We start from the raw sequence: 576716 nt of genomic DNA, 5'->3' as shown, positions 1-576716 counted from the left end.
ATCTGAAAGCCAATACCAAAGTTAGCGAGCAAGCTATCGCACTCCAGCCCAGTATCTCCACTATCTTCAGCCCAATCCCTAAGGAAAGAAGAGATATTGTCTCCAAAGATCCGACTTCAGCTCAAACTCTTAGGTATGAGGATAATGGGATTAGAAATCTGGATCCTGAAGGTGAAACATCCGAGAAAGTCGGTCTTGAGGCAACGACATTACAAATCACCGTCGCCGCGTCTGGCGCCCTCAATGGCAACATGGGAGAAACTAGTACTAACACCCCAAGGATCAATGCAGCTCACACCGACACCTTGAAAACAGGCAATATGAATCTTAGCCTCGATGGAACTCCAATTATTTTACAAAATGCCTCCAAAGGGGGGGGGGGGGGAAGCTGTTACAGTCAGAAACAGAAAATCCAACTGAAGAATCAGATGCGGATATTTACGAGACTGGTATCTCAACATCAAGTGGGTTAAGTGATGTGAATATCGATGCTGACCCACTTTCATCCCATGAAGGTTCTGCTTGCGTTGAACCTAGGAATGCTAGTGAATTTGAATCAGACATCACTCCGAGGAAAAAAAATGTGAAAAGAAGATCCAGGAATTGACGGCCTAATAAATCAACTGTTGAGGAAAGCTCAGACCCAGGAAGTAGTTGTGGACAAGGTAGTAAAACTAATGGGAAAGAAAAAAAGTCCAATAACTCTAATTCTGATGAAGAAGATGCAGATCAGCACACGGGGGAAGACCCAAATGGGAGCGACAGTAAACTACTACAGGAATATGCTTAAAAAAAAGGAAAAATGGCTGAGCCATCCCTGAGAGACATCCTAACCACCTTATCAGATTTTCATAAAGACATATAAAAGGATAGTCAAAGAAATCATTTAGCTATTCAGAAGTTAGAGGGAGCTGTCAAAAAAGTAGGCAATACCTGCACTGAGATATCGGAAAGGATGGCTTCACTAGAAACCCGTACTGAATATCTAGAGAAAGATGTTGCCTGCTTACAAAAACAGGAAAAAACTCAAGATAGAATCATTAGAGACTAAGGGCCCCATTAGGATGTCGGGCGGATTGCCTCCGCCTGAGTGGCGGTGGCCACCGCCACCCTGGCGGAGGCAATCCGCCCGACATCCTTCCCTGCATTCCCCCCCGCCATATTACGATGGCGGAGGGGACCGCAGCGGTGGGAAACACCGCCCGCCTGTTTACCGCCCCGGTCGCCTGGCGGCCGGGGCGGATAAGTGATAATATGGTGGCGGTGTCTATCAGACACCGCCAGCCATATTAGAATAGGCATCTGACAATGCCTTTCCGTGGCGGAAAGGCAGGCGGACTTCACTCCGGGGGCCCCCTGCGGGCCCCCAGAGTTCAGCACAGTAGGGGGGTGCACACAGGGGGGTACCTATGGTACCCCCCTGCATTTGCATAATGAAAGCAGCAGGCACCGCGCGGTGCCTGCCGCTTTCGTCATGCAAATGCTGCAAAGCATTTTCAGCATTGTGGCAGGCGGTGCAGAGTGCACCGCCCGCCACAATGATGGGAATACAGGATGCGCCCGCCACTGTGGCGGGCGCATCCTAATGCTGCCAACGGGACCCCCGCCCTCATGGCGGCCGGTCCCTAGTACCGTGAGGATGGCGGGCGGGCAAAGTCCGCCCGCCATCCTAATGGGGCCCTTAATGTTTAAAGTCGAGGGTCAGGAGAATCGATCGAGAAGAAATAACCTCCGCTTTCTGGGTATTCCAGAATCTGTAGAGAATAATGACCCCAGGGGATGTATAAGTAATCTTCTAAAAAAATCTTTCCCGGAATTACAAGCTTGGGATATGGACAAGGAAATTCAGCGTGCACACCGCTTTCCCCTTACTCAACGGAAACATACGGAGAATTTTTCTAAATACCCAAGGGCTATCCTGGTGTATTTCGGGAACTTTTTGCTACATGAAGACATCTATGTCCTGGCGCGGCCTACTAGTAAGCGGGAACATAACGGATTTTTCTTCTTTGTCAGACCAGATTTCGCACATCCCACGGTGGAACGAAGGTGGAGAATGCGGCAACTCTTCACTCCCTTTGAAAAAATAGGTGCGACAGTCTACCTCCAGAACCCTTCTCGACTAAAAGTAATCTTTAGAGGCACAACCTGCATCTTTAACAGTGAAATTCAAGCGGAAAGCTATTTGCAAGAAATATCAGACACTGCAAGGAAGGCAAACGGATAAAGACTACATACTAGTAACTCCATAAAAGTCTACGGTCGCTATTTGGCTATCAGGGTTGTAGAAAACCTATTTATGACCCCTTATTAAGTATGATAGTTTGTTTGGTTATATGTAATTCTGTTGGGGTCAATTTAGTTTTTGTTGATTTTTAATGTTTGCTCCTATATTCGGAGCTGTGGCTCTCGATCTTTCATTTTTTTTGTCAAAAAGGCAGGGCCAGAGGAGCTGAGAGTGGTCTTTAGTGCCCTGACCACTGAGACGCCCATACCTGGATCCCGCCGGACCCAGGACGCCTCTGTGGGTGGTAAGGGGGGGGTGGTACTTTCGAGATCGGGTGGGATTGGGGGGGGCTGGGAATGGAGGGGTAGGGCAGGAGGGGTCGTCTGGCAAGTATTTATTGTTCTAGTTTGGTTAAAGGAAGGACACCACATGTTGAAATGCTATATAGAGAGGATACGCAGTCTGCTCGGTAAAACAATTGGACATACTGGGAAAATTATGCCCAAAACTAAATTATGGCGTCACTAAAAATCCTATCAGTAAATATATGTGGCTTGAATGATGTAAACAAATGACAGAATGTAGCCATCTGGCTTCAATCTACAGGGGCAAGTATAATATGCTTACAAGAAACCCATATTGAGGCCTCTCAAACGCACCTTTTAAAATCACTTGGGTTTAAGCTTGTGTGTGCTAACACTCAAGGTGTTAGGACTAAGGGGGTGGCTATTTTGTTCAAGGGCCAGGGACATATGTTCCCGAAAAGTAAAGTTGATAAAAATGGGCATTGGGCAATAGCAGTAAGACAAGATACAGAAGGGAGGAAAATGACGATCTGCACCCTTTATGGTAGCAATGAAGATGATCCCTCCAGTATCAATGAAATTTCTAATGAACTTGCACATTGGCCATTACCGGTTGTGCTTTGTGGTGATTTCAATATAAATTTGCATTATGATTGGTCATCTAAAGATCTCTGGGTTTATAATGTTCGCAAACCAAAGGTATTCAAGGCAGTTAAAGATCTATGTGGTATGCATGGACTGGTTGATGGATGGCAATCCACCTCACAACATCCTCATGACACTGGCTATACATTCTATTCATATCCACATCACACATATGCCAGAATAGATTTTTTCTTTCAATCCCAGTCCCTAAAAACCATAAGTAAAATGAATAAACTCCCCAAAATTCTCTCCGAACACAACCCATTAATGTGTATAGTGAACATAGGCCCAATCGAAAAGGGGGCAAGAACATGGACTTTTGAAAAAACTCTGTTACATGATCCATCTTATTGCTCACACATGAGAGATTGGATCCCTAACTTTATACAGGATAATATGGGTAGCACAGGAATAGATGTGGTCTGGGATGCTCTAAAGGCAGGGATACGGGCGGGAAACTTTACAACACTCCGTAAGATCAAGCTGTATAACTCAAATTAAATCTCAGACTCAACAAGAGGAACTCAGACAGGCGGAAGAGGGATTAATTCAGGCTATCAAAGCGCATGCCAGGATAGAAATAATTGAAAGAAACCAAAATCAAGTAGCAATAGCCAGGGCAGCTATTATTGATGGTATTACAGCTAAAGCTGTAAAGAGAGCTACAGCTAATCGGGAGATGGTGTACGAGGTAAACGAACTAGTTGGGCATCAACTTGCAGTTCGTATGCGTCAACTAGAGACTACCAATTTAATTCAGGAGATATTAGATCAAATAAAAGGTGTAGTCACTAACCCCGAAGACATAAAGGAAGCCTTCTTCCAATTTTATAGCTCATTGTATACGGAGGGCTGTAAAGATAATATAGAAAAAACGTCAAAGGAGTATCTAGATTTTCTAAATCCTACTATTTTTTATGAATCAGATCAAATGGAATTAAAGGAAGTTCCTAATTTGGAAGAAATTCAACAAATAATTACGAATTTACCTAAGGGTAAGGCGACAGGCTTAGACAGTCTACCGTCGGAATTTTTTTTAACTTTCTTGACCGAACTTCAACACATAATGGTGACTGTATTTGGTTATATTTTCAGTGGGGGAACTCCACCTAAATCCTGGTCTAGTGCAAAAATCATAATATTCCCTAAGAAAAACAAACCCCCGGAACAATTAGGCTCATATAGACCAATTACCTTGATCAATGCGGACTCCAAAATGTACTCCAAATTATTAGCAAATCGTTTGGCCCCAATTATTCATAAAATTATAGCTAATTACCAACATGGTTTTATCCCAGGAAGATCTACTACTGATCACGCACATAGAGTAATTACACTGTTTGATCAGTCAAGAATTTAAGGAGACCCTATGGCCCTCGTACTTTTAGATGCTGAGAAGGCATTTGATAGGGTCTCCTGGAAGTTCCTTTGGGCAGCTTTGAAGAGGGTTGGGATTCCCCCAAGTTTCAATAAGGCCGTACAACAATTATATGTCAATCCGGCCGCCATGGTTTCGGTTAATGGCAGTCTTACTAAGCCGTTTAAAATATCTAGGGGAACAAGTCAAGGTTGTCCTTGTTCTCCTCTGTTATTTGCCTTGTATCTAGATCCCTTTAAACAAAGACTGGAAAAGAATAGGGAGATAGAACCAATTCTATCACGTGATATCTCTACTAAAATTTTAGCCTAGGCAGATGACATCGCAATTGTCACCAGGAATCCAGCATCAACTATGCTTGCTATCGTTGATGAGGCTACCAAATTAGGACCTATTGCCGGATACGCCCTTAATCAAGGTAAAACCCAAATTGTGATTAATGAAAATGTGGTTTTTGCTGACTCTAGAGTTACACCGAATGCTACTTACTTGAGGATATCTATTACTGCAAAACTGGAAGATCTGGTCGATATCAATGTAAAACCTGTTCTAAGGACTATGCAAAAAGATCTCCACAGACTTGATAACCTAAATCTTTCCTTGATTGGTAGAGTGAATGCCATAAAGATGGTCTTCTTCCCTAAATTGCTGCATTTATTTAGAGCAATTTGCCTTGATTTCCCGGATTCCTGTTTAAAATCTATGGATCGTACTTTTTCAAGCTTTATATGGTCATATTCCCAACCAAGACGCGCATTAAAATTCCTCACTTTACCTAAGGAACGGGGGGTCTAACCTTACCAAATTTGCGACTTTATTATTGGGCTATAACCCTTATCAATAGTCAAGAGCTCCTTCAAACTGAAACAACGAGTGAATTATCTTGGGGTGAACAAGCAACTATTTATAAATTAATGATAGGTGAAAAAAGTTTAGGATATTTATGGCGTCATCTACATGACAGCTATCACAAAAAAGTAAAATTTAAGCTGCTTCTACACTCATTTAAAATTGTGCAAAAAATAAGGGAAAGGATGGATATTGGGCGCGGTTCATACTATACACTTTTTAAAGATAATTTAGATCTACCTGAAATATTTAGGGATAACTGTATGAAGAAATGGGAAGCAGCTGGAATTACACATTTCGGGAATCTTTGCTCTTCTACGGGGCTTCTCACATTCGAGGAACTTAGATTGAAATATCAAATTAATAACCGAGAGCTCTTCAAATATTTACAAATCTGGGATTTTATCACTAGAAGAAATCTTAGTGGAATTATTTGCAATAAATGTGAGCTATTTGAGGCACTGTCGTCCATAAAAGCAAACACTGTTAGTGAAATATATACTTTATTAATTAATTCGACACCTGATGATATAGGAAAGATAGCCTCTAAATGGGAAAACAAAATTGGTATATCCCCCGAAGAATTTAATAGAACAATGGTTATGTCACAAACTTATCTTTTATCCACCAAATTACAGACGCAATTTTATAAAACTTGCTTCATGCTGTATTATACTCCAGATAAAATTGCAAAATGGGGTCCCGGTAAAGGAACATATTGTCCCCTTTGCCATACTCCAAATGCAGACTGTGTACATATATTCGCCACTTGCGTCGGCCTATCCTAACTGAAACTTGATATTGAGAGGTTTATCTCTGCGGTGGTGAAAAATCCCATCAACCTAACTATTGAAATGATGCTTCTAGGTGCAACTGACCCTAACTGGAAAGGACAAGGGGTGGAATTTATATTTATCCCAATGGCTGTTTTTAGGATGTGTATCTCATCGGCCTCGTTAGACGAATTTGCTCCTTCATTCCAGCAATGGTTTGCTAGATTACTTGCCGCATTCAAACTGGAAATTGCAATTTATAAAGGGAAAGGTAGAAGGAAACGCACTTTTGGCTTGAAAATTTGGGCTCCGTTACAGGAATGGTGTGATATACAAAGAAATAATAATTTGTAACTCCTGTAAACCCAATTTCGTTTCATTTGTGTTATTGAAGAATATTTGGGGTATAACTCTTAAACAAGGCAGAAATTTGACTGGCGATTTCACGAGTGCCTTTGCATTTGCATTCGATTTTTTTTTTTGTTTTGTGTTTACTATTATTAATGTGTTTCTTTAGATTTTGCGTGGAATAATATGACATAGGGCTGTTATGTGATTGATTAACCCGACATGGTACTAAGTTTGTGTTTTTTTATTAGAAATGTGCCAGACTATGGGGTGGGGGGGGGGGGTAGGGGGTTAAAGTGCATAGTATCAATGTAATTTTATGTATCCTATGATTATACAAAAAAAAACAATAACAAATATTTTAAAAAAATAATTATGTTCCTTTACTTTAAAAAAGGTACCCTTTAATAGATCACCTTTCACGCTTCATTCATAAGGCCTCAACATGTCGAGATTATATGTTCTACGTAAAGGCATGTTGCTACCATTGACTAACTTTACACGCTTTCCTTGCATTTCGGAAATACAGTAGGGTCCATTAAAGTTGTGCTCCAAAATCCCTCCTTTCCTCGTTGTTCGACTGCAATTTTTTAGAAGTAGTAAATCTCCTTCTCTGAAGGTGCACAGCTTATATTTCTTGGAAATTCTCTTTTTATATTTTTCTTTTTGATTTTCTTGGGCAAGCTCAATTTTCTGCTTTGTCTGCTTCTGAAGTCTGCTTTTCTAATGTTCTTTTCTGCGATAATGCCTGTATATTCGCTTTCTGTTGGTAGAACAAACTCAAACTAATAAAGGAAACATAAAACTCAATCACGGATATTTACCATTTAAAAAAATATACTCTATTGAAATTTTAAAAAGTAAAATTTTTATAAATACATTTTATGACAAAAACAGAAAAATTAGCACAGCAAAAAATAGATGTCATGTTTTTATCAAGTAAAGTATTCAACAAGTAAATGTATGTATAAATACATACCACATACATTTGCAGATTAAAATACACATTGTCGTACTATAAATTTCACATTGCAATGATAAATCAATACTCAGAGAATTATACTACCGCCAATGTTGAATTTATTAGACAGTCTACGCAATCCATGCTTCTGGACTTTACTAAAACCATCAGGATACACATAATCCAGAAGCTCTTGGTACTTAGTGGCATCCATTTCTATTTCAAATAAAGATAAACGAGAAAAAAACAAAGAGAATTGCATGTTAGATGTAAAAAACAAATTGTACATGCTCACATTCAATTACAAAGACATAAATAACTATAAAGGTGTGTGAATATACAGGGGCATATTACCAAGCAATAGCGATAATTATCGCTATTGCTTGGTTAGAGACAAAAATTTACCGCTGAGCTGCCGCAATTTTGTATCGCAGATAAACCTTGGTATTACCAAGGTTTATGGCAAATGCGATAAAAAACGGTCGCAATTCATGAATATCGCTGACTTTTCTGCGATATTCATGCATTACCGAGCTAATGCTCTTAGCCATGTTATCCACCTTCCATTAGATAACATGGCTAAGAACTGCTCAGGGCAGGTGTTAGCTTTTGGAGATATTCGCGCTTAGCGCGAATATCTCCAAAAGTTGGTAATAGGAGATAGCTATGTTAGCGACTGTTTCCAGTCGCTAACATCTTGGCACGCCCACTTTGCATGTCATTAGTGATAAATATCACTGACATGCAAAGTGGGGACCAAGATGGTCGCTATCTCCTACTGGCTGTCGTTAACTGGTGTTAGCGACAGCTAGGTAATAGGGAGATAATTTTATCTCCGCTTTCTTGGCTTTTAAAGCCAAAAAAGTGGAGATAAACCCCCTTGATACTATGCCCTAGAATTACTAAAACAAGTGTCACCTACCATACATGGAGGAAGCAATTTCCTGATTGGGAGAAAACTTATATTAACTTTGGGGTTATGGCACGAACGATTTATAAGAATAGAGGTCTTGAGGGCCACGTGAGGCAGCAACAAGTATTATAATCAAGGGAGGATTAAGAGGGAGCACATTACATTAAGTTCAGAGTCAGACATGCATGATATTTGAAAAAAACAGGCCAGTTCCTGTATAAATAAGTATGTGTTTCTATAAGTGATTGGTTAAGAGAGTAAGTATGTGTACGTTTCTGTAGAAGTAAGTATAGTGGTGTGTGTATAGCTGTATATGCAAGTAAATGATGTTTGATAGCTTATTTGCATGTGTGAGTATGTGTTTGAGTAACTCTATGTATGAGTGTAGGTGTGTAACAGAATGTATAGGTGTATGAGTACATATGATGAGTGAGTACATGTATGAGTGACTATATAGAACTGTTGGTCAATGAGTGGATGTGTATGTAGATTTTGGAATTACTGAATAGGTTGTTCTAACTGGTATTGGTATCTTTATTGTTTTGAAATTTTTTAGTTTCTATTTTTCAATGTGTGTATCAAAGGTTATATTAGGGTGAGAGGAGGTCTGCCACTCTTTCACAAGGATGATGTCATCAGTGATGCCATTTGAGATGTCATCAGTGATGTCACTGACCATGAAATGAGTGATGTCATATGTGACGTCATCAGCAGTGGATTGCGGACGCGCGAGTTATAGTTAGCTGAATTAACTATAACGGGGGAATTTCAATGGTATTGTATGAGTGAAATGTCCAGCTAACTATAACACGTGTTAAACCTATGGTTTTTTCAGTGAATTTCTAAGGTTTTTTAAATGCTAATTCCTAACTATAACGTTGCTAAAACATATGTTTTTTTCTGTGAATTTGCGAGGTTTTTTAAATGCTAATTCCTAATGTGGGTAAAACCTATGGTTTTTTCAGTATATATATATAGATATATATATTCCCCAAGACCTCTCCTCGCGAAGAGAAATGAGCCGCACACAACGGCTATAAGTTTTAGTGGTGTTATAGTTAGCTGGACATTTTTCTCATACAAAACCATTGAAATTGCTCCTATATAGTTAGTTGTACTAACTATATTTCGCGCACCTGCAATCCACTGCTGATGATGTCACATATTAGATCATTCATGACATGGTCAGTGACATCACTGCTGACATCTCAAATGACATCACTGATGACATCACTGATGACATCATCCAGTGAATGTGGTTTGCTTCGTTATTTAAATATGCATTATATATATAGCAATTTGCATTGAAGAATAATTGGATATATATAAATAAATATTTGGATGGAGGATTTAGTAGCAGTGTAATTGACTGTTTACTTGACCAATTTATAATGTCTCACTAAATATAGTGGATAGTGACTAAACTGTATGAATATCTGTATCACTTTGTCAGTTGTTGTGTAAACTGATTCTACAGTTGGTTACTAGCTATGTGAAAGTCTATATATTAGTTATTGATTAGTTAACTGAGTATTTGTATGGGAGTGTGAAAGTGTGTGTGGTTCGGTGGGGGGTGTGTGACTGTCCAAAGATGTGTGAATAGTTGATTCAGTAGATATATGAAGTTAAAACTACATGTTCTAACAGTTGTTTGGGTGAGTGAATATCTTTATGGGTGTGGTGATGAGCAAATATATTTCTCAATGGTACAGGTCCAACAAACTAGAAAAATAAAAGGCAGTGTATGTGTCAGTTGTTGTATATAAATAAGTATACATAAGACACAATGATTGTGTGAGTGACTGTATGGATAACTGTATACTTGTAATAATGATTTTATAATTCACTAAGTATGACTTACTATCTAAATGAATAGAAGAAGTGGTGTTTGTATAAGTGTTTTGCTAAGTAAATATGTAAGTATGATCCATTGTTTGCATAAGTGAGTAGGATGACTTCATATGTGAATAGGATGCGTGCTGTTGTTTAATGTCGATATAGATGTATAAGTATTTTTGATAGTGTTCTATTGTTCATTGACAGCATGTATAAGTGAATCCATAGGTAAGTGATTAGATGTGTGTATACATCTATGAATCACTGAGTGGATTTTTAGATACTTGTATTGCTGTGACAATGGATTTAAATATGATACTCTGTATTTTACAAAAAGTGATGAAAAATTGTAATAGTGTATGAAAAGGTGTATGTGATTGTCACGTGGATGATGTCATCAGTGATGTCATTTGAGATGATGAAGGGCCGAACTACGGGCCCGAAATGCATTGGATCTGTTTAAAGGATTGTGATATGTTGAAAATGGACAAAAAACGATTATCAAATATATGATTTTGAGACCTTTTGCAAAATATTTCTAGAATAAAAATATCGAAGATTTGAACATTCAAAATTGTGTATGAATCCTCTATCTCATGGGAGGATTATCAGTGTGCACATAAGGATGGGACCAGTGACCCACTGGCCCCACAGTTGTTGTCATTTGAGATGTCATAAGTGATGTCACTGACCATGTCATGAATGATCTAATATGTGACATCATCAGCAGTGGATTGCGGGTGCGCGAAATATAGTTAGTACAACTAACTATATAGGAGTAATTTCAATGGTTTTGTATGAGTAAAATGCCCAGCTAATTATAACACCACTAAAACTTATAGTTTTTTTAGTGAATTTCAAAGGTTTTTTAAAAGCTAATTCCTAACTATATAACTCCTGAAACCTATGGTTTTTTCAGTGAATTTGCAAGGTTTTTAAATGCTAATTCCTAACTATATAAGGCCTGAAACCTATGTTTTTTTCAGTGAATTTGCAAGGTTTTTTAAATGCTAATTCCTAACTATATAAGGCCTGAAACCTATGGTTTTTTCAGTGAATTTCAAAGGTTTTTTAAATGCTAATTCCTAACTATATAAGGCCTGAAACCTATGGTTTTTTCCATGAATTCGCAAGGTTTTTTAAATGCTAATTCCTAACTATATAAAGCCTGAAACCTATGGTTTTTTCATTGAATTCGCAAAGTTTTTAAAATGCTAATTCTATTAGCGGATAACGTTTTTATATATTAAAACGTTTTTTAAATCTCAAATGCCTGCTTTGCTAACAGAGTTTTCAAGCACAGGCTCTTTAGTCTCTGGTGGCCATCTTGGGAGACTGCATATCAGAATTTTTTTAATGAAATATAAGAGGATTTGAGAAGTCACTCAAAATGTGCCCTAATTTTTCTTTCTTCAGCACTAATCATAATTTCTATGGCAAAATGAACCCCCTAATTGTGTTCCTTTGCAAATTACATGTTTTAAGTGTTAACACTTTATTCTAATCAAGATGATTTCAGGTGTGCCATACTTTTGTCATAAGTAAGACTGTTAGCGCTCTAGTTGTTCTTTAGAACACTCTGGGACATTCTGTCATTGGGCTATAGTTGGGCTACATCTGGCTGATATTTGGGCTACATTTGTTTTTTTTGTCTCTGGTGGCCATCTTTGGGCTACATTGGGCTACATTGGGCTACATTGGGCTACATGTGGGCTCTAACATATATAGCCCAATGTAGCCCAATATATATTTGTTCAAAGTTAATTTTCGTAAAAACCACTGGAGCACATATCTTGAGACATAGCAAAGGCACATCGGGCTACCAGTCCCTACAATTTTGCCAAGTTTGGTGGAAAACCATTCAGCCGTTCGGGCTAAAAGGGAGTCCAACCGCCCTATGGAATTTAACATGGGCAAAACACACTTTTATCTCGGCCCCCGCTTGACGAATCCCCCCCAAACTTTCAGGAAAGGACCGGAGCGCCGCGAGGCAAAGTTAAGGAAAATTTCAGGAAGATTCCTCAACCGGCGCCAAAGTTATTCCCAATAGAATGTTGCGATTTCCCTATGGAAAACAATCCTAACTATATATACCTACTGGCTATCGCCAGTAGGTAATATATATATATATATATATATATATATTTATATATATATATATATATATATATATATATATATATATATATATATATATATATATATATATATATATATATATATATATATATCCAGAACCATGCAATACTTCCTTCCAACCAAAGAAAAGCGCTGAGCCCCAATTTTCATTAAAGTGAGCTTTATTCCATGCACAAAGATTTTGGCAAACACTGCCCGACGCGTTTTGGAACAAAAATTTTCCTTGGTCACGGGTAAACCAGGTGTTCTCACCAAAGCGTCCATTTTGTAGTGGGTTTTGGTTCCGTTCTCAGAACCAATTTAACAAATCAATCTGTTGTTTTGAAGTTAATTATACACTCGAACATTTTTTAAACATGTACAAATTATCAAATGAAATTCATTTTGTCTCGTGTTTAAAGCTTGTTAAACAACAAGTAAAATATACACCGAGTGTTCATATCACTAAATCGCCCAGGTGGGCTTAAAGCTATACAAAAACAGCTTTTACATTTCTGCCCAAGTGGGCAAATCACTTGATTCAATTCTCAGCTTTTACAATTCATGGTTCTGGATATTTAAGGTTTGCGACCTTGCCGGAAGCCTGCCGCCATTAAGAGGCAGAGGACATCGCGAAAAACGGTTTGAACATATATATATAGATATATATAAAAACAAACCCTTTCAGGCATAGAGTGACGCATAAATTATGCAAAAAAGAAGGATAGAACTCTGGGTAGTTCTCAAGTTTAGGTGGAAAGCAGCTCCTGTTAGAGCACTCTCAACACCAGCGGCACTCTAGATCTGCTCACCTCAAATGTCTGTTTTTCTATCAAAGTTTTTAAGCATAGGATTAGCACAGTGCTATCCATGCCAAGATAGAAAATGACAAAGTCTTTTGCCATTTAAACAGCAGAGTTTTTAAGCATAGGACTAGTACAGTGCTGTCCTTGCTGAGCTGTAAATGACAAAAGCCATTTATCACTCCAGGCACAATATTACAGCTTTGAATTGGTAAAATACCAACTCAAGCCAACCTGAAATGAATAAAAGCAACCCCTGACACAGTGTTTTGCTCTAATTAGAGCTCTTCAGAGAGGTATAGCTTTGTCCAGACACAAGGGAGCACCCAGTATTAAGTCAAAACAAAATCCTTTCAGGCATAGAGTGATGCATAAATTATGCAAAAAAGAAGGAGAGAACTCTGGGTAGTTCTCAAGTTTAGGTGGAAAGCAGCTCCTGTTAGAGCACTCTCAACACCAGCGACACTCTAGATCTGCTCACCTCAAATGTCTGTTTTTCTAGCAAAGTTTTTAAGCATAGGATGAGCACAGTGCTATCCACGCCGAGATAGAAAATGACAAAGTCTTTTGCCATTTAAACAACAAAGGTTTTAAGCATAGGACAAGTACAGTGCTGTCCTTGCTGAGCTGTAAATGACAAAAGCCATTTATCACTCCAGGTACAATATTACAGCTTTGAATTGGTAAAATACCAACTCAAGCCAACCTGAAATGAATAAAAGCAACCCCTGACACAGTGTTTCGCTCTAATTAGAGCTCTTCAGAGAGGTATAGCTTTGTCCAGACACAAGGGAGCACCCAGTGATAAACGTTTCTTTCGGATGTCATTACCATGTGTCGCCACTTCTAAATCTACCGCTTCTACATTGTTTCGAGGCCACACTACAGGAGCCCCAATTGCTTGTTTTTACTGAAAATACCTGACATGGTTTTGGATCTTATATATATTATGTGCTGAGTACGAGCGCTTATGTCCTTCTTTTTGTGCTATATTTCACATTTACACTTTGGATCACCCTAGTGGACAAGATTGACCTTTGTTCTTCACTTTGATTCTTGAGTCTTACAACTACTACTGACATTTGTACATGGCATTGGGCAACACGCGCCGTGATATTTTCATCTCATAGCCTTGAAAAAGTCTGAGTACCTATTGTTAGTACTGACTAAACACGTGTCGGCTGTTTTTATCAACTTTGAACATTTTGGATCAACAAATAAAGAAAAATGAAAATATGAACATGAACTCCATCTGCTCCTTCATTTTGTCCTGTACTTGAAAGTATATGATATACACAGTTTAGATACTGTGGACATTACATGACTGACTAGTCTCTGTTTACACATGCCCTAGGATTGTGCTCTCCTTGACCTCTTCTCTTTGGTTGTACATTTGTCACTCTTTTTGATTGACATTGATCCCTCTTGGTAGTGGGGTATAGTGGTCCATGCAGCACTCCGTTCTCAATAATATTACAAAGATTTTCTGTATTTGTTCCTTTCCAATATTGTGTCCATTTTACTCTCATTTGTGTATGTGCGGGTCTATCTAATTTTGGATACACTACTGCCATTTCTCTCTCGCTTTGTTGTGAGTACATGTAAGTGCTGGAATTGTGGGATGTGGCAATGTGCTAAGACAGTGAGTTCTGCCGAAGTATAGCGAGGTCCTAATGCAGTGACAAGCTACACTGAATCAGTTACAGCGAGACAGAGGTGCTGTACCGAGAGCCCTGGTGGGGTGTGCGGTTACGAGGCACCATATACTGAGATCTACGGACTGGGACTGCGGTCTGGATCGTTGGGAACAGGTGGAAGTGACAGAACTGCGTATACTGTGCGAACTGCACTGGGGTTACGCTGGAGCTCAGGACCATGTGAGTCTGACGTGGCAATATGGGTTGCAATAGAGTTAAACAGCCCGACGCCGCAACCAGCGACAATGCCCACTTCGCACCTAACAGTGACCCCTCAAACAGCTCGGACAACTCGGTGGTGCCCCCCATGGGGACTGATCAACACGCTGCCAAACTAGACTTAATACTGAAGGAAATACGTGACTTGCACACCGCGATTGAATTGCAAATGGGGGCGCTATCCACTAGTCTAAATTTGCTGCATGCAGACCATAAGAAGCTAACAGACAAAGTGAAGTTGAATAAGCTAGCCCTGCATGACTTGATACCGCAGCAGACCATGCATTCCTCCCAGATTGAACAGTTTCAACACCAGTTGAAGGGCTTGCAAGACATGGTGGACGACGCAGAAGGGCGGTGGACGACGCAGAAGGGCGGTCCCGACGTAATAATGTAATAATGTAATAATTCTTGGTATTCCAGAGCGAAGTGAGGGGCTGAATCCCACTCAATTTGTGGAAAACTGGCTGCGTGACCACGTGGCGAAAGAGGGGCTGTCGACCTTTTACAGTGTGGAGAGGGCACACCGAGTACCGCCGAGACCGCCTAGATATTCACTCACCCATCCAGGTGCGCTGCCAAGACCATTAATAGCACGTATACTGAACTATAAAGATCGTGACACAATACTGAGAGCGGCAAGAGGGAATGCCCCTATACGCTTCGAAAATAAAACAATTTCTCTCTGCCCAGATTTCACTTTGGTGGTGCAAAAAGCCAGAGCCACTTACCAGGAAATAAAGAAAAAGCTGAGAGCACAGAACTTGAAATACACACTGCTCTTCCTGGCACGGAAGGTCATCTATGGGCAAAAATCCATCTTCTTTGATAGCGAGGAGGAAGGGGCGGATTGGTTGGAAATAACATTTACACCGTCGACCTCACAGACCTCACTACCATCCGATCAGCCAAGGCGGATGCTCACACCGCGGCATCCAGAGAACCATATGGCAGATGACAGAAGAGGAGCGAAAGCAACGAGCAATGGCCCAACTCCAGAGCAAATAGCGAACAGTCAAAATGACGCCCTTCAAACGGCGGCGGCAATGGCAACGCATAATGCCCAGACTAAAGCTTCTTCATCGCAATCATCAGATGCAGCGACAGTGCGCTCTGAATCGGAGTCTAGGCTAACACTGGGCCCGATTCACAGAACTAACTTAAGACAAAATCCTAAACTTACTACCATTTTGGTATTCACAGAAGGCACTTACTCATTTTGGTATTCACAGAATGCATTTACTCATTTCGGTATTCACAGAAGTTAGGAGTCCTAACTTTACTACTACTAAATTGAGAAAAATCCTAATTTTAAGACTTTCGGTATTCACAGCAGGCATTTAGGAGTTCTAAAGTAAGGAGTCCTAACTTTACTACCACTATACTGAGAAAAAACCCAATTTTAAGGCTTTCAGTATTCACAGAAGGCATTTAAGAGTCCTAAAGTTAGGACTCCTAACTTCTGTGAATACCGAAATGAGTAAGTGCATTCTGTGAATACCAAATGAGTAAGTGCCTTCTGTGAATACCAAAATGGTAGTAAGTTTAGGATTTTGTCTTAAGTTAGTTCTGTGAATCGGGCCCACTGTTTCCTTTAATTACTGCACAAATGGCCAGAGACTGCTAGAACTGTGTTGCGGTGATGGTCGGGAATGGTAATGTATATGACACTCTACATATTGTTTTGTTATTGTAAGCTAGTGAAGGGGGGTTCAGATGTTTGGGACTAAATGGAGTAGTACACAGAACTGCAGAGTTCATTCTTTTGTTACGCGGTGTATTGCTTGTTTGTAGCAGGGCAGTTGTCACTTTCTCCCCCACTGCAACTGCACTATGGCATTTCTTACTAGGAGTCCATGTTGGACTTGTGTTTCATGTTTGGTCCTCTATTGTTGTTTGGAGGAACCTAATGTTTGGGAAGTTCATTGGGAATGCTTGCTCGGCCCTTACACTCCTGATACCATACAAGCTTAGGAATTCACATGCACTAGGACCACCAAACCTGAGATTTCAAAATGACAATACATAACAAATACAAATATTGCACCTGGAATGTGAGAGGCATGGGGTCCATACATAAGAGGCATCGTATTTTGGCACAACTTAACAGGAGACGGATAGATGTGGCCTTACTTCAGGAAACACATCTGAACCACGATGAAGCGACTAAATTGCAGAAAAAGTAGAGGAGACAACTGTTCTCCACGACTTATTCAGCATTTGACCGGTGGTGGTTTGGATGCATAGCACTATCCCTTTTAAGTTACTGAAGCATTGAGTGGACCTGCACTGAAGATACGTCCTGCTCCACGGCCTATTGGATGGGGTACACATCATCATCAGGAGTCTATATGCCCTGAACACAGAACAAGATAGATACCTAGAGATGCTGTCAGAGTGATTTGACTACCAATTGGTGTTAAGGGGTGACTTCAATGCAGTGTTAGATATAGATCTGGACAGGTCACACCCCCCACTGCACATGACCGAGAGTCGGAAACAGGAGGACGCACTTAAAGGATGGGCCAGGGGTTGCAGGCTACATGACACCTGGAGGGTGAAAAACGCGGACAATTGAGAATATTCCTTCTACTCACCACCACATCGGCTACATACTAGGATAGATAGACTTTTCTGCTCGGAGATGCTGCTTACCTCTATTGACAATGTATTGCACTTGGGCAAGACACTGTCAGATCATAACCCAGTGGAGTTATCCCTGCAGTGGGGTAGGATCCCAACCCGGATACCGACCTGGAGACTACAACCCCAACTACTAGAGGACCAGTTAATTATTTTTCAGAGAAAGCAGTGTCAGCTAGCACACGCCAACTAGAATGGGACGCCTTCAAGACAGTTATACGGGGAGTGGCAATAGGTACAAAGTCAGGAGTCAGACACACACTTATAGACCGACTGACGGAAGTGGAGGGCAAACTGCACGCGCTAGAAAGAGAGGCGGCGGGGACACATGAACAACTAACACAACTGCGGGAAGCAAACATACAATAGGTGGAACTCTTGGAGAAACTGTGAGTAATAGATTTTATACTCTACATGCAGAAACAACACTCACAGGCAGACAGGACAGGCCCCCTACTGGCTAAACTGGTTAAAAATGCTCCCACACCATCCCCCATCTTAGAGATTCGCGACAATGAGGGCGGTATCACCACCACACAATTGGGAATTAACACGGCATTTAAGGTATATTATGAACATTTATACAGACAACCGACAGGTCAAAATGACACTGACTTTATGCCCTACTTTGAAGGGCTACAACTGCTACAGCTCACGCAACAACAGCGCGACGACTTAGCGATACCAGTGACTGGACCAGGAATTAGACAAGCGATCAAAGCTTTACCACATGGTAAAACCTCTGGCAACGACGGTCTGCCCACTGAATTTTATGCACAATATGCTGATTTGCTAGTACCACATTTGCAATGTTTATATCAGGAGTCACTAAACACAGGAGTGCTCCCCCTCACTATGCTACAAGCGACAGTAGTCTCTATGTTGAAACCTGGGAGAGACGGATCCGACGTGTCCGGGTACAGACCATTAGCCCTACTCACCTCATATTACAAGATACTGAGTAAAATACTGGCCAATAGACTATGTCAGTTAATTCCAAAGTTGATACATATTGATCAATGCGGATTCGTTCCGGGGAGAAGTACAGCGGTTAATATCAGACGGCTTCACCAGATTATGGCGGGTACACCTTACTCAGGAACAACAGAGGGGTGCATATCACTTGACCTAAAACAGGCATTTGACTTGTTACATTGGGACTACATGTTTTATACCCTCACCAGGTTTGACATACCAGACGAATATATTGCCTGGGTGCGGCTATTATATACACATCCCACAGCTCACGCACGTACAGGACAACACATATCTTCACAATACACAGTAGCCAGAGGTACCAGACAAGGGTGCCCATTGTCGCCCCTGCTGTTTATATTAGCGCTGGAGTCCCTTTTGCATAGGCTCCGCTCCTTATCTGGGTTTAAGGGAATAGTGAGAGGCCCAGTGACACACATTGTCTCTGCATAAGCCGACAACATTATTTTGTACATCAAGGACATGGATATGGATCTCGAGCCCCTGCCCAAAGTTTTCGACTCATTTCAGGAGTTGTCTGGTCTCACGATCAATGCTGATAAATCTTATGCTTATTTTTTTCACAGCCCTGACCGGCCGATTGCGTTTAGGTAGCCGGGAATTTAATATAGCATCAGACCCCTTTCAATACTTGGGGATACAGATTTATCGTACTACAGCGGATTTATTAGATGGCAACCTGTCCCGAGCGGTTACTGCCCTCAGGACGCAGGTGAAGTTTTGGACCTCGCTCCGCCTGATGGTGGCTGGAAGAGTTACCATGACTAAAATGGTGATTTTGCCAAAGCTGCTTTATTACTTCACCAACCTGCCTGTCTTGACAGATAGGATTTTTAAAATGCTGAACTCTCTACTGACAGAACTGATTTGGGGGGCGGGGCTCAGACGAATTAGCCTAGCAAAACTACAACAGAGCACAGGAAAGGGCGGACTGGGAGTGCCTGATTTGAAAGCGTACTGCTACGCTAGCCAGCTGCAAAGACTGGCATACTGGCTGGCGGGTCGTGACTTGCAGGAGGCAGGGGTGTAACACCGGGATTGGGAGCGAGGTGATATCCACAGAGTCCTACTACCAAAAGCCAAGATCCCATCAACAGCAAGAAGAATGGGATGCTATAGTGGGCTACCCCAGGAAGGTATCCCGCAGACCTAAGTTCAAATTTATCCAATTAATGCTATTCCACAGAGCATATCTAACCCCACGCAGGCTTAACATTATGTCTCCTAGTGTCGAGGACACTTGTGCCTGTTGTCATGCATCCAACACGGATCTGTTACATATGATATGGGACTGTCTGAGATTGAGACACTACTGGACGTCGGTGTGTCGGGTATTGACAGCCATCGCTCCAGTGTGCAACAACAACAAAATGGAATACTGCATACTGGGTTTGGGACCCCGTGGGAAGAAAGGTAACCCATCTCATAGATTAGCTAATCTCACGTTACTATTTGCAAAAAGGAACATTATAACATGGTGGAAGGCACATAGAGCTCCATCACTACAGGAGTGGCATACAGAGATGACTAGATGGGGAGGGCGGAAGGGGCCGAATTACAAAGAGAGGAATACAGGGATTACGTAATACACCAATATCTATGGCCTGGAATATGATGATGGAAGAATACACTGCACTAGATATACTATCATACTGAGTGCGTAGGGATGCCTTTTATCTGAATTACCCAGAAACTAGGGGCACCTAAAAGAGAATAAGTCAGGACTGCTCACTCAACCTTGACGGTGAGAAGGAAGGGGAATGCAATATAGTGATAATGGACACACAGAGGAAAGATCGAACATATGAATATGTTACTAGCCAGGAAGAGGGCTGAGCTGCAAGGGGGTAGGAAGGGTGGGAGGTTTGTTGTTATTATTAATCACGGGCAAAGAAGATATCATTGCAAATTTGAATGACATAAGATGACTGTGATTAACATAGAGACACTTGTATGTGAGAAATGCACAATGCTCTGACAACATGCTCTTACGTTATCTGTATCTACGCAATGTTGTACGGTTACCTATGACCTGTATGCAAATTTATACGTTTGATATATTGAGCTGTTGTGTAATTGATGCCAAATTAGGTGTCACAAAATGTGCTTCATTACTAATGATATGTAAGTCTGCAATGTATGTATGTTTATTGCACAAAATCAATAAAAATATGTTAAAAAAAATATGCAGAGTGAAGATTAGGTATCAAGGTGACCCATATATTTCTGAAATTGGCACAAGATATGGAGTTTAGGAGCAGTGGTTATTTGTACATCGCTAAATTTGTGGGTAGCCGTATGAGAATATGATTTAGAGGGTATTTTGCAAAACGTCTTCTTTCATACACACCTTCCTACATTTGCAATCCACAAAAACAGTTAACTCCAATTGGTATTAAAAGTTATCCTTCTAGTATATGCTCCCCCTTGTTTTCTGAAAAACGGGTACCTCACTTGAGTGGGTAGGCCTAGTGCCTGCGACAGGAAACGGCCTAAAATGCAACATGGATACATCATATTTTCCACTCAAAACTGATCCTTTTTTGCAAAGTGGGTAGCTATGAATTTTGGGGCCTATCTCAGCACCAAATAGGGAAACCTAGCAGACCTGTACATTTTCAAAAATTAGACACCTAGGCAAATAGAAGATGGGGGAGACTTGTGTGGATCTCATCAGGTGGTTATAACCTGAATCCCTAGCAAACCTCAAATTTGAATAAAAAACACATTTTCCTCTTATTTCTGTGATGGAAAGTTCTGGAATCTGTGGGAAGAAACAAACTTCCTTCTACCCAGAATTTCCCTAAGTCTTCTGATAAAAATGGTTCTTCACTTGTGTGGAAAGGCATAGTGCCCACAACAGGAAATAGCCCACAATCTAACAGCGATACATCACATTTTTCCACCTAAACCTGACCCATTTTGTTGAAAAGTAGGTAGCTGTGGATTTAGGGCCGTAACTTAGAAGGCAACTAGAGAAACCCAGCAAATCTACACATTTTTTTAACTAGACACTTGAGGGAATCAGGGGTGTGGTGAGTGTGCAGCTCTCCCCAGGTTGTTTTACCCAGAAGCTCTTGGAAGCATTGACTGAAAAACACATTTCCCTGATATATCTGTGATGGAAAGTTCTGGAATCTGTGGGGTGCCACAAATTTCCTTCCACCCAGCATTTCCCTAAGTTTGCCGATAAAAATGGTACATCACTTTTGTAGGTAGACTTACTACCCGCAACAGGAAATGGCCCAAAACACAACTTGGATATATCAAATTTTTTGCACTCAAAACATTTTTATTTGCAAAGTAGGTAGCTGCAGATTTTGGGCCCTAGCTGAGCTTGCACCCAGGGAAACCTCTCCATTTTTTAAAACAAGATACCTAGGAGAATCCAGGATGGGCTGACTATGTTGGTTCTTATGGGGTTGTGTTACCTGGAATCCCTTGCAAACCTACAACTTTGGCTAAAAACACATTTTTCTCACATTTCAGTGATGGAAAGTTCAGGAATCTGTGGGGAACCATAAACTTTCTTCCACCTAGCATTACCCTAAGTCTGCCGATAATCATGGTACCTCACTTGTGTGGGTAGGCCGGTTTCCTGCATTTTTTATGCTTAGCGGGATGTGATCTGGCCTGAGAGGTGGAATTGATTCTGTTTTCAGAAGACAATTTGCCTCATTTTGACTATTAGGTAGGGCAAAACCTGGACTACTACTTTAAGCCTCCAATGTTAGGGCAGGCAGGACACAGAGACCAGTACTTAGGGACTAAGGACCGCTGTCAACAGCAAGGGAGAGCTGCCAATCCGCAAGCTGTATTTTATAATCAATTACTCCCACAGCCCTCTCGATAAAGCCATCCAGGGTAGAGTTTTTAGCTTTATTTGAGTTGAGCTCAATGCCCATGTTTATTTATTTATTTATTTATTTATTTTGTATAGCGCAAACAGCTACCCAACAAAGGGTTTCCCGGCGCTTGTGATTCAGTGAGGGGTAATTGGACAGCTGACTTAGACGTTAAACAGCCAGGTTTTTATGGCTTTTCTGAATCTGATATAATTAACCTCTGAGCGCAGAGCTTGTGGCATGGAGTTCCACAGGGAGGGACCAAGGTATGCGAAGGATCTGCCTTCCATGCGTGATAGTCTTATTCTGGGCACAACAAATGTATTCGCTGTTGCAGATCTCAGCGTCCTAGATGGAAGGTAACATTGTACCAGACTTCGTAAGTATTTAGGAGCTTTATTTGCTGAGATTTTATGCATGAAGCATAATGATTTGAATTTGATTCTGTTCTCAATTTTTAACCAGTGCAATTCACGTATGAGTTTGGTAGTGGGTGCATGGATAGGAATTTTACCTAACAGTCTTGCAGCTGCATTCTGCACTGTTTGTAGTTTGCGGACTGTGGCCTTGTTGGACCCTAAGTATAGTACATTGGCATAGTCCAATCTAGATGTTATTAGGGCGTTTATGACAGTTCTTTTAGTATGATCTGGTAGCATCCAGCAGATTTTCTTTAGCCACTTCAAGATGACAAAGCAGGTGGCTGATGTTTTGATGGCCTGCTGGTGCATACTGAGTGTGTCATCAACAACAAAGCCTAGGTTACGGGCCTGGTTAGTTGGAATTGGAGGAGAGCCCATTTCCGGGGGCCAGTGTTGGGGTCCCCAAAGTTCTTTATTTCTTCCCAGGATTATAAGTTCGTTTTTTTCACCGTTTAATTTTAAGAAGTTATTTTTCATCCATCCAGCGATTTTCGTAAGCCCTACTCTCAAAGTAGAAGGGTCATTATTGCCTGTTGGTGGAAGGGAAAAGAGAAGCTGAGAATCATCAGCATAGGAGAACATTATCAGTCCAGTATCCTTAGCTATTTTAGCAAGAGGGCTCATGTATAAATTAAAAAGTAGTGGACTTAAAATTGAGCCTTGTGGGACTCCATGTTTAAAGGTATAGATATCGGAGTATGCAGAATTTGAAAAGATTTGAAAAGTTCTATTTTCGAGTAAGGATGTGATCCAATTTAAAGCAGGGCCACAGATGCCCATTGAGCGAAGAGTTTTTATTAGTACCGCATGTGAAACAGTGTCAAATGCGGCACTGAGGTCTAAAAGCACCAGTGCCACTGTTTCACCCTTGTCTATCATTGAACGAATGTTTTCTGTTACACCTAAGAGGGTGGTTTCTGTAGAAAAACCTGCTCGAAAGCCAGATTGATGGGGAGGTAACAGGTCATGTGTCGTTATATGATTTGAAAGACAGCGGTGGACATGCTTTTCTAGAATTTTAGCAAAAATAGGTAGGAGAGATATTGGTCGGAAGTTTGCGGGTACCTTCGGGTCAGCATCAGCTTTTTTTAGAAGGGGATGGATCATAGCATGCTTCCACTCCTGAGGAACACATTCTTCTTGCAAGGAGCTATTTAGAAGGTCTGTAATGGTGGATAAGGCTTTCCTACTAAGTAATTTTAAGATGGAACAAGGTAGAGGATCATTTGGTGAGCCTGATTTTATCGTACTTAGAAGTTCGGTAGCAGTGTCAACGTTGAGTGTTGGCCAAGCACTCAATGAAGGGGTAGAGGTTTTATCAGAAGGGGTAACAGAATTAGTCACTTCACTGCCTGGTCTGTTAGCATCATTACCGTCATAATGATCTTCCTCATGGGTGTTCTGATTAAGTTGGATGGCCTGATAAATTTTATCAACTTTGTCGACAAAAAATGCGGCAAGTTGATTGCATTGAGTTTTATTTAAATCAGGTGGAGTTGGTGAGGTATTTGAGCCGGCTAGCTCTTTAACTGTTTTGAAGAGTGTTTTAGCTTGGTTTAGAGCTGCAGTAATTTTTGTGCAGACAAAGTTAGCTTTTGCTCTACTGCACAGCTTTTGATATTGAGTTAATTGGTTTTTGTATTCATTTTTGGCTTCAATGGAGTAGGATTTTCTCCATTGACGCTCAGCGTTCTTGCATTTGGTTTTTTCATTCTTTAGAGAGTCATTGAACCACGGAGCGGGTGGACGTTGGTTTATACCTTTTAGCTTAGTCTTAGGAAGGCAAGAGTCAATGGCTGTTAAGAGCCATGATTGGACAGAAACTGATAGATTTTCTACTCCTGAATTGGTGCATGGTATCGTGTCTTCTAGCAGGGTATTGAGAATGTTAATATCAAGTTTTTTCCATTTTCTCACCATAGAGGGTAGCGCCGTGGAAGGGTTATTAGAGGTTGGCATTTGAAAGGAGAATTTGATGGGAAAATGGTCTGACCAGGGAATAGGTAGAGCTGGAAATGTGTTTAAGTTATGAATATTTGAGAAAATTGGGTCCAGTAGGTGACCTGCAGTATGAGTAGGGCCGGAATTTTTAAGACTTAGATTAAGGGACATAAAGTCATCAATAAGTTCAGTAGCCTTGGAGCAATGTGCATTGTCCAGATGAAGATTCAGATCACCAATGACTGTAAAATTGGTAGTATTCATAATAAAAGGGCCTAGAAGTTCCGAAATGTTATTTAGCCAATTTGATGCAGCACCAGGTGGACGGTAAATAAGTGCACCGGAAAAGGTAAAATTGGGTGAGAGTATAATTTTGAAGGTGGCGCCTTTCCACCCTGGACATGGGAGGTTTATAAACTCACAGGTATAGATTTTTTTAAAGATAACTGCTATGCCACCTCCGGTTTTATTTATGCTGTCAAGGCGTATAATCGCATATGAGTCTGGGAGAGCCGTGGCCACATCCGGTCCAGAGCTTGCGTGAAGCCATGTTTCAGTGATGAACAATGCGTCAGGGGCTTCATCTAGTAGGAAATTAAAAATTTCAATTTTATGTCTGGGCAAAGAACGACAGTTCAGACTGAAAAAGGTGAATACTTTAGAGTTAGATTTAACGCATGCAGCATTAGTTTGGATCTCAAGCTGTTTAATTCTAACAGCATTAGTTATCAGTGAACAGCCGTGACAGATGTTATGATTTCTGTTTAAGTCTACAAGACAGCAACCTGTTTGTCTGAATGTTCTTAAAGCCAAAAGCTGGTCTGCACTATATTGTATATAAGGGGAACCAATAGTGTCGCTAAATGTCTGGTTGCTGACACATACCGGAGAATTTAGCTGGAGAGTAGGAGTCATGGCCACTGGGCGCGTCCTGGCGCGGACGGGCGCAGACGGGCAGACTCAAGCGTGACTCCGGCGCTGATGCAGGCACGTCCACTATTCGCGTCCGCTATCGCGGAGAGTTTCCGTTTCCTTAAGTAGTGGTGGCTAGAGCGCTGTTAGGCTCACGCCCCTACCCAAGATGTCCGCCGTTTTTTGAGACCTTGCAGGCGAATAGATCGGTATTCAGCCCGAAAATCGGCTGTCACCGACTATGTGCAGGCTCACGTTATGTCCAAAGCAATAATTATGCTAGTGCAAACAAGTTAGGTAATTTAAAAACACGCCGTTTAAAAGTGCTCGTTTTTCAGCAAATTATCACAGATGAACGTGCAATACAGCTACCTCCCGGCTATTTTGTCTCAAGAGGGGTCCAAAGGTTAGAAACACACAAAGAATCTCGCGTTTCTTAGCTGGGGGCTCCTTAAGTAGTGGTGGCTAGAGCGCTGTTAGGCTCACGCCCCTACCCAAGATGTCCGCCGTTTTTTGAGACCTTGCAGGCGAATAGATCGGTATTCAGCCCGAAAATCGGCTGTCACCGACTATGTGCAGGCTCACGTTATGTCCAAAGCAATAATTATGCTAGTGCAAACAAGTTAGGTAATTTAAAAACACGCCCTTTAAAAGTGCTCGTTTTTCAGCAAATTATCACAGATGAACGTGCAATACAGCTATCTCCCGGCTATTTCGCCTCAAGAGGGGTCCAAAGGTTAGAAACACACAAAGAATCTCGCGTTTCTTAGCTGGGGGCTCCTTAAGTAGTGGTGGCTAGAGCGCTGTTAGGCTCACGCCCCTACCCAAGATGTCCGCCGTTTTTTGAGACCTTGCAGGCGAATAGATCGGTATTCAGCCCGAAACGGCATGTTGTGACCTCACACACCTGTAATAGTCACAAATCAGGCACATATTATCACAAGCAAACTGTTGCCCTGCTGACTGTTATGGTGCACAGAAGCAGAGATGCTTAAATAAGTAAGCGCTACAAAATTCCCAGTCTGACCTTGCCAGATGTAGGACAAACTTAAGACAAGGCCAAAATGCATTGAACCATGAATGGGGAAACCGGCCCGGTCTCCTCTGGTACATGGTGGGGGAAGACGGTCCTGCCCTAGGACTGGAATTTGCCCATGCGCGGCTCACGCGCATCATGTTCAGTGGGTTGCGCTATACAGTGCTGATGAAAATGTGCCCGCAATCCTACTGAGGCAGCACTTAGGATCCTGGGACTGGTAGTCCCTAAGGCTGGCGTCCGCTTACCCACTCCCGCACAGAGGTCCTGCTGGTTGCATTATATAGTGCTGATGAAAGTGTCTTGCACCCTCGATCCGCCTGGGGCAGGGCTGGATCCTGGGACTGGTAGTACCTAAAGCTTGCATCTAGTCTGCCATTTTTTGGGGATCACTGATGAAATGTTAGCATAACATTGCTATGTAGCATCTTTCTAACTGTCTGAGAAGAAAATATTCATCTGCACAGTAGATCCCACTGCCGCATGAGTTACTCTCTCAGCAGCACAGGAGCCTCTGCGCCTCCTTCTGCTGCCTGTGTAGGGTTGGATGGCCGGTGCCTACAGGTAACCTGCTTTGTTTCTTTTATTAGTGGCGATTGGTTTCGCATTTGAACTTTGAGGTTTTGCTCAAACTTTGGAATTGATATTGAACATGCAAATGAGGTAAATGAGAGCGACAATGTGTGATTCAAAATGTGTTGCACAGTTGATATAATACTCAATTACATGTTTCCTAGAAAGCTGTCGCCAATATTTATATCACTTTATGTAGTTAAACTAATTGAATCTGTAAATATCTCAAGTGTAATGGTATCCTATTTTGCGTTATAATTAAATGCAAGTAGCTTTACCAAAATTATTGTTAGCTTATCTGAATGAAGCAGTAACACATTGGTTTAAGTTTGTTAACTCTAGGCCAGGCCAAATGTAGATTACGATGATGTAATTGTCTTTGCCATTTATAGCAAAAGGATAGGATGGGAGCGTGCAAACAACCAGAACATGCACAGTTATTCGCTCCTTAAATGTTTCATAATAGTCCGAAAGCAAATTATGCAAAATGTGCACATCCCTGATTAAGGCATGTCTGTGAGATGATTATGCATTTTGTATAATGTTTGAGTAGCAGATGTACTGATCATAGTTGTCTCCTAACCTCGTCTTCGCTTGCACGGGATTAGAATATTAAAGCCCTTTCCCATTGTGTGGATTTTTTTAGGTCTAGTTTCACAGAACAGCTGGCTGTAAAACGTATTGTTATCATTCATATAATTTTAGAGTGGGCTTTACCTCGACCCAAAGGTGATAACTATCTCACCTCATGCTATTGTCTATTTGGTGTGTTATTCCCCCTTCCAGGAAGTGCTCATAAGGAAAGGCAGAAGGAACAATTTTAAATCTAAAAAGTAAACTCAACCATCACGTTGGTGGTCACTTTCAGTTCTTTATGTCCTGTACGCATTCTTTCCAGAAAAATGTCCCTTTTTGCTGTTTTCTTCTCAGCATTGGCAAACCCTACAATTTACTAACAGCATTTGTTCAGGTAAAGAATTAATGACGATTGCGCATGCCTGTTCTTACATGCATTGAAACATAAAATCCAGTCATTTTTTTTATAATAGTACTAGTGCATACTTTTATAAACACGTAAAATCATTAGTAGAATTTTTACATGGTTCATCTAAAACATACTACTATACATCAATTATTTAAAATTCCGTTTAAAATGGAGATTTGGGAGTTCTTGTCTTTATGACAGTCTATTGCGATCTCCACGGAGTTTAAGCCAATTTCCTTTAAATACACATTTAAAAGTTTCATCCACCTGTATACTAGAGGGATTGAGGACCCGTCAAGCCAGGTGATTACGGCTTCCCTGCACGTTCGAATGTTCATAATATTCAGTAGTGCTTTTATTAGTGACTTCCGTTCTTTTAGTAACTTCGGGCATATACAAAAAATATGTTGAATCGATTCGTATTTGTATCCCAAAGTCTGCAATCTCGGTTATCACTTTTATCCTTCCATGCTGGGATTAAATCTTTTGTTTCCCACATGCCAAGACGCAGCCTCATAAATAGATGTTTTAGGGTAGGCGAGAAATAGGCTGATAAATATTCCCGTAGCTTCCTTTTTCCATATGTGCCGATAACCGTCCAGGCATGCCGTCTTAGGAGTAAGGTGTTCTCATCCGTTGAGTGAGATAAGAGTTTTATTGTGGTGTTAATTAATTTGTTAAAAGCCTTTTTCCCTATGCTGAGATTCCAAATGTCTTGCGCAGACAGATCCTCTATCACCTGGTTTAAAAACCTACCCTAGGATCCGGGTAACCTCTTTTCTTTTGTCTTCCTATTTCTTTCCAGCATAGTTGGTCTATGGACCCTCTTTCAGAAGCACGTAACCTCCAACATAATTTAATAAAGGCGCCTTTGCTTCGAAATTCCTGATTTTGTAAGCCAAACTGTAGTCGCACCTGGGCTGGCGATGCACATTGTTGGATATGAAAAACATTTTTGTAAACTTTTGTTTGTATTTTGTTCAAGGCAGGGATGTCACAACCTTTCATTATTTCAGTGCCGTAGGTTACTGTTGGCATTAACTGTGCCTGCATGACGGTTAATAGGTTACCGTATGATGGATAACTTAATTTATTTTTTAGAACGTTAAAACCATATAGAGATTTTGACCTCATTGAGGTGAGCTGTGATTTATAGCTCAATTTTTGTTCTACCATGAACCCAAGATATTTATGGGAGGTGACCGCTTCAACTTTTTTACCCTCTATATGCCATATGAATCTCTTGTATTTGGCATCCACCAACCGCACAACCTTTGTTTTTAGTAAATTCATTTCTAGCCCTTGTGCTGACAAATATTTGGCTAAGGCGCTCATTCCTCGTTGTAAGCCGATTGGAGTTTGGCTTAATAGTACTAGGTCGTGGGTGTACTGAAGGCACCGGATTTCCTCATTGGCTATCGATGGGGGATGACTATTGTTTTCCAGGAGAGCGTCTTCAAAATTAGATATGTACAGATTGAAAAGAGTTGGAGCTAACACGCATCCCTGTTTTAGACTATTCTGAGTGTATATTTTCTTTGTTATCCACTGGCCATCCCCTAACTTTACCCAACTCCATGTACACGAATATAGTTCTCTGATGGCATTTAATAACTTTGTTGGGATGCCCCATCTATCCAGTTTTTCTAATAAACGTTTACGGGGCACACTGTCGAAAGCTTGCTTAAGGTCCACAAATCAGGCAAATAAGCGGGTGTTCTTAAATTTGGCTTTTTCGGCTAGCAATGTTAGAGCCGTTAGATTTGTTAGCGTGCTTGCTCCAGCCCAAAACCCTGTTTGAGATCTTGGGATGAGGCTGTCATTGTCTGACCATTTTTTCAATTGGGTTAACAAGCAGCTTGCATATAACTTTGCTTCAACGTCAATTAAAGCAATCAATCTGTAATTTGTCGGCTTTGTTGAGTTTCCCCCTTTGAAAATTGGCTGGATGATGCTTCCCCTCCATGATTCTGGGATTGCATTTGTAATGAACAACTCATTGAAGAATGGAGTAAAGTAATGGGCCCAATATGAGGCGTCTTCCCTAAAAAGGGCATTGGGATTCCATTGGAGTCTGGCGCGCCCTCTAATTTTAATTTCTTTATAATTTTTACTAGCAGCCCGTCCCGACGTTGTACGGGAGCAATTAGGCTTCAGGGCCCCCGCCCGCCCCGACGTTGTCCGTGGGTCCCCCGGAGCCTTCCTCCATATATTGCAGTATTATACCTCTACGTTTACTTTGTACGCTTTTGTAACCTGCACACGTCAATTTTTCCTCCTGTAATGCAGTATTATACCTCTATGTTTACTTTATACACTTTTGTAACATGGACACGTAACTTTTTCCTCCTGTAATGCACCGTTTGGCTCACTTTTGTAATGCTCCATTTGCTTCCTCTTGCTCACGATGTATGCTTTTGTAACCTGCACACGTAACTTTTTCCTCCTGTAATGCACCGTTTGGCTCACTTTTGTAATGCTCCGTTTGCTTCCTCTTGCTCGCGATTGTCATTTTTGCTTAATTTTTCTCGCCGCTCACCGCTCCTAAATAAATAAATAAATAAATAACCTACCTCATCCGCCGCTCACCGCTCCTACCCGCCTGTCCGCCGCTCCTCACCGCCTGTCCGCCGCTCCTCCCCGCGCCATGTCCGCCGGTCCTCCTCGCGCTCCTGGATGCCGTTCCTCCCCGCGCTCCTCACGTCAGCACGCACGTCGCGGCCGTCGCTTCTTCCAAAGGACTACTTTTTTTATTCGGTAAATTTTTTAAATAACTTATATTTATTACGTTTATATAGCCTATGTCCATCTGCACACCCTGACGATTACAACAATGTATCGGGTGTGTGGATTGGCGCTGTGGTTGCCTAGTTTACCCGCCTCAAAGGTTCAAAGTTCTTCCTTTATAATAGTAGTATAGATTAATTTGCTTACTTCCGTTAATTCATCCGAGTTTTTGTGTTGTAGGGCGATATGTTTGTTATTCAAGTTGCTAACCCCCGGGGAATTTCTTTTTTTCGTTCCTCGATCCTCCTGCAAACCTTTTTTGCTGTTTGACTGACTGATGTTGATTTGGGCTTTGGTTCTTTGTACATACTCATTATGTGTGCTACCCATGTATCTTCATTTATCCCTGCATTTTGATGTCTATTATTCCCAAGTGTCAGTGAATTTATCTGATACCAGAAGTGTTTTTCATTCCATTGTTAAGAAGTGTATTCCATATTGCAACTCGGTATCTGGTTTTGGCTATTTGACAGTTTTTCTTATATAGCTTTCTTGATTTTTTAAGCTCACTTCTGTCTGGTTTTTCCCCCATATTTAGCTGGTTTGTAAAAGCTCTTATTTTACGCACTATATATAAAAGCCAGTCATATGGGTTTTGCTAATACTTGTTATTCTTTTGTGAGCAAAATAATGATGGATTAAACCCATATCTGTGACTGGGGCTAAATGTTTTACCAATGTGTAACATTCCATCCATCATCTTGTGTGTTTTGCTGTTCGTCCTATGTGGGAAGGGTATGCCCAGACGTGGGTCCCATGCTTACTACGCCACTGGAGTCAAGCTATCCTGGCTGATGACGGCTGATAGCCAGAAACCGGTACTAGGATGCTTGATTCTGGTCCAGGGAAGACATGGCTTGGCAGTTCGCGTTGGACTGTTCCCATGAGTCACAGGGTGAAGACTGATTTGCATATGGCTATGTCTGAACTGGGGTGGCGTGGTGAGCAAAATAACGATGGATTAAACCCAGATCTGTGACCGGGGGTGGATGTTTTGCCAATGTGTACCATTTTGTCCATCATCTTGTGTGTTTTGCTATTCGCCCTATGTGGGAAGGCTCTGCCCAGACGTGGGTCCCGTGTTCACTACGCCACTGGAGTCAAGCTATCCTGGCTGATGACGGCTGATAGTCAGAAACCGCTCCTAGGATGCTTGATTCCGGTCCAGGGAAGATATGGCTTGGCAGTTCGGGCTGGACTGCTCCCATGAGACACAGGGCAGGGTCAAGACTGATTTGCATATGGCCATGTCGTAACTGGGGTGGCGTGATGAGCAAAATAACAATGGATTAAACCCAGATCTGTGACTGGGGGTGAATGTTTTGCCAATGTGCAACATTCCATCCATCATCTTGTGTGTTTTACTGATTTCATTGAGGTCTTTCTTCCATGAAAACAGTGGTGGTGAGGAAAGAAAGGGGGACGTATAGGCCCCCTTGTGCCTCACTCCATGTGGATGCAGACGGGGGCACAACTTGTTCCCCCCTTTTTGCATGGACCACCATTTCCAGCACAGCATGGACTTCATAGTCCATGCCGTGCTGGAAATTCCTTTCATATTCCCATTACTGTGCCTATTTTATCGGCACTGCTGTTGGAACACCAACGAATCACCCGCCAATGACTAAAAAGTAATTATACTGCAGACAGTTCGCACGAGGGTTTGGCGGTGCAGCGGCAGGGCAGTCCTGCCACTGCACAGTCAAACAGATTATCGGCTCCTTAGTGTTTTCGCACAGCTTTTCTTCAGACACTATCAAAGAGAATGTATGCTTTTGTCACTAACCATAAACAGGGCATTCTGTAATTCCCTAATAGCATGTCTGAAGAAGCCCTGGCGAATCCAATCCTGGGTCAGTTCTGAATCCCTTATAACACTTTGTCACTAAAGTCCTGATTTAGAGTTTGACAAAGGTTTACTCAGTCACAAACATGACAGATATCTTGTCCATGTTATTATAAGTACATTATGTAATTGTTCTATTTTTATATATGTTTTTACATTCAATTATATTTATACATTTATGTTTTAAACTATTTCAAATAATTTCATTTATTTAAGTTACTTTCCTATGGAATCTTATTTAAGTCCTGGTTTCCATAATTCTCTCTGGCAGTGCATAGCAGTATCAGTGGTTGGCCATGTGTGGTGCTGGACTTACTAATAGTTTTTGCTGGAGTAACTTACGCTTGTAAATCTGGCGTCACTACCTTTTTCAGGGGGTGGACATGTCTAATTATACCCTTCTGAGTACCTCTACATTAGGACTTTTGTGAATAGCCAAATATTTATGAGAGGCTTGCACCGCGTTTGCACCACACAAAGTGGTACATGCGTAGTGCATTCCTCTAAGTCAGATGTTTTAAGCTATGTAAATGCATTTTGCATAGCTCTTCGTGGCTTCAGAAATCTGAAGGAACTCAGTGAAAATTGCTTCATTGAGTTACTCTTCCCTGATAAGGCATTCCTTGGGCGATGCTTGGGTGTTCCCAAGCAACTCATATGGATTTTGAACTTGTAAATCTGAGAATGCACCAAATCTTACACCTTCCCAGGGGAGGAGTAACAAGGAGAAATATCTGTATTGCTTCTTGTGTCTTCCTCTATCTGAAGCACAGATAGAAAGAGGAATATGCCTCTCAGGATTGTTTTTGTGCAAGAAGGTGCCCTTCATGCAACACATGTATCAACACAATGTGTCCTTGCACTATGGTGCAAGGTTGCCTACATTGGCACTAGGCTGCCAAAAGAACGCCAGCGCAGGAGTAAGAACAGAAATGTGCCATATTTCCTAAATTCTCTATCCTTTACCTGTCACGCAGTGCAGGGCAGCAACTTTATGCGCAGCACTGCATGACTTCTTTGTAAATGAGCACCTAAATATTGAGTTGAACTGGCCAAAATGTCCACGCTCACAAGTTTTAGATTGAATTCACTTGTTCTGGCCCTAATTTCTGCTCTACTTGCTGTCTATTAGCAATAGTTGTGGCAATCCAGTGGTGCCACCTGACACTGTGATGATGATACATCCTAAGATAGTAATTTTAATAGCAATATCAAGTTCAGAAGCTTACCTTGTATTTCCACAATAATGGCTAGATCTACATTTTTTTTTGTTTTGTCCTCATCACCTTTCCAGGGCCAGCAACCTCTATGAAACCTTAAACATCACTAGCAGAGTTTAAGGTGAGCTATCACTGGACCCATTCAGACCGGGAATCAGCAAAGCACGAAAATAATCCCTTCTACTGGAACTAAGATCTTTTAAATCCTGTATACATGTCTTATTTACATATGCTGTTTAAGTAACAACAAGGGCGCCCATACGAGTCAGCACAGGACCTCGGGGGAACATATTTTTGAAAACAACAGTGGTCCCATGCATAAACACATGTAAAGAGAACAATACATATAAACACAATGGATACTATATTCAGTTATGACAAGTCCAGCTGGACAGAGGTTCCAATCTTTTACTTTTTGAAAAAGGCACAGAAAATACCTTCAACAATTCTTCGTAGTGGGGCACAAGCCTGTACCCATACAGATTGGCATGGTGAAGAAATCACAAACAAAACAGAAGAGGGCTTTTAGGCAAAAGCTTCGGATTTCTGTGATTAAAAGTGTAGCAGAAATTCAATTCACACCATTACAAGCATATAACACAAAGTATACGTTTTTAGCATATGGTGCTTAGAAAAGTCGACGGCATTTCGATCCCATTATAAAATCAAGGGGATCATCATCAGGACATACATAATGCCTAAACAGTATAAGCCTCTATAGCCTAGGGAAAAAAGATAGAAAGAAAGGCATAAAAAGAACAGATTAATAGATCTGACAATGATTAGGAAACAAGGTAATCAAACGAATGTGAGAGATCGTGAAATACTGTCATACCAGTGATGGTGATAAGGTAACACAATACACTAGTAGGGTGGTTTAACCAGAAAGGTCATAGGTGGAGTTAACCATACGGGTTGACCATGAAAGTTTGCGAAATACTGTCATACCAGTGATGGTGATAAGGTAACACAGTACACTAGTTAGGAGGTTTAACCAGGAAGGTCAAAGGTAGAGATAACCACACGGGTTGACCAGTCGTGCAAGGAATCGGATACCTAAGAAATCGTGGTGAGTAACAGCGAGAAAGGCTGGATGGCGCAGGGAGGCAGAATTAGTGCCGAACTTCAATTCCTAACCGAAAGTGAGAGAATCAGGACGGCACAATGAACAGTGAACCGTAGTGCTATGGACATAGACAAGGTGTTGTAGCTCAGAACGGGCGGCGTATAATAGCGTGTGAATTCCGTGAAAAAACGACCAATAGTGAACGGCAGATTATCTATCGGTGACTAAATACCCGTGTGGGCGAACAAACAAAATACAATGCTGCAATAGTGCCGCAGTGGGTCCAGCATCCAACGAGGCTTACCGATTACGCCCGAACTATTTGGTCTGGGCAAGGCGGAAGGCATTGGGCTAATAAACCGACATCCTGTGAATACAAGGATCAGGTCAAATCGGTTGTACATTTCCCGGTCTCTACATGCATTAACAGTGAAAAACATGCACAGGCAGGAGTCTTACCCGCAATTGGGAGCCTTGGAGCAACTGCCAGCAGAGTGCTCGGTCGCGTTATAAAAGGGGGGAAGTACGCCTAGAGGAGACGAGTGGGGGAAGAAAAACGGATCAGTCGTGCATCCATCAGGGAAATTACTCAACATTACAGAGTTTCCACGTAGAGCGGGCTTACCGGGTCAGTCGGCAAAAGTGTCTTCCAGGCAATTGCATTGGCGTGCCGCTAAGGAAGTCACACATTAAGAGATGAAAGAAGGCTCACGATAGGCTAAGGCTGAACCCCTGTGGTAATAAAAATAAAAGATGGACCATGTGGCGGCCATCTTAAGGTGGGTTAGATCCTTGCAGAAGAGGTGTGTGCTAGAGTAGTGATTATAGAACGCGCCAGTGACAAAGTGGAAGGGAAGTAATGAAAGATTTAAAAGTATTTAAAAGGAAAAGGGGCTGTACACAAAATTTACATTGCAGTGGAGCACAAAAAAGGCATATGACAATGACAATTAGTATAACAGAAATTACATCAAATTGGTCCAGTCCTCATGCAGATTTATCCCTGAATTCAGGCTGTCGGTCCTCAGGATCCATTTCAGTTCCTCTTTATTAAGCATTTTTGTTGAATCCCCTCCTCTTGGGGGTATGGTCACCTGGCTGATTACAGTCCATCTGATCTCGTTTTCATTGTGTCCTTTTTCACTGAAGTGTTCAACCAGTGGAGCGTTGATGGTTTTGCATCTAATCCTGCTTCGATGCTGCGAGATCCGTAGTTTGATCTTTTGTTTGGTCTGGCCGACGTAGATCATGTCCCATGGGCACAGTATAGCATAGACCAGATTACAGCTGTTACAGTTTGTAAAGGTTTCGAGTGCATTTCTCGTTTCTTTGATCACAAAATCTTCACCTTCATTGCAAAAATCACAAACCACACAAGAACCACATTTAGAATGGCCCCTTAGGGGAGGAAGTGACCAGAGGTCGTTCAGAGTGGTGTTGGCCGTTTTTAGGAGGGGGAGAGACACCCTCACTAATTGCTCTCTCAGGTTTTTGCTTTTTTTGAAAGCAAACATAGGTGTTTCTAGATCTAGACTCCCTGAGCTGAGAATGTGCCAGTTTTTTTTAATACTTTTACGGATTTTGTTGGACACGGATGAAAAAGTAGTGACACATACTAATTTGTCAGATGGTTTCTTGGGTCTAGGTTCCAGCAAAGTCTCATGAGGGCAATACCAGGCCCTTTTCATGGCATTCTTAACTAGGTGACGTGGGTAGCCCTTGAATCTCAATTTGCTTGCAAGTGTGCAAGCTTCTGTAAAATAATCTGTTTTTAAGAAACAGTTTCTCCTCAGTCTCAAAAATTGAGAGTAGGGTAAACTATCCCTCAGGCCTCTAGGATGGCAGCTGCTATAGCTAAGCAGTGTGTTTCTCTCAGTTGGTTTCCGGAATAAAGACGTGAAAAGTAAACCATCCTTATGTTGGATACATAAATCCAGAAAAGGGATACTCGTTTTGCTGTAGGTCAGAGTGAAGGTTAGCCCATTGCAATTATTATTCAACCAATGTAAGAATAATGTAAGTCCATCTACAGGACCACCCCAGATCAGAAAGACATCGTCTATATATCGCTTCCACATGTTGACCCCGTGGTGGAACGGGTTAGTGGAGGGGAGGATAGTATCACATTCCAGCCAATCCATGTACAGAATAGCCAGGGTTGGAGCAAAAATTGCGCCCATGGATGTACCTTTTACTTGTTGGAAATACTCATTATTAAACATGAAAAAGTTTCGAGTAAGACAAATTTCAATTTCAGTGTGGGTACTGTATGGGGGCGAGGCCGGCTGTTAAGAATGTTACCCATGACAAGCAGTGATTCTCTTTGTCCACAGAAACACCATCCGCATCCCGACCAACTCCGACGACACCCTCACTGCCACCGAACACCTTCACTTCCAGATACACACCCACCCCAAGACCACCCTCAGAGGCACCCTCATCTACAGACCCCCGGGACCACGCACACAATTCATCGAAGCCATCGCAGACTTCTTCAGTCCGCACGCCCTCACCTCCCCAGACTACATCCTCCTAGGGGACCTCAACTTCCACCTGGAGAACAACAAGGACTGCAACACCGCCGCCCTGCTGGACAACCTCGCCAACCTCGGACTCAAACAACTGGTGAATTCCCCCACCCACTACGCCGGCCACACGCTTGACCCCATCTTCTCCTCCAGCAAGCACATCACCTTCAGCCACTCCACCGGACTACACTGGACAGATCACAGCTGCGTCCACTTCAACTTCAGGAGAAGCACGACCCACCACCACCCGCAACAGGTTCCCCGCTGAAGCTGGAGCAAGATCACCTCCGACCAGCTCACCGCCACCCCCAGCCAGAACCCGCCCACTAACACGACTGACCCCAACGAAGCAGCTCGCAACCTCACACTGTGGCTCACCAACTGCGCCGACCAACTCGCGCCACTGAAGAATCCTCCCAGCAGACCCGGCAGCAGGAAAGCCTCGTGGTTTACCAACGACCTCAAAAACTCAAAGAAAACCTGCTGCACCCTCGAGAAAGCCTGGCGCCACGACCAGACAGCAGAACACATGAAAGCCCTCAAGAACGCCACCCGCAAACACCACCAGCTGATTCGCACCACCAAAAAGACCACATTGAAAGAACGACTGGACAACAGCACCCACAACAGCAAGGAACTCTTCAACATCGTTAAAGAGCTCTCCAACCCCAACACCTGCAACAACTACATCACACCCTCGCAAGACCTCTGCAACTCACTCGCATCGTACTTTTACCGCAAAATCGCCGACATACACAACAGCTTCGGCGCGCTGACCACACTCCCAACCACCGAACCAGCGCCCCCACCACCACCCTCTGCACCTGGACCCCTGTCAGCACCGAAGACACCACCCGCCTGATGAACACCATCCACTCCGGCTCCCCTACAGACCCCTGCCCGTACCGCATCTTCAACAAAGCCGACTCCATCATCGCACCCCAACTCCGGAACATCATCAACAGCTCCTTCGCATCTGCCACCTTCCTGGAGAGCTGGAAACATGCCGAGCTGAATGCCCTCCTGAAGAAACCCACCGCGGACCCCACGGACCTCAAGAACTTCCGCCCCATCTCGCTCCTCCCCTTTCCAGCCAAAGTCATTGAGAAGACCATCAACAGACAACTCTCCGCCTTCCTCGAGACCAACGGATCCCTCGACCCCTCACAGTCCGGTTTACGAGCAAACCACAGCACCGAGACCGCCCTCATCGCAGCCACTGACGACATCAGGTCCCTGCTCGACAACCGGGAAACTGCTGCCCTCATCCTCCTGGACCTCTCAGCAGCCTTCGACACCGTATGCCACCACACCCTGATACAGCGCCTCAGCAACACCGGAATCCAAGGACCGGCACTGGAGTGGATCATCTCGTTCCTCGCCGGTAGAACCCAGAGAGTCCGCCTCCCCCCGTTCCGATCCGCGGCCACCGAAGTCATCTGCGGCGTTCCGCAAGGATCCTCTCTCAGCCCCACCCTCTTCAACATCTACATGAGCCCTCTCGCAGCCATCGCTCGCCTACACAACCTCAACATCATCTCCTATGCAGATGACACCCAGCTGATCCTCTCCCTCACCAACGGCCCCGCCACCACCAAAGCCAACCTCCAGGAAGGAATGAAAGACGTGGCAGAATGGATGAAGATCAGCCATCTGAAACTGAACTCAGACAAGACGGAAGTCCTCATCCTCGGGTCATCTCCCTCGGCCTGGGATGACTCCTGGTGGCCCCCTGCCCTGGGCACCGCACCCAAGCCAACGGACCACGCACGCAAACTGGGCTTCATCCTGGACTCCTCCCTCATGAGGACCAAGCAAGTCAACGCCGTCTCGTCATTCTGCTTCAATACCCCGAACGATCTTCTGATGGATCCCCACCAAAACCAGGAAGACGGTCACCCAGGCCCTCGTCACCAGCCGTCTGGACTACGGGAACACCCTCTACGCTGGAACCACAGCCAAACTCCAGTAAAGACTCCAGCGCATTCAGAACGCCTCAGCTTGACTCATTCTGGACATCCCTCGCCTCAGCCACATCTCTGCCCATCTCAAAGACCTGCACTGGCTCCCCGTCAGCAAGAGGATCATGTTCAGACTCCTCACCAATGCACACAAGGCTCTCCACGACACGGGCCCGAAGCACCTCAACAGCCGCCTCACATTCTACACACCCACCCGCCAGCACCGATCCGCCAGTCTCGCCCTCGCCTCCGTCCCACGAATTCACAAATCCACCGCCGGAGGAAGATCCTTCTCCTACCTGGCAGCCAAGACATGGAACTCCCTCCCCACCCACCTACGGCTGACCCTGGACCATCTCTCCTTCAGGAAACAACTCAAGACCTGGCTGTTTGAGCAGTAGCGACCCCCCCCCCTCAGCGCCTTGAGACCCTATGGGTGAGTAGCACGCTCTACAAATTTTTTTGATTGATTGATTGATTTGTGGGATGTTTGTATAAAGCGACTCTACGTCTAAGGTAATAGAGTTTTGCTTTCAGGGTTAAAAGGATGATTCTCAGTCAAGTTTATCATGGACATACTGTCCCTGACGTAGCAGTTTGTAATAGGTACAAAATCTTTGAGGAAAAAGTTGACATAATGACCAAGTGGTTCCAACACAGACCCACAACCGGAGACAATTGGGCGGCCAGGAGGCTTGATAACCCTCAGGGACAGTATGTCCATGATAAACTTGACTGAGAATCATCCTTTGAGTCGCTTTATACAAACATCCCACAAAGAGAATCACTGCTTGTCATGGAGAACATTCTTAACAGCCGACCTCGCCCCCATGCAGTACCCACATTTTTCATTATTCAATTGCTTGAAATTTGTCTTACTCGAAATTTTTTCATGTTTAATAATGAGTATTTCCAACAAGTAAAAGGTACATCCATGTGCGCAATTTTTGCTCCAACCCTGGCTATTCTGTACATGGATTGGCTGGAATGTGATACTATCCTTCCCTCCACTAACCCGTTCCACCAAGGGGTCCACATGTGGAAGCGAGATATATAGACAATGTCTTTCTGATCTGGGGTGGTCCTGTAGATGGACTTACATTATTCTTACATTGGTTGAATAATAATTGCAATGGGCTAACCTTCACTCTGACCCACAGCAAAACTAGTATCCCTTTTCTGGATTTATGTATCCAACATAAGGATGGTTTACTTTTCACGTCTTTATTCCGGAAACCAACTGAGAGAAACACACTGCTTAGCTATAGCAGCTGCCATCCTAGAGCCCTGAGGGATAGTTTACCCTACTCTCAATTTTTGAGACCGAGGAGAAACTGTTTCTTAAAAACAGATTATTTTACAGAAGCTAGCACACTTGCAAGCAAATTGAGATTCAGGGGCTACCCACGTCGCCTAGTTAAGATTACCATGAAAAGGGCCTGGTATTGCCCTCGTGAGACTTTGCTGGAACCTAGACCCAAGAAACCATCTGACAAATTAGTATGTGTCACTACTTTTTCCCCCGTGTCCAACAAAATCCGTAAAAGTATTAAAAAAAACTGGCACATTCTCAGCTCAGGGAGTCTAGATCTAGAAACACCTATGTTTGCTTTCAAAAAAAGCAAAAACCTGAGAGACCAATTAGTGAGGGCGTCTCTCCCCCTCCTAAAAAAGGCCAACAGCACTCTGAACGACCTCTGGTCACTACCTCCCCTAAGGGGCCATTCTAAATGTGGTTCTTGTGCGGTTTGTGATTTTTGCATGGAAGGTAAAGATTTTGTGTTCAAAGAAACGAGAAATGTACTCAAAACCTTTACAAACTGTAACAGCTGTAATCTGCTCTATGCTATCCTGTGCCCATGCGACATCATCTACTTCGGCCAGACCAAACAAAAGATCAAACTACGGATCTCGCAGCATCGAAGTAGGATTAGATGCAAAACCATCAACGCTCCACTGGTTGAACACTTCAGTGAAAAAGGACACAATGAAAACGAGATCATATGGACTGCAATCAGCCAGGTGACCATAACCCCAAGAGGAGGGGATTTCACAAAAATGCTTAATAAAGAGGAACTGAAATGGATCCTGAGGACCGACAGCCTGAATTCAGGGCTAAATCTGCAAGAGGACTGGACCAATTTGATGTAATTCCTGTTATACTAATTGTCATTGTCATATGCCTTTTTTGTTCTCCACTGCAATGTAAATTATGTGTACAGCCCCTTTTCCTTTTAAATACTTTTAAATCTTTCATTACTTCCCTTCCACTTTGTCACTGGCACGTTCTATAATCACTACTCTAGCACACACCTCTTCTGCAAGGATGTAACCCACCTTAAGATGGCCGCCACATGGTCCATCTTTTATTTTTATTACCACAGGCCTTAGCCTATTTTGAGCCTTCTTTCATCTCTTAATATGCGACTTCCTTAGCGGCACGCCAATGCAATTGCCTGGAAGACAATTTTGCAGACTGACCCGGTAAGCCCACTCTACGTGGAAACTCTGTAATGTTGAGTAATTTCCCTGATGGATGCACGACTGATCCGTTTTTCTTCCCCCACTCGTCTCCTCTAGGCGTACTTCCCCACGTTTATAACGCGACCGAGCACTCTGCTGGCGCGTTGCTCCAAGGCTCCCAATTGCGGGTAAGACTCCTTCCTGTGCATGTTTTTCACTGTTAATGCATGTAGAGACTGGGAGATGTACAACCGATTTGACCTGATCCTTGTATTCACAGGATGTCGGTTTATTAACCCACTGCCTTCCTCCTTGGCCAGACCAAATAGTTTGGGCGTAATTGGTAAGCCTCGTTGGATGCTGGACCCACTGCGGCACTATTGCAGCATTGTATTTTGTTTGTTCGCCCACACGGGTATTTAGTCACCGATAGATAATCTGCCGTTCACTATTGGTCATTTTTTCATGGAATTCACACGCTATTATACGCCGCCGATTCTGAGCTACAACACCTTGTCTATGTCCATAGCACTATGGTTCACTGTTATTTGTGCCGTCCTGATTCTCTCACTTTCGGTTAGGAATTGAAGTTCGGCACTAATTCTGCCTCCCTGCGCCATCCAGCCTTTCTCGCTGTTATTCACCACGATTTCTTAGGTATCCGATTCCTTGCACGACTGGTCAACCCGTGTGGTTATCTCCACCTTTGACCTTCCTGGTTAAACCACCTAACTAGTGTACTGTGTTACCTTATCACCATCACTGGTATGACAGTATTTCGCAAACTTTCATGGTTAACCCGTATGGTTATCTCCACCTATGACCTTTCTGGTTAAACCACCCTACTAGTGTACTGTGTTACCTTATCACCATCACTGGTACAACAGTATTTCACGATCTCTCACATTCCTTTGATTACCTTGTTTCTTAATCATTGTCAGATCTATTAATCTGTTCTTTTTATGCCTTTCTTTCTACCTTTTTTCCCTAGGCTACAGAGGTTTATACTGTTTAGGCATTATTTATGTCCTGATGATGATCCCCTTGATTTTATATTGGGATCGAAACGCCGTCGACTTTTCTAAGCACCATATACTAAAAGCGTATACTTTGTGTTATATGCTTGTAATGGTGTGAATTGAATTTCTGCTACACTTTTAATCACAGAAATACGAAGCTTTTGCCTAAAAGCCCTGTTCTGTTTTGTTTGTGATTTCTTCACCATGCCAATCTGTATGGATACAGGCTTGTGCCCCACTAAGAAGAATTGTTGAAGGTATTTTCTGTGACTTTTTCAAAAAGTTAAAGATTGGGACCTCTGTCCGGCTGGACATGTCATAACTGAATATAGTATCTATTGTGTCTATATTTATTGTTGTCTTTAAATTTGTTTATGCATGGGACCACTGTTGTTTTTAAAAAAAAAAAATTATTTACATGTGCAGCACATTCAGTTTGATCGGGAGGCTCTGGCTCAATCCATTTCATACAAGTCACATATCTAGGTAATAATACAAGCTACAACTTCAGTTGCTTCTTTCTAATCATCCCCTTCTCTTCCTCTCCTTGTTGTATTCCAAAGAAGACTAGTAAAGTGCATATCAGGGTAGTTTTCCGCAAGATTTCAGGAAGAGACAAAATGACATTTTCCCAAAATGCATCAATCTTGGACACTCCACAAACATATGAAGACCATATGCCTTTGGCGGTCATACTTCTTACATCTAGCTTCTGCCCCCGATAACTTAGACAGTTTGTATGGTGTCCAGCATCCCCTGTATAATGCAAATAGTTGAAATATTTTAAAGGGAGCCAGCTTCACTATGTCATACAACATGACAAATGACATATGCCATAACTTTCTCTATGTCCATATAAAGCAGCCTTCATGCACAAGACTCATAACGTGGTGGTGATTTTTTCCTCTGTTTGACATGGTAGCCCATACCATGTGGTGTACTCCCTGGTGTGCAAGACGCTGAAAAGTAAGTTCAATATTCTCTCTATCTTTGAAGTCATCCCTGTTCTCTCACATCTAAGACAGTAATTGTAGGTACCTAAATCCAGTCATTATTCTCTACCTTTAAGTCTTTCCATGAATTAATACTATGCTGCCCAGCAAGTCACCCCATCTTTCTGTCCATGCAACATAGAGTTTGCAAAGCATCTTCATGTTAAACATTCTGGAGCACCCGGAGAGTCCCAAATTTGAGCAAATGTAGAATAATATGGAGATGCCCTTCTGTTTCTCAGTTTACGCCACAAAAGAACAACAATTCTTAACACCTTTAGTCTCACTTTTTAAAAGTACCTCGGTTCTCCAAACTTAGAATCATTTCACTACTCCCTGGGTCTCTAACATTACCCTGAACAGCTGTGCTATATAAGATTCAGCCCCCACCTCCGAGAAGTTCAACAAATACCTAGGAGACTTGAGCTGAAACGGCATGCAAAACAATTGGAGATCTTGAAGTTGAAGACGGCATTTCTTAAGTTTACTTCTTAATTTCTTCCATGATATCATGGCCCCATTAGAAGCCCATATACAGCTAAGAATGCTTCCCTGTATATTATGGGTGGAATTATCAAACGGTAATGAGATACAAGTAAACAAAAAGGACACTCTTGGTAGGATATTCATTTTTACCAAGTTGACTTTGCCATAGTCAAAGACCCATTTTGCCATCTCTTGAGAGTAATCTCACTATACACTAATGCCAAATTCTCTGCAACAACATCAGATTTGAGTATATCCTCCTTCCCAAATACCTTTTTTTTCTTCAAATGGCTACTTTGCAAACCCTGATTCTAGAGAATTATCTCAGCAAGTACAGGGTCAAAGACTAAGACAAGAACAAGTGGGATCCATTAGATACTAGTTAATGCCCAGTAAACTAATCCAAGCCTAAGCTTGTTCACAAGGGGCAGTGTCAAAGGATATTACCGGCTAGAGAGCCAATACCAAGGGCGCCTACTAAAATTGATATAACTTCCTACCAGATTTGAGTTAGGAGTGCAGGAGGAGGTGTCATTAAAAAAGAAACACAAAGCTGGAAAATCATTGGGCTCGATTTACTGAAGTAATCTGAGAGAAAATCTTTACTTTACGACTTTCAGTATTCGCAAAAGGCATTTAGGAGTAGTAAAGTTAGGATTCCTAACTTTACTACTCCTAAACTGAGACAAAATCCTAACTTTACGACTTTCGGTATTCAGAAAAGGCATTTAGGAGTAGTAAAGTTAGGAATCCTAACTTTACTACACCTAAATTCTTTTTGTGAAAACCGAAAGTAGTAAAGTTAAGATGTTATCTCAGTCTAACTTTGCTACTCCTAAATGACTTTTGTGAATACCGAGAGTCGTAAAGTTAGGATTTTGTCTCAGATCATTTTTGTGAATCAGGCTCATAGTGATTAAATAAACAATCAAAACCATTGCTGTAGAAAATTTGAAAAGAGACATGATAGCCAATGGCAAAACACAAGAACATTAAGTAACAGCAGAGGTAGAACTCAAGGTGTTGATACAAACACAAATAGCTTTGCCCCACTGCAGGAACTAAAGATGGAAGACAGTGGGAAGGTCCAACAAGTAACCCCCCTGGAACCACAAGACTCTCTCCCCACTCTGGGATTAAGTATAAGTGATGAAAACAGCCATAAAATCCCCCCTTTGGGAACCTCACTGAGGGTACCACATAACAGATGAAAAAAGCAGGACATGAAACTAAGATGATACCAATGGAGATAATAAGAGAGATGAAAAACAGGTTCAATGTTTCTGAAAATAATCAAAGAGAGATACATGATTTCTGTCAATAAATTATGATTTAACCACCGGAACAATGACACTCGATGGGTCATGTCTAAAGCCATGCCAGATATTGAAAGAAATTCTCATCAGCTGGCAGAATTAAGGGCTCAAATTAAAATCACTCAGGCTACTGTGGAAAAGCTAGAGAACCAAGGAAGGCAGAATAACATCCGGATACAGAAGCCAAGGACATCACAAAATTTGTGATCAGTTTGATTACTCTTTAAAGGAATATGCCAAGTAGACCTTGAAGCTTGAAATCAAAGAGTCCACAGGAATCCTTATTGTCTAAGTCTTAGTGCAAGAAATATCTGTGAGGGAGATTTGTTAGGCCATCAGGAAATTCAAGAGAAAGAAGGCCGCTGTACCAGATGGGAATCTGGGAGAAGTTTATTTGTGCTCTATCAAAGACATCTGCACCTTATTAAGATAACTATTTAAACAATATATTGCTGAGGGTGTAAGTAGCTCCTCACATCCTAGGGAGAGGCCACCATGATGGTAATTTCAAAGCAAAATAAAAATCCCCAAATTTGTGAATCTTACTGCCCAATCTCCCTGCTAAATCCAGATTATAAAATCGGTGCAAACACCGTGGCAAATACGCTGGGGAAGATGAAAGGCAAGATTATCCATCAGGACTAGAAAGGTTTTCTACAAGGTAGACAAATGCAAGATTTAATTCAGATTTTTAATATACTCGACTTGGCAAGTGTAAATACAGCACCATTGACAATATTGAGTTTTGATGTGGCTAAGGCCTTTGATCGGGTGCAATGGGATTATTTATGGGCTTATTTGATTATATTCTGAGTTCCCAAGCCTTTTATACCTCAGCTAGAGAGCTGGTTATTGGGGTTTTGATTGGGAGTTTAAGACTAGTAGAGGCACCAGACAGGGATGCACGTTGTCCACTCTTCTTTTTAATTTATACATTGATCTATTTGCACAGAGGATACGGGAAGAACTGGTGATTAGTTCTCTTAAGGTTCAGGGCTTTAGTAAAAAACTTGCGCTCCATGCAGATAATCTAATAGTGTTTACTGCTATGGTAAAGTAATCCCTTTATAACTTTTAAGTATTAGCTAAGGCCCAGATGTATCAAGCTATTTTTCGTCGCAAACGGTGTGAATCGCTAAAATACCCTGTTTGCGACAAGAACATAGAAATCCATGATGTATGTAATTTTTCGCATCGCAAATCAAGAATTCACACTTTTTGCGATTTCTTATTTGCGATTTTTACAAATATGCTAATTCTTTTTGGGATTCTTTAATTTGCACGTTTCCTAGTTCGCGATTATCGCAAATAAGAAATCGCAACTTAAGAATTCGCATAAAGATGTATGAAAAATCCGCAATTTGCGAATTCTTGAAAATCGCAAAATAAGAAATTGCTAACAGCACTAACATCAAGCAGGTGGTAATCAATTTGAAAGTATAAAAGAAAGTTCCAACTTCATTTTTTCATAGCACAATGGCTGGACTTTACCTGATAGCTAGGAGGCTGCGCATTCAAGCTCTTGCACACAGGAGACAGAGGCAGGAGAGGATTTTCAGACTGAGGATAACTTTGTTTCAGCAAACTGAGGAAGACATTTTTGAAAAATATAGACTGCATCCTCACATCATTTTGGACCTAATTGATGAATGAAAGACTTTTTTGAGCATAAAACGAACAGAACCCATTCAATACCTGCACATGTACAGGTACTGTGCTCCTTGCATCTTCTGGCTTTTGGATCATTTCAAATGGTCATTGCAGAGGTTGGTGGAGTGTCTCAGAGTGCTTTTTCACGTTTCTTCAGAGTATTTCTTGATGCAATGATGAGTAGGCTGAACCATCATATTTACCTCTCAAGCAATCCACAAGATATCCAAAATTCAAAATTGGATTTTTATCAAATTGCACATTTTCCACATGTGATTGGATGTATAGATGGAACACATATTGCCATCACTCCTCCTGCTGATACAGAATATGTTTATAGAAATAGGAAATGCTATCATTCTCTAAATATTCAAATGGTGTGTAATGCCAAATACATAATCACTGATATAGTGGCAAAGTACCCTGGAAGCACTCATGACTCTTACATCTTCAGGCACAGTGGATTGCATGGACGTTTGAGTGCTGGACAATTTGGTGAAGCATTTTTACTTGGTAAGTGCATATTTCATTTACAATTTTCTCATTCTCTAAGGTCACCACTAATATTCCTAAAAGTAACCCCTCTTTCATATTTTTATGCAGGTGATAGTGCATATGCTGTATGTGATTTCATTTTGACCCCTTACCTAAGTCCTACAAATGTACATGAAATGAGATATAATAAGGCACACCGTTCTATACGTGGAGTCATTGAAAGGACTTTTGGAATTTTAAAAAGCAGGTTTTGTAGGATTTACAAAAGTGGGGTTCTTTACAGTATAAACCATCATTGTGCTGCAAAATTATAACAAGCTGTGCAATGTTACACAACATGGCCATGAGAAAAGGAAGACAATGTGAAGTAAGTGACCCTGAATCTTCAGACAATGATGATTTACCTGCACCAAGAAGAGGTGCTGCAGGAGTAGGAGCTGCAGCCGGACGTGCAAGACGTGCTGAAATCACACACAATTACTTTTAGGTATGAATGAAAAGCATGACAACTGTTTTTCAATTTCCCATTTTTTACTTTATGTATTGAAACACTGAAAAAACATTGTAATTTGCATAGTAGAACCTGTTACTGCACAGGACATTACAAGTATTTAACTGTTAGAGAAAACATTGAAATTAAGTTTTCAGAAGCATTTTCTAAAGTTTAACAATTTACTTTCGGCGCTGTCTAATGCTGGAGCGCTGCCCTGCCTCACTGCTCCTACCAGCTGTATTTGGGGTGGCATGTCTCACACTCCTGCGTTCACTGATGTCAGGAGTTGGAGTAGGGTTGCTGCTGCTCCTACTAGTAGTGTCCTCCATTTCCAAAGGTTCAAAAAATGCACGTGCCCCAGAGTTAGAGGTGTGCATCAAATCAACAGCTGTTGTTACTTTATCAAGCCCTTTTCCCACATTTCGGGTGCATTCACTAACCATGCGCTGCATGGAAATACTGCGCCTACTGAACTGTGCAGTGACACTACACAGTCTATTTAATGCAGTGCAGTACCTAAGCATTCTGGTGTTTTGTCTACGTGCTGCCCTGACCCTGTTTTTCTCTGACTTCTACATTACCAAACAAAGTCTATCCACAGAGCCTGCTATTTGCCTCAACCCATCCCCCATGCCAGCAATGCTTTTGTTTTGCTGGACGAGATGTCTATTAATGGACCTCAATGCTTTATGTTGTTTCTGCTGCACTTCCAACATGTTTTGCTCTAAACCTTCAAAAACAGTAGGATTGTCTGATACAACACCCCTGTTGGGCCTGGCACAATCTAAGGTATAGGCTCTTCTTCTGGCACCAATTCTCTGCTCAACATGTTCAGCATTATTCAATGTCTCATTGGCTCTTTCTGTTGCCCCTTCAGGTTCCTCATCATCAGCAAATGGTGGCAAAGGGCCCACATGTCTTCTTTTGGACCTGATGATTGGATTTAAATCCACTTCCTCATTTGAATTATCTTCACCCGGTGTAAGGTCATGTGCATGTGAAGAGTGTCCCTGAAATTCCTCACTTTGTTCTTCAACGTGTGCTGTGAATGTAGAAATAAAAATATCAGATGGTTGTGTGCCTATCTGTACATTTACAATAAATGCTCCATGATTTTTGACCAAAACTGCACTCCTTTTTTGGTGTATATTATATTCACAATTTGAAAAATTTGAAAAAAAATCAATTGTTTGGTAATACTAGAAAGGCTAATGTTGTAGAGGATGATTTCCAAAAGAAAAGTGTCAAAAATCCTCACTACATTGAATAAAGTAAGTAAACCCTTTCCTAACATACAATACATGCATGACCCTGAAAAGAGCAAAGAAACATGCATCCTTCTTACCTTCTTCCCCATGTCTAGGCTCCGAACTGTCAATGTCTGTGACTCCACTGACACTTTCATGCAAGAGTGTTGCCTCAACCAGCTCTTCATGTGGAGTAGGCTGATCCGCAGTTGAAGTTCCCCCACCAGTCTTACTTGCTTCTTTGATTCTCTCAGCAACCTTTTCTTTGGACCTCAGGCGCATGTCATACCATCGCTTCTTCAGTTCTTCGATGGATCTTGGGGTCACTCCTACAGAATTGACTTTTTCTTGTATTTCCAGCCAAAGTTTTCTCTTTCTTGCTTCAGGAACTTTCAAGGCTTGCTTACCAAACAGCAAATCATGGTTGCAAGCTCCTTCTCTGAAAATTTTTGCTTCCTCTTCCTTTTTTCACAAGATGCACCATCTAGTGAATTCTCAGGCTCCATGGTGCAGGGAAACAGGTCTGCTAAGCTGCCTAACAAGCTTCCAACTGCCACTGGCTGTGGCTCAGGCAAGCAGGTGTTGTTAATCAAGTGCACTCCCTGACTATGACTCAATCATTTTCTTCCAGCATTGGCAGATTCACTCGTTTTTGCGATTTCTTATTTTGCGAATTTCGCAAAATAAGAAATCGCAAAACAATCGCAGAAAATTCTGCGATTTTTAAGAAATCGCAGAATTATCGCAAAAACCTAGATACATTGCATTTTGCGATTTCTAAATAGCGACTCACAAAAAATCGCTATTAAGAAATCACAAATACAAATGTTGATACATGTACCCCTAAATCTCCAATAACTGATAATTAGATATCAATTAAGCCACCATCTTTTCAAGAGTATTGAGAAGGGATTTATAATTTAGAGTTCTGAATTATTCTCAGACACTGCACTCTTGAGAACATTGGATTATTTGGACATTTGAATCTATGCTTATGCTAGGGAAACCTCCACTCAGTAAAAATTTTAAGGAAGCACGGAAGAAATATGATGAATGTGTATCAAAGCCGTTAGATATGGTGGCCCCATGGACCCTTAAAGCCCCAGCCCGCAGGACCAAGTCCGCCCCTTGGTACAATGAGGAACTGTGTGCAGCTAAAGCCAGATGTAAAAAACTGGAACGTCTGTGGCGAAAAGACTACGATGATGTCCCGAAAGAGTTATATAAGAACAGTCTGAAGGAGTACCATGGGCGGATTAATAAGGCGAAAAGACTATTCTTTAAAGAGAGGATTGAATCTGCTGAAATCCTCTAAGGAGCTCTTTTCCATCTATAAGAAGCTCACGCCACTTACTAGGATAGAGACCAAAGACCTCGTCTCCCCTGAAATATGCGAATCTATCCCTGATCACTTTGTAAACAAGGTGGAGCAGATATACGTGTCTTTTCAACAGGGGACAGCGGAAGAAGTATTGAATAGGGACATCGGCAAAGGACCGACTATGAACGCCTGTCTTAAAGAATGTATGGTCCCTCCGAGGGAGGAACTGATAAAGATAATTATGAGCATCCAGTCAGGTTCCCCTATGGATATTGCTCCCCCTAAAATTCTTAGGAACCATGTTCACCTCCTATGGAGCTATATAGGCAATCTAGCTCTTCTCTCCTTTCAAGAAAGGCAAGTGCCTGAGGAATGGAAACTCGCAAAGGTAGTCCTGATTAAAAAGAAGGCTAACCTGAACAATCTGAGGCCCATCTCTCTCTTACCGTTCTGTGCCAAGGTGGTGGAAAAACTGGTCACCAATCGGTTGGTTAAATTTGTGGAAGAGAACTATCTTTTACACCCCTCCCAATCTGGTTTTAGGGCTTCGCCAGAAAGTGGATAAAGGACAGACTGCCGCCCTGATATTGCTGGACTTAAGTGCGGCATTTGATACCATATCGCACTCTAGACTGCTTGCCAGTCTGAGCGAAATGGGAGTTGCTGGCCCGGCGCACGAATGGATGGTCTCTTTCCTGGCGGGTAGAAAATTTCAAATACACTGCCCCCCTTCAGATCCATGTCTCGCATTTTAAATCAAGGGGTCCCGCAGGGTTCCATTCTAAGTCCTGTACTGTTTAACCTGTATATGGAACCTCTGGCCAGGTTGGTGGAATCGTATGTGGTGGATATCGTATCATATGCGGATGATACGCAACTGGTGATTACTCTATCCCACAACCCAGTTGAGACGGCAGATAATTTCTCTGCGTGTCTTGTGGCACTGGCAAATTGGATGAAGTGTAACTGCCTTCGCTAAATGGTAATAAGACTGAACTTCTTGTGATTGGCTCCTCTCCTTCAATCTGGACTTCAGCCTGGTGGCCCGCTGACCTGGGTCCTACACCTATTCCCTCTGACACTGTAAAGAATGTGGGCGTTCTTTTGGACTCCAATTTAACATACTCCCAACACATAGGCAAGATGGCAGGGTTATTCTATGGCATATTGAAGGTCCTGCGTAAAATCTTGGATCTCCTACCTATTAGAGACAAGAAAAACTTTGGTCCACGCACTGGTTACGTCCCATCTTGATTATGGGAATGCCCTGCTCTGTGGCCTCAGTAAAAAGGGAATGACCCAGTTGCAATGTGTCCAAAATGCGGCGGCCAGGCTTGTTCTGAAGCTGCCGAGGAGGTCGTCAGGAAAACGTGCGCTTCAGAGCATGCGCTGGCTCCCTATGCGGGAACGCATTTGGTTCAAGACCTTGTGCATTAGCCACCGTATTGCACATGGCAGGGGCCCGGCCTACCTTCACAAGTTGCTAACTATCTACCGTCCTAGGCGTCTTTTGAGATCCATGGGCAGCATGCAGTTTTCGATACCCCGCATTTATAAAGCACGGATGGGAGGGCAATCTTTCAGATTCCTAGCCAGCAAACAATGGAATGAACTTCCTGTTGAGCTGCGGATGGAGCCGTCAGAAATCAGGTTCCGGCAGAAGTTGAAGACCTATCTATTTCCTGAAGATTAGTTTAAACCTAGGGTTTCCCTTCCCTGTCCCCTCTCCTTTCCGTGGTCTGATCTTGATTTCTTAGTTGTGTTGGAACGCATCCTAGCGCGGAGACGCACTGTTTTTAGTGTATTTAGGCGCTTAATAAATGTTTTTATTATTATTATTATTATTATTATTATATTTTGATGAGAATGGGAGGGTCGTTTATTTGGCAAGAATCAATAGTAATTAGTACAATCTTTAACGATAGAAAAGAACAATGTTTACGTTTCTTTTTTTTAATGGCATAGCTTTATTAGAAAAAAAAGTGTCTATGGATTGAGTGTTGTAAATCAATCACAAATGGGCACAACAAGAAAAATGTAACTCTGCAGTAACGCACTTTCATATGGAAAAATGAATTCAGAAAAATATGCACATTTTGCTCATTATTTGTCAATGTGATGGTTTTAGAAAAGCCAAACATATGTATTCCCTTAAGTTTTGCCTTTCCTCAGTAGGCATATTCATTCACAGCCACTATACAATTGTTTCACAAGTTTGTCTTAACTTTTTTCGAACAGCAGACTATACCTGTTTCAAATAGGGATACTCGATCAGGTTTTAATTAGGGGTTAGTGATTAACCCTGGGCGAAGTACTACGCTACGCTCGTGTGGTCTGTGAAGTTTGAGCTACTTCGCACTATGCGAATTGAATGTAGAACAGTGCAAACATGCGTAGCGGTCATTTTTTGCTTGCTTGCGGTCCTCACAGTGAAGTTGGCGACTGCAAGCAAGCAAAATGACATCCCGGCTAGACTTTTTCCTCGTTCGCGATCAGCAACATCAAGTTGCCGATCGCGAGCATGGAAAATAAACCTCCTGACGAGATTCTCAATGCAAGGAGGTCAGGTTTCTCATTGCGAGTGGTCACGTATGCTCGCTACCGCTCGCGATGAGAAACTACCAGTCCGCGTTGAGAAAGCTGCAGCTCGAGTAGAAATCTCCTCGAGCGGCTGAAAAGAACAGCTTGCACTGTGCAAGATGTGGTTTCCACTGATTACACAGTGCGGACAAGCATCCAGCACTGTGCAATCAGTGCAAACAGCATTTTGCACAGTGCACTACGCAGTACACGTTGCTACGCATAGCTCGCGTAGTGCGAAGTGCACTTTGCGTAGCTAAGCGTATCGCTATTTCCTGAACTACGCTCAAGGTTATTAGTGATTTAGTGTGCACAAATGAATTCAAAACTAATTCAATTTATTTAATGGTAGAGGAATTTATGCTCAAATCCTGCCCATTTTGTTCATACTTGTATATGAACTTATTTTTTTCATTTTACACTTCTTTGGGTGATCTTGTTACCCATGATCTCTCACATAAAACTAAAACAACAAACATCCACCTAAGGACTGTGAATGAAGTCAAGTCATTTCTACCATCAGATGGCTCGAAATCTTTAATTCTTGTCCTTATCTTATCACAATTTTACTTTGTAAATGCCTTGCTAGAAAGTCACCCTCAACCATCTCGATGTTGTTCTTAACTCCACATTCATGTCATTAGAATTACTCCAGGAAGTTTGCAAGAACTATCATAGGTTTTCATAAGAAAGAAAGCTTTTCAGATGATCAGGCAGAACAGAGCACACATACACATATTACAAATTAAAGGCACCAATGCTGAGGCCCTAGAGAAACCAGGAACTTGGCAATCATATGAAAAAGATTCCATTGCAGAGATGTACAGTAAGTAACCACCGGTGGTGGTTTAGGCTTCTGGAAGGAGCTTTTCAGCAGTTGTAGGATATCAAGGGGCTAAAGTAATTTGAAAAACAAGTAATCTGAAACCATATATATAAAACTAGGTAGCTGTGGTAAGAAACTCGCTGTACATCTAACACAACATTATGGGTATGTTTAAATCCTAAATATAAATTAGTGAGAAAATCAGTGCTGCAATGATGACAGACCCTCCCGCTACAAGCAGGTGTCCCTCGAGCTTACAATATAGTGGCCTTCACTATCATTAGGCAAAAAGGTATTGCATAGCAGCACTCAAATCAAATTGAAGGAAAATAATGAATGAATTAAACATGCACTGAGCATAGGTGACATACAGGTTTAATAGGCCTATCAGAGACTCTGTTCTGCCAACCTCTATATACTAATCCTGGGGAGGTGGTTACTTTACATGTTGGATGAGAACCACTAACCTGCCATTTTGTGAGGAACAAGCACTGTGTAACTGGACCATTGCCTCACCCACTGCCATCATTCTCTCCTCCTCACCTTGTAGACATCTGTAGCATAAGTTGCCAATATTTTTCCCTTGGACCTTATTGTTGTCATTTACCATATCTTGCTTCTGTCTCTGGGACTTTTTGCATTAGCCTTGAGGAAGACCATAGGGCAGAAACACGTGTTGACTGTGTTAATGATTAGTTTTCTTCAACTTACTTATGATAATACAACTATGTTTCAATTTAAATTCTATTTGAGTGCTTCGATGCAATACCTTTTTGTCTAACTGTAAATCATGTTTTGCGTTGTGTGCCTATCGGAGAATGGCAAGGATAGTAAGGGGGCTATGGCAGCTCCCTATAGTAGTGCCTGACTCATCTACCATCCCGAAAATTAAGGGTTGATACCAAGTATAATGCAATTAATTATACTGCCAATAGAGAAATCTAATTCTGGAAAGTTCAAGATAACTCTCCTGCATTTGTAGGAACAGTTGAGTCCAAAAGATGAGACAAAATGTAAAATATTACAAAGGGTCAATCTGTACCATTTAAAAAACAGTGCTCGCTAACTTGTATCAAACCTTGTCCCCCAAAATGATTCTCATGGCCCATCTTTAATATGTTCATTTTATACTCATATCTGTCAGTACATTCTGCAATCTTAATTATTAAGGAAAAGTGGGACCATTTAACAGGTGTTTGCCAACAGATTTCTACACATTTAATTGTGACTGGGTATTCAGTGTGTTGGAGACAGTATTGTAAACAGTTTGAAAATCTAATCAGCTTTCTTAAAGAATGCAAATTATTTCTTAAATATAGATGCATAATATTTGCTCATTTACTTTTTTTCGTAAGTAATGATTCCTTGATAAATTGAAGTTCTTGAAGCTAAAAGACAGCCACATGACCTTCAAATAAAGTCAAATGAAATAACCTGGAAATAAAGAAGTATCTAAGAAAAAGAACTTTGTTGGCTAAACATTAACCACTGAAAGTTGCCCACAGTCTAAACAGGAAAGTAAAAAACACTGAATTGTAACAGTAGGGCTGTAGTTCAATCCTGTTACCCAGAGTTCAACAATCTTCCTTCCGTATTTATTCCAGATACATCAGGATGGTGTAGGTAATTGGATTTCTTCATATTTCTTTAATTATTTACCCTGTCCCATACTATTTTCACTTCTAAAGATTTCCCTGTCCAAATAGGACAATTTCTGTTCTGATTGACACCTCTTGCCTTTGCACATTCTATTAGGGTGCATCAAAGCTGCAATAAAACAACCCCCAAGGAGTACATTCAATGGATCCCAAAAGGCCACTATAAATGCTCTGTCTATATCTTTGTGAGCCAAAAAGTTATGTGTAAAGTTGATTAAGTCATGTTGAAGAGTCTTGTTTAGCTTAACATTATCATTGAGCCTCTATCTAGATCTCTGACCATCCCAACCATCTAAACTAACATGTATACATATGACCTGTTTCACAAACAGAAATGTTCCAGAGAAGGCCACTAGCCATCAAAAAAAAGTTCACAGGAACTGATTATGAATTATATACTGTGGAATGGAATTTATAATCTATGAAATCTCAGAAATGATAAAGGACTCCTGAATGTTATTGGTGCTATTAGGTGCATGCAACGATGTAAATGTGTTTTTGGTTTGTCCCTTGCTGTTATATTAATTTATAACCCATCGCTCTGGTTGGCTAGTAATATCTTCACGATCCCCTGAAACACTCACAAAAGAAAATGGTCACTCTTGCCCTTTTCAATGGGCCAGAGCAGTGGTCAATTTGAGCCAGTGGTTTCTGGTGCTCGGCAACAGCCCTTAATTGTCAACACCGGCGCTTGTGACAGTCTGCCACAAGGTGGCGCTGTCTGGCTAACTTAGATATGACCACAACAGCAGTTAGTTGTTAATTGAATATGCATAAAAAATTACCATTACCGGCTGCCCAAGCCATTCTTATAGCTTTGGGGGCCTAGAATTGTCCAAACTGTCACACTTGTAGGAGTGTGATGGTTAGTAGTTGTGTTGTTACTATCACTGGCAGCATGGCAGGGGTAATGTGAGGTGCAAGCGGTAGTGGCTTCCTGATGAGAGCCCTAGCACTTATTTTTATACAAATTAAGCACAAGGCCGGAGGATAAATTATGTATACTGAACTATTTGGTACATAATCTTGGCCAGTTTCATTGAACAAAGTGAGTTTTCCTACTAAAAAAATAATCTCTCCTAAATTGTTTCAAACTGTTTTGAGTGAGCCAAAAAACTAAAATCTAGCATTGCCTCATACCTGCCCAGATCATTCCAGAATGTGCCAATCTTATTTCATGATCTTTGAGTGATTACATCCCCCTGCACCTCATGCAACACCTTCCTCCAAAAGCATTCCCCAACATCTCTCCTTGGCTCCCTGCTACTGATTTTGTTCACCCGCTCGAGTGTTTCCAAGTGTGATGATTCTATATCTGTGGATGCAGGATCTTTCTGTCTCAGTGAGAGGCGGGCCCTCCTTGAGCTTATCCCACTGTTCCAGGAGAAAAGACACTGAGTGCTCTTATTTTAACCTTCTTCATTAGGCCTAGGATTCTCTTGGACTTGCCTCAGCCAGTCACCTAATTGCTTTCTGTTGATCCTCCTATGTAAGGGAGAGGAGTCTGAAATGGTGACAGCACTGACGTGAGATGTGGTTTCTCAACTGAGCAATGATGGATTTTAAGTCCCTTAGAGTTTTCAGCGTAGAAGCGCCAAGTCCTGGAACAACTACAGCAAATTGTTTATTTTGTCTGTATAATTGCCATAATACTTAATAACCCATCACTCTGGTTGGCTAGTACTATCTTCACTATCGCCTGAAACACTCACAAAAGAAAATGGTCACTCTTGCCTTTTTCAATGGGCCAGAGCAGTGGTCAATTTGAGCCAGTGGTTTCTGGTGCTCGTCACCAGCACTTAATCATCAACACCGGCGCTTGTGACAGTCTGCCACAAGGTGGCGCTGTCTCGCTAACTTAGATATGAACGCAACAGCAGTTAGTTACTAATTAAAAATACATAAACAATGACTATTACCGGCACCCCAAGCCATTCTTATAGCTTTGGGGTCTGGAATTGTCACACTTGTAGGAGTGCCATGCCTAGTAGTTGTGTTGTTACTATAACTGGCAGCATGGCTGGGGTAATGTGAGGTGCAAGCGGAAGTGGCTTCCTGATGAGAGCACTAGCACACATTTTTTTTACAAATTAAGCACAAGGTTGGAGGATAAATTATGTATACTAAACTATTTGGAGCATAATCTTGGCCAGTTTCATTGAACAAAGTGAGTTTCCCTACCAAAAAATGAATCTCTCCTAAATTGTTTCAGACTGGTTTGAGTAAGCCAATAAACTAACATCTAGCATTGTCTCATACCTGCCCAGATCCTTCCAGAATGGGGCAATCTACTTTCATGTACTTTGAGTGATTACATCCCCCTGCACCTCATGCAACACCTTCCTCCAAAAGCATTCCCTAACATTTCTTCCTGCTACTGAATGTGTTCACCCGTTCGAGTGTTTCCAACTGTGATGATTCTATATCTGCGGATGCAGGATGTTTCTGTCTCAGTGAGAGGTGGGCCTTCCTTGAGTTTATCCCACTGTTCCAGGATAAAAGACACTGAGTGCTCTTATTTTAACCTTCTTCCATTAGTCTTAGGATTCTCTTGGTCTTGCCTCAGCCAGTCACCTAATTGCTTTCTGTTGATCCTCCTATGTAAGGGAGAAGTGTCTGAAATGGTGACCGCACTGACGTGAGATGTGGTTTCTCAACTGATCAATGATGGACTTTAAGTATCTTTGAGTTTTCAGGGTAGAAGTGCCAAGTCCGGGAACAACTACAGCAAATTGTTTATTTCGTCTGTATAATTGCCATTACTTCCTGTTTCTCCTCAAAATAGGGTACCGTTATCAAAATGTCAGGCTGGTCGTATCACCCAGTCTATTTCTGACAAAAGGAAGGATCTTTGAACCATCTTCCTGTGTGTTCTGGTCCTTCAGCTTTCTGCTTTCTGTGGTAGGCCCCTTATAAGTATATTATATCATGTCAATCTGTTCTATACATCTTCCTTTTTTGTAAGTATTTTTTCAAATTTCTCTTCAATTATAGAACCCTTACTCTTCAATTATAGAACCCTTACTCCAAAATGGTGCTGTTTCTATGAATGTTCAACCACACTCTTTTAAGAATCATCAATTCTATTCTCAATAGCAGTAACGTCTCAGCCTGCAGAGAATATTAGAGTGGCCTTTGCCCAAACATAGGTATGCCCAGCACATAGAGCTCTGGGTCAGCAGAACCTACCTTGCAGTGGAGAAGGGAGTTCACAAAGTCCTGGCTCAACAGGAATGATGGGCTGCACTGGGATCTCCTCAGATAGCATGCCTTCTGAATGTGACTAACAGTGGGAAAAAGCTGCTCTTAGTCATGAATATGTTCCCCACGTCCACGGCTCATCAGTTATCAGGGAGAGTACTGCAGATCCTGTGATCACCATGCCTTCTTTATGTGGATATGTCACCAACCTGGGTAGGAGGATCTGATGCATTCTCTCTCTGGAGTTGATTGCGCTCTTCTTCTATTACAGAGTCAGTTTGATGAGGGGACTCAAACCTGAAGTCAGGCATATCAGAACGAGACAGCAATCTCATTCGGCATTCTCATTCCAAAGGAAGCAGAGGCATTGCTTCAAATGTAGAAGAAGGAGAACAAGAGAGGGGTTGGTGGTATCAGGTTTGACAAGGAAGACAGAGAGAGAGGGGGGATCTGCCAAATACCAGGGCAAGGAACTAGAAGAGGCGTCATCACCAAACTGCTGAGAGTCTCCATCAGCAAGAGAGAACCACAATGGCAAATGAGGAGCTGGGAGCCAGGTCAACAAGCCAACAGCAACTTATTTTCCAACATGCTTCCAGAGAAGAGTGGTGTTGCCAGGTTTGTGGATGGCTCCTAAACAAGCCAAAAGACAATAGGAGAATTCTTAAAAGGAGAGAGAGGGTGAGGCAAAGAGAAGGAGATTTCCTGAAGTGCAGGGTGACCAAGAAATTAATTATAACCAGATTAGGCTTAATAGTCTGAGGAATTGCCAATTGTGTTGTCTGTTGGACATTATCTTTCCATTTAAGCCTTATTTTTAAATAAGTTATTTGAATATGTCTCTTCTTCTTTTAATCTTAACAATAATATGGAAGTACTCCTTTTGTTTTTTTTGGGATCTGTAAACTTATCTATTTCTGTAAACCCCACATCACAACTATTAGAAGCAAGAAGACTTACTAAACTAACTCCACAAAAGGTGTAAAAACAAAAACGTGACTTACATGGTCTTTGCTTTCTGTCAAGGATGCCAGTGGATGAAGCTCCAAAGGGCCTAAAGAGAGGAAGAAGAATACAGACTGTCAGTAAAGATATAAAGTCATTGTTGTATTAAATCAAATAAATCTTATCGTTCAAACAAGAGGTTGACTCAAGTGGTACATTTTATTTGCCAAGGGACTGGGAACTAAGCAGGGATGTACATCTACTCCAAGCCTCCAAGTGCTGCTTCATCACTTGCCAACTCAGAATACCAAAAACTGGGCAATAAACCTCAGTGAGCAAGGCCAGGTTTGTTACGGTTCAGTTCATCCTCACCACTTAAAGACAGAACCTGATTCCATCATACTTCCATCTCCTAGCCCCTTCCAGCAAATGTCTCTACCTCTGGGAAATTTTCCTCTTTCTTGTTGGATGACTCACCATTGTCAAACCTCTGCTCAGCCTTCACCAGCACCCTTCAGCTTCCTGCTTGTGGGAGACACAGGCTCCTTACCGTGCACCCTTGACCAGAGCCATCATAGCTATTGTAAGAAATTGGACTGGTGGTTGACTGGGGTGTGGGCCCTGGTCAAATGGTAACAATAATATTTGTCAGTGTGAAGTCACATGCAAACCACAAATGAACATGTGCTCGACACTCTGATAGCTTGGCAAAGAGCAGTTATGATCTAACCTGGATGCGATGTGTAAAGTATTCATTCAATACTTCAAATAGTAACACAGTGAAGACACACCACATAAGGATACCTCACCAGTTTAGAAAAATAGAGCAAAACTGAATAAATAAACAAAAGGCCAAAATAACAACAATCCAATCAGTTGAACCAGAGTTCTTCATTTTTTTAAGATTTAAGTGTAAAATAGCACCAAAAAAACCACAAAGCGCCAAGTGCAACATCTGGTTATGTGGGACCGGGAAAAAGTCACAAGTTACAGCTGACCGTGATGGAGAAAGGCTCAGATACAGGGAACTGGTTAGTCCTGTTGAAAGGATACCTTCTCAGTCCAGGAGGAGCAGAAAAGCATTTCCGACGGTCGTCGATGCAGTGGGAAGAGCATGCTGGGCATTAAAAGGAGTTTTCACTGTAGTGCAAAGATCCAGTTGGCAATGACATCGTGGACGGTCAGGCCGGTGCTTCGTCGCATTCCTCTACATGAGACGTCGATGCTGTTGAGCTAAGGGTCGCGCTAATGGAACTTCATGTTGCCGGTCTGTGCAAGTGTTCTGTGACACTAGGCCCGTACTTGGTTGTGGGGAGCCAAAACACTTCAATTTAAATTCTCTGAGGCCACACCAAGAGTCCAGGGCCTGAGGGGCACCACTTGGAGGTTAGAGACCAGCACAAGCTGGATCTGGGTACCGGTGCAGGTGGTAGAAGCGTTCTATGTTCCTGTGGCTCAGAACATGAGCCCGGCAGACTAGCACTTGAAGTCACTCTGGGGTCCTGGGTTCAAGAGGTGCAGGTCCAATTCTTCTCACCCAGGCAAGAGGGCAGCAGGTAAGTACAGCACAGCATGGCAGCAAGCCTTTCAACAAATCAGTAGTCCAGCAGGGCGGCATTCCAACAGAGTGGCAGCTCTTCATCAGCACAACCTTTATTGCTGGCAGAATATCCACAGGTTCAGAGGTGTACTGAAGATTTGTTATCTGAGGTCCAGTACTTATACCTAATTGGGCCTATGAAGTGGGGGTGAGCTTCTAGGGGTTTCCCTTTGAAGTTCCCAGGCATCCTGCCTTTTTTGCCCCGATTCCAGACTGACTACAGAAGGTATGCAACGCTTTGTGTGGGGGTAGACCCTCCCATCCTGCCAGTAATGGCTCACCCAAACACACCTAAGCTTTCTATGGTGTATGACTCTCTAGGAGGAATACACAAAACCCAACTGGCAGCTTCACCCAGTCATGTGAAAAGAGACAGGTCACAGGTACTTTATGGCTAATTTAGGAAAATGCCAACGTTCTAAAAGCGGCATTTTCAAAATGTAATTTAAAATCTGATTTCACCATAAGTTTGGATCTTTCATTGCAATTCCAAAGACACCAAACATGAAAGGATTAACTTTTCCCATTTGGAAATTACAGGTTAATAAAGGTAATAGGGCAACTCCAATGTTATCCTACGGGAGAGGTAGGCCTTGCAGCAGTGAAAAACACATTTAAAATGTTTTCACTACCAGGACTTAAAGCCACATACCCAAATTTTATATACACTGCACCTTCACCCTTGGGCTGTCCGGGGCCTTCCCTAAAGGCGACGTGTATCCCGGGTGGGTGGAGACATGTTTAAAGGATTGCTTATGTGGATGGCACATTCAGTGCTGCAGGTCAACTAGTAGCTTTTAATTTACAGGCCCTGGGCAAATGGAGTGTCCCTTTACTAGGGACTTACATGTAAATTAAATATGCCAATTGGATATAAGCCAATTCCCCATGTTTTAAGGGGAGAGCACAATCACTTTTAGCGCTTGTTAACAGTGGTAAAGTGCACAGAGTTCTAAGGCCAACAAAAACGAATTAAGCAAAACATGGAGGGTAAAGGTAAAGTGCTTTGGGGTGACCCTGCAGAGATAGCCAGGTCCAAAACCTATCTTTCTTCTACAGTCTACAGACAGAATTCTTCTAGAGCATGATAACCTCCATATACAGCAACTTTGAACCTCAACTGGACTGTACTGTCCCATATCACAACTTCTCATCTCAACCACAGAAGAAGAGCTTGATCTCCTGGCCCACAATCACCAGAGATGAAATCACTGCCACCATGAAGTCTATCAACCGGTTTCCCATCTAAACCTTATCCCTAGCACGCCTTCACCAGGCAAAGCTCTCACACCTATCTTCAACTCCTCTATCACTTTTAACTTTCGGGACACTTGGAAACACACCACAATCCTACTTCTCATGAAACCCTCCACAGATCCATCCACAGTTGCCAACAACAGAAAATCTACTTACTTCCGTACCCGGCAGCAATCCTAGAAAATGTATCAACAGATGCCAGCCACTGCTCGACATCACTCAGAGAAGCTTTAAACCGAACCACAGTGCAGAAATAACCCTCATTGTTACCACAGACGACATCTGCATGATCCTGGACAGAGAAGACATAGCTGACCTCATCGAGTTGAACCTCCCTGCAGTATTTGACATGGTCATCCACCCCACCTGCATTTAATGCCTACACAAGACTGGTTTCCAAAGACCTGCTCTCCTCTTGATTTGTTCCTTGACAGTCAGCCTGGCCCCTTACTCTTCAGATGCCCTCAACTTCATCTGCGGAGTCCCACAAGTCTCATCTCTCAGCCCCACCCTCTTCAGTGCCTATATGATCCTGCTAGCCAGCATCATACATGACCACGTCATCGACATCCTCTCTTATGCCATGACTCTCAACACATACTCTCCTTCTTGGATAAGTCCCCCAGCACATGGAACAAGTTCACCACCTGCATTGACTGGATGATGAACAACTGTTTCAAATTCAACATGACAAGACAGAAGTTGTAATCCTCCTAATGAGCACCTTGCCACAGAATGACTCTTCCTGGTGGCTGTCTGAACTGGGACCCATACCCATCACCAGCACCCACACCAAGAACCTTGGGATAGCCATAGCCAGCAAACTGGACATGATTGCATAAGTCAATGTTGTCACATAATCTTGCTTCAATACTGTAAAGGTGCTAAAGAAAATATTCAAATTGCTCCTGAGCAACACCTGCAAAACCATCACTCATGCTTTCATCACAAGCAAGCTGAACTGTGGGAACACCCTCTATGCTGGAATCAGTAAGAAACTCACCAGAAGACTGCAAAACATTAAGAACTTCACACCAGAATCACCCTCAAGCTCCCACGCAGAACTCTTGAAGGAGCTCCAATGGCTCCCAAATCCTAAGCATGCACAGTTCAAACTTCTCACTCACACCTTCAAAACACTGCAAAACATAGACCCGGACTATTTGAACAGTCTCATCTCCTTTCACAAGCCTGCCAGGCTCCTCTGCTCGGCTTGACTCCTACTTGAACACAATCCAAGCACACACAGAACCAGATCCAGAGTCCAGGCCTTCTCCTACATCAGTCCTACAGCATGGAACTACCTCCCAATGCACATTAGAGCCTCTTACTCACTTCTTGATTTCTGCAAAAAGCTTAAGACCTGGCTTTTCAGATAATTACCCTACCCGCCCTACGTGAGGTTAGACCAACATAAAATAACATAACATAACAGAATTCTTCATCATGCACTGCAACATGGGAAGGAAGAAAGGAACCAAGAGTGTTGCCTAAAACCCTCTCAAATTAGACATTTGCTGCTAACTGGGAGCCCTAATAGAAAGAACCTTCTGATTGGGGAACTCTTGGGCCTCACTGCTCTTAGGTACTTTCTGTCAGCTCCAAGATGGTGGTTCTGTGGATCATCAATCACTGTTGAGTCTGCTGCATGCTCCCTCTGTCTCACCACTTGACACAGGATCTGGCACAGAACCAATCATTCAATGCTATACCCCGGTGTAGTGATTTTCTATGGTGGTCTCATAAAGGTCAGGAGAAGTGCTCCGAAAAGTCTTGTCTGATCTATTTCTCTGTCAGGACAACACTTGCAAGTACTTTACATCGTCTAGGATTCAGAAACATGCCAGAGATGTGCGTGGTATTTTCGGCAGTGGCTGTCGCCAGTGTTGTCTGCTGCAGCATGAAACATACCATTTTCTGCACTCATCTGCTCTTACACAGATCCCATTGGTGATGGTGAGACTGTTGTGCCACTGTTGATGAAAATGGACTAGGCAAGTTTTGCTGCTGCATGGGTTGGTATCCAGAGCTAATAAATACAAGAAAAATGCTTTCTAAGGTACTTGTCCACTCCCTTTGGGAGAGCTCCATAATCCTGGGGGACTGTCTCAATCTGTCTGATACCAGTGCTCTAGTATAACAAATGTCCTCATAATATCATATCATTTGTAGTTTCTCATTGCTTGTTTGCTGCCAGAAAGATTTTTACAACTTTTTTAAATTTGCAAAAGTTGCCATGGAACTTTGATAACTTTATGAAAGTGACCCTTTATGTAAGTGAATCTTAGCTTCCCGATGACTCTATCCATGGATCTATTGGAAGAGATTCATGAAATAATGGAAAGGTAAAGGGGGAGATTCATGGCCTCAGCTGACTTTTCAGTTTATTTTCAAACCACAAGCATTGTCAGAGGATAGCTCCTGGTAATATTCATAAGGTGTACTTCGGGGAGCGTCCTTATAGTATTTCCAAGTGCTCATCTGTAGTTCTCCATAGCTGAGAAGTAAACAGATGGGGAATGAGGGCAGCTCATACTCACTTGTCTCTGTGATGAAAACAGTATTTCCTGTGAGAAAGCCTTAAGCCTAAACCCCAACAAATCTGAGGGTCATCTGTACCCATTCCCACCCTGCAGAGAAAGTTACCACAGCCCTTGGCAGGAGTACATCTCTGTCCATTTTCAAGGTGGGCTGGTGGTCGCAGGTTTGATTGAGAATGCCCACATTCACGTACATATACATTCCCAAACTTACAAGAAAACCACTCCTTGGAGCACCCTCTTCGAACTTCTTGAGTGGGGTTTACGAGCATGGAGTTGTCCATACTCGTTGTGGAGAAATCCACACATATGACTACATTTACACCCTCCAGGAATCCCTTTGTGGATTTCAGGGAGGCGTGAAAAGGGTAACATTGGCCATAACTATATGTATGGCCAATTTTACCTTTATGATTCTTGATGATGCTTAGGGGGCCGGCCTTGCTGGGGAGCGGGTGTCGGTCACAGCACTACAGCACGCGAGCCTACCTGCACGCCGGACCATCCACCAGCCTGCCTGTTAGCGTCCAGGGACCCAGGTGACTCCTCTGCCTCACAGAACGGGGACCCAGTGCCTCCTCCACCGCGCCTGCTGCCTGCTGTCTCCTCCCCCCGCTGCAGCCCTCCACCACCGGGCCTGCAGCCGAGCAGGGGGAGTAGAGACTTCAACTCCCAGCAGCCTCCGCGACGCGAGCGGAAGTCGCGTAGAGGCTTGGCGCCCGGAGGCGCTGCTTAAGGGGCCGGCCTTCCCGCGTCGCGGGACCGCGCGCGGGGCCGTGCCCGGGGCTAAGCCCGGGCAAAGGGCGGGCCCTCTGCGGCCCTCAGAGGCCTGAGGAGACTGGGCTGGGCACTACCCCCTGGCCAATTTCGCAGTGACCACCAAGGTAATACGTTGTGTGATTTAATACATATTGCAAATGGCTCCAACTGCTTCTAAACCCACCACTAAGAACATGGTTAAAAAAAACGCCTATTAATACACGTTCGGTTGCAAGGACCACCGCTCAAACTAAAACACCGTTACCAACGCTAACTGCTATTGATCGCATGCTTCAACAGACAATCGTAGTGGTAGCAAATGCCATCGAAAACACTGAGAGACGACTGTCTCTACCACCTAGCGCATGTCTAATTCACCGCACACCACAACCTGTTGACAGCACTGTATATAACATTAACATGACAGCATTATCAAACGACTCCATTCTGATGCAATCCTACACAGGCCTTCCAGGAACTGTGCCCCCACCCACAGAAGACATTCCCACACCCCCCACAATATCCCAAGATAGGGACAGTCGTCTGTCCCTAACCCCTAATCTACAGATCAATGTTACATCACCCGAGGAACTGGGCCCTAGTATTGCGCCTAGCGCATCATTGCTTAACTGCGATAACGCAGACACTATGCATACAATAGATCTAGTCAATAATAGCAGCGATAATAGTACAACCAACCGGGGCACTGCCCATCGTAGAACCAGACGCACTCATATTAGGAAACTACAGGTCCCCTTTAGGGGATGTATGAAACATAAGGGCAAAAGAAAAAAGATCATTTTACCAACACCCCCCACAGAACAATCTAATGGAAGTGTACAGCCGGTGCCAAATCCAGGACCTGCAGTTAATATGGAGCCCATACTGGTCCAAATTATGGATGCTATGAAGCTCCTCATTGCTCCCCTAAATGACAAACTCGAGCAAATAGGTAAAAAGGTGGAAAATCTGGAAAAACTGGGCCTAGCTAAATTAGATATCCTTGAACACCTAGGCCCACAAATTACACAAACTACCCAACCCATCCCAAATGTACCGACCGTGAATAAGGCCAATACGACTGGCCATATTGTATTTAAACCACAGGCTCCACCTGTGAGAAATACGAATCCCCCAGCACCTACCGGTAAAACCACAAATTTACAAAGTGGCGTTACCAACGGCCCATCTTCATCCACCTCTCACAGAGTAAATGGGGAGGTGCCCAAGGACTATACCCCAGTAAGCAGGAACCCACCGGCGCGTAGCTACTATAATAATATCATCCCCGCCGTGATCAATCTCCCACCAGAAAGCAGGCCTTTGGTAGCAATTCTTGCCAATGTACCAAAACTCAAACCCTCCCAATTCGAAAACAGCGAAACCCTCAAAAACAAAATTTTACACTGGCTTGTCCATAATTGTGGTTTCCCCTTAAGTGGTGCAGGCCAGATTATTTAAACTCAAAGGGTAGGGTGGGTGGGCCCTAGTAAAAAGGAAATAAACGGGGATTGTGTAATTATAAATTACAAAACCACTGAATGGGCACGAGACTCCATCTTGAACGCGCCCATCCCTTCTGACAATGACTACAACACAACCCTGTTTCCTTTGGATTACTTTTATAGAAATCTGGTGGGGTTTAAGACTACGGTGCAGAATTTTAAACATCCTAGAGCAACTAATACACCTTACCCACCTGCACAGCAGGCACCTGTACAATTAGCTGGGTATCCTTCGTACCCTTTGACCCCTCATGTTTTTAGCAATCAGCATGTTCCACAACCACCTATGGAATTGTACAGAATGCCTAACCCCAACTACCTCAATTACCACAATACAATCGGGTCTGGAAATAACATCTTTGGTCAATTCGCTGTTCCAACATCAAACAGATTCCAGGTGTTCAACTCCCTCGATGAAAACGACTGACTCCCGGATACACTTGTTGGAGAAAGTGAAAGTGAATCTCATATAGACACTTCTGCCCTAAGTTCAAACAATCTAACCATGACAGTCAACACCACTTGCACCTGCCCGGTTGAAATCCCTCCTGCAAATGAACCTCCCATAGAGAACCCTATAATCAGCCCTAATGAACTGTCTATGATAATTAACAGCACCTGTACTGTTGTAAACCACCTAGGCGACCAAATACCACCGCCAGCCACAACAGAAATTATTCCACCTCATGTATCCAGGGAAAGTTCATTGAGGGTTATCACGTGGAACATAGCGGGCCTAGCTTCCAAGGTAAATACACCCGCATGGGATGACTTCCTTAAACAAGGCTATGACATCATATGCCTACAAGAAACCTGGGACAGAGCTGAAGTATATGTCGAGGGATATACCTCCTTCAACGTGCTGGCTGTGGCTTCGCAGGCTGGCCGAGCCAAGGGGGGGTTAGTGACCCTGCTATCCACAACATTGACCGAGTTCTGGGTCAGTAACCATGCAGTTTTGGGAGACTATGCTTCTGTTTTGCGTGTGGCCCATAATGGACCTAAAGACTTAATAATAGTGAACTTTTACAACAACATCGCCGGCCACAGACAGGGGTTGTTTATCTCTGATATCGAGCAGGCCATCGATGCAATGTTATTAAGCTCCTCTAAACCAGCTGTAATCCTATGGGCCGGAGATTTTAACATCAAAACGTGCACTTACGCACTTAAAGGGGCTTGTGGTCATAGGGAGGAATATTCAGGAAGGGAAACTACATGTGTTTTCAATCATTTTCCGCACAACATCCTAGGTAGTGCCTTGAATAACCTACTGGCTAAATATGATCTGGAACTTCTTGAATGTAATATGAATGCAAACAATGACAGATGTCCAACATTCCATGGAAGGAATAGCCAATCCTTTATAGACCACATCATCGTATCCGGCTCTGCAACATACATAAATGTTTGGGTAATTGAACAAACGGTGTATCTGTCGAATTATTGGGCTGGGGGTCAAAAAGGAACTCCTATGGTCAACCTATTCAGAACATCTCCGTAGGAAGGCCAAATGGGATGAGGGTGAAATGGACAAAAGTTGACCCTGCCAAAATTGTCACCAATGTAATTACTAACTGCTATGGAGAAGTGGAGTACTGTCTATCCCCAACACCATGCCCAGAAACTTTGCTGTCTAAATTTCTAATCATTACACAAACCGTCGAGAAATCATTGACACGCAAATCACGGGAGCCAAGAAAAGTTAAGACAGTGTGGTTTGATGATAATTGTGCCCAGTCACTAAAAAGGCTAAAAATTTCGCTAGATGCCAAACCGAGAGACCCCTGTAAGATAAGGGAAGAGCGTTACAATTACAAAATCGCACTAGCCACTCGGAAGAGAGAACTACAGGACGAGGCATGGGCTAAATTAGATCAGGCTGCGGAAACAAAAGACCACAAACTCTTCTGGGACACTGTAAACAGCCCGTTCTTAAAGAACGACAACATTCCCGAACTTACTTCGCATGTCAGCTGTCAAGACTGGATTATACACTTCACTGGGATTTTTAACTCTGATTGTTCCTTTGATAGTACTTTGGCCTCAGATCCTAATGTTCTAACTGTAATGCCAATCAATTTTAAATGGGAGAAATTATTGTTTTCAGTATCTTTAAATGAGGTGCGGGATGCGATAGAGAAAAGCAAGGGGGGGAAAGCCCCGGGCCCAGATGGGGTCCCTGTGGACTTTTTTAAATCCAAGATTGATTTATGGGCCCCTATTTTAACACGCTATTTCAATGCTGCTATTGAGGACGAACTACCTACCTCATGGGGTCAATCTATATTGGTGCCACTTTTCAAAAAAGGTTCAAGGGCCGAAGCACGTAATTACCGCCCAATTTCCCTTTTGGACTCGTCACTAAAAATACTGAGTCGCGTGCTTCTGGGAAGATTAGAGTCCTGGGTCGAGGACAATAATGTCCTGTCACCAATTCAGTACGGGTTCCGTAGGGGCATAGGAACCATGGAGCAGTGTGTGAACCTTGAGCTTATCATCGGCAAGTACACAAAAGCAAAGGAAGGGAATTTGTTCATGTGCTTTGCCGATCTAAGCTCAGCATTCGATCTAGTGGAACACACACTGCTCTGGCCAACATTACTTGCTATGGGCGCACCCCCCGAAATCATTCATTTGCTGGCCAGAATGTATAGCAGCTTATCAAGTAAAGTTAGATTCGGACCAAACGGAGAATGCACCCCCTTTTTTAAAATAGGTAGAGGGATTAGGCAAGGGTGTGTTCTCGCACCCTTGCTGTTCTCCCTTTTTATAAACCAGGTCGATCAGTCCCTACAAGAGTCTTTTGCTGATGCCCCTATGATAAATGGTAAACAAATACCCGTCCTCTTATACGCGGACGACGCGGTCCTGATTTCCAGGACCGCGAACGGTCTCCAAAAGCTAATCGACAAATTTAATGTTTTTATTAAGGGCAGAAAACTTAAAATTAATAAGGGCAAGACTATGACTATGACCTGTGGGAAGAAATTAAAGAAAAGTAAGCCATTCTTCCTTGATGGGGATAAACTTGAGTCTGTGCAACATTTCTGTTACTTAGGCATTACTTTCTCAGGGGATGGGAGATGGGTAAACGAGCAATCCTGTATAGGCATGAAGATGATTAGAAATACAAACTGCATCTTCAGATTCGCTTCCAAACTAGGGGGGCGTAGAATAAGGGAGATGATTTCTATTTATAACTCCAGGTGCATGTCCTCTGCTCTATACGGAGCAGGGATATGGGGATATAACTCGCAGATCGCCCTCTCCATTCAGCAGGAAGAAAACAAGTACCTTAAACGCTTATTATGTCTTCCTGCTTCAGCCTCCAACGAAATCATTCATAGGGAGCTGGGCATACACCAAGCCACAGACTTGATTGCACTACGCCCCCTCTCCCTCTGGCGATCCATTTGGGCCAAAGATGAAACCAAGTTTACCCAGGAAATAATTTTAGACTGCATTAAATTGGACCAGCACTTAAAAATCCCTTGGCTAAAACACATTTTTCACTGGTATAATTCCCTTTTTGGTCAAGATATTTTTAAAGACACCCCAACAGAATCAGTTTTAACGAAGCGTGACCTTAAATCCATCTACATGGATCATGCAAAAGGGATTAGAATGAAGGGGTATGCTACACAAAGTACTTTTAAATTGTACCTGGAATATAATTTAAGCACAGGATTCCCATCATACCTTACATTTGTCAGTATTAACTCCCATCGCTTCGTTCTGGCACGCCTGAGGCTGGGTATAGTCCACCATCTGGTGGCCTCCCTACTGTAAAGAAGCCGGGGTCTTGCCCGTGCCCATGCGATGGGAAATCGAAACAGAGTATCTGCCACTTTTTACTACTTTGTAACTTTTATACTGGTTTTAGAAAGTTTTACCTAAAGCAACTATTTTTAGAATATAGTACGTGTGACATAAGAGCTGCAATGCAACTGTTGTTTGACCTGTCGTCCCCAAATGTGTGTTACCGTGTAGCCACCTATGTTCTTAAATGCATCGGGCACAGGAAATCAATCATTATATGATCTCCGTTGGGAAAGACACATATTGACCAACTGTGAGCTACTGCCAAACCTTTTGCATTTCTCTTATACATGAACTTTGGTTATTATTATGTTTTTAGATCCGGGTATCGATTGTTCCCTCGGTTCTGTACCTCTCTGGACTTATACTTTTTAAACTTTTTGTACATAATTGCTGCTAAAATACGTAAGAGATTTTATAGACATTGCACTTTAGTTACCCTTGCATATTTTTGCACATACTATTGCACTTTATGCCCAGCTTAGGCCTCTCTTCGACTTGTACTACCTCACTTGGCATGTTTTGCACTAGACTTTAAAATTGCTGCTAAATACAACGTTCAATTTTTGCATATTTTGCACATACTATTGCACTTTATGCCCAGCATAGGCCTTTTGTCTAGTACCATCTTACTTGCATGCTCTGCATCAAACGTTTAAAACGGCTGCTACATATAAGTGATTATTCTACGGTATATTAATGTGATATGCTTTGCACTAATTTGCTAAATTGCTGCTAAATACTATGTCCAATTTTTGCATTTTGCACATATTACTGCACTTTACGTCCAGCATAGGCTTCTTGTTTAGTACTACCCCACTTGGCATGCCTTGCACCTTACGTTTAAATTGACGCTACATTTAGTGATTATTTTCTATTTTAGGTTTTTAACTTGATTGGCTGAGTTAATGTAATTGTTTTAGCAAGTTTCATCATTCTTTAATCTTTTACAAAAGTGACTTCAATTGTATCCATGAATGTTGCTATATGGTTGTACTTGTACAAACCGAATAAAGCATTTTGAAACTGTCAAACCTTTATGATTCGGCCTCAGATGTATATTTGTTTCAATTCAAGTTAACTGAAACTACAGCTCCCAGATTCAATTACTTTTCTCCCTCCTCTCTGTTCTCAAATTCTGAATTCCTCATTGGAACGGTCAAGTGCAAATGCAAATTCACCAGACTAAGAGAAGGTATGCTCCACCAGATGTTAGATTGCCAATAACCATTGCTACAGGATTACAGTGCCTTTATACTGTGCTTTGAGAAACCTGCGGTAAAAAAAATTAAATTTTACAATTCAGAAAAGAAAACTGTGCTAACGATAGTTTATCCTGTACTATTTCACATGTAATGCATCGATTATATACCACTACATTCCCAGTTCTGAAAATAATACGGAATTTCTTTTGATTTAATGTGGAAAACCAAATTAACAAATAGCTATAAATGATTCAGAGCTTTCAGCTGTTTTGGAAGTTTTCACAGTACCAATTTTTATAGTGTGGCTGGCAAGCACATAAAATATGCAACGATTTTATTTTTAGCCATGCTTTTGGATACACTGAATTTAAATATCTGTCAAACTTGTTAATAGTCTCGAAAAAGCATTATGCATTTTTTTAAATAACCAACTCTCTATCTAACCATACCCTATTTTTCCCATGCAATTGAATGTATTGCGAACTTCAATTATTCACTCATTTAAGGGGCTAGGTGTTTGTTCAGGTGGTGGTTTTTTTTTTGTGGGAAGAACCTGGGGAGTAAGTAAAAAACCCAGGAGCTTATTTACAAGTCCAGCCCCTTGCCGGAGCGTCATTTTTTTTGTTGCACCGATGGGGCAATGGGCCTGCCCATATTTACAAAGCCATGTAAAGCCACCATGTCTGAATTTTCATGGCCTTGTAAATATGCCCCCTTTCACACATTACTCTGTGTGAAAGGGGTATTCCATGGGTGTTGCGGTGGGTGTTCCTTGGCAACATCCATGGAACCTGATGCATTTCCCAGATTTACAAGGTTTAGTAAACCAGATGATCTGGCTCTGTTTAGTCTCGCAAGGGTGGGGTTGCAAAGGCTTCTTGATACACTGCTACAATACACGATTAAAAATCAATTAGAAGTCAATCTGAAGAAGACCCAGGTTGTCGCATTTGGGAAAAAGCGATATGCCGGTCGCAGATGGTCTTTCAATAACAACAGCCTCACCATAGGCCGGTCGTACAAATACCTGGGGGTCCATTTGGACTCCAGGGGCAACCTTATAAAGCAGTGCAAAGAGATCGCGGTTAAAGCAACAACGCTCGCGGGGTCATTGACTAAGCTTGCAAAAAATCTTTCAGGTCCCACATTGTACCCTCTCTTCGAAGTCCTGAAAACAAAAATTGGCCCCACTCTGTCGTATGGCATAGGGATTTTTAAAGGGAAATGAAACACTGCTCTGAATCGACATACGACAAAAATTTATAAAAAGGTTTTACAGTTGCCACATTGCGCATCCCCCCCACAGATCAGACTAGAGATGGGGTTATTGAATTACGATGTTTCCTGCATCGGGGTATTTCTTAACCTCTGCCATAAATTACGACAATCAAACCCAGGTACATTAGAGTCTCTAGTCTGGCAAGAAATAACCGAGAAAAACCCAGGAGGAACTTTTGGCCGACTTTTTAAGGATTATATCCAACAAGTTTCAGCAGATGGCCTCTGGGCCCTTAATCCTAGTCAGTCTGCATTTAAGCTTGCAATTAAAAAAAGTCTAAGATCGCTATCACTCATTACAGATAAAGCACTATTCTCAAAACGAAGCCACGCATGGGCAGTTATTAATTCCTACAATCAGCTAGTCCCTTCCACTTACTTTTCTAGTCCTTTCTCACTGTACCTAAAACGCAGCTTCATAACCATTAGAATGGGTGATTGGCGATTCTTTCAAAACCTTCCCACTTGGCGCCGTGCGGAAGAGGACACAACCTGCAGAGGGTGCGGCCAAGCAGCAGAAACGCTACTTCAGGTGGTCTGCAATTTCCCCGCCTTCGACCTCCAATGCAGGCTTAAGATGAGGGGTGAATGGAATCGGCTGGGGGTTCGGACCTGTAAGCAAGCCATTATTGCTGCATTGAGCCCGGATAACACTGATTTAAATATAATACTGATAAACCTGATTCAGAATGCTTATCGTAATTTTAAACAAAAAAGTCCTGCTACTGCCTTACCCCATCTGTTTTAAACTAATCAACGCCTTTTGAAAAAAAAAGAAGAAAAAAAAACCCCAACCCATTAGGCAGCCCGTGATGAGAACAGCTTTAATAGTAGGCTGCGAGTAAGGGTTGTTTTATGTATGCACTCACAGCTTGGGAAGCGGTTTTAACAATTGTCTGTTTGTACCGTTTTGCTATGTATGAATAATATAAATCTGTAATTCTCTTTTAAAGATATTTGTTTTATATCTAAATAAAGATTTTTTTGATTTGATTTGATGTGTGAATGCGTCAGATTCCTACCGCTGCCCAGGGAAGGAGAATCGGAGGAGCAACGAGGAGAAATATCTTTTTTCTCTACATTTTTCCTTTTTCTGCAGCACACGAGAAAGAAGAAAACACCTCTCATGATTGTTTTTGTGTCGGAAGGTGTCCCTTCCAGCACACAAATAACACCCCTGCAACTCAGACATCCTTGCACCATATCTTTAGGAAACAGCGCGTTCCTGCCCTTTCCTTTTGATGCACATCAGCACAGCAGGAAGACTTGCTGCGCTGCTGTGCATCAAAATTTTGTAAATGAGACCACCAGTCAGGTTTCAGCAGTGTGAGGTCATTGATTGCACATGTTAGGGAGTATTTACTAGTTTCTGTTACTCACACATCATTTGACGATATCAACGGAAATGTGCCATGTTTGCTAAAACAAAACTGATTCCAAGAGCTATGTCTGATTATTTCATGCCTTGTGTAAAATACTGGTGCTGGAAAAATGAATGCTGAAATCTTTTTGATATAACTTCAGGACTTATTTTCCGTTCAATGTAAACTTATTGTTTAATAACATATTGTTGTAATCTCTCTCTCTCTCTCCCTTCCCGTTCCCCCCTTCCTTCCTGCCCTCTTGGTATGAACCGCGCTCCACCTTGGAGTGTGGGTTAGAATGTTGAGATTAAGCTGTTGCCGCCAAGCTGGAAGCACCTGTTGTACTTATGACAATAAACCTAACGTTGGAACTTATTAATTGGTAGTGATCTGTTACAACATTTATGGCGACGAGGACGGGATACTGAGCCAGGGTCAGTGTGGTGTTTTCCCCCTGGATATATTTGACGCTTGAGCGGAGCAAAGCAACAAGGAAGTCTCACCCAGTTTATGAAAAAAAAAATTCGGTCTACCTCGAGGCCGGTTGAGAGTGGAGACAAGGAGTTAAACCGTCGATGTGGAGGTGAAGCGGATGACTCATGGCAGCGGTTCTCCGATCCAGGCTGTGAAGAGACGTTCATCGGCACCAGGCTCAGTCCCCTCCGTGGTTTGTGAGGACTGTTATGCTGTGTGCGAGAAGCAGGGAACTCTCGTGAGGAGAAGACGGAGCAGGTCTTGTTCCGATCTCGCGCAGAGTCGTCGACGGGAAGTTCCGGCCCTGAAAAGGGGCAGTAGAAGGAGGACTTCGTTGCCTAACTCTTCCTGTGTGAAGTTAGGATGAAATAAAGCAAAAGGAAAGTACTTCACGTGGCCGGAGCGAGCCGCACATTTCAGCGAGCTGAGCCCTTGAAGTGCGTGAGGAAGGGAGCGGAGGAACGAAGTCACTCTCAGGAATACGTTAAAGAAACAGTTTAGAGGTGAGCGCAAATTTAGCGAGGCACCAGTGAGTGACAGCGTTGGGGAGCTACTAACCCCTCTACTTCCAGTGATAAGGGAGGCGTGTAACTAAAAGCATCAGAGTCTTCTGAAAGTATTTGCTCAAGAATTTGGAGGAAGTTTAGCCGTAGGGGACCAAGCTGCATTTCACATTTACTTTAAGCCATCGAAAAGCTGGGAGGAGCATGTAATGGAAAAATATTTTGTTGAAAGCTTATGAAACGGTACGGTGGTAGTGCATGGTAGCGGCTAGTGGAAAATATTCGCAGGGCAGAAAGATTAGCGATCTATAGTTCCAGAGACTGAAAACCAACCGTGGCAGTACGTTGAGTGACATATTTTCGGAGTTTATTGAGGAAGGGAGCAAAGGAAAACGGTACCAGAGACAGCAGTTGTCGCATAGCTGGGGTGAGTTCATTTATATATATGTCAAAGAAGAAAGAAATGAAGATAAATGTAGGGGGCAAATGAGGCGAAGAGAGAGAAGAAGTGTCTACTTATTAATTGGGAAAGTGGAAAACTAAACGCCTCTAGCGGAATATTGGAGCGCAGGATCCATGTTATCATTCTCGTTGTAAAGACATAAGGAAATCCGGCAGGGAAAGTAGAAACTGAATTCGGGTGTCGTGTCGGGCACCTCGCTTCCGAACTGCCTTTAAGTGTTTGAAGAGAGTCGAGATTCGACTATAAGGAGTGGTGTTTCTGACCAGATCAGGTGTCTAACCGGGCACAGGAGGCGCAGAGGTGAAGAGCGCGAAAGTGAGGACGACCGTCGGGAGGCGATCGTTCGTGTGTCTGACTGGGCACAGGTGGCGCAGAAGTGAAGAGCGCGAAGGTGAGGACGACGGTTAGGAGGCGGTCGTTCGAGTGTCTGACCGGGCACAGGTGGTGCATAGGTGAAGAGCGCGAAGGTGAGGACGACGGTGGGGAGGCTACCGTTCGAGTGTCTGACTGGCACTGGTGGCGCATTGGTGAAGAGCGCGAAGGCGAGGATGATGGGTGGAAGGCAAGCGCCTTAAGGGCAGACAGCTGAGTTGGTGCGACACCAGGGCGAAGGCTGCGCATCGCTTGTCTACCGTACTCAGCTAATGAACTGGGAGTTTGCAGCGTTTGAGAGTGAGATTAATCATACACTTTGCGAGTATTTCAGCGCGAGGCAGTGTGCAATTTCAGTAAAGTCTCTACACATTTAACTAGCCAATGTTGATACGCACTCAAGTTAATTGTTCATTGAAAGGGCACGTCATAGCACCTTTCACCCTTATGTACTTAATTGCCAACAACCAGACCATCCCACACCAAGTAATCCATACTGGGATTGTTTTTGTTCATGTCATCCTATGAAGGGATATTCCTAGCAGTTTTCCTAGAAGCCTTGTAGGAGTTTTAGTGTCCAGCATACGCAAGTGTTTATCATCCCCAATTGCTCAAGTAAGTAACGGGGGTAATCTAGCCGCAGTGTTCCGCAGCACCCATTCTGCACACTGCGCAGCTGTATCTCCGGGTGGTGACATCTTCAGGTGTAGGGTTGGTGAATTGCTGAACACTTAACATGGAGTGGGGCCGAATGTATAATCTCCCTCCACCTGTGCCGTTCATGGAGGAGGTTGATAATAATATTGCAGAGTGGAGGGAATGGAAAGTGTATCTTGAAAACTATTTGTCCTTATTGGAGAAAGAGGTAGCATCTCTTTCACCGGAAGTTAAGGCGGAAATTCTACTTCGCAGTTTAGGTACGGGAGGAAGGAAAATATATCACAACATGGAGAAGGAATTCATGAAAGGAACTGATAGAAACATCTACGAAAATATTTTGTACGTGTGGGATGAGTATTATACACAAGCTACAAATGGAAAGGTGCAAAGGGAGGTAGGGTTCAAGAAAGAAATGATTGGCAAAGAGGATGTTAAGGCCAGAAGGATACCTCAGAGATGTACCGTTATCATAGGTGAAATTGAGACAGAAATGATTATGGACTCCGGTTCAAGATATAGTCTAGTAAGTAAGAGCGATTGGGACAGAAAATTTGCAAAGAAACACGGTGATGAATTGAAAGAGGCCAACACAGTTCTGAAGACGTATACAGGGAAGGGTATACAGGTTATTGGCTACATAGTCATGGACATAGTTTACAAAGAAAACATTACGGAGAGTACTATACACATAATGGAAGGGGGTATCAACATGCTAGGCTGGAGAGATCAACAGAAGTTGAGGATTTCATTGGATGGGAAAATAAAGGAACTCAGTAATGAGCAGGCACGGAGTCTGAGCAAACAAGAGAACAGAGGTGAAACGGTTAATGTTCTCATGCAGCCATCCAAGAGTAATACGGCACTTGAAAGAGATACTAGGAAAAAGGAGTGGGAGAAAAGAACTATTAGGGACGAACTCAACAAGGAAAATAACACATATCAAAGTCAGGTGGAGGAAAGAGAAATACGTAAGAAACTGAGGTGGAAGGACAGTAGGAAACAAAAAATGGAGACAGATGGAATAGTGGAAAGGAGAGTGGAGAATATAAAAATCACTACTAAAGAACGTGGATGGCAGATGAATGAAAGTAACCAGTCCGAGTACAAGGAGATTCAGCAGATAAGCAAGTGGGACGGGTTCGGAATCAAGATGTCAGAGGAGTATGTGGACAATTTTGATTGGAAAAAAAAAGTGGTGCAAGTTATATTGAGCCTAAAGGAGAAAACAAAGATGAACACCTACAAGGGGTGGATCACAGTTTGATGACGAGGGAGAGTAAGAAAATCCCGAGAAACCTTAAAGGATCCCCGTTAAAAGTCATGGAAGGGGAGAGGTGTCCAGTCTATTATAATGGGAGGAAGCTGAAGTTTAATTGTCCTGGAAACACAGATATGATCTTGTATGGCATGTCCAAGAGTGAACAACAAGACATATCTAGGGCTGAGGAGGCGTATGCAAATGATCAACGACGGTGGAAAATAAAATGCAATAATGGTGGTAATATTGGTCATGGCCAAGGAAATGGGAGCAGAAGAAGGCTTAGTCCAGGCAGGGACAAGGACATGGAAGGAGAAGCTTATTTCATAGGAGGTAGTATTCGGGGGGTGTCCTGGCCCAAGCTACTGCCTAGAGAAAAGAATAGTACAGCCGTTCTCAATCTTCAGGAAGGGAGTAGTAATTCCAACATGAGGAGAGCGGAATCCAACAGAAATATAGACGGTGAGGCAAGATCAGACAATGGTGAGCCAAAGGTGGAAAGGGGGTGACTTACATTCCGTATTCCACCAATGCCAGGATGTCGTAATTCCACTTCGTGCATCCACTGAACTGCATTGCCAACACCATGAGGGTGCACACTCCTTGTGTACCAGACAGTCACAGTTGTTTAGGAGGGGTTGATGCAACATGACAATTTTCCTATTACACCCTGAGTTTGCAGAGCATCACCTTGCGTTTAGGGGTGACATATGTATCCAGCATACCACCAATGCCAGGATGCCGCAGCACTTCTTTGTGCATCCACTTAATTGCTTTGCTCACACCTTGAGGGTACACACCCCTGTTGCATCAGACAGTTACAGTAGTTTAATGTTGGTTGTAGTAACATGATAATTTTGTACCGGGCACACCATGAGTTTGTAAGTGCTTCACTTTGCTCCCCGCTAGACAAGTATGGGTTTAAAGATATGGTCTAGATAAATTCATTACACCCTTACAACTATTGTGGGAGGGGGAATCTAACAAGCTCTTGCCCAGTCACCCCCAGTGGGCAAAACAGTGTTCTTAGATATTGTACTACATCCTTTGTGTAGTCTTCATTGTCCTTTCATTTAGAACTTTGCATGGGGTCCCCTCTTTCGACCCTCTTGTGCGTTTCTGTACTTCTCCACCACCCCCTGGTTTCCCTTTTCCCTTTTCCCCCCATTCCAGCTTTCTCTGCGCACAGTCATTCTGCACATCCTCTCTTAATCTTTTCATAGGGAGGGAGGTGTGTTGTAATCTCTCTCTCTCTCTCCCTTCCCGTTCCCCCCTTCCTTCCTGCCCTCTTGGTATGAACCGCGCTCCACCTTGGAGTGTGGGTTAGAATGTTGAGATTAAGCTGTTGCCGCCAAGCTGGAAGCACCTGTTGTACTTATGACAATAAACCTAACGTTGGAACTTATTAATTGGTAGTGATCTGTTACAACACATATCTTTTCTTCCTACCCGTTCTTCACCCCTCCTTAGCTGACCCCCAAAAAATAGACATTGTTGAAGTGGTATAATCATGGTACATCTCTTTCCTGGAAGGATTCTCTCAATCGATGACATTACTACCGTGGCATTCTACTGTGTATGTGCTACAAAGTGTGGATCTATCTGGCAGTTCCTATTCACCAGTGATTTCCAATAGTCATATACATCTACAGACCCAACTGTTCATATCTTACGGCTGCTTAGCAGTTTCATATGCTGATGACATTCACATTATTGTGTGTCTCCTCTCAAGAGAGTCGAAGTCCACTTCCAGCCTAAATGAATGTTTGATAGAGGTTCTGGTTTGGATGTCTCACAACGTTTCGAAATTGAATGCTAATCATGCTAATAAATCAGAGATATTGGTCCAAGCTGGGATGCACATTGATGGCAAATTGTATTTAGTAATCTACTGGTTTTGTTTTCAGTTTTAGATAACGCAAACTTGTCACAAAGGCATCAGAGCGCTTTACTTGAGCAAAAGATTACTACACCAGGTCAGATCTTGTATTTTTTTAGGCTCAGAGAGATTAAGGGCCTTATTTAGATCTCGGCGGATGGAATATTCTGTCACAGACATGACTGATATCGGATGTTTGACATTACAACGCATGCTTTTACATCGCATTGCCTTTACAACGCGGTTTTTACAACGCATGCCTTTACAACGCATAGTGCTTTGGGGCCCTGGATAGTGAATTGTTTAATTTACTCTTCCAACTCCAGTCCCCGTGGATAGTAGGGAAGGTGTTGGATAGTACATTAAACCTATTCCCTATCCTAGAGCGCCCCCCAGCGCAATGCGTTGTAATGGTTTGCGTTGTAAAAGTTGCGTCGTAAAGGCACTGCGTGGTAAAACTTGCGTTGTAAAGGATGTTTGCCACTGATATCATGTTCGCCATATTACGAACTCCATAATATGTACTGGGATCGTAATCCGGCGGACGGATCATGTCACGTTTGTGATGGAGTATTTCCCTCCACCAAGATCTAAATTAGGTCCTGAGTGATTTGCCCAGAATCACAGAATATTGTGTTAGCTCATACCTGGTTCCACAATTCCAGAGTCAGTAGCTCTGGCCATTAGGCTTCATCATCTCCTTCCCAAGAAGAAGAAAAAAAAACCTTCCTTTAAATATCAGCCACTTTCCCTTCAAAACACCCTTTTTCTGCTGCATAAAAAAATAATATTTTCTAATTGGACTTATGGCCTGATGTAAGAAATACAGGTAACAAAAACTGGTTGTGATTGGCAATGAAAATATTGAAGAACAGGAAAGAAGTTTATGAGTTTGTAAATTTCGTATCCAGAGTGAGTTGTAATCCAAACTACCTCATGAATAGTAATGAAATTGGTTGGAAATTGTGAGTCACTCTGATTGGTGGCTGCTAGAGTCAGCAGATCACTATGTCTCTGATCACATTTAAATAATATAAACTTTTTTTATTTTTATGTATTCTTTTTTTTAAAGTTTGTTTAAGAGTTATTAGTAATACAGCCTAAAATTAGAAAAGAAAAGTGAATTCCTATAATATGCTGAATGTGCTGAAAAAAGCGTAAACCTGACGTTACAAACTGACAACTGACATCCACGACAGCTTCAGCACCACCACGACCACCCCGACATTGTCAGACCCCACCCCCCTACGAACAACACCGTATCAACCGCCTGACCTCCTGGACCAACGTCGACAAAGACGAAACACTCAAGACCATGAACTCCATCCACTCAGGATCACTGTCAGACCCCTGCCCACACCACACATTCAACAAAGCAGATGCAGCCATCGCACCCCAACTATGGAAAGTAATCAACATCTCTTTCGAGACAGCTGGAAGCACGCCAAAATCAATGCCCTACTCATGAAACCAAAGGCGGACCCCAAGGACCTCAAGAACTTCAGGCCCATTTCCCTACTCCTGTTCCCGGCAAAGGTCATTGAGAAAATTGTCAACACGCAACTGACCCGCTACCTCAAGGACAATGACATCCTAGACCCATCCCAGTCCGGATTCCGAAAAAACCACAGGACCAAGACAGCCCTCATCGCCGCCACAGACGACATCAGGATCCAACTAGACAATGGCGAAACATCAGCCCTCATCCTCCTTGACCTGTCAGCTGCCTTCGCTGTGGTCTGCCACCGCACACTAAACAGACTCTCCAGGATATCGCGATTTCGTGATTTCGCGGTTTGCCGCGAAATAGGCACTTTTGTTAAAGTGCCGCGATTTTTTTTAAAAGTGCCGCGAAATCGGGACCCCGTGCAGCAGAGGGGTGTGCGCGAGACGCAGGAGAGATGTTTTCTATTTACTGCATGGCCCCTTTGAGAAGCAGAATGTTAAAGTAGCTAAAGGCACTGGGCCTGTTTAGGAGGCAGCAAGGCAGCATCCTTTACCAGCACCAGAAACTACTGCAGCGACCCGCCCCCCTGCTAAAACATGGTGCCCAAAGGGAATTATCTTTTGGCATGTACAGCTTATCCCAGTAGTTGCCCCCTCACCTCCTTGACCACTAGGTGCTTTAATATGAGGCAAAGAGGAGTGTGGGGTTCTAGAGGGAAACCCTTGTATGGTAATGTAACTTCCTTTATATAGTGCCTCGCTTACAAGAGAATTTTTATGTTGTTGCAGTTTTATATAGAGCGAACTCGACCCGAAGGTATCGGAACGCTTTACATGAGCACCAACTGTATTACAGACAGACACATTAATTTCTGTAGGCATGGGGAGATCAAGTGATTTGCCAGGAATCACAGGATGTTTTACTCGAACCTGGTTCCCCAATTTCAAAGTCGGTAGTTCTAACCGTTAAGCCACATCATCTGCTGAAAGACATTTTAGAGCGGTTACCACGCTAAACTACAGAAGGGGGGCTGCACCGCTGTTTTGCGGGTCCGGGTCTGGGGTTAGAGGGGTTCTGAAGCGCTAGTACTTTGAGCGCCATCTTGGGCAGGGCAGTGACACTTTGTTGCCGCCATCTTGAGCGTCCTCGTGGGCGGTCTCTCTCCTATCTGGAGGCCCTACTTAAGGCGGTCCGCTGCCTTCAGACACTGTTTGGTATCGTTTAGCCCGTAAGGGCGCCTCAGCAGAGCTCTTTGCGCTGCTTGCTCAGCGCGTTTTCTTTTAAAATTACCCAGTTTGTATTTTTGTTGTTTTGTTTTATTTTTATCCCCTGATTTTACTAGGGAGTGCCCCCTTACCTCCATTTAAACTGTGTCTGCACCGCTGTTTTGCGGGTCCGGGTCTGAGGTTAGAGGGGTTCTGAAGCGCCAGTACTTTGAGCGCCATCTTGGGCAGGGCAGTGACACTTTGTTGCCGCCATCTTGAGCGTCCTCGTGGGGGGTCTCTCTCCTATCTGGAGGCCCTACTTAAACCTGTCCTCCCAGCGCAGCGGGATCGCGCAGCGGGGTTGCCTTTGCGTTTGCCGGAGTCTTGCCAGAGTCCTGCCCGTCTGCGCCCGTCAGCGTCCCGGAGGCTGCGGTGCGGTGTTGGACTCTGGCCGGGTTGGGAGAATGATTTGCTATTCTTCCACGACTCTACGTTCCTTACAAACTACGTCCTGCGTGTGTCGATCCGTTTTCCCGGGTCGGTACAGGGGTAAGCGTCTCTGCCCTGGCTGTGGCTGGTCTCCTACTTATGTCCCCTCCCCCGCTCTTCGGGTAGCCGAGGACCGTGTGAAGCACTTGTGTTTACTGCTCAACACGCGTTCAGTAGGTAGGCATGCCCTTGACATTTTTGATCTTTTGGTCAGGGAAAAACCTCTATGTGTCCTGCTGACTGAAACCTGGCTCGGGGAGACGTCTAATCCGGACATCTTAGCTGCCATCCCACCGGATTATAACATCTTCCGTCAGGATAGAGCCACGGGCAGGGGGGGCGGGGTGGCGGTGGTGGTTAAGAAGAGTGTCTCGTGCTCTATTCTCCCCACGGATACTATCACCGGCTCTGAGTCCCTCGCCTTTACTGTTAGGCTGTCCCCGCGTCAAGCCCTGAAAGGCCTGCTGGTGTACAGACCTCCCGGATCGGTGGGCTCCTTTTTTGAGGACCTCCAGGAGGTCCTATCCGGACTGGCTCTTTCTGCTCAGCACTGTCTGCTGGCAGGTGATTTTAATTTTCACTTGGATATTGCGGAGGACATGAATTCTAATAGACTGCTTGACATTACGACCCCTTTGGGCCTTGTCCCTTCGCTGTTGGGCCCCACACATGATAAGGGACACACCCTTGATCAGGTGTTTTCTTCGGTCCCTTTAGTGGACATAGAACTTCTCCCAGTGCTCTGGTCTGACCATAGGCTGGCCAGATTTTCCATACGAGGGAGCGAGCATTTATCTGGCAACGCTCCTGCTCAGCCTCGAGCATCCTCTAGGGCGTTACATAGAGTGACGCCAGAATTGTTAGCCCAGGCGTTCGCTGACCATCCGTGCCCTTTTGTGGGCGACCTGGAGTTGGACACAGAGGCTCTGCATACGTGGCTGATAGAGAGGCTGGATGACCTGGCCCCTGTAAGGGCTCCTAGACCCACGGCTGAGCGGCAGTCCGCGACGTGGTTTACGGGGGCGTTGCGTACTGAGCGTAGCCAGTGTAAGGTGGCCGAGAGGGTGTGGCGCTCTCAGTACGACGGGGTGGCCAGATCTACCTATAGAATGGCGGTTAAAGCGTACCATCGTAATATTCTGTGCGCGAAAAAAGAGTATCTTGCCAGGAGGATTTAGGTGGCCTCTAACTCCTGTAAGGAGATCTTTAAGGTGGTGAGGGAGTTTACGGCCCCTAGATCCAATGTACAGCAGGTAGTGCCATCTGAGTCCTGGGTTTATGACCTTGCCAGTTTTTTCACGGACAAAATTAGATTGATCCAGGCCTCCTTCTCAGTGGGGTCTGTTGAAGGGATTGTCCGCGTCGGGGAGGGACGAGCTCCATCGGCTACGCCAGTTGTTGTTCTGGCTGAGTTTCCCCCTGTTTCCTCCGAGGCTTCTCTTTCTCTTCTGGCCAGTCTCAAGTCAGGCTCGCCTTTAGATCCCTGCCCGGCCAAATTCTTGGCCAGGATGGCGTCGCTGATGAACCCTTTGGTGAATCCCCTCCTGAACTCTTCCTTGAGGGAGGGGAGGCTCCCTCGGTCCTGGAAAAGGGCGATGGTGGTCCCCCTCCTCAAGAAGCCGGGATTGGATACCGAGGTTTTGGCCAATTATAGGCCAATTTCTCTTCTTCCGGCCCTTGCGAAGCTTACGGAGAAGCACGTTCATGGCGTGCTCTCTGGCTTCCTCGAATCAAATGATCTACTGCACCCTTCGCAATCCGGCTTGCGGCCTAACCTGAGTACGGAGACGGCACTTCTCGAGGTGTCAGAGGCTATCCGGGAGACGCTGGATGCAGGAGGGAAGGCCATGCTTGTCATGCTGGACCTGTCGGCGGCCTTCGACACCGTCCCCCATGAGGCATTACTTGCCAGACTCTATGACATCGGTCTGAGGGGGACGGTGCTCAAATGGTTTACATCGTTTCTGGAGGACCGCCGACAAACGGTCTGGGCCTCTCTAGGCTCCGCTGAGATGCCGCCACTAGGAGTCAGAGTTCCACAGGGCTCTGTGTTGAGCCCGACTCTTTTTAACATCTTTATGACCCCTCTGGCGGCAATCGTGGAGGCCTTTGGGGCCCAGATCGTGTCCTATGCGGATGACACGCAGCTTCTCTTCACCTGCAGGAAAGATCAGATATTTGATGGGGAGAGCATCCGGGGGTGTCTGGAGAAGGTCTTTGACTGGTTCCAGCGGAACGGTCTTAAGGCCAACTCCAGTAAATCGGAGGTCCTGCTCTTCGGTTGTGCCTCGGAACCGGAATGGCGTGAATGGTGGCCGGCGGACATGTGTCCTCCCGCTCAGCCATCAACGGCTGCCAAAAATTTGGGAGTCAAGTTTGATAACAATCTCACGCTTAGATCCCACATTCTCGGTCTGACAGGCACCTGCTTCGGTCTCTTAAAGACGCTCCGGAAGTTCTTACCTCTGCTTACAGAGGAGCATAGAAAGATCACTGTCCAAGCTCTTATAGGATCTAGACTGGACTATGCTAATGCTCTATTTTTAGGGCCTCCGGACTATTTGGTCCAGCGGCTGCAAGTGGTGCAGAACTCTGCAGCCCGCGCCATTTTTGGCCTCCATCGGCGGGCGAGAAAATCTGGAGTCCGCAGTCACTTCACTGGCTCCCCATCCGAAAGCGGATTATGTTTAAGACCTTGACGCTGGTGCACAAGGCACTCTCTGGGTTGGGAGCGAAGTATCTGCAGCGTAGACTGGCCTTTTATCGTCCGGCTCGCTCATTGCGGTCGGAATCTCTGTTTATGGCCGTGGTTCCCCGAGTGAGGAAGGCTCGCACTGGGGGTCGTTCCTTTAGCCTCAGGCCTCCCCAGTTGTGGAACACTTTGCCTCTCGCCCTACGCAGTATTCCTAGTCTGCTCTTTTTCAGGAAAAGCCTTAAGACCTGGCTTTTTAACTGTTAGGTTGTCTCTACTTCCTGTTTCTTCCCTGTTTTATTATTGTTATGTCTTTTAATTGCTGAGTCGCCCACATAAAGCGCCGGGACACTCTGGTTGAGTAGCCGTGCGCTATACAAATAAACGTTTAACATAACATAACATAACATAACATAACATACTTGATTCGACTAATGTTGAATGGCAGTGCATCCTACCTGGGAAGCATGTTTGGGGTTGCGTTTGAGTGACAAGATTGGTACTCCTATTTTGTCTGGGTTGCTGTGCCTAGACACCTGATAGGTGATGAAAAGTGAGACAGAATAGATGTATTTTAATTTCGTGTTGATAAGGTCTTTAGCATCTGACAAAGAGTGACAGAAGCAAACAGGGGATACATTGCAAATGCTCTATTTTTTCCCCTCAGATGATGTGCGTGACATGCAAACATGCCCTGGATACAGGCAGCCATTGTAAAGAAGCTGAGGTTTTCCAGGAGTGATGAGAAGTAATCCACAGGCATGCACAGAAGAAAAGCAGTTGTCAGAGATTAGGGTTATTTATTTGGGTGTCCCTACCAACTCATTACACGCACTCTGATTAGGTCAAACGGCTGTTCTGAGAGCATCCCTGTCCAAGCACTAGTAGCTGTAGAAAGAGCAGCAGACAGTCCCTGGAGAAGTGTGTGAACCATCTGAAACCCTGTTTAGGAAGAAACTCAAAACCCACCTGTTCAGCAGGTAGCTTTCTGTGGGCGGGGGAGGGCAGCCACTCCACTTATCATAGCGCGGGGACACGCCAGTGGCGTAACCAGGCGCTCTACAAATGCCCAAAATAAATAAATAAATAAATAAGTCCATAGAGAAGTGTGTGATAAGTTCAAGCAGTACCAACAGCCATATAGTAAAGAGCATAATGCTATAAAATTCCCAACCAATGCACAATAATAGGGACAAATATAATGAGCATATAATCAAATAGACACCAAGTTCACTAAAGTAAATTAAGGGGAACCAGAGATGTGGATTTTTTTTATGTTTCAAGACGAAAACACCTTGAAAAAGTCAACCACTTTGGAAAGACAAAAGTTAGGGGTGGAAAGAGAGCTAGGTGCAATTCCAGGTCAATGATAGAGTAGAACATTCAGTGGTCCTTTAGTATTTGAGTCCTTGTTTGAGACCTCTCCTCTCAGAAAAAGCTAGGAGTTAGATGCCAGGATTTTTCTTCCAGCAGGGCTGCCTTTTTCAGATAGTCTCTTCTCAGGTCTAGGAATGTTCTGAGAAGGTGGTGGTGAAGGTATCAGATTTATGCTGTTCACTAGCTTGGGACTGAAGGAATTCTACCACACAATCCTACATTTTTTCTTACAGTCCCCCACCTCTTTTTATAGCACTTCATTTTTGCTTTAACGTAAAAGTTCTGTTTCAAAAAGGAGGAACTCATATGCCACCAGGCAGGCCTGTCATTAGCTTATTGGCCACTCCTCTATCAGACAAGGTCAAATCTCTCCCTGACGGCCTGGCCTTGGAGTCGGCAGGCCCAGCGCCCCGGGCCAGGCTGAGCCGTTGGCATATGTGGGAGATTCTGAGACGTGTGTGTGTGTGTGGGGAGGGGCATTTTACACACACTCCTTACCTGTTCAGGCCCCTCGTCCACCTCAATGCACAAAGTGCACTGGAAGGACACACATCCCACATGCCCAGATATGCCTAGCACTTGCTGCCACCGGTTGTCTTGCACACATACGCAACAGACAGGCAACAGGCATGCCTGCCGTTCTAGAAGATTCGTTAGTGATTCCCTGCCGCCCCACATATGGATACGAGCACTCACACTCGCGTGCACCCACAGCTCATTGAAGATGTGCTTCATCTGACACAGGGACACATCCACTCACACGACTAATGGTGCAGGTGCACTAGACTCCACTCGGTGATGGAAAGCTTGTAACCTCATGGGAGAGACCCCTGAACCAAAACTACACTGATGCCACACCAGCGACAGATTGTGTGCCAGACACGTGCCTACACAACAGTGCCAGGGCCCCCGCGCCACAAAAGGGGGTGGTGATGGACGGAGCATCTGAACCAATCAAACACTCACACCCAGTCAAAAGATCTGGGTTTGATCCATAACCGTTCTTTAGCCCAATCTGCCACCCCAGTTCAGACATGGCTATATGCAAATCAGTCTGACCCTGTGCCTCATGGGAACAGTCCAGCCCGAACTGCCAAGCCATGTCTTCCCTGGACCGGAAACAAGCTTCCGAGGACTGGCTCGCAGCCAGGGGGCCTCGCGCTTTCAAAAGCTACAGAGTTTGGAGGCCCAGGGGGCCCAGGAGGCCCAGGGGATTTTGATCAATGTCTGCCGGCTGGTCCGTCTCTCTGGGCCTAATCGCTGCATCTGCATGAGGATAGCAGCGATTAGACAGATAATTAGGGAGCCCTTACCTGTGAATTTCGCCCTGCCCCTCTTTGAATGAAAAGCAGGATAACACGCAGGGCGCAGAACAAAGGTGGAATGACGGCGCCTTACACTGAAAACCCCTCAGCTCACCCAGGATGAGGGAAAGGGAGCACAGAGTGAATGAAAGGGGTACGAAAAGCGTAATAAAGTGAGAGGGGAGAGCAGATCAGGGGCGTAACAAAGGCCCCCTGCAGCCCACGCGGTGCGGGGAGGGGGCCGCAGGCTTACCCGTCCTTGAGGGGGCCCCCTCAGCCCCTACTGATGTGCGGCCCCCTTCCGCACATCTTGCATTTTCCTCCAGTGTTTTTTAGAGATTGTAATATCACCCTAGTAGGAAAATGTTCACCCTCATTGCAGACGTGCCCATTGCTTTGTATGTGCAGGCAGTGAATGAGAATAAAAAGTGCCAGTCTCAAGAAGGCTTTTTATCTGAGCAGCGTTCGGGCCAGCAGCCATCTCAAAGGCTGCGCTGCCTGAAGAAATCCCAGGCTATGCTAAAGCAAATGGAGAATTGAATTTCCAAGGGATAACAGCCTTCACCTGTGGGCTGCTTCCTCTATTCCATATTCCAGGTTGCCTATTCAAAGTGGAATACTCTGCTAAAACGGTTTCCATTGATTTAAGGCTGAAAATGAATGATTATGAGTAAAATAAAGTGCCGCAAAATTTTCATATTTGTGCCGCTAAATTTGCGAATCCATGCCGCTATATCCTGGGGGGTCTGACTAAAGACACGCCTCCAAGAAGCCGGAATCCAAGAGAAGGCCCTGGACTGGGCCACATCCTTACTCTTCGGCAAAACCCAGAGCGTCCGCCTCCCCCCCTTCTGCTCCGAAGCCACCGACATCATCTGCGGCGCACCCCTGGGCTCATCCCTCAGCCTGACGCTGTTCAACGTCTACATGGCCCCCTCGCTCATGTCGCCCGCCAGCACGACCTCAACATCATCTCCTACGCCAACGACACCCAGCTCATCCTCTCCCTCACCAAGGACCGGCAACCACACTCCACGAGGGTATGAAAGCGGTCACCGAATGGATGAGAGGCAGCCGACTGAAGCTGAACTCGGACAAGATGGAGGTCCTCATCCTCGGATCCACCCCCTCAGCCTGCTACGGCTCTTGGTGGCCGACCACGCTGGGAACAGCACCGACACCCACCGACCACGCACGCAACCTAGGAATCATCCTAGACTCCTCCCTCTCTATGTCGAAACAGGGAAACGCCGTCTCCTCCTCCTGTTATGACACCCTCTGCATGCTCCGCAGGATCTACAAGTGGATCCCCATCGAGACAAGAAGAACGGTGACACAGGCCCTCGTCAGCAGCAGATTGGACTACGGCAACGCACTCTACGCAGGAATCCCGGCCAAACACCTGCGACGACTGCAACGCATCCAAAACGCCTCCGCTCGACTGATCCTCAACGTCCCCCGCCGCAGCCACATCACCCCCCACCTGAGAAACCTTTACTGGCTCCCCGTCGACAAGAGGATCACCTTCAAGATGCTCACCCACGCTCACAAAGCACTCCACAACACCAGACCTACCTCAACAGCAGACTCAGCTTCTACACCCCCACCCGCCAGCTCTGCTTTGCCAGCCTCTCCCTCACCGCCGTCCCCCGCATCCAACGAACGACCTCCGGTGGCAGATATCCTCCTACCTCGCCGCCAAAACCTGGAACACCCTCCCTACCCACCTATGACAGACCCAAGACCTGCTCACCTTCAGAAGACTCCTCAAGACCTGGCTCTTCGAGCAGTAGCGCCCCCCCCCCGAGCGCCTTGAGACCCACGACCCACATGGGTAAGTAGCGTGATTTATAAGTACTATTGATTGACATATGCAAAATTGCAGTAGGTTGTCATTGTTATTCAAATAGGCCACAGAGAAACCCTAACAACAGAAGAAACTCGATATTGATGAAATGTGCACAACGTGATTTAGAAGCTTGACATTAGAATGATGCTTAGAGATGTTGTCATAACTGTAGAATTTTTCATTTAACAGAATGTATTACTTTGCTATGCAACTTTTTATTCTTGAATGTCATGAACTTTCAACTTATGATTCCTATAATATTTGAATAGCAATCTGGCACATTTAAACAATAATGAACTGCTGTTTAATATAAAATATTGTATTACCTAATAGTGATTTTGTTCTTAAGATAGTGGTTCATTGTTTTCAAAGTGAAACAAGTAGAGATATTGAAGGTCAATGAATATGAGAAGACCATGAGAATTATGCCTGATGTTTCTAGAATCTAACTTTGCAAGACTATCTGTAGCTAACAGCATGATAAAAAGTTGAATCCACATGTATTTCCATTCGAAAGGAGGAACTGAACTTACTTACCGAAGATCCCTGTGGCTAGTGGCGGAAGAAGGCAGCAGCAATGTATTCAATATGTTTTTCTTGACTTTTATATTATTGCATGTTCCTAGGTAGCTAGAGCCTTTTCTTCTATGCTTTTGCTTTTAGTATTGACCCAGACCTTTGAAGGTAGTAACTACTGCTGCTGTTGTTTCTCTCCTTAACCTCACTTTATTTGGATTCAACAAATTGCTACTGTAACTGTATGCTGATGTGAGACTCTGCTCTGTCTTATGAAATACTCTTTATGGGTAATTCTGATATTAAACCCTTATTTATTTCAAAGCTTCATGATCCTTGATTTCACTCTATTCTATTTCTTTTTTTAGCTCTTCATTGGTTCTTAATAAACTAAAACTCCGATCCTGATTCCATAGAATAGGGAACTTAGGGGCACATGCATCAACGAAAATACAGATCGCAAACGGGCCGATTTGCAGAATCGGCCCCTATGCCACTGGTGTTTTTGCATTTGGAATGCATCAACCCAAATGCAAATTCGCAATTTAGGGAATCACAAATTTTGAGATTACCTAATTTGCAAATGCATTTAGGGAATTGCAATTTGTGATTCCCTTTTTGGAATGCAACAAGCATTTGCTAATACAACTTAACATTTAGGAAACGAAAATTACTATCAACTGCATGGTAATTTGCAAAAACATTGAGAAATGCACAAAAGTGTATTTTTCAAAGTGCCATGTGGTGCACACACATGCCCTTAGGGCATGTGTATGCGCCACATGGGCACACATGCCAATTTTGGGGCTGCATCAAGGTGGCCTTTTGGCCCCCTTGCACACTCAAAATTGCATGCTCAATTTGCGAGTACCTATTTGGTACTCGCAAATTTGCGCAGGCAATTCCCTTTCATTCCTATGGGCCTATAGGCCCATAGGAATGAATGGGAAGCTATTCCTTAATTGTGAATCGCAATGTGCTACTCGCAATTAAGGAATATGTAGAAATCCCTAATATTTTAGCGACACCTACATGCATAGGCGATTGCGATTCCATAATTGCGATTCCTTAATAATCGCAATTATGGAATAGCAATTGCCTACCTTGATGCATGTGCCCCTTATTTCTTTATGGAACACACTAAATGCATTTTTTTATGATGACTTTTTCTAACCAACATTCGTTTTGATGTCATTTCTGTAACCTTATTTGATTGATGGACTAACTGCATAAAGACAGAAAATAAATAAAGATGTGTACTAATCTCTTAATAAGAAAAATACAATTTTAAAATGGCAATACAACTCATATTATTGACTGAACTTAAACGTTTATTTAGGATGTCTAACCTGCTCTTTGACTCTTAATACACAACTCATCGCAGAAGAAGAAGGACTTAGCGTGGGAAAGGTGGGCTTGACTTTGACTAAATGACCATTTGAATCTAATTTGGGGCCCAATACCATGCTATCACTAGTGGTTCCCTAAACGACTACGTACTCCCCAATAAACCTTTCTTTACATTCACAAAGGTGAAGGGTTTGCAAAAGAACCTCTCCCTTATTTTGAATGTGCTGCCACCACAATTCAGGAGTTTGTAGCTTTTCAATGTTTTGCAAATACATTTCAATCACAAAACTTTGATACTGCTTGCAGTGGTTTGGTAATTGGAAGGGACACCTACAACATGCTCCTCCGTATAGCTAATCAATATTTGTTGTAATCACCTTCAGATGTCAGTAAAAGTTCACAATATTGATATGGGGCACCTAAATACATCATTACGTGCATCAATACCACCGACTCCAACTATCTATCACAACTCTCCTTCCCTTCACCCCAGACAGTACTGAACCTGGTGTACCTGGTAGCCCACTGGTCCACTCTACTACACCTCTCTTGCATAACATGATCTGTCCACTAACCAACACACTTACAAGTCCAGCCCCAAATACCATCTCGGCTCAAAATATAACCACCAATCCCACACCCAATTCCATCAACTTCTCCACCAACTCCCATGCTAACTAAACCCCCTCCTTCCTCACAAACCTCTTGGGAAGTCGACTACGATGCTACTGCTTCTAACTTTTACTAGCTGCCCTCTATGTGCGCTAATACACTGACAACACTCCTTAAAGGGGGCTACACTACTCAGCCATCAGACCCACCATTAACCATAAAGAACTAAGGGCTAGATGTAGGTAATCTGAATTTACCGATTCATAAATACCGAATTTTACCGATTCGGTATTTATGAATCGGTAAATATGAAGGGGGGAGATGTAGGTATTTCCAGATGTTGAAATACCGAATCGTTAAAATTCGGTATTTACCGATTCGGTAAATACCGAATCGGTATTTCCTATTGATTCGTATGGGCTGTGAAGCCCATAGGAATCAATGGGAAATACCGATTCGGTAATTACCGAATCGGTAAATACCGAATTTTGCAAGGCTGCAGGGGGTGTCACTTTGACACCCTCTGGCACCCCAAAAATAGGCATGTGCGCCATGTGGCACACAGACATGCCCTAAGGGCATGTCTGTCTGTCACATGGCTAGGTGTGCATGCACACATGTGCATGCACACCTGAATTCGGTATTTTAACACCCAATTGGATTGGGTGGTAAAATACTGAATGTGTAGGGCCTTTGGGACTCAGAAGAGTCCCACCTACATCTGGGATTTACTGAATCGGTAAAAATACCGATTCTGTATTTTACAGAATCGGTAAATTTACCGAATCGGTAAATCTACAGATTCTGTAAAATTATGCCCCTACATGCCAATTCTTAAATACCGGTCGGTAACGGCCGAAATCGGCCGTTACCGACCGGTATTTTGGCTCCTACATCTGGCCCTAAGGGCCATATGTAGGTAATCTCAAATTACCTATTCTTAAATACCGAATGTTACCGATTGGGTATTTAAGAATAGGTAATTGGGATGTAGATATTATTCTGTAAATGTTACCGAATCGGTAGGATTCGGTAATTAAGAATCGGTATTTACCGATTCGCTAATTCCCATTCATTCCTATGGGCCCGGAGGCCCATAGGAATGAATGGGAAGCCATTCAGTATTACCGATTAGGTAAATACCGAATCGGTAATAGGGGGAACATTTTCAAGGGTGGCAGGGTGTCACATTGACACCCTGTTGCACCCCTGAATAGTGCATAGGTGCACATGTGGCATGTATGTCTGCCACATCGCACTGCTGTAAAAGCAAAATAATTGCTTTTTCAAAGGTTTTCGATATTTACCACCAACTTGTAGTTGGTGGTGAATAACAAATCCTTAACTCAGGAATGCACTAACTTGAGTGCTCCCTACATTACAGATTCAGTAATTTACCGAATCGGTATGTTAATAATTCGGTAATTTATCGATTCCTTAAATTACCGATTCGGTAAAATACCGAATTCAGGAATCATGCCACCTACATCTCAAAAGCCAAATACCGGTCGGAAAACCTCTCAACAACCAAACTCACCACCCATTATAACTCAACAAGGTCCTCCATGCTGGACCAAGTAACCCCTCTGAAACTAAAAAGGGTGAGAAACACACCCTTGAGATATTGGTTCAATAAATACCTCAAAACTCAAAGAGGAAAGCTTAGGGCCTAGGTGCTTGTGGAGCGGGAGGCCTAGACAAAGAGTGAGGGTGAGCGTATAGCCATTGAAAGCTACAGCACCCCTTAGCTGTATATCAATACACCGTGCCAGGGCCTCACAAGTGACTTTCATGAAAGACTGCCCTAATGGTGTCAGGGCACGTCTGAAAAAAGGTAGTCACTCTGTCACTTCAGCAACCCCCGTTTTTGAAAGGAAAGGGATGACGTCAGAGCCGGCACAAGCAAAAAGGCCCACAATATTTGGTATGATGAGCCCTGAGGAATTGTTAGGTATGATGAGCCCTCTGGAATAGTTTGGACAGCATGAGAGCCTTGAATTGGACCAGGCGAGTGAAAGTATGGCCTGCAATGCCACTTAATGAATTATACTGATCTAGGGAAATGCAGGAGACTGGGCACCCCTGTCAAGAGCTCCAAGAGCCCCAAGCTTGTCCCCGATGCCCATGCCAGAGGAAATGGGCTGCCACCCCCCATGGAGAGGAATGCAGTGACTCCTACTGGCCATGAGTGGCTACTGCCTCAGTCAAGAACATCTAATACAGGGGAATAACGAGGAGAATCCTACCTAAACCCCAGGTACAGCAGTGGCAGCACCCAGGGAAATAGACTTTTAAGGGTGAGAGACCATTTGCCCTCACTGCGGAGAACCACAAGTAAAGTAAGGCTGCCCCAGCCCAGAACAGGAAGCACCCCAAGGGTAGAGTTCTGTGCAAACTACTGATGTGCAGAGGCAAGTGGCTAGTAACGGAATGAGGAGAGAAGTTGTTCCCAAAAGGGAATGGACCGGGAGTGCAAGACGCCAGTGGAGAGCGCTCAAGAAGAGAAAGAAATGGCATGAGGTCAGAGAGGCATCAAGGGCTGCGTCTGGAGATCGGACAGTATGGGCAGGAGCCCAGGAGTGAGAGCACTGCAAGGAAAAGGGCCAATGTCTTCATAGGGTGTGAAAGACCCTGCAAAGTCTGCCTGAGTGGTGGCAGTAGCGAGTGCTACAACGGCAAAGCCTTGAGGCACAATCAGTGCATCCTTAAATGACAATGAAGAGGAGACTTGGGAGAGGTCCACAAAGAGGAGACATGTGAGAGGTCCACAAAGAGGAGACCTGTGAAAAGTCCACGAATAGGAGATCTGTGAGAGGTCCACGAAGAGGAGACCTGTGAGAGGTCCACGATGACGAAACCTATGGGAGTTCCAGGAAAAGGAGACCTGTGATAGGTCCACGAAGGAGGATGACTTGTGAGAGGTCCACGAGAAGAATCAGTCCTACAGAGAGGACAGGATGCAACCAAGGAGGTCCATGTGAAAAGAAGATCACAGCGAGAGGCCTGGTAAGGGAGGAAAGAAGAGATTAGAGTCACTCCTAGGGGTAGGACATGACCAGGAAGGTCCAAGTGAAGTGCATATCACATGGAGAGGTCTTGTCAGAAGGAAGAAGAATTTGACAAGATGGAACAAGGATACCTCTGGAAGATAAAGAGAAAAGAGTTGAAGAGTGCAGGAACTGGGTATATTGACACGTTGCGGAGAAGATGGCAAAGAAGCAGAAAAGTGTGGCACGAGGCCACAACACCAGAGTACAAAGACGACAAAAGAAGAAGAGAAAGGTATGTAGTGGACACCTGTTACACCACAAATTACAGACAAAGAACTGTGGGGCACATGCATCAAGCCTTTGTCCATTGTCAAACGGGCCAATTCGCAGACTCAGCCCATTTGAGAATGTGAAAAGTCTTTTTCAGATGCATGAACCTTTTGTCGTTCGCAATTTAGGAAATCACAATTTTTTGTGATTACCTAAATTTCAAATGCATTTACGGAATTGCTATTTGCGAATCCCTATTTGACGATGTATGTAGCCTTTGCTAATTGCGGACTGTGCATTTAGGAAATGCTAATTAGCATCAACTTAAAGTTTATAGTAATTTGTGCATGCTTTGAAAAATGCACAAACATGCATTTTTCAAAGTGCAATGTAGCGCAGCATGTGGGTGCTTCAAATGTGCACACTTACCTTTTTTGGGGGGTGCTTCAGGGGGGCTTTAGGTCCCCAGACACCCTTGGATTTACATTTGCAATTTGCAATCAAAAATTTAGTAATCTCAATTTGTGAACGCTGTGGAGAAGGGTGTGAGGCAGGGGTGCAGCCTGGCTCCGTTTTCGTCTCCCGATATGCCAACGCTTTAGAAGAGGAATTAACCGGCAGGACTAAAGACCCTCCTTATTACAACAATAAGCCTATAGTATCACTTCTCTCTGCAGACGACGCAGTGCTTATGGCCAGAACTCAGCTAGGCCTTCAGAGTGCCCTTAAAACATATATAAATCTTCCACCTCGAGAACAACAACGACGCCAACTCCACCGCCCTGATCGACAATCTCGCCAACCTCGGACTCAAACAGCTCGTGACAACACCCACCCACACCGCTGGACACACGCTGGACCCCATCTTCTCCGCAAGCCCCCACGTCTCCTTCAACCACACCACCGTACCCCATTGGACCGACCACAGATGCGTCCACTTCACCTTCAGGAAACCCACCACACACCACCGCACCCAACAGCTGCCACGCTGCTGCTGGGGCAAGGTCACCAAGGAACAATTGACCACCACCCTTGCCCTGAGACCACCCGCCGACCCCATCGCTGCTACCAACCTTAAATAGTGAATCAACCACTGCGCCAACACCCTCGCCCCTCTCAAGATCCCCACAACCAACCACACCAACAAGAAAGCCGCCTGGTTCACCGAAGACCTCCGGACCTCCAAGCACACCAGTCGGAAGCTGAAGAAGAAATGGCTCCGTGACAGATCACCAGACAGCCTTACAGCCCACAAGAACGCCACCCGCAGACACCACCAACTCATCAGGACCGCCTTCAAGGACTGCCTAGACAACAACGCACACAACACTAAAGAGCTCTTCAGCATCGTGAAAGAACTCTTCAACCCCAGATCCAACACCAACGACATTCCACCATCACAAGACCTGTGCGACTCCCTGGCCACCTTCTTTCACCGCAAGATCAACAACATCCACGACAGCTTCAACTGCGCCACCCCCGCACCCACCAACAAGACCACCATCCCCGCGACCTCCACACACACCAGTCGCCTGACCACCTGGTCCAACGTCAGCGACGAAGACACCATCAAAACCATGAACTCTATCCACTCCGGATCCCCATCCGACCCGTGCCCTCACCACATTTTCAACATAGCCAGCACAACCATCGCATCCAACCTCCGGAAAACAATCAACATCCCCTTCGAGACAGCATCCTTCCCGGAAAGCTGCAAACACGCCGAGATCAACGCCCTTCTGAAGAAACCCAAGGTGGACCCCAAGGACCTCAAGAACTTCCGGCCCATCTCCCTGCTTCCGTTCCCGGTAAAAGTGACAGAGAAGATTGTCAACAAACAGCTAACCCACTACCTCGAAGACAACAACATCCTGGACCCTTCCCAATCCGGCTTCCGCAGCAACCACAGCACGAGACCGCCCTCATCGCCGCCACCGACGTCATCAGGATCCTGATGGACAAAGGAGAAACAGCCACCCTCATCCTCCTGGACCTGTCAGGTGCCTTCGTCACGGTCTGCCACCGCACCCTATCAGCGCTCCTCCATGACGCCGGAATTCAAGAGAAGGCCCTGGCCTGGACCACATCCTTCCTCTCCGGCAGAACCCAGAGCATCCGCCTCCCACCCTTCCGCTCAAAAACCACCGAGATCATCTGCGGCGTCCCACAGGGATCCCCCCTGAGCCCGACGCTGTTCAACATCTACATGGCACCTCTCGCCCACGTCGCACAACAGCGCAACCTCAACATCATCTCCTATGCCGACGACACCCAGCTGATCATATCCCTCACCGAAGACCCCCACACCGCCAAAGCCAACCTCCACAGAGGAATGAAAGCTGTCGCCGACTGGATGAAGGACAGCAGACTGAAGCTGAATTCAGACAAGACGGAGGTCCTCATCCTCGGACCCACCCCATCAGCCTGGGATGACTCCTGGTGGCCCACATCGCTAGGCACAGCCCCGGAACCCACCGACCACGCACGCAACCTGGGGTTCATCCTCGACTACAGGAACGCCCCCTACTCAGGAACAACAACCAAGCTCCTGAGACGACTACAACGAATCCAGAACGCCTCGGCACGACTGATCCTCTATGTCCCCCGATGCAGCCACATCACACCCCACATGAAAGGCCTTCACTGGCTCCCCGTCAACAAAAGAATCACCTTCAAACTCCTCCCCCACGCACACAAGGCGCTACACAACACCGGACCAACATACCTCAACAACCGACTCAGCTTCTGCCACCCTCACCCTCGCCACAGTTCCTCGTATCTGGAAAACCAACGGCAGCAGATGCTTCTCCTACCCCGCCGCCAAGACCTGGAACGCTCTCCCTACCAACCTACTTCAGACCCAGGACCTGCTGGCCTTCGGAAGACTCTTCAAGACCTGGCTCTTCGATCAGTAGCAGCCCCCCCCCCCATTGCCTTGAGACCCTCACGGGTATGTAGCACGCTCTACAAATGCATTGATTGATTGATTGATTGATGGACATCCGGGGTCTAAAACTCAATGTAAAGAAGACATATGTGATGACATGTGGGAAGGGGAAAAATAACTGTAAAAGTTTGCCCCTAGGGAACAATAGGATTGATGCAACCAGCACATTCTCCTATATAGGTGTCTTTCTTGATCATTCTGGGTCATGGCAGCAGTTAAGAGTAGAACTCTTCTTTTTAAAAGGTCAATTGGGGCATTGATGCATTTTTCTAATAAATTGGAAAAAGACCCCCGGAGATACTTCTTAAAATTTATCAAGCAAAATGTTTGAGTATAGCTATGTGAGGGGCAGGAGTCTGGGGATACCAGGATTTAGCAATATTAAAAAAAGAGGAAAATATGTTTTTAAGGTTTTTATTAGCAGTACCACAGAGCACATCCGTTTATAACATCCACAACAAATTGGGGATTCCTTATATCTACGATCTGATTATGACGCAGCCCCTGTAGGCCCATGGGAATGAATGGAGTCACATTAGCTAATAGCGATTCGCAATTTCAGAATTGCTATTAGTTAATGTTAAGGAATCGATCATTTTATTGCGATTACTACATGCATATGCATTTGCGATTACCAAACAGCAGTTCCTTAAAAATCGCTATTTGGCAGTCGCAAATGAGGAGTTTGATGCATGTGCCTCTGTGAGTGTCATCATAATCAAGTGCATCACTAAGAACATCGAAGGAGCACTGAACATTTAGAGTGGAGACCTGTGCCTATGAAACCTCCAGAGGCCAAAGGGGCTTATTTGGGGCCTCCCACAGGCTGGCCACACAGAAACCCAGAAGCTAGATGTGTGCACCTGAAGCGTGCTGGTAAGAGCACTCTTGACCAGCTGCTGGCCGGTGCAGGTAAGAGCGGTGGAGCATGGTGGGGGGATTTCAACATACGACTGAGAGGGAAAATTTAATAAATAATTCATTTTAGCTCTTGGTCGTATGTTGAAATCCCCCCAACCTGGCCCCCACCGCTCTTACCTGCACGGACCATGGCTGCTCTTGACCATTGGACGGTCCACCCTTGGGATTGCACATGAGGCATGGTCACGGCCCTGTTGGGAGTTCATCAGTGACCCCTTGGCAATGCATATAAGATGCCTGCCCAGCCCATGCAGTCCCGTGGCAATCCTGGGGCAAGGGCCTCAAAGGATTCTTGTGAGAGGGGTGTTCTGCCAAGAGAGATGTGTCTGCAGCCTCTCCACAGCAGGTATGAGGAAGCAATAAAAGCACGCATGGAGAGTAGGTCACCCCAAAGACTGTCCTGTAGATGCATGTGCACCAGAGTTCAGATGGCAAGAGTTCACCGACCCTGAAACAACTACCCTTGAGGCAGAGTGAGTAACTTGAAGGTGGGGCTGGTGGTGATTCCTCCATGGGCCTATGGTGTGGCATGGGAGGGATACTGTGCAGTCCACACAGTCCAATGGAAGCCTGGTGAAAAGGGCCACAGGGGATTCCGATGAGAGGGAAATCTTGGTAAGAGAGGGAAGCCTGATGTTGCTCCACCATCAGGCAGCTGGAAGCACTGTGGCATCCGAGGAGGACTCTTCAACAGTTGCTGTGACATCATCTGTTTTTGGAGGCTTGCTAGCGATGGATCCAGGGCGCCTTTGAAGACCCGGGCATTTTTACTTTTATCAGTCACCCACATTTCCTTTGTTCACTCGTTTGGTGGAGGGAACTACGATTTCACCTGTGATTTTGCTGTAATTTTTATTTGAATGAAGTATTAACGCTTGATAGTATGTTTTGCATTTGTGTGAGCTGTATATTTGAACATCATTTATTTTGGATTGTTTTTTGTAGAGTAATCCCCTGAGGAAGGGCGGTGCCCGAAATGCATCGGGATGTGTCAACATCACTTTAAACTTTTTCAATGACGAAGATATGACACTGAATATTCAATTCGTTGATTGGTGAATCAACCATCATTGAAAAATAAATGACTTGAACATTTGGATGATTTTGCTGTGTACTTCAAGATTAACTTTGTGATTGAATTGATAAGACCAGTTGGTCTTCAACAGAGTGCTCAGAGTTGCTTTCTCCTTATTGAGAGAGCTTTGTATTAGTTCCTTTGGATTTAACACTGCTAGGCCAGACAGTGTTCAACTCTAGTAGCACACTACACCCTTTAAGTGCTGTTTTACCTGCGATTTATCAAGCTGTGCGAGTTCCTTCCTATCATAGTAGCCTTTGAAGACCTATCAGCAGAAAACTCCAATATTGCTTCAAATGCACCCTCACAGCAAACATTGTAAATAGACTTCCAAGCAGTGAGACCAGGTGGGACAGGACCAACAGTGCCCAGTTAGACTGTGACAATTTGGATTGGTGAGTGAGAAATCCAGACTTCATCCAAACTGCCATTCATGCCCAGAGTAGTCTGGTTAATATATCAGAGGCGTGCCGTGATGCCTGGTGCTCCAAGCTGCACTTGTCCACTCATCCTGTCATGCAGGCAACCTGAATATACTCAGAGAAGTTTTCTTTTGTCGTTTTGTTCTCTCCCACAGGTTGGACTGGCTTTTCACTTTTTTATCAAAGTTTGGGAGGGAAGTAGTGACCGGCTGGTCACATTCTAGTGTTTCCCAATATTGTGCTTCCACCAACCAATCTTGAGTGCTGGCTTCCACACTTAACCCACACCCCTCCATCACAGACGTCGCTGTGACCCTGCCAATAAAAGGTACCGGGGGCACGTGCCCTAGGTCAGTTCCAGACAGTAACTCAGCATGTCTGTGCGATTACTGTAACTGCATTGGGGCCTAGGGTGCGACTTTTACAGGACCCAGCTAAAAAAAATACAAATTTTTCACTAGTTTTGTAAACCTGGTAAAGACTTCAAGTACACCTAGCGCAAGGAATACACATGATTAGAGAAAGTCAGAGCACAAGACCTGAGCCCTTTAGGCTGCATTATACTTCATATGGTAAGATTGTGTTGCATTTCCTCACAAAGTGCTGAGTACAGGAATACATTAAACAAGGAATAGTATTGTAGGTTTTGATCTCCCAAATGACATTTCTTCAGTGATTGAGGTGCAAAAAAGTTTTGGGAACTGTCATCCGGAATGCAATGTGGTGTTGTCAGCGAATGTGGGGTCTAAAGCGTGACAAAAAAGAAAAAATGTGTAACTATTTTGTTGGAGTTTCACTTTCATGAAACTGCATATAAAATAACATGCACATGAAAAATAAATGCAATTTAAAGGAACTGATGGGAAATAAAACTCTTACATTATGAAAATTCAGTTGGTGTATGCAGTCACAGCAGATGTCTTTGTGTGTAACTAGAGAGTCACAGAATTGAAGCCTGGTTGGTGCTGTGTGGAATAATGACTTGTGTATTTCTGGTGCTACATGGTCAGAACTGTGAATATGGAAGTAATTATTTTAAAATTGGTAACACACAGTACACAATCAGTGTTTACCTGGGAATTATTCCTCTGATTAAAAGGCTGTACCTGGTTCTGTGGCTTCTCAGCTCCGGACTGCTCCATCCCAATGAAGCAAATTTCCCAGCAGTGACAAAAAAGGTGTCCACAGTTGAAAAAGGACTCAGTAACACAGGATTATTGTCCAGAAGGTTGTCCTCTAAGGTAATAGAGCAAGTGCTCAGAAGCAAAGAGTCAATATATATATAATTATTAATTCTACATCTACATACCTTGAAGATATCCACTTGTTGATATTTTGGGTTTAAAAATTCCTTCAATATTCTATGCCATCGATATTCTGGTTCTGATTTTCAGGGTGCATTCCATGTGATTACTATGTGATACTATGTGAAGGAAAAAGTGGGTTTTTTACCGGTAGACATTGAAGCACATTCAATCAACTTCCCACAATCCAAATTTGAATCCCATCAGTTAGTGTAAATCTGTAACATCAGCTGACTCACAACTTTGTATGTTTTCTGCACTCTTCATGAAATGCAAAACTTATGAAGTTTGTTTGTAGAAATAAGCTGGCCTCTGCTCAGACTCCACTCTCCCACACCTTTGATCTGAGGTGGTCGATGTCTAGCCTACACACTCAACAAGTTTTGCAGAAGGTTGATCTGCCTAGGAGAATCTGAATCAGGAAATAATCACAGTTGAAAAGTCCGAATGTATAAACCTTTCTTCAAGTAAAGTTAGGAAACATAATTTGCTTCGTAAAGAAACAACCAATTTAAAATAACTTTAAAGAGAGCCTGGAGCATATCCTTGAAGGACATTTTAAAAACAATAGTGGCAAGGGGCAGTTGGGAAAGGCCCACAATGAATTTCACTATTATTATTATTATTATTAAAACCATTTATTAAGCGCCTGGTTACCCAAAAACAGGGTGTCCCCGCGCTAGACACTATAGAGAAAGCAAAGAGGACAGAGCAGGGGAGGGCTACAGAGCCAAAAGAGGAACAAGATTAGGCCTGAGGAAAGAGAAAAGTTTTGAGCTTTCTTCGAAACATACTCTCAGATGGCTCCATCCGGAGACCAAGCGGGAGCTCGTTCCAGTGTTTAGCCGCTAAAAATCTTGTTACAAAAGATGGGCAGTTCAATTATATTTTATCAAAAGCACTAGTGAAAACTGCATGGACTCGAAGCAGGGTTCAACAATGGCATACGCCCCTCAGAGTTACAGGCAGGTTGTGCTTAAGTTGCTGCCCAAAAGAAGATCATTGTCAGAAGTCAACCAGAAAGAAAGGTAGGCACGGTAAAAGGTAGGGGTTTGTGTGAGCAATGGATGAGTCCATTTGGGGCCTGTGGCCTGGGTGATGACACAAGTTCAATCTCTATTTAGAGGAGCTGTAGATGGTCAGAGAGGAGCTCTGCCTATGAGATTCTGAGTAGTGTTTTCCCAGTTTGCATCTTGGATCCTGCTCTGTCATAACCTCTTTTTTTGACACTGCTTGCATGGTACCTTCCACCTTCTCTGGTTCCACAGATGCTTGGGCTTTTGGCGAGGTCGGTGGAGGTTTCTCTTGGGTACGTGGAAGGAGACTCTTTCGTTGAAGTAATTGGGTCAGGTGTTATGAAGGGATTTGTAGGCGTGGGTAAGTAACTTGAAGGTTGCTCTCTTCTCGATGGGGAGCAAGTGGAGGTCTCACATGTGTTTGGGATGTATTTGTTTCATGGAATGCCAAGGACGAGTCTGGCTGCCGTGTTATGGATGGTCTGGAGTTTGTGTAGCAGGGATTTGTTGATTCTGGCGTAGAGGGTGTTTCCGTAGTCCAGTCTGCTTGTTATGAGTGCATGGGTGATGGTATTTCTGGATTCAGGGGGATCCATTTGAAGGTCTTGCGAAGTATGCGGAGGGGGTTGAAGCAGGTGGATGTGACGGCATAGACTTCTTGCATAGAATCTGCATCATGGCACCCTCTATGTGTGCAACATGGCTTGGACTGGCATGCACTTTTCTGAATGGTGAATGTACAAAGCTTGCCATATGTACTGTAAAATGAAAATATTTACTTGCAGAGGCATTTTTCAGCATTACTATAGGTGCAGATAAAAGTCAGGGTTCGTGATATGAATTAGTTATGAGACTGCTATATTTATATGTACACTAGAAAGCCAAATCACCTCCAAAATAGAACTTCATCACCAAGTAGGCTGTACTTTCGAGCGACTATACAAGTAAATAAAGACATGGCTAACGCGCATTAAAAGAGAAGGCATCAGCACTTCTCACCAAGAGCATGTAGTAACAAATGACATGGGGTTTAATGTTTAAGCAACTCGTAAAAAGCAATGTGAATCAAAGAACAATGGTTAGACCTTAATAGAATTTCAAAGACGACTATGTAAGGGGATTTCTGGATCTTGCACTAAGATCCTTTTAGAAAATGAGTGTTAATGTTTGTATTGAAATCACATTGGGCCAGCTTTATTGGCAAAAACATGATCATCTATAAATTCCACTTAAAATCGCCAACCACCTTTTCTCCATGTGTATCTAGATCTAATTTTGTGCTTTGAGGCTCTATTTTACTTTCTCTCTTCTCCTAATCTCTGTCCTCACTACCTCCCTGACTCTGTTCCCCAATACCATGTTCTGCTTGCCACTGTATCTGTCTAGCTACACCTTCCTGTCTATCCTGCTTTATTTCTTCCTTTTTCTATTTACTCTTCTGTCTTTTTCTCCTTCTCTCCAATAATAGAACCTCTTGCAGCCATCTTTTCTGTAACTCTCAGCATATTTTATTTACTCCCTTTTCTTCTCCATAGACAATGAATGGCAACTGAAACTTTTTCTTGGCTGTGCATGGCCATGAGCAGCAGCCACCTTACTTTGACCAATGTGCTTTTTGCTGTTATTCCGTCTCAAAGGTCTACCATCCTGTGGGCCTTTTGGGTCTGGTGAAGACCCTTACGACTATTGAACGAAGAAGTTAGTGCAACAGGAAACATCCTTTACCCACGTTTGCGTTACTCCGTATGCCATTATTCCACATTTTTACACCGCAAAATATTTTACAACAAATGGCTTTACACCGCAAACTATCACAACACATTCCCCAAAGTAACGTCCCGGTGGAGTAAGAATAGTCAATTGTATTGTAATAGAGAATGCATTGTAATGGATTGTGTTATAAAGTCTGTGTTGTAAAAGATTTTGTGGTGTAAAAATTGTGGGGTAATGGTACGTGGAGTAAACGTGTGTGGGGTAAAGTGTCCTATTCTAGCGCAACATGCCCATCATATCCCTGCAGCTTGTTGTGCATTCCTGTTGGGTAGAACATCAGGCTGCATGGATTTGCTGGTGTTTAACTGCTTTAGGTCAGATGACAACCCATTGACATCCACCACACAAACTTCACAGTGTGGTAGACTTCAACTGCTATCCACAGTACTGGAAAAGAAAATGTTACTGGCAAAAACACCAGAAACCTTTCCCCCAAAATTAAGGTTGGGACACAAGGGAAATTCTTCCCTCAGGCCCCATTTCTTTTGCTCTATTGCATAGATTTTGTGTGTGAGATGTCACAGCAAAACAAAAGTGAAAGCAGACCGTGCAAATGCAATCCATGGGAATCCACAAATGTCCTACAATACAGCATTTCTATTTTTCTCCCAATAACAGTAGTACCTCACTTGTGTGGCTGGGCTATCTTTTGCGAAAGGAAAGTCCTCAAAAATTACAAACTAAAATTATGCAAATTGACCTATCTTGGCTATGTGGGTAACAGCGGTATGATGTTGTGCAGAGATGTCTAGAAATGGCAATTATAATACAAATGCTTTCAGTCCGAGAGCCCTGATTATGCTTTCCACAATATCTGGCTCAAGGAGATGCATCTTCAGTGTGTTGACCGTGAAAAGGTTATCTAGATATTAAACCATTTTTGGAAGACATTCTGATATAGCATCCCTTTGTAACATGCAATGCTACATTGGATCATTTCAGATTCACACTGCTGCTAGTTAGGCTATTTGCAGCCTCTTGTAGCAGGCACTAACAAAGTATCTGGCTCCTGTACTCAAAAAAAGATCTCTAGAACGGATACATTATTTTACCAGGCTATATTTCATAACAGGTCAGTGCCCATTGAAAGCTGTAGTCTGGAGCAATGCCAGTCAAACCCAAGATGTAATTGATTAGTGATTATTTTGCCTTGCCCCAAAAACTAATAAAAGCACTATGACATATTGGAAGCTGGAAAGTTCCTGATTGGACATTTCTTCAGAATGGCTGGTAGATTTATACAGTGACAACCACTAATGTTTCAGAAATAGGAAAGGTCACGAAAGCTGCTGGTTTAAGAACAACATGGCTCAATGTCCTGCACAGTTATGCTATCTTTTCACTCAAGATTCTTGTTTGAAATACCATACATCAAAGGTGAGAAAGGAGTTCAGCTAAAGGCCATTGAATTATTGTCCTCTCAGCTGTGACTGCAACTATTGTGAGTAGCACCTTTCACATCGGCACCTCACACAAAACACTGTGGCTTCCGGCAGGGGTCCATCATATTCCTTCTATTATTCAACATCTACCTAACCCCCTTACCATACCTGATTAAATCATTCAACCGCACCTGTTACAACTATGCAGTTGACACTAAAATTATTTGGATGGCCGAGAATACCTCTAAACTTTAAAACTTAATGACTGCCTTCAAGCAATAGACATATGGATGCTGAAAAACCATCTAAAGTTTGATACCACAAAGACAGAGATTATGACTTCAAGACAGTACAAAAAATACCAGCCTACTGAGGCATGACCTAAGGAACATAAGACCCCTTCAACAATATCAAGAAAAGTAAGAAACCTAGGGGTAAGCATGGATTCAGATTTCTACTTCATACTGCACATTATCAATGACACACAGAGTGCCTTCTGCACAATGGCAACACCACTGTCCATCTCCACATATTCTGGATATCAACAGAAAGAAGTCATTCTGACGCTCATAATCTCCAAGTTTGACTATGTCAAAGGCCTATATAGCTTGGCACAATTGCATTTATCATACACATAATACAACTCATCCAAAATGCTGCCACAAGATGTGTTCTCTGCCTTCACCCAGGAGAATGCATGACTCCAGTTTTGCAATCACTCCACTGGTTAAATATAGCTAGAAGAGCCATGTTAAACAGAACCTCCTAAGGAAAAGGAAAGCTATACCAACAAGATGAATGTAAGCAATGCAAACAATACACAGCACTCCTGCCTTGCATCATTTATCACCAGACCACCTTACCATAAGAAATCGGAAGGAGGCACTGCTATCTTAGCACAAGCTTACAAAGGTCAGGAACTCCCTACCAGCCAGCATTCAAGGAACCACGAGCATATTCATTTTTGAAGATAGTTGAAAACATGGCTATGTCCAAGACAGCTACACACCTCACAACCCAACAACAGGAACAAGAAAGACAGTTGCACCCTTAAACTCAATCTTCTGCTTAAAAACCACAAATCCATCCAGCACTTACTTTCAATAAGCAGGTAAGTTAAGGAGGGCTGACTTATGGTCCACCGGGGTAATATATAGTTACGTAATTTCCCATATTCCATTTCTGGCCCACGCTCATACTAATACCATAACACTCAGTGGTCAGCAGTCAGCTATGATTTACACCTCTCACATTCGCATAAGACATATCTGCTACAAGGGTTGTCCATCACCAATACTGTACAGCCAATAAACTACCCATCACCAAATAAACAGGTATGGAATAACTGAAAAGATCTCGCCCAGACTGCTGGTCTAGTCCACTTCTGCATGTCCTAAATATCTTTACAATGACAGTCAGCTATCTAATGATAGTAACAATGCCCATCCCAGCAGATCTCTTCACTTCTCTCTACTTCAAACATATCTGCTTAGGCCCACAACCATACACAACATTTCTAATTGGACAGCCCAGTGCAGTAACCGACTAGGCAGACTATAATCAGAGGGCCTCATTTATGAAAAGTGACGCATCGCTGCGTGAAAACAGCGATGCGTCACTTTTCACTGCGCTCTCCCTGCGACATGATTGATGCGTCATATTTATAATATGACTCATCATGTCGCAAGGAGTTACAGATACGTCAGTATTTCTGACGTATCTGTAGGCGCAAAAGTGACGCATTGCTGGAGTGTGTCACAAAAGCGACGCAACTCCAGCAATGCTTCCTTTCACATGGGGAAAGCCCCATGTGAAAGGGCTTGCGTCAGTCTTACGCCTGCTGTGAGGCAGGCGCAAGATTTTGACGCAACAGCGTCCTAAAAGTGACGCAGTCACTATTACGAGGCTTTTTGCGGGTGAACGCCCCCTCTGTATACATTATACCTGACGCAGGTATAATGTAGCGCAGGGGTTTACAAAGTGACGCATCTGCTTAGATGCGTCACTTTGTAAATAGTGCGCATCAGGAGGCATGTTTTACGCCGCCGATGCGTCACAAAAAGTGAGGCATCGGAAGCGCAAAACTCACGCAAGGCCTGATAAATGAGGCCCATAATATAAAGGGATTTGCGGAGATGTTCAAAGCTGCCAGTGTACTGAAAAAATATACCGCGCATTTGTGGTTCTCAAACCTCATCATCCAACACAATGCTGCGTACTGCATCCCATAACAGGAAAATATCACCTTGATGGTCATCACGCATGACGTGGAAAAACTTCCTATATAGGATTGGGAAGCAAAAACAACAGCCTTCCAGCTACACACCCTAAATGACACAGCTTGCTCCCCATGTAGGTAAGTGCTACAGTGCCCCACTTAGGGGTATAGAGCACTTTATAAATGCTGCAATACAATACAATATTTATTATTTGTGTATCACCTTATCTTTGCTTCCCTCAGACTTCAGAATTATTGCATGAAATGTGCATCATCTTAACTTTCATATCTGGTAATACAGTTCGAAATATTAGAACAGTGCATTTACAGGTATTTATATTTTGTTGTATATTAGAAAAATGCTGCAATACAATACAATATTTATTATTTGTGTATCACCAAGATTTGTTTTAATTCTGATAACATCTTTGCTTCCCTCACACTTCAGAATTATTGCATGAAATGTGCATGATCTTAACTTTCATATCTGGTAATATAGTTCGAAATATTTGAACAGTGCATTTACAGGTATTTATATTTTGTTGTATATTAGAAAAAAATGACAACCTACTGTCTTTCTTTTTTTCCCCTGTATTCCTGCGAGACTGTCAGATAGTTCACGTTATACATTTCTCTCACTTTGCACTCAGAGAGAGAGAAAAGTAAACAATATCTCCTTATTAAAAGAATAAACAGTAATTTGCCAGGAGACATAACCTGGCATTTAACCTGAACACTTAACAAATGTAACAAGATCAAAACAAAAATTAAAGACATTTTTATTGCTTATTCACCTTCTGAACTCCAGCAATATTATACATTCTATAAATGCTGTGGCACTTACCTGAGTCATTGGGGGAGGGGTGGGGAAAGATTAATATGGGGTGGCCCAACCTTCAAATGCAACTCCACCCTTCCCGCCCCTCTCGTCACGACCCCCTTGACTACGTCCTTGAGTAGATATGACACTCTCGGCCTCTTTCCCTCTCGTGTAACACAGAGCAGCAACTTCTAGTTGTGGTTCTACGTTGTGTGACACATTTGGGCACTTGTGATTTTCACTTTTTTTGTGCTGAGCTACGAAAATTGCTTTCACTGAAAGCTAAAACGCAATTCGATTTGTCAGCTCAAACGCTGTATCGATCATCAAGGTATATTTATTTCCACACTTTTTGCATGAATGATTCCTTTCACCCCTATTGATAGAGCAGGTGTTATTTTTCTGAGAAAAGCATACTAAATAGAAACCGCAGAACGGCTGCTAAGCTTCTTTGACAGACGATGTGTTGACCTGTGAGGTTCTGTGATGTCAAGAGATGTAACAAAACAACAGATTCCTGAAGGAGACGGCCCTGCGGATGTAACCCATTTGCAGATCATTTTGAACACTGATTTCTTTAAGAAGTCAATCTTTATATCAGGGGTGAAAAAATATAACTCTTAAATTTGCCTAGCAACGAAATGCTATAATGTTTGCTACTTCGCCAACTATTCGATGTAAGAACTCATTTTGGTAAATGGAAGGTATGCATTTTTTCCGATAGGCAATAGGTTGCATGATTAAGGACGTGAAATGAAAGGTTAATTTCTTTTTCTACTGCTGAGATTATTTTTTCAATGCAACTCGTCAATCATCATAACGAGAATATACATTCCTGTGTGACATCAGCAAACCAAATATATCATGAAAACACAGGGAACCATATTTGTTAAATGATAGATCTCAAAGCTGCAAATGTGGTAAGCGCATATAGCCGCGTAGCTAGGGGGGTGCGGTGGGGGCGGCACTATTTTGAGGGCGGCTGAGCAGCACAGCCCGTTGAGGCGGCCTTTATAATATATTTAGGGACACTCACTGTCAGTGAGTGTTCCCAAATAAATTATAAAGACCGCCTCAACGGGCCGTGCTGCGCGACCGCCGTACCGCACTTGATTTCCTAGTTACTGCTTCTTGATGCTGCTGCTCGATGCGTCCCGACAACTAAGTATCCTCTCTTGAATCTTCTTGTGGAAGCATTTATAAACAAATTGGTCTCGTAAGATAGTATCCAAATAAGGACCAAAATTACATTCTGCTGCTAAATTTCTTAGCGCCGATATAAACTCCTCAACGGACTCATGTTGCTCTTGTCTCCTTTTCATGAAAGTAAAAGTTCCATCATAACACTAGGTTCTTCTAAGAAAATGTTGTTCAGTCTTAAAACTGCGCCAGTAAACTCATTCCATCCTTCTCCATTACCAGATGGAGGTTGTAAAATTGGCAAGTTATTAAACATCTCCCTTCCTGCAGATCCTAAATGACTGTACAAAATTGCAAGTTTCCTTTTAGCAGAATATTCATCCGCCCCAATTGCTACTAAATAGTTTTCAAAGTTCTTAAACCATAACTTCCATGCCTCTTCTGGTTTCCCTGGTGTAGGCAGGAAATGATCCAAATAAACAATTTGTTGATTTGTAGCAATTTTAAAATATATTTAAGTAATGTTGCTTGTAAACTGAAATATCTCACCTCCTTTTACTCATGTAGTCCAGTGTTATCTCCTTAAAATGTTATATTCCTTTTTGTTCTTTTCTTAAAAATATGAATCTTTTTTAAAACTCTTTAAATAATATAAAGCGATACCTTTTTTTAAAAAAAGATACTATCCAAAACCTTCCTTTCTTGCTTAAAACGCCGATTTTCGTTTCTGTTGCTATAGAAACGACTTTGTTTGCAAATCCAAGATGGCCGCCGAAGTGTGTGGAAGCGTGATGACGTTTCCCTGGCTCGTCACAGTGACGTTGATGACTGCGTCATGATTGTCTTCATGTAAGCCCAATCATCCGTCTCAAAACAAAGAAAATGCTTGAAAAGCCACAAGGAGGCTGCGCTTCGCTTCAGAGCGTCCGTATTTTAGAGATGGAGAAGAGATTAATCCGGAGTTAAAGGCGTCTTCTCTTTAATCCATAAAGGTCACAGATGCGCAAATCTTTATAAAAATGCCGCTTTCTCCCTCGTCGCCAAATGTGAAGTAAAGCTTATAAATAAATGATGATCCAAGAGGAAGGTATGTTGATATAATAAGCTTTACAATTTATTAAATAAGGTAAGCAGGCATAAATACTGGAGCACGTCTGCATCCGATGAAGACCAACAGCTGAATGCCGAAAGTGCAGTTAACATTCAATACTCTAATCAGAATCACGAGCGATGCACTTTTGAAGAGAAACATTCTCTTCAAAAGTGCGCGCCATAGAACCTATATACATCATGAGGAGTAAACAACATAACGGAAGTACAAGAAAACTTACTTACACTCTACAATGCGGGTGTCTGCAGTGCCTCGCTCTGTGCCTGAGATTGGTTGTGGGAAGCTTAGGGGCAATGAGCAAGCCTCACACGCAGGAAATATTTTCAAATATTTGTCCCTGCTACCAGACTCACCCACCCAACCTGAGGATCGCAGCCGGCCTCCGCAGTCCAGGGCAATCACGTGACATGGAGAGGTCACGTGATTGCAACTAACAGCAGCCGCGGTCGGTAGGGGAGTACCTGCCGGGGCAGTGACGTGGGGAGGGGGAGGGGCAGGGTGGGGGTTAGTAATGTATGGATAATGGAGGTTTGCAGGTAAGTAAACATTTCAATAAATCAAATGAATTTTGTTGCATGCACTGCATCCCCAAATGCAATGCAGTGCGCGCAACGAAATTCGTTTGATTTATTTAAATGTTTACTTACCTGCAAACCTCCATTATCCATACATTACTAACCCCCACCCTGCCCCTCCCCCTCTCCACGCCACCGCCCCGGGAGGTACTCCCCTACCGACCGCGGCTGACTAACAGTGTATCCATAACTTTCTGTGGGCGCGAAAGCAGGGCAAGCGGTAGTTTGTGGCTTTGCGGGGGGTGGCCGACCGGAGGGAGGCTCGCCCCCCTGGGGAATTTTAGGGCCCCGGGAGGAAAGGGGGGGGACAGAATAGCCAGGGGACAGGAAGCTGTTTTGGGCTGGTTGGGCTTCTTAGGAGGATTTGGGTTGGCTTGGGCTCTTTTTGGGCTGGTGGGATATATGTACGGCCATTTTGGGTCACTGGGACCATTTCGTGGACAGTGACCCAGCAGCCGAGTAGGCAGGAGGATTGTTGTAAAAAATTTGTGGCAGTGTAGGGAATAGGAGGTTTTAGCGGTGGGTAGCGAGCGCTCGTTGTCGCTAATAGGACCTGGTGGCGTGCGGTGATAAGCGGCAGGGCAGCTTATCTGGTTGTCAGCAATGCGGTCGGCTGGAGCGGCGTTACCTGGTGCGGCATGGCAGGGATGGCGTTGTCAGACCCCCGAGTGAAGGAGGCGCTGCGCCTCTTAGGGGAAGCGGGAGGATGGACCTGCTGCGTGGTGATGTCCGGGTAAGGCCCCCGCGGCGCGCTGCAGATGGCGCCGCAGCGGCGGTGGCGGCCTGCGAGCCTCCGAGGTCGCGGGCGAGGAGGGGGCGGGGAAAGGAGGTGGAGCGACGCGCGGCGGCGGCCGGCGGGTGGCTGGGTTGCTGAGCCGAGGAGGAGGGCCGGGGAAGAGGCGAGGAGGGGCGCGGAAGCAGCCGCTGCAGTTCATGGAGAGGGCGGGGGGCGAGGGGGGGCGGGCTGCGACGGGAGGCAGGTGGGGCCCTAGATGGCGGCGCAGGGGGGGAAGGGGGCAGCCAGGGGGAAGAGGGGTGGGGGGGCGCGGAAGCTGAGGAGGAGTGTCAGGCTGGAGGGGTTGGCGGTGGGGGACGGAGGGCAGGTGCCTGTGGTACAGGAAGGGAGTATGCCCGGGGGGTGGGGATTAACGGGGGGTTGCCCGGCTGCCAAAGTGTGGGGAGGGGGGGTGGGGGTAAGGGGGGTGGGGGAGGGGGAGGGGGGTCAGCCCAGAGGGTAGACGGGGGGGCAGGCTGGGGGGCCAGCTGGAGGGAGAGGGTGGCTCGCCTTTGCTGATTGAAGAATCAGAGGAAGAGGGGGGGCAGGGGGAGGGGGGAGAGCGACCTGGATTGGGGGTCATCATCGGAGGGGGAGGGGGGCGTGGTGGGGCCCAGCAGGCCGGTGTCGTCCCGGGGGTTGAGGGTGGATGGGGGGCAGGGGGGGGTGCGGCGAGGGTGGACAGGGTGCGGGGGAGTGGGGAGGCGCGGCCACGGGGGGTGGGGGAGGGGGGAGGGAGGGGGTGGGTCGGAGAGTGGAGCCAAGAGGGAGGGGGGTGGCGGGGGGTAGCGGGGTGGATCGCGGGGTTGTGGGGCATGTGGAGGCATGGGGGTGGGCGCGGGGGGGTCGGGGGGGCTTGGGGGGTCCAGGGTGGGGTTGGGGGTGGGGGGAGGGGGGTGGGGAGGACGACCGGCACGACGGGGAGGGCATTCAGTGGCCTGGGGAAGGGGCGCGTCAGGAGGGTGGGGGGCGAAGGGGGTGAGTTTTCCTCGGCATGCTGGACTTCCCCGCTTTTTTCTTGGCAGGAGCAGTTGGCAGGGGGCTCGGGTGAGCAGCATGCGGCTCCAACCCGCCGAGAGGATGGGCCGGCTCTGCCTAGTACAGGCGGTCGCGCTCCACTGAGGGACCATGCACGAAAGGACAGCAGATGGCGGGGCCATAGGTCTCCACCGCCCCCCTCCCGATGGGTCGAGACGGCCGCCGGGGGACAGGGATGGAGTGCGACTGTGTCAGGCTACACGGATTACCAAGCTGAAAGGGAGAGGAGGTAGAGCGTGGACTTGGGGGCATTGATGCAAGCGGGCAGGGACAAGGCAGGTTTAAGCAGGGTGATCACAGGAAGTGGCCAGGCCAGACAGTGGGGGGATGGAGACGGAGGCGGGGAGATGGAGTCAGAGGAGGAAGGGGAGCTGCGGGAGGGGGAGGGGGAAACGAGTAATGCTGTTGGAAGTTTTTTGCAGGTTCGCCCCCGGCAGACGGTGCCGCGAGTGACGGCCCCCCCAGCGGAACTGGTTAGGCGGCGGGATCCGGTGCGGACGCCAGGTAAGGCAGGTACACAGTTGGGGAGTGGCTCGGGCGGGCCTCAAGGAGACCGAGTGTCTGGGGGTGCGGATGGACGAGGAGGCCAGGTGTCTGTGGGTACGGATGCGGAGAGAGGGGATGAGGTGAGATTGGTGAAGGGCAGGTATGTAAGGATGCAGGGGTGTGTACGGAGGCGAAGGAGGCGGCGGGAGATGCGGCGTTGGCGAGTACTGGGATGGGAGATGCGGCGAAGTCGGGAGGGTCGGCGGCGTCTAGCGTCGGGGCGAAGGAGAGTTGTGAGGTACCGATCAGGAAGCTGCCTTATATGGGGGTAGCGAAGCCGCTGGGGGCGCATTTGTCACTGGCAACTAAGGAGAAGATTTGGAAGGGGGAGTATGTAGAGATTCTGAAGTTGCTTCACACGGAGTTGATGGCCAAGGAGGGTTCGAAGGAAGAGGAGCAGGAGTTAGCTAGGCGCCCCAAGGTTCCTGTGGCCATTGAGAATTGGTTGGCGGCATTCCTGATCTACGCCAGCATGTACTGCGAAAAGTACCCAGTCAGGTCGGTCGCTTTGTTCAAATATATGGATGTGGTGCGGCGGGTGCAAGTGACGTACGGAGGGTACGCTTGGTCGCATTGCGACGAGGAGTTTCGAGCGCGCATGGCATCGGACCCGGAGGCGCAGTGGGGAGAGTTGGATGCGGACTTGTATCAGCAGACAATGAGTGGGGCAAAGTTTGGCCGCACTATCTATACGGCCAGTGGGCTTCTGCTGGCGCCGCCTCCCTTTACAGCCCACCCCACCCGTGGGGGGGTGGGGTCGGGGGACACCGGGAGTACACACACATCGGGCCTGCTGGGACTTCAACAGGGGGTCCTGTCTCAGGCAAGTGTGCCGTTTTCGGCACGAATGCTCCAAGTGAGGGAGGAGACACCCAGTGGTACGCTGCTGGGGGCTCGGGGGAGGGCCCTCACAGGGGCAACAGTCGGCGACAGATCCCGGTGGGGGGAGAGGGAGTGGCAGGGGGGGAGGGGGTGCCATGGGAAAAGGCTCGTACACCGGTTAGGCTGGACTGGCTTGAACCTCTTTTGGCGGCTTATCCGTGGGCGGACGATGCGGCCGTGCTGCGTTGGGGCTTCAGGGAGAGTTTTCGGTTGGGGTACGAGGGTCCGCGGATCGCTCGGTGGGCGGAGAATCTTAAGTCCGTGAACGCGCACAGAGGTATCGTTCGGGAGAAGCTTTTCAAGGAGGTGAAGGAAGGGAGGATGGCGGGTCCTTTTCAGGAGCCGCCCCTGCCGGACTTGATCATTTTACCGATTGGGGTGGTTCCGAAAAAGGAGAATGATTATATCTCGGCGGATTTGGCGTCGGTGTCGTACTCGTCCGTGGATGTGGCGAGGAGGCAGGTGACGGCGGCTGGGCGGGGTGCACTCATGGCAAAATGTGATGTGAAATCTTCGTTTCGGTTGTTGCCGGTGCATCCGGCGGACCATCACTTGCAGGGTATCCAGCTTGACGGACTCATTTTCGTGGATAGAGCGCTTCCCATGGGGTGCTCCGTGTCATGTGCATTGTTTGAGAGGTTCAGCTCCTTCTTGCAGTGGGCTTTTTCCTGGCGCACAGGCTCTGAGGCGAAGACGCACTACCTGGACGACTTCTTCCTGGTGGGTCGGCCCGGTTCGACGGACTGCCAGCAGCAGCTGGACAGTTTTACGGACTTGATGGGTTACCTGGGGGTTCCTTTGGCGCCGGAGAAGACGCAGGGTCCCAGCACGGTGCTTTCTTTCCTCGAGATAGAGCTCGACTCAGCGGCCATGGAAGCACGCCTACCGGAGGATAAGCGAGTGGTGATGATGGACTTGGTGAGTGGCATGTTGGCCAGGCGGAAGGTGACGGTGCGGGAGGTGCAGGTTTTGCTGGGACATTTGAACTTTGCGTGCCGTGTTGTGCGGGCGGGGCGGACGTTTTGTCGTCGGCTGGGGCTGGCATTGTCCGGTCTGACGTTGCCACACCATCATGTTCGCCTGGCGGGTTCGAAGGAGGACTTGAGCATGTGGTTGGCTTTTCTGGGGCGTTTTAATGGAGTGCCCCCGGAAGAATGTGAGTGGGACGTTACGATGTCCTCGGACGCGGCGGGAGTCGGCGGCTTCGGTCTGTACTGGGCAGGGAGATGGGGCGCGGAGCAATGGCCGGCTCATTGGCAGGCGGGGGGACGGAGTATCGCGTTCCTGGAGCTTTTTCCGTTGGTGGTGGCTGTGACAGTGTGGGCACAGGATCTGGCGCACAAGCAGGTCTTGTTCAGGGTGGACAATATGTCGGTGGTGCAGGTGGTGAACCGGCAGTCCGCAAGGGAGACACAAGTGCTGAAGCTGATGCGCGTTTTCGTCTTGAGGTGCTTGGAGCATGACATTTTGTTTCGAGCGCAGCATGTACCGGGGGTGGACAACAATGACATTGCGGATGCTTTGTCTCGTTCACAGGTTCCATGGGCTAGCCATGGAGGCGGCCGCAGTCAAGACGCAGGTGCCGGAGGAGCTTTGGTTGGTAGGAGACGCGGGTCGTTCAGTTGGTGAAGGCGTCTCTGGCGGCGTCCACGTGGAGAGCGTAGGAGCAGGCTTGGCTGGAGTTTCTACGTTTTGGAGCAGTAAGGCAATGGGACAAGTGGCGTCGGGAGGAGCAGGTGGTGAAGTTCATGCTCGGTTTGATGGACAAAGGCCTGGCGAGGGTGACGATCGCAGGGAAGTTGGCCGGGGTGGCGTTCATGGGAAAGCTATGGTGGGGTTATGTGCCGTTTGCGGGAGAGTTGGGGGGGCGTTTGTTGGAGGGGTGGGAGAGGGAGAATGGGGCGCAGGTGCGGCAGTGGCGTCCTATTACGGAGATGATGCTGGAGGGCTTGGTGCGCCGCCTACCGGGAGTGTGCAGAGATCAGGCGGAGACGGTTTTGTTTTCCACACTGATGTCGTGGATGTTTTTTGGAGCGTTCCGGGTGTCGGAGTTGGTGGGGTTGCAAGGACAGCCAGGAGTGAGGTGGGGAGAAGTGGATTTGTGAGGGAGGTGGCGGTGCGGCTGCGAAGGTCTAAGACTGATCAGCGCGGAGAAGGTACTTGGGTGGTGCTGGGTCCTGGAGGGGCGGAGGCGGTGTGTCCGGCGGAGTGGGGGAGACGACTGGCGGGAAGGCAGGCGCAGGACGGAGCGGAGGTTTTCGGCCGGGGTGAGGCAGGTCGGGTGACGCCGGCTCAGTTACTATGGGTCCTGCGGCACGCCCTACGGTCTATGGGTAAGGACCCAAAGGAATTCGGGATGCATTCCTTTCGTATTGGTGCGGTGACGGAGGCGGCGCGAAGGGGTTGGGGTAAGGAGGAGATAAAACGGCTGGGACGCTAAAAATCCGACTGCTATAGGACGTACGTTAGAATGCGGGGGGTAGTTGTGGAGTGAAGGGGACATGTTTGGCCCATTGCTTACATATGTATCTTTGCAGGTGCGGTGGCGGGGCCTACTGCGACAGCGGTGAGCATTTACGCGGTGGGCAATTCCTTTGTTAAAAGAGCGGAGAGGGCCAAATGGGAGAAAAACAGGAACCTCAATTTGGAGTTGGATGACCAGTTGTTTAGGTGTCATTGGAGGGGAAAAGGGGGCATGCGTTGGCACGAGTTCGTGCCGGTTTTAAACAATGTTGGTCGGGGGGGGTGGTCTGTCCGGATGTGGTAGTCATCCAGATGTGGTAGTCATCCACTTGGGAGAAAATGATTTGGTGCAGTGTAAAGGACTGGCACTTGTGAAACAGATGAAGAAGGTTTTGCTAGAAATTCGGAGGCAGTGGGCGGGGTGTTATGTCATTTGGTCGGAATTCATTGCTAGGCGATGCTGGAGGGGGCAGAGAGGCCTGCAGCTATTGACAGGACACGGAGGAAAATTAACAGGGAAATGCGGGCATTTTGTCAGAAAGAAGGTTTGGGTAGGATGGAGCACCCAGAACTGAGGTATGGGGCGGTGTATTTTTTCAGGGAGGATGGTGTGCATTTGTCACGATATGGGATGGAGCTCTATATTGTGCAACTGAAGGAGGCAGTGGATCGAGCAGTTGGGGTGCGCAGGTATCCAAAGGTGCAGGGGCCCTAGGGGGGGGGGTCGAAAGCTGTATGGGGCTTTCGAGTGGCGCTTTTCCTAGTTAAAGGGGGGGTAGGATAGGAGGAATGAGGTTTCCTGGACAGAGGGGGAGGGAGTGTACATATGGCAAGTGTTTAAACAGTTCAGGCAAGCGTTTGGGTAGTTGGTACTTAAGTTTATGTTGTTGGCGGGGGAACTTTTTAGGGCTGGGGGTGGGGGTTTGGCAGGTATGTGTATATTTAGTTAGGTCTAGTTTTGTACGGCAAAGGCCAAGGATGTGGTATTGTGTTAAGATGCACCTGTTCCCAATAAAGCGGCCTTTATCACACCTTATATTGTCTCCGGTCGGTCTTTCCCCTCCCCGTCTCCCGATGGGCCCCAAATGTGTTATTACTTCATCCGTCCGCACCTCAATGATCTCCCCAGGTGAATCCTCAGCTTAACTCAGCTCACCAGAAACTTCTCACCTGCAGCAGGGCTGCCGGGACTGTGGCTCTGGTAAAGTGAGTGCACTGCCCGGCAAGCATGGAGCGCTTAGAGAAGAACGACTGTGCAGACAGCACTAGTTTTTCTGTGTAAGTGGCAGCATACTATCTTCAATATGTGTTTTTCAGTGTAAGTGGCAGCGAATTATCAGCTGCTTGTAGTGTTGGTGAAGTTCTGCCCTGGGCACGGATGCAGGCTCGAGGCTCACAGAGCCTGAGGCTGCTTTGTCCAAAATGCCCCGGGGCGCATGCTGCTGTCTGCTGCCGTACGTTTTCACTACACCCTCGGCCAGCCAACAGCTCTAACTGTCCTTTACTTTCGGCAGCAGTGTTAAAACATGCAAGGATTGCTGGAAATAATAATGTCCTGTTGTACCTCTTACATGTTCAAAGAAAAATCAATGAAACCTATTAAACTAAACACGTAACTATAAGGTGCTTTTGTTTACTTGTAATTTTGACCAGGAAGCGGTATATTGTTTTCTAAGTATGTGCATTCATGTTTTGCCTTGCCCCGAACGCTACTTAAAAGAATAACTGCTACATTTAACTCAATAAAGTGCTGATTTTATTATGGAAAGAGTTTCGTCCAACATTTGGTTTAGGTTAATTTTAACAGAACTGAAAACATTTCCGTTCCAACATGGTGTTATGTTTGTGTGCATTTCCACTTGAACTCCACTGTCTTACCTGGAATTACGTTGACAGTTGACTTATATTTTTTTTCTCTTCATGTGATATTGTTAAGTGTGTGTTTTAAAACTGCCCCTCAGTCCACACCCTGGGCTATTATTCTCCTATCGTTCCAGACGTAGGTGATAGTTACATTTTGCAAGTACTTTTTGCTTTTGGTATTTTAGGCTGTAGATTACTAATTGGACGACTAAAACGGTCTTGCATAATCTTCCTCATGCACATTCCTTAATCTTGCCCTAGCTGGCTGTAACCTATGTGTGCTTCAGCCTCACTCTCCTGATGCTTGCCCGATGCGGAATGTCAGTGACTACTATCCAAATAAGTTTCAAGGCTACTTTTTTTTATTTCTGGTGCTTTACAGCAATTTTAAGACCCCCCATAGAGTTTCTCGTCACTCAAATAGGTGTAATTTCTGATCATTATATGTTTCCCTGGTCTACGTGGCTTGACTTTGCTTGCGATAAAGTGTCACTCATAGTCGTTGAAATGTCACTCATAATTACACTTAAATTATGAAAATGCCACACATAGCAATCTGAAACCTTGGCAGCTATGACTTTGCCAATGCCCGCCACGCCGCAATCAGTCTTTTGGTGCCTTCTCGATCATGCGTGCAAACACCAGCTTTCACTGGCACAGGCTGAGGCAGATATGCATGCAGGCCTACCAGCGTTAGTGGCTGCTGACTCGTCCTGACCCGGCTGCTTGCTACTTTCGGCCTGCTAGGTGCTCTGTGCATAGTGGTATAATTGTGGTCCCATGGCCTCTAGGGGTTAACTGACTCGGGACCGGGCTGCTGCCTGTAGCTGTGACAGTGTGTAACAGGAAGGCGCCTGTTGCCGCTGGATCATCTTCGCTCATCCCCTGCCTCCAGAAGTAAGTAAGTGTAAAATTAAACATAACTTATAACCTCTGACATCGCAATCTGTGCTCTTAATAAAAGTGATGTCCCTTTGGGTGTATTAGATTTATAGCAGCCGAGTAGTATCAAGAAAGGTAGGGGCATATTACCAACAACTCGCGATAATTATCGCTATGTTGGCTTAGCGGCAATATTTTTATCGCCGAGCTGCGGAGATTTTTATCGCTTAGGAACCTTGCTATTATCAAGGTTTATCTCCTAAGCGATGAAAATCGGTTGAAATGCATGAATATCGCTGAAAAGTCAGCGATATTCATGCATTACCGAGCTAATGCTCTTAGCCATGTTATCCACCTACCATTGGATAACATGGCTAAGAACTGCTCAGGGGCAGGTGTTAGCTTTTGGAGATATTCGCGCTTAGCGCGAATATCTCTAAAAGTTGGTAATAGGAGATAGCGATGTTAGCGACTGTTTCCAGTCGCTAACATATTGGCAAGCCCACTTTGCATGTCATTAGTGATAAATTTCACTGACATGCAAAGCGGGGCCCAAGATGGTCGCTATCTCCTACTAGCTGTCGATAACTGGTGTTAGCGACAGCTAGGTAATAGGGAGATAATTTTATCTCCGCTTTCTTGGCTTTTAAAGCCAAAAAAGCGGAGATAAACCCCCTTGATAATATGCCCCGTAATGCTTTTATTTTATGTTTGTCAGAGCGGAAGAAATTAAAGCATTACACCTGCTCAAAAGTTTGGTAGTGGAGTCTACATTCAGTGTCCCAGCGAACCATGATGGGTGCTTTCAAGTGAGGACATCAAATCTTTAAAACAGTCCTCATCCGCCTCCTTCTCTCCCGCCCCCACTATAGCAGTCATAAGTTGTCTCTCATGCGACAATAAGAACTAAGTATGAAAACGTTAAAGTTGGAAGAAATTTGAATAAAAATGATGAAAATGGTTTATTTGGGCATCAGAGTCGTGCTTAATTTATGCTGTGCGTCTGATTAGGGTGATACATCGCCCCATTTCTACAGGTTCCTTTAAATTATACATCACTGAACCACAGTGTGTCAAAGTTGTGGGAAGCTGTGGTGGCAATCCACGCTGCTCGCACCACGGGAATTATTTAAAACATCAAGTGAGCCCTGGCGCTTATGACCCTCCCCATCCCGCCCCACGGACCGTGGCGGCTGTGGAGCCTAGAGCACTCGGTTGTGCAGCTTTGCTGCTTAGCTATGTTTGAATAATTCCCGGGCGGCATGGTTTGCCCCGGGCGTCATTGTGGCTACTACGAGGCAGCCGCGCCGTACCGAATTGCCGCACGTCTTGAGTCAGTGCATAGAGTGAAGTAATGGTATCTCTCACTCAGCTAGTTTCTCATAAAATTAAAGATGTGCTTGCTGCCTTTTAAACTAGCAGCGCCTATTGCGCAGTCATGATTATCTTCAGCTGCCTTCTCTGTTACAAGCTGCAGTTTTGCAGTAACTCACAGCCTGTGTCAGTTGAATCACTCGTTTTCACGAGACGCAACACTCAACATACAGCCGCACTATAATCGTGTTAGGCCGCTCGGGTTTTTTGAGACACACACACTATGTCACTAAAGTCAATAGAACCTAGTGTAGCTCTGACAGCATGTGGGGGTCATGGTGTGATCTGTGCCTTGGGCAGATAGAGGTTCCCCAACCGGGGGAGGAGTGGGCGGAGACCTCTCAGGGTTAATGATTTTTATTGCGGTTGGAGTCGAAGTTAGCTTTTGGAAAAAACACATTTCTACTCATTTATGTTGCATTTTTTTATTCAACCCCAGTGTGTTTCCCTCATCTTTATTGCTTAGTCTTACTCTCGTGAAAGTGTCACTCATTGTCATTGAAATGTCACTCATAATTTCACTGAAATTATGAAACGTCACACATAGCAATCTGAAACCTTGGCAGCTATGGTGCTTTCGCTGTTATGTGTAGAGGGAGTGGGTTGCAGGCTCTGGCCTTGGCCTTGGACACATAGACAAACCGGCACAGTAACAGGGGCAGTGTTTTAAATGGGCCTGCACTTCAAAATACTCTCTTCCAATGTGGTGGACCGGCATTGCTGAGATCATGGACAGGGCAGATAGGTGACAGGGTACAAGGGTCCTGCACAAGCTGTGATGTGATAAGTGAGATGTCACGAACAGGGTAGGTAGAACAGATGTAAGTTTTGGGTTTTCTTCTGCTTTTCCTTCAGCGGTGTAGCTAGGTGGGGGCGGTCCGCCCCAGGTGGCACTATTTTCGGGACGGGGGCTGTCTAGCCCTGGACCATGTCATGTATGTACATGTAATTTGCATGATCGAGGTAACTATTAGCGACGATACTAAGCGTCTCTCGAACCTCTTTCAGGTGCTCGCCGTCCTTTTTCCCCAGCACCACCCCCAGGGGGGCGGCAATATGAAGGATAGCCCCGGGCGCCACAAGCTCTAGCTACGCCAGCTGAGTCTGCAATACGATGCAACTCTGGGCAGTGTCAACTTCATTTAAACACCAGAGATGTGGAGGGAAACAACTCATGTTAGAGGTGAAACAAGCGTTAAACGCATCCACATCCAAACTGCTAAAGGCTGCTGTGCTGCCGACATAGTGTAAAAAATTACGAACCTCTTGTTGAAGTGTACATACGCGCAATAAATGCGCAGTTTAAATATTGACCCATAAAGAGCATGTCTATTATAAAGCATTGGTGCAAATCGATAGGTCTGTGACCTAAAAAAATTTGTTGAATGCCTAAGCTTTACTAGAGTGAGGAGTGAGACAGACTTGTAGACAAATTTGTTGTAAAGAATTACAAATGTAACATCAGGAGGGGATAAGAACAACTCGAAAGAAACAGAAATAGAACTCTGGAACGTCAGAAGTCAAGTCAAGATCTTTGAATTAATATCTCCTCCACATCTATTTCAGCACTTCAGAAAAAGATTCCAGCAAAAGGAACCATTTTTGTTCAAATAAACCGGAGATAGAAGTAACTTTATTTAAAGTCACGAGAAATCTCCATCTAAAACTATTTTCAGAAATCTCACAGCCACACAAACGGGCTCCAGTGACAGTCTCTATAAAGAGTTGAAGCCCAAAAGTACTTTTATGGCACCTACATCTCATAAAATGTTGGATAACTTTGAGCTACTAGTGAATAGTAACTTATAAAAATACAGTTGGACAAAAAACAATTGTCACACCAACCCTAGTAAAAAAGCAGAGGAACATTACCATCAGTAGCTTAGAATCAGAATTTCACTTTACAGATGGCAGACAAAGGAGGGGCCCTTATGCCAAAGGACACAGAGCATTATACACAAAAAGCAAATGAGTAATTGAATTATGCTGTTTCCCTAAATAACTAGGGGATTCCACTCTGGAATTTCAAAGAAACGTGAGTGTGATATTGAGCAGAAATGAGGAATCAGAATGGATAAACATCAACACTAAAAGATATTTTTAACCTTTGTATCCATGACTTCTCAAGTTATACATGCGTAGGAGGTGTGGCGCAGCGGCCAGGTTGCCTGACTCCAGACTACGGGGTTCATGGTTCGATCCCCGGCGGCAGGTTAGCCCAGCACCATGTGACTCTGGGCAATAGCTCACTTAATCTTCCAGAGGGCCCCCAGCGCCAGGATACAACTTTGGAGGTAGCTGTGCACTTTACAAAAACTGGTATTTTATTTCATTTCATGCTTCAAAAAGTTCATTAGAATGTAACTAATTTTCCATTTCTTCCCATTGTGTCAGGCTGCAGTTCCATCCACTATTCTCTGTGTGAAGATATTGATGACTATGTACAAGCCAAAGCTCAAAATACTAAATCATAACTCAGAGATACTACTGACTTCTTAAATAAGCTGGAGATAGTTATACTTCCAGAAACTGAGAACGCATGGTCGTGTCCTTTAGCTGTCAGTACTCTATATAATTGTATGCAGTGAAATTGGTATTTTTGAAGGAAGGTAACCTGAGAGGCAATAACATATTTTTCATGGAGTTGTTACGCTTCTGAGTTTACCACAGTTACTTCACTTGGAATAATTAATTTTATTTACAAAAGAATGGCAAATTGATGTTATAGGAAATTGGGGTCTCTAGTTGGCAGAGGTATATACTGTGTCCAAGTAGGGATCACAGTCCTAGTCAGGGTAAGTCACAATATAAATCAACCTGGGCTTAGCCTCAGTAGTTTGGCAGAGAGCAGGCAGGCTTAACTTAGGAGACAATGTGTAAAGTATTAGTGCCACACTTTAAACAGCAAAACAGTGAAAACAACACACACAGATAATTCATACCTGCTTAGAAAAATAGAGCTTAATTGAATGAGCAAAACAAGAAAAAAACAACCAAAATTCAATAATTAGACCCGTAGTTATGAATTTTTAAGAATATCCTGAAATATAGTGCTCAGAAACATAAAGCACCAACTAGGGCTATCTGGTCTTGGTAGACTGGGTCAAATCTGAAAGTTCAGGCAGACCGCATTGGAGCGTGGGTCAGATACAGGGACCAACCTTGTCCCACTGAAAACGTACCTTTGGATGGATGATGTGTCGATGTTGAGGTCCCGATCCGAGGAGCAGACGAGGCAATGCATTGTTGTAGATCTGGCAGGATGTAAGTAATACATCAGTTCCAATCCAGGTAGTCAGAGATGAGTCATCAGTGAACCCCTGGCGATGAAGTCAATGAGTCATTGTCGAGCCACACAGCCGCTATTGTGATGTCTTTGTTCTCAGCGGCAGCTGCAGTACTTCCGCATTGAGGTAAGATGTGTCAGTTCGAACTACTGCAATGACGACGATGCGTGGATTTTGCTAGGTCAGCACATAAAACCCACTTCTAATGACCCAGAGCTGGTTTAGCACCACTTGGCAGGGTATGATTCACTGATGGCAGAGTCCAAGTGCTATTGCAGTGTTGCTGGAAGTCTTTGCTATCTTTGAGACTTCAGAACAGGAGGTACGCAGACAAGCCCTTTCAGCCACTCTTGGTTCAAGTGCTACATGTCGAGTCCTTCCCAACCAGACAGAGAGGGTCACAGGCAGCAGGCAGATCAGCACAGCAGAAAGTAGTACTTCCAGAGCAGCAGTCCAGCAGAGTGCCAGTCCTTCAGCAGCACAACAGTCCTTCTTTCTGGCAGAGTATCCACTGGTCCAGGAGTGTACTGAAGAGTGGGCCTGAGAGCCCTATTTTTATATCCTAGTGCCCTGATCCCAGAAGGTGGGAGAAGTTTCTGGAGAAGTCTTTTGAAGTTCTGGGAGTTTCCAGCCTCCCCTGACTCCAATCTGGATAATTTAGAGCTGTTAGGCATATTGTGAGGATACAAGACGCAATCTATGCAGGTGCAATGCAAAAGGGGCTGTGCTCAGCTCCACCCCTCATCAAGTCAGTGAATGGCCATTATGGCCTATCAAGTCACACCTAAACTCCCATTGTGTGTGAATGTCTAGAGAAAATGCACAAGGCCCAGCTGTCATCCACCCCAGACATCTATTGGAGACAGGTAGCAGGCACATAGGGCTAAGAGCAGAAAAATGCCACATTTAAAAAACAAAGGCATTTTAAAGTTTACAATGATAAATTCGACTTTACCATTAAAGAAGATTTAACAAAAAAATTCCATAGGCACTAACATGACAGCCCTTCCTTCTTCCAATTTGGAATTACACTTATGAGATGTAACAAGGAATACTCAATGTCAACCTACGGGAGGGAGTTTTTCACTACCAGCACATGTACAGCCTAAACACATATGACCTGTCTTTTACTTACATAGCCACCAGCCCTATGGGCTACCTAGTACCTCCGTAAGGGTGACATGTATAATATGATGGGTTTCAAGGATTGGCAAGAGGTTTTAAATACCACGTCGGCATGACATGGTAAACTGCACATGGAGGCAATGCAGTGGCAGACCTGAGACATGTTTAAAGTGCTTCTTTAGTGGATGGCACTTTAGCTTTGGTTAGCAGCCATAGAGTGCCCGGAGGCATTAAGCCAATAAGAATGAAGTCAGAAAAAGATTGGGAGTGAACCTTTACAAAGGGCCATTTCCAACAAATGGCCATTTCCTAGAGCCCTAGCTACGCTAATATCTTCAACAACAACATTTGAAGAGGAACATATATTATATAATGGTATGTATTGGATTTCTGGATTGAGTATGCATTGTAGATTCATTGATTACCTACTTTTCACCTTTGAAGATCCAGCAAGGAATATTCTTCAATTAAACAAGAAAAATGAACATATCACATTCATTCATATCATCAGTCATACACAAATAGCTTTTTTGGATGTACTGAAACAAAGTAATGTCAGCATTGATGGATTAGTAAATTAATGCACGAGAACAAACTGCTTCACTTTCAGAGTTTCCCACCGGATGCATTAAAGAAACATTTTCTCTATTCACAATTCTCATTTCTATCACAGAACATGAAAGAGATTTAAAAAAAAATAATCTAAGACCAAAAGAGAACTGCAACAGGGTAGATTCCCTTTAATACTTGCACACATTGCACAACATTAATCCAGGAGCAGTTGTCTGACATCCGGATGATGGCAGTCAACCTAAGCTATGGAGTTATTATGATTGTAATACGAAAAATTGTATGTAATCTCTGAAATGCCCCTGCAGGCTGTTGTACATTGGACAAACTGAGAGAAACATCACATTGCGCATCCTCGAACATGAAAGCAACACAAAAGCACAATGCAAAGTTAACAGTAGCTGTACATTGCTATGATCAAAAACATAATGTCTCTCAGCTTAGATTTCAAGTATTGGAAGCAATAAATAGTGACGAAGGCCTAAAGAGAAAATTACTCCAAAGAGAAATCTGTGGGATTAAACTACTTTGCAGTTTACAGCTGGAAGGTTTAAATGATCACACAGAAATGTCATGTTTTTTGTCTTGCATACCTATCTATGATATGTTCTCTATTAATAATTTTTAATATTTTATTTTTTAGTTTGGATATATTGGATAGATTATACTACAGCCATCGTTGATACAATGATTGCACAATGTTCTATTTTATTAAATAACTTTGCTTCTTTATTTGGATGTTCCAGTACTACACTACACATCCTTTTCTAGCACCATGTGGCACCTCACTACACTATATTACTTCTCCTTTCATACATATGCTGTTATTCTGACATGTTCAATTAACACACTATCAGGCACATGCATCTACCATTCGTCTGTTTGCTCCCGCCAAAAGGGCATTTGCGATGCACCAAGGTTCAAGGCACTCGCAATTTGAGAATTTGCAATTAATTGTGATTTCTCAAATTGCGATTGCAATTAAGGAATCACAATTTGCGATTCCTTAAATGCAATGCAAGAACCACTTTGGAATCGCGATTTCGCTACGAGGGGGCGCAAATTACCATCAAGTTGGACTTGATGGTAATTTGCAAAAGCTTTGAAAAATGCACTAAAGTGTACTTTTCAAAGTTGTAGGTTACACACACACATGCCCTCGGGTCATGTGTGTGCGCAACTTGTGTGCACAGAGCAATTTCAGGGGTGCAACAGGGTGTCTTCTTGACACCCTTGCACCCTTGAAAGTGCATGCCCAATTTGCTTGTACCTATTGGTACTCGCAAATCTCCCATTAATTCATATGGGCCAATAGGCCCCTACATTGATGCATGTACCTGTATTTGGCCTTATCCAATATGGTCTGTACACAGGTTTTTTCAACCAGTGCATATATAAGCTCAGAGCGTTACCAGCTTTTGGGTCTATTTTTGTGATAGATCTGGTGCCAATTTTATATTTTGTATATTTTCATATTTTTATATTACAGCATACTCTAGTTGACACCTGATTATGTGTGCTCTTGGTATCAATCACGAGTATGAAAACTGATTATTTCCAACATATGTAGTTAAGAGTTTTACATCTACTTTATACCAATTTATTGCTCGTTCTCTATACCTATTCAGAGTATTATGAAGCAGGAGGCATCAATTAATGGTACAGGGCTTATTATAAATAGTTGCATCATTTTTTTTCTTCTTTTCTGAATAATTATTCTCTATGATTTTGTTTTTACCCAATTGTATTTTGGAACTCAATTGGAGGATTAACAATCCCCCGATGAAGGGCAACTATCTAAAATGCACTGGGGACCGAATGGATATATTCATGGACATTTTGTAAATGTTCATGAGATGAAGTGAAAGCTGGTCATAAGGGCCATGACCAGTAAATGAAACATATATCACGTTGAGACGAACAATAAAATAGTGAACTTGCAAAATTAATTGTTGTGTATAAAATTGTGGAAAATATAGTTTGATTTAATGCGGGATTCAGAGGCTAAAGCAGGGTTTTTGTGGTTACTTGTCTGATGACAAATAGCATGGATATTTATGAGTCTTTTGAGCCCCAGAACAGACTGTTCTCCCAGACAGAATGTCGTAAGGAGACAGAAGTTATTAATTCAAGTCCCTTAGAGAATCAGGTCGGCATATCGTGAACAATCCTTAACGTTCGAGGTTGATTACTGAAAACCCCCCTATACAAATAACATTATGTACAATTAACTCAAGTGATTATTTTTCTTTTATTTTTACATTGCTCATGTGACTTTATTTCACAGCAAAGACCTGAAAAAATAATGCTTAGATTTCTGTACAAAAGAATCTTGTCAAACTTCCTTCCAGACATCCAATAAGATGGTGTTACCTTTTTATTCCCTAAAACCATTACTTTAGTGTTAACAATATTGATTAGCAACCAACTGGTGTAACAATAATATTGTAAAGTGTCAGTTTTGCATTGTTGCCTTACATGTGAAGGAATTTGAAATATATTCTAGGGATGTTGACTAGGTATAGAATAAAATATGCTGCCAAGAAAATGCATCCTTGTTTTAACCCATTAACTAATAGAATTTGATGCATCAGCTATCCACCTCCGTCTAAGTCCAATTGTTAGAATGCAGGTATGACAAAGGAGGTCACCCAGTGCAATGTTTTGTTCCCAAGATTTTTTCATTGTAAGCACCTGGTCAATTATGGAGCAGATTTAGATATTGGCAGAGAGGGAACTCTGCCTCAGCGGTGAAAGAGTTCCCTCCTCACTAACAGAGCGGTCTGCCCGCCAAAATGCAGGGGGACCATAGGTTTGGCAACTTCGGTCACTACTCTGCCACCACTGCAGCGAAACATATCCAATGGCCTGATGGATTAAGGACTGCCAGAATATTTGCTGTATGTCCAGCTGTCTAATTAGGATGAGAGGACACAAAGCTGTTTTTTTGCTGTCTGTCACCACCAGGCAAACCATGGCGGCAATGCACAATAACAAACACAAAATACCCCCCTCACATGGGAGATGATTGCCATGGTGAAGGTACATTATCTTTTTTAATTTCCCCCCCAAAAAAACTAAATTTCGGATTTTCTTTTTGAAAAAAATAAAGAAAGCAGTTTAGTTTAGGGTTCCATCATGCTGACGGTGCCCTTCACCAAGTGGCAGGATTTGCCATGCAGACAGTTCCTGGAAATGAATTTGAAATGTCCACCAGCTTGGCAGTCATTTCTAAATTCCTGGGTTAATATCTCCACCAGGGCGAAAGAGTCAATTACTCAGGCCGCTTGCAGATAAGCAAATCAACCCTATGATACTTAACATATCTCATGCAATACACATGCACATCATTCTGACCCTTTCTCTCTAAACATTCTATGGAAGGTGCAGCTGCAAACATTCTACATTCAAGAATACCACATCAGGGTATTAAGTATTGAGATTAAACCATGCAGGATGTTACAAGACTGCAATTTACTCTGTGGAAGGCCCAAATTAGCTCATTCTAAAGGTAACTGGAATGCTACAAATAATATAATGCATCCTTATAGTACACAATAGCAGGCTTTGCCAGCTATTAAAGGCCCACCAGTATAGCCCACTTTTGCAGGCTATAAACCTATTAAGCATTTCGACCCGAGGGCTAAGTCTGCTAAGTAAAAGCAAAAGAATCCCAGAATGCACAAGGGGTTTAAAAACCCCAAAGTCTCATAAGCTTATGAACTTTAGTTTTATAACTCGATTCTATACTACTGTCACAGCCCTTCTTCTATATAAGAAGAAGGGCTGTGAAAGTAACCGTTGAAAATAGTTAGTAGTAGCTGTAAAAGGAGGCTGAAGTCAGTATCTGCTTCTCCCTTTGATCTGTCAAACTGCTTTTCTTTGACAGAGCCAATAGAGACACAGGAATTAGGGAGAGTACCTTTCCTTTTTCTTCCGTAGCTCCAGTGGCAGGTTAAATATGGGAAGAGGGAGGGAGAAGGCTCACTGATATCTCTCTTTCACAGCCTCTGCCTAACTCTTCCCTGTGCAATTCATATATTCTGCGAAGATAGTGATGGAGCAAGGATTTACATTTAGGCAACTTGCTGGATGAATCCTCTCCTATAATAATAATAAAGTATTAATAATTGTTTGTCATACTAATGTACACAAATTTCGTACACAATGTAGAAGTAGGGGAAGCTTGCCTATGTGTCTACTACGAAGTAATTGAATGAGACTAAAATGGCTGCTAAAAATTGCGGGAAATAAATTGCGCATGCGCCAATTGCATGATGTCATAACGCTTGGAGGGAAAGTTTTGCTTCTGCGCTCTAATGTGCAAAATGGCCGCTTCAGAACTCACATGCTAAGAATATGCTTTGCTTAAAACTAAACTGTGTTTTACACTAAGTGCTAATACATGAAGCATTATTTTAATTAAATGGGATTAGAGTAGACATGAGTGGTATACAGTGAAACCATTTTATTTGAGTTTAACATCTTGTCTTTCTGACTTCTCTGTTAGTTCGTTACTGAGCCTAAATTGAGAGACGAGGATTAAAGCCACGTGGGTAACTTGTGCAGACTCTGTAGAAAGCAACCCTGGAGTCGTGATCTCAAGCCTTGGAACATGGTCTCAGAGGGAGACGTGACGAAACATCCTGAAGACTCAATAAACAAATGAATAAATGTAATACAATGTTTTCATTTAATATGAGAAACGGGTGGGAATAAAGCTTGGGAGACACAAATTAAATGGGAGGGAACATAAGACAATGCTCTATAGAAAAGTATTACATTTAGTATGGTGTGATGATCATCTCTCTTGGCATGTCCAATCAGAATACACAATTTATACAAGTTTGAAACATTTAGGGGTGGAACATGCCACCAGAAGGTATAATTGGGATAGTTAGCAAACTGAAATAAGCTGATCGCTGCCAGAATGCTGAGAGATAGATATGCTGTCCGATTGCTGATCATTTACCTGAAGCAGACTTAGAATTTTCATATAGAATTTATGAACAAGAATGCGGAAGAGGGGAGGGACTGGGAGCGAGGTGCAGAAGATAGTCGAGTAGGGAACTAGTAACTGAGAGGGGTATGACGCTGGCACCGAATCCAGAAGAGGTGACCTGTCCTGTCTTAATTCTGTCCTGACCCTTTACCTGGTAATCCGTGGGGTCCAAACTCTTGGCCAGAGGGGTCTGATGTCACACCATCCTAGGTAAATATAAATGTATTGTGTCAATGGAATGTATGATGTTACAAAACATACATTTACAAGGCATGCCTTTACAACGCAGTTTTTACATCGCAACATCCTTTGCAACGCACTCCATTACATCGCATGACACTACATTGCATTTTTAGAAACTATCTTTACAACGCATTCCATTACATCACATTACACCTTTACAATGCATACCATTACATTGCATTTAAGGTAAGTATTTGATAGTATAGGGGTATAAAATTACTATTCTAACTCCAGGGGGTGCAACAGTAGGGTAAGTGTTGGCTAGTGTAGGGGTAAAAATTACTATTCTAACTCCAGGGGTTGCAACAGTAAGGTAAGTGTTGGATTGTGTATGGGTAAAAATGACTATTCTAACTCCAGGGGGTGCAACAGTAGAGTAAGTAGAGGATAGTGTAGGGGTACTATGCATTGTAATGATATGCGTTGTAATGCCTGCGTTGTAGTTACATGCGTTGCAAAGGATGGTGCGATGTAATGACTGCATTATAAGTGTAGTGCGATGTAATGGTTGCGTTGTAAAGGATCTTTCACGTGTCAAAGAGCCTTTTCTCTCTAGCCTTTCTTCCTGAGGTACTAGTCATTAAAGTTTATTAGACTAATTTAGGCAACTGAAATTTTACCTTACCAGAATTCTGGAGTTAACACTGTAATTAACACTGTAATTGTGAAGGGCTTAGTAATTAAATAGGTTCAAAGTTCTATAGGCACACTGACATATAGAAAAGCCCTAAATTGATTCCAGCGTGAGTGTGGTTAATGGGCCTGAATGTTTGTGATTTAGTGATACTTGTCCGCAGGTTGGTGTCCCGCTGGATCAGTTTGCTGGTAGCAGAGGGATGGTTTTTATTGATTAGTTTTGTGATTATTGGCTATAGATTTAATTATTAACACTTTGTTTGTTTATTGTTTTATGTTGTCTGGAAATTCCCGGGAAATGTATAGCTGGTGATGAATGAAAATCACACTACAGAGAGGTTACTCGTTGATTTTTAGAAATTGGTTGAGAACAGTGAGAATAATTGATAGTGAAGAGTTCGCTGTTTAACGTTTGGTGTTATGTCACCTAGAAAGGGTAACACTGGAAGAGTAGCAGGTTCTTTTGAGCTTGTGTGAAGAGTAAACAGAAGAGTTTTTCTCATGGTGTTTGAAGAGTAAACTGAAGGTTATACTTGGAGTGAAAGAAACTAAACATTAGATTTGTGAGTCAACAGAGTAGCGAATATATTTATGTTGTCAGCTAATGAAAATGTTTGTAAAAAGTAAAAGAAAGTAGGTTTGCGTATTAACTTGTGAAGAGAGGGTCAGTTGCTGGAGTTGCGCTGACGTCACAAAATGCAGAGCTGGGATTATACAGCGGGTGTGAGTGAGAACATCAAGGAATTATAAAGGAGGGTTTGGTTGCTGGGCTGACCTAATCAGAGTGCCGCGCTGGGATTGGTCGAGACAGCAGGCGTGTGAGTTACGAAGGATTTGAAAAGGAGGGGTCAGTAGTGAGAAGTGAATACTGACATTTTACTAAAAGCCGCGCTAGCATTGGTTAAAGATTTTTGTTAACTTAAATCTGATTGGAGTGAAAGAATAAAAGCGCTAATACGATTGGAGGACAAAGTATAAACAAAAGTACAAATTAATTAGAAGGAAAGTTAAGAATTTTATGTGGGGACTCGATCCAACCATTATAGGGAATCGTCCGGATAGGAGAGATTTAGATTTTGCTAGACAAGAATTTATAAGAAAAAGGACTTATAACATGTACGGAGAAAGGAGAAAAATGTCCTTTATGCAGAAAATAAAGAATTATTTCAAAAAAGATAAACCTTTTAAAACTAGAGAAGGAATTCTTACCCCACCACCCCAGACACCAACTTAATTTATGATGATGGAAAAAGGGTATCACACTTTTTTATGGTTGGAAAATTGGATCGAATACACTAAAGGTGATGGAATATTTGCGTTCCCAGAACATGGTACATTCAATGGCAGAATCCTTTATAATTTAAGGAACAAGATGAATGAATTAGAACCCAGACCTAGATTAACCCAGAACGAAGCACTAGAGGAATGGGAGATGGAGGCATTTGAATGAGACAGAACTAGGAGTACTAGGGTGCATAGGAGATTCCATCCCAAGACTTGGCATATGAAACGTGAAGATCAGATGAAACAGTGGAAACAGGCAATGGTTACAGAAGGATTGTATCCTGTATTAATGCCAGATGATCAATCAGGAAGCAAGTGTACTAGGAAAACTAAACATATGACAGGTTGTGGTGAATCTGAAGATGAGGTTATGGAAGACATTTTAACGAAGAATCCTCCGCCATATCAGGAAAAACCCAAAAGAAGTATACCAAGTGCTCCAGCTTTAGAGATTCCTTTGGTTGCGCAAGTATTGCTTTCATTAAATGAAAGAATTTTACAGGAAAAGGAAAGAGAAGCTATTAAAAAGAGTACAGAAGAATTGATACAGAAAATAACACAATTCAGTGTAAACCCAGAGGCGTTAACTATACCAGTGACTATATGTCCAGTTGTCCCATTATATGGGGATAAAATAACTTGTCCTAATCCACCAGTTATGACCACTTCTGTAAAAGAGCCAAGAAAAGAAAATATAATAATTGAAGATCAAGCAAGCGAATGTGAGTCAGTAATATCATTAATGGACTTACCAATCAGGGAACAAGTAAATGAAACCCCAAAGAGAGTTGTCTCAAATTGTTCACGAGAAATACAACTGGAGACTTCCACAGGGACTAGAAGTGCTACCCTAGTGTCACTAGAAGAATTAGAAAGATGGGCACAGAGATTGGATAACACAGTACCATCACTAAAAATTCTGGACATTTATAGATTAAAAATAGAATTAGAAAAAATGATAGCTGGAAATGTGTGAATAGACAGGTTAAATACATATTGTGAGGAAGAGTAATTATTTATATGCCGAGGCAGAACAAGAAATGTAACAATATTTCATGAGGAATTAACAGAACTTGCTTCCGATATGGGAATTGATATAGGAAAGTCCAAAGTATTGCAAAAACCCTACAGAGCAGAGTTTACTGACGAAGATTTAGAAAAAATGAAAATGTCAGGAAGGAAATTACAGATCAAAGAACTGATTACTATTCTACAGAAAATTGGCAAATTAGACAGGTGGAAGGCAAGGTGGACTAAAAAAAGGAAGAAGCTCAAGCAAATAAAACCACATCAGAGTATATGTTAAGCGAAACTAAAAAAGCAGAAAGATTGTGTCCTATGAGTGAAGTACCCCGGAGGGGGATATGTACATGTTCCATGGACAAACAGGATATTTTATCATTTACAATGATTTCTCAAAATTGAGGGAGAAGCCTGTAGAATAGTATAGACAAGTCGAAAGGTTTGTAAAGGTTTTGAAGGTTTTGTTGAAGGATCTGGATGGTTTGTTTGACATAGTGGTACCCGTTGATTTATGGACAGAATGGAATTTTACATAGATTGGCCTAGTGAAGAATATCCAAGAGATGCAAAAACAGGTGCACCATCAGAAGAGGTAATGAAGAAATATAATCAAGTAATCATATTTTTGAAAAGGCAAATACCTCAAAAAGAAACCGATTGGGTAAAAATAGATAGAACAATACAGGAAATAAATGAGACTGTCCATGCATACTATGAGCGTTTACTGCAAATGTTTAAACAGTATAGTGGATTTGAGAACATGGGTGATAAGAGTATGGGACATTTTGTATATTGATTTGTATCTGGACTAAGACAAGAAATTTGTCAAATGATTCAGACGCACATGTTGTGCTGGCAAATTAAGCCCATAGATGAGGTTTTGAAGTATGCAAAATATTGTGGCGATGAGATAGACAATAAATGGAAAAAGTTCGAAGAAAAATTAATGTGGGCACTAGTTAAACTGGCAGAACAACAGGAATTATGAATAAATAACGAACAAAATAAAGGATCAGGATAGAATGAAATAATGAGGGACAACCAAGAGGAAAAATAAGCAGAGAATAAACAAAGAAAAAATGTCCTTGTCATGGGTACGGATAATTGGGGCATTGGAAAAACAAGTGTAGAAATATACAAATGAATAATGGACCAAATCAAAATTTAAATCCACAGATTAAAAATGAGATGATATTTAGTAAACCGCAGCTGGTTGTAAACCCCCAGAATCAGTTACCTCCTGCCCCTATGACACATTTTGTAAACAGAGCACAGTATACAGTGTGGACGCCGGATTTCAAGGAGAAATTGATAAGCCAAATTCTGTAACTTCTCAATTTCTTTTGCAGAATATTAGTTTATCGGAAGATTAATTATGACTGTGCCTGAGGAGGGGGAAAAAGAATGCATACTTGGGGCATCCTTACTGGTAGATCAGTCAGGTCCATACATTGATGTGAAAGTAGAAGGGAAAGATATTACATTTTTACCCGACACTGGTGCTACCCAGTCTACTGTGAGAACAGCAGACATTCCAAACCCTCCCTTCTCAGGTGAGGCCATCCAAGTAGCTGGAGTTACCAATAGACAGATCAGAACCCCAGTTACAGAACCAATGGAAGTGTGTATAGGGAATTTCAAAGAAATGCACACGTTTGTGTTTGTGATTCCAGTACTGTAAACTTGCTAGGCAGAGATTTACTTTCTAAAATGAACTGCACCATATATTGCACACCGGATGGTGTGACAATTCAGACCCCTGATGAAGATAGTATCTATAAGTTGATGTTAGCAAAACAAGGAACAGAGGTAGATTAAATGTACTCTATGATGACAAAAGATGACCTACCAGAAGAGCTAAAATCAACAGTAAATACAAAAGTATGGGATTGTACAGGAAAAGAAGTAGGACTAATGGCAGGTGTGGACCCAGAGAAAGTAACTGTGAAGGAAGGTGATACTTATCCAAATACAAGACAATACAAAATGAGCCCAGAAAAAAAATCAGGTGTCATAGCAGAAATAGAACGAATGATTCAACAAAGCATTTTGAAAGAAATAATGAGCAGCCCTTCAAATTCACCCATAATTGGCATTAGGAAACCTAACAGAAAATATAGAATAGTACAAGACCTTAGAAAAATTATCAAAATAGTGGTACCTTGTTGTCCTATAGTGCTAAATCCTGTAGTGATTCTGTACCAAATACCATGGAACGCAGAATGGTTCACAGTAATTGATTTATGTCCTGCATTTTTCTCTTTCCCATTACATCCAGATAGTCAATACCTTTTTTCATTTAAATTTGAAAATCGAATTTATGTGTGGAATCGTGTTCCTGAAGGGTACATGTTTCAATTTTTGACCACATTTTAAAAAAGTGTCTCGAAACATTAATAATGCCCAGGAATTCAGTTTTGGTCCTGTATATAGACGATTTGTTAGTGGCCTCAAAAACACAAGAAGATTATGTCTTGGATTCTATTGCATTGCTAAACTATCTGGCAGATAGAGGGTACACAGTGTCACCAGAGAAATTACAGTTATGCCAAAACAACGTAAAATACTTGGGACCTCATCTAGAAAGAGGAACAAGGAGGGTGACACCTGACAGAATCAAAATAATTAAACAGATGCAGTTACCCCAGACTCAAAAGGAAGTTAGAATGTTTCTTGGTGTTGTAGGATATTGTAGGCAGTGGATTGCAGGGTTTTCCATACAGTCCAAGCCTCTTATTCAGTTAACAAAGAAACGAGCAATAGATCCTGTAGAGTGGGATGATGAAAGCATGAAAGCTTTTGTGAAACTAAGACAATGCCTTTGTGAACCTCCTGCTTCGGGAATGTCAGATTATACAAAAGAGTTTGCCTTCTTTTGTTGTGAACTAGATAATTGTGCATTGTCAGTTTTGACCCAAAGACATGGTTTGATGAGACGTCCAGTGGCATACTTTTCTGCCACCTTGGACCCAGTGGCCGCTGCATTACCTGGATGTTTGAAAGCAGTAGCTGCTACTTGCACAAGTCTTGAACAGAGTGAACAGATTGTGATGGAACATCCTGTAAAAGTGTATGTTCCACATTCAGTTGTAATTCTTTTAACAAGAACTCGTACTCAGTATCTAACCCCAAGTCGAATGACAAAGTATGAGAGAATTATTTTGGGAGCTAAAAATGTGACCGTTATCCGGTGCACAGTGTTAAAACTAGCTACTCTCTTACCTGATGTGTACGGAGAAGTGAGAGATGATGTTGATCATGATTGTTTAGATGTAACCGAATACTGTACAAAACTTTGCTCCGACATTAAAAAAGAACCATTGATCAATTGTGAAAATGAATTATTTGTAGATTGTTCATGCATGAGGCATGAAGAAGGAGGATTGAGTGCTGCTTATGCTATTTGTACATTGGCTGGAAGGAGTTTTTAGTAGCTAAATAGTTGCCAAACGAAGTAGCTGTGGTCAAGTGTACTGCACATCAGTCACGATATGACTATGTGACTGCAGGAAATCGTTATGCTGACCAAGTTGCTCAATATTGTGCTAAAACAAAAATGGCAGTAAGCAAGAAGATTGAAACTACAGGAATCAGATGCCAACTTATGCTTATTTCAGAACTAGCTTACCCATCGCGCGTTGCTGCGATCTCAGAAGAAAGGACATTTAAGGAAACTTGTTATGATAACATTCAATTTACATTGTGTCTTTTTTATTGAAACTTATTCATTTTAATATGGAAATCATTTTAAAGTGTTGTTTTAATTCTGTTTATTTATTTGAGTGCTTGTGAATAAACTGTATTTTTTGTTTTTCTGTCTGGTGCATATACAAATAAATCAGAAGGTTTTCCGACCCGTGAGCTGGCCACATACAGTTGTCCATGTAAGTAGCACGGATTCTCCAAATCTAGTCCACACACTTGCAGCGATTGTCCTTGTGCTTTGTTGATGGTCATTGCAAAAGCGAGTCGCACCGGAAACTGTAAACGTTGCGTAAGCGTGAGCTGGCCACATACAGATGTCCATGTGAGAAGCACGGTTTCTCCAAATCTAGTACACACACTTGCAGCGATTGTCCTTGTGCTTTGTTGATGGTCACTGCAAAAGCGAGTCGCACCGTAAGCTGTAAACTTTCAGTATTGGAAAGATTATGAGGGCCCTGGGTGGCGGGGGGCGATATTTAAAAAAAATAAATTTTTTCGCCAGAAACCTTCGCAGGAGTGTACTCAACAACTTTCCAAAGTTTCATGCCAATCGGAAGAATGGTGTAGTAATGCATAAAGGACAAACGGACATACTTTGGATTTTATATATATAGATTAGAAACATGGGATGAAGTAAGAAATGTACAAGATGAAGTAGATGTAAGTGAGAAAGGAGATCGGATGCCAAAAGAAGAGAGAGTGATGGTGTCTGAATTTATCCAGATGGCAGACCAGTCATGCCAGATTGTATACTTTCCAATCAGCAAGAATGTATCATGGAGACGCACACTTAGGTAGGGATGCTATGATCAGACTTTTCAGACAAGATTGGTACAATACGAAGTTTAGGACTGTTGCAGAGATGTTTAATTTGTCAACAAAATAACCTAGGTAGAAAGACAGTGGTCAACTGGAGGAGGATTAGAAAAGCAGAAGGGGCATTTGAGAAATTGCTAGTTGATTTCATTCAGTTACCACCATGTAGAAGACTAAAATACATACTAGTCATAGGGCCAGATGTAGGTCGCCAATTACCGGTCGGTAACGGCCAAAAACGGCCGTTACCGACCGTTAATTGGTTTTCGAGATGTAGGGGACAATATTTTACAGATTCGGTAAATTTACCGAAACGGTAAATTTACCGAATCTGTAAAATACCAAATCGGTAATTTTACTGATACGGTAAAACCCAGATGTAGGTAGCACTGTTTACAATGCTACAGGCCTTCAGAATTCGGTATTTTACCACCCAATCCAATTGGGTGGTAAAATACCGAATACAGGTGTGCATGCACATCTGTGCATGCACACCTGTGCCATGTGGCACACAGACATGCCCTTAGGGCATTTCTGTGTGCCACATGACACACATGCCTTTATTTTGGGTGCTAGAGGGTGTCAAAGTGACACCCCCTGCACCCTTGCTGAAATCGGTATTTACCGAATCTGTAAATACCGATTCGGTAATGCCCATTAATTCCTATGGGCTTCAATGCCCATAGGAATCAATGGGCATTACCGAATCGGTATTTACCGAATCGGTAAATACCGAATCTTAACGATTCGGTATTTACCGATTCAGAAATACCTACATCTCCCCCCCTCTATTTTACCACTTCTTAAATACCGAATCGGTATGATTCGGTATTTAGGAAGTGGTAAAATAAAATTACCTACATCTAGCCCATAGTGTGTTTATTCTCACAATGGGTGCAAGCAAACCCAACCAGAAGAAATAACCGTTTAACAGTTGCCAAATTATTTTTGAGGGATATCATACCACGTTTTGGTTTTCCAGTAATGGTGGAATCAGACAGAGGATCTCACTTTAATAATGAAATAATTCGATTGATCTGTGAAGCATTCAAGATTGAACAAAAGTTGCAGTGTGCCTATTGTCCAGAGGCTTCTGGGATACTGGAACAGCTGAATGGTACAATAATATCAAGATTGTCAAAGGTGTGCACCTCCACTTCACTGTATTGGCCTTGTTCTGATGGAACTCAGAAATATTCCTGACAGAAATACCGGGTAGAGTTCCCATGAAATACTCATGGGAAGAACAATGAGATTAGCTTTCATACCCGCACACTGATTGTTAAGCATAACTGATGATTACATTATTTTAAAAGACTGGCCGACCTAGTGCGTTCGATCTCTCGCAAGATTGAAGAAGATGCAGAGGCGAGGCAGCTGGATCAAGCAAATGACCTAAATCCAGGTGACTGGGTGGTAGTAAACAATCAAGTCCGAGAAGCGTGTCTTGCCCCCAGGTTGAGTACACCAAAACAGGTCATATTGGTTACAACAACAGCTTTGAAATGTGTATGTTTGCCTAATTGGATCCATGCCAGCCATACAAAGAGCTTTCTAGCTCCTGATGAAGAAAGTCAACAACAAGAAATTTAAGTTGAAGGTGCAGAAGGTTGTGCAGCTGAAGAGCCTGAAATAACAAACTCTGAAGTAGCTGATCAAGAACAACCAAGCACTAGTCAGGAGGATTGTATACCAGCAGTCGATTTGCCTGATGCAGAAGTAAGAACAAGGAGCAGAACAAAAGCAGAGAAGCTAGAAGTTGACAAGGATCAGATAGAGATTGGATATCAAGTTCAGGAAACAGAAAACAAAATTGAAGTCTCTGTACAAGAACAGACAAGAACAGAAAGATACACAGAGACTGATTTGAGAGATAATACTGAAGAAGAAAAACCTGAACCACACCAAACAATAATAGGGAATCAAGAACAGGGAATAGAGCAGATTAGCAAAGAATCAGTACAGGGTCAGTTAGATAATGCAGGACATGTTCAGGTGAAGAGTAGTACTTCAAAAAGTCCTTAATTCGGTCAACTATAGAGGTATTCAGAAGACGAAGAAAATCAAGTTGTGCCACAACCAAACAGAAGTAAAAGAGTATTTGAAAGTGATGAAGAGAGTGAAAACACAGTGCACGCCAAAAGAGTAAGAAAAGATGATAAATGGCCCAGATATGTCAAAAGATTGCGGTATCACTTTAAGGCTATTGATAAAGAACCTGAACAAGTGAATGAAGTCACTAGTCTATTGGGGCAGAATAGTGAAAAACAAAAGAGAAGAAGCCAGAGACTAATAATATTGAATAATACGTTTAAGGGACTTGAATGGACTTATATTATTCTTGAAGATCTTGACAATGTAGATCTAAATAAAGAAAGTGATGAAGAAATAATTGCAGATCAAATTAACAAAGGAGAGGTGAGACCTCCTTGAAAACAAAATGAAATTTGTGAATTTCTGAGAGAAAGAAGAGAAATCTTCTTAAACAATGGCTAAAAATAGAGTTATTGAAATACCAAAATGAAATTGTTTACAGAAATGTTGTTGAATATGTATAAGTAGCATATTATTAGTGACTATAGTATGGTTAGGATTAAGAATAGCAATACCGTATTTGATGAGTGTGGAAAAGAATAATGTTCAGGTATAGATGGAAAACTAGCTAACATAAAGGGAAATAGAGAATTAGAAGCATCAGATGAGTTAGAAGTACATCACAGAGTAACAGATAATAATACAGATCTAAATGTCTTTACAAATGTATTATTTGAATATTTAGATACTATGGAGATTAGTGATTGTTATGTATGCTTGAAATTACCAGCTTAAGTAGCAGAAGGAGTTACTTACCACCACATACCATTGACATATGGCAAATCTTGTAGTATACTAACAAGTCTTTTTTATAAACTAGGAAAATTGCAGTATTATTACTCAATTCTAGATGTGATGTTTTCAGAAGTTCCTGTTAGAAAGAATATGAATCCAGTACAAACTAGTTTAGCTGCACAGTTAATGGGAGATTTTTTCTTAACACAGAATGTAATAGATATAAAAGAAGCTCATAAGCATAATTTAACATGTTTACTAAAAGAATAAGTAAATATATTTTTGAATTTAGTAGAAGACAGGAGACAAGATTCCCAGAAGAAAGACAAAGAAAAGAAACCCAAAATTCCATTATGGGCATAGAAAGGGCATTTTTATACACCTGACAAGGCTCAGGCTGCAACGGCACTAGACTTTGGAAAGAAGGGGAAGATTTGTCTCCACTGACTATAACACTATCTTTAATGGTTCCATTGAATGTGAACATAATTTTGTGATTATTGTGGGATGGGGACTAAAAGGAGGAACAGATCCAGTATTTCCTGGAATTTATTATACATGTGGGAACAAAGCTTATTTTAAGCTACTGTAAAGGTGGTATGGGAGTTGCTATTTTGGAATGGTATTTCCTAAAGATTACTATGTAAAAAGAATCACTGGAAGCAATGAAAACAGTAATGAACTGATACGTAATAAAAGAGCCAGTTTTGCAGAAATTGTAGGAGATATATTCAGTGCATTGATACCTTCAGTGGGAGTAATTCTGAATACACAAAGAATTTGTAAATTATCTATAGTGGTTGACCGCGTATCGACTGCCACTGCTGGAGGGTTTCTAATGATAAATACATAATGGTTGCTATCAGATCTATGGTTTTGCAAAGTCATCTTGCCCTTGATATATTATTAGCAAAAGAGGATGGAGTCTGTAAAATGTTGAAAGCGCAACATTGTTGCACTTACATTCCTGACAAATGTATAGAAATTGGGAAGTATATTAAGAATTTTACAAATTTGGAAGAAGAATTAAACCCACTGGAAGTTGATTATGTATGGAAAAGACTAACAAATAGTTTATCTTCAATATGGTCTTGGTTTACTAGTTTGGGTAAAGGAGTAATAGCTCAAGTAATACTACCTGTACTTGGAATAACATTGATATGTCTTATAATAATGATTTGGTACAAATGCATTAAAAGAAGACGAAAATATGAACTAAATAAGCAGGGAAAGAAAAGGCAATGTGAAGAAATTAGGCTTGAAGAAATGAAAGGTGAATTATACAAGAAAATCAACAATAGGGAAGGGAAAGAAGAAATATAAATGGATAAATTAGAGAAGGGAATGGAAATATGCTAAAGTTGGCATTTGATTTGGGTATGGGTAGTTGTTGTTGGCATAAATGCCATGAGAGAGGGGATTGATGGAGCAAGGATTTGCATATAGGCAACTTGCTGGATGAATCCTCTCCTTTAATCATAATTAAGTATTAAAAGTGTTTGTCATACTAATTTACACAAATTTCGTATACAATGTGGAAGTGGGGGAAGCTTGCCTATGTGTCTAGTAACAAGTAATTGAATGAGACTGAAATGGGCACTAAAAAACACTGGAAACAAATTGCGCATGCGCCATTTGCATGACGTCATAACGCTTGGAGGGAAAGTTTTGCTTCGGCGTACTAATGTGCAAAATGCCAGCTTCAGAATTCACATGCTAAGCATCTGCTTTGCTTAAAACTAAACTGTATTTTAACCTAAGTGCTAATGCGAAAAGAAATATTTTAATTATATGGGATTAGAGTAGACATAAGTAGCATACAGTGAAACCATTTTATTTGAGTCAAACATCTTGTCTTTCTGACTTCTCTGTTAGTTCATTAGTGGGCCTAAATCGAGAGACGAGGCTTAAACCCACCTGGATAACTTGCACAAACTCTGTAGAAAGAAACCCTGGAGTCGTGATCTCAGGCCTTGGAACATGGTCAAGGACGTTATTTTCTCAGAGTGAGAAATTACGAAACATCTTGAAGATTCAATGAACAAATGTATAGATGTAATACAATGTTTTAATTTAATATGAAAAACGGGTGGGAATAAAGCTTGGGAGACACAAATGTAATGGGCGGGAACATAACACAATGCTCTATAGAATAGTAATAAATTTAGTATGGAGTGACGATCATCTCCCTTGGCTTGTCCAATCAGAATACACAATTAAAACAAGTTTGAAAAATGTAGGGGTGGAACATGCCACCAGAAGGTATAATTGGGATAGTTAACAAATTGGAATAAGCTGATCTCTGCCAGAATGCTGAGAGATAGACATGCTGTCCGATTGCTGATTGATTACCTGAAACAGACTTAGAATTTTCAAATAAAATTTAGGAACGAAAGTGTGGAAGAGGACTGAGGAGGCGTGGGACTAGGAACGAGGTGCGGAAGACCGTTGAGGAGGGAACTAGCAACTGAGAGGGGTTTGACGCTGGCGTTGAATCCAGAAGAGGTGATCTGTCCTGTCCTAATTCTGTCCTGAGCCTTTACCTGGTAATCTGTAGGGTCCAAACTCTTGGCCAGAGGGGTCTGATCTCACACCATCCTAGGTAAATATAAATGTATTGTGTCAATGTGCCTTTTCTCTCTATCCTCTCTTCCTGAGGTACTCATCATTAAAGTTTACTAGACAAATTTAGGCAACTTAAATTTTACCTTACCAGAATGATGGAGTTAACACTGTAATTTTTATTTGATTCACTAAAATAGTTTCACATAAAATTTTAAAACTAGAACTGAGGGCCCAATTCACAGAACTAACTTAAAACAAAATCCTAAACTTACTACCATTTTCGTATTCACAGAAGGCACTTACTCATTTTGGTATTCACAGAAGTTAGGAGTCCTAACTGTAGGACTCCTAAATGCCTTCTGTGAATACCGAAAGTCTTAAAGTTAGGATTTTTCTCAGTTTAGCAGTAGTAAAGCAAAGGAAATTATTGTCCAAGTAGAACGTCTTCGAGAATGAAAACCTGCATTCTTTTTGATAGCACAGCTGTGTCTAACTTCCATCTGTGTTAGATGTTTGATGTTGCATTTACTACATAATAAAGTATCTGACGGCCATTTGTTTACAAAGCTTCTTCTAACTAAACGTTTTTTTTGGCTGACATGAAATGCATTATTCAGCAAAATGTGTAAATAGGAAAAAGATCATACATGTTTGAATTGAAAGTATTTTCATATTGACAATGTTCAAAATATTTTCCAAAAATATTGGGGCATATTAGCAAGAAACTCGTTAAAATTATCGCAGTTTTAGCGGCAGGAAACTGCCACTAAAAACGGCAATAATGGGCTTGCTAATATGCGTTATAGAATTCCAATAGAAGCCCAGGTTAGATGTCCTGCACATCTAACCTGGGTTTCTATTGGCATATTAACGCATAATAGCAAGCCCATTTTCGCCGTTTTAGCAGCAGTTTCCTGCCGCTAAAATGGTGATAATTTTAACGAGGTTCTTGCTAATATGCCCCATTGTTCTTTTTGGTAAACTAAAAACTGTCCTTGAGAGGGTGCAAAAGTACATCAAATGAAGTCTTAAAGCAGAAAGGCAAATGCGCCCATGAGGGGATGGGCAAGCACATCATGAAACTTTAAAGGGGTCAGTCTATATATAAAGCGAAAAAAGTCCAAAGTCAATAAATTGTCCACAATATGAGAGCACTGTCCAAAATTTGTTATTTCTGCACCTAAGGCTGAGGGGGTGGCCCAAATAATTTCCTGGCTTTGGATTAAATGCTTCTGTTCATCCTTGTTCTCCTTCTTCACCACAGCAATGGTGAAGTCTTCCTCTTACATGGACATTAAATGACTCGCCTTGGCAGGATCAGACACTTCACAGGAAGAATGAAATGCAGATGTAGTAGGGGAAACAGGTATCACAGACAAACTGGGCGATGGAACAACAAGAGGAGGGGCAATTTGGGGTGGCATACCTGTAAGACCTTCTATCAAGGAGGTCATGAGGTCACATAAAGTTTTGAGCCTTTTAGGAACTGTGTCTCACAGTATCCTGACCTCCCTAACTAAGTCTCATATATCCTGAGAGATCGCTTCCTGAACCTCTTTGATTGGTCTCTGGACCTTTGTGAGAACAGCTAAGTAAACATATTTGGGTGGAAGGAGTGTGTTGTATAAGGGGTTTGGGGGTCTTAAATGTTGGTGTTCTTCTTGGTGGACATTGGAAGGAAGAAATTATGCCTATGCAAGGGGTGCAATGGGACACCCCAATGAAATGGGGACCTCTAGAGTTAATGATGGACTGGTCGCAGGCATAGATGGTGGTTGGACCTGCACTCCAGACACCACAGGTTGTAGTTCAAGGGCAGGAGGAGTCCCACGATCTGCCTCCTCAAGGCTAGTGGTGTCCATTCCACCACACCACAATTGTCTCTTCAGCCTCCACCAGAAGCTTTTTGGTGACAGATCTTGAGAACAGATTACCCCTGCTAGTCATGTAGAGTGGTTGTGCCCACCTCACAGCTTAAGATCGTCTTTCTTGCCCCAGGACTTCCTGGGAATAAAACTTGGCCAAACCAGTTAACTGAAAAGGAATATGAAAAAAAGAGAAATGTTAAATTTCACCTCTTTACATCAATATACATTTATTTTTAAGGGATATTTTCCCCTAAACACAAGAGCTGACACAGTAGTGTTTTTACAAATCTTTTAGGTATCAAAGCTTGGGAACAAATATTGTTGCCTTACAAAAAAAGTAGAAATCTTATTTAAAAATATATATTTTTTATAATTGAAAAAGGCATTCAAAAGAGGAGTAAGGGAAGTACTATGAGCCTCTTTATTTGGCTCATGTTGTGCTTACAGTAAAAGAGATGCTACGCAACATTTTCTACACATTTTTATCTGAGATTAAAGAATATTTGTGAAAAGCAACAAGCTATTCTAAATGATTATGTCTTATTGTTTTGTAAGAGATTTACAAAAATAATTATTATTTATGTGAATTATGAATGTTATCAATAAATAAGATATTGCGGTTAGAAAGTAAGGTCAGGAACACACAAACTAAATTTGATGAAAAGGAAATGTAACAGTTCACAAATGTGCAAGCTGTATTTTAAGTGTTATGTCGTCACAAAAGTGTGGATTTTAAAACATACTCATAATTGAAAGGTCAGATGATCAGTCAGTCATCTGATCTACATGCATGTTAGTCATTTTAAATGTTCAATCCTTATTAAATACAAATATCACAGGTTAAATTCAACATTGAAGATAACACATTGCTCAAAATAAACACATGACAGGACACTACTCACAACACGCTTGTGCACTTGAATGAAAATTGAAATGATATACTTGCTGTATTTCTCCTGCTCTTCTAGCTGATCATAGAGAGTCGGCCACACTGCTTTTAAGATGGTCATGTACAGCGTGTCACGTTGTGGTGCCGAGTATATGGCTGAGAGGATAAGCCCATAATATCCTGACCTCTCAAAGAGGCCATAGCGTCTCTAAGCATTGACGTGTTGATGTCCACAATTATGTCCTGATAGGGCCATTAATGGGGTTACTTACATAGTATATCCACCAACTACAGCCCTTTCTCTCGTAAAAATGTTTATACGATTGGAAAATGCCAGACAAGGTTGAAGAAATATGCAGGATCGACAGGAAACCTGTGGCATTGTGCTCTCACATTCACATCCAATGTAGCCCTCAATTTTGGAGTATAGTACAAACTATTAAGGAACTTAGGGCCAGATGTACAACCATTTGCTTTGGCGACATGCAAATAAAAAAAAATTGTGAGTCGCAAAAGCAAATGTATGTTAGCGATTCCCAATGGGGTCGCAAAATGCGAGGCTCGTGAATAATGAGCCACTCTCAATTTGCGACCCCATTGGAAATGGATGGCCCTCCCAGGGATGGTAGCCTGTTGGGTTAAGCACACCTCCATGTCTGGGACTGCTTTTCCATAAAGCAGTTTTTTTTTAAATGCAGTCTGTTTACCTTAACGAAAAACAGAGTGCATTTTAAAAAAAAAGAAACGTTTTCAATACATTTTTTAAAGGCAGGTAGTGGTCCCTGCGACCACTGCCAGCCCTTAAAAAATATTTTTTGACCCAGTCACAAAGGAGAAGGGGTGCCCTGGGGACCCCTTCCCATTTGCGTCTCCATTACAACCCTCTTGGAGAGGGCAGTAATGTTTTGCGACCGCAATTGCAGTCGCAAAACAATCTTACATAGGGTGGAGACTCGCTCGGTGGAGACTCGCTATTAGGAAGGGACGCCCTTGGAACGCCCCTTCCTAATAGCGACTCGCAATTCCTATTTAGCGAGTCGCAAATAAATTTCAAGTCGCTAATTAGGGATTGTACATGCCCCTGTAACATTTCGCATGCGCAAACGGGTCGCAAATCTGTTTGCGCTTGCTATTTAGGGTTGTACATCGTGCCATTAAACTTTAGAAACGTATATCTATACTTCAAAGATATCAGTGTAACTAAGGCACAGCGATATGACTGTGTTTTTTTCAGGCATTTCTTGTTCAAGGTCCAACTTCCACAACCCTTTATAGGGAAGATCAGAGATTTTCCCATGTTCCCCATGCATTTTGTAAAGTTTAGATACCCATTTTGGTAACCACTCCTGTGCTAATTATGTGTGTCAGAGGGGCGCAACTCCACAGATAGGATGCCAGAAAATGCTGGGATGCTGCCCAGGCAGTGAGTCAGAGGCATATATATGTGAATGAGTCAAGTAGATAATGGTTTTGCGGCTTCATATTGTTCTACTGTTACAAAGGGGCATATTATCAAGGGGGTTTATCTCCGCTTTTTTGGCTTTAAAAGCCAAGAAAGCGGAGATAAAATTATCTCCCTATTACCTAGCTGTCGCTAACACCAGTTAGTGACAGCTAGTAGGAGTTAGCGACCATCTTGGGCCCCACTTTGCATGTCAGTGATACCCCAGCCATCACGCTCCGCAGTGCTCGTGTGCGGATGACGGCTGGGGTTCGTCACGGCCCCGCCCTGTTCTTTTGTTTACCGCACAGCGGTAAAATCGCGGCCGCAACGAAGGGGTTAAATCATTAGGTCTTGTTACTCTTCTCAATACAATGGCCTGTGGACCCAATGCACACTCAGACTTATCTAAGGGATAAAGGGGCATATTATCAAGGGGGTTTAGCGCCGCTTTTTTGGCTTTAAAAGCCAAGAAAGCGGAGATAAAATTATCTCCCTATTACCTAGCTGTCGCTAACACCAGTTAGTGACAGCTAGTAGGAGATAGCGACCATCTTGGGCCCCACTTTGCATGTCAGTGATATTTATCACTAATGACATGCAAAGTGGGCGTGCCAAGATGATAGCGACTGGAAACAGTGGCTAACATCGCTATCTCCTATTACCAACTTTTGGAGATATTCGCGCTAAGCGCGAATATCTCCAAAAGCTAACACCTGCCCCTGAGCAGTTCTTAGCCATGTTATCCAATGGGAGGTGGATAACATGGCTAAGAGCATTAGCTCGGTAATGCATGAATATCGCTGACTTTTCAGCGATATTCATGCATTGCGGCCGTTTTTTATCGCATTTGCGATAAACCTTGGTAATACCATGGTTTATCTGCGGTAAAAATCGCCGCAGCTCAGCGGTAAAATTTTGTCTCTAACCAAGCAATAGCGATAATTATCGCTATTGCTTGGTAATATGCCCCAAAGTGCGCCCCGGGGAATAGGTGGCCCATTCTTGTAAACCCACACTTATATAAGATTTCAACTGCTGCTTGTTCCAGTGTAAAAGGTAGTGCAGAATTATTGAATAGCAGTAGTGCTTGTGAATATAATAAAGTCATGCACCTACATTTAGCATAAGTGTCCACCAAGCCCTTTGTTCAAACTCTGTGGTAAGTACGGCATTGCAGGGCTTAGGTTGTTTAATCCCCAGAGTTGTGTGTGAGGTACCTTTTTCTATTTGGTCTTTCTCAGTCACAACGTTTGAGGGAGAAACCTCCAGGGGTGTGCCAAACAGCTTCAAACTGGGCCTTGGCCACCATGTGTTACTTGTGCATATCAAGAATCCCAAATCCGCCCCTCAACTATATGCTCAATATTACATATTCTAACAACGGGCTGTTTGCCTGCCCATATTAGTCTGGTTAGCACAGACTGCAGGGTGCTAAAAAAAAAGAGGCATTCAACGGAAGTGGTATATTGTTGAACAAGTAAATACATTTCGTAAGGATCACCATTTTGATGATAACAACCATACTTCCTAGTGAAAGTGACAACTTATTCTATCCCTCCACTTGTCTCCAGAGCTTGTCCAGCACTGGGTCATATTTGTTGTGTATTGTAACCTCTTGGTCAGGCCAAACTAATATGCCCAAGTATTTAATTGGGTCAGGGCACCAACACAAATCAAGCGATGATTATTTGTAGAGTGCGGCACTGTCACCCTGGGGGGATGTGGGTGCTAGGGTGCATTGTCTCCTTTAAAAAGACGGGTCTGTGTTTCTTTCTGAAATCTGCGAGGGAGGACGCTCTTCGAAGGAGGAGGGGAAGCTCATTCCAGGTTTGGCGGCTAAATAGGAGAACGCACTGCCACCACTGTGGCTGCAGCGGATGCAAGGATGTGCACAGGGGCTAATAAGGAGGAGAGCAGGTGTCTGGTGAGTTGATGGAAGTTGAGCCAGTGGTTGATTTAAGCCAGTCCTTGATCATGTAGGGCCTTGTAGGAATGTGTGAGGGTCTTGAACCGGCATCTCTTCTGGATGGAGGGCCAGTGGAGGTTTCTGAGGTGGGGAGTGATGAGTGTCAATTTGGGGAGGTCCAGGATGAGTCTGGCTGCAGCTTTCTGGATGGTGTGGAGTCTCTTGAGGATTGGGTGGAGATGTCAGATTAGAGAGTGTTGCCGTAGGCGTGGCAGCTGGTGAATAGGGCCTGGGTGATGGTCTTCCTTGTGCTGACTGGGTTTCAATCCATCTGAAGATTCTGCAGAGCATGTGGAGGATGTGGAAGAAGGAGGAAGTGACTGCGTTGATCTGCCACTTCCTGGTGAGTTCGCTGTAGAGGATGATGCCGAGGTTGCGTATGTGGTCTGTTGGTGTGTGTCAGAGTTCGGCTGGCCACTAGCTGTTGTGTTTCTACTGAAGATCAGTGCTTCCATCTTGTTGGAGTTGAGTTTAAGGCAAATTACTCTTATTCAGTTGGCTACGTTGGTCGTGGCGTAGTGGAAGTTTGTTCTGGTGGTGGGAGATCTGCGGTGAGCGAAAATATGTGTAGTGTGTCATCTGCGTAGGATATGATGTTGAGACAGTGGGATCTAATGATGTCCATGAGGGAGGTCATGTAGGTGTTGAACAGCGTAGGGCTGATGTATGATCCATGGGGTATGCCGCAAATGATGTTCTTGGGTTGGGAGATAAAAGGAGGCAGCCAGATGCTTTGTGTACTTGTGTACGTCCTGTTAGGAAGGAGGTGATCCACTTGAGGGCGTTCTTATGTATGCCAATGCCTGGGAGTCTATTGATGATGGTGTGGTGGGATATAATGTTGATTGGGAGACACCAAGCAGGGTGTTTTGGTTGACAGCCTTCTTGAGTACTTTGGAAGGGTAGGGGAGCAGAGAGTTTGGTCGATAATTTTCGATTTAGTTGGGATAGGAAGAGGGTTTCTTTAGGAGGAGTCTGATCTCTGAGTCTTTCCAACTGTCAGGGAAGGAATCTGTGGTGATGGAAGCATTGAGCATTCTGAGCTGATGTGATTAGCTCAGAGGCTGAAGAGATGGTGGGGGCATGGGTCAGTGGGTGCCCCGGAGTCGGTGGGCGACATGATTTTCATGGTGGTCTGTTTTGGGAGCAGGGTCCATTCAGTGATTGTACGGCTGGTGTGCGTCAGTTGTCCAAGGATGTTGAGGTCGAGAGCTGTGGACCAACTTTTTTGTAGATGGTGGCAATCTAGCCTTGAAAATAGCCTGAGAGGGTGTCACCGAGTTCTTGGGAAGGGTGGATTGTGTTCTCTGTGGCTGCCTGGTTGGAGTCTTACTTGACTATTTTGAATATTTCCTTTATGTGGTTGGCTGCTGTGTGAATGCGGGCTGTGATGGCGGATCTTTGGGCGTCCTTGATGAGCTGGTGGCATTTGCTGTAGGCTGCATTGCATGCAGCTCTGTAAGAGGGATTTTTGGTGGAGCACCATTATTGCTTGAGTCATTAGCAGTAACGTCTGCCAGATATGAGCTTCGGGATGTACCAGCTGGCTTGTCTTGATGTTTTGTTGGATATCGCTGGCTTCAATGGGGCGAATAAGTTGGTGCATTCTGTGATCCAGGTAGTGAAGTTCTGGATGGCCTGTTCTAGGTCTGATGAGGCTTTGGGTTGAGTGGTGTTGAGGGACTAAGTCCATTGTGTTTCTGCTGTCTTACTCCAGCTATGATGAGAGGAGCTGTGGTGCTTGGTGATGGTATGCTGTGCATTGAGGATGGTGAAGTGGACAATGGTGCAGTTGAACCACGTGAGTTTTGATGTCATTGGGATAGTCGAGGTGGAAGTTAAGATTGCCAAGTAGGATGCAGTGATTGGAGTCAATGGCTAGAGGGGGCTGTGAGGTTGGCAATGGCATTGCAAAAGGATGGTCGAAGTCCTAGGGGTCTGTATTTAACTGTGCTTTGTAATGTTTCCCTGGCATCAGTCTTCAGTTAGAAGTTGAGGTGTTTCCTGATGGGTGTGCAGTCATCGTCAATGATCTCTTTGAAGATGATGGTGATGCCTCCATCATCATTTTTGCTGCCGTCTCGGTGTAAAATGTTGTAGCTGACGAATGTTGTTGTGATGATCTCGGGGTTTGAGGAGGATCTGAGCCAGGTTTGGCTGAGAAGGCTAGGTTTGGGGTGAGGGCGCTGATGGTGTACCAGATTTCCATGCTGTGTTTGCAGAGGGATTGGGCATTGATCAGGTTCCACTAGAGAGGTTCTGGGTTGTTGGAGATGTTCAGTAGGGGTGGACAGTGAACTCAGTTCTGCCAGCGGAGTAAACAGAGTTTTGCAACTTCGTGCTGCGCTGGGAAAAAAATCAGATTCCGCCATGTGGGGGAGTTTGCCCCTGCTGCCCACTCCTAGAAAGAATGAGTTCTTCACTAATCTGGACTGATCCAGAATGGTGGCCGGTATAGCAGGCACACACACAAACACATCCAGGAGGTCTGTTGTGGAGAGGAGCCTGTCAGTTCCTTGGTGGCCCTGCAGCATCCAGGGATTTCAATGAAGCTGGGGAGGAGGCTAGGGCCCTGCCCACAGGTCATAGCAGTGTCCAGTGAGGCTGTTAGCACTTGTGGGAGTGGGACAGGTGCCTCATCCACAATTACCTGCCCTGGGACAAGGAGGTATGAACATAAGTGCCTCGCCGGCAGTGTCTGAAGTCTGGTGCCCTTACCCTGTCTATGGACCGCCGAGGGTGCTGGAGGGGGACTTATGTGATTGTGCATAATAGGGCAAGAAGATCAGGCACAATAAAGTGTTGAAACATCAATCTCTGCCTGACATAAAGATGGCAGCAGCTAACGAGCCAGTCCAGCTCAGCCATTTTATGGTCAGGCAGAGGCAGAGCAAGAGAATCCTGATAGGCTGTGCGGAGGACCTCTGGTTATTCGGCAGGAGGTGGGAGAGTGAAAAGTGCCCTCCTTTGGCCGGACAAGGGACAACTTGGCTACTCCAGTCAAACTTTAGTTCTGGCACGTGGACAGACCCTGGGCACACCGTGATATGGGGATTGGGTGCACCACAGTGCTATCCATGCCTCCCAGAGTTGCCATACCCCAGCCCTGGGATTGGGAATGGAATCCCTTCTGGAGGCTCCAGTAAGTAAAAATCCCTTGAGCTGGCAGCAGCAGCAGTGAACCGAGCAGAGAGATGTCCAGGTGGAAGCAGAGCACACCCTGGCAGATCAAGTGTGAGTACCTGCCCCCACCTGGAGTGGGGAGTGGGATGTCAGTGTGCCCCATTTACAAGTAGAAATTAGATGCTCCTCAGGAGATGGTCCGTTGAGTGAGAGGTAGGAGGATAAATCATGGGGTGGGGGCACAGGAGGTCGGTGCATGGGGTGGGGACACAGGAGGTTGGTGCATGAGGTGGGGCACAGGAGGTTGGTGCATGGAGTGGGAGGGAACACAGCAGTATGCTGTAGAGAACTGTGAGTTTGCTCTTTAAATCGAGTGAACTATGTCACAAGTTCTTTGGTCATCGCAAATAAGTTTTATTCATTCTGGTGGCATACTAATATTCAATAATCCTGCATTTATATAGCACATACATGCCACAGAAATAGCCTCACTGTGCTGGAGCACTTGTACAAACCCCCTCTATTTGTGCCTTATTTTTGCAATGGGCAAGCTTTATAAACTAGAAGTGCTCCAGAAGCACAATGTATTATTGTAGGGCAGAGCAGAACTCCGTAGATCCACTGAGTTTTTATGCAACTCTGCTGAATTCTGCATGGTGCAACTCTGCAAACTCCGCCCACCCCTAGTGTTTGAGTCAGGGGAGGTGGGTGGTCCTGCATGGGCTGGCGGGGATGTATTGCAGGAGAATTGTCCATGTTGGCTGGTGAAGTGGCCCTTGGTTGCTCTGCGGAGATGCAGCAGTTGCTGTTACAGCGTCTGAGGTCAAGGGCCAGGTGCTGCTTGGTGGTTTAGTCGGTTGGTGGTGGGAGGGCTAGGAAGGTTTTTACTTGCATCTGGCAGTGCCAGAGGAAAGTCTCGGTAAAAGGACTTAGATCCACCAAATTCTATTGTCTTCTTCTACCTAGCCAAAACCAAGACAGATCACAATCTATATTTTAAGAAGCCATGCTAGGATGGGACATCCTGGAGCACACAGAGGCAGCCTGGCAGCTATGGACCGGTGCACCTTTCAGCTACAAAGCACTGCAAGAAGCTGCCCCTGCCAAAGATTATGGTGAGAATCAGTTTAAAAAAATTTCATTTTTGGGTAAATCCATGGATTCCACAGTGCGCATTATGCATAGATTATTGCTCTGAAATCAGGCTTCTAAATATTTGCATTTTGCGCAGGCAACTATCATTTTTTTCGCTAATGTATTTATTAATACTTAATATGTTGGTGTACTTTGATCCATCTTCTAGATCCAAGACTTGCTTCTACTTAAATGAAGATGGTAGCTTGACCCAGGCGTTCTCACAAGTAATCAAGGTTCAGAGTAAATGTATACATTTAGTGGTCAATTACTTGTTTATTCTGTTTATGCTTCAGCAGGATATCCTTCATGTCTTCCATTGTCATCTCTGGATAGTTTGGTACTGATGTAATTTCATATAAAGGTTTGTGACCTGCATGAACCTCAGTATTACTGAGCAAGGTGTCTAATATATCAAATAAGTGCAGACACTGGCTGCGTCGCAATATGATCTAGCATGACCAGTTCGGCAGAAAATCTGGATTTTATTAAAGACACAGAGACCAATATTATGCATCATTCTTTAATGCCACTACTCACAGCAGCTCCTTTAAAGAATTTAGATATTAAGAATTCTAACACAATAGAAACACAGAACTCTCAACTCTCATTGTTTTTTAGCTACAGCAACTGACACATTTAATAATCTAGGACAGTCTATCACAACATTTTCTGAAACAAAACTTCTCCATAACCCAAGCAAAATCCTTGGAAGTTCCTTTGAACATTAAACCTCCATCTCCTTTCAACACAAATCTTCTCCATCTGTTAAACTTGCCCTCCAGCTACAAGTTAAACAAAATAACAGTTAAATCAGGATTGGGATAATGGGAGGGATATTGTTAGCCTCTGTTCCTTTAATAAAATCCAGATTTTTGGCCCACTAGGCTTTGGAAAATCTACATTTTATGGCAAGACCCAAAGGCTAATAATGAGGATCAGCTCACAAAATTGATCTGGACAAGCTATGCACCACTATAATGCAACATTTTGTTACACAATCAGATGTTTTACTACATACAATAAATACAAATTCAGAGCAGAACAAGATGTATTTATTTTAATTAATCAGTTCATCAAAAATTCATAACATCAAATAACATAATAGGCCAAGTTTGTAGGAGTGTAACTTAGAATCCAGAATCAGTTTATTTCACATGTCGAATGCCCAATGCATTTCGGGACTTTTTGTCCCTTCGTCAGGGACCTAAAGAAGGAAGTTAAAAAAAAACCAATGTACAGATGTGTAAAGATACATAATTCTATTCATAAATACAATAATAAGGAACACAACCCTATGTGTCTGATAATGCATGAGATAAACAGTTTGGTCCCCCTGATATTTCAGAATATTCATCTAGCAGCACTTAACAACACTCATTATCGAGTGCTCACCACACTCACAGAAGAATTCCGACAATTCATTGGTGAACGACCCTATCATATCCCGGCAAGGTGCTCCCCAGAGGTGTAAACTTCAATGCAAATCTCAGTGTCCATGCAAAATAATGAGTTTGTGTCATCAAACTTTAATAAATACAAGCGCATAAAGCTTCCAACTTACGGAATCTACAGAATGCCTCAAATGAGGTGGATCTCCTCGTTCTTAATGAAATGCTACAAGAAAAAATGCCGGACATACTCACACACAGCTTTATTTGATCTTTTTAAAGCGGATCATAAAAGCACAAGTTATCTAAAAATTCCAACACAATATATACACATATATACACAATTAAAATAACGGACATGCTCATTGTGCAACACTGCCTGGATCCGTAAACTACTTGTGATTCACACTAAAAAATACATGCGGCTCATACCTCTAAAATATGAAAGGAATTGCCAATAATCAGAACCTCATCTATTCAGTAGATATATAATTAAAAGCCGAGGGTCGCTCTTTAGATTTCTGTAAAAATAACTGACAAATATTGCCAATCTGCATTGATGTTCGAGTGATTGACAAGAGCGATACTAGAATCTGCTTACTTACTTAACAGCAGCGGGGAAACCACTGTGACTTCAAGAAATCGACCGCAGTCAATACTCTGCTTCTTAGGAGATGAGAAGATGTTCCCGATTCTTCAGGTTTTCTAAAATGCAACAAATAAAAAATTACTCATTCCGCACATAAATTGTTGAGAAAATCATAATTGACAAGGGGTCCTTAGTACATCGGGGGCACACTTGGAGCCTACCTGCCGCTTCCCCGACTGCCGCATGCTGTCTCCTGTCTCCCCTCTCGCCGCCGCAGCACCTACATCCATCAGCGGCCGCAGTGAGGAGGGGGGCATAGGGGTACCGGGACTTCAACACCCAGACCTCTCTGCGGCGGAAGACGCCACCACACGCACTTCCCGCGCCAGGAGGCGCTCAAAAAGGATCACAGCCCCCGCGTCGCAGGACAGTGCGTGGGACTGCGCCGGGCTAAGCTCGGGCAAAGGGCGGGCCGTCTGTGGCCATCCGGGGCAGGAGGAGGCAGGGCTGGGCCAGCCATCTAACAACCAATTATGGGTAAGCGTAAGAATATAACAAACGCTGAGGAGGGGGGGAAGAAGGCCAAAATACCGAGACACTCAGAGTCTATCATCTCCTACCTTTCATCAGCTGTTGGGGCCCTCTCCAAGGAAATTGCAAATGCCGAACAGGAGCTGGGTTTGGCATCCCCCCCTCCCTCGAACATATCCCATGTCATTGACATTCCGCTAGCTCCGCACATCCCACTAGAGCCAGAGGTGGTCGTGTTGAAACCCAATCCCACCGCAGCTACCACTGCTCCTCCTTCCCCTGGTAAACCCCCTGCTCCGCCTCTGCCCCAGCGGACCCAGGCGAGTGGCCACGAGTCAAAGGTGAACTCTAAAAGGAGGAACAAGGCCGAAAGTGCTTTTAATACTGTACCTGGGTCAAAGGACATTCTTGGCGACCAGTTAGAGGCTCTGTTTACTGCCCGCATCGAACCTTTGTTAGTGGGCATAGCAAAAGACATTGTGGAAACATTGAACACTTGCCTTGTTGGACTATTAAAGAAATGTGCCCTTACTGATACCCTGGTTAACAAATAGGCCACAGCCCAGGAACTCTCCAAGGTGGCCACGACCTCCCTAGGCAACAGAGTAATTGATGTAGTTAAACCTTTTGAGCCCATGCTGACTAACAATGGGATGGCCGCTGATAACCTCGGGACTCGGGTCCTTTGCACAGTTCCTAATAGATCAGATATTAGTCATTCCATCCCAAGTCCCTTAGACAACCATGTTCACTTACTCCGTCCACCCATCAATACACAGGTTAGGGGTTGCCAATTAAAAATAAGACCTGCCCCCGGAGGCCGCTCCCTTAGTTGCAATATTCATTGGAGTGGCCCCACTTAACAAGGGAGAGACCGAACCCGTGTCTGACCTAATACATAAGGCCAGACAATGGTGTGCTGAATCCTGTTGTGGAGGGATAAATATCTCTAATAGGATAATTATGGCAAGAAGGGTGGGCTGGATCGGAAATCGCACCAAACTCATTGGGGGGGATTGCGTCATAATAAATTTCGATAGCTCTGATTTGGCAGACAGATTGTTCTGGGATGGCTCGGAGAGCTCAGATACCGGTAATATGAGACCAGTTCCCCTGGGTTTTTTCTATCATCCTCCTGATACCATCTACCCACCCACAGACGTGTATCACGGGGCACGTCGCCCAGCTATGGCAGAGAAGGGTTGGAGTTCAATATCAGGAGGTGTCAGTTCAGACAGAAATCTATGCCCGCTTTCCACAATGAGGGGCCAAGGTATCCCGATGGCACCCCACCCTCTGGGACCTCATTTAGCTGGCGCGGGGTCTGGGCCGGTTCTGAGTAACTGTTTCTCCCCCCTTTCACATATAGAGGAAATCGACTGACAGTTAGCCACAACGACGCTTGCCACATGCGAGCCTTCCAACCTCGATGTGACAGCGGCTGGTAAAATTATCAGCTGGAATGTCACTGGCATTAGAGCAAAAAGGGTGGATACAGCCTGGGTAGATTTTATTGCCAGTCACGACATTATAGCTGTCCAAGAGTCGTGGGACCCTTCCCCCAGCTTTTGATTGGACGGCTTTACATGTTTTGCCGTTCCAGCCATCTCATTTAGCGCGAGCAGAGCAAAGGGCGGCCTCATTTCCCTTTTTTCATTAAAACTCTTGGGGACCTTAAACCAGATTAAGTTGGGTTCTCCTAAACTTCTAATTGTAGAATGGGTAGTTTCCCCTACCCGCAAATTTATTTGTATCAATTTTTATAATTCCCGGGCAAGGGATGAGGGGAAAAAACACTTGGCCGCCCTGGAACAGTTTTTATCCAACCTCAGTCTAAATAATTACACTAATTTCTAGCTCATTTTAATGGGCGATTTTAATATTCATCCCTGTAGCGACCTATGCTATACAGGAGAGCATGAGGGACCAACAGGTACGATGATCCCCCATTTTGAGCACACTAAGTCAGGAGAGGTCCTTGAAGAGCTGATGGCCAATTTTAATTTTTTTAACCAATTAACACCGATGCCGAGACAAGAACTAGCACTTATAAGGGCACCGATCATGGCTCAGTACTGGATTATATCTTTCTGAGCCCAGGCATCTTACACAGGGTTGTGAAGTATAACGTAATTGTCTCGATATACAGCGATCACAACCCGGTGTTGCTCGAGTTGTCCTGGGGAGACCTCATGGGCGATAAGTCTTGCCCCTCCCAAATGGAGGTTGCCTTAGTACCCACGGATCAAGCGAGAAGGCTTAAGTGGGCAAAGGTGGTCCCCGATAGTTTTATTGAAAATTTACTCCTCAAGATCGAGGGTAACATAGCCATTTGTCAGAACCAAAAAGCTACCAACTTAGAAATCATGGGGGCCTTCGAGTCAATATGCGCTCAAATCTCAAATTATTTGACGTCCTGTCCCAGTCAGAGAGCTAATAAACCACATAAATGGTTTGACTCTAACTGTTCAAGAGCCCATAAGGCACTTAAACAGGCATTGTCACGTACCCCGAGAGATATGCTTGCTATTTTCAAATTGAGGAAGGAATATAAGTTAACTATTAGTGCCAGGAAAAACGCCATAAAAAAGGAAGCATGGGATAAACTACTCTCTACAGAGGTATTGCGTGACAGCAGTCAGTTCTGGGCCACAATTAATCAGCCCTTTTTTTCTGACTCAGATAATTCGGTTATTGACTGCGTCATCCCTGACGCTAAATGGCTTCTTCACTTTAAAGAAGTCTATGGCGACTCAGACACTAGCGCCCAAGGTTTTTCTCCGGCGGCATCTGAGTTTGCTCCTCTACTCTTCAGTTATGATGAAGTGGAGAAAGCAATCCTAGGGACTTTGAAAAATAAGGCGCCGGGGCCGGATGGGGGTACCGGCCGACCTTTACAGACACTCACCGAAACTCTGGGCAAAGGTGTTAACCAATGTCTTCCGCGCTGTTAATAGAAACATTTTCCCTTCCACCTGGGCCACCTCAATTATTGTGCCAATTTTCAAAAAGGGCCAGCGAGATGACCCTGCGTCTTACAGGCCCATTTCCCTCTTGGACTCTGGGGTTAAGATTCTAGGCAGAGTTCTATTGCTCAAGCTAAGGGTCAACATACAGAGCAGCGGGAGTCTTTCAAACATCCAATATGGGTTTAGAGAGAAAAGAGGCACCCTGGAACAATGTTCCAACCTGCACCTCCTAATTCCTAAATACACGGTAGCCAAGGAGGGTTCATTATTCTTGGCATTCATGGACCTCTCCTCGGCTTTCGATCTAGTAAACAGGGCCAAGTTGTGGTCAATCCTACTCGAAACCGGGATCGATCCGTCACTTGTTAATTTTATGGCGTCCCCACATCAGGACCTGTTTGCCTCGGTTAGGGTCACTAAGGAAGGCAGGTGCACAAGCCGTTTTAAATCAGTGAAGGGAGTGCGCCAGGGTTGCATCCTGGCCCCCCTCCTTTTCACTATTTATATTAACAGTTTGGGAAAGTTTTTAGAGGAGGCAGGGGTGGATGTTCCGCATGTAGGAGATGTTACAATACCGGCTCTCCTAATAGCACGCACTGGTATCGGACTCCAGAGACTGTTGGACCTATTTGGGGCTTTTATGGATCAGTTAGATCTAAAGATAAATGCAAAAAATCCCATTCGATGGTGGTTGGCCTCCATAGACGCAAGTCCAAATCTAAAACCTTTGTTTGCAAGGGCGAGGTGGTTTCAAGGGTTGCCTTTTTCCCTTATCTGGGGGTTGTCTTTGACGAGAGGGGCGATGTGCCCCCCAGGTTAGGGTAAAAAGCATATCTATGGCTCGATCCAGGTCCGCCCTTATGGGTTTTGCAAAAAGGTTAGGGGTTAGGCCCATGGAGGCTCTTTTAAAAGTTTACAATACTAAATGCATTCCTATTGCCAGCTATGGTTCACCTTTGTGGGGATACGTGCCCCAAGACAAGATTCAAAGAGTGGAAAATGGGTTTTTGAGGTCCCTTTTGTCTGTCCCTAAGTCCCCTCCCACCTTTTCGATTCATTCGGAGGTGGGCCTGGACTATGTAACAGATAGGTTGAATTTGGCCCCATTAACTTTCTGGGCAAAAACATGGCTTAACCATGAATTAACCCTGAACCATGCCATCCTGACTGATGTAATGGCGTTGGATTATGCCAAAAACATACCTTGGCTGGATTATTTGAGAAATGCCTTTATGCAGTTGGGTCGCCCGGAGCTCTTTCTGTCACCATCAAGTATTAGGAGGGAGGATGTTAACTGGATCAAGGTTCATTTTTTAGATAGGGCGAGAGTGGCTCGTGAGGAGCAGGAACTGGTGAAACCAACAGTTAGATTGCACTTTATGTTAACAATTTCCCCCTCACTTGAGCCATACCTCAGTATTGTAACCAAACCCTCTCATAGATATTTTATTATCCAAATTCAGATTCAACTTGATCCATTTTACCTTGGGTAGCTACCAATCATGGGCCAAACCAGAATATGGCCCACCTTGTAGATGCGATAATTTTTCTCAACAAGATACAATGCATTTTATCATGTTTTGCGGGTTTTACACGGATATAAGGAAAAAATATTTGTAACCATTTCTGAGAGAGGCCGGCTTTCATCAAGTCAGGCCCGCACTAACCTATCACCAGTTGTTGAGTAACACCCGCATCATCTATTGTGTGGCCAGTTTTTTAGAGGCGGCATGTAGAATTAAGACAAAAACTGTGTCATCAACTGCTTTATCTTAATCAATTGCATTTTTACGCTACCTTATCCCTGAAAAATTGTATGACATTCGATTACAAGGGTTTTGCACTATTTTGTAAATATATGAATTTTTTATGCCTTTTATGATTTTAACAAATCGAATAAAGTGTATTTGACTGACTGACTGATTGACATAATTGACATGCAATCTCCTATGCCATGAAATATACGTATTTACAAGCAACAAACTTAACGAGCCAAGAATTGACTACTGCGCATTCAAGAAATTACACACATGCATTATGTTCAGTAAATGTTCATGGAAAAAGTCCGTGTTAAAATCAAATTCTTTTGCATAATTGTCTTAAAGCGTGATAGGGAAACAGCACTCCTGCCCAGTCTTTAGATGGTGATGTCCTTTTGTTTCAAACTTTCGGTTTGTTGGGGCGCTATCTCACATTTGGACAGAAAAGTCTGAATGCAGTAGTCAATTCTTGGCTCGTTAAGTTTGTTGCTTGTAAATACGTATATTTCATGTTGTAGAATACCAACATAGTAGTGAAGAGTCAGTACACATTTTGGTGAACCTTATATTGATGCGTTATGGGTAATGCAGTTCAACACATTGATAGCAGCATAACGACCTACAAGCTCTTAAAGATGATTGGCGTTAGTACAGCGCGTGCCTGGGCAGCACGTGATTGTTCACCTGAAGGGAGTTTAGATAATATAGATAATATAGGGAAGGAGAAGCGAGTAACAGCTAAACCGTTATTCTTTGGTGAAACAAGTAGGAGCATTTCAGCGGTGCACACCTCGGAATGGAGGGCAGCATTGTGAAACGGAAACGGAGCTGTTAATTGTGATTTATTCAGAGACAGATTTATTCATGTCATGGTAAGCTGGCGAAATTAAGAGTTACTAGGTAAAAACGAATATTATGCTGCAACAGTTAAAAACGAGTGGCGAATTTGTTTGGACAGCATTTGACGTTCAGATTTATTTAAAATTAGCACAAGTTGGTTGAGCAAACATGGGTATTAAATAAAGGGTGATGTTTACTCATGTAAATAATAATAGATACGCGCAGGAATGTAACATACGAATGCATAAGAAGTAAACTACATGGCAGTATATGTAGCGCGTGGAATATGTTTAATACACTTTAATCATGATAAATTTAAACAGGTAATTAATTCTTTTGTATTAACACACATACCCCTGAGGAAGGGATTCAACCCGAAATGCGTTGGGTCATCAATAAAACGTGACATGCCGAAACAATTGGCATTCCTGGGCCTTTTTTGATTAAGATTAAATGGCAATGAAAATGAGTAAAATGAATTGAAGACAAACAATGAGTAAAAAAGATGACGTATGATGGAGAAAATTGTGGAAAAAGTTAAGAGGTTCATGAATTTGGTTCATTGGATTCATTGTTTGGCTGTGCAGCTTGAAGGGGATCGAAATGTGGTGCCAACGTGTTTGTACTAAGTTGTAGAAAACAACCCATGTCTAATTTGTCATTCAGACCCAAAGGGTTCAAGGTGTTTAGTCTACTAATCCAGTTCATTTCCCTTTGAGATAATATTTTTGAATTATCCCTCTCTGGATGAGTAATTTAAACTTCAAACACCTGAAATGTGTTTGGAGAAGATACTGCCTTAAAAGGTTTCTTGAATGAAATAAGCAAATGATTCACTCCGTGTGGTCTGACCACCGAAGTTCTCTTTTCATACTCTTTTACACATCAAAAAAGGATACTGAATTGAAAAGTAACTTCTTTTGTTCTTTTAGTCAGATAGAAACACACCGCCTCTGGAGAATAAATCCTACTTGCAATATAAAGCACTAGTGCCTCTGAAACTCTCCTGAATAAAGCTAAACACTAAAGATTGTCAATTTGAAGGATAAATCTCTTAAAGGCAACAACTCATTTGGTTCCCAACTGTTAAGGAAATCAAAAACCTTTGCAACGTCCAAAACTGAATTATACCTGGATAATGGGCATTTTCCTATTCTAATGTCTCATAAGTCTTTGTACCACTACATTCTGCCCCACCAATAATCCATTGACGAACTCATGACCCACAGCAATTGATGATCTATACACATTCACCTGTGCCTCCTAAACTCCCCTGAAATTCTCCATGCCATCAACCCCAATTGAACTGTGAGGATCAAATCGTGCAGCTCCCTTGCTGGGCCCTGCAGGAGTGCTGGAAATCTTGGCAACAGAATGTGAAAGTCCATTGACGATTCCAGCAGAATGAGGTACCACACCTGAGCCCTCCAAAATGGAGTTATCACCACTGTAGTATTCTTCCATTTGCGAACCATCATTGTCAAACAAGCAGTCATCAAGAAAGGCGGAACTGTATAGGGACTGAGACCTTTCCAAACCTGTGGAAAGTATTTATCCCTGCTGACTCCGGACGCCAGCTGAACAACTAGCTGACTTGAGCATTCAGACACACAAATGATGGACGGAATGCTGTACAAATCAAACTTTCACCCCCAGCCAAGAGATCTGGGTTGAATCCATTTTGCTCACCATGTCCACCCAGTTTAGACCCAGCCATATACAAATCAGTCTTGACCCAGCTCTTCATGGGAACAGTCGAGCCCAAACTGCCAAGCCAGGTCCTCCGTGGACCAGAAACAAGCTTCCTGGGACCAGGTTCACCACTCATCAGCCAGGCTAGCTTGAATCCAGGTACATATAAAGTGGTCAGAGTCTATTGCTTTACTAAACATCAAATGTCACAAATAAACATTGCATAACTCAAATTATGAACAGTCCGTAGATCCAGTGCGTATTTTATTTTCATACATGGTTAACTGGATACTTAGTATCAATCAATAGGTGCCAAAGGTTGTTGAGTTACACAGTCGTATAAACAAGCATATCAATTAATTCATTGAATCAAGTAATTTTATAAACAAAAATGAGAATCATCTTAGGTTAGGACCATCAAGGAGTCACTGTCTGGCAGCCGTCGGTGTGCGATGAGTCTATGAAAACCTAGGTGATGATTAGAACCACCGGGGAAGTGTGATTTCCGACGCACCCCTTTGGCCATCGTTGGAACACGACGAATTTGTAAATTCAAGAATTAGCCACTGGAAAACCTCCACGACCCAGTTTATCCTCTCACACAGGAACCCATGATGGTCCTAACCTAAGAGCCACTGGATGGCCTTACGTAAAGCGCTCCTTTTCGTGTCCTGATGAAGACCCCAGCATGAGGTTTCCATTAACCCTTACACCAGGGGTCGAAACGTAGACGACCAGACCACTCCACTTCTCTAAACATAGGAGAAAGCTATGGAGTAATACGGATCCTATGTTAAAGAGTTTCATGGAACTATTGCTCTAAACCAGACTGTAAAGGTTGCACTGAATCTCACTGTGATTGTTTTATGGTCACAACACCTTTACCCAGTCCCCACCCAGTCCCCACCTCATCCCATCACACCTATCCCTTCCAACTACCTCCTTTTTCTGATCACTATGAGCGCATTGTCATATTACTATGTAAATAATATGTGACGTTTCTTGACATCTTCAAGCTATCTATACGAGGAATTACAAATGATTCTCATTTATGTTTATAAAATTACTTGATTCAATGAATTAATTTATATGCTTGTTTATACGGCTGTCTAACTCAACAACCTTTGGCACCTATTGATTGATACTAAGTATCCAGTTAACCATCTTGCCAGTTTACCTATAACCATGAAGCTGAAGCTGAAGCTGCGTGCCTCCCCTTCTCAAGGCCCACATTGGCGCCTTTGCGAGTCTATGCTTTTGTCCCCATGCACGGTGGAAGCAATTTAGTTAGAGATTAGAGATTATTTGACCGTAAATTACACAGATGAATCCCCGCTGACTTCAATTTGAGAAGCCTTTCAGTTGGTTGTTCGCTGGGAATTTATAGCCCTCTCTGTGGCTCTGTGGCTGAGAACCTTAGAGGATGGGACAAGCGGAAGGACCTTGAGAGGAGGGTCTATGAACTGGAGGCTGTCCATAAAAGAACTGGTGCCCCAAGGATCTGGAAGGCTTTAGAGAAGACTCGGTCCCAGTTTAAACGACTGGACATAGACCGCACAGAGTACCTTATATTACGTCTTTTACTTAGGTAACAATCGAGGTGGGCATATACTGGCCCATCGCCTCCGCAGTAAGCAATATGCTGTCTCAGTGAAACCATTAAACCCGGCCCCAACTTTGAAACCACAGATGCTGAAGGATTTGCTGTAGCCTTCCAGGCCTCTAATGCTTCATTGTACTCCCCAGCGAAGGAACCGACCAATGGCCCTGGGGGCTACCTTCGCAAAGCGACGCTTACTCCCTTGACTCCTGCAGAGGCTGCTGCTCTGGAACACCTAATTCACGTTGAAGACGTGATCTCAGGCGTTGCTCACCTGAAACCTTTAAAATCCCCAGGCCCAGATGGCTTCAGTGCTTTATTTTACAAGACTTTTTGTAAAGACCTGGCCCCTCTGCGTTTATATCTTTTTAACTCTTTTTTTAAATCGGGATCACTGATGGATTCCCATGTTGGAAGCGTCAATAGCAGTAATTCCCAAACCGGATAAAGACCTGCCCCTTTGTGGGTCATAGAGGACCATCTCACTGCTTAGCATCATTGCCAAACTCTTTGCACCTGTTGTGGCTTACCGCCTCAATCCTCTCATGCCGCGTCTTATGACCAGTTTGGTTTTATTCCATCTCTCCGCAATGCGGAGATAACACTAAATGAGTATTGTGTCTCATAGACAAAGTGCATAGGTCTCGCTAGGAAGCTTTATTGCTTTCCATTGATGCAGAGAAGGCGTTAAACCAGGTACATTGGCCTTACCTTTTTGAAACGCTGAGGAGGTTTGGCTTCGGTGAGAGGTTTGAGAAATGGATCTGGTGTATATACAGTACAACTCAAGCAGCGGTACGGGTTAACAGAGTCCTGTGTCACCACTTCCCTGTCCATCATGCACTTGCCTGGAGTGCCCTTTGTCTCCACTTCTATTTGCTTTCTATATGGAGCCTTTGGCACAGAGGCTTTGGGACAACCCTGCCACAACAGGGATTTCCTTCGGCAACAACAACCACCTGATTAGCCTGTATGTCGACAACGTCATCTTCTCGGTTACAGAGCACTTGACCTTGCTCCTGGTCGTTGTGGTGGAACTTCAGGTGTTTGGCTCAGGCTCTGGGTTCCGAGTTAATGTGCAGAAGTCACAGATATTGAATCTCTCAGTTACCCCAGTGAATGAGCAGGCCTTGAGAACATAATTCTCCTTGAAGTGGGCTGCTAAGGGACTTCTGTACCCTCAGTATCTCCCTAGGGCACACTTTGCCCAAGAATGAGGTGGTAAACTATACGTCCCTTGTCGCCCAAACTCATAGAGATTTGGCAGCATGGAACCGCCTGCTCCTTTCCTGGATGAGGAGAGTAGTGGTGGTTAAAATGACCATCCTTCCTTGCATATTTTATATCTTTCAGACACTACCTTTAGCCCCTCTGCCTGAAGTGATCAGTTTCCTTCAGCGGGCCTTATCAACTTCATTGAGGGGGTAAGAAGCCCAGTCTGCACAAGCGCCTGGTGCATCGCTTGAAGCCGGAAACCTGAAGCTGGACCTGCATCTCCCATGTTGCTTCATTACTATCAAGCAGCCAAGCTGCGTTTCCTGGTTGAGGGGAGCAGACCACTCTCAGAGAAGCACTGGGCCTTTAATAGACTAGGTTGTAGCAGGCACTCAGATATAAAAGGAGGTGTGGCTACTGTGCTGTGATAGGGGTCTTTTTGTCAATCCTGATTTCTCACCGGGGAAGGATCGGGGTGTGTTTCACAGATGAATAGATGGGGATTGTAAGCGATTGGGCAGTCTCTTTGATGTAGATGGACTCATTGTTTTCAATCAGCTGACACTCGACTACTCCCTGCCAGATGCAGATAGATTTTCATACCTACAGTTGCGTCATTGGGTGATGGGCACTGACGTTCGACGAGGAGCGTGCCGTCCTGTGACCCAATTTGAGAATTGACTGATCCTTAAAAAGCATAAAAAGTACCTAATCTCAGAAATATATGCTTTGTTAGGGAAGAGTGAGACGCAGATCAAATCTCCAGGCCAGCGGAGATGGAAGGCTGAAATTCGTAGACCCCTTTCCAGTAAAGAATGGGATGACATACATTACAGTGTGTACCACAAAGCACACATGATGTCCAGCATTGAGATGGCTCACAAGATTGCCTCATATTGTTATTATATCCCGATGCATGTAAACTCTTGGGATGAGGGGCGCTCTGTGGATTGCTGGAGGGGCTGCGGCAATGCTAAGACCCTGCTCCACCTTTTTGCCATTGTCCCAAACTCACTAGATACTTGAATCAGGGCCTTGATTATATCAATTTAGCCTTTGAGACCCAGATTCCCGGCATACACTGTCTTGGGACTCCTCACTCCCTTGACATTCCCTCTACACTATCTCAAGGGGAGGCAGATGGCTCTTGCTCTGAGGGCAGCCCATCAAGTGATCCTCTCACTCTGGGTTACTGAAAAAACACTGGAGCATACTTCTTGGCTACACAAATTGTGGTTTCACCTGGGAATGGAAAAGCAATCCATGGCAGTTATCCTGGGGCGCTCCTCTTAGTCAGACCTATGCGCTCCATTTATTCACTTCCTTTCATTGGAATTTAGGGAATTGACATGCAATTCACAACTCCGTATTCTCTGCCTGATCCTGGAGGTTTCCCCCCTGAATCTCTAAGGTCCTGCCCGTGAAGCCAATTGGGTCAAGCGACATTGTACCTGACAATTGGATAGCTACACTACTATTGCTACATACATATGCTTGATAGGTGGGGCAGGGGGTAGAGGGGTGTTATTGTTATTTTCTTTTTCTCTTCTTCTTACTTATTTTTTGTAAAGCTTGGTCCTGATTATAGTTTCGGACTCCAAGTTCAGTGTAATGCAATTGAATTGAACACGGCCAGCCCAGCAGGATTGTAGGCAGCTTGCTGTGTTACACTATGAATTAACTGTCCTAATATAAACAGAATTGATCCTAAATCCAACAATTTATATCAGCTCTAAACACAATCCAAAATAAATCAGAAAAATTACTCCTTATCAAGCAAATCAACCCAGACAAAAACAAGACTCTCTTCCACCGCTAAGGGCACCAAAATAAATCGCCAACTGACAAAACATAAGCTGTAACTGAAAACTGGAATCAACTGTTCATCACTTGTAACTGACATCACCTCAGGAGTCGACTCGGGTCAGCTAAACTGCCACCGTAAAAACTATATCATCTACAACAAAGAATGGAAACCCTCCCAACCTTCAAAGATGGCGACCCAATGACGTCAAGCATCTAAAAGAAAAAACATTTTCCTGTTCTCTAAACCAAGTCATTCCTCTATATGAACAACTCCTCTTAGCTGACTCATCTGCAACGTTATTTTTCTAAAAATATAAATTTTCTGAAAAATGGAGCATAGCACTCAATCTGCTGTACTCAAGTGCACTCTCAGCCGCTAGCATCCCCAAATGGAAGGGCCATCCATGAATTCACTTCTGCGTGGGCTGCATCAATGACAGGCTTCCTGTGGCCTGCTCCCACCCTGCGTGAAGCTGCAGTGTGGCAAGATGCTAGCTGGAGATCCCTGCACAGCCGACTTAAATGCCTGGAATGTGCAGAAAACTTGAACAAGCTTCCAACCACTGCACCCAACGTACCCAGGGTGATTACTCTGAACTCATGGTAAAGCTAAAACTATGAAATAATATCAGCTTAATAGAATTTCCTAAGCGTTCGGAATTATTAAACCTCTTGCACTGTGCGAGATGCCGTTCACGATGATTTTACTGTGTGAGACAAACGCTGTGCACTAAAAATCTGTGCGAACGGTGAGAGGTAACCCACTCCGGATTGGCGGAGTTTTTTTCATCAATTCACAGAGTTCTGCATAGCGGAAATCCACGAACTCCGCCCAGGCTTAGGCCCAGATGTATCAACCTATTTTTTTGTCGCAAACGGTGCGAATCGCTAAAATTCCCTGTTTGCGACAAGAAAATAGAAATTCATGATGTATGTAATTTTTCGCATCGCAAATCACGAATTCACACTTTTTGCGATTTCTTATTTGCGATTTTTACAAATATGCGAATTATTTTTGCGATTCTTTAATTTGCACGTTTCCTAGTTTGCGATTATCGCAAATAAGAAATCGCAACTTAAGAATTCGCATAAAGATGTATAAAAAAATCACAATTTGCGAATTCTTGAAAATCGCAAAATAAGATATCGCTAATAACACTAACATCAAGCAGGTGGTAATCAATTTGAAAGTATAAAAGACAGTTCCAACTGCATTTTTTCAAAGCACAATGGCTGGACTTTACCTGATAGCTAGGTGGCTGCACATTCAAGCTCTTGCACACAGGAGACAGAGGCAGGAGAGGATTTTCAGACTGAGGATAACTTTGTTTCAGCAAACTGAAGAAGACATTTTTGAAAAATATAGACTGCATCCACACACCATTTTGGACCTAATTGATGAATCAAAGACTTTTTTGGAGCATAAAACGGACAGAACCCATTCAATACCTACACATGTACAGGTACTGTGCTGCCTGCATCTTCTGGCTTCTGGATCATTTCAAAGGGTCATTGCAGAGGTTGGTGGAGTGTCTCAGAGTGCTTTTTCAGTATTTCTTGATGCAATGATGAGTAGGCTGAACCATCATATTTACCTCTCTAGCAATCCACAAGATATCCAAATTTCAAAATTGGATTTTTATGAAAATTGCACATTTTCCACATGTGATTGGATGCATAGATGGAACACATATTGCCATCACTCCTCCTGCTGATACGGAATATGTTTATAGAAATAGGAAATTCTACCTTTCTCTGAATATTCAAATGGTGTGTAATGCCAAATACATAATCACTGATATAGTGGCAAAGTACCCTGGAAGCACGCATGACTCTTACATCTTTAGGCACAGTGGATTGCATGGACGTTTGAGTGCTGGGCAATTTGGTGAAGCTTTTTTACTTGGTAAGTGCATATTTCTTTTGCAATTTCCTCATTCTCTAAGGTCACCACTAATAGTCCTAAAAGTAACCCCTCTTTCACATTTTTATGCAGGTGATAGTGCATATGCTGTACGTGATTTCATTTTGACCCCTTACCTAAATCCTACAAATGTACATGAAAGGAGATATAATAAGGCACACCGTTCTGCACGTGAAGTCATAGAAAGGACTTTTGGAATTTTAAAAAGCAGGTTTTGTAGGATTCACAAAAGTTGAGGTTCTTTACAGTACAAACCATCATTGTGCTGCAAAATTATAACAAGCTGTGCAATGTTACATAACATGGCCATGAGAAAAGAAACACAATGTGAAGTAAGTGACCCTAAATCTTCAGACAATGATGATTTACCTGCACCAAGAAGAGGTGCTGCAGGAGTAGGAGCTGCAGCAGGATGAGCAAGACGTGCTGAAATCACACACAATTACTTTTAGGTATGAATGAAAAGCATGACAACTGTTTTTCATTTCCCATGTTTTACTTTATGTAATGAAACACTGAAAAGACATTGTAATTTGCATAGTAGAACCTGTTACTGTACAGGACATTACAAGTATATAACTGTTAGAGAAAACATTGAAATTAAGTTTCAGAAGCATTTTCTAAAGTTTAACAAATTACTTTCGGCGCTGTCTAATGCTGGAGCGCTGCCCTGCCTCACTGCTCCTACCAGCTGTAGTTGGGGTGGCATGTCTTCCACTCCTGCATTCACTGATGTCAGGAATTGGAGTAGGGTTGCTGCTGCTCCTACTAGTAGTGTCCTCCGTTTCCAAAGGTTCAATGCACATGCCCCAGAGTTAGAGGTCTGCATCAAATCAACAGCTGTTGTTACTTTATCAAGCCCTTTTGCCACATTCCGGGTGCATTCACTAACCAGACGCTGCATGGAAATACTGCGCCTACTGAACTGTGCAGTGACACTACACAGTCTATTTATTGCAGTGCAGTACCTAAGCATTCTGGTGTTTTGTCTACGTGCTGCCCTGACCCTGTTTTCCTCTGACTTCTCCATTACCAAACAAAGTCTATCCACAGAGCCTGCTATTTGCCTCAACCCATCCCCCATGCCAGCAATGCTTTTGTTTTGCTGGACGAGATGGCTATTTATGGACCTCAATGCTTTATGTTGTTTCTGCTGCACTTCCAAAATGTTTTGCTCTAAACCTTCAAAAACAGTAGGATTGTCTGATACAACACCCCTGTTGGGCCTGGCACAATCTAAGGTATAGGCTCTTCTTCTGGCACCATTTCTTTGATCAACATGTTCAGCATTATTCAATGTCTCATTGGCTCTTTCTGTTGCCCCTTCAGGTTCTTCATCATCATCCACAAATGGTGGCAAAGGGCCCACATGTCTTCTTTTGGACCTGATGATTGGATTTAAATCCACTTCCTCATTTGAATTATCTTCACCCGGTGTAAAGTCATGTGCATGTGAAGAGTGTCCTTGAAATTCCTCACTTTGATCTTCATCGTGTGCTGTGAATGTACAAATAAAAATATCAGATTGTTGTGTGCCTATCTGTACATTTACAATAAATGCTCCATGATTTTTTACCAAATCTGCCCTCCTTTTTTGGTGTATACTATAGTCACAATTTTAAACATTTGAAAAAAACAATCAATTGTTTGGTAAAACTAGAAAGGCTAATGTTGTAGAGGATGATTTCAAAAAGAAAAGTGTCAAAAATCCTCACTACATTGAATAAAGTAAGTAAACCCTTTCCTAACATACAATACATGCATGACCCTGAAAAGAGGAAACAAACATGCATCCTTCTTACCTTCTTCTCCATGTCTAGGCTACGAACTGTCAATGTCTGTGACTCCACTGACACTCTCATGCAAGAGTGTTGCCTCAACCAGTTCTTCATGTGGAGTAGGCTGATCCACAGTTGAAGTTCCCCCACCAGTCTTACTTGCTTCTTTGATTCTCTCAGCAAGCTTTTCTTTGGACCTCAGGCGCATGTCATACCATCGCTTCTTCAGTTCTTCGATGGATCTTGGGGTCACTCCTACAGAATTGATTTTTTCTTGTATTTCAAGCCAAATTTTTCTCTTTCTGGAACTTTCTAGGCTTGCTTACAAAACAGCAAATCATGGTTGCAAGCCATTTCTTCTATCAGTGTTTCAAACTCCTTCTCTGAAAATGTTTGCTTCCTCTTCCTTTTTTCACAAGATGCACCTTCTTGTGAATTCTCAGGCTCCATGGTGCAGAGAAACAGGTCTGCTAAGCTGCCTAACAAGCTTCTAACTGCCACTGGGTGTGGTGCAGGCAAGCAGGTGCTGTTAATCAAGTACACTCCCTGACTATGACTCAATCATTTTCTTCCAGCATTGGCAGATTCGCGCTTTTTTTCAATTTCTTATTTTGCGAACTTCGCAAAATAAGAAATCGCTAAAAAATCACAGAAAATTCTGCGATATTTAAGAAATCGCAGAATTTTCGCAAAAACCTAGATACATCGCATTTTGCGATTTCTTAATAGCGACTCGCAAAAAATCGCTATTAAGAAATCGCAAATACAAATGTTGATACATCTACCCCCAAGTGTTGAACTTGATTCTTGCTTCCACTATATATGTATTGATAACTACGATTTTCCAAAATGCTCAAGATGAATGGACTCAGTGAGTACATTTAGAATGAATATAAGCAAAGCAATTGTGTAATTCAATATTAATGGTTAATAACTGGGCATAATTTTGTTAGCAACACACCCGCAACAATTCTGAACCTCAGTCTGGTGTTCGTGGTCAATAGTCTGGAAGTAATTGAAACTGGGAACGGTACTTAATGGCTTTTCAAAATAATACTGTTAGCTTTTTCTTCATATGAATTATATATATTTTTTAAATTGAACACTACCCTTTTAAAGCATTCACCCTGCCAGATATATATTCTCTACAAATTTTCCATTTCCAGTTTCATGAACAATTTGAATAATTTTCTCAGACTATTTTCTGTGGGCCTTATTTTATATTGTGTGCACAAATGCCACTCACAGGGAGAGACGCAATGGAAGAAAACGTCCATGCTTGTTGAGAAAAAGCCTTAGCATCATAATTTACATAAGAGAGCAATTGAAATCATAACCTTGTAATTTCAAATCATGAACTATATATTCAGCGCAATAATAGCTGGTCTGAAATTATTATTTTCGAAGGGCACTGTTACAGTTTCCAAAGGAACTGTCAAGAAGAGATAATATAATGAACATAATCAAACGATCTGTGGTGTAGGATGTAATGATGATAAAAGTATTGAATTGAATCAATTGGACTGTAGTATGTGTAACGTAAAAATAGGTTTAATTGCTGGTAAAATGTATTTCCAAACATTTAATTTTTCTTGCAACTTAATTTTGAGCATCAGAAATTCCTAAGAGTGTTCAACAAAATCAGATCCTTGATCTGATAAAATCTGTAGACGCATTCCTTTCAATCTTTTTACGATAATTTGTGCTATTACATAAAATGACAAACCATTTATAAATATGTATGAGTCAGCATATTGCTCTGTCATATTTTGCAGTAGGTTCAGAGCAGTGCTCACCAAAGAAGAGGGAAATGGAGAGAAAAAAGTACAAAGCATTGAGCACCATAACTGTTGCAAGGTGGAAGTATTATGTGATATGGATGGGAGGCTTAATCATGTAATACTAACACGATACACAAAAGTGAAACTCGGAATTACTCTTAGCAGCCATAACTCTGTCATTGGTAGTGTAGCTTTACCAGTCAGGTCCACTCGGAGGAACATGTGTTAGACATTTCCCTGTACCAACATTGACAATAAGCAAGTGGCATGACTCGAAAGAAACTTTTACACCATATTTATATAAATAGAACTTATTTTTATATAAATATTGACATCAAAACAAACTTGATACTTTTCAGATAACCAGAGTTATTGAACTTCAAAACATTGGAAAATAAACACAGTTAAAGCTGTCAAACGATCACCAGTGAAGTCAAAGGCGGGAAGACCTCCATGAAATCAGTGGCGGTGAGGAAAGCCGTAATATGCTTGGCGACACTGTGGCTGTGGCAAATGTAACCTTCATCTCTTCAGTGGCTGGAGGTCGACTAGCAGCTCAAAGCTTGATTTGAGCTTAGCTACCACTCCGGGCTTTCAGGACACCACCTCTCTTTGGGCTCACTCTCGACAGGCCCAGCGGGTTGTAATTCTTGTGATGCAGCCCATAAATTATTCTGCAGGTTGCAGTTGACTGGTGCCACTCAAGTAATTCTTGCTGAGAACAATAAGTTTTCCCCACAGGCACACATTAACACTCGGGTTCGGTATATGGTCTCTTATGTGCACTTAGGTGTCCTGTCTTTGACATTCTGGTGCCAGGGGAGCCTCTTAAATACTAGCTTAGGGGGCATTGAGGGCGTGAGGGACAGTGGCCAATGGGCTACTGGTCCCTGCGGCTAACCTAACCCTGAAGTGACAACATCCTGTAGGTGTACATCACTATACTACACAGAATACTCTATTTCAGGGTATGTCAAAATGGCAGAACCCTTCCTTGGCTGTATAGACCACCCAGCCCACCTCGAAGATGTGGCTAGCTCTTGGGGAGTGTATGCTTCCTGCATATTTAGTTTTCCAGCCTGCCAGAGCTGCAGGGAGGGAAGGGATTTGTCCCCGAGTGGGTTCAAGAAATCCGCACATCTAGAGCAGTGAAAGCCTTTGAGGCTCACCGCCTTGATGGCTGTAATCACTAGCCATCTTGGGAGGGTGGAGGTGGGGCCTTCTTCCGGGCCAGGCCTTTGTCTGCTTCCTGGGGAAGTGTTAGTACATATCCCACAAGGAGGGCAGACTCTTGTCTTTGTGGCAAACAGGCTTGGCCTAGACACTGGAGCTTTGCATCCCGGGGTGCACTCACGTAGGGTAGCATCCCTATGCGTGCTAGGTCAGTCTTGACATAAGAATTATCTTGGGGTAAAAAGCATAGTGTTTGAAACCAAACATGACACAATTTGGTCATCCCATAATGGAGCTGGCTATCTTGAGTTTGCCCAGTAACCAGCATATGTTACCCTATGGTACGCGGGTCACTTACAGGAAAAACTTGCTTTACAGGGTTATTGTAGGGGTATATATGTAGAAACATAAATAACCTCACCTTTAACATAATGCACTTCACCTCCTGGGCTAAGGAGGACAACTGTAAGAGTGACTTGCTTACATTAAGGCAGTGGGACAGCTCTACAGCATGTGGGATGGGAAGAACCCTTTTCGGGCAGACAAACTGCTTGTGCAGGGTTGCAATGGTAGATCTGCAGACACTCTTTTACTCGGGTCACCCAGGGTGGCACAATAAAGTGCTGCAACTCTGGTGACCCCAATCCTCTCCCTTGCCCTAGGTACCAATGGTGCCATTTACTAAGGCCTACAAGGAGAGACAAGTGCTTGCCAATTGGGTGTACCAATTCACAGTGAAAGTTTAAGGTGAAAAGCACTGGCACTGGACCCTGGTTTGCATGTTTCAGTGCACTTCCAGAAATAAAAAGACAGCATCTAGGCAAAATGTGGGTTGGTGACCATGACAAAAGGGCACATTCTAACAGTAATGCATTGAGATGGTCTTTTTCTCAGATAACAGGATCCCAATGCAGCTACCTGCATTGCCCCTTTTCCTTGTTCCAGTTCTTACAGACCAGAGACCAGCACCTGTACGCTCCCCTTCATCTCCGGGTAGAAGTATAAGTGAGTCATGTGTCTGAGTTCTTGGGTCAAATGACAGGTCTAAGAACGTCAACAAATGCCCACTATTCAAAGGATGGAAGTGCTCAATGCTATGCTGAGACCGTTAAAAACTCAGTGTAAATAGGATTACTTGTAAGTAGTCAATGGATTACTGCATTATCCCTTTTCCTTGTTACACTCCTTATGTATCATGATATCACAAGGAGAAGGAAGGCTTTGATTCATTGCACATTCACAGAAAGTGATGCATCACAGAATTTCAATTTAATAATAATTCAATCAATCAATCAAGCAACTTGTAAAGCGCACTGCTTATCTGTGAGGATCTCAAGGCGCATGGTGCTGCTACTGTTCGAAGAACCAGGTCTTGAGGAGTCTTCTGAAGGTGAGCAGGTCTTGTGTCTGCCGGAGGTGGGTAGGGAGGGTGTTCCAGGTCTTGGCAGCGAGGAAGGAGGAGGATCTGCCGCCGGAGGTCGTTCGTTGGATGCGGGGGACAGCGGCGAGGGCGAGGCTCGGGGTTCGGAGCTAGCGGGTAGGGGTGTAGAAGTTGAGTCTGCTGTTCAGGTAGGTTGGTCCGATTGGTCCGGTGTTATGGAGTGCCTTGTGTGCGTGTGTGCATGAATTGTCTCAAGGTGAATGTTAAAACTACAGTGTTATGTGTCTCTTATATACAAGTTTGCTAAATGCGGCACTGGGCGACTTACTGCTTTATTATGCTGTTGTGGTATAGCACAATAAAGCAGACAATTCATGTCTCTTTTTCTCCCATATTCAGACCACCAAGGCATTATGAGATAACGCAACCACAACTTGGACAAAGAAAAAACCAATTCTTTTTCAGACAGAGGTAACCACTAAAGGGAACATACCTAGTAAGACTGTTTTGAAAAATATAGGTCCCCCCAATCATTTCATTTCCTTTTCCTTGACAGGTACACAGTCCAGCCCTGATGAAAACTCAGCTAAATCACAACTGAGTTTAGAAATGCGTCAGCTTTCACCATTTAATATTATTTGGCATAACACTCACAAAGGGGTATAGAATCAACAGTGCGCATCAGATTGGTGCCCACTCAAAGAAAAGTGACTATTTCCTAAACATATTCCTTGTGAGCACAGTCCCAAAACATAGTGATTGTATCTTTTGAAAGGACTGTTTTTTGTTGAAAAAGAACTGATGTACTGTTGTCACGAAATGCTAAGTATATCATTTTGTATTTTTGTTTAGAATTTTCCCTGACACTGTGGGGTGTATACAAAGTGTGTTTACTTGTTTTTAATGTGTTGACTGAACTCTTTCTATGTAGTGTGTCAAACTTGGATATGCAGAAATATTCATAATTCATTAAGAAAAATGGTATAAACGTATAAAATAATCACGTGCCTATGAATTAAGTAATTTAGGCACGAAGTCTACTAAAATAAAGAGTAGCATGACAAGGCAGCACCCAGACCAAAAACAGTGCACGGATCAAGCACCTTGGTTTACAATTTTTGAATTATCTCTTCAGCTCTTGGATTCTGGACAGGGTTTAGGATGCTGGTCGTTGTTCCAAGTGGGCATCAAGAAGAGAGCGAGGATAATAAAGGAGTACGTCCCTATCCCCTAGGGTTAATTGTAAACAATGTGGATGAACCCACTATCAAAGGGAGGCTCACAGGTATATAGGTGCCAGAGAAACCTTTGGTTTGTTAAAAGACGATGATACTTTATTCTTTGCCGCCCGGGATAAGGTTAAAAAATTAGGATGGGCAACTACAGAGAAAAATGCTACCTGTTGTCCTCAAAGGTCGTTCTACATGTTTCAGCCCCTGTAAAAAAATGCAGGGCTTTCATCAGGACCAAATGCGTGAAAGTGAGTGTGTGGCAAAAGTAGTACCAACGAACTTGTGAATAGCAATACACGCGTTAAGGTGAGTTGTAAAAATGGGTGGTGTTGATATACTTACAGACCTAGGAGTAAAAACACTGCCTACGTGTAGTGCATAGCTTATGCATGACTCGGGAGGGACTCCCGTCTGTTGTCACACATTCTTCATGACTGTGCATCTGCCGGAAGCACCTACTGCGGTCTTCTCGTGGTCCTGGATGTTCCAAGTGGCCATGCCATTGACTTCTCTCCTTCTGCCTCCTGTGGTCCATGTTACTTCCAGGCAGGATGCCCTCTAGCAGGGTGTTGACAAACAATTGCTCAAGGAGGCTGTGGTTTTTGTTCCACCTACTGGATGATAGTTGGGGGTTCACTCCATCCTGTTCTTTTCCCCAAAGGGATCACATGACTTTTGTTCCATCTATAATGTGAAGGGGGCTTGTGAAGTCCATAGTCTGTTGGATTTGGGGCTGCATGCACACAGGCTGGCACAACATGTTCCCCCTGCTAGCCCCCTATGCATGGGGCACTTTGTGTCAGGACCACCAGCCGTTTCATGGAGGAAGAACCTCCATGACACCTCTGATTGTCCTAACACTCGTAATATGCATACCAGTGCCACAAAATATTGGGAGCCCCTGAACACCACGGGACTGCCAGGGAACCCGGTTCCCTGGCGGTTGCAGTGGTGCAATGTTGGTCCGATCGCCAAAGTTGTAATACAGCAGTGGCTGGACTGCCACCGCCTTGCCCCAGAAGTCTGGCAATCCTCAGACCGCCTGATTCGTAATCAGGTCCAAAGACTGAATGTGGTTTGAAGGTCTGCTTCCGACCTATAGGCTGTGTCCCTTGATATTGCCACTGCACAGCTCTAGACAATTGCCCGTTCATGCTTTCTCTGCGATAAAGGCGTGATAAAAATATATTTCAAAGGTACCATTTAAAATATGACGTTAGCTTTCAGATAAGTTCAGATGATCAATGATTACCCAAATCGTGGAGGGCTCTGTTATTACAGCTGTAACACACAGGTGCAAATGACCAAAGTCCATGATTAGTGACATGAAACATGGATGATAGCCTTCCTCGGAAGGCATATTTTCACCAGAGGGTTGAGTATTTGTTCCACAGTCTAGGTTTGCTCAATCGCAGGTTTCAAGCATGCATTTCATGCCAAAGGAGGTTATGGTCCTAGATAAACCTGCTGTTAACCCATATAGTTTATATGAATTCAATGTTCTGTACTGTACAGTCTATTGCACTGTAAATGATTTATTGGTTGGGGCATGTTTGTGGCTAGTTGTTTATCTTTCTGGTTCTAGGTGTGGCATGAATACATTTGAAGTCCTTGCTACCTCTTACAATAGTCAGCATAGTGGCATGTTAAGAGTGTCAACGGTACGTACCAAAAATCTTGGTCAGAATGTCTGACTGCTTAAGACCTAAGGCTAAGATATATTAGAAGTTGCTTAAGCCTATTAACGTCAAATTAAAAAATGGCCACAACCTTTGCGTGTGACAAAACTCTGGGCACAACTAGAGATAGGCAACCTTCAGTAATTTGCAAAGGACATGGGAGGGCATATGTCTCCTTGCAGCCCATATTCTTCCCAAGCCAGCAGTTCAATTAGTTTTTGGAGTACATCACAGATTTGGCACTCACTCCAGTGCCACTGTATCAAGGCTGAAATCATCAGGGCCAATGCACATGATGTCTAACTGAGCATAAAAGCATTTAAATACTGCTATCAGGTTTGGCTTTGACTCCTGAACTGAGGACCTCAATGTTATAGGGGTTTTCAGAAACCTCATGGGCTCAATACCTCATCAGGTCTTGTGGATTCTCAGAAGCCAGGGTTCATAAGACTCATGCCAAAAACGACTGATTTGTAGAAAGCTCTTGTTTAATTTGTGATCCAAAGGGATACAAAACTCCAATTCCTGGAATCTAGGTAAAGTGACTAAGCAGAGTTTTCATCTTGGAGTGTCAGACATTTAGATTGTCATGAAATTGAGTACTAACACAATTAAATTGTGATGATCAAATTATATATATTAGCCACAACAAATGCAACTTTGCTATTTCGAAAAACTTTGGAAATGTGTTGATGCAGGTTTGAGCTACTTTAAATATATCAACATCTGAGAGACAGTTTTTATTTTAAATCTATACTACAAATGTTGGTATGTGAAGAAGTGCGTCAAGCATAGGAATCATTGAGATATGATTAGATGAACAAGAAAAATGTAATAAATAATAGTGAAGTCTGAAACATAGAGGCAATTCTGCAAAAGTCTTTTATTCTTAAAAGTAGAACATATTACATGTAGACTTTTGGTTGAGAATTTAGGACAGATCACAAAACATTGTCAAGTGGTGCTATTTCATGTAATTGGTGGTATTTTAGAATACTCCTTGCTCAGAAATCTTTTTAAACTGTTTTATGAAAACGGGATTCTGGAGGTGGTAATGTGTGACAAGAACATTTCGTACATTTGTGATGTGTTATTTTGTTATGGTGTTGGTGTATTCTATTGTTTTTTGTGTTGCTGTGTTATTGTATTGCTTTATTTCCTTGTGACTGTTGTGTTTTACTACAGGTATGTCACATTCTCTTTAGATGTGATGTGCTGCTATGTTATAATTGCATTGTTACAGTGCATATTTTATTCTGTAATGTTCTGTTGGTCACTTCAGACTTCATTCTGCAGCACACATACGAACAGCAGATCACCTTTAAAGAACATTTATGTGCATGAAGGTGTCCCTTCCAGCACTTAAACAGTCCCCCTTGCAGCGCATGTAAACTTGCAACATGGTGCAAGGATGCCTGCACTGGCACTAGGAAGCATTTTTAGGGCCAGTGCTAGGGGAAACGCATACGTGCGCTGAATTTTTGTATATACATTGCATCCCTATGTTTAAAAAATGTCAGAGCTTGGCATTACCAATTTTGGAGTAAAACCGCACTCTGACATTTTATTGTGAATATCCCCAACTTTGTCTTAACTGAGCACCCCCGAAATACACTTTATGTAATCCAGCCCTTTATCTGTACATTTCGGAACACTTATTTAGAAGAACAGTCTTTGCCCTGAAAACCAGACACATCTGTACAAATGTTTAATATGGAACGAGAGTGGCTGCTACTGTGAGCATCAGCCTTAGTAGGGTAGGGTACTCTTAGGGATGTGTTTGGAGGAAAAGGGAGGCGTTCAGTGTTTGAGTCAGTGATGTCTATCTGCAAGTGTAAATGGAAACCATGGTGCAGTGAAGCACCTGCTATATTAGCTTGAGAGTGTCTTTGGACACATTCAATTGTTTTTATTGCTTTGCTTAACTGAGAATAGCTATACTAATACAAATTTACCATGACAGAGTTGTGGGGTGGGGTTAATCGGTTGAATTTGCTTTGATTGCCCTAAGTTGGAAGGGTATTGCCAGACCAGGGTTCCTTGCTCAATTTTCTACTGGATTCAAGCTAGCCTGGATGATGAGGGGTGTTACCCAAAACCAGTCCCAGGATGTTTGTTTCGGGTCCAGGGAAGACCTGGCTTGGCAGCTTGGGTTGGACTGTTCCCATGGGGAACAGAACCAAGGGCCCGATGTAGGTAAAAGTCATTTACCGATTTTAAAATACCGAATCATACCGAATCGGTATTCTGAAATCGGTAATTGATATGTAGAAAAAAAAAATCTTAAAAATACCGATTCGGTAACAATCGGTATCGTGTCCCTACACTTACCGATTGGGTATTTACCGAATCGGCATTTACCGATTCGGTATGTCCCGAATCGGTATTTCCCGATTCGGTAGATACCCAATCGGTAGATACCGAATCGGTAATGGCATCCCATAGGAAAGCATTGTCAAAACCGAATCGGTATTTCCCGAATCGGTATTTCCCGAATCGGTAAATACCGAATCGGTAAACACGTGATCGGCAAACAAGGAAGTGAAACTACTGAAAGCAGCCAATGAGGTGGAAGCACCCTCCCCCACCCTAGCAGGGAGTGGCTACCCATGCAGGTGCAACTCATCAGAACTTTCTGGAAAGGAAGCCAGAGCTGAACAGGGAGACTGAGCAGCAGAGAGAGTTTTGGGAGTACTGAGTACAGAATCAAAATGGCAAGCAGCTCAGAGAGCCAGAAGGCTGACAGGAAGAGAAAGGTCAAGTTCAGCACCTTGGAGCTGAAAGTATTAGTGGAGGAGGTGGTGTTGGTACACAGGCAGCTGTATGGGAGGCTGTCCCTCAGTGTACCAGAGTCAACAAAGAGGAACCTGTGGAGTGCCATCAGCGAGAGGGTGAATGCAGTTGGTGTGACCCCCAGGACAATGGATGACCTCAAGAAGAGGTTCTATGACATCAGGAGCCTCACCAAGAGGAAACTGGCGGAGATCAGCAAGCAGGCAGGACTGACCGGTGGCGGCAGGAACCCCGCGCCCCCCCTCACGGAACTGGAGGAACTGGTATCGACAACTATCGAGAGGGAGAGTGTGGTCGGAGTCGGGGACCTGGACAGCTCAGCCAGAGCCAAAGCTAAAGGTAAGAAGCATGCACAGCATGACACACCCTACCAGACACCTCCCCATTGGCCCCCGTGTACAGCCAAACCCCAGTCCAGTACTGCTAGCAATTTAAATGTGCAAAGCATGATGTGAAATGTAGCCAGCTAATGTAGGAACTTTTCACTTTGCACATGACACAGCAATGCACCTTAAGAAATAATCTGAGTAATGAACTTCACATGTGCAATGCATTCATTGTAGTGACAGTAAGACATTTCCACTCAGTTGACAAAATCTACTTTATTCCTAGGGCCACCATCAGGTAGTGGAGCAGCAGCTGCACAGGCCTCAGCACCAGCACCAGCAGACAGTGTGGTGGCAGGGCCAAGCAGCATGCCTGAGTCGCAGGAGGTGGAGGACAGCAGCGAGACTGCAATTGAGGATGACTCTGGACATTCCCTCTTGTTTCCCCACTCCCCCCAATTGTCCCAATCCCCAACACTCCAGTTCTCCCCTGAGAAGTCACCCACACGATCCCAGCCAGCACCTGCCACAGCCACAGCCAGGAGGATATATGTGGCCCCATTGTCCTTCATGGAGGGAGATGCGGGTCAGGCACCAGATCCCACACCAGTCACACCTGTGGCACAGCAGCCCATACAGCAGACCAGCACCGAACGCCGCCGTCCACGCACTTCCAGCAGTGGCAGTGCTATACCATCACGGGAGCCCAGCGTCTTCCAGGGGCTAGAGGGGAGCATGGTCCGGATACAGCGGATGCAGGCCAAATACATCCTTGCCTGTCACCGCCAACTGCGACATCACAACCTGCAGATGGGGGAGTTAACAAAGGGGATTGTTGACTTAGTTGCAACCACCCGGGAAATAGGCACAGGTATGGGCAGAATGACAACTGCCATGACACAGCTGTGTGCAAAGTTGGACCAACATGAACACATACGGCGCAGGGATGCCCGAGTACAGAACCGGGCAATCAACAGGCTTGCGGCATCAACAGCCCTGCTATGCCGCCGTGGGGCAAATATGGAGGAGTGCCTCACTAATAACACTGCTGAGGTGACCAGGGGCATGGCCCGCATCACCAGTGCCATGGAGGCACTAATTATTTCAAACACTGTTGTCAATCCTGCCCTGGACGTGGCAGAGGCTGGGGACAGCAGCAGCCGCAGCAGTCCTGCCAGCACACTGTCAGAGCCGCGCCGGAGCACCAGGCGCTCGGCAGAGGCAGCCGGACACGCTGAAGGGGGGGAGGCGCATCCCAGTGGGTCAGCCAAGCGCAGCAAGAAATAAGACTGCCAGTGTGGGTGATGCAACCACGCACAGTTCCTGACCACCTATTGTTTTCTTCTTGTTCAATTGTTGCACATCAGTGCTGTCACGTTGTTCCTACATTAAAACATAGCATTTCTTCACTTTCACAACATGTTTGTGCATCTGTACTCACTCAGAAATAGTTGTCTTTTATCTCCTCACGTCTGTACCTCCCATCACTTGGTGTAGAGACTCCTGCAGGTTGTGTTAGTGGCACAGCTGTGTCATCGTCAGGGTCCTCGTAGTCAGACAACTCTACCTCTGTGCCCTTCTTGACCGCAAGGTTGTGCAACATTGCACAGACAGCAATCATCTTGCAGCAGGTGATGGGGGTATATTGTCTAGCACCTCCGCTCTTGTGCAGGCATCTGAACCTGCTTTTCCAGATGCCGAAGGTCCGTTCTACTACATTCCTTGTGCTTTTGTGTGCACGGTTATACCTCCTTTGGCTGGGTGTTGAGGGGTTGAGGTAGGGGGTGAGTATGAATGAGCGGAGGGCATATGCACTGTCGCCTAGAAGGAAAAGGGGTAACATTACTCACATGCATACATGTACTTCACACAGCTATTTGGGTCATGGGGGTCTGACACTGTGTCTTACCTAGGAGGTATCCTTCACCGAATTCCCCTGCCGTCAGCCGTGCATAAATTCCGCTATTTTGAAAGATGTAGGAGTCATGGGTACTCCCTGGGAATTTTGCTACCACGTCAGTGATGACACACTTGGCATTACAAATCACCTGCACATTTATGGTGTGCGTTGACTTCCGATTACGGTATATATATTCTGTGTCAGCAGGGGGACAAATCGGAATGTGTGTGCCATCTATGCAGCCAATGATGTGGGGGAATCTTGCCATCTGATAGAAGTCTGCTTTTGTCTGTACCAGTTCTGCATGGGTTGAAGGGAAGGAAATGTAGTGGTCCATCCTTTGTATCATGGCGTCTAGGAACTTATGGAAGAACCGGGACAGGCAGCTCTGGCTCACCCCTCCTACTGTAGCTACTGCACTTTGATAGCTGCCAGACGCAAGCAGGTGTAGGCTGCATAGCACCTGCACGTGCACTGGGATTGCGTGTGCCCTTGGGGTGGGGTGCTGCAACAGGGGTTTGAGGTCCCTAATGAGCTCCAATATGGTCTCTGGGTCCAGCCTGTACCTCTGTAGGATCTCTGCATCTGTCTGCATGAACAGGGTGATCCGCTGTCTATACACCTGCTCCTGTCTCAGCCATTCCCTCTCTCCTTCCTGCTGTAGCCGTAGCCGTCTTGCTATGACATAAAAAGCTGCCATGGTGCAAGCAGCAATGCATTTTGGGTCCTTTTTTATAGGTTGCACCTGGTTACCACCTGATTCCAATCCATGGTAAATACCGATTTTTAAATACCGAATTTGACGCTAAATCGGTATTTCAGAGCTTTCCTACATCTCACTCTTCAGTTTTTCACACAGAATCGGTTTTATACCGAATCGGTAAAATTGCCGATTCGATAAATTTACCGATCGGTATTTTTTTCCGGATTCTGAGTTTTTCCGATTCGGTATTTTACCCATTCGGAGAATTTTCCGATTCCATGATTTTTACCGATTCGGTTTGTTACCGAATCGGTATATTTGCCGATTCGGGGATATTTCCGATTCGGTATTCTACCGAAACGGTTACCTTACCGAATCGGAATTTTAACCGATTCGGGCGGTTTTCTGCCTGCTACATCCCGAGGGCTCCATACCGCTCGGTAACGGCCGAAAATACCGATTTTCGGCCGTTACCGACCGACCTACATCGGGCCCTAAGACTGATTGCATATGACTGGGTCTGAACTGGGGTGGCGAAGTGAGCTTAAGAACAATGATGGGTTCAACTCAGATCTGTGGCTGGGGATGAGTCCATCCATCATCTCCTTGTGTTTGCTTTGTTTTCCCTAAGTTGGCAGGGTATGCCCAGACAAGGGTCTCTTGCCCACCTAGCCACTGGATTCAAGCTAGTCTGGCTGATGAGGGGTATGACCCTGAAACCGGTCTGAGAATGCGTGATTCTGGTCCAGGAAAGACCTGGCTTGGCAGTTCAGGCTGGACTGTTCCCGTGAGGTACAGGGTCAAGACTGATTTGCATATGGCTGGGTCTGATCTGGGGTGGTGAAGTGAGCTAAAGAACGATGATGGATTCAACCTAGATCTGTCACTGGGGGTGAGTGTCTGAAATGTTTCAGCGCTCTGTCCATCATCTCCTTGTGGTTGCTTTATTTGCCCTAAGTTGGCATGGTTTGCCCAGACATGGGTCCCTTGATCACTTTGCCACTGGATTCAAGCTAGCCTGGTTGATGAGGGGTGTTACCCCGAAAGCTTGTTTCCGGTCCAGGGAAGACCTCGCTTGGCAGTTCAGGCTAGACTGTTGCTATGGGGAACAGGGTCAAGGCTGATTTGCATGTGGATGGGTCTGAACTATTGTGGTCAAGTGAGCTAAAGAACGATGATAGATTTAAACCAGATCTGTGACTGGGGATGAGTGTCTGAAAAGTTCCATCGCTCCGTACATCATTTCCTTGTGTTTGCTTTGCAAGGGAACCAAGCATGGATCTCAAAAGGGAAATTATGAAATTTTTACCCAAAATGTGAGAGGCAAATCGAATGAAAGTGTGAAAGAACGGGGGAAGTAAAATGCAAAGAAGTAAAGAACACTGTAGAGGAAAAGAAAGCATGAGGGGAATAATGTTTTGATGAATGAAAGGATAATGGAAGGAAACAAAAACGAAAAGGAGAAAAGAAAAGGAAGGGAAGAAGGAATGAAGGAAACTTTCCTCGAGGTAGCAATTCCTGCTGACCTCCCTCGAAACGATCAAGGTTCCATGCTTCACTTGCTCAGTGGCATCCATATGGTTTAAATTTGGGGTATTTTATTTGTTCTGGCTACTCATTTTTCATGGAAAGTTTAATGTGGTAGGGACCTGGTAGAGATCTTGTTGGTCGGTCTGTTCGTTTTGTCCACCACTGGGGGTTAATCTGGAGTACATGAGGGTGGGTGGGGGGATACAAATTTTTATTAGTAAGGAAGATGCTCACCCTATTTTACTCTGAGTTAATATTTGATTTTTGCATAAACACGCCTCACACATTTTCAGTCTTTTATGTGGTGTAGGTCTGCATGTTCTGTTTCGGACTGAATCCTAGTTAACTAATTTCTCGCCTTCATTTATTGAGGTAGCCATTACTTCAATAAACTTTTTTTCATATTGATAGCATTAACAGGAGAGGTGAGGGGAGACTATCATGTTTAGACAAACTTTCCAATGCTCCACTTTTCAATAAAAAGAACTGTCTAGGGCAGAAGCTGTGGGCTTCTGCCTATCGGTCTCCCCTTAGACATCTGTTGCTGAAGCATTCAATATCATGCTCCTGGCCAGTGTTACAAGGGCGTTGTTGGATAAAATGGGCTCTCTTAAACTCTCCTAAGTAGTCTCCGTTCCCACGCAACAAGCTAGCAATACCACAGCAGTGACCCATCCATGAGGGCGGATGGTCACTCCCCCACACCTTTTAGACATAAAGAGTGTCTCTCAAGCTGAGCAACGGTCAGCCTGACAGACACTCTTTATGTTTAGGTAGGGCAGAAAGGAGCTAGACATGTGCTAAAGGCATAGGCAGGGCCGGACTGGCTACCGGGCATTTTGACATTCTACAGTGCTGGGCGCTGATTTCGTTGATGGGGACCTGCGTGTGTGCATTGTTGATTTCGAGGCACACGCAGGTCTCCATCTACGAAATTAGCCCCCACCGCAGTGACATCAGCCCCCAGCTCAGAATGCCAAAATGCCCGGTAGCCAGTCCGGCCCTGGGCATAGGCTCCTGACTGCCTGAGCTGAACTTTGCTGGGCAGATGATATCACTGCTCCTGTGGGCATGACCTCCTCAGCTCTGGTAAAGGTCCTCAAGGCCCTCCCACTCATGTCGAGGGTAGGCGTCACTTATACCCTGTGACCTGGGTGCTTCAGTTTTAAGCCCTGAAGTGCCTAGGGCCGAGTGTCTATCCCTGACACCTCATCACAGAGTTGATGGGCCAACAGTCTCTCATATCCCATCCTACTCGGTGATGAGGTAGGACTGCTGTCTCTCCTCATTGGCAGACCTAAGGACAGCCAATGAGGGGATGCAGCAGTCCCAACTATCCTGGCACCTCCATGGCTTCCCTCTCTGAGGGCTGTAGCGGGTAATTTTTGTGTTTTAATTGATTGGTTTGGTGTGTGGGTGTATGTATGAATGTATGTATATTTGTGTGTGAGTGTTGTGAATGAGTTTGTGTGCGGTGTCTGCATGTGAATGCATGGGTGTATGTGTGCCACCCCACTCTCCTTTAAGCTGTACTTACTGGCCACCACTGCCATAGCATTGATCTTAATTTTTCCAACTCTTCTATTTCTGTTTTGTAGCTTTGCCCTCTGCCATGGATGGATCATTTTCTAATTCAATTTCAATGACTGGGTGCAATAAACAGAATTTACCTTGCAAAGCACTTATACTTATCTTTATTTTAATAAAATTATGACTGCTGATTTTGCAAGCCTTTTATTGATCTTGGCTACTCACCTTTGAGGTAGCCCTTAATTCGATAGCTGGCTTTGTTCAGCAGCCAATACTTCCTCAAGTTCATAAACTACCTTGTTTACACGGCTCTTGCCTCAGAAAGCAGTGCCTGTAAAAAGACAGAGGGAGAGTGATGAAGATATTATTGAAGATATTATTGGTCGGAGGACTAGGAGATATATAAATTTGGTTTGAAGAGCATTCTTTTTTTAAGAAAAATGGCTTTGGCTACTAAAGGGCTACATGAGATTTTTAAAATACTGAGGACCTGATTGCGATGCTGGACTGACCGGAGTCGGTCCCATATCACTCTGGAAATGGAACCGAATGACCTCCTATAGTCAGTTCCAGCCCAGCTATTAGGATGCGACCGAACTCTGTTCGGTCGCAATCCTATACTTTGTTATGGGAGCATGCATACCGAGTGGAATGCATGCTCTCATAGCAAAGAGCAGAGGTGAAGTTCATCCCTCCACCCCATGGCAGACACCTCAAGGTGCCTGCCACCAGGTGCAGAGATCAATAGGCCCCCCTAGGCCTTCGTTTGGTGGACTTGCACCCATGGGGGCACTACCGGGGACCCCAAAGACAGTTTCCAAATGCCTTTCTTTGTTGGAAAGGCCAGCACAGGCAGACAGCGGGAACCTGCCATCGTAATCCCTTGGCTGGAAATAATCGGCTGAGGGATTACTGCAGGCCTTTCAAATGGTGGACGGGCTCTTTGAGCCTGTCGTCAGCCATTCGGATCTTCAGTTTGTAATAATTTACAACCAACTTCATCAAAATAGGACTGACAGAAATTATTACAAACAAGAGATTATGATGCGGTAATGATAGCTCCGACCAATGGTCGGAGCCATTCCTTACCGCATTGTAATCAGGCCCTAAGAGGATTTTGGCACCTCCATCATATAGCAGTGGAATTTTACTTTCTCAGATGTTTTTGAGGAGAAAATGTTCATGTAAGAAATTAAGTTATTAGTTGAGAGGATTGGAGTCTGCACGCAAATATTGAACACAACCTTTGTAAAGGTGAACCACAAACAGTCACTAAGGTGACCTTTGCTTAGCCTGCTGGTAGCTTGGTAGAAAAGCAATCAGGATTCATTTAGAGACATTGCATAAAGTGTTCATGCAACGCACACACAGTAATAATCTGATATACGACAAAAGAATAATCACATTCAATCTAGAAAATATAGTACATTTTAACATATAAACTGACACCAAAACCAATTAAATCAAATAGTAGAACTGGAGTTATGGATTTGTGAAGTTTGTAGAAAAAAAGAGTACCTAAAACATCAAAGCTCCAAATACGGGCCTCTGTTCACGGGAGACAGGGGTAAAGCCAAAAGATAAGGCCAACCATGATAGAGTGTGGCTAGTCTCTGCTTTCCATCAGACTTAGAAGAAATTTCAGAAAAAGTTCTGGAGAAGGTAGAGTCTCATCAAAGAAACGCAGCAGGCTGTGGCTGTAGTTGAGGACACATCATCTATGACAGCGAGTCACTGGATGAGGTCTCCGTGAAGCTGTCGAAAAAGATGGGAACAAGCTCTGAGTGGAAGAAGCTAGATTTCCAGGCCAAGAAGGTCCTCACCAATGGGATGCTGGTCCTCATTGAGCCCAGTGAAGATTTCTATCTTTGAAGTTTCTTCGGAGCTCGGATTCCCCTAGTGGGATGAAGTTGCAGGCTATTGCTGAAGAGGGCTCCACGATATCACTGCTGGAAGGTCCCACTCAAAAGGATTTGCTGCTGTCAAGGAGAACGTGGCAGGAGCTACCACAAAGTCAGGCTGGCCAGTGGTGCACCTTGAGTGGATCAGCTGGCATGTAGGTCATGGTCTTCTGTTGGTTCTCCAAGCAGTTTCTAATGATAAAGTTTCTTAGTTCCAGATTTGGAACTCTGGTAGGAGGAGGCCACTCTAGCACCACACCAATGGACCAGGACCTGGAGGGGCACCACTTGGGGTTTAGGACTCACTCCAGAAGAAGGCCTTAACAGAGTTCATTGGGTCAAGAGCTTGTTATAGTCCTGTAGCTATCACAGGTGGCCACCCAGCTAGCCCTTGGGGTGACTCTGGTTTTCCTGGGTTCATGGAGCATGTCCCGTCCTTCTTCTTCAGCCAGCAGGGCAGTAAGGCTGACCTGTTAGCAGCTGTGCAGCAGGGCATTCCTGGCAGCGGGGTAGCAGGGCAAACCTTCTTCTGAATAGGTCCAGAAGTATACTGAAGAGTTGTTCTGACGTACCAATAGTTATACATGGTTCCAGCCTTTGTGTGTAGGGACAACCTTTCCTGACCCCACATTGGTTCTGAAAAGTTCTTCCCTTCCCCTGTCAAGGCTCCACGCTATCTGGAGTGACAATAGGCTGGTGTCAGGTTCCATTGTGTGAGCTGGAGGCAAGCCTTTGGAGGTGAAAGTGTGGCAGGGCACAGTTCAGTTCCCATCTACCCTGGCAGGATGGCCTATTGTGCCAACACCTAGTCCCCTTTGTGTCACTGTCTGGGTAATATACAAATCCCAACCGCAGAGCTATTCACAGTCATGATATCTGACCCTGGACACTGGCAGAAGCCACAAATGTGTAGGACAAGAAAATGGCAACTTTCTAAATTTCAGACTTGTGACTTAAAATCCTATTTTACCATTTAAGAGGATCTTATTTTAGCCTAAATAGAGTATCTCTATCTGGTCCTAATCCACAGTTAGCACCTATTAAATGTAATAAGGTAGTCCAGTGTTAGCCGATGGAAGAGATAGGCCTTTGAGTAATGAAAAATGACTTTCACTACAAGGACATGTATAACACACCCTGCTCTATGGTACTTTAGGGCCTACCTTAGGGGTGACTCATATGTAGTAAAAAGGAAGGTTCAGCCCTGGCAAACGGTTTATTGTGCAAGGTCATTATGGCTGTTTAAATGTGCACTACAGGATGCAGTGGCAGGCCTGAGATATGTGGGTGCTACTTTAGTAGGTGGCACCATGAGTGCTGTAGGTCCACTAGTAGTATTTAATTTGCAGGCCTTGGGCATAGGTAGTATGATATACTAGGGCCTTACAAGTAAATTAAAAGTGCCAATCAGGTGTAGGCCAGTTTCACCATGTTTTAGGTAGAGAGCAAACACACTTTATCACTGGTTAGCTGTGGTAAAGTGCACAGAGCCCTACAGCAAACAAAAGTGAATTCAGCATACTGAGAAATGAACCATTCACAGAAGACCCAAAAATGGGACCAATGCAGTACATTTATATCATATAATAAGAAATATAAATTGCTTGGACAGTGTGGGAGGACACCTTTCAGCCTGTTTGTGTGTTGTTTTGTCAATGTGACTTACCTTACCTTTTCACATAAAGCTTTCACACAAAATGTTTATAAATACATATGCAGTGTAAACATTGGCAATATATTCGTTTTTGCGACGTCTCCCTTCATAATATAAATGATTGAATGTGCATTAGTGAAAAACTTACATAACTTATGTGTAATAAATGTTGGTCATTAAAAGACTCAATGTATGCCACTCTGTACTGCAATATGCTTGATGGCTCCTTTCTTATCCACATAAACATCAATAAAACTGATAAACTCTCCACATGTGATTACTTCTTTTTAATTAAAATGTCATCAACGTTTTATTTCAATTAGAACTTTTCAGAAGAGCCCTAGCCTATAAGCACCATTGATCACAATATGAAGTAATTCACCATGGTGTTGCAATATGAATCTCGGGTAATATCATACATTTACTGCCTATTTCGATCACTCCTTGAACAGGAGACCCTTAATAAGTATGCTTCACTGTAGCCTGTTATGATTCTTAAAAATGTTTTCCAAGTGGAGAAAAATAAAGTTTCAAAGCGCATTTGCTTATTATTTTCTCGTCTGAAAAAAAGTGCACATTTATGCATGAGTAAAAGGAATTCACTACATTTTTTAAGGAGTTTGCCTCAAAACCTGCGACTGGTGCTGTCTTCTTCAATAAGTACTTTTACCATTTTATATGAGTGCCTAAAAGTCATACTTCTAAAATAATAGCAGGTTCTAGATCTGGAGCTGAAGACCTACAACTTTTTTTAATTGTGACACAATGAACGGGGGTAATGGTTGATAGGTTCTATTTACAAACAAAGTAGGATACGGGCCCAAGGAGTAAGCCAGTGGTTCGACCTGAATTGGCAGTCTATTCAGCCTAGCTGCAATACAAAAGTGGTTAATATGAACACATTTCAAAAGGTGTCTGTTAAAAACATTGCACAAAACTTGAATTTCTGGCACAAGACTATTTGAGTTCTTCAGTTGACAAGAGCAGGTAGGGATCTTCAAATTCCTAAACAAGTAGTGGGGTTGTTCAGCCTGAAAAAGCATATGAACTAAATCCGCAAATTGTATGTCGTTTTGGAATCAAGAAGGAGCCATTCAAAGAAATGTGGCACATGTGTGATATTGTTAGTAGGACCTCTCCTCAACCCCAGGTGACCTTATGCATATAAAGAAGCTTTGAGAAGGTGAATTGTAGTTCCATGATGAAGTCTAGACAGACCCAGTGCTAACATCTTCGATGGAATGATCCAAAAATATGGACTTTGGGGCATATTACCAACAACTAGCGATAATTATCGCTATGTTGGCTTAGCGGCAATATTTTTATCACCGTGCTGTGGCGATTTGTATCGCTTAGGAACCTTGCTATTATCAAGGTTTATCTCCTAATCGATAAAAATCGTCCGAAATGCATGCATATCGCTGAAAAGTCAGCGATATTCATGCATTACCGAGCTAATGCTCTTAGCCATGTTATCCACCTACCATTGGATAACATGGCTAAGAACTGCTCAGGGGCAGGTGTTAGCTTTTGGAGATAGTCGCGCTTAGCGCGAATATCTCCAAAAGTTGGTAATAGGAGATAGCGATGTTAGCGACTGTTTCCAGTCGCTAACATCTTGGCACACCCACTTTGCATGTCATTAGTGATAAATTTCACTGACATGCAAAGCGGGGCCCAAGATGGTCGCTATCTCCTACTAGCTGTTGCTAACTGGTGTTAGCGACAGTTAGGTAATAGGGAGATAATTTTATCTCCGCTTTCTTGGCTTTTAAAGCCAAAAAAGCGGCGCTAAACCCCCTTGATAATATGCCCCTTTATCCCTTAGATAAGTCTGAGTGTGCATTGGGTCCACAGGCCATTGTATTGAGAAGAGTAACAAGACCTAATGATTTAACCCCTTCGTTGCGGCCGCGATTTTACCGCTGTGCGGTAAACAAAAGAACAGGGCGGGGCCGTGACGAACCCCAGCCGTCATCCGCACACGAGCACTGCGGAGCGTGATGGCTGGGGTTCGTCACCAGCATGGGAGGGGTTAACAACCACATCAGTAGTCCCAGTGCAGTCTAGAATGCATGCTGGTAGAATCAAGCCATTTTTAGACTGTTTTGAAGTCTGGTTGCAAGTAAACATATAGGAACTATTCTTTTTGTAGATTACATTATAGGTGGCATGTGGCCATTCAAGCATGCAGTCAGTGGAAGCAGCCAAAGTAATATCAGCAGCAAAAAGGTCAACAGATAAAGCACAGTATCATCAGCATATTAATGATAAGAAATGGCAGACTTGGTAATGATGTCACCCAAAGGTTCACGATAAAGATTAAACAGAGCAGGGACTAGAACAGAACCATATGGACCACCATGAGATAGAGGAGCAGGTGGGAGAAGGAGTGGCTAATTTCGGTTATTTATGAGTTTTTGGATTGGTAGAATTTAAAGCAATCCAGTCTCTTACTTTTAGCCCCATGCACTAGTTGCAAATAAGAGTATCGTAGTTGATGGTATTAAAAGCAGCACAAACATCAGAAACAAAAAGTATCATATGGCAAAAGCCATTAGTGTTCGGAATGCACAGGACATCATCAGTGATTTGAAAAGTAATGGTTTTTGTATACAGCAAGCTCTTAGGTTTTTGCTAGAAAGTGTAGCTCAGTTACTTGGATTAGATTTCTTCGGGACAGCAGATGTTTTGTTGAAAGAGGTGACATTTGGACAGCTTTCAAGTACTCTGCAAGCATTCCTTTGAAGGGAAACATTGATGAGTTTGGACCAGTAAGATATCAGATTGAACCACATCTTCTTGGCTAGGTTAGATAGTAAAGGTCCATCTATTTGGTTTGAGGGTTTAAGATTGGAAATAGTGGATAGTAGTTCAGTAACAGGTATTTCATTGAAGCAAAACTAGTAGTTTAGGGATTTTCTGGTCATAGAGGAGCAGGACAAGTTATAGAGTGAAGGCAGAACCCCTTTGATCTTCTTAATTTAGCAATTAAAGGAACAACTGAATTATTCTCATTTATTTTCTGAATCAACTGCATTGAAGGAGAACGGTCGACAGATGACAGATTTAACAGTCTGAAAGAGCTTCCTAGGTCAATTAATGACAGATTAAATTTGGGACGTGATGAACGTGGATTCAACTTTAAAGTTACAGGGACACATTTACTTTTTTTCACGCAGCGTGGCACAGCAAGAGAACTTGCTGCCCTCTCCCTTTTCCAAAAGAAGGAATGAGCCTCCCCAAAAGTTCAAAGATACACAAGAACCTCACCAGCCCTCGTCCTGATGAGAACCCCCATCAACCAGCAGTTTGAAACTCATCAGCGATGATCATTGGGGATTTCTCTTCATTTACATCAGTATGGAAAATGATTGGGAAATTTCCAAACCACAAAGTTGTGCCATACTAGATGATTTTGAAACCCCTTTGCCAGCACTAAGAGGGTCAAAGTGAATACAACCCTCTGGGTAAAAAAACATTGGACTGGTCAAAACGATTATCGTTAAATGTGTGTTTTTCAATGCAGCTACACTTGTTGACACTTATCGTTTGTTTATGTTGCGCACTTTTACAGTTAATAGAAATGAACTCTAAATAATCATTGTACTGTGCCCATTGCACCAGTGTGCGCTGCCATTGTCCTCTCTGATTTCGGGTTTGGTAGAACACTTGAATAACGCTAAAGATGAGTGTTGTTCATTTTTAGACATGTTGAAATGCAATAACTTTGTGTAATGAACTGTGAAATTAACACACAGGCCTAGTTTATTGATCAACTTGTCCTTGTCTCCAAGTAAAGTGGCTTGAAACTACAAAGCCACCTCCAACTTTGTTTCCAGCAACTTTCTAAGAGTGGCATTTTCAAAATTATATTTTAAAATCTGACTACACCATAAGTTAGGATTTTTTTAATTACAATTCGAAATACATCAAAAATGAACTGGATATTTGCCCCCAATTTGAAATGAAAGCTTATTGCAAGTAATAAAGTAACTCCAAAGTTATTCTATGGGAGAGGTGGGCCTTGCAGTAGTGAAAAACGAATCTAAGAGTTTTTCACTACCAGGACATGTAAAACCTAAAAGTACATGTCCTACTTTTTAAATCGCATTGCACCTTGCTCTCTGGACTGTCCAGGAACTACACCAGGTGTGACATATGTATTAAAAAGCAATATTTGGGCCTGGCAAAATGTTTATTTTGTCGGGTCGAAATGCCAGTTTAAAACTGCACACACGTGCTAACATAAGACATGTTTAAAGTGCTACTTAAGTGGGTGGAAAAATCAGTGCTGCAGGCCCAATAGCAGCATTTTAATTACAGGCCCTAGGCAGAGGTTGTACCACCTTACTAGGGAATTATAGGTAAATTAAATATGCCAATTTGGTAGGAGCCAATTTTGCCATGTTTTAAGGAGAGAGCAAATTAACTTTAGCACTGGTTGGCAGCAATAAAGTGCCTAGAGTCCTAGGGACAGCAAAAACTAAGTCAGCAAGGGTTTCTGATGCATTGCTGCCTTGCCTCAGCGATGCATCAGTTCTCATGAATGAGCCCCCAAGTGTTTCAAATATGGCAGTGCAGGGCATTTATCCAACAGCTTGAATTGTGTAATTGCCATTTGTAGGAAGGGAGAGGTGTGGCGCAGCGGCCATGGCAGTTGGCTCCGGAGTTTGGGGCTCACAGTTCAATCCACAGCACCAGAGGCTGATCAGCTCAACATCATTGGACTCTGGGCAATAGCTCAATTAATCTTCCCTATGGCCGCCAGCACCTTGAGAACCTTACGGATGATTGGTTTGTGCTTTACAAATCCTCGGTTATAGAAAGTGTAATAGCAGAGGCCATTTTGTCTGTGTCACAGAGATTTTGGAGGTAAGATGTTAAATATTATTGAAAACAGGCAAAAAGACCTTAAACATATTGTTTTTCAAGTGAATGGTAAAGCAGATAATTTAAAATTGCCCAGTTGTGAAATTGATTTGGAAGGTCAGAAAATCTAAGTGTTTGCAGACTCAAGCTCACCTTTCACTTTTTTAGCTAGTGACATTATCCATGGTAAGTTTGATGAACAAATATATTTAATTCAGAAATTTGATGTAATTCCTGTTGGATACAAAAAGGAACCTGTTCCTCTAGAAGGGATGGTTACAATGAATATTTATTTTAAAAAGAGGGGTACACTAGGAAAAATATATTTTGCTAAAAAGGGTTCTAATCTTTTGGGATGGAAGCACCAGAGGGAATTAAGAATCAGGTTGGATCCCACTTTAGATCGACCGGTTTTGTTGTTGGAAAGATCTGTTTGTGGTGAGGAAATATGTAATGAATTTGCCGAAGTGTTCACCAGTAAAGTAGGGCATTAAAATAATATCCAACATAAAACCAAACTAAGAGAAAATGCTTAACCTGTAGTGCATAAATGCAAAGCAGTACCTTTCATGATGAAATAACCCTTGATGCAGGAACTTGAGAAATTGACTGAACAGGAGGTAATTAAACTTATAGAATGTACGTAGTAACTTATAGTTAGAGTGGCCAAATCTAAAGGCACCACTATTTACCTATGTATTTAATTTAAGAGTCCTAAATGCCAATATTTGGGTAGATCGTCACCCTTTGCCTAACGTAAATGAAATGTTAAGCATAATAGGCGAAGCAAACATTTTCACAGAAATCCAACTTTCTTCTGCATACCATCAGAAAGAACTCCATCCAAATAGTAGTTCTTTGACTTCATTTGTAACACCTTTTGGAGCATATATGTTCTGCAGGGTGCCTTTTGACCTTGCATCTGCTGCAACAGTGTTCCAGAGGGTTATACAGCAAGTTTGGAAGAGTGCTGAGAATGTATTATGCTTTCAAGACTATTTATAAATTTATGGTAAAACAGAAGAGAAGCCTAAGCAATATTCTGTTCTGCTAAATAACAAAATTAAAAAAGACAATTCCATAAGAATGTCTGGAATATAAAACTCTCTAATGACTATACAGCCAACAAATAATCCTTCCAGCCTGAAATCCTTGATAGGAGAATGCACAAAGCTCGAATTTAAACTGCTAGAGATGTGGTGAACTGAATAGAGAACCAGAGCACTTGATTTTTTCTTGCTCAAACCTGCAGATGTTCTAGCAGAAAATATGGACCAACAAAAGAAAAACCAAGCTAATGCACTTCCATGTTACCAACCTGGCCATGTCAGAGCTCTATGAGGGAAAGGGGATAAAAGTGAAGTGGGGCAATTCAAATGTGAATATTTACTAAAACATGGAAGGAAGGTTATATATTGCAAAAACAGTATTGAAACATATATAACAGGATACCGCAAGAGTCTTTATATTTCTTTACATGTTTATCTTGCAATCACCAGGTAAGGTGAAAGCTTCTGTGAATAGGACCGTTTTTAAGCTTTTTCTTAATAAGTAGTGGTTCTCTTGACAGATTCTGCTTGGTTTTTAATCCTTTATAGTTTTGGAATTTGAGACTTCTTGAGCCTTCATACTAATTCTTGCCAGAGTCTAATTTATGGATGATCACTTCGCTCATACGTGCACCAATGTGGAAGAAAGGTTTAATTTTCCTCTGTATGGATAATTGGTGCTTGGCGTTTTTGACCATTGCATTTATCTCATGGTCAAAAGACATATTTTCTTTTCCAATCCCTGTTTTCACAGGAATGGAAATTACTTGTTTTGCGGTAGTTACCACATGCCTTCTAAATTTTCCCAGGTATATTTTAGCAGGTGAAACTGGGGTTAAATGCACAGTAAATACCAGTACATGCAGGGTTGGTACACCAAACAGCAACATCTGAATGCTAATCCCCATTGTAAAGGGTGCAACTTGTAGCAGGCGATATTTTTTGCACATTTTAAATTCTGATCCTTGTGTAGGATTTTAAAAAGTGCAATAATAATTGCATCCGAGGTCGGGTCACTTTTAATGAGGGCTTTGGATTTCAGTTTTTCCCCAGTTGAGGCATAGGAACCTGTCTCTCTTTTAAGTGATGATAAGATCTTTACAGACTGGGAATTTTGGAAACATGGTCCATAATTCTGTACAGTGCATTGAGTTTTTCTGAAATTATTGTGCAATTTAAGTACCCATTATATTGCCATCATTGGTAAGTCTAACTATATAATTTATTGAATATTTGACTGCTGTGACATTCATTCTTTCAGGGCAATACTATAGATTTAAACAGTTCATACTCTCACATTCTACACACATATATATTTATTTTTCTAGATGTGAAGATTGATCCTGTACTATATCTAATGTGGTAAGGCAAGTTTGGTACAAGTTTGTACCTGCCATGACCAGAATTTGAGTCCCTTATTCCACTCATTCAAGGTTTTCCTTTCCTTTTTTCTGTAGTTTGGTTTTCATTAGTATCAACCTTGTTGTAAGTCCATCAATTGACCCTGTCTAGATGAAGATCCTGTTGAAATTAATAGATAGTTTAGGCTCAAAATGACGAAACTGTTCATCTTGCACTGTGATATATGTAGTGCTTAATTTGAGCCAGTGGTTTCTGGTGCTTGGCCCTGGCACTTAACTGTCAGCACCAGTACCTATGACAGTCTGCCACATGGTGGCACTGTTTTTTAATTCAGAGATGAGCACAACTACTGTTGTTTCCTGAAATTGTCAGAATTCTAACACTTGTAGAAGTGTGACTTATTAGTTATGCTGTTACTGTAATTAACAGTGGCATTGGGCAGTGTAAGGGTAAGTGGCCTACTGACTAGAGACCTTTCACTTATTTTTTTTACAAATTAAACACTGGATATATTTATTGGTTTTTATGAGAGGTTGTAAATATTACAGCCTCGTCCTGGAGTTAAGTTGGTAAGTGTAATCAAGATTTCTATAACAGCCTAAATATTTTTGAGTTACAGTATATTTTCCGACTATTTGGTCACTACTCACTTACGCTGTGCCTCTTCACCTACATTTGCATGGAGCACCTACTATGTTCATATTAATATCTATATGAAATATTAAAGATATTTAAGGGGACTCCTTTGTGATGGAATGAGAGTTCTTCCTTAATAATTGATTGATCCGGGGTTCTCTGGCCTCTTAAAGTATATCTAATGAATGTTTTGAATTAACCACTAGGAACCATTGTGCTTAATTCTATATTCTATAACCCATATTCTGGGACATATGCAGAATTACCCCATCAGTTGTAAGAAAGATTTGTTTTTAAGCATGGCATGGGAAAGTTGTTTAATAGTTGGGGGGGATTGGTGTCCACCACAAATAATTAAGTCACTGTCTTATTAGGCCCAGTAAAAGGTTTAATTATTTCAACCATTGTGCAACCTCCTGGTAGCTGTGGCACAGAGCAAACAGGTTTAACCTTTAGAAGATGTAAAACAACAAAAAAGTGAGAAAATATACCAAGATAAAGGAAAATGGAAAGCGACAATGATAGTCAGTAGACTAGTAGGCAGGCTCTAATGTGCAATTTCAGGCTTACCATGGTCTACCCAGGTTGGATATACCAAATGGATGGTGAAAGTCTGGATGTCAAAAAGTTCAAAAAAAGTTTCTTAGTTCCACTGGTCTAGAGGAAATCACCATCATCATAAAACTTTATTTCGGTCATTACAACCGTAAAAGTCAAATGCATACAGTACAGGAAACAAGATAAGAAGCATACCAAAGTTCATTAACTGTAAATCATCAAGTTTCAGTTGAGTTAATTTTCCTAAACATTGATATAACCAGTTCAAATGGATTTCTGAGCTGTTAGAACTGTGTCAGCAAGAGCCAATGCCATGATGGAGCTGTGCAGCATGGCCCGCCATGCAGTCACAGTGCTAGAAATGACTCTATAGTCAAAGCTAAAAAACATATCATTAATTAAAATAAGACTAAAAGATTAGTTTAAAAATATACAAACAATTACATTTTCAATACAGACCTTCCAATGATCCACATTTTACAGAGAAACTTAACAACTGCAAAGGCAACTAGGAGGTTAGATTCAGATTTTTAAATGTGCAACGCTTCACAATGGCAACGAGTGCCAAGCCACCTACAAACAGGAGATAATCATTTGGCTCTCAGGGAATGGTACATGGGACATACAAAGAAAATGTGGCTAATTGACTCAACTGCAAGAGATCAACCTGGACAAAACTGCATTGTAGTGGAGGGCTGCCGCAAGACGGCCAAATCTGAATTGCATAATAAGCTTTCTATCCTGCGGGATCGTAATAACTTCCAGATATTGTTCATAGACACCCAACAGTTTGAATTCCATAAAATCCAAAGTAAGATGACCCCAAGACGAGTAAGAAACAAAAGTCTGAGCCACCCAATTCCAATATTGTATCTTAATCAGATGTCTACTAGGCAATAATGCTGGGTCTTTTGTGTCCAGTGATCCGTCCAGCCCTATCGTAGAAAGCAGGGACTTCACCTTAGAGAGCCAACCAATTTTCTTGAAACAGTCAACAGCACTAACTTCAACAAGATCAGAAGCATATGGGAGCAACTCAGGAGTGGATTTAAGACACAACCAAAAGAGTAATGTGAGTAGCTTAGCTTTGTCCACAACTGAGGGTCTCCCCATACCCAGTCTTAATGGGTGAAGAGGGGTACTCTGGGGAAGTGTGCATAAAGCTTTCAAAAATGTATTTTCAGGGGTGTGGCCAAGATAGCGTTCTGAGCGGTTGCAGGGCTCGGAGGTTCCTTGCTCCTTGCCCCCTAATCCAGCCAAACTCTTGATCTAGAGCCCCTGTTGTGCACCACAGACGGTGGTGGATGTATGACATTACAACGCATACTTTTACAACGCCTACCTTTACATCGCAATTTTTACAACGCATACCATTACAACGCATAATGCTTTTGGGCGCTGGATAGTGAATAGTTTAATTTACTATTCCAACTCCAGTCCCCGTGGATAGTAGGGAAGGTTATTGGATAGTAAATTAACCTATTCCCTATCCTAGAGCGCCCCCAAGCGCTATGCGTTGTAATAGTTTGCGTTGTAAAAGTTGCGTTGTAATGGTAGGTCGTTGTAGAAGTTTCGTTGTAAAGGCTGTATACCACGGTGGTACGACAAGAGGGAGTGCAGTGACACCCCAAGGAGCGATCATAGACAAAATACGCTCCTGGATGACACCCTACACGGCTCGGTAGATAGCAAAATGAAATGGCGCCCAGGCCCAGAGCCGAATAGAGCTGCAGAGCATGCGAGAGAGACAAGACCCCACATCGGCGGGAGCAGCGGCAGAACTGGGTGGCGCCCTGTCCAGCATCGAGTGAGTACCTGCAGCAGCAGCTTTAGAGCAGAGGCGGGTGGGAGTGGTGCCGGGGGAAGCCGCAGTCCCCCTCTGGGCAGCAAAGAGAAATCGAGGGCGCAGATCTCGGGCCTTCCTGGGCGTGAGTCCGGTGCTCTCACGAAGAAGCGGAGCACGGTAATCTCTACTGTCGAGGCACAAGAAGAGTAGAGACCGGGTCGACAGGCATCCATCATCACCACCGAAGAGCCACCTCACGAGCCTTTGAAGAACGTGCGATGTCCGTAGGTGGTTAGCGCCAAAGCAGGAAAATAAGGGGGCACCCAGCGACGATGGCGGGACAGGCCCGTGGGCCATCCTGCTGAACACAGCCACTACCCAGGGGTGGGCAGGTGGGAGGAGGTGCAGCGGCGTTCCGGGGAGCAGACACAGCCGAAAGACGCTCCAGGGCGACATCCTTCATCACCGGCCTGGCGGCAAAAGAAATGGTGTCCAGGCCTGAAGCTGAGTAGTGCTGTGGAGCGAGCAAGAGCGACAGAGCCCTATGTCAGCAGGGGTAGCAGCAGACCTGGGTGTCGCCTCATCCAACATCGGGTGAGTGACCAGAGCGGCTACAGCAGAGTAGAGGCAGCTGGGAGTGGTGCTGCGAGAGGCCAGCACTCCCCTCTGGACAGATGAGAGTAATCGAGGGTGTGGATCACAGGCCTACCAGGGCGTGAATAATAATAATAAAATAATAATTACATTTATAAAGCCCCTGGTTACACTGAGGCCAGTGTGTCCCCGCGCTACGGAGCAAAACAGCAGAAGTCACAGTCAACAAGCAGAATCTGGCGCCCTTGCGAAGAAGTGGCACACGATAATCCCCACCTGGGAGACATAAGAGGAGTGTAGACCAGATTGTGAGGTGCCCACCACCACCGCTAAAGGGACACTTGGCAAGCCCTTGAGGACCGAGCGACGGTCACTGGAGGTTAGCGCCAAAGCGGGAATTAGAGAGGGATGCCCAGTGATGAAGGTGCGGCCCCCATGCTAGCGGTACCATGGTGCATGCAGGTGAGGGAGGGCTCTATTGTTGGTGGTTTGCATATCCCACAGAGCCCCGAGGAAAGAAGGGACACAGAGAACAGCAGCTGGATGCTTCGGGGACAGAAGAGGGCAGCTGAGCATGCAACAAGGATCGGAGGAGTGGAAGGGCCAGGAAATAACTGTTCACTGCAAATTGAGTCAAAACTCATTCTGAATCCAAACTATACCCAGAAGTGCTACCCCTGTGACGCACAAGCGGAGCAAGAGCAGAGGCCAACTTCCTGCTGGCCGGGGGCCCCAAAATGTCCACAGTGAGGAAGAAAGGGGAGAGATCACTAAAAGAGTTACTTGCAAAGGGCTCCACGTCAGGGGAGAAAGGGGCTCGAACGTCTCTGGCCCCCAAACCACAGGCAGACAAGGAGAAAGTGAGATGCCAATCACCCGCGCATTTCTCGAAATGCTCTTCAACATTCTTCGGGACAATTTTCAAACACTCAAACATGAAGTGGCGGGAGAGGTGAGAGAGATACGCTGCGATGTGGATGAGATCTGGGAGCGAGTAACCGCTATAGTAGACTGTGAACAAACAAAAAGTGAGGAGAGCAACTACAACAGGAACTTATACGCCTAGAAGACCAACAGCTGGACCTGCAGGCCCATGTGGAGCACCTCGAAAATCGGTCAAAGCGAAATAACGTCCGCGTTAGAGGGGTCCCACCAAAAGAAGAGGGGGCTGTTGTCGCCCAATACCTCAAGAGCATGTTTACTAGGATTCTGGGAGAGGCCTCTCACTTTGACATCCACATTGACTGAGCGCACCAGATGAGCTTGGCTAGACGGGTGCCCGCCCCTCCGCTGGACATATTGGCCTTCCTACCGGACTTCCCACTCAAGGAACGCATACTACAGGAAGCTAGGCTGAAGCAACCCCTCAAGTATCAAGGTCACTGCATAGCACTCTATCAGGACTTGGCCTCAATCACTTTACAGAAGAGGAAAGCTTTCAGGGAGGTGACAACATTCTTGAAGGGAAAGGGCGTCACCTACTACCCGGGTCACTCTTTCCGTTTGATCTTTAAGTGGAATGGCAAACTACATCAAATGCGATCTCTCCAAGAAACATGTGCGATCCTTGGACTAGAACATCTGAGCCTGAACGAGTCATCCAGCCGCACGCGACGATCTTCAGGAGGAGGATGGCAGAAAGTAGGCCGCAGACGCTCGCCTAATTTAGAATCGCGGCGAAATCTGTAACCATGACGCAAGAAAGAATGGCAGCCCTGGAAGCAGTGTCGAAGGATACCACATCACGAGATGTACTTTGATCTGCGCAATGGGATACAACAGCACCAAACTATAGCTTGCTGGGGGGCCACACGTACACACTGACTTTTTCATTCCCACCTGCTCGCGTTAATGGATGATGGGCACTGGACTATTGTAAAACTTTAGGATTGTTCAGTTTGGGTTAGGGAGGGTGCGGGGGGACCCGGGGGGTTGGGGTAGAGGGGGGACCCACAGGAGGGCAAGAGGGAGGTGGGAGAGAAAGAAGCGGACTTGGAACAGAACACAAGAGCAGGGGAGGCAATGCTATGAAAGGGTTGAGGGGGTGTTGTTGGGGTTAGGGAAGAGGGGGGAAGGGGAACTGGTGTGCTCTTTGGGGGGACCTTAGAAGAGGGCCAGAGTCACTAATGGACAGAGTTAAGGTCCAGGGGTACGGCTACACAACTGGAGGGGGCAGGTTCCTAATGATACCGCAGACACCACTCGTGACCACATCGTGCCGCAATCCATTCTTCAGGTTATCACCCTCATCGTGAAGAGGCTAAATAACCCCGTTAGAAGGCGAGCTATTCTGTCTTACTTGGAGAACTCTGGGGCAGCAGTGTGCCTTTTGCAGGAAACCCATCTCCTTCCCAAAGATTGGCACAGAATGAAGTCCTGCGCCTTTCCTCAACAATTTTACTCCTCTACAATGGACAAAAAGGCAGGGGTAGCTATATTGTTTGCCAGAAAATTTCAGGACAAGGTGGGAGATAAAGTGGCAGAAGTAAAGGGCCGTCTACTAGCATATAAGATATGGGTCGGTGGGGTTCCCATGGTGGTGGGGTCCCTTTATTTCCCAACTCAGGACAAGAAATCTTCCTAAAGGGAGCATGTCAGAGATTCTTAGTTCCCAAGATGGGAGGATATTAGTGGGAGGTGACCTCAATCTAGTCATGGTTTCAGAGAAAGACAGATCAGGTCAACGCTATGGCAAAACTGGAGCCATGTCGCAAAATGGGAGGGACTGGCTGGAACACAGGGCTCTGGTGGACATTTGGCGGGAGGCCCATCCCGAGGGCACACAATTCTCATTTTATTCCAATACACACCACACATATGCCAGACTTGACCATTTTGTAGGATCTACGAAACTAAACTCATTAGTAGATGCGGTGGACATTACCCCAGTTGCGCTCTCTGACCATGACGCAGTGACAGTGACACTTGACATGCCCCGACTCATAGACCGAAGGGGAGGTGGCGACTAAGGAAGGACTTGCTCCAACGCAAAGGGGTATCCCAACAGCTACACAAATGCATCACCGACTATCCTGCGATGAACGACATTCCGGACACACTGCTGGCGGCAATATGTGGGGCACTCAAGGCGGCAGTGGGTGGCGCACTGATAGCTATTTCCACCGCCGAAGCTCGAGAACAGAAAGAAAATAGAGAACTGCTCACGCAGCAAGTGTGGTGGAATTGGAAAGAGTAAACAGTCGAACAGGCGTTCCTAGAGTATGGCGCCAATTGAAAGCAGCCAGAGTGCAACTAGCAAGTCTGGACCTCAATAGAGCTGAATTAGCAGCTCTGCGACTCAAACACTCATATTATATAGGAGGAGATAAAACAGGACGTCTCTTAGCGAGTAAACTTAGAGCCTGCACCCAGCGCACCAACATTTTGGCCCTTAAAAATACCAAAGGAGAAAAGGTGGAACAAGATGATCACATAGAAGAAACCTTCCGGGATTTCTACGCTTCTCTAAATTGAAAGATTTGCAACTGAGTGCGGATGGTAGGGCATATCTCCAATTTGCCACTACGACAGCATTGAACGCAGCAGGGGCAGAAGCCTTAGATGCACCCATTAAGATTGAAGAAGTGATGGGGGCAATTTCCTGTCTCAAACCTCTGAAATCACCAGGGTCGGATGGCTTTTCGGCTGGGTTCTATAAAACGTTCTGTCCACTCCTAGCCCCGTTCTTAACTCACCTTTTTAACTCCTTCCAGGGCCCTGGATCTATTCCCCCAGATATGCTAGCTGCTGATATTGTCATCCTTCCCAAACCTGGGAAGGATGCAACCCAACATGGCTCCTATTGGCCGATTTCCCAACTCAATCTGGACTTGAAGATTTTTACAGGGGTTCTAGCGGCCAGACAAGGCCCATGTATGCCCAGTATCATCGAACCAGACCAGTCCGGCTTTATACCAAATCGACAGAGCAGCGACAACACCAAACTCATCCTGCATTTAATTGACGAAGCCCACTAAACCAAGATAAATGTCCTATTGCTGTCAATCGATGCCGAAAAGGCATTCAACAGAGTCGACTGGAGCTTCTTGGACAAAACTTTGGAGCATTTGGGCATCAGGGATCGGTTCAGGGCCTGGGTGGTGAGTTGCTACGACAAGCCCAGAGCTATGATACAGGTCAATGGGACAATCTCACAGTCCTTCGACATCCAATGAGGCAGGGATGCCCGATGTCGTCTCTCCTTTGTGCGCTCTACGTGGAGCCCCTAGCACAAAGGATAAGAGATAACCCCAATATCCTTGGCATTCCCTTCGGAGGAGAAAGGCACACAATCAGTCTGTATGCAGATGATATTCTGGCGACCCTGGAGACACCCAAGCGTTTGGTGCCAGCCTTCCTTCGGGAATTGACTCCCTTTGGTAGGGTTTCCGGTTTTAAAATAAGTATGGGGAGATCAATGATACTGCCTCTAGGCCTAAATGAGAACCTACACAGGGGAGAGCAAAGGGAGTACGGAGAACTCCAACCCCAAGCCACGATCCCATACTTAGGGATAGTTCTGGCCCTTTCTATTGAGAAAACGGTTGCAAATAACCATGCCTAACTCCTCCCACAAATCCAGAGAGATCTTCGCCAGTGGCAGAAGCACCATCTGTTGCTCCTTGGCCGCATTACTGCCATTAAAATGTCCATACTGCCTAAAGTGTTATACATTTTCCAGACCGTCCCAGTATGGCTCCTGTCGGGGACCATTCACAAGCTGCAAGGGGCGGTGCAACACTTCTTCTGGGCTGGGGCGTGGCTTCGGATGCGCAGAGATTCATCCCACAGACCCCCTGACGAAGTGGGGCTGGGCGTTCCAAACTTCCTGGAATACTTTCGGGCGATGCAACTTAGGCACTTGTTAGAATGGAGCAAACCTGAGTCCGAAAAGAGATGGCTGTTTCAAGATAGAGCACTGGCAAAGTTATCCCTATGGAAGGTACCCTTTTTAAAGCGTTCAGATAGACCACCGAACCTTGAGGGCTCCCCTCTTACATGCACAGTGATGCAAGTTTGGGACACAGTAGCGGTTGAACGCGGATTCACATCCTTCCCCTCACCGTTAACAGCCCTGTTTGACAATCCAGAATTTCCACCAGGGCTAGAAGAGTGAGTGTTCGCGCAGTGGCGGGCTTCGGACTGCAAGTCGGCAGGACATCTATTTGATCTAGAGGGGTTCCTCAAGTTCTCAGATGTCCAACAAGCCTATGATCAAAGAACCTAAACGGATCCAATACTTCCAAAGCTGTCATTGGCTCCGTCACCCTGACGTGTGCCCACTGGTCGGCAGAAAACTAACGATGTACGAGAAATGACTTATAACCAAACACTCGGACAAAAAATTATCACTGAACTTTACAATATGCTTCGTCCACCAGCTTCCTCTGTGCCCTCAGCCGGGCAGAAGCGATGAGCGCGGTAATTGGGGAGAGATCTATCGGAGAAGGAATGGCGCAATATCTACTTCAGGGAGAACCCGTACGGCCCAAAATACAGCAAGTAGAGAAGCGGTAGTCAAAGTGGCAACCTACTGGTACTTGACACCTGTCAGACTGAATAGAGGAAATCCTGACCGTAGTCTGACTTGCTGGAAGGGTTGTGACGATGAAGGTACGCTGACTCACCTACTCTCGGACTGTAAGGAATTGACGGGATACTGGACTGCTGTCTCAGACGACATCGACAAACAATTTGAGACAGAAATACCTTGATTCCCTGCCTACACATTGCTGGGGCTTCCCAACTCTCTCACATATCCACTGAAATCAGTCAAGTGGAAACAGATGGGCTTGGCGATGGAAGCAGCTGTCCAACACGTCCTCTTTCTAGGGGGCACATAGACTCGACCAACACACACGGGATGGCTAAACAAGATATGGTACATCATTGGTATTGCAAAAATCCAAGCTAACCTCACACATTAAGCAGACTCATGTAACACCATCTGGCATCCTCTATTATCCCTGTTAGCGTTGGAATTCTTTTTTTTTTTTTTTATTATTTTTATTTATTTTCACCTGGTATAAAGTTACAAGAACATTCGATATTATTTCAAAGTAAGCAGATTCATGATACACATACATAGTTTGTTCACATCTCATAAAATAACAGTACCCAACATAAATCGAAACTAAGTGCCAGTACAATTCAATTCTAATTTCCCCCAGATTTTCTCATATTTCTGCAATGATTTGACCCCTCTGAGTTCTGCTAACGCACATTCCATAGTTTTAATTTCGTTAACCAGATACCACCATTCCAAGGCGTTGGGTGGGTTTGGGCTGACCCAAGCTCTAGCTAGAGTCAATTTGGCACAGGAAAGTAAGATAGATAGCAATACAAAGTGTGGTTGATTAGTGGAATATAGGCCTAATATTACCATAGGGGCTGTTATTGGAGTGCTGGAAACCTTTTTTATAGCTAATATTTTCCCCACTTCTTCCCAGAACTTCCCAAGTTTTGGGCATGTGAACAGCATATGTATAAGATCTGCTGCATACGCATCGCATTTTGGGCATTTGGTTTTCTCTCCCAGATTGTTATTGGGGGCCCATTTAGAGATCCTTTCTGGTGTGTAGTATAACATATATACGGTTCTATATTGCTGTAGACGTAAACTAGAAGATCTTACATGATAATGAATGTTAGTATACGAGTTGCTTATTTGTTTTCCTGTTACGTTGATTCCCAGTTTTACATTCCATTTATTAGCTATTATTTCATTATCGTCCGTTCTTAAATCTGTAAAGATCTTGTATGTCAAGCTAATTAGTGATTTCTCCTTTTTTGAATTTAAGATATCCCAGATGCCCCCGCTCGATAAGACTTTAATGCCGTTCTTCCGTACTAAGAAGTCGTATATTTGCCTATATTTAAACTCGTGTGTGTCGGACAGTCCATATATTTGTTTTAAAGTACGGAAGTCCATTATACCTTGAGAAGTATATAAGTCGCCTAGTACCTTGATACCTTTCGATTGCCACCTTCGGGATTCCCCATCGCTAAATATGTTAGGTAGTCCAGGATTATCCCATAAAGTTAATTGGGTATGATATATGTTACTTTTACAGTAAATAAGTATCTCTTTCCAGATCTTTACTAAATCCCGTGCAGTCTTAAATTTAACTCTTTTATAGAAGTTGGGGTCGGTGATACGAAGTAAGAATTGTTTGGAATCTCCTTTTAAGAGTAAATGGTGGTAAAACAGCAGATTCTCTGAGTCTAATACAGATCTGATACGCCTTATGAATGAGGCCCAGAAGTAGAGTTTCAAATCAGGGAAATTGAGACCGCCTGATCCGATTTGGTTTTTTAACATCTTTAATGATCTCCTGGCCTTCTTATATCCCCAAACAAAGTTACAGAAAGCGCTATCTAGTTGTTTGAAAAAAAGCGTGTTTTGTGCCAACGGGATTGATCTAAATAAATATAAATATTTGGGTATGATTTTCATTTTTATTAAATTTATTCTGCCAATTAAGTTTAATGGAAGTCGGTGCCATTTTTTTAGATTCGCAATGGTGCTTTTCATAAGTTTATTATAGTTGATCTTGTTGAGCTCTTTAATATTTGAGGTGATTTGTACTCCTAAATAAGTCGCAGTCTTACAAATTTCAGACATTGGTTGGGGAGGGACAAAGTTGGCTATTATTTGAGTTTTGTGAGTGTTTAATTTATAACCAGATACATTGCCAAATTTGGATGCCTCTAAGATAATTACTTTCAGGGAGTCGGAAGCCTCAGTCGCATAAATGGCAATGTCATCCGCGTATGCAGTTATTTTTAGGCTCTGCCCACTGGTTTTGAAGGGAGTTATTTCTAATTGATTATCCAATGCCTTTAAAAACGGTTCTAATGATAAGGCGAATAATAAAGGGGATAAGGGGCACCCTTGACGTGTGCCTCTCCTGATTGCAAAATAGTTTGACGTAAGACCGCAATAACTAATGTATGCGGTTGGATTGTCATAGAGGGCGCGGATTCCATTTAGAAAGTTTCCGCTGAACCCCATATGTCCCATTATGTGCCATAGATAGTCCCATCCCACCCGATCGAATGCTTTTTCAGCATCAAGCATTATCATTGCTAAGGGAGTAGACTCTACCTCAGCTATGTCAAAAGCTGTTATTGCGGTGTTTACATGGGCAGATGTGTCCCTCCCCACCACAAACCCGTGTTGTTGTGTACTTACTATTTTAGGCAATAACGGTGCAAGTCTTCTGGCTAAGCATTTTGCAAATATCTTAGCGTCGGCATTGATTAGGGAGATAGGTCTATATGAGCCCATCTCCTCTTTGGGTTTACCCTTTTTGTGAAAGAATACAATTTTCGCCTTGTTCCAAGAGTGCGGAGCGGACCCTGTTTTACTTATATGATTTACTACTTCTAAAAGAAGGGGTGTTAATTCTTCCATACATGATTTATACAGTTCCAAAGGGATGGTGTCTTCCCCGGCCGCTTTACCTAGTGGTAGCGTTTTTATAGCTTCGTTCAGTTCTTCTCTAGTAATTTCTAAAGCCAAGGTTTCTGCTTCAGAGATGGTTATTTTGTTCGTAGGATTCTCTTTTAGGTAGTTATCAATTGTATTGCCATTAGGTGTGTTTTCCGGCGTATATAAAGTTTCATAGTATTTGGCAAATTGTTGTATTATATTGTCTGTCTGGTTATATCTCTTATTGTCAACTCCTATGATTGGTGAGACCATAGATTCCGCTCTATCTTCCGCTACCTTAAATGCTAAAATTTTGCCAATTTTGTCACCTCCTTCATATTGTGTGAGTTTATATTTGTGGATCTGTGCACTCCTTTTTCTTAGCAGGTTTTCTTTGGTCTCGCATTTTAGCCGACTGAGGTTTGTATTAATAGCCAGAGTTGGCTGATTTCCTCTTAGTGCCTCTATTAGTTTAACCTCTTCTGCAGCAATATCCGAGGTCAGGGTTAGATTGCGCTTGCGTTTTTCTTGATTTTGTTTTAAAATATATGTCTGTACAAATCCTCTAATACTAGCCTTACATGTGTCCCAAACTGTTAGACAAGAGGCAGTATTTCTATTAAAGATCACAAATTCTATAATGTGTTGTTTCAATTGTGTAATGAAGATCATATTCGACATTAGATTCCTTGGAAACGTAAAGGCTCTAGGGGGATTGCGTTTTTGAGAAGTAATCAGTTCCACCATAATAGGGTTATGATCAGATGTGATGCGTGGGTATATAACCATTGTTGAAATAGAGCTCATCAACGAATCTGATATTAAAGCCATATCTAAGCGTGAACATAGTTTGTGAGGAGCGGAGTAGTATGTATAACCAGGAATATTCGGATATAATGAGCTCCAAACATCTCTGACATTATGCAGCTTACATAAATTAAAAATAGACGCTCTAGTTCTAGGCATTCGGACGTGGTTACCAGGGCGAGTTGTATCCGACTGACAATTCATGATGCAGTTAAAATCACCCATAATTATAACTTCTCCTTCCCATCCTAATAAGGCTATACTTAGTTGTTCATATATTCTTGGATCTTCTCTATTTGGTCCATATACAACACATGCTACGAGCTTCACATTGTTATAACATAGTTGAGTAATTGCCCACCTCCCCCATTTGTCAGATTGCGTCCTAATTATTTCTACATTGAATCTTTTGTCTTTTAATATAGCCACCCCCCTGACATGAGAGGCAGCTGCTGAGTAGGTTATCATCTCAAAGCCCAGTTGGTTCAATAACTTCTTATCGCTATCTATGATATGAGTTTCTGACAAAAAAACTAGATGGGGATTATACAAGTTTAATTCTTCAGTGACTAAATGTCTCTTACGCTTATTGTTTAGCCCAGAGACGTTCCATGCTATACATCTAATCCTTTGCATCTTTAAAGTAATAAGTATAGTCAGTGGTGCCTGTTAACAGCATAATTTGATGTTCTCCAACATATGAGAAAAAGTGCTTTACAAACATAAATCTCTCCTCGAGTCTTTCTACCAGATTGAAAAAAAGAATTTTTCTTCCCCCCTTTTTTGCCCCACCCTCCCACCACCCTTCCACCCTACACACACCCCCCCCGAACTGCGAAGACCTACCCTCCCCCTCCCCCCCCTTACCTACTGCTGCCGTTGATGAGGCAGCTCTTGCGGCTAAGAGCCTAGGACAACCCCCCCCCTCCGCCTTTAATGACTTTGTCTCTACTAATAGTGTTAGTTCAGTCCCCACAACCCTCTTTTATTTTTTTATTTTTTTATTTATTATTTTTTTTTTTCCCTGCCCCCTTATTTTGCCCCAAAGTGCGAACATAGGTACATATAGGTATAGACCACCTCCTTTCATTTCGACTCAGTGTCTAATTGCTCTTATTGACACTGGCTAAGAATGCCTGCGCTTCCTGCGCTTCATAAAAAAAGTTTGTATGTCCGTTCATGATCACCTTGAGTCGAGCTGGTTCCTGCAGGTATGCTGAGCCACCAAGTTTATTGATTGGGTCGATTAATTTGCGCATTTCCCATCTCTTATCCATCGTAGCTTTGCTTAAGTCCGAGCGTGCAAAGATAGTGAGATTATCGATAGTTATCGGAGTGTTGGGTTTAGCTTTTTGCCACACCGCTTGTCGTAGCAGAAAGTTGCCAAAATAAATCAATAAAGGACGTGAGAATTTACTATTAAGACGTTTTTGGCCTAGTGGGAGCCGGTGTGCTCTTTGAATTTGGGAGTCCCAGTCCCAATCCGAAAGTTCAGGGAATGCACGGGGCATCAGTTTCACCAAGAAGGCCCTGGGGTCAGACCCCTCTGACCCTTCCGGGATTCCATATAGTTTGAGATTAGATCGTCTTAAGCGATTTTCCAGGTCGTCCACTTTCCCCTGTAACTGGGTGAGTACTGTGTCATGTCGCTCCACACTGGCGTTAACCCTTAGCGATCTTTCTTCGACCAGAACAGTTCGCTGTTGGAGCTCCGTTATCTCCTGTGTGATTCCTTTTAGTATGGAGGCTATATCTGTTATTGAAGTTTGCAGTCTTATGTTGTCGTTTTTTAACTGCTGGTAATGTGCCTCGGACTCTGCCCTTTGATTTACAAGAAGATTTAGAATGGCGTCTAACTGAGGGTGTTCAGTTTTGCCCAGCTTGGTCTCTTCCCTTAGATTCCCCTGCCCACCTTCAACGTGAGATTGGTTTAGGTCATGGTCCGAGCCCGGGTCTGCTGCGGCTACTGGATCCAATAAGGATGTAGCTCCAAGGAGGTCATTACCCCCTCTGATCTGTTCGCTAGCTTGTTTGTTAGTGATGAGATTGGGAGTTTGCATCATTGAACAAGGCCCATTTTCCTGGAGCTGTTGTATCCCATTATCATTGTCTGTGGGGCTGCCCCCTGAGAGCCTTAAAGTCATGTTTTTAACTAGTCCCTTAGCCTCCATCCACTTTCTTAAAGGGCTTTTGTCAGTAACAGTTTTTCTTGTACTCAGGGGGATTACTCCTGCTACCATGTTGGTCAGAGTTCTACCTTTTTTTTTATGAGTTGACTTAGCCTTGCCTCTGCGTTTCCGTGGTGGCAACTTGGTCAGGGTCTTATTCGCAGGTTTGTCTGATTCCTCCTCTGTATCATAGTCACAGTCCTCAGAAGAGAGATACTCCTCATTAAGTTCCGGAGATTGTTCTGTTCCGTGATAGTTCATAGATTCAGTGACGAGACAGTTAGGCTTATCCTCGTTTAACACCTCCTTTGCCACTTCTAGCCCAATAGTTGTCTCGTGGCTTTCTAGCTCTATTAGCTCTTGTATCTTGTTACCTTCAATCAGGATAGAAGTGTTATCGTTATTGTCATTATTGTTGGATGAGCCTCCGGATGAGCCTCCGCCCTCCCCTGTATTTGTCCCGACTTTAGCACTTTCATTAGTGTCTGTATTTTTTTTTAACATTATTTTTTTAGGGACTGTCCCACAGTTAAGTAAGGGAGGACGCAGGACCGTCTTACCTGCCATCTTCTTATCACTCCTCTTGGCAATAGTGATTTTATCAAGGTCGTCCTTCGCACCCTGGGCTGCTGATGAGACTTGCATTGCCCTTTCGGCTTCCGTTTCATTCACCTTGACGCTCATTGCGATTTTCTCAGCACCCCCCAGCGCGTTGGTTGCAGTGACCCCTGCAGGTTGCAGAGCTGAGGCTGAGGCTGAGGCTGGGGCAGGGGCAGGGACAGGGCCCGGGGTCGAGGTTGCCGTTACTGCCGTGATTACAGATACAGGTACAGGTGCATGCACAGTGGTCGTTGCAGCAGCAGCAGCCGCGGCTGTCGTAGAGTTTTTAGTGTTTCGGGTAGTTCGCGAAGGGTGCTTGGGTGACATACCTTCTGTATTTATGGTTGCAAATGTAGCTGAGAGCCTTGGTTTGGCCAGTCCAAAAACAATGAGTCCAGAGTGAGTGAGCCTTCTCTCGAGCCAGAACTTCACAGCTCGCCAAATCTTCGTGGTGTGCAACAGCATCCGTCAGCCTCCGTCAGCCTTTGGCTATGACAGGAGCAAGTTCCAACAGTTGCAGCAACGTTATGACAGATCTTCCAGCGTTTTTTTTCCCCTATCGATCAGACACACTGCGGTAGTCGGCATGCAGCCCTGAAGCCGCCGGTCAGCAACTCTCTGTCCTGCCTGCTGATGCCGTTAGCGCCGCTGAGAGAGCTCTCTCGGTTACACCGTCACCGTCACGGACTCTGCAGAGTATGTCAGGAAGCGTCAGGAGGCTGACATGGGCTCCGGATCATATCCTGTGTATTCCGCTGCCTTCGCCTCGAGCAGACAGCCGGCACAGCACTGGTGAGTCAGACTAAGGCGCAGCGTCCGCTTACTCCATCTGGCCTCAATGTTTGAGCTCCGTATGCTCTGTGCAATCGCGCTGCGCGGCACTCAGCTTCGCCGCCCGGCTCCGTTGGGTCTAAGTTTGTTAAGACCAGCTATCGGGGTTGGGGAGTTTTTTGACCGATCTACATAGCCGATTTCGCCAAGAGGAGGAGAGAGCTCCTAGCGCGCCGCAAGCAGAGTCCTCACTCCGCCATCTTGGACTCCCCTAGCGTTGGAATTCAATGAAGTAACATGTCCAAAATACCTCCGCCTTCTTCGACTCACCGACGCTCAGCCGGCAGTAGTGACCTCCTAATATGTGGCATGAAATGGACCTTTCATGCAGTAACCTGACAAGGCATAGTTACAGCACACCGGTTTGGCGTGGGGGGGGGGTCTGGGAAACGCGAAGAGGGTTGTTGGGAGTTTTTATTCTACTAGGCCTTACATACGGCTTATCAGAGTTGGGCCCCTACCCTACTCTGCCAGCTCTGGCCGCTGATAGCACTACAGATTCACAGCAGGGTCCTCAAGGACATGAGGTGGCTGGGCTGGGTTGTGGGGAGACCAAGTGGATGAAATACAGGATTACCCATTGTATGTAATGTGCCTTTTCATTAATCTAAAAATCAATAAAACAAAGTTAAACTTAAAAATGTATTTTCAGTCACAAGAAGACCATCCAATTTTTCAAAGCCCCAAAGTTTGACCCCATACAATGCTGAACCCACAGCCTTGGGGTCATAAACATGGAGAGGGCTGCTACTGGTTTGCTCTGGGAGGTCCTATGTTCTTTAATCAGGACCCCAGTGGTCTGTGTACACTGAAGAGTCTGTTTTATTACATGGTGATTCAAGGCCAAATCCTCAGAGAGAGTGACACCCAAATAATCAAAGGTGGTCACTCTCTCCAGGGGAATCCCACCCAGTGTCAACTTGTCTTTAAATGATTTGTGGGTATTCAGCATTAGGAGTTTGGTCTTCGAGGCATTAACCTCTAAGCCTATCATTGCACAAAAGGCTTTGAAGCAATCTAAAAGCATTTAGAGAGCTATAGGGGTCCTGGAGACTATCAATGTATCAACAAGCAAACAGTAGATTTGTCAGCTTGACTCCCCTCAAAGTAGGGGCCTCAGCAGGAATATCAGTAAGATACTGCCCTGCTGAACCCCCTATTAACTCTAATTGGGTCTGTCAATTGTCCTTGGCTACCCCAGCGAACCCTTGCGTAGTTGTCCTCATGAAGACGAACAACCAACGCCAGGATCTCAATTGGGAGACCCATCTCCTTTAGGATGCACCAAAGCTTATATCTGGGGATAAGGTCAAAGGCAGATTTTAAGTCAATGAATGCTACATACAAGCGTCCCTGTCTAATAGCCACAGTCTTCCAGGCCAATAAGAGGAAGCAAAAAACCTGGTCGATAGTGCTAGTTTTCTGTCTGAACCCTGCTTGAAAAGGGGACACGATGTTATTGACGCATATCCAAGTCTGAATCTTCATTAGAAGTGTGTGGGGAAAGAACTTTTGAGCACTATCAATCAGGCTGGTGGGCCTGTAGTTGGAGGGCATTGAGTGGTCACCCTTCTTAAAAATAGGAATCACCTCGGCTCCCGTCCAAGAAGGTGGTATTGGGGCACCTGCAGCAATAACGTTGGCTAGTGTCAAAGTATATATTGACCAATTCTCAATGTCACTAAGAAAGACATCGCCAGGAATGCGATCTGGCCGCAGGTCTTAGTTCCTAATGCTAGAATTAATGCTGTACCTAATTTCAGCTAAGGAGAAGAGCCCACTAGTCTTCGGACAAGTATAGAGTGGAATAGGGTGCCTCAGTGGCATGCTCACTAGGTTCAGTATATAGAGCAGAGTAATGATCATGCCAGGTATCAATGGTCTTACTGCTTCTCCCCTGGTGTCTAGAAGCCAAAATCGTGGAGAGTCATTTCTATGACGAACATCACTAATCACTAGTCATCGATTCGCTTCCCATTCCTTTTTCGTTTGAAACAAAGCTGTCTTATAGGACCACCTAGTTTCTCACAATACAACCACATTATTTGCTCTAATTGCAGTGGATAATTTTGATCTGAGGGTCCTACACTCCTGGTTAAACCAGGGGAACTGTGGCCTAGTAGTCTTGGAGGTGTCCTGAGGGCATTGCAGCATTCTCAAGTAAGAAGCCAACTAAATAAAAAGGCAAGTATGAAGGGCTGAGGCCAAAACACCCAGTTGCTCAAATAATCTGTATATCTGGTGCTATCCAGGAGTATGGATTTGATTGCTTCTAATTTACCTGTATCCATAGCTACACATGCCCATTTGGGAGGCTAGAGCGTTTGAGCTCAAGGGGGTTGTGGTCACTGTCGATGGAAGACCCCACTGCCATATCGATCACTCCAGCCATAGTCTCAAGTCTAACAAGAAGTAGTCAATACGACTCATATTAGTGGTTCTATTGTAGGTATTTGCCCCCATTTTATCAGATTTAGTGTGGTCATTGGAGGCCCTCAGGCCATGCTCAAGAGTTAAGGCATTGAGCTGCAGTATGTTTGGGTCCATTTTTTAATAGGTGGTAAATCAAGGGGGGGACGAGCCACAGCTCATCTTCATTCCCAGTTTCACATAAGTACTCCTTTTCTAAGGGTTCAAAGGTGACATTGAAGTTACCGGCTACTATTAGTGGGCCTGAGAGACCCTATCGTCAAGACAATCTTCCAACACGTGAAGAGTGGATCATCTGCAGACAGCCTTGGTTCCTCGGGCCTAGACATTAAAAAGCTCTACCCCCTAGACCATTCCCACCCCTAAGTTGGAGCACTAGAATATCAGGGCTGTTGGTCTAAAGCTCTCGATTGGTGCATTGAGCGCAATTTTTACAAATAAGCATTCCCCAGCAGGTCGACCTAGTTTGCTGGACAATGGAATGTGATGGTGCCAGGAATGAAAAGAGGGAAAGTAGACCAGGTTTCCTGGAGGATACAGATATCATATTGTTCTAAATATTGGATCCAGTGCCAAAGGAACACCTTTGTCCTTACCCCTTGGTCTAGGTCCACTATCTCCCGCAGCTCTGTTGTGCTGTCTCTTGTCTCCAGACCCTGATGTCCTCCTTGGGTTGTTCGAGGCTGCTGCCCGCTCCTGTGCCTGCTGCCAGCTCCAACTGGGACCAGACTGCCTAAAACTACTGTAACCTTTCTCAGCCATTTTTTTTCTTAATTTTTCCCTGTTGTGCCACTGTTATGGTGCCCATCTGTGTCTTGCTCTAATTCCACCACTGTTTTTATTTTCTCGTACCTGCCTGTTCCTTTTGCCTTTCAACACTGCTGCCCCTGCGGCCCCTGCCCCCCACAATTCCCCATGGAATGCTCCTGCCCCCACCTCCCAGCCTCTCGTCCCTCCCACCTCCCCAACTTAATGGTGGCCTGTTAGGGTTTGTGCACAGCAAAGAGCATGTCCCCTCTCATTGCACTAGTGGTCTCTGTAATAGCTCTCTTAAATATACTATTGAGAGCCTTCTTGTTATCTCAGCCCCTCCCTAAGACTTCTGTGTATGTTGCTCAATGTATTCACAAGTTTGGACATTGCTGTCTTGTTTGCACATTGGACCTTGCTTTTACCAAGGCTTCTTTAGAGCACTCCTTCCTAGGCCATGTGTTACTTTAACTCATTAGCATAATAACTGAAGCTCTGCACACCTGCTTGTGAGAACCACACCCAGTTCTTCGAACCACACCCAGCTCTTCGAACCACACCCAGCCCTGTCTTTAAAAGGCAGCCCCTGAGCCTCACCCAGTGCTTGTGCTCGTCTACCTCCCACTTACCTGAGAACAGATCCTTCGGCGCTGGCACTCCTGCTCTCTCCAGACCTTCATTGGCTTCAACGGGCGAGGCTGCTAGCTCTTCCTTCATCCCGTTTCCGGCTCCTTCTTGCCTCAGCCCCTCTTCTGTCAACTGCAATCGACCTGCAAAAGAGAAAGAGGACAAGTTTAGACTGATCAGTATCCCTTTTCATGCAACAAGTAAGTGCAAAACTTTTTATTACCTGAAAGAACTTTGTCGGCGATTTCTGGATTCATGTAAAGACAATTTGGAACAAGATACCTCCCACGAACTTTGTGGTTCAAACACTTTGTTACAAGAATACTTTGTGGAACTTTGTGAAATAAACATTGTTTTACCTGGAACTTTTTAAGAATCGACCAGAAGAAACCATTGACAGCAAGGCAAACAATAAATGAAGGACTTGCACAAATTACCTGCTGTATTTTGATGTAAAAGTACAGTATTTGTTTTATAAAAAGTCTGGAAATATGTGAAAAGTGAGTTTGCAATTAAGAATTTAGGCTTTAGTTATATTAAGGTGAATGTTAGATGTTGGTAATTCTGATAATGATATTCGTTTGATTTTACAGTAATAGAAAGCACATCCCAGAACAGTAACACATTCCAAACCTGGAAGCTAGAGACCAGGATCCAAGAGGTACTTTTAGAATAGAATTTCTAATAGATGAAGGGTTAGTCAGGAACACATTTAGGGATAGGTTGCACGTATCTGTTCTTTGTTTATGTTTCATTAGGCACCAGTTTCTACAGAAGTCAGAGAGGGCCGCAGATTTTAGCAGCACTTCTACAGTGGAAACACAAGAACGATGTTGTCTCTCTTTTTTTGTTTTATCCACTTCCCCCCTTCCCTTGAGCTTCTGGTTCTTAGTTCACTGTTTGAAACTAGTGTGCTGGAACAAGCAGTTTCGGGGTGGGGTCGGACTGTCTTCAACCTCCATCAGAACTGAACAGAAACTCAGGTGAGCTGGGCTTTGACAGAAGCACAAGCCTTTAAAATATTCAGTTCTGTTGGACGATGAATGCCGGGGAAGAAACAGAGGGCATTGATGCCACGGATATGGCGCAGGCCCTAAACGAGGACTTGTCCCATAATGAATCAGTGTCTGGCATCTTGCAACATTTTCAAGAGGAAATAGAGAAATTAAAGTTGGAAAACACCGTTTTAAAACAGGATTTAAGCAGGTATAAACCTAGGGAATCTCAGTGGAACACAGCTTTTACGCCTTTGTTTAAAACCTCTTCAGAGACTGGGGCGCGAGCAAAACATACAACTTTCCCTCCCCCAGTTGAGGTTACTGTTAATGTTCCTAATGCTGTGCCTTTAGCAGCACCTGCACGTTTTCACAGAGATAGTAACAAATTCCATGTTTTTATCAATCAATGTCAATTACACTTCATTTGTAAACCACAACAGTACCCTACTGATGCTACGAAAGTGGCATTCGTCTTGTCTTATTTGGGCGGTACAGCAGCCAATTGGTCAATTCCTTTCGTGGATAGAGATGATCCCATCCTCCATAATTGGAATCAATTTAAACTTACTATAGCCAGCCTTTTTGCAAAACACACTTTTATGCAGGCAAGTGATAATGAGCTTTTAAATCTTAAACAAGGTAACAAGGACTTATTGCCCTATCTCACTAGTTTTAATCGTTTACTCACCGAGACATGTTGGCCAGAAGAAAAGCGTGTCTCCCTTTTTTATAAAGGTTTGAGAGACGAGTTAAAAGATGCGCTGGCTCATATCGTTGATTTACCAGAAGGCTATTCTGACTTTGGAGATTTAGTCGTGAAATTAGAACACAGACTAGGAGAAAGAAAGGGAGATAAATCCAAACTGGAATCGCGGTTAACTTTTATTAGACATGAGAAGAAATACACAGGTAATAAACTCCCTGAACCTGAGCCTATGCAAATAGGGACACTCAGAGGTCCACTCACGTCAGAGGAAAAAGAAAGAAGGAGAAAACTTCAATTATGTTTATATTGTGGCAAGGCAGGACATTTTGCCAGAGAATGTCCAGTAAAACCTAAAACTTCACGAAAGGGTACTGTTTCCTCTATCTCCTCAACTGAGTCGGGTAACGATTAAGCTCGACAAGGGGGGAGGTTACTTGTTCGAGAAAACATCTTAATCAAACTTCTAATTCTGCAGCCTTCCTGGTACCGCACATACCTAGACATTTCATAATTCAGATCTTTTTAATTGTTACTACCCAAGTTAGACATTCTCTGCCTGTCCTACTGGACTCAGGAGCAACAGGAAATTTTGTGGATAATAAGTTAGCTAACGCATTAGGTTTTCCTATTTGCCTAAAGCCTTGTCCAGAAGCAGTATGTGCAGTGGATGGGTCAGAATTGACCTCTGGATTAATCACAAAACAAACAAGTCCCCTTGTCATGGTCTGTCAAAACGGGCACACATAGATGATTAGCTTTGATCTGATAGATAGCCCTAATTTTGGCTTGATTCTCGGGGTACCCTGGTTAACAACTCATAACCCAAAAATTGATTGGGTGAACAGAACAGTTACTTTGGATTCCTCATTCTGTAGAACCAATTGCTATCAATAAGCAGGTACAGAACAGAGCACAGTATTACGCTGTGCTAGTGTTACACAAGACGAACCAAATCTCCCTCCTGAATATTCTGACTTTAAAGACGTTTTTGATCCAGTGAAGGCCAGTGTGTTGCCCCCACATCGGTCATATGACTGCCGTATAGATCTTATCCCAGGGGCCCCTTTACCTAATAACAGAGTATATGCATTGACTAACGAAGAGACCAAATATTTAAGAACCTACCTAGATGACCTACTACAGTCTGGGTTCATCCGACATTCCACATTTCCAGTGTCATCTCCACTTTTTTTTAACCCGAAGCCGGATAAATCTCTGCGCGCGTGTATCGACTATAGTGGACTAAATAAGGCTACAATAAAAAATAAATATCCTCTTCCTCTAATACCTGTGTTGTTGGATCAATTAAGACATTCTACTGTATACACTAAACTAGATCTACGGGGAGCTTACCACCTGGTCCGAATAAAAGAGGGGGATGAGTTGAAGACAGCTTTGAAGACAAAGTTTGGTCTATTTGAGTACACAGTAATGCCCTTTGGGTTGTGTAATGCCCCTGCGGCCTTTCAATTCTTTATAAATGAGGTCCTACACAAATTCCTGCACATTTGTGTCATAGTATACATCGACAACATCCTCATTTACTCTAAGAACCCGGAAGAACATACCCAACATGTTTGTGCAGTATTATCAAAGTTAAAAGAAAATCATCTCTTTGCTAAATTAGAGAAATGTACTTTTAATGTCAGCAAAGTGGACTTTTTAGGATACTGCCTGTCACCTCAAGGAATAATTATGGATGAAAAGAAAATTAGTGCTATTACTGATTGGCCAGAACCATCATCTGTGAAGGATGTTCGGAAATTTCTGGGTTTCGCCAATTTTTATAGGTGGTTTATTTCTCATTTTGCAGACATTGCGGCCCCAATAACTACCTTGTTGCAGAAAGGGCAACGATTTCTTTGGTCTGATGAGGTGGCACACGCCTTTCAACTCCTGAAACAAATGTTCACTTCAGCCCCAATTCTGAAACATCCTGATCCTGACTTGCCATTTTTTGTTGAAGCGGATGCTTCACAAGTAGCTTTAGGAGGAGTTCTCTCTCAACGAGATGCAGTAGATGGCCAATTACATCCTATAGCCTTCTATTCCAAAAAGGTATTACCAGCTGAACAAAATTACACTGTGGCTGAAAGGGAATTATTAGCTATCAAAGTAGCCTTTTCTGAATGGAGGCACCATTTAAATGGGAGCCAAGTACCCTGTTACAATTTTTTCTGACCATAAGAACCTACAGTTTTTTGGATCACTAAAAGCATTAACTCCACGTCAGATGCGCTGGTTAATTTTCTTTAGTACATTTGACTTTGCTATAACCTATAGACCAGGTGCACAACAAATTCAATCTGATGTGTTATCTAGATACGGACATACCTCAGACATGAAACAAGACAAAATAGGAGAACCCATTGTTCCGCCCCAAAAACTTTTGGCACCAGTACAACAGAAGGATTTCATCACAGATCTATATAATGCACACATGCAAATAGCACCTCAAGATTGGTTAAAGGATTCCCATAACTCAATACAACGAGGTTTATTGTATCACAACAACATGCTGTTAGTGCCCACCACAGAATTACAAACACAAGTGATAATTTGGGATCCCGCCTCACCGTTGGCAGGTCATCCTGGCTGGGTAAAAACCCTGGAAAATGTGCGAAAACACTTTTGGTGGGATAATATGAGTAAGGACATTAGGCAATTTGTCACTACCTGTCCAGTTTGTGCAAAACATAAATCTTCTCATAAGGCCCCTGACGGTTTGTTAATACCAATGCCTTCACCCAAACAACCTTGGCACACTGTGAGTGTAGACTTTATTGTAAGTTTACCACCAGTAAAATCCTTCACAACAGTGTTAGTGATAGTGGATTTTTTGTCCAAAATGGCACATTTTGTACCATTATGGAAATTGCCAACTGCGGCAGAATTTGGCGATATTTTTATAAGAGAAATTGTGCGTTTACATGGTTTGCCAAGTAAAGTAGTGTCAGACCGAGATAGCCAGTTCAACTCTAGATTTTGGAAAAAATTATGCGAAAAATTGAAAATAGATGTGGCATTATCCACTGCTTTCCATCCAGAAACAGATGGACAAACTGAACGACTGAACCAAACCTTACTTCAAATGCTACGTTGTTTATTGGCTGATTATTCTAGTGAATGGTTGGAAGCTCTCCCTGTAGCGGAGTTTGTTTATAATAATACTGAGCATGCAGCTCTACTTTGCTCACCATTCTATTTCATGCAGGGGTATCATCCGAGAGCTATACCCATTTTATTAGAAGATTCCCTGTTGCCTACAGTAACAGATAGACTAACGAGATTAGGTGACATACAAGACAAGGCCAGGAAACATTTTTTAAAGTACAAAGAAAGCATGAAAAGACAAGCAGACAAACACAGATCTGTGACCCCAATGTATAAAATCGGTGACAAAGTATGGCTCTCCACAAATAACCTAAATATAGAGGGATCCCGAAAGCTGCAACGACGTTTCAGTGGACCCTTTAGTATAACTGCCATAGTAAACCCGGTAACAGTAAAATTGGACTTACCAAAAGAATACCCAGTACATGCTACATTCCATGTGTCCTTGCTTAAGCCGTACAACCCAAATACCCGACCCGAACCACCACCTCCACCCATACCAATTAAGGGAAATCTAGAATATGAAGTGAAAAGCATAAAAGAGGCAAAAATAATTCATGGACGTCTGTTTTATTTAGTAGAATGGAAAGGATATGACGAAACTGAGAATTCATGGGAACCAGCGTCCTATGTACATTCCCCACGGTTGATTAGACAGTTTTATCTAAAAAATCCAGGGAAACCCCATCCAGTAGGAGGGCCTTTGAGGGGGGCGACTGTTAGGGTTTGTGCACAGCAAAGAGCATGTCTCCTCTCATTGCACTAGTGGTCTCTGTAATAGCTCTCTTAAACATACTATTGAAACCTTCTTGTTATCTCAGCCCCTCCCTAAGACTTCGGTGTATGTTGCTCAATTTATTCACAAGTTTGGACATTGTTGTCTTGTTTGCACATTGGACCTTGCTTTTATCAAGGCTTATTTAGAGCACTCCTTCCTAGGCCATGTGTTACTTCATCTCATTAGCATATTAACTGAAGCTCTGCACACCTGCTTGTGAGAACCACACCCAGTTCTTCGAACCACACCCAGCTCTTCGAACCACACCCAGCCCTGTTTATAAAAGGCAGCCCCTGAGCCTCACCCAGTGCTTGTGCTCGTCTACCTCCCACTTCCCTGAGAACAGATCCTTCGGCGCTGGCACTCCTGCTCTCTCCAGACCTTCATTGGCTTCAACGGGCGCGGCTGCTAGCTCTTCCTTCATCCGGTTTCTGGCTCCTTCTTGCCTCAGCCCCTCTTCTGTCCACTGCAATCGACCTGCAAAAGAGAAAGAGGACAAGGTTAGACTGATCAGTATCCCTTTTCAGCAACAAGTAAGTGCAAAACTTTTTATTACCTGAAAGAACTTTGTCGGCGATTTCTGGATTCGTGTAAAGACAATTTGGAACAAGATACCTCCCACGAACCTTGAGGTTCAAACCCTTTGTTACAAGAATACTTTGTGGAACTTTGTGAAATAAACATTGTTTTACCTGGAACTTTTTAAGAATCGAACAGAGGAAACCATAGACAGCAAGGTAAACAGTAAATCAAGGACTTGCACAAATTACCTGCTGTATTTTGATGTAAAAATACAGTATTTGTTTTATAAAAAGTCTGGAAATGTGTGAAAAGTGAGTTTGCAATTAAGAATTTAGGCTTTAGTTATATTAAGGTGAATGTTAGATGTTGGTAATTCTGATAATGATATTCGTTTGATTTTACAGTAGTTTTACAGTAATAGAAAGCACATCCCAGAACAGTAACACATTCCAAACCTGGAAGCTAGAGACCAGGATCCAAGAGGTACTTTTAGAAGAGAATTTCTAATAGATTAAGGGTTAGTCAGGAACACATTTAGGGATAGGTTGCACTTATCTCTTCTTTGTTTATGTTTCATTAGGCACCAGTTTCTACAGAAGTCAGAGAGGGCCGCAGATTTTAGCAGCACTTCTACAGTGGAAACGCAAGAACGGTGTTGTCTCTCTTTTTTTGTTTTATCCACTTCCCCCCTTCCCTTGAGCTTCTGGTTCTTAGTGCACTGTTTAAAACTAGTGTGCTGGAACAAGCAGTTTCGGGGTGGGGTCGGACTGTCTTCAACCTCCATCAGAACTGAACAGAAACTCAGGTGAGCTTGGCTTTTACATGGCCACTGTGGGGGAGCGCAAGTAAGACCGCCAACCATCCGTCTAGGTCCACTCTTTCACCGCAGCTCTGCTGTGCCATCTCTTGCCACCAGACCCCGACTTCCTCCTCGGGAGGTTCTAGACTGCTGCCCGCTCCTGCACCTGTTTCCCGCTCAAACTGGGACCAGACTGCGCGGTCGCGCAGCAGACATGCACAGCAGGTGTGCCGTCAGCTCTTCAAAGGCATGCCTGTCTGCGCCTGTCCGGAACCCGACCACGGCCAGCACCAGGAACCCGGGACCTCCCACTACCCATCACTACGACACCACCACCCTTCTCGCGGTCAACCCTGGTAGACTTAGGGAATGCCTACTGGCCTCGCCGAACACGACCCACAGCCATTTCTCCTGCCTACACTGCTGCCAGACCCTTACGGCCACCCCAGCCTCCAACACTGCAGACGCCAGCACCGGCGACACGCTAAAATGCATCCGCCTCAACGTACGCTTCGAACACAAACACACCATGGAAATCTGGAACCTACATCACTCTCTCTCTCCCAACATCACCAACGCATCCTCTGCACCTGACATTAGCACCGCCATCCCAGATGGATACAAGATCCAGAGGATGGACCGCCCCAACCACCCGGGAGGGGGCCTCACCATCCCCCACAAGAGCACCCTCGCCTCACCAACTCCAGCAAAACCTTCCCCTCTGCTGAATACCTGCACTTCCAGATCCAGACCAACCCCAAAGCCACACTCTGAGGAATCCTTGTCTACAGACCCCTGGCCCCCGAACACCCTTCGACACCACCATCACTGACTTCATCACACCCCACGCCATCGCCTCAACAAACTACATACTCATTAAAGACCTGAACATCCACCTCAACAACCCCAACGACCCAAGCTCCACTATCCTTCATGACAACCTCTCCAGCATCGGACTTAAACAACTCATCAATACACTGACCCACAGAGCAGGACACACCCTCAACCTCATCTTCGTGGCAGGAAACAGCGTCCAATTTAGCCACACAATGCAGTTGCCATGGACCGACCACCACTGCGTACACTTCGCCATCAACAAACCCAAGGCATCCAAACCAGCCCCATGCCCCTCATGAAGGAACTGGAGCAAGGTTACCGAAGAGCAACTTAACTCCACCCTCACCCGAGACAACCACACCTGAGCACCCAACGCAAATGACACAGCCAGAGAATTCCTCACCTGGATCTCCGACAACACTCCAGGAAAGCTGCCTGTTCACCACTGCTCTCCAAGAAGGTAGACTCACCTGCAGACGCCTGGAGAACAACTGGAGAAACACCAAGCAACCGAAAACCACACCACCTACAACCAGATCAGAGCCACCAAGAGGAACTTCATCCACAACAAAATCGTGGCAACTTCACCAACTCCAAGGAACTTTTCAGTGTCATTCAAGAATCCACGCAGCAAAGCCACAGACATCACCCCATCCCAAGACCTCTACGACAAGCATGGAACCTATTTCCACCTCAAGATCGAAAACCTCTACCACAACTTCATCCACCAGCCACCAGGTGCCACAGACGTCCCCCACCCCCAGAAACACCAGCCAGCCCACCATCTCCAACTGGACACCAATCACGGCAGAAGACGCCGCCTCGACCATGAAAAGTATCCACTTGGGGGCCCCCACAGACCCCTGCCCCCTCACATCTACCACAGAGCCGCGGCCGCCAACGCACCTGAACTACAACGCGCGATCAACACCACCTTCAAAACAGGCACCTTCCCATACAACTGGAAGCCCCGCAGAAGTCAGACCTCTGCTCGAAAAGCCCACTGCTGACCCACTGACCTCAAGAATTATCGGCCCATCTCACTCCTCCCCTTCGCAGCCAAAGTTGCAGAGAAAACAGTCAACAGGAAACTGACCCGATTCATTGAAGAGAACGCCATCCTTGACCTGTCCCAATCCGGATTCTGAAGCAACCACAGCACAAAGACCACTCTACTCACCACTACAGATGACATCCACACCCTCCTGGACCAAGGCCACTCCACAGACGTCATCCTACTCGACCTATCAACGGCCTTCGACACCGTCTCTCACCGCACACTAGTCGCCAGACTACACAACCCAGGCATACAAGGAACAGCTCTGGACTGGATACAATCATTCCTCACCAGAAGAAGCCAAAGGATAAGACTCCCAATCTTCCTCTCCGACCCCACGAAAATCACCTGCGGAGTTCCATAGGGTTCATCCCTGAGCCCCACCTTCTTCAACATCTACATGGCCCCCTCGCAGACATCGTCCGACAAAATGACCTCAACATCGTATCCTATGCCGACAACACCCAGCTCATCCTCTCACTCACCAAAGACACCACCACTGATGAACTCAACTTCCAGGAAGGAATGCAAGATGTCGTAGTCTGGCTGACCAACAGCTGTCTGAAGCTCAACGCTGAGAAAACAGATGTCCTCATCCTCGGTACCACCCCTTCTGCATGGGACAGCACCTGGTGGCCGACCGCCCACGGGAGCCAACCTACCCACTCAGACCACACCAAGAACCTCGGCATTGTACTCGACTCATCACTCACCATGAACCGACAGGTCAACGCCATCACCTCCAGCTGCTTCAACACCCTCCGCAAGACCTTCAAGTGGATCCCCCTGAGTCAAGGAAGACAGTCACCCACGCACTCATCACCAGCAGACTGGACTATGGAAACGCACTCTATGCCGGCATCACAAGTCCCTACTCCGCAAACTCCAGACAATACAGAACACCGCCGCCAGACTCGTCCTTGGCATCCCCCGACACGAACACATCAGTCAGCACCTACGAAGTCTCCACTGGCTCCCTGTGGAGAAAAGAGTCTCTTTCAAAATCCTAACTCACGCCTACAAATGCCTACATAACAACAGACCCAAATACCTCAATGACAGAATCATCTTCCACGTACCCAAAAGAAACCTCTGATCTTCCAACCTCACACTGGCCAAAACCCAGCGCATACATAGAGCCAGAGCAGGCGGAAGATCCTTCTCCCACATTGCAGCCAAGACCTGGAACGAGCTACCGCAGACATCAGACGCGCCCCCTCCCTGAACACCTTCAGGAAGACCCTCAAGACCTGGCTCTTTGGCTAAACAGATCAGCGGACCCCCCACCACCACCACCTTGAGACCCTCACTGGTGAGTAGCGTGCTTACAATTCCCTGATTGGTTGATTGATTGACCCCAGCCACATTCCATGATAGTAGACTAAGCTTTGTGGGCAGTCCTTGATCAGCTAGATGGAAAAGCTGGTTTCCATCCGCCATGTACCCTACATGTGTTCTGTCATACATATCTATTAATAAGGCAGGTTGCAGCCAGGCAAAGGTTTATTTGGCAAGCTTGAAATGCCAGTTTAAAACTTGCTATGACTGATGTATGAAAAAAAATTAAATTGAATGGTGATCACTGGGATTAGGATAGTGACCATGAATATAAACAAAGTCATTTAGTAACAGAGTCAGTATTGGCAATTCGAATGCTGGTTGGTATTTTGAGTGGCCTAGCCTTGCTGACTGTTTATGGGTCCATTCCCTATTCTAGTAATTTTAATTTTTAGAAAGTTGCCATTTTTCTGCCCTGAACCCTTTGTGTTTGGAACCTGTCTTGGGTCACAAGACTGGGTGTAGCTGACAGTTAGACTTTGTAAATTTCTCCCAGACAGTCACACAATAGAGGAATTAGGTGTGCCTCAATGGGCCATCAGCTGGCAGGATGGGGGCTGGAGCTGAGCACAGCCCCTTGTGTACCTGAATAGCGCATGTTCTGCCTTCACACAAAGGTCATAACACCTACAGATTGTCACTGCAGCCATCTTGGAACCAGGACAGGGGAGACAGGAAATTCTTTCCACTTCGAAGAACCTTTCTAGAAAGTTGTTCCACCTTCTAGAAGAAGCACGTAAGGGTAAAAGAAATTGGATATTCAGACCAACTCTTCAGCTCAATCCTGTACCAGTGGGTAGATTCTCAGAGGACTGCATGCCGCTGTGACCTACTGTGCACTCAGCACAACTGGGTTTTTTTTGTACCTAGGAGGACTGCTTTGCTGCCCAGAACCTGCCTTGAACATTCAGAGGCCAACCCTGCTGTTGAACACTACTGCTTCACCTGGGCCCAGGACTACCAGAGTGACTTAAAAGGCTAGTTTTGTGGCTCCTGTTCATACCAACAAGGACACAAAGACTCCAACCATCTTGAATCTGCATCTAGACCCAGCATATGGGAGTCATGAGCCCCCAACAGGTGTCCCACAGGTTCTGCACCCTTGGTTGTGGTGCTAAAGGTGCTCAGATGCCCAAAATCCCAAAATATTTTGGTCAAAAACTGCGCTGAGAACCAAGAGGAGACTGAGACCAACCTGCTCCCCTATCCGTCCTAGGTGCATCACCAGTCAGATTGACTCTGCGGTTTCTCCTACTATATTCTTTTAAACAGCAGCAAATCATTTTCAGCAGTCCATCGCCAAATGGGTATCCGGCCTCATAGATGTGTCTTCGGCTACAGTCCACTGCCTCGCCCTAGTGGAGATGTTTTTACTTCCATTTCCAAGACTAAGTCTTAAAAAGAAGAAATCTTCCCTTCGGCTTCAACCCAAGGGTATCCAATGATGACTCTCTCTCTCCTCAGATACCTCCTGCGGCCTTGCCCTGCTGAATTTTATCTTCTCAGACACTTTTTCTCAGAATTTCTTCTAAATCTAAAAGTAAGCGCTGACTGGACCCAATCCACTTATCTGAACTGGGCTCCATCATGGTCAGCCTTTTTTTCGTCTTTGAACCGGTGTCGCGGGACTAGATGTCCTTGGTTGGGGCTTTGATCTTTTAGGAGCTAGTTTGTACTAAAACTTTTAGAAATTAATGACTCTGGTTTTACCGATTGGATTTGTTTTGCTTTGCTATCAAACAATTCAATGAAATGTACACTGTTTTTCTAAATTGGTTTGGGATTTGTTTTGTGTTGTGGTTTCATTTTTTACTGTTTGTGTGCTGTATAAATACTTTACACATTACCTCTAAGTTACACTCATTGCTATTTCTTCCAAGCTACCCAGGGTTAAGCGCAGGTTAATTTAGTGACTTTTTATGGTTCACCCTGCAAGTGATTGTGGTTATTGCTTGACCAGGGCTCACCCACCCAATCAACCAACAACCTAATTTCTCACAGACACATCGATACATTTCACACTAAAATATAGCACCAAATGTTGTTTTTGCTTTTTGTATATAATATGTAATTATTCAGAAATTTCACCTAATTACACAAAGGCAAATAATGCAAATTTTACGCCACACCTCTAACAGTGACCACAGCACTCCCAGGCTCTTGATCTCTCCACATTGAATTACGAGTCTCTCCAGTTGACATTCAAAATGGTCCAAAATTATTTGGGCTCATAAACGCATTCTGCTAACTCCATACTGCACAACTATTCTTTAGGTACTAGAGTTTCAATCATTAGCCTCAGTGCCAGTTTAAGATATCCCACTGCCATCTTCATGCCATAGGATCCCTGTACTACTACAGATTTCTGATGCATAATCTTCAAAAATCTCCCAGAGTAACGAGGATAAACATTCCATTCCTTCATTTCAGAAAGTCATTATTATTATTTATTATTATTATTATTATTATTATTTGGAATCTTGTATAGCGCGCGGTTACCCTGGGCATCCCAGCGCTAGTTCATGACTCAGGGGTGAGGAGCTAAAAGAGCAGCATTAAGCGGGGAACAAGTGGATTTTAAGTAGCTTTCGGAACCGAGTAATACAAATTTCTGTTCGTAGATTCAAAGGCAATGCATTCCATAACTTGGCTGCGTTCACCGAGAATCTTCTACCGCCTATCCGGGATCTTTTCACTCTGGCCACTTGTAGCAAAAATTTGTGGTCTGAGCGAAAGGCTCTGGTGGCCTTGTAAGGGAGCACTATATTACCCAGGATGGGAGGTCCCTTCCCTCGCAGAATTTTATGAGCCGTACAGAGAGATTTAAATTTTATCCTCTCCCGTACCGGGAGCCAAGGCAGCGCTTTTAATGCCGGTTTTGCTGACTGTCTCCTTGGGATATTCATCAGCAGCCTAGCTGCTGCGTTCTGCACTTGCTGAAGTTTGTTGAGCGTCACTTCAGGAGCGCCCAAAAAAATCGCATTGCTGTAGTCCAACCTCGAGACAATCAGCCCCTGAATCAAAAGTTTCCTAGACACCGGCGGAATAAGGGGTAAAATCTTACGGGCTGACCGGAGCAGACTAAAGCAAACTCCGGCGTTTTTTTTTGCGTGGGTCTTAAAGGACAAATCTTGTTCCAGCCACACACCGAGACTTTTGATCTCCTTTTTGGGGCATGGAGGATCGCCAAGACAACTCGGCCAGCTGCCTGGCGGCAGAGAAAGCCCCGCATGTCCCAGCAACATCATCTCTGTTTTAGAGCCATTCAGTTTTAATGCTGAATTGCCCATCCATGTGTACACCTTGGACAGGCAGGAGTGCAGCAGGTCCGGTTGATTCACCAATTGGGAGAGGGCCACCACCAACTGGGTATCATCAGCATAGCTGATGATTTTAATACCCAGTGGTGCTACCACCTCCTCCAACGGTGCCATATAGACATTGAACAATGTGGGGCTCAGGGAGGAGCCCTGAGGCACACCACATTGAAGAGGGATAGGACCTGAATGCGCACTACCTTCGCAGACTTGATAGGATCGCTGGTTTAAAAAAGACTCAAGCCACTTTAAGGCCATTCCAGTCAGGCCTACTTCTGACAGTCGCTGGAGCAACACCTGATGGTTTACGGTGTCAAAAGCCGCACTGAGGTCCAGGAGGATCACTGCCACCGATCCTCCTGAGTCCAAAATGCTCCTGGCTTCTTCAACGACTGCCAGAAGGGCGGTATCAGTGCCTTGGCCTGGTCTGAATCCCGTTTGGGACTTCCGCAGCAAGCCGTTGGATTCCAGAAACTGTGACAATCGCCTATTTACCAGTCTCTCCGCAATCTTGCCGAGTCCGGGCAGCAAGGAAATCGGTCTGAAATTAGCCAGGTCCGATGGATCTAGACCTGGCTTTTTCAGAAGGGCCTTTACTACCGCTTTTTTCCAGCTAGGTGGAACCACTCCCTGCGCCAATGATGCGTTGATAAGATCTGTTACTGGAGCGGCAATCGTAGTTGCTATCTGCTTAAGGTATCTCATCGGGACAGGATCCCTAGGCGAACCACTCTTAATGGCTCCTAGAACCTTAAGAACTTCATCAGTGCTCACTGGACCCAAGATTTCAAGCTCGATTTGAACATCACCGCGCTGTTTACCTATATCTACTTCCAGGGCTGGTCGTGGTAAGGAACTTACGATGTTTTCTACCTTCATATGAAAGTAGTTGGCCAGTTCCTTACATTTCTTATGGGGACTCTCATGGTTCAATGATGGTTCAGGAATTTTTAAGAGGTCTCTAAAGATCTTGAAGGATTCTCTGGAGGAGTTAGCCGAATTGCCAATTCTCTCCTCATAGAATTTGGCTTTGGCGTCCCGGAGAGCGGCTTTATATCCTCTGATTGCCGTACGATACTCTTTCCGGGATGCCTCTCCCCAATCTTTCCTCCAAGTCCTTTCTAGCCTCTTGCAACCTTTCCTGAGGGTTCTTAACATCTGCCTCTACCAAGAGGCTGAACCCACCCTCTTCTCTCTCTTCGGCATTCTCTTTTTAGGGAGAATGGTATCCAGGGACTTGGTTAGCCAATTTTCTAGGTTCACATCTGCAATTAGTGGATCCGACACCGGGCGTGGGCGGGTGGCATCCAGATCAGCCGTCCAGCACTCTACCGGTAACCTGGACCAAGCCCTATCCATCGAGTAGGTCCTAGTGGTAGTTACATCCCTTAAATCGTACTGCCAAATGAAGGGAACCAGAAAATGGTCTGACCATGGTAAGGCCAAGGGGGTCGCAGCTTCAATACGGACCATATTCGAAAATACTGGGTCCAGTAAGTGACCCTTACAATGCGTGGCCCCTGCGTTGATTAGCCTCATATCAAAGGCTTTCAAGTCACCCTGCAAGTCACCTGCGAGTATGTCCGCAGGGTCATCAAAATGGAGATTAAAATCTCCAAGTGCCAAAAAATTGGCAGTCGATGATGCCAGGAGCGCGACAGTTTCCATAAATGAACTGGCAAAATTGCCTACAGACCCCGGAGGACGATACACTAGGAGGCCTGATATAGAGGTCGTAGATGACATCCGTAGTGAGAATTGACAGCTCTCGCAATCGCGAACTCCCCCATCCTGGGCTCTGCAGATCAGCGTACCTCTATAGATGATAGCAATACCACCTCCTCGTCCAATAGGCCTATCTAGATGGTATATTATATAGCCAGGAGGGAGTGCTTGCACCATATCTGGCCCATAACTAGACGTAATCCATGTTTCTGATAGAAACAGAGTATCCAGCTCATGATCTTGTACGAGGGAATTGAGTTCAATTGAGTGACTAGGAAGGGACCTGCAATTCAGCAAGGCCATTCGTAGGGCCTTATTCCCCTTGGCTCTCTGGTCCTTGACGCATCGCCCGCATGTCACGAATGGTAATGCTCTTTTATGAATATTATTGCAGAGCATCTCATTCGAAAATCGTAATGATAACAAATCATTTCTCGTATATGTTATACTGACCTTAGGAGCCCGAGCAAGCGTATCTAGCCCTAAGCCCGTCTGGGCCCGGACGGGCACAGACGGGATGAAACTCTGGCATAACTCCGGCGGAATGACGGCGGTCCCGCTGCGCGTGCCCGCTGCGCGTTTGCATGGCCACCTTTTGTAGAAGGTCTAGCGTCCTTGTGACGACTAGACCGTGTGAGGAATGGCGTCCCACTTACCCCCAATATGGCCGCCGAGGTCGAGAACAGGAAGGCAAGGGAAAGGAGAAGGACCCGCAAAGAGCGGTGAGTTTTCCACAATTAAAATGCAAGTCAATGGATATTTAAAAACAGGGGCTAAGGTAACCCAAATTAAATTATATAGATCAAAAACGGGCGTTTTTTAAAACTACTTGCAAAATGCCGGTTGTAAATTGCGCTAAAGCGCAGCACGCTTAAACAAAGACAGCGCGTCCTCCCAGCTGCCAATGCCCCTTCGAAATAAACAAGGCTGAGCACCTAGTTTGTCCGCCTTTTGTAGAAGGTCTAGCGTCCTTGTGACGACTAGACCGTGTGAGGAATGGCATCCCACTTACCCCCAATATGGCCGCCGAGGTCGAGAACAGGAAGGCAAGGGAAAGGAGAAGGACCCGCAAAGAGCGGTGAGTTTCCACAATTAAAATGCAAGTCAATGGATATTTAAAAACAGGGGATAAGGTAACCCAAATTAAATTATATAGATCAAAAACGGGCGTTTTTAAAACTACTCGCAAAATGCCGGTTGTAAATTGCGCTAAAACGCAGCACGCTTAAACAAAGACAGCGCATCCTCCCAGCTGCCAATGCCCCTTCGAAATAAACATCAAGTCATCAAGTGACCTTAATTACCAGTCGGACATTATAAATGTATCTTTTGCTCAAGGAAGTGTTGCTATCTTCCTAAATGTTGGTCAATTCACACCAATACTTAAAAAACAGGGAACAGATCCCAAAGACCCATTTAACCACTATCCTGTATCTAATCTACCCTTCCTCACCAGGATGTTTGAAATCTGTATTTAGCAGTAACTCAAACTCATTCTAAAAGAACACAAACTGTTGGATGAGCTTCAGAGAGTGGCACAGCATAGAAATGGCAACCATAATAATAATAATTGTCCCGGATGCAACCATCTGGAGGAAGTAGTACCTCCTGTTTTCTTCTCATGTCCGGCTTTTGTGCACCCCCGTTCTTTCTGGCTTACACCCGTATGCAATCAGCTTGGTATGCACACTGACTACATTGCCTGGCATACTCTTAGATCTGACCGCAGTCCCTTATTTACTTGTGCTGTTGCCAAGTTTTTAGGCGCCATGTGGTTGTTAAGAAGGAAGTGTCTTCTTTCCAACTAGAGTTAGGATGCCTTGTGATTGATTTTTTAGATCTGCTTGCATCTTAATGTTTTTTTTTATTATCTTCCGGATATGGCTACTTACAGACTCTGTTTCATGATTTTAATGTTGTTTTATATGCTCTTATTAGACGTTATCTATTTGTAATGTGTATATTTATATGTGTGTCTTATGTGTACTTTCATGCCCCTAGTGGCAGAAATAAAGTTAATTTTGACATGAATAATAATAATTGATGAAGCTCCTCACTTCATAGAATGGCTAGTAGCATTATCAATAGCAATGTCTATTCTGAAAGGAAAATTTCCAAGCAAAAATCTCTTCAATTTGAGATTTACACCTATGTCCAAGTGAGGATTTTTACATGGATACTATTCACCAATTCCATACAGAGATGTCTAATTAACTTTAAACTCTCTATCCTCTCAAGTGAGGCATTGGAGCCTCCCACTACAACATTTACAACCATAAAATGACTTCAAGAACCTTTACATCTGTTTGAGCTCCACCATCAGGTTGGAGATTTCAGTTGCCAGGATGAAGAACTCCGAATGAATGGAATAAGCAGCTACACAACATCTCACCCCCCTAGGGATATCCAGGGGTGGGCACTAGAGGCTATGGGGTCTCAAGGGTGAGCTGGCCTCCAACCTACTATATGCTCACAAATTGAGCTGCCTGAGAATTGTATTCAGTTACATTACAGTGTCCCTCTCAGCACTACTTAATAGGAGTGCTGGACACCCACAAAAATGTAACAGGTTGTCCTCACACACCACCAGGTGTCATGCTTCATCAAAGGACAAGCCTTGCTCTCCAAAAATCCCGGTTTGATGGAGAGCGTGCCTACACCTAAACACAGTGAGGCACTTCTAAATTAGAATGGGTCCGTATCAACAGTGAATTAAAAAATAATGTTGCACCATCAAGCTAATTTAATTTATTCGACAAACCACTTGGTATAAAACGTTGAAAATGTTGGGTTAAGGGGAACTATTGCCCCATCACCTCTATTACCATTGTCAACATGTTTCTGCCTTGTGGCCCTAGTGAGTCCGCGGCATTCTTCAGGATGAACAAATCGGCTCCTGATGAGGCAATGTTGTACTAAAAATTGCCTCATTGGAAGGGTGACCTGGGTCTACCTTTAATCCAAAATGGTTAATATATATCTGTAGATAGATAAATGATTATTTAGGTGTCATTATTGAGAAAAGGGAGGCATAAGTAACGCTCATATGATATGTAAGCATGCATCACCGCATGCTAATGTGATATTGTGGCACTTCACATGTGAGAAAATAGTAAATAGCTTTTCTCTACTACATTGTGAGACTACCTCACAACCTTACCCCAGTGTAGGGTCTTCAATGCCGCATGGAAGAAAAGCTCAGGGAACCCTGTTGTCAGACTCTAGTGATAGTAAGCTTTAAAGAAGGTTCAAGTTAGACCAATGACACTTACTTGCAACTAGATATATCCAGGGAGAGGCTCTCTTCACACATTCATTCTCTTACTGCCTCAAGGTGGGTCCCTTACCGTACACCTACATGCATCGGCTCCTTCCTCCCGACGATATCATGGAAGGGAGAGCACGTTTTTAAGCACATCTCATTTTGCGGGAAAGCCGGATGCACCGCACCTGAGGCGCTAACTGTTTGTGCCTAACTGCTATTCCTTTAGTGATATCTTGCTCACAGGGCACTGCATGCCATCTCCTACTTAAGAGGAATAGAAACTTCACTGATGAGGCTATAGACCTTGTATTTACCTTTTTTATCAGTATAGGGACCAACACAGTCTGCCTCCATACAACCTCCGTGTATGTTGCATGGCTTTTAGATGTTGATGTGTGTAAGAAAGTCCTGTCAATAAATCCATTACCCACATGCAGTTTAGATGAGTTGAATGTATGTGGAACCTGGGAAAATATGTGTATTACAATACTTATAAATCATTTATTCTTTATTTTGAAAAAATAATATTTTGAAAAATATTTTGAAAAACATTTGCACTTTTATTTCTCCCTTCCCCTATTTGCCTATTATAAAACATTTTTATTTAATAATGAGTGTACCCACTTAAAATTAATAATATCAAAATTGTATAATGTATTATAGCAATGTTTTTACTTTTAAATGAAAAAAAAGTAATTTAAAAAACATACCTTAATATGAAAAAATGACCAAAAATGTTTTACCCTTTATATTTATTGTTAAAAATAGATTTCTTAAAATATATTTTATATTAGTGTTAGCATTATATTCGGTCTCCACTGATTTCTCTGAGAGTGTGTTGAACATCCATGATTGGCTAAAGCTGGTGCTTGACTTACTCCAAGGCTTGGCTGTAGTAATTTTGAGTCTTTGCTGTCAGTAGTAGTACTGTAGTAAACGATTTAGAACTCTTTGTAAATTGCAGTTTGGGCTGGACTGTTCCCTTGGGGAGCAGGGTCATGGCTGATTTGCATATTGCTGGGTCCAAACTTGAATGGCATAGTGTGCAAAACAACAATGGGTTTAGCACATGATCTCTGTACTGGGGTGAATGTTTGACTTTAAACAGCATTCCATCCATCAATTGTTCTTTTTGCATTTTTCACACTGAGTGGGACAAGTATGCCCAGATGCAGTTCCCATGCTCACCATGCCACTGGAGTCAAGCTAGCCTGGCTGATGAGGGGTAATACACCAAAACCGGTCCCATATGCTGGTTACTGGTCCAGGGAGGACGTGGCCTGGCAGTTGGAGCTGGACTGTTCCATTGGGATCAGGGTCTGACTGAGTTCAAACTAGAATTGTATGGTGAGCAACAAAATGATGGGTTTAGGCCAAGATCTCAATACTGGGTGTGAATGTTTGACATTGTTCAGCATTCCGCCCATCAATTGTACTTTTTGCTTTTGTAAATAGCAAATGTTTTACGCATTTGTGAGTGTGTTTTTCTATTTGGATGCCCCTCCCTAAACTCTTCCTTAAATTTCGCCATAATGCATTTAGAAGTAAATTTTCCCTGTTCTCCAACCAATCTCCTTTGCCCTGCCAACATTTACGACTAAAATGTATAGCTCTTGTGCGGAAATATCCACGCTTGTGGTGGAGAGCTCTGGCCAGACTTTTATGAATAGAATTTGTGAGTAAGCGTCATAGGATGCCTGGGGAACTAATACCCATACTCAAAATTTCCTTTGTGAATATGTACCAGTGTATCATGACTTACCTCAGACAACTCTCAAAGATATGATTGGCCTCAATATCACGGTCCTCAGGTAGGTCATATTTTTTGTGGCAAACCAAAGGCAACAAACAAAACCAAAAATTGTTTTTCTGACTCTACAGACCTCCACCAAGGTGTCAAACAAGGCTCAATACTTTCAACAACTTATATCAACATTTACTTGAAACCGTTATGCTACATAGAGCCAGATTTAGAGTTTGGTAGATGGGTTACTCCATCACAAATGTGACAGATATCCACTTTATTAAAACTGCATTATATCCTATGACTCTTGTATTAGGGTGGATGGGTTATCCATCTTGTTGTGACAGAGTAACCCATCTGCCAAACTCTAAATCAGGCCCTGAGTCAATCTAACATGGACTATCAGATCAATAAACTATCAGATCAATAAAGATGACGTACAACTATACTTAAAGGTCTACTCTACAAAGGATGTGGAGGTTTGGCCGGGGTAAAATTTGATTAAGACAGGTGTAATCTTGCATAATTTATTGCATTTCACATTAAGGTTTTTTAATGAAATACCTGAGATTACGCCATTATGCTTTGTCGTATAACAGACTTCATTGAGATAAAATCAGGAGCACAGAAGGAATATGCTAAAACTGAACACGAGCAGCTGTTAGAATCATACACAACCTTGCACTATTTTAGAGCAAAATGCATCCTTGCAACAAAAATGGCCGCTAAGAATTATAAAAAAGGGCATAATGCGAAAGCTGGCAAAGTAGATTTAATTGAAATTTTCACCAAGGACTAGGTTAGATTCTGTCCGAAGCCATCAATGAGACCCAGTTATGTTACTCCACCCATCCCTTAAAACGCATCTCAATAAAAACAGAATTTCTCCTCAGCTGATCTGATCAGCAACATCCCCTGTTACATGGTGGCTATATGTCTTTTATTTGTGTGTATTTGTGTGTGCATACATTATGTCTGTCTGTGTGAGTCCCCGTGCATGGATGGCATGTTTATTATGTGAGAGAGAGTGCTTATGAATGCTTTGGTATGCACAGACATGAATTGTTTTTTACGCTTGACCAATGCAGCACCAGTAATGTAAAATGTTATCGAGTTGTTTGCCCTGAAAGGACTCCTGACAAGCCTAGGGGCATATCAACAAGGGGTGGCGATAATATTATCGCTGCTTTAGAGCCCTTTTGCGGACGAAAAGCTGCGATAATATTATTGCATTATCAACAAGGACAAGCTAGTGCGTGTTTCCTTGCAATAGCATCCCTTGTCAGCACGCCTCTCATCTCAAGGAAGTTACCTGACAAGACTCCCTTGGGAAAATATCGCGAACCCAGCTTTGTCATATTGACAACAAGGGTTGGCGATATTTAAAATCACGTTAAGAATGCCTTAACGTAGGAATTTAACATCTGTTAAATTCCTGACTAAGTCATGGGGTGGATTGTGTGGCTAAGACCACAGGCCCTAACATCTAGGATATTGGCGTATTCCACCATGGAAAACGGCAATATCCCCACAATCTCTAGAATTTTTATCACCTCAGCGATGCGTGTTGTTGATGACGCGCTAGCCGGGTGATAAATTTCAGAGATAGCTGGAGACAAATATATGCAAGCTCTAAGCGCGCTTTGCGATATTTATCGTCTGCCCTTGCTAATATGCCCCCAAGTTTCTTGATAAAAAATTTAAGGGGCATATCAACAAGGGGTGGCAATAATGTTATCGCCGCCTTAGAGCCTGTTTATGGGCGAAAAGCAGCGATAATATTATCGCATTATCAACAAGGATACACTAGCACATGTTGCCTTGCAATAGCGCCCCTTGTCAGCACGCCTCCCATCGCATCGCTAATGAGATGCAAAGGAGGCATGCCTGACAAGACTCCCTTGGGAAAATATCGCTAACCCAGCTTCGTCATATTGACAACGAGGATTAGCAATATTTAAAATCACGTTAAGTATGCCTTAACGCAGGAATTTAACGTCTGTTAAATTCCAGACTAAGGCATACCTAACATGGGGGGTTGATTGTGTGGCTAAGACGACAGGCCCTATCATCTAGGATATCGCCTTTTCCACCATGGAAAACGGTGATATCCCCACTATCTCTGGAATTTTTATTGCTTCGGCGATGCGCGTTGTTGATAACGCGCTAACTGGGTAATACATTTCAGAGATAGCCAGCGATAAATATGCAAGCGCTAAGCGCGCTCTGCGGTATTTATCACCGGCCCTTGCTAATATGCCCCTAAATACCGTTTTCATGCAAGCAGGAAGGCATATGTTCTAATGACATTAAAAGGTTAATCCTGCTGCCAGTGATGCCAGAATGAGACTCTCCAATGAAGGACCAGCTTTGGCTTGAGCAGAGGCAGTGTTGAAAGAAAGTCCTCAATATGCTTGGTATCTCTCATCCACATACCTCTGAGACACACACACCCAAAGAGACAGAGGCTTGTATATTGAGAAGCCTGGATCAGGCATTGAGTAGTACAAAAGCAGGCCAGGAGCCACGCAGTACCAGGGATTGTGCTGAACTAGAGTCCTCTCCTTGCAGCAGAACTCAAAGTCGAACAAATAGCGCCTCTCCTTGTGTAGACTGCCCTCGATGGTAGTTAGCTCACTCAACACTGCTGCAGTTGCATTCAACCCTACGGCTGCAGGCAGTGTCAACCAGACGCAGTGCATCAACCTCTCAGAGCATGCATCAGGCAGCAGGATGGCTTTCAGAAAGGGTATGGATTAATTGTCCAAAACAACAAGAAAGGAGAAAGTGATTGCTAAGGCATAACTTATTGCTTCTCTGTCTCTCAACATAAAACCTAGAAAATCTGCAGAGAAAGGTTGCTGCTCTTGGTTAACTCCAGCATGTCTGTCTCGCAGTTTGGCTCATTTGATGAGGTGATGGAGTCAACGTTCTGAGCGACACTGACCACCACACATGGGCATTGTAACCATAAAGCCATGGAAATGCTTTGATTAGTCAAATGCAGAAGTGAAAGGCTACCCATGTTTTATATAGAAAATCACCCTACACCTACTCACTTTTTTCATAACACTAACCTCCTTTTAAAGCTTAGATCTTAACTACATACAAAACAGAGAAAGGCTAAATATCGGCTACGTTGAGCCTCGAGAAATATGATTTAGAACTAATATACAGTCACTAGGGAACATGAAGCACAAAAATATATGGTGCAATATCTCGAGAGAACAGAAGGGGTTAATGTTAGTATATACACAAACGACATGAGCTCACCATGGGGTCTCACACAAAAGAATTCATGTGGAGCACACACATTTTTCGATGGGGCGTATTAACACAACTCATATAGCCAGTGTTGGAAATGTGTACTGTGCATAGTTGGAATGCTATTTTTTTAAAATGTATTAATTAACATTCGAGAAATCGCTAAATGTATTTTACATAACGAAATTACATTAGGTAGTCAAACAAGAATGACCTCTGGGCAGGGCATTTTCTGTGAACGGATAACTATCATGAGATGTTTTTGCTTTCAACAGGCCCAATTAATACTAACTTTCAAACCAAGCCCCGAGGTCGCCATATTTTTCATGAATTAATAATTCGTCAATTTCTGACATATTATTCTCAATTGCATTTCTGAATTCTAGTAGCAGTATCTAAGAAGCTACAGGACATGGCTTAATTATGCATCGCGGCAATCAACACTTTGCTATAACTTTCTTTGAGTCACAGTTTTATCTTTTGTACTAGTTCCAACTTAAAGGAATCAACTACAAAGTGTGTGTTTGGTAGTGAGAGCTTAAAAAAGACTTATATAAAACAATATTCACACAAGATGAAAGATCTCAAAAAAATTAACATAGTCATTGGTTTGTAATCATTCTTAAATGTTACCTTCTCCTCTTAAAACTGATTATGTTGTTATGTTTCTCTCTTCTTTTTTCAACTATCTCAAAAAGTGATACCATTCTGTAAGTAGGGGAAGTCTCCGACAAATTATGAACCAGTACCATCCACCCAAACAGCAGTAGTTAATTGTGAGGGACCTCATGTTACAAACACACACACACACATATACTACATAAAACATACGTACATACATACAGAAAAAGAACGGATTTAGGTCAACCCTCTTTAGCCATTGGTTGTTGGCATTTTTTCACTGTTTCCATTGGTTGGGTGGGCTGTCCCTAAATCCACATATTGTGGGAGGTTACATTGGACTCAAAGTAGTACCCTGTTCTAACCCGCTTTTTTCCGAGTTCACAATATTAATTGCAAGGATATAATTCAATTCCAGGGTAGCTGCTGTTGCAGAGGTATTTTCATATGTCTGTGCTTCTTGCCCGACATTAGTTGCCTCAGATCATGCTTCTTTGACAATACTTCCCAAAAGACAATAGGGGGGGGGGCGGCTGCTTTCACATTCAAGTCACAGCTGTTTTGAGAGGCAGCATCCAATAGGAGTTGTGTCTTTCAAAAGCAGGTCACTTGGTGACAGGCTTATGCGTTGTGGTTTGCACGTGCTGGGCACACTGGCAGAAGATGTCAAGAGGGAGTGCACTCATGATGTTACTGTCAATGGCAGAAGTAGGCAGAGGAAAGCCATCATCATGCACAGGAGGTCCCCGCCCGCAGCAGCTATCACCATGGCGCTGGACTCTTGGTCACTGACCTCCTGAACCAGTACGTAGGGACTACCTTTAGATCCTAACCAGTATCAGCTGAAGCAGAGGATCTGGGGGTGGGCAAGCAAGGGATCAATTGCTTGATCAGCATACGATAGTAACCCCAATCCCTACCATGGTACAAGGGAGACCGCAGCTTTGGGAAGACAGTATTTGTGAATGTGATGATAACAACTTCAAGCCTCTTGGGGAGACCCGGTGCATGCGCTGTGAGTGTTCAGCCCACATTTGCAAATGTATGATCCCAAAGCAAACATGACAAAGAGGTTTTAGACCACTTAGAAAGTGCACAGCAGCTACAAGTTTGCTCTCGCTTATGCACAGTACTCCGGAGCTCCCACTCATAGGTCACGCTTCGACCCACCGAACAACATCTGAGACAAAATCCTAACTTTACGACTTTCGATATACACAAAAGGCATTTAGTAGTAGTAAAGTAAGGATTCCTAACTTTACTACAGCTAATACTAAATGCCTTTTGTGAATACCGAAAGTCGTAAAGTTGGATTTTGTCTCAGATTACTTTTGTGAATCGGGCTCATCGAGTACAGCTTCTATTCAGATCTGAACAGTAGCACAGAGCTGAGTTGACATAGTCACTCTACACAATACTCCATTCACATTTGCACGCTAGCATGGTGTTTCATTCGCATTCAACATTACATGCACTTCCATTGACTTTCCAGTAACTTGGGATTCCAGTTAACCTAGTACAAAATCATGGCCTTTCCTTCACAAGTACTTGGACTTCCACTCGCAATTTTACAATCATTTGAGTTTCCACTTAAGCACAAAACCATTGGCTTTCACTCTCGGGCAGAATACGGTGTTTCATTCACGTGCACCGTTGCCACAGGCTTACAACCTCCTGTGCTCAACAGCCTCTAGTTTCCTGTCACATGCACAAAACATGGACCACCTGTGTGCTAGAACCAAGAGGATCCACTCTCATGTGCATAATAATCACAAGCAAATTTAAACCATATCACATATTCCTAACCACAATCTTCTACCATCTTCCGCAGTTTCATGTACTTCTGCTCACTTGCACAATAACCACGGTTCCCGTTGGTGATCCATTCAGATTCAGTCCAGCGTTTTGAACAGGTTCTTGAGTATTTTGCTATGGCATATCTGTTTTGTTGCTAATGTGATATAAATTCAGGCCATGTAATAAACTGCAACAATAACAAATGTAAGTTTTCCCACAGTGTGGCACTGTCAAAGCACATTCGAAACATCTACTAGGAAAAATCCTCTACAAATGTATAGAACAGGTCTCCCTTTTTACCATCATGTGAAACCCCATCAATCTTTTCCTTTGTGTCTGTTTCACCTAAATGTGTGAACATGGACGCTTCTCAGCATGTCATTTGCACATCGCATTCATTCCAGTTGGAGGTTCACAAATTACTTACCCTTTGCTGCTCGTGGAATTGTAATATTTCCACCTGACACTCAGGAGCCACTTACAATGCAGCCCCTAAAGGCTCCGAACATTGTCGGAGCTTTCGGGCTGCATCATAATGGGCACCTCGGTTTACTTTCCAACTGCAGCATTATGCCGTTATTCCAGAACCCTGTCAGCCAGTTGGAGCCGGCTCATAATCCCAAAGGGCGGGCCGTTCTGCCCATGAGATTACGATGCACAGTTTCTGACATGGTTTCCATGCCGGTCTGTCTGACATGGAAACCATGTTGAAAAGTATGTTTGGAGGACCTCAACAGGTCCAGTGTGCATATGGCCTCCGATTCGGTGCTGAGCGGGCACCTATGGTGCACCCCCGTTGATCCCTGCACCTTGTGGCAGGCACAGGGTGCAGGGATGCACAACATCTCCCATTTCTCAATGGGAACTTGTGTTAGGGCCAGTTTACAACCGTAAAACGAGCTCCAACTGATAAATGGAACTATGCGACCTAACAGTGTTCGGCCGCATTGTAATAAGGGGGTCGGGACCGCCAAACAGTGATCAGTGGGTCTCATCACCGAGACGGTGTTGTGCGGACTGAAGTACGTCCGACATCATATCAGGCCCTCCTTGTATTTGTCGCATGTAGCTTGACACCATAATATTCTCTCCTTGTCTTTAGTAATCTAAAACATTCTGGGAGTGATATTGGTGATTCATTTCAATTGCACAAGGTGCACTGAACTAACAGATTGCAACTGTTAGTCTCTCAAAACTCTGGTGCCAAACAACAATACATTTAGGAATCCATGATGCACTTCGAAACCAGGATTGTAGGTATCTGGTCAGGGTATTTTTCGGTGTGGTGTTAGCCAAAAATTTTGATTTTACTAAAAACATATATATAATATACTTAATTAAAGGAGCTTTCAGACAGCTGTTCTCACCCATTGGTCTGTTGTTGTATCATTCACAATATTTTCTTCCACCCAGATCTGCCTTCTGCTAGCTTCACTATGAGTGACAGCGTTTTGCTCTTTCACAAGGAGCACATTTGCACACAAGATAGTTCCCTTCAGTGCTCTCTATCTATCTATCTATCTATCTACCTACCTTACTTTTTGCAAATTTATCTGTCTGTCTATGCGTCCCTCTCTATGTATGTAACTGTCTCAAGTTATTTGTCTTTACAACCATCTATCAAAGCAAGAGTACCTATTGATGCAACACTATTCATACAACTGTCGTTATCTACACAACCCTCAGTATTTAGACAAAATATCGAATGAAAAATATTGTGGGACATAAATATTGTGTTTAAAATATTGTGAAACTAAAATATTGTGGTATGTGATATCGAGGTAAAGAATATCGAAATTAGGTATATATTTTTAATATTAATATTGCTGTAAAAAATATCGAAGTTGTAAATATTGTTTTTTAAAACATTGATATTTTAGTTAAAATTAATTTAATGGGATTTTTAATATTTTGTAATAAATATTTATACTGAACACATTTTTTTGTAATGTAAATGTATTTTTTTGTGTTGAGTAATTTCTTTTTAGGAGCGGCATGTTGGGTTTATAGGCGATGAGGGTGGGGAGTAATTTAAAAAATGTTGAAAATAAATTGTTTAGTAGGAAATGTAATTTTTATATTTAGAGGAAATAGTAGATTTTAATAAAAGTTAGGCATGTGGATTATATATATATATTTTTTATTTAGTACAAAAAATGAAATTTACATTTTTAAAATATTGAATATATGTGTATTTGTTCATTATAAACTAATAGTTAGTTTACATCTCCTTTATTTTTTGGGTTTCCTGGAGCATTTCTTTTTTTTTAATCTATGTTTTGGGGTTTTTATGGTTTAACGGTATGGAGGATTGTTTGAGTGGATTTTATTTAGTCGTTTTACAATACAAACATGAATTTACAAGGATTGCTGTTTGGTAAATGTAGTTTGGATCAAAGTCTGCAGCTACGAAACTTAAGGTAGTTTTTAATTATTTTGAGTGGGTGGGAATTGTTATTTATTTAATTATGGTTTGTTAAAAGGATTCATTTGAGTTTTTCTATTTCTATGTTTGGAGGCTTGTGTTAGATTTGTTTAGGTTATTTTATATTTTTTGTAGTACATTTATTTAGTAATAATTTTTTTAAGGTAAAAAATGTTTTCATTATATTAAATAATTACTTGCTATATATATATATATATATATTTGATTTTTTTTTGTTTTTTTACATAAAGTTGATATTTTAAATGTAAAAAATATTTTAAGATTTAGGGGCCTATTGCGATGTCAGTCAAAGACCTCCGACCTCAGGTCAGAGGCCTTACGACCAAAATTGTCGGTTCCAATTCTGACCAGCTGATTTTGATTCAGCTGGTCAGAATTGAAACCTGTCGGTCATTACGGCTGGCTTTCAACAGGCTCAAGGAGACCGTCAGCCAGTCGGAACGTACCGTAATTCAAACGGACGGTGGTTAACGCCGTCTGGATTACGATGCACAGTTTCCGACTTGGTTTCCATGCCGACCTTTTTGACATAGAAACCCTGGCAGAAAGGGTGTTTGGGGGCCCTGCTAGGGTTGTCCCCCTGTTAATCCCAGCACCTATTTGTGCAGGGCTAACGCCACCTCACATTTATCTATGAGAGCATGTACTACAGCTGGTTTACGGCCGTAACACATGCACCCATAGAGAAATTTTGGAATATGACCGCACCATGTGATGTCACATCATAATGAGGCGGTCTGTCCCATTTCCGAGCATCCGCCTGACATCATAATAGGCCCCTTAGTTTGCTCTTTTGTTTAATTTTTATTAATTTTTTTAAGAAATAGAATTAGATTTAGAGTAAAGATTTTGCTATGGTTTCTATGTATTCTAGACCTTTAGTATATGGATAGAGTCTAACCTTGATTTGTAAATGCTGTCTGCAGGGATTATATTGCAGTTTCCGGCTGGCCGACAGGCTCCTTGAGCCTGTTGCAAGCCAGCTGAAATGCCCAGCCAGTTTGACTTCCGACCCCCTGCATTGTTATTAGACGGTCTGAAGTCAAACCAGGGATGTGGGATGGTCCCACATCCAAAGGAGTCCCATATTGTCATAAAAAGGGAATTGCTCTTTTTGTGAGTTATTGATAGTTCAGGGGGTATTAGGACTTCACTGAAAGTTTTAGGGGTAGTTTGGGTATGGGTTCTAGCTTTTTTGGTTTTGCTTATTAATCTTTCCAAAGTTGGGATGGCACATAACTGGCCAGTTACATGCTCAGGAACTCGGGATAGAATATCTTTTAGAATTTTGGTTGTGGGTTTCTCAAAGCTGATACTAGCTTCCTTAAAGTTTCCAAAACATCTCTTCTGTCTACTTATGTTAGGTTAGGGGTTGGCTATGCTCTTTAACATTTACTACAGTAGTTTCCTTTGTTGTTGCCCTTCCATAACAAGCATTGGTACAATATTTGATTAATTTCCAAGTAATACGGTTAGCTATTTTTCTTGGCTATATGCATATCCCACATAGCATAGTAAAAATGTTACTGATTGTGATGTTATAATTTTTGCACCCTTAATCATTATCTTATTTGGACTGTTTTTAAATATAAATGTTGAAAATGTTAAATATTTTATGATGGATAATGTTAAAACATAAAAAAGGTTTCTTAATACGCTTACATATATGGGTGTGTTGATATTTGTGGGTTTTGTAAAGTATTCTGTTCTTCTTTGGTGTTGGTGTTTGGGTTTTTTCTGTTGAAGAAAAGAAAATGATTTATTTTGTTAAAAACTACAATGTTTTTATGTGGTGGCTAGGCTCTGGGTGGGATTGGTTTCTATGTTAAACTAGTGTGTTAGTGTTTATTTAAAATATACTTATATTATTTAGTGGTTGTGCTTTGATTTTGTTTGCAGTTAATTTGACTTTAGTTGGGAAGATCTCTAGAGGAGAGATGGTGTATAAAAAGAACATATACGTTATTTCATTTATTTATAATTGAATACACTTGCATTTTGGTTACTTTGGTAATACAATAGATAATACAGTTACTTTCGAAAGCTGCTGTTGAAAGTGTAAAATTAAAGAAGATTCTGGCAGAGATTCAGCCTGCTCTGGTAGTTGCAGTTGTAATGGTAGATCATATCTACTTTTTTATGTCTTGTATAGTGTTTATTTAATTTTTGGTAGATTTTTATTGTTTGCTGTTGTTTGTAGTTTTTTTTTACTGAATTCTAAAGCATCTGTTTTTATTTTGTTGACAGTTATATCCTTATTTGGAAAATGCAAGTTATTTTTAAATAACAGTATATTTGGATATAAACTTTAGTTTTGGTATATTTAACTAGTGTTTTTATTGAGAAATGTATTTATTATATGTTTGAAATATGTATTTTCTTAAGTGGTGTTTCTGTATGATATTTAATTTTTGGTGAAGAAAGAAATTTAAGAAAATGTGGAGTGGTGTTTTATTGAACTTTAAATATTGTTTATATTGTGCTTATAATTATGTTTGTGTGTTGAATAATTTTTATATTGCTAATATTGTATTTGTATTTTTTGTAATGTTATTAAGGTAGCTATATTTGTGTTTGTACGATATGTATATATTCACATTTTTTCAACACAAAAACTCTCTCAAGCGTCAGAGCTGTAAATGACCAGCACGAATTTTCACTATTGGTGAAGCCTATCTAATAATTAATTCCTTGTGCGTCAAGTTCGAGAATGTTACCCAGAAACATCCCCTAATAGTGACTAAAAAATCACTTGAACATATGACAAAAAAATGACCCGCACCAAGGTGTATCCACAAGTACTGTATTATCACAATTCTATAGTTCACATGAGTAATTGGTGTTCATAGAAAACTTCCCACAAATAAGAATATCACAAATAAGAGCTTGATTGAAGATTTTCATTTTTTTTCTTTATTCAGAGCTTCAAATTGTTAAAATTACAGAATTGCTTGTCGCCAATGCGTTTCGTCACATCCGTGACTTCTTCAGGGCTCAATTGGTGTTTTTCAGAACAGACAAGCGACAGCCACCTTATAATCTCTATGTTATTACAATCTGGTATTTTCAAAATGATATATTCGGTGTGTACCCCTCTATCCACATAGTGCAACACAGGGAAAGTGCCTCCTTTTTATTCGTAGAACCTTAATCGGTCATTTTCCAGTGGCCAGCGCTATTGTGTGTGGCGAAGTGTACCAAAGCGTCTCGGTCTGTGGACTTATTATTCACATTTTTTATTATGTTCATGATATTTTAGTTTTTTTATATTTTTGTTTTCTACTTTGGGTGTTTTGATGTAGTTTATGACTATATTTTGATTTTGATATTTGTGTTTTCTACAAAAATGAAATATAGGTTGTCGATAATCTTGTTGTCGATATTAGTGTGATGATAATTTTGTAGCTCGATATTAGTAGTATCGATATTATGTCAGTGGACCACAACCCTCTCTAAATGTGCAAGCCTCTCTATGTATCTATCTTTTCAATCCACACTATTTGTAATACATATTTACAGAAAAAAGCGGGAAACATCCTTTACAATGGAAGCGCTACAACGCGGTACCATTACGACGCAGTTATAAGAACGAAAGTCATCACAACGACTTTCGCTGGAGGGCGCTCTAGGATAGGGGATAGTTTAATGTACTATCCAACACCTTCCCTACTATCCACGGGGACTGGGGTTGGAATAGTAAATTAAACTATTCACTATCAGCGCCCCCCCAACGCAAGTCGTTGTAACGACTTGTTAAAACTGCGTCGTAAAGGGACGCGTTGTAACGGTACGCGTTGTACCGTCATACATCCGAAAAAAGCATTACCAAAGGCAAATGGCTGACAGCAGTGCCAGACTCATTGTTTTTTTTTATAGGTCTCATGTTAGCCAAGGCCTTTTGCTTTTTCTAAAATTATGTATATTGCATAGTTACTTTTACAGGGTTTCTCCCAGATGTCATCCATTAGCCTATTGTTGTGCCATTCACGTTTTTCTTCTACCCAGTCATTGGCTGACTTCACTGTGAGTTATGGCATGCTTCAGTTTCACAAGAAACACATCCACGCAGAAAGTACTTCCCTTCAGTGCCTCAGTCATTTTTTTTAGGTCGAACCTAGGTAGAGCATGTGCTGCTCTGCGAGGCTTGCTGTACTCGGGTATGGACTTCAAGCTACACAAACTCTCTGCCCATCTTTTCAGTTGGCTCCTGTTGTAGTCCTTTCTAAATGGTTGCTTCTGATTCTTTAATAGGCTTGTTAGTCCCTCCTTAGTAACACCTTGTCTGCATTTGTCGCCTCTCAATAGGACTGAACTTTTTACTTGTGTGGTTACACAGTATATTTATTTAGTCTGTGAGCACTATTTTCTTTCAATATTTTTGTCCTACTGCAGATGTGACTTTCCTGCAAGGCTTTTAAGATGTGCACAAGGCACCTTCAGATTCGAGAATGGCAGCCGCTTAATACTTTTGTTATGCATGGCTGCCGAAATGAACACAAACACACCTCATCTCCAACTCGCCGCTGGGTGCTGCACTGTATGTTTTCAGCAAGGTGCCTGCTTTAAGATTGAGGAACACATTTCTGACTTTTTCAGAGTCGTCGTCAGACTCCACTGGTGATTCGGATGCTGGTGAAGGTCCATCTAACAGAGCTCAACAAAGAGGCAACTCTTTTTTAGAGAAGGGCCAGCAAAAAAAAAACGTCAGATTCAAACCAATACCATGGAAAATGTGCACCAGACACCAGTTTTACAAAACCTAGATCCAATAATTAATTTGTCAACTAAAATATTGACTGAAGATGAACCCACAGTACTTCAACTGGGCCTCAAATTTGTTCCTAATACATGTACAGACTTTGCCAATTAAACAATGGAGACATTGGAATTTTTTCGGAAGATAAGACTCAAATCATTTCTTGCAATCAGCGAGATGTCTTCTTCACAAGAGACCACAGGGTTGAGTAACAGATCCAGATTCACTCCTCCATCAAACTTGATTCCAAAATTGGTCCTTGCATTCAAACAAATGGTCATGTCATCATTACAGAAGTTGGAACAACAGAAATTCTACACAAAGAACAACAGGGGCCAGAAAAACGCCATCATGGATCTTAAAAACGATGAACAGTGGTGATAAAGGCCGCTGACAAGGGAGGAGCATTTATCATATGGCCAAGAGATATGTATCTGAAAGAGGGCAGAAAGCAAGTAGAAAATGAAATCTGATATAGAAAAGTAAAAGAGGATCCCACCCGGGAACTGCAGAACATCATTACTGACCTGGCAAAAAATGCGTTTGAACAAGGATTTCTGGGAAGAAAGGAATATGAATTCTTACTCAAAAAGACTCCAAGAATCCCAGGGATTCACTTCCTCCCACAAATTCACAAAGATTTAGGAGAACCACCAGGGAGACCAATTGTTTCAGATTGTGACTCCCTCCTGGAACCCTTATATAAATATGTTGATTTTTTCCTCATTCAGTTACCTCATTCCTCATTCAGTTCCCTCATATTTGAGGGACTCTATGGACGTCATCAATAAAATAGAATGCACCGAGTTTGACCACACTAACCAACTGTTGGTCTCATTTGATGTAATTTCTCTATACACACAAATACCACAAGATGAGGCTCTTGAGGTTTTGGAAATCTACCTTGAATCAAGAAGCCGTCCACACCGGGTACCATCTGAATTCATTTTACAACTTACTGCCATAGAATTGAAAAAGAACTACTTCAAATTTGAAGATACATTCTATGCCAGACCATGGGCATAACAATGGGATGTCCCTTTGTGCTGGAAATGGCCATTCTGTATATGGCACAATATAAAGACACATTTGTGTTGAATAACAATCCATTTTCTGGTCACATCTCACAATGGTATAGATACATTGATGACATCAGGTGTATCTAGAACGGCACCACAAAACATCTGGATGATTTTTTCTCATGGCTAAGTCACAGACACATAGATATCAAATTTACTAAGACATCTCATGCTGAAAACCTAACATTTCATGATATTGAAGTCAGACATCATGAGGTAAAGCTCATTACCCCCCTACACAAAAAACCAATGGATTGCAGTACAATTTTGCATTACAAAAGTTTCCACCTGTGCAATTTGAGATATAATTTACCATACGGGCAGTTATTACGAATACGGCGGAATTGTACACGGTTGGAAGATCTCACATTACATGCCGAAACATTCCAAGCTCAATTGAAAAACAGAGGCTACCCCAAAAAGTTATTAAAGCATCCTAGCAAGCGTGCACGCTTTACACCAAGAGAAAGTTTGCTTACAAAGAAAGAAAAAACTCAGGATGATAGACTCGTCTGCGTTTCAACTTTTGGCCCCCATACCAACAAGTTTAAACAAATTATTTAAAAAAATTGGCATATACTTCAAGGATCAATCTCTTGAACCACCATTATTCGCAATGCAAAAAAATACAAGTATAGGACAAAGATTCGCCCAGGCAGACATAATACCTTCCAAAAAATCAGACGTACTGGCCAACTGGAATATTGAACCTATATCTGGACATCATAAATGTGAGCAATGCATGGCTTGCGATACTACCATTGACGGGACAGAATTTGTACATCGTAATATTAAATGGGGTCAGAGAGACTTTTCAAACTGTAAAACGAAAAATGCAGTTTACGCAATTCTCTGCCCATGTCAAAAATTGTATGTTGGTAAAACGAATCAGGACGTACGGCAAAGATTGGCACAACATAGATCACGGATCAAGAATAAAGTTGTTACTGCCCCAATGGTCCCCCTTTTTTTTGGAAATGAACCACACAGAAGACAGAACATGATTTCAAATGGACAATTTTGAGTGTGATTAAACCTGGCTCAAGAGGTGACGATACGGAAGATTTATTGCTCCAAAAAGAGGCATATTTAATTTTAAAGTATAACTGCACGATATTCGACCTTAATGAATTATCTGAAATTAGAAGAACATAATAAACCAACAAAACCACTTCGGTGAATATATTGTCTACTTTTACCAAAATTCTCTGCGCCTTTCAATCATGATATTAGCGAAACTGTGAGACGATTCCACGCTATATCGAGTCTGAGCAAGCTAAAAATGGTTTGAAAGAAACGTTCCTTTAAGACAAGCCTAATGCAAGTGAAAATGACAACGCTTTTCCTTCCTGCCCGACAGCGCTCAGGAATCATCGCAACAATGTTGAAACTGCTGAACAAAGAGTAAAACACTGACCTCAGGAGGAATCTAGTTGACTAATGCTTCACCGTTTAAGACGTTCTAACAAATCTAAATGGCTTCATTGCTGGAAATACAAGTTAAGGCGTTATACTTGGTTGCCTGAAAAGATAAAATCTGGACTTAGCCCATTTTCCTTTTTTCACAGAACAATCAAAACTCTTCCACACCGCACCTTGGCCTAAATGTAAGTTGTATTTTTTAACACACTAATCACGAATCGACTTTAAAAAGCCACAACATTTCAGCTAAATAAAAACATCTATCTTTAGATTTTTCAGAGCTATCCCCTGAACCAACGGTTAAAGTGGAGGTGAAAAAATGTCTTTTCATTAAAATAACTTAACCTTTTTGCTCACAGTGCTGCTAAGTTTATACTGATGTATGATTTTAATTCAAATCCTTTCTGGTCTTTCCTGAAAACGTCTTGTCCAGTCCACAGCCCTAATGAGAGTCCCACAAAGAAATAGGGGATTTGAAACGCGTCAGCATTTTCCTTTCTGCTGGCTTACTAAAATAATAATTGTCCAAATGTAGCATGCTGTTTGAATTTTATGCACATTGGATCCACAAATGTTAACCCAGGAGTGCAACAACCCCTGTTGTATTTTGTATGTAATTTGATGTACTAGGAGAAGAAGTTGTTGCTTATGGTTAAATGTATTGACTGGGCTTCTTTTGTAATGTAATGTCATGTCTTAATACATGTGATTTAGTTTGATACAGTATATGTTATATATGTAAATTTTGAACTATGGAACAAGGTGTTGTGTGTCTTTCTACGGACTTTTTTTGAAAAAATGTTGAATTTGTGAGAGCAGATGTTTCTTTAAAAAACATTGGTAATTAAATTACTCAGACCATTCTAAAAGGATAAATGGTCATACGTCTGTTTATTCATAGAAACAGCCACCAAAATAGCAGGCCAGGCCCACTTTCTTTCTAAAAATGCTTCTAGATTAACACATGGGCGCTTGCTTTCATATTAACACAGGTGCCCGCTTTCTTTGCCACCAATACATAGCATTTGAAATGCAATAGGTCTCGCATTTTCAAAACTTTGACCTATTGTATTGTAAATGACAATCCCTTTTATTATTGCATGTTTTTAAACACATAAATAAAGGGCATTGTCATTTAAAATGCCAATAGCTCAAAATCTTGCAAATGAGAGACATATTGCATTACAAATGCTTTTTTAAGTTATGAGAGCCCGGCAGCTTCCCAAACAATAAAGTTTTGCAAAAACAATGACAGAACAAAACAAGAATTGCCAAAGTCAAAAGACTGGCAGATGTAACTTCCCCAAAAGTTAATGGTCAAGGGGAAATGTTGACTGTACATTTATTAAGTGATAAAAGGCCACTTTATGCAAACTTTTGTAAAGAAACTCCTAAGTAAGTATAATGCCAAATACGTGTCATCAGAAGGAACGATGGTATGTTAGGAAAGAATTGACAGAGTCAGCATCTGCTGACTTTGTCTGCTGAGAAAGATGATTCTCATTGTAGTGACAATTGCATTAAGCTGTTTGTAATAGTGTGCTTGCAGTCAAGTTGACAAAGATACCACCCAATAAGTGGTATGTGTCTAGCAATAACATATGATTGTAATTTATGACATCCATTCCAGCCCTGTTTTTGTTTAACACTTTCGTGTAAACTGGGAGATGTAATCTTGGGTTTTGATTGAATGTTGCTAGCTTGAAGTCAACTGTAATACCATATCAGAGTTTTCCAGGAACTATGCAATATATTTGATTCTCACTCTCATATCTCAATGAAGTTGAAGAAAAAGTTAGTTATTTGCATTGGTTCTTTTATGAACATTTTTGATAAAGTGCTAGGGCAGAGGGTTGTGGTACACTAACATGTTTAAAATCTATTTCCAAGTAGAGAAATTCATCATAAAGGTTTTGTCGGTTTTGCAAAAGTGGTGTCCCTTCCTAACTCTTGTTGGACCAGTATCTGGGTGAATGGCCACATTTGTTTTAGAGATTTCAATCCAAAGTTAAAAAAACTGACATTGTTGCAGTGGTTTTCTTAAATTGTGTGACTTTTATCCCCAACTTTTAAAAAATACCTGGAAGTATCCCAGATGACCCATAAATAATGATTAGATTACTTACTGGTATTCTTCATTACTCCTAGGGCCACTTTCCTCATCCCATTCCTTACTCTATGAGAAAAGCGTTCATCCTTGAAGGCAGTTTATTAGCTTCATCTTTATTAAAACTTAGGGTCTGAATTTGATCTTGGCGGATGGGTTACTTCATCACAACAGTGATGGATATCCAATTCTCAGAGTTATAAATCCCTTTGGATAGAATGGGATTTATATTACGCTGGACAGAATATCTGCAACCGTTGTGACGGAGTATCCCTACAGCCAAGATTGTAATAAGTCTTAAGTCTTCCCTTGCACTTAGGTTTAACAAAAACAGTGCTGCCAGAACATCCTGTAGTCCCAATCCCTTCCATCCTGGCTAAAAGGCAATAAACTGGGAGAGAGGAATTAAAGGAATTGAGGGACAAACATCAAGGTGTCCACTGGCAACTATCAAGAGAGCGCATCAATTGCCCAGGATATGGCTGCTGATATCAAGTGCAAAAGAGGGAAAGCAATGCATTGTGCTGGGAAGAACAGAGGCCAAATCGAATCTCTTGCATAGCTCAATATGATCTGTGGGACAAACAAAAGTTCAGCGCTGAGGGAAACAAGCTTCCAAGGGTATCCACCGGGCGATTGTTCTGACCTCTTATATGAATAGCCAAGAGAGACTTGACCTTATCTTCTGCCCAACAGCCTGTCTTCCAGATTGCTGGACTTGGGCCCACTTAAAGGTTGATGTAGGTATTACTTGTTAAATTGGCTGCTTGGATTAGAATAGCTAAATTTTAAAGCTTAGACTGAAAGATTTGGTGTGCTTTCAATACACCTTTAGTTCCCTCCAATTGGATGACTGGGCTCTTTCCTGCTTAGACCAATGCTTCTTGGCTTGAAGCTTTCCACAAAACCCACTTCCACACATGTGGTCGATTTCAGTCAAAACACATTTCCATTCATAAATGTTGTTTCAGAAGCACCAATATGCACAGCAATAAGCAGACTACAATTCCCTGAAGGTATGCATCAGACTACAATCAAATTGTTTTATCATTTATTTCTCTTATTTCTCAAGAGGCAAGGCAGTGTTTGTCCACAAGTTCTATGATCTCTGGGAACAACGCATCACACATGCACATTTATGAGGAGATGCATACCATTGTTCTAGGAATTCCTCAAGATGCAGTCATTCTAAGTCAAGAGTTTTAACCCAGGGAGCACCATGCTAGGCACAAGTAGCTAACAATCTACTCTTTTCATGAATCTTGTTGGAGGCCCTGAACCTATAAAGACTTATGTATCAGACACCAGATAAGCACATTTAAAGAGTGTCTTGCAAGGACTCTGTTGGGTTAGAAAAGTCCCTTGCATGGTGATGGACAAGTACCTCTGCCCTGAGTGTCACAACTATAATGATGTCTGAACCCTGGTGCTGATTATTGTTGTCATGGGCGAACACAGGTTATATGTGTGTGCCATGACATAGACCTGTCTCATGGATTGTAGTCTTTTTGGAATGGGAGGGGCTCTGAAAGCTCTACCCTCACAGTGGTGAAAGGTTTGAAGTCGGCAGCCCCATATGCTACGTGAGGTTGCCGTGAAGTTTGCTCTCATGCTGATCGGGCAGTAGCCGGTGTGCGGATCGCAGTCTGTGACACCGTATGCCAGGTGGGGCCAACGTGAAGATTACTGCCATGCACATCAGGTTGTAGCCCGTGTGTGGAGTGAAGTCCGAAACTCCATATGCGAGGAGGGACCACCTTGAAGATTACTTTTGTGCTGATCGGGCCGAAGCGCATGTAGAGAGTGAGGATAGTGACCACATATGCTGGGGGGCACTGGAACAAGGAAAGGAGCGTGGTCGGATTGAGACCATTGTGTGAGAATGAGGCCACCCTAGTTACCTGAGCGGGCCCAAGCCCCAACTGAGGACCAGCACCAGGAGTGTTGCACCCCCCACATCTATGAAGGATCCCAAGAACCATACCAGCATTATAGGAGCATCGACCACCAGCCATTGCCTCTGCAGGGCCGCATGTCAGGACCTCGAGAACATGCACCTGCTGCCCCTCCCGGGCTTTGTGTAAAAACTTACCGTAGTCAACTTCAGATTCAGTGCTAGCACAGGGAGCACGTTTCGAGACTCCAGTCGTTAAGATCTTGCCAGTGTGGTTTAAATCGATTTTTGGGCCACTTACCTGTCATATAGAGCTTCAGGGGTGCAATACTTCTGACTTCCTAAAAGAGTCATGGTGGTACTTCTGAAACTCAGACCACTAGTGGGGATTAACCTGAATGTTCCCTATTGTGAATGGGAAATAACCATTACCACTAGCAAGAGAGAGGTGGAACTCAGGGACACTAGAGCCCGAAACACAGGTGGCTGTATGTATTGTTTGTGAATGCTGCATTGTACTTTGAGTTCATATAAATATACTTCTTTTTCATAAAAGCTGCATTTGTCTGGACAATCATTTTTTGCAGCTGCTGAAGGAATTTTTAGTTGTGAGCGTTGGTTCCCCGCCAGTGTCTACCTCTCATGCCTTAGACTGCTTGACCCACGCTACCACCGAGAGTCAAGTGCTGAAGGGGCACGTGGCCTAGTTGCTCAGAATCCATAGTAAGTCGGGCCATGGGACATCAGGAGTAAAAGGCTCTAAACCAACCGTCAGGGTACATACCTAAAAAAAAGAAGTGGGTGGACTAACCAAGTTAGGCAATATGCAAGTGGCATCATGGCATGTGACATCACTGGAAGTGACATTAGAGGAATTGGAATCACGACCTCACAGGAAGTGACATCATAAGAAGAGACATCAGATCCTAAACCTCACATATATGTTTAGCAGGTCTAAAATGAGTATATTTGAGAGCATTTCAAGATTTAACATAGCAATGTTTATCAGTACTGTGACATTATTGCCCTGTCTGAAGAAATGAAGAGCACACTTGGATGTAGTTTAGTATCTGACTAACTACAGTAGCCAAGCCACTAATTTCTACAAGCTAGGCATACAAACCATGGCACCAAGAGCACAGGGCTTACATTGCAATAAAAATGCTAGAAACTGCAATTGTGAAAATTGTGAACATCAAAACTATAAAATTTATTTACCGACCAAACATACCACCATTATATACACTGACAATTTTAGCCTTTGACCATTATGAAAAAAATGTAAGTTGCACACTGCATTTGGTATTCTGAGTTTAGAAACAATACTCTCTAAGAAAGGTACAGTTATAACTGGATATCCTAAACATATATTAATTCAGACTTTTTAGACCATGTGGTATTGCCACAGGATATTTAACCATAAGAAATGAATAATTTTTGAGACTTTTTGCATACTTGAATCCCAAGCATGTAGGTAGAAAAATACCTTAAAATTGAATCTGGGACTGTATTGTCGTGGGCACAACAAATGTTTTGCACCCACTTACCTCATTTGCATTGGGCCACACCCCATACAAATGAGGGTATGCCCTCTGATCATAGTGCTGGCGCTTTATGTGTGCTAGCGCTATCAGTATCAAAGAAGGGGATGCACAAGCATTTGTGGCCCCTTCTGTTATACCAAGGTTTGTGAAGTGGATTATGAAGCCAAATGACAAGAAGTGCTGTGCTGTGCTGGAAATGTTGTTAAAAATAACAGGGTAGACAACAGGCCGCCTTGAGACAGTTCCCAGCCTTGCATCTGCCCTGTGTGTGACCAATACTTCAGCACTGGAATTGGACAAACCTTACTCTGGGAACTCATAAATTCACGAGCAAGGCGTGCCAACTAAAAGGAGGTTTGGTTAAAATGGGTGAAGTCATTGAAAGCAGTCTGACAGTCAGTTTATACATTTATTTAAAAACAAAACTCTGCCACAAAGAAATTGGCAACAAGGAGAAAGGGACAGAAAATCTGTTCTTGTTCAACCGGTTGCAGAATGCATTTTGAAATATTTTATATGGTTGAGGCGCCTGCTGCTGAGATTCTTGTGTAAGGTGGTCCTAGTACTGTTACATTAAAATAGGGTAAATGAAGAAAAAAACACCTGTAAAGTAAGGCGTCTGACAGACGCCTTACTTTACAGGTGGTATTCACTCTCCTCCCTATGTTTATTTCCTTGGAGCATCTGAGCCCCACCAGCCAAGACAATCTTCACGCTTGTGAGGTTTCCTCTTTCATAGCTACGGTAAATATAGCGACCTATACCTATACATGTGTTTGCCTTTATTAGCAATGGACATAACAATTGGCCCTTTTCATTTCAATCCCAGGTGCCCCTTCCCTCCCACTTCCATGTCAGTCCTGAGGAAGACCCCACCAGTAAGGTTTTGAAGAAACCTACATCTACAGGGGTCGAAACGTCAACACATTACTGATGCCAGTACCGTCAACAGCCCATGTTGTACTGTGATTTTCTGTCGTACATGGCTTTGCAATTCTTTGGACTCCATTTGTTATATATTATGTTAGGAATGTATGGCATTGAATAGCATGCCCAACAATTTGATTGTGATAATCACTAATATTGTACCTCACTTACCCCACTACCTCACCTAAGTCACCATCCTTCCCCCCTCTTTATCCAGTCGGGCACACCAATGATGGTTTTTAATGTTTTTCCTTGACATTTCTAAAAAATTTGCAACATGTGTTAAGTGTGATTAAATAACACTTGAGCACCAGTACAATTCTCTTTGTGATCCTCTGTTATCTGAATATAATTATTTTTTCTTCATTTACACTATTTTAATGTAACAGTACTGGGACCACCTTACTCTATACTATTTCACACCCAGGTCCCAGTGATTTTGGGTATACCCTTTTCTTTAACGAGATTCTTGTGTGCCTAGTAATTACCAGGCAATAGTAATAATGGCAAGGTAACTAAAGTGATCAAAGCATGTGCTGAAGACATCTGTGTTTTGCCTAGTCCAGTCACAATTTTGACTCAATGCAGCATAGATGGTTAATGCATCTCCTTCAAAATTATTAACATGCAGATAACAGATTTAATGTAAATAGGTAAGTGGATTACTGCTCTTAAAACACAGCTCTTTTTATTTCTTTCAGATTGTAAACTGCAATCCTTATAATCTAACACAGTGCGCTATGAAGGATGATGTGTGACTCTCTGCATCTCGTGACCCTCATTCAGGACCACTAATGGTATATGATTTTGCAGCTGCTGCATTTTCTGCATTATTATGGATTTACCGTATTTGCTATATAATCCGTCATCTTCTGCATATTCTGCAAATTTCATCCAGAAATTGTTTCAAGCTCAAACAGCTAAAACGTTACTATTAGCGCAGTGATACATTTTGCTGCGCAGTTGAAGGCCCCTTGCAGAGGGTGATTGGTCGCCTTTCTGTTCCTTATTTAGGTAACTGGGTGTCAAGGTGGTACTAATGAGGTGAAACTTTAACTAAAATAGTGTTAAAATGTGCACACTTTTGAAAATTATGAGGTAATTCTAGCACTAAATGTGTTGCATTATGAAACGTAATTTGCATGTTCTTGCTGCATGATTTAGTCAACACTGCCACATAATTTGGTCTACCCCTGCACTCAGTGTCTTATTCAACACATCCTGTACATTCATTTACACACTTGTATGTTTTGTTGTTAATATATATTGTGTGCATGTGATGTAAAGTTCTCCGACACCCTACATTGGTCTGAGAACGCTATAAATGAGTTAAATATACAAATTGTGGGGTGTATTAACAAGCAGCAGCGATAATGATCGCTGGCTGCTCCTAGCGCGAGTTTCCCTATCCCTGGCTATCGCTGGAAGTTATCGCCTAGCTAGCGCTGTATTTACAATGCTTAGCGCATTGGCGATGAAAATTCCAGTGATAGCAGGGAAATGTCCCAACATCGCTGGAAAACCAGCAATGTTCCCTGCTTAACAGTGATGACCTAGCTGATACAACCCTGTGGTCGTAACCCCACATTCCACCTTCCATGCAAAGTATGCCTAACACTGGATTTTAGCAAACGTTAAAATCCAGCGTTAATGGCCGTTTAGCGTGATTTTATTTATCGATACGCCGGCCGGGGCATTGTTGTACATATTGCGAAGTTGCCTTCGCGATATTTTCCCATGGAGTCTGTTGACACGCACCTACTTTGCATTTCATAAACGATGCGATGCAAAGCGGATGCTAAATCTTGGAAACACGCGCTAGCGTGTCCTTGCTAATAATGCGATAAAATTATCGGCGCTTTTCAGCCAAAAACGGACGCTAAAGCGGCAATAATTTCATCGCAGCCCCTTGATAATATGCCACTGTGAAATTTAAATTGTTATCCATGTAAATAATGGTACAGACTGATAAATCTGACATTCCAGAGCATTCATATCTCTTTTATATACGATGGATCAAAGTCAAAAGCTTGCTTCCAAATTGTAGTTTCTCTTAAGTATTTGTGAAGTGATAAGTCATTGCCTTTGTTTCCCCTCCATTGCTCTGACATCTAGGCGATAGGCTAGAGATAGCTCCAAGCCAGGATGCTACGCCACCAAAAGGAGGTCTGATGGCCCCTTAAATCAGGCATTTGTCCATAGCCCAGCTGGAGGTGAAATTAAAAATTCTCCTCACCGCCAGCACATTGCTGCTTGAGTTGGACGGCAGACAATGCATAGGCAACGCTGAATGTGTCCCGGTGTTGGAAAATTACACTGGGACAAGTTCATCATATTTCACCTGGGCCCGACTTCTTGGCAGGGGGGATGGTGTCCACCAAGGGAAAATAGTGGGTGGACGCCATCCAACCGCGTGCACTCCTGACCTGTATCCTTCTCACAGTTGGGCACAGTAACTCCTGCTTGCCCCGTGGACCTCTGAACGTGATCCGATAGAACAGTGTGCAGAACTGTACACACCTGTTTGTAGATCTTCACTTCTTAACAATATTCCCTTTTTAATTTCACACAGGGAACACTAGGCCCCGCCCCTGAGGAGACCCTTAAATTAAGGGAATTGAAATGCATTAACGGCCCGATTTAACCCTATGCATTAAACATTTCAAGACAAACTCTGTGCTCAAAAGGACTCTTTATTTCATGACCCTGACCTCCAGATCACACTACATTAAGCAGGGAGCCTGCCTCAATTTCAATATGCTTGTGGCAACTGGTGTTCTCTTGCTGATGCTATCAGATATGCATATGAAATTCATTTTCAAACTTTTTATACTTTTACTTAACACTGTTTTATGATTCTCCTAGATGCTCTTTTGACAAGTCGCCTTGATTTTACGATATCGAAGGCAAGAACGCACAGGGCTCCTGTGCCCAATGGCCTGCCTCAAACAGGATATTGTGTTCTGGGCAGGATGGATCACCACGATCACCACAATCTTTGATTACTGCCTGGGGAGTTCAGCTACACTGGAATCATGGCATGCTGTTATAATACACCCAAATTCATAAAGGGGGGGTCTAGATCAGACCTGAGTAACTATGGCTTAATTGTGCTACTTGATAACAAAGTTCAATATTACCGCAGCTTGCTTCTGGAGGATCTATGGCTGTGGGTAGATCTCATCCCAAGGAATCAAAAAGGGTTTATAGCAAACTCTAGCACACTGTCCAACCTGTTAGCAATATCAATCCTGATGGACAAGGCAGTCTTCATATTCATGGTAGAACTGTTGTTTTGTTGATTTTAAGGCAGCGTTTGACCGAGTACCAAGAGAGGCCTGGTGGTTCAAATTGAAGATGTGGGGAATACCCTCAAAACTTGTGGAGGCCATAATCCAGCTACATTCCGACACTTGGATTCACATTGAATCAGGAGATGGTGCCCACAGATCCAGAAAAATCCGCACCTCACGGGGTGCAAAACCAGGGTCCGCGTTTGCCCCCTGCTTTTAAATCTGTTCACCGCTGATCTTTCAGAACCCCTTGATTCTGTCAACCGTCACCCCCGTACGATTGGTGGCATACAGATCAGTAACTTGTTCTATGCTGACGACCATGCCCTTCTTAGGTCTACTAGAGTTAGGTTACAACGGCAGCTTCACCAGCTATACACTTACAGGACCATTAATGACCTGGAGGTGAGAAGTATGCACCGAAATATTGCATATATAGATTGCATCTGCTCTCGTAATATGGGAGTCGCTGCTGAAACCCCGAGGGTCAATGGAGGGGTGGGGGAAGGTTACCATTCTCATAAGAGGTTTCAAGGGCTGGGAATGAAAAACTGGATGTATTTCATATCAGGAGACAGAGATATAAACAGGGAAACAAACCGCTTTACATTGAAATATCCATGGATTAAAGGTCATATGGAACAGTGGGCCTTATTCTATGTATACAGAAGTGGTTTAACCAGCACTAGAAAAAAGCGCCCCTGAATCATCACTTTATTTAACAAGGACTAGGAGCCACTCCATTTATAAGTTGATTGGAGCTAGTAGTTAGTCTCAAAATCGCCTTTTGGGGTTTTTGGTGAACAAGGTATGGGGAGGGTTACTTTCAAATGCTTGTTGCTCTTATCTGAAGTGATGGTAACATCCTGAGAATTAAGCCAGTTTAATTCTTAGTGTCAGTGAAGTAAAAAGGTCAGGGCTGGAAGCCAGTTCCGGTATCATTAAAAAGTATTTGTTTTCAGCAGTTCAGAAACCCTGGGCCTTATTTATGAGGCCTTGCGACAGTTTTGTGCTTCCATTGCGTCACTTTTTGTGATGCATCTGCGGCGTAAAACATGCCTCCTGTTGCACCCTATTTACAAAGTGACGCATCTAATCAGATGCGTCACTATGTAAACCCCTGCTCTACATTATACCTGCGTCAGGTATAATGTATGAAGGGTGGGCGTTCCCACGTTAGTAAGCCTTGTAGAAGTGACGCAATGAAATCTACCCGATTTCACTGCGCCACTTCTAGGATGTAAATGCGTCAATATCTTACGTCTGCCTCACAACAGGCATAAGACTGATGCAGGCCCTTTCACATGGGGCTTGCCCCATGTGAAAGGACACATTGCTGGAGTTGCGTCACTTTGGTGACACACTCCAGCGATACGTCACTTTTGAGCCATACAGATAGTTAGAAATACTGACGTATCTGTAACTCCTTGCGACATCATGCGTCATACAGTAAATATGATATATTAATCATGTCCCAAGGAGGGCGCATTGAGGAGTAACGCATCGCTGCTTTCACGCAGCAATGCGTTACTTCTCATAAATGAGGCCCCCTGTGCCTTTTAACCATAAATTGCTTTACATACCTCTTACTCTGCCGTGTCCTGCTTTGAATTACACTCATGTGTATTGAGGTCATTGAACAGCGCCCACACTACATGTATGTGTTAAATGTTGTATTCCCCAATCACTTGTATGTAGTCAGTTTATTTTATTGATTAGTTTTATGTAGCGCTCCTAGATTCTGGTAGGTGTCAGAGAATCTGTACACCAAGCAAACTATGTATGTCAACAAAAGTTGGGTGAGGGGGTAGACAGGCTGCTGTGATACATTGTAGATACTGTTGATGTGCAAGGCAGAGCTGTGAGTGAACACCAGTACAGGAGCAGAAGTGGTTGTTAACCAATGAGCTAAACAAGGGGAGTTTTTACAGTGTTATCCTGCCCTTAAAATTGCTCATTTCCGCAGAAAAAGAGGACAACAGCAGCTACCTTTCCTAAAAGGAAAGGTGCCTTTCAATATGTTTACATTTCAAATTTCAATGCGTTTCATTTCATATGTCTTCCAGGCTGTGCTCCAGGCACAGCTTTTGTGTAGTGATGCCCCTCACAGCATGGCTCAACCCCTACTCACACATAACATCTACATAAAAAAGCACAGCTTCAGGAAGTGTAATTAGCAGCCATTTTCTAACAAAAGTGTTCATTGGATTTGTAAAGGGAGCCCTTTCACCATTAGGGGAGAGGAGTTGGCCTAACGGCTATGGAGGTCAACCTCAAATCTGGGGAACCGTATTCGAGTCTCTGCAAGGATGCGCAACCTCCTGTGATTCTGGGCAAATCATTTAATCACCCCATGCCTAACAAAAATGAATGTGTCCTCATGTAACGCAACTGGTGCTCATGTAAAGCGCTCTGATACCCGATCCCTTTGGGTCAAGTTCACGCTACATAAAACTCTGTAAAATAAAAAATAAAAAAATTCCCCTCACTCACACCAGTGTTTGCATACCCTGCCCTCAAGACACTTGAATGCATGTAATGCATTCCCACTGTCTGGGAAACTGTCCTCACATCCCATCTGGTGCCAATGCAAACCAGAGGCATTTAAATGTATCCCACTCTGTTATGTTATGTTATGTTATGTTATGTTATTTAGATTTATAAGGCGCTCAGCTACCCAAGGGTTTCCCGGCACCACCTGAAAAAGGTCTGAGAACAAGTGAAAGATGGAAACCTATTGATTAAAAAGCCAGGTTTTCAACATCTTATGAAAGTGCACAAAGCTAGGCTCATTCCTTAAAGGCAGAGGAAGAGAATTCCACAAAGTAGGCCCCAAATAAGAAAAGGATCAGCCTCCTACCCTGGATAATCTATACCTTGGGACGAGGAGGGACATACAATTGAGCAATGGATCTCAAATATTGAGGGGCCTTACCTATTTTAATCCTATACATATAGGTTAAGGTCTTAAATTTAATGTGATTCTCCACTTTCAACCAGTGGAGATCGTGCAAGCAACTAGAAACAGAAGTAAATTTAGGAATCTGGCAGAGCAGGCGAACAGAAGCATTATGGACAATTTGTAACTTATGAATAACCTTCTTATTGGCTCCAAGAAAAAGGATGTTGCCATAGTCCAGTTGAGAGGTGACCAAGGCCTGGATTACCAATCTTTTTGTAGAATCCGGCAACATCATTGAATCTTTTCGAGCCCTCTAAGTATGGAGAAGCATGTTGCAGCCACCTTTATGGCTTGAGGCCTCATCGAGAGATGATCATCGATTATAAATCCCACATTTCGGGCTTGTTTAGTAGGCTGAGGGGGGACACCCAATTCAGGAGGCCAATGTTGGGGGCCCCAGAATTTCTTATTTTCCCTAGGATGAGCACCTCTGTCTTCTCCCCATTAAGCTTAAGTGAATTGACTTGCATCCACTGCATGATTTTACTATATCCATCTTGAAGAGAAGAGGGTCTAAAGGCTCCTTTAGCAGAAAGGGAGAAGACTATTTGGGTGTCGTCAGCATAGGAAAAAATTGACAGTCCTGACTCCTCAGCAATGTCAGTCAATGGTTTAACATAAATGTTAAACAATAAAGGGCTAAGAATCGAGCCCTGTGGCACCCCGTAAGGGGAGGCATGGACTTTAGAGGCTGCTTTAGAAGAGGAAACCTGAAATGTACGACCAGATAAAAAATGTGCTATCCATCTCAAGGCAACTCCAGTCACACCAAGGGATCGAAGTGTTTGCATGAGCACAGTAAGGGACACCGTGTCAAATGCGGTGCTCAGATCTAATAGTCTGCTGTATAATTAATACCCTGAGTCAAACCTGAGGATGAAGACTAGAATCATTTTTTTTAAATGTGTACATTACTTCACATGTATTTTCTTGACATATGCGTTCAGGATTATTTTTTTCAATTTCATCCCTCGAGCTGATATTTCTTTCTGCATTCTTGCATCCTCAAATTGCTTGCTGTCTTAATAATATTTACAACCTTCAGTAAATCTGGCATTAAAAAACTGCCCTTTAATTAAAACCTGTGTTTGTCACCTCTCTTTTTTTTCCTTCTCCCTTTCAAATGTCGTTCTCCTTCCCTTCTCTTCTCTGCATACCTCCTCTGTATGAGCACAGTGTGCTCTGGCACATGCATATTTGACTATTTCAGCAAATTTCCCACCACTCATTTACAAAAACACAATCTCTCCTTCTGCTGAAAACCATACCTCTGCAACCTAGCAAAACCTAATCTCCTCTAACTCCAGTATTAATCCCACCATGTACTTGAGTTTACCCACCCTCTAATTATTGCAACCAACCACTATTACTTTAGTCCACCATAAAAACCTGAAATGACTGCACGAAATGGTTTGCTTTGAGGGCACAAGACTAATCCCAATAACTAACAGTAACCAATAACACTGTAATAATCATTAACCTTGGGTTCTGTAGCCGCATGCTGCCCAGGTGTAAATAGCTTCTGCACCTTGTCTGGGGTAGTAAGCGCTATATTTAAATGCAATTACAATACAATTTGAAGAAAACCAAGGTAGTTATGCTTGGTAGCAAAAGGTATCAGGGAGGCGGCTGGCTATTTACCAGGCAAGAGAAAGAATTTGAAGCAAATGCCCTAATCCTCCGGGTGACTCTATCAAAACTGTAAAAAAATCATAACTGGGGCCAAGCCTCTCCCCTTTGCTGGAAATTGTGAGGGCCAGAATGTCCCTTCTATTGACCTATGGTAGTGAAATCTTGATGGGCAGGGACAGCAGCTTGCTAAACAAACTCATCATAAAGATATACAAAAGTGTCTTCCGGCTGCCAAAGTCTTCATCTGCCACCCAGATTAGGTTGGAACTGGGTCTTCCTGATCAGCGGGCAGTTGGTACTGGCACCTATCTCAAGTACCTGTGTCATAAGTTCACTGGGTCAGTTATTTGTGCATCAACCTTTGATTTACATGCAGCTCTCCTCAGCATTTAGTCCAATATTCAGGGCACTACTTTTGTTATAATTAATTCGCAAAAAGTGCAATCGTTCAACTAAAGTCGAACATCAACAAATGCTTGAATGTCCATGTTTGAAAATGTAGGCCCTCATTTATTAGAACTGACACCTCTCTGCAGCAAGGCAGTAATGCATCAGGAATATACTAGCGGGATTTATTGTACCGCTTGCTCACAGGAATGACTTACAGAAATAGAGAAGAAGGCAGCACTTGTGATTGTGAAAGAGAGGAATACAGAATATGGAATAAGGAAGATCATGAGGACAGAGCAACATTGTTTAATGTGAAACAAGAACACAGTATTCTTGAATGAGATTGTGTGAAAATCAGTCGATTACAGACTGATCGTGAAGAATGTCTAAGAAATTGGTTACATAAAATAAAGAGGTTATTCATGGGAGAGCTTATAAAGATGTACGTTTAACTTGTGATATGAATAAAGGTACAAGAAGAGTTGAACAAGCCCTGGTGAAGTCCAGGTTAAGACAAAATGCAAAGGCATAAAAGATTTGTTGAAAGTGTCTGAAAATATTTGATGAAATTGAATGAGTGACATTATATGATGTTCTTTCTTTAATAAATTAGGAACAAAAGTACTTTGGAACTGAAAAAATGGCCTGTGGACTGGACTTTCTATGAAAAATTCAATAATTGATTGATAACATGGAAAGTAGGGGATACACTCCTTTCTTATTGGTATTGATTCATTGAGGACTGTGGCCTTTGAGCGGTGGGCCACGGGCAGTTGAGCATTGCTATTTGAATTGAGAACAATATTATCCAAGAACAATGACTTGTGCGCACATGTGTCAAGCCCTTACTGTAGGAGAGTAGGATCTGCTTACTATGGTTACCCCCACCTTTTGCTGGTGTTTCACTGTTTTTCGACATTAGTCTGGCTTGGGCCCTGCTAACCAGGACCCCAGCCTAGCTGCTTCCTCTCTAAATTGATTGCATTTACATTAGGTACACTCCAGATTGGTTATTGGGTTACCCTTGTGAGTCCCTAGAATATGGTACCTTTGGTACTAAGGGCATAGGTACCCCAGTGGCCTACCAGGGGCTGAAGCATGTGTTATGCCACCCCTGGGAAACCTTCCAAAATGGCAGCACAGGTCTGCTACTGCAGCCTGGGTAAGGTGGTGCATGCACCCCTTACTGAGATATGGGTTACCATTATCTACCTTATATCACTGATATGCATGAGCAGGACCCCTCTGCAGCTTTCGGAATCACATTTCTGTAGCTGTTCTGTGATGCAGCCAGACCCTATACTCTTAAGTGCATTATAACCTTGCGGTTAATGCTAACTTTGGAATGGCTGCATGGAAACATGCTGTGTTTGGTTTCAAGCACTTTGGAATTCTACCCCCCACATGTAGACACTTACTTAACCGGTAACAGTTTAAAAGAGCCCCAGCATCATAAAATGGATGCTGCAGCCACAGGCACGAGTCTGACCTCCTGCTGCTGGTTGAAACTCCAGCAGGGGAGGCTGGACAATAGGTTTCTTGTCACAGGGAGGTGTAACCACCTCCCAGACAGGGTTTAGTGTATTGGAGCTGGGTGGGTGCATTCATAGAATGCTTTTCAGACAGTGTTGGGGGTACACTTGGTGTCCCTGTGCATATCCCAGTTCAAACTGGTTGCAGGGGCACTCAGCCCCTGCTCTGGTGCGAAATTGGACAAAGGGAAAGGGGTGTAACTACCCCCACCCTGGGTCCTCCCATAGGTGGGACCCTAGAGTAAGTCCAACCCCTCAACTTAGTATAAGTATAGAAACCCAGTCATTAGGACTTTAGATTACCCTGGACGAAACTCTGCAACATATATCCTGGAACTTCGACATTCTATTTTGACTAGAAGATGGAAGAATCTCCCTTGGGGTCAAGGAGTGACTCCCCTGTTCAAACAGGCACCAAAGAAGCATCTTGCTGGTCCGCATTTCAAAGGCTCCCGCCGGATCCTGAGGGATTTGTGACACAGGATATGGACTTCCAGACTTCTCAGAGGCCGATACGAGATCCCAGCAAAGCTGAGACCCGCTGCCCTCATGAGTGACGTAGGACCGGAACTCCTGGACACCTGGCACATTTGCAAGTGCATCAACTTCATGAGCTCTCCCGAAGTTGCGCATTGGGCTACTTATAGATCAATACCCAAGCACCATCTGCACCGAAGATTGTGGGCATACACTCCACGAGTGTTCCGTGGGCCCGCTTCTAGCATTTCTGTTTGAGGCTCCTTAGCGATCCCTGGTCCGTCAACAGGTGGGTTCCCACGAAGATAACTGTTCTATTTCTTGAGTTTCTTGGTTGCTTCAGATGTGCCCTGACTCTCCTCCAAAGGGTGAGTCCCCCAGACCTTGCTGGTCTGCACCAAAGCCAATCTTTGCTTTCTGCATGGGTTGCTGTTGCCAAGGCTTGTTGGTTTCAATCTGGAAACCAACACCGCCGCACTCGACATCCTTTGTGGGACAGCTAGAATCCAGCTCCTGGTCTTCCTCGACGCCTCCTGGTCCTCGTGGCTGAAGAGTTAAGCTTCACCTTCTTCACCTGAAATCACCTGACATCGGTTGGCATCTTCTCATTCCCTTCCTGGTCACTGGCTAGTACCCAGACTCTGTCCTCTCTGCTTTCAGGTTCTTCAGATCTCCGATCCACCCTTGGATGCAACCGGACTTTCCACTTGGTCGCCTGCAGCACTTTTCCGCAGCTCGCCATTTAAATCGACAACGAAACCCGACACCAAAAGACACCTATGCCCCCGGCTTCCCTGGGTGAGGTAACTCGAGCACTCTGGTGCTCCCGTGGGTATTGACTTTAGAACTGCCTAGTTCTAAAGGGGTTTGCTCCAAGTCCTCTTCTAAGTGTCCTTTATCTGTAATTTTCCAACTGTGACTTTCCCCATAGAAGTTAATGGTGATTTGCGACTGTGTTTAGACACTGGCCGCATCCCCGTGGGTCCCCTGTGTCACTACCTTGGGTGCTTCCTGGTGGCCCCAGCTGTTCTAAAGACTCTAGGCCTTGTATCTATGTCAGTCGTGGTTCTTATACCACTTTCTTAGTATATGGTTTATGACGCCCCTAGGGCTAATCATATATTGTGCTAATTTACTGTGTGCTAAATAAGTTTACTGAATGTACTTTGGCCTCTAGCCTCATAAAGAGACTAGAGGGATGTGTTTAGAATAAATACATATATTTTATATGTATACCTGGTTTGGCTCTCCTTTCATTTGGTCATTCACAAGATTATAGACTGGTAAAACAAGCTGCTTTGCATTCCTTCAAGACTTAGCCTGAAGGCTGCTCTCCACAGCTACCGCTAGGATAGCTTTCTATATAGGTTGTCTTTAAACCTACCATTAATAAGGGTTGTTTGGACTGGTGCAAGGTGCCCGCTAGAATAGTGGACAGCATATGCCAGGCCAACGTCTCACACTTACCACCCTGGATTCAGTCAATGATTATTTATAGTTTGTATCTTGTTTTAGCCACCGATGCACACTCCTGTCAGAAGCCTGTCCATGGCCATCGTGCCACGTCATGTGGTGGGGGCTAGAAATAGCTGCTTCTCCCTCTGACTTCAGTGCCCTTCCCCCCAAAGCCTTTCCGCAGCTCAGAGTACTAGATTAATGCACCATTTCTAAATTCTAATTGTGAAGGTAGTACTCCGCCTGCACGAGGAACTCAGCGGAATTTGACATCGTTTTTTTATTACTCCGTGGAATTTCGTGGAGTGGAACTCCGCCCAGCCTTAGTGAAGCTGTAGTAGGTGTGAGGACAGGAGTCCTTAAAATTAATGTCTGTCAATGCCCACATCACAAAGCAGGTGGATGTCAAACAGGGAATTGTTGTCACATTATTAGATAGGTTTCCATGATGATGGGCAGGTTTTCGGGATAGTTGGACGATGAGTTATGTGGGCCTAGTTGTGTGGACAACCTGGGTATGACATTTCACAGAATATCATTAATACTAGCATTTGGGCCACAGCTTGAGCCATAGCCCTCAATGACAAGTAGCCATGTAGGTAAATTGCATATGGGGGCTTACATTGGTGACATGAGAGCTAAGCTTTGTCTCTGTGACATACGTGTGTGACAGAAAGTTCAGTTACTGGGTCGAAATAAGGATTGACAGAGGAGTCATGTACAGGTACAAGTAAGTGTGGTTGAGTTCAGTTATATGTGATACTCTGCAGATAACCAACTCTGGCAAGGGTTAAATGGGGTGCGTGTCAGTGGAAGTAATCTTCTTAGTTTAACTGGGTCAATCCTGTCAGAGTTGGTCCACAGTTGTAAGATACAGCCTCTCTGTACAGTGTACTAAAATGAAGTACATTATGTAAAGAGTGTGAGATATCCCCAGAGGAAGATAGAGGTAGTGAGTAGATAATAATAACTCTCTTTTTGCATTAGTGTGAGCGAGCAGTTAGGCTTGTTAAGCATTTGTTGTACTTACAGAGGCAAGAAATAATACACACTCTCAAGAATTGATCTGAGTTCAATGTGGTATAAAAATAACACAATATTTATGTAAGTTTTGAGAAGCAAGACTTAAAATCAAAAAACTATACTTCGTACAATTCAAAATGCCCAAATGGATACTTTGTATTAGAAATAAAAGCAGCGCAGTTCAAAGTATGCTGTACTTTCAGTATCTATGCATACCGTGGTGGATACCATCTAATATTTGCCATCGCGGTCAGCAGAGGGAGCCAGGGAGGCATATAGCTGCAATGGAGTTCAGTAGTCCACCAGCACAGTTACCAATGTGGTTGATGGCCCTAGGTCACTGTAGTTCTATGGAAGCAACGCCAACACAGTGGTCGCAGTCGCTGGGATGAAGGTTTAGTCTTGGATGGTGGAGTACCACCGACACAGTTACCCTTGCCGTTATTGGAAGGCGGTCTCCACTGAGGAGTTCCGGATGGCCATACTGCCTGGGACAGTTGGAGATCTTTTTCACTGGCAATGTGAAAGTCTTTTGGAGGTCCAGGATTCGGGTACAGCAGGAGTCGAGATGTAACTGTAGCAAGAGTACCTGAAGTCGTGATTGCTGGAGGTTAGAGTATACCGGTAGCAGTCAGGCCACAGGTGATTTTCAGGGCGAACTGCCACAGAGGAAAGGCAGTTGTGCTAACATTGTGACTTCCGCCTTTCAAAGCAACCAGCAGAAGGGCACGGACTTTCAGAAATGGGGTTACTTCCAGTGTTGGTCGCTGTGCTGAGAGGATCCCTCGAGGTGATGTATTCATGCTGCAAAGTTTCTTTACAATGGTGAGTCGAGTCGACATAAGTGTCAGTCCTCAACCACCATGGTAGGTGTGTGTACAAAAGACACTTTTTAGCATCTCAAGCTAATTGCACTACAGTCCCTGTTTCGACATGGGCAAGCATCATGCACATCCAATGCCATTACATGATATGGAAAGTCTCATCAAAATATTGAACGTCATGGTGTGACAATAAGCATCAGTAACTTGACTGGCACACAGTGAAAGAGTCCATCTAATGACACAATTGCCTACCTGTAGAAATTGGGTCCTAGGAGGCATGTGAGCCACTAACACATTTTGACCCAGACACAGATATTTTGCTCAGTGATCACAACAACATATTCATGCATGTTAGCCTCAATGCTTACGTTGATGATGTCCTATAAGTACTATCCTAATACTTGCACTAAGAATATGCATGTAGAATTGCTCAGACTCATTCTGATTTAGCATCATACCTATGCCATTCAAGGATGTAGAAGCTCGGAGCAACACCTTGAAGTCATTAAGCAGGAACTGCAACTAGTAGGTATTTGGGGCCCTGTGTCACATTATAAATGGTGTAGTTGGGCACACTGGGACACATAGGGACAATGTGTTCCTCTGCCTCAGAGATCCCTCAAATGCATTGAGTGTGAGTATAACCACATGTTACCTCAACTATAATATGTACACACATAATAGTAATTAGTAGCCAGAGCACAGACCCTGGAACCCAGCTACACATGCCTAGGCTAAGAGAAAATGCGGGATTAATGTTACTTTAACTTAGCAAGTAGTTGCATAATTTCACATGCAGGAAGTGCCACACTTAGCAAGTACTCAAAGTAAAGGATGATTGACATGTCCAGGGAGGTGGGGGCCACATTGATGATAACTAACCAGCTAACCACAATGACCTTCTAGTACAGTAATGCAAAGTTGAGTGAGTGAGTGAGTGTGTGTCTCAGCACAACCAAGAATGGTTAGTATGGGGTAATGGAGTAATAGAACCATCCCCTACTATACATGTAGCATCACTTACACACACAGTGCTACAGTAGGTGACTATCTGTGGTGGGCTGTATGTCACTTCACATAAAGAGGACCACTCATAGTGCCCAAAGAATGTTGAAAATCCTTAAGCGACTCAATAGCAGCATAGAATGACTCTTGTCCATTGGCGTCTGACAAAGTTACACATATCTACAATCACTACAGGGAATTGCTACATCACGCTACATCATGTACTCAACTCAAACTAAACAATTATGACACCTCTTACTTAGGAAATGATTACCCAGTCATGAAAGTATAAGAAATATTTATCTATAAAACTGTACTACTTACACACTAAAACTAGCTATTCTACACTAATTTACACTATCTAAACTAAGACTAAACTAAATTAACTTACCGATACTGCACTAACTTACACTATCTAGACTAGCTTATCTTAATACTACCTTATCCTAACTTAACTTAGCTATAACTAGCCTATACATTTGACACATGTGATATGTTAAACAGCAACCCTACCACCCCACTTGGGACACATAGGGTGACACAATGTAAACATCAACAACACCTAAACTTTAAACTATTTACCCAGGTAACCTAAAGAAATATATACATTTTGGTATTTCATTTATTTTTATAAAAAGGCCTAAACATTAACACCACCACTCACTAAAACCTTAGAAACAGAGAAAAAGATAGAAAGACATGTACCTATGAAAACCTGTAAAATTCTAAAATGTAACTAATCTAAACGTAACCTATTCACTAACTCACTATGAACTTAACTATAAACTTAGTACTATATAAACACTACAACATTAAAATCTATGTAAAAAAGTCTAAATTGGTTGGGAGAGCTGATCCATGGCTTCCTCCATGTTCATCATCCTGCCACACAAGCTTGTCTGCTCCCCACAAACAGTTTCAACTTTCTGGTTGAACTTCCTGATTTCTTTTTTGATGGTGAAGTGGAACACAGATTCTCTTCTCCTAGGACTCCGGGGCTGTGAGGGTATATGCTGTGTGGCAGGAGAGGTAGCTGGTGTGATTGGTCTGTGGGGTGGCTGTCGCTGACTTGCGCTTGTTCTGGCCTGCATGTGGGCCAATGTTGTCATTGAAGGTGTGGTTGGTCAAGGGTGTTCCGGGATCCTGCTGCCGTTGCACGCTCATGCAACTTATGTCTCTTTTGATATGCCTTTGAAATGTTTCTCATGTGGCAGTAATGATCGCAGCACATCTCATAAGTATGTGTCTTATCAGGTGTCATGTTGTCTAGGATGATAATGTAAAAGATAGTTAGCACATGCAGCTCATGTACATGATGTCTGTGATAGTCTGACACTGTAATACAATCGTATGTCCCTGATCAGATCAATACCAGCATTAGAGATGGATATATGAACAATATGTTGCAACTACATAGAAATCCCTTCCTTGAATCAGGAAAATCGAGTCAGGTGCCATCCCTGTGGGTGCACCAAATGTAACAGAAGTCCCAATGTGATGGATACCATTTCATACAGGACAAAAACTCACACTCATGAAGATGTCCTGAACTAATGTTGGACTCATGGGCCTTCTTACCTTAATTTGGGATTAAGAGTTGTGTCGTGCAAATGTACTGATCATTGATCATCAACATAAGTGTAAGTAGTTAAGGTGATACAGTACAGGCATTGTGGCTGGCCTTGCATACCCCATCTGAAGTATCACCATGCTGCACATGTTTCTGGCCTCACCTACAGTTTAGGTTACCTCCTATAGACTATAATTAGGGAACCTAAATAACATTTACCCTCAGGCAATTGTATGGAAATGCAAGAATAATCTCCTGCCTCAGACTTGTAGGGACAATCATGAGGAGTCATACTTAAACATGCCTATGTACAGACATCATCTCAAGTCCGCTTTCGGAGCCATACATTACGAAATGAAAATAGAATCACAACAGTGTGTGTATGCCTGTTGAACTACTCATCTGGCCTTAAAATGCATTTCATATGATGCATGGAGCCTTGCAATATAATTCTGAGGGAGGCTACAGTACCGGTGAGGCAGCATTACAACAGACATATCTCATGGAAGGCTACCGTATTGAACATCTATATGTTCATCCAATAATGAACTACCACATCCACAGACACACTAGTAGGCGTGTCATTTGTTTTCTGTCATGGTCCTAGTACATTACTTATGGAGATGTAGGACCATCACCAAAAACATATGCCAAAGCTATCATATTAGAATTACATTTGGATTGTGATGGCAACCCAGACACCACTAACATACATGTTTATATAATTCTCTGTAAATGTAGAAATACTGCTACAAGGAAAGTGCTGTTTTCTAGAACCATACCATATCTAACAGCGCAGATATGTTTGCCCACCCTTATGGTCAGTAAAACTGACATTTCCTATCTGGAGAGTGCTCAAGCATGCAGCATGTCTGACCCATTATGCTGCATTGTGATGGAACACATGTTTTTTTTTAAACTTCTTTTTATTATTTGAATAATGTAGCATACAAAGCAAGTTGCATCTTACACATATAACATATGCAATATAGTTAGCAAAGTTCTTACAATTGCGATTTTATACACAAGGATGCATGTTTTTAGTAAACGGTATAACAACTTAGGCTATCGACAGTACTTCAGAGAATGAAATATGCGAATCACATTGTAAGTAGCAAAAACATGGTACAAAAGGCTAGTGCATCAGTGGTCGGGTGGTCGGTTTGGTGACAGAAAACCTTGGCACTGTCATATAGGCTCTATGAGATGCCAAGGGGCATCCCATACATTCACAAGACAGAGAAAGTGAGGTAATCACAAGCGGCGTATTCGATAGGAGAGACATAAAGACGGACAATGCATTAGAAGTAACAACCTCACCTTTGTGCCCAGATTGTCACTCCATCTCTTGGCAGCCATGCCGTTCTATGATGTGCTAGTGGGCCCCGGAGACAGCAACGCATCTCTATCCCTCACCCACTGGAGGAATGGTTCCCAGATGTCCCGAGGGCGAGAGGCAGTCGGCATGGATTCCCAATAAGTTCCAAGTTGAGTGTGGCCATAAGTCACGTCTGATAACCAGTCTGCAAATTTGGGAAGGGTTCTGCACCCCCAGCGAATTGCTACCTGACGCTTGGCATATAACAGCAAAAGAGCATGCAGTTTGCGACACTTGGGTTCCGTGTCAGCCACCCACCCCAATAGTCTCAGCAGCGGGGATGGCGTATCCGTCCTCTTAAGAATCTGGTTTATTGCATCGAAGACTGCCGTCCAGTAATTATGAAGGGATGGGCAGCTCCATGCCACATGGAGGAAGGATTCAGAAAAGGGGGTGGTGATGAACAGAGTGCCTGAATTAAGCAGACCACTCTTACCCAGTCCAAAGATCAGGGCTTGATCTATCACCGTTTTTTAGCTCACTGCACCATCCCAGCTCAGACCTTGGCTATATGCAAATTAGTCTGTTCCTGTCCCAGTGCATGATGGGAACAGGGCAAACCAAACTACCAAGCCAATTCTTGTACTGGGAAGGAAACAAGCTTCCGGGGACCGGTTTCTGCCATTTCAGGCGTCGTCGGCCCGGCTTGCTTGAATCCTGATGGTGCAATGAGCAAGGGACTCACATCTGAGTATACCCTTCCACGCTTATGGTGGACAAAATGATTCAGAAAAGGGGGTGGTGATGAACAGAGTGCCTGAATTAAGCAGACCACTCTTACCCAGTCCAAAGATCAGGGCTTGATCCATCACCGTTTTTTAGCTCACTGCACCATCCCAGCTCAGAACTTGGCTATATGCAAATTAGTCTGTTTTGTCCCAGTGCATGATGGGAACAGGGCAAACCAAACTACCAAGCCAATTCTTGTACTGGGAAGGAAACAAGCTTCCGGGGACCGGTTTCTGCCATTTCAGGCGTCGTCGGCCTGGCTTGCTTGAATCCTGATGGTGCAATGAGCAAGGGACTCACATCTGAGTATACCCTTCCACGCTTATGGTGGACAAAATGATTCAGAAAAGGGGGTGGTGATGAACAGAGTGCCTGAATTAAGCAGACCACTCTTACCCAGTCCAAAGATCAGGGCTTGATCCATCACCGTTTTTTAGCTCACTGCACCATCCCAGCTCAGAACTTGGCTATATGCAAATTAGTCTGTTCCTGTCCCAGTGCATGATGGGAACAGGGCAAACCAAACTACCAAGCCAATTCTTGTACTGGGAAGGAAACAAGCTTCCGGGGACCGGTTTCTGCCATTTCAGGCGTCGTCGGCCCGGCTTGCTTGAATCCTGATGGTGCAATGAGCAAGGGACTCACATCTGAGTATACCCTTCCACGCTTATGGTGGACAAAATGATTCAGAAAAGGGGGTGGTGATGAACAGAGTGCCTGAATTAAGCAGACCACTCTTACCCAGTCCAAAGATCAGGGCTTGATCCATCACCGTTTTTTAGCTCACTGCACCATCCCAGCTCAGAACTTGGCTATATGCAAATTAGTCTGTTCCTGTCCCAGTGCATGATGGGAACAGGGCAAACCAAACTACCAAGCCAATTCTTGTACTGGGAAGGAAACAAGCTTCCGGGGACCGGTTTCTGCCATTTCAGGCGTCGTCGGCCCGGCTTGCTTGAATCCTGATGGTGCAATGAGCAAGGGACTCACATCTGAGTATACCCTTCCACGCTTATGGTGGACAAAATGATTCAGAAAAGGGGGTGGTGATGAACAGAGTGCCTGAATTAAGCAGACCACTCTTACCCAGTCCAAAGATCAGGGCTTGATCCATCACCGTTTTTTAACTCACTGCACCATCCCAGCTCAGAACTTGGCTATATGCAAATTAGTCTGTTCCTGTCCCAGTGCATGATGGGAACAGGGCAAACCTCTTTTGCTTGAGAGGAATTGCCGGCGCGTATTAAAGAGAAAGACCTGCACACCTTCGCAACTCCTGCCATGCCCAGCGCAGCATGTTTGCAGTGTCTATGTCTAGTGATGGTCTCGGAGTTTTGTGATAGAGGGCTACACTGAGTGGAAGCGGAGATACTGAGTCCATTTCCACCGCCACATGCGGTTGATAGGGAGTGGGGTAAGCCCAAAAGTGTGCAAACTGGGCCTGCACGCACAAGGCATATAGGTGCATGTCAGGCGCACCCATTGCACCCTGCCGTAACTGCAGCGTCAGGAGCGCCCAAGACAGCCTAGCTTGTTCACCCACCCACACCAATGTTAGTAGATGGGAGCGCAAACAGGTGGAAAAATGCTTCGTCAAGCGAATCGGGATGTTAACAAAGAGATACAGGAATTTAGGCAAAACCACCATTTTTACAAGGGCAATTCTGCCGGCAAGAGATAGCGGCAGTTTTGTCCATATGGCAACTTTCCCTTCAAGCCAAGCCACAGCTCTGCCAAAATATAGGGTCCTGATGTCCTGGAGTTTGCGGCTTATCCACACTCCCAGATATTTGACTTCATCTGCCTCCCACCGTAGAGGGAATTCAGATTGTACCTCTGGGGTGTTGTCAGTTAGTGGAAAGATGACCGATTTGGCCCAATTAATTGAAATACCTGACAACCCAGCAAATTTCACAAATTCGCGGAGCAGTGGGTTCAAGTTTTCAGCCGTTTCGAGACATATAGGGTCACATCGTCAGCATATAATTAAATCAATAGGCTGCGGGTGCTAAAACGTATCCCTCGCGCAGTGTGGTGTTGTCGAATTCTGGCCGCTAGCGGTTCCATCGCAATGGCAAATAGGAGCGGGGATAAAGGGCAGCCCTGTCTCGTACCCCGGGAAACAAGAAAAGGTGCAGATATTAGGCCATTAACTCCCACCCTCGTCTTAGGTGCCGTGTAGAGTGGACGAATTAGCGCTATAAACATTGGGCTAAACCCCATGCGTTCTAAAATTCGGAAGAGATAGGGCCATTCAAGAGAATCAAAGGCCTTCGTGGCATCTAAAAATACAGCTGTGGCCTGTACATCTGGATGAAGGTAGTGTAGTACTGAGAAAACAGTCCGTAGGTTATGTGAGGTTGCACGGCCCGGTATAAACCCCGATTGGTCGGGGAGGGCTACCATTGGGAGCAGCGGCAGTAAGCGGTCAGCAATTATTTTTGCATATATCTTCACATCAACATTTATAAGAGATAAAGGACTGTAGGAATCAAGAGATTTGTCATCCTTGTCCGGCTTCAAAAGCGTGACAATAAGGGCCTCTCTCATAGACTCCGGCAGTATCCCCTCCACTAGGGTCTCGGTAAAAACCGCATGTAGCCTCGGCGCCAGTTCATCTACATATGTTTTGTAGAAGGCCGTGGTGAGCCCATCAGGGCCTGGGGCTTTATTCAAGGGCAGACCTTTAATGACCTTAGCAATGTCTTGGACAGTGACCGGAAGGTCCATATATTTGCGATGGGCATCGTTAAACCAGACTTGGGCGATGGAATCTAAATAGGTCTCGAGCAATTCCTGTGTCTGCACATGTGTGGATTCGTATAGTGTGGAGTAGAACATGGCGAAAGTCGTCAGAATCTCCTCCTGGCCAATAATCACGTCCCCATCGGGGTCAATGATGGTGTGCACGTAGGCGGGCGTCGCAGCAGTAGTAATGAGCCTGGCTAGTGTCTTGCTAGGCCTATCCCCTTCAAGCCTCTGGCTGTTTGCCTAGAAACTTAAGCTCGCGCTGCGCTTCCTCAGTATAATCTAGTAGCTTTGCTTTAATCTGTGTCGCAAGCTCGGGGGTGGGGTTGTCACAAAATATTTTCTCGAGGTCTTTGAGGTCTTTTTCCAACGCGCTGAGGGTACCCCTAATAGCCTTAAGAACACCCGCTTGACGTGCTATGCACTGCCCCCTAATTACCACCTTGAATGCATCCCACAATATTGATTCTGTAGAGACAGAACCAACATTATTGTCAAAGTATTTAGCGATATATGCCTTATTTCCTCGGTGAAGGCAGCATTGAGCAAGGCGTGTGGTGACAAGCACCAGGTAAAGGCACGAGTGGGGGCACCGGGGATCCTCAGTTCCAACAGGCAAGGGGCGTGGTAGGACAGCGAGCGTGCCAAAATCCTCCACATTAACCGTCCAAGCAGCCACATCTGGAGTTACCAGCCAAAAGTCCAGTCTGGACCAGGACCCATGGTGACTTGAAATACACGTGCCTTCCTTAACCCTGGGGTGCCGCACCCTCCAAATATCTATCAACGAGCCTTCCTTGAGTATGTCATTTAGGGCCATGCTTGCGTGCAGGTGTAGAGGTCTGGGGGCACCTTTTCGATCTAGGGAATCATTGAGCACCATATTAAAGTCTCCACCCCAAATAACTGTCGGACAATGCCTCAATGTAATCTGGGCCCATACCTTCCTGAAAAACTCTGGATCATCTACATTAGGGCCGTAGACAGCCGCCAATACTATCGGCTTACCCATGAGGGTCCCATGCAACACCACGTACCGCCCAATCGTGTCACAGGACACCGAATGTTCCCTCCAGTCAAGGCCTTTCCTTACCACACCTCGGGCATAATTTGAAAATATAGCAGAATATACGGGGCCCCATCTAGCGTGTTTAAGTCTGGGTGACGGCGAGGTGTTCAGATGTGTTTCCTGTAAAAAGCATATATCAATGCTGTGCCTTTGCAGATAGCCATGCACCAATCTCGCCTTCCTACTGTCTTGCAAACCTCAGATATTCCATGTTAACACCTTAGTTACCCCCAATTGCCCATTTCTGATCCATGGTGTTCACAATCCAGCCTAACCTTAGTATGACCATGTAAAATGGCAGTACAGGACATAGTATCGAAGCACTGACCTTCAGCCAAACAACCCATTGCCCCATCCCTCCCCCCTCCCACACCAACCCCCCAATCAGGTTGTGATAAATTCCCCCCCAAAACGCACAAGGCGTAAAAACAGCTGAACAAGTAAACAGCGGGAGTCACCCCTCGGGGGCTAGGCATCTCGAGCGTACAACCCCGTTTGCACAGGGTGACTCAAGGCACTTAATTACAAAAAATATTAAAGTCCACAGTTGCATAGAGGGAGATCCACGCAGCATAAGCACAGTTCCCAAGGAGACCACAGCAGATATAATAGTCTTAACATCGATGTTACACAGCAAAGCGGAGCGAGGCTCACCTTAAAATATTACGTCCAATCAATAAACAAAGCCCCTTTCACAAGAGTTGCAGCCGCAAGGAACTGTTAGTATTCAGTCATTGTCACTCAATCTCGCCTCTGTTTCTCCATCAGGTACAGTCTTCTTCCTCGATTTAGAACCACATATGTGCTTTGCAAACTTAAGGGCGGAGCGGACATCTGTAAAGAAAATTGGTAGTCCCCTCATGAACAACTCGTAGTTTTGCAGGGTAGACCTGCCTGCAATAGTAGGCGCTTCGCCGGTACAAACTCTTTCCTAGCCGCCTGCACCAGTGGCGTGAAGTCAGGGTAGAAGGAAAGATTATTACCTTTATTTGTTATTTTACCTTTCTCTCTCGCCAGTCTGAGTATGAGATCTCTGTCCTGATAGTTCAGCAGCTTCACGAGGATGGGCCTCGGCGTTTCTCCAACCGGCGGTTTCTTCCCAGCGCCCTATGTGCACGCTCCACAGTGAACACAGGTGACAGGTGAGGGTCAAATAGTTCATGCAGTAGGTCAGTGATGAAGACCTCCATTTTCCCGATCGCTGTGGTTTCTGGAATCCCTGTGACTCGAACGTTACATCTCCTAGAACGTGCTTCCAGGTCATCGGCTTTGGCGCGCAAATCTTCAATCTGTTTCTCCATGTTGGTGAATTGCACCTTCGTGTCATGCTGGAATTCACAGCATTCAGTGTTGCGATTTTCTAGGCAGTCCAGCCTAGTCTTGTGCATGCTGACCTGTGCTCTCACCGACTCCAGCTGAGTAGTCATTGAGTCCAACTTCGTATCTATGCTCTGCAAGCTAGAACACACCTCCAACATCAATGTTTTAACATCTATGTCCTGCTCGTCACCATGCGCCTCCGACTCCACAGCCCCCGAGTCTTGAGACGGCTACTTATTTTGACGCTTTTGTTCGAAGGTGAGGCGCGGCTGTCGGGGGTCCCCTTTGCCCATTCTCCCAGCCTGAACGAGGCGCTAACCCCGCGTCTTCAACAGCCCTCGTGCAATATCTTGTAGCTACTGACAGATCAGGTCCAAGATTAGCTGAACACAGGGCTCACAGGCCACAGCACATGAACATGACTTTTAGCAGTGAGGTGGGTGCTTGTAAATATGGGCTTAGCCGTGGTATTTGTCGACCCTTCAACTCCGCCAACAATACCACAGCGCTTGAAGGAGAACAGGTGGCACAGTCAGGAGCCAGGCGCTTCCCAGGGCCCCAGAGGGCAGCTCGTGCAGGCACAGGAAACTTACAGGCCCCACAACAGGCCATCGGTACAGGCCTGTGGATTGGAGGTGAAGCGAGCAGTATATCGTGCGTAGCGCTATTCACAAGATCCTGCACAGAGCTTGCCAATCAATGCCTGGTGGCCGGTTGCCTTTTCCCGCCTTAAGCAGGTGTCTGCCATCGTGATTCAGAGCAACCAGGGCTGATCCTAACACATAATGGCGGTGACCAGTTATCACCCCGGGAGGTGTGGGTCGGTTCAATCTCGCTTGCGCAGATAGTCACATCGCCTCAGGGTTACTTCGGATAACAGGGCGAATTTGCAGGTTAACAGTGTGGCAACGTACCCTCCAGTGAGTGAGCTCAGACTTCGGGTGCACAGTTCAGCCCAATCCAAGATGGCGGCTCCTATAAAGTCAGTAGAAAAGGTGGATCTGCACACCTATGTTCAAATAAGTTTATTCAATATTTCTACACCTTCGTGAAGTTTAGCCTGCTCTCTAGTTGTAAGGGTGCGTGCCCTGCTCCCTAATCGGTACCAACTGTGTAAATATGAGTCCAAGGAAAACCCTGGACTACTAGAGGCACAACAAATGGGCCATAGGCCTTTTGAAATGTAAACACAAACTAATCCTATAAATTTACTGTGTAAGCAGACAACATTTATTTTCAATATTTTATATGTTCATGAAAAAACGCATGAAACACATGAGTACATTTTCTGCATTCGTGTAACTATCATACAAGGGTTTCTGTATTTAACTGAAAATGTTCAATAGCCACATAATCAGATTACATATTATGACTACTTGAAGTATACACATGAAAAACATATTATCTTAAAACAATTAAAGTTGATATCCAGAATCCCAATGCATTTCGAGTTCAGATTGAACCCTTCGTCAGGGGATATATAATTTGAAGATGGTGAAATAGCAATCTTGAAATAACAGCGTCCTGTAGTGAAGTCTCTACGGGATCTACAAAACAGCAACATAGAAATCTGTATCCAACTCTTACGTAAATTACATGATACAAAAAAAATAGAATAAATGGCTGGGGAGTGCCACTGAGAGAAAACCTTCATGTGCAATGAAATAAACACCGTGCAAAAAAGCATATCCATTTCTGTGTCAAGAAAACGTGCAAGTCACTACATCTTACAAGTATGGTGTAAATCTTAAGAGAATGGTGTAAATCCCATGCAATCAGAGAGTGAATGGGGTGAGAGAGTTCAATTCCAAAGTGCCAAATACGAGGAAGTAAGCACACTAACAACAGAAGCCCATCAAAAACCACTAAAATACGCTTACTGGAAAGGTGGCGCGCATGAAGCGCAGGTTACAAGATATCTCCTAACACTGTCTGGAAAACTAACAGTGTGTGTCTGGAGTCCCTGTAAAACAAATAAGGGGGGGTGTTTAAGGAGCAAAAACTGGGACAGCGTAGGCGCACTACCGTAGGAACTAGAGGATAAGCTTACCGCCAACAGTGGTGTATAAGAAATGGCTCCGTAAGCCCAAAAGGAGAGACCTGAAAATAAATAAGTAATACAATCCTCCTAAAAAGTGCCCGGCTCCGATTTTATAAAGTATATCTTCCAAGCATTACACACCTCAGAACATTGCTGATGTCGGCCAGCAAGACGGTGGTTTCACCTCCACTCGTCCTGTTCGAATCCGCAGGTCTCGCTGAGCCGAGGTGTGGCGCCACCAGCGCGGCCCTCTCGTCCCCGGGCTCAAGTTGACTCAGGTGCCCAGAAAGGATATCACCTCCCTCAGCTTCCGCCGTCACTCCATCCCGGAGCCAGCAGTCGGAGCGCGCGACTTCCGAACCACACACGCTACGGTCTTCAAAGGGTATCTGCGGTTACCTCTCACCAACCGCAACCGCTCCGTGCAAGGAGTTCCGATGTGCCTTACGATCTGGAAGGATTATTTCAGGATTAATATCGCAGTCGGCGGAGCTCGCTTATTCAGCGGCCATCTCGCTGCTCGGTCAGCCACGCCCCTGTGATGGAACACATGTTGGTTGTATAAACACACACTGTGCGAATCTAATTCCATGATACCTATCCTGTCCATGCTTAGAAACAATGCCTGTGCATTTATATTGCTCATCTTCTGCAGCTGTCATTCATGAAATTGGAGATTTACAACTGATTCCTGCCCACACTTGCTTAGCAACACAGAAATCACTGTGCTGCAACATGCATTGACTTCAGATTTTGGTGTTTGTGCCATTTGTTGTATGAGAAAGTGTGTTTCTGTGGAACACATGCAGAGTGTGTGCCCGATGATGCTAACTGTGCCGAAAGCAACTTGAATATAGATGTGCCACTATAAGGACATATGCAAAGATGGTTACTACTTGTGGACCTGCTTACATATACCTTACAGTCTCAATGATTTTACTCTGTGATCAGTCTACAATATTCTGTGTGCAGGTTCTCTTCAGTTTCACAGATGACAGCTCATTGATGATAGATGAGTGTTACCTCCCACCACAGGCTACAATTGAAGATTTTCCACATAGATCAAACACAGACATCGAAATTTGTACATAAATGTACTTATAGCACTTATTTGTATCAGTGAGAAACTGGAAGGATTCCACTTCTCCCCTTGTGAATGAAAGATATCCATCTAGGAGACATGAATGTTTAAATATCTTTGTGAATATTGCTTTCACACATGTGTTTTTAATCGAAAATATAAGATCCCAGTATGTCAGAAGCACACAACAGCTCAAACCGACATATGGCAATATGCCCAGCTAATTGCATGCATCTAGTCTGCTTGCAGGCCTGACCTAGGTGGATGCTGAACTTTAGATGTACCCATCATGACAATGCATGAAGCATGCGTCAAGGATGTGAGGGATTGAGTAACGCTGGGCAGCATAATGGCAGATTTCAATGTACCATAACACATGGATGACATTATTGACCCCCAGAAGTAACTTAGAGGCTTAAACATGAGCCCTTTGCACCTCCACAGCATCAATTTTTGTGATGATTCGGCAACGCCTATTACACAGTCGTATTAATGAGGTCATGTGAAGATACTTTGCTTTGCTTTGAACGACCTCATAGATATGGAATAAGGCAAGGTAGCACAAATTGCTACATTGCCTTACTGAACGCTAGGGAGCCATTCCATGGGCCTTGCAGTGGTTGTTCCCATGTAACACACATGGATTCTGATGCTTCCCCAGATGTACAAAAACATGTTGACCCTGAAATGCAGATAAACCTTACTGCTCCCCATGGCAGGCACTACGAGGATCAATACATTTATTTCTCCTCATCGTTTCCTCTTTCCATGTGTGTTGTATTCTGCCTCACACATAGACATGTTTTTGTGCGGGAGTGTGCACCTTCCAGCACTAACACAATCCTGCCGAAAACACAGGCAACCTTGCACTATGGTGAAAGAGTGCCTGCGTTGGGACTAGGCTTCCTAAATGGTGCCAGTGCATGATGAAAGGACAGAAATGTACCCTATTGGAACAATACAGTGGATTCCTGACCTTCCACTTTGGTGCAGGGCAGGGCAGCAAATTAACTTACTGCACCGCCTTTTAGCAAATCTCCATAAATGAGGCCCTTAGTTCCCTTACTTTTCATCAATTTCTTACCTTACATTAGCCAGATATACATCTTGCACATTGTAATATTGAATAAAATCACAAAAGTACAATCCATGTTTATGTTTTGCATTACTGATAAATGTACCTCATAAACTGCATACAGAACATGTATACATGACGGGTCCACCAATCTCAAGTCCCAGGAAGTCAATAATATCGGCCTCCTGTGAGATAACGTCTGTCCATCGATGTTTATTCTGGTGGGTTGTTCAGGCTATCTTGAATGTTTGCTCATGGTGCAGGTGCATCTGCTCCCATCTGTCCTTCTCCTTGGCAAGGTAGCCCTGGCTCATCCTGCCACCAGCCACAAGCATTCTTGGAATGTAGTCAACTTTTAGCCATATGAGCCCTCCCAACTCAAGCTCTGGAAAATTGCGACCCCTCCCAGACATCTTCCAAACCCTCCCAAACAATACAAAAAACGAATCTCTTAAATTTACCCCCTACAAACTCTAACTACCCCACCTTGCAAACCCCAAAATGACTTACACCCAACAGTACAATTGTATCATTTTAGACAAAACAATAACAAAGGACCAATTAAGTATGAGACAAAGCCAAATATGGACACAGCACAAACTGACAAGACCACAACACTCAAATAACTATTACACACTCTCCAAACACCTACAACACAAAGCACAGACTAACAGAGAGTAAGAGAAAATGAACGTAACTTCACCTTTCTAATTTGTAGCTTAACACACCCATTGCATTACTTCCTGGGTATATTCCACTTGTTTTTTACAAAGGTGTAGTATTTTTTTACGCATTTGTTCTGAAAAAGTCAATGCGTGATTAACGCACAATGCATTAGCCACAAGGCATCGTTTTCAATGCATCGTCGTCGCTGCGCGGGTTATGATCTGCACAGCGGATAAAATTTCAACACACTAATGAGTCAATGTGTGGGATGTGACTCACGCAACTGGCCTATTGTCTGGGACACACTTTCGTGAATTGTACAATGCAGGAAAACACACATTGACCTCACTTTCCTTGCTACTCTCTTTCTTACATGACAGGTTTAATATTTTTAGGAGTGTAATATTTGAGTGGTCCTATTTGCCTTCCCAGTGATGACGGGCCCGATTCACAGAACTAACTTAAGACAAAATCCTAAACTTACTACCATTTTGGTATTCACAGAAGGCATTTAGGGCCCGATGTAGGTAGCCCTTTTCCGATCGGAATCGGCCGAAAATACCGATTTTCGGCCGTTTCCGATCGGTAAAGGGCCATGGAGATGTAGGGGCACATTTTCGGTAATTTTACCGATTCGTTATCATTACCGAATCGGTAAATTTACCGAGTCGGTAATATTTACCGATTCGGTAATGATAACGATTCGGTAAAATTACCGAAAATGTGATGTAGGTAGCCTATGTTCCGGCAGCACATGGCTTACAGAATCGGTATTTTACCATGGAATACAAATCCATGGTAAAAAACCGATTCCTGTGTACATGCACATCTGTGCATGTACACATGTGCCATGTGACAGACAGACGTGCCCTTAGGGCATGTCTGTGTGCCACATTGCACACATGGCCGTTTTGGGGGTGCTAGAGGGTGTCAAAGTGACAGCCCCTGCACCCTTGTGAATTCTTTAAATACCGATTCGGTAAATACCGAATCGGTAATGCCTAATCATTCCTATGGGCTTCAAAGCCCATAGGAAAGAATGGGCATTACCGATTCAGTATTTACCGAATCGGTAATTAATGAATTGTTAAGGATTCGGTAACGAATCCAGATGTTGGGACCTACATCCCATTTACCGATTTTAAAATACCGAATCGGTAAGATTCGGTATTTCAAAATCGGTAAATGGGATTTACCTACATCGGGCCCTTACTCATTTTGGTATTCACAGAAGGCACTTACTCATTTCAGTATTCACAGAAATTAGGAGTCCTAATTTTAGGAATCCTAAATGCCTTCTGTGAATACCAAAAGTCTTAAAATTGGAACTTTTCTCAGTTTAGTAGTAGTAAAGTTAGGACTCTTAACTTTAAGACTCCTAAATGCCTTCTGTGAATACCGAAAGTCTTAAAATTAGGATTTTTCTCAGTTCAGTAGTAGTAAAGTTAGGAGTCCTAACTTTACTACTCCTAAACTGAGCAAGTTATTCTGCATGGTAACTAATTGGTGAGCCACACTTCAATGAGAGGTTTTTCTCAGGTATGGTTCGTGATAGTTTGTGTTCCATACTTCACTGAGTGCCATATGTTGTATACTTTGCTGCAACACAACACAGCACTGTAACTCTGCACTGCTCATGTGCAAAGAGGAAGTAATTATCTATTTTGAATTGGAATTGTGGAATGACTGACCTGTCCCTTTGATACAGTACACTGCTTCATATTGCATTTTTGTATATGTGAATTTTATAAATGAAAGGCATGGTCCCATGTCGCTCACAGTATGTAGGCCATACAGCACAATCCTGAGCTTTCACCCTACATGTGGACCCAATGTGCAGCCTAAAACAAACACAGGCACACTTGCACCATGTTGCTCATGTGCCTGCATTACATATGGTATTGTGTTTTTGCAGGATTGTACACCTTTTTGCACATGATGTACCCTCATAGGCCGGATCGTCTATGCATGTTAATCAAAGAATACAGCACACATAGGAAGTGGGACAGACTTGGATTACTTAAGCTATTATTTCCTTGTTACACATCACAAGTTTAACTGGTGTGGGTTACATAACATGTCTCATGAACCATGGAAGTTGCATGGAGACATGCCTACAACGCCCATGGAACCCCACCCTCGCACACGGTTATGCTACATTGCATTTTGTGCAGCATTGAATTGCTCAGTACATTTAGACCATTGAAAAAGACACACAAAGTAGCTTTGCCTTTCTTAACCTGTGTGACTTGAGAGGGCGTGGCTGAGCCAGCGACTAAGATCGCCGCCTGACTTAAAAGCTCCGGAGGCGCTCGTCTCGCAAATGCCACCAGACAGCAAATTTTTACGGCAAAATGAACATCTGCAACATGAGAACGATGTCCGAGATATGAGGAAGCTCTGGCCTTAAGAACGGAGTCTGGAGGTGCCCGTACGGCAGAGATCCGAGCGTGGCGTATCTGAGCCTGACACGGCCCTCAGAGGTCCTGAGTGGACAGGGGACTCGGGTGAGCCTGAGGGCGGGGCTCATAATGCATGGAAACGCTGGCATGCTCCGACTCGTAAGGACACAGGAATGGCAGCGCTAACTGCAAAGTGACCCGCCTGCATTGATGCCTGCACTAGCTCCTTTGCCCGGAAGATGGCGGATGGCATGACACATCGCAGCGGGATTGGAGATGACTCATCAGGTGCTCCATATGCTGGTGGTGGGGGCCCGCTGCAAGGAACATACAGCCAGCGCTGTAGTGGGTCATTGCTATCTCTATAGCATGCCCAGTGCGCGTGCTGCCTCCAGTGTAATGTGCCTGTGTGGCTCAAGTTTCACCATCGCATATACTAGTGCCGTTGCACTGACTCTCACGTATTGGGCTTCCTTGTTGCATTGTTGTACCATTGTGGACTGCAGGCCCACAGGCAATATCACGCAGTGTTATTGGGCTGGACGGACTGCGATCTCTCTGCTCAACCTGCTCCCATCTGAGGGGCACAAAAGGGGGTGGTGATGGACGGAGCATCTGAATCAATCAAACACTCACACCCAGTCAACAGATCTGGGTTTAATCCATCACCGTTCTTTAGCCCACTCTGCCACCCCAGTTCAGACAAGGCCATATGCAAATCAGTCTGACCCTGTGCCTCATGGGAACAGTCCAGCCCGAACTGCCAAGCCATGCCTTCCCTGAACCGGAAACAAGCTTCCGAGGACCAGTTTCTGGCATTTCAGCCGTCTTCAGCCCGGCTTGCTTGAATCCAGTGGCAAGGGGGCGGCGGCGTTCTGGATTTATGGTCTGGGTGCTGGTGCCATCTGCCTTTCATACCACGCGTAGCGACCCTTCTCGCTGGTACTTAAGGTATGAGTGCCCCTCTCCTTCCACAGCATTGTCAGAATGGGCCGTACTGACCCGAAGCAGAGACAATTGAATTTTGATGGGGGGAAAACCCCCAGGCGAGAGGACACTGATGCTGCTACAGACCCAGAGAAGAACTCACTTGAGGGTGCTGTGGCCATTATGGCCGAACTCAAGGCGGGTTTTCAATCGATAGACGCCCGCTTAGACACTCTTACCAACTGTCTAAATGACATTAACGGACGATTGGAGGCAAAATACACCCGGATTGAAAAGGCAGAGCAGCAAATGTCCGACCTGGGAGACATTCACCCCTTCATTCAGAAAAGATTGGACAGGACAGAAGGCCTACTCTAGCAACTTGCAACAAAGGCTGAAGATTTAGAAGCGCGCTCGCACAGAAAGAATTTGCGCTTAGGTGGGATTGCGGAATCAACGAACACAGGCCCATGCCCAAATTCATTGAAACCACTGTGGCTGATCTATTTAGAAGGGAAGCTTTTTAGATCACATTAACTGTTGAGCGGACTCATAGATCGCTCGGCAATCCACAGCCACCTGGGGCAACCCCTAGGATAATCATCGCCATGCTCCTAAACTACAATGACTGGTACACTGCGCTTCGATTGTCCAGAGAGTGTGGATCGCTTATCAAGGCTCCAATATCTCACTGTTCCCTGATTTTACACCCTTAGTGCAAGAAGCCTGCGGAAAATACACCAATCGCTTCAGAGAGCAAACATCAGATATGCTACGCTATACCCTGACAGACTCCGGGTGCAGATTGGCAACAAATCACATATTTTCGATACTCCGGTTGCAGCAGCCAAATTCTGGAAAAAACACCAGCAGACGAAGCAGTGGCAAGACAAGGAGGGCCGGCTCACCTTTGACAACTGAGACTCTTTTGCAACCTGCTGTCATGCTGCGACCAGAGAACTTCGTCTCTTTCACTTAAACTATGACGTATTGCCTGCCTTCTCTGAACTGCAACCCCCCTGCGGCCTTAAATGAGGTCATACCAGCATCGTCTTCTCGCTCCTTTTTATGATAGCACGGACCTGACTCCTAATCGTGGATTTTAGCCGAGCGGCCGTCTCTTTAGTAGTGACAATCCTTGTTCGCGATGGCTCAGATGGAGTGGTGCCATTTTCCCTCAGGATAATTTCCTATGACCTTTCCTACACCTTCTCTCCTTCCGTCCCTCCTTCCCTTTTCACCTTATGTTCACTGTTTTCCCTTTGGGATTCACCGGGTGCCGTATATTTGAGTATCCGATGGGGGTTGGGGGGGGGAGTTGCACTGGGTTGTTTATGTTTGTTTGATTTTTCTTAGTCGTTTTATTTGTTCGGAGCATACTACTAAGTACAGCGTGACAAATTTGGTACTTTTTCTGCCAACACACTCAACTGATTGTAGGTGATAGTTTGACCAAAAAGGAATTTACCACAACTGACTTACTCATTAGATGCTTATCCTAAAATGTGAGGGGACTCTCGTGCCCAAAAAAGAGTATTCCATTCAGATAGTTTTCCTTCAGGAGACGCACTGCGCGCCTATTCCAACTCATGGGTTTCCAGCATTGTGTGGACATCGTTGTTTTTTTCCTGCTGCAGTACCTATTCACATGGGGTGTGTATCCTAGTTCATCACTCGTTTCCCTTTCAAACTATTTTGGTGGTGACAGACCCGGACGGTAGATTCCTATTAGTTCAGGGATGTCTTGGATTTATGCCTGTATTACTTGCTAATATATATGCCCCTAACATGGACACACCTGATTTGTTCTCCACAATGACATCACATATTGATCGACTTAATTCAAATACTAAACTGATGGGAGGAGATTTTTATCTTACATTAGACCCCACCACAGATACTACTGGGCCGGATCGTATCACAAAACCACAGGCCACTAGAGACCTTCTTGCACTATTACGGTCAGCCTTGTTAGCGGACCCTTAGTGCATAAACTACCCTGGCTCTCAAAATTACTCCTGTTATTTAGCCCCACATGGAACTTGGGGCCAGATGTAGGAGCCATTTACCGACCGGTAACGGCCGATTTCGGCCGTTACCGACCGGTAAATGGGTTTTCGGTATGTAGGGGCACTTTTTTACAGAATCGGTAAATTTACCGATTCGGTAAATTTACCGATTCTGTAAAATACCAAATCGGTATTTTTACCGATTCGGGAAATCTCAGATGTAGGTGGGACTCTTCAGAGTCCCAAAGGCCCCTACAAATTCTGTATTTTACCACACAATCCTATTGTGTGGTAAAATACCGAATTCAGGTGTGCATGCACATGTGTGCATGCACACCTATGCCATGTGACAGACAGACATGCCCTTAGGGCATGTCTGTGTGCCACATGGCGCACATGTCAATTTTTAGGGTGCCAGAGGGTGTCAAAGTGACACCCCCTGCACCCTTGCAGGAATCGGTATTTACCTTCAAAGCCCATAGGAATCAATGGGAAATACTGATTCTGTATTTACAGAATCGGTAAATACCTAATTTTAACGAATCGGTATTTCCACATCTGGAAATACCTACATCTCCCCCCTTCATATTTACCGACTCTTAAATACCGAATCGGTAAAATTCGGTATTTAAGAGTCGGTAAATATGAATTACCTACATCTGGCCCTTGGTCCCGTATCGACCATTAGTATCTCACACCACAGTTACTGATAGAGAAAGTTGAAAACTTTCCAGGTACAATCTCAGACCATTCTTAGGTTTTGCTGATAATGGCTTTCCCATCTATTCTCAAACGACGCCCCCTGTGGAGGTTACCTGCTAATGCGTTACTGGACTCAGTTTTCCACAGTGAAGTGGGTAATGCTATTACAGAATTCTTTGAACTAAACGAAGGTTCCGTAGAATCACAACTTATACTTTGAGATGCCTTCAAGGCACTCATCTGAGGAGTATGTATTTCAAAGCATGCTGGAGTCTTTGCTCTATCCGGGAGGAATTGAAAAAAATTGAGCAGAAACTAAAAGATATAGCTGAACTCATCATGCAAACCACCCCAACATTGGCAGTGCTTTGAGATCGCTCAGCTTTAATGACAGAGGTCACTGAATCTGCGGTTCATGAAGTTAAATATATGAGTAAATATGCCGGCAAAACACTTGCACACCTCCTTTGGTCACAATACCAGTCTGCATTTGTCTCGCAATTAGACATAGACTCAGGAAGATCACTGATGACAGGGTCGGATATTACAAGGGCTTTTCTCTACTACTATACCAAATGGTATCAGACAAGATGCCCCCCTTCGGGGCAGGCCCTCAATGATTATTTACTAGAGATAGCCATAGTATGGCTTGAGGAGGGACAACGAGAATTTGTAGCCGCCCCAATTGAATCAGATGAAATCAAATAGGCAATAAAAGATCTTGTTAGCAGTCGAGCCTCTGCGTCTGATGGCTTTCTGGGGATTTCGATAAAGCCTACCAACAGGAGCTAGCCCCTCGCCTCCTGGAAGTGTATGACGAGGCATTATAGAGCGGTTTCCTTTCACCAACAATGCGTGAGGCAATTATCACACTATTACTTAAACCTGACAAATCCCCTCACAAATGCTAGTCCTATAGGCCACTATCTTTACTAGACCATAATTATAAAATCCTCGCTAAAATACATGTTACCCGATTGGCATTGCTCGTCAACACCACACTATGCCCCTATCAGGCAGGTTTTATACCGGGAAGGTCTACGATGCTCAACCTACGTGCAGTTTTTACTGTGATAAATCAGATGGAACCTACTCTACCAGCGGCAATAGTGATGCTGGACATTGAGAAGGCCTTTGATTCTTTGGAATGGCCCTTTCTAAGCGGCGTTATGCAAAAATTGGGAGTCCCTATTTGGTTTTTACATTTGGTTCGCTTATTATACTCCTCTCCAGTTGCTCGATTGAAAATAAATGGTATGATAAGGAGTGAGGATATCTCTGCTATCTGTCATGTTTGAGATATTGCAGTCGGGTGTCTGGGTGGTACCAGCAGTATGTAGAGTGGGCCTGGGCCACCAGTTAGTAAAGATAAAAATCAGGGACCCCCAAAGCCCACCCGTTCGAATGGCATGGTCAATGTGGCCAAGTTCACTCTCGGTTGATTGCCCGCAAAAATTAGTCATATAAGGAGTGAACGGAGCGTATTAACAAAGCCACTGTTAAAGATATGGTGCTATTTTAAAAAAGATACAAAAAATGAGGTAGTACCACCATCTTAATTATAGCAATTCTACCTACGATAGAAAATAGGAGTTTTGTCCATTTAATGATTTGTGATTCAAGTCGGTCAATTGCGGGTCACAGTTTAACCCAATAACCTCGGGGGGTCTGCAATGTAAATATATACCCAAGTACTTTGGAGGGTCCATGCACCAACGTAAAGGAAATTCCAGATCACATGGAATGGTAGTAGGGGTCAAGGGAAATATTTCAGGTTTGGTACAGTTAATGACCAAGCCTGAGTGCACTCTAAAATGGACCACCTCCCATAAAAGAGGGGGCAGATTCTCATCAGGTCTAAGCACAAACAACATCACATCATCTGCATAGAAAGATGTAATAAGTGGGCCTGTATGTAACCGCAAGCCACAGTGTAAACGCCGTTCCTGAATATGACGAGGAAGCGGATCCATGGACATTATAAATAATAGGGGTGAAAGCGGGCATCCTTGCCTGGTTTCATGAGTTAATCCAAATTGTGGTGTGATCCCAACTGCAATATCTCAAACATGACAGATAGCAGAGATATCCTCACTCCTTTTCGACATTATTTCGGCAGGGTCTCCCACGATGCCTCACAGAAATTCAAACAGTCCCTATGACATGCTGGGCATGAACTAAATTGCGGAGATACCTGAATTACACATCACTATATTCCCCATATATTCCGCTGGCGGACAACTCATCAATACTCCTCACTACAGAAACACTCACGAAGAGAACACTACTCAAACATAGGCTCCTTAACGTGGGCTACCTGTTCTGCGACTCCAGCCCATGCTCGACCGCTGAATTGGCCACACATGGGGTTACCACACACACAGACAATTTCTTGCTCCACATAACTCGTAGCTCTTTATTAAAGACTGTACCGGACATCTCGTCTGAACCGGATAACTTCCTACCACTTACACTTGTTATAAACTGGTCGGACAGTGCTCACTTGATCTCTTGCATTTACCACATATCTCTCTCCCTCAGCCCACCTGTGGACACTAAATCGCGAACATTCTGGGAACAGGATTTGGGGATCACTATCACCGATGATATAAGGCATTACTCTTGCTCTCAGATGCGATATGTCTCTAGTAACTATATACACATTTTAAATACCACTTCACAGGATTTACGTTACTCCCAAACTATTATACAAAATGAACCCAACCACATCCAATGCTTGTATGAGATGGGGCACTCCTGAGGCAGACTTCTCCCTTCTAGTTTGGTACTGTACCCCTGTGAATACATATTGGGATGATGTTTTAAGACATTTGTCGGACATGGTGGAGCATACTATACCGCCCAAACAGTTGACAGCCCTTTTGGGATATGTCAAACCATTCAAGAAAAGCATTAGGGGCCCGATGTAGGTAGCCCTTTACCGATCGGAATCGGCCGAAAATACCGATTTTCGGCCGTTTCCGATCGGTAAAGGGCCATGGAGATGTAGGGGCACATTTTCGGTAATTTTACCGATTCGTTATCATTACCGAATAGGTAAATTTACCGAGTCGGTAATATTTACCGATTCGGTAATGATAACGATTCGGTAAAATTACCGAAAATGTGATGTAGGTAGCCTATGTTCCGGCAGCACATGGCTTACAGAATCGGTATTTTACCATGGAATACAAATCCATGGTAAAAAACCGATTCCTGTGTACATGCACATCTGTGCATGTACACATGTGCCATGTGACAGACAGACGTGCCCTTAGGGCATGTCTGTGTGCCACATTGCACACATGGCCGTTTTGGGGGTGCTAGAGGGTGTCAAAGTGACACCCCCTGCACCCTTGTGAATTCCTTAAATACCGATTGGGTAAATACCGAATCGGTAATGCCTAATCATTCCTATGGGCTTCAAAGCCCATAGGAAAGAATGGGCATTACCGATTCGGTATTTACCCAATCGGTAATTAATGAATTGTTAAGGATTCGGTAACGAATCCAGATGTTGGGACCTACATCCCATTTACCGATTTTAAAATACCGAATCGGTAAGATTCGGTATTTCAAAATCGGTAATTGGGATTTACCTACATCGGGCCCTAGATGTTTTACTGCTATAGCATTACTGATAGCTAATCGACAAGTTTCATTACATTGGGGCAGAACACAACCACGGTCAGTGCAGGCATGGATCCAAGACCTTACCTACTGTGACACTATGAGTGACATATATGCCACACACCTACCTGCCACCTCTCACCTGTGTCATATTGAGCAACCTCTCAAAAGCTATTTGCAAACCCACTCCATAGTCAATGAATGACGCAGACATTTCTGACTAAGGTAAATATGTACCTGTCGTTGGGACCGGGGGATGGCCGTTGTTTGGAATTACCCCTACGTTAAATAATATTCAAGAACTGTAATAGTAGTGGTATTATTAGGATAGACAAGATTATTGCTGTACTGTGAAAAATTTCAGGATATTATTTGTACAATTGCTCCACTGTATCTGGCCTCTTTTTTACTTACTGTTCTCTTTCCTTTTTTTCTATAGAATGACAGGAAATGTTTGTCAATTTGTCAAAATAATGCAAGGGACCCGGCAAATCGCAGATCGCCTGCTTTTTCAATAACAGCTTGGTTGTAATATTTCTTGAAAAAATTAAATTAAAAAAAAGTTTAAAAAAGCAAAACATGTGTGACTCGGGGGTTTGCAATACACGTGTACCATGATGCATGGTGCATTTATGTGGCACACCCCTTATACATAAGGCCCTACCTCCCTCAGCAGAAACATATATAGGTATTATGTCATACATTTCTAACTGTTATTAGGTGTGTTATGTGCTTCAGATTTGCTTACCAACAAGTAGGCCGTTACCATATTGACCATTCTGGAAGCCCTCCTTGATGATGCAATGTCCGAAGATGTTATCATCATGCACAATCCATGGTATTTTGTCAGAACATTGGGGAACATCCCCAGATTGTGAACAATGGCCTGGATATTGATTGAGTAGGTGTGCTTCTGGTTCCTGTACAGGTGTGATGCTTCAGTGGGGGGAACCGTTTGCACGTGTGCTCAATCAGAACATGTGGAAATCACACACTTACATAGAAACATTCCTTAGTCTCCAGCTGCTGTTGTTGTGCTTTGGGAAAGAGGAGGTACTGGGGTGTGAGGCGGATGATAGCATCCAGGACAGAGAACAAGAGGGCAGAAATGGATGGCTGCGATATTCCTGCTACTTTTGCTGGTGTGATCTGGAATAGACCAGATGTCATCATGTGGAGGACTGTTTTCAGCTTGACATATGGAGGAATGTTGGTGGACCTGGTCAGTTGGTGGCTGGAGCCTTGGCGCAATCGGGTTCAGAAGTTCAAGTATGCACTCCCTCCTTTAGAATCTGCTGAACTCATCCTTCTTGAGGTCGATGAGAGTAATCCGCTGGCAAAATATACATTCTGTTCTCCTGAGCTGCCTACATTGGGGGGGAGGGGTCTCCTTGCAAATACCAGCTGCTCAATGAGCACCTCCAAGGTGTGGTACAGCTTGCCAAACAGTTTTGTGTGTCATGTCTTTATGTGCCATGGCCACTGCGACATTTCCTATGCCTGGGTTGCTGATAAACAGGAATTTTGATGCATTTGAGGCTCTGTGCGGCACTTGCCGATGATGCATCACACATTTTAAAAAACATAAATATCACTGTGCTAGTTTTACAGAGGATTTCTCTGCCCAACAATCGGTAAAAAATCTGGGCATTATGATAGATGACACTCTCTCTATGAGAGCTCAAGTCAAATCGGTAGTGGGTACCTCCTTTGGCCTCTTGCGGATGCTGGGGACATTTCTTCCAATTTTGCCTCTGGATTGTAGGAAGACTGTGGCCCAGGCATGGTGAATTCCAGACTGGACTATGTGAATGTCCTGTATCTGGACCTTCCTGAATACCTGCGTAGGCACCTGCAGGTTGCCCAAAACGCAGCCGCCAGAGCAGTTCTTTTGCTGAAACCAAGGACCCACAAATCCCCAAATTTCAAGGTTCTTCACTGGCTCCCAGTAGAAAAGAGGATCAGGTTCAAAGCTCTGGTATATTCTTCAAAGCCTTCCATGGGAGTGGCGCGGGCTACCTCAGTAGGAGAGTAACCCAATACGTGCCATCTCAGATTCCTGAGATCCTCCTCCCTGAACCTTGCTTCTGTTCCCAGAATATACCATGCCCGGGCAGGCGTCATCTCCTTCAGGTTCTTTGGGGCACAGGCCTGGAACTTGCTCCCTATGTCTTTGAGATCTGTGACAGAGTTAGCCACTTTTAGGAAACTGCTTAAATCCTGGTTATCCTGTCAATGATCGCCCATCCTCTAGCAACACTTCATGGTTTTCGCGGAAGGGGGTGTCAGTTGGGTTGTTGGGGAGGCCTATCTGAGCTCCGGGACACTCTTGTTGAGTATCTGTGCGCTATATAAATGTCTTCTTTCATTCATTTTGTTGGGAGCTCTTACCATGCATGATTTAGTCTCTGTGCGATATAGCCGGTTCTAGTGCATGTATTTTCGGATGCAGACCTATGAGATCTGACACTTTTAGCCTCATCCTCAACTATTAGATATGAAGTGCTGCCTCCTCTACGTCGCATCAATATTTGTGAGGCAACGGCGGCGCAGGCCTCTCATAAATATGCCCTTTGGTTTTGGCCTGGGTCAATGGCCGAGCGTAGTAGCTTAGGGCCGGATGTAGGTCGGTCGGTAACGGCCGAAAATCGGTATTTTCGGCCGTTACCGACCGGTATTAACGAAATGGTATGTAGGGCCACATATTTTACAGATTCGGTAAATTTACCGATCAGTAAATTTACCGAATCTGTAAAATACCGAATCGGTATTTTTACCTATTCGATCATTTTGATATGTAGGTGGGACTCTTCTGAGTCCCACAACCCTTACCGAATCTGTATTTTACCATCAAATATATTTGATGGTAAAATACCGAATCCGGTGTGAATGCACATGTGTGCATGCACACCTGTGCCATATGACAGGCAGACCTGCCTTTAGGGCAGGTATGCCTGCCACATGGCACCCGAGCCTCTTTTGGGGGTGCCAGAGGGTGTCAAAGTGACACCCCCTGCACCCTTGTGGAAATCTGAATTTACCGATTCGGTAAATACCGAATCGGTAATGCCCATTCATTCCTATGGGCTGCAAAGCCCATAGGAATGAATGGCCATTACCGGTCGGTATTTACCGAATCGATAAATACAGATTTTTACCGATTCGGTAAAAGGAACATCTGGATTTTCCTACATGTCCCCCATTCTTATTTACCGATTTTTAATTACCGAATCGGTAAAATTCGGTAATTAAAAATCGGTAAATAAGTCCTACCTACATCTGGCCCTGAATCATTTCTCTGTAGATCGGTCAAAAAGCGCACAACATTTCAGGCATATTCCCTTCACACCTGTACTTGCCATGCGTCAGGAAACTCGAGGATAAAGTCATCCATTTCCTGTTTTGCAAATTTGTGAACATGGACTGATGTATCGCTGCTGAAAAAGAGTCGAGTAATAAAAATTGATGGTAACGACAAAAATAGAATTGCTTTACAGAAATAAACAACTTTAGAAACTGGAGGCAGGCTTGTATGCATCAAACAAGGCGGAGGAGCTGTAAACAGAGAAAAGATCTCTTCTGAGGAGGTAATATGACAATGTGGAAAATAAATAAAAAGATTTATTGTATAAAGACATGCTGCACTGGATGTCAGTGATAGGATTCCAACTAATGAATAGGCTTCAAAGGATGCAGGTAATGCATAGCCATATTATAAACAGTGAACCACCTATTATTTCCGTTTTAATTGAATTGACAGAAGCAACAAAAGGAAAAGATAATGTCAAACAAAACTGGGTCACAAAATCAGTTGCAAAACAGCGAATGCCACGTTAATGGAAGAAAGCTGAAAATACAACACTAGAGACAGCTTTTTTATTGTCCACAGCTTTTCTCATTAGTGCTTACCGAAAAAGAGCAAGTGTAATTACTTCTGTGAAACATCTAAGTAAAGTGTCATGTGCGCCTTTCCTGTCGAAGACATGTGGCACATCGAAAATGACACCTAGGATTTTTAAAGTAGAATTCTTTCCAGCTGAATGTAGGCATAGGATAGCAAGCTTGCACGGGTATGTTGCTCTCAATGGTGTAGCAGGTGTGGTGGCACTGGGGCACAAGGTTTTGAAAGGGCCATTCTCATTGCTTGCATGAGGGCGCTTTGGCAGCAAAGCTATGCTACTACCTTTATGAGAACCAAGGCTAAGCCCATTTTCAATTGCAACTAGTTCTGGCCCCAACTCTGCTCTGATTGATCACCAACGGTTATCTTGCCTTGCAGCTTTGATATTTAATTCTGACTCGCACTAGACTTTTTAATATCAGCAATAAAATGGTGCTGATGAGAATTAAAATATACTTACCTCTTTGTCTACAACCAGACTGTATTTGCCTTGATGAAGCGACATATGAACTATTAAGTTGCGAAACCTAAGTTGTCTTGAGTTGCTTGCTGTGGAACTTTACAAAAATGAACCATTTAAAAAACAAACACAAAATTCTTGAGAATCATTCCTCTTCATTTTTTACTTTGGCAATCTGTCAGATATTAGTAAATTACATAGGTCTAGAAAGGAGTCTAGTAATATCTAAATTTACACACCTGGTCTAGAGATCAATTTCATTTTTGGGTTGAATTTATATGTGTTTGTCTGCATAGATATATTTCCATCGGAAAATTGATCAGCGATACCGTCAAAACTGCTGTTTATAATTACACCAAATTTGGAAGAAAACTATGGGCCTCATTTATGAGGTTTTGCCATAGGGAAGCCCAGCAGGCCTTTCTGATTCGCTTCCCTACGGCAAAAGAGCCCCAGAGCTGTATTTTTTTAAAAGGGGGGCAGACATCCAGCTTCTCTGTGCCACTGTTGGCCCCAGAGACTCCCTCCCCAAGGGTCCGATACAGTACAATGTATTGGGGAGCCCACCACTGGGACACTGTGGTTCCCTTCCCTGAACAGTGTGGGCATAACCTCATGCAATCACCAGGGTTGGGAACTCTATTTTGCTCCCACCTGGTGGGAGCAGTTACAAATTGCTGCTCCCAGCCAGGCAGGAGCAAAGAAAGTGAGCTGGTTAGGAATCCTGCGGTCCTCTATGATGTGGGTGCCCCGAGTGTGCACAGGGGCACCAACCAAAATGTTTGATAATGTCGGCAGCACCTGGGGGCCCAGCTGGGGCTGCAGGGGCCTTCGAGCTCCCCCAACGTGGGGTTGGCTTTACATATAGAAATAAAATATTACTTTACATTAAAAATAAATGTAGTCCACTCCACTTTGCACTATTCCACTGCACTCCACTGTGCTGTACTGTACCTCACTCCACTCTATACCAGTCTACTCTACACCACTCCGATCTACGCCACACCACTCAATACACTTCACTCAATGCCACTCCACTGTACGCTATTCCACTGTACACCAGTCCACTCAACCAAACTACACTCTACGCCACTACACTGTACACCACTCCACTGTACATTATTTCACTCTACTCTGCTCCATTGTATACCCTTCCAGGTTATGAAACTCCACTGTATGCCAATCTCCTCCTAACTATTCCACTATATGCAGGACCACCGTCCGCCACTCTACTCTACTCTACTCCACTCTATGCCACCCCATTTCAACTGTACACTATTCAATTCCACGCCATGCAGCTCCACTAAATGCCACTTCAGTCTATACTATTCCTCTGTACTACACTCTATGCCTCTCCAATCTGAGCAATTCCACTGTACGCTATTCCACACATCCCCAACACTATTTCACTATATGCCACTCCACTATACCCCACTCCAACATATGCTATTCTACTCTACATCCCTCTACTCTACTTCACTTCACCATGTTTTTCCACTCTATGCCACTCCACTCTACGCTATCTCACTATATGCCACTACACTGTACCTCATTCCACTGTCCTCTGCTCCACTCTATTGTATTCCACTATATTCTATTGCATTCTACCACACTCCACTCTACGCGACTTCACTCTTTACCATGCTAGTCTATTGTTTGCCACTCCACTATACACCACCCCACTCCACTCTACACCACTCCACTCTACGCCACTCCACTCTATGCCACTCCATTCTACGAAACTCAATGGTATCCCCAGTGGCGTAACAAAAGTTGAGGTGGCGCCCCTGCAAAGTGCATGGAAGGGGCCCCCACGCTCCGGGCCCAGTCAGGAACTCTCAGGGCGACCTGTGCACAGTGTGAGAGGGGGCATCCGGGATCCCAGGGTCCCCCTGCACCGAGGCAGCTGTGGGTGCTATTGATACACCACTGTTTTGAAGTGGTCTACGCCTTTACTGGTGGTGCATTTGGCGTGTCACTTGTCACGAGGGGAAAGGGTCTTGAACCGCAACACAACACATTCTCTCTGTTGCAAGCCAAATATCCAGACAAAACAGGTCAATTGCTCACCAAGCCCTTCACACATCTCCTGCAACCATTCTTCACGATTGTTAGAACTGTGGGGCTACTCTGCTGATGGCACAGACAGTTAAACTGCGCTGTAGTGCAGAGTCTTTAGGTTCTGGTGTTCAAACTGGTGGTTTATAATGTCAAGCATTGTGAATGTCCGCCCTGCATTTGTAATAAACATGTGATGACCATAATCCTGTGTTCGGTCTCAAGTGCTTCACTGCCCATTGGGTCTAGGTCCCAGACATATGACTATCCCCTGTGAAAGAACTTTTTAAAATAAATATGGACCTGTACATATTAGCACTGCAATCCTCCCCTGTACAGCTTCATAATTAGTATGAAGGGGCTCCAATCAGTTTCGTTTTCATTCAGTTTCCTCTTGTGGCATCTACCTAGCTGATAATGCCAGTGCTTGCCTTTTCGGATTTCGTGGTCCATTCACTAAAGACCTTATTTTATGCCCACCACCACACCAAGATGTAAGAAGAAGGTCCCTTATAGAGCCCGTGAGAAAAATATTCAAGCCCATGTTAGTAGGATAACTCAGCAAGTTGAAAGCCCAATGCAGAGATCTCTGTGAAATTTGCAGGAAATAGGGTGTCCTAAAGGGCTCTTCCATCCATCACAAGAGACTGATGAAGCAACGACTAAAGAGGTGTTTACACCTATTACACACATATTACACAAGAGAGAACTAAACTAGTGCAAGCTATGTAAACACTTAAATATTACATTGCTGTGAAGACGCCCACTTCAAAGTAACACACAGGTCACAAGGTAGCAACCTGAACACAATCTCCCCACACTGGTAAACCATGGTTTATGTGTGTTCCTCCACTGAGCTGTCTGGGGCTGAACATTAATTTGTAAACATAGGACATGCAGTCTCCTGAAATTAAAAACTATGTTTGTTTTCATAATGCCTAAAACAAGAAATATGGTAAACACTCACGATATGTACACAGCACAGAGCCAGTAGCAGAATGAAACTTTAGACCTCCCCTTGCAAAGTGCATGGAGGGTCCCACTTCCGCACTTACTCGGGAGCTCACAGGCCATGGTACTGCCCTGGAGCTCGGGCCCCCCCAACCTACGGGGGCTGGGGGGCCTTTGTTACGCCACTGGAATTGTGATATAGTTGTGTGGAACAATAAAACTGTGGAAAAAGATTGTAGTACGTTAAAAGGTCAAGTGACAGTTGCACAGTGAAACCAGATCTAAAAACCTGTGTAGGTTAAAGACTTCCCGCCTCACATCTGTGCTGCTGCCAGAGAAAAACTACATACATTATCTAGTTATCAAAGACACTTTAATAGCATTACAATGTCACATGTGTGCTAATAAAAGTTCAAGCTCAGGCAGCTGGATAAATAAACAAAATGATCATAGCTACGTGGAGGGCAAGCACTTTTTTTGGGGAAGCACACAACTTCTGCCCAATCAAATCATGTACTCCTGATTCCCAAAATGTGGGAATAGCCTACGTCCCTTTCTACTGATACTCACAATTGCCTGGCGACAGCTGTGCTGTCAAACCAGTCCATAGAAACAACTTACACACAGACGGGGCAGACCAGCACTTCTGGCAGTGCCAGATTGCCATATAAGCCAATCTTGTGTTGCACACAAGTGACAAATCAAAGGAGATGGGATAGCCATAGTGCACTCACGAAGTCCAAATCGCTGCTACCCCGCTTCACTGAAATGACCCCAAAGGAGATAGCCAAGATACGCCGCTAAATGCCTTCATTACTCGCATCACTGTATGAGGGAGAGCATACTCCTGCTCATGGGCTTCAAAATACAGATCATTGTGCTTAGGGGTCAAACAGGCAATGCAGCTACCTTTCTCTAAAAACCCAACTCCCTGGCAACAAACTATGCCCTAACGTAGAAAGTTGAACATCAAGGCACTACATGTCACCTCCCTACAAGTCATTGAACAATGGAAGCAAATATTTACAGTAGTTCCTGCTCCACAAAATCACTCTGCTCCATCAAATGAATACTGGGTAGCACTGACCATAGATGTTGTTCGTCTGAGCTACTACAGAAGAGGACAAGGGCAAGGTTAGCCAGGCGGGGACTAGGAGTGCAGAGGCATCTGTGCGCCCACACAATAATTAATAAAGAGTATCGGAGGCATGCCTAGGACCTGGCGCACCATTGAAATAATTAAGAGGCTGGACGTGCGCCATGTGCACCATTTAATTCATGAAGTCAGAGGCTTGCTGACCGAGTGATGGGGCCCCTGCTTGGAGCACGCCCCCCCTCCACAACGCCCCCTCGGGGCATGCGCGCACCATTTAATTAATGAGGCGGCCGTGCGCTCCCGGCCGTGCGCACCATTTAATTCTGGAACTAAGAATCTTGCTAATGCTTGCTCCACTGAGTGAGGGGGCCCCTGGAGCACGCCCCCCCCCGCAATGCGGTGGCTCCGGGGGCCTGTGTTGCTCCCCTGGGTTGTGGCAAAGTAAAAAACCTTGTCAAGTTTTCCAAAGCCTTAGTGAGCATTGCAAAAAAAGGCTTTATGGACATGGTTTGCCAGCATGGGGCGGAAGGCAGAGAGAGAGAGAGAGAGAGAGAGAGAGAGAGAGAGAGAGAGAGGGAGAGAGCGCTAGAGAGAGAGAGAGAAAGGGAAAGAGTGAGAAAGAGAGAGCGAGAGAGGGGGAGAGAGAGCGCGAGAGAAAGAAAGAGAGTGCAGTCTGCTCATTATCAAGCACTGCACTCGTGCTTGTGGTGCGCCGCTGCACACTCCCGCAAGGTGGATGCTGCCACAAGCAAGAGTGTATGCTTGAAAGTGACCAGAGTGATGGCTAAACGTCCTCCTAGGCAGCGCATGCACACTGCGTAGGCGACACCTAAAAATGTCACAGAGTGTGCGAGAAGCGCAGACTGGGGTATATCTACTGACTACTGCTGAAAAACTAAACAAACAAACAAAAGATTTGAAGCTTGCTGCTGAAGTTTTTAGGAGGTTTCACCTCCCCAAAAAGGACATCGGCCATGCATGGTCTCCAAATACGAGCTGAAAATCCATGCTAGGAAGAGCCTTCCAGCTCATATTTTGTTCCACTGTGGTGATATCAGCTCTTCAGCGGGAGACCTTGTAAAGAGAGACAATGTTGTGTCCTTGCTCACTTTGACACTGGATTAAAGCTAGCCTGGCTGATGAGGGGTGTTACCCCAAAATTGGTCTCAGGATGCTTGTTTCGGTCCAGTGAGGACCTTGCTTGGAACTATGGGCTGGACTGTTCATATGAGCAACAGGGTCAAGACTGATTTTCATGTGGCTGGGTCGGAACAGGGTGGCGAAGTGAGTCAAAGAACGATGATGAATTCAACCCTGATCTGTGGCTGAGGGTGAGTCTCTGAAAAGTTTCAGCGCTCCGTCCATCATCTCCTTGTGTTTGCTTTGTGTGCCACACAGTGGCACCATGTGAGTTGGCAGGCTTCGCCTTTGTGTCCTAGGACATTGGCACTTTTCACTAGGGCTCCCAACCAAGAGCAGATATTTCAAGATGAACAAAATGTGAGCTAGAAAATCTGTTGACAGGTAGTTGATATAGCGAGTTGAAGGTTGTAGACCCTTACATATTGTCTAACCTCTTCCCAACATGGGGGGTGGTATTGGAAGCAGCTGTTTGTGTTTTTGGGGTGGGTAAGAGTGGATGTTCAGGAAGTGATGGTCTAAGAGTTCTGCCTCCTCTCTAGGGCCCTGCCGCTCCAAGTCCGCTACTACCTGAATATGTTGGCAGATCTGCATCCCAACTCTCTTAATCAAACAACAACTTATTAGTGCGTCAGGAGTGTTGTGCAGCCGCCTTATACAATTTCGAGAGTTATTCATTTATACACATCAATATGTTTTTACGCACATTCATTGATTGTGCAAATACCTTCAGTGAAAACATAAATACATAATGGAAAGAAGATAGAATTATAATTGTGTATACAAAAATGTGCACACACTACAAGCTTGTGGATTTATACATTAAACAGTGATTTTCATGACGCAGCCTTCCTTGAATGCGGCATTTTCTACTTCAAATAACTGATCCCAAGAGAGAGAAATATTTACAATAAGTATGCCATCCGAGGTTTTTCATAATTAATATGTCTCTGTAGCCTCTTCAAACCATAATCAACGTCTACACATTTAAAGGCATGTGGCACAGTAGGTGCTGAGCATAAAACTGTTCCAAACCCCACTGCTCACTCTCGTACCATCAAGAAGGAAAGATGGGGGACTGCAGTATGATTTGAAAAAATGCTCTGAGGGAACTTGTTGTGAATGTATCTAGGACCCTATTTAAATATTCCCGATTCATGCCCTTATATGGTTATAACAAAACATATCCTTATAAAGGCATAAGAATCATGTCCATATTTAGTCATAGCCAATGCAGTCCAAATACGGCAAGGCTACTCCCATAGACTCCTAGAAAGTACAACGCGTTCTTTAAACAAACCAAGCCTCCAGCAGCCCGGGAAATCCCCCTGCTTTTGTTTTTATTTGTGCAAGAACTCCTGGAGTCCAGAAAGAACTGTAAGTTCTTAGTGACATCTTATGTCCAACCTTACGTCAAACTCGGCACCTTCCAGGTATAAATATACCAACGTTGCCTTAAGCAAACACACGGTGGTTTGGAGCAGAGCGGCTATCTACTTGCCCGAAGCCCAGCTGATGCGAGAGCCGAAGGAAGCCGACCCTCCCATTGAGAGAGACGCTGTCTTTTCTCTTGCTGAGAAATTCAACTCCAGTGTTTCCAGTCACCCTTGCGGGTTGCTGGGAAATCGAGTTCTGAGAAAGAGATACAAGACCTCCTTCATTCTATAAGCAAGGTACGGAGCTGATTAGATCCTTAGAGAATTCTTGATTCAGATTCTTGGCAAAAACTAACTTAACTTAAACTGCAGCTCAACTCCTTCCCAAGTACTAGGCTTAGGTTAGGTACACCGGGGAAGGCGTATCTTAGAAGCACCAGTTGAGTACGTTTAGTCAATGATTTTATGTATGTATATATTTTATCCATTTAAGTATCATATGGTTCAGAAAATGCTTTTACAGTATTATTTCATAATACTACTTTTACTGTACGCACTTTACTTTATAACAAGTATTGCAATTGTGGCAATTCACTTCTCTTGCACGAGAAAGAGGACTGCTCAATAAATAACACCTTTTATTGAAAACGCCCGTCTCTCTATTTCTCTGCACTCTGGTGAAACTAAGCATGCACGATTGACTGAGTGAAATAGCTGTCTATTGTTTTCACACGACTCTGGAGATATACTCCTTGTTCTAGAGGGAGCAAAGTTGTCATGTTTATGTGGTTGTCAGAAACTAATCCCTTCTTGTCTAAATCAGGAAAGTTAACTCCTTCCTGTTCATTCGAGAAAGTTTCTAGTGACCGCTGAGCTAGCTGGCATACCTAATTAAGTCTAACCTATTCAGTAGAGACCTAGATGACCTCAGTCCTACGTCTAAACTATTGTTTATGTTATTCCAATGCGCAGAGCCTATTGGGAATATAGGAACTACACTACAAACTCATAATAAAGACTACAGTGCCTTGGGAAGAGGGAGGGTGGCCATCTTTTCTCGGTATGTCTTGGCGACTGCCCTAGGTTTGGCATGTTAGCCTTCACCCCCAGGCATGCTTAACTTGTGTTATTACTGCAACCATTTTCTCAGAGTTTCATCAGTACAGTCTAATTATCCCCTGTAACGTGTGATTAGGTGGGGAAATTCCTGGGGGTTAAAAACCAAGTCTACGTTTATCAATAAAATAACTTTGCATCAGTTTTAGGGCTGTTTTTGAACACGAAGACACCCCTGGTTGAAAAAACTGCTTCAGTCAGTAGGAGGCCCCTGCAATCATTCCAGCTGAGGTAATGTTTACACACCTCAGGCGAAGCTCACATCTTCAGGCTGGATACAGTACCCATCCCATAAAATTAATTGACGTGGGAGGTGTGGGACCCCACAGACAGATTGCTGATCTGGGGAATATTTGCAGGTTAGCACCCCAGTCTTACATTCGGGCTACAGTTAATAGCACAGTCCAAAGGCCTCAATTTTACAAGAGAAGGACAGGGCCCTAGGGAACTGGGCCTCCTCGCTGAGGGGTGGCCCCAGACCAGTGTACTCTGCAGAGGAGCCCCCCTGCAGCTTGGGGCCCCCCACACCCGGGGGATGCGGGGGCCTGTGTTACGCCCCTGGGTATTCCACTTCTCTGTACACAAATCCACCATATGCTACTCTACTGTATGCAAATACACTCTATGCCGCTCAATCCTACAACAGTCTATCCAACTCCACTCTACCATATTCTACCTCACTCTAATCTACTCCACATCTACCCCACTGTACAACACTTTAATCCAATCTGTGATGTTATATCTCTTGACAACACACCACTCTACTCCACTGTAGCATAAACCATTCCATTCTACAACACTTTACTCCACTGTATTCTATGCCACTGCACCCTAGTCCACTCCACACCCCTCTACTCCACTCCATCCTATGCCACTCCTCTGGACTCCACTTCACTCTATTCCACTGCATAACACTTTACCCCACTCTATGACACTGAACTACACTCCACTCTATACCCCTCCACTCTACCACACTCTACTCCAGTCTATGCAACTCCACTTTACAAGACTGTACTATTCTCTGTGCCACTATGCAACATGGTACTCGATTCCATGGTACTACATCTACACTGCACAAACCTTTATTTCACTTGATGCCTCTGCACTCTACTGTATAACACTCTACTCCACTCTACCACACTTTCCAACACTCTACAGCAAACGATCCCACCATACTGTACAAGATGCCACTCTAGTTTATAACACTTTACTCAACTCTACACTACACCTGTCCATTCTAGTGCATTCCATGTCACTGTACTATATACAACGTCACTGCACTACATAACAGTTTACTCCACTGTTTGCTACTGCACTCCACTCTTTTCCACTCCTCTCTACACCACTCCACTCTGCCCCATTCTACTGTACTCCACTTTACTCTACAACACTACATTCTCCGCCACTTCACTCTACACTACTCCACTGTATGCAATTCAACTGTATGCCACTCCACTTTACCGCACTTCACTAACCCTGGGCGGTGAACTCCGCTCTGCTTGCGGAGTTTGTGGAGTTTCCCGCACTCCGTGTTATGCGGAGTTCCGAAAAACTCAGCTTCACTCAGCGGAGCAGAGTTTTTTCTTGCTCGCGTTCACCAATGTCAAGTTGGCGAGCGTTAGCGAGGAATATTAACCTCCCGGCGAGAATTTTGCTCATTTGCGATCGCCGACATCAAGTTGAGGAATGCGAGTTTGGAAAATAAACCTCGCGACAAGATTTCTCAACGTGGGGGGATGGTCAGGTTTCTCATTCCGGGCGGTCACGTATGCTGGTAACCGCTTCTGTTGAGATACTGCCCGTTCATGTTGAGAAAACTGCAGCTCGAGTAAAAATCTACTTGAGCAGCAGAAAAAGTAAGCTTGCATTGTGTATGGTGCTGTTCGCAATGATTGCACAGTGCAGACAAGCATCCGGCACTGTACAATCTCAGCAAACTGCATTTTTCTACCATTCTTCGCTGTTTGCAGAGCTCCGCGTAGTGTTACAGAGTTTTTTTGCACTTCACATAGCTTCGCGTAGTGCAAATCCGTGATCTCTGCCCAGGGTTACACTCCACTCTACTCCACTTTACTCCAATCTACAGCAATGCACTATATGATAGTACACTGTACTACCTTCTCCTCCACTCTATGGTACCGCACTCCACTTAATGACACTCCACTCAACAACAGTAAACTTTATAATTTGAAGCACATTTTTATTTAAAAATCAATTCTATGAAAAAACCAAAGGTTTATTATGGTTGGGAAGCCATTTATTCTTTCTATGCAAATCAAACTTAAATACACAAACATTACAAATTCTAAAGTTACAGCTATACTTTAAATTTATAAATCATCCACCACATTTAAATTGATATCACTTTATATACTCTTTATCTGCAAACCAATCTTAAACTACAAAAACATTTTAAACTCATACATCTACCTTTAACTTATAATATATATAACACCTTCAAAATATTATACGTTGATACCTCCGTACACAGTAAATTCAAATCGGTAGCCGCACTAAGTGAACCATAACTCACCACTCTACCATGCACTGTGTTCTCACAAAAGATGTGATTTTAATTTCATAACATTTATTGTAAATGCTATTATTGTAGATGGCATCAGTGATATCACATAAAAGGGTGTAAGCAGTGTTAGTATAAGGCACTAGCTATAGTTAATGAAATGTGGCTGCTGAGTACTAAGTCCCCATTCCGTGGGACAGCTGAGAGATCGTGGCACAAAATAAAAAATGTCTGCCTCCATTTAAAATATTTTATTGGGGAGGAGGGTGTCAGTAGGGACCCCCTCCTCAGCCCTGGCATCATCACCGGCAGCATATACAGGCCATGTTCCCAGTGGCACTGCCGTGGGATGCCACCATCGCAATATGGCAGTTCAAAAATGCCCAACATTATGCATTTCAGTCCGTGCAGGAACATGCTTTGACATTCCCATTGGGGTACCACTTTGGGAATGTCAAAGAACAGCCCACCAGTGACTTAAAAAGTCATAATCTGCCTGGCGGTTTGTTTTGACTTGGCAGTGTGGGAGCATAGTAGCCCCACTCCAACACCGCCAAACTCATAATAAGTCCTGATGTTTCATTATGTTTTTGCTGAAGAGAATATTAGAATGTAATTCGTATTATTGAAGCTGTCATGTAAAAGGAAAGGCACCTCAGTATTTGTAATTTTAAATCCACAGGTATGTCTATGCCTTCTTATCTTCTAGGGGGAGATGGGGGTATAAGTGGCGGCCTATTTAATTTGTGCATATTTTAAAATGGGGGTGATGGTAGTTGCCCTGTTATGTTTCCGGGGATTTTAAGTAGTGTATCTTCTCGGATTTTGCTTCTGGGTTTCTGGGAGTCAGTGCTTGCCTCTCTTATATCTTCCAATATTTCTCTTAATCTGTCACATTTGGGGTGGCAGGGCTCTCTTACATGAATAACAACATCATGTTTTTTAGTTGCCTTCCCATAGCATGCATTAGAATTTTTTTTAGTACATTTCCAGTTTATAGTTTCCGATGATGCACGTTCTTGGCAGTAGGTGTAGCCAACTGCTTTCCTTTCCATGAAGTGATCCACTTGGTAGCCTCAGTCATTGTATCTATACGTATTGTAATAGTATAAATATATAATATGTTATAACTTTTGCACAATTGATAATATTATGTTAATGCAATTACTTCTATTTTGTATACTTAGATATATGTTCGGTTGAGATGTTTCACCCAGTTTTGCAGCTTTGCTGGTGGGGGTGTTTAAATGGGAGCAGGTGTTTTCTTTTCTGTTGAATTAAAAAAAAAAGTATGTTACATTTTAAATGGTACTTTGTTCATAGTTTGTAGAGCTTGAAGTCATTAGGTTTATTTTTGGTATCTATTTGGGTGAGTTTCTAATTTGTTATTAATTTATGTATACTTACTTTCCTAAATCTTTTTGCTCATTTGTAATATTTTAAAGTTCATTTTCAAGGTGTAGATTTTTACTTTTAGAAAGTCTATGTAAAAAGTCAAATTTGGAGAGTGTGTTAATATTTATCTTGCTATTTTACATTTTTAAGTTTCATAACAATTACATTTTAGTTTAAATATAAGTATTACTTGCTTGGGTATTGAGTTGTTCAGATGTATATTTTTCTTCTTCATTGGTTTGGTGAGAGAATTGTTTCCTCATCTTTCAGTGTCTGTCATTTTTGAATTATTTAGTTGCTTAAATTATTGTGCCTTTTATATTGTTGATGTAATTGTTTGTTTGATTTTATTGGCTAAAGTTTTTTCTATCATTTTATTTTATTGGTTCTTTTAGTTTTAGTATAGTTTAAATGTTCTTATCAGTTGAGTCCTTCTATGGTAAATGCTAATTTAGGGTTTACTTTTTATGTATAATATATAATCGGATATTTTTGGTTATAATTTTATTTTTGCTATATTCTGCTTTCTTTTAGTACCCAATGTTTCTCTCTCAGCATAGCTGCGGGGTGATTATTAGACTGACATGGCTTTGTTTCGCAACACCGTGAAGGAGTGCCGCACTTCTTCCACACCTCCCTTGTCGTGTGCTAAATCCCTACTGCCAATATAACTGGCTGAAGTAACCCAGTCTCAGCCTGATGATGGTTCGGGCGATACCCACTTTCAGCACATTTCCTTATCAGTATTAGCAGAAAGAACAAGCCCTTTTGCCACTTGTTCCATTTATCTGATACCATTATTAATAAGTTGTAGCTCACCTTCACTACGGCACCCAAGATTTTTCTAAACGCACCACTGACCTCGTTCCAATAGAAAGCTGGCTCATGACATTTGACAAACATGTGTTTATCGCCTACTTCGATCGCTTTACATCTCTTACATCTTGAGGTGTCTCGTGCAAATTGGGTAATTTGAAGAAGGGTCCAGTAGGCCCTCTGTCGTGTGAAGAGATCCTTTCATTTCAACAGTGAAGGTAGTTAAAAAAATATTTGCCATAAGGCAAGCTCCTGCAAGTCTTTCCAGATTTGGCAAAGTTCCATGCTCTTCTCATCTTCTGTTACCTTCATATCGCAATACCACAGGTATACTTCTTTTTTGATAGTCCTACTCTCCCTTAGAATTACTTTATGTTCCCAGTTCAACCCTCTGCCACTCCCTGTGCTGCCTATCGTGAACATAACTGGAAGTATTTGAATTTCGAGACTTCTCCTCCTAGTTGCGCTGAGAATTCAGCTAAGACTATCTCTTAGCCACTCGGTGGTTCCAGGGAAACGACAATAGGCCAATATTTACACAGAATTTCTCTACCTGTATTTCTTCAATATATGCTAAACGTCATATTGTAATAGTGGACACTAAGGCTGGACCAAGAACTGCACAATTTAAGATAGGTAAAGAAATATATTTATTTTTTATTCAAATGTTTTTTTGTTACTTAATTACTCATTTATTTCATCAGAACCCGAATTCATCTGAAAAATATACTAACAAGATATAAATATGGAAAACATTGTAATAGCAAATACTTAACTGAAAGAATAAACTAATCCAAAGCATTCGGTCACAAAAACACAACCTTTCATACTCACCACTCGTTCTAATCCAGACTCAGACCAAAATCACACATAGACACAGATGTATACATCACACAAATACCCAAAATAACTAAATACGACTACGTGCCCCTCCCCAAATCAAATCGGTTTTACATAAATTGATTAACAGATAATGAAGTTGATATATGGTTTTACATATTCCATACATTTTTCAAAGGAACATCATTTAAACAGATCAACAATGTAAAAGGGAAGGAGGGGACCTCATAACAAGGCACCGACGCGCGTTTTGGTGAAAACTTCGATAGAGTGCCACCTTCTTCAGGGCGCATGTGGATGTTCTCGCAGAGAAAGGGAGTGTAAGGTGACCTGTCTAAAATGTAAAAAATAAATAGTAACTACTTGATGAAATAATTCTTACAATGACTGATTAACTCTCACTCTTTATGTGCATAATTATCAAAAAGGCCAACAGCACAAAGTGTCAAAGCTTTTATATTTACAATTTATTCTAATTCACGCGAGAGAAAGACAAATATTTGCACCAAAAACCTAAAAGCCTTTGTTTGAATTGTCCTTACGTTCTGCTGGAGAAACACGGGTGAGATACCGAGTTCTACAAGCTTTGATGATGCTTTCTCTCTAAACTAGGTATTTGCCAGACTTCTCATGGATGGCGATCAGCCTGCGTGTAATAGTTTTTGTATCTAAACGAGATTTGCTCATTTTGTTCTTTAGCATTATTGCAGTGCTGCAGCTAAATATGCCCTCCTGTCTTTATAGACCCACTTAAGGATCCCGTACTATGGCCATATTACGCATCGATTTTCACTTTTTCCCAGAGAGTCTACTCCCCACCTTTACCAAAGCATTATGCTCATCAGGTAATTATACTATGCTAACTCCACGATTGCCTTGTGGGGTTGTCCCACTCGGTACCAGTCTAATGATACTTTGTTTCCATACATATGCAGTGCATCGTAAGATTAAACCGTCTTTCTACGCAGCAGTTCATGATCAAATTCACGTACCATGTGTGCAGTCCCTCTATGAGTTTACATTAATCAGGTGAGCTTTTTCATTAGCCGTACCCTGTTTATTAAATCTCTGCACTATATAACTGAGAGCTATTCTTGGATTAGTGGGGGACTTTATTCATTCGTTTTTTCTAAGCCTTGCTTGGTACCAGGCTGATGCAACGTTTCCATCTATGCACAGTTTATCTATAGACCTCATCGTCTTTCTAATCGGCAGCCCTTGATCGAGTTCCCGCGCATCTTCGTAGTCTTTCTATGGGCTTATATTAATCAGGCGAGCCTTTCTATTGGTTGTACCATGTTTATTAAGCCCGTGTATGATATTTCTGGTAGTCTTTTTGGGATCCTTGATTAACTGGAGGTTTACATCCACTCCTAGAAAGAGGCGATAGCTATTTCGTGTTTTCTTTTCTTCATCTAGCACCCTGACGGGCCCGGACATTTTACTCACGTACCTCTTCTTATCATCTTGCTGTAGAATCTCAGGTGAGATATTTTGCCCTGTGTGTATTCTCAGCGATATGATTTGGATTGGGCGGTATGGGCTAGAGATATTCTCTCAGCTGTATGTATGACTCATGAAATTTGCTCCTTATATTTCTCATGCTTAGGTTCGATTTCTGGTTTATAAGCGGCGGCTATTTTCCGATTCGTCTATCTCTTTTGAACTGTTTATGTGACTAATAGAGCTGTATAGCACTCCCTTATTAGGATAGGTAAGTTGAAGTTTAGCTTTTTATCCTTGGTTTGTTTTTGTCTTTCTTAATTCTAACTCTATTTCTAAGCTTTTAGGATTTTGGTGCAAATATTTGTCTTTCTCTCGAGTGAATTAGAATAAATTGGAAATATAAAAGCTTTTATTATATTCTTACTGTGACAATTTGTGCTGTTGGCCTTTTTGATATTTATGCACATAAAGAGTGAGAGTTAATCAGTCATTGTAAGAATTATTTCATCAAGAAGTTACTATTTATTTTTTACATTTTTGACAGGTCACTTTACACTCCCTTTCTCTGCGAGAACATCCACATGCGCCCTGAAGAAGGTGGCACCCTAACGAAGTGTTCACCAAAACGCATGTCGGTGCCTTGTTATGAGGTCCCCTCCTTCCCTTTTACATTGTTGATCTGTTTAAATGATGTTCCTTTGAAAAAATTATGGAATATGTAAAACCATATATCAACTTCATTGTCTGTTAATCAATTTATATAAAACTGATTTGATTTGGGGAGGGGCACACATTCATATTTAGTTATTTTGGGTATTTGTGCGATTTACGCATCTGTGTCTTTGTGTGATTTTGGTCTGCGTTTGGATTAGAACAAGTGCTGAGTATGAAAGGTTGTGTTTTTGTGACCAAATGCATTGGATTAGTTTGTTCTTTAAGTTAAGTATTTGCCATTGCAATGTTTTCGATTTTTATATCTTATAGGTATATTTTTCATATGAATTTGTATTATGATTAAAAAAAATTGTAAATAAGTTACAAAAAAACATTTGAATTAAGAATAAATATATTTATTTACCTGTCTTAAATTGTGCAGTTCTAGGTCCAGCCTTAGTGTCCACTATTACAATATGACGTTTAGCATATATTGTAGATAGGTAGAGAAATTCCGTGTAAATATTGGTCCATTTATTCCCCTGGCTCTCTACCTATATTTGTTGTTCAGGGGTTCCCCTTGTTTATTGGCTGAAACGACAATAGCGCCATGTCTGAATAATAGTGAATCCTCCGCGTTTTCGTAATTGAAACCCAAGTTCTAAGGCCTATCTGAAGAACCTTCAGCCAAACTCTCTGAAAAAATTTGAGGTCTCCAAATTTGTACAGGAACTTCTCTGTACCTAGTTCTGTTAGAATGGCAGTATACATATTTCCAAGACGGGTAGCCTCTGGGGTCCATGCTAGTAGGTGAAAGTTTTTGGTTTGGAAAACATAACAGTGTTTTTGAAAATCTAGCAGGACCAATCCCCCTTGTTTTGGTCATCTTCTTTGCTTTTTCTTGGCTATCCTAGCATCTTTAAAAGCACATGTGAAACTAGATATCCTGCCATGTAGACTACTAATCATCCCTTCCTCTTCTCTCAAAAGCCACTGAAAAATGTGCCCTGCTCCAACTAGATAGACATATTGATTTATTCAATCTTCTATACTCTTTCCAATCAGGCTTCAGAAAGGGCTGCAGTACGGAAACGGCAATGCTAAACATAATTGATGACATCCATCACACCCTACACAAAGGCAAATCCTCCCTTCTCACTCTCCTTGATCTCTCCGCTGCTTTCAACACTGTTAACCACTCTACTCTACTTAACATACTTAAAGATTGCTTTGGCCTCAACGGTTCAGCCCTCAAATGGTGCACCTCCTTTTTCCAACACAGACCCCAGCATATTCAAATCTGTGACTGCCTTTCCAAACCTCTGCCCTAGGGGTCCCATGGGGCTCTATCCTCTCCCCCTCTCTATGTAATCCCTCATGGAACCCCTCACCCTTATCCTTAAACAAGTGGAAATCAATTACCACCTATAAGCCGATGACCACCAACTTTACTATAAGATTCAATCCCGTTCGGATGTTCTTCACCTCAATGATGCCTTGAATAAGATCCAATTCTGGTTCCACTATAACCACCTCAAACTCAAAGAACAACTCGCTCCCCATTCTATCCTGGATCTCTGACCTTACTCCACTGAACTGCTCTCTCACTATATCAAACTCAGTTAAATCCCTTGGTTTTAACATTGACCAGAACCTTACTCTTATCCCCCACATAAAAAATTTGGCCAAAAGCGCTCTCTTCACACTCTAGCACCTCAAGGAAATAAAACCCGTCATTCCTGCAGACGACTTTAAATTAATCGTCCAATCGCTGGTCTTGTTGAAAATCGACTATGCTAACGCCATCCTCGCTGGAACCCCTAAAGTCCACCTAGCCCCAATCAAATCTATTCTGAACCTGGCCGCTAGGCTCATTACCGACCTCAAATGGTTTGATCACATCTCCCCTGCCCTTAAAGCCCTCAAGTGGCTTCCCGTTGAAGGAAGAGCTTCTTACAAGACAGCTTGCATTACGCACAAAGCACTGCATCAACGCTCCCCGCAGTACCTCTCAGATAAACTTCACAAAGCTGGCTGCTCAAGATCATCGAGGAGCTCCAACACCCTTGCTCTTGTCCCTCCTCTGTTAAACAAGAAAACCACGCAATCTTGCTCCTTTTCCAGGAACACGCCTAACATCTGGAACTCCCTCCCTAAAGATCTTCGTTGCAACCCCTCTTACATCAGCTTCAAAAAAGACCTCAAACTTCTCCTGCTCAACAAATACTGGGGTTGTGTCAAAGTGTCAAAAAAAATCCCTCCCCTGGGAACTCATTCCACTTGACCTCCTACTGTTCTCCTCCTCCTCTCTCATCTTCCTTCGCCCACTAACTCCTCCCACTAGCCTTTCCCATAGGTCCTGCTCCGTTCCACTTGATATTGCCTTAACCTCCCCCGTCCTCAACCTCTCCCCATTCCCATACCCTTCCCCCCCTTCTCCATCCTTTCCCTCCCTCACTAGGCTAATCTCTCAGGACTTGCTGTAGCCCATTGCAATTCATGTAATTTGATTGTGTAAAACTGGAGTTGTTTTTACTGTCTGGATGGGTTTTGAGTTCTACCTCATTGTAATTTTGTTTACATTACAATTCATTATTCATGTATAGCGGTATGATATTGCCTTAACCTACCCCCATCCCTAGTCTCTCCCCATTCCTACACCCTACCTCCCTCTTTTCCATCCTTTCCCTCTCTCTCTAGCCTAATCGCTCAGGATTTGCTGTCGCCCATTGCAATTCTTGTAATTAGATTGTGTAATATTTAAGCTGCTTTCTATCGTTTGTATTGGTTTTTGAATTGCTGATATTTTGACCCCTGCGGCGTGAGCCGGGTGGTTGATATTTTTAACTGCTCTTAAAATCATATTGCGCTTTTTCCCTTTGTGTCCTTTCCCTCCCCCCGGCATCAGCGCTTCGCGCTACAGACCACCGCGGCGCTTTTGAATCACGCACCGCTATTAGGGTGTAGGATTCTGCGCCCTTTAAACTTAACCATCAATACACTCTGCTTGGTGTTGGCAGATTACTTGCCTCCCCTCTCAACGACTGGCCGATTGTAGGGCCGTCATCTCCTGGGGACCGAGCTGAGAATTTAGTGGCGGCCATCTTGGAGAGGGCTCTCCTCTTCTGTCCCTCGGGCGCCGTTATAAAAACAGAGGACGCACTCTAATCAGGAGATTGCTGATATTTTGACCCCTGAGGCGTGAGCCGGGTGGTTGATATTTTTAACTGCTCTTAAAATCATATTGCGCTTTTTCCCTTTGTGTACTTTCCCTCCCCAAGGCATCAGCGCTTCGCGCTGCAGACCACCGCAGCGCTTTCGAATCACGCACCGATATTAGGTTGTAGGATTCTGCGCCCTTTAAACTTAACCATCAATACACTCTGCTTGGTGTTGGCAGATTACTTGCCTCCCCCCTCAACGACTGGCCGATTGTAGGGCCGTCATCTCCTGGGGACCGAGCTGAGAATTTAGTGGCGGCCATCTTCGAGAGGGCTCTCCTCTTCTGTCGCTCGGGCGCCGTTATAAAAACAGAGGACGCACTCTAATCAGGAGATTGCTGATATTTTGACCCCTGAGGCGTGAGCCGGGTGGTTGATATTTTTATCTGCTCTTAAAATCATATTGCGCTTTTTCGCTTTGTGTCCTTTCCCTCCCCCCGGCATCAGCGCTTCGCGCTGCAGACCACCGCGGCGCTTTCGAATCACGCACCGATATTAGGGTGTAGGATTCTGCGCCCTTTAAACTTAACCATCAATACACTCTGCTTGGTGTTGGCAGATTACTTGCCTCCCCCCTCAACGACTGGCCGATTGTAGGGCCGTCATCTCCTGGGGACCGAGCTGAGAATTTAGTGGTGGCCATCTTGGAGAGGGCTCTCCTCTTCTGTCGCTCGGGCGCCGTTATAAAAACATACGGCCATGGCTCCGCGCAGCGGACGCGTTCAGTGGGCGCGCCGGAGTCAAGCCAGAGTACTGCCCGTCTGCGCTCGTCCGCGATCGACCGGGGCGCGGGGCAGGACCCCTGGTCCTTTAGAGCCGGCTGGTTCGCAGGGTATGTTTAGGCACCGATTATGCTACACCAAACTGGACCTACTATGATTATGTCAGACACCGGAAAATAGCTGTCTCCACACTCTACTGGCCGAGTCATTACCCCCCTATTGCAAGACGTTTAATCAGATCTTGCCATTGTTTAGAAGGGAGGTAAGGGAAGTAGCCAAGTTAAAGATGCTACTACTGAATTGCAGGTCTATGAAGAAACATAAAGTCGAGATATACGATCTATTGATAAACAGAGACCCGGAAGCTATGTTTCTCACAGAGTCATGGCTGGAAGAAACATCGCTCCGGATGTTCTCGAAGCTGTCCCCCCTGGTTATAGTCTACTTAGACTAGATAGACAAAAACAGCGAGGTGGGGGGCTAGCTCTAATTTATAAATCAGAACTAGATTGCACTCTACTAAAAGCTACCCTACCTAACAGCGAGAGCGGCTTCTTTACCATAAAAGTAGGTCCCAAAAACGTGGTTAGTGGATTACTGATATACCGCCCACCAGGGGGTGTTGCTCAGTTTGGAGACCAACTTTTAGAACTAATAACTCAACCAGCGATTAGACACAAAAGGTTTCTTATCCTGGGAGATTTAAACCTTCATTTTGAAGACACAGATTGTAGGGAGGCACAAACTGTGGCTGCAGCACTGAATTCCGTGGGGGTCAGTCTGCTATCCACAACCCCCAAGCATCAGTTGGGCCATCTCTTGGACCCTATTTTTTCTAATTGGGAAGGCATTAAGGTCTTACCTCCGGTCCAATTGATTTGGTCGGATCACAGCATCGTCCCGTTTGAAATAGAAGATGAACCCCCAGGAATCAAATCAAAAAAACCTTTATCACAGAAGCGTAGGGTTTGGAAGAAATTTACTCCAGATCTGTTTTAAAAGTGCCCTATTAGAACACCCCCTGCCCCTAGGTAACAGCCTACAGGAGGCATGGAGCAGTTATGAGAATTGGATGTCCAATGCTCTGGACGAGGTAGCACCTTGGACGCTCAAACCACCGGTAAGGCAATCCAGAACTGCCCAGTGGTTCTCAGAAAAACTTAGATTGGCTAAAGCTAAATGTAAAACTGTGGAGCGGAGGTGGAGGCAGAACTATGCCCCAGAACTCAAATTATGCTACAAAACAGAGCTAAAAAAATACCAGGAATTGGTGAGACTGGAGAAAAGTATCTACTTCAAAAGTAGAATTGAGCTAGCAGATAACCCCACCAGAGAACTCTTTAGTATTTACAAAGAACTCACAGTTCCATCTAGACTCGAAGCTCAAGATACTTACTCTACTGAGATGTGCGATCTTGTAGCTGATTTCTTTGTGGATAAGGTTGACAAAATTCATGCCACCTTTACAGATAGCAATGATCTCTTAAGTAACCGTGGGGATATATGAGCCGTCTCCACACAGAAATCCCACCTTGCATGCTTTAAAACACCTGATAGACATGAACTATTAGGTATTGTCAACAGCATACAATCTGGATCCCCCTGCGACGCTTGCCCACCGGCTCGGTGCAAAGGAGTTATGGAGAGCATATTAATCGACTATATTAGTCACATGTGACACTGTCTTTTCAGGAATGTCACGTACTCGAGGCGTGGAAAACAGCACAGGTTATCCCCCTAAAAAAAAAAACAATATTCACATCTCTCAACTCCAAAATCTCCGCCCCATCTCCCTTCTCCCCTTCTGCGCAAAAATTGTGGAAAAGATTGCTAACAGGCAGCTCATGGAATATTTGGAGGAGGAAGCCCTCCTCCATCCCTCACAATCGGGATTCAGAACTGGCTACTCTACTGAGTCGGCCGTTCTGTATTCCACCGAGTGCCTTAGGCAGATAGTGGATGAAGGTGAGACCGCAGCGTTGGTTTTATTAGACCTGAGTGCAGCGTTTGACACCGTGCTGCACACAACGCTGCTGTCTCGTCTTTCGGAGATGGGGGTGACAGGATCAGCGCTTGCCTGGCTACGATCCTTTTTGGCCAATAGAAGTTTTCAGTTGCACTGCCCACCCTTCAAATCTTAACTACGGAAGGTAAGCCATGGGGTTCCTCAGGGCTCAAGTTTGAGCCCTACCTTGTTTAATATCTATATGGAACCCCTGGCTCATGTGGTGGAGGCATTTGGGGTGGGCATTGTTAGCTATGCCGACGACAACCAGCTGATGTTGAAGCTCACACCCGACCGCAGAGAAGACGCCATTAACTTTTCGAACTGTATGTCAGCAGTAGCAGCATGGATGACCAACAACAGCCTGCGTCTTAATGGCGAAAAAACAGAATTACTGGTGGTCGGGAGAGCAACATCAGCATGGTCTCGCCTGTGGTGGCCCACTGAATTAGGGAGTCCTCCCATTCCCGTGGAGTCAGTAAGAAACCTCGGCGTAATGCTGGATTCAGACCTTTCTTACAAGGCCCATGTTAGCAGGGTGACTGGGAGGTGCTTTGGCATACTGAGGGTGCTTCGGAAGGTTTTAGATCTCCTCCCTACCGGAGCCAGAAAAACCATTGTCCATGCTCTGGTGACTCCGCACCTTGATTATGGGAACGCCCTGCTGATAGGGCTAAGCCAAAAAGGCCTTCACCAACTTCAGTGCGTGCAGAATGCTGCCGCACGCCTCGTGCTTGGGCTTTCGCGCATAGCTTCTGGGAAGACCGCTCTGGCCAAGCTCCACTGGCTTCCAGTTAGGGAGCGGATTAAATTTAAAGTCCTTTGGGCCAGAAATAAAAACGGTGAAAACGGGCCGAGCTATCAAAGATGTGAGGGGTGAAACCTTAGCTCAATTCCAGGCAATACCCCTGAGTGCGGTAAGGCAAGAACTAATCCGCTGTAAATCTGGGTCACCGGACGATCCATGTCCATCAAAACTATGGTGTAACATAGCGGACTTTGTGGCCCCCACATTACAACAAATTTGGAACTCGTCCATTGTGTCCGGGATATTCCCAAATATCTGGAAACATGCAACCCTTCTTCCGCTTAAAAAAAAACCCAATGGAGATCCCAAAGACCTCAGTAACCTTCGCCCGATCACGCTGTTAGCCGCACCGGGAAAATGTTCGAGAAAGTAATACAGCGCCAGCTGAGCAAATTCGTCGAAGACAACAAGGTACTACATGAAACACAATCAGGCTTTCGCCCCGGCTTTAGCACAGAGACAGCATTGGTTGAGGTGGCCGAGTCAGTAAGGTGGTCGATGGATGCAGGAAGCTCAGCGATGCTGGTACTCCTGGATCTGTCGGCCGCCTTCGACACGGTTGACCATGCTACACTCCTGATGCGACTGGCCGAGATAGGTATCTGTGACCAGGCCCTGGGGTGGATACACTCATATCTGTCCCAGAAAACACACAGGGTGGCACTAGGAACTTTCTCCTCAACACCTAAAGTCCTTAGTTGTGGCGTCCCGCAAGGGTCGGCACTCAGCCCCCTTCTGTTTAACATATACCTCGCTCCTCTCTTTACGTTGATTGCCAATTGGGGTGTCAAAGCAATATCATACGCCGATGACACCCAATTGGTATTTCCGTACGCAGAGGTGTCACAGGAGTCCTTTTCGAGCTTCAAGGGCTGTCTCCAAGATGTAGCCTGTTGGATGAATACGAATAAATTAAAATTAAACGCTAATAAAACGGAAGTGATCTTTTTTGGTAAGGGCCCTCCTCCACCTTCAGACCTATGGTGGCCAGCGGAGATGGGTCAAGCCCCCTCATCCAGCCTAACGGCAAAAAATCTAGGAGTGCGGTGGGATGCCAGCCTGTCCTTTACCTCGCATATTCAACAAGTAGCTGGCAGCTGCTTGAGTAAGCTGAGGAATCTCCGCAAGATTTTGAGACTTCTCCCTGAGAATTGTCGGAAAATAGTAATCCATGCCACAGTAACATCTAGGTTGGATTACGCCAACGCGGCCTCTATCTGGGCTTACCAAAATACCTCACTCAAAAACTTCAGCTGGTCCAAAATGCGGCTGCGAGACTGTTAATGCGGATCCCTTTTAAGCACTCAGTCTCTCCGTATCTTCGACAACTGCACTGGCTACCAGTTGCCAGCAGAATCAAATTCAAGGCACTCACGCTGGCCTTTAGATCCCTGTTTGGCACCTGTCCGAAGTATTTGAAAGTTCGGCTCCCGAGATACTTCCAGGCCCGCGCGCTTCGCTCCAACGGCTGTGTGCAACTTGCCGTCCCACGAGCTAAGAGGGCTCGGTTGGGGGGTCGTACTTTCTTGGCAAATGTTGCCACATTATGGAACACCCTGCCCCCAGAAATTCAGCAGGCCCCTTCTGAAAACTGCTTCAAGCGGCGGCTAAAGACGTGGCTCTTTGCTCAACCACGCTAGCTCCCTTATTTCAGCTCTCTGGGTTAAATGTGTTCTACCTAGCGCCGGGACACCTCCTTGTGAGGTAGCTGTTCGCGCTTTATAAAATGCTATATTATTATTATTATTATTATGCGCATCGCATCGCCCAGGGCAAAGGCCCTGATTATCTAAAGAACCTCCTTATTACACATCGCCCCACTCGGAACTTAAGATCAGCTGGTGCGATGTTGTTTAAACTTCCCCGTATCTTCAGGGCCAGAATGGGCGGACGCTCCTTTAGGCACCTAGCCTCCAAACAGTGGAACGCACTCCCGCTTCATCTTCGGATGGAACCATCTGAATTAAGATTCCGGGGAAAACTTAAAACTTTTATGTTCCCTATCATGTTAACCCCCCCTAAGGCTTTCTAATATCTGCCTCTTGAAATCTATCAGCAGTTAGCGCGGGGACACACTGTTCTTTGTGTAGCCAGGCGCTTTATAAATGACTTATTATTATTATTATTTATTATTAATACTACCTCATTGTAAATTTTGCCATATTGCAAAGAATACCCATGTAAAGCGCTCTGGTACCCTCATGTCCAGCCAGCGCTATATAAAACATTTTTTAATTAAAAAAAAATCATCTTTAAAATGTTCACCATTCCATAAATATCCAACAACAAGCTTTCCCATTTTCTCAGCAGCCTGTCTATTTCCTTGATGACTTTGGATAGATTTTTCCTGCGGAGCTCTTCCAAACTGATGTGTGATGTGAAGCCCTAGATAACCTATCTGATCTGTAATTCCAGATTTAGACTTGGCCAAGATAATTACCTTGGTTTTCTCTTTATTAATTAGATATCTCACCAAACTTTGTGGCATGCTGTTCAAGATTAGGGACTGAATACTCTGGGTTAGAGGTATATAAAATTAATTTGTACATGTATACAGCAACCTTAATGGTAAAGCCTTTATACTTAAAGGGGAGCATGAATTGATCTTGTCTGAGCACCTGCGCAAATCGCTCTATCTAGAGATTAAAAGGTAGTGATGACAACGGGAACACTTGTCTGGCTCCTCTCATAACCTAGAATGAATGCGTAAGCTCTCCGTTAACCAATGCCTTGGCTGCTGGTGTTCTATATATTGTTTGTGTGGTTGTCACTAGATTAGAAGTAATGCCAAACCTGTCCTGGACTTCCCATAAGTATGTCCAATCAACTCTATTGAAATGTTTTGCCGCGTCTACTGTGGCTAGTATTAATCAAAGATTAAACGATTGCGCTAAGTCAATTGTGCCTATGAGTAGGTAGGTTAACTGATAAAGCCGTTTTGATCGATATTAATGATTGTATGAATAACCTTTGATAGCCTCAGAGCAAAAATACCTGCAAAGAATTTATATTCTCAGTTTATAAACAGAATTGATCTATACGACTTTTTTGGGGTCCTTGCATGGTTTCAGTATCAGGACCACTGCTGCCTTGTGCCAATATTGAGGGACCTCTTTGTTCTCTAGGTAGATCACATTAAACAAAAGTTTCCAAACTGAGATCAGATTCTCTGTCATTCATTAATAGAGTTATGCAGGAATCCCATCAGGGCCAGCTGCTTTTCCATTCTTCACATTTGCCACCTGTTTTCTGATTTCCTCTTCACTGATCTCGTTTTGAAGATATTCCCTTTGCTCCTGTGATAAGCTAGGTAAGGCTTCCTTTGACAACCATTTTTGACAGCCTGAGAATCTGGGTCTATATCTTCACAGTAAACTGTGCTCAGAGAGCTTAACAATTCTGCTCTCAATTATTTTTCCACCTTCAATGCCCTACCAGTTCCTGCTTCCACCAATGTGTCAATTCAATTTCTTAACAGCTCAGTTTTTGTCTTCCATGACAGAAACACACCACTTTTGTTCCCATATTCGAAGTGTCGTAGCCTACTAGTGTCCAATATATCATGTAGCATTTGCTCAAGAATGACGCTGTACTTACTCTGCAGGCTTTCTAACGTACCCCTTAGGTTTAAATGATGCCCTGTCCTCTGCAGTGCTGAGGACTGGATCTCCCTTTCTTTTTGAGCGATTTTACCAATCAGGTATTCCACCTTTTTCTTGGACTATAGATGCTTTACATGTGTTGCCTTTATTATACTCCCCCTCAAAAACAGATTATAGGCATCCCATACCATCTGTCTGCTAGTGCTACCAAAATGATGTTGAAAAAAGACCTTTGTCTCTTGATTTAGGGCCTCCATCATATGCTGGTCTTGTAGTAGTATTCTGTATAACGTCCACATCCCCCTCGGCTTTGTTGATGGTAACTCTGTGATTAAGTGAACTGCAGGATGATCTATCACTGAGGAGATAGTTGATGCAGTAATGGTGACCATGTATCTTATTATAAAATGTATAGCCTCTCTGTTTCCCCCTGTCTACGCCATACATCCATTATCCCAAGATCTCGCATCATGTCTCCAGTCCTAGCCCTTACTTTTGACTCGGTGGTTTATTTCGCTTTAGATGTTCTACCCAGCTCTTTGTCAAGAGCCATGTTAAAATCTCCACCTACCATAAACAGGGAAGCAGATGGTACCAGAAGCTGTTCTAAGGTACTCAGGTGGCTATGATCATCGCTATTGGGCCCATGGTACCCTGCTCATGACCATTCAAATTCTCCCATTCCTACCACAGCCAGAACCCATTTACCCGAACTGCCCATCTTCTGGCTCAATATTTTTATGCTGCCATTCCTTTTTACCAGTATGGCCAGACTGCTCAGAACAAACTATTTCCTGGACTCAGGAACATCTCTGGAAGGAACATAAGCATTCAGAATTCATGAGCTGAGTTTCCTGAAGTAAAATAACCTGAGCACTAGCTTCTTTTAGTGCTTCCTGAACCAGCCTAAATTCTTTTCTAGCTCTCAGGCTATTAATATTCCATGTGATTATCCCTATTTTCACACCCCACATCTATTATGAACTTCCTTGACTGGAAGCTGATACATTACTGGATTAATGCCTTCATTGTGATTATTCTTGGTGAACTGAGGACTTTTTTTTCCAGTTTCTCCCACTTGCTCCACATCCGTGTGCTCTTACTCTGAGGAATGTGTTGACATCAAACATTTAGGACCTCTCCATGCAAAACCTAAGGTCCCACTATCTCTAGCTCCATTTCTAACTCTTCCATTAACACCCCGTCATCCAGACATCATGATTACTTTAATGTTTAACTTTGGTTTACTTTAGTTCACTTTGAGTTACTTCATTTCCTACACATCACCCTCAAATACCCCTCATCTTTACAACATGAATTCTTTCTGAGTAAACTGCTTCCATCTGTTGCAAGGAAGAACACCCCATATAATTGTAAACATCCTTTTTTAGGTGGTGGGTCGCTGTTGTCTTGATTTTCCTGATTAATCCATAAGCCTTGTCACTTCTCCTTTTGTTGTGCATCTCATTTCTCCACATTACCTTTAATGCTGCTGGGAATTTAAACTGGACTGAGGCTCCTAGATCTCTGAGCTCCTTCATCCTCCCCCTAATTCTCAATGCTGCTGTGCTGTCATCTGGCCCACGTCTGACCTAACCAAGTATGTGTGGCTATTATATATCAGTGACATCTGTTTCAATGCAGTTGAGAGATTCGTTTCCTTTAGGGCATATGTTTGGAAATTTACAAGAATCTTCTATAGGATTTTGCAGTTAGTATTCCACCTAAATGGATCCTGACAAACCCCTTTGGATGTATGACTCTAGTTTGATATTCACCCTCTCTATAAAGAAGCCCTCTCTTAACAAATTAACCCCAAATGCCTTAATATCTGTTACTTGGGCTTCTTCAGGGCTATTCATCAGTGTTACGTTGTTGCTCCTGGCATGAATTTCTAGCCTCTCAATACCATCACTCAACTGCTTATTTTGATATTGTAGAGTTTCAATTTCCTTTGTGTTACTAGCTAGACTTTCCTTACCTTGGGTGACCCCTTCTTCTAGAAGGTCAGTAGTCATCTAACTTATCGCCTAATGCCTGACAGAACATGTGTATCTTTTTCTTATTTTGCTCCGAAAATTCAAATGTTTGCTTTATTTCTCCTTTCAGGGACAGAAGCAGCGATGTCACCAGTGGACCTTCGACTTGTTAGTCTTGAGTGGAGCCACTAGATCCAGCCTAGCTGCCAATTAAACTGGGCTTCATCGTCACCTGTGAGAACTGTGTCGGTTTTTCTATTACCGCGAAAGTCTTACCTGCATTCTGAAATGTTAGAATCTGATAGTTACTGAAACATATTTGTTAGATGGATGCTTGTGCTAGGACCAAGTAGGGTTGCGGCTCCTATCTCTTGTTGAAACCCTGCTGCTTCTACCATTAAGGGTGGGAGCTGGCTGACCTTATCCCTACCCACTATCCCATCTCCATTTCCATCCTTCATTAGATGGGCCATAGCCTGCTTCACCTGCATTTTACTAACGCCATCTTTAACCGCTTTCTCCCTGATTTCAAAAAAGGAGTTTAGGGAGAGGGAGACCCTGGATGGAGATGCCTTAGATATTGGTCTATAGTTTTCTTTTTGGAGCCCTGTTTTGGGTGGACAATCAAGTTGGGCCCCTTTCCTATAGACTTTGGCATAACATTACTGTTGTTCCTTTCTGAGGCTGAGTCTGTGGCCACCAGATCTTTCTCTCTGGTTGACCTTAGGAAGTCTCTGTTATTTTCTGTCTCTTTAGGGTACTTGGCGGAGGGTCTAAGTGCAATGTACATGGGCTCTGTTTTCTGAAGCAGTGAATTCTGGGTTTTCCTCCTCCACCCGTGAAAAGTTCCAAGCACACTTTCCTCAATTGGTGTACCCTCCCCTCCGGTCTGCCTGGTACCTTGCTGTGCCTTGTGGAACACCAATCACTGCGGAGTGTAGCACTGCTGCCCGTCCACCTCCCGTGCTCTCTGGTCCCCTTTAATAATTTCTTCCACAAGTGCAGGCCAGTTCTGATATTTTTGTGTCCAGTATATGTGAAAATCAATATTTCTAAAAAATAAAACGTTTGTGTTCTCGACATTTGTGGTTTTCATAGTTAAGTGTACAGAGTTGATATTTATGTTATTGGTACTTAATTTCTGATGTTTTTTGTGGCTTGATATTTTATAGATCAATAGTATGCCAGTGATCCAGATCTGCTCAGTAGCTGTTGGCTGGCACTATTGGATGTTAGTGCACCATATACCATGACTGCACAGTCCTTAGTACAACTAATGCCTCTTTATTTCACTACCAAGCACACCCTGCCCCTATAAATTACTCCTGCAGGTTATTGTTTCATCCCTTTTTCATGGTTTCCTGTCTTTCTCTTCCTCTGTTTTACCACTTTGTGTGGTTTCCTCTGCATTTCTCTCATAAAAATCCGAGGGCCTTTTCCTGAAAGTGAGTTCCAGTGGCCCCCACCTCCAACCACAGTCTCAACCTTTACAACTATGGAGGCAGCAGACCTCCACATAAATGTGCAAAATCAGTAAAAAAAAAAGATAACTTCGTGCTATTCTCCATATATGTGCCCAAAGGTCTATCTGCTAATATCTCTTTACATCATGGAAACACTGTAGCCTTTATCACAGGCAAACGTCTAGTCTGATCTTCTCCAAAGATGAATGCAGAACTTTACTTTACACATAGTTTCTTCAAATTATTTTCTATTTCTGTGTGAAAAAAGTCCAAGTTATGGATAGCCCTGAACATTTACTTTACTGAACCTAAACCACTTACTGTCATACTTAATATTTAGAATGTAAATTCATTGCATCATAAATAGTTGTGACATTACCATAGCTATTATATGTTCCAAATATGCATTGATAATGCATAAACATTGAATGCCTGATTCACAAAGTTAAACTTATTATTTTGTGTAAGTTTACTATTTTGTTTTTTTTTAACTAGCTCACCGGCACCAGTGTGGAGTGTCTATGCGCTATTATCGTCTAGCAGACTCAACTCGGCTATCATTGGACTAAAAAAGTTAAGTCTGTCGTACTGGGAAACCAGTTTGTGTCCCGTGAGAGATTAAGCCTCTAAGCTTTGTTAAGTCGCTGCAAAGTTACGTGTAACTTTTCTACGTATCTCAGACAGTTTTCACTTGCTTTGGCTTACGCTCTCCCAGTTTGTTGTGACAGAGGTGCTTGCATGGTTGCTAACTGTCATGTGCCGCTTTCTGTAGGGTGAAGTTAGGATTGATTATGTTAAACTTGCTTTATAGGTCCCTCAGCGTTTAGTAAGGGGAGAGTAGTGCTACATAAATGGAATGAGGAAACTTGCATTGCAGCTGCCCGTGCTATACCCCATCTGTGTATGAAAAGGAATCATTAACGGCTGCTGGCCTTGCTGTACATCGTGTGCGCAATGGAAGCAAGTCCGGCTGCTGTGTGCCATTTCTGCGTGAGGACCTCATGCACTGCTGCTGGCTGTGCTTCTGCAGGTATATATGGGATGGGAGTTTGTACTACCTAGGCCTATAATGGGGTACATTGGAGTTCATATTAGTGCTCTTCAGTAGCTGAGCAAGCCTACACTCAGGTAGTGAGTCTTTTCTTTAACGCCGCTCTGTTGTGAGTAACGGACTATGCTATGTGAACACATCTGATTCAGGAGTTTTCTGCCATTCTATTTCGGAAAACATTGAAGGGAATTTCTATTTGACAGACATAGCGTTCACCTTCCAGGTGATTACGTTGGAATGTATACATGAATTCAGCCCCCTACACATCCCAGCACCATGTGCAGGCACCATGAGGTGCCTGCCAGACGGTGCAGGGATGTTTAAAAACACCCATTTCCCAATGGCAGTTTGTGCTGCGGGCCTTTTCCACCTGCCGCACAAGCTGCCATTGGGAAATGGATGTTTCAAAATCTGGCGGTCGGTACCGCCGACCTATGGTTGGTCAGTTCCAGACCACTACGGTGTTGGGTAGACATAATTCTGCCTCACATTGTAATGAGGCCTTCAGTATCTAGTGTTTTTACTTTTTTAAACAAAAATGAGTACACTCTAGTACTACCAGAACTAGATCTATGTCATGACTTCTCTTCTTGATAAACAATGTAAATCTCCTTTAAAAGCTCCCTCTCAGGGTAAAGAGCAAGAGCAGCTCAAGTCTGACTAAGGGAGGCTTTGCTGCTAGAAATTCAGAACTCAGCAACACAAAAACACATTAAATAAATGCTGTTTTCTGATTTAAAAAGCAAAGTACTTTATGACACACACAGCTAAATATTATACTCAAAAGGACAAATATATACAAGATTTTATTTGGAACTACAAATTGGAAAACCTTCTTTAGATTAATCAGGGTGCAAATCCAGTATCCTAATGAAATATCATGGAGGTACATAACCTAACCCTATAAATGTTGTTTGCTCCCATTGAGTCCATTTGGACACCTGCAGGCTCTAATCCTAAAACCCAGCACTAATAATATATGGGAGTATAGGAAAATGTGAGGCTTTTCACAATTGTAGAAAATAAATGATATGTCAGATTCTTTTTTGTGAATGAGATGGAACTCATATGATCCACCCCTTGACATCCCCAACTCTGATAACAAAATATGCACAGAGTTTTAGGGTGATCAAGCAAGGGAAAGGGTATAAGGTAGGAAACTGCAGGGAAAATATAGACCAGAAAGAAAATTAAATAAAGGTTAAGAAGAGAATACTTTCTACACTCCTAAATTCTCGCTAGCTGTATGGTTTGTTACCTTATATTATGTAGAGTATTCATCAAATCAAACAGAATCCAAAATGTGAAACTGGGATTACTATGTCTCGTTTTCCCTGCATGAACCTATGAAACAAAGGACATGATAGGCTTTTATACTCTCCTAAAAAGACTAAATCTCTCCCATCACTTAACCCTGAAACATTCATACATACCAGAAATGAAAGAAAAACACATCTGAGAAATTGAGGAAAAAATAAATAAGATAACCAAAATGGATTTCTTTGAAATGGCCTCTACTCTTTGTACTCCAGAAGTGTAACCTGATTCTCAGTTCCCATTGTACTCCGTATCCTTTAAAGAAATATCAAACGTTCCTTGGTTTTATTTCACAGTTTCGATGCATATGATCACAATACGTTTCTTAGAACAGAAAGTACTCCTTAATACCTTCATGCCTGTGGAGAGTGTTTTTAGAGGACTATTCTCCATCTACAACGTAATAGAATCCAAAAACAAACAAGGAAAACATTCAGATACTATCGCCAAATGCTGAATTCATGTATACATTTCAACGTAATCCCCTGGAAGGTGAACGCTATGTCTGTCAAATAGGAATTCCCTTCAATGTTTTCCGAAATAGAATGGCAGAAAACTCCTGAATCAGATGTGTTCACATAGCATAGTCCGTTACTCACAACAGAGCGGCAAGGAAAAGACTCATTACCTGAGTGTAGGCTTGCTCAGCTACTGAAGAGCACTAATATGAACTCCAATGTACCCCATTATAGGCCTAGGTAGTTACACTACCTTTTACCAACATGTGTCCTACCTTGCTCTACATAACGGTTCTGGCGCTGGCCTTTTACCTACTTAGGTGCTGAATAAATGTTGTGTGGTTTTCTCTGAAAACTAGCCTCATTTATTATGCATGAGGATTCTTTGTATCACAGCAGGATTATCATCTTCTGCATAATGACTCTGTATAAGGGTCACCTCTATCAACATCCTCGGCCGACATGCCCACAGTACCATGACACATCTAGGTAGAACCTCTGAAGTACCTTTTGGGTTTATAAGTACCAAATCTTTGCTGGGCAAACCAGAGGAGAAGAAACTTCCATGCTGGCATGCTGACATGAGATGCTGAAGTCCCTGCACGCAGACACTCCTGCACGCGGTCTGACATCCCTTGTGTGGTGTCCAACCCGAGACCAAGACAGGGTCCTTTGTTCTTTCACATCAGGTAATGGGGTTGGCTACTTCCTAAGGTGATTCTTGGCTATGCATTGTAGGTCCACTTAGGTACATCTAGTTCGGGTGTGCATCGTGAGAGTATGCATTTTTACTGTCATGTATTTATATGCCTGCATATATTCACTGTTTTAGCACTATGGTAGAATTCTACCTTTTATTTACTCTCTTGGTGCTTGTAATCGTCTATATCTGTTTCTGACTCATGGTTGTTGTAGCCCACGTATTTTCTACTAGAGTTGCGCTGGTTCAATAAATACTAACTGAAAACGTCCCCACCATTCATTCTTTCTATCTCTCTGAGACAAAGTTAGTACGAGCGACTGAGCGAAAAATATTGTACTGTTTTCATGATCCCTCAGGGGTCAGGGTTGTCATGTTCGATAGTTGCCAGAAACTATTCGCTCCTTGGTAAGGTTGTGAGGTTTTTGGTGGCACTGTGAGCTAGCTGGTCTACAGACTAACATATCTTTTGGGGGTGTCTGGAATCAGTCTGAACACATTTAGGTTATGTTTCCTAGAAGCGCACATTCTATATAGATTTGTAGGAACTACACAACAGCAGTGCTAACCAGATTCGATCACTGCTGTAAGACAGCGCATCTCACAGCGCGGAACTGCAGGCTTCCAAGTTACACCATGCTCTGGCAGTATTGAGAATTCTACCTCCAATGAAGAAGCATAGATCTTCCTTAACAGCTCTGTATCGTCGGCAATAAACATCATTCCCCGGACTCTGATACGAACCCGCTGAAAGTTACCACAAGAACGAATTACGCATGCCAGCCAGCGTGCTGGCCCCTCCTATATATCTCATGATCCTTTTAAACAATCCATCCTTTCAGAACCATCATGGGATTTGTAGTACCTTCCTAATCACATGCTCTTCTCTGTTACCTCACACAGAAGTATTGTTGTGTCCTGCTCTGAAGGCGCTAACGGGGTTGAATCCTGACATTATTAATTGGGGTGGAGGGCTGCCAACCACAAATAATAAAGGGCCACATGCATCAACAAAAAATACCTGTCGCAAATAGGCCGATTCGTAGAATCATCCCCTTTGTGACCGTTTTTTTGGCATTTGGGATACATCAACCCAAATGCAAATTCGCAAAATGCAACAAGGCTCTTCTCAATGCGACTTCGCATTTAGGAAACGCTAATTACCATCAACTGCAAGTTGATGGTAATTTGCAAAAACTTTTCAAAATGCACAAAAGTACATTTTTCAAAGTGCCATGTGCACACATGCCAATTTAGGGGGTGCATCAGGGTGGCCTTTTGGCCCCCTTGCACCCTTGAAATTGCATGTGCAATTTGCGAGTACCTATTTGGCACTCGCAAATTGCACATGCAATTTTCATTCATTCCTATGGGCCTTGAGGCCCATAGGAATGAATGGGAAGCTATTCCTTAATTGTGAATCGCAATTTGCTATTGGTAATTACAGAATCTGTAGGAATCACTAATATTTCTGCCAAACCTACATGCATAGGTAAATGCAATTCCATAATTGCGATTCCTTAATAATCGCAATTTAGGAATCACAATTGCCTACCTCGATGCATGTGCCCCAAAGTCACTATCCAATTAAGTCCAGGCAAAAGTTTCAATAATTTGAACCTGAGCTCTACCCCTGGGAGCTATGGCACAGAACTGACAGGCTTAACATAGAGAAAATGTTCAAAGCATTTTGAAGTAACAAAGCAGTAAAAAAGTAAAAAAGAACACAATAAAAATCTCACCCCATTTCAGAAAAACAGAGTACAATTTGATAAACAAAAAGCCATCAAAACACCATTGAAGGGAGCCAGAGCATTCGATTAAAAAAATATATTTAAGGCAATAAGCACCAAGAAAAAGCGCATCAACAATCAGTAGGCAAAATTCGCGAGTGACTAGGATCTAGGCAGGCGTTGGATATGCCAAGGCAGATTGTGTCAGTGAAAACATTTTGCCTTCTGGTTTAGTCTCTGAAATCAAAGTCAAATTCCTCCAGTTGGGTAAGGTTGCAGGCTGTATCCAAAGTTCTCTCAAAGAGGGATAGCTATTGGACGGGGTCTAGATGAAGCTTTTAGGTTTGGTGGGAAAAGTTCTCAGTAGGAAAAGATCAAAAGTTGTGCACAGGGACATCTCATGTCAACCAGGTACTTTTCACGCCATCCTCAGTCAACATTTATATGTTCAGAAGTAGGGCTGGATTTATATCTTGGCAGTATATATACTCTATCACAACAGGGACATACTATACATTCCACGAAGACAAAGGTCCGTCCACCTTATTTAGATTGGGGCAGGCAAAAGGTTTACACACGACAGAGACTACTACATCTCCACTGTGATTGAGCCCCGCTGACGCCCTTGAGGAGTAAGGATCATCAGAAGCAGACCTCTAGTTCTCCCCACTGGATTTAGATAGGTGGAAATAGAACTCAGTTTTCACTGCCTGTGACCGTCAGAAAAATCCTAGCAGTAAGGGGCAGTGAAAATGCTAAATGCTCTCTACGCCATGACAGAGGACTCCAATGGCAAGTGGAGCACTTATTTTTTATTTTCACAAAGAAAATCCAACTTCTGGATTTTCTTTTGAAAATAAAAAAGAAACCAGTTGGGTGCAAGGCTCTGTCATGTTGATGGAGCCATGCACCAAACTTCAAAAAGCATAGACAGGAACCGCAGTGATGGCAGTTTCTGCCAATGCTTTAAGAAATGACTGCCTGATTAGTGGTCACTTTTTGGTTTGGTGGACAGCACCTCTGTCAGGGCAACAGAGTAAAGTACTCCATTTCCCTAACGGAGGAACGGGCTACCCAACAACACTTAAATTAGGCCCATAGTCTCTTTTCTCAGATCTCAGAATCCTTCAGTGGGGCAATCCTGTAGGCTATGCCTGACCATAAATTCATCAAGGCTGTATACCTTCTTGCCGAGTGCCTGGTGTAATGGATCTACAGCTGCAGAGAAGCTCCAAGCATGGGAAACCTGTTTCTTCAGCCCAGTGATGTTGCACCTTGCCTGGGCTGGCTTGAGTGGTTAGTCCCCTTCTTCAAATGGCTGGAAGTCAGAAGGTTATCAATAGCTTCTCAGACATTATAGAAGAAGTCCAGTTAGACACAGCAAAGAGCTCCAGGACCTCATGTACACACTTAGGGGTCAGGACAACTCCAGAAGAGGCCCCCAGAAGAGTATGGTTCAGATGAAGCTGCAACTGGCTAAGTGGGCACTTCAGGAAAAGGCTTCTTGCACCTTGTTATGTCCCTGTAGCCTCACAGTAGGTCAGTGAAAAGGCTTGAATTCCACTTCTTTTCCTGGGTGCAAGTGGGAAAAGGTATTTTGCTCCAGGTCTCCACGCAGGTCTCAAGTATCAGATGCAATCCTTCTTCTGTTTTTCCACAGGTCCAGAAAGAGTTCTGGGAAGGGTGCCTTGGGTTGCCACAGTTATTGTTGGAACTAAGTAGTGTAAAATGTCCCGGGGGCAACCCTACCCACTTTTACAACAGCTCCTATTTTCCCTATTGTAAACAAGCCACCAGTACTTCTTATTCTCAAAATACAAATGGTGCCCCTTTTTTCCCTATGCAGAGCCTGTGTGCTCACCCAGAGGTGTGGCCAGGGAGATCAGCAGTCCACTCCTCTGTGGGCACCCAAATCTGCTTCTGGGAGTAGCTTATCTTCTACTTGGATTGGAGCCAGCTTGGCAGGAGGAAAAAAGGCTTGAATTCTCCAGGCCTCTCCATACATTTACTGCTGAAAGAGCAGGCCCCTATGCACATTCATGGATTTCTTGCGTCCACCCTCACTAGTTTTGAGGGCTTGCCAATGCAGGGATATGGTAGCATCACATTTCTACAAGTACCACTTTAAAATACCATTCACCTTACTTTGCAGGGCTATAAGGCCTATTTAGGTTGACATTATTCAAAAGGATGGTATTCCCCTCTCAAACGGGATACTTTGGCAGGCTTAAACTGCAGTAGTCAAGCTAAAATAGTAGGCCTGGAGCCATTTTTTTTCTGTCACACTAGTGGATGGCACAATAAATGCTATCATCCACAGATGATATTTAACTTTCCAGGCTATGGTGAGTTTCTGTACCGTATCCAATGGCCTTATAATTTTAATATGCCAATTAGGGGTGTGCCAATTTCTACATGTTTTAGGGGTCACAGTACATACATTGAGCACTGGACAACAGTGTTCCAGTGTGCAGAGTCTAAAGAATAGTAAAATAATAGGGGTAACCATTCAAAAAGGGACATTTGCTTACAACAATAATAAAAAATTCAAGCTAAAAGCTTTGGTAAATCACTCACAATTTAAAATGAGGTAGCTGCCTTTGTTCACTTCTTTTAATAACAAATAAAGAAAGCCTACTGGCTTTAACCTAACATAAGCATGACTCTGTGGTCTCTGCCTACCAAAGGCCCATCAAATATTTTAGGCCGACCCAAATCATACATTAACATCAACGTGAATATAACACCAAAACACCAAGTATTTGGTACTGGCGTACCTAAAAAGGGATTTATGATCTAAACACATGCCTATTGCATTTGTCACAACGTTGACTATGTAAAACTCATTCATATTGCACTAGTTCAAAATGTAATTTTTTTTTTTATGGTGTTAGTCATTGTTAGACCTGTCAGTCTTAGGGTGGTCTTCCCCCAAACCTATCAGGCCTGATTCACAGAACTAACTTACTACAAAATCCTAAACTTACTACCATATTAGTATTCACAGAATGCACTTACTCATTTTGGTATTCACAGAATGCCCTTACTCATTTTGGTATTCACAGAAGGCACTTAATCATTGATGAGTAAGTGCCGTCTGTGAATACCAAAATGAGTAAGTTACTCAAAATGAATAAGTACGGCTTTTAAAAGCAGCCTGGAAGGGAGGGCTGGCTTTAAGGAGGACAGCAAGCAGCACAACAGTGCACACTTAAGTGCAATAAATCTACTGGGCCTCTATACATATATGTCCTACTATATACTAGGGACTTACAGGTAGGCTGTGAGTACCAATTGTAATTATAACTAATTAGCATGTACTTTTATTCAGAGCACAGACCCAGGGTCTGGTTAGCAGACCCTATGGCACAATCAGATTCAGAAAACCAACATCTAATAGTCAACATGGGGAAAAAAGTGGGGGGCACTGCAAACAGTCCTGGTTTCTCACTGTATATATATATATATATATATATTTCTCCAAAATGCCCCAGATCATGAAGACGCTACTCCACAAAGGACGGTTTCACAAAACCCTTTATTGCAAACCTTGCAGGAAATCCCTCCATTTCTGTTCCCGACGCGTTTCCGTGTTAACAAACACCTTCTTCATGGGGGGAGGGGGAACTTGGCAAGACACGGACTGTCCTTCAACAATCATTTTCTCCAAACGCAGTCACTTCCCAGTAAGTGGCATGCTGGGTGTTGAAGTCCCAATTAAGCCTTCCAGTAGGTTCCGTTTTCGTGCCATATTTATGTAAAATCCCCAAATTTATAATTATTTAAATCGCACTCCAGTGTTCTTGTGGATCGCTTGCATGGTTGTCATTTTGGCATCCCTTGAGCTGGCAGGTGAAGACAGTGCAGCCACATCGCAGACCTGATATTGACAGGCGGTGCATCTTCCGCGGCTCAGGGCTTGCCGCGTCGTAACATTTCTCCAAAATGCCCCAGATCATGAAGACGCTACTCCACGGTTTCACAAAACCCTTTATTGCAAACCTTGATCCGGGGCATTTTGGAGAAATGTTACGACGCGGCAAGCCCTGAGGGTTCCCCCTGGAAAGTACAGTGTCACAGATGAGACATGTGACTTTTGGAGCATTTACTTTCTTTTGTCCCCTTGGGATTTTAAAGAAATCCCACACAAAGTGCTCCTTGGGTTTATAGGGGGTATTATCTTCAGGCAGGAACTGCCTCTCCTCCTACTCCTCCTCCTCCTCCTCTTCTTCTTCACCACCACTGTGGTGTTGTGGTGGACCTTGTGGTGGTGGTGGTGGTGGTGGTTGAGATGCTCCTGCTGCTGCTGCTCCTGTAGCCATTTCTCTCTTACTACAAACGGGTCTGCAAACAGGTCTTCCTCAGTCAAAGTACAAAGTGAGAATGAGGAAAAAAGGTGGGGGCTTTCATCATTTGGGAAAAAAAACTGTTCTGAACCAATGAAAAGTGTTATTTTCAGGTCACATGACCCAACGCGCTTACGGTACGCGCCCCGGGGCGCGCCCGGGGGCGCTTACGTAGCGCGATCGTATGCGCTCGGGCGCTTCCGGGTGCGCTTACGCCGTGCGTCATAAGACGCATCACGCGGCTACGCGATACGTCACGATGATGTTTTCGTTCGCGGCAATAGCGCTAACGGGACGCTCACCGGTACGCGCACCGGGGCGCGCACCGGGAGCGCTCCAGGGCAAAAAAATTAATAAATAAATAAACATGAACAATATACGTAAAAAAAAATAGTATTACATAAATATACAATATAGGATTCATTATAAAAAATATTATATTTCATAGCTATTGAAATTCACTGAAAAAAACATAGGTTTGAGGCCCTATATATAGTTAGGAATTAGCATTTACAAAATCTATGACATTCACTGAAAAAACCATAGGTTTCACACCAGTTATAGTTAGGAATTAGCATTTAAAAAACCTATTAAATTCACTGAACAAACCATAGGTTTGACACCAGTTATAGTTAGCTGGAAATTTTACTGACATAAAACCATTGAAATTCCCACGTTATAGTTAGTTGGACTCACTATAACTTGCGCGCCTGCAATGCACTGCTGATGACGTCACATATTACATCACTCGTGACATGGTCAGTGACATCACTCATGACATCACTGATGACACCATCCTTGTGACAGAGTGACAGACCTCCTTTCAGTGTAATGTAACCCTTGAAACACATATTCAAAAATAGAAACTAAAATTTGCAAAAAAATGGAGATACCCATACCAGTTACAACAACCAATTCAGTAATTCCACCATCTATATACACATCCACTCATTCACCAACAGTTCTATATAGTCACTCATACATATACTCACTCATCATATGTAGGGATACACCTATACATCCTGTTACACACCGACAGTCATCCAAAAGTTACTCACACACATACTCACACATGCAAATAAACTATTGAACATCCATTTATTTGCGTATACAGCTATACACACTCTACCACCTTACTTCTAAGGAAACTTACACATACTTACTCTCTTAAACAATCACTTATAGAAACACATACTTATTTAAACAGGAACTCTTACAATCTCTCACTCTCACATATACTCACTTATATACATCAATACTCACATATACTAGATTAAAACATATGTAGTTACTGATAAAGACACTAGTGAGACAGTCATTCACTCACTAACACACACATATACACACTCATCCACCCATACAGTCCTGCACATATGCTGTCTTCAAAACACATACAAACAGTGAGTCAGTCATTGATGCATCTATGTGCTAAGTAATACCCCCACCAAACCATACAGACACTCATACTGATACTAAAAAAACATCTAATAACCCATATACACACACATGTAGCTACTCACCAACCCATGCAGCCACTTATACACAAAGTGAAACACTGATAAATATATTTAAATATTTAAACATTACTCGCTAATATATGTATTCACTAAGATACACTTAATAGGCCAGTTAACCAATCAATTTTTTTTTTTAAAACATCCATTTAGAAACTTATTTAAACATTTATTCTTCTATCGACCTTTACATATACATATATAAAACATATTTATTTTTCAGAAAGACACACATTCACTGGATGGTGTCATCAGTGATGTCATGAGTGATGTCACTGACCATGTCATGAGTGATGTAATATGTGACGTCATCAGCAGTGCATTGCACGCGCAAGTTATAGTGAGTCCAACTAACTATAACGTGGGAATTTCAATGGTTTTATGCGAGTAAAATTTCCAGCTAACTATAACTGGTGTGAAACCTATGGTTTTTTCAGTGAATTTCATAGGTTTTTTTAAATGCTAATTCCTAACTATAACTGGTGTGAAACCTATGGTTTTTTCAGTGAATTTCATAGGTTTTTCAAATGCTAATTCCTAACTATATATAGGGCCTCAAACCTATGTTTTTTTCAGTGAATTTCAAACGTTTTTTAATAGCAAATCTCTATAGCTATGAAATATAATATTTTTTATAATGAATTTTATATTGTATATTTTTGTAATACTATTTTTTTAATGTATATTTTTCCCTTATTTTTTTCTTTTTTTTTGCCCTCGAGCGCTCCCGGTGCGCGTACTGGTAAGCGCACAGGTAAGCGCAGTGGTGGAGCGCCCCGGTGTGCGTACCGATGAGCGTCCTGTTACGGTTATTGCAGCGAACGAAAACAACATTGTGACGTATCGCGTAGCCGCGACGCCGTGCGTCATAAGACATGTATCGCGTAGCCGCGAAATGCGTCTTATGACGCATGGCGTAAGCGCACCCGGAAGCACCCGAGCGCATACGATCGCGCAACGTAAACGCCCGACGTAGCGTAAGCGTCTCGGGTCATGTGACCTGAAAATAACACTTTTCATTGGTTCAGAACAGTTTTGTTTTCCAAATGATGAAAGCTCCCACCTTTTTTCCTCATTCTCACTTTGTTCTTTGAGTGAGGAAGACCTGTTTCCATTCATTCAGAAATGCCTACAGTAGCAGCAGCAGCAGGAGCATCTGCACCACCACCACCACTACCACCACAAGGACCACACCACATTGATGGTGAAGAAGAAGAGGAGGAGGAGGAGGAGGAGGAGAGGAGGACTTTCCTGCCTGAAGTCAATCCCCCTTATAAATCGAGAGAGCACATTGTGTGGGAGTTTTTTTAATTCCCACGGGGCGAAAAGAAAGTCAATGCGGCGAAATTGACATGTCTGATATGTGGCACTGTACTTTCCAGGGGGAACCCTGCGAAAAAGTACTCTTTTGGTAATAATACCATGATTCGCCACATGCAACGGAGGCATCCCAACAACTATTCTGCGGCAGAGGTGAGAGAACTAATCAGAAACCCTCCCCAATCTTCTGCAAGCACCTCCACAGGCAAACAACACACTCCATCAGGTCCAGAGGCAAGGGAGATGGTCCCAAACATCCAAACCCAGTTTGGAGATTTTAAAATTTTTGCGTATTTTGTGGGTCTACAATTTCTTATCGTGAACAAAGCATCAAATTGATTAACCGTGCTGGAGACAACCACCAGTGCAAAAAGAAGCCTTCATTTTTTCTTGATTTTTTTTTGCTCCAGTTGAGCCGTTTAGAATTCCCTGTTTTTTGTTTGTCCCCATAAAAATTACAAAAAAATATAAAATTGTTCATAAAAGCCAAAAAAAGTAAAAAATGTTCACAAAAACAATAAAAAAATATAAAACAACAAAAAGAATTAAAAAAAACAGTTCTTTTTAGAACTACCTCCAATTTATAAAAAAATGCTAATTTTTAAAACATATCTGTCATTCTTTTTCCCCCATGGTACGCTCCCCGGTACGCTCCCCGGTACGCTCCCCGGTGCGCGTACCGGGCGCTCCCCCGCGCAAATCGAATTTTTTCAAATTTTTTTTTGCCCCACGGGGCCCTTTTATGGCCCCCACATCAAACCTAGGGGGGTCAGGGGGGGTCTACCCTGCCCCCTTTTGGTCATTTCCCCCTTTGTTTATGCCACCTCTTTTGTCTCGATCCTACCGATACACAAGATGGCGGCCGCTCCGGACTGTTTGAAATGTTGACAGACACCTGAGAGCCAATCAGCTTTCCGCTCGCGAACTCGCGTAGCGCGCTGGTACGCGCCCCGGTGCGCGTACCGGGGCGCGCATATAGATATATATATTTTTTTTAACCTAAATTACTCAAAATCCACTGGAGCACATATCTTGACACATAGCAAAGGCACATCGGGCTACCAGTCCCTACAATTTTGCCAAGTTTGGTGGAAATCCATTCAGCCCTTCGGGCTAAAAGTGAGTCCAACCGCCCTATGGAAATTAACATGGGGAAAACACGTTTTGGGACCCCCCCAAATATCTCGGCCCCCACTTGACGAATCCCCCCCCAACTCTCAGGGAAGGAGCAGAGCGGAGCGGGCCATCTTCTCTGAGAAATTCAGCCAATTCCGTCCATCAACGCCAAAGTTATTCCCAATAGAATGTTGCGGATTTCCTATGGAAACTAGGTCCCAACTATAACTACCTACTGGCGACCGCCAGTAGGTAATATATATATATATATATATATATATATATATATATATATATATATATATATATATATATATATATATATATATATATATATATATATATATATATATATATATATATATATATTACCTACTGGCGGTCGCCAGTAGGTATATATAGTTAGGATTTTTTCTCTATGGGTTTTTTGAAAATTCTATGTCTAATAACTTTGGCGTTTGTGGACGGAATTGGCTGAAATTTTCAGGAAAATGGCACACTTTGTTTCTGAGCAGCCCTTGAAAATTTGGGGGGGGTTCGTCCAGTGGGGGCCGAGAAAAAAGGGGGGTCCCAAAACGTGTTTTTAACATTGAGTTTTCCATAGGGCGGTTGGCCTCACTTTTAGCCCGAACGGCTGAATGGATTTGCACGAAACTTGGCAAAATTGTAGGGACTGGTAGCCCGATGTGCCTTTTGTAGGTCTCAATATATGTGCTCCAGTGGATTTTGAGAAATTAACGTTTAAAAAAAGATATATATCTGTAACAGCGGACCGGTTAGCGCTCTGGTTCGCGGACTTTTCGCGCAACGGAGCTTTGTGAAGCGAAGCTGATTGGTTCTCCGGCGTCTGTCAACATTCCAAACAGTCCGTAGCGGCCGCCATCTTGTCTCTCGGTAGGATCGAGAGACAAGAGGAGGTCAAAACAAAGGGGGAAATAACTATAAGGGGGCATAGTAGATCCTCGCTGACCCCCTAGGTTTGATGTGGAGGTTTTAAAAGGGCCCCGCGGGGCAAAAAAAAAACAAAATAATAATAATCGAACGGCTGAATGGATTTGCACGAAACTTGGCAAAATATTAGGGACTGGTAGCCCGATGTGCCTTTGCTAGGTCTCAATATATGTGCTCCAGTGGATTTTGAGAAATTAACGTTCAAAAAAAGATATATATCTGTAACAGCGCTCCGCTTCGCGTACTTTTCGCGTTACGGAGCTTTGCGAAGCTGATTGGTTCTCCGGCGTCTGTCAACATTCCAAACAGTCCGTAGCGGCCGCCATCTTGTCCCTCGGTAGGATTGAGAGACAAGAGGAGGCCAAAGCGAAGGGGGAAATGACCATAAGGGGGCATAGTAGATCCTTCCTGACCTCTTAGGTTTGATGTACCATTTTGCCAAGTTTGGTGTAATTCCGTTCAACCATTCAGGCTGTAGACGTATGTAAATGTCCTATGGAAAATTGCATGGGGAAAACACATTTGAAAGTGTTGAAATTTAGAACCAATTAAAATGTTACTTTGGTTTTGTATTTGTGTGTGATGAAAGTTAATTGGTTATGTATATATGTCAAATGAGAGGAAACCACAGCCATTTTGTGATACTACTGTCTGAGGTACATTTGTGAGGAATTTTTGGTGGTGAATTTCTGGTGTTTGATTTACACAGTACTAACACTTCTGCTACTTTTAAAAAGGTGAGTTGTTAATTTGTATCGGGAACTATGTTGTACACTTGAAGATAATTTGAAAAATGTTTTCTGTTATTTATTTGCAGTCCTTCTGTTATACTAAATACTTGATAAAGTTAGTTTTATATTATGTATTACTAAAGACGATAAATGAAAGTGATTATTTTTTTCTGCAATTTACAGCAAGCAATTTCAAAATAAAATGGCTCACAATGAAGAGACCGTGGCAATTTCTTTTGAATTGTCCAACACATTGATTGAAATTGAGAGCACCAATAATGAAATATTGTCACAAGGAGGACATGACTTGTATGATTCCATTAGATTGATTGAAATGGACAGCACCAAGAATGAAATATTGTCACAAGGAGATGACTTGAATGATTCCACTACATTGATTGAAATTGAGAGCACCAATAATGAAATATTGTCACAAGGAGGAGATGGCTTGTATGATTCCATTAGATTGATTGAAATGGACAGCACCAATAATGAAATATTGTCACAAGGAGGAGATGACTTGAATGATTCCACTACATTGATTGAAATTGAGAGCACCAATAATGAAATATTGTCACGAGGAGATGACTTGAATGATTCCACTACATTGATTGAAATTGACAGCACCAATAATGAAATATTGTCACAAGGAGGAGATGACTTGAATGATTTTTTTGATCAATCTCTTGATGGCGAATTTATCGAGTGTTTGGAGACCATAGAGTTACAAGAATCATCATTGGAGACTTTTAATGAGGACATTGCTGATGAGGACATGTTACTAGTTCTTTCAAATTTAGAAAATTCTGAAGAATAAATTTATATTTAGAAATCAAAAATTGTTTGAGACATTATTCATTTTTATTTTTAATTTATGAGGTTGTAGCGAAGTGATTGTAGTATAAAATGAGACTTATAGTATAGAGTGCAACATTTTTATGTTACATGGTAAGTTTACTCATATTTACTTCCCTTCTGCCACTATATTATCTCCAATGTGTATTTGACATGTCTTCTTCATCTCCGGCCTCCTTTCTCTCACTGTGTGTCTCCGATGCATCTTATCGCTGGTATTTTGTGTAATTACAGAAGAGAGTAAAATAAAATAGTTCGGAACGTGAAAAGGGGGCAAAGTAGAGTACTCCTCACCCCCTAGGCCTTTTTAGGCGGTCCCAAAAGGATCAGTTTCTGCTTTCCTGAGAGATTATGGTATGAGTTCCATATACCACAATAACTTGCATTACAACATGCAAGATATCTATCTCCTATTACCAACTTTTGGAGATATTCGCGCTAAGCGCGAATATCTCCAAAAAGTAACACCTGCCCTGAGCAGTTCTTAGCCATGTTATCCAATGGGAGGTGGATAACATGGCTAAGAGTATTAGCTCGGTAATGTATGAATATCGCTGAGTTTTTAGCGATATTCATGCATTGCGGCCGTTTATTATCGCATTTGCGATAAACCTTGATAATAGTAAGGTTTATCTTCGATAATTTCTGACGATGCTTAGTGGTAAAAAATTGGTTGGTAAGCATCGTTAGCGATAAATATCGCTTAACTTTGGTAATATGCCCCAACGTCTGTTAACGTTCGATTCGAAGGAAATGAGGAAGTGTTGAAAAACATTGTCTGCGCCATCTTGCCTTTTTTGAAATGCCACACTTTTGTCGTGCACGGCAGCCATTTTAGATGTCTTGACCAGACCCACTCTCTGCACGCTGTCGATTCGTAGCATGGCTCCTCACCCACGCAAGCATCTTCCCTAGGCACTGGTCACCACCGCTCTCTGTCTTATGCATGGGCAATAAACCTCCCCCCATCTGCGCTGCTCTTCCCTGAGAATCACACTCTGTGCCCGCCCGACACCTCCCTTTCGCCCTATTCACTACCGCACCCTCTGACACTCCTCTTTCTCTGTGTCCGATTGTCCAGGCTATCAGCTAGCCCTGCAGATGTAGTTTATGGCCCCAGCTGTAAAGAATCACCCCTCTTCAAAGGAGTTATAGTAGATCAAGGCCCACACTCGATGAGATCCGTCACACCACACGTGTTCCTACTATCTGAAAACCATCCTGTATTGTGATTGGGGAGGGGACCGAGCCTGAAGCGGAAGATTCCAGGAATGACTCTTTGTACATCAAAGTTTTTACAATTATGTGTCACATTAAAAATATATAGCACTCCAACAAAGTAGTAGGAATATAAAACTTTAATAACATATAAATATATACAACAAAACAAAAACAGTAAAAACATTTAAACAACGAAGAGACCGTGGCAATTTCTTTTTAATTATCCAATAGATTTATTGAAATTGACAGCACCAATAATGAAATATTCTTGTCAGTAGCGGTCTGTTGTGCGAATAGTTCCAAGGCAGCAGAACGCGCTGAAATCTAGATGGCACGAAAGTGATGTCTAGTAAGTTGCCGCCCAGCAAAAAACGGCGTGGGGCGCCGCGGGGGTGAGTGAGTCCAGTAGGCACCACAGCTATTCTTACCGGCATTGCAGAATTATTGCTGGGGACAATGCCTGTGCTGTAGCAGGGTCACAGCAGAAACAAAAAGGATTCTGTTGAAGATGTTGTTGGTTTTCAATTTGAAAACAGTTCTGGTGTCAACTGCTATGCTAATGTAGTGGTTAATGTTTTGTTTTCTCTAGAAAATGTAAAAGAGGGGGAGGCAGTCCAAAGTTCCGTTAAAAGGGCAAAGGAAAGGATCGGTGGTTTGAACTATCAGTCAAAAAGGGGAGGGGGTGCAATAATTTTTCCTACCGGGTCACACTGTGCTTTCACCGGAAGTGAGGTCTGCAGGATTGTAGTAATTCAAAGTGAGGCTGGCGCCAGCATGGGAGCGCCGACGTCCCGCGGATACAGTTTCGTCACTCCACGGGCGATCATGGCAGTCATTCCCCATCGGGGGTCGGAGACTCCCGCGGCTCCTCTAGAATCTTCAAGGTCGTGGAGGACTACGGTGGTGGAGTCAACCAGTGACCGGGCCATTTCTTTATGTTGGGCCCGCTCTTGCCAGGTCGACCGCCATTTTGAGAGTTCGGCAGCTACCGGCGATCGCGGGGTCACATGAGCGGACGGGCTCCACCCTGCCGGGCGAGACGTTGCAGCATGGCCACAGTGGAAGAACCCTTTTCTGGGCGCCTGGAGCGCTGAGGGTGCAGCTGGGAAGCCTCCACCTGGGGAGGCGGGAGAGGCCTGTTCGCACCGTCTCTCCCTCCCAGTGCACCCCACGGCGTCTCGCTTGAGATTTGTTATGGCCGGACCAGGCGATGAGGACGAGGGGGGGGGTCGGAGGCATGTGCAAGACATCCCCCCCCAGTGTTGTCGCAGCCATTATAAAAGAAAGAAGTGTCCCGTCCGTCTTCGGGCCGGGCTTCCGGTGGATGTCGGCCGGACGCCCCTGGCTCTGGCCCCATGAACGGGTTTCTTGGTTTATCGGCTGCAGCCGGATCCCGTCGGCCTCGGCCCCCCGACCGTTGGTGGTCGGACCGGAAGAGCATGTGGCGGGACTACCTGCAACTCTCAAGGGCCACCGCGGCCGGACTGGGAGAGAGAGGGGAGGGTCGAGGAGACATTCCCCCCCCCTGCAACTGTTCAGCGTTGTAAAGGCAATCCACTGGCCGGGTCCCGCTGGCCTCGGCCTCTCCTTCGGCTACACCCTACGTTAGGATCTCCTGGCCGAGGCGTGGCAGCAGGACCTGCCTTATATGGGCTGCTCCCGGCTGGGCGTAGCCGGAACCCTGCCCCACCTTGGAAGTTTCCAGAGTGGGGGTGGATGTTCTACTGACTTGCATTTTCCCTAGTCTATCGATTTTTTTGGCGTGGCAGGCGGTGGGACAGCGAGGGGTGATTTGGTTTCTCTTACTGTTTTTCTGGTCTCTCACCACTGGCATATTTTAACGTTTTCTTGTTTCTAGGACATTAATAGGTTTTATCATTACGTTATGTTATCGTTTCTTTGTTCGTTGTTTAATAAAAGTTCATGTTCATCAGTGGCCTACTGATTTTCGTTTTCCTATTTTTTTCTTTCCAGGTTGTTTCATGGTAAAGTTTCTGTTAACAGGATACAGTGATCACTTCGTTATTATTGCATATGTCCTTTTCACTAGGGGTGCTCTCTGGTCGGGCCAGATGACGTATCTCTAGTAAATGGTCCGGGTGAAAAAGGTGCATCAATCAGTGGGGAGTAGATAGGCATGACAGATTACAACGGGGGAGAACGGTCCGCATTACGTACCCTTTCACTACTTGCAAAGATTTTCCTACGTTTATTTGCAAACAGGGAATACCTCCAAAAAGAACTAATTCCCAAACAGTCAATGTTCGGACAATCAATCAATCAATGAGGAATGAAATAGGTACGACGTGTTAAAGGCTTGCGTTACCTACCCTTCACTATCTGCAAAGGGAGATAGAATATTCCTATTCTTCCTCGTTTGCAGGTAGAGAAGATCCTTAAGAGAATTAACTTCGAACAATTCAATGCTCGATTGAAACAATCAACAAGGGGTACTGTGAACACAAATGAACGCCGCTTATATACATACGCATTGCTATTTTCAACAGGTTGTTCCTAATGTTTCTATTTTAGCGAGGTCAAAAGAGATCCCATTAGTGGCCTACTGATTTTGCTCGATTCCTTTTGTTTTTTTACACGATTTTTCGCTATCTGCAAAGACTAAACAGAGTATTGCGACTCTGTGCTTGTTTGTAAATAGAGAATGAACCAAAGAGAACAATCAATCAAATGGAGAGAGAAGCAGGCACGACGGATTACAAAGGGGGAAAGGGCTGCGTTAACTACCCTTCACTATCTGCAAAGAGAGAGTACTCCTAATAGAAATGAGGGGTGGGGGGCAGCAATCAAAGCAGATCAGTGTGCATAAACACGAAAAAAAAAATTCTTACCACGTACTTGACATTCGACAGCTTATGATATTTGCTATTAAAAAACCATTGAAATTCACTGAAAAAACCATAGGTTATAGACCATATATAGTTAGGAATTAGCATTTACAAAACCTTGAAAATTCACTGAAAAAACCATAGGTTATAGACCATATATAGTTAGGAATTAGCATTTACAAAACCTTGAAAATTCACTGAAAAAACCATAGGTTATAGACCATATATAGTTAGGAATTAGCATTTAAAAAACCTTATTTTACTCACACAAAACCATTGAAATTCCATATATAGTTAGTTGCACTAACTATATATCGCGCACCCGCAATCCACTGCTGATGATGTCACATATTACATCATTCATGACATGGTCAGTGACATCACTGATGACATCACTGATGACATCTCAAATGACATCACTGATGACATCACTGATGACATCTCATTTGACATCAATGACCACATCACTGATGATATCATTCATGTGACAATACAATGCATCTCCTCACACTTTAATATAACCTCTGTTACACCCAGTGTTAAATACAGAGTATAATTTTTGAAACCATTGACACACCAATACTAGTTACTACATACGCACTCAGTGATTCCTATGTTTACACACACATTCACTCATTTACCCATACAATCATTCATACATACAATCACTCATCTTTACAACACTATCATATGCACTCATACACCTATACAGACTCTCACACTCTGTCACTCATCCATGGAGTTACTCACACACCTAGTCAGTCCTGTAAAGAATCAATCACACTTCCATTTTCTAATCTATACAGTTAAACATAGAGCACCTTACATTTTGAAACATATACTAACACATAATTACTCTCTTATACAATCATTGATACAAGTACACATTGATCTGCACAGAGTCACACACCTCCCAGCCAGCCACACACACACTCAGTCTCCCATACAAATACTTGGGCAATCAATCAATAACCCATATAGTTACTCATATAGCTACTGATCAACACATGCAGCAGTTTACTGAACAACAGACATAATGATGCACAAATTAAGACAGTTTAGTCACTAACCCATGCACTCAGTGAGACACATTTAATCACTCACTCATACAGTCAGTCACGCACCTACTAAATCCTTCATCCAGACACTTCTACATCTACTCATTCTTCAATATGTAAAACATATTTAAACTTTACAGAAACACACAGTCACTGGATGATGTCATCAGTGATGTCATCAGTGATGTCATTTGAGATGTCATCAGTGATGTCATCAGTGATGTCACTGACCATGTCATGAATGATGTAATATGTGACATCATCAGCAGTGGATTGCGGGTGCGCGATATATAGTTAGTGCAACTAACTATATATGGAATTTCAATGGTTTTGTGTGAGTAAAATAAGGTTTTTTAAATGCTAATTCCTAACTATATATGGTCTATAACCTATGGTTTTTTCAGTGAATATATATATATATATATGTATTACCTACTGGCGGTCGCCAGTAGGTATATATAGTTAGGATTTTTTTCTCTATGGGATTTTTGAAAATTCTATGTCTAATAACTTTGGCGTTCGTGGACGGAATTGGCTGAAATTTTCAGGAAAATGGCACATTTTGTTTCTGAGCAGCCCTTGAAAATTTGGGGGGGGTTCGTCAAGGGGGGGCCGAGAAAAAAGGGGGGTCCCAAAACGTGTTTTTAACATTGAGTTTTCCATAGGGCGGTTGGCCTCACTTTTAGCCCGAACGGCTGAATGGATTTGCACGAAACTTGGCAAAATTGTAGGGACTGGTAGCCCGATGTGCCTTTGCTAGGTCTCAATATATGTGCTCCAGTGGATTTTGAGAAATTAACGTTCAAAAAAAGATATATATCTGTAACAGCGGACCGGGCAGCGCTCCGGTTCGCGGACTTTTCGCGGTACGGAGCTTTGTGAAGCGAAGCTGATTGGTTCTCCGGCGTCTGTGAACATTCCAAACAGTCCGTAGCGGCCGCCATCTTGTCTCTCGGTAGGATCGAGAGACAAGAGGAGGCCAAAGCGAAGGGGCAAATGACCATAAGGGGGCATAGTAGATCCTCGCTGACCCCCTAGGTTTGATGTGGAGGTTTTAAAAGGGCCCCGCGGGGCAAAAAAAAATAATAATAATAATAATCGAACGGCTGAATGGATTTGCACGAAACTTGGTAAAATATTAGGGACTGGTAGCCCGATGTGCCTTTGCTAGGTCTCAATATATGTGCTCCAGTGGATTTTGAGAAATTAACGTTCAAAAAAAGATATATATCTGTAACAGCGCTCCGCTTCGCGTAACGGAGGTTTGCGAAGCTGATTGGTTCTCCGGCGTCTGTAAACATTGCAAACAGTCCGTAGCGGCCGCCATCTTGTCTCTCGGTAGGATCGAGAGACAAGAGGAGGCCAAAGCGAAGGGGCAAATGACCATAAGGGGGCATAGTAGATCCTCGCTGACCCCCTAGGTTTGATGTGGAGGTTTTAAAAGGGCCCCGCGGGGCAAAAAAAAATAATAATAATAATAATCGAACGGCTGAATGGATTTGCACGAAACTTGGTAAAATATTAGGGACTGGTAGCCCGATGTGCCTTTGCTAGGTCTCAATATATGTGCTCCAGTGGATTTTGAGAAATTAACGTTCAAAAAAAGATATATATCTGTAACAGCGCTCCGCTTCGCGTAACGGAGGTTTGCGAAGCTGATTGGTTCTCCGGCGTCTGTAAACATTGCAAACAGTCCGTAGCGGCCGCCATCTTGTCTCTCGGTAGGATCGAGAGACAAGAGGAGGCCAAAGCGAAGGGGCAAATGACCATAAGGGGGCATAGTAGATCCTCCTTGACCTCTTAGGTTTGATGTGGAGGTTTTAAAAGGGCCCCGCGGGGCAAAAAAACAAATTATAATAATAATCGAACGGCTGAATGGATTTGCACGAAACTTGGCAAAATTGTAGGGACTGGTAGCTCGATGTGCCTTTGCTAGGTCTCAATATATGTGCTTCAGTGGATTTTGAGAAATTAACGTTCAAAAACAAGATATATATCTGTAACAGCGCTCCGCTTCGCGGAGATAAAATTATATCTGTATTACCTAGCTGTTGCTAACACCAGTTAGCGACGGCTAGTAGGAGATAGCGACCATCTTGGGCCCCACTTTGCATGTGAGTGATATTTATCACTAATGACATGCAAAGTGGGCATGCCAAGATGTTAGCGACTGGAAACAGTCGCTAACATCGCTATCTCCTATTATCAACTTTTGGAAATATTCGCGATAAGCGCGAATATCTCCAAAAGCTAGCACCTGCCCTGAGCAGTTCTTAGCCATGTTATCCAATGGGAGGTGGATAACATGGCTAAGAGCATTAGCTCGGTAATGCATGAATATCGCTGAGTTTTCAGCGATATTAATGCATTGCGGTCGTTTTTTATCGTATTTGCGATAAACCTTGATAATAGCAAGGTTTATCTGCGATAATTTCTGACGATGCTTAGCGGTAAAAAAATCGTTGCTAAGCATCGTTAGGGATAAATATCGCTTAACTTTGGTAATATGCCCCAACGTCTGTTAACGTTCGATTCGAAGGAAATCAGGAAGTGTTGAAAAACATTGTCTGCGCCATCTTGCCTTTTTTCAAATGCCACACTTTTGTCGTGCACGGCAGTCATTTTAGATGCCTTGACCAGACCCACTCTGTGCACGCTGTCGATCCTTAGCATGGCTCCCCACCCTCGCAAGCATCTCCCCCAGGCAGTGGTCACCCCCGCTCTCTGTCTTATGCATGGGTAATAAACCACCCCCCATCTGCGCTGCTCTTCCCTGAGAATCACACCCTGTGCCCGCCCGACACCTCCCTTTCGCCCTATTCACTACCGCACCCTCTGACACTCCTTTTCCTCTGTGTCCGATTGTCCAGGCCGGTCCTAGGGTATCAGCTAGCCCTGCAGATGTAGTTTATGGCCCCAGCTGTAAAGAATCACCCCTCTTCAAAGGAGTTATAGTAGATCAAGGCCCACACTCGATGAGATCCGTCACAGCAGACGCGTTCCTATTATCTGAAAACCATCCTGTATTGTGATTGGGGAGGGGACCGAGCCTGAAGCGGAAGATTCCAGGGATGACTCTTTGTACATCAAAGTTTTTACAATTATGTGTCACATTAAAAATATATAGCACTCCAACAAAGTAGTAAGATTATAAAACTTTAATAACTTATAAATATATACAAGAAAACAAAAACAGTAATAACATATAAACATTTTTAGGGAAAAACAACGAAGTAGCGGTCGGCTGTGCGAATAGTCCCAACGCAGCACAACGTCCAGATTTCTGGCGTGGGGCGTCGCGGGGGGTGGGTCATCAGTAGCAAACTGTTGTGCGAATAGTTCCAAGGCAGCAGAACGATGGCACCAAGGTGATGTCCAGTAAGTTGCCGCACTGGTTTTGGTATCCTACAATGCTGCTCCGAATAACGGCGTGGGGCGCCCCGGGGGAGGCGGCGTGAACGGGCCTCTCCAGGTGGAGTCTCGTCTGTTGTAGTGGGGCGCCCCTTTACCGTTTCAGTTGCCATTCCGTCCGCTTTTGGTCCACTGTGTCAAAAGCCGCAATTCAGCTGAGTTGCGCCCACTCTTGCGGTGCAGCGATAGGCGGCTGTCACAGGACTCTCAAAATGGCGGCAGGCTGTTTCCTTTTTGGGCCTGGTCCACTGGTCCACTGAAATGGCCCTGGGACACCTTGGAAATCGGACGCTTGTCTGCTAGGTCTTGGACCCCATTCTCGAAAGCGTCCCCTCCGCCTTGAGGATTCATCAAAAGTTTTGGGGGCCCCCGACTCCTGTAGGCTTCTGGTGGGGAGCGGCTGCCATGATTGCTCGCGGAATGACCACGACGGAGCTACGAGATGGTGGTGCTCTCATGCTGACGCCAGCTTCAGTCTGAAACATCCAGAAACAAGGTGGGGCTTTCATCGTTTGGGAAAAAAAAAAGTTGTTTTTAGGTCATATGATCAAGCCTTCCATCATTAGGAAACCAAAAGTAAAATGAACCAATGAAAAGTTTTATAAACAAGTCACATGACCTGTTATGCGGCATAGGGTATAAAATGCGGAGAAAATACGTTGGCACGTGAGGCGGCGTCAGTAGCGGACCGATGTGCGAATAGGCCGAAGGCAACACAACGCGCCAAGATCCGGATGGCACCGAGGTGGTGTCCAGCAAGTTGCAGCACTGGTGTGGCCATCCTACAATGCTGAAAGTTGGCGTGGGGCGCCCCGTTGGCCTGTGAGTTTGCGTCAGTAGCGGACCGATGTGCGAATGGGGCCAAAGGCAGCGCAACAATATTTTCTGACTAGAAGACACCACAAGGCGCTGAGATGCCAAGATTCGGATGGCACCGAGGTGGTGTCTAGCAAGTTGTGGTACTGGTGTGGCCATCCTACAATGGTAAAAGTCGGCGTGGGGCGCCCTGTTGGCCTGTGAGATGGTGTCAGTTGCGGACCGATGTGCGAATGGGGCCAAAGGCAGCGCAACAATATTTTCTGTATGGAAGATACCACTAGGCGTTGAGATGCCAAGATCCGGATGGCACCGAGGTGATGTCTAGCAAGTTGCTGTACTGGTGTGGTCATCCTACAATGCTGAAACTCGGCGTGGGGCGCCCCATTAGCCTGTGAGATGGCGTCAGTAGCGGACCGATGTGTGATTAGGCCGGAACCAGCACAAGGCGCCAAGATCCGGATGTCACCGTGGTGGTTTCATAGTTGAGAGGCACTTCATCTGCAGTGGGGCGCCGAGATCCGGATGGCACCGAGGTGATGTCTAGCAAGTTGCTGTACTCGTGTGGTCATCCTACAATGCTGAAACTCGGCGTGGGACGCCCCATTAGCCTGTGAGATGGCGTCAGTAGCGGACCGATGTGTGAATGGGGCAAAGGTAGCGCAAGAATATTTTCTGAATAGAAGACACCACAAGGCGCTGAGATGCCAAGATCCGGATGGCACCGAGGTGGTGTCTAGCAAGTTGTGGCACTGGTGTGGCCATCCTACAATGGTAAAAGTCGGCGTGGGGCGCCCTGTTGGCCTGTGAGATGGTGTCAGTAGCGGACCGATGTGCGAATGGGGCCAAAGGCAGCGCAACAATATTTTCTGACTAGAAGACACCACAAGGCGCTGAGATGCCAAGATCCGGATGGCATCGAGGTGATGTCTAGCAAGTTGCTGTACTGGTGTGGCCATCCTACAATGCTGAAACTCGGCGTGGGGCGCTCCATTAGCCTGTGAGATGGCGTCAGTAGCGGACCGATGTGCGAATGGGGCCAAAGGCAGCGCAACAATATTTTCTGAATAGAAGACACCACAAGGCGCTGAGATGCCAAGATCCGGATGGCACCGAGGTGGTGTCTAGTAAGGTGCACTGGTGTGGCCATCCTACAATGCTGAAAGTCGGCGTGGGGCGCCCCGTTGGCCTGTGAGATGGCGGCAGTAGCGGACCGATGTGCGAATGGGGCCAAAGGCAGCGCAACAATATTTTTGGAATAGAAGAGACCACAAGGCGCTGAGATTCGGTTAGCACCGAGGTGGTGTCTAGCAAGCTATGCAGCTGAGTTGCGTGCGCACTTGCGGCGAATAGGTCGAAGGCAGCACAACAATGTTTTCTGAATAGAAGACACCACAAGGCGCTGAGATTCGGTTACCACCGAGGTGATGTCTAGCAAGTTGCCGCACTGGTGTGGCCATCCTACAATACTGCTCCGAATAACGGCGTGGGGTGCCCGAAGGGGGGGGGGGAGGCGGCGTGAACGGGTCTTCCTAGGTGGAGGCTCGTCTGCTGTAGTGGGGCGCCCCTTTACCGTTTCAGTTGCCATTCAGCTGAGTTTCGGCTGCTCTTGATGCTACAGCGACAGGCGGCTGCAACAGGACTCTCAAAATGGCGGCCTGTTCTTTGGATTTGGGCCTGGTCCACTAAAATGGCCCTGGGACACCTTAGAACTCGGACGCTCGATTTTTTTTTCCTTTCCTGTACATGCAAAAAAAGGTAAATGCCCGGTATGTTACACGCTTCATCTGCCACGATGAACTCTCCAGAGGAACCGAAAAAAAATATAGTTATGGTAACTATACCATGCATCGTCATATGGAGAGGTGGCACCAATTAATTATAGTGCTGCATAAAAGAGAGATTTGGAGGAGAACCCCTGACCTGCTAGTACATTCATCAAAGAAGTGGCACTGACAGCATCAGAGGCAAGGGAAACGGTCCCAAATATTTAGAAGAACTTTGGAAAGATTAAAATGACATGTTTAGATTGTGGCAAATTAATTTCATGTGGACAGATGAGTGTTACTCTAATAAATACAGCATATGAACATCATCATAGTCGATGGTTGGTAGAGACATTTTGACTATATCCTGGACCTGCCCGTCCTCGCCCAAAATGGCGCCGGAATAAATAGGACTCGCAACTCCTTGTTGTGTACTGGTTGCAGAACCTTGAAATCACGAGATACGTATGCAGTTTTGAAGCACATGGCGGGCGGGGACGAGAATTGATTGAATATTTCGACATCCCTATTGATATTAAGTTCTGATGTGTTATTGATTACTGTACTATTGAAAGTTCGAATTAACGTCACCCATGGTACTTGCCCGCAAATGTATATCTAGATAATTTTATTGTAACTGGCCCTGTCGTATTTTAATTATAAAATGTACGTCCACCGATTCCGTAACTGTTAGACACCTTAGCTCTTGCAACCTAATGGCCCGCCCGTTACGTTCCTCTACAGTGTAAATGTCTACTCATCATATACGATTACAGTTTGCTCCGTGGCCGGCCCACGTGGTTATAGGCTCGTATTTGTATAATGAAATTTTCACAATAAAGGTTTTTAAAAGAAAACATGGTAGTAGTATATACATTGGTAAAGTTTTTAATAATAGTCACTGTTTTAGAATCATTAAAAGGCAAGTGAAATAAAGCAGACCAATTACATGAAGGGTAAAAGGTATAATACGAAGGAACGCAGTAAAGATAAATGGTCAAGGGCTGTTGTGTTTTCTACTCCTGCAACATAAAGTGATCGATAAGAATCTCATATTCAGGCGTATCGGCGACTAAGACAGCAGGTCGACCCTCTTTTGCTCAACGGCTCCGTCATGGGACGAAGAAACGCTCTTTTTCTCGAAAAAAGAATATATTTTACTTGCAGGACAGTTGTAAATTTTCCGGGAAAGTACATTAGCCTGGAACATTATAACATATATTTAAGAAAAATAATGTTCGGAAGTAATAAAAAGCGTAATTTTTAGGTCATATGACCAAGCCTTTCATCATTAGAATAAGAAAAGTAAAATGAACCAATGAAAAGTTTTATTAACAAGTCACATGACTTGTTATGCTTACGTTACGTGCTGCGCGCCCCGGATGACTTCCGGATGCGCTAACGCGGCGCGTCATATGACGCATTACGCGACAACGCAGGTCCAGAATATGGTCAAAATGTCTCCACCAACCAGCGGTCGGAACACAACCCCTTTCAGCAGGCTAAATAGTTCTGTTAAATGACAACAGAAGGGACAGGCAACAAGAACCATCAGTCAAAGAGGGGAGGGCTAGTTCTTCTCTACCGGGTTACATTGGGGCGCTACCGGAACTGATCGAATTGGTAGTCTACAGTGTTTCTGGATGTTTCAGACTGAAGCTGGGGTTAGCATGAGAGCAGCACCATTTCGTAGCTCCGTCGTGGCCATTCCGCAACCAATCATGGCAGCCGCTCTTTATCGTTATTTTGGGCGGGGTGGGTGGCGGAGCCGAGCTGTTTTGCAGCCATCATTGTGTGGAGTTCAGTTCATCTCACTAGTTTTGTATTTGTCATGAGGGGTTGTTCCTAATGTTTCTATTTTAGCGAGGTCAAAAAGAGATCCCATTAGTGGCCTACTGATTTTGCTCGATTCCTTTTCTTTTTTTTTTACACGATTTTTCGTTATCTGCAAAGACTAAACAGAGTATTGCGACTCTGTGTTTGTTTGTAAATAGAGAATGAACCAAAGAGAACCAATTCTAAAACAGTAAATACTTGGATAACAATCAATCAAATGGAGAGAGAAGCAGGCACGACGTATTACAACGGGGGCAAAGGCCTGCGTTAACTACCCTTCACTATGTGCAAAGAGAGAGTACTCCTAATAGAAAAGAGGGGGGGGGGGCACCATTCAAAGCAGATCAGTGTGCATAAACACGAAAATGTTTTCACTTACCACGTACTTGACATTCGACAGCTTATGATATTTGCTATTAAAAAACCATTGAAATTCACTGAAAAAACCATAGGTTATAGACCATATATAGTTAGGAATTAGCATTTACAAAACCTTGAAAATTCACTGAAAAAAACCATAGGTTATAGACCATATATAGTTAGGAATTAGCATTTAAAAAACCTTATTTTACTCACACAAAACCATTGAAATTCCATATATAGTTAGTTGCACTAACTATATATCGCGCACCCGCAATCCACTGCTGATGATGTCCCATATTACATCATTCATGACATGGTCAGTGACATCACTGATGACATCACTGATGACATCTCAAATGACATCACTGATGACATCACTGATGACATCTCAAATGACATCACTGATAACATCTCAAATGACATCACTGATGACATCTCAAATGACATCACTGATGACATCACTGATGACATCTCATTTGACATCAATGACCACATCACTGATGATATCATTCATGTGACAATACAATGCATCACCTCACACTTTAATATAACCTCTTTTACACCCAGTGTTAAATACAGAGTATAATTTTTGAAACCATTGACACACCAATACTAGTTACTACATACGCACTCAGTGATTCCTATGTTTACACACACATTCACCCATTTACCCATACAATCATTCATACATACAATCACTCATCTTTACAACACTATCATATGCACTCATACATCTATACAGACTCTCACACTCTGTCACTCATCCATGGAGTTACTCACACACCTAGTCAGTCCTGTAAATAATCAATCACACTTCCATTTTCTAATCTATACAGTTAAACATAGAGCACCTTACATTTTGAAACATATACTAACACATACTTACTCTCTTATACAATCATTGATACAAGTACACATTGATCTGCACAGAGTCACACACCTCCCAGCCAGCCACACACACACTCAGTCTCCCATACAAATACTTGGGCAATCAATCAATAACCCATATAGTTACTCATATAGCTACTGACCAACACATGCAGCAGTTTACAGAACAACAGACATAATGATGCACAAATTAAGACAGTTTAGTCACTAACCCATGCACTCAGTGAGACACATTTAATCACTCACTCATACAGTCAGTCACGCACCTACTAAATCCTTCATCCAGACACTTCTACATCTACTCATTCTTCAATATGTAAAACATATTTAAACTTTTCAGAAACACACAGTCACTGGATGATGTCATCAGTGATGTCATTTGAGATGTCATCAGTGATGTCATCAGTGATGTCACTGACCATGTCATGAATGATGTAATATGTGACATCATCAGCAGTGGATTGCGGGTGCGCGATATATAGTTAGTGCAACTAACTATATATGGAATTTCAATGGTTTTGTGTGAGTAAAATAAGGTTTTTTAAATGCTAATTCCTAACTATATATGGTCTATAACCTATGGTTTTTTCAGTGAATTTTCAAGGTTTTGTAAATGCTAATTCCTAACTATATATGGTCTATAACCTATGGTTTTTTCAGTGAATATATATATATATAGATAGATAGATAGATATATAGATATATATATATAGATATATATAACAAAACAAAACCCTTTCAGGCATAGAGTGACGCATACATTATGCAAAAAAGAAGGAGAGAACTCTGGGTAGTTCTCAAGTTTAGGTGGAAAGCAGCTCCTGTTAGAGCACTCTCAACGCCAGCGACACTCTAGATCTGCTCACCTCAAATGTCTGTTTTTCTATCAAAGTCTTTAAGCATAGGATTAGCACAGTGCTATCAACGCCGAGATAGGAAAGGACAAAGTCTTTTGCCATTTCTACAGCAAAGCACATATATATATATATATATATATATATATATATATATATATATATATATATATATATATATATATATATATATATATATATAGCACATATATATATATATATATATATATATATATATATATATATATATATATATATATATATATATATATATATATATATGTATATATATATATATTGCGTATTAAAGGCAATGCATTGTAATGCATTTCAATTAATGTGTGTATCTATAGACATAGATAAGGCACATCGGGCTACCAGTCCCTACATTTTTGCCAAGTTTGGTGGAAATCCATTCAGCCCTTCGGGCTAAAAGTGAGTCCAACCGCCCTATGGAAATTAACATGGGGAAAACATGTTTTGGGACCCCCCAAATATCTCGGCCCCCGCTTGACGAATCCCCCCCCAACTCTCAGGGAAGGAGCAGAGCGGAGCGGGCCATCTTTTCTGAGAAATTCAGCCAATTCCGTCCATCAACGCCAAAGTTATTCCCAATAGAATGTTGCAGATTTCCTATGGAAACTAGGTCCTAACTATAACTACCTACTGGCGACCGCCAGTAGGTAATATATATATATATATATATATATATATATATATATATATATATATATATATATATATATATATATATATATATATATATATATATATATATATATTCACTGAAAAAACCATAGGTTATAGACCATATATAGTTAGGAATTAGCATTTAAAAAACCTTATTTTACTCACACAAAACCATTGAAATTCCATATATAGTTAGTTGCACTAACTATATATCGCGCACCCGCAATCCACTGCTGATCATGTCACATATTACATCATTCATGACATGGTCAGTGACATCACTGATGACATCACTGATGACATCTCAAATGACATCACTGATGACATCACTGATGACAACATCCAGTGACTGTATGTTTCTGTAAAGTTAAAATATGTCTTACATATTGAAGAATGAGTGGATGTATAAGTGTCTGGATGAAGGATTTAGTAGGTGCGTGACTGACTGTATGAGTGAGTGATTAAATGTGTCTCACTGAATGCATGGGTTAGTGACTAAACTGTCTTAATTTGTGCATCATTATGTCTGTTGTGATGTAAACTGCTGCATGTGTTGATCATTAGCTATACGAGAGGCTATATGTGTTATTAATTGGTTGCCCAAGTATTTCTATGGGAGATTGAGTTTGTGTGGGGGTGGCTGGAAGGTGTGTGACTCTGTGCATAGATGTGTGAGCAGTTTATTCACTAGGTGTATGAGTTCAAGAGTGCATGTGGAAACAGCTACATGGGCAGTTGACTGTGTGCATGAGTGTATTGATGAGTGAATGGATATCTCAATGCTACATGTCATAGTAAGTACATATGTAAAACACAGTACATGTGAGAGTTGGCATATATAAATAACTGTGCATGAGAGCCACTGAATGAGTGAGTGGTTGTATCGATCATTGTGAACTTGTATCAGGGATTGTATAAGAGAGTAAATATGTGTTAGTATATGTTTCAATAAGTAAGGTGTGTATAACTGTATAGTTGAAGAAATGGAGGTGAGATTGTTTCTTTGCATGACTGACTGGGTGTGTGAGTAACTCCATGGATGAGTGGCAGTGTGTGAGTGTCTGTATACACTGAGTGTATCTAAGGTTATATTAGAGTCTGAAGAGGTTTATCGTATTAGCACAAGAATGATGTCAAATGAGACGTCATCAGTGATGATATCAAACAGGGGGAAGAGGGGTGGACGATTTGTGTGGGGGGGGGTCCAATGTACTCGTCCTGAACAGCAGCAACCAACAGTTTTGTACAGAGTTCCCCAGGGGAGAATCAAGAAAAAACTTTTTTTCTTTTTTTCTTTTTTTCTCAGCCTCTCTTTTCTCTCACTCAAATAAAAAATGGGGGTTTAGTGCATGAGTGTAGACCCTCTTCAGAATGTAAGGATACCTCACACAGGCTCACGGCAGGACCACAACTGTTGTCCCAGCCGATGACCGTCCAGCGTCATCATTGGTATCCTGCTCCTACGGCAGGCTGGCGGTGCAATGCCCGTCGGGCAGCGAGTGAAGCTGCACTTTAGCGGAGATCTTCAATTCCGAGGCCAACGGGTGTGTGGGTGTGAGGGGCCTATAAGGGGTGCAATAGTGAGCGTAGTGGAGTCCTAAGTGGAGAAGGTTTTAATGGTCAGGCTCACTGCTTTATTAAAAAAGGTTAAGGGGAATTAAGGAGTGGAGAACAATGAGACCAAACCTTTATTCAACCCTTATTGTGACAACGGTCAACATGTTTCACGCCCTAAGGGCGATTCATCAGGACCTAGTGCTCATATGATTGCTAGCGTCCCCCGGTTTGGGAGGACACTGGTATACGACCTGTGTTTTGTCGTTCTCAAATGATTCCTTCAGAGGGACCTCCTGGAAAAATGAGAAAAAATATAAGCAAACAACCGATGATGTCAAGATAACGATTGACAGGGGTACATCATAATTGTGCGTATATCCTGGGTGTCAGAGCAAACGTGCCCAGTGGCTAACGTTGTTTTAAGGTGGTGACAGGGTCGGGTGGTGGTGAGAGTGAGAGATATTTAAAAATGTACCCAGATATATATACACATATCCACAGTGCGCTTGGGTGAGTCGCTCTGCATGATGATGCCATTCCGGAAATCTATAGCATGCATCTACGTGAAGGCGTCATATTCTCGCCTGTGTGAATAGTACACGGAAGTAGTGGCACATCCTCACTGAGTCAAGCGGTGAATGGCGCCAACAGTGAAGTGTTTCACGTGCATCTGTAAACCAAATATTGACCCACAGACGCTATTAAAAGCCACACAAACCATTAGAGGTAATTTGACACTCTGTGAAACGGGGAATTCAACGCTGGCAGTTGGATCGAATATCCAGCGAGGAGATAGTAAAAAGAGTAAACATGCCATGCTAAATGTGCGCGTTTGAAAAAACGCCAGTATGGAATGCACTATTCCACTTACCCGTTAGGAGACCTCTTTCAAGCCTCACGAGCTGTCCAGGTGGGGCCAGCACCGATAAGGGATTACCTATAGGGGAGGTAGCTTATTTAACGGGATCGATGGGAAAGGCTAACTAGTAGATCGCCTGGAGACGTGACTGAAATGGCTGCAAATGGGCGCTAATGTGCAGGCAGCCACTCAGAGCTCGGATCAACACCTTACCTTAAGAGTCGGCGGTGGCAGGCTTCTCTACACCTACCCCTCCCACTGGAACTCTGGTACTGGACAGCCGGCGCTGGAGTGCAGCTTGTCCGGTGTAGATAGGGAAAAGTAAAGCGCGCGTAAGGGGTGTGTCAGACCAGTTGCTGGGTTACGGCGCTTGGGTGTAGAAACAGATGAGGGGTTTAACTACGGATAGCGCGGACCAAGCCAAAAAGGCCGCGGCCATCTTGGAATGGTTCTGGAACACTCGCAGGGCATGTGTAGGGGCATGTGGGAATGGTCAATTAATTCAAATTAGTAATAACTCTCCAGCGAGTCTTGCCCTGGCCTGCGCGAGTTTAAGACAACGAGAGGGTTGCTGCGGATAGTGGTGAGGCCAATTAAAGGAATTGTTATAGAGTCTCCCAAGGCATGTGTTTAAGGCGTATTGTAAAAAGACCACTAGTTCAGGCTCGGGAGGATCGCCCATGGGGCACGTGATTCGAAATCACGGAGGTGAGCGAAGGCTGGGCTGGAGAATACATGTCCCAAGCCATAAAACAACGGAGTCCATCAAAGGATGGATGTGGAAATCTAGCAAGGCATGAAGGAACACTGGCAAGTGGACAACTGGTCCGGATTGGTCACTATCTGGCGAGTGTCGCCCAGGGCACCCCGTCATTAAGTCCCAAATCGTCGCTCTGAAGACGATGTATCCATCTCTGTTCATATCTGAACAAGGCTGGTTGATTCGGTTAGCCGTCCTTTTGAACGCAAACCTGGGGTGTGGTAACTCCATGCCTGCGGAATTGAGAATACCCCAGTGGGTACTGACAGTTTTCTTGATAAATGTGGAGTTTCTTGTGAATGAAGTAACACAGGTGATCTTATCGTCTGGCTCCTTGGGGTGTGTTTCAAGTAGGGCCTCCCTGTTGTTAACAACAGGGAGGCCCTACTTGAAACACTAACCTGAAGGACACCCTTATCCATACCCGTCCAAAGAAGACCAGCACTCAATCCGTGAATACGCTCTGGGACCTCCCCCCAGTAACTGGACACTATCGCTGTGGTTCTTGTGTAGTCTGCCCTCAGACCATCCAGGGTAAGACCGTTGTACTCAATAAGAACTTCACCTGGACAATGAGCAGACACACTAACTGCAACAGCGCCAAATGCATCTATGTTTTGATCTGTCCTTGTGACTTATTGTACATCGGAATGACAATGCGTCCAGTCAAGCAACGAATAATGGAGCACAAGAGTAACATCCGATGTCACAAAACACACACAAGGCTGTACGAACACTGTAAAGACAGTAACCACTCTCCAGAGAACATTCGTTGGACTGTGATTGAGTCCTTACCGAACTTGAATCAACCAGCCTTGTTCAGATATGAACAGAGATGGATACATCGTCTTCAGAGCGACGATTTGGGACTTAATAACGGGGTGCCCTGGGCGACACTCGCCAGATAGTGACCAATCCGGACCAGTTGTCCACTTGCCAGTGTTCCTTCATGCCTTGCTAGATTTCCACATCCATCCTTTGATGGACTCCGTTGTTTTATGGCTTGGGACATGTATTCTCCAGCCCAGCCTTCGCTCACCTCCGTGATTTCGAATCACGTGCCCCATGGGCGATCCTCCCGAGCCTGAACTAGTGGTCTTTTTACAATACGCCTTAAACACATGCCTTGGGAGACTCTATAACAATTCCTTTAATTGGCCTCACCACTATCCGCAGCAACCCTCTCGTTGTCTTAAACTCGCGCAGGCCAGGGCAAGACTCGCTGGAGAGTTATTACTAATTTGAATTAATTGACCATTCCCACATGCCCCTACACATGCCCTGCGAGTGTTCCAGAACCATTCCAAGATGGCCGCGGCCTTTTTGGCTTGGTCCGCGCTATCCGTAGTTAAACCCCTCATCTGTTTCTACACCCAAGCGCCGTAACCCAGCAACTGGTCTGACACACCCCTTACGCGCGCTTTACTTTTCCCTATCTACACCGGACAAGCTGCACTCCAGCGCCGGCTGTCCAGTACCAGAGTTCCAGTGGGAGGGGTAGGTGTAGAGAAGCCTGCCACCGCCGACTCTTAAGGTAAGGTGTTGATCCGAGCTCTGAGTGGCTGCCTGCACATTAGCGCCCATTTGCAGCCATTTCAGTCACGTCTCCAGGCGATCTACTAGTTAGCCTTTCCCATCGATCCCGTTAAATAAGCTACCTCCCCTATAGGTAATCCCTTATCGGTGCTGGCCCCACCTGGACAGCTCGTGAGGCTTGAAAGAGGTCTCCTAACGGGTAAGTGGAATAGTGCATTCCATACTGGCGTTTTTTCAAACGCGCACATTTAGCATGGCATGTTTACTCTTTTTACTATCTCCTCGCTGGATATTCGATCCAACTGCCAGCGTTGAATTCCCCGTTTCACAGAGTGTCAAATTACCTCTAATGGTTTGTGTGGCTTTTAATAGCGTCTGTGGGTCAATATTTGGTTTACAGATGCACGTGAAACACTTCACTGTTGGCGCCATTCACCGCTTGACTCAGTGAGGATGTGCCACTACTTCCGTGTACTATTCACACAGGCGAGAATATGACGCCTTCACGTAGATGCATGCTATAGATTTCCGGAATGGCATCATCATGCAGAGCGACTCACCCAAGCGCACTGTGGATATGTGTATATATATCTGGGTACATTTTTAAATATCTCTCACTCTCACCACCACCCGACCCTGTCACCACCTTAAAACAACGTTAGCCACTGGGCACGTTTGCTCTGACACCCAGGATATAGGCACAATTATGATGTACCCCTGTCAATCGTTATCTTGACATCATCGGTTGTTTGCTTATATTTTTTCTCATTTTTCCAGGAGGTCCCTCTGAAGGAATCATTTGAGAACGACAAAACACAGGTCGTATACCAGTGTCCTCCCAAACCGGGGGACGCTAGCAATCATATGAGCACTAGGTCCTGATGAATCGCCCTTAGGGCGTGAAACATGTTGACCGTTGTCACAATAAGGGTTGAATAAAGGTTTGGTCTCATTGTTCTCCACTCCTTAATTCCCCTTAACCTTTTTTAATAAAGCAGTGAGCCTGACCATTAAAACCTTCTCCACTTAGGACTCCACTGACTTTTTTTAAGAACACCCCACTACGCTCACTATTGCACCCCTTATAGGCCCCTCACACCCACACACCCGTTGGCCTCGGAATTGAAGATCTCCGCTAAAGTGCAGCTTCACTCGCTGCCCGACGGGCATTGCACCGCCAGCCTGCCGTAGGAGCAGGATACCAATGATGACGCTGGACGGTCATCGGCTGGGACAACAGTTGTGGTCCTGCCGTGAGCCTGTGTGAGGTATCCTTACATTCTGAAGAGGGTCTACACTCATGCACTAAACCCCCATTTTTTATTTGAGTGAGAGAAAAGAGAGGCTGAGAAAAAAAGAAAAAAAGAAAAAAAGTTTTTTCTTGATTCTCCCCTGGGGAACTCTGTACAAAACTGTTGGTTGCTGACGTCATCAGTGATGTCATCAGTGATGTCATTTGAGATGTCATCAGTGATGTCATCAGTGATGTCACTGACCATGTCATGAATGATGTAATATGTGACATGATCAGCAGTGGATTGCGGGTGCGCGATATATAGTTAGTGCAACTAACTATATATGGAATTTCAATGGTTTTGTGTGAGTAAAATAAGGTTTTTTAAATGCTAATTCCTAACTATATATGGTCTATAACCTATGGTTTTTTCAGTGAATTTTCAAGGTTTTGTAAATGCTAATTCCTAACTATATATGGTCTATAACCTATGGTTTTTTCAGTGAATTTCAATGGTTTTTTAATAGCAAATATCATAAGCTGTCGAATGTCAAGTACGTGGTAAGTAAAAACATTTTCGTGTTTATGCACACTGATCTGCTTTGAATGCTGCCCCCCACCCCTCATTTCTATTAGGAGTACTCTCTCTTTGCAGATAGTGAAGGGTAGTTAACGCAGGCCTTTGCCCCCGTTGTAATCCGTCGTGCCTGCTTCTCTCTCCATTTGATTGATTGTTCTCTTTGGTTCATTCTCTATTTACAAACAAGCACAGAGTCGCAATACTCTGTTTAGTCTTTGCAGATAGCGAAAAATCGTGTAAAAAAACAAAAGGAATCGAGCAAAATCAGTAGGCCACTAATGGGATCTCTTTTTGACCTCCCTAAAATAGAAACATTAGGAACAACCTGTTGATAATACCAATGTGTATGTACATAAGCGGCGTTCATTTGTGTTCACAGTACCCCTTGTTGATTGTTTGAATCGACCATTGAATTGTTCGAAGTTGGTTCTCTTAAGAATCTTCTCTGCCTGCAAACGAGGAAGAATAGGAATATTCTCTCTCCCTTTGCAGATAGTGAAGGGTAGGTAACGCAAACCTTTAACACGTCGTGCCTATTTCGTTCCTCATTGATTGATTGTTTCCCCAAACATTGACTGTTTGGGAATTGGTTCTTTTTGGAGGTATTCCCTGTTTGCAAATATACGTAGGAAAATCTTTGCAAATAGTGAAAGGGTACGTAATGCGGACCTTTCTCCCCCGTTGTAATCTGTCATGCCTATCTACTCCCCACTGATTGATGCACCTGTTTCACCCGGACCATTTACTAGAGATACGTCATCTGGCCCGACCAGAGAGCACCCCTAGTGAAAAGGACATATGCAATAATAACGAAGTGATCACTGTATCCTGTTAACAGAAACTTTAGCATGAAACAACCTGGAAAGAAAAGAATAGGAAAACGAAAATCAGTAGGCCACTGATGAACATGAACTTTTATTAAACAACGAACAAAGAAACGATAACATAACGTAATGATAAAACCTATTAATGTCCTAGAAACAAGAAAACGTTTGAAATATGCCAGTGGTGAGAGACCAGAAAAACAGTAAGAGAAACCAAATCACCCCTCGCTGTCCCACCGCCTGCCACGCCAAAAAAATCGATAGACTAGGGAAAATGCAAGTCAGTAGAACATCCGCCCCCACTCTGGAAACTTCCAAGGTGGGGCAGGGTTGCGGCTACGCCCAGCCGGGAGCAGCCCATATAAGGCGGGTCCTGCTGCCACGCCTCGGCCAGGAGATCCTAACGTAGGGTGTAGCCGGAGGAGAGGCCGAGGCCAGCGGGACCCGGCCAGGGGATTGCCTTTACAACGCTGAAGAGTTGCAGGGGGGGGAATGTCTCCTCGACCCTCCCCTCTCTCTCCCAGTCCGGCCGCGGTGGCCCTTGAGAGTTTCAGGTAGTCCCGCCACATGCTCTTCCGGTCCGGCCACCAACGGTCGGGGGGCCGAGGCCGACGGGATCCGGCTGCAGCCGATAAACCAAGGAACCCGTTCATGGGGCCAGAGCCAGGGGCGTCCGGCCGACATCCACCGGAAGCCCGGCCCAAAGACGGACGGGACATTTTTTCTTTTCTCCTTCGTAATAGCAGCGGCAACACGCCAGGCACCACTTCTTTCTTCAAAAATGGCTTTGACAACACTGGGGGGGATGTCTTGCACATGCATCCGACCCCCCCCCCGTCCTCATCGCCACCGGCCATAACAAATGTCAAGCGGGGCGCCGTGGGGTGCACTGGGAGGGAGAGATGGTGCGAACAGGCCTCTCCCGCCTCCTCAGGTGAAGGCTTCCCAGCTGCACCCTCAGCGCTCCAGGCGCCCCGAAAAGGGTTCGTCCACTGTGGCGATGCTGCAACGTCTCGCCCGGCAGGGTGGAGCCCGTCCGCTCATGTGACCCCGCGATCGCCGGTAGCTGCCGAACTCTCAAAATGGCGATCGACCTGGCAAGAGCGGGCCCAGCATGAAGAAATGGCCCGGTCACTGGTTGACTCCACCACCGTAGTCCTCCACGACCTTGAAGATTCTACAGGAGCCGCGGGAGTCTCCGACCCCCGATGGGGAATGACTGCCATGATCGCCCGTGGAGTGACGAAACTGTATCCGCGGGACGTCGGCGCTCCCATGCTGGCGCCAGCCTCACTTTGAATTGCTAGAATCCTGCAGACCTCAGTTCCGGTGAAAGCACAGTGTGACCCGGTAGGAAAAATTGTTGCACCCCCTCCCCTTTTGAAGTGATAGTTCAAACCACCGATCCTTTCCTTTGCCCTTTTAACGGAACTTTGGACTGCCTCCCCCTCTTTTACATTTTCTAGAGAAAACAAAACATTAACCACTACATTACCATAGCAGTTGACACCAGAACTGTTTTCAAATTGAAAACCAACAACATCTTCAACAGAATCCTTTTTGTTTCTGCTGTGACCCTGCTACAGCACAGGCATTGTCCCCAGCAGTAATTCTGCAATGCCGGTAAGAATAGCTGTGGTGCCTACTGGACTCATTCACCCCCGCGGCGCCCCACGCCGTTATTTGCTGGGCGGCAACTTACTAGACATCACTTTCGTGCCATCTAGATTTCAGCGCGTTCTGCTGCCTTGGAACTATTCGCACAACAGACTGCTACTGACAACCCATCCCCAGGCAACATCTTCTGAATTTTCATAATTTGAAAGAACTAGTAACATGTCCTCATCAGGAATTCAAAAGAAATTGCCACGGTCTCTTCGTTGTTTAAATGTTTTTACTGTTTTTGTTTTGTTGTATATATTTATATGTTATTAAAGTTTTATATTCCTACTACTTAGTTGGAGTGCTATATATTTTTAATGTGACACATAATTGTAAAAACTTTGATGTACAAAGAGTCATTCCTAGAATCTTCCGCTTCAGGCTCGGTCCCCTCCCCAATCACAATACAGGATGGTTTTCAGATAGTAGGAACACGTGTGGTGTGACGGATCTCATCGGGTGTGGGCCTTGATCTACTATAACTCCTTTGAAGAGGGGTGATTCTTTACAGCTGGAGCCATAAACTACATCTGCAGGGCTAGCTGATAGCCTGGACAATCGGACACAGAGGAAGAGGAGTGTCAGAGGGTGCGGTAGTGAATAGGGCGAAAGGGAGGTGTCGGGCGGGCACAGAGTGTGATTCTCAGGGAAGAGCAGCGCAGATGGGGGGAGGTTTATTGCCCATGCATAAGACAGAGAGCGGGGGTGACCAGTGCCTGGGGAAGATGCTTGCGAGGGTGGGGAGCCATGCTACGAATCGACAGCGTGCAGAGAGTGGGTCTGGTCAAGGCATCTAAAATGACTGCCGTGCACGACAAAAGTGTGGCATTTCAAAAAAGGCAAGATGGCGCAAACAATGTTTTTCAACACTTCCTCATTTCCTTCGAATCGAACGTTAACAGACGTTGGTGCATATTACCAAAGTTAAGCGATATTTATCGCTAACGATGCTTACCAACAAATTTTTTACCGCTAAGCATCGTCAGAAATTATCGAAGATAAACCTTGCTATTATCAAGGTTTATCGCAAATGCGATAAAAAACGGCCGCAATGCATGAATATCGCTAAAAAGTCAGCGATATTCATGCATTACCGAGCTAATGCTCTTAGCCATGTTATCCACCTCCCATTGGATAACATGGCTAAGAACTGCTCAGGGCAGGTGTTACTTTTTGGAGATATTCGCGCTTAGCGCGAATATCTCCAAAAGTTGGTAATAGGAGATATATATCTTGCATGTTGTAATGCAAATTATTGTGGTATATGGAACTCATACCATAATCTCTCAGGAAAGCAGAAACTGATCCTTTTGGGACCGCCTGAGAAGGCCTAGGGGGTGAGGGGTACTCTACTTTGCCCCCTTTTCACGTTCTGAACTATTTTATTTTACTCTCTTCTGTAATTACACAAAATAGCAGCGATAAGATGCATCAGAGACACACAGTGAGAGAAAGGAGGCCGGAGATGAAGAAGAGATGTCAAATACACATTGGAGATAATATAGTGGGAGAAGGGAAGTAAATATGAGTAAACTTACCATGTAACATAAAAATGTTGCACTCTATACTATAAGTCTCATTTTATACTACAATCACTTCGCTACAACCTCATAAATTAAAAATAAAAATTAATAATGTCTCAAACAATTTTTGATTTCTAAATATAAATTTATTCTTCAGAATTTTCTAAATTTGAAAGAACTAGTAACATGTCCTCATCAGCAATTTCCTCTTCAATCATCTCATCTGGAATCTCCTCATTAAAAGTCTGCAATGATGATTCTTGTAACTCTATGGTCTCCAAACATTCGATAAATTCGCCATCAACAGATTGATCAAAAAAATCATTCAAGTCATCTCCTCCTTGTGATAATATTTCATTATTGGTGCTGTCAATTTCAATCAATGTAGTGGAATCATTCAAGTCATCTCCTCCTTGTGACAATATTTCATTATTGGTGCTGTCAATTTCAATCAATGTAGTGGAATCATTCAAGTCATCTCCTCGTGACAATATTTCATTATTGGTGCTCTCAATTTCAATCAATGTAGTGGAATCATTCAAGTCATCTCCTCCTTGTGACAATATTTCATTATTGGTGCTGTCAATTTCAATCAATCTAATGAAATCATACAAGTCATCTCCTCCTTGTGACAATATTTCATTATTGGTGCTCTCAATTTCAATCAATGTAGTAGACAATGCAAAAGAAATTGCCACGGTCTCTTCATTGTGAGCCATTTTATTTTGAAATTGCTTGCTGTAAATTGCAGAAAAAAATAATCACTTTCATTTATCGTTTTTAGTAATACATAATATAAAACTAACTTTATCAAGTATTTAGTATAACAGAAGGACTGCAAATAAATAACAGAAAACATTTTTCAAATTATCTTCAAGTGTACAACATAGTTCCCCTTACAAATTAACAACTCACCTTTTTAAAAGTAGGAGAAGTGTTAGTACTGTGTAAATCAAACACCAGAAATTCACCACCAAAAATTCCTCACAAATGTACCTCAGACAGTAGTATCACAAAATGGCTGTGGTTTCCTCTCATTTGAGATATATACATAACCAATTAACTTTCATCACACACAAATACAAAACCAAAGTAACATTTTAATTGGTTCTAAATTTCAACACTTTCAAATGTGTTTTCCCCATGCAATTTTCCATAGGACATTTACATACGTCTACAGCCTGAATGGCTGAACGGAATTACACCAAACTTGGCAAAATGGTACATCAAACCTAAGAGGTCAGGAAGGATCTACTATGCCCCCTTATGGTCATTTGCCCCTTTGCTTTGGCCTCCTCTTGTCTCTCGATCCTACCGAGAGACAAGATGGCGGCCGCTACGGACTGTTTGTAATGTTGACAGACGCCGGAGAACCAATCAGCTTCGCAAAGCTCCGTAACGCGAAAAGTACGCGAAGCGGAGCGCTGTTACAGATATATATCTTTTTTTGAACGTTAATTTCTCAAAATCCACTGGAGCACATATATTGAGACCTAGCAAAGGCACATCGGGCTACCAGTCCCTAATATTTTGCCAAGTTTCGTGCAAATCCATTCAGCCGTTCGATTATTGACATTTAGATACGTCTACAGCCTGAATGGGTGAACGGAATTACACCAAACTTGGCAAAATGGTACATCAAACCTAGGGGGTCAGCGAGAATCTACTATGCCCCCTTATGGTCATTTGCCCCTTTGCTTTGGCCTCCTCTTGTCTCTCGATCCTACCGAGAGACAAGATGCCGGCCGCTACGGACTGTTTGGAATGTTTACAGACGCCGGAGAACCAATCAGCTTCGCTTCACAAAGCTCCGTTGCGCGAAAAGTACGTGAACTGGAGCGCTGCCCGGTCCGCTGTTACAGATATATATCTTTTTTTAAACGTTAATTTCTCAAAATCCACTGGAGCACATATATTGAGACCTACAAAAGGCACAGTTTCGTGCAAATCCATTCAGCCGTTCGGGCTAAAAGTGAGGCCAACCGCCCTATGGAAAACTCAATGTTAAAAACACGTTTTGGGACCCCCCTTTTTTCTCGACCCCCCCTGGACGAACCCCCCCCCCAATTTTCAGGGGCTGCTCAGAAACAAAATGTGCCATTTTCCTGAAAATTTCAGCCAATTCCGTCCACAAACGCCAAAGTTATTAGACATAGAATTTTCAAAAATCCCATAGAGAAAAAATCCTAACTATATATACCTACTGGCGACCGCCAGTAGGTAATATATATATATATATAGATAGATAGATAGATATATAGATATATATATATAGATATATATAACAAAACAAAACCCTTTCAGGCATAGAGTGACGCATACATTATGCAAAAAAGAAGGAGAGAACTCTGGGTAGTTCTCAAGTTTAGGTGGAAAGCAGCTCCTGTTAGAGCACTCTCAACGCCAGCGACACTCTAGATCTGCTCACCTCAAATGTCTGTTTTTCTATCAAAGTCTTTAAGCATAGGATTAGCACAGTGCTATCAACGCCGAGATAGGAAAGGACAAAGTCTTTTGCCATTTCTACAGCAAAGCATATATATATATATATATATATATATATATATATATATATATATATATATATATATATATATATATATATATATATATATATATATATATATATATATATATATTCACTGAAAAAACCATAGGTTATAGACCATATATAGTTAGGAATTAGCATTTAGAAAACCTTATTTTACTCACACAAAACCATTGAAATTCCATATATAGTTAGTTGCACTAACTATATATCGCGCACCCGCAATCCACTGCTGATGATGTCACATATTACATCATTCATGACATGGTCAGTGACATCACTGATGACATCACTGATGACATCTCAAATGACATCACTGATGACATCACTGATGACATCTCAAATGACATCACTGATGACATCATGACACACCAATACCAGTTACTACATACGCACTCACTGATTCCTACGTCTACACACACATTCACTCATTCACCCATACAATCACTCATACATACAGTCACTCATTATTACAACACTATCATATGCAATCATACACCTATGCAGACAGTCACACACTGCCACTCATCCATGGAGTTACTCACACACCAAGTCAGTCCTGTAAAGAATCAATCACACTTCCATTTCTTCATCTATACAGTTAAACACAGAACACCATACTTCAGTGACATCACTGATGACATCACTGATGACATCTCAAATGACATCACTGATGACATCTCAAATGACATCACTGATGACATCATGACACACCAATACCAGTTACTACATATGCACTCACTGATTCGTACGTCTACACACACATTCACTCATTCACCCATACAATTACTCATACATACAGTCAGTTATTATTAGAACACTATCATATGCACTCATACACCTAGTCAGTCCTGTGAAGAATCAATCACACTTCGATTTCCTCATCTATAGTTAAACACAGAACACCATACTTTTCACACATATACTAACACATACTTACTCTCTTATACAATCACTGATACAAGTACACATTGATATGCACAGAGTCACACACCTCCCAGCCAGCCACACACACACTCAGGGGCCGATTAGGATGGCGGACGGACTTGCGTCCGTCCGCCACCCTTGAGGAGGAGGGAACGTCCGCAGGGGCTGCGGCGTTCCCTCCGTGCTGATTAGGATGTGACCGCCAGGGTGGCGGTCACATCCTCTATATTTAACATTGCGGCGGGTGCAGCTTCAAGCTGCACCCGCCGCAATGTTAAAAAAGCATGTTTTACATTTACATGCACAAAGCGGCCGGCACCGCACGGTGCCTGCTGCTTTGTGCACGCAAATGCAGGGGGGTACCATAGGTACCCCCCATGTGCACCCCCCACCCCCCATTCACCCAGGGGGCCCGCAACGGGCCCCCAAAGTGAATGTCCGTATGCTTTTCCATGGCGGAAAAGCCGCCGTGGAAAAGCATGTATTTACGAACATCCTAATATGGCGGACGGTGTCTCATAGACACCGCCTGCCATGTTATAGCTTTTCCGCCACGGTCGGAAGCCGACCGCGGCGGAAAAGCGGCGGACGGAATTCCAGACCCACCAGCCATCCTAATTTGGCGGTGGGTCTTTGGAGGCTCCGCAGCGGTTTTTCCGCATCCTCCAGGCCGGCGGACACTTCCGCCGGCCCGGAGGATGCGGAATAACCGCCATCCTAATCGGCCCCTCAGTCTTCCATACATCCACTCATTCTTCAATATGTAAAACGTATTTAAACTTTACAAAAACACACAGACACTAGATGATGTCATCAGTGATGTCATTTGAGATGTCATCAGTGATGTCATCAGTGATGTCACTGACCATGTCATGAATGATGTAATATGTGACATCATCAGCAGTGGATTGCGGGTGCGCGATATATAGTTAGTGCAACTAACTATATATGGAATTTCAATGGTTTTGTGTGAGTAAAATAAGGTTTTCTAAATGCTAATTCCTAAATATATATGGTCTATAACCTATGGTTTTTTCAGTGAATTTTCAAGGTTTTGTAAATGCTAATTCCTAACTATATATGGTCTATAACCTATGGTTTTTTCTGTGAATTTCATTGGTTTTTTAACAGCTAATATCTGTAGCTGTAAAATGTATTCTTTAGGTAGTGCTTTTCTTCATGAGGTCTGGTCGCTTCCATACACATACAGATGTTTCAAAGATGATCAAGAAGTTTATCTGAATGGAGAGGAATGCACTGAGACGCCAGATCATTCACTAATGTGTAGGCACATACAGTTACACGGTTCATGCAACAAACACCGACCAAATATGGCTTGCGTGTTGCAAGGCACGCCAGTTCCTGCTATCATCCCCACGTTCAAGTTGTTGGAAAATGGTAGTTATTTGATGCTCAATAATGAAGATTGTTCTGAGTTAATTAAAAGTATTCCTTTTATCGTAACAGTAAGTGAACGGGTTATTTGCTGCAGAAATGTTCTATTTCCTCCCACACATGAACATAGGGAGTTTTCAATCTGGCCACAAATACCAACCTTGGGACACGTTTCAACGGCATGGCAAGAATAAGAGCTCTTTTGTCTCAGAGAGAGGTGGCCTTGAGTTCGGCCCGTGAAACTTTCGTACTTCACATAGCGAACACCCGCACAGAGGTGCACACCCTTTTAAATTAAGATTTGCCTTTCAATTTCAGCAACATGTTTCCGACTATCTTTAACGCATCCTCCACAAAGTCCCTGGCGCACTTTTTTAAAGTTGTTACCAGTGGTCTCGTGACTTCATTTGAGAAAATCTTTGGAGTCATCCCTGCTTCCTTTCATTCCATTTTCTCCACTCTGGTTCGTGGATTGGCATTTTTACTTGCATTACCAGCGGACGCTCTTGTGCTTTTTTACATTTTTAAATATGGATGTCCCTCCTATGCAACCTCACACCCTGCAGCTGCTGACACTGTTCCGCAATCGCATGCTAGAATATTATGGCACAATGCCGTTGGCGATATTAAGCACGGCATATGGATTATCTTTTCGATTCTCCTACTTCACCTGTGTCCAGCCTGTATTTCACTGCCTGACCTGTGATTTCGATTGGGCCATTGATTTGTGTCTCTGCGGACCGGTTTCTCCTGACGTCGACTTTAATCAGCTGATGACTCCTATCATTACTCACGAGTTGGTTTGTCCTGGCGAAAGGATTATGGCTGTGGCATTGATGCATGGACTACTTGGTCCCTGGAATTTACTGGCGGCAGCACAGTCTTTCTTGGAACAGAGCTTTCTTGAAAACCCACCGAGCTGTCCTCTGATGGTGATAGAGGATCCGGTGCTGGGAGAGCACGTATGTTCTTTTCCGCTTTTAAATTGGATGGCTGAACTGTTTTCGGATGAAGACGGTGACTTCCTATTGGAGGCTGTTGCAGCTTATTTTGCATACACAGTTATGTCATAGACCTTTTTCATGTTTGATATGCTGAGTACTAGCATTTCATTGACAATTCATTGACTTATTTGTCAAGTTTTTATTATTTACCTTGCCTATTGGCTTAAGACTCGATAAAGTACTTGGCTGTTTTATTTTTCTTTAGCATTAAATTTTCCTAGTTTTTAATGCTTTACCTTGCGGACCGTCCACATATAAACTTGCAATCTGCTCTCATGAGATGGCACTTCTATTATCTTATTCAGTTCGTTTCCAGATCATGGGGAGGTGTCATCTAGGTCCTGGATATCTTTACACCGTGTTAAGTTAGCATGGGCTCATTACCGGTTTAAACGCCATTTTTCCTTTTTTGCAACTTCTGCACAAGACACTTAGTTGTTGCTTTAGCTTTCCACCTAGTAGTTCATCGTGGTTTACATGAGAATAATATGTTATTGGTCTACTATCTGCTTTACTTGTTAAACTATATCTGTACAGCGAGTGCTAAAGTTTCAAGAACAACACGATACAGAATTGTTATGAGGTCTGATCTCCACGACTTCATACTCATAACATAAGTGCAACTTCTGCCAATTCTGGGCATGAGGCGGGTTTTATATTGCTTTGCCGAACACACATACACAATAGTTGATGCGGTTCACATGAAGAGAGAGCTGGTGTATGCTGATGTGATTCCTTCAAATCTAAGACACTAAAGTATGGGCACGCCCTAAACCAACACAAAGAGACCTTCTTAGCAAATAATATAATATGTGTATTAGGGAGGGTGAGATATAAGCAGCCGCGGGCCGTGGAGGGAGTTACGATGGGGCAGGGAGGCGGGGAGGGGGAGAAGCAGGGTGGAGCCCTCTCTACCTTGCCCCTCCCCCTCCCCGCCTCCCTGCCCCACCGTAACTCCCTCCACGGCCCGCGGCTGCTTATAAGTGTTGCTAACTCTTATTCATTTACAGCATGTTAACATACTGTCACCATTCGCTTTTTATGTACTAGTAACTATGCTGGTAATTTTGCTACTGATAATATGTGTACTTGTATTCTCCACCCTGCTTCTCCCCCTCCCCGCCTCCCTGCCTCACCGTAACTCCCTCCACGGCCCGCGGCTGCTTATAAGTGTTGCTAACTCTTATTCATTTACAGCATGTTAACATACTATCACCATTCACTTTTTATGTACTAGTAACTATGCTGGTAATTTTGCTACTGATAATATGTGTACTTTTATTATCTAAGGTACTACGCCTGAGAAGACGGCATTAGTAAATAAACATTTCAAATACACATCTGTTCTTCTTAACTCCATGTTCTGGTTTCTAAGAAATCTATAACGACCGACTGTTCATGAGTTCCACGTATCCTGAGGTACTATAAGTTCATATTCTGGATTGTCTAAACATTGAGAGTTTGTTATATCCAATGTGACACTGTACCTAGCTTGCTAAGGAGTTTTTGATTACTAACGTGAGTTTTGGGACACCCTAATTCGCCGAGGTTCCAATCCTCTGTCCACAGTTCTGTGTGAGAACAGAAACCCTGCGACAGGGGCACCCCCGACCCTTGCTGGAGCTTCATCACACTTGCGATACAACTCCAGCAATGCATTCGCCGAGGTTCCAATCCTCTGCCCACAGTTCTGTGTGAGAACAGAAACCCTGCGACAGGGGCACCCCCGACCCTTGCTGGAGCTTCATCAGACTTGCGATACAACTCCAGCAATGCGCCACCTTTACGGCACAGATACATCACGCATCTGTGCTGTTTTTGCCCCATGATGCGCCGCATTGTAAATGCCGCACACCATAGGTGACGGAACAGCGGCACAGAATGACTAACACATCCCTGGTGATGCGCCAGTCATCATAAATGTATCCCTATGCTTCTTATCTTGTTAGAGATGAACCGCCATATGTATCATCAAAGTTTTTTGCATTTCCTAAATAGCGAACTTTAAGGAATAAATAGCGATTCTTTACCATTCCTAGTTTGCGATGAGCTATTTGCTAATTAGCCGAATGTAGCCCAATGAAGCCCAATGTAGCCCAATGTAGCCCAAAGATGGCCGCCAGACACACAAAAAAACAAATGTAGCCCAAATATCAGCCAGATGTAGCCCAACTATAGCCCAGTGCCAGAATGACCAATCAGCTTCGCAAACCTCCGTTACGCGAAGCGGAGCGCTGTTACAGATATATATCTTTTTTTGAACGTTAATTTCTCAAAATCCACTGGAGCACATATATTGAGACCTAGCAAAGGCACATCGGGCTACCAGTCCCTAATATTTTGCCAAGTTTCGTGCAAATCCATTCAGCCGTTCGATTATTATTATTATTATTTTTTTTTGCCCCGCGGGGCCCTTTTAAAACCTCCACATCAAACCTAGGGGGTCAGCGAGGATCTACTATGCCCCCTTATAGTTATTTCCCCCTTTGTTTTGACCTCCTCTTGTCTCTCGATCCTACCGAGAGACAAGATGGCGGCCGCTACGGACTGTTTGGAATGTTGACAGACGCCGGAGAACCAATCAGCTTCGCTTCACAAAGCTCCGTTGCGCGAAAAGTCCGCGTCCTGGGCCGCTGCCCAGTCCGCTGTTACAGATATATATCTTTTTTTAAACGTTAATTTCTCAAAATCCACTGCAGCACATATATTGAGACCTACAAAAGGCACATCGGGCTACCAGTCCCTACAATTTTGCCAAGTTTCGTGCAAATCCATTCAGCCGTTCGGGCTAAAAGTGAGGCCAACCGCCCTATGGAAATTAACATGGGAAAAACGCGTTTTGGGACCCCCCTTTTTTCTCGGCCCCCCCTTGACGAACCCCCCCAAAATTTTCAGGGGCTGCTCAGAAACAAAATGTGCCATTTTCCTGAAAATTTCAGCCAATTCCGTCCACAAACGCCAAAGTTATTAGACATAGAATTTTCAAAAAACCCATAGAGAAAAAATCCTAACTATATATACCTACTGGCGACCGCCAGTAGGTAATATATATGTATATTACCTACTGGCGGTCGCCAGTAGGTATATATAGTTAGGATTTTTTCTCTATGGGTTTTTTGAAAATTCTATGTCTAATAACTTTGGCGTTTGTGGACGGAATCGGCTGAAATTTTCAGGAAAATGGCACATTTTGTTTCTGAGCAGCCCTTGAAAATTTGGGGGGGGTTCGTCCAGTGGGGGCCGAGAAAAAAGGGGGGTCCCAAAACGTGTTTTTAACATTGAGTTTTCCATAGGGCGGTTGGCCTCACTTTTAGCCCGAACGGCTGAATGGATTTGCACGAAACTTGGCAAAATTGTAGGGACTGGTAGCCCGATGTGCCTTTTGTAGGTCTCAATATATGTGCTCCAGTGGATTTTGAGAAATTAACGTTTAAAAAAAGATATATATCTGTAACAGCGGACCGGTTAGCGCTCTGGTTCGCGGACTTTTCGCGCAACGGAGCTTTGTGAAGCGAAGCTGATTGGTTCTCCGGCGTCTGTCAACATTCCAAACAGTCCGTAGCGGCCGCCATCTTGTCTCTCGGTAGGATCGAGAGACAAGAGGAGGTCAAAACAAAGGGGGAAATAACTATAAGGGGGCATAGTAGATCCTCGCTGACCCCCTAGGTTTGATGTGGAGGTTTTAAAAGGGCCCCGCGGGGCAAAAAAAAATAATAATAATAATAATCGAACGGCTGAATGGATTTGCACGAAACTTGGCAAAATTGTAGGGACTGGTAGCCCGATGTGCCTTTGCTAGGTCTCAATATATGTGCTTCAGTGGATTTTGAGAAATTAACGTTCAAAAAAAGATATATATCTGTAACAGCGCACCGCTTCGCGTACTTTTCGCGTTACGGAGCTTTGCGAAGCGAAGCTGATTGGCTCTCCGGTGTCTGTAAACATTCCAAACAGTACGTAGCGGCCGCCATCTTGTCTCTCGGTAGGATCGAGAGACAAGAGGAGGCCAAAGCGAAGGGGCAAATGACCATAAGGGGGCATAGTAGATCCTCGCTGACCCCCTAGGTTTGATGTGGAGGTTTTAAAAGGGCCCCGCGGGGCAAAAAAAAAAATAATAATAATAATCGAACGGCTGATGACCATAAGGGGGCATAGTAGATCCTCGCTGACCCCCTAGGTTTGATGTGGAGGTTTTAAAAGGGCCCCGCGGGGCAAAAAAAAATAATAATAATAATAATCGAACGGCTGAATGGATTTGCACGAAACTTGGTAAAATATTAGGGACTGGTAGCCCGATGTGCCTTTGCTATGTCTCAATATATGTGCTTCAGTGCATTTTGAGAAATTAACGTTCAAAAACAAGATATATATCTGTAACAGCGCTCCGCTTCGCGGAGATAAAATTATATGTGTATTACCTAGCTGTTGCTAACACCAGTTAGCGACGGCTAGTAGGAGATAGCGACCATCTTGGGTCCCACTTTGCATGTGAGTGATATTTATCACTAATGACATGCAAAGTGGGCATGCCAAGATGTTAGCGACTGGAAACAGTCGCTAACATCGCTATCTCCTATTATCAACTTTTGGAAATATTCGAGATAAGCGCGAATATCTCCAAAAAGTAACAGCTGCCCTGAGCAGTTCTTAGCCATGTTATCCAATGGGAGGTGGATAACATGGCTAAGAGCATTAGCTCGGTAATGCATGAATATCGCGGAGTTTTCAGCGACATTAATGCATTGCGCTCGTTTTTTATCGTATTTGCGATAAACCTTGATAATAGCAAGGTTTATCTGCGATCATTTCTGACGGTAAAAAAATCTTTGCAATGCATCGTTAGGGATAAATATCGCTTAACTTTGGTAATATGCCCCAACGTCTGTTAACGTTCGATTCGAAGGAAATCAGGAATTGTTGAAAAACATTGTGTGCGCCATCTTGTCTTTTTTCAAATGCCACACTTTTGTCGTGCACGGCAGCCATTTTAGATGCCTTGACCAGATCCACTCTGTGAACGCTGTCGATCCTTAGCATGGCTCCCCACCCTCGCAAGCATCTCCCCCAGGCAGTGGTCACCCCCGCTCTCTGTTTTATGCATGGGTAATAAACCTCCCCCCATCTGCGCTGTTCTTCCCTGAGAATCACACCCTGTGCCCGCCCGACACCTCCCTTTCGCCCTATTCACTACCGCACCCTCTGACACTCCTTTTCCTCTGTGTCCGATTGTCCAGGCCGGTCCTAGGCTATCAGCTAGCCCTGCAGATGTAGTTTATGGCCACAGCTGTAAAGAATCACCCGTCTTCAAAGGAGTTATAGTAGATCAAGGCCCACACTCGATGAGATCCGTCACAGCAGAAGCGTTGCTATTATCTGAAAACCATTCTGTATTGTGATTGGGGAGGGGACCGAGCGTGAAGCGGAAGATTCCAGGGATGACTCTTTGTACATCAAAGTTTTTACAATTATGTGTCACATTAAAAATATATAGCACTCCGACAAAGTAGTAAGATTATAAAACTTTAATAATTTATAAATATATACAAGAAAACAAAAATAGTAATAACATATAAACATTTTTAGAGAAAAACAACGAAGTAGCGGTCGGCTGTGCGAATAGTCCCAACGCAGCACAACGTCCAGATTTCCGGCGTGGGGCGTCGCGGGGGGTGGGTGATCAGTAGCAAACTGTTGTGCGAATAGTTCCAAGGCAGCAGAACGCGCCGAAATCTAGATGACACAAAAGTGATGTCTAGTAAGTTGCCACCCAGCAAATAACGGCGTGGGGCGTCGCGGGGGGTGGGTCATCAGTAGCAAACTGTTGTGCGAATAGTTCCAAGGCAGCAGAACGATGGCACCAAGGTGATGTCCAGTAAGTTGCCGCACTGGTTTTGGTATCCTACAATGCTGCTCCGAATAACGGCGTGGAGCGCCCCGGGGGAGGCGGCGTGAACGGGCCTCTCCAGGTGGAGTCTCGTCTGTTGTAGTGGGGCGCCCCTTTACCGTTTCAGTTGCCATTCCGTCCGCTTTTGGTCCACTGTGTCAAAATCCGCCATTCAGCTGAGTTGCGCCCACTCTTGCGGTGCAGCGATAGGCGGCTGTCACAGGACTCTCAAAATGGCGGCAGGCTGTTTCCTTTTTGGGCCTGGTCCACTGAAATGGCCCTGGGACACCTTGGAAATCGGACGCTTGTCTGCTAGGTCTTGGACCCCATTCTCGAAAGCGTCCCCTCCGCCTTGAGAATTCATCAAAAGTTTTGGGGGCCCCGACTCCTGCAGGCTTCTGGTGGGGAGCGGCTGCCATGATTGCTCGCGGAATGACCACGACGGAGCTACGAGATGGTGGTGCTCTCATGGTGACGCCAGCTTCAGTCTGAAACATCCAGAAACAAGGTGGGGCTTTCATCGTTTGGGGGAAAAAAAAAGTTTTCATCCAATGAAAAGTGTTGTTTTTAGGTCATATGATCAAGCCTTCCATCATTAGGAAACCAAAAGTAAAATGAACCAATGAAAAGTTTTATAAACAAGTCACATGACCTGTTATGCGGCATAGGGTATAAAATGCGGAGAAAATACGTTGGCACGTGAGGCGGCGTCAGTAGCGGACCGATGTGCGAATAGGCCGAAGGCAATACAACGCGCCAAGATCCGGATGGCATCGAGGTGGTGTCATAGTTGAGAGTTCTGAGCAGCGGTTGTAACACTGTGTGAAGCTTATTTGCAGCTGCTGCAGCTTCACTACGCGCCAAGATCCGGATGGCACCGAGGTGGTGTGTAGGAAGTTGCCGCACTGGTGTGGCCATCCTACAATGCTGAAAGTCGGCGTGGGGCGCCCCGTTGGCCTGTGAGTTTGCGTCAGTAGCGGACCGATGTGCGAATAGGCCGAAGGCAGCACAACGCGCCAAGATCCGGATGGCACCGAGGTGGTGTCTAGTAAGTTGTCGCACTTCTGTGGCCATCCTACAATGTTGAAAGTCGGCGTGGGGCGCCCCGTTGGCCTGTGAGATGGTGTCAGTAGCGGACTGATGTGTGAATGGGGCCAAAGGCAGCGCAACAATATTTTCTACTATATTTCCGGTGTAGAAGAGACCACAAGGCGCTGAGATGCCAAGATCCGGATGGCACCGAGGTGGTGTCTTGCAAGTTGTGGTACTGGTGTGGCCATCCTACAATGCTGAAAGTCGGCGTGGGGCGCCCCGTTGGCCTGTGAGATGGCGTCAGTAGCGGACCGATGTGCGAATAGGCCGAAGGCAGCACAACAATATTTTCTGACTGACACCACAAGGCGCTGAGATGCCAAGATCCGGATGGCACCGAGGTGATGTCTAAGTTGCGGACTGATGTGCGAATGGGGCCAAAGGCAGCGTAACAATATTTTTTGTATGGAAGATACCACTAGGCGTTGAGATGCCAAGATTCGGATGGCACTGAGGTGATGTCTAGCAAGTTGGTGTGGTCATCCTACAATGCTGAAACTCGGCGTGGGTCACCCCATTAGCCTGTGAGATGGCGTCAGTAGCGGACCGATGTGCGAATAGGCCGAAGGCAGCACAACGCGCCAAGATCCGGATGTCACCGTGGTGGTTTCATAGTTGAGAGGCACTTCATCTGCAGTGGGGCGCCGAGATCCGGATGGCACCGAGGTGATGTCTAGCAAGTTGCTGTACTGGTGTGGTCATCCTACAATGCTGAAACTCGGCGTGGGTCGCCCCATTAGCCTGTGAGATGGCGTCAGTAGCGGACCGATGTGCGAATAGGCCGAAGGCAGCACAACGCGCCAAGATCCGGATGTCACCGTGGTGGTTTCATAGTTGAGAGGCACTTCATCTGCAGTGGGGCGCCGAGATCCGGATGGCACCGAGGTGATGTCTAGCAAGTTGCTGTACTGGTGTGGTCATCCTACAATGCTGAAACTCGGCGTGGGTCGCCCCATTAGCCTGTGAGATGGCGTCAGTAGCGGACCGATGTGCGAATAGGCCGAAGGCAGCACAACGCGCCAAGATCCGGATGTCACCGTGGTGGTTTCATAGTTGAGAGGCACTTCATCTGCAGTGGGGCGCCGAGATCCGGATGGCACCGAGGTGATGTCTAGCAAGTTGCTGTACTTGTGTGGTCATCCTACAATGCTGAAACTCGGCGTGGGTCGCCCCATTAGCCTGTGAGATAGCAGTTCTTTGGATTTGGGCCTGGCTCGTCTGCTGTAGTGGGGCGCCCCTTTACCGTTTCAGTTGCCATTCAGCTGAGTTTCGGCTGCTCTTGATGCTACAGCGACAGGCGGCTGCAACAGGACTCTCAAAATGGCGGCCTGTTCTTTGGATTTGGGCCTGGTCCACTAAAATGGCCCTGGGACACCTTAGAACTCGGACGCTCGATTTTTTTTTCCTTTCCTGTACATGCAAAAAAAGGTAAATGCCCGGTACGTTACACGCTTCATCTGCCACGATGAACTCTCTAGAGGAACCGAAAAAAAATATAGTTGTGGTAACTATACCATGCATCGTCATATGGAGAGGTGGCACCAATTAATTATAGTGCTGCATAAAAGAGAGATTTGGAGGAGAACCCCTGACCTGCTAGTACATTCATCAAAGAAGTGGCACTGAGAGCTTCAGAGGCAAGGGAAACGGTCCCAAATATTTAGAAGAACTTTGGAAAGATTAAAATGACATGTTTAGATTGTGGCAAATTTATTTCATGTGGACATCTGAGTGTTACTCTAATAAATACAGCATATGAACATCATCATAGTCGATGGTTGGTAGAGACATTTTGACTATATCCTGGACCTGCCCGTCCTCGCCCAAAATGGCGCCAGAATAAATGGGACTCGTAACTCCTTGTTGTGTACTGGTTGCAGAACCTTGAAATCACGAGATACGTATGCAGTTTTGAAGCACATGGCGGGCGGGGACGAGAATTGATTGAATATTTCGACATCCCTATTGATATTAAGTTCTGATGTGTTATTGATTACTGTACTGTTGAAAGTTCGAATTAACGTCACCCATGGTACTTGCCCGCAAATGTATATCTAGATAATTTTATTGTAACTGGCCCTGTCGTATTTTAATTATAAAATGTACGTCCACCGATTCCGTAACTGTTAGACACCTTAGTTCTTGCAACCTAATGGCCCGCCCGTTACGTTCCTCTACAGTGTAAATGTCTATTTATCATATACGATTACAGTTTGCTCCGTGGCCGGCCCACGTGGTTATAGGCTCGTATTTGTATAATGAAATTTTCACAATAAAGGTTTTTAAAAGAAAACATGGTAGTAGTATATACATTGGTAAAGTTTTTAATAATAGTCACTGTTTTAGAATCATTAAAAGGCAAGTGAAATAAAGCAGACCAATTACATGAAGGGTAAAAGGTATAATACGAAGGAACGCAGTAAAGATAAATGGTCAAGGGCTGTTGTGTTTTCTATTCCTGCAACATAAAGTGATCGATAAGAATCTCATATTCAGGCGTATCGGCGACTAAGACAGCAGGTCGACCCTCTTTTGCTCAACGGCTCCGTCATGGGACGAAGAAACGCTCTTTTTCTCGAAAAAAGAATATATTTTACTTGCAGGACAGTTGTAAAATTTCCGGGAAAGTACATTAGCCTGGAACATTATAACATATATTTAAGAAAAAATAATGTTAGGAAGTAATGAAAAGCGTAATTTTTAGGTCATATGACCAAGCCTTTCATCATTACAATAAGAAAAGTAAAATGAACCAATGAAAAGTTTTATTAACAAGTCACATGACTTGTTATGCTTACGTTACGCGCTGCGCGCCCCGGATGACTTCCGGATGCGCTAACGCGGCGCGTCATATGACGCATTACGCGACAACGTAGGTACAGAATATAGTCAAAATGTCTCCACCAACCAGCGGTCGGAACACAACCCCTTTCAGCAGGCTAAATAGTTCTGTTAAATGACAACAGAAGGGACAGGCAACAAGAACCATCAGTCAAAGAGGGGAGGGCTAGTTCTTCTCTACCGGGTTACATTGGGGCGCTACCGGAACTGATCGAATTGGTAGTCTACAGTGTTTCTGGATGTTTCAGACTGAAGCTGGGGTTAGCATGAGAGCAGCACCATTTCGTAGCTCCGTCGTGGTCATTCCGCAACCAATCATGGCAGCCGTTCTTTATCGTTATTTTGGGCGGGGTGGGTGGCGGAGCAGAGCTGTTTTGCAGCCATCATTGTGTGGAGTTCAGTTCATCTCACTAGTTTTGTATTTGTCATGAGGGGTTGTTCCTAATGTTTCTATTTTAGCGAGGTCAAAAAGAGATCCCATTAGTGGCCTACTGATTTTGCTCGATTCCTTTTCTTTTTTTTTACACGATTTTTCGTTATCTGCAAAGACTAAACAGAGTATTGCGACTCTGTGTTTGTTTGTAAATAGAGAATGAACCAAAGAGAACTAATTCTAAAACAGTAAATACTTGGATAACAATGAATCAAATGGAGAGAGAAGCAGGCACGACGGATTACAATGGGGGCAAAGACCTGCGTTAACTACCTTTCACTATCTGCAAAGAGAGAGTACTCCTAATAGAAATGAGGGGGGGGGGCACCATTCAAAGCAGATCAGTGTGCATAAACACGAAAATGTTTTCACTTACCACGTACTTGACATTCGACAGCTTATGATATTTGCTATTAAAAAACCATTGAAATTCACTGAAAAAACCATAGGTTATAGACCATATATAGTTAGGAATTAGCATTTACAAAACCTTGAAAATTCACTGAAAAAACCATAGGTTATAGACCATATATAGTTAGGAATTAGCATTTAAAAAACCTTATTTTACTCACACAAAACCATTGAAATTCCATATATAGTTAGTTGCACTAACTATATATCGCGCACCTGCAATCCACTGCTGATGATGTCACATATTACATCATTCATGACATGGTCAGTGACATCACTGATGACATCACTGATGACATCTCAAATGACATCACTGATGACATCACTGATGACAACATCCAGTGACTGTATGTTTCTGTAAAGTTAAAATGTGTCTTACATATTGAAGAATGAGTGGAAGTATAAGTGTCTGGACAAAGGATTTAGTAGGTGCATGACTGAATGCATGAGTGAGTGATTAAATGTGTCTCACTGAGTGCATGGGTTAGTGACTAAAGTGTCTTAATTTGTGCATCATTATGTCTGTTGTTCTGTAAACTGCTGCATGTTTTGATCAGTAGCTATATGATTAACTATATGGGTTACTGATTGATTGTCCAAGTATTTGTATGGGAGACTGAGTGTGTGTGTGGCTGGCTGGGAGGTGTGTGACTCTGTGCAGATCAATGTGTACTTGTATCAATGATTGTATAACAAGGTAAGTATGTGGTAGTATATGTTTGAAAATGTAAGGTGCTCTATGTTTAACTGTATAGACAAGAAAATGGAAGTGTCATTGATTCTTTACAGGACTGACTAGGTGTGTGAGTAACTCCATGGATGAGTGGCAGACTGTGAGTGTCTGTATAGGTGTATGAGTGCATATGATAGTGTTGTAAAGATGAGTGATTGTATGTATGAATGATAGTATGGGTGAATGAGTGAAGGTGTGTGTAGACGTAGGAATCAGTGAGTGCGTATGTAGTAACTAGTATTGGTGTGTCAATGGTTTCAAAAATTATATTCTGTATTTAACACTGGGTGAAACAGAGGTTATATTAAAATGTGAGGAGATGCATTGTATTGTCACATGAATGATATCATCAGTGATGTGGTCATTGATGTCAAATGAGATGTCATCAGTGATGTCATCAGTGATGTCATTTGAGATGTCATCAGTGATGTCATCAGTGATGTCACTGACCATGTCATGAATGATGTAATATGTGACATCATCAGCAGTGGATTGCAGGTGCGCGATATATAGTTAGTGCAACTAACTATATATGGAATTTCAATGGTTTTGTGTGAGTAAAATAAGGTTTTTTAAATGCTAATTCCTAACTATATATGGTCTATAACCTATGGTTTTTTCAGTGAATAGATATATATATATATATATATATTGCGTATTAAAGGCAATGCATTGTAATGCATTTCGAGTAATGTGTGCTGTAGGAAATTACTGAAAAATATGAAGAAGTGAAAATATGGGGCTGTGCTAATGAGTAAATAGGAAACCCTAGAAGGAAATAATAACAGTAGTCAAGAGGAGAATTACAAGAGTGCAAATGAGAACTGTACTTGTGAGAAAAGTAAGTAAGGGTCCAAATTTTACAAAAGCTATAACCTTGAAAATGCCAGGGCAGAAGACAGTAGAACTGGGTGGTGAGAAGGGGAAATCAAAGTATGCACTTATGCTGCAGGCTGAACAGCCAGACAAACTATTCATGATGGAAAGAGCTGATAGGAAACAGTTTCATCATGTATGTTTTAATCTAAAATTCTACATGACCACTTCTGACACCACTTTCCTCAGCATTCACAGTCTGTTTCACACTACTCAGGAGGGTTAGAGAGAAAGGGGACTCTAAAAGCATCTGAGATGGAAACAAAATGTTTTTTCCAAAAACAAAATCACAAGAAACAAAAAACAAAAAAAAACGAGAAGCAAAGATAAGTTCCCTACCACTCCCAAAGTGATGTCCTGCACAGCAAGCATCCCTACAACTATTGGTAATTATTTACTAAACGGATGCCAAACTATTAGTATTCACTAAACGTTGCCAGACAGTGGGGACTGCCATTTCTCCTCGCTTCCTTTCTTCTCTTCTCTTATCCCACCACATGAAACAGTATGGTAAGCGCTCACCTATTAAGTCAATCCAAATAATGCCATTTGAAGTTATTATATTAATTAAAAAAATGTAATTTGTATGTAAGTACTTGACATTGCAAAATTCACATTCAGGGTTTTTTCCTCCTTTTACTGTATTAGTTAACTCACACTTTTTGCATTATTTTTATATGTGGTATTTGTGTGACAGGGACCTCATCTCAACAAAAGTAACCGTCAGCAAACTAGAAATCGCCGTTACTTCGTTCTTCATTTAGCAAACCTAAAATTGCTTTCTCAGCAAATCCACATGGGCTTATTTTATGAATTCCAAGTAGTTTACTCAATGGGCCACTCTTCACTCACTGGAAGCAATGATTTTATAGAGCTTAAAAAGACCGAATGCTAAGCGGCCCCTTCTGAGGCTTTGACACATAAATGTCATATTTTACAGATACTAAAAGCTTATTGCTGAGTCATCGTGCTTGACAGATCAGTAAACGTCAGCTACAACTCTTTGCCATATGTGATGCTTCTTAACAGCCCTATAACATATTTTGTTTTTCGCGACATTAGGTCGAGCATTATTTTTCTCATGTGTACCGTTTGCCATTCAATCACCCATAGTCTATTAGATCTCTTTACTTCTACAGAGTCATAGAAAGCGGCAGCGCACTTCTTAGCAACATTATTTTCCCATTGAAGCAAACGTTTGCATTGTCGGAGTGCACTGCATCATGGGATTAACATCCCATCCCTCATCTTATTTCTTGTGAAAGCCATTTGTTGAAGCCAGTAGGTCTTTCACAGGTGGTTATTTTCTTTTGTGCCACAGACAATAGACTAGTGTTTCGTTACATGTAATCTGAAAGATTACTGAAATAGGCAAGGGTCTTGATGTTGGTTACCCCCTCTAACAAACCCTGGTTGTTTTCACTGTGATTATTCTTGTCGGGTCCTATTGAAAGGTTTTGCAAACTATTTATCTAGATATTTGTAATTTTATAACAGTATGCATGTTTGCCAGTTGATGTGCACTTCAATAGGCACTTCAATTGGTTAATGTGTCAAGCAAATAGCAAATGTGTAACTGGGATTAACTATGTCAAATTTCTTATGTGTGGTCTGTTTATAATGACGCATTAGTTAAAAGCAATTAGGCTGGAGGTGCTTATTGTGAAAAATACAGATAAAATCAACAGACATTTAAGGATGGATTGTTATCACTCTGTTTTAAAGTCAGCAGATAGGTATTTTGTTACTTGGAATCTCGCAGATTACCAATAGTACTATAGGCAAGGTTACGCCTTCTGAAAAATTGTGAGTATAGAAGATTTACACTGTGAGAATCAAAGTTAGACTCAATCTAGAGATTGGTACAGATGTACCAAGGGTTTTAGTATTTGCATACCCCCTGAAATGGTAAATCAGAGGGTTTGGGAATGCTAAAACCTTTTTTCCTATGTACTAAATGTGTTTAGGTATTCAGAAAAGGGTTTACAAATCTCTAAATATGTTTAGAGACAAAACATAATTTGGCATCCAAATACCGAATTGGTAAGCTATATATATAAATGCTTTGCAACTGAAATCTAGTCTCAAAACTGCAATATTTGAGTGGCGTCTCAAAGGAAGTGGTGACCCATTAGCAAAAGGAAAAGGGGAACCTTCCCCTATGTGAATGTAAAACAACTGGGGGCCGCATTATACCGCTGTTGCATCACTTTTTGTGATGATGCAGACGCTTAAAAAATGAACCACACTGCTCCATATTTACAGAGTGACAGATCTAGGCAGACGCATCACTCTGTAAACCCCTGCACTACATTATATCTTGAAGCAGGCGTATGGGGTGACGCAGACATTTTCACATGGGCTTACCCCATGTGAAATGACACATTGCTGGACTTGCGTCTGTATCCAGACACACTCTATCAATGTGCCACTTTTGAGCTCACAGAATTCCTGACGTATCTGCAAATCCTTGCAACATGGAGCACCGTACAGTAAATATAGCGCATCAATGGTGTCGCAAGGATGGCGCACTGAGAAGTGTTGCATTGCTGTTCACCCCAGCGATGCAACACTTTTCATAAATAAGGCCCAGTTTGTTTAACCCCTTCCAAGCTGGTGACGAACCCCAGCCATCATGCTCCACGGTGCTCGTGTGCTGATGACGGCTGGGGTTCGTCACGGCCCCGCCCTGTTCGTTCGGCGGCCGCACACGGGGGGAATCGCGGCCGCACGGAAGGGGTTAAGAGGAGGCAGTGGTATACAGAGCCCCTGTCTCCTCTCAAACAATCAACAAAACAATTTATTTTTAAAACACATTCCTGTTACGTGCAAGGAATATGGGCCACTTAAAAAAAGTATCCTTTATTATAAATCAACCACAGACATGCTGATCTGCTGACCCCAACTGAATCGCAGTGGGAGCTTTGCGGTAGAGGTAGGTAGGTAGAATTGTGAAGCCAGTTCACAAAACATCACACTGGTTGCTAAAATACTGGTCTAAAAATGTGACCAGTTTTTTGTGGCCAGTGTTTAGTACTTCTGACTTCAAGTCTTTTGCTTTGCAAACTGTAATTTTGTATTCTTTGTCATTTTATGACAGTATTTCTGATGGTTGCCCTTAAGCCTAATACATTAGGCCAATTTTGGTAATGGTGGCATGCAACACATGTTTAAAGCAACCTGGCCTTTAAACGTGAATTGTTCTTGCACAATGTTAAGGCCTGCAGTCAGGTATTTAGCTGAATATCACAGATCACCTTTCTAGGGAGGAATTTTGGTGTTGGTTACCCCCTCTGACAAATCTTAGAGGTAGGATTTTGCACTGTAATGTTTCTTATTAGAATCCTTTTTGAAAGCATCAAACCTAGCTGTCTGCCAGAATCTTGTAATAAAAGAATATTTAAACAATACATACTTAATTTTCTTCTTGAACAGATCCCTTTCAATTGCTCACTTTCCTTCTTTTTAATTATTCTGAAGAGGATGCTTCAGCTCTCCAGGCAGTGCTAACAGGCCGCATGCTTGCACCTCATTTTATCTGCAGGCCACCATATTGTGCGTGGCCGCTTTCTCTATACCAAGCAATAATTATGGAAACTGTTGTTCATAGTATTTCAGAATTTTACAATTGCAAGATGGCAAACATGTTGGTTCTAAATGTGTTGACTGTGCAGGAACTTTTAATGATAGACTATGTACAATAACACTGCAACATAAACACCTGCTGCTATATTTAATTTTGTATCTGCAAGAGATTGTCTGTTGTGTTGAGATGTCAGCATGGTTTCTGTTTTATACTTATATTTTTGTTTAGTTAGTGTATTTTCCTGTGGTTGTGCCTGAGGACAAAAGAAGAATGAGTCAGTGGATGGATGAATTAATGGATTAGTCCAAAGATGAGTGACAGAGTGTATGTACAACGACATATCAAGTTCCTAAACCCGACACTGACACAAAAGGCAATGTAATTTATACGCTTGACCTATTGGTGTTGCAATTGCTTGTTTTGAATTTGGTCTTATTAGTTCTGATTTTAACACTCAGCTGTCGCCAGACCTGATGTGATCAACAGAAAAAAGCTATAATACTCAGTAGTAAGAAAGGGAGTATGTCCCCACTAGGGGTCGGCAAAATTTGCGATGCTTCACTCAGCGAAATTCAACGGAGTTACATGAAAACACCCTGAGTTTTCATGGTGTTCTGCAAATGGGCTGATATTGGCATGTTACACTGATTTTTCAGCTCCGGGAGCATGTTTAGTTTCAAATGTGTTTTATCAGCACAAACAACACCATGTGGGGCACCATTGGGAGCTGCAACTTGAGATGGTTTTGCTGCCGCTCAAGCAGATTTTCTACCTGAGGGGCAACTTTCTCACATCGAACAGTCAAGAGTAAGACTGCCCACAACCGCCCGCATTGGGAAAATCTCAGTGGGTGCCCTCCTAGCATCCAAATATCGTACTAGGGGATACCTTACTGTTGGTGATCCACAAGCGAGAAAATACTCTGTCACATGGTGGTTGCCAGAATTTGTCTGGAACTGTACATTACATGCGTAATGCTGAGTGGCAAAAACTCCACCAACTCCGCTGGCAGAGCATCTTTTTTCGCCCACCCCTACTTCCCACCCATATGTTGATCTTCCACCCAGTAGGAACTGGTTGGGCAGCAAGTACATGCTTTCATTAAAAAACTGTACTTGCAATGCACAGAGATTACTGGGGTAGTGATTGCATTGTATTGGACTTAGGGCTTAGGGTTAGGGTTCTGATTGGTGGATAGGGCTTGGGTTTTGATTGGTTCCTGGGGGTTAGGGTTTTTTATTGGGCTTAAGGATCGGTCTCTGATTGGCTACTTAGACTATGGCTGTTATTGGCTGTAAGGGCCCCGTATCCCACTGATCCTAGGGCTTAGGGCTAATGTTCTGATTGGTTAGGGCTTGGTCTATGTTTCCCATTGGCCAAAGGTCACCTGACCTAGGGCTATTTACGCTTAGGGTTCAGGGCGTCTTAGCGTAGGTGTTGAGGCTAAGGGCAGAGAGGACAAGGGCAGCTGCCTGTTTGGGCCTGTTTCGGAAAGGTCGGGTCAGAAACTCATGTACTACAAAAAAACCCCACCCACATTTCACTGTCTTAAAAACTAGTACAAAACCACACAATGGCGGGCTAGCCCTACCAGATTTATTATTTTATTGTTATGCTTTTCATTTTAAAAACTTTAGAATTCTGTTGAATAACCCAGATACTTCACCATTAGGTCTTTTATATAAGGCCATGTTACGAAACATACCTCAAGGTCAGGTCTCCTTCTTATATAAGTATGGCAATCCAAAATTTTACAAAAAAGTAAGATTAAAGATATTAAGGGCGGCCTTAGAAACATGGATGTTTATAAGGAAAATAATGGACATACCATACTATGCGACGCAAGCACCGGTGTGGGATTCACCTGGGACTCCTGAATGTTTTAAGGACCAATTGAGTGAACCACTTAAAAGAGGGGGAATAAAGTGCTGGGGGGATTTACAAGTAGGTTGTAACCTGATGAGTTGGGAAGCATTATGTAAACTCACTCATGGATTATTGACAAGATTTAAATATTATCAAATAGCTTCATGGTGGTCAACCCAACTTTGGCAAGAGGAAGAAACTTATTCTGAAGTTTTAGACCAAATAGTGAGAGGAGGAACCCGGAAAAAAGAAGTGGCATATTGGTATGGTGCATTACTTAATCAGGAAGACCAGGCAAAAACTGATGTAATTAGATTATGGGGGGAGGACTATAGAGAGAATGCGGGGAACACAAGAGACATATATAAAGTTTGGTCTGACTCTTTCTTAATGCTACAGGAATTAGTGAAACCGGCTGCTCTGAAGAGAAATCACCTTTTTACGGCTTATAGAGTATATTGGTCTCCAGAAAAGCTGACTAAGGTAATAGGGACAGTATATTGCTGTCCAAGATGTAAATTTCCAGAGGCAGATGATATCCACGTATTTATGGAGTGTGTAGAGATTAAACCTTACTGGAAAGAAATATGTTCTTTTTTGAAAGTTGTTCTCAAGAGACCAATAGATTTAAGCATTGGAATGGTTTTCTTCGGTCTACCAAATGATTATCAAATGAATTCACCTATGTTTAACTTTATATTTTATGTGTTCATTTTAGCTAGGAGAGAGATTTGCCGGATCTGGAAATCAGAAGATCCCCCGGTATTTCCAGAATTGTTAAGAAATGTAATATCTATAAGTGAGAGTGACATGGCATGTGATATAAAAAGTAAGGGGAAGATATGGGTAAACTTGTTATGTTGGAGAGAAAGTGACAATGGGTCCAATGATTAAGCAAAAAAGAGAACACCGTGGACCCGATTTTCCCTAGTAACTAAGAGGCTGGAACCGGATACAGTGAACGGGATTGGAGAAGGTCTCGGTGGAACTAAGAAAAGAACGCCCTATCCTTCTCCGAGGCCTATTCGGAGGGTTGGCAAAAGGCAAGGAGTAGATGGAGGTATTCTATTATGAGTTTTTCTTTTTTGGCAATATGAGGACAGAAAAAAAAAAACAATGGCACATTCACTCACAACACAAAACACCACTCTATCCAACTAACAAATCCACACATAGCCACACAACCCAAATCCACACTATATGTAACTGTATCCCATCCAGACACACTACCTGCTCATACAAAGCACCAGCTCTACCCACTACCTACTCCTAACAGACCACTTTCTGTCACCACCAAACCCGTACTCAACCTTCCAGCAGCACCCTCCTCCTCTATTTATCAAAAACTACAACCAAACAAACGTTTCATTCCACTTGACCAGACATATTATATATGGATCACATCTAACAGAAGCACTCTTAACTCTTGTCCATTCCCTGTCACACACCACATACACTCCTTTACAAAACACATCACCACCCCTTTATCATTTAGCTTCCATTCACCAACAATTTTATTTTTATTATTTATTTTTGTGTTTTATAGAGCGTGAACTTGACCTGTTAGGGTATCAGAGCACTTTACAGGAATCAAGACTTAGAATCACACGAGTAAAAACACAATTAGGAGGTGGCGGGGTGCAGAATACATAAGAGATTGGACACGTATTTACAGATTACATTTACAATTACTCAAGACAAGACTGCAGGTTTCTCCGGGGGGGGGACTAGGTAATCCGAAGGGAGGCAATAGTCAGACATATATCAGGGTTATAGTGGTGGTTGAAGGCAAAATTTAAACGAGGAATTTATCATAAGGAAGGTTTTACTATCCTTTTTGAAGCTAGACAGAGAAGGGATTCTTATGATGGCAGGTGGGAGAGAGTTCCATATTCTAGGAGCGGCCTCAGAGAAAGCACAATTGTCATTTCTTTTTCCGAAAGCAAGCAGGTTGCAGCAGGAGGTCTCTGGCGGACTGGGAGTTCCTGATTCCTCCGGAAATCATAAGTTTCCGTGTAAGATAGGCAGGGGAGTTTTAAAACCTTGTGTGTAGTGCAAGCTAGTTTAAGCTGTAATCTTGCTTCAAGAGGAAGCCAGTTCAGAGCTTTCAGGTGTGGGGAAATGTGGTCAAATTTCCTTGTGCCGGTAAGTAGCCTGGTAGCCGCATTGAGGCAGGCTTTTAAAGGTGCAAGGGCGATCCTAAGTAAACCTGTGAGGGTAGAACAGCCATACTCCAGTCTGGAGATGACTAATGCTTGGACTGCCATTTTTAGGTCGGGGCATCGAGGAAGGGTTTCAATATCCTTAGGTAGCTCAGGTGGAATCTGGCTGATTTGGCCATCGAGTTGATGTGGTTCTGCATGTTCAAGTTGCTGTCCAGGGTGATTCCCAGGGATTCCCTGGGATTTAGCAGAGTCCACGATGGTCCAGGGGCAATTTAAGGCTGATATAGCCTTGATCCATATTTGCATCTCAGGGTTGGTTTTAGGAGGGAAAATATGAGACATTCTGTTTTCTTTGCCTTGAATTTGAGTTGATTGGGGGCGAGCCTTTGGACAGTCAGTTTCAGGTCTTCGTTCAGGGAGAGGATCTCCTTGAGAGATGAGGTTTTGATGTAGATCTGAGTGTCATCAGCATACATATGGTAGGAGATATTGGCAGTGCGTAGTACTTTGGCAAGCGGTTCAAGGCAAATGTTAAAGAGGGTGGGGAACAGGGTTGATCCTTGGGGTACTCCAACCGTGACCGGGGAGGGAGCAGATAGGTTGCCGTTGATTAGGAATCTCTGTGATTGGTTATGGAGGAAGAACCGTTCTAGAACAGAGCCTTCCAATCCCATCCTGAGTTTGAGGCATTCAATTAGTTTTTCATGGTTGACTGTGTCAAAGGCCTAGGATAGATCCAGGATGATTAGGAGACATGTTTTGCCTTCATCAAGGGCTTGGAGGGCTTCATCAATGCTGTGGAGCATGGTGGTTTCAGTGCTGTGCCCAGGTCTAAATCTGGATTGGAAGTCATCGAGTAGGCGGAAGTTGTTGATGTGTTGACTTAGTGTTGCACACACTTCTCCAGCACTTTGGCTTAGAGGTGAATGTAGGAGATGGGTCTGAAGTTGTCGAGGGAAGCAGGATCGAGCGACGGCTTTTTCAAAATGGGGAGGACTTGGACAGCTTTCAGAGAGTCAGGCATCGATCCCTGCCGGAGAGAGGCTTTAATTATTGCAGTCCAGCTAGGAATAATGAATTGGGCAATGGCAGCTAGGCAGTTGGAGGGAAGCGGGTCATTAAAATGGTTGTTCGGGTTTAAGGTAGATAGGATTTTAGAGATGGAGTCTTCGTCATAGACTTTGAAGCCGGTCCAGTGAGCTTGATTTTTAGGTGAAATCTGTGGGTGCGTTGCGGCAGGAGGAGGCAGGTCTGGAGGGAGTTGAGAGTATGTGGCGGGACTGAGTTTGTTTCCTAAGACGATGATTTTGTCAGTGAAGAAGGAGGAGAATTCCTCGGAGGACATTAGGGACTTGGGGGTTTCTTTGGATGTTTTGGCCAATTTATTAGATTGGTGTTTGACCAGTTCGAAGAGCTTGCGGGGTCTGTTCTTGGCCTTTCCTAGTTCAGATCTGAAGAATTCTTTTTTTGAGTTGAGGATGTTCCTGTTGTAGGCATTTCTGGCGTGGTGGAGAAGATTTAGATGTGCGGCAGAGAGGTGCTGCCTCCAGGTTCTTTCAGATTGCTGGAGGGATCTCCTCTCATTGTTGAGGGATCCAGTGAACCAGGGGTGTCTGTCTTTGATTTGGGTTCTTTTCAGTTTTAGTGGGGCTATATCATCCAGAATGTTCGATATAGTCGCAACGTAGTGATCGTTGAGGGCACTGACCGTTGTGATATGCGAGGGGGGGAGGTCAGATTTGCAGCGAGCCTCAAGTTCTCTATGGTTCAGGTTCTTGGTGTCCCTGATCCAGCGTTTGGGAATCACCGATTGCGGTTTCCTTTTCTTGTGGGTGCCAGGTAGTAGGAAAGTGATGGTGTGGTGGTCAGACCAGTCACATGGGTCTATAGAGGTAAGCTTGACTGCTGATTCTTTAGCGATGATCCAATCAAGAGTGGCCCCTTTCGAGTGAGTTTAGAGTGAACAGGTTTGGGTCAGGGCTTGATCAGTCAGGAGTCTTTGATGGCGTTGACATGTGGATCCTTGGGATCGTTCCAGTGCAGGTTAACATCACCAAGGAAAATATCTTTAGTGTTGGAGGAAATCTTAGCTGTGATGATTTCCATGACGGGGTCAGTGAAGAAGTCGTTCATGCCTAGGGAGTGGTAAAAGATGTGCAGGTTGCACAGTTGGGTGGAATTGCTGCAAATAGCGAGGGTGAGGTATTTGTAGGATTCAGGGGTATCCGCCAGGAGTTCAGTGACAAGAGGAGCGGTAGATGCAGGTGATGCCTCCTCCTTTCTTGTTAGATTGCCGCCTGTCCAGCACTGCACTGTTATAGTCGGCAGGGACTAGGAGATCCAGGCATGGAGATAAGGATTCTTTGAGCCATGAGTCTGTTAGGATGGCTAAGTTGAAATTGTTGTTTAGGATGAGATCAGCAATATCAGCGGCGTGCTTAGCTGCTGATCGGCAGTTGATTATGAGACCAGACAGAGAGGGGTCGGAATGAGTGTCGGGAGTCTGGGCAGACAGGGGAACAGGCGCTAGATTACTTTTCAATCAATCAATCAATCAGGGACATTTATAGAGCGCACTACTCACCCGAAGGTTTCTCAAGGCGGTTTGTGGGGGGGGGGTGTGCTGCTACTGCTCGAACAGCCAGGTCTTGAGCTTCTTCCTGAAGGAGAGGTGGTCTTGGGTCAGGCGCAGGTCGGTCGGGAGGGAGTTCCAGGTCTTGGCGGCCAGGTAGGAGAAGGACCTTCCTCCTGTTGTCATTCTTCGGATGCAGGGGATGGCGGCGAGGGCGTGACTGGCTGATCGGAGGTGGCGTTTGGGAGCGTAGAAGTTGATGCGGTTGTTGAGGTAGCTCGGGCCTTGATCGTGCAGGGCTTTGTGTGCGTGGGTGAGGAGACGGAAGGTGATTCTCTTGTTGACGGGGAGCCAGTGCAGGTCTCTCAGATGTCAGGAGATGTGGCTGCGTCGGGGGATATCGAGGATGAGTCTGGCTGAGGCGTTCTGGATCCGCTGGAGTCTCTTCTGGAGCTTGGCGGTGGTTCCGGTGTAGAGGGCGTTGCCGTAGTCCAGTCGGCTGGTGACGAGGGCCTGGGTGACCGTCTTCCTGGTCTCGGTGGGGATCCACCGGAAGATCTTCCGTAGCATGCGCAGGATGTTGAAGCATGACGAGGAGACGGCGTTGACTTGTCTGGTCATGGAGAGGGAGGAGTCCAGGATGAAGCCCAGGTTGCGTGCGTGGTCTGTCGGTGTGGGTGCGGTGCCCAGGGCGGGGGGCCACCAGGAGTCGTCCCAGGCGGAGGGCGAGGAGCCCAGGATGAGGACTTCCGTCTTGTCTGAGTTCAGTTTCAGGCGGCTGGTCGTCATCCATTCGGCTACATCTTTCATCCCTTCGTGAAGGTTGGCTCTGGCAGCGGCGGGGTCGTTGGTCAGGGAGAGGATCAGCTGGGTGTCATCGGCATAGGAGATGATGTTCAGGTTGTGATGGCGTGCGATGGGTGCGAGGGGGCTCATGTAGACGTTGAAGAGGGTGGGGCTCAGCGAGGATCCTTGAGGGACGCCGCAGATGACTTCGGTGGCCTCTGACTTGTACGGTGGTAGGCGGACTCTCTGTGTTCTTCCGTCGAGGAAGGAGACGATCCATTCCAGTGCCTTCTCCTGAATTCCGACATTGCTGAGGCGCTGCACTAGGGTGCGGTGGCAGACAGTGTCAAATGCCGCGGAGAGGTCTAGGAGGATGAGGGCCGCTGTTTCTCCGCTGTCCATCAGGGCTCGGATGTCATCGGTGGCAGCGATGAGGGCGGTCTCGGTGCTGTGGTTGGCTCGGAAGCCAGACTGTGAGGGGTCGAGGGATCCATTCGTCTCGAGGAAGGCGGCCAGCTGTTTGTTGACGGTCTTCTCGATGACATTGGCTGGAAACGGGAGGAGCGAGATGGGGCGGTAATTCTTGAGTTCGGTGCGGTCCGCTGTTGGTTTCTTTAGTAGAGCGCTGAGTTCGGCGTGCTTCCAGCCCTCCGGGAAGGTGGCGGTGTCGAAGGAGGTGTTGATGATGTCCCGAAGGTGGGGTGCGATGACAGCGTCGGCCTTGTTGAAGACGTGGTGAGGGCAGGGGTCGGTCGGAGATCCGGAGTGGATGGAGTTCATCATGCGGACGGTGTCATCGGTGCTGATCGGAGTCCAGGCGCGGAGGGTGGTGGTGGGCGGCGTTGCTGCGGTCGTTGTGTGCGATGGTTGAATGCTGAAGCTGTTGTGTATGTCAGCGATCTTGTTGTGGAAGTAGGAGGCGAGGGAGTTGCAGAGGTCTTGCGATGGGGTGATGTCGTTGTTTCCGGCGTTGGGGTTGGAGAGCTCTTTCACGATGTTGAAGAGTTCCTTGCAGTTGTCTGCGTTGTTGTCCAGCCGGACAATTCTGTTACGGAGTGTAGCTGGTCTGTTGGGGTTGATAGTAACCATGCAGATCGCATGTTCGGCACTCACTTCAAGTGGATAAGGGGTAGCTGGGCAGCGTTGTAGTCCCGGAGGATGGCTAGGATTTCCATTTCCGTGAGGTCTAGCGGACTATACTTTACATACAAATACTTCTCAGAAAACAACGACATCATCTCCTCTCACTACTCCTCAAAATCAAAACATAATGCACACCAGCATAACAAAACCTATCTCACACACACACACACTACGTCATAATACTTTCCATCACAAACTAGAAACAGACCCACTCCCACCCTCCTGGCTACACAAATAATACACATCCTAAGCCAGCTATACTGCCAGGCTTTCTCTCATTCCCCATACCTAACAAATATACAGCAACACAGCAACTCTGTTTCAACTGCCTCTAATCCATTGGACAGTTTAGAACCTTGCTTTATGACCTACATGGTGAGGGGCGTGGCTAACGAGCCGATGGCGAGGGACGCATGAGTTTGGAGCTCCGCGCCGGCCTGAATATTTATCCTGTTTTACTGCTGTTGCCCCAATTCTGGGGGCATGCATCTGGCCCTACCGTGACTTGGCAATGCCTGAGCTTGTCTTTCGGGGGTCCCGAGTGCCCGAGGCGCCATGATAGCTGAAACGAACAAGGGGAGAGGTTCCGAGCCTGAGTCATCAAAATGGCAGCGCTCACTGCATTGGAGCGTTCGGGCAGGCGGACAGCGATTGGAGGCGGGGTCCCCTGGCATGGGACACTGTGCTGCGGGCATGCTGATGTGAATGCCGCCGCTCCTGTTGGGGGCCTGGAGATCATGACTGGGGTTGCCCCCATGTGCTGTGTAGCCTTTCCTGTTGCTTGGGGCTGAGCGATGTGCGGACATATGCCCTCGGGGACCCAGCCTTTATGACTCTAAAGACTGGAGGAGAGGGCAGCCGTTCTCTGGCTGTTGTTGCAGGGTCCCTGGTCCTCTTAGGGGTCTTGATCCTGCTGAGGAAGCAGTCGAGCTCCGTTCATACTGGGGCTGCGATGTGCTGAGCTTCTTGCCTTGAGGGAAGTAGGGTGCGCATCATCAGGGTTTTCCGCAGTGGCTGCACTGGTAAGCACCATTGATTTTCTACATTTGGCTGCTGGTATCCGTCTCTTGGGAACATGGGGAAACACAGGGGCAAACAGATGGGAGTCCCCCCGGACCAGGATGAGTCAGCTTCGGAACGCAGACAACCGGACTCATCCGAACTGTCAGCTGACACCTTAGTCCAGCAGCAACTTCTTGCATATTATAGCGGATACCAAAGACACACTGGATCAGGACATCGCCAATGTGGCTGGTGGGCTGGGGCTCCTGCAGGCAGAGCACACTAAGCTGGCCGACCGGGTGAAGCAAACAGAGGCTTCTCTGGCAGACATGGCATTGGTGCAGCAATCCCTCTCGGCCCAGATGGGATATATCTCCCACAGTGTTCAGTCGCTGGGGGACTGGCCTAGTTCTATACCCTAGAGTGGGCCCCCCGGGTCCCTGCTCGACCTCCACCGCCGGGGAGGCCTCCTCGGCCGGTGGTCGCTCGCCTCCTTCACTACATGGACAGGGATCTCCTGCTGCAGAAAGTGCACTCATCGGGGCCCTACACGGTGGATAATAGCAGAGTGTTGATCTTCCCTGACTATACACTTGAGGTCCAGTGCTGCCGCACGTCCTTTTTAGCGGTCAAGAGGGCCTTGTGTGATAAAGGGCTCCAGTACTCCTTGATCTTCCCGGCTCGACCGCGGATTGTCCTAGATTGCAAGTCACACTTTTGTGATGATCCCAAGGAGGCTTGGGACTGGATTGAATCCTACAAAACTGGCCACGGACCGACAGAGCGGAGACGCACACCTCCCCCTGGGAAGCAACACCCGCAAAGAACTTGACAGACAAGGCATCATCGCAACCTCATGCGGAAGCGGAGTGCCTCGCATACGGAGAGGGAGAGGACTGATGCATTGCGGGTGGTATCGGAATTATTGCAGGACCATAAACTGCCGTCCGGAGCAGAAACTGAGTCGGAGAGGGCATCTCATGGCTCGGCCTTGGATGTGTCCCATGATGGCAGTGTTAAGTTGCCACATGTAACTCCAGGCACAGCTAATGATATTATTTGACTGCTCTGTTGCCTTTTACTAGCTCTGCCTATTTCTTTTTTTTCCCTTTTGTTTGCCGCTTATTCTTTTCCCGGACTTTCTGGCGGTGGACTGTCTTTTCTTATACCGTTGTGATGAGAGGATAGTGAGGGGGGTCTCTATGTTCATTGTTATGCACCCCTGGATATGGGGCAATGTGTGTTGCAAGAGGCATAGGCGCTGATTTAGTTATTGCTTACTTGGCAAGACAACGCCTTTGCACAGCCGCTTACCCCCTTGATCCTCTGTAGTTACTAGAGGATACTGAGTGTATAGTTAGTTTGGATTGGGACTAGCATTTTAGTGCATTTTCTGGGGAGGGGAGGTTGGGTTTTTTTCTGCTTTGTAATGGGATGTTTTTGGGACCTTGGTGTGTCACCTTAAGAAGATTACTAAGGTACTGTGCACAGCTCTTTCATGGGTTTGTTACTTAAGTTAAAATGCATATCATGGAATGTCAGGGGTATGCATACAAATATATATACACCGTCACAAGATACTTGCGTACTTAGGGCCTCATTTATGAGAAGTGACTCATCTATGCGTGAAAGCAGCGATGCGTCACTTCTCAGTGCGCCCTCCTTGCGACATGATGGATGCGTCATATTTACTGAATGACGCATCATGTCGCAAGGACTTACAGATACGTCAGCATTTCTGACGCATCTGTAGGCGAAAAGTGTAGCATTGCTGGAGTGTGTCACAAAAGTGACGCAACTCCAGCAATGTGTCCTTTCACATGAGGCAATTTCATGTGAAAGGGCCTGCGTCAGTCTTACACCTGCTGCGAGGCAGGCGTAAGATATTGACTCATTTGCACCCTAGAAGTGGTGCAGTGAAATCTCGTAGATTTCACTGTGTCACTTCAACGAGGCTTACTTACGTGGGAAACCCATCCTGCATTCATTATACCTGAATCTGCTTAGATGCGTTCTTGTTAGAAATGGGGTAGCTTGGTGCAGAGCGGGCGGGCCAAACTCCAGAGGAAATGTGTAAAGCATCCGTGCAGCACACACAGACGACACACAAGGCACACTACAAAAAGAGACCACACCAGTTTAGGTGAAAAACAGCATATTTATTATGCACAACACAGCAAGAAGTAATCGCAGGGGTGAACACGGCGCCAACAGGCACCCGGTAGTCATGTACAGAAGGGGGCTATTTACAGGGCAGGGCCACTCGGGCCGCTGCCAGAACCATCACAAGAGTATGTGGAATAAAGGTAGGTGCATGGCTGTAACAACATTAGCACCACAGTATTGTCATAAGGCCTAAATCTGGTGCATAAATCACATTAGCATGACGCATTAGGCAGGAACATCCCATAAGCATCCATAATGAACGTAGAGTAGCCCGTACCTACTGACAAGGTCAGGAACTTAGCCGTGTCTCACGATAGGCCTCAATCGTTGTGTGAGCAGGCCTGAAACAGCAACCCCTCAACACCTCCTTAGACATAGAGACACAAGCTTTGTAGACTCATTGGCCAGCGACACCTTAAATCAGGCCCCTTATGCCTCCACCTGGGACGACTCTTGGTGGCCCCCTGCCCTGGGCAGCGCACCCAAACCTACAGACCACGAACGAAACCTGGGCTTCATCCTGGACTCCTCCCTCTCCATGACCAGACAAGTCAACGCTGTCTCCTCGTCATGCTTCAACACCCTGCGCATGCTACGCAAGATCTTCCGGTGGATCCCCACGAGACTAGGAAGACGGTCACCCGGGCCCTCGTCACCAGTCGACTGGACTACGGCAACTCCCTCTACGCCGGAACCACCGCCAAACTCCAGAAGAGACTCCAGCGGATCCAGAACGCCTCAGCAAGACTCATCCTGGACATCCCCCGACACAGCCACATCTCCGGACACCTGAGAGACCTGCACTGGCTCCCGACCAACAAGAGAATCACGTTCCGACTCCTCACCCACGCACACAAAGCCCTGCACAACCAAGGCCCAGGATACCTCAACAACCGACTCAACTTCTACACTCCGACCCGCCAGCTTCGATCGACCAACCACGCCCTCGCCGCTGTCCCCCGCATCCGAAGAGCCACCACAGGAGGAAGGTCCTTCTCCTACCTGGCCGCCAAGACATGGAACTCCCTCCCCACCCACCTTCGCCTCACCTAGGACCACCTCTCCTTCAGGAAGCAGCTCAAGACCTGGCTGTTCGAGCAGTAGCGGAACCCGCCCCCTAAGCGCCTTGAGACCCTTTGGGTGAGTAGCGCGCTATATAAATGCCTTGATTGATTGATTGATTGATTATGCATTAAACCTTCTTAGTATTAGGTATAAACAGGTGAGCACCAAAACATGTTCGTCAGGGAAAATCCCATGAGCATGAATACACCATCCCTAGACATCACTTACATTATGCATACCCGCATTAGCAGGACCTTGGGGATACCATAAGTATAAACATCACATATGAAAAGGGGGGGCCCTCGGCCCCCCCGCACGCATGGCGGCGCGGCGACCGTCGCCCCCCCTTACTCCAGTGTGTCTCTCGGTGGTGGGGGCGGGCCCTGGGGGCGCGACCCACCACCGATTGGCCGGCGGCCTCCCTGACCCGGATACAAGGTAGAAGGTCCGGGTCAGGGGGGGCGGGCTACAGGAGGGGCGGGCCGGGGGGGCGTGACCCCCCCGCCTGGCCCCTCGGGAATAAAGAGGCGGGGAGCGCCCAGGAGACCCCCTTGTCCCTGGACGCTCCCCCGCATTACGGTGTGCCCCGCGCTCGGGGCTTCTTTGTTTTTGTTAAATTTTCCCGCTTTATCTTTCAGGAGTAGCGAAGCGGTTCCGTGGAGCCAGCCGTCGGGGGATTGCCAGGATCAGCCGCGTGGAGGGATCGCCAAGCTGATCGTCGGCCAGGGACGCAAGGCGACAGTTTATATTTGTTGATTTCTTTTCCAGGGTATTTTTTGAGGGTTTTCCGCGTGGAGCCAGCCGCCAGCCGCATCAAGGAATAACGTGGGACTGCCGTCGCCGAGGGACGCGAAGCGACTACAGGAGGCGGCAACAAAGGCGGCGGTAGCGGAGGCTTTCGCCCAGTCCTGGGAGTGTAATACAAAAGCGGCGCGTGTGCACGGCGTCCGCGTGAGGTATTTGTTGGCGCGGGGGACAGGGAAGAGCAGCGGGCCGGCTGGTATATAACGAGCAAAGGGCGGAGGGATACTCCGGTGCACAGAAGGGCGCCACAAATCGTGTCCCTTACGGGTGATTATGCGCTTTACAAAGTGGATTACTGTTAGAAGCGCTGGGCAATGAGGCTCATTTAAGAACTGTCTATCATCGTGTTCACTCTATTTGAACGGCATTTTAGCACGTTTTGTTTACTTGTGGCCACAGGGCAGTTTCATTGAGGATACAGTGCAGGGAAGTGAAGCAGGGTCGACCAGGGCAGCACCTGGATGGGAGACCCTTAGGATTGCATATTGATAATTGGAGGACTGTTTTGCTGGATTGTTTTTTGGAGGGAAAAACAAGTATTAGTCAGTAACTGGTGTTTATGAGTGTTTTGCACTTACTAATCTAAAACTGTATTACATCCAATTGAGGGTAAGAAGTTATTTCAAAGATCCTTCCAGTCAATTTTGCAGGCGTGGGACGAATGTTACGTTATTATCTGCAGACATAACATAATTTTGGTGGTGGGGGAGGCGCACATCGCCAGGGGTTCAAGCCTCCACTGTTTTATAAATTGGTCTGTCCTAAAGTTTGATCCTGCTGTTATCGCACGGTGTTAATAAATCTTTCTATTCCAGGCATCTAACGTCGCTATTTTCGTGCAGATTCTCATCTCGAGAGGCGTGAGGTCGTAAGGTCAGACAGCACCCTGGTGTGGGGCGTTGTTACAGAAGTAGATCGCCAGCAAGTGCGCAGGACTGATCGGTAAGAGGGGTACGGGGGGCTGGCATTCATCGCTCCTGGTGGCCGCCGGGTGGGTCTACATTAGGTTTACTCACCCCTTACATAAGCGGACAAGCCGCTAGTGTTGCGGTCGCCGTTGCATGGTGCTGAAAGCCCCCTGGTGACCCTCCATCTGAAAGGTACACAAAGTTGGCCTGTTGTGATATTAAGAGAGTAGGCTGCAGTTTTTTGGGGAGGTATCATGCCAGGTCCGCGGGGTGGAAAAAGTGGGTCCAACATGGAGGCTATGATGCGGGCCATGATGCGTGAGATGGGTGAAATTAAGCAGCGGCTAGGAAAAGTAGATGAGCTGGAAGCACGGTTGAATGAGAGGCACGGTGATGCCCCTGGCCCATCGGGTAGGCCTGTCCGCCAGAGGGCGGCGCCATTGCCAAGGGGGGAATTTGTTACCCCACCTAGGAAGTCAAAGTCCAAGAGACCCAGGTATGCTGCACCCGCCCCAGGGCCAGTAGAGCCGGTACCTACCGTGCCGCTGGCGGTCATCCCACCCCCGTTTATACCTTTGCCCATACCCCCAGCCCCCGTAGTGCCGGTGCCGGTGGTACCGCCAGGAGACACAGGGTCTACCCCCCCACCGGTGCCCACAATCCCGGCTACAGGCTTGCCACACTCGGCACCCGCCCTGCCTACGGCGCCGGTACCACTGGGCATAACCCCAGTGGTACCTGTTGTCCCGGGTGGGAATTTAGATTCATTCAATGCCCCCTGAATTGTTGTCCCAGATAACGGCCGTGATGCCTTGGCTCCAAAAAGGGGGAGCTTTCCCAAATTCTGCAGATCATGCAGCAGAGGCGGCGAGGTTTGTGGAAAAAATCAAATCGGCAGCGGTCGCCGACAGTGTTGCATTGCCAGTATCTTCTCCCCTTGCAGGTCCAAGTCTTCCCCAGCCGGACGGAGCTAATGGGCAGCCGGCCCCGGTGCACGCACTTGGTAAGGAAGTGGCATTGCCGCTCTTGGGGGACGGTGTTCTACCTTCCAGGAGTGAGAATTTGGCTCAACATGTGTCGTTAGCTGTGAAGGAGATGGTTTGGGCAGATATATATATATATATTTATTCTTTGCTGTTAGATAATAGGGAAATGGAGCATGCGAAAACACTGAAGGAGTGGATGCTCCCAAGCGAATGGAGGGTGCAGTGTGCTAGATTTAGGGTTGAGGAAACTCTGATCAACTGGATGAAGGCTTGGGCTGTATTCACTGCTATTAAAGCTGAGCGACCTCCAGATTTACAGGCGCCATTGGCATGCTACTCGAGCAGGATTGTGGGGTGGAGTGAACAGTATTCTGGGGAGGCATGGAAAGGGTATGATCTGAATTTCAGAAAAGCATTGGAATTTAATAGAACATTGGCATGGGACACGGTGGACTCCATGTCTTGGCATAAACAGTTCTCGGATAATGCACCCCCCCCCTCAGTTCTCCGGTTCAGTCAAGGTGTTCTCTGCTAGACCTCAACAGCCCTTTCGGTCCCCCCAAACGAGTGAGGTGCCTGGGAAGTTTAGGGCCAATGGGGCAGAGAAAAAGGGGTGTGCTGGGATTTTAATAGGCGCACCTGCACAAGGGGCGCGTGTAAGTTTAGACATGCATGTTCCTCCTGTGGTCACCCCTCTCATCCAGAAACTGCCTGTAGGTCCAAGCAGGGGAACACGGGACAGAGGGGTAGGGGAAAGCCATTGTAAGACAAACAGGTTAGGCCCCCCCACTCCAGTGGATGTGGTGGCAATGATTCCATGGTTGAACAGATACCCGGACCACACATCGGCCACCCTACTCCAAGAAGGTTTTTCTAAAGGCTTTAGGATCCCGGCAGGGGGATACACAGGCAGCGCGCACTGTAAAAACCAGTTGTAGGTAAAACACAATCCAGCTGTGGTGGCCGCCAAAATTGACAAGGAGCTATCTTTAGGCAGGATAGCAGGCCCTTTTACTGAAGTGCCGGTACCTAATTTTGTGTGTTCCCCATTAGGGGTTGTCCCCAAAAAGGAGAAAGGGCAATTCAGATTGATCCACAACCTGTCAGCACCTAGGGGGGCGTCACTGAATGATGCCATTGACGAGGGTATCTGTAGCGTTAAGTACGCCTCTTTTGATCAGGCTGTTAACTTATTACAGGCCACGGGGCCCGGGGCGCTAATGGCGAAATCAGACATAGAATCAGCCTTTCGCCTCCTCCCGGTACACCCAGCGGATCAACATCTCTTGGGCTTCACCTTTGGGGATATGTTCTACATGGATAAATGCATGCCCATGGGTTGTTCTATATCTTGTGCTTACTTTGAGATGTTTAGCTCTTTTCTTGAATGGGCCATGAGACAAGTGACGGGCCATCAGCAGGTCATGCATTATTTGGATGATTTCCTCTTCCTGGGGGCAGCGGGATCTCAGGAGTGTGCACTGGCATTGCAGGAATTTTGCGTGCTCATGCGGGCTTTTGGTGTCCCGCTTGCGCCCGGGAAGACTGTTGGCCCGACCACCTGCTTAGAATTCCTCGGCATTGAGATTGATTCAGTGGAGGGATGTTGTAGATTGCCTAGGGACAAGGTGGACAAATTCAAAACAGCCCTACATTTATGCCTAAAGAAAGATAAGGTCACCCTGCAGCAACTACAGGAGGTGGTAGGGCAATTGAACTTCGCACTAAGGATCATCCCCATGGCACGCCCTTTCTCTCGCTCCATTGCTCAGGCAATGAAGGGGCTGAGGGAGAAGTACCACCGTACTCGGCTATCGTCTGAAATTCGCCAGGATATGCTTATATGGATGGCATTCCTGGAGGATTTTAACGGCAGGGTGGTCTGGCCCGGCCCGCTCACAACATCAGCAGAGTTGGGCCTGTGGACTGATGCGGCCGGTAGTGTGGGCTTTGGCGCCATCCTAGGGAACAGGTGGGTCGCTCAACAGTGGCCGGAGGTATGGCGAACATGGGGTCTGACCACCAATATTGGCTTCCTGGAGCTCTTCCCAATATGGGTGGCATTGATGGTCTGGCCCGAACACCTATGTAATCAATCAGTGGTGTTTTGGTCAGACAACATGACGGTAGTGGAATGTATAAACCAGCAGGGAGCACGGTGTCCTTTCATACTTCGTCTGATCAAAGAAATTGTCTTGCAGTGCCTTAAATGGAATGTCGTTTTTAGGGCCGAACATGTCCCTGGTGTTCTGAACAATGCAGCTGACTCCCTCTCTCGCTTCAAAATGCAGGTTTTCAGGGAGCATCTTCCTACAGCAGACCCCTCGCCAGCGCACTTCCCAGCAGTACTTTGGCAGATTGGTGCCTCAGATTACAGGACCTCGTGGTCGCTAGCCTAGCCCCCAGGACCAAGACGGCTTACGAAGGGGCGTTTTTGTCTTACTGTTCTTTCTTGGGGCAACAATGGGAGGTGCTTTGGGCGCAGGAGGATGGCTTTGCGGCCTATTTAGAATGGATGCATAAGGAGGGGCGCTCGGTGGCAGCGGCAAACAGACATAGGGCAGCGGTGTCATTCTACGCTCAAGCTAGGGGCTTGCGTGATCCCACTAATACATTTATGGTGCGTAAGGCTTTGAGGGGTTGGCGCCGTATTCAGGGCCATCATAAAGATAAGAGAAAGCCCATAGGATTAGCGCGGCTGACAGCTTTACTGGGCGCGCTGGACACTGTTTGTAGCTCGGAGTGGGAGGTGCTTCTTTTTAAGGCAGCATTCTCCTTGGCATTCTATGGGGCGCTGAGAATCAGCGAACTTGTGGCAGGTTCCAAGTCAGACCTACTGGGCGGCTTGCAAAGGGCTAGTGTGACGATAAGGGAGGACACCATGTGGGTGACTATTCAGAAGTCAAAGACCGACCAGGAGTCTAGGGGCCACACCATAGTCCTCCAACGGGCCCCCGCCAACCCTTGCTGCCCAGTGAGGCACGTGGAATTATTGCACGGGCTGCTGGTGGGCACAGCGGGCAGGGCACTGCTCTGTCATGCCGACGGGAACCCCTTGACCAGGTATCAATTCAGGAGGGTATTGGAGATGGTGGTCAGGAAAGCAGGTCTTGACCCTAAAGAGTTTGGCTCTCATTCCTTTAGGATTGGGGCAGCAACTGAGGCGGTGGCGGGGGGCCTCCCAGTGGAGAGAGTGAAGACAATTGGGAGATGGTCCTCAGAATGCTACAAACGTTATGTACGAATTGACATGCTGTGATTACATGGCGCTCACGCTTGGTTTGTTTCCGCTCTCTTACAGTTTCTCAGACCTGTTACGCAGGGGAGGAATTTGTCGTCGGGCACCAACAACATACATCAGCACAGAGCTGCAGCCAGGAAACAATGAAGAAAAGTGTTTGGATTGTGGGTCACTCCTATGTAAGACGAGCAGAATGTGTCTTTATGTCAGGTGACAGGGGGAAAAGGGCGGCACAACTGGGGTTGGACATCACGTTCTTCGGGAGAGGGGGGTTGTGTCTGAACGAGTTTAGGGGATTCTTCCAGGGGCTTTTAGCGCGCCGGCAATCTCCCCCGTCAGTGGTGATACTTCACCTTGGGGAGAATGATTTGGCAACACTGGGAAGGCGCATTCTGATCGAGGAGATTATCTCAACGGCGGGTTGGATGGCCAGGACCTGCCCGGGTTGCACACTAGTATGGTCACAACTCATACCCCGATTACAGTGGCGGGGGGGACATTCGGTCAGGGCGTTGAATCACTCGGTAAAGAGGATCAACACACGGTTGGATAGGTTGTTTCGAGCCCCCTTGTTACAGTCAATACCTCATGGGTGTATCTGGGGCGACAAGTATTACTTGAGGGACGGAGTTCACTTAACTGAGGAGGGGAATGTCTTGTGGTCTGACAATATCTGGGCCTGGCTAGAGGGATTTGCAAGTAGGAGGGTTCCTTAGGTAGGGGCTAGAGGGGGGAGGCCAGATCGTCGGTTAACAATGCTGGCCTGTGGCGGTAAGGTCATTATCGGTGAGCACATATTTGAGGTCTGAGGGGGCGGGCATCATCCTATGGAGGGTCCCGCCCAGGGGGAGGGGCCTGCGGGCCACTCCTAGAACTCCAGGGGCAAGGTAATTCATGCTGCAAAGGAGCGCGGGTAGGAGTAGTTCACGCTTTCCTTAGGCTGGTAGCCACCCCGCGCGCGTATACTCATGACGTCACCGGCTGGCGCAGAGTAAGGGCCCTCCTTCAGTGGGTAAATGGAGTTCAGGGCGTAGACCGGGCAATTCCCGGGGTAACACTGCGCATGCGCACGTCTCATGGGGAGGCGCAGCTTGTAGGACCTGACACCGGTAGTGACCTAGCCATATGGCCAGAAATGTACAAAAATCAAGATGAGGATGTTTAGACTCGGTTAGGAAACAACATGTATTAGAGTTTTGTTAAGGTCAGGCTCTCAAACTTGTTGACAATAATTTTGTATATAATGTCCTGCTGATTTTTGTATAAATTGTTGATCATGCAATTAAAAAACCTTTTTTAATTTCATACTTTAATAAATACGGCCGGGCGACTAGCGCCCGCCTTCCGAAAAGTAAAAACGTCTCGTGTCCACGTTTCTGGGTGTTGGGTGCCGGTCTGGGGGGGAGGCGGCAGCTAGTCGCTGACCATGTGAAAAGGGGGGGCCCTCGGCCCCCCCCGCACGCATGGCGGCGCGGCGACCGTCGCCCCCCCTTACTCCAGTGTGTCTCTCGGTGGTGGGGGCGGGCCCTGGGGCCGCGACCCACCAGCGATTGGCCGGCGGCCTCCCTGACCCGGATACAAGGTAGAAGGTCCGGGTCAGGGGGGGCGGGCTACAGGAGGGGCGGGCCGGGGGGGCGTGCCCCCCCCGCCTGGCCCCTCGGGAATAAAGAGGCGGGGAGCGCCCAGGAGACCCCCTTGTCCCTGGACGCTCCCCCGCATTACGGTGTGCCCCGCGCTCGGGGCTTCTTTGTTTTCCCACCCACCATCCCTTGGAACAAAAGTCTTGTGGCATGCATTATGCCTGGTATAATGGTAAGTTTGTTGAAGGTACTGTTCACATGTCTGACATGGTAGTAGAAATGGTTCTGTCGGTATATTGTGATGATGCTTTTGTTTAGGAATTTTTTCCCCTTTTAGCAAACTGTGTGTGAAGTAATTTTTCTGTGATGACAAGTGTCTTTAGGCCTTTTTCCCTTTTTAGCTGTACTGTGATACTATTATTTATTAGCCAGTGTAGCTGTCCTTTAGAATTTTTCCCATAGGTCGTCGTATTTATTAGGTATGGGGCATGCGGTAAGGTCATTATCGGTGAGCACATATTTGAGGTCTGAGGGGGCGGGCATCATCCTATGGAGGTTCCCGCCCAGGGGGAGGGGCCTGCGGGCCACTCCTAGAACTCCAGGGGCAAGGTAATTCATGCTGCAAAGGAGCGCGGGTAGGAGTAGTTCACGCTTTCCTTAGGCTGGTAGCCACCCCGCGCGCGTATACTCATGACGTCACCGGCTGGCGCAGAGTAATGTCGTGTATTTCTATAGGTTCTGAATTAGTCCCCCTATTCCTGACCCTATTCTGGTTAAACTAACTATCAAGTTAACTAACAGTCAGCCCATGAGGCGAGAAATCCCCCATGATGCAGATACCGTTATCTGACGCAGTCACACTACGGCACAGGAACGTGTTATCTGATTAGGTCATAACGCTTGAGATATAATTAGACAAGCGACATTCCTCCAGCCCCTGATAAGGCATACGACGTTCTCATAACAAATCAAACCTATGACAACCTGGATAATCCGTGCGGCCATTGTTTTGATTTCACAGAGAACTTTTGCAAAAGAATGTGCTAACGAGCAAGTCGTATGACATCTTTATTGACGTACCTATGTCCATCCTTACGTCAATCTGGGCACCTTTAAGGTATAAATATTGCCGACCTTGCCCTATGCAAACACACGCGTGGTGACAAGACGGAGCAGCCATACTTGCCGAAGCCGAGAGCAGAAGCAGACCCCGCTGGCAGCAGCCCCGCCTTCCTGACGCGCTGAGAGACGCGCTGCTATCTCAAGCCGAGAGACCCAGCACCGGCGTTTCTGGGCAGCCCTCGCAGGCAGCCTGGAATATCGAGAGCAGAGAAAGAGATACCATTCCTCATCCATCCTAAATTCCAGGTACAAAACTGAATAACCCCTCACAGAGAATTCTTTAGTTATTCACTTGGCAAAAACAAACTTAACTTAAACTGTAACTTTCTATTCCCGCCCACGCATTAGACTTAGGTCAGGTACACGGGGTAGGTGTATTTAGAAACACCAGTTGAGTACGTTTAGTCAAATGTATATGTGTATGTAAATATATTTTAATCATTTTAAACATCATATGGCTCAGAAACCATATCAATGTTTTTACAGTATTATTTTATACTATTGCTTCTAATGTATGCACTTTACTTAACTATAAGTATTGCAATAATATCGATCAATTTCTCTTGTACGAGAAAAGAGACTGATCAATAAATAACATATTTTATTGAACACGCCCGTCTCTTCCTTTTCTCTACATTCTGATGAGACTAAGAATGCACGTACTGACTGAGTAAAATAATTGCCTTGTGCTCACACGACTCTTGAGATTGACTCTTGATTAGGGGAGAGCAAAGTTGTCATGTTCTATGGTTGTCAGAAACTAAATCCCTTCTTGTCTAATCAGGGGAGTTAATCCTTCCTTGAACATTCGAGAAAGTTTCTAGCGAACTCTGAGCTTAGCTGGCAAACCCAAAAATTAAGTCTAGCATCGACAGTAGTAGACCTAGTTAACGTCTGGCCTAGGCCTTTACTGCTGTAGGTACTATTCCAATGCGCAGAGCCTATTGGGAAGATAGGAGCTACACTACATGGCGCCCAACGTGTTTGGAAAGGGCGATAAAACTAACGTAAGACATTTAGAGTAACTCAGTCGTGCTTTCTCACTCAGACCCCTTTTCCCAAATACTCCAAAGACGTCTGGAGTGGGTGAAAGGTTATATCCTCCAAAACCTCGCAGGAGGGAACTCCTATGTATGGTTCTTGGTCAAGTCAACGTTGAAGGATAAAACAGTTCCGAAATATTGTGCATCTTATCTTTGTTCCATAAAGAAACCTGATCTGCAAACAAACATAATACCATCCTGACAGTAAAATGTCAGAAAGTGATGAAGAAAGAGAGGCAGTTAGATTAGCAACTGAACTCGCAGATGCTGATGCTACCATGCAAGCAGCAGACGCGGATATAATACTCATTCCGGTCATTAAAAGGAGATCTATAACCTTAAAACTTATAGAAAATGGACTGACACCTAGAGGTGGCACAGTCATATTCGTAATTGAGGCACACGAATATCGGCAGACAGAGGTATACTATTCATGGATACATTTTCCAGCAGCAAATGCTGTAACAAAGTACTTCCACTATTACAAAGTAGAGGAACCTCCTGAAACGTACACTCCTTTCGAGGAGGTGAAAGTACCACTCAAATTCCAAGAGCATTTGCTCTTATTTGATGGCGCCCTAAAACATAACAATCACATTACAAGGCTCAGTCCTTTAGGAAGACCAGGAGCAACGTGGCCGGTCTTAGCCGGATACACACCACATCCAGACATCGAAAGAATGCCTGCAGCAGAGCTATTAATACAGCTAAAACAACTACTAAAAATTCATAGACAATTAGTTCAGTATGTAATGCGGACTTCAACAATTCAGCCAGCGATTAAACTTCCACAGCTGACCCCTCACCAGGGGAACACAAACAAAATTACACCACAGAACATCCAATCCTGCCTAGGTAAAGTTCCAGCTAAACGGGAACAGATACCATTCTGGTTGGCACAGAAAATTACCCAAATAGAGGCGGTGTTTCCTGACACCGCCCCATTAGAAAAACACAGGATTCTGACTATATGTCTCCCAATGGGAATCGCACCACACATTGAGGACTGTGACACTTGGGGTACAGTCTTTGCTTCCATCTATACAAAAACACACGGTGTCCCATCCATTTCGGTGATACCAGATGTGCTAAAACAAATTCAAGATGAATACGGTCCAGAACCTGCTTTAACTCTTGGTATGAAATTACTAAAAGACTTCAAACAGGTTTCGGCTATATTACTAGCCAACATAAAAGGTGAAGCAGCAAACGTGGCGATCCGCCAGAGGTTAAAAGAGACAGATATAGCAGACCAACCAGCTGAAATTGCCAGAATCATAGAAAAATCCTATGAAGAACTAGGCAGAGATAGTCTAGGTGGAATACCAGTAAAACCGCAACTGACTACAAGTCCAGAAAAAATATTTTTTAATAATAATAATTCACCAAAAAAGAACTGGGATGGAAACAAACAATCCAATCCTAAAGAAAAGAAATTCCAGTCCAGAGGAAGGTCTCCTAGGCGAAGAGAGAAATCTCCAAACCAAAGACAGAGGTCACCGCAGAGTGACCCCTCTGGGAATAGATATAACCTTAGAAATAGGGATAATATTAAAAAACCTGATAGATATCAAGACATTGATACACGTCCCTCTCAATCTTTTCAGAATTCCTCGCAGAAATCGGAAAGAAGAGGACGATCAGAAGAGCACGCCAAGTCCAAAGACAAGGAACCTGCTCAACTTAAAAAGAAATTACAATTTCCAAAAAAGAAGGTAGCCAGTATCAAGGTAGTTAAAAATGCCGAGAATACTGAGGACACAACTGAAAAACGGAGAATGGGCTCAGACAATGCTAGACAGCGCAGCAGAGGTGAGCATAGCTCGCAAAGTCCTTATGAATCATCTGGAGACAGTGGACACGAATGAATACCTTCAAGTGGAAACTGCAGACACCAGAGTTAGCAAGCCCCACAAGATATACGAGATAACATTACGTATAGAGGGAGATAAGACTAGGAAAATAAGGGGACTATTTTGGGATAACCTCTCCAAAGGCTATGACATCCTTCTAGCTGAAAAAGACTGGCCACCAGAGTTTGTCAGGGAGTGCCCTCATGGCGAAGAAGTAATTATGCCTGCCTTCTCGAATCAAATACCGATTCATAAAAAATACACACTTGCTAGAAAGTGGGCAGTGGCCTTAGCACCTGCTTTATATAAAAATCATGTAGGATGGGATGAGGATTCTCCTCCTCACAAAATCCAGTTAAAATCACAACCAACTGCACAAAGGCAGTACCCAATTAAGCAAGAAGCTAAAAAACAAGTAAATGAAATACTAGATCGGCTAGAATACCAGGGGGTGATTGAAACTTGCACCTCACAAATGAACAATCCTTTGTTTCCGGTCTCCAAACCAGACAATTCGTACCGTCTAGTTTTGGATTACCGACACCTTAACACATGTTGCAAAACCTTTGCAGTGCAAAACTCACACAGTGCTGCACTAATGAATAACATAGTGCGCAAAAAATACAAAACAACCTTGGACATCTCCAATGGATTCTTTTGTCAAAACATAGCACCAGAGAGCAGATCTTTAACTGCATTCTCAGTAAATGGCACTCAAAAACAATTCTGTCGGTTAGCCCAGGGGTACAAGAACAGCCCGGGGGTATTCTCAGCGAGAGTAACAGAATTACTACAACTATATGATGATGAAGCATTATCTTATGTCGATGACATTTACTTAACAGATGATGACTTGGAGACTCACTTGAAAAGGGTGAACACCATAATACTTGGGTTCGCTGCAGAGGGTTACAAATTCAACTTCAAAAAATCCAGAATTGCCCATCTAAAAGTTCTATACGAAGGATATGAATTATCAAGTATAGCCTGGTTGACAATTTTTTGAGAACTAGAAGAATTGAAAAATCTAAAATATGAAAAGACGTATCCTCTGCCAATCGACATTTTGCCTCTACGACATTACGCCTGTGTAATCTATACAGACGGACATGCTCAACCCTCCGTTTGGGGAGAACATGCATACAACCCGGATCACTGACATAATATCGACGACACAAATATCGAGATACACAAATATCGAGTCAAAAATATCGATTGACAAAATATCGACTCCCTATCTTCAAACAGGTAAGTACCAAAATATCGACTCCAAAATATCGACTTACAAAAATATAGACTGTCAAAATATCGATTTTTTAAAATGTCTTAAAAGTAAGTTAAAACTAATATAGTAATAAATATATTTAATATAAACTTAGAAATAATTATTAAAAAAATATAATTTTAATAAATAATTTATATAATTAAAAAAATTATATCACCAAAAATTACACACACACATATATATATATATATATATATATATATATATATATATATATATATATATATATATTTAAACATATTATTAAATAAACATATATAACATTTTAGAAAATGTTTAAAATTTATTGTTACAACTATAGTGAGTTCAACATTAGCAAAAGTGTTGGATAGCGTAGAGGTAAAATTTACTACTCCCACTCCAGTGGGTGCAACAGTAGGGAAAGCGCTGGATAGCGTAGAGGTTAAAATTACTATTCCCACTCCAGGGATGTATGACGTTACAACGCATACTTTTACAACGCCTACCATTACAACAAAACTTTTACAACGCAAAAACTTTTACAACGCATACATTTACAACGCAAGATTTTACAACGCATATACCTTTACAACGCATACCATTACAACATAAGTATTGGTAAGTATATAATAATTTTTTGAATATAAATTAATAAAAAATATTATAATATAATTTAATATAATTTAATTTTATTAAATAAATGTAATTTAAATGTAATTTTACTTTATTTTTACAAAGTACCCCTGTACCCCAAAAACCCAAAACTGACCCTGAACCCTAAAAATACCCCTTTACCCATAAACTGAAAACTGACCCTGAACCCTAAAAATACCCCTTTACCCGAAAACTGAAAACTGACCATGAACCCTAAAAATACCCCTTTACCCAAAAACTGAAAACTGACCCTGAACCCTAAAAATACCCCTTTACCTACAAACTGAAAACTGACCCTGAACCCTAAAAATACCCCTTTACCCCAAAAACTGAAAACTGACCCTGAACCCTAAAAATACCCCTTTACCCAAAAACTGAAAACTGACCCTGAACCCTAAAAATACCCCTTTACCTACAAACTGAAAACTGACCCTGAACCCTAAAAATACCCCTTTACCCCAAAAACTGAAAACTGACCCTGAACCCTAAAAATACCCCTTTACCCAAAAACTGAAAACTGACCCTGAACCCTAAAAATACCCCTTTACCTACAAACTGAAAACTGACCCTGAACCCTAAAAATACCACTTTACCCCAAAAACTGAAAACTGACCCTGAACCCTAAAAATACCCCTTTACCCAAAAACTGAAAACTGACCCTGAACCCTAAAAATACCCCTTTACCCAAAAACTGAAAACTGACCCTGAACCCTAAAAATACCCCTTTACCCAAAAACTGAAAACTGACCCTGAACCCTAAAAATACCCCTTTACCTACAAACTGAAAACTGACCCTGAACCCTAAAAATACCCCTTTACCCCAAAAACTGAAAACTGACCCTGAACCCTAAAAATACCCCTTTACCCAAAAACTGAAAACTGACCCTGAACCCTAAAAATACCCCTTTACCCAAAAACTGACAACTGACCCTGAACCCTAAAATTAAAATATTTATCAATTAATCAATTATAATTAATTACCAATAATATTTTAATTAATTACCAATTAATAATTAATTAACAATTAATTTTTTAAAAATATCAATAAATAAATTAACATATTTAATTAATTATAATTAAATTACTTCCCACCCTATTCCCCTATAAACCCACAACCCGCTACAGAAAATAAATTACTAAAATTAAAATATTTATCAATTAATCAATTATAATTAATTACCAATTATATTTTAATTAATTACCAATTAATAATTAATTAACAATTAATTCTAAATTATTATCAATAAATAAATTAACATATTTAATTAATTATAATTAAATTACTTCCCACCCTATTCCCCTATAAACCCACAACCCGCTACAGAAAATAAATTACTAAAATTAAAATATTTATCAATTAATCAATTATAATTAATTACCAATTATATTTTAATTAATTACCAATTAATAATTAATTAACAATTAATTCTAAATATATATCAATAAATAAATTAACATATTTAATTAATTAGAATTAAATTACTTCCCACCCTATTCCCCTATAAACGCACAACCCGCTACAGACTTATATTACACAAAAAATAAAAATTATTATTAACTTACCTTAAATTCGATATTTTTGTTGTCTATATTATGTCTAGTCGATATTATGTCCATTCTATATTTTTGATTCGATATTATGTCCATTCTATTCGATATTAATTTTCTCTAGTCGATATTTTTGTTGTCTATATTATGTCTAGTCGATATTATGTCCATTCTATATTTTTTACTCGATATTCTGTCCAGTCGAAATAATTGACTCGATATTATGACTGTACACCATACAACCCCACATGTGAGATTACAAAAGAAGTGTGGCGCGGAGGTAAACTAAAACCTCTATTAACAAAATCACACTCAGTAGAAACTAATTCAGAACTACAAACTGAAATAATAGCTTTGAAAATGGCGCTAGATAATGCGGATCGCGAATTCCCGACACTTATAGTGTCAGATTCATATTACTGCGTCAAAGCATATAACAAGGATTTGCAGACATGGATTCAGAATGGTTACAAAGATGACACAGATGCACCAATAAAGCAGAGACTGCTCTGGGAACAAATAGCTCTTTTACAAAAAGAACTACCAAAGACTCACGTGACACACTCACTGAGTCATCAACGTGATGGCGTTCACGTTGTGGGGAATTCATTGGCTGAAACAGCCGCAGCGGCAGCCACTAAATCGGCTCCCGTAGATCGAAAAAAGCGTACATTAAAATACATTGACTGTGAAACATTGCTGGCAGTGAAAACGTCATCAAACGGCGACTGCTCAGCACTACCGATCAACTATCCACTCAATTATACATACATAATCGATGCAAACTCCGTCCCTTTTGCTCGAATCCCTGGAGTGGGGGATAGAGTGATTCCAAACATGGACAGGAGAAACTTGTTAATCGCAGACGCACACATGGGCGAGGGTTACAGACACCTTAAATTAAAAGATTCTCTGGAAGAATTACAATCACGGTACTGGTGGCCAGGCATGAGCCTGCACTACACCATGTTTGTAAAAAACTGCCCAAACTGCAACAGAGATCGCAGAGGGGAGAGAAGCAGTTTAATACCTCGTCGAATCAAGGCAGATAATATTACCAGCAAAAAGAATGGCTTGCGATTAACATATACAGGCTAGTTTCCACTTATAATGTAGATCACCAGCACTCGGCTGACGTCCGGACTATTATACAAGATTCGCGAGTCTAAATGGCATATACGCTAAGAGCATGCTACGTTCGACCATTTCTTTCACTCAGGCAAACCAGCCTGGGGGGGAAACATCGCCAAATGAGCACAGCCCAGCGGGAATCTTCTCACTTCCTTCCTGAGGGTATGGGATGGTGTAAAGAAAAAACCAAGGCAGAAAGCAATCTATAATAGAAAGGATATTAGGTTCGGGAGCTGGGTGGGTCAAACATCTAATAAGTGTCCAACGTAGTCTAAATAACTTGCCAAGAAATTCTCTGAAGGGATTCAGTCCGTACGAATTATTATTCGGAACTAGGATGTTGATCTCTGACCTTGATAGTCAGACTTCAGTGGTAATAGAAAAAACCTTTGATGTCAAAGACCGTTTGGCTATTTTGCAGGACTTAAACAAAACAAGAAAAGACCTGAGCAACATACAGTTGAAACAACAGCCAACAACCACTGAAGAATCACCACCTGTCCCAGCAAGACCTGTCTGGATTCCAAAAGTCGGGGATCTAGTCAGGGAGAAGATCGCGGTAAAGAAGGAATTTGGGCCTTCTTACAGAAAAGCAGTTCCTGTCTTGTCTGTCAACGGGACAAGATCAGTTGTACTACCGCCACTTGCTGGAAAAAAGGAGAACCGAGTTGTATCCATCGACCTGGTAAAACCACAACATGTGGCCAATAACAAACAGTAGGCCAAGTGGACTCCCAATAAGTAGCAGAACACCAAGGTTTGCTACCAGTACAGAGGTCCTAACAAAGAGGCTCATCACATTCGAAACGCCTACAGAAGAACAACAAGGACTATGCAACAATGCAATAGAACTAAGACCTCTGAAAACCCAAATAAAAACATTTAGCAGAGACACACCTATCTATACTGAAGTACCAAGTGACAATGCAAAAAACAAAAATCCTGAACCAATTGGAACAATTGACAGAACTGCATCTGGTTACTTCATCAACTTCGATGATTCCTCTGAAGGCTTCAGTGAACCAAAGACACAGCCATCATCAAAATCCTTTAAAGACAAAGCTAAGGAACTTTTGAAACAACTGAAAGAAACATATCTGGTTTCTCCATGGATTGAATTTTGGGTGGGTTTTGGTGCATTAATCCTCATACTTTGGCTCATCATGGTATTTACTTTGGGACGCTTCATTGAGGGAAAATATGCTAAAATGGACACAGCAAGTCAGAACATCAACTTGGTCCTCAAACCACACACATCTTCACACGTCGAGAAAAGAGAACTTTCTCCAGAACTTTCTTCAGCCAACTTCACAGCCAATCCGATACCTGGTGGGGTAGCCTGGGACAACACTGACTATGAAATTTATGGTCCGGTCGAGATCCTGAAATATCCACACCAAATCAAGATCTCTTTGAGTGACTTTGCAAAACCAAACTCATTTGCTGACGATTGAGACTTTGAAAGTATTAACAATATGATGTCTGACTTAGTAATGTCTGCTAAATTTACAAAACATGATTATTTGCAAGGTTCTACAAATTATGATAGTATGTATTGCTATAACCATTATGGTAACCATTTCTTGCATAAATCTGCACAACCTAGAAATGTTTTAAATTATAATCAATGGGAACATTGTGCTACACCTCCAAAAGGGAGCTCTAGAACCGTTTATGACAAATATTCATATTTTTCAGGTTTTAACATAACTAATGCTGAAACATTTTATTACAAATTGTCAAACAAGACAGGGATGAAAACCATGATAACCAACACAAAATTGATATATTCAGATTCATTCTTTGAAAAAATGAATACTTTTGGATTTGATTATTGGGACAAAAATATTGATTTGAAAAGTGTTTGGGGTACAAAAGAATGGCAAGTACAGGGTTTAGAAGCTTTGTTTAGAGCCTGCATGATCCCAGAACAAATGATATTTTTAAATGACACTGTTCAACAAACCACCTGTCTTGGCTTAGCCAAAATCAAAGATTTAAATAACCCGTCTATTCCAAAGCCAACAATGTTTAGCAATAACTCTGATACAGATGAAGGAATAGACATAAACCATATACTTAACCAAAACAGAACACATCCTGATTGGAAACAATGGTTGATCTGGCCCACAGATACAAATAACTGTCAAGATAGATTCCTGAATAAAACACAGGGTTTCAAAATGACCAGGCCAGACCCTAGATATCCCCAAAGACATCACCCAGGGATAATAACAACCTACAGTGTGGGCAAATTATGCCTTCAATGGCTACAGACTTCCACACTGCCTGAAATTAAGCAACACCTAACTTTACTTACTGATGGTGCTGACTTGCGTGATTTCATACTGGGACCACGCAAACAGCGTCAAAAGCGTTTCATAGCAGCCTCTGTATATGCAGCATACAATGAGGCCTGGAAGGTTACTCAAATTGAAACAGCAGAAAGAATACGGGAAATTGACCGTATCAATTTGGAAAAATCACTTTCTGTAGTGGACAATGGGTTAATGACTCTGTCCTCCAGAATTTTTTCATTGGACAGCATTGTGTCTTCAGCAATCGATATACTATCGCAAGACTTACTGTTATTACAACATGGTCAGTCACAATTGCGTTCCATTGTACAGCTTGGCTGGACGTTACAAAATCTGCGTTCAGGCTATGTGCCTTGGCGTTTAATCAACACAACGTCACTATTCCAAATCTTTAACCTTACTGATAGACAAATCGGTATGGCGCAAAAGGGTGCTGATTATACAATCTTGAGCATTGAAAAACTAGAAAGATTACCAATGACAATGTCAGAACGACCTGTCAGTGAATGGATAATCCACGGAATAATAAATATTCCAATCTCAACCTTCAGGTTTCAATACTGCCAAAAATATATACAGGCTGGCATGTACGAGAAATTGGGAAAGGGGTACCTTAAAACAACTTGGAACCTGCCCTATTCACATGCATGTGTCAGTAATAAAGGACAGAAAGTGTTTCTTAGTGGCAACAATTGTGCTATGTCACTAAGCGGCACGCTTCTGTGTAACGGAATTAGTTTGCATGGAGCCTGTGAAGGGAATTCTTACAACCTTTCATGTCACCAGCAAGGCGCACCTGCAACTGAAATAGAACCATTCTTTCAAAGACTCTATAATGGGAGTTACATTCTTATTGTAGACCGCAGATGTTGCAGTCTTATGCCCGGGACTCCTTATCTAGTAACAACAACGGCGAAGGTCAAGTGCTGTGGACGTTCTTTATTCCCCAGCTCCTTTCCAGACAGGGAGGCAAGGGCATGGCCCAGTTTGAAAATTACTTCTATTCGAATAGACACTTTAAGCAGAATGAAAACAGTGCTTCTTCAGACGCCTACAAGGCTCACGTCATCAAAAGAAACGTATGATCTACAAGTCGCAAGGATGACTGCAGAGATACATACATTATTATCAACTAATTCCCCCGTACATTTCGCGGAAATTCTAAGCGAAATCTTAAATATTTCTGATACCACTGGGGTCTCAAAGGTATTTAAGACAGTATTTTCGATGGCATTAACACCATTCAAAGCCATACTGGGTATTTTTCCAGATTTCGTCCATTCGATTTTTGGCGGACTTCCCCTGATCCTGGGACTAATTGCAGGAATCCTATTCCTAGTCCTTATTTTTCATTATGGCAACCCATGTCACAGATCAAACTCTCGCGACAATGGAAGATACGATCCTAGCCATTGGATACCGGGACCGGATATCAAAAATCCTGGGACTTTCCCGGCTTAGAGACCTAAACATGACTTGGTTTCTATCATTTCGACCAATGTGGCAAAGGTGTGTTTTACCTGTACTAAGGTGTCTGCTATGCGGAGAAGAATGCGTGTTAGACACCTGTCTGACGCTACAATCGGATGCGCCAGTGGATGCAGATACACTGTTGGTTCCTACCAAGGTTCACGCTTTGTGCTGCCCTCAAAGGCTGCCAATCCTGATGACGGCATTCCTGGAATCTTCACCACTGCGATTGAAGAGTAGTGAAGTTCAAGATGAAAGCAACATCGAACAGGTACGACCTTCTGTCAGCAATGCAAATCAGAATGTCAATGGAGACAATCATGCGCATGAATGCATGGTTACCCCTATTTCCGACTTAGTGGAACTTTCCCATGAAGCTGTTGACAGTTTTTTCGAAAGCCTGAATGATATGATGTTCTCTCCGGAACAGAAATAGAGACTTTTGAGTAAACTCGCACACGGCGTTCCCTGAATTCGGCCTTCAACTTTAAAAATAAAGTCACATGAACAATTACCATCCAGTTCACGGACAGCAATTTTTTAAAATATTTTTCTACATATTTTTTCCCGGGACACTGATCTTTTGCTTAAAATAAGAAACTATTCCTAGAGAAATAAGATTTCTATTTTTAGATACTTTATATAGACTTTAGCTGCCCGCTGGTAGGTTCACAAATATTTTATTATGTGATGAAATGGTCTCGGACTTCCTTTCTGTATAGCCATATTAAGAGCCATTTCATGTGTATTTCTCATATACCAAAAAGCAATAATGCATAACAATGCGTGTTTACTTTTGCATTTAATTCATAGCTTAAGTGCATACAATATATATGACTGCAATTTTTCAGTATATTTGAAAATTTCGAAATGCATTTATGTATTTTGGGGTGGTAAGGTATACACTATACTCTATAGTATGTTGTACTATGTTATACTATGCATAGATTAGTAGATATGACCATAGTTAGCGTGGAGTGGGTGTCGTGTATTTCTATAGGTTCTGAATCAGTCCCCCTATTCCTGACCCTATTCTGGTTAAACTAACTATCAAGTTAACTAACAGTCAGCCCATGAGGCAAGAAATCCCCCATGATGCAGATACCGTTATCTGACGCAGTCACACTACGGCACAGGAACGTGTTATCTGATTAGGTCATAACGCTTGAGATCTAATTAGACAAGCGACATTCCTCCAGCCCCTGATAAGGCATACGACGTTCTCATAACAAATCAAACCTATGACAACCTGGATAATCCGTGCGGCCATTGTTTTGATTTCACAGAGAACTTTTGCAAAAGAATGTGCTAACGAGCAAGTCGTATGACATCTTTATTGACGTACCTATGTCCATCCTTACGTCAATCTCGGCACCTTTAAGGTATAAATATTGCCGACCTTGCCCTATGCAAACACACGCGTGGTGACAAGACGGAGCAGCCATACTTGCCGAAGCCGAGAGCAGAAGCAGACCCCGCTGGCAGCAGCCCCGCCTTCCTGACGCGCTGAGAGACGCGCTGCTATCTCAAGCCGAGAGACCCAGCACCGGCGTTTCTGGGCAGCCCTCGCAGGCAGCCTGGAATATCGAGAGCAGAGAAAGAGATACCATTCCTCATCCATCCTAAATTCCAGGTACAGAACTGAATAACCCCTCACAGAGAATTCTTTAGTTATTCACTTGGCAAAAACAAACTTAACTTAAACTGTAACTTTCTATTCCCGCCCACGCTTTAGACTTAGGTCAGGTACACGGGGTAGGCGTATTTAGAAACACCAGTTGAGTACGTTTAGTCAAATGTATATGTGTATGTAAATATATTTTAATCATTTTAAACATCATATGGCTCAGAAACCATATCAATGTTTTTACAGTATTATTTTATACTATTGCTTCTAATGTATGCACTTTACTTAACTATAAGTATTGCAATAATATCGATCCATTTCTCTTGTACGAGAAAAGAGACTGATCAATAAATAACATCTTTTATTGAACACGCCCGTCTCTTCCTTTTCTCTACATTCTGATGAGACTAAGAATGCACGTACTGACTGAGTAAAATAATTGCCTTGTGCTCACACGACTCTTGAGATTGACTCTTGATTGGGGGAGAGCAAAGTTGTCATGTTCTATGGTTGTCAGAAACTAAATCCCTTCTTGTCTAATCAGGGGAGTTAATCCTTCCTTGAACATTCGAGAAAGTTTCTAGCGAACTCTGAGCTTAGCTGGCAAACCCAAAAATTAAGTCTAGCATCGACAGTAGTAGACCTAGTTAACGTCTGGCCTAGGCCTTTACTGCTGTAGGTACTATTCCAATGCGCAGAGCCTATTGGGAAGATAGGAGCTACACTACAGTAAGGGCCCTCCTTCAGTGGGTAAATGGAGTTCAGGGCGTAGACCGGGCAATTCCCGGGGTAACACTGCGCATGCGCACGTCTCATGGGGAGGCGCAGCTTGTAGGACCTGACACCGGTAGTGACCTAGCCATATGGCCAGAAATGTACAAAAATCAAGATGAGGATGTTTAGACTCGGTTAGGAAACAACATGTATTAGAGTTTTGTTAAGGTCAGGCTCTCAAACTTGTTGACAATAATTTTGTATATAATGTCCTGCTGATTTTTGTATAAATTGTTGATCATGCAATTAAAAAACCTTTTTTAATTTCATACTTTAATAAATACGGCCGGGCGACTAGCGCCCGCCTTCCAAAAAGTAAAAACGTCTCGTGTCCACGTTTCTGGGTGTTGGGTGCCGGTCTGGGGGGGAGGCGGCAGCTAGTCGCTGACCATGTTCACATTATGCATCATAACAGCAGGACAGACACGGTAGAATTTGGACAATCGTGCCTTATCATTGGGCACAATCATGGGCATCAGTCACCTCCTGCATTTGCATGAAAAACACAATGGCATAAACATGTGAGCATAGGGGCTTATTATGCACAGCAACTTTCAGTGTAAGGGCATCTACCTATTTGCATAAATCCTAGGGCATCTCATTGGGTAATAATCATAGGGTGGGTTCTCAGTAGGCCCTGACGTAACCAGGGGGCATCCCAATAGGCATAACCCTCATTATCATAAATGCATGGGTGTGGGAGGCCTGGAATAGAACATCATTGCATGTCAATAGGCTTAATGGCAGGACCGTCTCTAGGTAGCCAATCTGGGGCAATACTGTCACTAGGCATTAATCACAATGTGCATAGATCAGCCTAACTGCATTGGACATCAGCATAAACCTTAGCAGCACTGCAATAAGCATAAAAGCGATACCATTGACACATTAGCATAAATGTACTGGGATCACCACACAAGCGTAAGTCACAGTAGAAGGGGTCATAAAACATTAACAGCCATGCAGTCATTGAGGGAAAGCGGCACACATTATAAGTGCCATCAGCATTGCAGGTTAGCCTTTGGCGCCACAGCACCTGGGGAAAATGGAGTCCCTCTTCTGGACTCTGCCATTAAGAGTGCCCCACAATGTTAAAGCTGCCCGCTGTCAACCAAGCAGTCAGGGAGGAATCCCATACGCCGGGATTCCCTCGTAGCCCTTTTAAATCCCGGCGCTGCAGACGTCCGCTCCTCTTCTCCTGGGCACAGTTGTGGCATCTTGGCAGGAAGCAGAGCACAGTCGATGCGAATAAGGCACTCTGGCAGCACCACAATGCAGCACACGCGCAGGGGAATTGAAATATAGCGCTTTGACAGCTCAGCGCTGCATGCCTCAGCTCCTCTTCCCCTGGCACCCTGAATATAGCGCTTACGATGTGCTCAGTTCCACCAGGGGCTTCAGGGACGACAGGTAGCGATCCTTACTAGCAATGCGAATATAGCGCTCACGAGGCGCTAGGTAGCTGCCACAGATTAAGGGTTCCACCTAAGGACATAGCTCCCACGCTCCTCTCTCCTCACTGGCCATCTGCATACAGTGCTTGGGCGGTACAGCGCTGGGGTGCAGGCAGGGGAGGTACAGGGAATCCACTTGGAGCACTCACGATGCGCTAGGTCCTACCAGCAGACTCAGGGACAACAGGTCGCGCTCCTCACCTCCTTCTGGGTGCAGTCAAAGGTGCTCCTTGGCAGTCAGTCAAAGCGCTCTCCTTTTCCAGGCGCTAGGGAGCAGTCAGGGCCCAGGTGTAGTGCTCACGAGGCGCTAGGGCAGGAGAGCAGGCAAGCAGTGCTAGGCCAGGTCAGCGGTCAGTGGGTACTCATCAGAACAGGACAGCAGCTCCTTGCAACCATCATCCCCAGTAACGTGGCACTCCTCCTGGTACAGCAGCCGGAACTCCAGCAGCGGGCTCTCACTGACCCTGTGGACAGTGGAGGGGTACAGATGGGCTCATGGGCCAGCACACAGGCCCCTGCGGCGGCACCCCCTGGCAACAGGTCCCCTCACTCACAAGTCCACGCTCTGACTGAGCACATGGTATCTCTACTGCTCTATATATACCAGAAAGGCTGGAAGCTTCTAGAAGGTCCCTGGCAGTTCCAGCCTCAACTGTCACTGTGGGGAGTATAGAGCACCTTGTCACTTCAAACACTAGACCGCTAACCCACCTCAGTCAGGTGGCACAAGCAGACAGAAATGGTGTCCATTTTAAAAGTGACATTTTACAAAGGTGAATTTCTACAATGGTGAAAATTACTGTGCACGCCATTGCGCAGCGTGTATCACTGCATCTCGCACCACACATGGCCTTTACATTCCTCTACCATGGGGGAGATATAGGTGCGTACACCATTGCACAGCATTTAACATTTGCATTTGAAATAAATCCACATGACATGTTGATTCCCACAAAAGCGAAAGAATTCGGGGAAAAAGGGCCAAGTCCAACAGTTACTTTGTAAATATGCCATTTTATATGCTGCTGGTGCTTCACGAAGAGTGAGGCACCAGCGGCTCATAAATAAGACCCTTAGTGCATAGAGGGGTTCAAATTGCTTTCCTTCAGGAAACGCACATCACACGTCAGGAGGGGCTTGCCCTGCAACGTCGATGACGGGGTCAGATTTTCAATGCAACTTATTCTGCCTTAGCGAGGGATGTATTAATATGGGTCAGAGTGGGGGTTCCTTTCCAGCACACGCAGCACTAGCAGATCCAGAGGGGAGGTATTTAATGGTAGCTAGATGACTACATGGTAGGGATGTAGTGCTGAGCAACATCTATGCAGCCAAAACAGAGCAGCCGGCCTTCTTTACCCAGCTATCTGGGAAACTGGTGCCACATCTGACAGGGTCAGTGATTATGGGTGGGGATTTTAACTCTATTCCTGATGTATTCCTAGATAGGTCTCATCCACCTCTCCCTGACTCACCTATTCATATGATTTCTAAGGTTAGAAGGGTTTGGCAACATAGATGGGGATTCGTTGATACATGAAGGGCACATCATTCGGGAGTTTGTGATTATTCCTTCTTCTCAGCGCTGCATGAGCTCCATGTTCATCTAGATGCAATACTCTGCTCCCGAGATATTCACGCGGCAGTCCAACATAGTGAATACCTCACCAGAAAACTGTCAGATCATAATCTGCTACTCCTGCATATACATAGGGCCCATGCGCATCCTACAATTCCGGCATGGCTCTTAAATCCAGAACTGTTGGAAGATCAGGCCTTTCATGCGGTGGTGGATACTGGGGTTGCCCAATATTTTCTCGAATACCAGCAAAGCATTTTCGTCTGCTGTAGAATGGGATGCTTTTAAGGCTGTACTACGGGGTGACTGCATTTCCAACATGATAGTGGTGCGTAGGATGCTGTTACAAGAAATAAAGACTGTGGACCAGCGCCTGATTGAAGTGGAGCAAGACCGACCTGGGCACCCTGATAGACAGCAGGGCTTGCTGGAGGTGAGGGAGGCGGTCACCACACGGGTCGAGAGACTGCGCTGTTTAGACTATAAAAAATACTTAGCGCGCGTTCATGTATAGTGTGACAAATCCGGAGTACTGTTGGCATGGTTAGCCAATCCCGCTCGATGAGGGACGGTCATAAAAGAATTGTGTAGCCCAACTGGGGAGATTTGCGATACCCAGCAGGGGATTAATGATCAGTTCCTTGCTTATTATATGGATCTCTACCAGAGCAAAGTGACGTTGAGTGATGGGGTCCTTGGAGAGTTTCTAGCTGCAGCTGATCTTCCAAAGCTAGACAGAGCACAGGTGGAGACGCTGGTCAAGACATAACCATTGGAGAAGTTTGAAGAGCGATTAAACATATGGCGCAGAATATTCGGGCTCCTAAATTAGTGATAATTTACAATGAGGCGAAGTGAGTGGGACAACTGCCTGTCACCACTCGCAAAGCAATTATTATTCCACTACTGCTTATCGCCCTCTGTCCATGCTCAACACTGACTACAAGATTTTAAGTCGGATTTTGGCGACCCAGCTGCTCCCACACATGGTTCACTTAATACACAGGGATCAAGCTAGATTCATCCTGACCAGAAACACAGCCATAAATGTGAGACACCTACTTAGTATATATTGGAAGCTGACACTTACCCAAAAGAATCTGCTGCCATTTTAGCGGTAGATATAGAGAAAGCATTCAACAGTCTAGAATGGCCCTATTTATTTCATGTCATGCACAGTTTTGGCTTGGAGGATAATTTTGTAGCTTGGACTGCTTTATTATACAAACATTCCACTGCTCAGGTTAAAAAAGGTGGACTAATCTCGGACGCCTGCGCTGTGAGCCGGGGGACGAGGCAGGGCTGCCTGCTCTCCCCTCTGTTGTTTGCCCTGTCCATGGAGCCCCTAGCGGCCCAGGACGGGGCTGGGATATCCCGGGCTTTGTGTACATGGCCAAACCCATCACATCGCGCTTTACGCCGACAACCTACTCATGTTTTTAGCAAATACGACTGACGCCCTTGTCGGAGCAGAACATTTACTTCATGACCTTGGCACTGCTGCGGGATTCAAAATGAACTGGACAAAGTCTTGCCTGTTCCCCGCTGCCCCATTAGACGGTGGCTCTTTAATTACAGGGTGAAGTGGGAATACCACTGCCTGATGTATGTGGGGATCAGAATATATCATACACAGACATACTTACTGGAGGGTAATGTGGGTAGAGCCATTCGGGGTCTTAAAGGCTATCATGAGTTTTGAGGGACCTTGCCTCTTTCGGTGGCTGGCTGAGTGTACCTCCTTAAGATGGTGACCCACCCCAGGCTGCTGTACTTTTGTAAAACGTAGCTACAAAGAGAAAAGATGGTTGACTATAACATTTCTGCACCTCATGCCAGTTCTAGTATCCAAGGGGGTACCATGCAACAAGCCCTGGCATCAACCGTCTATTGGTGCCACTGTGCTCCAGATCCTTAGAATTCAATTTGTTGGGCGTGCGCGGAACAACAAAGTCCAAAAGATTGAAAGTCGTTTTTACTTAAGTTCCTTTATTTTTTATTCAGTATCAAAATAAGCTTTAGTTTCTAGCCAACGCATTTTGTTCTCCATTGAAGAACTTCATCAGGGCTGAAAGAATACAGAGACCACAATCAGTATCAAAAAGGACATGAATAATGAGAGGAAACAAAATTACTGTACATAAAACAGCATAGATATCGACACATGAATAGATATATAAATGTATAAAGACAACTACAAAAAACAAGATTCAATAAAAGATTCCAAAGAGACAATCACGACGTATAAAAAGATCCATACTGACATCGATTTGTACATCATCTTGTGAAAAGGGAAAGAAGGGATATCTATATTTTAAAGATGTAACAACATAACAGTTAAAAATCCCCATGGGCATATTTTTTCGGTATCAACACTATCTGTCCACATATTGTAGCAAAAATGTGGGAGAGCATTCCTACGTGGTCTTTCGGCGGTTCATATTTGACAGGTGGAGATATCACAAAACATTACGATAACATCTCATAATACATAGATGCTAATCTTCCACTTCACACATGTGGAAACATCGGGAAAACACATATAAAACATATAAACAATCTCAGCAGTACATACAAAAGAAACAAGCATTGGCCATGCCAATCGGTTTCACCATATTACTGTATTATGAAAATATGTCCTCGGTGCAATGCAGAGTTGGAAAAGCATTGTAATGACACATGCGTGGCTTAGACAGGGTGGGAAGGGAACCCTTTCCCACTTGTAGTTGTCAATCAAACCCAATAGGATTTTGTACAACAGGTGCTCTGAACTCACATTTGTGCTTTCATAATGGTGAAATAAAATGTTTGCCTAAAATACCACAATTTAAGCAGGTACGATGCACAATAAGGCTCTCCATTTTTGCCCTCACCCTCTGTGAGAATGTCTTTTTTATCTCTGCAGTAGTGCCACCCTTCACTGCCTTTAACGTAACTTCAAAGATACTCTCTATAGTTCTTTCAGTCTCATCATTTCAGAACTGAAGCATTTTCAATTTTACATACAACAAAGCTGTAGTTCGTGCATTTTTTTTATCTTATGCAACACACAACAATTGACAAAGCCAATGGCCTTCACTTGCTGTAAGTGTAATGTTACTTGTTGTATTTTATATCTGGATGCAATGACAGAGACAGCAAAATACCAGTCCAGCAGCACAGTATGCTAAGCACTGATTTTTAGCTTAGGGTGTTATATGCTACGTCCTTAATTACATAGGCCATGCCCCTTTGAGAGACACCCAGGTTTTTCATCCCACTTAAAGCTCAAACCACATCTATCGGGTTTTACTGGACTTTCATTTTTAGGACTTTTGGAAGGGATCACTGCTCATAATTTAATGATTTGAAAGAGTGATACTCAATTGAAACAGGAAAATGATGGCATCTCCTTAGCAACTTATGAATAAAGACAAAAAAATGCACAGTGGGAGCAACAGTATTTGATGTAAACATTTATATAGTTTTTTGCTGTATGTTCCTGAGAGCCTCGAACCATGGCTGCAGCAGGGTCGGGTTGCTTTTTCATTCTGGTTTTGTATAATATTTGCTACCCCGGAACTAATTTCAGCAGCGCCCGTCTCAAATTCAGCAGCAATGTATGCTTCCTTCCGGCAGTATAAGCAGTATTTTTCCCCCGGCCCCTTCTTCCCCCCTCCAAGGACGTCCTGGCAGTGTTTCTTAGACAGGACCTGACCTCTTGTGTTAGTAGAAGACAATTCCCAACACTTAGAGGAAAATCCATGACTCTAATGAAAGCCTCCACATGAAGGATTAGTGTTTCCGATGGAGTACCATTGTTGTCGTGTGTGGTTGTACAGACCTTAATATATTACTAAATATTTAGGGACACATTTTACAGCTAGTGACTTTGCTCCTTTTTCTTCACCCACGGACCCTGGTCTTGCTTCCATGTACAAATAATATTGTTTTTGATTGATTGATTGATTGAAAATAATTTATAACGCGCAAAAAAACAATAACCCGAAGGTATCAAGGCGCCTAACCATAAAATCAGAAAGTAGAACCATTCAACCATTACACATAAGCTTGCAGGAAGAGGCGAGTTTTAAGTGCACTACGAAATGTCTGCAACGAGGGCAGGGACCTGAGATCCAAAGGGATTTCGTTCCACCATTTAGGGACAAGGGTGGAGAAGGCCCTGCCACCCCATTTGGCTCTTCTTATGCGAGGGGCTGACAGAAGCAGTTTCCCGGAGGAACGCAAGTTCCTTCCAGGGATATAGTTGGAGATGATGGAGCTTATTCCCGAGTCACTGTTTTTTGTGATGACTCTGTATGTCATACACAAGACCTTGAACCGTACTCGGTGTTCTACCGGAAGCCAGTGCAGTGTTTTCCTGGCTAACGTAGCCGAAGTACGTCTGGGAACATCCAAAACAAATCTTGCTGTGGCATTTTTAACCACCTGTAAGCGCTGCAGGAGGCTCTTTTTTATCCCCGCATACAGCGCGTTACAGTAGTCTAGCCGTGAGCCTATTAATGCCACAGCTACCTGTTTTCTGGATTGTAACGAAAGATATTTCCTAATCCTTCGCAAGGTGTGGATTAGGCCCCAACAGGTGGAGATGGTTCTGCTCACCTGTCCATTCATATCCAGGGCTGGGTCTATCATCACCCCCAAATTCTTGGCAGATGTTGTGGGGGAAGGGCATGCTCCAAGCGAATTGGGCCACCAGCTAGCTGACCAGATGTTGTTGTTCCCTCCGAACACCATCACCTCCGTCTTCTCCCCATTCAGTTTAAGAGAGTTCTGAATCATCCAGTGACCAACCGCCTCCATACAAGATCTAAACTTGGAGGCGGTCTGCACGTCTGAATGGGAGAGAGAGACGAGAATTTGGGTGTCGTCAGCATAGGAAACTACCTCCATCCCGAAAGATCTTATGAGTCTGGCCAGTGGGGTCACATAGATATTAAACAGGGTCGGGCTAAGAGCCGACCCTTGAGGGACCCCACATAGCACAGGTCGGGATGGAGATAGGAACTCACCCAGTTTGACTCTTTGCTCCCTCCCAGCAAGGAAGGAGGTCAGTAGATCCAAAGCTGCCCCCCCCACCCCCACGTCCCTCAGGCGAGATGTAAGTACTGAGGGGGAGAGGGTGTCGAAGGCCGCGGTCAGATCCAAAAGGACCAGGAGGGTGGTGTGGCCCCTATCCACTGTCCTACGGATGTTGTCAAGCACAATGGTGAGGGCCGACTCGGTGCTATGTTCCCTCCTGAATCCGTGCTGAGAAGAGTCCAAGCAGCCCGAGCATTCCACAAAAACCGCAAGATGCTTGTTGAGATGTGCCTCAAGCATCTTTGCCGGTGCGGGAAGCAACGAGATTGGACGGAAGTTTTTTAAGACCTCCGGATCGAGGGAGGCCTTCTTTAACAGAGGCTTTATTACTGCCTTCTTCCACTCCAAAGGGAAGACACCATTTTTTATAGCTAGATTCATTATTTCTAGCAGCGGTGGTAAAAGGGTCTCCCTACACTGCTTGATGATTTTCAGTGGGCAAGTATCCAAGGGGGAACCAGATTTGATCTTATTAGTCAAGATTTCAAGATCTTTCAGAGTAAGAGGTGGAAAAGAGTCCAAGGTGCCCAATGAAAGGGGATCGGTGGTTAGCATATTTATCTCAGCCATGGCAGTAGGCACACTAATGCCGGCTCTTTGTTTTTCAAGAGCTAGATGGATGTCCTCTATTTTAGTGTGGAAGAAAGAGGCAATCCTATCGCATAGGTCCTGCGAGGGTACAACGGGGTCAGGGGCTTGTAAATTGACTAGAGAGTCAACAATTTTGAAAAGCTCCTTCGGTGAGGAAAGCGAGGATGTCAGGGTAACAAAGTAATCCTGTTTGGCCTGCACGATCTCAGCCTTATATTTCCTGATAAGGAATTTGTGAGCCTCTTTTTTTGAAGTGACTACATTTCTCGCCATACCGCCTACCACCTACCAGCCCAGAGTTCGGTGTTTTTGGTCTGCATTTTATATTTCAATGGAAGGAACCTGTAGGGCCTATGTTTCCTCACAGCAGTCATGGCTCTCTTTGGAGCAGCAGAATCACATCATTAGATGAGATTAAGAACTGGGAGCTCGCAGCAGGAGAGAGTCTCCTAAACAATGATATAGTGTGTTTTGGACATGAAGAATAAGCGTGTGAATCGCATGGCTTTTGTTTAGCCCATTTCACCATGTAGATTGGTCGATTTGAAGGCCTTGGGTTGGGCCTCCCTTCTCTTCCCCCCGTGAAAGACATACACACACGCATTACAGCACACTGTCTTGTTTTACATTCAGTCACCCTCTTGTCTTTGTTTTCAATGTTAGCAAAGTGGGTTTAAAAGTGCCTAGAGGCGCCATCCATGGGAATTGAAACATTTGTGTTGGAAGACCTTCATGTAGTATCCCTGGAAAGCAGTTTTACTTCTGCTTGCACTGTACACCACAACTTCCCTTCCCTCTAATCTCTGAAACCGGACTTGTTTATGTCTTCGTAAGGTTCCGAACCTCGATTGCTGCGCACCATGATGCAATTTGCAACCGAACGTTGTGCAACATTTTCAATGTTTTGAAATGCTTTTTTCTCAGCCTTGTTTATTTACTCTTTTGTGTTGCCGTAAACAGTATTTAAAATGTGCAGTGTCTTCTCTGTTATTTATGCAGTTTGCTGAAGACAACTTAATTGTGTTCCGGGGAGCAAGAATGCGCCGCAGTGCTGAAAATACATGCACACATTTTAAGCAGGCCTAAAAGGTCCTGCTACAAGTAATGCCTTCCCTCTGCTCGGATGTGAAGCTGGACATTTCAAGTTAGCTATTAGCCCCCAGTTTACTCGGTCAGGTCTTCTGATTTATCGCCCTCCCGGGAATTCCAATGCTTGGACTATGTCTTTCACAGACACCATTGCTCCTCTATCTTTGAAGGCTGCCAATTTTACCATCCTTGGCCACTTGAACCTTCATTTTGATGATGCTCAATGCAGTGTTAGTAAACTGTTTTTATCCGAGCTGGAAGCTCTTAACATCTTGTTATGTAACTCAGGGCCAACACATTCTGCAGGGCATTTATTGGACCCTATTTTCTCTAACCTCCCATTCGAATGTTCACCCTCCGCCCGTCCCCTGGAATGGTCGGACCACTATGCCGTATATTTTGTCTTGTCCCGGACTAAAATCATGACTAGTGATAATAGCAGTAAGGATGAGTACATACGTCGGTGGAGCAAGCTCGACATAACTGATTTCAATATGCATTTGACGGATACCCTACCGAACGTTGATACGTCTTTACCCTTAATGAACATCGCAGTATCCAAATGGTTGAGCACTGCTGTTGATGAGTTCCTCCCCTTGACACTTAAGAACTCCTCATTTCATCGACCTCCCGCACCCTGGTTTTCTGACGATTTAAAGCGTATGAAATCCAACTGTAAGACCTTTGAAAGGAAATGGAGACGTTCTTACTCCGCTTCCCGTAAAGTGGCCTACAAGGAAGTCCTCAGAGACTACCATAACCAATGCAAAATGGCCGGAGCCGCCTATGTTGCTAATACGGTCACGAACGCCCAAAATTGTCCTCGCTCTCTCTTCTCTGTTGTGGAAAAACTAACAGGAGTGGACTTGGTACCGGCTCCCCCTGCCCTAGACGAGGCTCAATGCAATTCAATTGCAGAGTTTTTTATAGCAAAAGTGGAACGCATCTACAACTCATTGAGTCCCTCCAAACCCGATGATGCGTTGCTGCCAGAGCCAGCATTGACCCCAGATTATCTGCCTTCTCTGACGGCTAAACTTACAAATTGGTCACCTTTTGACGATGCTTCCTTTTTTTCCTGCCTGAATAGCATCAAATCTGGCTCCCCACGCGACCCGGTACCGGCCAAAATTTTAAAACAACTCAATCTTGGTTCACGCCGCATGCTAAAGCAACTTCTCAATTCCTCACTATCTGAGTCATATGTCCCACAGGAGTGGAAGCATGCTATGATTGTTCCTTTACTGAAAAAGGCTGGAGCTGATGTTGCCAACTTATCTAACTTCAGGCCAATCTCATTGCTTCCCGTTCTTTCAAAAATCCTGGAAAGACATATTAATACGCAATTAACCCATCTTGTGGAGAGCTCAGGATTTCTACATCCGTCTCAGTCAGGCTTTAGAGCACATCATTCCACCGAAACCACACTTCTAGGAGTTACCGAGAGTCTGCGACACCGTGTCGATCGCGGAGAAACATCCGCTCTCATTCTTCTTGATTTGAGCGCAGCATTCAACACTGTGTCTCATTCCATCCTTCTTGCGACTCTTCGGTCCCTGGGAGTGGAGGGCGCTGCTCTAGCCTGGATAGCCTCTTTTTTAAGTGGCCGTACTTTTCAAGTCTTTTCTGCCTCTGCCTCCTCTATAATTTGTCCATCGGCATACGGTGTTCCCCAGGGGTCTATACATAGTCCTTTACTATTTAATATTTACGTGAGACCCCTGGCCACTATTGTGGAGGAAGCCGGTCTCACTTTATACTCTTACACCGACGACACACAAATTATCTTTTCTCTTTCTAACAAGGAGTGCAATGAAACCTCTGCTTTGAAAGTAGGTCTGACCCGAGTCTCGGATTGGATGAAAAGCAATTTCTTGAAATTAAACGGTGACAAGACCGAGGTTGTGATACTGGGCAAGGGTAAGGATCTTTGGGGCCCCCACCATTGGCCCAAGGATATGGGATCTACCCCTCAGCCCGTCACTGTAGTACGCAATCTCGGGTTCCTCATTGATGATAAACTCACAATGAGACAGCAGGCTGTGAAGGTGGCCTCTATTTGTTTTGCCACTTTGAGATGGCTTCAAAAAATCTTGTGGATGTTGCCCCCTTCCACACAAAGAACCGTAGTCCAGGCATTGGTTGTTTCACGCCTGGATTGTGGCAACGTCCTCTATCTTGGAGCCGATCTGACAACCATAAAGAAACTCCCGGTTGTTCAGAATGCGGCTGCCTGGCTCCTTCGCAATGTCCCTAGGAGAACATCCGCCTCTCTTGCACTTCGTGACCTTCACTGGCTCAAAATCCCGAGCCGAATTAAATTCAAAGCCCTTTGTCACGCTTTTAAAATCAAACAAGGCTCAGCCTCTAAATATCTTCAGGGCCTAGTTCAGGCCTACAAGCCAAGTCGAAATCTGCGATCCTCAGGGAATGGTGATTTCTCCGTTCCCAGATTTAGGCTAGCAAAAATGGGAGGCCGCTCTTTTTCCCACCTGGGTCCTAAATTCTGGAATGCTCTTCCTGTGACCCTGAAGATGGAAATCAATCTTTTTCGTTTCCGCAAGGGACTCAAAACTTGGCTTTTTCAGCAGTGCTTAGAAGCTACTTATCAGTAAAATCAGCTCGTAAGTTCTTCTTCTTTAGTTTGTCCCTGGGCGCCGGGAAACCCACTGCGGGTAGCTGTGCGCATTTTAAGTTTAAATAAATAAATAAAATAAAACACCAATATATATTATACACACATCTAGAACAAGATTTCCGAAAATTGCTTTTTACGGGAGGACAAACCTATCGTTTCCAAACTGTGTGCACGATCAGCACGCAAATTTATAGTGGCTGTTGTGGTGTCAGGCCCGTGACGTAACGGGCACACATATAGCATGACCTCATTTGAATAAAAGTGAGCTCCGCACTCACGTATGCCATTCAGGCTACGGAGGTGAGCCAGTGTTCAAAGTAACCCCTGTCTGCCGTATTCTTTATTGTGCCCCTAGGCTACCCCACATCGTTACACTCCATTTGCCCTCTAGCTATAACCGGCAACACAACAATTGGCGACGAGGGGGTAGGGCCTTGAGCGTCCACACCTGCTCGCGGCGCTAACGTCCTGTGGTGCAAGCAGACCCCTGGTGCATCGGGCGGGACAGCCGACGTCGTCAGCAGGGCCCGGTTTGGCCGCATACGGTGAGCCCGTCTCCTCGGTGACACCCGCGAGGCTGCCTGCTGCTCGCGCCGCCTACCGCGGCTGTGTCTGTCCCCACCACGCCGCTCTTAGGAGGTAGCGTGTGTGCGCTGGTAACTTCAGCCCGGGCCTCCAGCTAAGCGGGTGCAGCCCGAGTCCTGCGATCGGCGCATTGAAGACCCCGCACCCTCCCGGCGCCTTGGTAATCGCAGGAGGCCCGAGGAGGAGTAGCGCTGCCCCACGTGGAGAGGGGGGGGTGAAATCAAGGCCTTTTCACATGCCTCACGAAAAGAAGTGCCCAAGCATAAGGGCAGGCACAGGGTGCCGTGCCCCACGAACCACCAGGCCTTTTCACAAAGCAAGGACACACCCAGGCATAAGGGTTGGCCGACATTTCTCCACAGGCCCAGAGCAGAGGGTCCCACAACACAGGCGCAGTGGCACAACCATGTGCTCAATACTGACCGTGCTAAGGGGCAGGCTACACAGCCCCAGGCCTTAGTGCCCATACAGCAACAGGGCAGGGCAGCAAACGCTAATCTGCAGAGGGGGTTGACGTACCGCAAGGAGGTGAAGAGTGCCACATCGCACTGTCCATAGGCGCATGTTCTGTCACGCCTAAACAGCTGAAGGCCAGTGGAGGGCAGTGAGTACACCTACGCTAATGGTGCATCGCTGCTGCGGCGGAGCAAGGCAAATATATCAGTGAGTTACATTCTCAAGAGACACCGCGTCAGCCATGTCCACGATACTGCCCATAGAGCCGTTCATAGTGGAAGGGTCACCCTCCTCACTGGCACCCAAATGAAAAGATTAGGTAGACCGCCGTTGATCTTCTTCGAAGCCACCAAGGTCACAAAGACCAGAAAAGAGCGATGCTGTTACACCTTGGGGGCAAAGACATACACAAAATCGCCAAGACTCTGGTAGAGGCCACGCCAAAGAACCACCATACTCAACTGACATTTCGAGCCAATGGCCAATCAGGACTATCAGAGGATCATCTTTAGGCAAGCGCGCCAACTTCCTGAAGAATCGTTAGACACATACCAAGCAAGACTTAAAAACCTTGCATCCACGTGCGGGTTCCAAGAAGAAACTGACGAGATAAGAGGTCAGGTGATCCAGGGTTGTGCTTCCACCAAACTGCGTGAACGGACCCTAGAGGAATACGGCAAGACCCTAGGGCACACCAAGGAACTGTCCAAGGCTCGTGCGGCCCACATGGAGGCGGCCCTCCAAGCTCCGGTGAAGACAGAGCCAGTGAACGCGGTCACGACCAGGACCCCAACGAAGTGGAACAATAAGGTAACCTGGACAGCGCCTGCAGGGCAGGCGAGAACTGTGTGGGTACTATGGTGGGCCTCCACACCCAGCAGCAGAGTGCCCGGCGAAAGGGAAGAGATGCTCAGGGTGTGGGCGTTTTAACCCCTTTGAGAAAGTGTGCAGTGCCAAACAGTATTGCCACCCGCGGCAAGTGGTCAACGCACTGCTTGAGGGTGAGAAGACGCCCAGTGACATGGACGATGATGAGGAGGAAGAGCGGGTAGTCCACAAAGTACACATATTTGGCACTGCTTCACTGAAGATGCGACGGTTGCCGCAGTGCAAAATTCAAGTGGGGTCCCAGGACGTCATGGCTGTAGTGGACACCGGGGCCACCATCCAATCCAATCAGAAATTTGTATAGCGCGCTACTCACCCAGAGGGTCTCAAGGCGCTTAAGGGGGAGGGGTTCGCTATTGATCTAACAGCCAGGTTTTGAGTTGTTTTCTAAAGGAGAGGTGGTCCTGGGTAAGACAGAGGTGGGTGGGAAGGGAGTTCCAGGTCTTCGCAGCCAAGTAGGAGAAGGATCTTCCTCCCATGGTGGCTCTTCGGATGCGTGGAATCGTGGCGAGGGCTTGATTGGATGATCGCAGTTGGCGGGTGGGAGTGTAAAAGGTTAGGCGATTGTTGAGGTATTTGGGTCCTAGGTCGTGGAGGGCCTTGTGTGCGTGGGTGAGGAGTCGGAATGTGATTCTCTTGCTGACAGGGAGCCAGTGAAGGTCTCTTAGGTGTTCGGATATGTGGCTTTGTCGAGGTATGTCAAGGATGAGTCGAGCGGAGGCGTTCTGGATGCGTTGAAGTTTGGCTGTGGTTCCGGTGTAGAGGGTGTTACCGTAGTCCAGTCGGCTGGTGACAAGTGCTTGGGTGACCGTCTTCCTTGTTTTGATGGGGATCCATCTGAAGATCTTTCGGAGCATAGGATGAAGCCCAGGTTGCGAGCATGGTCCGTTGGTTTGGGTGCGCTGTCAAGGCCTGGGGGCCACCAGGAGTCGTCCCAGGCAGAGGGGGATGATCCTAGGATGAGGACTTCTGTCTTGTCTGAGTTCAGTTTTAGGCGGCTGTTCTTCATCCACTCAGCTACTTCTTTCATCCCTTCGTGTAGGTTGGTTCTGGCGGTGGTTGGGTCTTTGGTGAGGGAGAGGATTAGCTGAGTGTCGTCCGCATAGGAGATGATGTTTAGGTTGTGTTGGTGTGCGATGGATGCGAGGGGGCTCATGTAGACGTTGAAGAGGGTGGGGCTGAGTGATGATCCTTGTGGTACGCCGCAGATGACTTCGGTGGCCTCTGATATGAAAGTGGGGAGGCAGACTCTCTGGGTTCTTCCGGCGAGGAACGAGATGATCCAATCCAATGCCTTATCTTGTATCCCGACGTTTCTGAGGCGTTGTACTAGGGTGCGGTGGCAAACCGTGTCGAACGCTGCGGAGAGGTCCAGGAGGATGAGGGCCGATGTTTCCCCATTGTCGAGTAGGGTTCGGATGTCGTCTGTGGCTGCGATGAGGGCGGTCTCGGTGCTGTGGTTGGCTCGGAAGCCGGACTGTGAAGGGTCGAGGGAACCGTTAGACTCAAGGAAGGCGGTGAGCTGCTTGTTGACGGTCTTCTCTATGACTTTGGTGGGGAATGGGAGGAGCGAGATGGGGCGGTAGTTCTTAAGTTTGGTGGGGTCTGCTGAAGTGAAGGTTTCTTCAGAAGGGCGCTGAGTTCGGCATGCTTCCAGCTCTCTGGGAAGGTAGCGGTGTTGAAGGAGCAGTTGATGATGTTCCGGAGTTGGGGTGCGATGGCGGAGTCAGCCTTGTTGAACATGTGATGGGGGCATGGGTCGGTAGGTGATCCGGAGTGGATGGAGTTCATCATGCGGATGGTGTCTTTGGTGCTGATCGGGGACCAGGCGCGGAGAGTGGCGGAAGGGGGTTTCGGTTCAGTGGTAGGGGCAGTGGTCTGGTCGCCGAAGCTGTTGTGTATGTCTGCGATCTTGCTGTGAAAGAACGAGGCGACAGAGTCGCAGAGGTCTTGAGAGGGAGTGATGTCGTTGTTGCCGGCGCTGGGATTGGTGAGCTCTTTGACGATGCTGAAGAGTTCCTTGCTGTTGTGGGAGTTGTTGTCTAGTCGATCCTTAAAAGCTGACTTCTTGGTGGTGCGGATCAGCTGGCGGTGTTTGCGGGTGGCGTTCTTGAGGGCGGTCATGTTGTCTGTGGTTGGGTTTCTTCGCCAGGCTTTCTCGAGGGTGCGGCAGTTTTTTTGGGAGTTCTTGAGGTCGTCGTTGAACCAGGAGGCTTTTTTGCTTCCTGGCTTGTTGAGATTGTTTTTCAGGGGTGCTAGGTCGTCAGCACAGTTGGTGATCCACTGTGCGAGATTGATGGCTGCTTTATTTGGGTCCGTTGATCTGGCGGGAGCGTTTTGATTCAGTGAAGTGGTGAGCTGGTTGGCGGTAATTTTGTTCCAGCTTCTGCGGGGGACCTGTTGCGGGAAGTGGTGAGTTGTGTTCTTTCTGAAGCTGAAGTGGACGCAGCTGTGGTCTGTCCAGTGGAGTCCGGTGGAATGGCTGAAGGAGATGTGCTTGCTGGAGGAGAAGATTGGGTCGAGCGTGTGTCCGGCGTAGTGGGTGGGGGTGTTCACCAGTTGTTTGAGTCCGAGATTGGCGAGGTTGTCCAGCAGGGTGGTGGTGTTGTTGTTGTTGTAATTCTCCAGGTGGAAGTTGAGGTCCCCTAGGAGAAAGTAGTCAACGGAGGGGAGGGCGTGTGGGCTGACAAAGTCAGTGATGTCTTCGCTGAATTGTGTGCGGGGTCCTGGGGGTCTGTAAATGAGGGTGCCTCTAAGTGTGGTCTTGGGGTCAGTGTGTATCTGGAAGTGAAGGTGTTCGGTGGCTGTGAGGGTGTCGTCGGAACTGGTCGAGATGCGGATGGTGTTCTTGTGGACGATTGCGATGCCTCCTCCTGTTTGGTTGATGCGGTCCCTTCGGATGATCTTGTATTTGTCCGGGATGGCTATGGCGATGTTGAGGCGCTGATGAGGCGTTCATCCAGGTTTCCGTGAGAAAGGCGACGTCCGAAGTTATGGTGTCGAGTAGGTTCCATAGTTCAATGGCGTGTCTGTGGACCGAACGGGTGTTGAGCAGGATACACTTCAGGTGGTTGTTGTTGGAGCTCTGTTTGGCGTGTGCGGTTGTAGTGTGGGTCCTGATGCAGCAGAACTTGCAGGCTTGGCAGGTGAAGGGTCCATGGGTGCGTCCTGGGGCGGCTCGGTGGCAATCGGGGAGTCAGCCGGTGTTGAGTGCAGTGAGGGTTGCGGCGTCGTATGTTTTGCGGGAGGGATGGCCTCTGCGGGAGCCAGGGGGTCTAGCGCTGGGCGCGGTCCAGGCGCTGACGGGCGCAGACGGGCTTACCTTTGGCGCGCAGAGGGGGCGCCCGCTGCGCGTGAACGCTGCGCGTTTGCCACACTGTCATAAGTGGAGAGTGGAGGGGGCGGAGCGAGGGAGGAGCAGCTGGGAGGCGGGAGCGGGTTGGCGAGGTCCGGGGATGCTGGAGGGAACGGGGGTGGGGCCGCGGGGGAGCAGCGGCAGGGAGCGGGGAGGGTTAAGAAGCACAACACATGGCACCAAAACAATGCAGGTGAGATCGGGGGCACAATCTGGCACAAATACAGGTTAATAAACAATATCGATACGATACCAGGCACAATTGCAGGCGAGATCGGGGGCACAAGTAGGCACAAGTAGGCACACCAAGGAGCGAGTGGAGCGACCGGTTCTGACCACCATCAACATCATGGCTGCAGCTCTCCACCGAACTCTTTGTCCAGCGCCCCCATTGTGTCCATCAGCAATAATGGTATTCGCATACGGCCAAGACACGCCCCCGAAAATCAAAGGTTGTTTCAAGACATCCCTCTCCCATGGAGACCACTCGATCACCACCAATGTCTACGTCACTGAAGAAGGCCAAGGGGTGCTGTTAGAGTGCCGTGCTGCAGAGGACTTGGGTGTTGTAACATTCGCATTCAGCGTGCATCACGAGTCGATCCAACGCTTGTTAGATGAATTCTCTGAAGTTTTTGAAGGAATAGGACAATTCAAAGGCAAAGAAATCCATCTACACATCGACCCCACGGTCCAGCCCGTAGCATTACGGCATCTGAGAATAGTTTTTTACCTACGGCCGCAGGTGGAGGAGGAACTCAAGAAGTTGGAGACCGCTGGGATCATCGAGAAGGTGACCGGACCCACACCTTGGGTCTCTCCCATAGTTGTCACACGAAAGCCCAAACAGCCTGGTGCGGTGAGAATCTGAGTAGACATGCGCCTACCTAATGCGGTGATCAAGCGGGAACGACACATCACCCCAACCATAGAGGATCTCATCGGGGAAATGGCCGGAACCTGCTGGTTCTCCAAGCTTGATCTGCGGTCAGGGTACCATCAGCTGGTGCTGGATGAAGCATCCCGAAACATCACCACGTTCTCAACACACGTGGGGCTGCGCTGCTATACCCGACTGAGCTTTGGGGTGTCCAGTGCGGCGGAAGTCTTCCAGAACATCATACACAAACTGATCATGGACATTCCTAGTGTGATCAATGTCAGGGACGACATTATGATCCATGCAAAATCGCTTCTCAAACACAACTCTCGTCTTGCTCAAGTACTTCGCCGACTGCGGAATGTGGGACTCACCCTGCACCGCGAGAAGTGCGAATTCCTGAAGAAAAAACTGCAATTCTTTGGTTACACTTTCTCTACAGAAGGAGTCAATCCTGACCCGGAAAAGGTCAGAGATATCAAGGACGTGGCTGCTCCCGCCAGTGTGACCGAAGTCAGAAGTTTCCTTGGTATGGTGAACTATTGCGGCAGGTTCATCCGTGACCTAACAACTCTGACCATACCGCTGCATGAACTTACCAAGGACTCCGTCCCGTGGAAGTGGAGTCCAGAGCAAGCCAAAGCCTTCAAGGACATCAAGAAGGCACTTTCAGAGGCCACCACGCTTGCTTTCTTTGACCCAAGAAGGATGACTCAGATAGCGGTGGACGCGGGGCCCCAGGGACTAGGAGCGGTGCTGTTGCAGAGACAACAACAGGAAGATGACTGGGCTCCTGTAGCCTTCGCAAACCAATCACTTACTGAGACTGAACAGAGATATTCTCAAATTGAGAAGGAAGCTATTGCACTTCATTGGGAGTGTCGTCACTTTCACCTGTATGTCTATGGCAAGCCGTTTGTGGTGACCACAGACCACAAACCTCTTGTGGCTCTGTTTTCCGGCACTTCTACCAAACCTCCTCCCAGGATTGAGAGGTGGATGTTGCAATTGCCAAATTATAACTGCAAGGTGGAATATCAGCATGGATCCTGCAATCCTGTGGACTACTTGTCTTGGCACCCCAGAGCAGCGACAGCCCAAGAAATGGAGGAAGCGGCTAATACAGAAGAGTATGTCCGATGTGTTGCGGCTCACTCATGTCCAATTCCCATATCTATGGGTGATCTCGCAGACGCCGCTTCCCAAGATGACTGCCTGCAATGAGCCAAGGCGGCTCTCCAGGATGGAAATTGGCAAAAAGCTAAGGAGGAGTGGAAGATATTGACAATACATGCCCAGCGCATTATGGAAAGCCTTTACCACGTCAGGGACGAGCTCACTGAAGACACGATGGGGTGCTTGCTATGGGGTCATCGGCTGGTGATCCCCACACCCTTGATGGACCAGTGCGTCCAGTTGGCCCACGTAGGGCATCAAGGCATGGTAAAGACCAAGTCCTGTCTCTGAACCAAGGTGTGGTTCCCACTGATGGACGAATTGGTGGAGGCTACTATTCGTTCTTGCTCGTCATGTCAAGTGACGGTAGAAATGCCACGTCCTGCACCCGTCATTACGGAACCTCGGCGGAGGTCTCAGTGGTCCTGCGCCAGTCTAGACTTTGGCAGTCTGCCAGATGGTCGTCATACATTCGTGGCCATTGATGAACATTCGAAATATCCCGAAGTTGAAATCATAGCTTCTCCCAGTTCCGCGCAGGTGATACCGAAGATTGAAAAAATCATAGGGGCCCACGGCCTTATCCGAGAACTGCAAACTGATAATGGGCCCCCCTTCCAGGGGCAGGAACTGTCCGCCTACCTCGACACTCTTGGTATTCACCACCACCGAATCACTCTCCGATGGCCTCAAGCCTACGGTGAAGCTGAGAGGTTTATGAGGACTCTAAACAAAGTAATTCGAATTGCTCATGACAAACGACAGTCCATAGAACTGGCTATTTTCACTCTTCTAAGGAGTTATCGTCAGACCCCCTACACCACCACAGGTGTTGCACCAGCCATCTGCTTATGGGCCAGGTAGTCACGGACTCCATACCTCACCAACCACAATGGCAGCCAGAAACACCTAATGACTCCCGGATTGATGCCCGACGTCGGGAGGCCCATTCCCAAGTCAGCAAGCAAAGGAAAGTCAAGGATCGCCAGTTTCGAAAAGGGACATGGTGCTACTCCAAAATCGCTTTGCTACTTACTGGCAAGTTTCAGCTGCCATATGAAAAGGAGCCTTGGACTGTAGTTAATGTCAAAGGAGCAAGGATCATCGGAACACGTGACTGAGAGACTGTTGCCCGAAACGTATCACACTTCAAGAAGTATCATGGGGAAGCGCCGGCGTCGTCCCTGGGCCCTCATGAGGAAGATGATGGTATCCTGCCAACTGATGTGGACGCTCAGGTGGAAGAGACGAAAATGGTTCCGCGAGAGGAAGCTGGTGCATCATGGTCAAGGTCTGCTTTCTATCACACGTCCTTCACATTCATCATCGAATGGGTAACACTGATTTGAAGTTGGTGCACCACTTGTACATTTAGAGCAGATTGTCGTTGCACATGGAAAAAGCTAGTTAACTTATGCCTTGACTTTTGAAAACCAGAGAGCCAAATAGGTAGGTAGGCAGGTAGCTAAAAAAGATAGACAGACAGACAGGCAGGCAGCTAGATCAGACAGACAAACAGACAGACAGAGAGACAGACTGATAGATAGATAGATAGATAGATAGATAGATAGATAGATAGATAGATAGATAGATAGATAGATAGATAGATAGAAAGATAGATAGATAGATAGATAGATAGATAGATAGATAGATAGATAGATAGATAGATAGATAGATAGATAGATAGATAGATAGATAGATAGATAGACAGACAGACAGACAGCTAGAACAAGGCTGCTAGATCAGACAGATAGATAGACAGACAGACAGACAGATAGAGAGATAGATAGATAGATCTTCTTATTTAAGAAAAAAATCATATTTGAAGTGCCATTTTTAGCTAAATGCAGAGCTAAAGCTTCACAGCGACCAGGAAAGCGCACATTGTCACAACTAAACCATTTTAATAAATGTGACATCTGGTATAATCTAACTGTCAAAATTCATGACCATCCTCCCAAACTACTGGTGCAGGAGAGACCTGATGATTTTTGAATTCCTAGAAATGCTGTCAAAGAACGCATCTTTCATTAGATTAATTTTCGTTCGTGCAGGTCACGGAAACTAACCATCAACTCCCCCCTCATCTCCCCTGAAGCACACATTTGCAGTGCTCCATATCTCCCCCGGCCTCTTGGTAGGTTTGCCTCCTTCCCTGCCAAAAGCAAATGAAGCGTGTGCGCTCAATGGACTCCAGCCAATAATGCCTTATTTTCCCTAGGAGACACATCGCTTTCTAGGGCAGTCAACATTTATATACAAGAGCTGAAAATAAAAATGCTAACTAAACAGCAATGGCAATGCATATATCTTGATGTCGTTCATACTTACACTGCCGCATTGTCCCTAAATAAACACAAATGAAGTTTTAAAATGTTGTAATGTTATTCCTCTACAGTGCAAATAAAGCTGAAGATGTATTTCGTAAAATTGCTTCGTTTGTCATTCTTGTCACTTCCTTTCATGAGAGACTAGAGAAGAGGCAATGTGCTTCGGCTGATCAGTGTTTGGTCTGAAGACCATAAACCTATTAGGTGAAATCTTCCATGACGTTCACTTTGGAGGAAGATATTGTCGTATTGGCCTCTTTGAAGGTGCTCAGACATTGCCCTGGAGTGGCTGACATCCTTTCTTTCAGGACGCAGGCAAGTTGTATCCCTCGGAACCTTTTTATCAACGGAGCGTAACATTACAACAGGGGTACCACAGGGCTCTTCCTTGAGCCCTCTATTGTTTAATGTCTATATGACCCCACTTATCTCATTAATAACCTCATTTGGGATCGAAGTTACGTCCTATGTTGACGACACTCAGATGATCTAATTCCTAGATCAAAATTCTAAGGAGGCAGAACTAAATTGAAAAAAATGTTTTACCAAGGTTCTCCAGTGGATGAAAGACAGCCATCTTAAGTGCAACATGGAAAAAACTGAAATACTACCAATAGGTAAATAAGTTTTTTTCTCGCCAGAGGATACGGCACCCCCGCCAGAAATAGTTATGGTAGCAAGAAACCTAGGGGTACAGTTTGACTCCGCCCTCAGTTTTAAACCACATGCACTAAAGGTTGCAGGGACCTGTTTTAGTCTTAGAAAATTACTAAAATAATTCTTTGACTTTCTCCCCCTTGCGGCAACAAAATTAGTAGCGGTGGCCTTAATATTGGCACGGTTAGACTACTGCAATGGTCTCTTGGCAGGAGCCAACAAACAAGTATTAAAAAGACTCCAGGTTGTCCAACACGCGGCAGCGCAGTTGGTTCTAAAACTTTCGCGAAGATCCTCTACCTCTGCTGCCTTAAAAACCCTGCACTGGCTCCCACTGCACAAGAGAATACTTTTCAAGATTCTCCTGATTACCTTTATAGCCTCACTTAAACTGGGTTCCCATTACCTTTCATCAAGATTCACCCCTTATATTACAACCAGAGCCCTCAGGCCTTCAACAGCCAACCTTATTAAACCTTCCAGTTTCAGATGTAAAACTAGGGGAGGAAAAACTCTGATCACACTAGGCACCCGGGCCTGGAATATATTGCCTCCTCATTTGAGAACACATAGATCTGAAACCCAATTTAGAAGAGAACTAAAAACCTGGATTTTCGGAGCCCCGGATGCACTATGCCTCTCTTTAATCTAAAAACCTCTGTATAGCTGCTCACCTTCATATCAGCGCCAGGATGTTCCTTTCAGAGTGGCAGATACGCGCTTTACAAATAACAATTTTCATTTCGTTTCATTTCAAGAAAAGCCAGTGGTAAGCAGGTAGGCATGGTTTAGTCCTTGGCATATCGCATTTAGAAATCCAGAGAGCTAAGATTGCATTGGTGCCACTGCAATTATTCAGAGATACACCCAGATTATGTAGATTCACTCAGAACCGACAGAATAATTCAAAATGCAATTTTTCACTGTCAAGTCAATGACAATGTAATTTTTTGGGCTCGTCAAGCAGTGCAAAATTACGCTGTTAAATCAATATAACGCTATCCTACTGGTGTAAAATGGTACTGTTGCTTTTGCAATGTATATTACTCATTTGTGATGTGGAGTGCATAATCCGTGTTAAATGGTGGCTTTTCTGTGCAAGACCTACTCTTGTTGAAGTTTGAGTCACAGAGAGACTTGGGTAACAGTGCACTCTATAAACTCACATTTCAATAAACTAATCAGTCAGGCAATCACATGTAATCAGTGCTTTTAATGAGCTGATCCCAACATAGATCATCTGATATGGGGCAATTCTGAACATCCTCCAAAAATGACTTTCAAGATTTGGACACTGATTGTCCTAGGTACAGTGCAAGGGTTAAAGTTGTCTACAGCTAGAATATTTGATTTGACCTAACTCAGCTCAAATATTCTGGTGTCTTCTTGAGAATAAAGCTATCTATGTAAAACTGGGAATTTAACACCACTACCACATCACCTTCTGATTTATTCAGTGTTATGACTAAACTAGTCTCAGTAGTGCCGACATATGGGCTGAACTGGCAGGACTGCCCACATATGGGCTGAACCCCAGTAATGGGTATATGGTATTTTGCCACATATATCATGCATATGTGTGCATCCAACACTTCTGCAGTCGAAAGGCACACACAATATATTTGTGAAAAATTCTCACCACTGCTGCAAGATCCCTGCCTACACACCGCCGGCCCGTGGTCAACTCATAATGCGACAATCTTTGGACCGCCTGCACTGTGGCCTGCTGATGGGGGCAAACAAAGTCCTATGGTGGTCAGACAGCCAAACCCGTAATAAGGCCAAAAATAATGAAAGGTTGAGATAATATGTGAGCAACAGACGTATCAGATAGAAATACATGTGCATGTCCATTTCTTTCTAGTAGCTTCTGATAGAAGAAAGTTCTTACTCAGGGAAGAATATTTGGAGCCACCTTGGTCCATTTTGGAATGTTCCCTTATCATGGTAGGGAAAGTAATAAGTATTATCAAGAATATTGATAGTGCATGAAGAAGGCACAACTTGCAAGCTGTATGATTTAAGTTCCAGAGTCCAAATGTACGGAATAGGCTCAGTCTTGCAATAAAAAATGTGTTCAGAAGAATTTCTATCCATCCTGGTGACACCAAGCACACTATCTAGTTACTACAATGAATTGGCTAGTGCTCAATAAAATCCCACATCAATCCTACTCCGATTGTAAAAAAAAAACAAAAAAAAAAAGGAAATTTTGTGTGTCTCACCCCTTCGACAACAAATTATTTTCTCAGCAAAGTTCCATGATGATGTGTGAAAGCTCTTGCTGATATATCGTAGACAATAATATGGGAGTAAAAGTGAATCTCATTCATGGTGGGCAAGGGGAGAAGGTAGGGAGCAGTAGGCAGGGAGCAGCAAATGGCACAAGCACACGAGACAATCAATTGGGAGCAAAAATGCAGAGGCAAAAAGAACATAAATTGAGAGTAAAGGAGCTCTAACAGCCTATACTGATGAGCCAATGTTCCAACAGGTTTCACTTGGAAAGACAGTTAAACATGCATGCAGACTGCATTACATAAGCAAGAAAACAAGGAGACTCAAAAAAGGTATAAGACGGCTGTTAATCACCAGAATATCATCATAACAAGATTGCACAAGGGCATACAGTTGAAGCAGCACTGTACAGAAGGAATCTTGTGACAACCCAAGGGCACTTGGTGTGAAGTGATATATACAAGTGAGAAGTAGCGACGCAAGTGAGCAGGGTGAACAGCGTGTGCGGCGCAAGGTGAACAATGGTGACAATATATACAAGTAACAAATATCTATATTAACAGTCATTAATTATCATTTTCAATCGGAACAGAGGAATTGCACCCAACAATTGCGCTGTGGTGTGGACGACGTTTCAACCCTCGTTACTTGGGGTCGTCTTCAGGACTGGGTTGTCAGTTCATGGGTGTGTTGCAGGGGAAGGAAAGACAATGAGCATAGGGGACGGGCAAGTGGACGACAGGAATAACATGGGACAAGTGACTGTGGGGAGGGCTGGCAGGCAAGTGAGTTATTAAGGGGTAATGATCTAAGTGTGGAATGTCAGTGAATGGGTCTTGACGTGACAGGGTACAAAGGAGAAAAGTGGGCTCAGCTGCCATTAGTAGATAGCCAATGGTCGCGGGCGGTGTGCGTGAAGGCAGTCCATCGTCTGGGACCTTTTTTGAGTCTCCTTGTTTTCTTGTTTATGTAATGCAGTTTGCATGCATGTTTAACTGTCTTTCCAAGTTAAACCTGTTGGAACATTGTTTCTTTTTAAGCATACACTACCCAGTTCCGACGTGGTTTATGGGTCCTACTCCTGTTCTTTTTTGCTATACTGATGAGCCGGCATATCCCATACCCCGTTGGCCTGGTAAGGCCAAGGGGGAAGCAACAAAAAAAAGTCACTAAATTGAAGTACTGTGATCCAAGGGGAGCGGGGAAGGCAGGGACTTGCAAAGATCCAAGCTCAGTTGCTAACTTGAAGCACTGTGGCAGAAGAGAGGAAATTAAAGTCATCATTGGACCGCCTCTGGGAGCGAAGTGAGCCAAAGTAGGTCCAGCGCAAACTCAGGTAAAAAGAACCGCTGCCTGGGATGCGTACATTAGGAAACACAGCCTTGGAAAGGAAATGCAACAGAGGGAGCCCCTACAATCACCTGTCTCTCCCCAAGGCAAGAGAAGCAGGAGACAAAAGGCTGAGCAACAGTAAAGTGAGATTTTCGGATTCTGCTGATAAAGAATTGGACATGGTTCTGGATGGGTGAGGCAAGCAGACCAGTGGCAGAACCCTATGCAGCTTCCTTCCCCGCCTCTATTGTTAATGTACTTTTCTTTTATAAGCGCACTGAAAATATAAAATCAAGGGATATTTGTTGCTCACAGTTTTCTGGAGACCACAATATCAGTGGTCATGCTTGGATTTGTATAGAATGTAGAGGGACAGGTCAGGGTGCTGAATAGGAAAAAGCGACAAGCACAATGTGCAAAAGCAGCAGTCTTAGAAATATTAAGAACTCCTTTCTGCCTTTAGTTCATTATGACGCAAATATCTAGTAGCGGCACCAGCTTTGTAAAGTAGAAAAAGTGGAACATGTGGTTGAAAATTGCAGTGCAATCAAATTGTATAGGAATGACATTTAAGAACATGGTACACTAGGAGTGGCTCCTGTCAGTGAAAAGAGACGGTGGGTGAATGGGGGACGATGGAGAAAAAACCACCCCCAAGTATCATGTTCTTCTGCTTGTCTCCACTGTAGGCAGGCACAGGTGCCCAGACTGCCCTGCAGCCAATCCTGAAGCTGCTCTCATGCATCAGAGGAGCTTCAGGATAGGCCTGAGCTCCGTGAATTGCACTCCCAGACAGACTGGAGGCCTGTGTCTGCTGTCTCCAACCCGGCAACACAGCTTGCGTTGGAGAGAGCTTCAGTGCCCATGACGGTTTGGACCGCCTGAGATGGCCAGCCAAAACGTCATGCGCACTCATAACAGTGCCCACAACTCCCTTTCAAGTATTGTCACCCCGAGGCCCTGCCCCCAAGACTCAGCACACAGTCCCATATCATTTTATTTTTCACTTGGTGCTGAGAGGGGGCGGGGTGTTGACGTTCCTCTGTCATAGCGGAGGATCCGCCGCTGTGCTACATGACCATACCCCCCTGCCTGGCAGCTGTTGGTCCAGTGGAGTCTAGCATACTAACAGCGGTCTTAAGGAACATTACTTTGCAAGGGTTAAATGTCTACCTTCAGAAAATCTACAACCACGATATGACAATCCTATTTACCTTTCTAAAAAAAGCTGAGTTAATTCAGTTTCCAGCTAAAACGGAGAAAATGGATATTGAGCTTCTACCGAAAGACCATAAATGTTTACATTGATCGTTAGTCTTTGGTAGTCTCCATCGCTATCGGTTGATATTTCTCTAGATTCATAAAATTCGCCCTGTCTGTGTAGGAAAAGGTTTAAAATCATTGATTTCTATGTATACGGCCAACGCATTAAGAACACACCACACTTTTGTGCTCTATTTTTCTGCACTTTTAAAACATTTTCCAGGTTAGGGAACTTTCTCCTTACCTTTCCTACCTTAAAAGCAACATTTCTAATACATTTTTGGAGTAGAAGAGTGCATTTGGTATGGCAATGAAACATGCATGCGAATAAACGTAACGTTCCTGCCTTTGGCATCTTACAAACATTATCAAGGATAATGATTCTAACTGTCTGCTAAACTCCTATTCTCCTGAAACTGACCCTAATCAGATGACTCAGAATATTCACTATAGATGCAGTTTTTTTTTCCAATTGTAGTGGAATTTAAGGATTAGGAAATGGGAACTCTATCTGTTACTGTAACATTTTAGACAAGTCAGGCCTTCATAGCGAGGTTAAAGCCCACAACTTACAATTCTGAGTTTCTATTGGGTCCTCAATCACTGGGACTGAACATTCTGGGCCCGGTAATACTGTATGCCTTTCCAGGCTTAGATACTGTGGGGAGTGACACATCCCAGTTCCAGTGCTCAATTTTTTAAACAATAAGCGCCAGGGCCCTGACCAGGTGGCTACTGCAGTTTGCAGCACCGATTGCCCCATCGTCACTGTCAATAATAGTACTAAATCAACTACTAATCATTTCTCTCACCTGCAAGAGTGACAGTTCAGATTATTCCAGGTCCACAAAGCTAAAGCAATGGCTGGGAAAGCAGGTATTAGTATTTTTTTTTATGTATATTGTATGCATAAACAATCATTGTTCTGCTCATCTCTAAATTGGATGAGCAGCACCGTTGTTCTGCTGATCTCTAAATTAGATGAGCAGCGCCACCATGTGGCAGATTGTCTTAAGTGTGGTGATGACAATTAAGTGCTGGTGCCCAGCACCGGAAACCAATTAAGGGCCAGATGTAGGTAATCCAGAAATACCGAGTCCTAAATAGCGAATGTTATCGATTCGGTATTAAGAACTCGGTATTTCAGATGTACGTAATGATTCGGTAAAAATTACGGATTCGTTAAAAATCGCTAACAAATAGCAATTCGGAATGAATCAGTAAAAAAAAATACAGAATCTCCATAACCGATTCGTTATCACGGAATTCTCAATACCGAGTCGGTAATTTAAAAAAACGGTAATTGTGGAATCATCCAATCCTGTGCATCCTCATTACCTCCCAAACAGGAAGTGGCTACACCCATGCAGCTGCACTGAACCTGGAGCTGACTGTGAGGCAGGGAGCAGAGCAGAAAAGCCAGGAGCAAACCAACTGATTTTTGCATCCAAGACTCAGCAGAATGGGCAACCAGGAGAGGGAGAAGGAGGCTGCTGAAAGAAAAGGAAACACAAATGTAGTCAAAGGGAACTGGAGGTCCTCATTGAGGATGTGACCAAGGAGCATGATAAATTATTCGGTAAACAGTCCCTGCATGTGCCAGAGTCACAGAAAAGGCAGCTCTGGCTTGCCATACAGGAAAAAATTAATGCCATCGGAGTCACCCAGCACTCCACTGAGGAGGTGAAGAAAAGATGGTACGACCTAAGGAAGAAAGCTATGGCGAGGATGGCAGAGAGGCAGAAGCAGGCCACCCGTACCGGTGGAGGGAGGAACACAGCACCTGCACCAATCGCTCTTGAACTCCTGGTTGAGTACACCCTCCAGCCGGAGAGTGTGAGTGGGATTGGCGATGCAGACAGCTCAGCCAGAGCTGCCAACAAACAAGGTAAGATGCATTCACAGCAAGCTGTGCCCCCCACTCCCTACCACAATCCCCAATGAGGCATAGGGACTCCCACTTCAGTACATGTTTTACTTAAAACCAGCAATGCATTTTGGGAGATGTAGTCAGGAGTAACACATTTCAGAAAAGTCAGTCCACTGAACCCAAAGGCATGTGACACAAATTAGCAAATAGCAAGCAGAGAACAGTCAGTGTGATTGGCAGGCATGACATTTATTAGAATACAAATGCTGCCAGATAAGTGAGCATATGTACATTCTGTCTTCACAGACGAGCCATCTCGCAGGGCAACTGAGGGGAGTCACCTGCTGGGCACACCACCCCACCACCACCACCATCCCCATCACCACCACCACCATCACCATCACCAAGACCACAATCACCACCGCCACCATCCACGCCACCAGCATCGAGAGGCAGGAGGCATTCAGTGGCCACCCTCCAGCAGATGGAGGTGTCCGAGGAGGACAGCACAGGAGGACAGCAGTCCCAGGTAGCTAAGGATGCCAACAGGGCAGGGTCACAGTCCCCCACAGAGCGTGCCCACACAAGTCCCAGACACCGCAGGGCAAGGGCAGCCAGTCCTCATGCTCAGGGCGAAGAAGACAGTGTGTTCGCTGGGCTTGAAGGGAACATGTTGAAGGTCCAGCGCATGCAAGGAAGAGCAATTTGGTCAGTGCAGCGGGAGATGGCACAAATGAATGCCCACATGCACCGTATTGAGAAGGGCATCAGTTCCATCAACACTACCATGGCTGAGGGCAGGCGGGAAGTGTCCGAGGCTGTGAGGCTGCTGGGCAGCAAATTAGATGAGGACCGTCTGTCAAGGCGCAGGGAGAGGCAGAAACTTGATAATTACACCAAGGCGGTGAACCGCCTCTCCACTGCCACCTCTCTGATGTGCAGGCGCTCGGTGGCCATGCAGGAGGAGATGGCACACTGCAGCCATGATGTGGCCAGGGGGCTGGTCACAGTGACCAGTGCATTTGAAGTGCTACAAACTGACAAGGTGGCCTCTACAGGTGATGGGGGTGAAAGTGAAGATGCTACTAGTCGCAGTAGCATCACACCGCCTCCCAGAGAGTCCATGAGGTGAATTGAACGCCACAGCGCTGCCACTGGACAGACTGGCAATGCAGAGAGTGGTGAGAAGGAGAGTGGCTTGCAGCGCATGGGCGCAGGAAGTAGAGCCAGCCATGACATGGTTTTACTCAATTGGGTAATGTAACCCATTTATTGTTGGGACACTGCATTTAATTTAGGCATTGCATGTGACGCACTTCAAGTTGTGATGGTGTGCTATGATCATTAAACACCATCACTTACATACAGTAACTGGCTATGTCCCCTTACTTACTCAGAAAAAGTTGTGTGTTATCTCTGCCCGTCTGTGTCTCCCATCTGGTGCTGCTGCCACACCTGCTGCGCTATGCTCTGGCTGTGTATAGTCCTCACCCTCGTCCTCAGAGTCAGTTACTTCCACTGCTGTTCCTTTCTTTGTGGCAAGGTTATGCAGCATTGCACATGTTGCTATTATTTTGCAGCAGATGATGGGGCGGTACTGACGTGCACCTCCACTTTTGTGGAGACAACGGAACCTGCTTTTTAGTAGTCCAAAGGTGCGCTTCACAACGTTGCACGTGCTTTTATGTGTCACATTGTATCTCCTCTCATTTGGGGTGTAAGGGTTGAGGTATGAAGTTGGATAATTGACCCCACGGCATATGCGCTGTCACCTAAATGGGAAAGAAAGTGCCATTAAATGGAGTCACAAATACATTCATCCAAGGTATACATCAGGGTGTGTCACATTGATTTACCTAGCAGGTATCCTTCGCGGAATTCACCACCAGCCAGACGTGTGTAGATCCCACTGTTCTGGAACATGTAGGAGTCATGGGTACTCCCTGGAAGTTTGACCACGATGTCAGTAATGATGTAGTCTGCATCACATATCACCTGCACGTTGATGGAATGAGTGGATTTGCGGTTGTGGTATATGTATTCTTTAGCAGCAGGTGGGCAGATTGGTATGTGTGTCCCATCAATGCACCCTCTTAAATGTGGGAACGGTGCCTTTTGGTAGAAATCCAGCTTTGTCTTCTGCAGTTCTGCCTGTGTGCTGGGGAAGCGTATGTAGTGATGCATTCTCTGCATCATGGCATCCAAGAAGGAGTTGAAGAAACGGGACAAGCAACTCTGTGACACACCAGCTGCCACAGCTATCACACCCTGGTAACTTCCTGATGCAAGTAGGTACAGGCTACAGAGCACCTGCACATGTGTTGGTCTTGCCTGCTCCCTTGGTGTCTGATGCTCCAGGTATGGGTGCAGGTCCCGTATCAGGTCTAGGATTGTTTGTGGGTGTAGCCTGTACCTCTCATGTATTTCTGCCTCAGTCATTTGGAACAGTGTGACACGCAGTCTGTACACACGCTCTTCCCATCTCCAGACCCTCAGTCCTGCTGCTCGCAAACGTAGCCGCCTTGGTATTATGTAGAGGGCCGCCATTCTGTTCACACTGTTGCATTTTGGGGTTGTTTTTATGCAGTGCACCTGATTACCACCCGCTTTGAGTCAGTCATTATTACCGATTCTTAAATACCAATTTTTAGCAAATTCGGTATTACCGATTTTAGGTACATCGCATTTGCGATTTGTTACCGATTTCTTACTTACCGATTCGGATTTTTGGTGGTTCGGTATCTGCCGATCGGTAAATAAGGAATCGGTAACTGCTTTCCCTTATTTTTGCCGATTCCTTATTACCAATCGCATTCGGTAATACCTACATCGCACATGGCTAAATACCGGTGGGTAACGTTTAAATTTACAGAATTTTGGCGTTACCGACCAGTATTTAGCCACCGGCTCAAATTAAGCACTGGCAGGTTCCCACCGACCCCTGCAGCAGTGAAGAGCACACAATGATCACCTTGGACAGGGTGAAGACCAACCTGGCTCCTCTCCAACCTAAAACCACCCTCCTCCCCACAACCACCCTTTTGCCACTTTACATCTGATCTCAGCGGGTGTAAAATGCCAGTGGTTTGTTTTCTCACTAAAAGCAAAAAAAATGTACAGAAGAGGATCTAGTTGTACCAGGTCCCAGCAGTTATTGTCCTTTCCTCAGAGAAAAGTATTAATCTCCATAATTTGGTGCAGGGATACCATCTTGAATCAGAGATTTGGACCCACCAATATTCTCACACCAAAACCAGTATACTGATATTAGGAGCCTCAGTGATATTTACATGTATATATTTATGCAACGTTTGTTTGACTCGCCCTAGAAGAAAGGAAGTCCATCCCTGAAAACAGGACTCACACAATTTTTCCCATATTAAAGGTGACGCGCCAGCGGCGCAAGGGGCTTGTAAATAAGCCCCTATTTGTTTTCCAGCCCTCATGCTTCATTCCGAGTACAGAAACCAACACCTAACTATATTCCTGTCTGAAACTTCTAAATAAATGCCACTTCACTAAAGCCAGCCATGAGCAAGAAGATAAGGTGGCTTATGATTTTAGTGAAGAGGTCGGTACTTCATAAGGTTATCAGCAACAAGTGACTGGTATGCACACCATCTCCAAAACCTCACTTTACCAGCACTGGCCTTGTTAAGTGAGGGTTTGCCAAAATAGTACTGAGTAAAGGCAACGAGTGACACTGACACAGCTCCACTTCAGCAGTCCTTTGTTTTACAACGATGCTGTAAATCAATCTAGAAGGAAAGTATCTAGAAGATTAATCTAAATATATTTAGTGAATTGTATATCATGCTAAGAATGGATATGCAAACCATATTGTGACAAAACAGTGATGTCATTTCAGACGTGCTCACTTTGCACACATTACTTTTGATATGACGCTTGAATGACTGGAAGGAAGAAACAGAGATGGCATTATTGGAGTACACCGCCCCCTCATTGCAGAGGAAAGAATGGGACAACTTCAAAGAGAAAGACTGGGCATACAAAGAATGGGTAAGACAGGGAAGATCTGCACATAAGGACAATGCTTGAGAAGCACCCAAAATCTCCCCAGCTGCTGAGATGACTTGTTGGTCTCTAAAAACGTTTTGCGCCCTCAGGATTTAAACACCTCTGTTGTTGGAAAGCAGGTGCTAGCATTCTGGTGGAAAATGGGTTGTACATCTGTTACGATCGGCAGGTCACACATTTGAATCCATGCCAGTAGAACAAGAAAGAATGTGAAGCAAAAAATCTTTAAATATGTGTTCATTCAATTCCTCATTCCTCCTGCCTTTTACTTTTTTTTTAATATATTATCAGTACTCTGGGGCATATTATCAAGGACCAGTGATAAAATTATCGCCGTTTTATCGGCAGGAAACTGGCGATAAAACAGCGATAATGGGCTTGATAATACGCCCTTGTTAATTCCCATAGAAGCCCATGTTATGGTGTTAACATGGGTTTCTATGGGAATTAACAAGGGCGTATTATCAAGCCCATTATCGCCGTTTTATCGGCAGTTTCCTGCCCATAAAACAGCGATAATGTTATCACTGGTCGTTGATAATATGTCCCTCTGTTTCTCAACAGCTTTACGACCCGTTCACTGTTTTCTACCCTCGGTTGCCTTAAGGGCCAGGACAGATGCCCTATTTGGGAACGAGTAGAAGTGGAGGAGCTTAGAAGTCTCTCCTTTAAAGTGTGTTATGTCATTGTGCCAGAGTTTATCGCCTGCCTTGTGAGATGCAAAAATCTTAACTGATTGTATCTTCCATATCTAAGTGCTGTACGTAATAGGTCTTACTTTTTCCTATTTTCTTGGTTCTGAGTATACTGAACTTACAAAGATGGAAGACTGAGTTGAGCAAGCCAGGATTCAAATTCATGCCTTGATGATCACAGCAGATATGAGCGAGTGTTCAACTCACTGAGGCATCTCACCGGCTATGTCAAAGCCTCACCCACTTCTGAATATTTATGAAATGGATTATTAGTGGATCACATATCCAAAAAGTAATCATTATATGATTTGCAGTAAAACTCACTAGCATAGATTAAGTTAAATAGAATATGGAATTAAATGTTGAAGTTAGGAGCATTTAACCTAGTTATGACTGCCCGTAATTCCAGTTGGGTCAGTAGCAAAAGCTACCAGCCTCATAGGGATCACAAGGTCCACATTGGACACATTGGATCTAGTGTTTATCGCAGAGATGCTTTGGTTGATGAGATTCCAGGTTGAATACCAGTCAATCGTCGTGGGCTTCAAGGAGCATGCAGCCTGATTCATGTACAATCCGTTTTGCGTGGCCCTAATAGCGAATCATAGCGACTCGCTATTGAGGACACGCAAAACGGCATTCATGTAGGAATTGCTAATGAAATAGCATGAAATGAAATGAAATGAATGGGGAGTATCCCTTATTTGCGAGTAGCAATTTGCTACTCGCAAATAAGATAGCGATTTTAAGGGTGCCAGGGGTGTCCAAAGGACACCCTGTTGCACCCCTAAAAAGCACATTTGAACAGGTGTTGCGCACACACATGTCCAAAGGACATGTGTGTGTGCAACATGCAACTTAGAAAAATGCTTTTAAAAGCATTTCTCTGAGTTTTTGCTATTTACCGAGAGGTCTGACCTCTCGGTAAATAGCGGCCCCAAAAGTGCTAAATCGCAATTTCTTGATGTGTCATGAATAGCATTTGAGGAATCTCTAATAGAGATTCCTTAAATGCTATTCCTCGCATATTTGCGACTTCTTAAATAGCGATCTTTGCATTTGGTATCATGAATACCAAATGCAAAAATCGCACTCGCAAAGGGCCAGATTCTCAGAATCTGGCCCTTTTGCGAGCGCTAATGGCTACATGAATCAGGCTGTTGGTCTTGAAGAACACCACGTAAAAGGATGACCATTAGAGTGGCTAAAGGGCCAGTTTAATCTATCAAGGATTTGTGAGACATAAAAATGTAAACAAATTGGCACCTAATTCAAGAATTGTATCCTGGAGAGGTGCCAGAGCAAAACTTTACTGCACGTCAATATGTATAAATCATCCATTTTAGGTTCAACTCTATTTATTAGCAGTTTCATTGCACATACATTTGTAGCTCTGCTTTCCAGTATACCAAGAACTGATAAGAAGTGACAAAACCCTCCAACCCATTGATCTGGTTTGTCCCCGATATCCAGTATGCTTGGAAATACATTTACAAGACATTGCATTTGCCAATGTGTGCCTCGGCATGTCCGAAGGAGGGTCAGATCTTGCTTCCTTAACCTTAAACAATGAAACAATTAAACTCCCCCCTCCCTCCACTCCCCCTCCCTCCCCATATCTGGTATGCAGTTTCCCTGTTTCCCTCTTGGTGCCGTCACTTGAAGGTCAGATTGTGGACCCCGTACCGTCACCCTGTTTCCGAAGCTTCCTCCCTTGCTGTTAGTCGAAGTAGGCGAAGATATTTAGGGCAGGACATCTCATTGAATTCGTTGGCCAATAAGGACAAAAGGGGTTTCCATGCCTCCCTAAAACCAGAAACTGAACCCGTGAGAGATGCCTGAATGCGTTCCATCCCAAGGTGTACCATGTTTTGTGAAGACAGCCTGTATGGGTGGGTTCTGTTTGCGTGCCCCACAACGATAGTATGTTTTGGAGTGCAGTCCCCAGTGCTAAGCCCATCTGTTTTCCCTTGCAGGACCTCAAAGGAAAGGTGAGGGGGTTAGGCAAGCCTAAAACTACATAAGCTGGGAATCTGCTTATCAAACTGCCTGTCAATGTCATCTAAGATTTCCAGCCAGTGCTTAGCCAGGTTTGAACAGTTCCTTAGCAAGTGAAATAAAGTACCCTCCCCTCCCCATCCTCACCAGCACGTCGGGCTGAGGTCCTGATTTCCTTGATTCAGTCTCACCGGCATCAAGTACCAATATATCACTGTCTTATATGCTGTTTCTTTACTAGCAGTGTTCCTCGCTTTGTGTTTGGCTCTGTAATATATGTTTCCCCACTCCTTCCCTGAGAGCTCCCTACCCAGTTCCCTTGTGCAACATCTCTGACTGGGGGTAGGCTCCAAGCGGGTCAGTTTGCAGAGCATATCATACAGTTCCGTGATCAACTGTTTGTCTGAGGTCTCCGTATTCAGCCATTTCTCGTACCTCGTCAGCTTTCAGTGTGCCTTCAGGTGTACATCGGGGTGCATAAGCCAATGCCTCACCTGCAAGTAGCAATACCGCTCTGTCTCTGGAAGTGTGTAATCTTGCCTCATTTGCTCAAAGGGATTAAATCCATCTATGTCGAACATGTGACCTGCTGCTCTACATGTTATGTCTTGCCATTCTCGGAAAGCTATGCAATCCATTCCCGTTGAGAAGTCCCTGTTTTGTAGCAGAGGCGTCATTGGAGAAGGAAAAGGCGTAAACTTCTTCGCTATAGCCACCCCCTCCCAGGCATCCATCGTCGCTTTGGTGATGGGAGAGCCCCTCAGGCCTTGCGGCCTGTCGGCCTTCCTCAGGAAGGGGGCCTTCCATACAGAGATTTGAACCAGAGCTCTGTCTTGGAACAGCTATCACTTATCCGATTCGGCTCGGCTTCACTCAACGAAGTAACGTAGTTGAGATGCTCTATAATACTCCTCTAGGTTGGGAATTCCCAACCCCCCTCCTCCACCCGCAGATAGCCCAGTTCCCTGCGCATGCATGGTCTCACCCCTGCCCATAAAAATTGAGAGATCTCCTTCTGTAAGGCCCCAAGTATCCCCCGGTTGTTTGGCCTGTAGTGTCTGAAACAGGTATAATGCCTTTGGTAGGGTCGACATCTTCACTGCCGCCACTCGGCCCATGAGAGACAGTTGATGTCTCTTCCAGGACTGAAGGTGTTTTGTAAGCAGTATAGTAAGTCTGTCGTAATTCTTGGTGACCGTGAGTTGTATCGACGGAGCCAGCGCAATCCCTAAGTTAGTGATTGACTTCACCAATGGAAATCCCCAAGAACCGTTCCCCCTCCAACCCCAAACCCTGCTGTGGCCCTGCTATGCTTAGAATTTACGATTTCCTCACGTTAACCTTAAACCCTAACACACTCCCAAATGTCTCCAAATCCTTCAAGAATGCCGAAAACTACCTCTCTGTAGTCTCAAGGGAGGCCAAAATGTCATCTGCGAATACACTTATGGTATGTCTCTCCCCACCAAATGGTATGCTCGCGATGTCAGGGTTGTCCCATACCCTCTGTGGTTCAATGTAGAGAGCGAACCGAAGGGGCGATAGAGGACACCCCTGTCTGGTACCCCTTTGTATGGGGAAGGGGTAAGACGAGATCCCGTTGACCCTGATAGAAGCGGTGGGAGAGCCATAGCAGCCCACAATCCATGCTCGGAACCGGTCCCCTATCCCAAAGAAAATCAGCGTGCTCTCCAGGAACCCCCAGTCTACTTGGTGGAAGGCATTCTCAGCATCAACCGTCAACAATAATGCATCCATATTCGTGTGGTGGGCTTTATCTATTAGGTGAAGAATCCTTTGTGCATTGTCCACCCCCTGGCGATTTTGGATAAAGCCTGCTTGGTCTGGTTCTATTATGCCAGGCATCACTGGTCCCAGTCTCCCCGCTAGGATGCCTGTGAGCGATTTGAGATCTACATTTATTAGGGACACTGGGCGGTAAGAGCTACACTACTTCTTGTCCTTCCTTGGCTTAGAGAGTACCACTATAGTTGCCACCAACATATCTGTTGGGATGGAGTTCGGCTTCTCAAATGAATTAAACAGGCGTGTCAGGATTGGGGTGAGCAGTTGGCAGAAGGTTTTTATAAAATCCCCCCGAAAAGCCGTCCGGCCCTGGTGACTTAAGAGGTTTCAGGTGGGCAATCGCCCCTATCACCTCCTCGATCCGGATCGGGATATCTAGCGCCTCTGCTTGGTCTCTAATTAGCGCTGCCGTCTGAATCCCTGCAAATAGGAGGTTATAAAACTCTTGGGCGTATCTTCCCGGGAGTATAAGTCCATGAGAAGTCCCGGAATGCTCGCGCAATGTCCTCGTCATCCGTTAGATTTTCCCCCCATCAGTCTTGATGGTCTGCACCCTCGTCTGTTGGTCCCGGGCCCTTATTTTATTTACCAACATATGTCCCATCCTGTCCCCGCCGCTATAGTAGGAGTGTTTGAGCCTCAGTGCTGCATACTCAGCCCTGATGAGATCACGCCCCACCGATTGTACCCGTACCCTCTTCAGTTGCCACCACACTCTTGGCGATCCCGTCTGGTTATGCACCATCTCGAACTCCAGCACCTGCGCCGAAAGCTCAGCCCGTTTTTCCTTACGTTTTGTATTCTCGGACGCAGATATCGCAACTAATTCCCCTCTCACTACCGCCTGCAGGGCTCCCCATATGGAAGCAAGTGGAGTGTCTGGGGAATCATTAGCAGTGAGGTACCCTTGAATGCATCTAGTAAGCTGTGATCGCAGCTCCTCCTTTTGTAGCATTGTCTCCCTTAACCGCCACCCACCTTTGGTTTCTGTTGTGTTGGCACCTGTAGGGAGTCCATCACTGCATTGTGATCGAACAATGTCAATGGGCACAGGTCGACGTCCTCTACCATTTGGTTGACCTCTACCGTGCCCAGAAAGTGGTCCAATCTGGCATATGTCTTGTGTGCATGTGAATAATAGGAAAATTGTGACGTGTGTGGGTGAGCCTCCCACCACATATTCATCATTCCCAGGGACCGAAGCCAGTCCCTACCCTCCTGTGAAACCTCCCCAGTCTGTGAGTATCTATTACCTGACCTATCCTGTGTCGCATCCATAACTATGTTCAAGTCTCCCCCTAAGATCGTTTTGGGTTCCTGTCTGTGCATAACCTCCGTGAGAGCTGATCGCAGAAATTTCTCCTGGCCTGTGTTAGGTGCATACATGGGGCCTATCAGTTGAGTGTGTCCCCCTATCGTCAAAGCATGAGCCTGTAACCTGCCCCTCATCTCGGCCACCTTTTCCCCCACTGTCCCCTTGAACCTTTTGGCCACCAGGATAGCCACCCCAGCCTTTTTATCTGAGGGGTAAGAAAAGAATTGATGTGGGAAGACTCGGGATCTCAGAATATGCCAGTCCCTGGCAAGAAGATGTATCTCCTGGAGAAGGCATATATCCGCCTCCAAGTTCTCCAGGTAGGGTTGTTAAGGCTTCTCACATTGAGAGTGAGGATTTTCATAGTGGGCCGGGCCATATTTCTCCTTTGATTGAGCATCATTGTTGGGGTGACATCAAGACTTTACACCTCTCCCCCCTCTGCTGTTCTCCCACTGCAAGTCTCCAGCTCCAACTGATCCTCCATATCCTGACAATCAACTGCATACCAGTGTCTCCCCCTCCCTAACCCCAACCATACCCCCATGAACCCCATAATGTACAGGACCCACCAAGTCCGTGTGCGTGTCCTTGGTGTTTCAAAAGATTGGGAGTTTTGTGTGGCCTTGGCCCCCACCTCCGCGCTCCCGTCAGTTGGTGTCGCTGCCCCCCCCCAGCCCAACCAACGTCACTTATCTGCCCCTCATTAGTTCGAAGAATCAGCATGCGGGGATGTCCATCTTGACAACGTCTCCAGCAGCGCCTGTCTTTCTCACGCCAAGGTCGTGGGGTCCAGTCTCATCGCACTCGCCTCGCCGTCCGGTGACCTTATGCCATCTCTCCCTGGGAGCCCTAGCCTGCTATTCCTGGCCTCTTCCTGTTGCAGGGCTTCAATTCCCAACACCCAGCAGGTGCTCTGTAGTGACCGGTTCTCTAAGTCTTCTGTGTGCGCTTGGAGGTCTATCTGCTGTTCTTTGAGCCTGAGGATCTCCTGCACTAATTGCTCTACCTCCTCATCTCTTGCTTTTTACTGATCCTCAATGGAGGCCACTCCTTCCCCCATTGCGTATTGAAATTTCCCTTTTAGTGTCTGGAAGTTGATTCTTAATGTGCCAAAAAGCGATTCCAGAAAAGCACACGTATTAGGGGCATTCTGAGCGTCCGCATCTGATCTCACTTGGGATGTGGGGAATAGTCTCCCGTCCCCCGTGCCCATGGAAGGGAGCTTGGTTAACATCTCTTTAAGAGTTCTGTCCTTCTTACCGCTCACTGTGGACATGGGTGCCCCTTCTCACGCAGCCTTTTCTAGTCCCTCCTCTCTATCCTGGGGGATGTAATGCCAATCCTCCGTTGGTCTCTGTATTTCCGGATGACCTTCCTCTGCTGATTGGGGCCTGATGACAGAGCCCTGGTTGCCTGGAGCCCCTGCCAACTGCAAGAGGAGACTCTGGTGCACTCCTGCTCACTGCAAAAGCACCTTCCCCTAGCGCAAGGTGGAGAATTCAACCGTAGTCTTCCACTTTGAAGGCCTCCTGGCCTGCCTGAGTGTCCCTCGGATGTGAGCCCATCTGCCTGTTGAGACCCCGCGCCACCTCCACGCTCTCTGTGGGGTCTTCCTGGGCCTGGTCCCTTCCTGGCGGCTCTCTACCTTTTCTTTTGGTGCCAGGACCATCGCTTGGGGCTGTCGCTCACTCTGACCACTATGGGTCACCTCTCCTATGCTCGCCCCCTGACGTGGGCCTCCCTGTCCACTTGTTTCGGCTGGCTGCCTCAGTGTTACTTTATTCTGTGTTTACCCCCCCCGGGGGTTTCTGCTCACCCGGGGGCTCTCGACTTACTCTCACCTCACCCCCTGCCCTCCCGGGGGCCTGTAGTTAAGGCGCCAGACAGCTCTCCACCCAGGGCCCTTGTCACCAGGCCGGGGACTTCGCACTGGGCCTCCTGAGGGATGAGTTTCAGCATCCCAGCCTACGATTCACCTCCTCGTTGCTCTCTGCCCAGAGGGTCCCGTCCTGGATGCCCAGTGCCTGCGGCCTCTGCACTCTGCCGGGCCCTCTTCCTTTGTTGGGGCCTTCCCTGCCAGTCGGTAGCCCTGGCCGCCCTGTGCCGGAAGGTTGTATCCTCCGCAGTTCTCTTTGGCTGCCCTGTGCCCCGCTGGCGTGCCCCATCCTCCCCAGTCCACCTGAACCATTTCTAGGTTCCGCCATCAGCACTGCCCGGCTGCCCCCATCAGCGCTGCCCGGCTGCCCCAAGCCTCCGTACCTCAGGCCGTTGGAAGGCCGCGTGGACGACGAGCTCGCAGTTCACCCGCAAGGGCCCCGCACCTCCAATCCCACTAACTGTATCTCTTTCTTGTCGAGTACACCACTGGCAAGGTCGGCCAACCCGCGTCAAGCCTCCTGAGCGACTCAAGTCTCCGAACTGCCGCAGCCGCCCTGCATCGGACTAGCCACCATTTTCTGCACTCGGCCGCTCTGCATCTCCGGGCTCTGCTTTTTCTCCAGGCGGCCCTCCGCACAGATCTGCTCTCTCTCTCCCGGCTGCCCGCAAGTCGGGCCGATGCTCCCCCTCTTCTCTGCTCACTTTTGAGGGGATGCAGAGTATATTAGGGCCGGGTGGAGCACACGGGAGCAGGGAGACAAGTGAAACAAGTCTCACTTGCTCGCCATATTGGCCACGCCCCTTAAATCATACATTTTAGGTATAAAATGTGGTTATGTATTATGCATGAGTGCTCTGGCCACTTGTAGAGTTACTATTGGAAGTTACATCACATAGCGATGAGAATTAAATGTGGACATGAAGTTCAATGGCCCTAACGTATATGAATCTGCCTTCAAGTTTTTAAGAAAATTCTGGAAAAGTCCAGTGCCTCAACGTTATTTAGGGGTTTCCAGAGTTGGCAGCTGCCACCACTGATTCTCATTTTGGGACATGTTGCTTGTGACTCCTCAATACCCAGAATGAAAGTAGTGCTGAATCCTTCGCATGTCCTCTCATCTCATTTGCTCTGTGACTACAGAAGAAAGGAGACAAAAGCTATGTTGCTCATGGACTTTGCCAATCCTCAAGTCAGCGCTGTCTTGCAAAGGGAAGCCTTATGGCGTGACTGCTGCTGAAGATGAGCTTTGCCTCTGGCTCCCATCAGACAGATGTGAGTATGCTAGCATTGTGAAAGTCAGAGATTCAGCAAGAGTAAAGTGAAAAAACTTCAAAGGTAAATTATGCTGTTACTCTATAAAAAGATTAGTGGTATTTGAGGTTGGATGTGTGGGAGTGATTTACTGGGATTCAAACAACATATGATGATTGTGGCTTGTCAGAGCCACAGCACACAATTTTGAATGTACATAAATCATTAGGAAAGGTTCATGTCAGAAGCTCATTCAGAAGGCCATGTAGCAAGCAGGGTTACTGGACCCAACCACAGGCGTTGAGGCATTTTAACCCAGATCCACCAAGGCCTGGCCTAATATGGGTCCTGTGCAAATGAGCAAGTACCACTTCAGAACTTGACTGTCAGTGGGAGCGTGGCTTAAGCAGTCCAAGCCTTCATGGAGAGAGGTAGACACTGGGTGGTGAACACAGGCTCACAATGTACATCAGCAGCAATAAATGGTTGTCCAGTCAAATACTTGATTTAAAAAATAAAAGGAGTAGTGATATAGGGCCACAAAGTAAAATGCGACAATTAATACACACAGTCCTCTGAGGTCAGTTTTCTAGTGTTTCATAGGAAGGTCCCTGAGTCTTACTTCCCTCATGCTAGTAGTAGTGGTTATTCAACATTCACTGTAGGTGCCATTCAGGTTAAGCCCCACTAGTTAGCTGATTCTCAGAAGTCCCACTTCAACTTCGCATTAACATCAAAAGTGTTCTAGAGCCACAGCTCCGTCTGGCAAGCAAGTTTCCCAGGGCTGCCTAGCAGTGGCTCCTCCTCCGCTATGGCATAGGAGAGTCGCCCCACTGCTTTTAAGCAGTGCAAAGTAAAGGAAACATAAAATAATAATAACTGAGTTTTTATCATTTTATGTTTCCATCGATACTGGTTTCTGTGTTGCTTTGCGGGTAGGCGGGTGGGCGCGGCTACTCTACTATCTGAGCAGGGCAGGGGAGGAGTGGTTTGCCCACTCCTAAGTGCACATGAATGTTTGGCTAGCCCTCCTGGGCTGCCCAAAACAGTCATGCCCACTTTCCCTGTTCTCCATGCAGGCTGCATTATGTCAAAGCGATTTCAGAAAATGGTGCACGGTGCCTGTTGTATCACCTGTCTCACAGCTCTGTCTTACAGGCAGATTGTCAGCCGAATCACGTGGGACATATCTGCCACTCATCAGCTGCTCGCCCAACTGGTAGCCATTGTAGGAGCCAGCTAAGAGAGACCTCTCTCAGTTATCCTAGAGATCTAGACAGTGAATTGCATGCAGGAGATGGGCAGCTAGATAATAGAGCACTAAGTCTGGGATCTCCATGAATGTCTTGACCAATTCTTTCTTAAGAGTAGCCAACTTACACCTGCATCGCTTTCCAAACCACAAGAGCTGCACTAGAAGCCTGTTTAATTCTCGAAAGAGCAAATGCTGGATCTCTTACATGGCACATTGCACAGTATATAAAGATCTGGCCAGTATAACCATTTGAATAAGGGCTATCTTACACATTAAAGACTGGTGCAATGTGTTCCAGGACCCCATGGATGGACGAAGATTAATGATCATCTGGCGCAGATATCTGACTTTATCTGCCTTCCATGGAATTCCTGCCTCCGGTAATTGGTCAACTGGTACTGTTCTCAACAATCCTGTTAGGAATAAAGCCAATTTAGCTCCATTAACCTGAAGGCCTCAGAAATCTCTAAATTCTTGCATGAAGTTTAACAAGATCGGCGCTGACAGGTCAAGCTGATAGAGATAAATCAATGCGTCATCCACATGGAGCAAGAAAATATGCCCTGTATGGCCCACTCCTATGCCCCACCCCATAGCTGATGATGGAGACAGCACCCCAGGGGTTCCACCTCCAGGGTGAACAGCAGGGGCAACAATGGACACCACTGCCATGTGCCCCGTTTTAGAAAAATCTCAGATGAAACACAATGGACATTGCAGACTCTCAGCGTTCATATAACAATTGTAATCACTTTATATAAGTGTGACCCAGTCCCACCGCTTCCAACGCCTGCCAGACATAGTCCCAGCTGACTGAGTTGAATGTCTGTTGTTAGAAATGGGGGTCTCTAGTTGGCAGAGGTAGGTACCTTTGACCAAATAGGGACCCTTGCTTGTAGTCAGGGTTAGGGGGAAACACACTCTAGATAACCCCTGCTCACCCCCTTGGTAGCTTGGCACGAGCAGACAAGCTTATCCTCAAGGCAAGGTGTAAAGTATTTGTACCAACACTCACAGTAACACAGTGATAACACCACTAATGGACACCACACAGGTTTATAAAAAATAAAGGTATCTTTATCTAACTTGACTAGACCAAAACAACAAAAATCCTACATACACAATTAAAGCTTTTCTTAGAAATATTTTTAGGAATTTTATTATTAAAAACAGACTTGTAGATTCTGTATTTCTCTGTGCACAAGAGCACTATGTCCAAACAGTCCTTAAATTGTAGCAAGTTAGGGTTATTTGTATATAACGGAATGTTAATAACACCTTTCCCTTGGCATCTGCTTGCAATGCCCCAGCGGCTCTGACAAACTGCTTTCAATATCAAAGTAAGGCTATCTCCATTGCCGATCATTGCGAGTGTATGCCCCGAACTGCCCCCTGAGCACGAAGGGGTGAAAATATACAGGCCCCCGGTATCTGAACAGTTTCTGGCAAGCCCGCAACCCGCCCCAGGAAGCGACACTCGCGTAGACTTAGGACTTCAGTCTGAGCGTAACCTGGGGGGTTGCTCTCTCTCTCAGGCTCCTCTGGTCTTTGTGGTGTAGCTACCGGGACCTCGGATGACCCAAGGTAGAGCCCTCCTCACTCTTCCGCTGCGATCAACCTGCTGGGCAGGGCGCAATGAGCACCGGCTTCGTCACTTCGAGGAGTCCTTGGTTGCCAGGCAACGTCTCCCGGCCTCTTCCATGGTGATTACGATCCTGCTGACAAGTCAGGCCAGCAGCGGTGACGGCCTCGCAGTTGATCGCAGCTTCAGTCCCCTTCCTCAGATGATTGCGATATTGCAGTCGACTCGGGCTAGCGGCGGTGACGACCTCGCAGTTGATCGTGGTGTTCCACGGTGCACTGACACACGCACACCGCGGCATAGCAGTGATTTGAAAAGCGAAGCACTCCTCAGCAATGCGAGCCTCACAAAGGGTTTCAGCTGCTTAGAGGTGGTTTTGTAAACTTTGATGATCCTAAGTTTCCACAACAGGAGCCCAGCTCTCCTCAGGCCCTTGGAGATTTCCTTTTTAAGTAGAGGACACAGCACACAGTAAAGTCCTTCTACTTTCCTTGGCAGAATAGCAACTCCAAGTCAGCCCCAGAACACACAGCAAGGGCAGTCCTTCTTCTCAGTTTCTTGCGCTCTTCTCCTTGGCAAAGGTTTCTCTTAATTCCAGGATGATCTAAAGTACAGGGGTTTCAGCTCTAATATTTATACCGCAAATGTCTTTGTTCTTTATGTGTAAGGGGTCCTCTTCCTTTGTAAGTGTGGGCCAGAGTCTTCAGACACACCACAGGAGGTGGAGCCAGTCCTTTGTGAAAGGCAGGCACAGACCTAGTCAGGTACAGGGCTACTCCTCCCACCACTCCAAACGCAGATCAGCCTATTCAGCCCAGGGCTGACCCACTCAGACTCCTGGAGCCACCCCAGCCTCTGTCCCTCCACAGGCAGACAGTCAATCCACAGCAAGGCAGAGGCACACAGGAAGGTTGTACAAGAAAACAGCCACTTTCTAAAAGTGCTATTTTCAAACACAGAATTTAGACACCATCCTTCCTAAAAGATGTGTCATTAAATTCTGAGTTCCGGGATACCAGACTACATTTTTCCATCTCACTCCTATGGGAAGATATGCTTGTAAATACGTTACAGAGCATTCCCCATTCTGTCCTATGGGCAAGATAGCCTTTCAATAGTGAAAAACGAAATTGGCAGTATTTCACTATCATGGCATGGTACACACACGAGTAGATGTCCTACCTTTCACCTACACTACACCCTGCCCAAGGGGGTACCTTGGGCCTTCCATAGGGGTGTCCTATGTGTAAGGAAAGGGAAGGGTAGGACAAGGCAAGTGGGGGCACTCGCCAAGCCAACATGGCAGTTAGCAAACTGCGTGCAGGCACTGCGGTGGCAGGCCTGAGAGTGAGACACCTTTTTAGGGCTACTCATGTGGGTGGCACAATCAGTGCTGCCGGCCCTCTAGTAGCATATGATTTACCAGCCCTGGCACGGGAAGTATACTTTCCTAAGGACCTACTGGTAAACAAATATGCCAATTAGGGAGAACCAATCACAATACCAATTTATACAGGGAGCACTTGCATATGCCAGGCCAGCCCACTCCGCTTACGCTCACAGGGGGCGACGGCAATGCTACATGTCCCAGGTCTTCCCTATAGTGATCTGCTGATCACATGTCTAGTTGTTAGCATGGCACAGTGACTGCCTCACAGCTGGTATAGATCTATACCACACCCATCCAGCACCTGCCTCACAGGACATGTGACCCTGCCAATAAAAAGGGACGTGCCCACTTGCTTGACGCCATTTCCAACCTCTGTCAGGGTGTATTGGTGTGGTGTGCATGTAGGCATGGGGGCCCAGGGGCCTTCAACATCACATTCCGCCAGTCAGGAGGTGACATGATGGTGTCCGCACTACAATACCCAATCATAGAGGGTCCATGACTTGCGGGGCACAGACTTGGTGGCACTGGATACACTGCTGCCGGCACAGGCACACCTCCACAGGACGGTGACTTTTGGTGCACTGAGGTAGGGGCACCTTAAGTGCTGAGCGGATGTGCAGCCTGCGATGATGCTACGTCCCGGCGGTCCGGACTGCTCAGGTTTTGTGTGCCCTCCTGGACCGCAGTGTAGGCCCGAGTCAGCGGACAGTGGGGGACTACCGCTACGTGGCGTTGCCTCCTGGATCACAGAGTTAGTGGCACCTATAAGGCTGAGCGGGTGTGCAGCCTGCGATGATGCCAGGTGCACTGGTATGTCATCTGCCATGGCAAAATCAAGACCTAGAATCAAAAGTGAGACCTGGTGGCCTGCGGAGAGGGGATGCATGATGTGGATGGTGCCATGTGTGTGGGCCCTGGGCTTGTGGCTCACAGCAGCATGTGGTGGGCCCTCTTTTCTACACGCCGGTTGCGGAAGGTAAGCAGTGAGGCCTGGGTGTGCAGGGCGGGCATGCAAGGCTGGGCAGTAGGAGGGGCTGGGGTGCCGCTGCTTGGGTGCACAGGGCAGACAGGCGATGATGTTGTGTGCAATTGTATGTACTGTGCCATTCATGTAGCTGGACTCTGTTTCAGATGACTAGTCTTTCTCAGATGTGGGACCTGGTGAACTGCACTACATACTGGCACGTGGTTAGAGACACATTAGTGGCAGCGGGTGAGCAGTGTGACCTGGGTGCACAGTGTCGGCACTCTCTCTCCCTGTCCATCTCTTCTGTTATTTGTGTCTCTCTCCCCTCACTGTCCGTCTATTTCTCTCTCCCCCTTTCTGTCCATCTATCTATCTCTCTCCCCCTCTCTGTCAGTCTATCTCTCTCCCCCTCTCTGTCTGTCTATCTCTCTCTCCCCCTCTCTGTCCATCTATCTCTCTCTCCCCCTCTCTTTCCGTCTTTCTATCTCTTCCCCTCTCTGTCTTTTTTTTCTCTCTCCCCCTCTCTGTCTGTCTATCTCTCTCTCCCCCTCTGACTGTCTTTCTCTCTCTCCCCCTCTCTGTCCATCTATCTCTCTTCCCCCTCTCTGTCAGTCTATATTTCCCCCTCTCTGTCCGTCTATCTCTCTCTCCCCCTCTCTGTCCATCTATCTCTCTCTTCCCCTCTCCTTCCATATTTCTCTCTCTCCCCGTCTGTCCGTCTTTTTCTCTCCCCCTCTCTGTCCGTCTTTCTCTCTCTCACCTTCTCTGTCCGTCTTTCTCGCTCTCCCTCTCTTTCTCGCTCTCTGTATCTCCCTCTCTCCTTCGCTCTCTCTCTGTCCTTTGATGTGCGCAAGACACAACTTCTCATCATGATTTTTGTCTTGCAGGCTGTGACCTACGGATTGTCTTGAGGGGAGCTGCCATGTGTCTCCATTTCTGTTCTGTGTTTATTTGAATAAATGTTCATTTGTTGAATCGAAGTTCAATGTGTGATGCTCATTTTTGTGACAACACATGCATATCACCAGATGTGATTGTGCGACATCAGGTGGATTATTTGGTACATGATTCTGTGTAGTTGATTTGGCATGTCTTTAGCCGGGGAGGGGGGGCTGGGAAGGGGTGGTCCTGGGGTTGGTGGTGGTGGGTGTTGTGGTTTTGTTGGGGCTCCCAGCTGTGTGATCAGTGGCTCCATGGCATCTGTTGCCCTTCAGGTGTGACTCTGAGCTCGGCTCCCTTTTGTGGTGCAGGGTGTGGTCCGACTTTACACCAGGTCAGAGCAGGTGTTAATTTCCTGCTACTAATGTGCCTTATCGCATGTTTTGTGGTCGTATCGCCGATTTGGCTGGTTGTTGAGAATGTTGCCGAGTTGTGTTGTCGTGGCTTTTGGCATGGGAATGCCTACTCTGCATTTCTTTAGTGATAGTTGCGGGGGTCATCTGTGGCGATGTTTTTTGTGGGTGCTATCGCAGGTAAACTGGTGCCATGGGCTGTCAGCACCAGCTTGTGAATGGGTGATCAATTTATCGCGACTTTGGCTGCAATAAAGTGCTGTTAACTCGGCGATAACTCCTTGATAATATCCCCCATAGTTCGTCTTACAGGGGTAGAGAAAGATACAGACAGTAAAGTAGGTTTTGAGGAAAACTCAAGGGAAGTAGCAAGGAACAAAAAACTACTCCTGGTCAATGTAAGAAAATGGATGGGTCAGAATTCTTAACACTTTGCACATCCCACACTACACACATACATCATGCTGGGTGAACTACAACTGACTCACAAAGCAATAGCAATGAAAGTGCTAATTTCCTCTGCCAGAGCTTTGGGCTGTGTGATGCCCTCAATAGTTATAGATTTGTAGTAGAGATATTTGAGCTCCTTAGTCAGTAGTACAGTAGTATTTGGTATTTGGCTATGTAGCTTTAAAGGAATGTGCTTCTTTTGAATGGAACTGTAGAAGCAATTGTTAACAACTGTAAATCTCTGAAGTAATTACAGAACACAACACAATTACATAACACAGAAAACTAACAACACAACAAACCTAGAATAGGCCACAATGCAGAAGTATTTTCTTCCTTGCTCGTCCCTGCACTCTACCCATTCTGTTGACTTGCTTTCTATTTGCTGTGCCCATCTGCATTTGTTTTGCTCTCCTGCTGTTGTGCCCATCAGTGTTTTTGTTCTACTATCTGTTGTTGTGCCCATTTGATTGTATTGCGGTCTGTTGTTGGTTTTTTTCGCTTTTTGTTTTTTCACCTGTTCCTGCCTACACCTCTGGCCCCCTGACCCCTCCTCTCTGTCTGCCCCTGCTCCCATCTCCCAGCCTGCACGTCCCTTCCCCCTCCCCAAATGCGCAGCGGATGTGCCGCTGGCATGCCCAAGTCGCTCCTTTGGCAAGCCCGACTTTGCCCATCCATGACCCGACTGCAACCAGTGACAGAAACCCTGGATTTACGGCCTTCCATCGCTACGACTCCCCGTCCTCCTCTCACTCAACCCCGGAAGACTCAGAGGCTGCCAACAGGCCTCACCAAACACGACCCACGGGCAGTTTTCCTGCCTCCACTGCCGTCAGACCTTCACCACCACCCCGGCCCCCTGGCACTGCCGACGCCTGCACCGATGACACCCTAAGATGCATCCTCCTCAATGTACGTACTGTACACAAACACGCCATGGAAATCTGGAACCTACTCAACTCTCTTTTGCCCGACATTGCCTTCTTCACGGAGACCTGGACCAATGGATCCTCCGCCCCCGACATCAACACCGCCATCCTGGAGGGATACAAGATCCAGAGGAAGGACCACCCCAACAACCCGGGAGGGGGCCTCACCATCACCCACAAGAGCACCCTCCACCTCACCACCTCCAGCAACATCTTCCCCTCCACTGAACACCTGCACTTCCAGATCCAGATCAGCCCCACAGAAACACTTCGAGTAACCCTTGTATACAGACCCCCCGGCCCCCGGACACCCTTCGCCACCACAATCACTGACTTCATTGCACCCGACGCCATCGCCTCAATGAACTACATACTCATTGGAGACCTGAACTTCCACCTCGACAATCCCAGTGACCCGAACTGCACCATCCTTCGCGACAACCTCGCCAACATCGGGCTCAAACAACTCGTCACCACACTGACCAACAGAGCAGGACACACCCTTGACCCCATCTATGCAGCAGGAAACAGCGTTCACTACAGCCAGACAACGCAACCACCATGGACCGACCACCACTGCGTACAATTCGCCAGCAACAAACCCAAGGCACCCAAACCAGCCCCAAGCGAACCGGAGCAAGGTCACCGATGATCTACTTAACTCCACCCTCATTTGAGAAAACCTCACCTAGTCAGCCAATGAAAACAACACAGCCAGAGGACTCCACACTTGGATCTCCAAATGTGCAGACGAGCTTGCCCTTCTACGCAACCCCAACAAACAATGTCTCAAGAAAGCTGCCTGGTTCACCACCCCTCTCCAAGTAGCCAGGCGCACCTGCAGGTGCCTGGAGAAGAACTCGAAAAAACACCAAGACTACCGAACACTACTCCACCCACAAGGACGGCATGACGAACTACCACAACCAAATAAGAACCACCAAGAGGAATTTCATCTACAACAAAATCATCGCCAACTCCACCAACTCCAAGGAACTCTTCAGTGTCATTCAGGAATTCACCAACCCATGCAGCGAAGCCACAGATATCACACCGTCCCAAGACCTCCGCAACAAGCTTGGAACCTACTTCCACCACAAGATCAAAAACCTCTATGACAACTTCGTTCACCACCCACCAGACGCCACAGCCAACCCCCCGCCCACCAGAGACACCAGCCTACCAACCATCTCCAACTGGACACCGATCACGACCGAAGACACTGCCTCAACCATGAATGGCATCCACTCGGGGGCCCCCATGGACCCCTGCCCTCTTCACATCTACTACAAAGCCACGGCCGCCATCGCACCCGAACTACAACGCACCATCAACATCACCTTCACAACAGGCACCTTCCCAGACAATTGGAAGAGCGCAGAAGTCAGGCCCCTGCTCAAGTAGCCCACAGCTGACCGCACTGACCTCAAGAACTACCGTCCCATCTCGCTCCTCCCCTTCGCAGTCAAAGTTGCAGAGAAAACAGTCAATAGGGAATTGAGCAATCCCAATCTGGTTTCAGAAGCAACCACAGCACCGAGACCTCCCTACTCGCTGCTACAGATGACATCCACAACCTCCCGGACTAAGGCCACTCCGCAGCCCTCATCCTACATGACCTTTCAGCGACGTTCGACACCGTCTCCCACCGTACACTTGTCGCCAGACTACATGACACTGGCATACAAGGAGCAGCCCTGGACTGGATCCGATCATTCCTCAGTGGAAGAAGCCAAAGGATCAGAATCCCACCTTTACTCTCCGATCCCACGAAAATCACCTGCAGAGTCCCACAGGGGTCATCACTGAGCTCGACCCTCTTCAACATCTACATGGCACCCTTCGCAGCCATCGTCCGACAACACGGCCTAAACATCGTATCTTACGTTGACAACACCCAGCTAATCCTCTCCCTCACCAACGACTCCACCACCGCCAAACTCAACTTCCAGAAAGGAACGCAAAGAGTTGCAGTCTGGATGACCAACAGCGGCCTGAAGCTCAACGCCGAGAAGACAGAAGTCCTCGTCCTTGGAACAACCCCTTCAACATGGGACAACACCCGGTGGCCGACCGCCCTCGGAAGCCCACCAACCCCTCAGACCATGCCAAAAACCTTGGCATCGTACTCGACTCATCACTCACCATAAATGGATACGTCAATACCGGCACCCTCCGCATCCTCCACAAGACCTTCAAATGGATCCCCCCTGAGTCAAGGAAGACAGACACCCACGCAGTCTTCACCAGCAGACTAGACTATGGAAAGTCACTGTACACCAGCATTAACATGTCCCTACTCCGAAAACTACAGACTATACAGAACACAGCTGCCAGACTCATCCTCGGCATCCACCGGCACACACACATCAGACAACACCTACGAAGACTTCACTGGCTCCCCGTGGACCAACAGCTGCCTGAAGCTCAACGCCGAGAAGACAGAAGTCCTCATCCTTGGAGCAACCCCTTCAGCATGGGACAACCCCTGGTGGCCGACCGTCCTCGTAAGCCCACCAACCTCCTCAGACCATGCCAAACACCTTGGCATCGTACTCGACTCATCACTCATCATAAATGTAAAAGTCAATGCCGGCACCCTCCGCATCCTCCATAAGACCTTCAAATGGATCCCCCTGAGTCAAGGAAGACAGTCATCCACGCCCTCATCACCAGCAGACGAGACTATGAAAACTCACTGTACGCCAGCATTAACAAGTCCCTACTCCGCAAACTACAGACTATACAGAACACAGCCACCAGACTCATCCTCGGCATCCCCCGGCACGCACACATCAGTCAACACCTACGAAGACTCCACTAGCTCCCCGTGGAAAAAAGAGTCACCTTCAAATTCCTCACCCAGGTCCACAAATGCTTACACAACAACTGACCCAAACACCTCAACGACAGAATCAACTTCCACGTACCCAAAAGAAATCTCCGATCCTCCAACCTCTCACTGGCCGAAACCCTGCTCATCCACAGAGCAAGGAATTACAAAAAAGATGATGCCAAGGTATTTACTACAAGCAAGTTAATTATGAGAACAAAAACTATCAATTATTTGTCTCTTCACAACCTAAGTTGTACGATATATATCTCTCATCTATTGAGACGTTCATCCAGTGGTTATTACCAAATTACAGATACAAATAAATAAAGAAAAACACAACAAAACAGTAAAACAGTTTGTAAATTTTTTAAAGATCATTTTTCATTTTGTACATTCTTAATCTAAATCAGTCGCCCACACAATGTTTAATCTTGTAAGGAATGACATGTGAAAGTTCGAAACACAAATTTTGAAAGTTCGAAACACAAATTTTGTAATCAAAATCCAGGTGGTCCAAATATTTGTGGACCCTAAATCCAAAGTTTGTGTAAGAAGCCCGATGGTTTATTCACCATTAAAACATGGCATATTCTTTTCTTGGCCTTATTTCCTTTTTTCCGGACACCGAAATAACAAGAAGCAAAAGAAGTCCAATTGATTTTTATGGCTTCAACACCAATTGATGCTCCTGGGAATAATCCAATGTACTAGTCCAGATTTAATTCAACTCTTGTGCTCGTGATTCAATCACCGGCATTCACAGGGTATCTAAAACCCACTTCCATCTGAGGAGCGAGCCAGCGTCTCCAGTTTTCTGGCAAGTATTCCAGCTACCGGAAGAGGAAATAACGGGCTAATTAACTTCCTGGGCGGCCCAGGAAGTTAATTAGCCCGTTATTTCCTCTTCCGGTAGCTGGAAATATGGACTAGTACATGTGTGCCTGATACAGTCAGTTCGTCTGGACTGGTGTGATGCTTGGGAATTTTTTCAACCCCATTGGAAGACCATACCCCTAGTGATATTGTGATCTGGATAATAACATTTGGATTATTCAAATGTATTTTGTTGCCCCTTGTCCTGATGAGGCCTAATATTATTTGAAAAGCCGAAACGCGTCGACAGTTAGTATTATTTTCGGCACCTTTTTTGATTTGAAAATCATATGGATATATTTCCCAGGAGCATCAATTGGTGTTGAAGCCATAAAAATCAATTGGGCTTCTTTTGCTTCTTGTTATTTCGGTGTCCGGAAAAAAGGAAATAAGGCCAAGAAAAGAATATGCCATGTTTTCCTTGTGAATAAACCATCGGGCTTCTTACACAAACTTTGGATTTAGGGTCCACAAATATTTGGACCACCTGGATTTTGATTACAAAATTTGTGTTTCGAACTTTCAAAATTTGTGTTTCGAACTTTCACATGTCATTCCTTACAAGATTAAACATTGTTTGGGCGACTGATTTAGATTAAGAATGTACAAAATGAAAAATGATCTTTAAAAAATTTACAAACTGTTTTACTGTTTTGTTGTGTTTTTCTTTATTTATTTGTATCTGTAATTTGGTAATAACCACTGGATGAACGTCTCAATAGATGAGAGATATATATCGTACAACTTAGGTTGTGAAGAGACAAATAATTGATAGTTTTTGTTCTCATAATTAACTTGCTTGTAGTAAATACCTTGGCATCATCTTTTTTGTAATTCATTGTTTTCACCCAGATGCCGCTTGGTTTACCGGGTACCCCCTGTTATTAATAAAACATCCACAGAGCAAGAGCAGGCGAAACATCCTTCTCTCACATTGCAGCTAAGACCTGGAACGAGCTACCGGCAGACATCAGATGCGCCCCCTCCCTGAACATCTTCAGGAAGACCCCCAAGACCTGCCTTTTCAACTGAACAGACCGGCTGATCCCCCCTCCCTTCAGCGCCTTGAGACCCTCATGGGTGAATAGCACGCTTACAATTCTGTGATTGATTGATTGATTGAATTAGCTGTAAAAATCTAGCGCAACAACCACAGTACAACAGAACAATAACACAAAGCAAAAACGCACAACAAAAACAGCACATCACCACATCAAAATGAAATGGAAAAATAAGCACAATTCTTCTATTCTTGTCACACATGACTACCTCCACAAGTCTCCTTTCATAATACGTGGGTAAAAGGTTTTTGCACCAAGCACTACCTTACTTATCACCAAGGCCATGGGTTAGCATCAACCAAAAATATTTTGTGATCCTTTCTCATGAGTCGAAAGCAGCACAGAAACACAGAAACTCTTCTCTGAGTTCAACAATGCAGTAATTTCAATTGCTGCCAATAGTTGCAAATGCTATATGCACAAAGCCTGATCCTAGCCTATATCTGAGGAGGCCATGGCTCCAAGGCAATGGTAAACTCTGAATGATCCAGAGGAACAACAGATTGAGAGATGTGTCTACCCTGTTACCACACCTAGTGATCTCACCAACTCTCTGCCATCAATCACACGCGTCCCTCGAACCACAATGAGCCCAATAGAAAGATCATAACGACGTAAAGATTACTCCAAAAAAGATGGCAGAGAACACAAGACGCTGAAAAACAAGTGATAGACGAACACACAGAGGTACGGGACAAATGACATAATGGGAGAATAAAACTAACGTAATTATAATTTGTAAATAAGCAGAATGCTCTAAATATTCATCCTACAACAAGGGAATAAAATGCTTTGACACAGATGGTTAGCAGCTAACATCAAATGAAAATAACGTTTAAGGGAAATTAACAAGCAGTATGAAATAAGGTATCAAGCAAAATGGAGTTATAATGAGAATGTTTAGACAAATGAAGCTGTAAATATACAAATTGCGGAAAGTAAAAACATACATCCAGATGAATGCCAAAAGAGGAAGAGGGAAATGCCAGGGTAAAAATCCTTTTGAACACAGTATACCTGTAACATTTAGAAGAGTGAAACTCGAAGTGGCCAAGAGATACCACACAAGAGGCCGGCAGGAGAGGTTAATTAAGAAAGATGTAAGAGTCGAAGTGGAGAAAGGAATCGACGACATAATGAGATAACACAAAACATGATCATGGGATGTTAGAGCAAGGCTGAATGGAGCATTAAGGTTCGCCACAGAGGTTGCGAAACAAGGCTAAGAATTGTAGGAAATAGGAAGGAGTCATGGAAAAATGAGAACTGCAATTGATTGTGGGAGATGATAAGGATGTTTAGAATAGGACACAGCAGTAACAGCAACACTACAGAATAGGACAAAGCTAAATGAGAAGGGTGTACATGTTCACCATCATGCCAAGTGGAAAGCATATGTCACGGAAACAGATTATTGAAATATCTAATCTAAATTGATGCAGCAAGCCCAGTTCTTAATTTGAGCCAGTTGTTTCCAGTGCTCGGCACCGACACTTAATTGTCAACAACGACGCTTGTGAGAATCTGTCACAAGGTGGCGCTGTCTGGCTAATTTAGAGATGTCCACAACAACAGTTAATTATTAATTAAATATAGATTAAAAGTAATATTACCTGCTGCCCAAGCCATTCCTATAGCTTTGGGGGCCTTTGGCAGCGCCTCCGTAGTTATAATAACCACAATGGCCTTTGAAGATAGAATCAGTTAAAAAGGCCACCTTTGAAATGCACAGGCCCTCTCTAAATTTTGTCCTGTCTGCCATCCTACCCTGGGAGGTTTGATAACTCTTTTTAGTGGGGCAAAGACCCTGCCTCTTGGAATGCAAGTTTCAATTCCAACCCCACATAACCGCTGCCCTCCAAAAGTAGAGATGCTTTTGGATTTGGAACCATAATACAACAGTTTGATGCTGGGCCATCAACACAAGTAATCATTTTTGGAGGAGGGACTACAACTTGATTATCTGCAGGCTTGTGGTGGCCTGGAGCTGGTTGTGTTCCAGGAAGGGAATAATCACTTGATGGATTTTGTCTGGACGTTGATGGCTTGCAGCTAAGTGGCAACTGTCTTTGGCCCGGGCCCCTTAGTAATCTCCAAGGGCAGGTTGGCTTGCCTCATGTCCACAAGATCCCAGGGACACAAAGAGCCCAATTTTCAAATTTCACCATTTCCACAAGATAGTAAGGACTGTACAGGGTGCGGGCATGGGTGGAAGTGATAGTCGTTTGGGAAAAGGACAGTCCTGATGTACACCATCATCACATGCTTGTACAGATCAGCCACCACCTGAGGTGCCAGGACATGAGGAGTTAGAGGAGTGTGGAGGAAGCTTGCAGAGTCCGAGGGACTCATGCTTGCAACCAGGGGACCTAAGCTAGCATGCACTCCAGAGCGTTTGGTGTACAAGGGATGTTGGTGGACCTGAGCAGGGAGTTTAGACTGTCTTCAGCCTCAAGATCGGGAGGGCGACAGTGCCTGACATCGGAGCCTCCATCCGAGGTTCCTCGTTCCCTCTGCCTGGACCAACACCACAAGGTACTTTGTTGTGGAGGCCATCATGACAGGGCTTGAGGGGTTTTGTTGTGCCTTGTGGGCACCTTTGGTTGGCTGTCAGGAGCTATGACAGCTCGCACATTTCTCCAGACTTGGAGGTGTGCAACTTCCTGGGTCACAACCATTTGCCTATGGGGGATAGTGATCCCACTCTTGTGCTTGGTGCCTGGATGTCTAATCCGGATGGATGAAACTAAATACCTGTTTATTTCTGTTTTAAGTGGTTCCAACAATCTAATCAATGTGGCACCAGCAGGGGAAACATGTACCATTGGCTTATGTAGTTGACTGACTGAGGGGCTGGGTCATGAGGCGTAGCCAAAGACCTGAGATTGCTTGACCATTGCAACTTTTGGGGGTATGTGATGGTGGGGAACATTGTGTTGGATGAATACCTCTGATTGAGGCATATATGTTCATGCCATTCTGCTGCTAATGGTAAAATTGGACAATTGCATATAACTGCAAAGTATATATACAATGTGTACCACATTTTAATTTGAATGGCAAAGTTTGACAATTGCACATAACTGTCAAGCATATATACAATGTGTATTTCGTTTTTATTGCAGTGTGTGTGTAATACAAAGACCAGTGTTTGATGTATACAGTGTGGACATACAGTGTGGAGTCTTTTTGTGGAGTACGCAGTGTGTTGCGAGGGTGGTGTTGCACCAATAGATTACACTTGGGCTCTGAGGATAAGCCTAACTGCTCAGTGCCAAGCTACCTAAGGGTGAGCACGGGTCATCAGACACGTGTATCATACTCATCCTATCTTGAGCAGGGGATTCTGATTGACTTTGATGCAACCCAGCCAACCGGAAACCGTTGGGTCTAACACACTTCTTATTGCATTTGAAGGTTCCGGTTTAGGAGGTTCCAAGGCAGTTGGATGATACTTGTCTCAATTATGTCAATGTGGGTTCTGGTGTTCAGGGATTCATGTGTCTCTGAACCTCAAACTGGGGACCAAGTGCTCCTTTTAACACTTGTCTCTAAGTGTAACTAGGCAGAGAATTCCAGGCTTAACTCATGGAGGTGAAGTGGGATAGAAAGTGAGAACACAGCAATGCACAGCATTAACACTCAACAAATCAATGGCCAGACAGGCATTTTCATTGAAACAGAAAAGTTCCCTAAAGCACACACAGCCAAGTACTATAATCGTTGTGATAAACATTTACAGGATTTCAGGTACAACCTAAATATCTTTACCCAATAACAAAAAGTCCCCTTCTTTTGTAAGTCATACAATCCACAAATCGTTTGTGGTTCCAAACAAAACTCAATTTTGCTACATCATTTCCTCATGACACCCTTGATGGCTTCCCAAAGGATAAACAGATACTACAAACTACAAAAAAAAATGATGCAGTGCTTCAATCATGAAAAAGGAGTTACACATAGGACAATGGCGTGTTGTGCAGCCAATTTATGGACAATTAGGGAAAGCTTACTTGGGGCAATACTCGTAGAATCAGCATGGTTAACACCTTTCCCTAATACACTCATTTTATCTTCTTGATTTTGCCCCATCTCCATCTTTAATGCCAAGCCTCTTGCTTTTCTATAATCTATCTGATTTATCAGGGTGAGGACCTTGTTCCTGGAGGGAAGGGATTAGACATTCCACGCTATGCTGATTCCCTAGATGCGTCACGTTGTAAATTGAAAGCATTGTTTGTGCCGCCGTTGCATCAAAAAAAGTGACACAATGATGGTGGAAGAATGCAAAGGGTATTGTAAATCTGCCCCTATATATCCTGTAAAAACTAAGGAACCTCTACTAAGCTTCCCATCCTTCAGAATGTGGCACCCCTGCCACCTGGTATTTAAAGGTGGCACTGGTAAAATCAACTCTGGAATTGAACACCCAGTCAACAATTCATAAAGAAAGCAACACATATCACAATTGCAAACAAACTTCTATCTACACCATGCATGTGTAATTCTGTTGTAGAACTGGGAACCATCTGCCGCTAGTGTGAGTTACTGCTGTAATGCACGGAAGGAAGAGGCTAAATTGACGACTCCCACGACACACCTCTCAAAACTAGTACATTGGCGCATGAGCAGTAGGTGGTCTACAGGTTAAATTCAGCATGACCAGCAGCAGGTGAAGCAGAGGTGGAGACTACTTGATAATCCATGATAGTACAACATGGATGACCACCGCAGTTGAATTAAATCAGATTGCAGTTGAATTCCACACCAGTAAATTGTTGTACATTGTCCTCCACCTCCTATGTGCTCAACTGGGTGTAACAGAAAAATAAATCAATCAAACATATTATGTAATGAAGGGCCTGATTCCTCGACAATTTCTGTGCACCTAAGTCCTAAAAAAGGACCTATGGATACATAGAACACTATTGATTTCCATGTACACTGATAGGGATTTTTGAGAATCACGAAAATGTAAAAAATCCAGTAAGTCATAGGCGTTCAGATTTCCCCCTCATACCCTCTCACCTCTATCTCCCCATCTTAGTCCCAAACATTCCCTCCTGTCTTGTTCAGGCACTTTGAAGCTACTGCAATATTGTTATTTAAATTGTCCAAAACAAGTGTAACAAATATAACTTACATGATGAAGCAGGACACAAATGAAAAGTTACCTTCCGCTACAGAAGTAGTTAAACAAGAAAAAGCAGGATGTAACACTAGCATATAACAAAGACTAGCTTATATAAAGATCACAGTGTTGCAGAAGACAGGAGCTTATACTTTTTACACTGGTTTTGCTTCTCGTTTAATAGGGAATTGCAGTGTTAAATGTGCAAAGTGTATAACATATGATGTTTTCGTTGCCTACGCTTGTGCCTGAGAACTTGCCTTTTCCTGCCTATAAAGAAATGCTCAAAGATGTTCGCTGAATGTAATGTGCGCGTCGCTTCTGTAGGATTGCCAGTAAACCTTTTCTGCTCCTTGCAAAATTCTGCCTCCATCTGTTTTCACCATTCCGTTGTTGTCCTTGAGGGGAACCAGCTGTCTCTGCCCATTACCATTTGCGATTCATCTTTGTTTGGTTTCTATTTCCCTTAAGAATATTCTAAATCAAGGTGATTTTTTGACTCTGACTATTTTTTTTATGCAGGGTTCTTGTCCATCTTTATATATGCTACTATTTTGCAACTGCTGTTCACCCTGTTCTATCAGTTCATCTTCTTACGCAGCTTCCAGTGTTTTAAGATGGGAACATTTCCTTTACAAGAAGCATCGTGGGCAGCAGCTTTCCATTAAAAATCTGAATTTTGTCCAGTAGAAATTAATATATTTAGCTTAGGTCTCACAGAAGTAATGATATCCCCGATAGGAGCACCTGTATTTCCAAATTGTTTACTGTGATTTCTGCTTGTTGAATTACCAAGAGAAGTTGATAATTACAAGGTAAACCCGGTGCACGTGCTCAGTTGCACATGCAATAATGCTGACAGGCAAAGTTATATAACTTTGCATCATTAAATACTGAATGGCACGTACAGTGAAGTGTGTTCTTCCTAATGAGCGTTTGGTTTGTAACAGGAAACGGCCACTACAACGCGGCAATTTCCACGCATAACATTAACCACGCATGCATTACAACGCATGCGTGGTTAACACGAATAGCCTTTACCACGCATACCTTCACTACGAGATCCGTAGTAAAGGCATGTGTGGTAAAGGCTGTTCGTGAAAAAGGGGGCGCAGAGGTCTCCCCCCGAAAAAAAAAAGCGGGCGAAAAGAAAAGGGGACTTGGGGGGCCTCCCCCCCCAAAAACGCACCTGATAAAGGCAATCAACGTCGTTAGAGGAAACAGAAAGTCTCACTTCCGTTTCCTCTTAACGACGTGCAGCGTGAAAAAAAAAAAGAACATGAAGAACAGACGAGACAAAGTGGAGAGGTAAGGGGAATTTTAGAATAAAAAATAAAACGAAGGGGTCCAAATTTAGGGTAAAGGGCAGGTGAGGGGTATTTGTAAGAAGGGTTTAGGGGGTAGGGAATAACCTTTAACAAAAGTATGCCCTTACCATGAATACATTTACTACGAAAAATTTGTGCTAAAGGTTATGCGTGAGAAAGGCATTCGAGTTGTAACGCATGCGTGATAAAGGCATGCGTTGTGACGGAATGCGTTGTAATATCATACAACCATTTGTAACAGTACTTGAAGAGCACGGGTTCCTTTTTTCCTTCACATTTCCGTTTTAGGGATTATCAGCGCTCTCTAAATTCCTGTACTAGTTTAGTATTGGCATCAGCAAAACAAGAATCCCTGTTCCAACAATGGTAGGCTCAAGTGGCCGAGCAAAATTGTGCTAGACGGGGTAGGGGATGTATGAATAATTATCCCTATGGTAATTCACTCATAGTAACCTATTTAAAGCAGGCAGAGACTAAACATTTACACAACAGTATTCGAAAATATACTCCACAGTTCAATTTTTAATTGGTTGCAAAAAGGTTAAAACACTTTATTACCTCCCAGCATGGGTTACAATCTAAAACATGATAAAAAACATTAAGATTAAAAACCACCAAAGGTGGTAAGGCAATGACTATATAGTAGAACAAAACAGTCGACGCGGCGTTTCAGTGTTTTCTAATTCTTCACACCTTCTTCAGGACTTTTGTAAAATATTGACTCAATATCTACAAAATTAAAAAAATACATTTTACTATGTGAGTTCATATAATTGAAAAGAACCAACAACCTTACGTTGCTACTGCCTTGCTCAAAAGGTACACAGCTAATATTATTAAATGCATTTCTTATTTACAACCCCTAGATCAAACATTTCTTAATCAAAGAAACACAGAGTTTATTTATAGCTTGGTGATAGAACATCATAGGCTTATTCTATATACAATCCATGAGTTTAAGGAGCTTTCTTCATGTATGATTCTGCATGTGGACATTATTAAAAGTTACCTGGTTTGATACGAACAAGGCATTAAAATTTCCTTTCCTTTAGACTTGAATTGCTTGCATTAGTCTTTCATGGGCTGTTTGAAAATGAACATAGAGTACTATTTAGTGGTTTTGCCCTATTCTAACATTACCAAAAAACCGGTGTTGTATGATTATATCCGGGGTTTTACCTTTATATTCGATTGAATGCAGCCTACGTGTACACGGAGGAGCCACCGTCAATGTAAAGAATAGGTCATCTTTTTCTTAGGATCTAGAAAGGTCATGATAATTGTAACACTTGTTGATTAGGTATGCTTAAGGTCTACATTTGCATTCTCGTTTGTACTCTGACCGAACAACACTAACCTGTTTCTGTTTTTTTCAGAGGATCTTTGAAGGTATAGACCAAGGTACGACAATCTCGTTGTGTCAGTCTTCACCTTCTTGCTTTGATGAAGTGGTCTAATATCAAATAAAAGGGAGTTATGTTTAGGATCCTGCCCCCACTATGTACTTGGGTTATGAATGGTTTTACCAAATCTACGAAACGGTATCTCACTGCTAATATTTATCCTGCTGTATGCGGTTAGTCTAAAGACTCCATGTCTGTTTGTAATTGCCATGAATAGTAACCTTATATTAACATGACTTAGAACTGATACGCCATACAGTCTTTGTTTTGCCTTCATTAAAAAGGTATTTAAATAAAAAAACGGCAATATTTAAATCTCAGAGATTCCAATGTTACAGCTTTACAAAGCAACCCTTATTTGCTATTGTGGGTAGAAAACTTCGACTACACATTACCAAGTTATCCATCTATCTGGGAAATAGTCGAATACTACAACCTAGATCTTTTCGGGTTTTTAAAAAAAAAAAAAAAAAAAAAAAAAGGGGAGGAAGACGATGTCCACATCTCGGCGAGTATATTGCCTACCTTGGATTCAAAATTCGGCCTCCCTGCTCCTCCGTGCATCAAAACTTCATGGCGATTCGAAGTAGAATGGGCCTCTCTGAGGCTCCTCTTTTTATGCTGCCGCCGACTATGTCAACCCTGAAGTCGTGCGAACGAAGGGAATGTTTGGATTATATTTCGGGTTTCAAACAAAGGATAGTGTGATCTAAAACCTTTTTTGAAAATACTCTGCCTTCGTAATAGTTTATATGATAACAACTTTTGTAACAGAGAGACGCGGTTTTCATTAATGTTACGGATCTCTGACCCGGAAGTGCATCTCTATACTTTGCAAACCGGCAAAAAACGGCACTTAATTTTCATAAGAAAGGGCTCAAATATCAAAGTGGCAATGGCGACTTTATAAAGACCCCTATGTCTACAATAATAGATATCGAATCCGTATATAGGTATTTTATTCTGTTTAAAACATACTGGATTTGTGTCGGCCATTTTGTGTTGGGACATATTAAATAAAACATGTCGGCCATTTTGAATAGGGACATGTCTAAGTAAATAATGTCGGTCATTTTACCTAGAACCAGGTCCGGAGACTCTCCCATATATCTTTTGGGAATTACTTCCCCATGTTCCTGTTATCAACATATTATAGAGTATATCATGATATATTGCGTGAAGCACTACAATAACATTCTATTACATTTTTAACACTTATACGTATGTATAGTGTATTTACTAAATGCAACATCTTCGTTATTCTGGATCAACAAATTCCATCTAAAATCGACACAATCCAATATTGTATTTGTTATCTAAACCCTTATAAATAACAGATCTAGTATAACAATTAATATGTGGCTGGCGTTAACAATCGCTCGCTATTCCTTTCTTGATACTGTTTATATGCGAATTCTTGTATGTTCTATAAAGTTCTTAAAACATGCCAAAGGTATACTTCAAATATGCAGATGTACATGTCGTCATACTTGTAGAAAAACAACAAGCTATAGTTCTTTGTTCAGATTTTTAGACTGACACAAAATCTAGCATATCTAACCCCTTTATAAACTATTATCAACATACAGGAGTTCACTATCTCATCTAATTATACCTTTGTTTTGTTTGGAGAAAAAGAGAGATTATTCAACTTAAATGTAACTGTTCATGGTAGCTTGGAAATAAGGAAGGGACTATCAAATGGTATTATTATCAAGTTATAAGATTATTCTTTCCCATTCCTCTCTGTTGTTAAGACCAGTCCGGAATGTGTCAAATAAGGACATAAAAAATTGTTCTCTCTTTTTCCTTTTATTATTGAAATTTCCGCCTCTCGTGTTATGCATTATGACCTCAACCACACACCACTTAAGATCTTCTAATTTGTGGTTGTATGTTGTCCAATGATCCACAAGTGGAGCAGATTTCTTTTTTGTCCTAATGGCGGACCTGTGTTCAGTGATTCTTGTTTTAATTTCTCTGGCTGTTTCGCCTATGTAGGCTTTATTACAGGGGCATATTATCATGTATATTAGATCTTTGGTTTTGCAGTTTGCAAATTTTTTTACATTGTATGATATGCCATTGTAGGATATCAGGTTTCCTTTGATCATGGATGCGCAGTTAGAACATGTATTACACGTAAAATTTCCGGTAGGGAGGGGGGTTCTGTTAATGGTCTGTGAAATGTTGCGAGTCTTGTCTTTATATGTATGGACCAAACAATTTTTGATTGTTCTGTTCCGGCGAAAGCTGAACATTGGTTTCGGGATTTTCTCACCAGGTCTATTATTTAATAAAGACCAATTGCGATTAATAATGTTTTTAATTTTATTACTCGCTATACTGTAGTTAGTCACAAAGATCAGTCTATCATTGTTTTTCTCCGTTTTTTCTATGTCTTTATTGAAAAATGTCTCTCTGTTATAGTATTTCGCACGTTTGTATGCGCGTTTGATCAATCTATCAGGATATCCCCGATCTCTCAGTTTCATTGAAAGGGCATCCGCATGTTTATTAAAATCATGTAGATTAGTACAATTGCGTCTAATCCGCAGATATTGTCCGAAAGGTATGTTGTCCTTTTGACTATTCGGATGGTTACTTTTGTAATGTAACAATGTGTTACGGTCACTTGGTTTGGTGTAAAGATCCACCCCTAATGTCGCATTTTCCACTCTGATTTTAATGTCTAAAAATTCGATTGCCTGTTTGTTAAAATTGGAAGTAAATTTGAGATTTTTATCTCCCAAGTTTAACCAAAGTAAAAAATCATTGAGTAACTCTACTGTGCCTGTCCAAATGAAAAAAATGTCGTCAATATATCGCGACCAACATGTAATGTTCTCGCTGAAAGGTGCTATATTATTAAAAATTTGCTTGTCTTCGAAAGCCGCTACATACAAGCAGGCCAGACTTGGGGCGCAAGTCGCCCCCATGCTGGTCTCCTTTATCTGCTTAAAAAAATCGTTTTTAAACAAAAAGATATTATTTTTCAAGATGATTTCCGCACATTCAATAATAATTGTTGCATGCCGACTCAAATCATCAGTCCCATTTTTTAAGAGGCCCTCTAACATAGTGATGGTATCATCCTGCGGGATGTTAGTATAGAGGGCCTCTATGTCCAAGGTCACTAGCCATTGGGTGGCAATATCAAATGGTAGGCCTTCTATTTTATCAATCATGCACGTAGTGTCCTTTATGTACGCTTTTTGATCTGTTACTATTGGTTGTAGGAACCTATCAATATATTTACTAAGGGGTTCTGTAATAGAATCAATAGAGGATACAATTGGGCGCATGGGAGGATCCATTAGATTTTTATGGACTTTGGGAAGTCCGTATAGGGCGGGGATGATAGGTGTCTCGTTTTTTAAAAAATTGTATTCATCCCGACAGATGATTTCATCTTCAAAGGCAAAATCGACAAGCACATGTACCTTGTGGATAAGGTTGTTCCACTCTTGTTTGCTAGAGGGACAATAATGTTCAGGGTTGTTCAATAGTAACATCATTCTTCTTTCATAGTCTTCAGACCTCATGAGGACTATGCTCCCACCCTTATCACCAGGTTTGATGGTTAGAGATTCATTATTTTCTAAATTTTTTAGGGCAGCTCTTTCCGCTGTGTTTAAATTATTAGGCCCTCTTAAAGGATGTACTAATAGTTCTGAAATGTTACTTTCAACTACTTTTTCAAAGAGATCTATTTGTTTATTCACCATACCCACATGGGGTGTCCAAGTTGATTTGGGTTTAGTATTGGCTCCATTGCTATCTGATACTCACGCCATCCAAGAGGTTAATCGAACATGCTGCTACCGTGTCTAGGGCACACCTTCTGTACGTGTCTGTCAACTAATCTCAGACTCACCTATGCTGCTGGTTTGCAGTAGCACTTGCTTCTCCCAAGTAAGACACAAGTTTATCCTAGTCTGTCCAAACGCGGATGCCTCAGTGCTCTGCCGACTGGCCTCAGGTCGCTTACCTGCTCTAATGTCAACACCTGCCTTGAGGTTAGCACTTTCGCTTCGGTTAACATTTCTTCATCTGCTATCAAACTTCATCGGGTTCACAATGTGTATGGGACCATCTGAAAGCGTGCCCTATAGTGAAACATGCATTTGACATTCATAACTTTGGGGGCCCTTAGCATGACAGCAAGACCGCCTTCTGTGACCACATTAGATTCCTGTACACACAGAAGCTGATTTAGACTCATCGCAGAAGCCCTTTCAAAGGATGTTGAAAATTTAAAATCCTTGGTCCAGACATAATGGGCCTGATTACAAAGACGGGGAGACCACCCCCGACAGGTCTTCCCATGACCCTAACCAACTTTACCGCCCGCCACATTTGGATGGCGGACCGCTGTGTGGTGGTCAAAAAGATCGACCGACACAGATCCATATATCGGAGGCCGAGTAATGCCTACAATGATGGTGGTGCCTACCAGGCACTGCTGTAGGCATTACAATGGTCCTTCCCGCCAGCCCTTTCATGGTTGTAAACCCACCATGAAAAGGTTGGTGGTAAGGGTCATTGGGGGCCCCTAGAAGGACCCCCTGGCCCACAGACATGGGTCCTGGGGGGTGCCTATGGTGACCCCTACATATCCATGCACCATGTGGCAGGCACTGCAAGGTGCCTGCCACGTTGTGCAGGGATATGTGTGGGGTGTTTAATTTGTACTGCGGCAGGTGCTGCACAGCCCAGCACCCGATGCAACACCAAACATTGGAGATGTGACCGCCATGGTGGCGGTTGCATCCTAATTTGCCCTGTGGGACCAATGCCTTGCAGGCGGGTGGTCCCAAAAAGAAAACCATGACTTACAGCCTGAGGTCTATCAGCCATTGGATTCGGGCCCAGTATCTCTTGTACCTCTCTTCTACTGGACTCATCTACACCATCTCCAAATGCTGATATTAACTTCTGTGCCATTGTCTTTATCCATTTATCCCTCTGGCTCCTGATTCTTCTATTTGTTTAAAAGCCTCAAAATCTCACAGAAGATTTCCCTCTGACCCTTGGGTAGGTGCTGAAACCAAAATAATTCCAAGGGATCTGAGAGAAATTAAGCTCCTGGACACTGCCCGATGGTCATCCTGTCATAGTACGAGGACACCTCCTCACACCCCAGCCCTTAGTGTCAGTTCGGGAGCAAGTTCATGCCTCATCAAGGATCTCAGGTCCTACGTGACATTTGGTAGCTCATTAAAATATTATTCTAGAGGTTTTAGGCAGGCAAAGGTGACTTTTAAAAAGTGCCTTTCATAAAATATTTAACTCAATTCTGACTTTGCCAATGTATTGGACTTGTGATAAATATTTAAAAAAAGAAAATAATTAGATTTTTGTCTGGTTCCTAAGGGGAGATAACATTATTTATTTTTAATATTAACTCTCAATGCTTTCCCATGGGACAGCTAACCCTGCTATAGTTAAAATAGCTGTATAGGCCTTTTCACTGTCAGGAAGTTTTACATTAACCTTTCCACATCCTACTCTTAAATATCTAGCACCCGGCCTTATTGGCATTTAAGAACAACTTATGGGTGACATTAATATTTAATAGAAAGGTTTATGCCTGTCTAAGGGGAATATTTTGTTGGTCGAATTTGAAGTTTAAACCTGCACAGCCAGGTTACTGTTGACAGACCTGCGGTGATGTTTTGCATTGTTACTTTAGTGATGGCACAATATGTGCTGCAGTCCACTAGTGACTTTTAACTTGCAGGCCCTGGGTACACTTTGCATCTTATACTGGGAACTTACAGGTAAGTAAAGTATGCCAATTAGAGCTAACACCAATGGCAACATGGTTTAGGGGTCAGAGCACATGCACTATGGCCTGGTGAGCAGAGTCCAGGTGCAAAGAGATAAAACAAAACGTCAGCATCAGTCCTCAAGAAGTCGTGGTGGTGATGCAAAAAGAGGCAGTTTGCTACACTTGCTATAAAGCTAACTGAACAAATTATCTAATTCTTACTTTTACGGGTTTCTTAAAATTCCCAGTTCAAGATATGTTGTAGTAAGGCCGTGAAAGGGCCGGCATAGGCAAACAAAGAAAAACCGATGTCTAGAGAATATTTTTTTAAATGGATGTTATAGGTGGGCTATAGAGCCCAGATGTGTTTAATAATTATTTTTAAAAATACTTGCCAATGAGAATCACTTAAAGTACCACATGAGAATATAACCTTTTGTTTTATGCGAAGGCCAAGGTCATAGCTATCAATATTACAGGAGGTTCAGTGGAGCTGGGATTGTCCCTCCCCCCTCCCCACCGGGGGAAGGGGATGCTGAAGTACCAAAAAAATAACATAGAGGGTTATACCTACCAATAGCCCCAATCCCATTACCAAATAATCAGTCAGTTGGCAGTGAAGAAAGTTCAATCATTTATTAAGCAAAAAAGAATACTCTATAGAGGAGCCTCTCCAACCCTCACCCATCAGGTGCACGGAGAAGACTGTTGGCTCGCATTCAAACATGAGGTTATATACTTTTCAGTTCAACACATATAATCACTGTAAAAGGAAAAACACCAGTTGGCCCTCGAGCTCCAGGAAAGGACCATATATGGTGCACATGATTAGTTCAAAGCTTAACTACTTATTACTGGGAAGGTCAGGAGGGGTGACTCCCTTTCCTCTTGGTGCCCGGGAGTGTAGGCACAGAGCCTCCAGGAATGCGCTTATCGCACCCAAAGCCAGATGCGACCTTGAGTCTCAGGACAGTCGAGTAGACAGCCTACCTCCAGCAGCTCCCAGTGATTCAGATGAACTGGGGCTTGACAACTGCCGGAGACTAACACGTGATCACAGCCCGTGTTCGAGCATAGGTGTGGAAAATGGCGTCTGTATGGTTCTCGCCTACTCTGTTAGCAATAGATAAGCAAAGAGTGAATAAACGTTTCCTCCTGCAAGCGCATACAAAATATATACATATAGTTTTAGCAAAAGAGGGTACGTATAGATGTATCATGCTAACATAATATAGGTCCGATGCTCCTTATGCATGGGAAATCTATTTTTTTATCCCTCAATGCGGCCTTCATCTTATCTCCAAGTATGGCTGTTTTCACTACCAAAACACCGGATATTGGTACAGTTCTCAATGCATGCTTTATTATCCATGGTACCTTTGCCACACTGGAGCTTGGAGTGTGCTCCATTGCAGCGGAGGGCTACACGTGTATTACGGAAATGTATTGAAAACACAAATATATTTTGTATACATTCTTGGTAATATTATCGCAAATTAATCACAACCAAAGATAGCCCAACTCTTCTCATTTAGCTAAGATACTCTTGAATCTCCTCAGGCATCCCTGTAGGTCACTGCCAAGGAAGGTCATTTAAAAATGAAAACGGGGCATGAGCAGTGTGCAACTCAGGGTTTGCTGGACTTCTGAAAACACTGTTCGCCCCCATACACCAGAAAATTAAATATAAATGAGAAATGTTACTAGAACGTTGTTCTTTAATATTTTTAAAGGATTGCCTGCACAGAAAGGTGTAAACCATTAAACTTCAGGAATGTATAAAGAGGGGGTTCACCCAGTATAAGTCGCTGGGACCTGGGTACTACTGGTACTGAGAAGAGGGGCCCCAGCAATTCGAAGACGAAAAATACTTAAAATAGATAGTAATAGTACAAAACAGAGTAAGAGAGCAATCAATTGACGTACATTGTTATTTATTCACAATGTAGGCATGTATTGTATATCACACAAGTTGCATGGTTATATATTCCAAAGATATTCAAAAAGTGCCCCTTAGGAGGAAGGGAGTGGTATAGTGGAGGGTGGTGCAGGTAGGATAGTGACATAAAAAATGGCCAAGCGGCCTCACTGTACTATGTATTTTCAGTCAGACATAGACATGACCATCAATGTAGAAATTCATTAAATAGAAAAACATACTCCACATAATACACTTAATGTCATATTTATGGGGTGGAGCTGAAGAAACACACAAAGCTGTCGACGTTTTGACCCCCTGAGAGTGGCCGGCGTTAATAAGTTCCTTGCAATGGGTTCTTCATCAGGACGAGGACGGGGCAGAAGACCTATTCGGTAAGTAATAGATGTATAATTTAATATATTGCATCAATCCAAAATGATTAAACTAGTGAGCACATGAGTTACAGACAAGACATACCAAGCGGTTGCTTGTCTCAGGTAGAGATGGAAGGGAGGAACACTCTTTCTGGAGAGAACTTCAATTCCTGTGAAGAAGAGGTGGGGTTTATGAAAATAACCAGCTAGACCGACTAGGTAAAAAGGGAGGGAGAGAGTAATTTAAAAAGACTCACAGAAGTTGGTAACAGTGAATCGGCCATCAGATCTGTAAAAAAGCAAGGCAACAAGATATTAATCCTGTGCATGCTCCGTGTTCGAAACTAGTAGCCTAACAAAAAATGAGAAAATGGATGAGGCTTACTGTGTAGGTGATAGCGTTCGAAAACCGCCCGCAGGTCGGACACATCGCGGTGAAACCGCTGCTACGTAAGCCGTCGTCACTGGGTACAACGTCTGCAAAAATACTGAGACCAGGATCACAATTAGGCAGGGGAGAGTGATCGAGGCAGCTGCATGTGGCCATAGTTTTAGAACGTGTACATACCCAGAAAAGTAGGAGTAAATCCTTCCAGTTACGAAGCGCAGTCAGCAATGGAGACCGGCTTCTTCCTGCTTATTGTATCACTATGGTTACAGGAACACATGATCGCTGACGACGTGTTTCGTCAATGAAGAAGGAAAAAAAGAAAAGACTAGGAAAGCGGGCAATGGGGCTCCGCGGACTGAGAACAACTACTATTTTCAGTAAAGCGTTCATTGTGCACTGTAAAAAGCTTAAATGATTCCATTATTATTCACGTATACAAAAATGACGAATATGCCCAATGAAGATAAAGCATATTTACAAAGGCCATAGAAAGGATCTAAGATGGTACAAGACATTAAATGTAAACATGTATAGACATCAAGAAACCATTGGCGATACATGATTAATAAGCTGAATATCAAGGCCTAAAAAGGTCTAAGATAAGTCAAAGAACATGTTAAGAATATACTATGGCTCGAACGGAATTCCACATATGGCAGCGTACCTGTCACATGACTGTAAAGGCCACACAAGAAAAAACAGTTAGTTGGTGGAAGTAGGTGAGATAGAAGACAGAGCCACAGTGGGTCAGCAGAAAAATTTGTATTAACAGGGTTGTCACATTATGTTGAGTGTGGCAAGTTGGGAGAAAGAGCTATCATTTTCATTCAGGCCATTTTGGATTGAGTCAAAATAAAACATCCATTTAGATTCACGGATGTTAAGAATGTTGGTAATGCTGCCCCCTCGAGGTCCAAGCATTGCTTTTTCAAGAATCACCCATTTGAAGCTGTCAGGAGGGTGTTGGGCAACTTTAAAATGCTCCACCAGCGGTGCACCTTGCACATCACACCGTACTCAGCTAACATGCTGCAGGATTCTGACTTTCGCCTTTTGTTGAGTCTGGCCAATGTAAATCTGGTTGCAAGGGCAAACTATGGCATAGATGATATTGGTCGTTTTACAGTTGGTGTGTGATTAAAGCTGCACTTTACGTTGGTTATGATGGAATTCCTTGGTTTGAACAGTACTACCACAGGCCTTGCATTGTCCGCATCTGTAGTGCCCCACGATAGGGGGGAGATTCCACATTGTTGTTACAGTTTGTTCCTCCCTGGGTTGTAGAAAAGATCTCGCCACATGGTCCCTTAGGCTTTTCGCTTTTTTGAAAGCGTGCAGAGGTGTATTTTCTTGTCCAACATCATCCGCGATCAGCTTCCAATGTTTATTGATAGTCCGTTTTATTTTGTTACTCTTGGTTGAAAAAGTTGTAACACACATAAGTCTCTTTTCTTACTTGTCTGTTTTTTCTTTTGGAGTCAGCAGATGCTCGCATGGATTAAACCATGCACGTTTTCTTGCCCTTTTAACAATTCTTTTTGGATAGCCACGCTGTTGGAGGCGATTGGAGAGGTCAGCAGATTCTTCAATATAGTCCTCCTTGTTTGAGCAGTTCCTACGGATACGTAGGAACTGCCCAAAGGGCAGATTATCTCGCAGAGCTCTGAGATGATGGCTATTATACTGTAGGAGAGAGTTCTTCTCGGCCGGCTTCCGGTAAAGTGTAGTTTGAAGAATCCCCGCATTCTCATATATAGTGATATCCAAAAAGTCAACTTTCTTGTTATTTGAATGAATCGTGAACTTCAAGTGGGGTGACTGTTGGTTCAGCCATAAATAGAAAGATGTAAGTTCAGTTTGTTCACCGTTCCAAATTAGTAGTATGTCATCTATATATCTCATCCAGAGACCAAGATGGTCTCTGAATGGATTGAAGATGTTCAAAATGACATCGTCCTCAAACATTGACATGTATATGATTGCTACATCAGGAGCAAATGTAGCCCCCATAGCTACACCTTTAGTTTGGAGAAAAAATTGATTTTTGAATATAAAGAAGTTCTTCATCATTGCTATCCTTAGAAGGGCCACGATGAATTCTGTGGGCACCGCCACAGGCGCAGGGCGTTTGTTAAGAGACCGGGTTATTACTGCGAGGGCCTCCTCCTGAGGGATGCAGGTGTAAAGGGAGATAACGTCACATGTTGCCAGGATCTGCTTATTGACGTCGAATGGTAGACCTTCCACGAGATTAATGGTGTGCATAGTATCACGTAGATACGTCTTCATTGATTCCGCAATGGGTTTTAAAAAGAAATCCACGTATCTTTCAATAGGTTCAAGCATGGAGCCACAACCCGAGACGATGGGCCGCCCTGGGGGGTCTACCATATTTTTGTGTATCTTGGGTAGTGTGTAAATTGTCGGTAACCTAGGATTCTTTTGATTTAAGTAGTTGAATTCCTGTTCACTGAGAAAGCCCTGTTCAAGCCCTTCTTTGGTGATTTCAAGAATTTCGAGGGCCAGTTGTAATGAAGGGTCACCCGTGAGTTGTTTGTAACTCACCCCATCATTCAATTGTTTAAGGATCTCTGACTCATATTTAGAGATATCCTGGACGGCTATCGCTTGTCAGCCGGTTTGATGACAACCTCTTTGTTTTGGGCAAGGGATAGGAGTGCCATCTTCTCTGCTTTGCTTATGTTGAACTTGGTGTAGGTTTTTTCTTCCAAGATTTTGTCAACGTCTCTCCAAACAACAGATTCATAGGCGAGAATCTTGTGTGACATGGCATTAGTTGGAGGGACAAAGGTGGATGGGATCCTCAAGCCAGTATGAGATTGGTCTTGGTAAGGTGTGGAATTACGGAAAAAGTATTTCAAGCGAATCTTTCTAAAAAATTTGAATAGTTCAGTTCTCACAGCGAATTTATCCGGTAAATAGGTGGGAATGTAAGACAATCCCTTACACAAAACTTTGTATTCGGCTTCACTCAGAGTGTAATCAGAGATATTGATAACTGGGTCTGTGGTTGGTGCATGATTTACCATCGCTATGTTTTCTGGCGCGTTGTTCTCTCACCATGCTGTACCTGTTAGAAATGTGCTTGCTTCTGCGGTTGGCCCCTGCCGCCATCCCAGGGGTTGGTATTCTGTTGTTGCCACCGTTGTACACGTTGCGGGCCTCTGGGCCAGTTGTTGCCTCTGCCTCTTGGTGGCCTCCATTGCCCCTGACCTTGTCCTAAAAAAGAGGGGTATTGGTTGGGATTGTATCCGTAGTCTTGGTCGGTGTAGGCGTGGCTAGGGCCTGCTTGGTCTGGCTCACCCTCGGAGCTATACGAGGAATCAGAGAATGTTGTGTAGGTGCGTCTACCGCGATATGAAGCGCGTCCTCAGTTGGTAAACCGGCCCTGGTTGTCTTGGCGGTAATAATCCACTTGCAGGTAGGGGTAAGATTTCTTTTTATCATACAAGCGTAGATCACGTGCAAGTTTTTTAATTTTCTTATTTTGCGTGGTAAGTTCAAAATCCTAAAAGGAGGCATCAAGGTTGGCTAGTGCATCCGTAGCATTTGTGAGGGGAGCATCCCCGTTGATCTCCACCTAGAGCGCGTTAATTTCTGCTACTATGATCTGAATTTGTTCTGCCGCGGTTTCCACACCCAACACCATCCAGTGGCGCGAGCAGTTATTCGCAACGTGGCTGAAACCTTCATTGAATTTTGGCACTTCAACAAAAATAGCTGGTTCTATCTTTATTTGGAGGCCGATAGGGATAATGTTCTCTTTCAAATATCTGGTCAGAAGGTGGCCATGCCAACGGGTCCGGATCAGTTTTTTCTCCAGACGTTCTAGACGGGATATCTTCTCTTTTAGGGTGAAGTCAATTGTAGGAATGTTGGTGGATAGAAAATTATGGTTGGGGTTTTGTAGCAGTTGGTCAATATGTTCTTCTGAGTAGGAAAGGAGTTCTCTCTCAACCATCATCTGCTAGATTGAAATCAATTCAAAGGAAGAAAAGTGCCTGCTCAAGGTAATGTATAAAGAGGGGGTTCACCCAGTATAAGTCGCTGGGACCTGGGTACTACTGGTACTGAGAAGAGGGGTCCCAGCAATTCGAAGACGAAAAATACTTAAAATAGATAGTAATAGTACAAAACAGAGTAAGAGAGCAATCAATTGACGTACATTGTTATTTATTCACAATGTAGGCATGTATTGTATATCACACAAGTTGCATGGTTATATATTCCAAAGATATTCAAAAAGTGCCCCTTAGGAGGAAGGGAGTGGTATAGTGGAGGGTGGTGCAGGTAGGATAGTGACATAAAAAACGGCCAAGCGGCCTCACTGTACTATGTATTTTCAGTCAGACATAGACATAACGACCATCAATGTAGAAATTCATTAAATAGAAAAACATGCTCCACATAATACACTTAGGGGTCGATTAGGATCGCAGACGGACTTGAGTCCGTCCGCGACCCCTGAGGAGGAGGGAACGTCCGCATGGGCTGCGGCGTTCCCTCCGATCAAATTAGGATGTGACCGCCAGGGTGGCGGTCACATCCTCTATCTCTAACATTGCGGCGGGTGCAGCTTCAAGCTGCATCCGCCGCAATGTAAAAAATCCATGCACAGCATTTGCGTGCACAAAGCGGCAGGCACCGCGCGGTGCCTGCTGCATTGTGCACGCAAATGCAGGGGGGTACCATAGGTACCCCCCATGTGCACCCCCCACCCCACCTTCACCCAGGGGGCCCGCAACAGGCCCCCGAAGTGAAGGTCCGTATGCTTTTCCACGGCGGTAAAGCCGCCGCGGAAAAGCATATATTTTCAGACATCCTAATATGCCTGGCGGTGTCTGATAGACACCGCCAGACATGTTAGTGCTTTTCCGCCGCGGTCGCCTTCCGACCGCGGCGGAAAAGCAGCGGACAGATTATCAGACCCACCAGCCATCCTAATTTGGCGGTGGGTCTTTGGAGTCTCCGCCGCGGTTTTTCCGCATCCTCCAGGCCGGCGGACACTTCCGCCGGCCCGGAGGATGCGGAAAAACCGCCATCCTAATCGGCCCCTAAATGTCATATTTATGGGGTGGAGCTGAAGAAACACACTAAGCTGTCGACGTTTCGACCCCCTGAGAGTCGCAGGCGTTAATAAGTTCCTTGCAGTGGGGTCTTGTGGAAAAGTAAATTTTGCCATGTTGCATGTGCCTACGTGTTCCCCATCTTATGTTATATGTGCATGATCGATATGCATGTATTCCCCTCTGATCGATTAAAGACGCAATTACAGTTGTGTTCACCTCTAGTATGCCAGTTTCCAGTCTTCGTGAAAGCTACGAACATTAGGCCCATGTAAACCCACGTTGCCACATTTTATAGTGTGCACGTTAATTCATTGAATTGTCCCCGTTTCTAGGCCTCAAAAGGGCCCGGACTCAGATTCAGCTCCTGTCTCCTGAACCCTCTCCGAGGAGCGATACAGCCCCCACCTGCATCCCTGACCCTTCACTTACTTCATGCCTCGCAGTGCCCGGCCCGGCCTGGCTCTGCCTCCCAGTCTGCCAAGAGTATGTTATGTGTCTAGTTATCAGTTCAGCCCTCCTTCTCTGCATTCCTAAGCTACTGAATCGCATCAATAGTTTCCGTCATGGTCTAGCCTTTATGTCTCCATGTAAGAGAAATACTGTATTAATATTCTTAGAATATTCCCCACACCCGCACTACATGTAGAATTATGCATGCACCAGTCTTAATGTCTATTAGCCTTTGCCCTGATAACTTTTGGATTCTATCAACATGTACTCTAAACACCAGATACTAGATATGCCTGGGTACATGTCGCTCTGACACTCCAGACTTTAGTCTCCTCTTCTAGCGCAGAAGTCATAGCCCCCAGTTTTCCCTGATAACACGTCATTGCCAGTTTGCGCGCACCACTAGGTTAGAGGTCCCAGCTGCTCAGGTAGCCCCCTCCATGTTTCCGCCCCGTTTATGACATATTCTGTTACGTTTACATCACATGTCTATGTATACGCCCTGTACACGCCTTCTTGTTACATCATTTTGCCCTTATCTTTCGCGACTGCTACAAACCACGCCTACTGCTACGCCTACTGTATTGAATGTAATGTAACTTGTTTAACTATATATATTGTGCACTGTTATTAAAAGTTATCCCTTGCCAATGCCTTATTCCTGCCCCCGGCAGCTGCCATCCTACTCCCGTACAGGCTGTCCTGTTCCTGTCCTTTATGTCTGATTAAAGCCTGTAAACTTCAGCTACCTCGAATCTTGACTCTTATTTATTGAGCTACCTGTTTATTGATTAATTCCGAAAAATAGATCCGGTAATATTTATTTATTTACCACATAATGGCGCCCGAATAGGGACTTGCCCTTTCCCCACGCGCCGGAGAAGCCACGCAGGCCCCCTGATCCTCTGCAGCCATGACGGAACCATACCGTGCACGTGCAGATATTTCTGCTTCAAGTATCCCTCCGGCCCACGGAGGAGACGGAGGTTGCGGTCCAGCGTCCAGACGAGGCGGTGGAGGAATGCGGCGAGTCCCGACCAGAGCCCAAGCCGAGAGTCCAAGGTCCGAGGTATCCGGAGGCCCACCTGTAACTGAAGTCCGAAGTTCGTAGTCCGTCGTCGTAGCAGTCCAGTCCAGTCCGAGGCCTTCCGTTCTTGCTGCCCGGTGAGTACCGTTGCTGGGGTAGTATCTAGACAGGGTCAATTAATTTGTCTCTGGTCCGTGGGTTTGGGTACACAGATCCAACACGAAGTGTCCACCTAGGTGGATGCGGGTCCTGACGTGTCTCTTTATGGGACCGGTAAGTTTCGTGCTGTTTTAGCAGTACATCTAGTTATTCTAGTAAGTTCTGTTCTCGAGAAATTCATGTGTTCTGTTTCCAGTATTCCAGGTAGTATTCTGTCCGAACTGTTATTTTAAATGTTATTCCATGTGTCTTCAATGTCGTGGTATGAGTGATTTGTTTTCTCAAGTTATTATTGTGTTTATCGTGTATTGTATTGTGTCTAGATTCCAGTCTAAGTCATGCCTCTATTCTCGAAATTACGTCAGTTAAAAACTAGAAAAGGATTGTTAGAGGAAGCAGTTCCTGTCCCGCCTAGGGACAGTCCAGGTCATTTTATGTATCATAAGCATGGCATAAGTGCCATATTATATCTAGACTTATGGGTGGAGTACACCAAGGAATTAGACGAGAAATATAGATGGCCCGTATCAGGTACGTGGGATGCCGAGTGCATCATGCGAGTAGAAGAAGTATTATGGAAAAAGAAAGCCAGACAGTCCCAGAAAGATGCCATCGAGTTATGGCGCAAAGAATCTCATAAAAGATCCGAAAAAGAAATCAGAAAAACAGAATTAAGTAGAGAATCCTCAGAAAGAGCCCAAGAAAGGGAATTAATTGAAGTAGGTGAACGAGTTAAAGCCGAACAGTCAGACAGACAGAGAAATGCCCTCATTAAGGGTATGTATCCTCTTCTTGCCGAGGGCTTGCCGAAAGCAACCCCGGAAGCACCATGTAATTTTCCGCCGCCATTAGTTCCGATTAAGCTGCGTCACAAACCGACCGCAGCTGATATTTTTCTCTCGTCCTATTTGGACGACACAGTCCCAGAATATGCAAATCCTGCTCCGCCAGCTCCTGTAAATAATGTAATTCCTGTTCCTCCAGCCACCGGGGCACCTGTTACAGCACCTGTTACGGTACCCCCGGTCCAGCCTACAGTACAAGTACCCGCTACATCAGTCACTCTGCCAGCCCGTACAGTACCCGTCGACGATTCTAGTTTAGGAGCCGCGGGGGGAGATCCTCCTCGTACCCCGCCCCAACACAAACGTGTAACGTTACTTGAGTTACATGAACGTGCGTTACAGCGTACGCCCAAACAGCAGTCCGTTGCAGATATCAAGCGAGCTCTCACCGAATGCCGTTATGATCCAGTCCCAGGCAATAATGATATGGTCATATATTCATTGCGTGTGAGACGGGTAACCGAGTATTTGGACACCCTACCAGATATGAAAGAAGATCTAGACAGAATATATTGTTTCATCCGTACAGGAACAGACCCAGAAAGTATTGGCGAAGCCATGTCTCAAAGGAAAGCCGAGACTCAGCTCATGCTATTAAAGTTTCTGATTAATTGTTTAATAAGGGAACAAGATTATCCAGATAAAGATCCGACTGAAATGAAAGTCCTGACAAGGTGGAGTGATAATATAGCCGAGGGAAGACACAGGACACTAAGTTGTATAGAGAGTATGTACAAGAAAATTCGTAAGGAAATAATAAGGTTACACGAGAAACGCAAAGCAGCACAAGTAAGCGAGAAAGAAGACAACTCTGATACTGAAGAGGTAGACGACGAGAATCCCACCAGAATAGCGTATGTAGGTAGAACTAGACTTCCCGACCGACATTCACGCCTAGAACACAAGAAAGTTTTCTCTCTTCCAGCACCAGAACAAGGTTCTCTTGAACAAGTATTTCAAGCTACCGATCACATTCTGAAATCACGAATCGGTTATAATGAACTTAGTACTATGCATGAACAAGAACTAGTCCGATCAGCGGTCCGATGGACTACTGATTCTACCACTTTTCCAGACGAAATAGTGGCACAAATGTTTCTGAAACTGCCCCCAGCCGAGCAGCGACTGGTGGGTATGTATATGATCCAGCACCTCATTACACTGTATGAGGGACAACATTCTGATCCAGGTCCGTTACACGATGTTCTGAACGAGTTACTCCAGTATAGATGGAGAGGCCTAGGTACCGATTTAATTAGTGTCATTCTAGAACAGCGCCACAAATATAGAACGTTTCTGAATCCGCATTTTGTTCACGTCTCACCTCCAGAAAGTAAACCGTTTTACATAGATAGACAGCATCCGTTACGAGAAGTACACCCAGTTAGGACAGCGGGTGGTGAAATGCAACGAGTATTTGTTTACACCCCTATCACAAAGATGGAACTCTTAGAGATGAAGAAATTAATTCCCTGTCATGACAAAGATCCGGCAGGGTTCCATCGAGAATTAAAAGATATGCTCCGTATGGGAGAATACACATATCCTGATATCATTAAAATGCTAAAGGTCCTGTTGCCCGCAGGGGTATATGAAAAACTCAAGGAAAAAGAATGGGAGGTGGGAGAGAAAAAGATTGATTGGACAGCTCTAGAAGCTGAAGATAAAATACGAGTACCAGGTACCGGTCTTGGGGACAAATGTAAAGAATTGCCCGAGTTATTGATACAAGTTTTGCCAAGGTTACTAGCCACGAAAAAGGAAGATTGGGATGCAATTTCAGCATGCAAACAGAAACAGGATGAAGACACTAGTGATTTTTATTCTAGATTTGAAAAATGTTTTATTATTAACAGTGGTTTGAAGACGAGTAGCGAGTCATACCCTCATCTTTTTGTTACTAAACTAGTCGAGAATTCAAGTCCACAAGTTAAAAATCGAGTTTTGAAAGTCGAAAGTACCTGGCAAGCTAATACCCCGTCACAAATGCTTCAGATGCTCCAGTATCACCAGAATAGAATCAGGGAAGAGCAAGAACACGAAAGGAGACGTATGAAAGATACGAAAATGAAAGTATTAGTTGCACAATCTGTTCCACAAGACAGTCAGAGGAGGGGTCCGAATCAAGCCAGTCATCCTGCAGCTCCCGTTAAAGGGACTTGCAATTATTGTAAACAGCCAGGTCATTTTATAAACGAGTGTGCAGTTCTGAAACACAACATAGCAACTGGTAAAACTAAAGAAAGACCACGTCCACCTAGACAAGAACAAGTTTCACAGACTTCTCAGTCACCACAGAATGCACAACAGACAGTTCCAGCACCGCAGCCTATCGCTGCAACACAGCATGTTACACAACAGATGTACCAGTATGCCCAGTCAGAGTGTCCGGAGTATCAACAGTATTCATGAAACAGCCTAGAGAGGGAGGTAGGCTTGCCTCTCATCGAGATACCTGTAGATCAAGAGGGTCCCTATGTGCACAGTCAAGTATTAGGGAAAGACAGAAAGTTTTTGATTGATACAGGGGCAAGTAGGACTACTATCAGTCATGACGAGGTTCCAGGGGCTCCGCTCTCAGGCTCTAGAAATGTTTCCCTTGGATTTTCAGGAAAGCCTATTGTTAACGAGATTTCTAAACCAGTTTCTCTAGAAGTTGGTCCATTGTCCCGAACTACTGATTTGTTACTTACGAAATCATGTCCAGAAAATTTGTTAGGTATTAAAACACTGAAAGAATTAGGTGCAGTAATCTGCTGCTCCCCAGAAGGAGTCTGATTGTTTTTACGCGACTTTAAAGGTCACTATGTATTACGCGATTTTGATCCCAGATTAATGAATGTTCCGCAGCATTTATGGGCGCAAGGTCCAACTGATGTAGGTTTTATGCAAATCACACCCCATCGTGTGACTCTCAAACAAGGTATAGTTTTGCCACGAATCAGACAGTACAGATTGCCACCTGAGGCTGTAGCAGCCTTATCCAAAATTATTGACGAGCTCATTGCTCAAGGAGTGGTTGTAGAAACTGACTCCAATGTATGTAATTCTCCTATCATTCCAGTCATGAAACGTACTGATCCAAATGCACCTCCAGTATATCGATTAGTGATTGACCTTCGAGAACTTAATAAATGTATCATACCGCAGTACCCCGTAGTCCCAGATATTTCATCCCTATTGACAGCCATTGATTCTGAAGCTACATTTTTCACTGTTATCGACCTCAAGAACGCATTTTTCAGTGTCCCCATTCATCCAGACAGCCAGTACCTTTTCGGTTTTTGTTTAAATGGAAGGAGCTATAAATTCACACGAGCTCCTCAAGGTTTCACAGAAAGTCCTAGTATTTACAGTCAAGCACTTAAGAGACAACTAGACAATATTCACATGCCAACTGACACTGCCCTGCTCCAGTATGTCGATGATCTACTGATCACAGCCCGTTCTGAACGTGATTGCGAGCGTGCGTCACTTACAGTTTTGTATTTTCTAGCCGAGATGGGGCACAAGGTGTCCCCTTCGAAGCTTCAGTTCTGTGTCCAGCAAGTGATCTACTTAGGCCACTTACTGTCCAAGTGGGGTAGGCAGTTGACACCAGACCGTATCCAGTTAATAGCGAGTCTTCCACAGCCCAAGACACAGAAGGAGGTACGTGCTTTTATTGGCCTCACTTCTTATTGCAGACAATGGATTCCTCAGTATGCATTTCTGGCCAAGCCACTGATACAGTTAACGACACAGGAGGCAGCCGTATCGACTGTCCTCCCTTGGACCCAGGAACATACACTTGTTTTTAACGAATTAAAGAAAGCCTTATGCCAAGCACCTGTTCTAGCAACACCGAACTACAGTAAGCCTTTTACACTTTTTGTCACAGAACGTGAGGGTACTGCATTATCTGTTCTCACACAAGATCAAGCAGGACAGTACAAGCCCTGTGCTTATTTTTCGAGCACATTAGATCCAGTAGCCCAGGCTCTGCCTGCGTGCCTCAAGTCAGTTGCAGCCACAGCTCTAGCAATCAGACAAAGTGATTCCATAGTATTAGGACACTCCCTGACAGTACAAGTTCCACACTCCGTGGAAGTTCTTTTAAACCGAACACAGACTCAGCACTTGACAATTGCACGTTTAACAGGTTATGAACTGACACTGTTCCAGCCACACATAGAAATCAGACGCTGCAACGTTCTAAATCCTGCTACACTGTTACCGTCAGTTACTTCAAATCCTGCCACACATGACTGTGTGGAAGTTGTTAACATTATGACAAAGCCAAGACAAGACCTGACAGACATTGCATTACCTAATCCTGACCTGACACTTTATGTGGATGGTTCATGTATGAGAACTAGTACAGGAGAACTAGTAGCCGCGTATGCAGTGACTACTGAAACCGAAGTTATAGAAACACACCGTATTGACACCCTGTCTGCTCAAGCAGCAGAGCTAGTTGCTCTGACCCAAGCCTGCATACGTGCCAAGAACCTGAAAGTAAACATATATACAGATTCACGTTACGCATTCGGAGTTGTACACGACTTCGGAGTGCTCTGGCAGGAGAGAGGTTTCATGACTTCTCATGGAACCAAGATTCAGCATGGTCTCCTCATTCAAGCTCTATTAGATGCAATACATTTACCGACAGCTATCGCTATCATGAAGTGCAAAGCACATACGAAAGTTACTGACATCATTTCCCAGGGTAACGATCTAGCAGATCGAATAGCCAAGCTTACAGCTCAGACACCAGACATTCCAGTTAACACGGCACAGACATCCATTCCAGAACAGACTACTTGTATGACAGTTAAGGACCCTACACAAGATGTCATAGACATACAGTTACATGCTACTACCGAAGAGATCAAGAAATGGTCCGAACAAGGAGGGGTCCAGACAGATCAAGGATGGGTGACGAAGGGAAAAGCCACATGGTTTCTCCCCGACTCTATGGTTCAAGTCATTATTAATACCGCACATAGTCCAGCACATCTAGGAGAAAAAGCTATGTTAGACAGTATTCAGAACCTTTGGTTCAACAAACACTTACGAGCTGCAGCCAAGCAGAAAGTCCGTACCTGTATGATATGTTGCCAGTTCAATCCAGGTAAAAGTGTCCCGGTGGAACAAGGTGGATTCCAACCTCCTGACCACCCTTTTGAAGTCCTCCAGATGGATTATATTCAGATGGAGCGATGTCGAGGTTTCAAGTATGTCCTCGTAGTTGTATGCGCTTTGTCCAGGTGGACAGAAGCATATCCAGTTCCGGATTACACAGCCGCGACCACTGCCAGGCAGTTGGTTCGTGAATTCTTTCCCCGTTATGGACTCCCTAGGGTCGTGTATTCTGATAACGGCCAGCCATTCTCATCCGAGTTAATGAAACATGTTTCCCTTTTGTTAGGGTACCAGTGGAAGTTCCATTGTGTGCGCCATCCTGAAGCAGCCGGTCTCGTAGAGAGACATAATCAAACTCTGAAAATCCGTATTGCCAAGATATGTAAAGAGAAAGGTGTAGACTGGCTAGTAGCTCTGCCAGTTGCCCTATTTTATATGCGGATGGTTGCACATTCCATATCAGGTCTGTCCCCGTATGAGGTCGTATTCGGCCGCCCCCCAAACATGTGGAGTACACCTAGACCCCGCAGTATTACAGATGTTTCCAGTAATATGCTGACAGATTACCTAGCTTCCTTGATGTCTGCCCTACACTCTTGTCGTTCACTGGTTGCCGCCGCATTTCCAGACAACACCGAGGTGAAACCGCATGAAGTCATTCCAGGAAGCCTCGTGTTGGTCCGGAATTTTGATCGTTCAAGTCAACTGGAGCCTCGTTGGAAGGAGCCACGACTTGTTCTTCTGACCACCCGCACGGCCGTGAAGTTGGAGGGCAGGAAGGGGTGGGTCCATCTGTCCCATATAAAGAAATTCCATGGAATTCGTGAAAAAACATTTGCAAAGGACATTTCTAAAGACTGCCTGAAACCAGACTCTGAACTTGATTCGGAACTTAAAGTTCCTCTGTTAGAGAAAACTCCGCAGCAGGAGTATAAAGCAAAGTTGAGGTCTAGCAAAATAAGTCAGCCAGTTTAATTGTCTAAGTCCCTCTCGGGTGAAACGGTTAGACAGGTCCCTGACATGTATGAAATAGACCCCCATAGTGAGAGAGTCAGTCAAAACTCTATACGATGTATCGTCATTCTAAGTTTCTTATTGTTTCTAAGTTTAATGGTTACCTGCACAAGTTATGCATTACATTTATGTTTTACAATTTCTCATGTAAATAAGTTTTCTAATGCTACAGTAGAGCACACATTTAGTGATCTGCCTCCTCACGAGCTATCCTATCGTCTTGCTTTGCGAAACAATACATTTATTAGAATGTTACACTATTCACACCAGACCAGCAATGCCACGAATTGTTGGGTGTGTGGTCGACTCCCCCCTTTTCAGACACCGAAGGGAGTTCTGCCACTCTTTCCATATCCGTTTTCACATAATGGTTCGTGTGGAGCATGGTCCACTTTAACGTCATCCTCAAATGATATGTCCCTTCTGAATAGAACATGTTTTCCAGACAAGCAAGGTCTCTCCCATAGAACAGGGTTAGATCTAGAAAATGAAGTTTATAATTTAGGTAATTATTCTTCGAATTTCATGGTCTTGAATGTTCAGTCTGATACTACTCCAGATTTGCCTGCTATTTCAGTACTACCAGTCAAAGGCGAATTATGTGTCAGAAAGAATGGTTCCGCACATGTAGGACATAGTGATTGTACTACTACCGTCGAGTATAGTGACAGTGGGAAATCTATTTTCAAAGCCTCACGTCATTCTTATTTTGTGTGTGGTCAGACCGCATATGTTCGTCTGCCCCTCGATTGGGATGGAACATGTTACATTGCTTTCCTACTGCCACCAGTTTTTCTAGCCCCATCCGATTATCACAGAAACACACATCTAGTACACGTTAGACATAGAAGGGAGATCGAGTCCCCGATTGTCGATCAAACTGAAACTACTCTAGAACAATATCAAGATTTCAATAAAGGTTTCTTCTTCTTTATAGGACCAGTCCAGAATAGTAAGTTAATACGTAGACTAACCAGAACCCTTGAAGCAGTAGTGAATGAGACTACCTCTGCTCTAGGTAACTTAACTGAAGAGCAATCTGCTATGAGATTTGTCGTGCTCCAAAATCGTCTCGTTCTTGACGTCATACTGGCCGATAGAGGGGGAGCATGTAGAGTCATCGGATCTAGTTGCTGCATTTTCATTCCTAATAACGCGCCGTCTGTTTATTCAGCTATAACCAGACTTCATAAAATTGCCCATCAGTTACACCAGAATCCAGGCACCTGGACATGGTCCGGTTGGCTCTGGAGTATCATATCTGCATGGGGATGGAAAGTATTGTCATTCCTAGGTATTGCCGTAATGATCATATTCAGTTGCTGCCTCTGTATACAATGTGGCCCTGCGATTTGCGGCATGTGTGCTACCTCTTGTATTCCTAGTCCTAAGTCCCGTTCCAAGACAATTCGAGACGAGCAAATGATGCTATATGAAATGATAGATGGTATCATGAATATTGATGTTTCCTGATGGAAACGTAGGGCACAAGGAGGGAATGTGGAAAAGTAAATTTTGCCATGTTGCATGTGCCTACGTGTTCCCCATCTTATGTTATATGTGCATGATCGATATGCATGTATTCCCCTCTGATCGATTAAAGACGCAATTACAGTTGTGTTCACCTCTAGTATGCCAGTTTCCAGTCTTCGTGAAAGCTACGAACATTAGGCCCATGTAAACCCACGTTGCCACATTTTATAGTGTGCACGTTAATTCATTGAATTGTCCCCGTTTCTAGGCCTCAAAAGGGCCCGGACTCAGATTCAGCTCCTGTCTCCTGAACCCTCTCCGAGGAGCGATACAGCCCCCACCTGCATCCCTGACCCTTCACTTACTTCATGCCTCGCAGTGCCCGGCCCGGCCTGGCTCTGCCTCCCAGTCTGCCAAGAGTATGTTATGTTTCTAGTTATCAGTTCAGCCCTCCTTCTCTGCATTCCTAAGCTACTGAATCGCATCAATAGTTTCCGTCATGGTCTAGCCTTTATGTCTCCATGTAAGAGAAATACTGTATCAATATTCATAGAATATTCCCCGCACCCGCACTACATGTAGAATTATGCATGCACCAGTCTTAATGTCTATTAGCCTTTGCCCTGATAACTTTTGGATTCTATCAACATGTACTCTAAACACCAGATACTAGATATGCCTGGGTACATGTCGCTCTGACACTCCAGACTTTAGTCTCCTCTTCTAGCGCAGAAGTCATAGCCCCCAGTTTTCCCTGATAACACGTCATTGCCAGTTTGCGCGCACCACTAGGTTAGAGGTCCCAGCTGCTCAGGTAGCCCCCTCCATGTTTCCGCCCCGTTTATGACATATTCTGTTACGTTTACATCACATGTCTATGTATACGCCCTGTACACGCCTTCTTGTTACATCATTTTGCCCTTATCTTTCGCGACTGCTACAAACCACGCCTACTGCTAGGCCTACTGTATTGAATGTAATGTAACTTGTATAACTATATATATTGTGCACTGTTATTAAAAGTTATCCCTTGCCAATGCCTTATTCCTGCCCCCGGCAGCTGCCATCCTACTCCCGTACAGGCTGTCCTGTTCCTGTCCTTTATGTCTGATTAAAGCCTGTAAACTTCAGCTACCTCGAATCTTGACTCTTATTTATTGAGCTACCTGTTTATTGATTAATTCCGAAAAATAGATCCGGTAATATTTATTTATTTACCACAGTCTTCATCAGGACGAGGACGGGGCAGAAGACCTATTCGGTAAGTAATAGATGTATAATTTAATATATTGCATCAATCCAAAATGATTAAACTAGTTAGCACAAGAGTTACAGACAAGACATACCAAGCGGTTGCTTGTCTCAGGTAGAGATGGAAGGGAGGAACACGCTTTCTGGAGAGAACTTCAATTCCTGTGAAGAAGAGGAGGGGTTTATGAAAATAACCAGCTAGAACGACTAGGTTAAAAGGGAGGGAGAGAGTAATTTAAAAAGACTCACAGAAGTTGGTAACAGTGAATCGGCCATCAGATCTGTAAAAAAGCAAGGCAACAAGATTCACTGTTACCAACTTCTGTGAGTCTTTTTAATTGAAATTCTCTCCAGAAAGAGCGTTCCTCCCTTCCACCTCTACCTGAGACAAGCAACCGCTTGGTATGTCTTGTCTGTCATGGTGATGCACACGGGGGACACCACATATGTCCCCCGTGTGCATGCACACCAGTAATTGCATGGCAGGGACTGCAGCAGTCCATGCCATGCAGGTACTGCCTTTGACATTCCAAACACAAGAGATGATGGACGAAGCGCTGAAACTGTTCAGACACTCACACCCAGTCACAGATCTGGGTTGAATCCATCATTGTTCTTTATCTCACTTTGCCACCTCAGTTCAGACCTAGCTATATGCAAATCAGTCTTGACCCCGTGCCTCATGGGAACAGTCCAGCCCGAACTGCCAAGCCAGACCCTGCCAACTTAGGGCCAACAAGGCAAACACAAGGAGATGATGGACGGAGCGCTGACACTTTTCAGACACTTATCCCCAGTCACAGATCTGGGTTGAATCCATCACCATTCTTTAGCTCACTTTGCCACTCCAATTCAGACCAAGCTATACGCAATTCAGTCTTGACCCTGTGTCTCATGGGAACAGTCCAGCCTAAACTGCCAAGCCAGGTCTTCCCTGGACCAGAAACAAGCATCCTGGAAGCGGTCTCAGGTTAACACCCCTCATCAGCCAGGCTAGCTTGAATCCAGAAGCAGTGTGAGCAACGGACCTGCGTCTGGGCATACCCTGCCAACGTAGGGTGAACAAAGCAAACACAAGTAGATGATGAAAGGAGCACTGAAACCTTTCAGACACTCACCTCCAGTCACAGATCTGGGTTGAATCCATCATTATTCTTCAGCACAGGCTACCTTGTATCCAGTGGCAAAGTGAGCATTCATGTTACGGTTCCTATTTCATAAGCACCGCCCTAGGAACGCCAAAGAACTGCCTGCCAGACAGAATAAAACTCCTGATCTGCTCAGTGCTTCCGACATGGGTTTGGCAGAGTGGTAGGGGGATGGTCCCACTCCCACACAATCGAACTCATAAGAATGTCCATAGTCCTTAGCTTGCTGGCACTGTTAAAATAAGCCATGTGAAAAAGCCCTTTTTACAATGAAAATTTTGCAGCTCAAACAAAAAAATGTCCTAGCTTGGAATACATGGGAATCAAAATGTAGCAAATGTCAGGGGCCTACCTGGAAAAGCTGGAATGAAATATTGGGCCTCTAAGGATGGTGGAAAAAAGGATAGAAATGAAATTCATAAAGGAAGATGAAAGATTGCCTGCTGTAAGTCTTTAATTGAAACTACTGCTTAGTGAGTTTACCAGAAGAAGGACATGTTTGATAAAGCCTCTTTGTTACACACTTTACAAAAAGAAGAAGGGTGCAACTATGTGGATCTGCCTGGGCCATGGGGTCATTTAGGGCTTCAGGATAGCCACAGACAATGCAAATTAGTTCTTCTAGATTCAGGATATGCTAATATATCTGATGTGCATATCCCAAAAATGTACATGATCTGGCCGCCCTGAACCTACATTATATGTTTATGACATGAGGAAATGATGAATCCTCTGTTCGTGCCTAGCCTTTTGCAAATGTTGACTGTGCTGAAGAGTGTCTGTTCTTAGTACTCTTGGGAGAGTGCTCCCATTTAAAATTATACATATTGGGAAGCTTCTGCTAGGAGGTTTGGTAATCCCAACCTGGTCCCAAAGCTTTGATTTTGACCCAGGAGGGTTATTTCTCCCTCTGTCTTCCTGGCCAATCATGCAAGGTCATCCAAAAATGTCTTTCTCACCCCTTTCATCACAATACATGCTATGCCGTTATCACCCAACTGCAACTAAACTAAATTCTGTTTTAAGAAGTGATCTATGTAATCGTGTTTCTGAGTTAATGCAGTCCTCAATGTTAAGCAGTAACAGAACAATTAGGATTGGTCCGGCAGTGGATTCAATCTCTCTCACAAAATCAAGCCAGGAGCAGTTTTCCTTGATTTTTAAGCAAATGAACCAACTGGTTTTTAATTATTACTGCTTCATATCAACCTATAGATGCAGCACAGAATGGCTTTCAAAGTCTAAATGGACACAAGTGAAATTATCTTCATCTCTGCAAAATGGACAATAAAAGCAAAAGATGTCACTGATTTCTCAGGAAATATCCCCATATGGATTTACTAAAATCATGTGTTTGTGAACGGATACAGAACTGAGATTTCGATGGTGGCCGGGACAGACAGATATATCACACATTAGAATTAGCCTCATGCCCTAGACATTGCTAGTTTGCTGGTGCAACTAAAGAATGATGGAGCCGTGTTCCACATTCTAAACTGACTCTGGAACCCTTGCCGATGATCTTTGTTGCCTGCTTTGTAAGTGTGGAGGGGAGAGATAAGTATTAGCCAATTATACATTACCATTGCCCATGATGCTAAAGGAACACAGACTCCTAATCCAAATGTTAGTATATTTGTTATAAAGCCAAGAAAAAATGGACATATAAACACCTCAAGACGAGAGTGAAAAGATACATGGGCACTAATACAAAACCAAACCTATGGAAAAAATGTAGACAGTGTAACATGCACAGAATAACAAATTCCAGAATCAGGACACAAATGATTATAGAGACCACATCATTAGCCTTCTTCATTGGCGGTTCGTAGTGAAAAGCATCCATCTGTCCCTACACTACTTCTATAGTAACTTCCCTACTTAGCATTTTACCTGGCAAGTCCCCAGAAAGGTGTTAGCACATGAAGGCTTCCTAAGAAGTGCACTCACGTTGAATACGTTGAGCAGCTTAAAACTACAGAGCTCGTTCTAGGATGCTCTCCTCTTTCCAGGTAAGGCAGAAGTCCCCGGACTCTGTCCCTAATCACAATACAAAAGTCAGAAATCACAACCCCAAATACATCACATGACCCCCTCATCCAGCTGGACACCACCTTGTAGGTAACTTTCCATGAAGCAATAGTTCACATGTTTAACATGCATGCATATATGAGCCATTAATCTACCCACATTATATGAGCCTTAATATAAAAACATTCATTAGTCATGAATACACTTCACACGTATAGGATTAATCTAAAAACATACATTTACTACGTCAGACAGAAGTATGAATTCAGCAAGGGGACATTTGCGTCGATCCATCAAGGTTTTCTTATTGAAACTAACAGTTAAAATAAAAAAAAATTAAATTACGTTGAAAAAACAGCCAATTGTGCCTACGTTTTCACCTGTAAGTTCTTGAAAGCATGGCAGATTTTTTAAAGTAATAGTCTGTTATGTCTGATGGGTTCTTCTAGTTGTAGGGATATATAGGTTCAACAAGAACTTGAGTTACTCAGAGCCAATAACTGGGCTCTGCGCATTGCAATGTTTTTTCATTGTGTACAAGGTATATAGCAATTCATTTTGAAAAATATGAAGAGTGAACATAGGTATCAAGGAAACCTTTGTATTTCCTAAATGGGAATACAATATAGAGTTTAGAAGCAGTAGTTAGTTGCACATCTCCGAAATTGTGGACACCCATACTAGCATGTGAATTAGAGAACATTTTCTTAAATTACTTCTTTTTTGCACATTGTCTTACATTTGGAAGCAAGCAATGCATATAAATTCAATTGGTAATAACACTTGTTCTTCTATTCTATGTTTCCACAAGTCTCCAGATAAAAATGGTAATTGTGTGGGAAAGCATAGTGCACGTGGCAGGAAACAGCCCAAAGCGCAACGTGGGCACATCACATTTTTCCAGTGAAAACTGACCCTTTTTTTCGTAATGTTCCTAGCTGTCGATGTTGGACCCTAGCTCAGCCAGCGCCTATCATTTTACTCGGGAGACTGAGGGGAATGTTGGGTGGGAGGATAGTTGTACCGGCGTGGTGATCCCACACAGAAATGTGAGAAATATATGATTTTGTATGCAAAATTTGAGGTTCCTAGGGTATTTTGGGTAAGAAATCGCATCTCCTCAGTTTTGTGATCGATAATTTTGAAGTCTCCACAGTTCCTTTTGTGCCATTCCCTGATGCGGGCACTATGCCTACTGACACAAGTTAGGTACCTTTTTTATCTGGAAACCTGCAGAAACGCTGGGTTGTAGGAAATTTGTGGCAGCCCAGAGATCCCACAACTTTCCCACACAGAAATGTGAGGAAAATGTGATTTCTCTTTAGGTACATTTGAATTTGCAGGGGATTCTGGGTAGGAAAATGTTGGGGGATCCACAAAAGCCACACCTCCATGAACTCCCTCTGGTGTCTAGTTCTCAGAACTGTCTGGGTTTGGTAGGTTTCCCTGGATTGCCTCCAAGCCCGGGACCAAAAACGCAGGTGACTCCCATGCATATTCAGGCAGTTTTGCAACCAATAATTTTGCAGTCTCCACAATATGTTTTGGGCCATTTCCTGTCACGGGCACTCGGCCTACCCACACATGTGAGATACTATTTTTATCAAAAAACCTAGAGGAACGCTGGGTGGTAGGAATTTGGAGGCGGCCCAGTGATCCTACAACTTTCCCACCCTGAAAAGTGAGGAAAATCAGATTTTTTTGTTTAGCTAAATTTGAGGTTTGCAGAGGATTCTGGGTAGGAAAACATTGGGGGATTCACACAAGCCACACCTCCATTGACTCCACTGGATGTCTTGTTTTCAGAACTGCCTGAATTTGGTAGGTTTCTCTAGATGGCTGCCGAGCCCAGGACCAAAAACCCAGGTGACTGCTTTGCAAAACCAGGTTGTTTTTTTCTAGATAGTGGGGCACCTGTCTTTTTGGTCCTGGGCTTAGCAGCCAATATTAGGATACTTACCAAACCCACATATTTCTGACAACTAGACACCAGTGGGAATCAAGGGAGGTCTGGCTTGCATGGGTCCCCTTCCACTTTCCTATCCAGAATCCCGTGCAAACCTCAAAGATAGCTAAAATGTCCCATTTTCCTTGCGTTTTTGTGCTACTGGGGTCACATTAATGACACAAATTTCCGACCACTCAGTATTCCTCTTGGTTTCCCAATAAAAATGATATCTGTGTGGGAAGAGCCTGTGACAGGGAAAGGACAAAAACCTGTAGAGATTGAGGGGGAGCTAAAGAGGAGCCAAAAGGGCAGTTTCATTATACGTTTTAAGGCTGACTCTACTTTGGGCACCCACAGAAGTGAGGTATAATTTTTATTGATAGGCCGAGGGGAATAGTGGCCGTTAGGAAATTTGTACTGGTCCAGTGATCCTAAAACATTCCTATACAGAAATGTCAGGAAAATATAACTTTTTTGCAAAATTTGAGGATTGCAGGGGATTCTGGGTGGAAAAAACACTGGGGGATCCACACAAGCCACACCCCCACTCCACGCACACCCCGTCATGGTTGGTGGGCAGGAAAAGTGGCTTTCAGGGGGAGGTGGAGCAGGAATAGGTGTCACTGGTGGGAAAAATAAATGGTAAAAGACGTACCTGCAGCCGGCCACGGCACATTCTTCTCTTTTTCTTCTCCAGATGACACAGGCTCTCAGAATGCACTATGGCCAATCCTGATGCTGGACTCGCACATCAGAACAGGTTAGGATAGGCCTGAGGACCATCGATTGGCTCTCCAGGACAGACTGTGAGTTTTTGCGTGCTCTCTCCAACCCTGCTGCGTTGCTGGGTTGAAGGGAGCTTTTATTGTGCCTGACAGTTCGGCCGGCCTGAGACGGCTGGCCAAACTGTCATGCACAGTGAAAGGAGTGCATCTACTACTCCCCTCAGTGATCCCCCCTTGCCCAGCAACCAAGACTGGGCAAGAAAGGAAAAATAAAGCTAGTGTTTATCATTGTTTTATTTTTATTTTCCTAACATTTTTTGGGGGACAACATTCCTCCACCTTGGTGGAGGAGCTGCCGCTGCACACACCACCAGCCAAGTGCCATCCCTGCACACCGCCAGCCAAGCAGTATCCACCCACACTGCCTCCCAAGCATCATCCGTGCACACCGTCAGCCAAGCACCAGCCCATGCCCACCTCCAGCCTAGCACCAGTCCACGCACACTGCCAAGCAAGCACCAGTATAAAGATACCACTACTAAGCGCTAGTCCACAAATACACCACTAGCCAAGTGAGAGTCCATACACACCACCAGTAAAATGCCAGTAGACACACAGCCAGCCATATGCCATTACAAGTAGACCACCAGCAGAACTCCAGGTCACACACACACACATAAACGTTCCCTGGTATGTAGTGGTTTTCAGCACTGCTTGAGGGTCAGATGAGCCAAGAAATATTGCTGATATGCCCCAAGGGGGTCAAAAACAGCCAAAATGTGTCACTAGAAAAAAAAGGGGAGCAACCGTTATCTATGAGGCCAGTCTCTGACAAACATAAACATATTCCTGGTGCCTAGTGAAGTTTCTGCCCCCTTGTGGGGCAGGTCGGGGGGAAATAATCCCCATCTAGCCCCCAGGGGGAGGCAGAAAAAATTTCCAATTATTGGTTGGGGGCACTAGCATGTCCACTTAGGGCAGCCCTTACCCTTACATATAAAAAAGCATAATCCCTGGTGGCTAGATAGTAACCTTTCACCCACTCCAGACGTCTATTGGAGTTTTTACGGGAGAAAGGGGTCTGTGTGAAAAGCACGACTGAGTTACTCTAGTATCTAGTGTTAAATTATCACCTTACCAAACGTTGGGCGTCATGTAGTGTAGTTCCTATATTCCCAATAGGCTCTGCACATTGGAATAATAAATCCTGTAGCTTAGACGTAGGACTGAGGTCGACTAGGTCTCTACCGAATCTATTACACTTAATTGTGAGTGCCAGCTAGCTCAAAGGTCACTAGAAACTTTCTCGAAATTCACAAGAAGGGACTTAGTTTCTGACAACTGTATAAACATGACAACTTTGTTTCCCAAGAATAAGAAATCAATCTCTAGAGTCACAGAAACAATAGATATTTATTTTACTCAGTCATTCGTGCATGCTTCGTTTCACCAGAGGAGCTGAGAAAAATAGAGAGACGGGCGTTTTCAATAAAAGTATTTATTGAACAGTCTTCTTTCTCAAGCATAAGAAATGTACTGCTACAATCGTAATACCGGTAATAAAGTACAGAGTGTATAATACGAACAGTATTATAAAGTAGTACTGTAAAAGCATGATATGGTTTCTAAGCCATAAATTGCCTTAAAACGGATAAAATACATACAGTGTTAAAATGATGGCTAAAAGTACTCAACTGGTGCTTCTAAAATACGCCTACCCCGGTGTACCTGACCTAAGCCTAGCACAAGGGAAGAAGTAAGTGAGGAGTAGTTTAAGTTTAGTATTTCCTGCCAAGAATCTAATCAAGATTTCTCTAAGGGTCTAATCAGCTCCATACCTTGGTTTAGAACGAAGGAGGTCTTGTATCTCTCTCTCAGGACTCGATTTCCCAGCAACTCGCAAGGGTAGCCTGGAAACACTGGAGCTGGATTTCTCAGCCAGAGAAAAGGCAGAGTCTCTCAGTGCGTCAGCTGGAGGGTTGGCTTCCTTCGGCACTTGCTGCAGCAGGGAGTCGGGCAAGTAGTTAGTCGATCTGCTCCAAACCACTGTGTGCTTGCTTGGGCAAATCTGGGCATATTTATACTATGAAGGTGCTGAGTTTGACGTGTGATTGGACTTAATAACGTCATAGAAGACTCAGTTCTTCAAAAACTCCATGATTTCCTAGATAAATTAGTATTCAGGCAAGGGGATGTCCCTAGCTGCTGAGGCGGGTTTTTCTAAGAAATCGTTACTGATTCTTGGAACATAGTGGAAGTAGCCATGCCGTATTTGGGCTGCATAGGCTCAGTCTAAATATGGTAATGATTTCTATGCCTACATGAGGATAGGATAATCTATACCTATATAAGGGCATGAATCGGGAAATTTTACACTAGGGTCCTAGATTAATTTACAACACTACGTGTAAAATAAAAACATAATCATTGGTGCCTAGTGGGTTTTCTGCCCCCACTGGGGGAGGCAGATGAGGGGCTATTGCCCCATCTGCCCCACAGAGGGCAGAAAGACTATCCAATTAGTAGTGGTGGGAGCTGCCCAAAATCAGCATGCATGTGCCCCCCATTCCTATGTATAAAAATCCCATAATGCTTGGTGTTTGGTGGGCTTTCCGCCACCCCCCCGGGGGCAGATCAGGGGTTATTGACCCCATATTCCTCCTTGGGGGACAAAAATACTGCGACTATTCTTTTTGGGGCTGGGGGCATTGGCCTGCCCATGTTGGACAGCCCCACCCCTAAATGTACATAAATGAAAATCCCTGGTTCCTAGTGTGCTTTCTGCCCACCTGGGGGGCAGATGGGGGCAGACAGACAGTTTCTAAATATACATTTGGTTGGGGGCATGGTTTTATAAAAACAAAACCCTGGTATCTAGTGGGCTTTCTTCCACCTGGGGGGCAGATGGTGGGTAATAACCCCCATTTGCTCCCCAGGAGGGTGTTTAGGGTGTTAATACAGTTATTTTGCATTAATTTAAAAACAATTTTTACATAATATTTCAAGTATATTTTAAATAATACTATATTTTGGTATAGTACCATTTATTTTATACTTTAAATACCAGTTTGATATTATCATATCACTTTTTTTTACTTGTTTTACATTATTTAAATACTTTTCCATTTTTTTACCATTTTAAAAAATATTACCTGGAGGTAAGTCGCAAGAAGGTGCTGCTGTTTGTCACAGCAAGAAAGACATTTTTAAAGTTTTTTTATAGTGCATTAGTATTAGAGGAATGTAGGGAATACTTGTAATGGTAGATATAGTGTTGTTTTGTGGTTTTTAGAAGGTTGGTAATAGTTTTTGTAATTTGGTTTAGTAGGGTTTGACCTAGGTAGAGTTTGTTTGTAATTTATCGTTATCGAATATAATAATATGTTGTTGCGGATTCTAGTGGTTAAAGGTTCGATAAAAAATGGTAAACAGCACAAGGGAAAGTGGGCACCCTTGCCTTATCCCCCGATTAACATTAACTATCCCAGATAGATTAGAATTAATTATCACCTGTGCCTGAGCCCCTTGATAGATATTACAAAGCATTTTTATAACCTGGGCGGGAATCCCATATCTACCCAGACCATAAAAAAGGGCATCCCAATTCACTAAGTCAAAAGCTTTTTCTGGGTCGACCATCATGATGAGAGCTGGAATTTGATTGCTTTTAAAAAAATCAAGTGCCTGTACTAAAACCCCTGTATTTGTGGACATCACCCTTTCTGCAATGAACCCTGTCTGGTCTTCATGGATCATTTTTTGTGCTAGTGAAGTAATACGCTGCGTCCAGATTTTCATTAAAATTTTATAGTCCGAGTTCAGTACACTAATTGGTCTATATGAATTAATATCTCTGCGGTTCTTCTCCTTCTTTACAAAACTGACAATGATGGATTCCTTAAAGTCTGTAGAAAGCAGACCACCCATTTTTACACAATTAAAAAAGCTCCACCATAAAAGGTGGTAATTTCTTGGCAAAAACTTTATAAAATTCGTTTGGCAGCCCATCGTTACCACACGCTTTTCCTCTCGACATTGAGGTAAGGGCTAGCTGAATTTCAGTTACTGAAATGTCAGCTTGAACCTTCTCTGTCTGGCTATTTGATAGCTATGGGAGATTGATGTCCTCAAAGTATTGTTGAATTGCCGCTTGCCCCACCATATATTTAGACGTATACAACTGCGCATAATACTGCAAGAACACTTTAGAAATCTTTTCCTTATCAATCACCAGCGTTCTTGTGTTAGGTTCTAATACTTTGGTAATTAGGGCCGCTTCCTGTTTAATCTTAGTGAACCAAGCCAGCAGCTTGCCTACCATTTGGCTCTCTTCATAGACTTGCTGCTGGAATGTCCAGGAACTGTTAATTTCTTCTAGAATAAAAAACTTATTTAACTCTTGCATAGCTTTTTCAAGCTGCCCTCCCACTGGCTGATTTCCTCTTAAAGAGGTGTTTTTGTGGAGCAAGGCAGAATCAACCGTCGACTGGAGTTCACCTATATAGGTCCTCCGAGTTTTAGACTGAGCAGCCAAAAAGGCAACCACTTCCCCACGAATTGAGGCCCTGAAGGCCCCCCACACTGAAAAGAAAATTCCGCTGTGCCCTTATTAACCTTAAAAAAATACAATATCCATTTTCCTGTATCAACTAGCCATTGTTGATTTGAAAGAAAGAGTCATTCCATCTGCCACCTAGACCTCATTCTCCTAACCTCATCTATTTCTATTTCTACATTGACCAACAAGTGGTCTGAAAATGAATTATCCCCCATTTCTGATCCAGATTATTTCAAAGAACAAGATATTAGAAAGAAGCCAATGTGGAAAGCTGACTGAAATTGACGGGAATAACAAGTATATTCTCGTTCTTCACAATGGCCTCTACTCCATGGATCAATTCGCTGATAATCTTGTGTAATAACATTGAATAATTTTTTAGTCTTCAGGTTCAGCTGTTTTTTATTTTTATTCGAAGTATCTTTTGTCAAGTGCTATATATGATTAAAATCCTCACCAAAAATATTTTGTCCTGTCCCCCTTCTGAGTATCTCATTCATCTTTACCATAGATGTTGGGTCATCAACAGATGGGCCATAATAAATAATAAAGTTGAAAATATTCCAGTTTAAACTTGCTGTGACCCATAGCCTTCGACCATGTGGATCCTATTTGTACTTGGAGAAAATCCCAAACCACCCTGACTCAAATATCTAGCAACTCCCATTACTGCCATATCTGCTGATGCAAAAAAAAACTTTAGAAAATGATTTAGGTACAAAAAGCTTTGGAGTATTTGTTTTTAAATTAGTTTCTTGAAGAAAAAGAACTTGTGGTGAAAATGAAACCAACCACCTTAATATTGCTCCATACTTCTGCTTGTTCAGAACAACATTTACATTGCCCGAAATTATCTGTCATTTAAATTTGATTTCTAAAATTCATACTGAAATATTGCATTAATCCATTCAGCACAATGAACTGTTTACCCACCACCTCTCCCCTATGATTCTGCTCATTTTCGTCGCCTACACCCCAAACACACCTGCTCACAACCCCTCCCAATAAGGAACCCTCTTGAGGAGATGGGAAAAGGCCCACTTCCCCATCTCCACCATACCAAAAAACCTCTCCTATGGGGTGCCTTGGTGCTGCACCCTGGGTGACATCATTGATCGAAATTGTCTCTGCTGAATAGCCTTAGATAAAATCTGTTCCTTGATGCGATAATTGGCAAACTTAATCAGGACAGTTTGAGGTAATTTTAAATTCTGCAGAGCATGCGAGGGCCCCAGATGCGCTCTTGTTATATTGATTTCGCCTGGAAATTCTGGGAGCACGCTCTTCTTGATGAAAGATTCAACCCATTGTAGGGGTTGCAACCCTTAACTAGCTTCTGGAACCCCCACTATGCACAGATTGTTACGTTGTGAGTGGTTATCAAGCTCCTCAAGCTTACTCTCCAGTGAAGCTTTTTCCTTAGTTACCCTGTTCACCTGCTGCTGGCCTATGGTCACTTGATCTTCAAGATGTGTCATCCTTGATTCTGCCTCTTGTATCCTACCAGTAAACTACCCACTGCGTCCTCGATCTTTGAGAGGCGTAGATGAAGGGATGCTATCTCGTTGGCTTGAGTTGTCTTGATCTCTCTTATCTCATCTAGAATGAGATTCAACATATCTTTTATATCACATTGTAAGAGAGTTCCACCTTCATGAAATTGCATCAACAGACTGCTTTGAATTTCTTTGTTTTCTTTCTGAGACTGTACTTGGTGTCCTAAGAAGTCTGAGCCTGCTTTACTTGACATCGGAGGCTGATGTTGCGGCTGCGGAGATGACAAGCCCTGCATAGGCTGCTGAAGTTGTGGCTGCGGCAATTATGGTAATAGAAATGCCTGCGGCTGTGCCCCCCCAGGTGAGGCTGTTGTCCTGTTGGAGGGACGAGGTTCAGATTCTTTGTTAAGAATGACTGGTTGTCCCACAGAGGATTGAGCTATTTGGTAGTAGCTGATTTTTGTCTTACCGGGTAGCCCTTGTAAGAGCACTACTGGAGCCGGAGTGGCCAGGGATGTTTTAACTTTAGAAAATAGCAGATACTCTTTAGTGTTTTGGTTGTTGGAATTAACCATTTTCTCTTCTCTAGTTTTTCCTTGTGGAGAAGGAGAATTGACTTTTCTCCTTTCAGCGTCCAGATCCCTTGCAGGTGAGTCATGTTCTTCCAATATTTCACCATGTGGGCTCCAAAGTCCTGGCTAGGCTCTGGCAGCTCCTCTTCTGAGCTCACAAAGCTAGAGTCTATGGTAGAACCAGTTTGTGTTTTTCGATTATACTCCGCTCTCGCCACCACAGATGCTGCCTTTGCTTGAGCTGATCGCAATTTGGCTTTCAGGCCAGCAGCGGAAATCACTTTCGCCGTTAAATTTGTTGCTTTTAAATGCTTTCCCATTGTTTCCCCCCGCCTGCACCTTCTAGTGCAGAGAGAGCTAGCTTGAGATGGCCAAAAAACGTAGTCAGACCATTGAAGTACCACCTTCCTCTTTATTAATTTCTTCCCTGTCAATTTAGTTGTTGCTCATCCTTTTGTACTTCCCCTCTTCACTCCTTTAACTTCAATTAATTGAGTTCAGAATGTGGCAACAAAGAAGGCGCAATTTTTAATTGCATTTCCCAGGCAGAAATCGAACAGGGGGGGGGGGTCCAGAACCACTGTCCGTGCTAATGAAAAATAAATGGACCCCACACCGCTACACCTCTTTCCTTCACAGCCTCTCGCCCCTCATAGTGTACAAAAAGTCAGTCTTAATATGTGTGACTGCCCCACAGCCAGCAATTTTGCGCGAAAGCTCACCTCTGTTCTCCTCCTCTAAGGGGTTTCTCCGAGTGGATCCTTCTTGCTAATTACCGCTGCAGCCCTCAGCCGTTGTCCTCATATTGTGCCTTGAGCACGGAGCAGTCTTTTTACCAGATATGACTCCAGGCAAAGGGAGTCACAAGAAGGAACTAACATCCCAGTTCCCCATGGTCATTGCTAACTATCAGCCCTCAGCCAAACCTCTGTAATTAAACTGGCACATTCGGGTGTTTTCATCCGTTGGTTTTCTTTTTCTTTTCCTCCATAGGCAGGACGCCAAAAAGAAAAGAGAAAAAAGTCCTGTGATCCTCCCGGATCACACCACACGCCGGCTGAACCTTGGGAAGCACTCACATGAGGCCATAATCACCTGCCGTCCATCTGAGCAGGAGCACCCTCAAGGCAGGGGGAGGAGCATATGGTCACCTAGCATCTATAGACAATGGGAATGCTGTCTGCAAATTCATCCCTATCAAATAAACATTTTAAACACAGTCATTGCAAAATACAGACTAGATATAGTGCTATTAATAAAGTGCTGCGCATTCAGGTCACATAAAGTGCTTTTCTTCTTATCTCCCAATAAAAATCAACTAAATCATCACACAGTGTAGCAACTCCCAAAAAATTGTTAAGTTTCATATTAAAGTGCTTTAACTCATACTTCACTCTTATGCATCAATTACTCCTGATATAAAATACTAACGTAACTGATTTGGATTCTCCATCAAATTAGTTGCTTGATTCTGACAAACATAAATAGGATCGATATATTGTTGTGCATATGGCTACGCCTAAAGTGCATTAATCCCTACCTAACACTAAAAATAAACTAAACCCTGATAAAGTGCATCATCACTATTTTGTAGCCACCTTATCACACTTTTAGTAAAGTCCTGTCACTGACCATTACATCCTATATATTGTAGTGATATGGGTTTCATCATTATGCATAATAATTCTAATTTGTAAAATTGGGATCTGCTATTCCTTCAGTTTTATTTTCACTATTGCTTCTTAGCCTGAGGTAATAATCCACGTGCAACAGCGATATTCGAAATACTTTTTCATGATAAAGTGCTCTGCATGTAACTCCCATAAAGTGTTTTCTTGCTGTTTCCCAATAAGATTGATCTAGATATCAATTCTTTAACCCCATTAACTCTTTCCACTGAAATCTCCCTCCTGACCATACCTAGTCAATGCACAAAATTCGGGCAAAATAAGTGCTATAGATAAAGTGTTGTGCTTTTAACCCACTGTTTCTTTTTTTTTTAAATTCTTAAACCCCTGTATTCACACTTGTAACAGTTCAAATCAACTACTTGGCTTTCTACTTTATTCATATGCTTCCATAAATGTGTAAATCTTTTAGTAGCACCCACCCTTTTTGCATAGGCCTCCTCAAATGTTTCTGTTCAAATCATTTTATTATGCCAATTTAAACTGGTGCTTTAGTTGATATGAAGCCAGCCACCCTGTCCCAATTGATGGCAGCGAAAGCATCTATCCTCTATTCCTGGATGCATTGTATGTAATGCTCTGGAAGTATAATTGCCATCCAGCATGATAAAAATGACATTCTTTTATAATGTGCAGCTCTTACCAAGCTGCCACTCGAGCTCTGAGAAAGTGCATTGTGTTTCATGAGTAAACTTATGTAGTATTCTTGTTACTATGGAGCACCCCCCTTGACTCTGTAAAAGTCTGTATCAATTTCCCACCCACCTTAGCTTTGCTCTAAAAAGAGCAGCCAATACAGATGTTAAGGCTAATAGATGGAAGGCAATATATTTTCAGCAGCAGCATAATTTGGAGATACCCTAGAAATAAGAGTTTGCACTGGACTTCACACCTAGCCTGGATCTCCTGCCAATTGTGATACCTCACTCCTACTATGAAATAGCCCAACTCCTTAAAACCATTACTTTTGCAAAACCTTATCTGGCTATTCCTGGATATGAATGCCCAAGCTTTTGCACTCTAAAAGCTTCAAGTACTCATATCCAGCAAAATAGGTCTTCATAGAATAAAATGACCGAAGTCTGACACCACATTCCTGTAGTGTCTATTTCTAGGCTGCCCAGAGATCCCACAACTTTCCCACACAGAAATGTGAGAAAAATGTGATTTCTCTTTAGGTACATTTGAATTTGCAGGGCATTCTGGGTAGGAAAATGTTGGGGGATCCACACAAGCCACACCTCCATGAATTCCCTCTGGCGTCTAGTTCTCAGAACTGTCTGGGTTTGGTAGGTTTCCCTGGATTGCCTCCAAGCCCGGGACCAAAAACGCAGGTGACTCCCATGCATATTCAGGCAGTTTTGCAACCAATAATTTTGCAGTGTCCACAATAATTGTTGGGCCATTTCCTGTCACGGGCACTCGGCCTACCCACACATGTGAGATACTATTTTTATCAAAAAACCTAGAGGAACGCTGGGTGGCAGGAATTTTGAGGCGGCCCAGTGATCCTACAACTTTCCCACCCAGAAAAGTGAGGAAAATCTGATTTTTTTGTTTAGCTAAATTTGAGGTTTGCAGAGGATTCTGGGTAGGAAAACATTGGGGGATTCACACAAGCCACACCTCCATTGACTCCACTGGATGTCTTGTTTTCAGAACTGCCTGAATTTGGTAGGTTTCTCTAGATGGCTGCCGAGCCCAGGACCAAAAACCCAGGTGACTGCTTTGCAAAACCAGGTTGTTTTTTTCTAGATAGTGCGGCACCTGTGTTTTTGGTCCTGGGCTTAGCAGCCAATATTAGGATACTTACCAAACCCACATATTTCTGACAACTAGACACCAGTGGGAATCAAGGGAGGTCTGGCTTGCATGGGTCCCCTTCCACTTTCCTATCCAGAATCCCGTGCAAACCTCAAAGATAGCTAAAATGTCCCATTTTCCCTGCGTTTTTGTGCGACTGGGGTCACATTAATGACACAAATTTCCGACCACTCAGTATTCCTCTTGGTTTCCCAATAAAAATGATATCTGTGTGGGAAGTGCCTGTGTCAGGGAAAGGACAAAAACCTGTAGAGATTGAGGGGGAGCTAAAGAGGAGCCAAAAGGGCAGTTTCATTATACGTTTTAAGGCTGACTCTACTTTGGGCACCCACAGAAGTGTGGTATCATTTTTATTGATAGGCCGAGGGGAATACTGGCTGTTAGGAAATTTGTACTGGTCCAGTGATCCTACAACATTCCTATACAGAAATGTCAGCAAAATATAACTTTTTTGCTAAATCTGAGGATTGCAGGGGATTCTGGGTGGAAAAAACACTGGGGGATCCACACAAGCCACACCCCCACTCCACGCACACCCCGTCATGGTTGGTGGGCAGGAAAAGTGGCTTTCAGGGGGAGGTGGAGCAGGAATAGGTGTCACTGGTGGGAAAAATAAATGGTAAAAAACGTACCTGCATCCGGCCATGGCACACTCTTCTCCTTTTCTTCTCCAGATGACACAGGCTCTCAGAATGCACTATGGCCAATCCTGATGCTGGACTCGCACATGAGAGCAGGTTAGGATAGGCCTGAGGACCATCGATTGGCTCTCCAGGACAGACTGTGAGTTTTTCCGTGCTCTCTCCAACCCTGCTGCGTTGCTGGGTTGAAGGGAGCTTTTATTGTGCCCGACAGTTCGGCCGGCCTGAGACGGCTGGCCAAACTGTCATGCACAGTGAAGGGAGTGCATCTACCACTCCCCTCAGTCATCCCCCCTTGCCCAGCAACCAAGACTGGGCAAGAAAGGAAAAATAAAGCTAGTGTTTATCATTGTTTTATTTTTCTTTTCCTAACATTTTTTGGGGGACAACATTCCTCAACCTTGGTGGAGGAGCTGCCGCTGCACACACCACCAGCCAAGTGCCATCCCTGCACACCGCCAGCCAAGCAGTATCCACCCACACTGCCTCCCAAGCATCATCCGTGCACACCGTCAGCCAAGCACCAGCCCATGCCCACCTCCAGCCTAGCACCAGTCCACGCACACTGCCAAGCAAGCACCAGTATAAAGACACCACTACTAAGCGCTAGTCCACAAATACACCACTAGCCAAGTGAGAGTCCATACACACCACCAGTAAAATGCCAGTAGACACACAGTCAGCCATATGCCATTACAAGTAGACCACCAGCAGAACTCCAGGTCACACACACACATACACGTTCCCTGGTATGTAGTGGTTTTCGGCACTGCTTGAGGGTCAGATGAGCTAAGAAATATTGCTGATATGCCCCAAGGGGGTCAAAAACAGACAAAATGTGTCACTAGAAAAAAAAGGGGAGCAACCGTTATCTATGAGGCCAGTCTCTGACAAACATAAACATATTCCTGGTGCCTAGTGAAGTTTCTGCCCCCCTGTGGGGCAGGTCGGGGGAAATAACCCCCATCTAGCCCCCAGGGGGAGGCAGAAAAAATGTCCAATTATTGTTTGGGGGCACTAGCATGTCCACTTAGGGCAGCCCTCACCCCTACATATAAAAAAGCATAATCCCTGCTGTAACCTTTCACCCACTCCAGACGTCTATTGGAGTTTTTACAGGAGAAAGGGGTCTGTGTGAAAAGCACGACTGAGTTACTCTAGTATCTAGTGTTAAATTATCGCCTTACCAAACGTTGGGCGTCATGTAGTGTAGTTCCTATATTCCCAATAGGCTCTGCACATTGGAATAATAAATCCTGTAGCTTAGACGTAGGACTGAGGTCGACTAGGTCTCTACCGAATCTATTAGACTTAATTGTGAGTGCCAGCTAGCTCAAAGGTCACTAGAAACTTTTCTCGAATTCACAAGAAGGGACTTAGTTTCTGACAACTGTATAAACATGACAACTTTGTTTCCCAAGAATAAGAAATAAATCTCTAGAGTCACAGAAACAATAGATATCTATTTTACTCAGTCATTCGTGCATGCTTCGTTTCACCAGAGGAGCTGAGAAAAATAGAGAGAGGAGCGTTTTCAATAAAAGTATTTATTGAACAGTCTTCTTTCTCAAGCATAAGAAATGTACTGCTACAATCGTAATACCGGTAATAAAGTACAGAGTATATATTACGAACAGTACTATAAAGTAGTACTGTAAAAGCATGATATGGTTTCTAAGCCAGAAATTGCCTTAAAACGGATAAAATACATACAGTGTTAAAATGATGGCTAAAAGTACTCAACTGGTGCTTCTAAAATACGCCTACCCCCGGTGTACCTGACCTAAGCCTAGCACGAGGGAAGAAGTACGTGAGGAGTGGTATAAGTTTAGTATTTCCTGCCAAGAATCTAATCAAGATTTCTTTAAGGGTCTAATCAGCTCCGTACCTTGGTATAGAATGAAGGAGGTCTTGTATCTCTCTCTCAGGACTCGATTTCCCAGCAACCCGCAAGGGTAGCCTGGAAACACTGGAGCTGGATTTCTCAGCCGAAGAAGAGTCTCTCAGTGCGTCAGCTGGAGGGTCGGCTTCCTTCGGCACTTGCTGCAGCAGGGCGTCGGGCAAGTAGTTAGTCGATCTGCTCCAAACCACCGTATGCTTGCTTGGGCAAATCTGGGAATGTTTATACTATGAAGGTGCAGAGTTTGACGTGTGATTGGAATTAATAACGTCATAGAAGACTCAGTTCTTCGAAAACTCCATGATTTCCTAGATAAATTAGTATTCAGGCAAGAGGATGTCCCTAGCTGCTGAAGGCGGGGTTTTCCAAGAAATTGTTACTGATTCTTGGAACATAGTGGAAGTAGCCATGCCGCATTTGGGCTGCATAGGCTCAGTCTAAATATGGTAATGATTTCTATGCCTATATAAGGATAGGATAATCTATACCTATATAAGGGCATGAATCGGGAAATTTTACACTAGGGTCCTAGATTCATTTACAACACCCACTCCACGATCTTAAGTTCAATAAAACTAAACCTGTAAGCACTGAACATGTCTAAAGCTGGTGTATACAATCCCACCCAAAATACAACATACATAGACTTGCCGGTGAGACCTCAATGAATGCCGTCATCAGAATAGGCAGCCGTTGGGGGCAACACGATGCATGATCCGTTACTGGACCTAGCAAAGCGTCAACATCCAATGGCAGTACTGATGGAAGTGTAAGACAAATGTCCAACACGCATTCCTGTCCGCAAAGCCGGCCTCGAAGAACAGGTAAGATGAAATCTTTCCAGATTGGTCTGAACGATAGAAACCAGGTCATGTTCAGATCTCTTAAATGAGCCAAGCCAAGAATCTGTGAAATTCTCTCATGATACCTCATGGCAAGGAGGCATTGATCCATTGTTGTTTCGGTGTTGCTGGTGACCGGACTTGCCATATCGGAGCAGAAGGAATAAAAATAGAATTCCTGCTACTAGTCCCAAGATGAGAGGCAGGCCGCCGAACACAGAGTACACGAAGTTTGGAAAAATGCTAAGGACTGCTTCAAATGGTGTTAACAGTCCTGAAAAAATCATCTTAAATACATGTGCGATGCCACTGGTATCAGACATGTTTAAGATTTGACTTAACATTTCTGCGAAATGTACTGGGCAATTTGTTGATAATAATGCATGTATCTCTGCAGAAGACCTTGCAACTTGCAGATCAAACGTTTCTGTAGACAAGGTCAGTGGCACATTAGTTTGTAAAAGAATGATTTTCATTCTGCTTAAAGTATCAATTCGTATAGAAGAGATATTCAGTGAAAGACATAATTCCGTCCCTCTGTCTGTCTTGTGCGTTGGATACAATACTTGCATACAACAAGTGACCATGGACGACACACTAAATAGATAAGCTTTTCCTGGCAACATGCCACAACAGCTGTGATCATTCATCATAACGTAACTGCCATTGGATAGCTGCCTGAAAATTGGTTCTATCACTGTAGAGGGTGTCCCATGCAGATGGCATGAAAGGTTATTTGCAGAACCGTCGCAGGCTCCGTGTAAATTAATACCTTTGCACAAAAGTGTACCGCTTAGTGGTTCTTACAATTATTTCCACTAAGGAATACCTCCTTTCCCTTATTCAAACATTTGTGTGTGTAAGGTAAAGTTCAGGTCGACCTAATGTATTCTTTACCCAGCCTTTCATAGAGGCCCGCTGGAATATGCTATAGACAATACTCGAACTGGAAAATCGCCACTGGTATCGTAATGGTGCCATGTATTATCCATTCAATGACAGGCTTCTCAGAAACTGTTAATGGTTATCTTTCCAGTTTTTTAATGCTTAGCACCGTATAGTCTGCTCCTTTTTGTGCCAAAGAGATTTGTTTATCGGTAAGGTTAAATACAGAAAACAATGACGTGGTGTTGATTAGACGCCATTGCACGTAGCCTGAATGCAGATTTTGCAACTTCCAGCCCATCTGCATTATAGAACGTAATTGAGACTGGCCATGTTGTAACATTAGCAAGTCCTGCTCTATTATGTCAATTGCAGATGATATAATGTTGTCCAAAGAATATATTCTGGAGGACAGAGTCGATAACCCATTGTCCACTACAGAGAGAGTTTTCTCTAAATTAATACGATCAATTTCTCGTATTCTTTCTGCAGTTTCTATTTGCGTCACTTTCCAAGCTTCGTTGTACGCAGCATATATACCGGCGTATATGAAACGTTTTTGACGTGGTTTGCGACGCCCCATTAAGAAATCTCGCAAATCATTGCCTTCTTTAAGTAAAGATAAGTGTTGTTTGATTTCCGGAAGTGTAGATTTCTGTAGCCACTCAAAGCATAGCTTTCCTACACTATAAGTAGTTACTATCCCTGGATTTTGTCTCTGGGAGTATCTTGGATCTGGCCTATTTACTGTCAATCCTTGTGTTTTCTTCAGGAATCTATCATGACAGTTATTAGTGTCTGTCGGCCAGATTAACCATTTTTTCCAATCAGGATTAGTTCTGTTCAGTTTTAAAATATATGGTACGTGTACCTCCTCTTCTGTAGTATCTTCACTGTCAGATGAGTGTTTATTTAAATCTTTTATTTTAGCTAAGCCAAGACAAGAAGTTTGTTGAACAGTGTCATTTAAAAACATCATTTGTTCTGGTATTTTGCAGGCTCTGAACAGGGCTTCTAAACCTTGCACCTGCCAGTCTTTTGTGCCCCAGACAGTTTTTGTCTCGATGTTGTCTTTCCAATAGTCAAAACCTAATGTAGACAGCTGAGCATAAAAGTTTGCAGAATAAATTTGTTTAGTGTTGGTCAACATTGTTTTCATTCCTATCTTATTCTCTTTTTTTAAATAAAACGTTTCTGGATTTGTAACATTAAACCCTGTGAAATATGGAAACTTTTCATAGAACGTTTTTGAGCTGCCTTTTGGCGGAGTTGGACAGTGTTCCCATTGATTATATGTATAAACATTCCTAAGGGCTTGCAGATTTATGCAAATAATGGTGACCATAATGATTAAAACAATACATTTGTTCATAATCTGATGAACCTTGTAAGTATTCATGTTCAGTAAATTTAGCTGACTTCTCTAAATCTGACATCATATTATTAATAGTTTCAAAGTCCCAATCATCAGAAAATGTGTTTGGTGATACAAAGTCACTTAAAGAGATCTTGAACTCGTGCGGAATCTTCAGAAGCTCTACCGGGCCATAGATGTCATACTCAGTTTTGTCCCATGCTATACCACCAGGTATAGGAACGGCTGTGATGTTCACTGATGACAGATCTCTTCTTTCACGATGGGAAGATGTATGAGGTTTCAGGTCCAAGTTGATTTTCTGACTTGCTGTGTCCATTGTATTATATTTTCCATCTATCATTCTTCCCAAGCTTAAAACTAGAATGAGCCAGAGGAGGAGGAAAAGCACACCTAACACAATCCAAAATTCAATCCATGGTGAAACCAGATATATTTTATCAAGTTGATGAAAGAGTTCTTTTATTTTTACTTGGAAAGTTTTATATGCTGGCTTATCTTCTGGTTCACTGGGATCCTCAGAAAATGTATCAAAGTTGATAAAATAGCCAGAGGCAATTCTGTCAATTGTTGGAATTGCATCAGGATTGTTATTAATCTTTGGAGCAGCTTCTTCCTTTGTCATATTTGTATAGTCAGAGGCTACATCATTGTAGACAGGTGTTTCTGGACGAACTGATATTTGGGCCTCAAGAGGCACGAGTTCCATGGCTTTGTTGCATAGTCCTTCTTTTCGCACTGCAGGTTTATCAAAGTCTTTCAGTTTGAACCTCTTGAATAGTAGTGAGATTTGGTATTCTGCTACTTCTTGGGAGTCTACTGGGCCTACTACTTAATATTGGCCACATGATTGTGGTTTGACCAGGTCAATGGACACAACTCTGTTCTCCCTTTTACCAGCAAGGGGTGGTAGTACTACTGATCTTGTTCCTTGGATTGCCAAGACAGGTACTGCTTTTCTGTAAGAAGGCCCAAATTCCTTCTTCACCGTGATCTTCTCTCTGACTAGATCCCCAATCTTTGGAATCCAGACAGGTCTTGCTGGGACAGGTGGTTTTTCTTCAGTGGATGTTGGCTTTGTGATGTGTTAATTAGACTTCTTCTGGTCTCGTTTAAGTCCTGTAAAACAGCCAAACGATCTTTGACATCAAAGGGTTTTTGTTCCACCACTTAAGTTTGACAATCAAGGTCTTCGATTAACATTCTAGTACCAAACAGTAATTCATACGGAGTGATTCCACCCAGAGAATTTCTTGGCAGATTATTAAGACTACGTGGGACACTTATTAGATGTTTGACCCACCCATCACCCGAACCTAATACCTTAGCTGTTATGGATTGCTTTATGTCATGGTTTTTTCTTTCCACTACCGCATTACCCTCAGGATGGAAGGGACTAGAATACTGCAATGCAACGCCCAAACTACCCATGGTCTCCTTGTAAGCTCGAAAGCTAAATGCAGGACCCTGGTCAGAATGTAACATGCCTATTGCGTATGTGCCGATAAAGACTCGCAACTCCTTTATAACAGTTCTGGCGTCAGCCAAGCGCTGGGTCCACATCCAAACACATCTTGTCCTAGTAGTTATGGGACCGCATACGTTCAATATAACGTTTGCGTGTAGATAGTCTAATGCTGTCTAGCAATGGTATCTGAACTGGGCTGGCTACCCTGTAGTTAGGTATCTGGTGGCTTTCGCTGCTGCGATTTCTGTTGCAGTTAGGGCAATAAATTGCGAAATTGTACACATCAACTCCCATTCCCGGCTACCAGTATATCTTTTCTAATTCTATTAGAGATTTTTAGATCCCTTGATGTCTCAGAGCCTCTCCCATATGTGCTTTGTGTACCAAAGCAGCTCTCCGATTCCTGTTTGGAATTACTCTGTCCCCCACTTCAGGGATTTGAGCAAAAGGAACGGAGTTTGCATCAATTATGTATGTATTACCGAGTGGATAGTTTAGAGGTAACGCTGCATAGCTGCCTTCCATTGAGGCTTTTATTGCTAGTAACGTTTCACCGTCTATTGCTCTTTTCAAATGAGTTATTGTTGCTACGGAAGCCGTTTGCACAGCTGCCTTCGCGGCTTCATCAGCCAATGAATTCCCTGCAACGTGAACACCATCACGCTGATGACTCAGTGTCTGAATGACGTGAGTCTTTTGTTGTTCTTTCTGTAAAAGAACTACTTGTTCCCAAAGCATTTTATGCTTGATTGTGCCACCTTTTGAATTTTTGAAACCGTTTTGAACCCAGTTCTGCAAGTGTTTGTTGTAAGATTGAACGCAGAAATACGAATTGCACACTATTAGTGTGGGGAATTCGCCATCGGTATTCTCAAGCGCCATCTTGAAAGCCTGTAGTTCAGCTCGCTGAGCTGTACAGTCTCCGAGTGATTGAGTCTTAGTGACCATAGGTCTGAATTTACCTTCGCGCCAGCGACCTTTTACGATCGCGCACGCAGAACTATAGGCTTGTTTACCCCCAACTGCGTGCTGTGCTGATCCGTCTGTTTAGATTATACATCTGTAATGTTCTAAAGGCAGAATTTTGGTCGGCAGGGGACATTCGCACTCATATTCTAGGAATTCTTGTATTTTTAAGTAGGGGTCAAACACGTATTCAACGTCTGTTGCAGCAAGAGAGTTAACCCATTGTATCCACCTTGGATGTAAAGCTTTTGCATTGGGAATGCTTGCTTTCGTCACTGCCTCTAAGGCAGGTACGGGTGTAACGATCATTATGCGTTTACCCTGGTCGAGGGCTCTCTCCTTTGCTACTGCAGTTTGAACCGGTCAGAATTTTTTCTGTAGAAGTGAATTTTATTTCCGCTTGTGTGTACAAGTGTCATTTATATGCTGTTGGTACGTTTTCACCTTCATTAAAAGTCAGGTACGTGTATCCGCATCTCCCTGGGATGATTCGGATCACAAAGTTGAGTGTATTGTCGTGTGTATCTAATTGTGTTTTTGCTAACATGTCTGTTTGCACTGAACGCAAAATGTTTGTGTGCTTTTGAGTCCAATTAGTTGGTCTGAAATCAGGTTTGATTAGTTCGTAGAGAGGTTTAACCCTCTCTGCGTAATTCAGAACATACGTTCTTCCAAAATTCAGGAAACCTAGAATTGACTGTAAGTTCTTCAGCATTCTTGGAGTTTGGAGCAGCGCACATTTCTCTAGAAAGTTTGCTGCCAGGCTTTTGCCTTCACTTGATAACTCATATCCAAAGAATAGGACGTGGAGGTGAGCAATTCGTGATTTCTTAAAATTGAATTTGTACCCTTCAGAAGCAAACCCAAGTATTATGGTGTTCACTCTTTTCAAGTGCACATCCAAATCATCATCTGTAAGATAGATGTCATTGACATATGATAATGCCTCATCATCGTACGTTTGTAGTAACTCTGTTACTCTGGCTGAAAATAACCGTGGACTATTCTTGAATCACTGGGGGAGACGGCAAAATTGTCACTGTATCCCCATAATTGAGAAAGCGGTCAAATGCCTGCTTTCAGGTGCAATGTTTTGACAGAAAAACCCATTTGAAATATCTAATGTGGTTTTATATTTTTTCCGCACAATGTTATTCAACAGTGCTGCACTATGTGCATTTTGTACTGCAAATGTTTTGCAACAGGAGTTTAGATGTCTGTAATCAAAAACTAGACGATATGAATTGTCTGGTTTGGAGACAGGAAACAAAGGATTGTTGATTGACGAGATGCATGTTTCAATCACCCCTTGGTATTCAAGTTGATTTAAAATCTCCCTGACTTGTTTCTTAGCTTCTTGCTTAACTGGATACTGCTTTTGTGCAGTAGGTTGATTTTTTAACTGGATTTTATGGTGAGGAGAGTCCTCATCCCATCATGCATGATTTTTATATAATGCTGGAGCTTGGGCAACAGCCCATTTTCTGGCATATGTGTATTTTTTATTAGTAGGAATGTGATTAGAGAAGGCTGGCATAATTACTTCCTCGCCATGTGGGCACTCCCTAACAAATTCAGGAGGCCAGTCTTTTCCAGTTTGAAGTATGCCATAGCCCTTAAAGAGCTTCTCCCAAAAGAGTGCTTTTATTATTCTAGTTATGTCCCCCTCCATCCGGAGTGTTACTTCATATAACTTGTGGGGTACACTAACCCTGGTGTCGGCAGTTTCAACCTGAATACATTCATTCAAGTCCACTGTCTCCAGATAATCCATCAGGATCCTGCGAACTATTGTGACTTCTGCTGCGCTGTCTAGCATTGTCTGGGCCCACTCCCCGTTCTTGAGTTGTGACCTCAAGATCCTCGGCATGTCTGATCTTTATGCTTGCTACCTTCTTTTTTGTGAATTGGGTTTTCTTGTTTTTTGGAACGTGCTGTTCTTCTTTGGACTTCACGCGTTCCTCTTTCTGTTCTGATCGTCCTCTCCTCTCGGATTTCTGTGTGGAAGTCTGAAAGGTACGAGAGGAACGTGTATCAGTATCTTGATATCTATCAGGTTTTCTTAAAGTATCCCTATTTCTAAGGTTATACCTCCTTCAGAGGGCTCCCGTTGGGGAGACCTATCGCCTCTTTGAGGAGACCTTCCTCTGGACTGAGAATGTTTCTCTTTAGGAAGTGTCTGTTTAGTGTTTTCCCACTTCTTTTTAGGAGTAGTGAGATTATTTTTAATAAAAACTTTTTCAGGATTTTCAGTTAGCTGGGGTTTTAATGGTTTCCCACCCAAACTATCTCTTCCTAGTTCTTCACATGATTTTTCAATAATTCTTGCAAGCTCATATGGTTGGTCTGTTATATCTGTTTCCTTTAACTTTTGGCGGATGCTGCTTCACCTTTAACCCCTTTGCCGTGGCCGCGATTTCACGGCAGTGCAGCACTTCCGCATTTTGGGCGGGGCCGCGTCGGCCATTGACCGACGGCAGCACTAGCGAGGTAGTGCTCCCGTCGGCCAATGGCCGACAGAAGCACACAACGGGTTAATGTTGGCTAATAGTATAGCCGAGACCTGTTTGAAATCTTTCAGTAATTTCATACCTAGATTTAAGGCCGGTTCTGGACCGTATTCATTTTGAATCTGTCTCAGAACGTCTGGTATCACCGCCATTGACAGTACACCATGTGTTTTTGTGTAGATTGAAGCAAAGACTGTACCCCAAGTGTCACAGTCCTCCACATGTGGTGCTATCCCCATTGGTAAACAGATTGTCAGAATTCTGTGTTTCTCATGAGGTGTACTATCAGGGAATACTGCCTCAATTTGAGTAATTTTTTGTGCTAACCAAAACGGAATTTGTTCCCTTTTTGGCAGGCATTTTACCAATGACTGATTGTATAGTCTGTGGTGTGATTTTGTTTGTGTTGCCCTGGTGAGGGGTGTGCTGTTGAATCCTTAAAGTAGGTTGTACTGTTAAGGTCCGCATAACATATTGAACCAATATTCTATGTATTTTAATGAACTGTTTCAGCTGTGCTAACAGTTCTCTACCTGTCATATCTTCTATGTCAGGATGTGGTGTATAGCTGGCTAGTACCGGCCATGTAACTCCTGGTCTACCTAGTGGACCGAACCTTGTAATGTGATTTTCATGTTTTAGGGCGCCTTTAAACCAGAGCTGATGCTCTTGGTAAGTTAATGGAATTTCAACGTCCTCTTAAGGAACGTATTCCTCTGGAGGTCCCTCTACTTTATAGTAGTGGAACTCGTGTGTTCCTGCATCTGCAGGAGGAAAGTGAATCCATGAGTAGAATACCTCTGTAGCCGATATTCATGTGCCTCTATAATAAAGATTACTTTACCACCTCTAGATGCTACTCCATTATTTATGAGTTTGTAAGTTATAGTTTTCCTTACATTTACCGGGATGATTATAGCATCCGGGTCATTCTGTTAGGCTACTTGAGCTGCTGCTGCTGCAGCTCTTTCCCTTTCGTCATCACTCTCCGACATTTTTACTGACTGAAGAGTTTTGCAGAAAAAGTTTCAAGGAAACAAAGATTAGGTGCACAATATTTAGGAACACTGTATCCTTCAACGTTGAACAAACCAAAAACTAATACATAGGATTTTTTGTCCTACTCAATTCTGGTGGATAGTAACCTTTCACCCACTCCAGACGTCTATTGGAGTTTTTACGGGAGAAAGGGGTCTGTGTGAAAAGCACGACTGAGTTACTCTAGTATCTAGTGTTAAATTATCGCCTTACCAAACGTTGGGCGTTATGTAGTGTAGTTCCTATATTCCCAATAGGCTCTGCACATTGGAATAATAAATCCTGTAGCTTAGACGTAGGACTGAGGTCGACTAGGTCTCTACCGAATCTATTAGACTTAATTGTGAGTGCTAGCTAGCTCAAAGGTCACTAGAAACTTTCTCGAATTCACAAGAAGGGACTTAGTTTCTGACAACCGTATAAACATGACAACTTTGTTTCCCAAGAATAAGAAATCAATCTCTTGAGTCATAGAAACAATAGATATCTATTTTACTCAGTCATTCGTGCATGCTTCGTTTCACCAGAGGAGCTGAGAAAAATAGAGAGATGGGCGTTTTCAATAAAAGTATTTATTGAACAGTCTTCTTTCTCAAGCATAAGAAATGTACTGCTACAATCGTAATACCGGTAATAAAGTACAGAGTGTATAATACGAACAGTATTATAAAGTAGTACTGTAAAAGCATGATATGGTTTCTAAGCCATAAATTGCCTTAAAACGGATAAAATACATACAGTGTTAAAATGATGGCTAAAAGTACTCAACTGGTGCTTCTAAAATACGCCTACCCCAGTGTATCTGACCTAAGCCTAGCACAAGGGAAGAAGTAAGTGAGGAGTAGTTTAAGTTTAGTATTTCCTGCCAAGAATCTAATCAAGAATTCTCTAAGGGTCTAATCAGCTCCATACCTTGGTTTAGAATGAAGGAGGTCTTATATCTCTCTCTCAGGACTCGATTTCCCAGCAACTCGCAAGGGTAGCCTGGAAACACTGGAGCTGGATTTCTCAGCCAGAGAAAAGGCGGAGTCTCTCAGTGCGTCAGCTGGAGGGTTGGCTTCCTTCGGCACTTGCTGCAGCAGGGCGTCGGGCAAGTAGTTAGTCGATCTGCTCCAAACCACTGTGTGCCTGCTTGGGCAAATCTGGGCATATTTATACTATGAAGGTGCTGAGTTTGACGTGTGATTGGACTTAATAACGTCATAGAAGACTCAGTTCTTCAAAAACTCCATGATTTCCTAGATAAATTAGTATTCAGGCAAGGGGATGTCCCTAGCTGCTGAGGCGGGTTTTTCTAAGAAATCGTTACTGATTCTTGGAACATAGTGGAAGTAGCCATGCCGTATTTGGGCTGCATAGGCTCAGTCTAAATATGGTAATGATTTCTATGCCTACATGAGGATAGGATAACCTATACCTATATAAGGGCATGAATCGGGAAATTTTACACTAGGGTCCTAGATTCATTTACAACACTACGTATAAAATAAAAACATAATCATTGGTGCCTAGTGGGTTTTCTGCCCCCACTGGGGGTTGCAGATAAGGGGCTATTGCCCCATCTGCCCCACAGAGGGCAGAAAGACTATCCAATTAGTAGTGGTGGGAGCTGCCCAAAATCAGCATGCATGTGCCCCATCCCTATGTATAAAAATCCCATAATGCTTGGTGTTTGGTGGGCTTTCCGCCCCCCCCCCCCCGGGGGCAGATCAGGGGTTATTGACCCCATCTTCCTCCTTGGGGGACAAAAATACTGCAACTATTCTTTTTGGGGCTGGGGGCATTGGCCTGCCCATGTTGGACAGCCCCACCCCTAAATGTACATAAATGAAAATCCCTGGTGCCTAGTGTGCATGTCTGCCCACCTGGGGGGCAGATGGGGGCAGACAGACAGTTTCTAAATATACATTTGGTTGGGGGCATGGTTTTATAAAAAACAAATCCCTGGTATCTAGTGGGCTTTCTTCCACCTGGGGGGCAGATGGTGGGTAATAACCCCCATTTGCTCCCCAGGAGGGTGTTTAGGGTGTTAATACAGTTATTTTGCATTATTTTAACAACAATTTTTACATAATATTTCAAGGATATTTTAAATAATACTATATTTTGGTATAGTACTATTTATTTTATACTTTAAATTCCAGTTTGATATTACCATATCACTTTTTTTTACTTGTTTTACATTATTTAAATACTTTTCCATTTTTTTAACATTTTAAAAAATATTACCTGGAGGTAAGTCGCAGGAAGGTGCTGCTGTTTGTCACAGCAAGTAAGACATTTTAAAAGTTTTTTTTATAGTGCATTAGTATTAGAGGAATGTAGGGAATACTTGTAATGGTAGATATAGTGTTGTTTTGTGCTTTTTAGAAGGTGTGGTAATAGTTTTTGTAATTTGGTTTACTAGGGTTTGACCTAGGTAGAGTTTGTTTGTAATTTATCGTTATAGAATATAATAATATGTTGTTGCGGATTCTAGTGGTTAAAGGTTCGATAAAAAAAGGTAAACAGCACAAGGGAAAGTGGGCACCCTTGCCTTATCCCCCGATTAACATTAACTATCCCAGATAGATTAGAATTAATTATCACCTGTGCCTGAGCCCCTTGATAGATGTTACAAAGCATTTTTAAAACCCTGGGCGGGAATCCCATATCTACCCAGACCATAAAAAAGGGCATCCCAATTCTCTAAGTCAAAAGCTTTTTCTGCGTCGACCTTCATGATGAGAGCTGGAATTTGATTGCTTTAAAAAAAATCAAGTGCCTGTACTAAAACCCCTGTATTTGTGGACATGAACCTTACTGCAATGAACCCTGTCTGGTCTTCATGGATCATTTTTTGTGCTAGTGGAGTAATACGCTAAGTCCAGATTTTCATTAAAATTTTATAGTCCGAGTTCAGTACACTAATTGGTCTATATGAATTAATATCTCTGCGGTTCTTCTCCTTCTTTACAAAACTGACAATGATGGATTCCTTAAAGTCTGTAGAAAGCAGACCACCCATTTTTACACAATTAAAAAAGCTCCACCATAAAAGGTGGTAATTTCTTGGCAAAAACTTTATAAAATTCGTTCGGCAGCCCATCGTTACCACATGCTTTTCCTCTCGACATTGAGGTAAGGGCTAGCTGAATTTCAGTTACTGAAATGTCAGCTTGAACCTTCTCTGTCTGGCTATTTGATAGCTACGGGAGATTGATGTCCTCAAAGTATTGTTGAATTGCCGCTTGCCCCACCATATATTTAGACGCATACAACTGCGCATAATACTGCAAGAACACTTTAGAAATCTTTTCCTTATCAATCACCAGGGTTCTTGTGTTAGGTTCTAATACTTTGGTGATTAGGGCCGCTTCCTGTTTAATCTTAGTGAACCAAGCCAGCAGCTTGCTTACCATTTGGCTCTCTTTATAGACTCGCTGCTGGAATGTCCAGGAACTGTTAATTTCTTCTAGAATAAAAAACTCCTTTAACTCTTGCATAGCTTTTTCAAGCTGCCCTCCCACTGGCTGATTTCCTCTTAAAGAGGCGTTTTTGTGGAGCAAGGCAGAATCAACCGCCGACTGGAGTTCACCTATATAGGTCCTCCGAGTTTTAGACTGAGCAGCCAAAAAGGCAACTAGTTCCCCACGGATTGAGGCCCTGAAGGCCCCCCACACTGAAAAAAATTCCGCTGTGCCCTTATTAACCTTAAAAAAATACAATATCCATTTTCTTGTATCAACTAGCCATTGTTGATTTGAAAGAAAGAGTCATTCCATCTGCCACCTGGACCTCATTCTCCTAACCTCATCTATTTCTATTTCTATATTGACCAACAAGTGGTCTGAAAATGAATTTTCCCCCATTACTGATCCAGATTATTTCAAAGAACAAGATATTAGAAAGAAGCCAATGTGGGAAGCTGTCTGAAATTGACGGGAATAACAAGTATATTCTCGTTCTTCACAATGACCTCTACTCCATGGATCAATTCGCTGATAATCTTGTGCAATAACATTGAATAATTTTTTAGTCTTCAGGTTCAGCTGTTTTTTATTTTTATTCGAAGTATCTTTTGTCAAGTGCTATATATAATTAAAATCCTCACCAAAAATATTTTGTCCTGTCCCCCTTCTGAGTATCTCATTCATCTTTACCATAGATGTTGGGTCTTCAACAGATGGGCATAATAATTAATAAAGTTGAAAATATTCCAGTTTAAACTTGCTGTGACCCATAGCCTTCGACCATGTGGATCCTATTTGTACTTGGAGAAAATCCCAAACCACCCTGACTCAAATATCTAGCAACTCCCATTACTGCCATATCTGCTAATGCAAAAAAAAACTTTAGAAAATGATTTAGGTACAAAAAGCTTTGGAGTATTTGTTTTCAAATGAGTTTCTTGAAGAAAAAGAACTTGTGGTGAAAATGAAACCAACCACCTTATTATTGCTCCATACTTCTGCTTGTTCAGAACAACATTTACATTGCCCAAAATTATCCGTCATTAAAATTTGATTTCTAAAATTCATACTTAAATATTGCATTAATCCATTCAGCACAATGAACTGTTTACCCACCACCTCTCCCCTATGATTCTGCTCATTTTCTTCGCCTACACCCCAAACACACCTGCTCCCATCCCCTCCCCATAAGTAACCCTCTTGAGGGGATGGGAAAAGGCCCACTTCCCCATCTCCACCATGCCAAAAAACCTCTCCTATGGGGTGCCTTGGTGCTGCACCCTGGGTGACATCATTGATCGAAATTTTCTCGGCTGAATAGCCTTAGATAAAATCTGTTCCTTGATGCGATAATTGGCAAACTTAATCAGGATAGTTTGAGGTAATTTTAAATTCTGCAGAGCATGCGAGGGCACCAGATGCGCTCTTGTTATATTGATTTCCCCTGGAAATTCTGGGAGCCCGCTCTTCTTGATGAAAGATTCAACCCATTGTAGGGGTTGCAACCGTTAACTAGCCTCTGGAACCCCCACTATGCACAGATTTTTACGCTGTGAGTGGTTCTCAAGCTCCTCAAGCTTACTCTCCAGTGCAGCTTTTTCCTTAGTTACCCTGTTCACCTGCTGCTGGCCTATGGTCACTTGATCTTCAAGATGTGTGATCCTTGATTCTGCCTCTTGTATCCTACCAGTAAACTACCCACTGCGTCCTCGATCTTTGAGAGGCGTAGATGAAGGGATGCTATCTCGTTGGCTTGAGTTGTCTTGATCTCTCTTATCTCATCTAGAATGAGATTCAACATATCTTTTATATCACATTGTAAGAGAGTTCCACCTTCATGAAATTGCATCAACAGACTGCTTTGAATTTCTTTGTTTTCTTTCTGAGACTGTACTTGGTGTCCTAAGAAGTCTGAGCCTGCTTTACTTGACATCTGAGGCTGATGTTGCGTCTGCGGAGATGACAAGCCCTGCATAGGCTGCTGAAGTTGTTGCTGCGGCAATTATGGTAATAGCAATGCCTGCGGCTGTGCCCCCCGGGTGAGGCTGTTGTCCTGTTGGAGGGACGAGGTTCAGATTCTTTGTTAAGAATGACTGGTTGTCCCACAGAGGATTGAGCTATTTGGTAGTAGCTGATTTTTGTCTTACCGGGTAGCCCTTGTGAGAGCACTACTGGAGCCGGAGTGGCCAGGGATGTTTTAACTTTAGAAAATAGCAGATACTCTTTAGTGTTTTGGTTGTTGGAATTAACCATTTTCTCTTCTCTAGTTTTTCCTTGTGGAGAAGGAGAATTGACTTTTCTCCTTTCAGCGTCCAGAGCCCTTGCAGGTGAGTCATGTTCTTCCAATATTTCACCATGTGGGCTCCAAAGTCCTGGCTAGGCTCTGGCAGCTCCTCTTCTGAGCTCACAAAGCTAGAGTCTATGGTAGAACCAGTTTGTGTTTTTCGATTAAACTCCGCTCTTGCCACCACAGATGCTGCCTTTGCTTGAGCTGATCGCAATTTGGCTTTCAGGCCAGCAGCGGAAATCACTTTTGCTGTTAGATTTGTTGCTTTTAAATGCTTTCCCATTGTTTCCCCCGCCTGCACCTTCTAGTGCAGAGAGAGCTAGCTTGAGGTGGCCAAAAAACGTGGTCAGACCATTGAAGTACCACCTTCCTCTTTATTAATTTCTTCCCTGTCAATTTAGTTGTTTCTCATCCTTTTGGACTTCCCCTCTTCACTCCTTTAACTTCAATTTACTGAGTTCAGAACGTGGCAACAAAGAAGGCGCATTTTTTAATTGCATTTCCCAGGCAGAAATCGAACAGGAGGGGGGGGGGGGTCCAGAACCACTGTCCGTGCTAATGAAAAATAAATGGACCCCACACCGCTACACCTCTTTCCTTCACAGCCTCTCGCCCCTCATAGTGTTCAAAAAGTCAGTCTTAATATGTGTGACTGCCCCACAGCCAGCAATTGTGCGCGAAAGCTCACCTCTGTTCTCCTCCTCTCCTGTTCTCCTCCTCTAAGGCGTTTCTCCGAGTGGATCCTTCTTGCTAATTACCGCTGCAGCCCTCAGCCATTGTCCTCATATTGTGCCTTGAGCACGGAGCAGTCTTTTTTACCAGATATGACTCCAGGCAAAGGGAGTCACAAGAAGGAACTAACATCTCAGTTCCCATGGTCATTGCTAACTATCAGCCCTCAGCCAAACCTCTGTAATTAAACTGGCACATTCGGGTGTTTTCATCCGTTGGTTTTCTTTTTCTTTTCCTCCATAGGCAGGACGCCAAAAAGAAAAGAGAAACAAGTCCTGTGAGCCTCCCGGATCACACCACACGCTGGCTGAACCTCGGGAAGCACTCACATGAGGCCATAATCACCTGCCGTCCATCTGAGCAGGAGCACCCTCAAGGCAGGGGGAGGAGCATATGGTCACCTAGCATCTATAGACAATGGGAATGCTGTCTGCAAATTCATCCCTATCAAACAAACATTTTAAACACAGTCATTGCAAAATACAGACTAGATATAGTGCTATTAATAAAGTGCTGCGCATTCAGGTCACATAAAGTGCTTTTCTTCTTATCTCCCAATAAAAATCAACTAAATCATCACACAGTGTAGCAACTCCCAAAAAATTGTTACGTTTCATATTAAAGTGCTTTAACTCATACTTCACTCTTATGCATCAATTACTCCTGATATAAAATACTAACGTAACTGATTTGGATTCTCCATCAAATTAGTTGCTTGATTCTGACAAACATAAATAGGATCGATATATTGTTGTGCATAGGCTACGCCTAAAGTGCATTAATCCCTACCTAACACTAAAAATAAACTAAACCCTGATAAAGTGCATCATCACTATTTTGTAGCCACCTTATCACACTTTTAGTAAAGTCCTGTCACTGACCATTACATCCTATATATTGTAGTGATATGGATTTCATCATTATGCATAATAATTCTAATTTGTAAAATTGGGATCTGCTATTCCTTCAGTTTTATTTTCACTATTGCTTCTTAGCCTGAGGTAATAATCCACGTGCAACAGCGATATTCGAAATACTTTTTCATGATAAAGTGCTCTGCATGTAACTCCCATGAAGTGTTTTCTTGCTGTTTCCCAATAAGATTGATCTAGATATCAATTCTTTAACCCCATTAACTCTTTCCACTGAAATCTCCCTCCTGACCATACCTAGTCAATGCACAAAATTCGGGCAAACAAAGTGCTATAGATAAAGTGTTGTGCTTTTAACCCACTGTTTCTTTTTTTTAAATTCTTAAACCCCTGTATTCACACTTGTAAAAGTTCAAATCAACTACTTGGCTTTCTACTTTATTCATATGCTTCCATAAATGTGTAAATCTTTTAGTAGCACCCACCCTTTTTGCATAGGCCTCCTCAAATGTTTCTGTTCAAATCATTTTATTATGCCAATTTAAACTGGTGCTTTAGTTGTCCTCCAATTCTGTTGAATCAAAGACTGTGCCATTAGACAGGTTATTGCTATATATGCTTCCTCTCCTTTAGAAACTGAGAGGTTTTGCCTCAACCTTAATAATCCAAAAAGTGCTATATCTGCCTCTGATTCAAGTTATCTCTAGGCCATAACTAAGGGTGGGAAACACTTTCTCCCAGAACTGGGATAACACCAGGCAGGTAAAAAAGATATGAAGCCAGCCACCCTGTCCCAATTGATGGCAGCGAAAGCATCTATCCTCTATTCCTGGATGCATTGTATGTAATGCTCTGGAAGTATAATTGCCATCCAGCATGATAAAAAATGACATTCTTTTATAATGTGCAGCTCTTACCAAGCTGCCATTCGACCTCGGAGAAAGTGCATTGTGTTTCATGAGTAATCTTATGTAGAATTCTTGTTACTATGGAGCACCCCCCTTGACTCTGTAAAAGTCTGTATCAATTTCCCACCCACCTTAGCTTTGCTCTAAAAAGAGCAGCCAATACAGATGTTAAGGCTAATAGATGGAAGGCAATATATTTTCAGCAGCAGCATAATTTGGAGATACCCTAGAAATAAGAGTTTACACCAGACTTCACACCTAGCCTGGATCTCCTGCCAATTGTGATACCTCCCTCCTACTATGAAATAGCCCAACTCCTTAAAACCATTACTTTTGCAAAACCTTATCTGGCTATTCCTGGATATGAATGCCCAAGCTTTTGCACTCTAAAAGCTTCAAGTACTCATATCCAGCAAAATAAGTCTTCATAGAATAAAATGACCGAAGTCTGACACCACACTCCTGTAGTGTCTTATTTTTAGATTTTTTGGAGAGCTTGGCGGTCCTAATAAAAACAGGAATCTGAGATCCTGCACCATTCTATCTAGAAAGAAGCTAACCAAAGATCCCTAACTGTCAATCAAGCAAGCTAGTATATCCAAAGAAAAGCTTCATAGAAGTAGGAACTTGGGGAAGTGCCAGCCCCCCTTGACTAATATCAAGCTGAAACACTGAAAAGTTTACCCTTGAAGACTTCTCACTCCAAATGAACAGACAAACAAATTGCATTTATTTCTTTAAAATAAGACATATTAATATTTATAAGGACATTTGAAAAAAGAATAACACAGCCAATTAATGTAAGAGGGAGAAGTGTCCATCCATCTAGTAAGTTTTCTATTTTTTAAGCATTGCCTCAAAATTCAATTTGAAGAGTTCTGCTTAACAATTAGTGACATATATCTCCAAGTATCAAATCGGCTCAAGGGAGCAAGCTTGCCATTGAAGATTACAAGGGAGAGTTTCGCAGCCGGTGTTAAGTAACAAGATTTCAGTTTTATTATGATTAATTTTCTATCCCCCAATTGATTCAAACTGTGCGAACTCTGTCAACATTGTTTCGATGATCTGCTTTTCGGGTCTAAGATACAGGATAAAATCGTCTACGAACAATTTTATATTGGGCATACCTGCTATTGGTGCTTTTATCTCCAAATTGTCCCTAATCCTAGTGGCCAGTGGTTCAATCAAAAAGGTAAACAACAAGGCAAAAATTTTAAAAAACCTGACCCTGGAACCCATGATATAAATTCCATAACTTGTTAGTTATTTGTACAAGGAGCCTCACCCTTCTGAGGCCATAAATAAGAGCATCCCAGTTGACAAGATCGAATGCTTTTTCAGCATCGACCATCATTATTAGTGAGGGAATTCGGTTGATATTTAAAAAATCAAGTGCATGAATTAGAAACCCAGTGTTTGATTATAGAGATCTACCCGCCACAAATCCTGTCTGGTCCTTGTGGATCATCTTGTGCGTAAATGGGATAAATTGATTTGCCGATATTTTCCTTAAAAATTTATAGTTAACATTCAACAGGTGTGAGTAGACATCTTTGGGATTCTTACCCTTCTTGACAGAGCTGAACATAGTTGATTCTTTAAATGTTTATGGAACCTCACCTCCTGCTTTCACGAAGTTGAAACAATCAACCAAGAATGGTGAAAAATTCTTCTGAGAATGCTTTATAAAACTCAGTTGGAAGCCCATTATTGCTACTAGCCTTCCCACAGAGCATTGAGGCAAGTGCTCTTTTGATTTCTGCTACTGTGATTTCAGCTGCTATTTCCTCTATAATTTAATAACTGCGGAAGCTTGGTGTCCTGAAAAAATTGACTCATTGCTGCATTGGAAGCATTATATTTTGTTGCATACAGCTTATGATAATGTTCTAAATAAAGGTTTGCGATCTTATCCTTATCGCCAACCACGGCCCCACTCACGGGTTCCTGCAATTCTGTAATTAATGCGGCCTCCCGCTTAACCCTGCTTGACCAAGCCAATAATTTTCCCACCATCTGGCTTTCCTCATATACATGCTGCTGAAACATCTGTGAACTATTTATCTCCTCGAAAATATAACATTCTCTTAACTCCTCCTTGGCTTTGGTTAATTGCTCATCTACTACTGAACGCTGTCCCAAACAGCTATTTCTCTGCATTAAAGGTGTGTCCACAACCTATTAGAGTTCAGCTATGTGTGCCCCGAGCTTTGAACTGTACGCTCATAAAAGCCACCATCTGCCCCATATTGTAACCTTAAAAGACCCCCATACAGAGAAGAGTGCTCTGGTGCCCTTATTCTCCTGAAAAAACACTTTAATACATTTTTTGTATTCTCCACCCATTGGGGGTTTGAGAGGAGGAGACAATCCATCTGCTACCTAGACTTCTCCCCCCTTCTTGCCTCTATTTCCATTTGGATTTTAACCAATGAATTATCTGACAATGAATTAGCCCAATTTCTGAGTTAAGACAGTTACAAGGATAAGAAATAAGAAAAAATCAATACAGGACGTGGACCGAAATCGGTGAAAATATCAAGTGAAATAGGCAAAATATGCCTTAGAATAATATTTGAGGATAAAAAGCTTTGGTGTATTTGTTTTTAAATGGGTTTCCTGAAGAAATAGAATTTGAGGAGAAAGGGAAGTTAGCTATCTAATGAACCCCTACGTAACAGGGGTATTTCCCCCACAGTGCGTGGGGGCGTGGGGGTGAGCACGGCGCCGCGGTGCTCGTGACGAGACCAGCTCCACCGTGACTCATGACGAGCTGGTCTTGTCATGAGCACCGAAGGTGTTAATCCACTGTATTTATGCCTATTGGACACTCCAATTACATTTACTAATACAATACATATTTTTAGAGCCTAGAACATTTTTGGGATTGAAGCTTCTTCATAATACATTTTATGTTTTTTTCCTCATGATTGCCTTTCCCTCTATGATTCTCTTCTTTTTTAATTTTTATTGCTAAACTTGCTCCCCACCCCGTATGTTCTCCCTCATCCTCCCTACCCTTACCAACCCTCCATTTGCCCCCTTACTCTCCCAACCCCTGGCAATTGGGGAGTTGCCCACCATACCCCTTGCCTCCCCCCCTGATTTACACCTATGCTTGGTGCCATGGTATTACACCCTGTGTGAACTATCCCATCCCCCTCATCACATTATTAATGAAATAATTACCGTAAAAAACACCCCAGATTTATCATTCCTTATCCACTTTTAGGTGGTAATTTTTCGTAACAGCTCATGGGCTTGATCAAGGTTTGCAAACATATGAAACTTCCCTTTCACCAAAACCCGTACCTTGAATTGCTGCCTGTGCACCATGTACCATAAACAAATACAGAAGCTTTGCAAATTCCTTTGGGCAACGGGCAGCAGCTGCTGATATGTCGGAAAGAAAACGGCAGCTGGGTACTTCACTAGTAGAAAATTGTTTCTTTTGGATGGCTCTAGTAAGTATCTGTTCTTTGACACGAAAATCTGCGAAGTTGACTAGAATTGTTCGAGGCAACTGTGAATTCAGGTACGGCTGCGCTGGTACCCTATGTGCTCTTGTAGTTGTCAGACCTCCTGCAAACTCTGGCAGTACATTCCTTTTAATGAATGTCTCAACCCATTGAAGTACTTGAGAGCCTTTGCATCCTTCTGGAACCACAACCATGCGCAGGTTGAAGCCTTGTGAATGATTTTCAAGCTCCACAAGCTTAATTTCCAGTACGGTTTTCTGCTTTCTTGCCAAAGTAGCCTGTTGCTGCATCATGTCCGTCTGATTTTTGAGCTGTGAAATCCAAGATTCAGCCTCCTACATTCTGGCTGGAAAGCTGCCGACTGCTTCTTTAATTTTTGATAGCCGATGATGTAAGGATGCTATCTTGCTTGCCTGTGTTGCCTTAAGCTTGTGTATTTCGTCCAATATAGGATTTAACATAGATTTAATGCCTTTTTTGGAACCAAATCATTAATCTTCATAATGGCTTTGGGATCATCTTCTATCGGGCATAATAATTCATAAAATTAAAAAACTTCCCCTTCACCCCAGCTACACCCGAAATCCACTTGCCATAGGTGTCTGTCAAGACTTGAGAGATTTCCCAATCTATCACTTGCCCAAAATAAATGGCTACCCCCCTATTGCCAGCCCTGCATAGGAAAAATATGCCTTAGAATAATATTTGATGATAAAAAGCTTTGGTATATTTGTTTTTAAATGGGTTTCCTGAAGAAATAGAATTTGAGGAGAAAGGGAAGTTAGCTATCTAATGAACCCCTTCGCAGCAGGGGTAATTCCCCCACAGTGCGTGGGGGCGTGGGGGTGAGCACGGCGCCGCGGTGCTCGTGACGAGACCAGCTCGTCATGAGTCACAGTGGGGCTGTGCTCATGACGAGCTGGTCTCGTCACGACTCCGCCCACTGATTAATTCGCCCACACAGCCAGGGAATTAATTGCGCGTGGGCGGAGCGGAGCCATTATGACGAGACCAGCTCGTCATGAACACAGCTCCACCGTGACTCATGACGAGCTGGTCTTGTCATGAGCACCGAAGGTGTTAATCCACTGTATTTATGCCTATTGGACACTCCAATTACATTTACTAATACTATACATATTTTTAGAGCCTAGAACATTTTTGGGATTGAAGCTTCTTCATAATACATTTTATGTTTTTTTTCCTCAAGATTGCCTTTCCCTCTATGATTCTGCTCTTTTTTAATTTTTATTGCTTAACGTGCTCCCCACCCCGTATGTTCTCCCTCATCCTCCCTACCCTTACCAACCCTCCATTTGCCCCCTTACTCTCCCAACCCCTGGCAATTGGGGAGTTGCCCACCATACCCCTTGCATCCCCCCTGATTTACACCTATGCTTGGTGCCATGGTATTACACCCTGTGTGAACTATCCCATCCCCCTCATCACATTATTAATGAAATAATTACTGTTAAAAACACCCCTGATTTATCATTCCTTATCCACTTTTGGTTGGTAATTTTTCGTAACAGCTCATGGGCTTCATCAAGATTTGCAAACATATGAAACTTCCCTTTCACCAAAATCCGTACCTTGAATTGCTGCCTGTGCACCATGTACCATAAACAAATACAGAAGCTTTGCAAATTCCTTTGGGCAACGGGCAGCAGCTTCTGATATGTCGGAAAGAAAACGGCAGCTGGGTACTTCACTAGTAGAAAATTGTTTCTTTTGTATGGCTCTAGTAAGTATCTGTTCTTTGACACGAAAATCTGCGAAGTTGACTAGAATTGTTCGAGGCAACTGTGAATTCAGGTATGGCTGCGCTGGTACCCTATGTGCTCTTGTACTTGTCAGACCTCCTGCAAACTCTGGCAGTACATTCCTTTTAATGAATGTCTTAACCCATTGAAGTACTTGAGATCCTTTGCATCCTTCTGGAACCACAACCATGCGCAGGTTGAGCCTTTTGAATGATTTTCAAGCTCCACAAGCTTAATTTCCAGTACGGTTTTCTGCTTTCTTGCCAAAGTAGCCTGTTGCTGCATCATGTCCGTCTGATTTTTGAGCTGTGAAATCCAAGATTCAGCCTCCTACATTCTGGCTGGAAAGCTGCTGACTGCTTCTTTAATTTTTGATAGCCGATGATGTAAGGATGCTATCTTGCTTGCCTGTGTTGCCTTAAGCTTGTGTATTTCGTCCAATATAGGATTTAACATAGATTTAATGCCTTTTTTGGAAATTTCCACTTCTGCAGTTATAACAGTTTGAGCAGCAGACTACCTCCTCTGTGCCTGCTTCTTCTTCTGACCACCCGTTCGGAATACATTCCATGACTTAACCCCCCCCCCGCTCTTGCCTCCACTCCATGCTCCACCATATCCTCTTCTGAGCTCAGGGGACTTGAGATTGCAGCTGACCCTCGACGGGATTTTTGGGAGCGCTCAGCTCTTTCTGCAGCTGACACTGCCGTCATATGAGCAGTTTGTGTTTTGGTTTTAAGGCCAACAGCAGTGTCAACATGAGCCATCATATTAGAAATTTTTAAGTGCTTTCCCATCAGATCAAGCTCCAGGTATGCTTTGTTTTATTATATCTCTCCTTTTTCTTTTTCCTTCCCCTTCTGTTCTTCTCTTTGATAATCCGTACTAGAATTTAAATGGAGGGCCCAAGCCAGCGACCCTATTACCAATGTTCACCCCAAACTTTTTTAGGTGTCCACCCTTGGCATGAAAAACCTGGAGGTCCCTCCTTCTCTCACTGTATCTAATGCTTACCCCCTTTGCACTTCTTGAAGCAAACTCTTGCCGCTGACAAACAAAAAAAGAGGCAGTTTTTAAATAGTTATCCAAGTGATAGCTCGATAGCAGTGGCTGTCAATAATAATATCCCTCCAGGAGACTAGGAGATACTAGCCAGCAATGTTTTTTTAAAGTGTTCTGAGAGAGGGTGAGAGAAAAGAAAATTGTTGGGCAAATGGTGCTCGGGCAAATGGTATACACTCAGGTCTGGTCCTCAGCTAGTTCTCAGATAACTGCTCATTGCCAATATCACAAGGGAGGGGCATCACAGAGGTCCAAGCCAGCAGCAACAAGAAAGAAGATTCCCACAAAAAAGAAAAAGAAATAGGCCACAATCATATTTTCCTGATGTGGGGGTGGAAGAATCCCACTAATGTCAAATTATGTGGGATTGTCTGCACACGAAGCACCTTCCACTCTGTCAGCAAACCTTCGAGCTTTGTGATTCACTTAGTCTGCATTGCGGGACCCGCACTTAGCAGCCAGAAACAGGCAAGGCCAATTCCAGGCGGAGTACACCCCACGAAATGCTCCAAGGGGATCACACCACAGACACGTTGCCTAAAGAATCTGGGGCATATTATCAAGGGCCTATCGATCTCCAAGAAGCAAGACACACCTGCAGATACCTGGAGAAGAACTGGAGAAACACCAAGATACCCAAAATCTACACCACCTACAAGGATGCCATGATGGACTACCACAACCAAATCCTCAACAACTCCACCAACTACAAGCAACTCTAAAAGGTCATTCATGAATTCACCAACCCATGCTGTCAAGCAACAGACATCACCCTGTCCCAAGACCTCTGTGATAAGCGTGCAACCTACTTCCACCTCAAGATCAAAAAACTCTCCAACAACTTTGCCGACCATCCGCCAGACACCACAGCCGGCCCCCCGACACACCAGCCAGCTCACCATCTCCACCTGGACGCCGGTCACAACCGAATACAACGCCTCAACCATTAAAGGCATCCACTTGGGGGCCCCCACTGACCCCTGCCCTCCTCACATCAACCACAGCACTGAGATCGCTCTACTTGCCACCACAGACGACATCCACACCCTCCTGGACCAAGGCCACTCCGCAGCCCTCATCCTACTCAACCTTTCAGCAGCCTTCGACACCTTCTCCCACCACACTCTAGTCGCCAGACTACACAACGCCAGCATAAAAGGAACAGCCCTAGACTGGATCCGATCATTCCTCACCAGAAGAAGCCAATGGATCAGACTGCCACCCTTCCTCTCCGATCCCACGTAAATCACCTGCGGAGTCCCACAGGGGTCATCTCAGAGCCTGACCCTCTTCAACATCTACATGGCCCCACTCGCTGCCGTCGTCCGACAACACAGCCTCACCGTTGTACCCTACGCTGATGACACCCAGCTTATCCTCTCCACCCATAAAAGACCCCACCACTGCCAGACTCAACTTCCAGAAAGGAATGCATGACGTCGAAGTCTGGATGACCAACAGCTGCCTGTAGCTCAAAGCCGAGAAGACAGTTGTCCTCGTCCTTGGAACCATCCCTTCAGCATGGAACAACAACTGGTGTCTGCTGCCCTCGGAGGCCCACCCACCCCCTCGGACCACACCAAAAACCTTGGCATTGTACTCAACTCATCCTTCACCATGAACCGACAGCTCTACACCATCACCCTTAGCTGCTTCAACATCCTCCGCAAGACCTTCAAATGGAGTGCCCCGGAGTTAAGGAAGACAGTCACCCATCACCAGTAGACTGGACTAATGATATGTATACTACGCCGGCATTTACAATGAACACATCAGCCAACACCTACGTAGATTCCACTGGCTCCCCTTGGATAAAAGAGTCACCTTCAAAATCCTCAACCATGCCAACAAAGGCCTACACAACAATGGACCCAAATACCTCAACAACAGAATCAACTTCCAGTTACCCAAAAGAGACATCTGATCTTCCAAACTCGCACTGGCTGAATCCCAGCGCATCCACAGAGCCAGAGCAGGTGGCAGACTCTTCTCCCACATTGCATCCAAGACCTGGAACGAGCTGCTGGCAGACATCAGATGCACCCCCTCCCTGAACACCTTCAGGAAGACCCTCAAGAACTGGCTCATCGGCTAACAGTTCTGCACACCCCACTTCAGCACCTTGATACCCTCACGGGTGAGTAGACCACTCACAATTCCCCTGATTGATTCATTGATTGAGTTATCATCCTGTGATGAGTGTTCTTCTTCTGCAGTGCTTGAGGCTGTGGGGCAACGCTCTTACACCATAGCAGAAGAGCTGCCACTGGGGGGGTGTCATCTATTTGTGTTAGGCATAAGCGACTCACCTCCGACCCTCTTGCGCTACGCGTCCCACCTTCTCCTTACCTGGACATTGACACTGTGGCGCAATCCACTGCACTCTCTGCAAATCTGTGACTCAGCCAGCAGGAGCCTCAGCCAGGTGTGATTTCACTTGGCTGGGTACAGCAGTCGCCGCCTAGTACGCTGCTGGACCTCCTGATGCAGTTGATGCAGCAGGGCCCCCTTAGCCGTGAAGGTGCAGCGCTCATGCCACACAAGTTCACTGTAGCACAGGGGCCTCAGCCTCCACAGCGTACGGCCAGCCCATCATTATCCAGCCTGTGATGCAGGAAGATAGCACACACCGTTGGTAATCCCCTCCGTGCACCCCGGTGTAGTGGTGGATTGTAGAATGTGATGCGGACCTCACTAATTTTTATGCACAGGAGCCCCTCTACCATCAACTGCTCCAAGGGTCGCAAGGCGTTTTTCACACATAGGTCAGCTACGTGACTCCATGCAACCTGCCAGACTTCACCACCAGGTACTGGCAATCGTGGTGCATCAATGTCTCCCGCCACGGCTCAGCGACTCCTTAGCTCCTCCACATCCCACTCCAGCCTCCAGAAGCAGGTCCAGTGAGGCATCCAGGCTCCAGATGCAGGTCCAGGGAGGCATCCAGGCTCAAGACACAGGTCCTGCGGGGCATCCAGGCTCCAGGCGCATGTCCAGGGAGGCATCCAAGCTCCAGACCCAGGTCCAGGTCCAGGGAGGCATCCAGGCTCAAGACGCAAGTCCAGCGGGGCATCCAGGATCTCATCCTGGTCATCCTGGATGTTGGGTGGCTTGAGGGGGCTGTTGATATGTGCTGCACTTGGCTCTGGCTGCTCCAATCTGCATTAAACTTTTTTTGGGGTATCTTTTTTATGGGAGGTGGACTGATCACTCATGTTGGCCCGGCTAACGTGCTCTTTTTTATCGCTAATGGGCTTTTCACCACTTTTATAACGTTAGCATGAGAATTTTTATTGCTGTCTCGCTAATTTTATCGCCGGACATTTCAGCCGTAAGAGAAACTTGTTGTCAATACGCCGCTAACACGCAATAATTTCCTGCAGTAGACGGCGATAAAAAAAGTCATGCTAACAGCGGTTAGCAATAATTATCGCCAGTTCTTGATAAAATGCCTCCTAGTTTCCACCAGGGAACAGCTGAGGACCTCCATTGGGATTGCAGCACCTGTACCTCTGTGTCCAGGTTGGTGATGGCTCAGTGGCTGCTCCTGCCTGGAAGGATTCACAGCTGCTTCCTTATCACACCTCCTGGCCAACACCTTGACATTCTACGCCCCCCACCTACTCTGTGCTCCCTGCAGCAAATGCAGGGCACGGGGGGAACAGATGGCACCACTTATCGATGGGGTAATCCTTAAGGCGAGCAACTCCTCTGCTTCAGATCTATGCACTGCCAGCAAGCATATTTTCTTAAATTTTGTAGAGGGCAGTTTTCAAAGCAGAAACACTGAACAGCACAATTCTGGTCCACACCCCAGTGACCGAAGCATCCATCAGCGGTCTGCACATCGATTTGGTGTTCCAGAGGCAGAAACACTGGGGCATATTAGCAACAACTTGCGATAATTATTGCAAACCGCGCTTAGCGCAATTTTTTTATCGCCTCCTATCACTGGATTTTATCGCAGATATAATGTAGTATTACCAACGTTTATCTCCACGGCAATAAAAAATCCAGCGATAGCGGCGAATCCCATCTTTAATGTGAGATTTCCAGAGATAAAAATCCTATCGCTAAGGAAAATCTTGCTGATAGGCAGGTGGGGACTTAGCCGTAGAATCCACCTGCCATTGACTATTATGACTGTCAGGTTTTTACCAGGTGTAAAATCCTGGCGCTAATCGTGATTAGCGCGTGTTTTTTTATCGCGTCATGGGTATTGCTAATAGGTGATACCTGTGTTAGCGACTGCTTTCAGTCGCTACCAGTTTGGGTACGCCCACTTTGCATGTCATTAGCGATAAATATCGCTGACATGCAAAGCGGGCCCCAAACCGGTTGCTATCGCCTGGAAGGTGTAGCTAACTGCTGATAGCGACAGCTTGGTAATTGGGTGATAAAATAATCGCTGCTTTTTCGGCAAAAAGTGCTGATAAAGCGGCGATCTGACCCTTGCTAATATGCCCCACTGTGTCGTTGGATGATGGGGGTGGAGCGGTCCACTAGCGGCAGATCATGCGGGTTTGTCTGATGCCTCACTCCTACTTTACTCAAAAGATTGTATGGTTACTGAGTTGGTCAATAAAATCAGAAGCCTTGCCAATTTTTGGGGTGTTCCATTTCAATACTCTCTCTGGAAAGAAATTAACGCCTACTCTCAATAAAGTGTAATTAGCCTATTATTTCAAGGGTGAGAAAGAGGGATTGTCATTATTTTGAAATTATGGGGGCATCCCATTCATGGAACAGCCACTCCCGCCCTTGGGAATGGAGTTTTTTTCTGCATAGTATTACACAAGTTACGCAAATGTTATGGATGGGTAAACCCATGGGTAAATCCATGTAAAACTTTAAATTGGCTTTTTTTCTGGATTATAATGTTGAATTGGCACTCATAAACCAAGCCTTTTGTATTTGTAAACTGAATTTACATGCACAAAAAGCTGCTCCACAATATTAATTTTAATGTAACCGATTCTTAGGACAGAGAGCTCCCCACTTAGAATTACACTGAAAATGGCAGACAAAGTCACAATTTAAAACAAAGATTGGCACAAAGTAAATACGTGAGGCAAACTTAAATTCTGCCTCTGATTGACTAAATAAACTTATGCCATATTGCTCAGGCCACTGTAGTTCAATGCACAGGTGTCAACACTGAGTGCAGAATCTCCGCTTGAAAATGCTCCCAGGTGTCTGACCCTAATTCAGTGCGATGTGGGCACGTTTTGTCTTTGAGCTCAGGGGAACAGCAGTGACTGGGTGTTGACAGGCAGGCGTCCTGTCTCCTGCCTCCAAACTAATGTGTCTGAAGTAATAGTTTCATTGGAGTGGAATGAGGAACTGATGTTTCACAAAGCTTCTTGAAACGTTGTCCTGCACATTTCGAAGGATATCAAGTAGAAATGAATTCCTGCCTGCGAGCTGACAATGCTAAAAATACTTGAAGCAAAACTGCCTGGGAGGATAGCCTTCTAGAGCCCCGGGCATCAGAGTGACTGATTGCGAGCTAGAGAAGTGTTGTCACTTGCTAAAGCAAACGACCTGGTAAGATTCGCCTAGGAACCAGATCAGTGGCATCAGTACAGACATTCCTGCTGCATCTCTCCGAGGTGAGATGCACCTCAGCTCACCTGAAGGTTATCATATCACAAGCTGTATCATGTTGTCGCTTTGGAGCGGACGCTATGATTCATCTTGCAGCGCTGGCCCTGCACTGCAGTTCGCCTCCCTGAGCAATTAGGAGGTAATGGAAACACGCATTGCTTGCTTAAAAAGATTCCAGCGCGCATACACGTCTTGTGTCTTAGAAGTGCTAATGGCGTTCTGCGAAGGGAAGTGGGCTCCGTCTTATTGCTTTAGCGGGTTGGCAATAACGTTTCAGAGGGATCAGAACTGTCACTACTGATTTGTTGCAGTTCACGGCGTACACATAACTGTGGCTGCACCACGAGGCATCCGTAAATAGCAAAGCCTATCGCTCAAAACATCCAACGCAGCGAGTGACAACCAACAGATTTGACAGAACAAAATGTTTTGAAAAAAACCTGCAATAAAGTTTCGAAAAACAACTTGTGGTTTTCCAAAAACGACAGAACACTGGAGGTATGCCTGGGTAAAGAAGGGTGGGCCAGCCATTGTATTTAAGCTGTGTTATGTTAAACGTTTGTCAATAAATCCCATGCTTATTCAGGAAATCCTAGCAACGGACTGTGCGATGCAATATAGCCAGGGATTGGGGTGGGGAGGAATAATGAACCAATTAATACAAGAACTAAGTGGCAAACCTAGATGTTGGTCAAGTTGGTGGTTACTGCAATTGTCTAATTATAGATTGTGTAAACTGGAAATTTAACTTCCATGGCAGGCACCCCCATTTGTCAAAACGGAGATGTGGGGAAATATATTTTTGCGCATCTCAGTTCCCTTCATCGAATACAATAGGGCTTTGGGGGGGGGGGGGGGCGGCCGACCAGCGGGAGGCCTGCCCCACCCAGGGAGTTTTGGGGCCGGGGAAGGGGGGGGTAGTGCCAGGACCGTCCGTGGGCTGGTTTTGGAGGGTTGGTAGCCTTGGCTGGGGGCGGGGCAATTTTGGGCTGCTTTTGGGCTGGTGCCAATAAAACCGGCAATTTCGTGTTTGCAGGCACCATTTCGTTTTGGGGTCACAGCCGCCGGGGGGGGTGGGTGGCGGACAAAAATTGTTTTGGGCCCGGGTGCGGTAGTTGTCGGGGGGGGGGGGGGTTCTGTGTCGGGGCCGGGAGTAGCAGTGATCGGTGGAGCGAGGAGCGGCGCGCAATCGTGGGACAGCAGGGCTTGGTCGAGGTGGGCCCGACGTGGTGGTAGGGCCGTTGCGGCGCGCCGCTGGCAACGCCGAGGCGGCCGGGTTGGCGGTAGCATCGCCGAGTGCATGACATAGGTAGGTGATGGGGGCAGCGCTTGGCCTGGTTGGAGGGCGGCGCGGTCGGGCCGCGGCCGGAATGCAGGGCAGGGGGGGGAGGGGTGAACGCGTGGTGGCGGAGGTGGCTGAACTTCCTTGACATCACGGGGCGGGAGGCCCTGCGGTGGGGGGGCTTTTGGACGGGGGGGGCGGGGGTTGGAAGATACGGATGGTGTGGGGGGGCTCGGTGGGGGGAGGGCTGGGGTGGGGGACTTGTCTAGTTCTGGAGGAGGCGGAGCGAAGGGGGGTGGACGGGTGAGGGAGCCTCGGACAGGTCAGGCAATCACATTTGGTGTGCAAAGGGCTCTAGGCTCGGGATTCCACCCTTCGCGCTGTCTCAATGCCCTCGTGCAGCCGCGCGCTGCAGCCGGAAGCCTCCATGTGGAAGACAGTCCTGTGAATTTGGGCCAACTCTGGCGCCGTCGGCGAGGGGGATGCGCAGAGAAAGCAGGACATTGGTAATAGCGCCCCTCGTTGACAGCAGAGTGACAGTTTACTTAAGCTTTGTGTCTTCTTGGAATTACATCCAAAGCATGCAGAAGAAAGTCGAGAGCCTGGGGAGAAAGGGTGGGGCGGGGGGGGAGAGGTTTTGCGGCAAGTGTGCGATGGGGGGGTCTGGTTCGGGGAGGGAGGGGGGCGTGGGGGAGGGTGGCGGTGTTCAGCAGGGGCTGGGCAGGGGGGTGGTTTTGCGGCGATGGGGGGGCATTCTGGGGGGGGGAGGTTGGTTTTCCCGGCATGCTGAACTCCATCTCTGGTGCTGGACTAGGACGCAGAAGTAGGCACTCGGGGGAGCAGCATGTGGCTCCACGCGGCTGAGAGGATGGGCCGGCTCTGCCTGGTGCGGGCGGTCGCGCTCCCACGAGGGACAGTCGTGGAGGCACGACGAGAAGGGGGCAGTGCGCCCCCGCCACCCCCACCCGAAGGGTCGGTACGGCCGCCGGGGCTTGGGGACGTGGAGTATTATGGACTTATGTATTGCATCGTATTATGGGCTTATTTAGTGCAATGTGTTAGCGCAAACTTTGACCAAGGCTGTTTGAGCTTCCCCTGCTACCCCCACCCGAAGGGTCGGTACGGCCGCCGGGGCTTGGGGACGAGGAGTATTATGGACTTCCTTATTGCACGTTTGTTTATGGACTTCTTTATTGCATTGTGATGGCGCAAACTTTGACCAAGGCGGTTGAAGCTTTTCTGGATGAGAAGGGGCTCGATACGGGGGGTAGTACAAGGGAACGTTGGCATGAGGTACGTTCTAGTACAGGAGGTGTATAGCAATGAAAGAGGTGGGATACGGGGGTAGTAAATGGGTGCGGATTGTGAGGCACCGTTTTTCTGTTCATGAGGCGGAGTGGAAATGGTGGGCGAACAGCATGCAGGAGGTGGTGATACCGGGGGTAGTACAGAGGTGCGGATTGTGAGGCACCGTTTCTGTTCATGAGGCGGAGTGAAAATCGTGGGAGACCAACATGCAGGAAGGGGTGATACGGGGGTAGTACAGAGGGGCGGTTTAGGAGGCACCGTTTTCTGTGCATGGGGCGGGGTGAGAATTGTGGGCGAACAACATGGACGAGTGGCGGGTTACAGGGGGCAGGGAAAAGGCGAATTGTATGGCAGCGTTCCAATCCTTGAGGTGAAAGTGCCACTTGTGGGCAAACATCGGGCAGGAGACTGAAGGCGGTGCGTGAAGGGGAGGGGTGGGGGGGATGCAGGGGGGGAACAGAGCATGGAATGTGTTGTGGGGCAACTGTGGGGCTAAAGTGACTCTGGTGGGCAGACGGCATGCAGGAAATGGCAAGCGGGGCGTTACGGGAGATGAGTGGCACGATACGGGGGGCAGTACGGAGGAGCGAATGGTACGGCAGCGTTTTGAGACAGGGGGGGTGACAGTGACAATCGTAGGCAAACGACAGGTCGAATTGTAGGGCGCCGTTTCAGCGTATGAGGCACAAGGTGACTGTGGGCAGGCCATGGGCAGGAGGCAGCAAGCGGTAGTTACAGGGGGCAAGGGGCATGTTGGGGGGGGCAGTGCGCAGGAACGAAGTGTGTGGGCCGTTCTGTACATGAGGCGACGGTGACATCTGTGGGCGAACCATTGGCGAGAGGTGGCACGCGGTGCGTGCGGGCACAATAGGGGTCTGGGGTGTTGGTTGCGGGAGCGGGCAATTAGTGAGGAGAGGTGGGATATGGCACTGCCGAACGGACACTCGAATGAGGAGGAGGGATTTCCGTGGGCAGATGTGGCATTTGTGCGGGTACAGAGGCCAGCGTATTGTACGGGTAGCTCACGGTGTTTCCAGGGGACCTGTGCTGTGGGCGGGGCCTGGACAGTTCCGATCTCGGGTGACAGGGTATTATGGCACTCTGGGCAGCTCACAGCTCTTCCATACTCTGTTGGTGGGGTACCGCTTTGACGGTGCGAATTCGGGGACAAAGTATGGCCCAGGGGCTATAGGGCCTTAGAGAGTGGTTGAGAGTATAAGCAGTGTTTGACAGTTGGTAGAGAGTGTTAGTTCAGGTTAGAGGTATGCTTGAATAGAGTAGAGGGGATTGAGTGGTATGCGATAGTAGTTAGTGAGTAGTGTAGATTAGTAGAGAGTAGTATAGAGTGGGTAGTGGATAGGGCGGAGACGAATTACAGGAGTTGCAATGCCATTGGTGGCGTGTAATTAGGAGGTAGGGAGTGGAATTCTGTGGCGTGGTGTGGATTATTCTGTTTTGTGAGGTGGAATTATAGGGTGTGGGTTAGAATTATGTGGCACGGAATGGAGTGGCATGGTGGAACTGTGTGTAAATCATAAGAATGTGAGTATCATTCCTGGTTGTGTGGGCCCCTGGTGCTCGGTTTGCTAATTCACATGGTTTGATCCCAGCCCTACCTTGTCAATTTAAAGGTGTAATATCCACGCAAGTATGGATAACAGGTAGATTTCTTTAACATGAGTACAGGTGATGCTGCTTGGGTAAATTTAAAACTCTGGTCTGAGAGTTGGAAGTATTTAGCAATGGAGGAGTCCTCGGCCTGGGGGCCTGTTGGTTTGGGGGGCAATCCTCAGTGCAAGAAGGCTGCTTTGTGGCGCCCAGGGAAGGGGCTGTCCGCTGGCCATAGCTTCTGGGTTTGGCTTCGGATGATAAGTACTTAACAAATACGTGTATATTATTTCGTAATGATTATTTCAGGTCCACTCTGTACCTTTGGCACTTATAGTGGAATCGGGCGCTAGGTCACGGGCAAGCGATAGACTGCAAGAACTCTTCAATAGACTGCCCTTTGTGTAGTGTGAGGTAGAGGATGCAATAGATATTGTAGGTGGATTCAACAGTCACACAGCGCTTCGGCATTCTTAAGCACCTGGCACGCTAAACACTGGGAAAGGCTCTGTGTCAGGCCTTTAGCCCTGTCCAAAGGAGGCTTGGATTCATGGTGTCAGACTGAATTCCTGTTTCTGTGCTTTAGAATGCGAGAGTTTGCGTCAGAATATTTTATACCATATACTTGTATTGGGATGTTATAGACTCAAATGGAGCGCACTATATTAATTACCAATATTAAAGCTTCCATTTGTCATTGGTCGGACATGCAACTGTCTTTGCCCCAGCGTCATTTGCCTCTCAGACGTACTGGTCATTCTACAAATCTAGCCTTTCTTGCTGGGCAACCCGCTTTCAGGTGCGTCGTGGGGGCGAGCAGTTTTTGGTGGCGGGGGGGCTTTGCATGGCGGACAGGCTCTGACACGGTGACACCTGATCGGGATGACTTCTTGCTGGTGGGACGGCCGGGTTTTGACGGACTGCCAGCGGCAGCTGGTCGGTTTTACGGGCATTGGGGCTTGCCGGGGGATGCCCCCGGCGTCAGAGTAGACGTGCGGTCCCAGACGGTGCTGTCTCGCTTGTTTTTGAGCTCGACTCCGGGCCATGGAACCACGTCCGCCGGAAGAGTGGGGGGCTGCATGGTTGGCGTGGGGGCGACGGTGCTGCATATGGGATGTTCGATTTACGGTGCGCGGTGTGTGACATTCAGTGCTTTTGAAGTGGGTTTCCTGGCGGACAGGCTCTGGCGGTAGCGCACTATCTGGTGACTTCTTTCTGGTGGGACAGCCGGGTTTCGTCGGACTGCCAGCGGAGCTGGATGGTTACGGGCCTTGAGGTTTACCTGGGGGTGCCCAGGGCGCCAGAGAGGAAGCACGGTCCCGGTTCGGTGCTGTCAGTCGTCGGTACAGAGCTCGACTCCGTGGCCATG

Source organism: Lissotriton helveticus, chromosome 8, assembly GCF_964261635.1.
Source record: "Lissotriton helveticus chromosome 8, aLisHel1.1, whole genome shotgun sequence".
Taxonomy (NCBI): domain Eukaryota; kingdom Metazoa; phylum Chordata; class Amphibia; order Caudata; family Salamandridae; genus Lissotriton; species Lissotriton helveticus.
This window is presented reverse-complemented; position numbering follows the sequence as displayed.